This window comes from Camelus bactrianus, chromosome 3, assembly GCF_048773025.1.
Source record: "Camelus bactrianus isolate YW-2024 breed Bactrian camel chromosome 3, ASM4877302v1, whole genome shotgun sequence".
In the NCBI taxonomy this organism is placed as follows: domain Eukaryota; kingdom Metazoa; phylum Chordata; class Mammalia; order Artiodactyla; family Camelidae; genus Camelus; species Camelus bactrianus.
In genome coordinates, this window is record NC_133541.1 from 106,994,597 (window position 1) to 107,456,251 (window position 461,655).

The 461,655-nt window shown below is 45.5% G+C and overlaps 7 protein-coding genes, 2 long non-coding RNA genes and 1 other non-coding gene across 34 annotated transcripts; 6 read left to right on the forward strand and 4 right to left on the reverse strand.

Annotated features, from left to right (window-relative positions):
* The first annotated feature begins 3,410 nt into the window (after positions 1–3,410).
* Positions 3,411–13,729, forward strand: GRPEL2 (GrpE like 2, mitochondrial). Its single transcript, XM_010956088.3, has 4 exons — positions 3,411–3,568; positions 5,922–6,075; positions 7,045–7,126; positions 10,486–13,729. Exons 1-4 carry the CDS (start codon positions 3,492–3,494, stop codon positions 10,848–10,850), a joined length of 678 nt encoding a protein of 225 aa, XP_010954390.1. The 5' UTR covers positions 3,411–3,491; the 3' UTR covers positions 10,851–13,729.
* Positions 13,730–16,029: 2,300 nt separating this feature from the next.
* On the forward strand, positions 16,030–27,563 carry PCYOX1L (prenylcysteine oxidase 1 like). The gene is made up of 6 exons (XM_074360909.1): positions 16,030–16,176; positions 20,041–20,247; positions 21,701–21,875; positions 23,643–23,854; positions 25,957–26,097; positions 26,583–27,563. Exons 1-6 carry the CDS (start codon positions 16,092–16,094, stop codon positions 27,239–27,241), a joined length of 1,479 nt encoding a protein of 492 aa, XP_074217010.1. The 5' UTR covers positions 16,030–16,091; the 3' UTR covers positions 27,242–27,563.
* Positions 27,564–32,005: 4,442 nt separating this feature from the next.
* IL17B (interleukin 17B) lies at positions 32,006–59,904 on the reverse strand. Of its 2 annotated transcripts, XM_074360910.1 has the most exons (5): positions 59,870–59,904; positions 45,580–45,645; positions 39,436–39,537; positions 34,017–34,312; positions 32,006–32,307 (listed from the first exon to the last, which is right to left on the reverse strand). In XM_074360910.1, exons 1-5 carry the CDS (start codon positions 59,870–59,872, stop codon positions 32,076–32,078), a joined length of 699 nt encoding a protein of 232 aa, XP_074217011.1. In that variant the 5' UTR covers positions 59,873–59,904; the 3' UTR covers positions 32,006–32,075. The 2 variants fall into 2 exon arrangements, with proteins under 2 accessions (XP_074217011.1, XP_010954391.1); XM_010956089.3 differs by lacking the exons at positions 39,436–39,537; positions 45,580–45,645; positions 59,870–59,904 and adding an exon at positions 36,561–39,415.
* Positions 51,598–72,756, forward strand: LOC105069871 (uncharacterized). The gene is made up of 3 exons (XR_835373.3): positions 51,598–51,818; positions 63,364–63,485; positions 65,816–72,756. It is a non-coding gene; the product is annotated as an uncharacterized LOC105069871 (long non-coding RNA).
* Positions 72,757–111,084: 38,328 nt separating this feature from the next.
* Positions 111,085–155,384, reverse strand: CSNK1A1 (casein kinase 1 alpha 1). Of its 9 annotated transcripts, XR_006725293.2 has the most exons (12): positions 154,691–155,384; positions 153,957–154,063; positions 137,063–137,189; positions 133,447–133,545; positions 130,965–131,048; positions 126,708–126,847; positions 125,435–125,513; positions 124,311–124,385; positions 121,647–121,753; positions 120,590–120,702; positions 116,978–117,370; positions 114,087–116,251 (listed from the first exon to the last, which is right to left on the reverse strand). XR_006725293.2 is itself a non-coding variant. In XM_010956093.3 (11 exons), the coding sequence occupies exons 1-11, from the start codon at positions 154,811–154,813 to the stop codon at positions 113,591–113,593; spliced, it is 1,062 nt and encodes a 353-aa protein (XP_010954395.1). In that variant the 5' UTR covers positions 154,814–155,380; the 3' UTR covers positions 111,085–113,590. The 9 variants fall into 9 exon arrangements, 7 of the variants coding, with proteins under 7 accessions (XP_010954395.1, XP_010954392.1, XP_010954396.1 ...); XM_010956093.3 differs by lacking the exons at positions 114,087–116,251; positions 116,978–117,370 and adding an exon at positions 111,085–113,598 and having other exon boundaries at positions 154,691–155,380; XM_010956090.3 differs by lacking the exons at positions 114,087–116,251; positions 116,978–117,370 and adding an exon at positions 111,085–113,598 and having other exon boundaries at positions 120,554–120,702; positions 154,691–155,379.
* Positions 155,385–171,255: 15,871 nt separating this feature from the next.
* Positions 171,256–284,853, forward strand: ARHGEF37 (Rho guanine nucleotide exchange factor 37). 13 transcript variants are annotated; one of them, XM_074360916.1, is made up of 19 exons: positions 171,257–171,689; positions 173,071–173,235; positions 174,291–174,402; positions 186,018–186,214; positions 187,422–187,545; positions 195,236–195,383; positions 201,401–201,600; positions 202,843–202,973; positions 203,659–203,763; positions 205,495–205,605; positions 206,249–206,578; positions 209,044–209,172; positions 211,629–211,824; positions 213,331–213,488; positions 214,289–222,682; positions 232,786–232,964; positions 260,151–261,511; positions 281,475–281,566; positions 284,129–284,853. In XM_074360916.1, exons 4-15 carry the CDS (start codon positions 186,029–186,031, stop codon positions 214,496–214,498), a joined length of 2,028 nt encoding a protein of 675 aa, XP_074217017.1. In that variant the 5' UTR covers positions 171,257–171,689; positions 173,071–173,235; positions 174,291–174,402; positions 186,018–186,028; the 3' UTR covers positions 214,499–222,682; positions 232,786–232,964; positions 260,151–261,511; positions 281,475–281,566; positions 284,129–284,853. The 13 variants fall into 13 exon arrangements, with proteins under 13 accessions (XP_045373445.1, XP_010954401.1, XP_074217017.1 ...); XM_074360913.1 differs by having other exon boundaries at positions 261,429–261,511; XM_074360917.1 differs by having other exon boundaries at positions 261,429–261,511; positions 284,140–284,853.
* Positions 193,928–194,033, reverse strand: LOC123617173 (U6 spliceosomal RNA). The gene has a single exon (XR_006725296.1). It is a non-coding gene; the product is annotated as a U6 spliceosomal RNA (small nuclear RNA).
* A 7,156-nt stretch (positions 284,854–292,009) lies between the features above and the next one.
* PPARGC1B (PPARG coactivator 1 beta) lies at positions 292,010–398,523 on the forward strand. Its single transcript, XM_074360911.1, has 12 exons — positions 292,010–292,414; positions 365,703–365,876; positions 372,135–372,350; positions 375,626–375,742; positions 377,452–378,580; positions 379,432–379,468; positions 379,939–380,012; positions 381,164–381,965; positions 384,965–385,040; positions 387,120–387,241; positions 389,850–390,004; positions 390,935–398,523. Exons 1-12 carry the CDS (start codon positions 292,013–292,015, stop codon positions 391,033–391,035), a joined length of 3,405 nt encoding a protein of 1,134 aa, XP_074217012.1. The 5' UTR covers positions 292,010–292,012; the 3' UTR covers positions 391,036–398,523.
* Positions 398,524–400,106: 1,583 nt separating this feature from the next.
* Positions 400,107–457,143, reverse strand: PDE6A (phosphodiesterase 6A). 4 transcript variants are annotated; one of them, XM_010956104.3, is made up of 22 exons: positions 456,670–457,143; positions 448,336–448,488; positions 447,548–447,637; positions 446,811–446,951; positions 441,932–442,006; positions 436,663–436,727; positions 431,739–431,805; positions 428,823–428,870; positions 426,066–426,215; positions 425,385–425,528; positions 423,643–423,708; positions 423,277–423,423; positions 422,198–422,305; positions 420,392–420,501; positions 418,731–418,818; positions 418,437–418,537; positions 417,933–418,040; positions 405,037–405,100; positions 404,687–404,761; positions 403,082–403,165; positions 401,561–401,708; positions 400,107–401,142 (listed from the first exon to the last, which is right to left on the reverse strand). In XM_010956104.3, the coding sequence occupies exons 1-22, from the start codon at positions 457,141–457,143 to the stop codon at positions 401,081–401,083; spliced, it is 2,568 nt and encodes an 855-aa protein (XP_010954406.1). In that variant the 3' UTR covers positions 400,107–401,080. The 4 variants fall into 4 exon arrangements, with proteins under 4 accessions (XP_010954406.1, XP_010954407.1, XP_010954408.1 ...); XM_010956105.3 differs by having other exon boundaries at positions 400,107–401,151; XM_010956106.3 differs by having other exon boundaries at positions 400,107–401,148; positions 401,558–401,708.
* LOC141577107 (uncharacterized) lies at positions 400,461–413,054 on the forward strand. Its single transcript, XR_012505705.1, has 4 exons — positions 400,461–400,537; positions 401,002–401,182; positions 401,601–406,328; positions 411,036–413,054. It is a non-coding gene; the product is annotated as an uncharacterized LOC141577107 (long non-coding RNA).
* Positions 457,144–461,655: the final 4,512 nt, after the last annotated feature.

The window sequence follows — 461,655 nt, forward strand, 5'->3', positions numbered from 1 at the left end:
CAGGTGACACCCTTTATTTAGGTCTAAACCTTATCTTACACTTGAAGGCCCACCAGTCTGCCTTTCCATACCTGCTATCAAGAAAAACTATGACAGAGGATGGTGTCTCATTTCTGCCACAAGGGTGCTAAGCCTTTTACAAACACTTGGTATTTTTACAGGGGAACAAGGACCTCAAGTCCCAGGTAGTCTCCTTACTACTCACTGCTTTCTCAACACTGTAGGCACTTTATAGGTCTTTATCACCTTTCCCCCCAATAAAGATAAAACCACTTAACTCTTGAGTTCAGAGGTTAGCTCAGGAAGAGAGAATGGAAATCCCAGCATAACCTCTGGACACTCTGCTAGAGGCTTCACATACTTTATTTACCTATGGCTTTACATACTTGAGCCTCACTCAAACTTTATCGCCCTCTGAGGTAGCTGGAGATCAGAGCAAGTAGCATAACCTGACCAAAAGCACCCAGCTGCCAGTGGCAGAGCATAAGGTTTAGGGCTGATAAGCCCGGATCCACGCATGGCTGTTTGAGCCCTGCCTCTTCTACTTAACCAGCTGTGACTTTGGGAAAGTCGTTTGACTTCTCTGATTCTTGTTTTCCTTACTTGTGAAAACTAGGTTAACAATTGTACTTTTCTCCCATGACTACAGGGGGAATTCAATGAGACAATACATTGGAAGCATCTTGCACAATGTCTGAGAAATAGGAAATGTTCAGCCAATAGAGTTTCTTCTTATTAGCTAGATAAGAAATGATTGACTCAAAATTCTGTTCCTTCCACTGAAGAAATGACTTTTACATAGTTATTACAACCACCAAAAGCTAAAAGGCAACCAATCCGTAACTGACAGCTTTCATCCAGATTCCACCTGAGTGTTTTCAGTGACAAAGGAGCTTACATAATCTGGATTGTCAGTGTTTTCTTAAAATGTGGATCCTGTAATGGTAACCAGCAATCTGATTGCATCCTCAGTGTGTGTCACATTCTTTCTCATGCAACTATTTTGAGGTGAAATGTCCTTTCCCATCAATAGATTTTGGATTCTTTGAGAGCGGGGACTCTTAGAAATTAAAAATTAACATTTACTAAGCACTCAACATGCATCAGGCACTGTGTTAGCCAGGGCCGGCTTCACAGGCATGCCACGTGTGCAGTCATGCAGGGTTCCGCACTTAGCAGGGCCCTATGCTTAGTTTAATGCTCTGCTGTTACCCTCCGAGTAATCTTGAACAAGGGGCTCCACATTTTCCTTTTGCCCTCTAAATTATATAGGTGATCCAGGGGCTAACTCACCACTTTTGCAGGTATTATCCCTTTAGTCTTCCCAAAACCCTGTGAGTTAGGTTCTCTTACCCCAGTTTTCACAGTTCAGGAAATGGAAGCCCAAAGAGGTTAAGTAGCTTGCCAAAGCCCAGTTAGGAAATGGTGGGGCTGGCACTTGAACACATGAAATCTGACCCTATAGCCCCCCTCCTTAGTTCCAAGGTTCTATTTTATTCATGTCTCCCCTCTCCCCTTGCTCTGCAGCATTCAGAAGCACACATGCACTTAATAGATGAATGAATGGATGCATATATGCAGCACATCTGCTGTTAAGTTAGCTAAGAGAAGTGTAAGCAAAATGGCAAAAGCACGGATGCCAGTTCTGGTTTGATTGTTTTTTCAAAGTTTTCAGGCTCATGGGTCTCAGCTGGGCTTGAAACTCCATCCTCTCCAGCACTGCCAAGTGTTCAGACTATCAGTTTTCTAGTATCATCGGATCCTCAGTGGGGATCCTTGAGCAGGTTCACCAACCTCTCTGACCCTTAGTTTTCTCATATGTAAAAAAGAATCATAATTCCTCCTTAAACCATGTTACTCTTCTCCTAAAGCCAAAAAGAAACATAAGGTGTTGGTTACAACACATGTGAGCTGGGCCCTGGACAGAATATAAAGATGCAAAAGCCTCCAGCTCTGCCCTCATGGAACTCACAGACAAGCAGAGAGAACATCTGACCCAAATAGCTATACTACAAGTAAGCCACGTTATGGTGAAGATTCAGAATGATGAAAGCACACCTCCCATCCCTTAAAAAACTTTTTTTGATATTAGGGACTATTTAGTAAGTAGTCTGGCAACTCCATGTGCCCTCAACCCCAATTACCAGTCCATCCTCACATCCTGTCTACTTTCCCTACTTACGCCTCTCTAAAATCCAGCCACTTCTTCCTATCTCCACTGACACCATCCAACTTCATTAATTCACTCCACAAACATTTTAGCACCTACTATGTACACCTTTTGTTCGAGATGTCAGAAATCACAGCTGTGAACAAGACACCCTAATCCAAGTTCATACACTAGTTGGGAGAACAAACAAAAAGGAAGCAAAAAATAAAATACTAAGAGGGAAAGGAAAATGTGCTGAACAAACCTAAAATAGTATATTCTTTAAAAAGGGTGGTTACAAAGGTTTCTCTGTCGAGGTGACCCCAGGACAGAATACAGCCCTTCCTTGCAATGGACTAGTCCAATAGCTTGTCTCCCTACCCCTTTTCTTCGACCCAACAATCTCCTCCATACAGCAAATTCCTTAAACATGTAAAGGTTTTGTAACACGTTTCCATTGCAATCAGAATACGACTCCAAGTTCATTTAACAAAAAAAAAAAATTTAGCAACCACATTAGGGCACTGTTCATTTAGTGCGAAGAGACCAAAAAAAAAAAAAAAAAATCTCTGCCCTAATGGAGTTTACATGTGAGGGAAAATAAGAAAATACACAGCATTTTAAAACATAGTCAGAAAAAAAGAGGGAATTGGAGGGGAAAAGCCAGGAAGAGTGATGGGAGAGAAGAGGGTTGGGCTTCGATGTTTTTAACTCCTCACGTGAACTGACCCTGCCTAACCACCTTCTAGTGTTGCCTCTCCCCTGCCTCCAGTATTTCAGCTCCTTAACCGCAATACTTTCCGTCCCGACTTTGCAAATACTGTTTCCCTCTACCTGAACCACTTGCGTCCTCTTTACACCTACTTTACTCAGCTTTCAGTTCAAATATTATTTCCTTTGGGAAAACTACCCACACTCGGCCGCACCGTATTCTAGGCTTCCGCAGTACTATGCCCCTCACCTTTAAACACCGGTCATATTTTGACTTTATACCGCGTTTGCATTTGTTTGTTGTGCATAACTTCACGTAAGCTCCATGAGGGCACAGCTGCTATCCGTTTTGCGGCGGATTCCGCGTCTAGCACGGAGCGTACGTCCTTACAACAGGAACCCACCTTACGCGCCAAACACGCAGAGGACCGGAAGAGCTGAGTTACATCGGGAAGACCGGATGGGGAACCGCGCAGAGAGCAAGGGCAACCGGAAGTGTGGTATTCCCTTCCGGGGCGGTGAGAGAGAAACGCCCGCGAAGGCTACCGGGAAACGTGGTTTTTGAAGGGCGCGTAGCTCGTCACTTGAAGCGAGTGCGCGTGCGCTGTCTCCGTGGGCCGAGGTGGGGAACATGGCCGCGCGGCTCCTGTGGGCGGTCCGGCGGCGGATGCAACCCCTCCTGGCCTCGAGTGCTGCATCTGACGGCAGGTGAGCAAGGCCATGGGGTTGGGGATGTGAGGACGATACGGGACCAGCGAGCCAGAGGGGCGATTGTAGACTGGAGGGCGAGAGGACCCACCAAGCCTCTTAGCCACGACAACCGGGCACTCACGGCCCCATCTTACGGAGCGGGAAACTGAGGTCCACAGCCGCGCCTCCTTGCCAGGCCGAGGAAGGTGGGAAGATCCGAGGTCACGCCCTCGGAGGTGGGACCTTTTCTTCAGCCCGAGCGTCGATTGAGTTGGGAGTGTACCTTCCCCGCCCCCTTCTCTCCAGCTTTGGTGCCTGGTGAATTGGGATTTTTTCCCCCAATACCCTGCATGATCTTTGGCCCGTCCTTTCCCCACTATCTGGGCTTGATTTTATCTATCGGTAAAAAGAGGGCATTGGACTTGGCCTCTCTCCAAACGGCCCTTCCACCTGCCTTTGGGAGTCTGTGAAGTTCCGGTTGCTGCTTTTATTCGATTGCGGCAGCTTTTATTGATCACTTATCATGCTGATTGTAGACTATGGGTAGTTCTTTTTATTTCCCCGTTTAATTGAGGCAGCTGAGGTTTACAAAAGTTGAGTAACTTCTCCAAACTTAAATACTTGGGAAGTGGTGGAACCCAGACTGGAAACCAGTCAGGGTTCTAGAATTGGTCCTTTTAATTAGTGACCAATATTAATTATTCTCAGGGACGATTCCCCGTTGACAGTTTCTTTATCTGAAAGAATAAAAATTGCTGAGTGGGGGATGGGTAAGGTTGGATTTATGAAAAGTAAATTAAACTGTGGTGAAATCCGGGCACTTTGCGTAACTGTCACCTTTGTATCTTAACACACCTAACTCAGTTCCCCACCCCCATCATCTGGTTGAGAGGGTGAAGTCAGGATTTCAAGCTTTTTTTCTTTTTCTTTTTTTTTTCCTTAAGGTCTTTTTGGCAGTTTGTGGTGTAGGGAAGAGATAAAAGAAAAATGTTTCCTTCTAACAAAATTTCCCCTCCCTCCAATTCTGAAGCACTAGGAGTTGAGAGGATCTGCCACAACTCCCTTCTTTTTCACGACTTTGGCTCTGGCCATTTTCCCTTTCAGCTGAGGCTGAGGATATTGTGACCTACTTTCAGTTGGATAAATGTAATTTGTTAAGGAATTTAGGAGGAAGGATCTATTTCACCCTGTGTGATGTGCCCCCGATCTATGGTGACCATATTTTCTGAACTAAAAATTTGTAATCATATGTAATCTGACACCAGATCATAATAGCTGAATTCAAGATTGGCCTAGAAGATAAAAGTCCTCTTCCCCACACACTTATAGTGACTGTTCCTCTTCATTTTCTTGAAATAAACTCCTTTATCCACTATAAGCCTTTGCTTAGATTTCACCTCAGTGACCACTCTTCAGTATATGCCAGTTTACATAAATAAACTATTTGTTTTAAAGACCTTTCGCATTCACAGATTTTCTTGATGGTTTTACTTCAAAAATAAGGATCATGGGGATGTAACAGAAACTTCCTTGATTGACTGCTACAATCCAAGATCTACACCTAGCCCCTACTCTAAATTTTTTATATAAACTGAACTGTGTGTCAAACATTTTAGCTGTACAAAACTCTAGATTACAAACTAATTGAATGCAAAGATCTATTTTATTCACCTGTTTATAGTTCACAGTCCACAACATACAGTGTTTTATAAGTATTTAATTGACTTAATTTTACATATAGGTGAGTTCCCAACTCATTTTCTCTTAGCACAGATTCTTTTCCATAAAAGCCTTACTTTTACTTAGAATTTGTGGGTCAGAAAAGCTTCAGAATTCTAGGCCTAACTTCAGTTTGATATGATAAGGTACGTTTACTGGAATCAATTTCCTCATCTATAAAATGAAGGAGTGAACCTGAACTGTTTGGCTTTGTGTTTGATTTCCTGCTTCTGATGTTGCCCTGCTGGTTCTAAGTATTAGAATTTGGTTTTCTCTTGTTGACTTTTGTGTCCCCACTTTTGGCTATTTCTACTGCCTAATTTTCAGTATCCTGGTTCAACAGAATACGAGCTCTGTGATCTTAGGCAAATCAGAAGCCTCTCTGAGCTTCGGTTTTCTCATCTATAATATAGGGATGATAATAGTATTTACCTCACACTTTGTGAGATGAAAGGATGATTTAAGTAAAACCCTGACAACTATGTCTTGCATCCAGCAAGCACATTGTAAGTGTTTGTATTGTTTCTGTGACTGAAAGCACTTTGACTAGAGAGAGTCAGTCTGGGAAACACTGCAGACTTTGAACTTTGTTGTAACTTTAGCTGTCTGTGATGGCATTTCTTCATAATGTACCACCTCTCTCCCACTTTAGGGGGTGGCTGCATCCTTTCAGCACTGCTACCCAGAGAACTGCTGGTGAGGACTGCAATTCTGAGGACCCTCCTGATGAGCTTGGGCCCTCTCTTGCAGAACGAGCCTTAAAGCTAAAAGCTGTTAAACTGGAGAAGGAAGTCCAGGATTTAACAGTGAGTGAATTTTACATTATCTGTTCATATATTCTATAATATATATTATGTTTTCTATTATCTGCTTAGATTATCTATATTATCTTCACATCTTCCCTCCAGTTTAAATATCTACATAAAGTTTTTATGTCGGATTTTAAAATTGAGTTTCCTCTAATTGGCTCTTTACTTACCCTTCACCCCACTTCCACTCTTGCTAGGTATACTAGGCAAAATAATCTGTAGTAGTTCAAAAACATCACTGACTACAGATGATCATTTCTCTGCAGTTCCCTCCCGTGTTCCAGTACTTAGGTATCTGATGTTTTGGTAGCTTCAAAGAAAGTACATGTAGTAGACATGTACTAGACACTTAATAAATATTTGCTGAATGAGTGATCTCACTTATCATTGTATTCTGCCAATCAGGCTACAGCTGGGATACTATGCCGTACTGGGCTGACAGATAAACTTTGAGGAAGATAAGTAATTAGAGTAATTCCAAAGCAAGACCACCCAAAAAGAGAAAGGAGGTTGGAAAGCATGTCTTATGAGAGTAATTAAAGGAACCAGAGATTGTAAGAATGAAAGAGAAAAAGACTAAAGAGGCTAAGATAACTGCCTTCAAATAGACGGCACATTTTTAAAACTTACTCTTGGTTGTCCTAGAGTTCAGTTCAACTAAAGAAAGTTGGCGGATGGAGTATTGGCTGATGGTGAAAAAGAAAGCTTTTTCTCAGGATAATGAGCTTGAAAACAGTTGTTTAGTGTTCAAACTAGCGGGCTAAATGACAGCCTATGAAGGCTGTCATAAAAAGAGTTTTGCTCTGACTAAGAATTTAGAGTAGCTGATCTAAGATTCCTATAACTCCTAATTTTTTTTTAATAAAAACCTATCACAAGGGTAAAATGTGTGAAGTAAGCAAAAAGTTCCTTTCCACCAATAAGCATTTTTATTCTTATCACTTTGACTTTGCTTTTGATACTCAGGTGAGATACCAGAGAGCTATAGCTGATGGTGAAAATATAAGAAGGCGGACCCAGAGATGTGTAGAAGATGCCAAGATATTTGGTGAGAGATTTATTAATAATAAAAACACCTTTTAGTTTAAGGGCACTTTACTAGCAGTTCTGCACACTGAACTTAGCCAAAAACACATCTGGGTCCTTAACTAATCCATACCCTGCCCTTCCTCTATCCCCAGAGGCTTTCTGTGCTGCTTATTGAGAATGTTGTCAAGTGAACCATTTGCTAAAATAATGCTTGCCTTTATTTTCAAGCCTGTACAGTTAATATTCTAGTGCTTATACAAGCAATTCTGTTTAACTCATTAATGAACAAGTAAATCATTGAAATGTTCACAGGAGATTTCAAAGAGCAAACATGTAGGCAGTCAGAAATGCTGAAATTTTGCTTCAGGCAAAATTGGTCTGTATCCATAGTGCAATAATCACCTGTGTCTCCAACAGACAATTTTCACAACTATGGATGAGAATACTCTCAGTGTTCTACAACTTGCTAAGTTACAACTCAGAGGCTCACACCACACGGAATCAGATAACCCTGAAGGCTGTGCTAGATCAAATCTGTTTTTCACTGATGACACTGAGTAATCTTTTTAGTCCATTTCAAAGTCTTTCAGAAACTTTTTCCTAAGTGCACCACATCTCTTTCCAAATTTGCTCATGAAAATCTTAGTTAAGTAACAGGGATTCAAGGGTAAAGGGCAAATCTGTGATTACTTGCTGTACTCATAATTTAATATGGAGCAGTATACTTTTACTACACATAAGATGGAGTGCTTGAGGGGCCTCTGGATTTTATCTAGTCCAATCTCCTCTTATAGGTGAGCTAGAAAAAGTTATTTGGTGACAGGTGTGTAGACATGAGTCCATTGACCCCTAATCTGTTATTCTTTTCCTTTTATCACACTACTCCCTCTTTATGTTTTATCTGGTATTTGTACACAGGATTCCCTTCGTTCCTGCCCTGTCCAACTCCAGTGCTTTGGCATAGCCTTCTGCTTTTCATTCAGTGCTATAGACTCATCTTTCAAGACTTTGAGTAAATACTAACCACCAAGTTGAATTCCTAAATAGCTAAATACTGGCCCCCAAACTGTGTTCTTGTTATTTCATCCATGTTTTAGTCTCCTATTTCCAACTATCAGGGCTAGCAAACTATAGCCTGCAGGCCAATCCTACCAGCTGTTAAATATAGTAAATACAGTCCTGAATTTCATCATTAAAAATTTGTGGAAATTGATTTTCTCTTTTGCTAAATAATCACCTACGTAAGATGCTTAATTCTGCCTCTTATCCCACAAAACCTAAAATATTTACTATCTGGACTTTTACAGAAAGTTTGGTGACCTCTAAGCTACAGGGAGTTTTTGTAGCAAATAGACCAATTGTGATAATGGGAAGACTTCCTGCCTGCTTGAGGGGAGCAGAGTGAGCTGACTTACCAGAAGTCAAGTTTTGATGCGTTAGAAACTGGATTATGTCAGTTTCCTCAAGAATTAATGAGGTGCTTAGAAACAAGCACATATTAACTAAATTCAAAAGAATTTGGTAATCTAATTCATTAATTTAGAGAGAAAAATGTCTAGCAAAACATGCCACATAAGTTATTTGCTTGGGTCATTTCCTCCTAGTGGCGAGGAATACTTAGAAACTTAAAGATTGTTCTGTGAGCATGGAATTAGAAAAAAAGTAGGAAGCTTTTATTTTTATTTAATTAATGCAGAGTATAGCATGATGACTATCCTCCTTCTAGGGATAGTCTTGTCTCAGTTACCCACCTTCTCTTAAACAGGTCACAGAGATCTTTATCCCCTCTAAGGAATGGTGTGAACACCAACCATCTATTAAAGTAACACAATAATACAAACAGAATCACTCTATAGGCAAGAGAATCCAGGCTTCTGTTTACCCAGATTATTACCAGTTTACTGACTAAAAGCCAGGACTCTTGTACCATGGCAGTGTAGAAATCAACCCAGCAGTTTACAGCTTTCAAAATTCTATTAGAGTATTTGTCTTCCTCTGAATAGCCAGGGAAAGCCTTTGATGTCCCTGATTGATCTTTATCAGACATTCTTTTCTCTAAATTTTGTCAGTGTACTTTTCAAGCCTTTATTTAATCTCTTCCACTTTTTCTGCTGATGTTACTAACAGCCATTAATATATACAGCTGCCATCCCTAATGGTGATGGGGGAGGTGTTTTGTGGAATTCTGAATACACCAAGTCTGGTTCCCAGGAAATGCCTGCTGCTTTCACTCTTTCCTCTCCATTGCCTCCTCTCTAGCTTCCAACCATATCATACCAAGATTACTTCAGTTGGCTCTGCTCTATTTCTTCTGACATCTTTTCACCCCACCCATCTGTCCTGCCCCAAGCACCCAGTCATTATGTGTTATTGTTAGATAACTTAAATTCTGTTCCACCTGTTTTGCTCAAGAAACTGGAGTGGATTTCTGTTACCCAGAAGTTAAAGGTAGAATCTCTACCTCTGTGTCAGTCATTACTTCCCATCCAGGCAGTATGTACCTAGAAAATGTCTCCTCTGTCATCATCTCTTTTAAGCTACCTGTTTTGGCACAGGACCTTGAACCTGTCCTTGGATTAAAGCTAATTCAACAAAGTCCTTTACCCCCCATCAGCTCCATCCAGGACTTTTTGTATTACCATGGATATCTGTAATGATGATATTCCTTCTCATATCTGTGAGAAAAATCAAGGATGCAGCATTGGGAGTAGTAAGATTTTTCCACAAATGAGTTTACTTTTATAAAGTTTATGTGATTCTAAAAAGATTAGACAAGTCAGGTGGCCTGTCTCCATCAGGTATAGAAAACTTCATAGCAGGCATTTAGAGACTTACCTTGTCTATGGAGTGTCTTACTTTCCTGTTCCTATTTAGCTAATCCTCAAGAATAAACCACTCTTTGTCTCCTCTTAGTCTTGTCAACTATTCTTTTATTATTCCCCCATCAATGAAATACTAATATCTTGTTTCTATTGAAAATGCATGCCTTAGCACAACTGAGATAGGAATTTTCAAAATGTGTGTAACATACTACTAAAGGTGAATAATAACAAAAGTACAAGAAGCATATAACAGTAGTCAAGTTTTAAAGAACAGTTTTCTGAACCTTTGTATATAGTCTTACCTGGCCCCTGGGTTCTAACCATCTTCCCCATTTCCTGGTAGGCTTCCTAGTCACATTTCTTCCAAGAGAAATGCTGGCTTGTCAGTGGGTTGCAGTAATAATCATTGATGATGATCCCAGAATCCTGTGTGGCAATCTTCCCATTTCCTGGGGTACCCAATATACCAGCCATCTCTCTGGGCCTTCCCCAAACTCTACCCTCAAGAGCAGAGTGATGTCCTCACAAACATTAAGAGTGTCTGGTCTCTCTGTAGGCATTCAGAGCTTCTGTAAGGACTTGGTAGAGGTGGCAGACATTTTGGAGAAGACTACAGAGTGCATTTCTGAAGAAACAGAGCCTGGGGAACAGAAGCTCATTCTGGAGAAGATCTTCCGAGGGTTGTCACTTTTAGAAGCAAAGCTGAAAAGTGTGTTTGCCAAACATGGCCTGGAGAAGATGACACCCATTGGTGACAAATATGACCCTCATGAGCATGAACTCATCTGTCATGTGCCAGCTGGTGTAGGGGTGCAGCCTGGCACCGTGGCATTAGTAAGGCAAGACGGCTACAAGCTTCATGGCCGCACCATTAGACTTGCCCAGGTGGAAGTGGCAGTAGAGTCTCAGAGGAGACTATGAATGGGCCATGAGGAACTGAGTGTTCTCCCAGCATGCAGTCACCTGTGATTCTTTTATTTATTAAACTAGGTTTGTATTGTACATGAGGTACTTCATGTAATCTGTTTTGGATTTAGTCATATTGGCTTTATTTCTAAGATACTCTATTGATTTAATGTGACCTGTTTGGTCTCATCAGAAGTCTTGCCATTGGGCATTTGAACAATGTGACAAGTGTTCCTGTGGCCTTATCAAAATATGTTTAAGAAAATTATTTTTAAATTGGTACTCTGATGACTTTCAACCCAAAATCCTTTCTAAAGGTGGAAATGAGTATATGTTTGTGTATTTTCAACTAAATGTTCCTTCCTAATGGTCCCTATAAACAAATTGTATAGGATCTTGTGTTTTGTGGGAAAAGCAGATGGTAGGGATTGGTTCAACATTTGGGTACTTAGATGATAAAGCTTTATAGTTGTACGCATTTAGACCATGTGGGTTGATTTTTATGCACAGAGATTTTTCAGGACTTCACTTTTTTATTTTCCTTTTAGCCATCTTTTGTCCTTGTAGTTCTGCCAGGTAGGCTTCATATTCACACTCATTGTCCCTTTTCAAATCCCACGTACAAGGCTAAAGGCTCAGGCAAGACTTGGAAGGCAGGGAGCATCAAGAAGTTGAGATACCAGGTCCCTTTCAGGCAAGTATGGCCAAGAAACCTTGTGCTTTCTTTGCTAAATTATCTTCAGATTATTTTCAGCCTCCGTAGGTTTATTATCATTTCAGGGAAATTGCAGCAGCAGCGATAGCTAATAACCTACATCAGTCTGTGCAGGTAATTTACTCACAACTTCTCTTTCTACTAGCTCTTAAATTCTCTGCCACTTTGTCAGATTTACCTTATGACCCTTTATAAGATTATGTGGGGAGGTGTCAGGACAAAATATATTACGTTCCCATGATTTCTTATTTCATTTAGTTTTGCTGGGTTGGGGGGTTCTTTTGTGTGTGTTTTTGGGGGGTCTTTTGGCACTCCCAATTCACTACCTCTCTTACATTGATGAGTTTTATTTTCTAGTTTTTGTTGTATCTGTCTCATGTCACATGTGTAAACATCTAGCTCCCCTTTTATGTATTGACCTCCTAGAGTTAATGAGCCTATGTCTTTATTTTTTATTTCAGTCTTGCTTATAGATGGTATTCTGTAAAAGATTTATTCAATAAATGAGTTAGTAAATGAATGATATATCAGACTGTAGAAAGCAGGTCATTATGGATTTTTTAATGTTAGAAGCGGCCTTAATGATGATCTAATCTTGCCCTTTCAGCTTCTTCTGAAGTGTGAAAACATGGTCTTTTTAGGACTGGACTCAAAGGAAAAAAAAACTCTAAAAATAACAAACTAAGTTTCAGTGAGAACTTGAGTAAGAAACAACTAGATATCAACTTTAATCATTTAAGATTCAACAGTTCTGTAATAAATATGCAAATAATTCCTCCAGCAGACAATTAATGTTGTTAGGTGTCCAGATTGCCCAGGTTTAGGTACAAGTTAGTTACCCATAAAATAAATCCATCTCTGCTAGAACTCTGTGACCCCATCCCATGGGGTGGTGAAAGCTATCCTCTTAGACATCATAGATAGTTCTAGCATACCACACAGACATGTATCAACAAAGCCATCCCCCAGTGGGTCCTACCATTTTCACCAGATTTAGACACTTAAAAAAACAAATACATGCTTCTAAGATGCAAACAAAGACTAGTGGTGAGAGTTTAAAACCAGAGCCTCTTTTGGCATTCCACTAAGACAGACTAAATTTAATGAGCATTCAGTTTTCACAGTAGGAATTTGTGAATTTTTTTGCCTTCATTCCTTTGAGATTGACACATGGTAACAAGAAAATGAGCCAATTATAACTACCCATGTGTTCTTGGATTACTAGCTATCATTACCAATAAATTAGAATAACCGTAAGTTTAGGTGTGGAATGGTCTGATTACTTGAAGAGTTTTTTAATATTCCTTGCAACTTCCTGTCTTAGCAAGTAGATTGAATGAGAATAATTTTAGGTTCTTCTATTATTCAGTAGTTTTGCAGACTTGAAAGTATAAATTTAGAAGATGGAGCTATAACAGTGTGAATCTCAAAAAGTTGAAGGGCTTTCAGGAGCCAGCACAGCATTGCCGAGACATACAGGCATCAACTTGAACATAATTCCCAGCTCAATCACTTCAATCTTCTGAGCCTACTTCCTTGTTTGTAAAATGGTTACAATTCTCAAAGTATTTCGAGGATTAAATGAAATGTGCAAATTGCCTATTACAGTAGGCCCTCATATATTTATTTTTATTGCTTTTATTATACACATTGTTTTTCCTATGTTGTTATAGTTGCCTAAAGTCTAGGGAAAGGGGAAGACTGGTTAAGTGGTGCTTGACTGTTTAAAAAAAAAAAATTATATAAGCTAATCAATCACAGTGGACTTATTTTCCTTTCAGCTTGTTTTTGTGTTTGTTTGTTTTAACCATAATGAAGGAAATCTACGTTTTGTGACTGGAGGAACAAGAAAATTGTTTCAGCGCTCTTAATTATATTCATATTGATGGTAAAGTGAAAAGACATTATTGGCTTGCAGATAATATGTGTAAGGAAGCTTTGGCTCATTTGAAGAGGGATCTTGGTGTTTTAGTACTTGGATTATACAAATCTTTTGTGGATTTTCCTCACTGCCATAATGGAATCCTTCAGTTTGATACTGATAAAAGTTATATGGTGTTCTTTCATGGCAAAGGATTTGATAAGTAAGGTTTTAGACACTAAAGCAAAATCAAATATGGAAATTAAGGATGAAATGTAATTTTCAGAAACAACTTTAATAAAACCTTAATTGAAATAACTGTGGTTCACGCACTTAATGTCTCTGTCTGCCAGATTCATATTGTATATTGACATGTTATGGTCATTCCATTGATTACTGGCTCACCTTGTTGATGATCAGTGGACGTACCTTGAGATCTCACAGCAGCTCAGCCTAGTGGACACGATGTAGGCATTCTACACCCTGCCTCGGTGTTGAAGTCTTGTCTGTTCTTCTACCTCCTTGGCTTGCTTCCATCTGACATCTGTGTATTTCTTATATCTGAATTCTTCCTCCTTCTGCCTTCCTCTCTGGCATTGCCTTACTTTCCTGTGTTTGCTTCTTGGTTCTAATTGTCTTACCTGCTTTAATCATTTCACTTGAACTGCAGGATTTCTGACCATCCTTTCAACCAGATTACTGGCATGTGGCCTTGTTCTGACCTTCCACTTCCACATGTCCTTTCCCAACCTTTACCTGGCCTTGTCTTTACCTCTGCTTCTCTGCCAGCTTCCACATAACCAGCCTCCTGGCTCAGTGGCCCTCTTTGGAGCCAGCCTTTCCTGTAGTTTGGCCTTGCATTTTCATCATCCGTCCAATCTTGTCTGCATGCCCTGGCTCCATTACTTCTCATACTCTCAGTGCTAGTCAGTAAGTATATTCTTATTCCTATCCACTCAAACTTTGTCCGTGTTCTCAAGTTCACTGGAGGTTTTAAAACATGGGGTCAAATCTCCAAATCTGGACCAATAGAATATAGTGGAAGTAACTGCCAGTTTCTGGACCCAAACCTTCCTGTCTCTGGATACTCATTCTTGGTACCCAGGCATCAAGCCAAAGAGCAAGCTCAAGCCTGTGGAGTGGAACTGAAGGTCATGGCTGAGCTTCCAGCTGACGACCAGCACCATCCTGCCAGCCATCTCAGCCATTTTGAAATTGACCCTCGAGCTTCCAGTGGAACAGCTCCACCTGACATCACATGGAATGGAGATGAGATGGTCTCACTGAGCCCTGCCCAGGGTGCAGATTTGTCAGCAAAATAGATGACTGTTACCTTTCATCACTAAGTTTTGGGGTGGTTTGTTACGCAGCAATAAATAACTGACAGACTCACCCAAGCTCACTCCCAGTTCTGCACCTCAGCAGCCACCAGAATTATGCTTCCTTCCTTTTCCTTACAGCTCTTTTGAATTTGTCCTATAAATTTCACACACATTGTCAATGTGCTGTATGATTTGAAGAATTTTTTAATAGAAGAAAATGAAGCTCTAGAATCTAGTTACCAAGGATCCTAAAATTAAAAGCAAAATAGCATCAAGAAGTTTCAAAGGTAACGTGATTTTACCCTATTTTAAAAAAAAAAAAACTTGCAAAAATCATGTTAGCACATAAGAGAAAGTGGAACAAAGTGATCAATGAATGCTTGTTTTAAAAATAATTTAAGGGAACCCAGTTTGGCCCTGTTAAGACTTACATTGCTGGTTGGAATCTCAGCTGTATGCCCTTTCACTCCTCTGAGTCCCTTCACTTTCTTCTCTTAGCCATAATCTGACTGGATAAACATGAATTTTTCTTACAGTATCCTGAAACTCATCCTCAATTTTATTTTCTGCTAGAGGAAATCTGTCATTGTGGGGTAAACTAGTCATAGTGAGCGGCTCTTGTTTTTTCAGAGGGTGAAAATGGGAGCTTATCCTTTCCTTTCTACCTTTTCTCCCCTCTGAGAGAAAAGCAGATGAAACCCTTCCCTTTTGTTTTTAAGTAGAAGGTAGAGATAGAAACTGTACGTCGAGACTGCAAATACACGAGTAACAGCAGTCTGAAAAGCATCTGGCCTTGTTTCAGCATATGCACAGGGTAGCGTCTAGCCATCCTGGCTGCACAATTGGTCAGCAATTTCCAGCACTTGCAGATCCAGCCAAGCGACTTCACATCCCTTATGTCACGTGATTATCACACCACTTAGAAAGGTAGAACAGGGAAATTGAATGAGACACAGAGAAAGCATGTTACAGACCTAGGAACTCTCAGAGGTTGGATTTGAACGGAGGTCGTCAAGGCTTCAGTTCTTTCTCTGCCATCAATCTCCCAGGAGCTGGTCCCTGGTCCTGATGCTGAGCACCCAAAGCACACACACCTGCGCTGGAGCAGAAGGAGCTATCCAATGAGGAACCCGCATCCAGGAGGCGGGACGGAGAAGCTGCCAATGACAGAGCCTGCCCCCTGAGAAATGCGGCTAATGGCCTCGTGCTGGAGAGGGACGGCTGCTCGTCCAATGAGAGGCTGTGACCAACGGGGCTGGAAGGCGGAACAGCCAGTGGGGCGCTGGGGCGGGGCGGGGAGCGCAGCGCCAACCCGCGAGCGCCCGAAGCCAGGCGTGCTGCCCCGATCGCCGCCCGCCATGGCCCGCGCTGCCCGGCTCCTCGCCGCGCTGGCCGCGCTCCTCGCCGCCGCCGCTACAGGCGATGCCCGGCCCAGCAAAATCGGTGCGGGAAGGACCGGGGTGGGGTGCTGAGCTGTGGCGGGCTTCGAGGAAAAGGTGTTGTCAGCTCGGAGCAGCTGGGTGGGGGGAGGGGAAGGCAGCTGGGCGAGGGAGGGGTCCTCAGGAGAGGAGTTGGGTGGATACGAGCTGAGGCTCTGCGACTGGGCGAGGAAGGGACCGCAGTAGGCAGGGTGCTGATGGGGAAGACGTCCAGGGCTACTTGTGGCGGAAAAGAGGTTTGGGGCAGGACTGGCCACTGATCTTACCAGAACGTCCAGGGACACTGAGCATCTGCCATGGACCTGGCCCTTTGCCAGATGCCTTCAGGACAGAGACCCTGGCCTGTCTGGATGGTGTCATTCACGCAGGTTTATTGAAGGTTGTCTGTGTAGCAGGCACAGTGCTCCATAGTTCCTGTCTGGAGGAGGAGAGAGTGCACAATACGAGGAAGTTAGTGCTAAGGCTGAGAAAACACTGTTGAATACAGAGGAGAGGCTCTTCGCCCCAGTCTTTGCCGGCTTTGGGAGGGCTTCCTAGAAGTAACATCTAAGCCAAAACCTCATGGAGGGTAGGATACAGTCCTAGGCGGGGGAAACCCATGGCAAGCCCTCTGGGGACAGATATGCTGAATGACAAAGTGGGGAATTTTTAACAGCAGTCATTTTATTTGTTTTTTATTTCAACATTTTATTTTGAAAATTTGCAAATATACAGCAAAGTTGAATTATATAGTGATCATCTTTATACCATCACATAGATTCTGCTGTTAAGAAACTGCCACTGTTTGTTTTATCACATACCTATCACACATTCATTAGTCCATCTTACATTTTAATGCATTTCAGAATAAACTGCAGACATCAGGACGTTTTGCTGAATACTTCATCGTGTATATCATTAACTAACATTGCGTATTTGCTTACAGTTTTTTCTCCTTAACATCTGTCATTTTTACTCGACATGACTCAAAGATTTTCAAGTCCCTTGTACATGAAATTCCCATAGGTAGAGATGCTGGGTTTCTGGGTGGGGGAATAGGAGTCCCTACTCCACTAGGCTGCCCTCTGTGCACCCCAGTTGGCAGGGAGAGATGACCCATGGAAGCACCACAGACTTAATGGGGCTAGTGCAGTGCTAAGGCTTCTTGGATTACCAAACCACAGCTCAGGTCATAAAGGGTTAAGACAGGCTGAAGCATGCCAAAAGTCAGCTTGGGACTGAACATTTAGGGTTTTCAGAGGAAAGAGAATCCAGAGAGCTAGACTGGCCGAAGAAGGCCTGTTGGAGAAGGTGGATTTGGAGCTAGGCTTTGAAGGATGGGGAAGAATTAGGCAGGCAATGTCTGAGGGTGCAGGGCCTTCCCCATCTCTTGAGAAAGGGTGGCAGAGGACACTTCCCACTGATAACTGCAAAAGGGGCAGGGCCTCCTCACAGCTTTACCATTCTTGGCAGTGCAGAGCTTGCTGCCTGCCTCATTCCAGCCAGCCCTGCCCTCCTTGCCCCAAGGGTCATCAAGGCAGAATACTTGACAATGCCAAGCTGCCTTGGAGCTTTCCCGATTTTCCTCAGCCCTCTGACAAGAGCCTCTGTCTGTCCTTGGTGGTTTGGACTCTACCCACAATAGGAATGAGGAGCTTCCTGTTAAGATGGCTTAACCCTCAGACTGCTGCATAATCAAATCTGAACACCCTGGTGTGGCACTGGACCCTTTAAACTCCCCTGTAGTTCCAGACATACCCTGCTTGTGCTGTTCTCTCTGCAGAGAATGTGTTTCTGCTCATTGGCCAAGCCCACTGTCCTCCAGGGTCCTGATCAAAGTTGCTTCCCCTGTGAAGCCTGGGGTCCACACCCTCGGGCAGAATTCATTGCTCCCTCCCCAGGATTCCCTAGAACCCCGTTGTTGCACTTGGTCACTTATTGTCACAGCTAATTGTGCGTGAATCTGTCCATCCATTCCTGCCTGTGCTCGGGGGGACAGAAGCCTTCCCTGTTTGATTCATCCACATCTGGGCACATCTTACCATAGACCAGAGCGCAGGTGTCAGTTCATAGGCATTGAGCTGGTTCTCAATGAAGTGAGGTCTGCTTCCCTATAGCCCTTGCGCAGCGTCCAGGCCTTGTGATAGCAGTTTCTCTGGAAAAACTGGGAAATTTGAGGCTTTGTTGAAAATGGAGGAGAGGGAAGCACATTGGCTTAAAAGATTAAAGGCACTCTCGGAAGTAGCTTTTCAGTAAACAATGAGAAGAAAGTAGTTCTTTCAAGATGCAACAAATACTTAATGAGTTCTATTGCCTACCAGGATCTGGGGACATAATGACCTGCCTTCAATCCTTAAACAGACCATTTGTGTATAATGTGCTGTGGACCAGGCCTGGCCAAGGAGAGTGTGCTGTGGAAATATGCAGGAGGAACATTTATCTTAGGTGGGTCAAGGCAAGCCAGCTAAAATGACCACAAAGGTCAGACAGGCAAAGGGTGACAGAGCATTCCTGACAAAGGGAGCAGCACAGGCAAAGACACAGGCCTGACACAGCAAAGTCACATGCTCCACAGCAAAAGAAGTGAAGACAGGCGGGAGGTGGAGTATTGAGAGGGCGAGGCAGGGAACGGAATAAGTAAATGGAGACCAGCTAGAGGGAAGCTGTGTCTTAGATATATGGTGGGCAAAAACTGGGTAGCGTGGCTGTCCAGTTCACTAGCTTCACAGCTGCTTTACTGTCCTCTCAGTGCTATTTAATGATTAGTATCTGTCTGGACAGTAGTTCCTAGCAGCACTCCAAAGCCGTGTCCAATGAAACGCTTTTCTCAGTGACTTGGATGGAAATATTGATGGTATATGAACCAAGTCTGCAAATAACAGGAAGTCAGGAGGCATAGTAAAGACAGTGGATGATACGACCCACAAAGACCTCAGCAAGCTGAAACGTTGTAACGAGTCCAAACCGGAAGGGAGTGCCCTATACCGTGGAGCAGCCCTTCACAGGGTGCATGCCAGGCTTGGCAAACACAGATGTGGAAATGAGTTAAGTGTCAGCTGGTAGGTTGGACTAGACCAAGGGTTGGCCGACTTCTTCAGGGAAGGGCCAGAGAGTAAATATTTTAGGCTGTACTTGCAGTCTCTGTTGCAACTATACTCAACTCTGCCTGGCATGAAAGCAGCCATAAACAGCAAGCTAAAGAAAGGATGTGGCTGCATTCCGATAAAACTTTGCTAGCAGAAACAGGCATCTGCCTAGATTTGGCCCTCAGGCTGTAGCTTGCCAACCCCTGGATTAAAGAGTGGATTCCAAATGCTAATCTAACCTAATGTTACCCATCAGTGACCAGGTTTTCACCAATTCATAGTGAAATAAAAATAGGGGCAATGTAATGTAATGCTATGAAACTAAATTTATTCTTTTTAAATAAGCATCCTGAATTTTGAGATTCTTTCCTGTTCCTTTGCTGCTAACATGTCTTTTTGTTTATAAAATAAGGGTTATATAGTAGGTAACTGTTTTCAGGTTGTCCTTTGCTTTTTATTCATACCTTTACTAAGAACTAGTCTGCAGATTTCCTTTTTGAGATGTTAGAAGCCTATGAAATGTTGGGGAGGATATAGCTCAGTGGTAGAGTGCATGCTTAGCATGCATGAGGTCCTGGGTTCAATCCCCAGTACCTCCACTAAAAAAAAAAAAAAGAAAAAGATTTAACACAACATTGTAAACTGACTATACTTCAATTTAAAAAAAAAAAAAAGAAGAAGAAAGAAGCCTATGAAATGTAAATGCCCTGGAACCTCAGGCCCAGGAGGCTGAGAAGGTGTGTCCCGTGTCTCACACCCATGCTCTGTCTCTCCCCATGCCTGCCTCCTGGGCCTGCTGGCAGCTGTGGTTGGAGCCGGAATTGGGGGTTCTGCCGTGGCCCATTTCCTGCAACAGCACTTCGGCCCCAGGGTGCAGATCGACGTGTTCGAGAAGGCGACTGTGGGCGGCCGCCTGGCAACCATCTCGGTCAACAAGCAGCACTACGAGAGTGGGGCCGCCTCCTTCCACTCCCTGAGCCTCCACATGCAGCAATTCGTCAAGCAGCTGGGTGAGTGCGCCATCTCGGGGCTCCAGCATCCAGCACCTAGGGCTGGAGGCAGCCATCGGACCCTTCCCAGATTACTCCGACAGTCAATCTCCTCATTTTACAGATGGAGCAGCTGAGACCAGAGAGGGGAAGGAACTTGCCTGAGGTTACACAGTGAGTTAGTTGCATAACTGGGATTAGAACTCAGATTTGACACCCCCCACCAGGCCAGTTTCTTTCCCTTTCAATTTGCGGCTTCTTAATAATCATAATCATAATGGCTTCCACACACTGTGTGCTTGCCAGGTACCTGGCATTCTTCTAGATGGTACGTAGGCATTACCTCTAATCCTCCCTACCTGCCTGCACATGGTTGTTGTATCTCCTCCTGGGGAAACTATGGCTCGGGAACTATATACGCATCTTCTAAGGCCCTGTAGTTAATAAGTGAGAGAGCTGAGACTCAACCCAGCAGCATCTGTTAAAACCACAAATACATATGCTATTGAATACAGAAATTCTACTTCACAGAAGTGATCCCGCAGGTGCACTTACAGATTTGCAGAGTGGCAGACACACAAGGTTATTCATGACAGTACTATTTGTAAAGCAAAAGGTTGAAAATATCCTACCTGCCCACTGCAATCTGAGATTAAATAAAATATTGTTTAAGTACACAGCAGAGTGTTCAGCAGCCAGAGTGAGGAAGTCCTGTATGCCCAGGTTGAGCAACAATCTCCAAGACACAGGTCAGTAAGGAACAGAGCAGTGTATATAGAATGTCGGGGTGGGGGCAGGAATAACTCATAGATGTGGACACACCACAAGGGTTTGCACAAAACATCTCTGGAAGGATGCAGAAGGAATGTACTTACTGGTTGCCTCAGGGTAGGGGAACCTTGTGCCTCAGGGCCAGGAATAGAAGGGAGAGAAATAGAAACCCATGACTTGGAGCAGGTCTTATAAACCTCGCTTTCCACATCTTTAACTGGGGGTGATAACACCTGTTCTGCCTTCCTCAGGCTGTGAGAGAATGATGAGAGACATGTAAGTCCCAGTGTTCCATAAGTCGTCGAGTGTGGATGGTTGCAAGGAGCTGTGATTCCTTCCATGTGGTCTTGGTGCCCAGGGCTCCCATCCCAGAGCAAGCCCTGTGGCTGTTAGCCCCTGGACATTCCAGGAGGACATCCAAATTTCCCTCACATGTAACCAAGTGGATCCCTGTTGAAAAAAAATGTAACATGGTACCTTATTTTCAATTCTTTGTTGACTAACCAGGCCAGACATCTTCCCAGTGCATGGTTTACTGTTTTTAAATAAGCATCAGAGAGGCACAAACCATAGCATTCATATTCCTTCTAATGGAGCCAGTCCCTGTGCATCCTTCAGGAAGTCCCTGAGTTTAAGCTTCAGGCATTGCTGGGTCCCCCAGGGGGCCCTCTGAAGGGGACCTGAGACCTCCTTATCTCCTCAGGGCTGCGGCACCGGCGCGAGGTGGGAGGCAGGAGTGCCATCTTCAACGGGGAGAATTTCGTGCTGGAGGAAACTGACTGGTACCTGCTGAACCTCTTCCGTCTCTGGTGGCACTATGGCATCAGCTTCCTGAGACTGCAGATGTGGGTGGAGGAGGTCATGGAGAAGTTCATGAGGTAGGGCTGGGCAGAGCCATGGGGAGGGCATTCCAGAGGAAGAGAGGAAAAGAGGTGCCAAAGGAACCAACTTGACTATACACCAGTGAAAACGAAAAGGTCCTTGTCAGGTGTGAGCACCCAGCACAGTTCAGCCCGGGTTCTGGGCATGCCCTCAGTGTCAAGAAGGTACTTACTTGGTGCAGCAGTGGTTGGTCTCTGGTAGTGTCACATCCTCTTTCCCTCAGCTAAACTGGTAAATAAAAGCACGGGTTACAAACTCAGTTACCTACAAAGGCCCACCTGGGTTATAAATAGGTGAAGCAGTTGGGTGGAAGGGTAGGATAGGGGTTGGGGGGCCCTGGAGAGCAAGGCCCCATGTGAAGGGGCAGCCAGCTCTCTGCTCGAGCCAATTGTGGCCACGTGGAAATGCCAGCCTCACGTGGCTAGATTTTCCAGTGTGTCAGAAGAAGGTGGAAATCCAGAGTTATCTGTGAAATCTCCCAGTTTTTCAGTGTGGGCAATCAATTCCTCTTATGAAGCAAACAGAACATATCTGTAGGCCACAAATAGCCTTTGGGCCACCATTTACAAACTCTTCTGTCCCCCAGTACCATCTAGAACAAACACCTTTATCACCTGTCTCCTCCTTGGGTCCCAGCCCCTCCCCATCACCTCCAGATAACGAGGACAAGTGGTCTGTTGTCACCCTGTCCACCTCTCACAGTCCACTCACTCGCCAGGCTGGCATCCAGCACCCCCCTCCCAGAGTCCCTCCTGAAGGTTCTTCCTGTTTCCTGGCCCTGATGCAGAGGCTTCAGCATCAGACGCTCAAGCACAGCCTCCAGGCCTGCTTCCTGGTTTCTGGCACTTCTCTGCTCTATCCACTCCCCTAACTGTGCTTTTCATGGCACTTCTTCCTTATATTCTCCCGGTGTCCCCCAAAGTTATGTCTTTACCCCTCTTTCTTCTTTCTTACATTTTCCTCCCTTGTCAATTTTATCCAAACCTGGAGTGTCGAGTTCTCCCTTTCGTGAGAGACAACTTCTACCTATCAGCCCCAGTTTCCCCTTAAGTTTCAAGCCTACTAACTAAGCAGTTTCTAACTGATCTCATGACACCTCTATCTGGGTGTCCTGTCAATAACCTAACTCAACACATTTACAAAGCAGTTCAAACAGGAGCAACATTTCAAAGGCCAGCCGTCCGAAAGTCCGTCAGCAGATGGTTCCAGGCAATGCCAGTCCCTGAGATTGGAGGAGTTGTGGGGGAATGAGACATCAGCTCATTAGGGGGTGAGTGGGAACCCTGTCAGACTGAGCCAGGACAGGCTGGGCTAGCAGAAAGGGTGACAGCTTTGGCATAAGGCAGCTGCCATCAGTACAATGTGGTCCTAGAAACCAGGGCAGAGCCGAAGCTGCAGAGAGGGAATGTGTCAGTGAGGGTGCCAGGCCCACTGCTTGGCAGTTCCAGCTGAGTGAGGACTGTGACCTCAGGCAGGGAGTGGCTCAGAGAGGGGACATGATTATCGTTCAGCAGAGCCACAATGTGAAGCCAGGTCTAATGGGATTCCAGAGTATTTGCCCTTCCTTCTGTGCTGTTCCTTTAGGGTGGCCAGTCCCACCACAGCCAGTGAGCAGGCCAAGGGTACCATAACCAGCCTCCCCACCCCCTGACATGGAGAGGAGGGGCTGGTCCCTGCTGCGCCCCAGGTACAGTGACCCAGTAGTGGGTGGTCAGCCGAAAAGGCCTTTCTGCACAAGGGCTGTGGCTCCATGTGTCTGCCAGGATCTATAAGTACCAGGCCCACGGTTATGCCTTCTCGGGTGTGGAGGAACTGCTCTACTCGCTGGGGGAGTCCGCCTTCATCAACATGACCCAGCGCTCCGTGGCCGAGTCTCTGCTCCAGGTGGGCGTCACACAGCGCTTTATCGACGACGTCGTCTCCGCCGTCCTGCGGGCCAGCTATGGCCAGTCAGCCGCCATGCCCGCCTTTGCTGGTGAGCCTCCAGCCCTCAGCCTGCCTGTCTGCCCTCTCTCAACCCTCCCCATAATGATTTCTCGTTTACTCAGCTCAGTACAGTCAACTAAACAACGCTGCCCCGCTGAGCTGGCAGGAGATGGTATTCACCCTGTGGTGAAAGGGAGGCTCAGATCTCAGGTCCAGTGCTGTTTGGATCAGATTCAGGAGCTGCCCCATTGAGGTCTCTGGGCCCCTGGGGATTCATCTAATAGAGGACCTCATCTTCCCAGCTCATCACTGGGGCAGATGGGCACACACATCACCCACCATCCTCCAGCACAGGGCACACATCTGCCTGAAAGAGTCATCAGGGCTTGTCTTGCCCAAAGCATGGCAACTGTTCTGGGCCTTGAAAGCTGCAGTAGGATTTTGCTGGAGCAGTGGAGGGGCAGGGAGGGGCATTCAAGGTCGAGGAACTGCATGAGCACTCCCTGGCCTGCTTGGCTGAGTCCGTCTCTTCTCCCGCCTCATAAGATGAAAGGCTCAGCCTCAGTCCTTTGTCCTCTTCTCCCCTCAACTACTCACCCTCCCTGGGTGAGCTCAGCCAGTCTCAAGGCTTTCAATTCCTCTTACCTGATTCCCAAATACGACCTCCAGCCTAGACCTCCCTCCAGAACTGCAGGCTCCTGTGTCAGCTGCCACCCCTATGTCTGCACTGGAAGGGCTAATGGGCATCTCAGACTCAGCAGGTCTAAACCTAAGCGTCTGATCTTTCCCCCTGAGCCTGCCCCTCCCAGCATCTCCCCAGCTTGGCTCCTTTCACTTGCTCCAGCCAAAACCTTGAATCATTTCTTTCTCTCATATCCTTTATAAGATACGTCAGGAAATCCCATCTGCTTGACTTTCCACATCTATCCAGAACCTGACTGCTTCCTACCACTGCCTCTTGTCTGGTCTCAGCCACCAGCATCCCTCACCTGGACTATTCCAAGTCTCCTACCAGGTCTCCCACCCGACCCCCTCAGCTCATGTCAGTCCTGTGTGTAAAACTGTAATGGCTCCTACTTTCCTTCAAGTAAAACCTAAAGTCCTTCCAGTGGCCTGCAAGGCCCTCCATGGTTGATGCCTCACCACTCACCTTCCTCAGCCGAGCCACTCTGGCCTCACTGCCGTGTCTCCAGCCTTGCAGGTGCACTCCCACCTTGGGGCTTTTGTGGTGTCATCCCTCTGCCTGGAACATCCTTCCCTGAAACATAATCATGGTAAACTCCTGCTCTCCCCTGTCTTGGTGAAGATGTTGCCTTTTCATTGAAGCTGCCCTACCCCTCCAACCCCCAGCAGTCCCAGTCACCCTGCCCTGCTGGTATCATCTTCTAGAAAACTATTTAATCGACTTATTTTATCTCCTCCCACTAGAATGCTGCCTTCCCAGAGGGAGTCTCTGTCCCCTTTGTTTACTGATGTATCCCAGACACAACAGTGCCAACCATTATAGGCACTCAGCCCGTTTTTGTTGAATGAATGAAAAAGGCTTGTAATTATCAATCACTTCCCATGTGCCCAGGATACTATTCCTCTGGCTCTTGGCACTGCTAGCTCCTTCCCACCCTTCAGGTCCTGCCTGGCATCCCCTTAGCAAGACTACCCTGCTCATTCTTCCAGTATCTTGTGTGTATCCTTCAAAATATAATTCACATACCACACAGTTCTCACATTTAAAGTGCAGGATTCAGTGGCTTTCAGTATATTCACAGAGTTGTGCTTCCATCGCCACAATCAATTTTGGAACCTTTTCACTGCCCCCAAAAGGAATCCCATACCTATAGCCCCATCCCTTTCTCAACATCCCCCAGCCTTCCAGCCCTAGGCCCATGAATCTACTCTGTGTTTCTGTGGATTTGCCCATTCTGGGCAGTCTGTGTAAATAAAGTCATACAATCTGTGTTCTTTTATAGTAGTAGCTCTTGCACTGAGCATAATGTTTTTACTTCATAACACTATGAATTTTGTTGTATTTATTTGTGTGTATGTTGTCTCCCCATGCCCGGGATTGGGAGGAGCCTTGGCCTGGGAGAAAGGCCCAGGTAGGATGGTGCTGGGCTCTGCAGAACCAACTGCCCATCCTCCCCTTTTGCTCAGGAGCCATGTCGCTAGCTGGGGCCCAAGGCAGCCTGTGGTCTGTGGAGGGAGGCAACAAGCTGGTTTGTTCCGGTCTGCTGAAGGTCACCAAGGCCAACGTGATCTACGCCACGGTGACCTCTGTTTCCCTGCAGCATACAGGTGAGGAGGCAGAGCTGGGGCTGCGGCTACTCCATTCCTGGACAGTTAACACTTCCACCTCCTCTGTCCTTAAACTCTGGTCTGAGACCTGCCAAGGAGTGGTTCCAAAAAAACCAGTGGGAAGCCCAGCACTGCCGAGTGACACCAGAGGGCACTGTTGTCCTGATTCCAATGTCAGAGCCAGAAAGCTGAGACTTGGATTAATCTAGCTCCTTTCATTTGAACACCCAGGACTTCAACCCACAGCTTTGCCCAAGTTCCCCCAGCTAGTCAGCAGCAGAGCTAGAGCAAGAGCCCTGGTCTCCTGATTCCAGCCCAAGGCTTGACCTGCAGCTACACCAGCATGGCAAGACTGGGACCCACTATCTGGTCAGCCCAGCTGCATGCAGTGTCTCATCCCCTCACTGCTGGGCCCCAAATGGGAGACCAGTGGGTAGAAGCCAAGAAATCAGCTGACTGTTGTGTTTTCTTCACTCTCCTTCCAGAAGGGAAACCCTTGTACCACGTAGAGTATGAGAATGAGGCGGGCACGGGCTCCGACTACTACGACATAGTGGTCATCGCCACCCCTCTGCACCTGGACAACAGCAGCACCATCACCTTCGAAGGCTTCGACCCACCCATTGATGTTGTCCAGGGCTCTTTCCAGCCCACTGTCGTCTCCTTGGTCCACGGCTACCTCAACTCTTCCTACTTTGGCTTCCCCGACCCTAAGCTTTTCCCCTTCGCCAGCATTCTTACCACAGATTTCCCCAGCTTCTTCAGTGCTCTGGACAACATCTGCCCTGTCAATGTCTCGGCCAGCTTCCGCCGGAAGCAGCCTCAAGAGGCAGCCGTTTGGCGCGTCCAATCCCCCCAGCCCCTCTTCCAGTCCCAGCTGAAGACCCTCTTCCGCTCCTATTACTCGGTGCAGACAGCCGAGTGGCAGGCCCACCCCCTCCATGGCTCCCACACCACCCTCCCACGGTTTGCACTGCACGACCAGCTCTTCCACCTCAACGCCCTGGAGTGGGCGGCCAGCTCCGTGGAGGTGACAGCTGTCGCTGCCAAGAATGTGGCCCTGCTGGCTTACAACCGCTGGTACCAGGACCTAGATAAGATTGACCAAAAGGATTTGATGCACAAGGTGAAGACTGAACTGTGAGGGCTCCGGGAAGAGCAAGAAATGTCCAGCCCCTACTGAAAAAGGGTGCCCCCAACCAACAGCGGCCGCGGTTGTACAAGCCGCACTCACCCACCGAGCCCTTCTCTGACCCCTCGTGTATGGAGCATCCTTCTGACCTCTCATGTGTGGAGCATCTTTTCCCTTCAGTGTGGATCCTGGTGACCCAGTCTCTGCCTCTCCATAAGGATTCTCACAGTGGTTGCTTCTTTCGAAGGGGGAGAGTGAGAGAAGGCAAGGACATTCAAGCATATTCATTTTATTTATTTTTTTTAAGAAGAAATAAAAATCTGTCTTAAGCTGCTTCTGACTTGGTTTTCTAGCTAGGAGATAGGGATAACTATGGGAGGGAATATAAGGCAGAGAACTTGGTATCTATTGTTTTCCCCTGCCTGCTCCCAAAATGTACCTGAGACAATACCTACAGTGAAACATGTAACCAGATGGTTGCAAATAGAGGGAAGATCAAAAGACATAAGACAGGATAATAGCTCCTGTTTACTGTAAGCTTGTTAGATGCCAGGTACCTACTTAAGCCTCTAAACAACCCTGTGGTAGGAAGTGTTGGTTCCAAGGAAGAAATGGTTACCTCAGGGGAGCTGGAAACACAGCTTCAAACTTCCTGGCAACCAGTGGGAAAAGGGAAACATACCAGGCCATAGGAAGAGGAAAGCTTTTCCTTGGTACCTGGAAGAATTGATCATTCTGTCCATTATGCAAGAATTGAGGAATAATACAGTGGACCTGTATAACTGAATCACTGTGCTGTACACCAGAAATTAACACAACATTGTAAACTGACTATACTTCAATTTAAAAAAAGTTATGTAAAATAAAAAGTATATAGAATAGGGCATGTGTATGTACATTTCATTCACATATATGTATATCAAAACATATAAATTTCATTTAAAAGTTTTAAAATTTAAAAAACACAATGGATCTGTCTTATAAGAAGACAAGTTCCCAGCTGGTGGAAGGCAGCTGTACCTCACACCCCCAAACATTCACCCCATAAGAGGAAAGGGAGAAAAGAAGTTGGGGATGGAGTTTTTTGGAGGTTAACCTCTATGACAAGTCCCAACCAGACTTGCTAAACCTGGCTGGGGTGAGGGCCCAGATACCCAGGCAGATACAACACTGCCAAATGACATTGATATTGTGAATTCCTAACGGAAACAGCCCCAGAGATCATCCAACTGACTTCCCTCTCTTTGTAGAGATAGAGATAAAAGCCCAAAGTGAGAAGAGAATTTGCCCAAGGTCTCCTGGCAAGTCCATAGAACACAGCTTAAATCTGGAGCTTCTCCTTAAAATCAATTGAATTCAGCATGGGCAAAATACCCTTCAAGTAGGTGGAGTCCCAAATTGTCTTTGAAGTTGTTACTATGCGTAGGTGATGGTAGTGGTAATGAAAGAGAGGCTGCCTTTAAAGTGTGAGTAGCAAGCCCTTGGTCACTACAGGAAATTTGAAGCTGACACGTTAGGAATGCTTTTGTTTGCAGTAGTAGAAAATAAAACTCAAACTAGCTTAAGCAATAAAAGGGTCTTTTGGTTATCACAAAAGTCCACGCACACGGCAGGCACCGAACACTGCAATGCCAGTGTCATTACTTCTTATGATCAGAGATGGCTGCCAACAGCTCCCAGGGCCAGAGGGCCTTCTCCCACAACCCCTGAACCAAAGTCTGGGCTCGGGGCCAACTGGGCCCTCTATTTAACCAATCCCTATGACCAAGAGAATGCCACATGCTGACTTGCTTAAGACTCAGCTACCGGACCAGTAATGAATGCAGGCGCTAAGAGCAAACTGACTGTCTTAGAATAGTCAGGCCCCACCCTGGGGGCAAAAGGGGTCTCACCTAAACTACAAGATTAGAGGGGCAGAAAGGTATTAGAGACAGGCACAATGTCAACCAGATGCCAGGTGGGGCTGTGCCCTCCCTCTTCTTTCAGGTCCAGGGAAATCAATGTGTGATGGCCTCTTTTCATGGCCTGTGTTTGAAATGAAGATGCCACGGGCTGTCATGATGTAACTGATGATCACTGGTATTGGGCCAGAGGACCAAGGCCAATGCCAGACTTGTCCCTAATAACCATACCTCCCTTGCAACCCTAAGGATGGTTGCACAGAAGGAGCAAACCAGGGCAGATATACTTGATCCTCAGCTGGGCTGCAATGGAGCTGGCTGGTCCTTCAGAAGCTTCCTTTATGCCAGTACGCAGGCCTGAACAGCTCAGAACAAAAGCAAGCCAAAATGCCCACGCTGCCTGCTTCTGCAGGCCTGAACCTGAGAGCTGGATCCTACCACTTCTCTGCCTGCAAGGAAAGGCCAGCGATTCCTGAAGGCAGCAGAAGGGAGCATGGGAACCAGCAGGCCCCAGGTCCCAACCTAGCCTTCTCAGCCCAGGAAAGAAGCCCCCAAGGGCCCAGAGCTCTCTGGGAGAGGAGAGAGAATTTGCCAAGACAGAGAGAGCCCTACAATCTGCCAAACAAAATGGGAGAGAGACCACACCACCTCTGCAGTCCTGGGTGCAGTGTCATAGACATTTAAAACTCCACCCCTAGACTCCCCCTCTAGAGCAGGTGACCCAAGAAAAATTTCAGCACTTTGTTGGGAGCGGGGCTGTGGAGGATAGAGTTGGGAGTGGGTGAGGAATAGTGGGAGAGAGAGGAATGCCTTGCTCCTGACCCACTTTTGAAGGAGCAACAGGAGCTAGGGGCAGATTATGGGCTCCCCCTAGAGGCTTCTGTGTGTGCATGCCTGCATGCATTCATTCATTCACCAAGCCCCGCACCCCTATTCTGCACTGGGCACTGTGCTAGGTGTCGGAGATGCAGGGCTGAAGGAGGTAGATGAGGCCTCTCTTCTCATGGAGTGGGGGTTTCTCACCAGACAGTGGAAAACATGAAACCCATTTAGACTCACCAAAGAAGGTTCCCAGGTGCGGTGCAGACCTGGCTCTCCAAAGGTCCTGAACTCCCTGGTGCTGCCTTTGAACCAGGGGACCGGGAGGGGCCAGCTGCCAGCCCAAGCTCCTGAGGCCAAGTTCCTAAGTCACAGAATGGTAAAACCTAAATCCCATCTGCTCCTTTCACAGATGAGAAAACTGAAGCCGAGAAAGAGGAACGTCCATATAAAACTAACAGGCATTTGTTGAGCATCTCTGTGTTTCTGATGCTCTGGAAGGAAGAGAACAGGTGGTCCAACCCAGATGAGGAGTTTTCCCACCCAATCTCTATGCCCCAGACACCTGGGGGGCCCTCACCCCACAAAAAAGCCTTGGAGGCCATGGGTCCCTTGTGTGCAGCTGAAGTCTTACGGCCTGGAGAGCAGGGCCTCAGAGAAGAGCAATCCACCCCCGCACAGGGAGGAGAAGCAGCCACTGAAGGCATCAGTATGGGCTGGCACATGAAGTCTATTTTCCATGTCTGGAACCAGGCCGGAGCTTCCTAGGGTAATTTTAACCAGTATCCACTCTAGAACAATACCAAAAAAGGTAAGTTACTTGCCAGCCCAGACAGGCACATACCTAACCCTTTCATGAATTAAACCCTGAAAACATTCAGAACTAAAGCTGCTTTAGGCACTGAAGTTACAGCAGCCAAGCAAAGTATTCCTATCCTGGCTGCTGGCCCTGTTACTGAAGTTAACTCTAAAGTGTCAGCTATTCTTACCTTTAGAGAACAGCCTGACCCCCTCAGCTGTCTTGGGGAGGGAAGGTATTTTTAGCCCCTAGAACAGCTGATTTAGGATTTGCTGCAGAGGCTAGAAGGGCAGGGGAGGATTGAATTGCAAGGGGCTAATGGTGGGGGGGGGGGAGTTAGCATCCAGGGGTCAGGGGCCAGCAGGAGCTTTAGGACAAGTCTGTCCACACTGCCATTTTGATCAGCAAAGGGTCTTGATATAAGCCAGCAATTCTTAAAGTGTGGTTCCCAGACCAAAGTGTCATTCCCAGATCAGCATCACCTGGGAACCACTGCATCACAAAGGCGAAGTATTAGCCCCTATCTACTGACTCAGAACCTCTGTGTGTGGGGCCCAACAATCTGTGTTCTAACAAGCCCAGGAGATTCTGGTGCTAGTAAAGTTTGAGAGCCACTGATATCAGCAAATCATGTAACCAGATCCCCTTGTGGATAATAAGTCTGGGTGAAAGAATGATTTGCGTTGATGTTCTCAATACTTGAGAGTTCAAAGCCAGGGATCTCCAGCCCAGAAAGATTTACTCACATGAAAATTTAGGGGCTCACTGGCCCAGGTTAAAAAACCCTGCTTTTTGACAACACAGAGGCACTTCTCTGGATATAAATCTGACCTGTAGAGAATCTCAGAGTTGAAAGAGACCATGTAGATCATCTATTCCACCCAGAGAAAGAATCTGCTCAATATTCTTGAGAGGCTCAGCCTTAACTGGACCCTTCCAGAGACAGGGAGCTCACCACTTCTAAAGGGCTTGTTTGCAATGGCCCTTGACTTAACTGGAGGAGAATCAGCTCTTGTTCACTCCTAGATAGGTTTATACCAACCAAGCTCCAATAACATGGCTGAAATATAGCCTTATAAACCCAAATTAAAGGAAGTCTCTGACTGTCCTAAATGGTAGGAATGAATGCAGTATTTTTGTAATAACCTGCTGCAGTGTTGTAAAACTCTGAGTGATGGAAAAATCCTCCTTTACACTGATCAAAATCTACCTCCCACCCAGGTTTTGGCTTCAGAGCCACAAGGAGCAAACCCAAAGTCTTGCTTTACAAAAGACAGCCTTTACTTTCCATTGCCTTGCTTGGCATGGGGGTGCAGGAAGGGCTGTCTCAGAAGATGCAGGTGCAGCCCACGGCGATGGTCTCCATGACGGCGCGCTGGCGGCAGGGCCCAGTGCGTGGTGGCAATGGGCAGAGGCGGCGGCGCACTGGCACCTGGCTGAACACGGGCACGCTCACCATGCTGCGGTCCTCCTGCATGGTGAAAGGGTTCACGCAGCCCAGACAGAGACACCGTGCCTCCGGCAGGTCCGCAGGGATGCGGCTGGGGTCATGGTTAATACTGCAGGAAGGCAGGAGAGAGTGCGTGGCAGAAGGTGGTGGGAAAAACAAACCAGCACCCATTCCCCATGTCCCTCCCTTTCCTAACCCAGGTTTTGATTCCACAGCAAGACTGTGCCATGCTGGAGGAACAGCAGTCATCAACTCTGTGCCGTAGGTGACGAAACTAAAGATCTTGGAAGGCAAGTCACCACCCCAAGGTTATCCAGATTCAAGGTCACCAGCTACCCAGTTTCTTCCTTTCATCCAGCAAGATGACCAGCCCATTACTAGATTGTACCGTGGGATCTCAAGAAACCTAACCCTCTGTCTTCCCCGTCCCTCTCACTTGTTTATATTTTTGGGAAACTTAATCCACTGGAAATAATATGTGAGCATATCGATGCCTAACCCCACAGGAAGAGGAGTCAGGGGATGTGGGTTTATTCTGACTTAGTTTCTCTTTATTCAGCAAATATTTTCCACACACCACCATGTGAGTGAGTCTGTTGTCCTGGACACTATATAGTCACTGAGGGACAACACAGATGAGCTCCCTCCCAGAGCTGAGAGTACAGGGACTCACTCTGTGACTTTTCTTTCTCTGTGCCTCAGTGTCCCCATCTGCTAAATGTTGGGGGTGAACTTGACTTGTGGACCTGCAACATCAGCATCCCCTGGGAGCTTGTTAGAAATGCAGAATCTCTCCCTGCCCTAGACCTCCTGAATCAGAACCTGCATACTTATAAGATCCTCAAGAAAGTCAAGGACATAGTAAAGTAGAAGCCCAGATTCAGAGGATCCTTATCACAAGTGCCACATTCCAGGTGTGGGAGCCACTAGCCATATGTAGCTGTTTGAGTTTAAATTAATCAAAATTGGCTCCTCAGTTACACTAGCCACATTCAGTAGCCACATGAGGCCAGCAGCTACCATACTGGACTTTTTACACGGTCACAGAAAGTTCTACTGAACATTGCTGTTCTACAGTCTCAGGACATAAGTATGTGGCTAAAAATCTTTGGCTTGGGTTCATGAGTTCAGAGTCAGTCCTCTGCATTATTTATTCAACACATGTACATGTGGCCCCTGCTGTGTGCCAGGTGCTGTGCTGGGAAGTGGAGCTTCAGCCAAGGTAAGACACCACTCCTGTCCCCTAAGGGCAGCAGGTCTTGATTCTCAGGCCTAGCTGTGTGTCCTAATCATGTGGAGATTCACTGAAGTGCCACTCTCTGGGCCTCACCCCTGGAGATTTTGATTGAATGGGGCATGAGAATCCCTTAGATGTTTCTGATGCAGGCATTGGCATGGTCCCAGTCTAGCATGGGAGACAGATGTGCACACAGCTAGCTCAATACTGCCTGGAAGTGCTGTAACTAGAGGTGTGTACAAGGCACTCCAAGCTGGAGGACGTAACATTTGGGGAAGGCCTTGCAGGCATTTCATCAGAGACTTGGAGAACATAATGGCAGGGCTCTGCGTGGATATCTCATTTACTGACAAGCCTATGAAGTAGATGCAACTATCACCTCCACTTACAGTTGAGGCGTCTGAGGCCCAGAGAGGCTAAGCAACTTGACCAAAGTCACACAGCCAGTAAGAAGCAGAGCCAGGATGCAAACCCAGGGCTCTGAATCCTGGTCTTAACTCTTATGATGACAGGGAGAGGGGGCAAGACATTCCCCCAGCCTCCAACACACAGCTTACCCACTGCTGCCCAGCATGGCCTACCTGTAGCCCCAGGGTGACAGGCTCCTCTTGTTGGACAGCCACAGCTGCAGGTTGACTTCACACTTCTTCCTGGCCGGCTCGGAGCTGTTCCTAAGCTGAGCCACCATCTCCCCAAGGTTCCTCTCATATTCCTCCATGCGGGCATATGGCTTTGCCTGGGACACCAGGTCCAGTGGTACCTGGTGAGGCCCAGGGGCCAGGGTTCCAGGCCACCCTGGCCCCTTCCTCTTGCCTTTGGGGTTCCTGGGCTGGCCCAGCCCCAGCCCCAGGAAGATGGAGATGGTGAGAAGGAACAGCTGGGGAAGAAAGCCACAGGTCAAAGTTAGGAAACCCAGGTCTCCTTCTGGGCTAAGATTCAGGGCCCAAGGAGTGGGGAGGGAAGAAGACAGGCCTCTAGGAGGGGCATGCTCACCTGCTATGCCCTGGCCTGGTCCCACCAGCCCACCTCTCATATGTATTGACATGTACACACCACATGCATCGTTAACTCCTGTTGCACTCTGAAAAATCTCCCCACCCATCCACTTCTCTATCTGCACCACCAGCCTCACTTTCCTGGACAGCTTAACAGTCTCCTACCTGGTACCCCACCTCCCCCCTGGCTCCTCCCAATCAATTCTCCACATCTTGGCCAAGGACGGCTATTTGAAATGCAAATCTGATAGCATCACCTTCCCAGGCCTGACTTCCCTCTGCAAATCCCTCCTGGCTTCCTCCCACACCCATGTATTAGCCTGGGTCCTTCCCTCACACCCTCCTTTCCTCACACTCCTTCCTGCACAGGGACTTTGTACAGGCTGCTCTTTGCGGCGTCCTGCCTCTCACCCCTCAAGTCCTTGGCTCCAGTGTGACTTCTTTAGTGATGCCTCCACGGACCTTCTTGGGCTCTCAACACCACATGCCTCTTGTATGACTGCTGTCTTAACAATTTGGACGTGTGATTCTTTTATATGTCAGTCCTGCACTAAGCACAGCCTCCATGAGGGTCAGCATGGTGTCCATTTCCACACACTGTCTTGCTCCCCCGTGTCTGCACAGAACTGAGCACATAGGTGTTCAGTAACCATGTGCTGAGTGAATGAACGCCTGTCAGCATCCCTGCCTTCCTGTAACTTACAGTCTGGCAAGGAAAACAGACAGTGAACAAGAAACCAAGCACCTAAGCCTCACTAGCAGCAAGTGTGAGGATAGGACCGTGCAGTGTGTGGTTAGAGAAGAGCAGGGTCACCTGCTCAGCCTGGTGGCAGTGAGGTGGTCTTGCAAAGCCTTCCTGAGGAGGGGGCATGTCTGGAGAGCTTTGACGGAGCTAAGACGGAGACAGATGTGGGCAGAGGGAGCCTAACAACTGTACGGGGGTGGGGGAAGGAACAGCATGAAAGGAAGTTTTTGTTGGTTAAGAGCTTTGCCAAAAGGAATAAGTGAGGCTGAAATAGAGTAGATGGGAAGAGGGGATGCAGGATGAAGTCGGGGAGACGGGCAGGTCACGGCCAAGGATCCTTGTTGGACTCCATGACGCCTGTGCCCTCTTCCTCCACACCCTGACCCTCTGGCTGCCTGATCCCTTGTCCACTCTCACCTGCTGCCATCCACCTCTCCCCCTAGAACTGGGAGCATCAGGAAAGCCTCTCACTCACACAGGAGAGGACCTGGGGGCCCAGCAGTACGCAGACTCCTCAGGAAGCCAGGAGTGAAGGGCCAGGACTTGGGTGGAGGCCAGGGCTGATCAGAAAGGAGGACCCTCTAGGGGGAATTCTGTCTCCTCACTGAATCTAGCCAGGCTCCCACTTGCCCTGGATCCCTAACCCTAACCCCCGCACAGCCCACACTGATCTCTTCAGCCTTCCCTTGCTGAATCTAGCCAGGCTCCCACTTGCCCTGGATCCCGAACCCTAAACCCCGCACGGCCCATGCTGATCTCTCCAGCCTATCTAGCCAGTCTTGACCCTTGGATACAAGTTTCAGCAGAGCCCCTCTTGGCAGAACTATTTCTTGGTGCAAAATCCATGACAGATTCAAATCGCTGAACTCTTCCTTTTTGGTCCTAGGTTCTGGTGCAGACAAAATTCTCCCTAACAATAGGCTTTCTCATCTGAGCTTCTTACATGGCATTCTTAAACTCAGAGAAACCCAGAATAGAATCAGTCTCCCTGCTTCCCTTTATAGATGGGAACAGAGAAACAGAAGGACTTGCCCAAGGTTACACAGCCTGGATCTCAGGACCCAGAAATTCTTTGGAAAAACCCCGATAACCAAGTTTGCCAGGATCTCCCCAGATGCCTTTGGCCTAAAAGAGCTTCAGTGTAGCAGGGCTGAGCTTCAGTGTAGCAGGGCTGAGCTCCATTCAGGAGCTGGAGCTACTGGCCATGGCTGCAGGCTCTGAGACCAGTCTCTGTTTCTTTCTCGTCCTGAGGGAGAAGACAGAGGGAGAACTCACCTCTGCAGATTCCAAGCCAAACAGAGGCTGCCATTAATCAATAGGAAAGAAGTAACAAAACACTCAGGCCCTAAAAAGGAGTGGGGGTGGGGTGGGGAATCGCCACGTACCAGGTTGTGCAGCCAGTCCATCCTGCGAGCCAGGCGACCAGCCTGCAGCTGCCGCCCGCCTGGAACCCCAGATGCCTCCGCCAAGAGAATGGCAGCAACAGGACGGAGTGAAGCAATTATAGCTCATCAGGGGGCTGCTGGGGGAGTGGGTGGGTGGGCTCATCATTGCCCGGGCGCCTTGGGCCCCAGCTGGCTGGGCCTGGCGCAGTGGCAGACGGTGAGGGCCGTGGGGGCAGGCCAGGAGCCGGGCCGAGGTGCCCAGGGGCTGTTGACTGAGGGACAATGCCCTGTGTGTCTGGTGGGGCTCTGGCGGGTGGCACCTCCGCCTGTGGCCTGCGGCCGGCCGCCCAGCCAGCACCCACAGGGCCGGCTAAGACAATCAGCTTCGTCAGTTTGGGGGATGGCAAGGGGGCAAGGGCGGAGGAGGGACAGGCTGTCCGTTGGTCAGGAGAGCAAATGTTCTCAGAGTGTGCTGGCCAGGAGCGGGACACAGGCCCCATCTCCCAGGGAAACAGCCTCAGGCACTCCAGCCTCAGCCAGCCTCAGGTGAGCTAAGCGGCCCTCGGTGACCAGAGTCCCACCCTTAGTTCACAGGCAGGGAAACTGAGGCCAGAACGAAGAAGGGACTTGTCTAGGATTATACGGCAAATTAGAGGTGACAGAGCCGGGATTCATACTGAGTCCCATGCAGGGCTTTATCCACCACCCCACACTGTTTTTCTTGGCGTATTTTCTGCACAGTTCTGGCCTGCTGTGAACATGTTTCTGAATCTGCGTGCTCTCATGCAGGCCAAGTCACAGGTCCATGAGGACTTGATGGCTGGTTGTCCTGATCTTTCAGATGCAGCCTTCCCCTTCCTGTATAGAAGTTCTCTGCCCCAAGGGCCTGCCCCTGTGACTTCCATTCTCTCTCAGACTCAGGTTCCTTCTCTGTAAAATAGGTGTCATGGCCAAGAAGTGACAGTAGCCTAAACCGTTTCTCCCTGAAATCCTTCTGAACCTCGGCTCCCCCATCTCTAGAACGGGGATGCCATAGGATCCATCTCTTGGGGCTGTTACAAGGAGTAAGGGGAAAAACCTATGTTAAACAGCTGGCACTGTGCCTGGCACGTAGTAGGTGCTCAATTAACACAGCTGTTTATTATGAAAATTATCATTGTAAAATAATTGTATCATTGTTATCTGTAAATGTTAGCTGTTCCAATTAGCATTAGAGCTAGCTCAGTTCTCATTGCTCAGCCAACTCTCCTTTCTACCTCCTTGGGCCCACCCTCCTGGCTGAGAGAGCTCTGGGCTTCACAGGGTCTGGCCACAATTTCGTGAGCTCAGGTGACCCCAGGGTCTATGTGTCCTGGAATCATACGCTGACCAGACCAGGCCTGCTGGTCTCGGTCTCCTACCTCAAGTGAACAGCCCAGCTGAATCTGAGTGAGCGAGTCCACCTGGAGAGATGGAGGACTGCGTGGAAGGGATGTGAAGAGGATAGGGGAGGGATACCATGAACAGACCCCTAGGACTGTACCGTCTTGCTCAGGGCCACTCTTGGCCATTTACAGGAATCAGCCAAGGGGAAGAACGCAGGGTGTGAGGCACTCCTGAATGTCACAAGATTAATCTGTCCAGGGCAGGTTTCCACAGCATAACTGAGAAGCTGGCTGAGGCTTGAGCTCATGAAAGATACCACCATATTTGGTCAAATACTAGACAGGGCTCTATTCTATCGTTGGAAACTCCAGAGGGAGGGGGACTCTGAAAATACCTCCTCAAGCAACAAGGGCCTCCTCTCCCACCCCAGGCTGTCCCAGCCCCTCCACCACTGTCCTCTGAGCGTGTCAAACAAGCATGAGGGGGCGAAGGATGGGGCAGCCTGGTTGTCATCTGTGCAGCCTCCTTGCTGCCCCTCTGTTGCCGCTGGCAGTAGGGTCTGACAGACATGCAGCTGGGGGGGCCCCTCCCTATACCCACAGAGAAGTGGGGAAATTAAAAGATAGGGCCTGAGCTGCAAGGGGTTCCTCTGCTTCTCAGGACCCCTGACACCACCACTATCTCCTTATCTGCTGGCACTCACCCCTGGCTCCCATTTCCCAAAGACGAGACTTGGCCTCCTCGGCTCCCAACTTCAGTACTTGTTTATATAGATTCCAGGGTTCCGGCCCCGGAGTTCTGACAGAGCAGGCCCAGGAGTCTGTACCTTAACAAGGACCCAGTCTAGGAGCTACAGGGGTCCTCACCCACCACCTAGCTCATTCCCTGCCCAGCCCCCACTCTACCATAAGGAGCCCAAGACCTGGGGAGGGACAGGCCTGACTCAAGCTCACACAGCATGTTGGTGCAGAGCTGGGTTTGAGCACAATTCAGTCTCCTAATTCTTACTACTCTTCCCCAAAACTTTATACATACATCTCTGGGCCTCTTTGCTGGTCAAGAGGGGACCCAGGGGCCAGGCCAATGTGAAGGGGGTGTCTGTGGGTACCCAGGCATGTGCTGTGCAGAGTCAAGGAGGGGCCCAGTGACCATCACTGGGTTTCCCATTCCTGGGCCATCTCAGGCCAGGAAAGAGGCCTCTCCTTCCAGCCTTGGTTTCTAGAAACCACTGAGGGGTCATCTGCCCCACAGGATATCCTGAGTGTGAACCCTGGCCAACCACCAAGGGACCCTACCTACCCCCAGGTCAGAGCCAGGCCTGAGGTAGGTGTGGGAACTTGGGCTTCAGGGGTTTCTGCCCCACAGCAGAGTTGAGGAACGGAGAAGGTGGTCAGTACAGGTTAATGAGGGAAGGGGCAAACGGATGGGAGAGCGAGGGGCAGGGATTGGTCGTGCTCAGAGCCACCAGATCCTGCGGCTGCCACCCAGCTCTGAGCCATTGTGTACTCACCACCAGGTGGCACCACCAGAAAGCCAGACATCCCTGAGGAACAGGCAAACCGTGGCAGAGCTTCCAAGCCAGCCACTCCTTTTCCCTGGAATGGGCCCCGAGCTGAAAATGAGGGAACCAGGTAAGTACGTAAAGGTCCTGTGTCTGCCCCTGGCTGCCTGAGCAACTCTGTTATTGATGAGGACCAGCGCCTGGGACGCCTTCCACATCAGAGCAGGAACAGCATAGCCAGCTAGGAGTGAGGGAGCAAGGGTGGGGTGAGGGCTTCTGTCTGCTATGTGATTGAATCCCTTCACCTGAAGCACCTACTACGAGCTAGGCGCTAGCCATCTAGTACCCAGATACCGTAATTTCCAGAAAATTACAATGGGTAATCACAATAGTCGTTACTTAATATCTACTACTGACTGCCAGGCACTGCACTAAGTCCTTCATTTTCATTGCTTCATTAAATCTTCCCAGACACCCTGTGGTGAGGTCCTAAATTTATCCCAAATCCACAGGTGGAGGAACTGAGGCTCAGAAAGCCCAAAGTCACAGAGGATTCAAAGTGAGTTTGTCTGATTCCCTGCAGTGGAGGAAGGAGAGGAGAATTACAGCCATGGGGGGAAGCCAGAATGTCCAACTGGTCAGCTGGTCATTGAGGAGGGTCTATGCTTGCCTCAGCCTCACCCTGACATCCTCAAACAAAGCAGACTCTGTATGCTGGGGAAGTCACTGAGCCCAAGCCCAAACTACAGTCCTCAAGAGGAGCTGAGAGCTCCCAGGGTGTGGGCATGACACCCAGCAATGTTCCTGGCACATAGGGGGCATTCACTAAATACCTGATGCACTGAATCAAACTGCTTATATGGATGTAATACAGGGTGATAACACTTGCATGGAGGATGGGAGGCCAGAGTAGTGGGGATCTGGAGGAGAAGGTGCAGACTAGGAGGTAAGAGTTCAGACTCCAGAGACTGACAGACCTGAGCTTTAGTCCAGCCTCTACCAGTTCACAACTGTGTGACCTTGGGAAAGTTACTTGACTTCTCTGAGCCTTAGTTTCTACTGCACAGTAGAGATAATAGTAAATTGGGCTTCAGTGGATGGTTGTGGGGACCAAACGAGATAATGCATGTTAAAGCACTTAGCAGAGCACATGACAAATGTAAGCACTCAGTTAGTGGCATCTGCAATTGTCACTGTAATTGTTGCAAGTTTTGAGTTGGACCTTCAAAAGGGTACTTCTGGAGTATTCCTACGTAGGAAGAGCACTGTGAGGTGGTAACTAGGATCGAACCAGTAAAGAATGCAGAGGTCCCTGTTCCCAGTGGACTCACTCTGGAGCCTTGGCTGGGCCAGAAGACCTGTGGGATTTGGTGTAAAAATTTGCCCAAGTGGACTCAATAAGTTTAGGAGAGGCAGAAGGAGACTAGCAGGCGCCTTTGCTGCAAGATGGAGTGGGGCTGTGGCCAGGAGGGCGCATCCTCCACTGGAGGTCTTGGCTCTCCTGCCGCGCTGCCCACCCCAGCCCCCACCCTCTCAGGGTAGGAGTCCTTCTCCCAGGCCCATATTTGCACAAATGCCTCCCTCACTGCGTGCTCCAGAGCCCCAGCCAAGAGGCACTATTTTAAGCTCCCTGGACGGGAACACTGTCGGTGGGAACAGACTCAGCCAGTAAGCTCCCAGTTCTCAAAAAGGGCAAGGCCTGGGTGAATGGGTGGCCACTGGGATGTACAGAGGGGATGCCACATCTACATGACCCTCTGCCCAGGCCAGGCGCCAATGCCTCTGTCCCCAGGGGGGGAGTCAAGGAAATGCGAGTTTGGGTAGGATTCCAAGAGGTGGGCTTGTGCTCTGGGACTGGGTGGCCGAGGCTTCCCTTCTGCCCAGAGTCCAGCCTTGAAAACACTAATTTGTGTTTCTGGGTTGCAGATGGACCCTGGGAGAGATCATGTGTAGCTTCTCTCAGTATAGGAATCCCTTCTAAAGCATCTTTGCTAGACACTTCCAACGTAAGGAATCAATTTCTCTGAGGACACACATTCCACTTTTTAAAGCTCTCGTTGTTGAAAATAATCATTATAACAATAAAAGTTTTCTCTTTCATTATGCTGAAGTTCCTTCCTGGCATGCAGGAGATTGCAGACCTCAGAAATGGTGGTTGGACATTTGCTCTGCCTCTTCTCATGTGGCCACATCCATTTTTCCTAACCTCAGTGAGCCTCAGTGTCTTCACAGGGTTGTTAAAATGCCTTTATCATAAAAATTGTGATTTTTCTGGCACACGATGTGTACTTAATATTTAGCCAGTTTGGGTTGTTTTTATTGTAATTTAGTTGGTTTGTGTGTACCTGTGTTTGTTTTATGGTATTTCTGTGGTGTATGTGCTATTTTTGCTTTTTGATTGTGAAGAACCGGTAGAGACTAATATTTAAAGCACAGACTTTGAACTGAAGTGACTGGACCCTAGCCTCTCCACAAAACAGCTGGGTCACCTTGGGCAAGTGGCCTAAATTCTCTGAGCCTATGTGTCCTCCTCAAGAGGAGGAGGAATTAACGAGATAACACAGGTAAAGCACCTGGCACAGTGTGGGCTCCGGGAATGGCGCTGCTATTATCTTGTTGTACACATTATTCTTAGCTCTGCTCAATCAGGCCGCACTGAACAATTCTAGAACTGCTCTTTTTCTAGAACTTTCCAGCTCCCAGAGTCCCAGTAATGGAATGGCTGCTCTGGGAAAGAGTGAGTTCCCAAGTAGTGGAGGGGTTTTAGCAGAGGCCAGAAGGCCAGTTGTGATGGAGACTGAAGAAAAGGAGCGAGTTGGGCTTACTGAGCTTTAAAAAGTTTCCTTCTACCCTAAGAGGTGGAATCTTATATCCAAGGCCTCAGGCCCCCATGTGGGGCTGTCCTGCCTGCCTCTACTTGCCCAGACCTAGACAGGAAGGAGCCCAAGGGGGCCCACGAGGCATGTGGAATAAACAGCCTGTCCCCAGGGCAGATGGAGGCGCTGGGCCCCTTGCCCACCAGCATATCCTCCCTTAGTCCCGGGGGATGTTTATACTCTGGTCAGAGTTTACAGGACGTCTGGACTTACAAGATCCAGAGTTCTGATTTTTCCCCACAAAGCTGTCAGCCCCTCCTCTTGCTGGGTCTGCATCTATTTTGGGTGGGAAGCCCCATTCTCCAGCAGAAGCAGGAAAAGGGTACAACATGAGAAATGTTGTCTTCAGACCCCTGGAGCCCAGACCCCAGGGGAGGAAGAAGCTTGTGCTGTGGGGGAAAGGGGGTGGAGTCTCTTGGCAGTTTATGGAAGAGCAGTCCTGGGAGGGAGAGGCTGGGGGAGGGAGGACACTTCCTTTGCAGCGTGGGTTCAAAGGCCTGCTCCCCAACACAGCTGAAAAAGGATGATACTTACCTAAGTTTGACTTCCATGTTGGTTTCTGCTATTGGCTCAGATAGTACTGCTTTTATTGCTCTAGTTTTGGTGTGTATCTGCGTGACTGCAGATTTGCAGATGGGGTCTTGTATGTGTGTGTTTTGTTTTGTTATCGTTTTGAAGGGTCACTAGGTGGAAGCTTCTCATAGGCAGTGAGCATGCCTTATTCACACACATGCTTCTTGGTGCCTGGCTTGAGTGCCTGGGCCCTGTTATGACCAGGGCACGAGCTGCCGAGAGAACAGAGAAACGCTGAGCACTACTCACCATCCACCACTTGGTGGACACACAGTGACTCTAAGATTTATCACATCACTCTTCAGCAAGGAACCCTGATGGCCACAGCCAAAGTCCCCGTCCTCATCTTGCCTCCCTCCAAGAAAACAGCCTCCAAAACTTACAGGCTCTTAGGGCTGCACTGAACCCCAATCGAGGCCTCCCTGAAGAAGCTTGTCTCTGTGGCCTGAACCTGTTAGCAGACAATATTGAGAAGTTGCCCTAGATGGTGATTTAAATAACTTGCCTGAGAGGCTCTGTAATTTTCTAGGAGCTGTGATCTTCAAGTTATGGGCAATGAAGAGCCTTGAGAGTTCTTGAGACGAGTTCATTCCCTTCATTTAACAAACATATACTGAGCACCTACTATGCACCAGGCACTGTTCTAGGCACTGGGCATACAGCAGTGAATAGTGAAAACAGTTCCTGAGCTCATGTTCTCATAGAGAGTGATAGAGGTAACAGTATCGACATTTTAGGACCATTTTAGGGCTCTTTCTGGGCCCCTCTGCTCTCAGTCTCCTGTATCTCCTGCATCCCTGGAAACTGCTGCATCTCCTGGGAAGCCCTTGACCTCAGCCCTTGGGGCATGTGGAGGAAGGTACAATGCTTCCAGAATGTGAAATCTTGCCAGATTTAAATTGGAAGTTCTGTTCTCATAAATACTGTATTTGTGGGGAAGGAGGAAGAAGTACCTTGTATGGAATCTGACCATTTCCAAAGTCTGGTTCCCAGGAAAGAAGCCTTGATCATTGTTCTACTGTTAGAAGACAGCTTCAAAGTTTCTGGCCCTCGGAGAGAGAGGCGGCCCAGCCCTAGGACCCAGGCAGATGCTGTGAGTAGTTGCCTAGTGGTACCAGTGATATCCCTCATACATTGATAGAACACTACAGTTTACAAAGCACATTTATATCCTTGAATTTATTTACTCCCTGCATCAATCCCATGTGAATACAAAGATTTTTACAAAACTGGACAAACTGAGGTTCGGGGAAGGGAATTAACCTGCCCATGTCTATATAGACAGGGGAAAAGGGACAGAGGTTGAGATGAAAGGCGAGGCCTCTGAGGCCACTTTTGACCACCGCCCCACCCTAACCTTTCCCCAGTTAGGGAATGCGCACTGGAACTAGGCAGTGGTGGGAGGTGGGCATCCTGTCATTAGGCAGTGTGCACAGAGCGCCTAAAGCCATCCAAATCATTTCTGATATGGCCTGGCCGTGCTCTCTGGACAAACCTTTGTTAGAGGGAAATGTGTCTGGCAAGAGGGCTCAGTGCCCAAGGGATATGTTTTTTCTGTCAGCTCTGGAGAGAGTTCAAGGGTCTGGCTGAACCCAATCTCCCTTCCCCCAGCAGTGCACTCTCGGAAAAAACTGGGATCCTTTGGCACTTCAGTCAAGCCACCACATAGCTATGTCCATCATTTTTTGTCTTCCATACTGGGATTCCTTTGCATTCTAGCTCATTATCTCAACCATATAACCGGCTCTGACCCTATCATTCCAGAATCACTTTTAAATCTTGTTTTTTAAACCATTTCTTAGAATCACAGACTCAATGGGACCTTACAGTTCATTTTGCTGGCTTCTCAGTGATACTGCTATCAGGTGCTACTACATATTTTTTTAGTCTCTACTTTTTCAAAACATCTACCTCCCCACTCCTTCCATCTGCAGATGAAAAATTTCCCCTTGAGAATATAAAGAGCAAAGCTGCTCCCCCTGCCCGGAGCCAAGCAGTATCAGTCAGGATGGGCCAAGTTGCGCTGCAGTAATAAACAGTCCTCAGATCTTGGAGGATTAGCCCAGCAAAGGTGACTTTCTCACCTACGTTACAAGTCATGTGTAGGCTACCTGAGTGTGCTTTGCACATCAGAATCACTCAGGGACATAGAGTGATGGAAGCTTCATTATGATACTTACTTCCACAAGCACCAGAAGTTGGTAAGCAGTGGATTGACAGATGTCAATAATGGGTACTGGGGTCTTGGCTCCAACCACTTACTTCCTTCAGGCAAATTCTTTCATCTTTTTAAATGTCAGTTTCTTATCTATAAAGTGAGGATAATGAGAAGGTACCTACCTCATGAATTTGCTGTGAGGTTAACTAAGAGGATGGGTATAAATCCTTAGCCCACAGTCTGGTTCATAAAAAGAACTCAATAAATGTCAGTTATTATATATAATGTCAACATAATATTATGTATACTCAGTAGTGGCTACCACCTCCAGACAGAGGATTGGTTCTTTTCACTATTTCTCATGTTGACCAGTTTGAATTCCTTTGAAGAGTTGAGTTTTTTTTTTTCTGTAAGTCATTTTTACATTATTTTTTATGCATTTTATCACATGAGAGAGGCCTTATGGGTTCAAAGCTGAAGCACAAAAGATGTAAACATGTGTCTTGTCAACCTCAACCTAGATTTATCTAATTCAAGGTACATTACCAAGTCCTTTTGAGCCCAGACAAGGGAGGTCAAATCTGGAGAAGAATCCTTGCCTGAGACAAAACCCTGTGGTAGAGAGATACAGAAATTAAACTGTAAGTCAGAGTTGGAAGAGGCTTTTAGAATAAGCAAGTCTCATCATGTCTTCTCTTTTACAGATGGCGAAACACAAGTCCAGAGAGGGAAAGATACTGATACAATATCACACAGCAATTCAGTGTCAGACCCCACTTGCTTTATTTCTAATCTTGGGGCTTACCGCACACCACATAAGGGGACAACATTCTCTACCATTGGGACAGGGCGAAGAGGAGGGCAGATCTCTCGGAATTATGGCTTGTCCTCATTTCACAGAGTTGTACTCCAATGGAGTTGTAAAGTTAAGAACTTTATAAACATTACCTTATTAAGTCTTCTTGGAAACCCAAAGTCACAGCTCCTCTGGGTCATGGGACATGCGTTGAGCATCCAGTGAACAAACAAAGGGTAACGTTACATTTTTCACTTCGTTTAGGAAACCTGGCTTCTAATTATAGGATTTGTTTAATAGTCCCTGGTGGTTTACAAAGGCTTGGAGTCAGCCTGCAGTCCTGAGGGCTGCTGAGGAGTGTCAGGTGGGGAAACATGGGCAGGGTGGGAGATAGGGAGCCGAGAGGAGTTCTCAGCAGCAAAGGGGAGAGATGGACAAGCAAAGTCAACTTAAGCCAAGGCCTGGAGGGGAATATTAAAGCAGATTTCCCTAATCCCATCAACCAGGTTACTCCTAATTGGAAATTACCTCCAATAACTCTCTTCTATTACCATAACCCTTTCATACATGGGCAATGAATATGAGTTTGCTCTATGGCAAGCAGGTGGAGCAATAGTCGCATTACTCTTGGGTTCTATGAAAAACTGAGCCCCCTGCAACAGCAGTCATGATCAGTGTCCCCTTCCCTGGGGAAAAATGGACTAGAAGTTGGCTCAATCTCCAGTTATTTAAATAAATCAATTTTAAGTAAGTTTTTTTTTAAATAAATCTTTATAAATTCTGTACAGTACTACTCTCCTCATATATTATATTCCCTTAACACAAATAAAAAATAGAAATTAGAAAAGATAGAAGTAAAAATAGAAGTCCCTAATATATAGTAACTATATACATAGCTATAATGTATAACTAAGCCCCTTCAGTTCATTACCTCAGTGTAAATCAGGAAAAAAATCAAATACAGAAACTACAATGACATAAGTCAAAATCACCCAAATTCCCACATTCCTTCAAACATCCAACAGTGAATTTTCACACACAAGTGCACCACATGCACACTTATGTGTGTTAATCTTTGCACAGTTCAGGGTGTGATTACTACTACCCAGTTGGTCCTCAGACCAATGTTCAAGACCCACATGTTGGTAATGGCAGGAGGTCAGATCTGCAGTGCAGCCACTCTCCCCCAGGCTCTTACCACCTTCCTCTTATACAACCAGGGGTCCCCTAGTCCTTACAGGTGTTTTGGGGTGGGGACAGCATCCAGGCCCATCTGGTGCTGTATCAATACACTGACCATGATAAAAGGATATGAACGTCTGAGCTGAAGGTGGTTTTGTTGAGTCATATCCCACGTTGTGGGGCAAGTTCACAAACTCCCAAAGCAGCTGCAGAGGTGGAAGCTAATATTCTTCCTAGACCGGGGAAAGGATCCAAACCAACTGCCCAGAGCCCTTCAACAAGGGCAAACCTGCATCATTTCCTATCAGCATTCACATGCCAGGGAGGTGGGTCACAGAAATTTTGGAGGACTGGGCTCCATCACTGTTCCCTCCCCCACAACCGCTCTCCCCCAAGGATCAGCACAAAAGATTTGTTACATTCTTCTCCCTGCCTTTCCCAGAAATACTCCCTTCAGGCACTTCATGGTGACCTTCTGTCAAGGGACAGACAAAATACAAACTCAGCCTCCAGCAGGGAACCAGGCTACATCCACACTTACCTCTACATGCAGACACATCAATTATTTTCTTACGGTAAAAATACACATAACATAAAACTGAACATTTTAACTTTTTCGGTGGCATTAGTTGCACAATGTTGTGCAACCATCACTACCACCCATTTCAAGAGCTTTTTCATCATCCCAAACAGGGACTCTATACCTATTAAATAATAACTCTCCATTCCCCTCCCCCCAAGGACCTGGCAACCACTATTCTTTCTATGTCTATGAATATGTCTATTCAAGATACTTCATATAAGTGGAATCATACAGCATTTGTCCTTTTGTATCTGACTTATTTCATGATGTTAGCATGTGAGTCTTGAACATTTAAAGCATGACGTTTTCAAGGTTCATCCATGTTGTTGCATGTACCAGAATTTCATTCCTTTTTATGGCTGAATAATATTCTATTGTACACATGTACCAAATTTTGCTTATCTGTTCATCCATTGATGGACATTTGGGTTGTGTTCACATTTTGGCAATTGTGAATAATACTGCTACAGGCATCAGTGTACAAGTATCTAAGTATCTAGGGTTTTGTTGGTGGTGGTATTATTATTACTATTATTATCATAGCCATCCTAAAAGGTATGGATGGCTACAGTTTGGCAAATACATCATTTTACTTAAATAGTATTATACCATATATTCTTCTGTACCATGATCTTTAACCTCAGTAATATGTTGTGGACAGCTATCTATAAAATTCTTGAAAAATTGGTTTGATGACAATTATAAGCATTTCTTCACTAATTGTCTATTACTTACCTCTCAGAATCAAACTCAGTCAATGAAATAAAAATCTGATGCTCATCAAAGAAAATATATGGAGCTTGATTTTTTTAACTCAGGGGTATAGCACTTTCCAATACATAACTGTCTCCCAAATGGTCACCCCTGAGTTGTGCCTTTTGGGTCGAATTAGTATGAAATCAGGGCTGGGGGTTAGGAACAGTTTGGGGGTGAGAACACAAAGTGTGAGATAAATTTCATAGGATCTCAGGGCTGGCAGGGACTTACCAAGTTGTCATCCAGCCTGTTTGCATTCCTCTAACAATAGAGAACTCGTCATTTTGTAAGACAGCCCACTAGTCCACCTCATCCTTGAGTAAAGCCACTGACTTAAAAAGCCCTTGTTATGTAGGCCTGCATTCCATCTTCCTGAAGGTTCTAACTGTACCAACTCAGTCTCTTCCTTGATCGCCTATAAAGGTGGAGCAGCTCCACCAGGCCCCATGAGATTTCTGGTCTCCAGGCCCTTCACCCTCTAGGTTGGGATTCCCTTGCCCCTGACGGCACACCCCCTCTGAGGACACAGATCTCACCAAACACATTCTCACACCCAACCTCCAGCAAGAAGCTCCCCTCACTTCCCAAAACTTACTCACACATACTAAGCCAGAGTCTCACTGACCTGTTTCCTCTGGGAGTGGAGGGAGTTTAAGGCTTCGTCGCCACAGACTGGGAAAAAAAGCCACTTCACACAATGGTTAATAGACATAAAGCACTCATAACTCCCAAGAGAGGCACGGAGGAAACAGACAGGGCTTCAAAAACAAACGTCTGAGACAGATTTATGGAGACTGAGTCACAAATGGCAGCCATTTAGTTAGCTTTTGGAGATATTTTGGTGCTGGAACACCTCCTCTCCTAGGATGTGTCTCCAGGTCGCTTCAATTCCTTGTTCTGTCCTCTAATAATAGACTTTCTGATAACAGAGCCTGTTGGCTGGGAGAGGTGGCCGACTCAACCTTGGCCAGGCACAGAGTGCTTGGATATTCAAATGGTGGGGTCTCTCCACAACCTACACTGGTCATTTTTCTGTTTTCTGTCTTGATGAAAAAATCTTTGAGGCTACAGTAGAAGAACTAACAAAAGTATAACAGTTTCACAGCCTCTCAAGTGGATTTTTCATATTTTTGATGGTTCCCTTGAGCTAGAATTACCTTTACCCTGGGATCTGCTGGTGGTGCTCTGGAGTGTCAGACTGGAACACTGAGCAGGGGTGGGGAGTGCGGGGTACCAGGCTTCCACGCCCACCATCTTACACCCCAGGAGTGGGCTTGTGAATGGCATCCACCTTCCTGGTTCAGAAAGGAGAGGGATGACATGAATGGCGAGTCTGCTGTATGTCAGGTGTGGCATTGTGACCCTCACAGTATCTGGCATTTACTGAGCACTTGCTCTGCAGCTGTAGCTCTGGGCTAACCCCCTCATAAGCATGGCCTCACTTCATCTTCACAGCAATCCTGGGAGGCAGGAGCTGTTTCTGGCTCCATTTTACAGAGGAGGAAAGCGAAGTTCATGGATGTTAAACATCGTCCCCACCTCCATCCCCCGTGGGAAGCAGTGGAGGCAGTGCTGAGTGAAGTCCGGCTCCAGATTTGACCCATTTCCCGGGACTGCAGGGGCTGTCCCACTTGACCTTCACGGCAACACTGAAAGGCAGGCCCTATTTTCCGCATTTCACAGAGGAGGAAAGTGAGGCTCAGAGGAGCAACTGAATAACTGTGCCCAGACCTCACAGGGAGAAAGTGGCAGAGGCAAGAACAAAGGCGCAGGCCTCCTGACATCAAGAGAATTTTTTCCTCAGAAGGAACGAAGTGGGGGTGAAGTTTCTCCTATTAGTCTGGGAGCCTCTTAAGGTCAGGACAGGGTTGGGTTCAGCATCCAACACCCCCAGAGGCCACACAGCCGCCCCATACAGGATGGCCCAAGGCTGAGGCCATGTGCTGGAGGGAATCCTGCTGGAGGGAGGCAGCAGCGTCTTGTGCAGGCCCAGGGTTCTGGAGGACTGTGCACGAAGGTAGTTGGGGTCCAGCCTGCCTGGCCACAGAGGGGAAGCTCTGAGCAACAAGGCTACTTGGAGGAGCCCTCCCCGGGCTTCAGAGCGGCCAAGCCTATGCTGGTGCTGCCCCTCCACACACATCTTTCTGGCCATTCCTCACAGGCACTGCAGGAGGCCTGGGGACACAGACCCTCCCCAGGGGAGTCATGCTTTCCTGGAAGAGTTAAGACAATAAGCAACTAAATCAGTAGATATGTACAACCCAGGCACAGTCATAGAGGGCAACAAGCAGGGAAGGTGGTAGAGAATAAAGTGGTGGCCAGGCAAGGCCTCTCCCAGAGGTTACTTTTGAGCTGAGACCAGAAGCAGTCAAGGAACCAGCTAGCAGAAGCCCTGGGGATAGGGCACTTGTCTGAGAGGGCTGCAATTGCTAAGGCCCTGAGGCATGAAAATATGCTAAGGGCTCCAAGGAGGCCAGTGTGACCAGAGCATAATAAGAAAGGGTGAGAGATGGGCCCTTCTCATGACTAGGACTCCTGGGGAAAGGGAGCCCCAGAGGCAAGTCCCTGGATTCTCTCTCCTGCCCGTCACTGCCTCCTGTCTCACTGAGGCAGGCCCTACCCCTCTGGGGCCCAGGCCTTCTTTGCACAATGATGGAGTTAGCCTCCCAGGGTCCCGGCTCTCTGGAGAGAGGATTTACTTCCTCATGGCCCCCATCCCCTGCCATTCCCACCACCCTCTGGACCCCAGGAGCCAGGAATGGTGTCTTCCCCACTGACAGTTCCCAGAAAATCTCAGAACTCCCACTCCAGTCCTGGGACCAGGGACTCGGGAAGAGGAAGGAAATTCTCACACACAGCTTGCTCCCAGGGAGTTTGTTCATGTTCCCAGGCTGACAACTGGCAACCCTCAGAACTCTGGCCCCTACCCCCTTCCTCCTCCTCCTCTTCCCCCTGCCTCCCTCTCTCCCCCGGCCCCCCTTCCTCAGCTTAATGACTTCCACATGGGCCTCTGGCAGCTGGAGCCAAGCCTCCCAGCATTGTCTGAAATCTCCAAATTTAGAAGAAATATGAAAATTGTCAACCACTCCTTCCTTAGGGGGTAAAAGCAACATTCGGCACCGGGGGCAGGTCAAGGCGAGGTGGTCACGTGGCAGGCGCCTGGGCCAATGGGGCGCCCGAGAAGACTCAGTACCCGCCTTGTCCCAACACTGGGCTCGCCTCTTCAGCTCATATAAGGTAAAAGGCAGAGGGGCCTTTGTGGCCAGGGAGCAGTGGGCAAGGGGCTAAGGGGAGGGGGGCCCAGTGCCAGCTGTTTAAAAGTGCCCCCGTGGCAGTGGCAGTGAGGAGGGGTGCCAGAGGTCCAGTCAAGTTAGTTGAGGAGCAGTGACACCTCCAATCATCCCCCAAACGGGCTGGTCCCCGTTTCCAGGTCACAAGGAGCCACACCTGGACCAGAACGCAGGAGAGGTAAGAACCAGCGGCAAATGTGGGGTCTGTGAGGAGGGGAGCCTCTGTGGCATCCTCCCCAGGGGGATGCTGCATCTGGGGTCTAGTCCTTGCTCTCTTGCTAACCGACTCTGGGCCTCGGTTTCCCCATCCACACAGGGGCTGGACTGGATGATCTCTAAGCGCCCATCCTGCCCTGACCGGATGTGCAGGATCCATGGTCCTGTTGGCTTTGAGGACTCCTTGTGGCTGTGGTTAAATGAGGGGGTGGGAGCAGAGGGAGGGCAGAGCGTCAGTGTCCCACCGCCTGAGCATCACCGCCATCCCCGAGTCTGCACCCTTCTTGCTGGCTTTGCTGTAGACAATGCTTCTTCCTTGTCTATGGAGTTTGATTTCTCAGCAACAAGAGCCTGGGGCTCCTGGCAAGGAAAACTGTTTTCAAATAATGGTTTCAAGAAGCAAAGCTGGAGGAGAAGCGATGTCAGCTCAGGCTCCGGCAGACAGGCAGAGAGGCGGAAAGGCTGGGGTGTTGGCTCGGCCGCAGCGGTGGGAAGAGCTCCCTGGCTGGGGGATGAGGACGCAGGCTGCAGCCTCAGCTCTGCCTCTCACTGCCTGGCCCTGGGGCCTTGGGGGGACGCCCTACCCTCTCTGGGCTGCAGTTTCCCATCTGTAGTATGAGGCCGATGGACAACATGGTCTCCATGCAGGACATGGCTTCTGAACCCCATTTGAGCCTAGAAGGCAGGTGGGGTTGGAAAGTTCCCCCAGGAGGCCCTGAGCTAGTCTACTGTGTGACCACAGGCTTAGGGTCTAAGTAGACATCTGAAGCCCAGGGAGCTTTTGGAGTCTGAGCCTCAGGCAATGGAAAGAAGCTGAAGGGTCTCTGACTTCAGGCTTGGCCAGGGGAAGGGCCAGCCCAATCTGGAGACCTCAGGACGAGCCTGGCCCAAAGGCAGCTTCTGTTGAGGAAGGGGCCTGATCTCTAAATTCGGTGTACTTGGGGTTCAGGACGTTGGAGTGGGATGGGGACAGAAAAGATAGGAGAGTTTCAAGAGGTAAAGTGGTGGGGCCAGGAGACTCAGAGGAAGGCGGGGGACTCATGATGGGCAACGTGGGAGGGAGGGCTGGGTAGAGGCAGAGGTCTGGAGTCAGGGCTGGAAGACGGGCAGGCAACATTGCTCTTCAGATTAAGCTCTGGCACATCTGGGGCCTAGAATGGACAAAGTCCTCCAGCTCCAGCCTGCCCAGCACCCTTGTTTCCCCACTTCTGGTCACACAAGACCTAAGGCCGTAAAAGTCCAAAAGGAGACTCTGGAATTCAACTGCCTGGATCCAATTCTGGCTTGTTTACTTACCAAACAAGTGGCCTTGGGCAAGTCACTTGCCATCTCTGAGTCTTAGCTCCCTCCCCTATAGAATGGGTATGGCCTTGGATCAGACCTCACTTGGCTGTCATGAGGAGTGAGGGACATATGCTCATAAGAGCAGGATAACTTGGCTAATGTTTATTACAATTAGCCTTATTCCTTTTGTGGGGTAAGATGACCTTAGCTATGCTTAGAGCGATGTGCGAGTGAGACCCAGGCAGGCAGCACACAGAGCTGCTGAAGAGAGAGCAGGAGGGGTGAGGTCAGAGGTTAAGGGGCACAGAAGAGGGATCAGCTCAAAATGTTCAAGAGCTAGGTGAGGTCTCCTTTCCAGCACTTGTAGGGTATTGTGTGGACAGTGTATCCCAAAGTGTGGTGTCTGAACCACTGTATACTCATCACCTAACAGAGAATCCTGGGTGGGGCCCAGGAAGCTGTGATACAAGCTCCCTGGGGAGTTCCCACACACATGGAGTTTTGAGAATGCTGTGCTGTCAAGCAGCCTGAGACCCACCTTAGCAAACAGAGCTAAGGTAACTTAATCCACAAAAAAGGGAGCACCACTCTAGGTCACAGAGGGCTGATAGAGCTGAAACAGAATTAGCCTGTATGGTGGTGCAGATAGGAAAATTATACCACAATTGAGGAGGCTCAGGCACTACCCAAGGCTTTTACACAAATTAATTCACTTAACCCTCAAGACAATCCTGTGAGGTAGGTCCAACTATTATCCCCATTTTATAGATAAGGAAACAGAGAGATGTTAAGTAGCTTGCCTAAGGTAACACAGCTCATGAACTGTTAAACCTGGACACAGTATGTGGGCTGGCTGCCCTAGCTTTGTCCCCAGGGGTCTCCTACCTCCTGCCCTGCCCCATAGCCACCACACCCAAGAATCTAGGGAATCCTCTAGTATACTTCATGAATGTATATGGAGGATTTCCTGGGAGCCAAGGTCCTGGGCTGAAGCTCTTGCATTATCATTTAATCCTCCCAGGATTACCATGAGGCAGGAATCAGCATTATTCCTTCATCTCCATTGGTAGGGAAAGAAAATCACTGGAATTTACCCAAGGTCACACAGCTAGAAAGTGGCAGAGGGGATCTGAATCTAGTCTGCAAAAAGCACGCTCGTAGCCTGTCCACCACGGCACCTCTGAGCGCAGTGATGTGGAATCTCCCACTTCACAAAGGAGACCGGGGCTAGGTGGGTGGCCACACCAGAGTTTAACCTGAGTCTCCTAGTTCCAAGGCCACTGCCCCTCCTTCAGCCCCACCATGCCCCGCTGGACGGAAAGGAGTTTCCTTGTCACTGGTCCTTAGCAGCCACATGGCAGCTCTTTGGGCAAAGTCAGCCCTTTCCCAGGCTGGCCCATTCTAAGGAAGAGCTGACACACATAGCTCTGAGGAATAGAAAGTTCCAGGCCCGGTGTCGCCACTGACCCTCAGGGCTATGTCTGATTTCCCACATGAGCCTTGAGGGTTGAACAGATGGTCTCTGAGGTCCTCACCTTTGGGTTATGCCTGGGCCATGTCTCAATAGCAATTTCCCAACTAAACAGCCCCTGGGGCTCAGGGACACGCGGGCATGCAAAGAAGCTGTGATAAAGACTGTTTCTGATTGTTATTATGACTATTTTCATCCATGTCTCCTGGGGCACATGAGCCAGAGTTTCTCCGGGGTTCATACCTAGACAGGGAAGGCTGGGTCTGGGGTGTGCTCCTGTCAACTTTACAGGGAAGCACCAGATTATTTTCTAAAGTGGTCAAACCACGTCATAACTCCCACCAGCAGTGTATGAGCATTTCCCCTTCTTGACAACCTGGAAATTATCCGAATTCTTGAAGCATACATATTACACATTTTATTTTATATTTATCAAGTTTGTATAATAAAGAATTTAAGAAAGAAATAGAAATGCCATTGCATTCCTGTCCACACAGGTATTTAGAAATTTTCCCTACATGCATCCAAGTTAACAGGGCACTGGCAGGCCCTGGGGTGGGAGCACAGCCCAGATGGCCCTCCCTAGCCCAGCAGTCTGCAGTGACCATGGTCCAATCAGAGCTCGCCTGCAATGGTCTAAAAGAATTCAGGGGAAAGAGCCCACAGTGGCTGCCACCTCCTAACAGCCTGTCTAGACAGCCACATGGGGATTCACCACACATGGTAAGAGCCCACAGAGGCCAGCCCCCTCCCCTCTTGCAAAAGAGGCTCATTGGTGGCAATGCTTCACCACCAGAAACCTTTTCTCCAATTCAAAACATGCCTTAACACACAGCATGAGTCACCCACTGTCATGATCCTAGGAGACCAACTCATCAGCCCCTTTTTGTTTGGATGAGAAAATAGAGGCTGATTCTGGAGCCAGGGGCCTTTCCAGTGTGGGCTGAGTGAATCCCCATCCCCAGGTGATGAGGGGACCAGGCTGGGGTCAGAGTGCTGCTAGTGGGGCTAAGATGCAGCAGGCTGGCCACTAAAGGTGCCAGAGGGGCATAAGGCTGCCTGGGTTTGAATCCCAGACCTGCCTTATAGCAGCTGTATGACCTTGGGCATGATAAGTGTACCTGCTTCATTAGGCTGTTGAGTTGTCTGGATTAAATGATTTAAAATTCATGAAGCTCTCAACAGTGACTGGCATATAATAAGTACTCAATTAAAAATAACTGCGAAAACGTGATGAGAAAAGGCAGTTTCTTCAGGAGAAGGAGATGCCATACTGGGCCCTAACTCTGCTTTCCCTCTAGGGGGATAAGTGGCCCTTGTTCTTTCAAAAATTGCCATGTATCATATCTTCCCAAGCAGCCAACCCTTCACCCAGCACTCTCTGAGGTAAGTACCATTATCCCTCTGGGAACCTGAGGCTCAGAGAGATTTAGTCATTTGCCCAAAGTCACACAGCTTATAGGAGGCTCTGCTAGGACTCAAACCCAGGTCTAGCTGACTCTAGAACCCATACACATATGCTCTAGCACTGCCCCCAATGAGTCTGTGAAAAAGAGCTGCTTCTGGTTCTATCTGCCTAGTAGGACCAACTCTTGGCACTTGGGAAGGAGGCCACTTGAAGGTTGATGCCTCCTTCTAGATTAGGCATTGTTATAGTAAGATATAAACAGAGCCTCCACCACTGCCAAATGCCAGTGGCAAAAATGCAGACAATCCTCATCCATGAGCACACATTAGCATGGATTTAGTACCCTTGGGGGCCTGCTCAGTCCTGGGCTGCCCTTGACTGACACAGCTCATCAGTTATTTGAGGAAGGGGCAGTCAGCTAAGCCAAGGCTGGAGGAGGCAGCCTCATCCTTACACATCCCCAAGAGCCCATCCCAGCCACAAATCTAGGTCTTCTCCTCTAACACCCTCTTCTGACCCAAGCCAAGCTCCAAAGGAGATAGAAAAACCCCAAACTGGAAAACACACTGGACCTTACAAACTTCACAGGGACACTGCTCCGCTGCTACTAGCGTCTGCCCCGTACCCTCCTCCTCCTTCAGGGAAACAGGTGGGTGTGAAGTGTCCAGACAGAGGCTGCTACCTCAGGAGGCCATCCATAGTGGCCATGACACCACCCTGGCTGGGCTCTGGGCTGAGAGGCCACTGGTCAGTCTGCCTGGAGCCTGCCAGACCTCAGGCATGTGACCCAATAACCCCACTAAGTCCAAGGGCATCTGCTGAGATAAGCTGAACAAGATGGAGAGAAAGGGAAAGAAACAGGCTAGTTCTCTGGCCCAAGCTCTACAGCCAACACATGAGTAAGTTCTTCCATTCCTCTGGGCCCTTCAGACTGAGATGATCCAGGATTTGGGATGGGAAGAGGACAGCTCTGGTCATCCCATGTATGACAGTGGATGGAAAGGGAGGGAGGAAAAACCTGGGGTGGGGGTGGTCAGAATAGCAGGGGGCACACTTTGGATAAACAGAGAAGAGAGGAGAAGGCATTCCAGGTGGAGAGTTATTTGTATAAAGGCAAGGCGACAGGACTTTCAGGAGAACAGCAAACAAGCCCATTTGGCTGGAACTGCGGGTAGGTCTAGAAGCTTGGTGAAGTCTGAGGCTGGCAAAGCAGGGAAGGCCTGGTCATGGAGTGGTTTGACTGCCAGAAATCAAAGCCCCAGAAGACAGAAGTCCTCCTTGGTGTCTGTCTCTGGGCAGGAGATTGGTACTCTTCCCCAAAACATCATCCAGCCAAGAGCCCCAGTGCAGGAGAGACCTGGGAATTTGGGCATTGGTGACTCTGAGATATCAAGTAATGAGACAGGAGACCTCAAGGTGGGATTAGGAGCAGAAGAAAGCCCAAGGGCTGCAGTCACCATCTTTAAAATTTGAAGAGCTTTCTGGTGATCAGAAACTGGTTCTTCATAGCCCCGAAGATCAGAGCATGCAGCCCCAGAGAAGCAGGCAGGTGTCAGTGGGTTATTAGGAAGGTGTCTTCAACAGTCTGTCCAAAGAGAGATGAGGCGATTGGGAAGCAGTGAGCTTCCTATCACCAGAGGTATGCAAGCTTAGCACGGACACTGTAGAGAGAAGTCAAACAGTAGAGGAGGTTGGGCCTCATGGCCTTTCCCGCCACCAGGCTGGGACTTCACATCACAGCCCTAGCTGCCCTGGGACAATCTTATGATCCTGAGCCCCTCTGCTGCCTGGATGTCAGATTCCCAGCTAGGCATGACATCAGTTCTGTCTTGATTTCACACAGGGGCCTCTAGGGACCTCCTCTCCCTCCCACTTCCTTCCAATCCACTGCTGCCTTCTGCACTTCCCATGGAGCACCAGGCCTGACCAGAGAGACCTGGAGCCTGGTTGAGACTTGGTCCCTGGGGAACCTTCCACCCAGCAGGAAGACAGAGAGGGTCAGGGTTCCTGGGAGACCTGTTCACACGCCCCAAAGAGTCTACATGGAAATTCCAGGAGGGTCACAGGGAAGCTTCCAATTTAGAACAAAATGCTTTATTTTTATCCCCCTTTCTTTCCTGTCCCTGTTTTCCCCCAGTGGTGGGCAGGGGTGCCATTGGAGGCTGGGAGAGGAAAGCAAGGGTTCTCGTTGGGCAGAATCAAAGGAAGACCAGTGTGGAGAGATGGGGGGGTGGGGCAGACAGGGAGGAGATGGGCTGGGCCTTGGGGAGCTGTATACCACATGGGAAGAGTGAGGCAGAGAGCAAAGTCGAGGGAATAGCGAGGCCTGGGCAGGGTCGTGGGCAGTGGGCATGATCACTGACCAGACCAGCAGGCATTCCTGGACATGCAAGACCAGAGCTACCTGAGCTCTGGGTTCAAGCTGGAGTCAGAGAGTTAGCCAAGATTCCCAGAACAGAGGGCTTTGGGATTTGGGCTTCCAGGCACTGGGTCCCTGTCTCAATGGAATGAAAAGCTACAGAGATCTGTAGATAAGACTAGATCCGTCTCATTCACACTGGTAATCCTGGTAAATGCTTAATAATCACTCTTAGTGCTGAATCTTAAACTCATAGTGTCACAGTCCTATTAGACCCGAAAGCGACCTAGAGCATCAAGGCCATCTACTCATGTTATAGGTGCAGAACCTGAAGCCAGTGATGGGGAGAGACTTGCCCAAGATCACACTGCCAGGGTGGCCACCCAGTCCTGTGCATCCTTCTTTGCCTCTTCCCTGCCTTCTAAGCCAAGATAGAGACTATGGTATGGTCCTCGCAGCCAAAGGAGGGGAACAGAAAAGAGGCGGGTACCCCGACAGGACATAATTGTTTCCAAGAACTGTCTCCAAGAGGTGGGCAGAGGATGACAGCGTATATTGAGTTCTGGCAGCTCTCCCCAGAAAGGCGCTTTTACTGGCCAAACATGATCCCCTAATTTGTGGACTGCTGCAGGTGGGAGGCCTCTTGCAGAGGAAAGAGCCCACGGCTAGGAGGGGAAGCCCTTGGCTCTTTTCCTGGCTCTTTCCTAATGCGCTGCATGACTTGAGATGAGGTCCTCTCAGGCATCAGTGTGCCCAGTGAGGGGCTGGACCCAGCCAGCTTGGACAGTCAGAGATTCCATCCATGATCTGCCCCAGTCTCCTGCGGCACCTCCTCTCTCTTTCTCAGTCCATCTTAGCTTTTTTCTCAGTACAGGAAGTAGAACAGAAGCCTGCAGGCTCCCCTCTGCCAGGGAATAGCATTCTTTCTGCCCAAGCTTTGCTTTCCAGCCTTGGAATTCCCAGAGAGGCAAAAAGCTACAAAGGCCCTTATGAGGGAATCTGAGACCAGAGAGGTTCGGCAGATTGCACAAGGTCACACAGCAAATAACATGTCAACTGAGAGGAGGCCTTGGGGCTCCTGACACTCAGACTAGTGCTCTGTCCACAGACCACTCTGCCCTCCAGAGTAAAGGGCATGTAAGCCAACCTCGTGTGGACCTAAGCACTGATTTACCTTGACACTTCAAACCCCCTCACATGGGGAGCCCACAATCTCTTCCCCTCTCTGCGGCTCAGTTTCTTCTTCTATGAAACAGGGAGATAAGGGTGGTAAGATGTCTCTAGGAGCCCGTGCACCCTAGGACCCCAGGCCTTTCCAGTGTGGCCTCCTCAGCCCTGTGTTCACAGAGGGTGGGGCTACCCTGCCCAGGAAATCCCACCAAGCCACAACCTCTGTCCATCCCTGTCCCACCCCAGACCCCAGGGCTGGGCCTTATCCACAACTACAGGCTCCAGCCCAGCTGCCCCTCAGAGGATCTGGATTTTTCTTACCATAAAAGGACAAGCGTGCCTCTCTTGGTCCCTGCTGCCAGCCCCACTGGGGGAAAGGCTGAGCTATTTTTAGAAAACTCAAGGGTTTGCTCCCGAACTCAAGATGGAGCTTCTCTGGGCCTGCACCCGGGAGACCTTCCCCATCTCCCTCATCTACCTTCCCTCTGTATGCCTCCCTCTAGGCCCACTGCTGTCTCTTCCCTCCCTTCTCCTCTCCTCTCTCTGCCTCTCTGCCTTGCTCTCACTCTCACTCCATCAATCTCTTTTTTTCTCTCCCTCTCCTCCCCTCTTCCTTCCCCCTCACTCCTCCCTTCTCCTCAAATCTCCTTCTCGTCAGCTCCCCTCCTCCACTTTCCTCCCTCAGATCTTGTTTTTGGTGGTTGGAGAAAGTAACACATCTGCACCCCCACTCCCTTCTTAAACACTATTTACAACATAAATTCCAAACATCCGCCATCTGGTTCTAGGAAGGGCCAAAAGATACTCAGAAAAGGAAGTCATGATTATTCCATCTTCAAAGCCAAGGGAATTTAAAGGCCTTCCTCTCTCCCGCCTTCCTCCCAGGGCCCTTTTCTTGAGATCTGACCGATTAGGATCCCTCAGTGAGTGGAAGGAGTCAGTCCTAGCCAGGCCTCTGAATGACTGCATCATGAGCTTGTTGCTTCTCCTCTCCAGGCTTCAGTTCCCTCATCTGACACGTGGGCACACAACTCGGGTGCCTCCAGCACTCATGCTCTGAGACTTCACATTCTGCTTCAGAAAATCCACCCGGTCCAGGTCCTGGGGGCCTGCCTGAGGCTTAGCAGTGAGGGTGAGATGGGGGCAAGGGGAGCGAGAGGCAGCTGTGGGGAGCTCCAGCCTTGATGCCCGTCTCTTTCACTCCATGGAGCTCTGTGCAGACCACTCACCTTCCTTCACACTGACACTCACCAGGAGAATGGCATGGAGTCAAACCATCCCCCTTTATCTGACCCTGGGAGATCCCTGGACACCACTGAATCTAGTCCTCTCCCCACCACATCATGGTGAGGCCCAGAGAGGGGAAGACACTTGTCTGCAATCACACAGCATGCCTACAGGAGACCTTGTGCCTAACCTGCTGCTTTCCCATCCAACACATGCCAGAAGAAACCAACATTTGTATTACCCAGAAAGTATCACTCAGCCCAGCAAACTGGAACCCTGGAGGTCCCCAGTTCCCTGCAAAGTAGACAAGACAGAAGGGAGAACCAACTCCTTTATCATGGTGGGTTGTTGTTTCTTTCAAACAGACAGCATACAAGAGAGAAATACCATGGAAAAGAGGCAAAACAAACCAAAATGAGAAGTCTCCTTGCTTATGGAGACACATGCCCTTGCCAGGGCCCACACAGCCTCTACTTACACTGAAAATGCTCTCTCTGCTCACAGCCACCTTTCCATAAACAGGAACACAAGCTTGACAGAATGTCATGAGAGAGACTCCGGCTATCGCTCTGTAAAAAGGGAGCCATGAGCCATCTGCTCTCACAGGGGAGCCTGAAAATGCATGTTGGGCTGCCTGGAGCCAATCCTGATTCTGACATTTACCAAGTGTGTGAGCTTGAGGAGCACTGTAACTTCTGGGAGCCTCAGTTTCCTCATCTGCAAAATGGGGATAAGAAAGGCAGCTAACTCATAATCAATTGTGACGATCAGATGAAAAATCCTGGGTAAAACAAAGCACTTAGCAGGTGTGGAGCACTTCGAAGGCACCAGCGTGTCAGCTATAACGTATGTTAGCCAGTTAGGATTATGGCAAGTCCCAATGTAAGCCGGGTAGGTGGGCAGAAGTTGTTATCACTGTCACTGTTTTCCCAGGCTTTGTTCTCACTGGAAGGTCTTGTGGATTCTTGGGGATCCTGGTCTCTACCCTCCACCCTCCCAGAACCTGAGCTACTCAAGACTGGGCTTGTAAGCCAGGCAGTTCTGGGCCCCGTTTCTTTCCCTCTCTTCCCTTTCTCCTGCATCATCTTGCTTCAGCCTCAGACTGCGTTCCCAGGGCTTGCTCCAAAGTCCCCAGCAGTGACCCTCCCTGGGGAGGAAGCAGGGAGCGTGTGAGGCTGGTGAACTCAGCTGGGCTGTCAAGGGGGTGGGAGGGTGCTCTGGGAACAACAGAGCCACACAACGGAGGGGACCTAGTAAGAGCCCCCACATGGAGGCCCTCACCCCAGCTACCACATCTTCTCTGGATGGCTCCTCGAACCTTTGCCCTCATCCTTCCTGCTTCTCGTCCTCCCATGCCTGTGCCTCACCATAGGCCCAGCTTTGTGCTCATAATGGAAATTGCAGTCATTTATTGTGGGCTTATGAGGTGCCCGCAACTACACTTGCACTTGCCATCTACCTCATTTGCCCTTCAGTTGACCTTCAAAAACAAGCCATGATTCAGAGAGGTGAAGCCACAAGCTTGAGATCACACAGCTAGAAAGTGCTAGGGGTGAGATTCAAATGCAGGTCTGCTGGGCTCCAGGGCCGATGTCTTCTCAATTCTTCCCCCACATATGGTGGAAACTCCAGGGCCTTGGAGCCCAAGGAGAGCACAGGCTATGGTACACGCACATGTGTGAGGGAGCAGAGGAAGGGGAGCTGTGAGCAAGAAGGCTCCTCCAGAAAAAAATCAGCACGGGCCCAGCGTCAGCCCTCTCCCACAGCAGTGCCATCTGGCTTGCAGATGTGGCCCACTCCCAGCCCTTTGCGTTTCTTGGAAATGAAGGCCAGGAGAGGGCAGAGGGGCTTTTGCAATGACCATGACGATGTGAGCTCTGTTTTGTGGTCATCCAGTCGGCTGCTGCCCAAGCTCAGGAGACAGCTGGATTAAGCATGAGCAACCCGGGGTTTGAGCCAGCCTCTGATACTTGCCAGGGGTTGACCCGGGTACACTGCAGAGCCTCTTTGAACCTCAGTAAGCAGGGAAGTCATTCCTACCTCTGGCTGTAGTTATGAGTGTTCCTTGAGTTACAGGAGGCAGCATTTGCAGGCTGAAAGCCTTGTGCAGCTGGAATTGGTCACTGGCAGACCTAGGGCTGTCCCTTCATCCTTGGCCACTGTGTTAATCTCAGATTTCCATCTATCCCTAAATAGTTCCTTTTCCATGTGTGAAGCTAGAGTTGGAGGTCAGAGGGGCCTCCAGGAAATTTCCTTCCAAACCTGTTCTTTCGCTGATGGAGCCTGGGTGTGCTGGGAAGGGAAGGTGGCCCCTTCTGCTCTTGGAACTTAGAGCTACTCAGAAGACCCCCTATGAAAGACAGGCAAGCACAGCAGAGATAATGGTGGCCGAGGGCCCGAGAAGCAGCCTCCCTGAGGTCTGGAAAATATCAGCAGGCTCAGCCCAAGGCTTCTGAGGACCCAGCAGCAGCCCAGAATCATCTCAATTCCTCAGGGCCCGGCAGCTCAGTCAGGCCCCATGAAGACCAAGGCTCTGGTCACAGGGCCCCCCAGAATCCTCTGATAGGGGTTATCTTTGTTCCTTTCAGGCAAGAGCACTGACTGGTGGAAGCCACCCCTGCAACCCTGATGCTAAAGGAACAAGCACCCCAGAGAGGGGCCTCCTGTGGACCCAAGGAGGGCTGGCAGCAGGGGCCCTGGACACAGAACTGTGAGTGCTCCCCACCTCTGCTCATCGGTACACACACTCCTGCAATAACCCTATGCCTCAGGATAATCTCCCCATCCCAACACTCAGAATGACCAAGAAACCAGGCCTCAGAAAGGAAGAGTTGAAGGAAGGCCCTGCTGATTGATGGGGTGCAAGCAAGTCGGGACCATAGGGCCTGGGTTGTAGGTGAAAAAAAAATGGAACCAAAGAAAGGAAAACCCACCAGAAGCCAAGAATCCACCCTATGCTCCCTACAAACTAACAACGCAGAGACTGCGCTCTATGGAGAACAAAGGATTTGAAGGAGCCGTTGAGGGGGATGGTAATTTTCCCTGGAAAGGAGTAAATGGGGTCATACTCTAGAAGCAGCTAGACGTGGGGTGGTGTGTGCCCAGGTGCACAGTGCTTGGAACATGGTAAAGCTATAGAAACAGTAGCAGTTGTTCTTACTGTCCGTTACCTTCTTCCCCACCTACCAGTTGTTAGTGGAACAGACAGGATAAGGGACCAACTCCAAAAGACACGTGGAAAAACTGAGGCCCAGGGAGTTGAAGGAACTCCATGCAGAGTCAAGCAGACAGTCAATTGCAGAGAGGGGTTCTGGCACCAGATCTCATGAGGATGGAAAAAGAGGAGGAAGATTTGGAAGTGAGCAGGGGAGGCAAGCCTCCGACAAAGAGCAGACACGCCAGAGACATGAGGCGAGGCCCAGGCCTGGTTTATATAACAAATCACACCTGTTCACCTCTGCATGCACCACACGTGTGTGCAAACGTGCGCCCCAGCACAGCACACGCACCCGGCCCTCATTCACTAGCAAATGAGCCTTGAAGATTGGGTCCAAACAAATTGGATTAGGAGGGCTGCAGGCGCCTCCTCCCCCGCGCTGTCGGGCTCCGACACTGAGCAGGCCTACAGAGCAGCCAGCTGCGGTCTCTCACCACGCTGACAGTCGGTCCTCAGCCCCCTTGCCCCGCCCCCTGGGCCCCAGGAAGGGGCCGGGGTCTGAGAGGATGCCATGATGATGGATGGGCTGAGGGAGGTTCCAGGATTAGCTCAAGAGCACACAGGATGTTCATGCTTGTGCAAGGCTCATTTCTGAGCTGTTCCCAGCAACCCACCCCCAGCTCCCCTCCCACCCTCCCCTCCTGCAGCCCTTCCCACAGTCACTGCTGCCAGAGCCCAGAGCCCAGAGCGCGACAGATCTACCCCCCATCACTCAGTCTCACAGCTGGGCTGAGAAGGGACTGGTCAGCTCAGGAGACAGTGGCCTGGGGCTGAAAAGTACGTGGGTACTTTAGAGGGAAAAAGGAATTTGTGAACAGAAAGACAACACCATCGTAAAGGTGGCATCTCAGCGCTTTCTCATCCAGTTTTGTTTAATCCTCAGAATGTGCTTGGGAGTTAGGAGATTGTGCCCATAGTACAGATGTGACTACTGAGGTTCATTCATTGTGAAACCACAACCTCCCTTTCCTAAGCCCCAAGTCTCTGCCGGGCCCTATGTGGGGCCCTGGGGAACCAATGTGAATGACTTACAGCTTCTGCCCCCACTGATTGACATAACAGTCGCCTTTGAGCTGGGTCATTGGGACTGGAGCCCCCTGGTCCTCTGGGGGAGCAGCCCCAGCAGAATCCCTTTTCCGTGAGGCATACATGAGTGGTTGCAGATTATCACCAAGAGGCACCTTAGCAATCAGTCCATTTAGAACACAGAACTTGAAGTCAGATAGCCCCAAGTTCAAATCCAGCCTTGCTCCCTTTTTAGTTAGATAGCTGTGGTCCAGTTCCTTAGTCTCTTGAAGCCTGTTTTCCCTTCTGTAAAATGGGGTTGCAACAGCTCCCACCTCATGGGACTGAATGGGTGGATCAATTCGTGTTTCCCATACCCATTTTGACACAGGGGGAAACAGGGGCATGAAAAGGGAAAGGGCTTGACCAGGGTCACACTATGAGTTAGGGGTTAAGACAAAACCAGATGGATCCCTTCCCCCCCACCCCACCCCCTTACCCCAGTATAAATCCTCCCCACCTGCTCCACCCTACACAGCCCAGAGGCCACGACAGTTGTCCAGGTTGTACCGGCGACTACTGGGACATATCCTAGGTCCTGCCCTCCACCTATAGCCCTGCTCTGGCCTGTGCAGTACCAGAGTCCCAGGTGACCAACGGTGGCCCCCAGCCCTCACTCAAGCTGGAGGGTGGGGGCACACAGCAGCAGGCTCCCAGCCCGAGCAGCCTGGCCATATAAGGAAAGGAGCCAGGAAGGTCTCCTCTCTCAGGCCTGGCGAGAAAATCCAGACAGCCACTGTTTATTTTCTCCTTCCCAGCCTCCCCAGAGCTTCCCGGCAGAAGACAGAGGTCCCCCCAGCTAAGCGACATTTCCTGAAGACAGTGGGGAACAGAGAGGGAAAACAGCCCCTCCTCGGGCAGCAGCCCCCACAACTGCAGACAGCCAGAAGCAGGTAATATTCTGCCAGGTCAGACACTGAGGCCACCTGTTCAACTGCCTCCTTCGACAGAAAGAGAAATGGAGCAACAGAGAGGAGAAGGGCTCGTGAGAAGTCTTCCGAGTGACCCCCCTGCTAACTGGAGACCCAGAGTGAGAAGAAGCCTCTCACGGGGTAAGTGGAACAGGAGAGCCATCCACCGCCTTCTTAGTGAGGTCTCATTGGAAGGAGACTGGGGATCAGGGCTAATGTAGCCTGCTTGCCCAGCTGGCACACAAGACTCAAGGGAAGGGTGCCTGGGGCCAGGGAACCAGGAGGACACCCTTCCTGCAGTTCTGGCCTCCTCCCAATCCAGCTGCACCACCTCCTCCTCCAGGATGCCCTCCCAGGCCCCCTAGGGGCGAGAACCTCTTTGTCCTCTAAGCCCTTGGCAGTCCTTTCTCAGGCAGGCTGTTGTGCCACTGGTGCCACGCACCTTGCCAGGGGCATTTTCCTTCTACCTCAGTACTGCTCTCCTCCAGGGTAAGGATCACATCAGATTCAGACCTGTCTCCCCTTGGCACATAGAAGCAGCACTCGGTTTGCTGAAAGGACAGGTGAAATGCTTAGACCCTATCCCCAATCCCAGAGAACTGGTAAGTCAGTCAGTGGATGAGACATGCAGCATGGAGTTTAAAAATAAGGGTCCTGGGTCGGCTGTTCTGCTAGGAATCCCAGCTGGGCTCCTAGCTCCATGCCTTTGGAAAATCCCCTGCCTATGGAACCTTGGGGATGCATGAGGATTAGCACAATTAAAACATTCAATAAATGACAATTCTTATTACCATCAGCATCACTATGATTTTTCTAGATACTAAAGAACAGAACTAAGCAGCCTATAGCCACAGAGAATATGGAGGCAAATACTTTCCCCAGTCAAAGGTCTCAACCCCGACCCCGTGAAAGAGTTTCCCACAGGAGCGTGAGACTGCCTCCCATCCACTTCCTGTTTCTACACCCAGGAGAGCTGCTATCTTTGCGGCAATATTCTGAGTCCAGTGGGGTGTGCTGGAAATAGCCGTCCATTCCCCTGGTTCAAGCCAGGCTGTGACCTGGAACTGTCTCCTCCCCTTCCTGGCCTTCTATGTGGAGGTGATAAGGTTCCCCTGCCAAACGACCGACCGCCTGGCTGTTGTGCAGATGAAATGTGAGGGGCAGTTTTTCAAAAGGCAGGCGCTCAGGTGCCCCCTTTCTTATTTTTGCCATATCTGCAAGCAATTACAATATTTTAAAATTTAAGATGAGTCCTTTTTAATACCTAAGTATAAATGGCTACTGTAAAAGGGAAACTAGAACACTATCCATGATTAGGAAATAATACAGTTAAGACAAAAGACCATAGAAGTGCAACAGTGTTCTTACTCTTTCCCCTGGTACTGTGGCTTGCAAGACCCTGGGCCTGAGGGAGATAGACAGGAGCCAGAAAAGTGTCAGAGACAGGATAGCACCCAACTGAGGCTCTCTTCCCCAGGGAAACAGAAGGCCTGCAAGCAGTCTTCCAAAGTTAGCACTCAGGCCACATACTCCGCAAAATCGCTTGCTCCCCTTGCTGTGCTGCGTTTAGGATGCCAAGGGTGGTCAGGAGAAAGACCTTTGCAAAGAGTCCCACACCAAGGAATGCAGGGGGCTGGCCTTACCAGCTTGCCTCCCAGCAGCAAATGATCGCTTTTTCAGGACAACCCTCCCCAGCTTCTTACTGAAAGCTCCATGTTGGCCAAGACAAGTGTTTTTTCTGCAGGGCTAGTGGGAGACATCTGAGAGCGGACTAGACAGGCTGTGGCCTGCCCAGGACCCCCCAAGGTGGATCCTGATGTTGGAATCACTCCCCAGCCAAATGAAGTTTGGAAAGAGTTCCTATGCAAGAATTACCATATTAGAGGAAGGCAGTTCTTTAGGTGGGAATACCTCAGGAAGGGGCTGTCCCACTCAGCAGGCCACTGGGCCTGATCTGCCGCAAGTGGCAGACCAGAGGAAAACACTCTTCAGATAGGGGCCTGATTTCAAATTTCTGCCAGAGGCCTAAGAGACACTATTTTTTACGGAGGTATATGTGTTTTCCTGCTCTCTCCCAGCCGGAGAAAAGGCTGCCAAGATGGCAGTATATGTCATCCAGCATTAAGGCCACCACAGATGGCATCAGCAATGCAGGAGGGTGCTCCGGGGGTGCCCTGAGATCTTGGTAGGGCAGGAGAAGTGTAGGCAGGGCTCTGCCTGCCCACTCAGAGTTTCCCACCCAAGCCATGTCTTGAGAGGAAAATGAATTATTTATATGGCCAATCATCTACCAAGTGGCATTCTCTGGGGCCCACTATGACGTACAAAGGTCTCCACAAGGCCGAGGGACCCCACCATTAACAAGTGTGGGTACTGTCCTCAGGGAACTGGAGATCTACCCCAAGTCAGACCCAGATGTAAATAGCTTTGACAATGGAGAGAATGTGATCGAAGAATACGATTCAGCCACTCAGACAATGTATGTTACATATCTACCATCACAAGTGTGGTAAAGGACTAGAAAGAGGGCACAGAATGTGTACAGACATGGACCAAGGTCTCCTGGTGTCTGAGGGAGTCAGGGAGAGCTTCACAGAAGAAGAGGCCATTTGAGTAGAGACTCAGCCCACCAAGAGGAGACAGGCAGGAGAATCATGGGGAGCAGTTTGGTACCTGGGAGCCCTGAGGTGGGGGGCACAGGGCTCCCTGGAGGAGAAAGGGGGCAAGGGCCCAAGAGGAAGAGGCCAGATGGGGTGGACCTCGTAGCTTTTGGTGACGGTTTCAGAATTTAGCCAGAGAGCAGTGGGAGACCTTTCAGCATCTTAAGCCTGGGTGAGACATAGGCATATTTGCATTTTGAGAAATCACTGTGTGAGGATGGCTGGGAAATTACTGGGAGTAGAAGCAGGGAGACCAGGTAGGAGACCAAAGCAAACATTTACTGATTAAAATATAAAGTACCACGAATGTGCTGTTTGGCTGGGATGCATCAAGCATAAAGATAGGATGTGGGGTCAAAAAGGTAGGCTGTCCTGTTGGCTGGCTCTATTTACTGATATGTCTAGAAAAGTCAGCTCCACAGAGACAGCAGGTGATGGGAGGCTGGGAGGGGTTATTTGGTGAGAGGGTTCTTTTGGAGCAATGAAATGTTCTAACATGGACTGTGGTGATGGTGACACCACTTTGTGAAAGGATTAAAAACCATTTCATTGTACATTTTAACTGGGTGAATTATAGCTCAATAAAACTTAAAAAAAAAAAAAAAACGAAAGAAAGAAAGAAAAGGAAGGTTGAGGCTTGGTTCCAGAGGGCGCAAGTGCCAGGCTGAGGACAGGAAACACATCCTGGGTAGTTACAGCAGTTTCTGGAGCAAGAGCTGGAGGGTGGAGCTGAGGCCCCTCTAACGCCCGTTCTCCTGCCTAGGGCGGACTCCCTGCCATCAGCCCCCCACACAGAGCAGCGTGGCGCCCTGTCTCCCAGCCTGAGGTGCAGTGCTGCATCTCTGGTCAGTTGGGAGTCTGAGATGAAGCACTGTAGCTCAGGAAGGGAGAAGTTGTTCTGCGGCCGGCCGGCAGCCTGGAAGCGGTAAGTAGTAGAGGTGCTTGCAGGCACCAGGAAAGGACGGGAATGTTTCCAGTCTCCATCTTGTCAGCTGAGGAAGTTCCTGGACTCAAGTTCTACCTGTGCCACGATCTGCTTTGTGATTCTGGGCAAGTGCTGACTCCTCTGTGTACCCCAGTTTGCCCAGCTGTAAAACGAGGTGTTGCAGCACTCAGTGGAGGCTATTACTCAGCACCCTGACTCTGCTTTCTCTTTCTGAACCCAGGGTGGACACTGCTAATCAGTCAAGGCATCCTTTCTTGAAGCATTCAGTTGCTTCAGAATCCTTCTCAACACCAAGTTCTAGAGAGCTAGAACCCAGTTTCAAAGCTGAAACCCAGTCATCATCTGTGCATTGGACAATTCCTAAAAACACTTTCAGTGCTAAAGATAAAAGTCCTGGGCTTTGAGTTAGGTTCTTCACTCTTTGCGGTATTGCCTAAACTAATCCAGGCATCTCCCAAATACCTCACCTCTCTCAGGGGATTCAGAAAAGCAAGGAGCAGCACAGGAAAATTACTGGGCTAAGCACAATTTTATTTTATTTTTCAACAAGTTTGGGAGGTGGGCAGTGTTACTGACCCATTTTCCAGATAAGAAAACTGACGCTGTTAGGTAACTCACCCAAGATCACACATTGATTGTGTTGAGCCAGAGTTGTAGCCTAATCTGTCTGCCTTCAGATCTATGTTCTTTTTTTTTTTTAAGTGGGGGTACTGGGGATTGAACCCAGGACCTCATGAATGCTAAGCATGCACTGTACCACTGAGCTATACTCCCCCTTCAGATCCATATTCTTACTGACTTAGGAACCTGGGGATGGGGGAGCAGGAGGAGAACATAATAAATCCTGCTCCGGTCTTGTCCTTACATCTTGGGTCACTTTTAGCAAAGACAGACCCAAACACTTTCCATCAATCCTATGGACTTCCTTCCTCCTACTCCCCTTTCCCCATAACTATATTTATCTCACTTTATCCCGTAGGTCCTATACTGTCCCATTTTATAGTTGGGGAAAGCTGAGGTTAAGTGACTTGCTGGAGGTCACCAGCGAGGAAATTGCCAAACAGAGACTGGGAACCAGATCTGTCAGGTTAATTTAGAGTAAAACCCTCCCTCTGGCTGAAGACTCAGAATACACAGGACCCATGGCAATCATGGGGAGGTGGGGGTGCGGGGAGTTACCAGATGGTTTCTAGTTGACAACATGGCCTTTGACTACAGGGAAGGTACTTTCCAGGACACTTGAAGTTCCAGTCACTACTACTCCTGGAGCAATCTCATCCACATCCCAAGATACATGGCACCCACGCTGGCTTCTGCAGATGGGGCTGGATGCAGAAGAAAACTCCAGCTGGTCCTTGGGGACATGGCAGGGCCTTGGTGCTGACGGCCACTCTCTCACCTTGTCCTCACGGTCCAGTTTTCCCAGGAATCCCTTAGATGCTAAGATGGGGATTCCTGGAAATACTGTTCTTGAGGTCATGGTTCAACAGCTGGATTCGCCTCCTTCCCACCCCAGAGTTGTCCCTATGGGGCTTTGGCTCAAGCACAGCATGAGGTCAAGTGGAAGGCCATGTGCTGGAGGTAAGAGGGTTGTGGACTGTGTTCTTGACCTTTAAGTTGCTTTTCTTTCCATTTTCTCCATTTCGTAACATCCTGTGAGTCTGGAATTGGAAGTTCACCACTGTCCTGCTCTTGGGAAATGTGTCCAGGCACTCAGCTGAGCAGTGGTTGAACCAGGACACCATGAAGCATGTGTTCTGCCTCCACCCCACCCCTCACCCCACTTCCCAGCATGCCAAGCAGTAGGGGTCACAAGTATCAAATCAATTATTATCAATAAACGAATAAATGTACATGAATTTATTTTTTAAAGTTTACTAAATTAGTTAGGTAAACTAAAAAAACACAAGTTTTCATTTGATTTGGAATGCAGCCACAGAAAAATGAAAAATGTTTCCATCGAGGTAGAGAAGACAAAAAAGCTTAGAGTGCCCTCTTGTGGTGATGCCTGCCTCCACCCAGTCCAGGAACAGTAGGGCTCACTTCTAGACACACACACACACGCATGCAAGCGCTGAGATTCCTTTTGCCACCCCAGACCCTTCTGAGCCAGTGACTGCTTAAGTCCCATTCATCATCTCATTACCAATATTGCCTCCATAACTTACTTTAATTTGCATCACCTGGCTTCAACCTCAAAGCTCCTGAAGGTCAGTGGGATGGTGAGGTTCAGAGAGGTGAAGTGACTAGCCCGAGATCATCCAGATAGCATAAGGCTGAGCCAGAACTGATTCCAAGTTCACTGGCTTATGCCAATTCCTTAGCCAAAAGTAAAAACAGCAAAAATAAAAAAATAAAAGGAAGACCATCTAAATAGACATAGAAAATGTTAACTGATTAAATGCCAGAGACCTGAAGTGGCCCAGGTGCAACACTAGAACTTTAAACAAACCTCCTAGTGCTTTTCATGAAGTCGGTAGAGACAGTAAGAGCCATGGCTCCAGGATCCTCACTTTGGGGTCTGATCACCACGTTCCCACAGACCAGGTGGCTCCCACACATGTCTTCCTAAGAGGCCACATTGAAGATGTTTATGAAGTATGAGTTCCCCCTCCCCCTCATCCACAGAGACTGGAGCCAACCTGACCAAGAAGAAATCTGATTTGCTCCGAATAATACTATTTTGTGGGGGTAGAGTTCAAGTGGTAGAGTGCATGCTTAGCATGCACAAGGTCCTAGGTTCGATCCCCAGTACCTCCTCTAAAAAAATAATTTAAAAAACCTAATTACCCCCCCCAAAATACTATCTTCCACTCACTGAGTATTTACAACTTACAGAGCACTGTACTAAACACTTTCACAGGCACTGTCTCATTCAATCCTCACTACAACCCAGTGAGGTAGGTTCTGTCATTTACTCCTTTTCAGACAAGGCAGCCAAGGCCCAGAGAGGTGAGAGAACTGCCTAAGATCATACAGCTAATAAGTTGTGGAGCTGGGTCAAATCAAGTCTGTGTTTATGCTTGTTACCTGCCCTTGCCCCCTTTCTCCCATTTGGCCTCGCCTGGCAGATAGGGCTATCCCTGTGACTTCCCCAGGGGGAGAGGGTAAAACAAGCCTTCAGTGAGACCAGAGTGGTTCCTCCTGTGTTCTGTGACTATAATAAAGTGCTGGACCCTTGACTTGTGTCCTGTTTCTTCCTGAGAACATGGGGGGAGGGGAGGAGGTGAAGGCAGGGAAAGCACCTAACAGCCTGTATCAATCAGCTAAGGCTGCCATAACAAAGCACCACAGATGGTGGCTTAAACACTAGAATTTTATTTTAGCATAGTTCTAGAGGCTGGAAGTCTAACATCAACGTGTTAGCAGGGTTGGTTTCCTCTGAGGCCACTCTCTTGGCCTTGTAGATGGCTGTCTTCTCCCTGTGTCTTAATCTCTTCTTATAAGGACACCAGTCTTGTTGGATAAGGCCCCACCCACATGAACTCATTTAACTTTAATTCTCTCTTTAAAGACCCTATCTCCAAATGCGGTCATATTCTGAACTACTGGGAGTTAAGACTTCATGAATTTGAGGGGGTAACAGCCTCAGCTGGTGTAACCCTCGGTGCCTTTACGCTGCCAGACGTTCCCAGGGGCCGGCCTGATAGCAATCAGGACCCCACTCAGGCCAGTCAGAGCCCGGGAAGCTGTCACGGTGTGTGGGAACGCCGGCTGTGGGAGGTCAGGGGGACAGTGCCACGAGATGAGGTCCCTTAGGACCAGGACGCGGGCTGAGGAGACCTCGGGCCTCGCCACACGGCAGCTGCTCCCCTTCAGTCCCCAAGGTGTGACTGACCAGGACGAGCGGGCAGGACAGTCTGAAATCACACCTCACACAGGTGTCGGCATTCAGAGTGAACTAACACTCACTGCAGCACAGGCCTCATGCCCAACACCTGGGGACATTTTAAACACAATTACCCCACCTTTAGCTTGAGCCTCCAAACTCGGCTACATTGTGAGGAGAAAACCCCAACAAACTGACCAGCAGGCTCTTACATGACGATTCCCAGATGCCCAAGGCCTCCCCTCGTCTCCCCTTTGCTCCCCAGAACAAGGCCCGCGCGCCGGCCCTTCACTGCTGAGGGGCCCCCGGTCGCACACGGACCGCGGCCGCCCGGGAGCCGCAGGGCGGGCGGAAGAGGCGGGACGGCCCGCCAGCTCCTCTCGCCGCCGCCGCCGCCCCGCCGTCCCCGGCGACGCACCCCGGTCTTGCTCAGCTTCGCCACAGATCCCAGTCAGGCCCTGGGGCCTTCTCGAAACTCACAGGCCTTGTCCTGCTGAGTTCCTTCTAGAACTCTCTCCCCACACCCCCGGGGAACTCGCGCTAAGACGCGGCTTCCTGACCCCCACAGGCGGGTTCCACGCGGCGGGCCGAGAATCCCAGGCCCAACAGCCAATCCCCAGCACAGGGAGCGTCGCCTCTACTCACCTCAGCGCAGCTCCGCGCCAGCCGGCACTGGGGACCGCGTGCGCCTGGTGCTGGGGACGCGGCGGGGGACGGGACAGCCAGAGAACTCAGCCTGGAGACGACGACTCCCTCGCACACACGAAGCTGTGAGATCCTGCCCTCGTCTTCCAGGATGTCAGCGATGAGACCATTTGTGCACACAGCCCTGACGTAGTAACACTTTCAAATACATCTCATGTGCCGAGGGCCTCCTTTCTGTGGGGAGAAGAAACTGGCTCCCCTGACAAGTCTGGTGACAAGAGTCCTAGGACGAGGCTCAGGCTCTTTGGGCAGTGAGGGTCTGCACCTCCTTTTCCTGACAGGACGTCCTGCACGGGGTCCCTCCTGGAGGAACGTCCAGGGAGAGGCGCGATTCCCGCCGTGGGGGTGCTGCCCTCTTGTGGCCGTACCCGGAAGTACAGGCCATTAGACATGGTTCCAGGGTTCCATAAGTGCTAAGTGGCTACAGCAGGAAGCAAGCACCAGCCCCGCACCCGGGCCAACAATTTCCCTATATACAAGCTTGAATAGAGGAGTGTCCAACCTGGTCCTCCAGCTCCTGGAAGATTCCCAGCTGCCTGGGCTGAGAAGGCCTGGGAGACTTCATCCAGCAGTACTGATCCTGTTACACCTACCAACATGCTGGAGGTGCCTTCTGCCGCCTCCTGGTGGGCCCCGAGGGACTTGGCACCCCTGGCTCAGTGGAGAGGTTTAATTTCCTGCTTTATGAGGTTCCTTCAGGCTCCCTGAGAGCTGCGTATCTCAAAGCAGACAGCAAGAAGGGCACCCCAAGATTGCTCCAGGATGTGGTCCAACGATACAGACAAAGGAGGTGAAAAGGATTCCTCTGGTCCTGAAAGAAAAGCCACCCACCCTGAGGGAGCTGGAGGGAGCAAGAGGGAGGCCATCTGGCTGTAGGGGATTGCATGCCTCCAGCCCTCCCACGGGCCTGGCCAGCAGCCTGTGCAACCAAGCTTATTGCTGAGAAAAGGCAGTGGCCGAAGAGGGGACTCAGGCCTATCCCTGAAGTTCAGACCTAGACAGCCCCTCTCGGGGTCATGGGAGCAGGCAAAGTGGAAACCAACCTAGCAGGGAGGGGATAGGTCCAGACTTGCTAATTTTTCATGGAATGTGGGGATGGCATCCAAGCGGCCTCACTCGGGACAATCAAGGGCCTGTCAATTGCACTCCAACCTGTGGGAGGCTGGAAGGATACACGGCTACATTAAATTAAAGTCTGCCCCCTCTGACCCAAGCCATTTACCACTCTGACATTCCACAGTGTGTTTCCTTTATCTGCTCATCCCAGACCAATTTCTGACAGAGGGGCATGCACATCTGCTTGCATACCTCCAGTGACAAGGACCTCACCACTTCATCAGGCAGCTCTATGTCCTTGGTCAACTTGGATTGTTAGGAGGTCCTTCTCCTGTTGGAATGAAAGCCCTGTCATTTTCCTTGGTTCCTTTGCTGCCCACAGAGATTTACAAACAGTGGCCCTGGCTTCCTCGGGCTCCTCTCCTCCAGACTAAACATGCTCGGGGCCCCTAGTGGGCCTCAGAGACTGAATGTAAGCTTGTTTCCCTTGCTGTGCAATCAAGGCCTGATTTTAAAACCCTTTCACATCTTTGGGGTCAGTACCCTCTTTGAGAACCTAATAAAAGCAGTCAACCATCTCCATGGAAAATAACACACTCCCACACAAAATGTTACCTACTACTTTAGAGGGTCTGTGGACTCTAAGGACCCTTTCTTTAATGCATGTCAGTTTCTAGAAAGTGGTTGGCCTTTAGTACTAATTTATGTATTCAATAAATGTTTACAGAGGGCCTACCATGTGCCAAGCACTGTTTCCAGTGCCCAGGATGGAGGGGTGAATAAAACAAATCCCAGCTCCAAGAATTTACAGTCTGGAGCAGGAGACAGACACAAACAAATCAGCCACCACTTCATCAATTTTATATCATGATAAATTCAAGGAAGAAAATGAAACAGAATGGTACAATGAGAAGTGGCAGGATTAGGGGATCTGATGACAGGAAGAGAGTGGGGACAGAAGAGTTGGGGGGGTCAGGCAGAAGCAAGAATGGATGTCAAGAATCTAAGGCAGGAGGAGTGTAAGGAGGCCAGGGGGGCTGCAGCCCAAAGTGGAGGAGGGGGGTGAGACGGGGTCAAGGGGCACAGAGCCAGGCCAAGTGGGGCCCTGTGGGCCATGTGAAGAGTTTGGGTCTCACCTAAGTGCAGTGAGTGAAACACAACCAGTTATGTGTTTCAAAAGCTCACTCAAACAGGCAGGGGAATCAATATGTATTCCCCTTTCTTATTTTCTTATATCTGCAGAAAGAAATTCTGGAAGAATACAAAAGAACTTAGTAAGAGTGCTTACCTAGAAAAGCAAGATTTCTCAATATTTACATGTTATATTGTTTTGACATTTGAATGACATTGTGGCTGCCATAGCAAACAATAACAAACTAGGTGGCCTAAAACAAATCCAAAATAGTTCTAGAGGTCAGAAATCCAAAATCAAGGTGTTGGCAGGGCCATGTTACCTCTGAAGATGCTTGGGAAGTTTCTGTTCCTTGCATCTTCCATCTTATGGTGGCTTCAAGCACTCCTTGGCTCACAGCTCCTTCACTCTCTGCTCTGTGTTACCGCCTTCTCTTCTGTCTGTCAAATCTCCCCTGTGTGTCTCTTGTAAGGACATTTATCATTGAATCAGGGCCCACTTAGATAATCCAGGATGATGACTTTATCTCAAGATCCTTAATTTAACTACATCTACAGAGACCCTTTTTCCAAATAAGGTCATATACACAGATTCCGGGAATTAGCATGTGGACTGATCTTTGGAGTTGCCACTGTTCAACCCACCACAATACCTATCCCATAAGATCAAAGTGAACATTAAAACTTTGTTGTAGCTCTGGGGTGGCAAAGGGACTGAGGGTGACAGACAGAAGAGAGGAAGGAGGTGGAGGGAAGACCCAAAGGACTCCATTCCATGTAGGATGGAAGCAGAAAGCAGCTCCCACCCCACCCTCCGCCCTGGGTATGGCTTGAGCAAAGGGCAGACTTTGGTGCTCTCACTGAGGCTGGAAAGACTGGAGGACAAGGGGGCTCCAGGGAGGTGGGAAGTGAGACTGGGTGGGAAAAACTGTATACATTTAAAGGTAGAAGTTACCATGTAGGTAGCTGGATTTATATGTAGTGAGGCCTACAAAAGCTTTTAAGGGAATGGGAGCCTCAGGTGGACAAAAAGCCCAGGCTGCAGAAAACCCATCACCAACCTCCTGTTGAAAGCTCAACATCCACTGATGCAAGCCGGGGCCGCCACATCACAGAGGTGGCTGTGACTCAGCTTGGGAAATCTAGGTTTCTCCCATCCTACACTTATGCAATCAATTCTCTGACTCTAAATGCAAGACTTCTCGTTTCCAATGCAAATTTCAGGATCCCTATGACTCACCTTTCCACGTAATTCTGCCCCCAAACCAAACAGGACAGCATGCATCATATGATCCCAATTTCGTGGGGGAGAAATCTCTTTAGGTGTGTCTGTAACGATAGCTAATCTTCACTGAGACATTATGCTGAGCACTGTAGACTTTATTCCACTTAATTCTCTCCATGATACTTTGATGTAGGTGTTATCATTATTGCCTTCTTACAGAGAAAGATAATGAGGCTCAGAGAGGTAAAGTAACTTGCCTACGGTCACCCAGCTAGTAACTGTTAGGGCTGGGACTTGCACCCTGGTAGTCTTGGCTTTTGTGTCTATAATCATTACTGCCCCTCCTCATTCTTGCCCTCTTGTGGATATAAATGCACATAAACAGTTCATGGAAATACATACAAAGCTGTTAATAGCGTTTGGTTCTGAGATGGGTGTAAAAGGAGTACACATTACATTGTTCTGCCTTGCTTTGAATTGTCTTCAAAGAACAGGATTTTTCAATTTAAAAATATACATCTGTTTACTTTTCAAAAGAAAAGTTTGGAAGAACATACTTCAAAATGTCAACAGCAGTTACATCTGGGGAGCACAAACAGGAAACTGTCTACCTTCTACACTAACAGTTCGCTGTTGTTTGAACTTTATACAATGGGTGTTTGCTGCTTTTGTAAGCAGAAAAAGGTAATTAAGATTTAAAAAGAAAGAAAAAGAAGGATAAAGAGGAGGAGGGTGACTCAGCAGCTCTTCTGGGATCCCCAGCAGCTCCTGACAGAGGCCCCGCCCTTCACAGGCCCCTTTCCCACTTCTGCCCCACTCCACCTACTTTGCACATCCTAACCAGAAAAACCTTTTCCCCTGCCAGCCAGTAGTATCTGTCCTGCCCCTGCCCCTCCCAGCCTCTAAACCAGGCCTCTGGCAATCCCAGTCGCACAGGACAACAATATCCCCTCATCCTCCATCAGCAGCTCTGTAGTTTATGAAATGTCTTCCCATGCCAGCTCCCATTTTATGCTCCCGATGACTGTGTGAGGTGGATATTCTCATGCTGATTGTATAGATGTGGAAGCTGCAGCTCAGCAAAGCTCAGCTCCTTGCCCAAGGTCACATGGTGAGTCTGGGATTGTGCCTGGGCCCAGATTCCCAGGCCAGGTCTCTCCAATGCTGCATCAGTACAAGTTCACATCAGGGACCTGAGTTCTAGGACCTAAAGTCAACCTGCTGAATCTTGTTTAGACGCCTGACAGAGCAGCAGTACTCCTGTTCTTTACAGAACTATCCCTGCAGCCTTCCTGGCATGCTTGGCCACAGCCGGGCACCTGAGGCTCACCGGAGCCTTGCCCTGCACTGCGCAGGCCCTGGTGCTGAGCCTGAAGTGAGGGCAGAATGGAAGGGCCTTTGGGCCCAGATGGAGGAGGGTGGGGAAAAAGGGGCAGACAGCCAGCATGCTTATAAGGCAGGAGCAGGAAAACCCTGCAGTCTAGGGCAGCTGGTCATGGGCTGGGGTGGGATTCTGGATATGACTTTGATCAAATCACTTAGCATCTCTGGGCCTCGGTTTCCTCATCTGGAAAGTGGGCATTATAGTAGCCTCACCTTAGAAAGCAGTTGTGAGGACAAAATGAGGAATCCCTGTAATGCACGGAACACAATGCCTGGACAGAATACATGCTGACCAAATGCTTCGTATCATTTTTAACAAGAGTGAATTGGTTTGCCCCCAACCAGCTTAGTTCTTTTTGGTGAACACTTACTGAGAGTCCACTTACTTAGCCCACTGAGGTCCTGGGCTAAGCACTGAGGACAAAGAGATAAAAGTTGACACAGCTCCAGCTCACTTAGCTCATGCACTGTCAGAGGAAACTGGCCCAGAAGGAAGCAGATCGTTCCTGTTGGCCTGCAGCATGAAGGATAATGTCTGGAATGGCACTGGGCAGGATGGTGTGTGGCCTTGAATGCCAGAGTAATCTGAGAACTTCTCTTGTCTGCCAGGGAGCCACGGCAGGTCTTGGAGCAAGAGAGTGGCTGACCCAGTTACCTCACTTAGACATGGAATCTTAGCACCAACGACCCCACAGCGCTCCTGAGCTGTCACTGACCGAGGCAGGCACAACAGGGAAAGGGACAGCAGAAGAGAGAGGGGCATGGAGGCCGACCCTGGGGTGGGGACAATCTGGGCTGGAGTGAGGGTTGCAAGTGGACTGGGTGAGGCCACACAGAGAGGTCAGGGAGGGGTTCAGTCCTGGAGGAAGTAGCCAGGGAGGAATCCATTTGACTCCAGTAAAGTCAACTCCAGCAGAGTTAACGGGGCTGATCAATGGGACAGTCTCTCAGGTGGTTTTGCTTTCTCTCTGCCTTTCTATGTTTTCCCTTTTCCTACAATGAGCAACTAGAAGAGAAGGGAGCGGCATCATTGTCTGGAAGTCCTGGGATGGGGACCAGGTGGCGCTGTCTCACAGAGGGACAGCTGGAGTGAGACTCCTAGGGGAGCTCCAGGGTCTAGTGAAAGAGACTTGCAGGTGCAGAACGGCCTTAGGCAACTCTGGCCTCTCTGAACCTTGGTGTCTTCCTTTGGAGGGGTAATGACGCCATAGTGGAGGCAGTGGGTGGGGTGGAGATGACTGGGGCACCCCCATGCCCTCTGGCTCACGGGCGTGTCTATGTCAGCAGCATCATCTGCCCAGGTGTGGGCCAGCTCAGCACAATTGGGCAGGACCAGCCTGGGTGCCCAGCAGAGGCAGGCTCTTTTCCAGACCCTCATCGCCCACCTCCCCAATCTGAGCCACTTGCACCAATCTGGGGACAACCTACTTCTCCTAGGGCAGCCCCAGTCAACTGAGAAAGTCTGACTCAGGTTGAGCAGGAAAAGGCCAGGGCTCATTCCCGGATGAAGCTAAGGGAGAAAAAACCCTGGGCACTTGGCGAGCTTGGTATGCTTCCTGCATATGCAACCAGCTCACTGTGTTCCCTCCTCAGGGCCTCAGTTTCCTCCTTGACTACTTAGCCAATCCATGAATTCATTTTCTCTTGGTAGGACATCTACTGAGTGTCAGACCTGCAGTAAGCATCAAGGAGACAATGAACCCAGATCCCAGGCCTTGGGGAGCGTCCAGCCCGGCCCCCCTGTGCCCTCTTGGCAGCAAAGCTGGGGGGAAGCTGCTCTACGTGGGGTACGCAAGTGAATGTGGGGCTGGCGTCCTTTTGCTCCCGTCGGCGGCAGACGACCAGAAGAGGGCGGCAGAGAGCGGGATCCCTGAGCGAGGGAGCCGTGACCTTGGCAGTCCGAAAAGGCGGAGGCCTGGGGATTTTCAGCCTCACTGCTGTCCGGAAAAAGTTTCACAAGGGCCTCTGGCGCAGCAGCATTCTCTCGGCCCTGGGCCCCAGGCCAGCCAACACCCCATCACTCTCCTGTCCCAGAAGGAGCCGTTTTAGGGCATCCTTGGGTCTGCCGCGGGCAGTGCAAGGATGAGGCCAGAATGACCAGCCGTGACCTGCGAGGGGGAAAGAGGAGGGGAGAAGGGAAGACGGCAGAGAAGGGCCAGGGAGGGCCCTGCACTAGGATCTTTAGTCAGGGCGGGGTCACATGTCATAGGGCGGGGGGCGGTTCTCGGAGCCCTGTGCACCTAGCAAAGTCTTTGACTAGGTTTTCTAAAGATGGGCTGGTGCTGTGAGGGTGGTGGACTTACACACACACACACACACACACATTACCTAATCACACTCATACACACTTTCACACCCACACATGTGAATGCACATCCATTTCTACCCAGCTGGCACACTCACAAGCACTCTCACACTTGGATACACACACAACTCACACACATTCATACTCTTAATCACATGCTAGCACATGCCCGTTTTTCACACGACTCTCACAGGTACTCACATACATGTCTTACATACATTCAGTCACACACACTCACATTTCTATCTATTCATACACTCACACACCCTCATACATTTGCACACCTGAGGGCCTCCCCGGAGAAGAGTAGGTGGAGCCAGGGGACAGTCTGCCAGCTCTGATCCCTCCTGCTGTGTTCCAGGGATAATCCCAGCTCTCAGGCATCTGTGACCCGCTGCTTCCCACCCACTTCCATAAAGGATTTGAGGTGATTTGGAAGATTAAATCCCAAATAAAACAGGATAATGAAAAAGAAAAATAGGCAGGCTGAAGCAATAAAGCATAACCCTTGTTTCTCCAGACTCGGGGTCGTCTAACCTTGTAGGGACCCAGTGATCTGTGATTTCAAAGCTCTAGCAGTCCAGCCCTGCCTGTTTCTAACCATCCCTCTGCACTTGCTCTTGCAGGCCCCTCTCTGCCCCCAGCTTGTCCCTCAGAGACTGTGGAAGGGCTTACTCCCTGCCAACATGGCCAACTCTGCCTGCGGTGGTTGTGTGAGCCCCCCTTGCCACTCCCCAAAGGTGGCTGGGCCAAAAGCTATTCGAATGACTAGCTGTCGAATAGTGTTTCCCATCCACCTTCAGTCATCCTCCTGAACTGAAACCTCGGCTTTGGCCTTTTTCCCCCTCAAGGTGAGTTCCCAGCCCCCCAGGGCCCCCCAGCACTGAAGCAGAGTTCCTCTCCTCATTGTCCTAGAGTCTCAGTCCTCAGCCTCCACTCATCTGACCATTAGCCCCAACCCTTCCCTCCACCAGATCTCAGGAATGCCTTCATTCAAACAAGACACCTGGTGACACATCCTGAGATTCCAAAGTTGCTGGAATGGAGTGGACGTTTCAGTCAGCTATTACTGCATAACAAGCCAACTCAAAACTTAATGGCTTAAAACAGCAATTTATTTCTAATAATCCTGTGGTTTGGCTGGATTCATCTGGGTGGTTCTGCTCTACATGGTGTTGGCTAGGACCACTCAGGCTGCTGCATTCTGCTATATCCAGCTGGACTGCCTTCAGGCATGACTGGATCCAGAGGCTCAAGTAATGACATCAGGAATATACGACACTCCCAATTCTCTGCCCTGCTTGGCTGGGGCTAGAATGTCCAAGATGGCTTCTGTCCCATGTTTAGTGCCTCCACTGTGGTGACTAGGACACCAGGGGCTGGCTAGACCTCCTCTCTCACATGGTTTCTCCAGGAAGATAGCCAGACTTCTTTATACAACAGCTCAGAGCCTAAGAGACAAAAGCAAAAGCTGCCAGACCTCTTAAGACCTAAGACTGGGACTAGCACAGCATCAGTGCAACCAAGTTCTATCGGTCAAAGCAAATCATGAAACAAACCGAGATTCATGGTTCAAGGGGAGAAAAATGGATTTCGCCACCCAGCGGGAAGAGGGGCACAGGTGTGCGGGGATGAGAGAAATCTGTGGCAAGCACTCCTGCAGACTCTCCGCCACAGCGGGCATACTCACTCAGCTCCCAGCATGTCTGCTATGAGAGAAGCCTAGCAGCAGGTATGTCAGGCAACTGCGATAACTTAATGTTGTTAATCACAAAATTCTTATCTCCATTTCCAGGCAGAATTGCATTTTGGTTGGCACATTATTGGGGATTATTTCATTTGTAAGTGATGGGAACCTAGCTCAAACTGGCTTAAGAAAGAAAAAAAAGAGACAGAGGATATATTGACTCATATACTGGGAAATTTAGGGAAATACTGGGAAATTCAGGGATGGACTGGGTTCAGAGTCTCAGTTCATGTCATCAGGAATGTATTACACTTTCCATTCCCTGCTCTGTTGTCCTCTGCATTGGCCTCATTCCCACACTCTCAAGCACGCTCTTTCTGCAGGGTGCAAAAATGACCACCAATAACTTCAGATTTGCATCTTATCAACTTAACACTCACAAGAAGATATGCTTCTCCTAATTTCAGTGAACATCACAGGAGTGTCTATGATGGCCCAGAGGAGAACATGACCTAATCTGGGACCCAGTCACTGTGACCCCAATTAGCTAGGCCTGCATATTGTGCCCACCCCCTGGAAGAGAAGAAAAGGTGGAGTCAGCCCCACCAGAACTACATGGACTGAAAGCTGGTGTGGGGGTGGGGGGTCCCCAAAGAAAAGGAGGTGATATTACCAAAAGGAGGAAGAGGAGTCATAATGCATAAGGCCACTGCGTTATCTGATGTGTTAACAGAGAAAGAAAATCATGTGAACTCAGCTGGAGATAAGCATTTTCCTGATTCTGAATTCCAGAAAGGATCCCTTCGCACAAACAGGTAAATCCAGGGCATTTCCTGACATAGTGCACCGCAGCTTCACTCCATTTTGGGATAGATATGGAAACATCCTTCAAGTGCGCATTTAGTAGATTGCCCACCTGTGAAAGCTGAGGACAGAACATTTCATTGCCCCAAGGAAAGGCAATTCTGTAAGCTGCTGAGGTCATGGCTTCCCTGAGAGGCTTCCAAATATCAGGGATGGTGCTCAGTCAGCATGGAGAACAGAGAGGCAGTCTCCTCTCTAATATAGCATTTCTGTGAGCCTTCCCTGCCTTCCCTTAGCAGTCTCAGCCTGTTCCACTCAGATATCCACTCTGGTTCAAAAGCAAGGGTTCAGACCTTGACTAGAGGGTGATAGAGGGTTAAGAATCACAAACTCATGGACTTTTAGAGCTGAAGGAGATCGGAAGCACCATTCTGATTACTCCTTAACATTAATTCTCTCCTTCCACAGGTGGACTTATTAGGGAGAACCATGACTACCCAGTATAAAGACTACATTTCCCGTCCTCCTTTGCCACTAGACATGGCCAAGTGACTAAGTTCTGGCCAGTGAGATACGGCTTCTGATAGTCTTCCTCTGCCCTTTCCATCTTTGTCCCTTCACCTTTCTGATTCTGTTTCTTCTTCCATCTTGCTTCCTGGAACGTGGGAATGATGGCCACCATTTTGTACCATGTAGATGAGGGCCATACCATGGGAAGGTGGGTGTGAACCAGAGGGTTAAGTAGAGTAGAGCCACCACACCAGCCTTAGACCCATCTTAATACTTTCATGGGAGAGAGAAATAAGTGTCCATATTGTGTAAGCCACAGTTTTGAACTTGTGTTTCCTGTAGTCAGATCTGAACCTAATTGATGACATTATCTCTTCCAACTTTCCCATATCCTTCACCACCACCCCCCGCCATACCATCTTCCGTCAGAGGCTTGAATCCTCTCCAATCCATTGCTTAAAGGATATTTGTACAGCTCACACAATTACTACCTGTCAAGGTCATTTCATCTTTGGAACTGAATTGTTAGGAGTGTGTTAGAAACTTCTTCCCCATCTTCATTCATTCAGTCTGCATACAGTCAAGTTCTCTCCCTCAGGACGGTCAACCAGAGTTCTGCTGACAGAGCTCAGGGCACCCAGGGCTTCTCTTACTGGCTCTCTCCCTTCCTTGCAAGGCCTGCCTTCTTCCAGTGCATCCCTTGTGCCATTTCCCAGAGCCCCATGGGACAAGAGACTTAATGTCCACAGCTCCTTGGCACATGGGTGAGGCTTCAGGTTTGCAAGGATCTTTTGGATCTGTGGTGCAAGGTATTATATACCAATGCAGCTTGAGACACTTGAAATACGTGTTAAGAATGCTTCACATTTGCCTAGCAGCCTACATACTTTCTCTCACACTCTTATTTTATTACTATTATTTGTAATAATAATAATAATGTCCTCTTTACAGAAATTTAAAGGAATACAAAAAATGTAGCATGAAATTCCAAATTAAAAATAGGAGCAGAAGAAAAAAGAAAAAGAGGACTGGATTATAAAATATAATCAGACCAATAGTTATAAATTATATATGCACAGGGCATAACTAGATACTTTGCTGCCATTTATTAAGTGTGTATTCTTTGTAAGCCCCTGAAATTAGCAGGGGACACTATGTAATTAAATCCTTGCAAGTTAGATATTTCGGCTAATTTGCGGATGATAACAGTGAGCCTCGGGGAGGGAGATCAAGGGCACTTTCTAAGGTCCCAGGGCCTCTAATGGTAGAGTCAGTTCCTTGACTATATGTCCCCCACCAGTCTTTCCTCCTCACTCCTTGAGACAGTCTGGCTCTGCAGCCTGAGTGTTCTTCCATGGTGACACTGGCACCATCTTCTCCTCCACACCTCTACTTAAATGTCACCTCCTGGGCAAGGACTTCCCTGACCCTCCATCTCTTCCCTCTCTGATAGCTTGTTAGCAGGGGGTCTGCTTTTCACCACGATTATGTGTTTTTTCACCTGTCTCCCTCACTGAGGCCGGAGATTGCATCTGTCTTGTTTGCTGCTGGACTGTCATTACCTCGAACAAAGCCTGGCACATTCAGGCAATGAAACCTTACTGAATGAATGGTCACCCATGATTCCCATCAGATCACCCTGCCTTCCCAGGACATCTCATGGAGGCCCTGACCTGGCCCTGAAGGGTCTGTCAGAGCTTCTTACCTCATCACATCTCTGCATGATAGAAAGGGGAAACTGAGGCCAGAGAAGGCCAGGAACTTGTCAGGGGCATCACAGTGGTTAGACACGTAGCTGGGGGAGAGAGGGTCCTGGTTCCAAGCCGAGGGCGACACCAGTGGGTGGCCCCAGCTGGTACAGGTTTAACTATGGAACGATAAAGTGAGACAGGAGAGCCCTGAAATGTGGCTGGTAGGAGGGGCTTCCCAGAACAATGTGGCCAGCCTTGGGAGGAGACAGAGAGGCCTGCTGGCCTGCCTGGGAAGGAATCCAGTAGGGGCCTTGCTCAGTTTCCTCCCAGCACAGAGGGAAGTAAACACATTCCTCGGCTGTGCCGGCATACCCCCCTCCCTGGCTCCAGCTGCCCCACCAGCTGCCAGAGCCTCAGGTCCCTGGCCAGTGGTCTGTTGCCCTAGGGATTGGAGGGCCCAGAGAAGGTGCATGACTCACCCAGGGTCAGAGCAGTGTGTGGTGGCTGGTACCCTTTGCCAAGCTGCCTCCTGCCCCAGCGCATAAAGGTGAGAAGGATATAGTGTCCTTCTCCCCACCCCAATCCTGTGTTGGGCTGTGCAGAAACCCAGGGACAGCTGAGCTAGCTCCCAGCCAGGCTGAGCCTCTCTCTGCATCTGGTCCCCTCCACCAGCTGGGACAGTGAGGAGTGCACTGGGGACCCTTGACAGGGCAGGAATGGCCTATATGAGCACCGGGGTTCTGCTTCCCTACTGTACAGATGGGCAAGGACTTGCTCCAGGCACCACAGCCAGATCGTGACTAAGCCAAGATCAGAACCCAGGTCTTGTGGACAATGGCGTCATGTCATTGAAGCCATGAGGATGGCTGCCGCCTCCCAGCCCCTTCAGCCCCTACCCCACCCTCCCTTGTCCCTTCAGCTCTGTCTGGCCCTCTGCACGTGCGGATTCTTCTGCCCAGAATTCCCTCCTTGAACTCTCTTGACTGGGCACGCCCCTACCTGTACTTCAGAACCATTCTGTGCTTCCCTGCCAACCAGACCGCCGGCCTAGGGCGGGGTGGGCCCTGCAGCAGCAGCAGCTGTCATCGGATGCCAGCGCCAGGGCCGCAGTCTCAGCAGCTGTGAAGCCTGGTTCTCGGAGGCAGCCAGGGATGATTCATGGGGAGCGGGAAGACGGGAAGGCTTGGGTGTCACCCTATGTAATAAATCTGAGTGTCATGGAAAAGGGCCTGAGATCCAGATTGGGAGACCCGTCCCTGGCCTGCTTCTGTCTTCAAGCCCTAGGACCTGGAGGGGGTTCTTCAACCCCTCAGGGAGACGTCATAGAAGGTCTGAGCCTGGGTCTGGAGTTGGAGCCACAGGGCAATCTTTATCTCTTCTGCCAGCTCCAATCGATCAACAGTAGCTGTGGGGCACGGTGGTGGGGATGATTCAGAGGAAGGGAGTCTGGGAGTAGACCCGCCATTTATTTCATACTCCTGGGCTGGTATGTCTCTTAGGGCCCTCCCTCCCTAATGAACACACTCCTGTGGTCGGAATCAGCAGCTGTTCAGCTCTGACAGAGCCTCAGGACAGGCAGCAGGGCTGGGTCACAGCACTCTGCTGGGCCTCCAGTCAAAACACACACACACACACACACACACACACACACCACACACACACACCACACACACACACACACACACACACACACACACACACACACACACACACACGAGATAGGGGCCCTTCTTAGGCAAAGGGCTCTGGCTGTGGGCTCCAGCCCTCTCCCTTCTGTTGGCCCCAGATAAACATTCCTTCCAGCTTTGCCTCCTGAGCTGCTGCTGGCTTATTCCGGTCAGATCAGCACAGAACAGACCTCAGCAGAGCATCAGGCTAAGCTGCTTCCTGCCTGCTGCGGGGAAGGACTGAGGGTGGTGGGGCTGGAGGAAGAGGGGAGGAGGGCTGGGAGGCTGAGGTCCAGTCCCTGGGCTGATAAGCAGCCTTGGACATTGCCCTGAGAAGGAATTTCCTACTGTTGCTTCCTTCTTCCTCATACACGTGTCTCCAGTCCCTCCTCCAGCGCCCTAGCGTCTGGTCGCTGTTAAGGACTCAGAGGCCTTTTATAGGTCAGAGAGCTGGGTTTGAAGTCCTGCTTGCTATGTGTCCTTGGGCTGGTCTGTGCCTTAGTTTTCTCATCTGTAAAATGGGGGAAATTGCACCAAATTCATTCTGATAGGGGATGCCTAAGGAATTGTACTGGGTTGAATAGTGTCCCTTTACAATTTACAACCACTGGCAGCTGTGAATGTGACCTTATTTGGGAATAGGGTCTTGGCAGATGTAATCAAGGTTCTTCCCTTGAGGTCATACTGGATTAGGGTGGGCCCTAAACCTAATATGACTAGTGTCCTTATGGAAAATTTGGACACAGAGACAAAACACAGACACCCACAGAGCGAAGGCTGTGTGAAGACCGAGGCAGAGACGGAGGTGATGCTGCCGTGGGCCAACAAATGCCAGAAGCTGCCAGAGGCCGGAAGCAGCGAGGAAGGATTCTCCCCCTAGAGCCTTTGGAAGAGCATGGCCCAACTGATGCCTTCATTTTGGACTTTTGGCCTTGGGAGTTGTGAGGAAATACATTTCTGTTGTTTTAAGCCACTGGTTGGTGGTAATTTGTTACAGCAGCCCTAGGAAATGGACACAGGGATTTCCATAAGCGTGTACCCGCCACACCATGGCCACTCAGCAGAAGGAAGCCCCACAGCTGCTCCGGTGGTGGTAGTGTTTCTTCCTCCCACCCCCAGCCCTGAATGCCTCCCTCCCCTGGGGCACAGGCTTGGCCGCTGCCAGGCCTGGCCAGGACATGCCAGCCAGCTGGGCGGGAGGGTTGAAGCAGGACTGGACCTGCACGGGCAGATGTCAGTCTCACCAAGGCTGGCGAGATCAGTCCCAGAAGAGACCAGTTTCCCCACAGCATGGAGGCCCAGGGTGGACAGGAGCCCTCAGCAGCCACTTAATTCTAGATTTCAGGCTTGGCGAGGGCTGGGGCCAAATCCCTTTGTACCCTCAGCGCCTGGCACAGGGCCTGACATTCAGTAGCCCTTACTTTGTGCCAGGCCTTATTCTCAGTGTTTACCTTGATCCCAGTGGTGTCATCCCTGCCCCCATTCCACAGCTGAGGAAGCTGAGGCACAGGGAGTTTACATGATTTGCCCAAAGTCATGCTGACAGTAGGTGGCAAATCCAGGTGATTGGCTAGAGAGCCCAGGCTCTTATCTGCTCATTATCAAGGTTTATTGAAGTCATGAAAGACTAAAACCAGGTTGCAGCCAATGATGAATTCACACAGGTTGTCTTAAGGCCCAATTCCATCCCTTCCTGAAATGGAGAGCTTTACTAGGCCCTGCAAGTGAGGGCGGGTGTCACAGGGTAGGTGCTGTGCCCGTCGTGGCCCAGGAATCCGTCTGGTGTGAGTTCTACTTGGAGTTGGCTGTCACTGTGACCAACCCCACCCATGACCTTGCTGACCTGCCCTCCGGAGCCCACCCAGACAGCCCAGCCCTAAGGGAAGGAAAAGCCCCTTTGGCCAGAATCAGAATCTGTAGGTTATAGGGAACTGATTGTGGATAAACCGGCAAGCATGGCTTTTGCCCCTACACACCCTGCCCTAGGGTGACTCCCAGCACTGACGTGTCAGCTGCAGGAACTGGGGGTGTCACTCCCAGGTGCATCACTGACCCTCCCGCGGCTTCTCTCCTCCCTGCAATTCTGTTTGTGGATCTGCTTCGGTTTTTGTGGCGGAAACTGTTCTGCTCTTTGCCTTCGATTTACATTCCCCAGGAGATCTACTCGGTCCAGTTCATTTTCCCACCGGGCTACTCAAAGGCTGGTGAATCACCCTACAGACTGGGCCCCCCCAGCCCCCAAGTGCAGTCTAATCGGCTGTAACCAGGAAAGTGCAGTCACATGGCACCAACATGACTGCTCCTAAGAAGGCGGCTTGGGGAGTGGCAGGCACGCTGAGGCTGGCTTGGAGAAGGTCCTCCCAGATGGCTGTGCCCTCAGCTGTCTCCTTCACGCCTCAGCTCCCTTTATAGCCTGTAGAGCCCAGCTCCCTCTTATAGTCTCCCTGCAACCCCAGGAAGGGCCTCTGAAATGATCCACAGACAAGAGCCAGGATGTTAATCTGGAGCAAACCCACCACTCTTTCCTTTCCAACCATGGCCGGTGTTACCAATGGATCATAGCATTACCTGTTCGCTGAGCTGAGTGCTGAATCAGACTCACTCAGAATCGACAGTGCCCTCCAGGAAGCCATCGCCAAGCTGACATGAAAGAACTAGACCAGATGGGGTGATCTCAAGAGTTGCTTTGGGTGCTGGCGTGGCCTGAGTCAGCGCTCCTACCTAACACAGCACGCAGCCTGGGAGGGGCCTGAAATCAGTGGTCAGTGGTCCTGAGGGAGAGATCTTAATTACTGATAGCCCTTAGGATACTGGCATTATCCAGGCTTGTGAGGGGACGCCCAGGCCAAGGTCAAGGCTGGGGGTAAGACACTGACTCAGTGGCTCTGGGTTTGAAGTTTGTCACCTGATCTCCTTTTGTCTCTGTCTCTGTGAGTCAAACAGGCAGCATCCCCCACATCACACAGGTGCGCCTCAGGCAGTTCATTGAGACCTGCCCAGTGCTCTGAGAAGATGCCAAAGCATCAACCCTGGCTTGGGATGGGGGCAGGGAAGGGGAGGGTCAGGCTGCCCCAAAGACACAGGGACTGTCTGAGGAGGCACCCACTTTTTGTCTGGGGGAGACACCCATTATGTCAAATGGGGACCACTATGAAATTGCAGGACTTCTCAGAGCCTTAAATGTTCATGTGGTCTGTGCATGAACAAGAGCAGGTCAGAGTGTGCATGGCTTCCTCAAATTATTGGACTTATTTTGACAGTTGGACTACATAGAAGTTAAAAATTCGCCCACAGTGGGAGGGCATAGCTCAAGTGGTAGAGTGTGTGCTTAGCATGCACAAGGTCCTGGGTTCAATCCCCAGTACCTCCGTTAAAATAAGTAAATAAATAAATAATTACTTCCTCCCTCCCAAAAAAAGATGGAAAAAAAAATTCTCCCACCTGTGGAAGGCGGCAGACAGCAGAAAAGAGTGAAGTGGGCTAGGCATAAGGAGAATGGGCCACAGTTAGAAAGATCCTAAGTGAAGAGCTCAGGGCTAAGTCAGGGTGAGGATCCTCAGCTGCTTCGAATTTTTCCACACAAGAGCCCAGTGCTGCCAGATTCTCCAGTTTTTCAAAAGAAAACAAAAATCCACATTTTTAATGTGAATTTTACTTTTAAATTGTGGTAACTAATTCAGAACACTCATTTTCACTTGTGGCATTTGATTTGTGTGTGTTTCACATCCCTGGAGAAAGAATCTCAGGTTTTTTCCTCCAATATTTTCCACAAGCTTCCTTCATGAGCAGGGCTGAATATGTCAGCTCCCCAAAACCAAACTGCGGGTTCTCTCGCCCTTTGGCCCAAGCTCGATGTTGTGCCGGGCTTCTGGGCTGCTGTGTCACTGTGCTCAGATGCCCGTGAGGACTAGAGAGGCTTTCCCAGAGCCACGCTCTGCCAGGTGCTCACACACACCAGTGCCACTCGCTTTGTCACCATAGAAACCAGGCAGTTTCTGACCAGCCCAGAGCATGGATTCTTTTCTCGGTCTTCTCAGAATCCTGAGTGATGAGCCAGGATGCACACACATACCCTTGTGGCAGTGGCTCCAGGAAGTGACATGGTAGGAGGGTAACATGGGGCCAGCACAAGGAGTGCTGGACAATTCAAATATTTCATAGCATTTTCAATAAATCAAATGTGAGCAGGCTGACAAGTGTGGCTCTGGGCCAGGCACCGTGGAACTAGCTTGGACCAGCTGTGGAACTCAGTGCAGGAAACCTTTAGAGAGACTGCCCAATGCAGGGCTGGGTGGGCTGCACTGGGGTCCAGACACCAGACACAAGCATACCTGAAGGCATCAGAGGGTGTCAGGAGAGCCTGGTGCTGCGTAAACACACATCAGGCAGCAGTCAGTTGGGAGCCTGCAACCCAGGGGGCCTCGTTCCTTGGGAGGCCTGGTCCTGGGAAACTGGAGCACTGGGTTGACCCTGGGCAGGAGAGGGCCCGCATTACAGCCAGCGCTGCATCCCTTCCCAGGCCGGTCAGTGCTGTGGCCAGTGCTCAGAGCAGGGCTGGGTAGGGTGAGGGCAGGAGGGGAGTGGGGCCTGCGCCTGGTCAGGCAGCACGCATATTAAAACCACACCATCCCTTGACTGCCTTCTTCCCATGATGAGTCATGGCTCTGGCACAACTTCCTTCCACTGTGTTCTTAACACCATCTTTAAAAATTAGTCAAAGAGGAGGCATTTCTGGTGAATGTGCTCAGGGAAAAGGCCCAGTTACACAGTGTGTGAACATGGGAGAGCAGAGAGAGCTGGGGTGGGAAGCAAGTTCCTAGACAAAATTACAAAAGCATAAATCCCATCTCTGTTGGTTACCAGCTGTGTGACCTCGGGGAAGGTATCTGCCTCTCTGATCCCCAACGTCCTCATCTGCAGAGTGGGAGAGTAATAGTAGCTGCCTCCTAGAGCTGTGAGGTTTAAGCTGATAAAGTGTGTGAAAAGCTGTGCCCCTGGTACACAGTAATCACTCAGTAAGTACCTACTGTCATTTGAGGTAAGAAAGAAAATCCAGAATTTTATCACTGGAAATGAACAATCAGTTAGTTTACATGTGGGAGATAAGAGGCCCCAAAGAGGCAAAGCACTCTAATGCGAGTCCAGGATGAGCCAAGACCAAGTCTGCCAAGCTCAGCCCCTCCACCACACCCTATCTGGGGAAAAAGCCAAACCCAGAAACATTGGCTCCCAGAAAACCCCACTCTTTCTGGCACCCAGAGGAAGGCCTCTGCACCCCATCCTGCTGGCAGCTATTCAGAGCCCTGGATGCTGGCAAAGCCCTGGCCTTGCACATTGGAGAATTGACAGGAGCCCCCTTTTCTTCCAGCCTCCTACTACAGAGGCTGCAAAAGCCAAAAGCCGGCTCCCCAAGCCTCCCATGGACTCAGTCAAGTTCACCCAGGGATTTGTGGCAGAGCCAGGGGACACCCAGCCCTGCTAGCTGGCTGCCCCGGCTCTGCCTCTCTGTACAGGACAGAGACATCGTTCTCACCACACCATGTTTATTCTCAGGATTTGCTCAGGGTCATTCCTATAACAGTTATTAAAACAGCCACTAACACTGTGCCCTTGGTCTGTGCCAGGGGCTGTGCCAGGTGAGGATTTTTTTTTAATTGCCACTACTTTATAAGGTAAGGCTGTAATATCATTATTTCCCCAGTCAGTGAGCGAAGAAAACAGAATTTGGACACTGGTGTACCCAGTCCCTCTTCACCACATCTCCACACCCTCTAGACAAAAAGACCCTTTCCTTTCCTGGCTGGGCCCGTGCTGTTCTGTGCTGTGGCCTTGGCAGAGTCCTTACCTCCACCAGAGGTCTGTTCAGGACTTTGAAGAGTAAAGAGAGGACATGTGGACACAGGCTGTTCTGGTGGCTCCTTCATCTTCAAGCCAGATGCCCCCACGCATGTCAGGCCTCTGCCCCTCCACCCTGCAGCCTTGGGTCTGTATTGGCAGCTCCTTTCCCCTGCCACTGACTTCCTTCTTCAGGCCTTAAGGCAACAGAGAGCTGAGCTTGGGTGTGAAACTTCCTGCTGCTATAGGAGTGGACACCCATGGTGGGGGGACGGCAGTAGGGGGCTTCTGCTCAACTGTCAGGGAACAAACAGCTCCTCGGGAACTCTGCTGATCCCACCTCAGTTCCCTAGCTCTCTCTAAAGCCCCGGCAGACTCAAGTTTCAGTTTCCCGTCTGCAACATGTGGATAAAAACAGTCCCCACCTTGATAGTTTGTTAGGGCTATTGTAACAAACCAACTGGGTGGCTTAAACAACAAAAGTGTGTCTTTCTGGAGGCTGAGTCTGAAATCCAGGTGTCAGCAGGGTAGGTTCCTTCTGAGGGCTGTGGGGAGAATCGGATCCAGGCCCATCTCTTAGCTTCTGGGGTTTGCTGGCGGTCTTTGACCTTCCTTGGTTTTTAGACTCATCACCCTGATCTCTGCCTTCATTTTCACATGCCCTTCTCCCTGTGTGCTGTCTCTGTGTCCAAATTCCTCCCCTTTCATGAGAACACCAGTTGTACTGGATGAGGGCCCAATCTAATGACCTCATCTTAACGTCATCATCTGTAGTGACTCTTTCCAAACAAGGTCACATTCACAGATACTGGGAGTTAGGACTTCAGTATCTTTGGAGGAAAGACACAATTCAACCCACACCACCATCTCACAGATCCGTTGAGTGGATTAAATGAGCTAAGGCATGAAGCGCCTGCCACAGAGTCATCATGCAACGGAAGTTCGTTATTATCATATTATTTGCTGCACAGTGGCTGCCAGTGTGCTGCAGCGTGTCCTGCAGGGTGACTGCCGCAGGGACAGTGAGAGAGCCCTGGTACATGGCTCTGAATTTCACCGCAAGGAGGACGCTGAGGAAGGAGGGGCTCAGCACTCGCTGACAGTGCTGAGATCTCTCACCAGCAAGGACAGCCACAGTTCCTAAGCCACTCCGTGTCCCACTTAATCTGTGACTGAGAGACTGTCACTTGTCACCCATATCAAATACTATTGCTCTTGTTATCAGTCCTTTGTGATGGTTCCTAGGTCATCATGGGTGGCGGGTGGAGTGACTAAATGCTCCCAATGCACCCTTGACACAGCCATGGCGTGTGCCACGTTGCTGTGTCGTGGCCAGGCTGGTAGTCCCAGAAGCTGAGTCATGGCGTGACGTTAGGAACCCCACAAGATGCCCAGGCCCCTCTGTGGGGCTGGGTCTTACATGTGGCTGCGGTGGTGCAGACGGCAGCTCTCTAGCTGGGAGGCAACAGCTCCTTGTGGGTAGGTGTGAGTGGCCCAGGCGTCTCCGTTCAGGAAAGCAGATTGAATCTCAATTTGGGGCCAGCCTCCTGCACTTAAGCTACCTCTTCACTCAGCACTTTGTGAAGCTCAAGTTCAAAGTCCTACGGGAAAGGTCTGATAATGGATCTTATCCAGAGAGGATACAAAGCTTTCATCATGATGCTTGTAAATGTATATGTGTGTTTCCTCGTGTTTCTTCTGGATTCTGGTTGCTCCCCTGTGCCCATTTATAAAAGTGCTTTGAAAGTTGGGGAAATTGAGGCCTCAGCAGGCAGCCCAGTAGAGGTGAGGCGAGATGGCCAGGAAATAGCTATGGATTGGCCTATTGGGCAAAGATGCCAATAAAGACCATTGTGGAGGAGTGTCTGGTGGTATAAAGCCATAATAAACAGGACCAGCATTTATCAAGCATCTACAATGCCCTGAGCACCAGACTCATGGTCATTTTCTTTAATATTCACAGAAATGCCACAGTCAGTAGTATAATTATATCTGCATTATACAGATGAAGAAAAGAAATGAAGGCCTGGGGATTTGCCCAAGTTCACATTGCCAAGAAGTGATGGATGAGCATTTTGAACCCAGGCCTGATTCCAAGGCCCAAGCCCTTGCCCGTGAAGCTGGTCTGCCTTCCATGGCCTGTGATGAAGTCTCCAAGTCTGGAGCCGAGCAACCAAGTCTCTCTCCAACCTGTGTATTCATGAAAAGCCACAGACCAGAGGGATAAGCGAGTGTGGGGCTCCCCGTGTCCCTTGTGAGGCTGAAGAAAGAACTGGTCCAGATCATGTAATCCACGCTCAAGAAGATGTGACGAGGAATACATACAGCAATAAAAAAAAAACAAAAAAAAAACAAAGCAAACTCCTGACAGGACAATGCAGGGAAACCTCACAATGTTGGGCAAAAGAAGACAGTCACAGAAGCGCACATGCTGTATGATTTTATTTAAATGAAGTTCTAAAACGGACGAAGCCGATCCTACGGTGACAAGGTCAGGAGGGTGAGGACCTTTGGGGAAGCCTCCCATGGTGACAGAAATGGCTCAGATCTTGAATTGTGTGGCAGTTACCCAGGTGGGCATATATATAAAAATTCATCAAGCTGCATGCTAAAGATTTGAGCCTTTTATAGTACTTCCAATAAATATGAAAGATGCAAAGAAAGTGGAGAAAATTTAGCCAAGAATGACAATTGGGGCCAAAGGGGTGGATTAAGCTCTCTCTAAAATATAAAAGAAGCATGTTTAGAGGAGGTGGCTGGGAGGAGGTGACTGCACCTGGTGGTTTTAACAGCCAAGATCCTGGCCCACAGCTTGGTCCCTTCTCTCTTACAAAAGGCCGCATTTGGCACTTCCCAGGATTTCCAAAGCTGGGAGGGGACTTCCCATAGCTGGGAGGGGACTTCCTCTGCCCAGGAGGGCAAAATAGCATATGTCACTGTTTTAATTCATTTATGCATCCCCTCATTTATCCTTTCAGTGTTCAGAGGTGTTTGTGGAGGGCCTGCTGTGTGCAGAGCATGGTACTACAACCCAGGGATACAGCAGTGAAGACAGACAAAAGCATCTGCTCTCGTGTTGCCATCATCCTATCTGGGACTGAGATGATTGTTACTTTAAAATGATAAGTAAAATATCCAGTAGGTTAGCTGGAGAAAAATAAAACAGAGAGAGAGCGGTCTGAGGAGTGAAGAGCAGGTAGAATCTGCAAAGAGCGCGGTCGGGGAAGGCCGCCTCCCTGAGAAGCTGACATTCCAGCAAAGATGAGAAGGAGGACTCTGGGGGACATACAAATGCCCCAGACTGGTGGGCATGTCCTGGTGAGAGGGAAGCAGTGAGGTGTCCGGGTGACTGGAGGGGAGGTTGAGGGAGAGCCACATAGATGAGATCAGGGAAGTGACAGACAGCGTGAGTGTAGGCCTTGTGTAGACCTGGGCCTTACCCAGACTGAGGTGGGGTTTTGAACAGAGGGCTGACATGACCTGGCTGGGTATTTGTGAAGGGGGACTGGGCTGCTGCTGCTGCGCTGGGAGACTGCCGGGGGGCCACGGAGAGGCAAGTCCTGAGGCTCACTCACTGCCCTGCGCCTCTGCCCTCCTACCTGTGCTTCTCCGGGTGGCCACTGACCTCCTTCCAGGGCAGTGGAGAGAAGGGGAAAGGCCTTGTGCCCCGCACTGTGTGTGGAGGCCACCAGAACAGGGGAAGTGGGTGAGGAGCAGCGCCAAGCCTCTCTGGACAGGGAGTGCGAAGGGCTTCCGAGAATGCAGAATACAGGCAAGGACGGTTTCCTTGTGAGTGTGCTGGAGGGTTTCCAAGGAGGCAAAGGTTGCCTGGCAAGGTTCATCAGAAGCTCCTGACTGTAGTGAGAAGGAGAGACGAGGGAGAGACTGTGAAACCATGTCAGGCAGGGCGGCACCCTGCTCTCAGAAAACTGCTGACCTCACCTCTCTTCCCCGGGTGGGGGTGAGAGCCCACTGGCTGTGGGGGCGGGGCTCCTCGGCCTGGGGGAGGGGCGGAGAGCGAGGGCGGGGAGGGGGAGGCTGGAGTGGAGGGAGCAGCCCCCGCACTTGTAGGCTCAGCTCTCCCACAGCCTGCTGTGGGCTCCTGCACCTCCGGCTCCCAGTCTGGGCTGTTCTTCCTCCTCCACAGCTACAGGGCTGGGCCAGAGGCTCCTGGCTCTCTTTCATTCTACACTGTATCCAGAGAGCCCGCGGAGCGCCCGGTCTCTACACTGGGCTTGGGCCTTGGGAGCTCAGACCACGAGTCTCCAAGACCTGAGACTCGAGTCACCCGCTGGCTTCTTACCTCCTCCTCCAGGGGTGCAGCGTGAGGCTGACGACTGCTTGTGGGTGTGTCCGGGTAGGCTGCTGCTTTGCCTTGTCCTCATTGCCCATGTCACCTCCCCAAGGAAATGTGCCAAAACTTGCACCTGAAAACACAGTATAGCGCTGCATTCCAGTGCTTTGAAGGCACCCCTACCTCTGAAAACACATTTACGGGCTCCCTGTGTCCTAAAGTGTAAAAAGCTGTCTCTGGAATCGGGTCTTCTTGACCCCCTACACTTGAAGAAACCTTCCTCCACGCCTCCTTCCCCTCCCCCACCTCACTCGGTGCGGTGAATTTCTCGGTTGCCTGCCTCCTCAGCTCTCAGGAGGACATCACTTTCCAGCCTCAGCCCCTTGGTTCAGCTTTGCCTGGAATGCCTCCAACTCCATTGGCTAGACATTTGCAGAGATCTTTATCCTGAATTGTGTTTTTACAAAACATTATTGAATTCTCATGAAAACCTCAGGGGACAGGTATCATCTCCCCCTTTAGAGCTGCGAGGCTGAGTGATTTGCCTAAAGTCACACAGCCAATAGGTGGTGGGGCTGGAAGCTACACCCAGATGTCCTGAGACTCCAGCACTGAGCTCTTAACCACTCACACTGCTTCTCCCAGCTCCTGGGTGCATGGTCTCTGCTCTGGATGGACCACAGCTGTCTGAGAAAGGGCCTGGGCCTCAGCCACTTCAGTTTGGGCCATTGTTGTCCAGCACATCTTCTTTTCCTTGCTCCACCCGGAGCATTCCCTATTATCCACCTCAGGGCTGGGAGTGGAGGCTCTTCCCAGCAGTCACCCTGGGGCAGAACTGGCTCTCCCAGGTGTCCCCAGCCTTCCCTCCACTAGGCAGGTTGGGCTGCCCAGACATGCAGCTACCATGACTCACCCCATGAAGAGCTGTGGAAACCAGCGGGCTGAGTCCGAGCTGGCAAAGCAGCCTGTCCCCCCACTTTCCCTAGCAGCCCAGGCCTCAGCAGTGTGGCTCTTGGCTTTTCCCATTTGGATGATGGGCTTAAGGAGATAATGCTTTAACTCTCTAGGTCTGCTCACCAGTTGGAGCTCCATCTTCCTCTATCAAAATCCACATAATCTATGTTCCGTGAGATCATGAGAAAGATTTCCTTGGGAACTAGGCTGCAAATTTTGGGACTACCTTCCCCTTGGATATCAATATCGGTTGCTAACATTTGTCAACAGCTGTCAACAGCTGATTGTATGCTTGGTACTGTTCTAAAGATAGCAAAACTTTTGCTTTTCCCTTGACCCTAGGTAGGCGGATAAGACAGGGCAAAAAATTGTATCCAATTGTTTACATGCAGGAATTGAGTGTCAGAGTGGAGGAAGGAGGTAACATGGGTCACTGTCAAAGATAAAGTGAAGTCTAGTAACTGTGGTCTGTGGTCTTCTGTCTCCACCAGCTTCCTAGCTATTTCCAAGGCATCAAGCTGCCTCCTAGCAGCAAAGAGGATTTTGTTTCTGTTTCAGAGCAAAGGTTAATGCAAGAGAAAGTTACCAACATACACAGCATTGATGTTGTGACTTCATCTTTATTGGAAATGGGAGCAAGACAAGGAGAGGGTCTTGGGGAAAACTGAGATAATTAATGTGGTCAGAAAGAGGCATGGATCCAAGTAGGGCCAGACACAAAAGCGAAGTTAATGCCCTGAGCTAAAATGCTAACGGAGGCAAGTTGGGGCCAGCACCGCACAATTTTCTAGAGTGGTTTATGGAATTAGGTAGAGCCTGCTAGTTCCCTACATTGTTTAAGAGCTGACTGTACATGGCTCAAAAAGCTGACACTGAAAGCTTCCAACCAACTTGTCTTTTAAAAAGCGCATCACTTTGAACCCAGGAGGTGAATGTGGTGGGCTGGCTTTCAGAGAGGCCTTCTCTCTGTTGACGTTTTTAAGAGCAGCACCATCATTTTAGATCATGGAGTTGATTTGCTAATTATACTAGGTGAGTCTTTGTCCTGCAGAGATAGTCAACTCAGGGAGAGGGGTTGTTAGAGTGGGAGGCCGAAAACAATCCTGATACTCAGCTCAAGGAAGTTTCAAGAACCAGATCCAGAGATTCAAGCCTGGAGAGGGAAAGGAGTAAGGCGAGAGCCAGAAGAAAACTACTGGTGGCCCCTTGTGGGCTTAGGAGCCTAAGGCCTTGACGGCAGCCCTACCCCAAGAAGCTTCTACTCTCATGGGCCTTCAAACGGTGGGCGTACAGTGCTCTTCCTTCAGGGAATCAGCTTTATAGAAAAGAGGTTGCCATGGTACAACATTGAAGGAAGGTCTAATGGAATTGTTCACTGATTTTCAGTAAAAGATCTCTAAGTGATTTGGACATATATCTTGGAAAGAAGGCAAAGAATTAAGTGACAATGTAATAACAAAACTTCTTCCGGTTTCATATATTTATGTGAACAAGACTTCTAAACTAATACATGAATTAAAATGAAAAACAGGGATAGCATTGATTCCTGTCTCAATCTAAGAATAAATAACATTTATCAATGTATATATGAACATGCATTTTAAAAAACCCATCTCAGTAACTAAAATTTAACTCTTAATATTCAAATGGTTATCAGAACTTGTAATACATTTATGTGGCTTTGATCAATTAGGTCTAAAAACTGTAACAGCAACTCTAGACAGAAGATACAGCACTTCCAAGTTTCATGGTCACAAGAAATTAAAAATTGAAGTTAAGTGCATATCTTTGTTTCAAAGAAATATAATATGGCAATCATCAAAAGACAGTAAGGCATGAAAATGAATTGCATGTATAATCAATTAAACCCTGTGGGGAAAACAGAATGGAAATAGGAGTTCAAGGAGAAAAGGGAATGGTGTAGAATTTCTGACTGGTATTTGTCCATGTGTTTTTTTTCAAAGGACAATGGTGAGCAGAGCTGCTCCGGAAGGGTGTGGGCCCTAGTTCGTCATTAAATGCCATCAGCTTCCTAGAGTTGTGTGAATTGAACAAGTGGCCAGATAGGAGGAGAAAGTGGAAGGTATTTCTAACACAAGAAGTACATGAAGACATGATGGCACAGTGAGTCCTGGGAACTGAGTGTATCTGGAATGTAGGGTGTTGGGATGGAGACTGGAGCTGAGGATAGAAGCCAAGAGATGAGGTTGAATAGCTTGGTAAGCAGGAGACAAACCATGGAGTTTCATCATTATCCTGAAATAAGGGTGGCACATTCAGGAAGAATGAAGGGGAGAATGTATCGGAGAAATTAGATTGAAGGCAAGAAGACTATATTAGAGGCTACTGCAAGAGTTCAGAGAGGCTTTAAAGGCCAAATTTAGGGAGAACCAGTGAGGAGCAGATGAGTGAAGGATGGCTCCCCTGGTGTCCTGCTTGGGAGCTTCCATTCTTCAAGACAGAGAGAGAATTATAGGAGGAAAAGAAGGTTTAAGGAGGCAACATAGTAGCTTCATTTGTAGACATGGTGAGCCAATCAAGATACTTAGCTAACCATTGCAATGCATGAGGATCTTGGAGCTCAGGTTGCAAAAAAGCCAGAGGTGAGAGTTTATCACACACTGTATGTGGCAAATCACTAGGCACACAATGTTAACAAAGCAACAAACCACCTTAAGTATGGGTTCTGAAGCTTGCTATTAAACAGACCCAAATTAAGTTTTCAAGTCATTTTTGAGGGCCTTTTGGAAAGCAGAATGGATAGCAGGTTCTTGAGCAAAAGGCAAGCATAAAAAGGCACTTCAGTTTTCCAAGATTACAGAGAAATATATATAAGATCTTGTGGTAGCTCACAGCGAAAAAAGAAATGCGACAATGAATATATGTATGTTCATGTATAACTGAAAAATTGTGCTCTACACTGGAATTTGACACAACATTGTAAAATGACTATAACTCAATTTTAAACATGTTAAGAAAAAAAAAAGCACTTCAGTTTTTAAGTCCACTTGAAGGGTCAGCACTGTTTGGAGTAAGAAAAAGAATTAAAATTTTCCAATTTAGGTAGGCCTGCAACCCTGACCTTTTGAAAACATACTTAAACACAACACACACATACCCAAGCCTAGGATCAAGTATCAAGTAACTATAAAATTCCTTTCACAGTTAGGGAGGAGATTACAATTTTCAAAGAAGCTGAATCTGGGAAGCTTTTGCTAGTCTCTTTTGGGGGTAGTAACGATTAATGGTGGAGCCATTTAAAAGCGTTGAATCTAAAATCACCAGCAGGTTCACAGCAGCACTATTTACAGTAGCCAAGACATGGAAGTAACCTAAATGTCCATCAACAGATGATTGAATAAAGATGTGGTATATGTATATAATGGACTACTACTCAGCCATAAAAAAGAACAAAATAATGCCATTTGCAACAAAATGGATGGACCTGGAAATTGTCATACTAAGTGAAGTAAGCCAGAAAGAGAAATACCATATGATATGACTTATGTGTGGACTCGAAAAAAAGACACAACTTATTTACAAAACAGCAACAGACTCACAGACATAGAAAACAAACTTACGATTACTAGGGGAGGGGGAAAGGTGGGGAGGGATAAATTGGGAGTTTAGGATTTCTAGATGCTAACTACTATATATAAAATAGGGTAACAACAAGGTCCTACTGTATAGCACAGGGAATTATTTTCAATATCTTGTAATAGCCTATAATGAAAAGGAATATGAAAAGGAATATACATATATGTATAAATCACTATACTGTACACCAGAAATTAACACAACATTGTAAACCGATTATACATCAATTTAAAAAAAGAAAAAAAGAAAACCACCAGCTGCTAGACAAAAAATAATTTTTTGTTTGCATAGGTCCAAGATAGATGTGGCCTAGCAACAGAACTTGAAAAAGAGATACGTAGATTTTAACTGACCATAAAATCCATACTACTGCTGAAAGCTAATATTATCCTGGTCTGTATTAATATTCAACAGCGGTTTTACTGGTCACTTTCTTGTACTAGATTCCATGAACAAGGGAAAAAAGTTATGGCTTCTGCCCTAAAAGAAACTTTTCTAGCAGGGTAGATATATACTCTTTTCTTACTTATTCCTATGTCAACATGGAGAGAGAGTGCCCCAGGGGTCAAACAGCTGCTGGTCATTTATGGGAAAATTGCAACACTAAACCCTCAGCAGATAGGCAGATTTCTTGCTGTGTTTACACATTTCCTAGCAACAGTGACTTCATGGCTTATTTTCCTATGTGACAAGCCCTGAAAGAGGTGAGGAGCCTGTGCCAGAGAGCCACCAGTTTATTGGCTCCAGGCTCTGCGGTCCTGGAAGATCTAGCCTGAAAACCTGAGGGCACAAAGAGCCAGAGGACATTCTGACACACCCAACTTTCTCTACAACAGCACCTGCAAACAATTTGTGCTCCAAAGTTTATAAGCCTCCTTTGCAGACAGATTGGGCCTTACTAGTTTTAGCCAATGGTCTGTGAAAAGAAAAAGTAATACATGTCAATCCCATGAGGCCATTCAATGTCGGTGCGCCTCCAGCATCTTTCCCCTGCTGCTTCAACCTGGGAGGCTGAGATGGAAGACTCCTCCACTCATATTAAGGAGAAATTTATTTTGCCTTGCTGTTTTCTTACTTATTTTGCGTAAAGAAATTATTCTACAGTTTGTTTGTTGCAGGAATCAACATAAAGTACCTTGACTGGTAATATAGCTTCCTTCTTGACATCTCCACATGACACATGGCTTTCTGGATGCCCTCCTCTGTGACTGCTCTCCATTTTTCTTCAGTAATTCATCATTCTTTATCTTTGTATTGCCCCAGAGTTCTGTGTTCAAACCTCTTCACATTCAGGTCAAAACTGAGTCTGGAAAAACTCACTGAGTCCTGGAGTTTCAACTATCACCTGTGTAGTGGCAACTCCCAAAGCAACATATCTGGCTTGGGGCACTTCTGGCCCCATACCTTTGTTACTGAAAATGTGTGTTGAGGGCAGGGAGGTGTGACACAGGATTCACCAATAACTAGTTTAGACAGAAAGTGAAGTCCTGTTAAGATACAGAAATCAGATCTCTCTTTTTTTTTTTTTTTTTGCCTTTTTGGGGTGAGGGGGAGTTAATTAGCTTTATTTACTTAATTTTAATGGAGGTACTGAGGATGGACCCCAGGACCTGTTGCATGCTAAGCACACACTCTAGCACTGAGCTATACCTGCCCCTAATTTTTAAAAAAAGCTTCCAACTTAAAAGGGTTCTACATCAATCATTTAAAAAGTAATTTTAACTCAAGTTGAGAGTCACAAACTAGGATAAAGAAATTTGATGAGCTTTGTAATCTGGAACCAGGAGTATGCTCATAAACCAATTGGGGGTGGTGGCTAAGCCCTGGTATATAGGATTTTCCAATTTCCCACCACAGCTTATTTTGAGTTACCAACACGTCACCAAATGTGGAGTTGGGAGGAGATGCACAGCTTTCATGAGCTAAGAGAATGCTTCAGCTTTCCATCATCTGCGACCAGTCATTCACCTATATATGGTGTTTGACTTCATTCCACACTCACGACCACCAGCAGGTAACAATCTAGGGTTTATTTATAATCATAAATTTTTATAGATGAGAAAACAAAATGGAATCATAGGTCTCTTCTGGGTGGTTCACTCTAGCACCCATCTGGTGTCACTCTTTTGCCAGTGTTAAACTTCAGTGAGTATGAGAATACTCAAGGGGTCTTCTTAAAACACAGATAGCTGGACTCCATCCCCAAAGTTCCATTAAGCAGGTTGGTAGCAGAGCATGAAAATTCGCATTTCTAGCAAGTTCCCAGATGCTGCTGCTGGTTCTGGAACTCTACTTAGGAGAGTCACTGCCCTGTGCCTGGAGTCGCAGTTTAGCGACAAGAGGATCCAGCTAGGTTCCTTTTCTAGCTCTGGCACTAATCAGTTCTGTAACCTTAGACAGGCATTATTCCAAAGGAAGATCAGAGCTTCAAGATTCAATGACCATATTGTACACTTTCCATGCCTTGCTGTTTTCTTACCCACCTTAGCCTGTTACCAGTCCATATACACTACCTGGAGACAAAAAAGCACAAGGGTGGGTATCTCCAGATTTTGCAAGCGGCAAAATCCCCCCTACAAGAGTTAATATTCTCCTGGGTGACAATGCACAGAATAAAATGAATGTATGGTATTTTTCTTCCTGATGTCCAGTTATAACACATTTTCCTCTAAAGATAGAAACTGTAGACAAGTGGCATTTTAGGACACATTACAATGTATCTCATAGAGGCAGGTTATCAGCCTTAAAATCCAACAAACACGTGCTTTAATATGTAATAGAACTCAAGGAGTCCTAACCACCACCAGGAAGATACTCTATTGTTGGGACTGCAGTCTGCTCTGAAAACTGTCCTGTCCTCTGCTCCCTGCCCAACACTCCTTAAAGTTTTTATGCTTGCTGTTTGCATTTTCTCACAACTTATCCTCCTCCTCTGCCCCTACCACTTAAGGTCATTTATCTTACCATTCTCAGATTTCCTCCTTGATGGCAGTGCAAGGGCTTGTAGACCTATACAATTGTCTGGATAGGGACATGGCTGCATGGGACTTTTCCTCCTACACTCCATACTTCCATATTATTCAAATTTTGTAAAAAATTGGTCATGATTTAGGTATTACTCAGGTATTCTCATCCTTTAAGATGCAATTCAGAGATCATCTTCTCTCATTTCCATCTGCTCCACTAGCAATGAATCCATTTTGATAACATCCCATATTGCACATAGCCTCATGTGAACTGTCACCCCTGAATCCCTGGGGACCACCACAGTGCCTGGCATTTAAAAGACTCCTTAATTGCTAATCTATCTGCAAGTAAAATTAATCTCTATTACTGTTTGTATAGAATTTGCACTTTTGTACACAGGCTAAAAAAAAAAATCATGCACGCCATCACAAAATTCAAGGTAACACATTTCACTGTTTTGCAGGAGTCAGGATAATCAAGCATATTAAAACTGTCCAAAGTATTTACCTTCGTGTTTTTTGGTGGCCACACACACACACACACACACACAAAATCTAGATGCTAATTTATTAGTTTTACTGTGTCTAAATCTAGACTAAAACATTAGACTAAGCATGTTAGCACAGTACAAACCAGTTCTGCAATTAATAAAAACATATTTACTTAGCAACTGTTGAGAGCAGTTTCTAAAAATACCCACCTACCTCCTTCCAACCCTAAAAATCTAATGCAGCACTTCATCACCAAGATTTGTGCCACTGTTCATTGGCAGAGAACCAGCAGATGACTGCCTGACATCCCACAGAAATTGTTTCCAATGGTTACTTCAGTTATTTCTTCTCTGAATCAGTAACACTGCAGACTTAAAATGGTAATGTTGAGAAAAATGCCACATTTTCCTAAGACATTCTACTCCATATATGATGCTATAAAAGTACTATTGTACTGGAGAGACAGAAATCTCCCAGTGAATATACTAGTATATATCCTACCTATATAAACCTGGTTACATGCAACTGCTCCAAAAGTGTAAATGAAGTAGTCACAACCACAAGCAAAAATAACTTGATCAAATTTGATTTTTATCCAGCAAAACGCAATTTTACTTATGTATCCTATGGTTGTATTAGATATGGATAACAGGTCTTAAGTCCATCCAATACCAACAATTTCAACCAACAGGTTTAAACTGACTGAAACTAATGTTAATTTTTAATAAGACTGCTCAGTAGCAAAACTAGCAGATACTTTCTTTTCCTGTCAACACACAGATGAGGTACTTAGTGATAACTAGGTAGAGACTGGCTGGTAAGTGCAGTATTTAAAAAATCACTCTGGCTTAATGGCAAGTGCCACTAGGAAGAACAGTTTTTTTAAATGTCAACAGTATTGTTTGGTCTGGGTTTTGGACCAAAAAACCTAGTCTTGGTTTTGGGAACTTGAGTACATATGTACTGTACATCTTTTTGGCCTCATGTCCATCAACTGATCTCTGAGACCAAAGAAAAGTAAGCTTTAGTATTTGGTCCTAAATGTAGATTCTATTAACACCAGATAGTTAAGTGGATGACTTGTTTATGAAAATCTTCCTATCACATCATTTTGAATTTTAATTCCTCCAAGGCTACCATCCTATTCAGTACTTTGTTGTTTAAGACACATAGGCAATATAAACAGTTTTAAAAGGGGAATAGTTAGTTCTCACTTAGGAAACCAAGAGAACAGGGAGAAGTACCTCCTCCAACCCTGTGCTTTGTTATCTTCAAAAGTGAAATGGAGATGACACTTACCTTATGGGAAGCTGTGACAGTTTAGGTAGAAACAGGTGAAGTGCTTATAAAAGTGCCTGGCAAAAATCACTCAGTAACTAACATCAATCTCTGGGTTTGAAGTGGTGAAAAACAGGGAGGGACACCACGGTTTAACAGTATGAAAAACTAAAGGAAATCAGGTTTAGGTTCTGGCTCTGCAAAACTTTACTGTCTTGACTGAGGTAGTCCCACACTTTCCCCAGTTATCCCATTCCACACTTTCCTCCAGTTACCCAATGGGAGTAACAGTAACTTCTGTATGATTATTAAGAGGATTGAGATGATGTACATAATCTTGAAAACTATAAAATTCGACATGAATTCACATTCTGCAAGACTTCTACGAAAACACTGAGAATAAGGATCAAAAATGTTAAAAATATTTTCAAGTGTTCAGGCACTCAGTAAAGTAGGGAGACACTTTTAAGACAATGTAAATGTTCTGCAAGTCAAAGTCTGACTTTTTAAATGAATCATTACTTTTACCTTTATTAGCTGACTTTCTACTTTAGCTTTCCTGTCTCCCCATTTTTGTATCAATATGGAAATCGTGTTCTTATTTAGTGAGTTATGTTGCTATCGATATTCTGATAATGTAACTGATAGATTTGGCCAGTAAAAACCTTCAAGTGGCTCCTGTGTCCTTCTGACATGTAACCATCACTTTTCAAGATTTCCTTCCTTTCTGGCACATCAGAATGTTCCAGGTTCATCTTGTACCTTCTCTGCCTCAGCCCTGAAGTCAGACATTTCTCCAAGGAGCCATAGTTCCCTTTAGTATTTAGAAATCAAGATCTAGGTGGTAGGTGTGCTCACTGCTACTGTAGTATCATGGACTCTAGGCCCTCAGTGGACAGAGTTGGGAAGTAAATAAAACGTTACACAGACACAGACACGTATTATGAAAGACAAAGGGTGAAGAGCTGTTTCAAATTACAGGACACTAGACAGAAACAAAGAACAATAAATGACCCTTGTTTTGGATCTGTGACAGAGCTTGAAAAAAAATGTTATGAAAGACACTAGGCTAACTGATGAAACTGAACTAGAACTAGAAAGTCAGGTCAATATTAAAATTTCTGATTTTGATAACTGCATAATGGTTGATATTAAGAGCATATCTTAACTCTTAGGAAACCTACACTAAAATACTTAGGTGTAAAAGGTTATGATTCTCAGGGAGGAGCATATAGCTTACTGGTAGAGTGCATGCTTAGCACGCAGGTCCTGGGTTCAATCCCCAGTACCTCCATTAAAACAAATAAGTAAACCTAATTACCTCCACCCAAGACAAAAAATACATATATATATATTTTTAAAAAGGCCATGATTCTCAAATGGCTTTAAAGAGCAAATGTACATACAGTAAAGGGGGCAAACTGTTGAATCAACTGTTTAATCTGTGTAAAGAGAATAAGGGGATCACTAAACTCTTCTTGTATTTTTGTTTTAAATGATGAGTTACAAAAAGAAAAAGCTTAAAAGCACACTGTCACCTAAAGGACTATACAAACCACAGGTCATTTCTAATAGGGGCCTTGCACTAAGATGATCTAGTATTAAGTTCCTGTTTGTCTTGTTAGTTTGAACAATGATAAATGAGCAATTTACTGTTTCATCAATGAAATGTTTTTATCCTGAGTACGAAGAGTTTTAAAATGATGTGTTAACATTTTGGATAGTATCAAAGAAATGTAGATATAGAACACCTAGATTTTACTATAAGCAAGTCGTTTTTGAAGGTTAGTAAAGTAGGTTCACAGAGCTGCTTAATTTCACCTTAAAATGGGGTAATCTCTTTCCACTTCCTCCAAATGATATGGTCACCATGTTGAACTGAAATTCAGATATGAACCATATAAATTTCCCTAAAATGCAACCCGAGTCTTACCAACTTCAGGAAATAAAATGCTTCTGGTATTTTTCATTCAAAATAAAGTATATTCAGCAGATTTCACCCTCTGTCCTCTTTTCAGTACCAATGGGTGATCTAACCCTCTCTCACAACTTTTAATTCTATATTCCAATGGATTCTAAAGATCTCTTTGCTTGGACTCTCTGGATAGGTTAGTCTCTTATTCAGTCACAAGTTTTCCACAATGCTTTTCCTTTTGTGGAATGATCCTGGTCTCCGACAACAGCTTAAATGGGTTCCCTACCTCTAACATATCCCTCAATCAATACTTTGTGATCCTCCCAAAGAGCACCTCCAATATTGTCCGTTCTTTCCGATGGTTCTGTAGCTATTATATTCTCTGCCACACTTAGACCCGTCTGTATTTCAGAGCTTTCCTTTGCTGCTCTCATCTTAAGATATTTGCTCCCACATTTGTTTAGACTTCTAGCCTACTCTTTCAAAAACCTTAAACAACTCCAAGAGGGTGTCCCTGATAAGTCTTCCCATAGCATCCGAACGCCTATTCTTTACCAATGGTTACTTTGGGACACAAAATTGTGATCTCCTCTACTACACTGTGAGTTAACATGGAATTATATTAGTCACCTTTTAATTCCCTGTGGCTGGTGCAGCTCCTGACAATCAAGTCAAGCTGGAATGCAGTGTGATGCTAAAATAGTTAAAATCCTTTCTTCAAACTTGTCCATACACAAATATTTACCTATGAAAAGTGTACATGACTGGAGTGATAAATAGGCCAGATTAAATAGAAAAACTGACTTTAAAATAACTGATTTATATGCCCTTGTTGGCCTCCTCACGATGAAGGACATGGACCTACTGGTCTCGTACAGACTTTCTCCACCTCCATTCTATTCATCTACTCATGCAGAAGTCATCTGAGTCAGGTGCTTTCACTCAGGTTTTGGGTGGTATTGACACCAAGTAACTCAACATTGCTCCCATACTAAAAATAATCACTAATATTACAAACATTTCTTAATTTCAATCCAGATAGATGCACATGAAAGGCAGTAGGTAGGAGTTCCTCAAAAAAAAATTTAAGGGATCTGATTTGGTAACAGGTGTAACAAACCAACTCACCCCATCAAGATGAAAAGGAACAAAGACCAAACAACTGAACTGTGTGAATTTCCAGGTCTTTCCAACTTGCCACACCTTCATTGTAGAATTCTAGCCACCTTGGGTTCAATAGCCTCGACCAACAGACACAATGTACTTGACCAACAACTTGAAACCTCTCTTGGGGCAGCTATCTTCTCTAGCAGCTCTGAAATTGCTCAACATTTTCACTACATAATCGTGTACATCCTGAAAACTGACCTAACAGGTCGTTTGAGAAAATAAATCATTTCACTTCAACAATATACTGTCTGACGATTAAATACAGAATGCACAACCTCATTAGACTGTTACACTTGACTCATTGACATCTCTGGCCGTTTCAATGGTTAGCAACGCACTAAGTTTGTCAATAAATAAAGAACTTCTACTCCCGAAGGAGCAGTAGAGGGAGTGTACTTTTTTTTGAGGGAGGAGATCCTCAAAATATTGTGAGCAATGGTAACATGGTTATAGTCTCACAAAATTTCCTTTTAAAGGAGACAGCACATCTGAGATACATAAATTCTTATAGTTGCTTGTAACATATTACTATACCTCACATAGACCCATTCACCCATTAGTCACATGGTTATCAATATTTAAAAACTGACAAGAAAAACAAAAATACCACGAAGTATCAGTCTGGCTCAGTATCAACTATCTCAGACTACTGCTGAATTTTTACGAAATAAGCTGAAAATACCTAGGCCACCCCCTCTTAAAATTCCCATGGTTCACTGTAGTCAAGTTACAAGAACTTATTCTCGGTATTTCAGCAAATGTTAGGGAAAACTAGCTCAGTCACTGGCTTGGGTTCTAAAATCCTTTTGCTAGGTATTATTACAACGGAATTAAGTTTGTAATTATTAAAGTATAACCTGCTCAAAACATTTAATAGTATTGGAAGGATTAGAAGTAGGAAAATCTTGTAATACTTGTTGATGGAAAATAACAGTAAAAGCAACCCTCCAAAATTCCACTTGTAGGTCATAGGAGCATGAGCACAACCGTATGGGAGGAGATAACCAGTCTCTCCCTTCATATATATTCTTTTTTATTTTCTTGTTATACCTTCCCAAAACAGAGACATTCAACAGTAGTTAGAATGGCCATCTCCCAACATTTAAAAAAACTGCACCCCCCAATGGGTGAACAAAGTAAAGAGTAGTAACCTAGAGTTCAGCTGAGTAAGCCACTGCGGAGCCTTAAGTGGTGAGGTCTTCCAAATTTCAGAGTGATGTGTCTTCAACTTGTATCATCATTTTACTGGAAAAACATAATTTAATTTTGGTGAAATGAGATTCATCTCCCGACAGGATTAGTAACAGCATTCACCGAATTTCACATTCTTCTTTTGTGAACTGTGAAGAAAATGAATGGTAGCTAGAAGATCATTGGGATTCCAGCTCCAGCTGCAGATGGAATGACAATATACCAGGACGAAAACACCTATTATTTTGATTTACAAAGCTAACAGCAGTTTTAAATCTGCAACTTAATTACAGACCAACTACACCACAACCTTTTCAAATGGCAAAAATACAAAAAAGTTAAGTGTTACAAAAATATTTCAGAAAAAGTGCATAGTCTAAGTGCATAGTAAATAAAAGCACTGAAAAATATCTTGCTAGAGGGAGTTCAGCTTGGAAAAGTTATTACCAGAGCTAAACATTTTTATTTTACACAAACTATACTCAAAAATAGCTTTATGAGACTGATTTCTGGCTAAAAGTATCAAAGGGTTTATTAGTCAAGAAACAAATACCTTAACTGACATGGGTGGATAGAAAGGAAACAAAGAAGCTGCCTACCCCAAAGTTCATACTCACTAGGATTTCTGCAGTATGATGGTGCTAATATATCCGTTAATGGCAGAATGTGGTAACCATTTAATTAATTATTGCTAATGTAGTTTTCAAAAAAAGTCAACAAAAAAACAAATTAAAACTGACAATCTGACCAAACGTGTCAATTTACAGTTTCAAGGTTATTTTATAAAATATCTACATTTACACGATAGGCTCCTGGCAGCATTTTCAGACAAAAGTTCTTTTAATTTATCGTGACATGCTATAAATGAATAAATTACACTAAAGAATTAAGTTTTTCTTTCTCTTGGGTCAGAAAGAGAAAAGAGCTGCATATAAAATTGAGAGAGGAAGTGCAGATAACTTCTAGAAATGGGTAGGGGCCAGGGAGGGTCAGCAATCACGTGAACCTCACATGGTGTAATGCTCTCCAAGGTTAGGAGTCTATCTGCTCAAAGCCAATTAACAAGAAATTTAAAGAAAAGCTTCACTTTATAGTTAAACCCTTTAACGCTTTCATTCTTATTCAAAATCAGTCCAGCTGTTTGTTAGTCTGAGGCTGCAAGAGTTACAATACCAAGTACTGGCTATCGACCAAGTCCTGGCAGTTGCAGCCGCAGCAGTGAGTACTGTGTCTGTAAGTCATTAAAAAAAGAAAAATGACGAATGCCTTTCCCCTACAGGAAAAAAAAATTTTTTTTAAATAAAAAAATCTGAGGAAAACTTGTAACACTAAATCTAAAATGATTTGCGAAGAAATACTATGTAACAAATGGCTTGAAGTAGTCTATTAAAAAATTAGGGAGATTTTGATTTCATAGTGAGTCAGCAAGGCATTTTTTTTGTTGTTTTTAAAAAAAATCTCATTTCCTTACAGAAACAGTTTTTAGTTTTTAATGAACTTGTAAACAAAAAAGCTCCCATTTCAAAATAAAAACAAAATCCCAGATCATATAGATGTTTACAGTGATTACATTTATCTAAGCAACATACATACATGTTCAGTTGTAAGATGTTAACTAAATTCCTGTGACAAATATGCTTTTTTTTTTAATACCAAGAACATTATAGTTAATGCAGAGTCCTAAGGATAATCTAGTAGTCACTAAATTTTTCTTAAGTCTTCACTTTAGATGCTGTTATTTCTAGCACAGGTAAGCAGGCAGAGTCTTTCATATGCTCAAACACTGGAATCTTTGGTTGCTACCATATCAGCTGGCTTGCAAACAAGAAGCCAACCATTTTAAGAATGTTTTAAGTGAACAACTTGCAAACCCCAGGATGGATAAACCCTAAGAACACACAATTGTGAGCATTTACAACCATCACAACTGTGGCTGAAGACTGTTCATGCCGTTCTTCTGAAAGGAGATCTCAAAGCAGTATAGTTCAAAACAAAAGATTTTAACAAAAAATTGGCATATGCACAATTTCTCCACCAATTTGTGTGTCAACCATTTAGTTTACTTTTCCACTTGAAAAAATGCAATAGAAAACTGGACACCATGTTTCACTATCTCAGTTAATATTCACAATTACAGCGGCTACAACTCGGGACACAGCATCACCAATGCTGCCCAGAGCCAGTTTATACTGAAATTAAGTTCTTTACACCAAGTAAATGGTTGTCCACAACCACTGGCTAGTGTACATATGAACTAAAATTTCTAGATTTGGGGAGAAACAAATGCTGCTCCGATCATCTGCTCTGCTTCTTCTGTTCCTCGATTCATGCTTAGAAACCTATTTAAAAAAATTAAAACAGAAAAGAGAATGTTAAAACTCCAACTTAAAAAATTTCCTCAACCACACCTAAAGTAGGAAAATTACTTTAAGAATGACAACTCATGTTATTTTTATCTGCTTGAAAATCACTAAGAAACTTTTCTGTTCTAGATGCTTCTAGACAGGAGTAGTGTACAGTGAACTAAAGCCTTCCAGTCTCAAGGCAGAGAACTATAGGTAATTCCAATGAGCCTGTTTGGTTTACTTCTGTACTTCTAGAACCTAGAACACATTATGTGTTCAAATATTTCTCAAATAAGAAATAAAATTACTTTATCAACTAGAAAGCACAGTTTTAAATATACCATGAACAGGAAATTTTCTGTACATTATTTCTAATACAAATGAGGAATAATAGACTTTAGTAATAAATGTATTCAAGGCATAATTATCGAGTTATTCCACTGAACACACATCTGATAAGATTTCTACACAGAAACCTTAGATCTTTAAAAATTCTTTACTTCTATCAGTTATATTAAAAAGACTAGGTTTTATCACTGATTCAAAAATGTAAACAAGTGAGGTTTTTTTGAGTTTTCTTCAGGCTTTCCCCCTATAGACACACCTTTACCACAAATTAGACCTTAGGGTTTCCACATAAGGGCAGGTTTGAGTACAAGGCTGCTTCAGATAAATAATGGCTGTGTGTTCTATCCACAGCTAAAGGCAATCAGAGAAAATATGACTCTCTATTAACTACAAGCTTTATCTGTGGCTAAAGGTAGAGAAAATATGCCTGTCTCTCAATATCCTGAAAATCTCATCAACATCTCTCACCTACAGTCCTTCTTTAAGGTTTCAATGCCCCTAGGTCCAACCCCTTCTCTTAGAGCCAAACTAATTTACAGCTCATTTTAGCCCACTCTGATTGCTCACTTCCTTTTGCACAAACCATGTTTTTGTCAATCAGAAGATGCTTCTTTTCTTGTACTTCAACATTTGCCAGACTATCTCCAACGTGCTTTGTGGGAAAAATACTTCTGTAATTTACTTCTCAAGCATGTATGCCTTGGTTTTTTCAAAGATAATACCAAACAATTACAGATCATTTCTTGGTAAATATTCTCCCACTTGTTAACGAGGAGGTTTTTCATTTAAGGGCAGAAAGTCATCTTTGTTTATTTAGAAAATATAGTGTGACAAGCCTCAAGAACAAAGATGTGAGTATCGAACTTCTCTATCTCTCCATAGTGCCTAACATGGTAGATGCAAAATAGATCTTTGTTGCCTGACCAAGTAATAAATTTATAAAGCAAATGCCAAAAATGAAAGATAATGAAACTTTCTGAAAATGTACTTTACCACAGGAATATTACCCATTTGATGCATATTATTAAATAGGATTAACAACACAAGCACAAAGAAATTGTCAAATCAAACCTGAATTAAAGTTTAAAAATCTAACCATATCCTGTAACTTAGTTCCAATGTTAAGATACAAGAGTATTTTAAAACAAATTAAAACTATGGATTAGCTAAATAACAATGACTTTATCCCAATGAGCAACTGGTTCCATGTACTGCACATATACATACACATAATAATAATTTATACATATATGTACTATATATACACACACACACGTAAGAAAAATGTTTTCACAACTCTTAAACTCTTGGACTTTCTTTTCCCATAGCTTTCTTATACATTATACTGAATTATTTAATTACAGGTATCTCCTACTTGTCAAAATTTCACCTTATGCCACTTCACTTTTTACAAAAGACCTACATTATTACCTGTTTCACTAACTGGAAATCCAAAGGATACTTGATTTTACGAAAGAAAGTAAAAAACGAATATAGTGTTCAGTGTTTTATAGCAAGTCATTACAGAGGTAGCATGTGCCCTGAGTAGTGAGTGGCACTGCCAAGTTCCTTCCCTGGGAACTACCCTCAGCCTCAAGGGGCCCACAGCTTTGAACAGTGTCTGTGAGCATCTGTGCGTTACCTTGATTTATTGGCAAGAGGTATCCTAAGGTAATTATTTCTTCACTTTACAGCATTTTAGCTTACAAAAAATTTCACTGGAATGCTTATTTTCAGATAGCAGGGGAAACTTGTACTACATTGAATATCCAAACAGCTTTAAAATGGAAACCACTGTCACTAACAAACTAAAAGAAAACATGTTACATTTTCAGTTAAAATATTAGAAAACTCTTGTCTTTAATATGGATAAAAGTTTTATCTAGGTAAGAATTGTATCTGTTCATCTTTTAATCTGATACTTGAAGAACTATTGGGTCAATTAATGATTACAGTTGTTTAGGGGCTCGTTAAAGGCTAGCCTAACAATATTCCTCGTAGAGAAGAGCGTCAAATCCAGATTTAACTCTTCAGATTGGCCAATGGTAGGATACTCCACCCAGAGATCAGTGTATCTCCAATGAATCAGTCCTAAAATGTTACTGATGTTTAAGAAAAATCTCAATAGAAGCATTCAGCAGGTATTCAGTATTCAATCTTCAAGTACTAAGCATTCTTTTCTCCAGTGTGCATCAGTCCTTGGCTTGTCTTGTAGTTTAGGTGGTGTCTCCTGGCTTCTAAAAGTCCAAAAACCCATCTTCACCGCAACAGTTAAAATAAGGAATGACTCCTTTTGTTCCTAAAAAAGAGAGGGGGAAAAAGTTAAAATAGGGTTGGAGGATTAATGTGACAAATTTAGGAGTTAATAGCTACATTTAAGTTTCTTTTCAAATATGCAAAAAGAAAAGAAACTTTTATTTTCATACAACTAACCTGGAGATTCTATCCCTCAATCTGAAATCTGTAAAGTATGCATCTGCTCCTATTTGTGAATTAACTTCAGACGAATCTGATTTTTTTCAATAGAACCACAAACTCGTTCACAGAGATATTTACACAAAGTAAGGCTGGAAAGTCTGTGATGGACTTTCAAAATTCAGGCTCTTTTGCACAATATAAGGAATTAACTTTTAGAAATTAATTTTGACTAATATTCACATTCACTATGCAATGCCGTTTATATTAAGTAAGTTTTCCTATAATATGCTAGTGGTTTTTTTTTTGGTTTCATAGAATCAAGCTTAGAGAATTCTGAATCAGATGGGCAGTATAAAGGTTAATGAAAAACAAAAAAACTAGACTAACTCTCCCTTTTCCACAGTAACTAAAAATGTATCAAGTTGGGAAAAAGATAAAGGAAAGAGATTTTATTTTTACAAATAAGATAAATGACAATTTAAGTACAGCGGGTACACATCATCTCTAAACTGCATTAAAAAAAGACTGATGATCTGGTTTCTTTTGTCTTCCCTTTTACAGAATACATCCTGCTACAGATTTCTGAGGTTGTTGAATTTTAAAATACCTGTTACGAATGATTCCTTCCCCAACTGGTAGATGGTCTGCATTATACACCACTGAGTCACAGCAACACTGTACTCTTCTAGGTCTTCTGATGGTTGTTGTTAATCTGACAAGTCGAAAAGTCTGATAGGTCCAGCAAGCCTTGGATATGTGGGCTTCAGATGACCACAAATCAACTCTTGAGCCCATCTTCATTTCCTGTTGGGTTATTTGGTTCTTTTCTCTCCAGCTTTATTGTCCACAGTAAAAACAAGCTGACAAAAATTTCAGCAAGCAGATGCAGCTCCCTGGCACTTCTTTGGATTGAGAGTATTCAGAGCAGATCAGTCTCTCCAGATATTTCAAGGTCTTCCCCTGTGATTTGGGTTACATTGCTGAATGACCAGCCACGATCCTAGCAGCAATTGGTGAAGCCAGAAAAAGTTAAGCTAGACATAAATGGTAGGTGAAGCCCAGTAAATACTGGAAGGTAATTCAAGGAAGACCATGGACATGGTAGGATAATGTGATGGAAAAATACTTCTAATCTATTAAATGCCAATAACTTGACATCCATGTATATTATGATACACCTATGCTTAGTATTGATGGCTGAAATAGTGAACAGATGGGTTGAGATGCTGAGAATAGAATTATGTGAAGATCCAACTTTGGCTCTACTACCTTCTGAAATTCTCCCCATCTCTGCCACACTCAACTAAAGAAATGGTGAACTTAAATGGATTCTAAGTGTCCTAAAAATATTTCCTTTACTACTTCTTAAATTTCTTGAAAAGTACCTTCCAGATAATCACATAGAGTTGAACAAAAGAAAGTGAAAATGCATTTGGAAGTATCAGATGTAAAACTTTTATATTTCTCTTTAATGTGTATAAAAACAGTAATTAGTCTTGTGGTACCTGAACACTTAAATATAGTACTGATGATGGTGGGCATTAGGAGTGATGTCTTGTTTGTTAGTCTTTTGATGGGCTTCAGAATGGAATATTTCAAAAGATCTTTTCTTGAGAAAAGTAAACAGAAGTCTATTACATGTAAGAAGCCCATCTAAGCTGGATAAGTTGGACTTTAAAGTCTTTGCACATTCTTGCAAACTGTTAAGACAATTTATAGCTTTTCATGGAAGAAACATCAGGTATATAGATTTCCCCCCCAAAATCTTATAAAACATATTAGTAAATGTCACTATTGAGGGAAATGATTTCCCCTCAGGAACTGATGTTCCTGCAAATTACAGAGATCTACCTGCTGAAGATTCTTTTAAGAAACTGAATTCTCTGATGTGGAAGCCCCTGAAAGTATAACTTGCAAATAACAAATCATATGATGTATTTTAAAAGCACTTCTAAAATCTTACCTAGAAAAATGTACTATGTTTTTTTCTGCCACCCTCAAACCTGCTATGCTTTCATGGCTTTATATATGGTGGATTCTGTGTAAGTTTTGTTTAGGGCACTAAGTTCTATATCCAAAATAAAACAAGTCAGATTAAAATTTTGTTGTTTGTATTCTGTGGAGTGGCAAGTTTTAATAGCAAGCAATATTTTGTTTGGAGTCAAAACACAGCACTTAGAAATGCATTTCTGAAAGTAATCAATAATATGTAGTATGTTTATGAAAAATCTAATTCTTCAAAATGTTACACGTCTGTGTTTATGTGATAATTTGTATAACTCTTGTATCTAATAATGCTATAAATTTTTTGTAAGATTTTAAGTTGCTTTTATGAAAAATAACTACAATACAAAAGAAGGATTAAACTTAAGTTTAATTACAGTTTCTTCCAAGGAAACATACTAACTCAGTGGATCCAACTTCTCATCTTTAAGACCTGGATAAAGCAGGACAAAAATTCTGCTTGTTTATTGAGTAAAACACACACAGTAAACTAACAATGGAACTAGCTCAAAACAAGGTAATTTTTTCTGAAGGCTGCTGAATGCCTGAAGTAAAATATTCTAGGTCAGATTAGATTTCAATCTAATTTTCAGTTCCAGAAACTGTAACTTGTGATGATCCTATTATCCCAGTCAGCTTTAGGAAAAAATTGGTTTCATTTTGAGAGAAAAAGCAAATACACTGTAGGTGTCAAGTGTAGGAAGTTCTCAGTTTTGAGACTCTGTGTGGTCTTACCTAAACGGTAGGACCATTCCTCAGCAATACTAGCTACCTACCTCATTAAGAACTTGTTGATACTAGGATTAGTTACACAATGATTAAAACACTCAGAAGAGACAATTACGTCCCAGCTATGATGCAGAGGCAGAACACTGTGCAAACATTAGTGTTTGCTATCCTGAGCTCAAATTTCATCATGTAAGAACCCCACTACATTAAACCTTCAACAGTGAATCCTTCCCAAATACAGAAACATGGCATCTCAACTTCATTCCTAATGGATGAGCTGCTGGGATGAGGATGACATCAGTTAATTACATTTCTTGAAAAGTATCCTGAGATTAGAGTTTATTTTTAAATAACAGAATTTTAAAAATTCAACACTAAAAACATGGACCAAAGAAGAACAAGTTCAGACTAGAGCAGTCATTCAGAAATTAAGTAACTAGAAACAAAAAACAAACCGTACCTGCCCACCACTTCCAGGAGGCAGGCAGGTATCAATCAGGAGGTAAGCCCCAGAAGGGGGAAAAGAAAAACGAAGGAATAACAGGAGTCAAACTGTACGGCAGCAGTGGAAAGAAATGGCACCGTGCACTAACAATTCTACTCCTTAGTAGCACTAAGAGTGCCACAGACAGAAAGAAAGGAAACAGGTAGCAGCTCAATGGTCTCTGCCCCGTTTGCCCCCAACCCCACAATTTGCAAGGACTAACTGCAGGATTCAGTTCCACAGTGGATCCCTGAATATTTGCATAATATAAAAAATAAAGTCAAAAGAAAAGAATCATTTTGAAATTAACATCTGTAGCTGAATAGCAACTAAAAGAGGTTTATTTTTGTGACTAGACAAGATGTGTCAAGCTTTTCAGTTACTTGAGCATGTAAGAGAATAAATGAGGTGCTCTGCAACTGAGAAGATAAGACACTGTGGGGGCAATGCCAGACTCACCTCCTGAAATTAGATCATATTCACAATTTTCCATTTTAAATGCTAATGCATTAACATGCAGAAAAATTCTTAAAACTGTTAGTCTGAAAGTCAAAATACCATGGCTAACCAGATTCATTATCAAAAATCAACAAGTGTTAGGTCTAGGATTTTGGATTGATTGATTATACCATATTCCCAACACCAAATGTTTATTTTGGAAAGAGTTAATGAATGAGTAAAAAAGATGCAGTTGTTAAAAATGACCCAAAATCCCAAGAGAAATGATATAATATACACACATATATGTATATACAATACATATACATATATATATGAACAAGGACATTTGGGTTTAAAGTTAGTAGTCAAATTTTCCAAGGACGTCTTTTTTTAAAAACAAAGAGCCAAATTCTTATGTATTTTAAAACCACCTCCTCGATCTAACACTGTTAGAAATGAATAATTACCCAATTTTGTGTTCAATTTTTTTTCCCCTGTAACGTCACTTGGTTCTTGGCTACTAACCTTTCATGTTACTCTTGGTTTTGTCAGTTTGCTTGCCTGTGGGGGTTTGGGCCTGCTGACCCTGCCCACTTGAAGAGGCTGCCTGCTGTGCTGCTTTCTGCTTTAACATTGTCCAATCAAATGTGTAGTCATATTGGTGATTCAGGGTCCTGGAAAATACAAAATTATATACATCAATCCATTAGTAACAGGGTCCAGTTTAATACTGTACTGAACTTTCAAAACAATGAGAGCATTTTTCAGGGAAATGAATCTTTTAGGTGTGGTAGCTTTTAAGAGATTTCTTTCCCTATAGATGACTGTTCAGTTAAGTCTACTTTTTACATGTCATGATTGGAGAGAAATGATGTCACCACTTTGGTCTGCTGTATTCAAGAAGAATAAATCCTTCCCCTTTTCAAAAAGAAGCTGCCTTTAAACTTTCCTGAAAGGAGCAGGGGAGTGGGAATGAAAGCATGAGCAACTAAAACCAAGTCAAGCTACCAATTATCCAGGGGGATAATGAGAATAGGAGGTACCTTCTAAAAATAATACGGAGTAGACATAGGACTGCAAGTCTGTGAAAGAGACATCTATGCTGGTGGTTTGGAAAGACTTTGCTGGAATTAGAGATTACCTCCAATTCTTCTCTTCCAACTAAGATTCTGAGCTACATATACTCTATTTTCTACATATATAGTTTGTTCCAAGACCATTTGTGGGCTGCACCTAGGGATCCCAAAGTTTGGGCCTGCCCCTACGCTGTCATAAACTCCGTAACTGTCTGATACTTCAACTGCTCTTCAGCTAGAATTGAATAGAGTTCTCTATCAAGTTGGGGAGTCCCAAGTGCCACCAACAGCCACTTGTATCTAATGTGAATTGTGTAACTATTGTGGAAAACATACTCTACTTTGAGTCTGATTCAACAGTTTCTCCATCCCAAACTAAAATATTTCAACGACATTTGGAAATGGAAAAATGTCAAAACTTACAGGTTAACATTTTATTCATAAGGATTAGACATAATTTTACTTACTACTTGTCAGAATAGATAATGTTGGGTGGATTTAACTAATTTCCCTCGCTGGAGTTTATAGTTTTAAAAACCTACCTGAAAAGAATGCGGAATAGCTGCCTCAGGTACATGTAATCCGGGGCTTCTTCAAAGCGCAGCCCACGACAATAGTTTAAGTACATGGCAAATTCTGCAGGAAACCCCTACAAGTTTAAGAGTTAAAACACAAAGTAAAAAAACAAATTTATTTAAGACAGAAAAAAAGAGGTATTTAAATACAAGCGAAAACTGTATTTGAGGATGTTTTACTACTTTGTTGGAAGATCTGAGAACTTAAAAAAACTATACTATGACTTGGTATTCACATAAATTTAACAAAATTTTATTGTTCTGAGCACCTTATTATGTACAATATCTTTTAATACTGGTAGAAGAAAATAAGTATCCTTTTCCTATATCATGTTTTTAAATAATCCAGATATCCCACTTGTTAATCTATTATTTTATGAGTATCTAATAATCGGATAGTAACAATGAACAAATGACAAAACGGAAGCCAGCAATGTTCTTTGCTAGAACAAGGTAAGTAATGGGTACTCCATTCTGAAATTACTTTTCTTTTTTAATAGTAGTAGAGAAATATATATACACAGAAAAATCAAATCACCAAGAGTGCAATCATACAAAGCAACTGCTATTATGATATAGATCAATCCAATGTCCTACAAATTGACCAGGCTTGTCTTTTCTTTTTCCCATAACTGTTACTAAATTCCATTCATAAAAGCCTGCTTTTTCCCATTAACAGATTGCAAGCATTCTTCTAGGTTATTTCCAACCTCTTCACAAACTTCAAATACACTGCATATTATTTGATCTAGCAAATATATCATAATTAACCTGTTCCCTATAATTGGACATTTAGGGGATTCCAATTTTTCTCTATTATAAACAACACTAATAAGTACATCCATAGGCATGAACTTTTTCATTGTCTGGTTTCTTAGGAAAGATTCTTGAGGATTTATATAAACATTTTTAAGGCTGTAGATATTGGTCACCAAAGGACTTCACCCTCAGGAATGCAGAAATAAATTATTAAAACAAAAATCCATACAACTCCCCCCCTTGAGTGTATGTGAATTGTTAAGGGAGGTGAGTTAAAAGATGCAGTCTCTTCCCACAATCTTATGCTTTTGAGAAATTTTTCACACCCAGAAGGTAGAATGTATACACCTGCAACACTTATTTTTATTGATTGCATTGATGCAAATAGATTTAATTTTTACAAAATACCTTCATACTGTTTCATTTTTCAGGGGACAGCTAAAACTAAAATATTGTACATTTTTATTGTTTAAAAAACACTTATTAAGACTTTTAAATTCTGAATATATATTCATGGTCTGCATTGATGATAAGCAGCATTTAGCAAATGAACTTGCTTTTACACGTATTACAAACAGAGTTAACGACAACTGAAGAACTGAAGGTCAAATAGTGAATTTTATGCAGTCACCTTATGAAAACAGGCAAAACCTTGACAAAATCACCAACACCACTTACATTACACATGTGAAATAAGAAGTGCCTCGGGACCGTGAGATTAAAAACAATCCCACTACTTAAAGTAATACCTGATACTGCCGTGTTCACTGTGCCCTGAATCAATTTTATGTTTCTAATCCAGAAATACATAGTATACAAATTTTTAAGATCAAAATTAAGATGTAGCCCACAAGTAGAGAATGTACCAAATCCTCCCTTTCTTTTCCTGTAAAAATGGCTGAATTTCCCGATAAGGCAATGAATCTTTGGAAGTAAGTAGTGTAAGAAAATATAATGTTTTGCTTCCTAAAGTGTAAGATTTTTAAGTTATTTGGGTGGGGAGGACAATTAACATGAATATTTTATTCATTAACCTAAAACATATTTCATAATTTAAAACAAATCCCAAAGAGCCCCAAAAGATCATATTCTCCCAAACCATCCCCTCTTTTCCTGTAGGTGTGTAGGAAAAGAGAAAGCAAATTTGTGGATGCATAAAAACATCACCATTTCCCCCCTTCCACAAAGTACTATTTCAATTCATGCTGGTTTCTCCCTTCTATCGCCCAACTATGTAATTATAGTTTTGTAATCATTTCAGGTATGCAACTGTCACAAAGATGACCAGCGGTCTTCTTTCTATGAAAGGGACCATGATCATCCATCATGACAACAAATATCTTTCCATTCTCAACTCACATGCCTCTCTATAAAGTCTGAGATTTCAGAGAAATGAACCTCATTCATCTATGATGCCATCTATATTGTTGAACACTTGCTATATTTCGACTGTTCTGATCTGCCTGCCTTTGTTTCCCTAACTCCTTGATATTCCAATTGTGGATATCCTTTCTTCTCCAGAAGCAGTTTAGGGATAAGGGGAGTATTTCTTACTTTAATTTTCTCATGGATTGATATGGTTCTATTAGAAAAATTTGCCTGCCTTCTTATTTTTCCTCCAGTTTCAAACAGATTAGATTATAGGGCCCAAACAAACCAGAAACATAAAACAATATTTAAAATGACTCATATGTTCAAGCTATTCTTAGAGATATCTAGATCATCAAAAATTAAATTTAAAATAATAAAATAGCTACCTAATAGGGTGCTTAGCTTCTGGAGCACAGAAGTAAAATGTTCCCTTTTTGGGGATCACTCATATTTAAAAACAAAAACAAAAACAAAAACAAAAAACTCATCATGTACACTGACCTTACATAAAACTTCAACAGGTGTGGACATCTTCTTTTCGCTAATTTTTTCATATTTTTGCTTCTTTGTTGCAGCCTGTGGAAAATGAATTAAACCACACAGACATACTCAACACTACTGAGAAGAACCTTATTAGTTTAACACACTAGACATAAAAGTAAAATTTGATATTCAAGAGAAATCATAGCCTAGGATAAAAAAGAATTCCAAGTATAATGCATCTGAATTTTTCTTTTCCTAAACTGTTAACTTTTCACATGACTTCCTACTTTAAGAATGTTTTTAGTTATTAGGAAAGGATGAGTCTAACAGGAACATCAAGATGCATGATTTAAGTAAAAATGGGTAGAGTTAAACTTGAAATGAGATTTTGGGGGGGAAAAGAGGGGGAGAAATAAGATTTCTTAACCCACATTCAACAACAGGGCAAATATATAAGCAGATCAATACCACCCCTCCAAAAAAAGTGCCCATGATTTAGTGACATTTATAATTGATGTTAAGTCAAAATGTTTCTGCAACAAAGAAGTATTCATACTGGATAATGTTACCTAAACAACACTGAACTCAGATGCTCAATAAATAAAGGGACCATTTTCCTTTAAAGGACCAATAAAATATCAAATAGCCATTAAATTCTAGAACATAGTACTTCATCATTAACACACAAATATTCACAAAAGTAATGGTAAAACTAATTAACAGGAAGAAGTAAAATGTTAAGATAACTAAATAATATAGCTAGAATTACTGGATAAACCAGTTCCACTATACATAAAAGTATATGTGGATTGTCAACATAATGGTAATACATCAAAATGAGACATTCTCCACTCTTCTTAGCCCATGTCAAGCTCTATCCCAATAAAGTTACTGGTTACCAATGGGGTACCTGCTTATTGTTGCAAAGGAAACTGTTCTTCAGGTGTGACAGTGGTAGTCTATTATTTCCTACTGAATTTCCTATTGAAGTGATCAGGTTTAATTTTCCCAATAAAAGGTAAAGATAAAGTTATTCACTCTCAGAAAACCTCATACTTGGAAGGGACCTTAAAGGTCATCTCCAATATATATCTGTATTATTAAAACAAAACCAAAACACTGGTAACGTGAGTTTGGCTTACCTTTAGTCCTTGCCATGGCAGGCTGGTTCTATTAAAGTACATCAAAACATATCCTAATGACTCCATGTCATCTCGGCGACTAGAGAAAGAAAACGTAAGTTTATAAGCTGGAATTATTGTAAAGAACATGTGAAAGTAAGTCAGGTACACAAGAACAAATATTCCCAAGCAAGGACAGAGACTAATTTGGTGTCTAGTGAAAAACTTACTTAGTTTATGTAATTTTTTAAAAGAAGTTCATAATGGGTTACTTCTAAACAAAATTTTCTTATAAGATCCAAAACTATAAAACACATCATCCAGATATTTAATTTTTAAGAAAAACGAAAAGAATTTAGCCAAATAATTTTCTAAATGAGATTACTAATAAAGATGGAAGAACCACGTATTAGGACATACAAGTTTTGCAGAAGCTCACAAAGATAATTTAGGGATACTGAAATAAATTAATATTTTAAAGCTATTTAAACAACTTTATGAATATATAAATGAACACACACTTATATTTACACACACACACACATATTCAGATAGAAACATGTATTTAAGGATTGGTAATACACTGACTTACAGAAGATGTGAAATTATAGTTTAATTCAAGGTATTCAGATACTCATGGTTATTTCCTAAGCTTAAAACTCTTCTCATGAAGTCCCCTAATCTGAAAGCATATAATATGTCATTTCTATGCTTGTTTTAAGAAAACAAAAACAAAAATAAGACTGATGAAAGATGAAGGTAGATGAAAAACTAGAACCCAGGTCAAAAAATAGAAAGCATAGAAATTATGACAATGTTTAAATCAAATCCTATTAATTTATGTAGGACTAGAAGAGTAGAACAGGAGCTGGTCCACCAACACCCTTTTGGTTCACTAGGGTAACATTTTCCTTGTAAAAAAAAAAAAACCAATACATTGTTCCCCAAAACTCAACTTGCATCACTAAAATATAAAAAGCCCAAGATCAGTATTAAGAAAATAAGTACTGTCTTCAGCTGCAAAAATAAACATAAAGTTGCATTTATCCTTTAACTTTCCATCGTGCAATATTTTCTCCCCAAGAGACAACCTTCCAAAAAAAAAAAAAAGAGGCCTCATTTAACTGGCTTCTCTTTACTGTCTAAACCAGCAGATAAAAAGGATTAATGAGCATTCTTCAAATCTTCAGCCAAGAGACATCTTTAAAAATTTTAAGAATCTAATTAAAATATTTCTAAAACCTGTTAATGGTTTTTGCTATGGATTTGATAAAAATTCAATTTTCAAACTCACCTCTGTTCAATACCAAGATGTGCATTGATGCTAGCATATCGAGCAGTGCCAGTGAGATTTTTATCTTCTCTGTAAGGTATGTGTTGCCTAGTCCTGTTGTCTCTGTACTTTTTGGCCAAACCAAAATCAATAAGGAATAACTTTAAAAGAAAATAAAGAGACATTAGGTTTCCAACCTTGTTCAATTAAACTGCTTCTTATTCATTAAATGGCATCTCTATTCTACTTTGTTCAATTGTATCAAAATAAAGCATCATAAGTAGAACAGATAATGAACAAACTCAACACTCCAATCATCTTTTACTAGTCCGTATCAAAAAAGTAAGTTAAAAAAAGTTAAATGGTTGATCCTTGTCAGCTGAACAATTTCATAGGCTCAGTTCATTACACACTCAGGAGCCTGTCTTCAGAATTTCTAAAGTAGTGGAGAAATGTATACGTGGCTTGAATAGCAGAGTTGTTGACAGGTGTGCTGTGTGCCATAATGAAGCTGACATCCTGTTACTACTAGTAAACAAGCATGGGATTTTAAAAACTAAATGTAAAAAACTATCTGAAACTCTTCCATTTAACAAGGGCCACTCCCTAGTATGCAAACAGAATGTTGGTTATCTAAAGTAAGACAACTCTGAAAGTTTGATACTGACAACAAAACCAAGATTTTTATTTACTAAAAATAAGCATTTATAAAATAAGCATGCATTTCATTTCCAACTGACATTTATTTATGCACATGGTAAGTTTAAGCTTCTAGAAAACATAACAAGTTGATCTAAAATCTTAAAAAAAGTACTTAAGTATTTATTTAAATCAAGGTGGCTTACAACTAACAATTTAAATGAGCCAACTAAAAACCAAACTAGATAAACAAACAAACAAAAACACCAAACTAGCATTTTAGAACAAAATAATACTTAGTGCTATCTCATTTATGTGGTACACAGGGAATAAGATACTCATTTGTAATATAGCTAATTGTTAAAAGCAATTCAGGTTTACTCTTCATGATTAAAACCTTTACAAGAGGAAGAAAAAAACCAAACAAAAGTATTCTTAAACAAAACAACAAAAAAACCCACAAAATAACAAGCCAAAACAAAACAAAACAACAACAACAAAAAAATACCCCAAACCCAAAATATATTCATATTTACCTACTTTCTAAAGCAAAATAAGCTTAACTTAAAATTTTAGACTTTTTCATTAATCACTTACTATGGGTTATATCTATAAAGTTTATCAAGCAAAGCAGGTCTCTGTGCCCTTATACTACGTAGCCCTATACTATTTTTTTCTAGTTACACCTAAATTTTGTAGTTCTTCTCACTAGGGCGACATAAGGTCCCTTATGCCGAAGGTACAGTCTGAGATGCGCTGGGAAACCTGATCATCTAGACTGTTAGGGTTTATATCAAAAAATAAATTAAGCAAGTTACTGATTAAGGTGAAAAAGATATGACCAAGTGCTTCTTTTAGGAGGATGAAAAATAACTAAGATACTGTCTTAGTTATCTGTTGAATGGCAAAGACTGAGGTTTGAGCTTCTATAAACCATGGTAACAATGAAATACTTATTTCTTTTGGTCTACTACAAAAGAATGAAGACTAACGTTTTAGTAAAATGTAACTGGATGAGAGCTCTCTAGTATGATTAAACTCACTTTTAAAAAACCCACTTCTTAAGTAACTGAGTTATTATAAAATAGAAATATGAAAGTAAATGTTATAAAACACTAAAAGAAATAAAGCTCATACTCTTGTTTCTTTTGGAATGAAAATTAGCTCAGTATACAAATATTAAAATGAGCAAAATACACTGTTAGGTGAAACAAAAAAAAGTATGACTAAGTTCAACAGATTCACACTGAAAAGCGAACAAAGGAAAACAAATATAAAAGGACATCCAGCTTTATGGTACTTTAAAATGACCCTTAAGAAATTATGTGGGTTATAAATGAAAAGTGATTCAGACATAGACTCTTCTCTAAGGGTTATTTTCTGGGATTGCTTCCTTTACTACCCCTAAAATGGAGGAGAAAAATAATAGGAACAATTTTGACATGATTATGTCTGACGGTAACATTCATGTCTAAAGCTACTTTCAGTAGCTCCATTTGCAACTCAGTAATCATTTTATCACAATTAAAAGACTACTTTATAAAAATTAGGTGTTCACTAGAGAGTTCTTTTCTTACACAACTCTAAAGGAAGAAATCTAACTTATTAAGAAAATAAAAAATGTAGACACTATTTTCCTTATGTATCTCAATTTTTAATATCAAAGCAAAAAACAACAAAGCAAACAAATTTTAAATTTCCTTACAAAAACTGAAAATAAGCCAGGAAAAGTAATGCTACTGCTAAACAAAGGTATCCATTTTAAGAGCAAACAACCAAAAGGAAAACTACTTAAAATAAAAAAATTTTAAATCTCATGATAGTACATTATCTTCTAGCACCTATCAGGCTTCCTTAGTAGCTCTTTACGTTTTGAATTTAAAATAAATAAAAACATATAATGAAAGTGCAATGAAACCAGGTAATACCAAGGATATAAGCAAACAGCTGCAAATATGCAAAGGTAAAACCAAACAAGGAAAAGTCAGTATTCAATAAGTAATAAAACAATATATTTTTATAGGTTTGCAGATGCAAAGAGAAGTCTAATCTCTTTGGTATGTCAAATTGCTTTTCTATGAATTTTAACTACATGTTCTAAGCAAAATTTGTGCCTGTTTTAAAGAATGCAGCATATTCTTCAAAGGCATGTAGAAATGAGTTAACGTTGGCTATACTGAGATAACTCTACTTAGCAGAGGTGCACTTCAGAAACATTGCTGCCAATTTTAGTTTTTGGCATTTGAAGCAGTTTTTCTCTTAACCAGGGGTCACATTTCCCTGTCCTTCCAAAAAATTCACAAGGTCACTTTTTCTCATAACCAAGATAAACTATATGTAAAGAGTATGACCAATTCAACACAATTTTATGGAAATTATTAAATGATTATGTTATACTTATATTTTAAGTAAAAATGTGCAAATGTATGGATAAGTAGAAACAGGGCAGTACAGATGCTTTACAATGTACCTAATTACCCACCATGCTACACCTCTCTGCCCAACCAAGATCTAGGCACCACAGTTGGTATTTGTGAATAAAAATAAAATTGAATTTCTGAAACCTTTCTAGCAGCAGGAGAATGTAGTCCTTGAAATAATGCTGGGCAGTATAGAAATGGATGAAATGATTACCCAGATGATGTATGTGATTTAATTAAGGAACTATAAAGTATGCTCACACATCAAATGCATCTTTGATTACTCATGTCAATACTTCTTTCTCAGTATATACTGCATTGAATGATAAAAATTCTTTTGTTTAGGAGCTTCAAAATTTACAAACCTAAATGTGTTTTTTTTAAAGCTATTTTCCCTTATCTGAAAATTAATACAGTAATAAAGCTATGTAACTCCTATAAAACTAAAATAAAATGTGAAGAGTTCTGCTTACATTAAAAAAAATTAGAAAATTATTGAAATGTTTATCTAGCCTCCTAAACACTGAATCAGGTTATGCATCTGTTTAATGTATCTTATGTGCTACTAATGGGAATTGATAAGTGCTTCAATTATATTACCATTATTAGATAGATATATATTAGAATACAATGTATTCCAGTTCCAGAACATATAATGCTCTTTAAGCATCTTATGCCACTTGGTTGAAGGTGAGAGAATTCACATTGAGGTAAATCAATTCTGGAAACACTAGATCTGAAATCTGATCTACACTTACCTGAAGATCATTAGGGAAGGGGAAGATAGCTGAGGCAGAATACATTCATCACACAGCACTGATGCAACTGAATTTAGATGTATATAATTTCATGCATTAAGTTCTGAAACTCCAAATACATTTTAAAAAACTAAACAGTCTACTTCAAGTTTACCATTAGGTACAGAATTTCAATACTACACCAACATATTTCTTCATGTGGATGTTAGAGATCTAAACATAACCCTGTTTTCATTTAGGTTTTCTCTAAACTTTAGAAGCTTTAAGCAAAAGCCACAAAGAAACATCTTAGTAATGTTATATGTTTGCCAAGTATGTCTGAATAATGCCAACGTAAGAGGTGCTTGAGTAAGATCTACATTCTCCAGAATTAAAACAAAACAAAAATAATCAAAATAAAACAATAAAAAGAAAAGCACATGAATTTGGGATTGAGGTTGGAATAGGAGACAGTTTCAGACCTGGTTTAATCCTGAGAAAGATGGGTCCTGAGAAGTACTAACAGTCATGCTTCTTTTCCTCTTCCCCACTGGAGATTCTAAACACTAAACAGACAATAGAGGGTGGCAGTGCATCAAACAGTATTGCTTACATTGCAACAATGGCCGGCGCAGACAGGCAACACCGAGGCATTAGAGAAAGAACAGGGTAGCCAAATGCCATCCTTCTTCCACCAAGCACTGTAGCTTCTCAGTTTTCCAAATAAGAATCACATGCTTAAGAACATTTGAATTCTTTACTCAGGTTTTTAATGCCACTATATTGTGTCACTGCCTGAAACAGGGATAGCAATGGTGACATTTGGCTCTTTAATTTTTTAATCAAAAATGGGGAATTTGGATCTGTAATCTTTGGTACCACAATCTGCCCTTCCCCCAAAAAATATTGTACAAGGGAAAAAATCTTCAGTAAGGAAGAGGTAGAAGGCATTTAGTCACCTTAAAATTTATTTTCATAAGCATGCAGGGCTGATTACTGGAAGAGATGAGTAAATTCACTAAGACTGGAGTGACTACTCCTAAATATCAAATTCAGAACAATTTTCCAAGTAAGAAATTTGACTTTAAAAATCAACCTCAAAAGCATCCCCTCCACTCTTTCCCACAAACAGAAAACTACTGGAACGAGCTACCAAGAATCCAGTCTCATACAATTGGCATTTTTTAAACTACAATACAGAAAACACTAAAAACCAACTACGTAAACAAACACTAATCCAAAATGTTCAAGAACAACATTTAGAATCTGAACCTTAGGTAAACACTGCATTTTTACCATTGGGTCTCTCTGAATCTGTATGGCAGCAAAGCAGCTTCACAATATTCTTTACTATCTCTAAAAGAGGACACAAGATTCTATAAAGGTTTACATATCACTGAGCAATTTGGACTTCTAACACAACTATGTGATTAATAAGCTATTTTTAAAGGAGGGGGGAGCAAAGAGGAATTATCTAGGCCATCATTAAATTTAAAACAAAAACCATGTACTGCAATGTCAACATGCAGAACACGGATCACATGAGGATAATGGATCTTAAGCAGGAAGAAAATGGGAAGGAAAAGGGCTTGGGAAATGGTCAAAATATTAGGGTCAGACTAACAAAAGTGCCCCCCAAAATTAAGACCAGTAATTTTTTTTTCAATTAAATTACCAGGTTATACAATGAAAATTAAGAACCTGGATGCTTCAAAAAGAGAAGCCACATAGTATTAAAAACAAAAAGATGCAATTTGGGAATGGCAAGAAAGGTTATATGTAGATTTAAACACCTTTTATTATTTAAAGCTAAGCTTTCAACAACAAAAAAAACCCTTAGATTTCCTAAAACTTGGTCAGAACAACATTAATGTCTCACACATTAACAAATAACACCAGTTCTAATGGTAATGGCTCCAAGTTGGCATTCATACAGGCAAACAAAGGTAAACATTTATAGCTAGACCTAAAAACACCAAACATTCCCTAATGGTTTAATAAAACACATGGGAATAGTCCTTCCAAAAACAAAACAAAAAAACCACAAAAACCCCCAAAAAGCCCCCAAGTTGTCCTGAAGTTGACAAATTTCTATCAGATCATCAGATCACAACATGCTTAGTGCATTGCCAATGCTGCCTGTCTGCCCGAGCTCAACATTGAAATCGGTAAAGCAATTCACTCAGTAAAACTAATCATTGCAGAAAAAATTTCAACATAATTAGTTTCTAACTGCAATCATACGTTACTAGCTAAAACCCAATGACCCAATAAATTCAATCATTCTGGGACCTCCCCTCAATAATGTATGAATATTCATTTCACTTGTCTCTATTTTCCTTAAAAAGGGGAGAAGAGGGGTGGAGAACTCACCCAACTTGGCATCCAAGTAAAAACTGTAAACTACTTTTGAAGCACGCCCCAAATTATCCTTTTGAATACACAAATCCAAGGACTGAAGAATTCTCATTATCAACCATGCTCAGTCAGCAAATGTTAACGCCATGGTGACAGATATGTCAGTGGTTTCCACACTGGCACAAGCACATGTATTACAAAAACCCACACTTCAGAGACAAAGGTTAAAATCTAATTTTTAGCATTCAGGAAGAAAAGTTTATGGGGTTTTTTTTTTTGCCATTTGAATGAATGAAAAAGATACAACTTTTGAATAGTTAAATGATATACATGATTTACATTTCATTATAAAGCCCTTGGAATTTTATATTTCCACATAGATAACTAATCTTGGTTAAGTTGGAGAGAATTTATTTCAAGTTACTAAGTTAATAGAGTATTTCAAGTTACTAAGTTAATAGATTATCCTTTTAGCACAATCTTTTAAAGCAACTACCAATAGCAAATTCAACTTACTATGACTTTATAAAGACTGAAAAGTTCACCAAAGCAATTCTTCAAGTTTTTTTACTCTTTGTGCTGTCATGCAAAGAACATTTGACTAACCTTATTACAGTGACGCCCAATACCCATTAGGAAGTTATCTGGTTTAATGTCTCTGTGTATAAAATTCTTTGTATGCACATATTCAATTCTACTGATCATCTGGAAAAAAGAGGGGAGAGAGAATCAAGGTAAGTGATTTGACTTAAGAGACGAAAGAAAGCAACATTACTTCTCAACTATTTCAACATGTCAATTATTTTTCAAGATCACAGGTTATTTTATTAATTTTATTTAGAGTTCACAAAGATAGTGCTAGACAAAATTAAACAGAAGGGGCAACCAGGCTCTCCATTTCTCTCTAGATTGATGGTGATCTAAGAATAAACCTGCCATGTTCTTTGGGCTTATTCTTTCCATATTAATGATTATAAACAAGATAGTACCTAACCTGATAGGAAGAACTGATGTTTGTAATTTTTTATTCACAAAAGCAGTAAAATTTAAAATTGTTTCAGTTGTAATATATTATATAAAGTAAAAACCAATCTTACGCCCCCTGAGGTACCTGTGTTAAAAAAGCCTAGTATTAGCCATATCTATTTCCAAGCTCTTATATATGTACGTACAAATTCACATATATTTGAGAGTAGTTGTTATATAAGCTGTAAGTTGTTGTTATTGCTTTAAACTGATATAAAAGTATTCTACTCACTTTATTCTTGTTCCCTTGTTTTTACATATCTCAAACACTCCTGAAAGTTGGTAGCGTACAATGTAAGTACGTAACTTTTATATCAACAGGACATATACAAGCTGAGTTTCCTTCCTGCATGTTTTTTGGACTCTCCCATGATTTTCCTTCATACTACAATCGTATTAAAAAAATGAAAAGGAAACATGCCATTCTAACAAGCTTTTCTTAATTTCTTGGAATCTGCCAAGTCAAATGGTATGGTTTTAGCATTGCTTTTAATGGCTACACATATTCTGTGGTATAGATGGAAGTATTCTTCAATTATCCCCTAACTCACAGTACTCCCAATGTTTGCCTTATTTTCCCATTGTAAACAATAACGTTATTAATATATTCCAACATATCCTTATCTACTAGTGCTTTTATTTCTATGGGCTATGAATCCTGTAAGATTACATGGGGAGTCACTGGGTTGAAGGGTACGTGTTTTTTTCATTTTGATGGGTGCTACAGGACTGCCCTTCAGAATAGGCTATAGCAACTCACTTTCCCAGCGGCAGTATTTTTTTCCTACTAGCAAAGTTATTTTAGTTCTTTCTAAATCTTGCCAATTTGACAGGTATTGATCTCACTTGAATTTTCCTAACAATTTGGTAATTACTCATTTTTACTGACCATTTGGATTTAGTACTATTCTATGAACTGTCAATCTACAGCCTTTGTCCATTATTATTTTGGCTTGTCCTTGTCAATTTTAAAGAATTCTTTGCATATAATTGACAGTCTTTAATCAGTCATTTATTATGTAAATAGATTTAAATTGTGAAAAGTGTCTTCACTATGGCATCTTCTGTAATAGTTTTAATTTTCAAATTATCAAATATGTCTCCCTTTTCTGTAAAATAGTTACAAGCTGAATTTGAAGATGTTTCTCATATCCAAAGGCTGCCAACGTTATCTTTCTACCCATATGTTCTTGCTCATCTCAGTAGTATATGTCAGGATTCCATTTTACTTATTTATTAATTTAAAAAAATTGAAGTACAGTCAACTACAATGTATCAATTTCTGGTGTACAGCACAATGTCCCAGTCATGCATATACATACATATATGTTTTCATATTTTTTTATTAAAGGTTAGTACAAGGTATTTAACATAGTTCCCTGTGCTATACAGAACTTTTTTTTAAATCTATTTTTATATATAGTGGCTAACATTTGTAAATCTCAAACTCCAGAGCTTTTATCACCATGGATATATAGATTCTAAATCTTACTCCTCTACACCTTGGCAAATGCCTTTTGAAGCCAAATCATGATCTGTGGCTTGAACTATACAATGTCCAAATACCACTCTTTTAGGTACAACAGCAACTTGTATATTAAAGAAGTAAAACACATTTGGCTCACTTTATGTATATATTTGTCCTAGCTAAGTAAACTCTATCATTACACTATGACTATTCACTTACTGGTTTAAGGTCAGGCAAAAGATAATTAATGGCACAAACTACAGACTACTTCAAGTGTTGTTTGTCATCTACAGAGCAAGACTTAGCTGTGACTTCCTTAAAACAAATGCTTTCTTGCAACTCCCTTCCCTGAATTACATTCTTTTTCTGATGATACCAGTATATCCAATATAAACTTCTATGACAGAACCTTTCCATTTCTCTCCACTAGACTCTACGCTCCTAGAGGGAAGATACTAGTTCTTACTCTTCTTTGTACCCAAGTAGAGTGGCAGGCCCCAAACAAATGCTCACTGCATGAATGCATGTTACTGAACCTACAGAATATAAACTTTCGTTAAGATTCACTCATGTTAGTTAAAACATATTGAAAGGTTTTTTTAACTGTTTAATGTTTGAATTTTTAACGTGCCACAAATAGAACACTGTAATTTGCCAATATTTGCTTGAGCCACTCAAGAGTTTTTCCGTTGAGCTTAGGCAATAACAGTTGCTGATTAAGAAAATAAGCACTACTTTCTAATCCCTTGACTTTATTATTATTTTTTAATACTTTGAATTCATACTTTGTAAAACTCTATCTCAAATGCCAATTCTGTTTATCACCTCACTTAAATTTATTATGACATCCAATCTAAATTTTAATAATGTCATTCTCTTCCACAGCATTTTTATAAATACATTTAGTTTAACTTGAAGCACTTCCAACATTTTCTTGACCTTCAAGGTATCGTGACCAAAATTTTAAAATTATAAATTCCTTGACATTTACCTATTATCTTTAACTGTATTAGGTTTCCTCAAGGCTTGTTACTGACCCCATTCCCCTATTTTAAAATTCTTTAAAACTAATTTTCTTTATCTCCTTTAGATTAAAAAAAAATCTGAGCTCTGGCTTTAAATAATTTAATCAAACCTCCAGCATGAATCTAATTCATGACATTAAAATTTCCCCAGTGCTGCTTAAATATTACCAATGGCTAAGAATCCTTTATTGCAAGAAACATCTACTTGGTCAAAAATTCTTCCTTAAGTTATTTCAGTACCTTATTTTCCTCAAAAAATACACCTTTCATAAGGGTTCCACATATAATACATAGCATTCAATTTGTTTAATTTAACCAAAATTTCAACATACATATTTATGGATACATATATACACTCCAAATCCTTTCTTCAAAATTTTACAAGGAAAACTGCTACATTCAACACTAAAACAAATACACTCTGTCTGATGGAAGCACCTTAAAAACTACCAGTCTACAGGTGAGTAATAAACCAGTATAATCCATTTTTTTCCCATACCCATAGGAAAACATCTACAAGTAATATTAGAGTAATACACTTGAATAAGTACATCTTATTATCTATATCTTTTTTTGCTGATATAATGCTTAAATAGTGACACACAAGATTATAATAGTCTAGCTTACATACATTTAAATTATAGTCAAATAGTGGTGAACAATAGTATTTCTCAATTTTTATTCTCATAAAAATTTCACATACCTGGTCAGCTAACATAAGTACAGTTTTCATTGTGAACCTTCTTGAACAGAAATTGAAGAGGTCTTCGAGGCTGGGTCCAAGAAGATCCATGACTAGCACATTGTAGTCTTTTTCCTGACCATACCACCTAACAAAATGAAAGGGGGAAACGAAAAGGAAGGGCATTATAAAAAGTCAGTATCACCAAATATTGAAAATTTTTAAGTAAGAATAAGATTGTTTTTCCTCTCTGGTTAGGCTTTACTTAAAGTTAAGTTTTCCTCTGTTTAGTCAATGAACCCACTAACCCACTAACTGACCACATTGCCCAACACAAAATAAGGGTAAAGAGTGACCTCATTGTCCTATTAAGTTAGGACTTGTGTGGCAGACTTAACACTCCTCTTACCAGGGCAGGTTAATTCTATACCCAACTGCCACTGATGCCTGTGACTTTGGGCAAGTTCCTTAATTTCATCTGGTCTACTTTCTAACTGGAGAAATGAAGGAGATTACATAGCCATTCCAAAACATTTCAAAAAGCAGAGATATCTTTTATTATAACTATTTCATTTCCTACCAAGTTATATTAATAAAGTTTTTTGCTTAATTTCATATTACAGAATCTGAACAGTATTACCACAAAGATGACATCTGCTTTTTATGGAGGAATCATGCTTTTAATTATCCCATGTTACATTACTGCAGATAAACATACCACTTGTCTCCAATAACTTTAGGCATATCAACTGCTAATTTCAGAGACTTCAATCCAAGGACTGGGAATCACTGCAATAAATGATTTCAAGTTTCTATATGCCCCTTAGTCTGGTAGGGGTAATTTTCTAAAAATGAGCACTACTATTTTTATTTCAAACTAATCTAGATTATGAATTCTGCTTGAAAAGAAAACTGGCCATTATTTAAAATATTAAAAAAAAGCAGAAACAAACAAACAAAAACAAAAAAAAGGTGTGGGGGAGTATTTTACAGTTAGACTGGAATGATTTTTTTTGTTAACTCCAGTTAAGACTGATACCAGGATTTACCATTTGAAAAGTTTATTTAAAAAATTTTCAAAACAGGGGAAAAGGGCTTAAAAAAAAATATATGTGTCAAAAGCATTAATAAGTATTGGTCTAGTGGGAACCTGTCTACCGCTTTTTACTCCTTTTTAAAAATTTTGCTGTAATGTAGGTTTTTAGTTGATATGAAAGAAAACCAAGACTGAAACTAGCTAATAGGGGTTTAATATCTTAATAATTATATTTTTCTAGAAAATGCAAGCATGGCCCCATATTCAGATACAACGAATATACTCCCTGGAATCTTATGTAAAGATCATAAAGGGACTAGGCTTAAAAAGTTCACATTCCTTACTACATTTTTGCTTCAACTGTTCCAGAGGACTATTTCCCAACATGACACATGAGTAACTATCATCAAACACATAAAAAGGTATTCATTCTCACACTGACTTTGTTAAAAAAAAAAATTTAAAAAAAAAGGTAGCCTGACAGGTAAAGAGTTTCTGTTTAACTTATAGAGACTGTCCCCACTAGCCTAAGAAAAGCAACAGATTTGTCAATGGTAGAGCTGGGCTGTCCTTATTGCACCTAAAACTGTGTTCAAGCTGCTTTAATTTTCCCTTTTCTATCCTTATTTTCCATATAGGAATTCAATACCCTTCACATTCATTCAAACATTTACTTCAAAGAAAAGCTCACGGTGGTGGGTTTTTTGTGGGGCGGGTGTGTAGGTGGGTGAAGATGGATAAAACATAACAAATAATAATTTTAAAAGGTAAGTGATTAACAAAGTGAAAAGGTTACGTTCTCCTTTCCTTTTTCCTCTGTTTATACTGTTTTCCTTCCTTTTTTTTCGTATTCCTTTACTTAACTGCAGAGGCAAATCTGTGCTAGGAAGCTGGCAGGAACCAGCCTTTGCCATTTTAAATGTCCAATCGTAAGCGTTAGAGAGGATTTTTTATGTAAATCTAATTTATCTAGGTTTTAAAGGAAAAAAGATTCTATACAAGAACACCAACTCCAGAAAGAGCTAAGGCAATGACAGGAAGTCACAAAAAGTCAAAGGCAAAAGGGAAAGCATAAATCAACTCTCTTAAGATTACAAGCCATGTCTACACAAGCAGATGTGCATCAATGGCTGCGTAACAAAACTACAATAAACAAGTAAAATTTACAACCACCCGTGTCCAAATACAAACCGGAAATACAAAAGGCACAAATTTACACTTCTCCATGTAATTATACAATTTCATAGTGCACTTTATGAGAAGTCATCTGCAAATTAAACCTTTAACAGAATACTCTAAGTCAAGCTAATGGGCACTTCTATCCTTATTTGTTTACTTAAGAGTTTTAGACATACCCACTATTTGCAACGTCAAAAAGATAAACAGTCCATTAAAAAAAAAACTGCTAAAACATAAATGTTTCAAAGGCATTTCCTCTATGGAACAACTATCCATTTCTAAAATAATTAGGATTTTTGCTTAGAGATTGGTACTATAGCTCCTTAAACCTAAGTGACAGGTGTTTCTATCTTTCATACTTCCTTTTGATCTCAAGGAATAGATAGCTTTATTTCTCTAAAGCTAACACCTCATTCCCTCCCCATCTGTGCTTTCCATCCAGATATTATTACACACAGATTAGGAGCCAGGAACAGTCTGCTGCTTATCCAAATCCTACTTTTAGTCAGTTCTACCTTCACTTCCATGTTTTCCACTTCTACTCTGAGAGCTTCTAACTCCCCATTTCAATTTTGAATGCCAAAGAAATCTTCCTTAAGTAGCCTATCCTACAGTGTTCTCCCATTTCACGGAATTCCCATAGCCACTGACTACTGCTTGGACCCAAGATCTAACCCCTTGACAATACAATATTCAAGTAGTTACTTTGGTATTTCTCACTCTATACCTGGTAAGATAGAGCTTAATGTTCAGTCCTCACAGAACCTGGGTAATGAGCAAGTACTAATCTGATTCTGAGAGCATTTAAGTTTGCAGATTAATTTGAAACATAGCAACACGAAAATTTCACTTCTGTTCTTCACTTTGAGGTGCCTTCAGCCTAGAAACTTAGGTTTTATCTTTAGACATTTTTTTAATGTGAGCAACAATGTGTTGGTACTAAGTACCCTGTGGTAAAGTAATGTATGCACTGTAGGTAGCTCAGATTCCTGAAAGATTGGGGAAAAACAAAAAACTGGTTTGACTTGGAGCTTTCTTGATTTGGAGTGATCATGATTTGGAGCTATTCCTCCTAACAGTTTCAAAACATACAGAAGAATCAAGGAATTTAATGGACAGAAGAAAAAGAAATGCAGGAGACTCAATTTCCCTTTGTTTCAAATCAATGCCTTTAGACTTAGTGTTGCCTGGCCAATCAAGGAAGTAGGCTGAAGAATGAGCCTGCAATTTAGAAAACCATCATTACTTAGAGCATAAAAAAAGGGTACCTTAAGGTCTGAAGAAGATGCTAGAAAAGGCAAAGCAAATCTCTCTGCTCTCATTTCCTTTCCTCTAAACCCATATCCAAACAAATTCTAGTTAAAACATGAAGGCACACACAAAAAGCATACATCTAAGATGATACTGGTACAAGTTATTGGTGCTGACAAAGAAAGATGCTAACAGAATTCAGAAAAATGAGGTAAGTGGGAATTGACTACAGGTTAATTGTATGCATCATTCTAACTGGGCTATGGGATGCTGGAATAGCTGGTAAAACATTATTTTGGGGTGTCTGTGAAGGAGTCTCCAGAGGTGATTAGCATTTCAGTAACAGACTAAGTAAAGATCACCCCACACCCAAAGTGGGGCCAGGGCTGGGGTCCTGAATAGAACAAAAAGACAGAGGAAGAGAAAATGTACTCTGCTAGAGCTGAGACAGCCATCTTCTCCTCCCTTGGACAGCCATGCTCCTGTTCAGACATCAGGACTCAAACCAGGACCTAAATCATTAGCTTCCCTGGTTCTCAGGCTTTCAGGCTTGGATTAGAACTACTGCTGGTTTTCCTGGGCCCCTAGCTTGCAAGACCACAGATCATGGGACTTTTTAGCCTGTATAATCACCTGAGCCAATCCCTCATAATAAATGTCTTCCTGTATATCTATAAGCAGATCTTGATTTATTGTTCTTTACAGATATCACGTTTTACATATTCAAGTTTTGCGGCAACGCTGTGTCCAACAGTGTATTGGCACCATTTTCCAATAGTATTTGCTCACTTTGTGTCTGTCACATTTTGGTAATTCTCACAATATTTCAAACCTTTTCATTATTATTATATTTGTTACGGTCGTCTGTGATCAGTGATTTTTATGTTTGATGTCACTACTGCAAAAAGATCACAACTTGCTGAAAGCTCAAATTATGGTTAGGACTTACTACACTATAGCGTAAACATAACTTTATGCACTGGGAAACCAAAAAGTTTGTGTAACTTTGCTTTACTGTGGTGATCTGGAACTGAACCTGTAATACATCCAAGGTCTGCCTGTATATATAATCCATCAGTTCTGTGTCTCTGGAGAATCCTAACACAATATAGCCATTTTTTGGTCTTATTCACAATGCCATATTCCTAGCACCCAGCATAATGCCTTACATGCAGGAAATGCTCAGTAACATTTGCTGAATTAAAAAATAAAAAGCTGTATCAGAGGTTTTAACAGGCTAGGGAATGCTTGATGTGGCAAGGAAAACAAAGCAAGGAATACAAAAAACTTCACGCACTGAAAGTATAAGGTCATCAGGAAGCATCTACTCACCTTCGATTCAAATAAACCAAATAATTATAAAATTTTAAAAGCGATAGTTTTAAGAGGTAAATATCTTTTCCTATGACATTTACCTTTTCATCTTTAGGTTAGTAATGTCAAGAGTCCCTACTAAATGACTAAAATGTAAACACTGAATCAGTGCTATAACATATCCGTTTTCATAGCATCTAAAGTCTCAAAAACACTGTATCTTAATCTCTTGCCAACTCACCATCATCAAACCTTTATGTTCCTTTTAATGAGGGTAGAAATTAAGGACCTGGTCTAGTACAATCTTGCTAAACCTAAGAACTAGCTCAAATTCCCCCTTTAGGTTGTCATTGCTAACAGTTCCAGCTACCCTACTCTTTTTTGTCTAAATTCCTTTTAATGTTCCTATACATTAATATTTATGTGTATCATCCTTAACAGTATAATTTTGCCCTTCACAATATTCTTAAAATTATAGATAGCTCTCTTTCCATCCTTCAAAAGCATCCAAATTTCTATGGGCCAAAAAAAATTACCAACCAACAGGCAATTCTTGTTTATCTTTTCCTAAACCCTCTTCCTTTCCTGCTTCTTATTGTAATCATGCCATGTTGACTTCTTTTCCTTTTTTTGTTTTTGGTGTATGTGTTGGGGTTAACAATTCATTTACAACAGTTAAGAAAGGCACTTCTTACTCCCCCTGTCCTCCTAAATCACCAGATTCCAAAAGTAGGCTACCTTCAACCACAACACAATCCCTTGAGTCTCAATTTAAATTCCTGAGTCTCAAAAGTCACCAGTCCTCCTGGTACTGCATTCACTTGTTGATTACTTCTGGAAGCTGCAGGCCACCTGTGAATTTGAGTCTTAAGACACTATAACCCCTTCAACCTAAAATTGTTAATACTTATTAAGCTCCATCTTATTAACTGCATTCATCATGAAAACAGGACTGTAATGTACAGGTTTGACTATGTTCTGATTCATGGTAACTCTTCAGCTCTTCTGAAGAACTAGACACCAGACTAAATGTGGGTCACCTGATTTTTGATTTATTTTTGGTATATGAGATGGCTGTGTAACTCTTTTTCTCCTCAAGCTTCCCTGCCCATATTTGCTGACATTTGTAGCCTTCATTGTACTCTGAATAGAGACACCTAGAATTTCATGATCTTAACATCCTTTCTCTTGCCATCAAAAACTTAAGAGCATCAATCTATTTCCTTCTCTTATTTCACATTTAAAATACATTCAGATTTTATAAGGTCAGTAACACAAAATTTTTATTCATAATCCTTTTGGTTTACAACTTGCAGAAATACCTTTGAAATGGTTTGGGATCGGATCATTTTTGCTAGGTAATCCTGCTATTTGGCTACTTCAGAGAACTGGAAAATTAGGTTTAGTAGACAGTATATGTTTTCTATAGAATACAAGCAATTAAAACCAGAAACACAAATACCAAATGGACCCATTTCTCCATACTGATTTAGACATGAAGTAACTAAGAAAAGAACCATAGTTTTAGCTATGGGTATGGTGATCAGAGTAATAATTCTGATAATGTGATGATTTCAAGAAATTTTAGATACTAATTCAATCTTTTACTTCATTGACTTTCCCAGAACTGTTCAAATCTTTTAAAACTGGCTGCTTTTCCCACCCTTACAATTTTACCCTCCTGGGGAGGGAATTAACAAGCACGTAAGTAATTTAAAATTGAATAAGACTGGGTGGAGGGTATATCTCAGTGGTAGAGCACATGCCCAGCACACTCCACAGCCCATTATCCCAACTCTCCTCCTGCCTTGATTAACTTTGAACTTCCACCAAGGGTTTCAGTTCTCACTTCTCAATTTACTTTCTCCAATATCACTTCTATGCTGATTCTTACTCATATCTATCCCCAATCCTAATTCCCTGGCCTAGGTTTAACTATACAAGAACTAAACTTGGGATACACTGTCACCTTAAACTCAACATGTCCAAAGCTACAACTATTTACTCTACTTAGTATCAAACCCATCCCTTTTCTCACTTCCTAATTTAAACTTCAAATTCTCAAGGCTAAAGCAACTTACCTCTATTCCGTAAGAAGAGAAAATGTGGGAAAACATACATTAAAATGTTAGACCAAGAAAATAATGGAAATCGAACTATCCCTTAGTACACTATTCAGAGACCAAACCGTTTCCTCCAGGGTAATTTCTACACTACAGTGATCACTTATATTACAGATATAACGGAACAAATAATTTTGGTTGGATGGAACATTTCCTCCCGCCCCACTCTACATTAACTAATTTGCTTAGCAAAACATTTAAAATAGATCGATTCTAGGTTTTTAAAAATTAACTCAAATTTCTCTACTTTAGCAAATGAACACAACGAGAAAACAGAATGATTCCAAAGTCTGATATAACCTTTTAAAAATAGAAGTGGGGGGGTAGCCTATAGCTCAATGGTAGAATGTGTGCTTAGTATGCAAGAAGTCCTGGGTTCAATCTCCAGTACCTCCACTAAATACATACATACATATATACATAAGCAAGTAAACAAGCCTAGTTACCTCCCCCTACCCAAAACATACAAACAAGCAAGCAAACAAAAAACCACACACACCCTCAAAACAAAGCAGAGGTAATAGAAGAAAGAACACAAGGTCTGGGCTTAAAATGTTCCGTAAGACATAGGAAAGGGAATGTAGAAGAGGCAATATAAGCTTCTAGAAAGGAAAGGTCTGATTTTAAAGAAAAAAAAGCAACGAATATACACACGAATATCTATCCATAAGTTTAAATTCTAGGCAAACCTGAACTAATAACACAGAATCATGCTATATATACTTAAAAATTTAAGCCCTTCAGTGACTGGACACTTAAGAAGTGGCCCACTAAACCAGTAGTTGGGCTTAAGAATGGGAAGCTGGCTAAACTCACAGTATATCTAATACAGTGCAAAGAATACTGAGCCAGCAGCCAAAAACACAGGTTCTAGCTCTGGCTTTGCCATTTTCTTGTTCTCTGGCTCTGTAAAAGCTATTTTTGCTCACTGGTCAAACATTCTTAACGAAACTTATCTACATATCAAGAGGTACTGTAATAATCATGGGATTGTAAGAGTACTTCTGTGAACTGAAAAGCATTACACAAATACAAGGATTACTTTCACCACAAAAAGCAGTTGCCCAACAATTATGAAATGACAACAATAAAGACAATAGCCATTTCCTACAATAGTCAAAGCCTTCTCAGCAAAATAATTGCTAACTACCCCTACCGCTCAATACAATGGAGTGTCAAAACCTCAGCACAGTACTTCTCAAAGCGTTGTTCTCTGGTCTTTCTTTAGCAGAAATCATCTGAGGTATGTGTTAAAAATACAGACTCTTGGGCCCCGTTCCAGAACCTGTCAAACAAATCTGGGGATGAGGTGGTAAACCTACATTTTTAACAAGCTCTTTAGGTAATTATTATGCATGGTTGATGTTTGAGAAATGCTAACTAAGGAAGATTCAAAGGGAGACCTAATTGGGTCCCTGCTGACCTGTCCAATCAAGGCAATCTCTGGATGGCTCAGAATGCTGTTTGGGGCTCAAACTCAGTATACTATCCCAACGATATTAAGGAAATGTTCACATCCTCACACAGTTTGAGATTTAGGCATCTTTGCTCCTAACTGTCAGCAAGAGACAAATTCGCAACTATATGTCAGATATACGGTATAAGCTCAAAAAAGAATGTTAAGTCTCACAAAATTTTTGTCTATTCACTGAAAGGTGTGCAGTATCTAAAACCGCATGGTATATAGTAGGCAGGCACTCAAATACATATATTTGACTGAATGAAATGTTTGCTTATGCTCTAGAAAGTACTACACAGGTACTGTAAAGTATGTTAAATTCACCAAGACATTCTCCAAAAACAGAGCTTTAATTTTTAAAGAAGCTAACATCACACTCCCTTTTTAAAGAAGGATACAAAGTATTAGCATTACAGAGGTTCGAAAACTGGAACTCTGGGATTTCAGTAAGTGGAGCTCACTGTAAAAATGCCAATCAAATGAGAAGAGTCAAAAGCAAAACAACCTAACCTGAATATGTAGTGAACAGCACAGTAAAGGAATGAAAAAGGGAAGAATGGTATTTACATAAAGGTATAAAATTCAGCCTGGTTAAGAAGGGTTTCATTTTACTGTTACCAAAGACAGTATATTAGACACATGTAGTATGTCTTAAAGATTTGGAAAATTTGGAACTGAGAATAAAATTTACAAAAACTTCATGATACTGAAGAAGGTAATGTTTCTTAAGCTGCAAAGAAAAATTAAAAAATGAAAGATACTGTTAAAAAAAAGCTTCATTGACACAATATTGTAAAATGATTATAAATCAATAAAAAAATGTTAAAAAAAACGAACAAAAAAAAACTTCATGCTACTTCCCAATAAACAAAGTAGCTTTAAATCAGGTCTCACACTCCCCTTTCCATAGAAGCCACCTTAAGGACAGAATAGTCTGGCAGTGCAGGGAAATATAACTACTCAGAGGAGCTTCCATATGAGCTGAAATACAGAACAGCCTCAATTAAAAAAATTAATTTGCAAACCTCTCCACTGTACACTTAATGAAGGCACAAATGAAACATATGATATATGCTATGTATGCTTAGTCAGTGTCACCATCTTGTCTCCCTTAAAAAAAAATTCTGCAGTACAAAAACTGCAACTTTGAACCAAAAGAAATTTCAAAAGGCCAATTCACTACTGAGATGCTAATAAATACTTAAGCTAACAAATGTCCACATTAGCAAGGCTTTACCGTGAAATTAATGGACGTTAGTATTTTATGATACGGTAGTATCTTTACATCAGAGTTCAAAGCTAAATGAATTGATTCAGCCATATTTCCATTTGTAAATTGGCTCCCAGCTATTCAGTTCAGCTGAGTTCACTTCAGAAACACTTAAGTACTACAGAGATAAGTATATCCATTAGAACTAAGGAACTATGCATGCACCATGCACTCCTAAAATTCTATAAATGTGCAGGTGCCTTAACTTTCCACAGGGTTCCTTTGAAAAAGTAAATACACAGAGAAAATATGAGCAGAATTTCCTTATTATGAATACTTAGCACCTTTTTACCCAGCACTTTGCTAAGAAACATGAAATACATTTCTATCAGCATGAGGAGGTTCTTTCCCTCAAAGAGTTTCTAGAAGGCTTTCTCGCAGGACTGCAGATAAGACATGAACAGGAAAATGATTTCACGTACTGGTTTTAGATACTTTTCAGAAATCAAAGCATTTGATTGTATGGGATTACAGTATCCCAATCAATACCAAGTTTCCTGGTATAGGATTTCCTGAATGCAACTCCTAATTCATATGAGGTGGTAAGTAAGTTAAGAATCCAGCCGTATCAAGTTGTAGTGCTAGGAAAAGATGGAGATCGGTGGATATGGACAGGGAACAACTATAATTAATCTCTGAAATATGGTGCAATACAATGGTCCTTCAACTTGGCTACACATCAGAATCACCTAGGGACATTTTATAACTCAGGGTATCTAAGTCACACCTCCAAAACCAATTAAATCAAAATTTTGAGATTAGGAGCCAGGTGTCAATTTTTTTTAAAAGTTCTCTGCATGAATCCAATGTGCAGCAAAGTTTGAGAACCACTGATACAGTTGAAAGAGACATTAAGACCTATGCCAATAACACATTAGCTGTATGACTTTAGGCAAATTAACATTGTGACTTTACACTTTATATGAAACCCCAACTCACTGGGTTGTTGCAATGATTAAATGAGACCATGTGCAATGCCTGGATAGTGGTTGACTTTTTTTTCGTACACGTAGATGGGAAAAAAAATGTTTAGCTACACTAAATTCAAGCTACTACCCACTTATTTCAAAGCACATATCAAAGTTATGAATAAAAGGCAACAATGAAGTTAAAACAAATTGTCATTGCATCAGAGAATGTTAAGAGGTATCTTTTATTCTACCGATCCCATCAATTTATATAATGCATTAAAAAAAACCTTTTAAGACCTAATTGGTATTACAAAATCCCTTTTAGAAATGAAAGCTGAGAAATGCAGATCAAAACTACAATGAGGTATCACCTCACACCAGCCAGAATGGCCACCATTAAAGTCTACAAACAATAAATGCTGGAGAGGGTGTGGAGAAAAGGGAATCCTCCTACACTTGTTGATGGGAGTGTAGGTTGGTGCAACCACTATGGAGGACAGTATGGAGGTTCCTTAAAAAACTAAAAATACTTATCATGTGATCCAGCAATCCCATCCCAGGGCACATACCCGGAGAAAACTATAATTCAGAAGGATACACACACCCCAATGTTCACACAGCAAATGACTGGATAAAGAAGATGTGTATGTGTATATAAAAATGGAATGGAATACTACACACAATGGAATACACACAATGGAATACTACTCAGCCATTAAAAAATAAAACAATGCCATTTGCAGCAACATGGATGGATCTGGACATCGTCATTCTAAGTGGAGTGGGCCGGAAAGAGAAAGAAAAATGCCACATGGAATCATAAAAAAAAAAAAGACACAAACGAACTACTTATGATTTATAACTTACATGATTGATTTCCTGAATATGTGTAAGCACATTTGACTGTCCTCTGACTGTCCTTTATGATTAGATTACTGTATTCTGTTGATTCTTCTTCTGTGGTTGGCTTTATTACTTTGATAATCATGTAAGTTTAAAAAGCTAAAGCTATAAACTGTTCTTAGAAATGATGATCAGTACATATATGTAAACTAAAAAAGTATGTGCAATACATTGTATATATGTATTAATATGCAATATATTTTATATGTGCAGTCAAACTGTAGTAATTCTACCTAACAAAACTGAAAAATTAAAGAAGAAATCAAAGCTGACATTCCTGATAGAATTCAGCCTAAGTTCAAATCTAGATGACATCACTGACAAAACTTGTAATTGACTCTCAATATAATGTTCTTTCATTTCCCTTTATATTCAAGATCAGAATGTAGGGTCCAGCTAAACCTTTTCCTACAGCATTTCCAAAGTCCCCATTAAACAACATACCCCAGCGATGAGTTTCAGACAAGGAAAAGGCAGTATTCTAAAAAAAGAAAATAAGGTAAAGATAACAATCACCACTGAGTATTCACCACTCTCACCTGATCATTTTATTAGGTAAGTTCTAGTATAGTTCATGGTGATAACAGTACTAACTTATAGTCTTACATACAGCCAAATCAACATCAAAGAAAAATAATATATAACTATGATTCAAAAGATCAACTTTTATACACACATATATAAAACCTATACTGTCACACAATGTATCTTATCAAGGATTAGCAGCACTAAAAAAAAAAAAAATCAAACATTCTTTTATGTCAATAGGGAGTGTGAGTTACGCCAGTGTACCCATTTGTCAAAACTGATTCAATGGCACATTGATCTATATACTCTACTGTATGAAAATTACATCTCATAAAAAAAAATCCCATTAAGACAGGCATCAGTCTCTGTTAATGTACTAGTCATTCAGAATGTTGTTTCTAGTCATTCACAATTCCAAGAGCCACCTGAAAGAAATTGTACTGGAAACAAAAACAGTGACAAAAAGCATCATTTAAACTAAGTATTCATTTATATTATGAAAGCTATTAAGGTACTCATTTAACTCAAGAAAATTTGTTAAAACTCAAGGGCTGATGTTAAGAATATAACAGAGTAAGCTTAATTAAATTTATAACATTTGCTTCAAATTCTAGTTTTCTCTTGTATAGACCTCTTGACATTAAATTTCTTTACTAAGTATGACCTATCATAAGAAAGCCTTACTAAAAGAGACTTTAGGTATAGCTTAAGTATTCTCTGAAACAAAAAGACCTAGCTATAAAAATGACCAATGCCAAGATAGTAAAATCCATGTACTATATATAGAATGGTTTACAAGTATTTACTCAATTTTAAACACAAATAATGTCCAACAAAAGTTCTCACCCAGCAACCCATGGATTCAAAAGGGAGAGTAAGAATTATAAGCATCTAATTAAATATAATACAAACAATAGGTTACTTACAAGGATCAGTTTCTTTGTATGACACCAAATGCCATAAAAGTAAAGGAGGCAAAATATGGCTCTGCAGTATCAGATAAAAAGCTGTAGGGTATGTGAGTAGACATAATTTGACCTTGACATAAAGGTGAAAATGGCTCACAGGAAAATTGGGAGTTAGGAGACTTCTAGAAACTCCTCTGACACTTAATAGTCTAATTTGTATCATGAGGTGTTGGGCTGTCATCTCTCAGGTTTCACAAAGCTCAAAATGCTATCTAAGCACCATCACATTATTCCATTACTAGAAATCCTGCACAAGGCAAAATAAGTACCTTTAGTATGCTCTATGAATTAAAATCGTGTTTCTCATGTATCCAATGATCTGTAATATTCTCTCTCAAATAACGACATACCCAATGTAGATGTCATCTTTCTTCTCTGATAACAGCATGAGAACTTATTTACAGGCTATACGCTCAGTGCCAAAAGGTAAGATTAAAATTTAAGCTGCTTTTAACACTGAAGAGTAAGGATTAACTAGTACTTTATATCTCCTAGAATATTTGACCTTCAGACAGGGCAAAAAAGAAAAAGTGGTTAAATAAACAAGGCAACAAAAATTCTCCTATGCCATCTCATCTTCTTTATTCATGTTTTCCTCTAAAAATATATTCCATTAATTTACTTCCTCCTAACTGGTAGCCCATTTATCCATTGGAGACAGCATTTTTAAGGTCCTGAGTGGTATCTCACTACTAAAATAACATTCAAAAGTAAGATCTAGACAAAACATCAAACTATGATGAAATACTTTCTAGCTACCATCATCTGAAAGCAAATCTTAAGATTCAGAGCTGGAAGTTCTAAGATCAACGAGGCCAGTGACTTATATAAGTAGGGAAACTTGATCAAACAAAATCCTACCCGAAAGCTCAGCATGCGAAACTTTTTCCAGCAGAAGAAAAGGAAATCCTAAACTTTTCTGTCCAGCATTCTCCTTTCCTACTCCAATAAAATTAGAAAATTACCAGCTTGGTAAAATCCTCTTTTTATTTCAAAGATAAGGAAACTGATATACCCAAAGAGGTTAAGGGGCTGACTGACCCCAGATCACATAGTCAAAACCACATGGCAGATTTAGAGCTTGGTTATAACAGAAATACTTCTTTAGAGAACAATTTAATTCACTTCCAAGTGGCACAAAGAAAGGGAGGGTTGTAACAGAAATTTTAAAAGAGCTCCCAGATGTTAATTCACAAGGCCTAAGGTCTTTTAGTTTCTTAAAAATATCAAGAGACTGAATGCCATCCTCTCATTCTTGCTCTTTACACTGGATGCTATGCTTCTGTGTAACAATAGATCCCTCAGTAAGGTCCTCATTTACTAAGGATCTGATATGGGAGGTATGCTACACATGCCAGGTAATTTTCAGCCATTGTTTTCAGACATCTCATAGTATCTTTAAGAAAATGGTGGTAGGGAGGGTTGACTGGGGGAGGAGGTGGATATGAGGCGTAAATACAGCAAAATCTAAAACTTTAAATTTACTGTCAACATTTCCAACGCTCTGGGTAATACACTGCCTTATTTAATCTAACTAAAGAGTCAATTTTATGCAATGCTTACCAAGTAAATGTTTATTGAGTGTATACTGTATATAGTTGATGTGGAAATAGTGAGGAACAAACTGAGCTGAGAGGAAGATGTCACTACCCCAAATAAAGAGAGCTTTCACAAGTCTTTTTTATTTTCTCTACTTCAGTGGAAAAACAATTCTCACACTTTATTTTAATACCAATGAACCACCTTTGTTTTGTCCTGGGACTATACCACTCCTAAGACAAATTTACTTTTCCCCCACCTTTATCCAATTACTACATTCTGTCTTGGAGACTACTCCCAGAAGCCACACTCTACTCCTGGATGCCTTCCCCAACCAGTTCACCAAGCTATCTTCCTTAGAGCCAGATCCTGAAATCCCATCTCCTCTCCCTAGAAGCCTTAACTAGACAGTCAGGTTAATCTCTTCTTAGCTCCACCCACAGTTTAAAACCACAACTCTCTGCATTTAATATTTTACAATTTTGCTCACAAGTTAATTTCATTAATATATGTGCTTATACAGTATATTAACTATTGCTACCCTCTGTTGGTGTATATCAGAGTTGCCCTTAAATAAAATCTACCAGATAAAAGTGTGTGTATTTAATTTGGGTTTAGCAGTGAAAATGCCAGATGGTTAATGCTTTTTGAAAATGATTTCAGATACATTAAATTCAACCTGATCTGTGAAATTTAGAAAACCTCTGAACATGGATGAATCTCAAAAGCATTATGCTAAGTTAGAGAAGCCAGACACAAAAGACCTCATACTTTATGATTGCATTTACATGTAATTCTAGGAAAACCTAGTGATGGAAAGCAAATCAGTGGTGGCCAGGGTGAAGAAATGAAATTAAACGCAAAGGAATTTTAATTTTAGACTAATGCAACTGACATTTTTTTATCTTGTGAAGAGAAAAGCAAGATATTTTAACCAAGATTTTCATTCTTCCACAATCACAAATTAATTTCTCACACAGCCGTTTTTTCTCTTAAGGAATGAAAAATCATTAAAAATCAAATTGGATCATCTCAGAATTCACATTAGTTTTTACCTCATGGGATAAACCTGGAATTTCCTTTCAAATAATTTATCACTTCTAACCAATAAAAGATGGTATTATTTAACTTCTCCATTAAAAACGTCTATGAGGATTGGAAATTTTTTAAGAATAGTGTTACTTTCGTTTTTTTCACATCAGAATTAACATAATATAATCCAGTCCATAATTCAAGATTTGAGGAACAGAGGCAGGAATAAGCTACAGTAAATACCATTCCAGTTAATTCTCAACTGTCTCTGCATATTTTTGCAAAATTTATTTTTGATTAATTGTTGGAAAATGGCTGGGTTTCCAACTATATTTTAGTCTATTTTAGGAAGAGACTCTTCAATCTCAAAAGGCAAACTATTCTAAAAATCCTTTAATCATTTAAAAGAACCCAATGTCTTCATCTGGTCATTTTTTATTCTCATTACTGTTACTATTTGCCTTCACCAATGTCCCATCTCCAAAAGAGGCCTCAATATTCTAAATGTGAGCAGTTACTGAGGAAGTTAACTCAACAGGTTAAAGTTACAGATCAAACTGGTTACATGATTAAGTTTTCTTTTAATACAACTGATTGTCAATTTCAATATAGTGCTGCTTCAACTGCCTTTGCCATTACCCATAAAAATTTAGTACAGACTGAAAAGTAGCCAATATTATCATTCTCAAAAGAGTAACACTTTTGAAAGGACTATTAAGTATTTTGCATAGTATAACTTAATTTCACATCGCATCTGCTGCAGAGATCACAGGCTGTCATTATGCCATCTCCATCCTGGCACCCCACCGCTGCCTGCAGCTTTATTCTTGGCTTTTCAAAGGTTTAGTCACTCAAGGCTAAAGAGGGAATCAAAGAAGCATAACTTATGAACCTAAGCAGAGAAAAGGGTAGGAATATGTGGTTGAGTCACGTCGTTCCGCCATTTTCTAAGCGGAGGAGGAAGACATATTGGAACAAAAACACAACAAAAGAGCAGCCATTTCCCAAGCCAGCTCCAATAGCAACCCGAACTGGCCGAGCCCGGTCACTTCGGCACCTTCAAATCCACTTCACTGGACAAACCCAAGAACATCAGAGGTGTCCACGTAAAACAAGCAGCGGGCAACGCTTCCGCGTTGGGATCAAAGATGACCTGCACACTAAACTGCAAATGAAAACCTCAGGACGAATGATGGACGCTAAATGGAGCAGAAAGTAACAAACTGAAATTCTAAACTAAGTTGGCAAACCAAAATTTACTCTGATTGTGATGACTTATGGTTCTTAGGAAACCCAGGTTAACTCAAATGTCAAGAGCCGATTGAGCTGGTCGTATTACCGGCCTCTTACACATCTCCCCCACTTCCCTCAGAGGATCGTCAATTTGCTTATGGATTCTTACCGTATGTGGGGGATGCCGACCCCACCTTGAAGAATCTTATAGAGTTTGCTCTCGTACAGCAACTGGGGATGCCTGGCCTTCTGAGATTCTAGCTTCACTGCCACTTCCTGCAGGGGAAAGAGGGGATGATGGCATCAACATCCCTATGGATTCAATGTCACTTGGGAAAGGAGAGGGAGACATTAGTAAAGCTCCTACTCGCGACTAGAAGGTGGAAGCGAGACGCTGGGAAGAGAAAGCTCTCTTTGTAATTATAAAACGAAGCAACCAGCCTCAAAGTCCTCTTCAGGGGGTAGTGACGAAAGCGGCACGTCCTCTAAAATGCAGGAAAAGGATTCATCCAGAAAACGTAATGAGAGGTTAATGAAGGAGCCAGGCGATCGGAAGCTGACCTAACTGAAACAAAAACCCCAGTAGAATTAAAGAATATATAAAGAAAAACACTGGGATCAGAGAAATAGGATTTTGCCGTCCCCACCTTAAACGACGGTTTAAAAAGTTCGATTAAGGTATATTTTTAACAAGCTGGGAGAGTTCACAGTATACCCAACCTTTCTCTCGGATTCTTTCCCTAAAAGGGAAAGAGAAGGGAGGAGGTTCCTAAGCCAGGAAAACTGGCTCCCTCTGGACTTCTGGGTGCATGCGTGCGGTGGGAAAAGGCCCGGACAGTTTGGGGGTGGGGGGGCGGTGAGGACAGGCGCAGCGTTGTTGTGAACCCCACCCCAGGTGGTTACCTCGCCGTTGGTGATGTTGATCGCCAGGTAAATGTCCCCGAAGGAGCCAGACCCGATCTTCCGTACCAGTTTATATTTCCCTCCGACAATGAATTCGGCCTTGGAGCCGCTGCTGCTCGCCATCCTGAGAGACGAAGATGGAGGCTGGGGCTAAGCCCCGACACCTCTAAGAGGAGAACGAAGGCCGCTAGAGCTCGTCCACCGAGCAAGGCTGCTGAGGGCGGCCGGAAATGGAAAACGTTGGCTTTCTCGGCGTTACAGGGACCAGGATCGGCCAAACGGAACCTGATCACCGCCGCTGTCAGGTTTCTTTTTGACAGGCCGCAGATTGTTGAGGGGGTTCTGGCGGTTACCAGTATAGGCCACTTCTTTCTCGGCGGACGCCGCTGCCTCGTTTTCGCGGCGACGTCGCGGGCTGGAAAAGAGGCGCGGTGAGTTAGGGCGGCGATACCGCTGCCACCACTGCCGCCGGCTCCCGCTCGGAGGGACCCCTGTCACTCCGCCGACGCCGCCATCTTGTTACTCCGGCTCCGGCCAACACAAAATGCCCCCAGTCCCTGGGAGCCGCTTCTTCACGGCGCAGAGCACTCTGGGAAAGGGATCGCGGGCGCTAACCCCGGAGGGTCGACAGCAACAGGGAGGGCGGAACCGGATCCGTGAGAGTCGCGGCCCACGCTCCGAGCGTCACCCCGTCACCGCCCAAATGCGCATGCGTACTGTAACCCTGCGGCCTGCACAGGCGTGCGGTGGCCTCTCCTCACCCCCGCCCCGGGCTCATTTCCACTTCCGGTCGTCGGTTGTACCACGGTTAACTACCTGTTAGTCACTTCAGACCAGTCCGGTTTCTGAGAGGCCGCGCGGCCTCAGGCCTCGAGAGCATGTTAGGGAGGAGTCACCTTCATTTTTCGTGGAGGATGGAAGCGTCAGGCCTCCTTGGGAGTCGGGTATTGACCTTTGCTCTTTGTTTGAGGCGGTTTTTAACATTTTGATCTTTACTGGGCGACTCCCCCAACCGGCCTATTACAGCCCATTTCTGTTTTGAAAGAGGCTGTCGCCTCTGGTGGAGAGAAAACGAAAAGCAGCCCTATGTGGGCTGCGTTTGTTTAGGGCCCCCTGTTTTTAGCGGAGTCTAGTTACTTACTCTTAATTTTAGAGTTCTGCGCTTTATGGAGTGCTAGGGTCCCTCTTTCTACAGGAGGGGAAAAGAGGGAAAGCAGGAATTAACCCTGTTGCTCTGTCTTTGTGTTGTGTCCCTACTGATGATACTCGATCCCCAAAGAAAAAAAAATACCCAAGTTACAATGTTAGTGGCGAATATATAATCAATAGGAAATAAGGCCTACAGTCGTGAAAAAACTGCACATAATGAAAGTTGTTATCCTCCCCCCCAAAATCCTTGAAAAATCCTATCTTAGTAGTGTTGAAAACTGCAGTTTTGACCCTAAAAACATAAGAGTAGAAACAACTATTACGAAATAAAAATGACAACGTTTAAAACTTTACACAGTAAATTTTTTTTTACTAAAAATTGATTAAAGAGTCAAATCTTGAACACATTTTGGTTTACAAATTTTCACCTGGAAAAATTGGGCTTAGTAATGATGATCACAAAAGGAAGCACCGTATTCATCGTCACCTGCAATATGAATCAAACCCTGATGAATAAGTCACAGCCTCAGTAGTGAAAATTTAAATAAAAAATCCACCCTAAATAAAATAATTTCACTGAAACAGAAAAAAACATACAAGCTTAACTGCCACTGAAAGCTGATCAGATAGTAATGGGGTTCATCCTGGAAGATAACTAGAATTCCTTTATGTTACTACTCTATTTTTAACTTAAATATTTGTATTCATAAAGCTCTAACCTAAAAGTCTTGAATTTGAAAACAGGGAAAGAGAATTGCTTTAAGATTTAGCTTGAAGTTTTGAAATTTTGAGGCACTATCAAAACCCAGGCTGCCTGACTTCCAAATCAGCACTGTTAGACATTCTCCTTTGGTGACTCGAAAGCATGTCTGGCCTACTTAAAATTCTCTGCTGTTAAATTTTGTTCTTTAAAAAAAAAAAAGTCAAGTGTAATCCTCTTGAAGTTTGTAAGTTCCCAGCGATAGCTACCATTCTGCTGATTTTCTACCACAGCCATCCAAATTTTAATGGATTCCTCAGCCTAAGAAGTTCTCTGTGGGGTATACATTTAAAGGGATTTTTTTTTTTTTTTGGATGTAGTGAGGCTATACATGCTCAACTGGGGGCTGGGGGGTAACAGTGGGCTACGTGCATGTTGTGGACTAGATTAGGGCTTCCCAGAGGTCCGTGTGTGGACAGTGGACAAGTCTAACAAAGTTTTCCCATGAAATACTACAAAACTGCAGTATAATGCTTTTTTTTCTTTCATTTATCTAATTTCAAATTATACTTTATTCTGAGATTACATCTTCCTACATGTGTGTTGTTAAAGTGTCCTTTTATAAAATGGTCCTAATGGTGGATGGTGGTTTTATTGATGTCCTTGTTTGGCAAAATTAGAAGTTGATGCTTTATGTCTGCCTTTTTTTCTCCCCATATTTTGTAAGCTTTTGAAATGCCATACTCTGGGACTTACTAGTCTAAATAACTTTTAGAAGCCCTTTCAACTCTGAGAGTCTTTGATTTTATGTGTATATTTGGCGTGTTTCATTTGTTTCCTGCTTGCTGTAGTCAGTATTCCAGCATTGACAATATCCAGCAAAATGTACTAAAATGCTGTATGAGTTGTTGTAATCTTTTAAAATGTGATTTCAGTTGATTCCATCATAATATTTAAATTTATCAGATTTAAGAAGGGCAAAAGTTGGGGGTTTTTTTGTTGTAGGAAATGAAGTTTTTAGGCATTGGCTATGAATTCAGCTTTCTCCTTAAAATCATGTATTATTTGTAGTAACTTTCAGCCTCAGTAATTGAAGGATTACCTGTTTTGGGTGCTATTTTAGTTATGAATCATTCTTGTACTTTTGAGTCAGCAGCAGCTTTAGTGTAACAGAAGGCATCTTCTAAAATGTGCCAAAATGCCATTCCCGACTCCTGGATCAGATGAATTAACCAAAAATATAATTTAAAGTATACAATAAATATTTTAGATCTTGAATGTAATTTAGAAATCATCTAGTTCAATAATCATATTTTTAAATGCTTTGCAATCTGTATCGTGCTTTCACACACAGCAGTTGTGCCTGGCTAGGACAAAGTGTCTTGCCCAAGATCTTACAGATCTTAGTGGCAAAGAAAAGACTAGAACACCAATCTCTAACTAAAAGAAAGAGAAAAAGAAAAGTGTATAAGACAAATTGGGACAATCATGCCCCAGTGATTACTTCTGTTTTCAAAGAGAGGTCAAGATGAATTGAAAACTTTTTTTTCAAATCACAGTATTTACCCAAGGAAAGGTTACTGGTAGCCAGAGTGTGTTTTGAGTAAAATTATAAGGACAAGCACAAGAAGTATAGCTGGATGAAGTAAGGAGGAAAATAAAAACACAAGGGTGGCCTGCCCATCTCTGGAGTTCTTTGGTACAAATAAGTGGAAGAATGGAATACCTTAGAACATGACAAACTCTCAGGTGTTGTTTGACTGTTGCAGAGCTTTGTGCATAATCAGTGTCAGATATGTGAATTAGTGGAGTGATTGAAAACAGAAGAACATTAGAAATGTCCTATTCATCAGAGTGATAATCCATTTAGTCTTTTTTCCAGTCTAAAACAGTGACACCAGTTTCTATGTCCCTTTCATGTCTCAGTTCCTGTTCTCTCCCTCTGTGTTGTTTATAGGGTTTTTTGAAAGTATATTGCTGCATCTATGATAGCAACTTCAAACACTTTTGAGACATTCTTAAGTAAGCAAACATTTCTTAGTTTTTTTAATGTATTTCAATTAATTTAACTCTGAACATATCTGTGCATTTTTTTTTACCCGTATGGCTTCAAGATCTAAAGATTAAGTTTCATATATATTTATCACCTAATGATCTTTTAATAATCATGTACACATATAAAATGCCAATTGTTTTGTCCTTATAAAACTGACAAAATTTTAGAAAATTTAGATAAATCAGAAAAAAAGAAAAAAATCTCTTAGAGGTAATTACCAAATGTTAACAATTTGCTGTATATAAATGTTCAGTCTTTTTTTTTTCTATGCATATTATGTGCGTGTTTGTATGTGTTGGGTATATCTATCAGTATGTGTATGTGTGTGCACATGTATTTATTTTATTTCTTGAAATTTGCCACAAATAGTCTTAGTGGGCATTCAGAATTGAGATCTGTTTTTTCACTTAATGATTTGTTTAAGACATGTTTCCATATGATTAAGTAATCTTCCAAAGTATCATTTTTAGTGTCTACATATAAAATATGTATCATATTGACAGAACAACATTTAATCAATCCCAATGGAGTATTTTAGTTATTTCCAAAGTTTTGCTAGTATAAATGAATATACTTGCCTTAATGAATAATCCTGTAGCTAAACCTTTGCCCATATTCAAAATTAATTGGTTAGGATATGTTTCTAGAAGTGCTGCTGGACTTAAAATCCCTGTATCATAAACAACAACTTCTGTTTTGGTACAGTCTGTGATGATTAAACCCTATTCATGGACTACCCTTCTCATTACGTATCTATACAGATTTATCTTTACAAATTTAAATCCTTGTCCTTTCATTCTGTTCTAGAAAGGGGTTTTTGGATTTTCTTTTTTGACCAGCCAGTTTTGTAAAGACCCAATCATTTTAATTAGAAGAGATCTTTTTTTTGCAAGTCCCCTGTTCCCTTCCCCACCCATTTCAAAATCTCAAGAATTTTGCAACTGTGTGGTTTATAAGGAAGTGCTCATGAGACTGAAAGTGTCCCTTTTATGAACATTGCTAACAAGACACATTTGTTGGCCATTGGTAAAGCAATTGTATTCTATAGATACTCAGATTTAGTTGAAGGAGGAGGGAAAATTAGTTTCCTGTGAGAGAGAATGGGGATCAAAGGATCCTCAAAATTAAGAATATAGTTAATCAAGTATGAAAAACAGAATAATCTCATATATGTTCACATCTCCCATATTTTGCGTGAGTTCAAGTATTCCCGCAGAAATAAAAGTGTATTCCCACAAAAATAAATGTACAGGGTCTTAGAGATGGGGAAGACTCCAAATTGTCATTGTTCCCAAGCTGAGGTCAATCCAGATTTACTACAGAAGTCTTTTAAATGCTTGAGTTAAGCATTTCAGTGTACTTTGTTAAATGAGAAAGTATCATTTGTCACCTGTATGAATGCAATATTACTGTCTACATTTAGAGTAGCAGAGGACTAAGGAGTTTTCCTAACTTTAAGCAAGAGCCCATGGAAGCAATACTAGAGTAGTGGACATTTATTTTACTCTTAAAAAGTAGTTTGAAGTGGGATAAGAGAAACCAAATTATCCTTTCATTTGAGTGTTTAAAGGCTGGGTTAAGAAAATGTATCCTAACCTAAGTATTCAGAAAAACTGAAGTTTAATTGTGACTGTACTGGGGGATTGGGAGGGTAGAGGTTCAAGTAGTAGAGTGCATGCTTAGCATGCACGAGGTCCTGGGTTCAATCCCCAGTACCTCTAAAAATAAATAAATAAATAAACCTAATTATATCCCTCTCCACCTAAAAGCAAATAAATAAAAATTTGTTTTTTGAAAATTGTGACACTACCTGAAAAACTTTTTCTAAGCTTCAATGTTGTAATCTTTTAAAAGAGAAGTCAGATTCTAAAGTTCTTTCAGGCTTTAAAAACATTGCACAATTTACTGAAGATGAGTCTTGTATTTTGAAGTAGAAGGAAGAAATTAACATGCTCTTTTCCTTTTATAGCTTCCTAAAATTCAGATAATACATAAAATTCTGATGGGCAGGTCCTCACTCATTCTCCTTAATGCTTAATTGTCAGGAAAATCAGATTTTATAACCGTGAAACATAGCAATAGATAGGTAGTTAGAAATCAGAATAGACTCCCAAATTAGAAACAACTGGGAATTATCTTTTTAAAATATTTAAGAAAGGCAGTAATTATAGCTTAGTTTTAGGTATAGCTTTCCCTGGATCTGGGGGAGGGGCCTCACTTAAATGACCTCTATCAGTCAGTCCCTTTTAGTTTAAAAACTCCTTGCTTAGATTCTGATACAGGGAAAGCATGAAATGGTGCTTACTCTTCATTGCAGTCTTATTCTTGGCAAGGAAAGAGATTCAACAGTGAAAATCAAGCAAAGCTTGTTCCGTATCCTCTTCTAATACTGCTTCTGCTAACCCCATCCCTCCCTCCCAGAGTTCCTTTGAAATAGTGCCTGAGGCTTTAACTCATTTGTCTGCAGTGAACATTCTGCAGTGTAATAATTAAGTGACAGAGATGTGTCCTGACAGGGAGGAAATTCAAATCATTGATGTTCCATGTACTCATTGAATACCTTACCAAAGCCAGGACTTGAAAGGCAACATAAAAGTTGAAATGCCTGGGTTTCCCCTGTGTTCCCCACTTAACCCCCCTTGTCTTGCTGTGGTCAGTCTGTCTGACCTGGCAGTATTTTGATAATCAAATTATATGTTAAATTTTCTATTTTAATCACATGAACTATTAAAATTCCTGGAAATGCAGTGTCATGCATTGGCATTTGGGGATATTTCTGTATACTATTTTTATTTGGAAGAATTTATTAGTGTTTTGGTGTTTCTGCAATTTCTATGTCCCTTTCTTTTCTCAACCTCTGTTCTCTTCCCCTGCATTGTTCATTAGCAAGGGCATGAAACTCTGTGCCCAGTGACTCATTATTACTCAGTATAGTAATCTACTCTTTGTGAGACTAAATTTGGAAGATGCTTGAGTTGCCACTCCTGAGGAGAGCAGGTCCTAAGAACACATCCGGTTAACTCTCAACTGTCCATGCTAATGCCAGGAAGCACTGATACTGATCACAGAAATTGGAATAGCTGCACCATTTGATCCTGGGCAAACCCACACCACTGCAAAAAGACTTTCTACTGTGAACAAAGTTCTGGGCCTGACTGGGGGAAAACAAAAGAACTCTGGATTGTAGGCCCCTAATCCACAGAGCAAAAAAGTCAAATTTATATTTACATAGCCTTTATAGTTCATAAAACAATTTGTAATGCCCTAACTCTTTTCAGGACCAGTTTTAGAGATAGGTAAAGCATCTTGTTATATTTATCTTATGTGTGAGGAAGCTGAAGCTCTGGAGAAGTGTGATGACTTACCAGACAACACTAGCTTCTGAGAACACCCCAAGATCCATACCACTGTTCTGTGTGTGCCTGTTCACTCTCACAGTTAGTGTGTCCTGTCCAGACCCTCGGTGCCTGCTCCAGATCTGGTTAGGGAGCATACTAGCAGCCATTACCTCAGTAGACCTACTTTTGACTAAAATCATCCCTTAACAACTGGTTGATCCAGCCCGTTTGCAGCTCAATTGATCTCTCAGTGTCAAAAGTTCTGTAACTTGGTGCTCAAGCAGGATCTGAGTTCTGACTTCCAGATGTGTCTGAACTCCTACATTTTTTGAGGGCTGACACCCATCTCCTCCAAATCCATATCTCAAACTCAGTAGTCCCTGGCTCTATAGGTGGTTCCTTAGTCCTGGCTACCTAGTTATTTACCTCCATTCTCCTTCCCTACCAGCCATCCCTCCTAGACAATGCCTCCCCAGGGTTAATTACTTCTGCCTCTCTCCCTTTCAGATTCTAAAGCCCAACTGACCTCTTGAAATGTTAGCTATCTATCAGATTTTACAGACCCTCCTTACTTCCTACCAGCTCCCTGAAACTGATCTGAACTCCTAAGATTGCTTCTTATCTGTGTACTTCAAGGCTAGGCAAATGATAGACATAAGACCCTTTCTACTTACGTTCCAGTACCTTCTAACCTATATGAAACTCGTATTTTTTATATTTTCTTTTGTTGCTTAGAATTTCAAATTCTGTTGACCTTCTTAGCTGATATTTTCTTCCACACGATGTCATTGATTACCATAGCTTCTGCCTCATTGAAATAGGATATGTGAAAGTACTTTGTTTAAGCCATAAACCTCATACAAATGTACCCTGCTGCTGTTATTAGTCCCATTCAAGCCAGGGGTGACTTTTTCTAACTTTTCTGGTGGAGGAAGACAGGCTGTCAGCTGAGATAGAAACTGTACAATTGTTGTCCAAAACCAAAAATAAGACAAGAGTATCAACTCTGACACTACCACAACTGATTTTTTTATGTAGGTGATTCCTTTTGACAAGGTCACCGCCATAGGCTTTTAAGATGTGTCATCGGAGACAGAAATAAAATATTATAGGCTATTCTAAAGGCCTCAGAACTTTTCTTCTAGTCAACCTGAAGAAGTTTTCAGATGGCATCTACTTTGATTGATTTTCCTGCGCCAAAGTAATAACTACTTTTCAGTGTTTATACAACATTGTATACAGTGTTGTTCTTACCTATATTATGTTATGTTAAAAAAAGGAAAAGATTTCATGGAGAAAGTAACTTCATTGTTTTAAATTTTTAGATAGGGCAACTGAGGCCCTGAGATCTTAGTTGGCTTGCTCAACTGCACTAAGTTAGAGGTGCATTCTGTACTTGAAGTCAGATTTTTATTTTGACTCCAAAGAACATGCTTTTTCATTTCTCCAGTCCATGCATCTCACAACTGTAAAACACTGCTCATTTATTTCAAGATTAAGTGAAGATATAAAAACAGACGTCCACTTGATAGATTACAGAATATGCCACAAAAGGGTATGTTAAAGAACCCATGCCAGATCATGGTTTTCAATAATTACACAATGCTGCCATCTTGTGGATGTCCTTATTTGCTGTTGCATTAGCTGGCTTCTGTAGCCTAGCATCATGCTGGGCCGGAATACGTGTTAAATGTCTAGAAAAGGGCTGGAGTTGGGGAACTTAGAATAACATTTGAGGGGTTAAGCAAGTGTCAGGAGTTTGAGCAAACATACTGTGCCTTCTGAACAAAATCAAGCATTGGATTATTTCTTGTTAACAATACTTGAATGCTATGATATAAAGTCAATGCATCTTATGTTACATGATAAGAGAAGAATGAAAACAAGGATACATATCCATATGGCTATGTATGTATATAGCCATATGTTAACCAATTACTCCAGCATCACTGGTTGGCAAAACTTTCCTTTCTCCCTGTCTTAGTCAGCTTGAGATGCTACAACAAAATAGCACAGATAGACTTGGTATCCTAAAGAACAGAAATTTGTTTTCTCACAGTTCTGGAGGCTGGAAGTCTGAGATGAGTGTTCCAGAAAGGTCAAGTTCTGGTGAGGGCCTTCTTCCAGGTTGCAGACTTTTTGTATTCTTACATGGCAGAGAGCAGTTACAGGTTATCAAAAAGAGTATAAACATCATCCAAAGACTTTGTATCCTCTCTGAGGAGAGAGTGTTTTCTGTTGTATACAAGATAGTTGTGTCATGTTAGGTGGAAGTAATTGTGGTTTAAGGAGTTGCATATTGGTGCCAAGTTGCTAAAGGATGGACTTGTGATAATAAATTTTATGTGTCATCTTGGCTGGGCTGTAGTGCCCAGATATTTGGTCAAACATTATTCTGAATGTTTCTGTGAAGGTATTTTTGGATGAGATTAACTTTTAAATCAGTAGACTTTGAGTAAAGCAGTATACTTTCCATAATGTGGGTGGGCCTCATCCAATCATTTGAAAGTCTGAATAGGACAAAGACTGACCTCTCAAAAGCAAGAAGGAATTCTTCTAGCAGAGAGCCTTTGGAACTCTTTGGAACTCTTCCCTGAGTCTCATCCTGCCAGTCTACCTTGCAGATTTTGAACTTATCAAGCTTCCACAATCACATGAGCTAATTCCTTAAAATAAACCTCTCTCTCCCTCCCTCCCTCCCTCCCTGTCTCCCTCTCTCTATGTACACACACACACACACACACACACACACACACACACACACACACACACACACATCCTGTTGGTTCTTTTTCTCTGGAGAACTCTAATACACTTTCTCACTTTATTCAGGTCACTGCTAAAATATTTTCTCCTTAGAAACACTTTTCGTGACCAAATTATTTAAAATAGCCCCTTACACCCCCCCCCCATACCCAGTTACTCTTAAGCTCTTTACCCTATTTATTTTCCTTCACAATACTTACTAGTATCTAAAATTATATATATATTTTACTCTTGTATTGACTTAGCCTCCTTCACTAGAACACTTGCTCAATGAGACAGGAACTTTTTCTGTCTTGTTCACTAATGTATCCCCAGAACAGTGCCTTCCTCAATAATAGCTTTTGAGTGACTGAATACACACACACACACACACACATACACATATATACATATACATACCCACATATACCCACATACATATATATATATATGATGTAGATTTACATATGTACATGTTCAGCATTTGGCTGTGAAACCTGCTTTTTTATTTATTTAACTATCTCCTGCTGATAGTTTTTGGTCTGTTTATAGCTCTTCACTTTGATTTTTTTAAAAAGTCACAAACCACAACCTTATGCATGCATCTTTGTGCATCTGTGTGTGGATTTCTGTGGCATAAATTAATAGAAGTGAAATTTCTAAGTCAAAAATGTTTTGTCAACTCCCACTCTTACAAATTGGTTATACCCTTGCCCACCCAATTGCTTATCCTTAAATGTGAATAGCAAGCCTTTGAGGCTGTACTCCAGGGTGGTAAATGCACACTTCAGGACAGGGAGTTAGTTTGCTTTTCTCACTAGACTTCTTTCTCATGCAGCTTCCAAGAAAGCATTGCATTGACTCAGCAGAGGAGATTTCCAACTAGAGAGTGATGAATAAAAATCAAATATTACAATAATTCAGGCAATACTTTAAAAAGCCCTGGCCAAATATTTTGATTGTAGTTTTACTTGGTGGTGTGGGACCAGATTGAAACACAGCAGTTAAAGGGAATTGTTCATAAGGAAGTTTAATCAAAGGCTGGCTCTACTCCCAGCTCTTTCTGACTTCTCCTCAGTCTTTTTTGCTGTCTCCCTTTTCTCTGCCTGCCCCTTGGTTGTGTTTACCAGGCCTTTGTCCTTAACCCTCTTCTTTTACGTCCTTCCTGTTTCCCAGGTGATCTCATTCACTCTTACAGCTTCATGTACAATAGATGTGCTGGTGACCTTCAAATCTATATTGCCAAACCAAGCTTCTCTCTCCCAGAACCTTATATCCATTTTCCCACCAGGCACTTTCACTAGGATAAGCCGCAGGGATCAACTAGTCACAAACTGGTTGTATTACCTTCCCCCAAACCTTTGCTCCAAACCTGTTCCTTCTCTAGGATACTTTTTCTTTAATGAGGGCTACCACTATCCATCTAGTTGCTCAAAACACGAATCTCAGAGTCAGCATAGGCCGTCCATCCTCTCACATCCTATAGGTCATCAAATCAAATTCTATAGTATTTCTTCAACATTTTACTCTTATCCTCCCCTCCTCTACTTGACTATTACTTCAACCTTAACCTGAAGCCTATTATCTCTCCCCTGACGGAAAACTACAACTTTCTAACTGATCTCCCAGCCTTTAGCCTTATATCCTTCTAGGATCTATTTTCCATTCTTTGGACAGAGATTTTTCCTAAAATTCAAATAATATCATGCTATCCCCATTCCTCAGTGACTCCCCCATTGCCTACAGATAAAGTAGAAATTCCTTAGCATGGCATACATGCCTTGCATGATCTGGTGCCTGCCTACCTCTCTAGTCTTATCTATCACTGCAAAGTCCAAAGTATATCATTCAATCCAGTTACAATGAAGTGATTGCAATTTCTAAAAAACACAAGGTAGTTGCATATTGTTATGCCTTTGCATGTAGTCCTTTCTACCTGGCATAACTTTCTATGCCTGTCTGCTTGGTAAGGATTCTCTTTAAAGACTGAGCAGGTAGGGGCAACTTATCTTTGGCTCTCCAACCTCCCTGTAGAATTGCTTTCTCTCTCCTGCAGCGGATACTGTTGGCTGCCTACCCAAGAGCATTCCACCTTATTTTTCTTCTTTCCCTACAAGACTCTAATTTTGTTAAGGCTATATGGCCATATGCTTCAGAAGAGGGCTGGCCTAATGTTGACTCCTCATCCATCTAAGCCAGTCAGTGATTGAGCTTAGGTATGGTTAGGTAAGGACATGCTATTCTAGTCAATGAAATGGAAGAAGTCTGCTGGAGAGCCTTTTGGAGGGTTTTCTCTCTTGATGAGACACACAGGCAGAGATGGTCTTTTCTTCTAATGGACATTATAGTTTCTGGATGAGTTGGATTTCTGGGCCTAGAACCAGAGGAGTACTGACTAATACAAAGTGTATGGTAAAAGCAAAGCAAGTTCTCCCAGACTGGGCTAACAAATCATGATGGTAACAGGTTTAAACCAGTTGCTAGAACTAACTCATCAGTGATGAGTTCCAACAAAGTAGATTTAGAGGGACTCTCCTAAGCTTCAAAGCTAAGGCTCCACATATTTCTACAGATTAAGAACAGAACTATTCCAGAGCACAGGGCTGAACCTGTGTGGGGAGGTTGTGGCCTTGCCCTTGGGAAGAGAGTACCAGAAAACCTGGAAGGGAAGAGAGAACAGCTCTGTCCTTAGAAGGGTTATATCTGGAAAGAGCCGAGAACCCACAGAAAAACCACTGGAAGCCAGGAAAAGAAAGAAACGGGAGAGGTACAAAGTTACGTTTCTCAATACAAATTATCACACTGGCCCAGAGGGGCATGACACACTGGAAGAAATGCGGACTTTGGAGTCAGACTGCTGAGGCTGCAGTCCCAGTTCTGCCACTTCTAGCAGCGAGGCCCCTGGCAAGCTGCTGAATCTCTCTAAATCTCAGATTTCTCATTTGTAAAAAGAAAATGATAATACTTTTCTTTTAGGGCTGATAAGCAGAGTTTCTGGCTTATAATATGGGCTCAATAAAGCAGACACTCTTGTTATAAATATTTTTATATGTTAGTGATAAGTTTACCACACTAGCCTATTATCTGTTACAAGTTTAAGTCTGCTAAAGACACGGCAACCAGTAATTTCTTGACTTGTCTTTCTGAAAATTTAATATCTCAGAAGATGGAAGAAATGATTTAAGAAACATACATTTGGGCTTAGAATTTTTGTTAAATGGTGATGGGAATCTTTGGAGAGAGCAACTACATGAGAGACAGTATGGTGCAGCAGTAGACTTGGCTACGCACTCGTCATCTATGAGCTGTGTACTCTTAGACAACTTACTTAATCTCTCTGAGCTTCAGCTTCCTCGTCTGTAACACAAATAATATCTATTATATAGGATGTTTTTCAGGATTAGGAATAATCCATCAAAGATTTCTGGTATATTTTAGGCACTCAGTAAGTAGTACCTATTTTTATTATTATGATAAATATTAGAATGGTAAAATTTCACAGAGTTAAATGAGAAAAATAGATATGATCTCAAGACCTATCCCAAGAGGTAGGCAATGTTTTTTAAAATTTATCAGAAAAATAAATTGAATTTATTATGCTCATGGCACTGCCCCTATTATGCTAAGTATACTTTTGGCACAATTTACCTCTTCCTTCTGAACCTTTCTTTGCTCGACTCTGCAGTTGTGATTCCAATAAGAAATAAAAGGAGAGGCTTAGGAAGAAATTATTGGTACTGTAGAGAAGTTCTTTGACTAGCTAAAATTTTAATTGAGTAATAAATATGAAAGCCATCTCTTCTGGGTTTGAGAGTTCAGCTTGGGTGCTGTGTTAAGTATTTTATACAGATTATACTCTTTAATTCTTTCCCTTTTTTGCCTACAAATTATTAGAAGATGACTGTTTAATAGACATTTATCTTATTCCTGGCTGCCCAGCCTCCAAATTGCCTTTATAAGTTTGGGGAACAGGCCACTGTGTGAGGCAGGGCCCAACATCTCACTCGTGGAAGCCAAATGGCTCTGGTATCAGCTTTTCCTGATTGGGACCCAGGCATGACTGATTAGCCCACCCCTCAAGGAATGTGATTCTGGAGATAGAAGTCAAAAGAAGAAGGCAATGGGTAAAATTTATTCTGGTGGTGATGGCATTCAGCATCTGGTGATAGTGATGGCAGCTTGGTCAGCTGTGGCACCCAGTCCCCAGAGCACTGCCAGCGTCCAGCAAGGGCATCCTTCCTGTGGCATGGTTTCTTCTGTGGGTCTAGCCACCCAGCCTCCATTGGTGCCTGCCTCACCTGGTTTTCTAGCCTTTCCATTGATTCTATGAGTTCCCCAGTACTCTCTCAATAAATTCCTTTTCTGCTTCAGTTAACCAAAATCAGTTTTTGTTGTGTACAACCAAAAGACTCTGGTTAGTATGTAGTCTTTAGGTAATACTCAACCCAGAAAGCGTCTGATGCTGCTGCTTTTAGTACAGATCTATGGATAAAGTCATGGTCAAATTTGCAACTGGTCTGGGAGGTCTGTCTGGGCTCCCTTTAAGCCCATGCACCTCATGGAAAATATCTGCTTCTCCAATCTAAACCACCTATTTCTCTGTCTCCCACAACTTCATAATTTACACTCACTCATCCACCTAGTGAATAATCACTTATGCAGCACAAGGCAATATGCCAGGCACTGAGAGGAATCCAAAGGTCAATAAGCTATAACCCTGACAGTATACTTTGAAATTTTGAACCAGGTAAATATATTTTTAAAAAATTGAAAAATTGATCACTCTGTTGAGGGTAGAAATGAAGGGAACTCTTTTTATCTTTGAGTTAGTGTTCACTGGGGACAAGGTGATGTCCATTTCTTTGTAAATGTTCTAGAAATCAATCCCAAAAGGCAATTGGTTTCCCTTGTTAGAAGTTTAAGTCAAAAACACCAAGTAGCTCTCTAGAGCTCTGAGAAAAGATTGCCTCTTCTGAAGTTGACAACTAGGTTGCTGCTTATCAAAATATTTGTGACTAGGATGAGAGATGGGGAATTAGTGCCAGTGCATTCAAAATTTAACTCAAGATAATCCAGAGTCCTAAAATAGAATCAAAGAAACATCAGTTTCAAATGAAAACAGCATCCAGCTTGTCTCCTTTTCCTTAAAATAGCAAATAAACACTACTCCAGGGGAAGAGGGACCCCCGTCGCCTCCTGGACTGCTAGTAATTTGCCCAAGGAGGTTGTCACTATGTCTGAAAACAACAGAATACTCAACACAAGCAAGGAAGAAGGGCACATATTAGTAATGTAAAGTTAAATAGGTAAAGCAGATGATTCCAGACACCTGGGACAAGGCTAGTGAGACAGACAGACAGACAGAAACACACACACACACACACATATTAAAGGACCATAAACTGAGGTGCTGAACACTCACAAGACCTTTACCCACGAACAAAGTCTAATCTAGAAGTCAGACTTGGTTTTGGGGTAAGGTCTTCATTCCCTGGGTGATTTTGGACAAGTCACTTAACCACTGTAGGACTCACATTCTCTTCAGAATCCCTTCAGAATTGTAAGGAAACTTAGAGACCACCTAAGCCAGTCTTTAACTATTGCATTACTCTTCTTTGAAGCATCCCCAATAAGCACCTCTGCTTAAATGCTGACTTAAAAAAAATTTTTTTTGCCTTAAAAAAATATGTATTTATTTATTTATTTTACTGAAGTACAATCAATTACAATGTGTCAGGTTCTGGCGCACAGCACAGCACAATGCCCAGTCATGCATATACATACATGTATTCGTTTTCACTAAATGCTGACAGAATGCTCACTCTCCTCAGGCAACTGGTGTCATTTTTGAAATGCTTTGATTGTTAGAGAAGTTATTCCTTACATATTTGCAGTTTGTCTCCGTATGTCTTTCCCCATGTTAGTGACCTCTAAGGTCATATGTGTGAAGTCTTATCCATGGACAGCTCTTTAAGAAAGCTCTCAACTTCCTTTGCTTTTCTCATTTTCAGACTAAAACCACCCTCTCCTGTCCTATTGTTCTCATCCATCACGTTCAAGATACAGCATCATTCTGCTCTTCAGATTTTTATGTGTGTAGAGTAGTGGTTAAACAGCCCGAGGCCTCAGACGGTCTAAATTTGAGTACTGGTCCTGTCACTTAGTAGCTATGTGACAGTGGGCAAGTTATTTCTCTAGCCTCAGTTTTTCTCTTTAAAATCAGGATGGTAATAATAAGTATACCTATCTCTTAGAGAAGCTGTGAACGAGATAAATGAGAAAATACAAGTAAAATGTTCAGTATAATACCTGGCACTGAGTAAGCAATATTACTACTGCTATCACTAATAATAATAAATAATAAATTCACAGAATGAGAATAAGAATAAATGTTAGAATCGGGGAATTGAGAAAAGTTAGTCTATGCATAACTCCATAAACAACAATTGTTTTCCCTGATAATGAAACTTTCCATACTTTTCACAGTAATGATCAGTTTCAAGTGTGTGTTCATTGTCTGACCTGCCCCGAAAGGACAGGAAAATTGTCTGTCTTGTTGACTGCTCAATATTTAGTGCCTAGAACAGTGTCCTGTTTACTACTATGAGTCATAGAAAAGGAAACTAGGGTGCAGGGAGACTGGCAGCTTTATCTAAGATTGCGCAGAGGGCTCCCAGGAGAGCTAGGACAGGAACCCAGAGGTCCTGCGGGCCACTGCATTGCTGCTGCTGCGGCCCCCAGGCTGGGCCGAACTCCCAGAGAAGCGAGTGGAAAACAACCTGCCTCCAGATGGACAATTAACAAAGGCGGGAGTCGGGGCCGCCCTCTCGCGGCGCACGCACATACGCAGCGTGGGCAGATTGGTGTCTGCCTGCGCCCTTCGTGGGAACAGCGCGCACAAGCTCCCGCGCGGCGGCCGTGTCCGGGACCCACGCGCCCCTCCAGCCCTGGCTGCGCAGTTACCGGGGCGGCCGAGCTCCCCGCGGGAGCCGGCACCTTGCGCGCAGCGCGGTGAGTCCACCGGGGTAATTGGGGCCGGGGAAGGGTGCTGGAAAACAGTTGCTGATCAGATCCGGAAAGGGAGGTGGGGGAGAGCGGGAGCAACAACGCCTGGGTTGCTCAGTAGCTAGCTTTTTGTCTTGAGCCTTAAGGGAATATGAGCAATCTGATTCGTCTGACCCAACCTGGTCAGTTTACAGGTGGGAAACAGGCCCAGAGAGGTAAGCTGGTCTTGTAAAAACTAATTATTTTTCCTTGTGTTTCTTTGTTTATCCTTACCTATTTCACTGTAGGATTGGGGGCGACTTTTAATAAGAATCCATACATTAAAACAATGAAATAATACAAACAATGGCTAAAAAAACAAAAATAATAACAAAAAAACAACCTTACCCACGTAAGTATAATTACAAATAAACAGCTAGAACCAGGGGAAAAGAGAACTGAAATCTGTGGTCCATAGGTGAGCTGCGTTGGCCAACGTCCCTCAGATAAGTAGTGCCAAGGCTGCAACTGGAAGCCAGAACTTCCGGCTCCGGCTCCAGTGCTCCCTGAACAGCGAGCGCCAGAAACTTGGGAATGGCGAAGCTGACAGCATGCCAAGGCGCTGGCTCTTAACCTTGAAATCACTGACTCCTTAAAAATCTGGGTTCCCTCCCGTGGGTTCACGCATAATCTTGCATACAGTTTCAGATTTGACAGCGGGGTGAAGCGTCCCTGCTGTGAGGAATGACTGAAGACTGGCATTTAGACTGTGCTCTTTCAGAGCAATTTATTTGCTCTTTTGAAGGGAAGCAGCTGGTAAAAGAGTAAGTTCCTTCTGTGAGTCCGGACAGCGTCCTGATGCCCCTAGCTGCCTGATCTTGGACACATAGTTTCATCTCGCCAAGGCCCAGTTTTCTTTGTAAACCAAAGAAAAGATTGTCTGCCTCCTCTTTCAGGTTATTGTCAGACTGCAAATGAACATTGAGCCCAGTGCCTGGCACTAGTAGATGCTACATAAGACTGGTACATACAACCCAGTGAGTCAAAGCTGTGCCAGTTAAGAAAGGGTGATAACCTGGGGGAAATTAGGCTTATCCGAAATAAAAGAAAACAAAATTAAAAAACTAAAAACATGCAAGTATTAAGTCAGTCCTATTATGACTTACAAAGGACAGCACATACCTTAGTGATAGGAACCTAAACAAGAGTGCACTTGGAATAATGCACTATGCTGAGTATTTGACCCAAGGTCAAATGCTGAAAGTAGAAACTACCAGACATTCTAACAAGGACCATTTATTGGGCCTCACTTGCCGCTTTTGAATGGAGCCAGCACCTGTATAGTTGTTATTTATTTATTTATTTATTTATTTATTTATTTATTTATTTATTTATTATTTATTTGTAGTTGTTTTTAAATGAGAAGAAAGAGAAGGACATACATGGGAACCTGGACACCACCAGCAATGGTGTGCACTTGCCTAGTGATGGAGGTTCAGCTGAGTTTCTGCCAGGGTACAGGAGTTAACTTGGCAGTTGGCTCACATCCCTCTTGGATCAGAGTCTTGCTGTGGTAAACAGTGCCTTGGTTGATTCTGCCCTAGAACAAATAAATGGCTTTTTATTTAACTGATGGTGGGGGTGGGGGTGGGGTTGTTTGGGTGCTGTAACTAAAGCAAAATGGTATTTGTTGAGCTTGATTGTCTAAAGCCTGTTGTTTGTTTATTGACAGGCTTAAGCTCTTTAAAATCTGTGGATCCAAAATTGTGAGGACAGGGCCCGGGGCAGACCTACTTATCTATAAAAAGAACTGCTCTTACCAAATACTGTGTTGTCTTCTTTCTCAACCATTTTAGGCCTTGCAAATAGAGCCAGGGAAATATGGTTTAGGGCAACTAGCTGCTATTTAATTTGGGCTAGGAGACACACTACCTGATTGGTGGTTACATTCCTCTCTGTGTATTTATAAAGGGGAGTTTTTCCTCAGAAAGAGAGAGTGTATGTATGTGTATGTTTGGCATGTCTCTTCCCCTCTCTTCTTCACCCTCAATCAGTAATTTCTCTACTCAGAGGAGTCCTTTTTCTCCAAGCTTGGTGACTTTGGCAGGTTCCTTAAATTGCTGGTTCTATTGCCTGATTTTGTTTCACAGTAGCTCTGTTAGAAAGGTTTTTTTGTTTTTTTAAATTTGATTTTTAGATTCCAAACTCTTGGTGCTCCATGGGAGAACATAGAGCAAACACCCACTCTCTCAGGCAAAGGCTCTTCCTTATTTGAAGACGACCCATGTACCCCTTCCACATATCTTCTCCTTCAGACTCGTTGTCTTCATTCCTTCAGCTATTCCTTTATAGGATAAGAGTACGAGCAGAATTTCTCCATAAATTTTCTACAGATCACTTGCATCAGAATCACCTAAGGGCTTGTCAAAATGCCCTGTCTGTGACGTACTGAATCACAATCTTCATGAGTGGGGGCAAGAATTTGCATACCTAATAAGCGTTCCTGGTGATTCTTACGCACCTCTAGTTATGTGTTTAAGGGAGTGGGAAACTATTAATTATTTATAAGTTTCTGTGTTGTTTATCTAGTTGTGTAATGAGCAAGAGCCTCTTTTGTAATTTAAACAGACAAATAAGAAACCCATGATGTCCAAAGAAGATATATTGATGGCAAATAAGCTCTTGAGAAGATACTCAAGATCATTATCACTGGGGAAATGCACATAAAAACCACAAGCAGGTAACATTTCAAAGACGGCTACACCAAGTGTTGTCGAGGTTGTGGAACTCTTACACACTGTTGATAGGAATGTAAAATGGTACAGCTACATTTTAAAAGTTTGACATTTTCTTTAAAAGTTAAATATATACTTGTCTTGTGATCCAGACATTCCATTCCTAGGTCCAGCTTTATTGTGATAGAGAAGCTGGAAGCAACCAACTGTTCATCCAGTGCATGGATAAACAAACTGGTCTATTTATATAATAGAATACTACTCAACAATAAAAAGTAATGAACGATTGATACATGCTACAACATGGGTGGATCTCAAAATAATTTTGCTTAAAGAAGAAAGCCAGACAAAAAAGTGTACATACCTTATAATACGTTATATAAAATTCAAGGGAAGTTTCTGTCTCTTATCTTACCTCAAACTTTGTGGTGGCTTCCAGGAGTTGTGTATGATCATATTAGTCTAACTCCATTTGTAAGAGTGTCATTGGCAATTTGATTGCTGTTCTGCCAGGGTTTATCCACGCCATTCAGTCATTAATTCAATTAATTGAGCACCTACCATGTGCAAGATCTAGAGTAGACCCAAGGTAATTGATGAATAAAAGAAACATGATCCCTGCCCTTATGGAGCTTCTGCTCTATTCAATGAACCAGTAAAACAAATAGAATAAGAAACATGATTATTGGGAGAGAGGAGTGATTCTTTGGAGGGGGAATGGGAGTCAGGGAAGACTTGTCTGGGTTTCAGGCTAAGAAATAAAGCAGTCAGTTTTATGTTTTTCACCACTCTACTCTAGTGCTATGCATCCAGCTCAGGAGAAGGGTGGTGGAGGTTTAGACTTGGGTAGTCTTAGAGGTGGGAAGCACCAAAAGAACTAATGGCTATCCTTAATACTACAGGACAGATCCCAGAGGTTGACGTTTACACTGATCAACATTCTTTGAATTTGGCAGTTTTATCAGTTTTTAGTTTTTGTTACTTTCTTATTGCCTCCCCTCCTCCCCCAGCCTCCATCACCACATCTTATTCCATTACTGCATCTCATTCCTTATTTGTAAGAATGTCATGAGAGACCATCAAGACCTTGCTGATCCAGTTACACTAGGCTATGGCATTCCTTTGATCTACTGATCTAGTCTACTTTGGTTAAGGGAATGAGGATAGTCTGGCATGACCTGTTCTGTTTTTTTGTTAACCTATGCTGGCTCCCTGTTTCCCTTTCTAAGGGCTGATAGACCATCTGTTTTAATCAGGTAGCAGAAACCCAACTCTGAGTGGCTTAGGCCAGTGCAGGATGGGGAATGAAAATGTATTATCTCATACCAAAAAAATCCAAAGGGAATCAGCTTCCATCATGGCTGGATTGAGTAATGCCATCAGGGCTCAGACTCATGGTCTTTCTGTATCTCAGTTTTATTTCTTTGGTATTAGATGCATTGTCAGTCAGGCTCTGCTTTGTAGTTCTCATTACTTATTATTATCATCATGATTAGCTGTTCTCACCACCTACTTGAATATGATCAGCGAAGTGTCTCATCCAGGGTCATGCCACTCTTTCCATTTTAACAGTAATAGTAACAAAAACAACAGCTACTGTTATTGAGAACTTACCACTTTGCTGGACAATTTACATGGAGTATTTTATGAAATCTTATATAATAGCCCTGTAAGGAAGGTTATACAGTTATCCCAGGAACCTGGCTGATTGATTGCAGAATCAAAATTTGAAATAAGGTTTTCTGACTCCAGGGTCTAGGCTCCTAATCTTCACAGTGCCCCCTGCAGTCACTCTTGAGGGGTAAGAAAAGGAAAGCTAAGCCATCAAATAGTGTGCCTGTTTCTTAACTTTTTCTGAACATAAATCTTAAAATTTAGTTGGCAGTGATAGGGGCAGAGCTTTGGAGGTTATTCTTACATTTTTGTCAATCCCATATCATTCTTCTTTTCTTTGTTTTAATTGAAGTATAGTCAGTTTGCAGTGTTGGGTCAATTTCCGGCTTATAGCATAATGTTTACATACATATACATAATATATTCCTTTTCATATTCTTTTTCATCATAGGTTACTACAAGATATTGAATACAGTTCCCTGTACTATATGTATAACTCGTTGTTTATCTGTTTTATATATAAGTATCTGCAAATCTTAAACTCCTAGTTTATCCCTTCCCACCCCTTTCCCCCTCAATCCCAGATCCTTCTTCATTTTAGAGTTCTGGAATCTCTTTGTATAGGGACCTCCCCTCTGACTTTTGTGAATATCTTTATAAACTAGGCTCATTAGCCAGGATCCCTTTGTGGCCACTTTTGTTTCTATAGGTATTTCCTCCCTTTATTCTTCAACAGGGTCTTTTGCTGTCACAATGCTTGAACTTCATCTTTGACAGTCTTCCCTGAACCCTAATCCCTAGAATCTCAGACAGAGGTTTTACTTCCTTTTAAAATTCTTTCTTAAATGTTTAAATTGACTTCCCTCTAGAACCTGGGGTGGAAGATTGATGGATGTCCATCTTTTCTTGCCATGACATTTTACATTTTCTTATGAAAGAACTTTAAGATGATGGTTTCACTTTTCCCTGGGATCTACTTACTTCCATTTCTTCATTCTGTTCTTCTGATTGGTCAGAATTAGCTTCAGAGTATCATTGCTGTTGTTACTTCTAACTTCTATTTTGAAAGGCATGAAATTATCAGGATGTCTACAACATTTATTTAGTCTCTCTGCTTTTAGTGAAATGAAACTTGGAGCAAGTAACCAGGTGTTTTAAATGCCCCATCCTTATTGTAGAGCCCTTTTTTCCCTTTTAAATTTGTATACTCAGAATCCAGAAAAATGCTTGGCATGAAATAACTGCTCCAAATATTTGTTGAATGAACATGTGAATGTCCAAATTTTCCTGTACCAGTATGAAGAGAAAAGAGAAGAGAATGAACTGTTTTATCCTATCCTAGAGTCAGAAGTAGTCACTGCTTAACATTCAGCAGACTTTTTTTTTTTTTCATTACCAACTATATGCTAGACCGATTTTAGTTCTTAATTGCCTATCACAGGTCATCAAAGAGGTCTCAGAGCTGAGCATGGGACTATATTGAATGGCATTATTTTCCCAAATGTATTCTCCAAGACAAGCCTCCTTATCAGACCAGAAGAGGAAATGGAACAAAGGCACCCTGCCTGCTCTCCCAGGCTTTTAAGCCGCATTTGTCCTGAGAGTGTCACAAAGACAGTGGATGACTTAAGCTATCTAATACTTTGTTTTTGACTTTTTATTCTGAAATAATTATAGGTCAACAGGAAGTTGCAAGAAGAGTACAGAGAGGTTCTTTTCTTTACCAGGTTCCTCCAGTGGTTACATCTTATTTAAACACAGCACAATGTTAAAACCAGGAAATTGGCATTGGCATAATATATGTGTATGATTGTTCTGTGCAGTTTTATTACATGTATAGATTTCTGTAACCACTGCCTCAATTATGGTACAGATCTATCCTGTCACCACAAATTTCTCCCTGGTGCTATTCCTTTGTAGTCACACCCACCTGCCCCCAACACTCATCCCTAATCAGGTGATTATTCTGATCTCTGTCTCTATAATTTTGGATGTTATATAAATGGAATAATACAATATGTAACCTTTCCAGGTTGGGTTTTTTTTTTTTGCAGGCAGCATGATAGCCTCAAGAACCATTCAGTAGTTGCAGTTTATCAGTAGTTCATTCCTTTTTATTTCTGAGTATTCTATGATATTTGATATACCACTTTTTTTTTAGCTATCCACCTTTAAATTCACCTATTAAGCAACACTTTGGTTGTTTTCGGTTTTTAGGTATTACCAATAAAGCTTCTATGAACATTTGGAATATTTGTGAACAGGTTTTTATATAGACATAAGTTTTCTTCCTCTGGAATAGATGCCCTGTGGTGTCATTGCTGGAAAGTATATGTTTAGTTTTTAAAGAAACTGACAAACTATTTTCCAGAGTAGCTGTACCATTTTTACATTCCCATCAGCAACATATGAGAAGTCCAGTTTCTCCATACCCTTGCCAGGACTTCATATTATAAAATATTTTTTGAGTAACAGTTTTATTGAGATATAATTCACCCATTTAAAGTGTACATATCAATGGTTTTTAGTATATTCACTGAGTTGTGCAACTATCATCACAGTAAATTTAGAACATTTCACCATTCCCAAAAGAAACCCAGCCACCACATTCCAAACCTCTGTCCCTTCAGCCCTGGAAATTACTAATCTACTTTCTGTTTCTATAGATTTACCTATTCTGGACATTTCATATAAATAGAATCATAAAATATGTGGTCCTTTGTGACTAACTTCTTTCATTTAGCAAAATGTTTTCAAGATTCTTTCATGTTATAGCACAAATCAGTATTTTATTCCTTTTCATTGCCAAATAATATATAATATTTTTAATGAAATAAAAATGTATTTCTTTCCATTATATGGGCTATAAACTAAGAGAATAACAAAATGCTACAGAGATGTTCTGCTAGGCCTGCTTGGAGGTCTAGATTGCAATTAACCTAAGTGCAAATTAACCTAAGTGCTATTTTAAATATTTAGCAGTGCTCTGTGAAGTATTGCTTATGCTTTTTGTTTATTTAGCAACAATTCTGAATAGTGAAACCTGAGTAGCTCTCCTGAAATCCAATCGGGATTTTTCTAGAGAAGCAATGTACTGGGAGATAAATGTCAGCAATTCAGGCCAGGGACAGTTCAGCAAGCCAGTGGCAGTGTTCAGGATCTGGACTAGAGCTGTGCATCAGACAAATGGGTTCTAGGACCTTTCTGAACCCCCTGCCTTCTGAGCAACCTTGCTGTCCCCAAACACCTGTACATACTATCTGATCTGTGGGTCAGTGTTCCCAGGATGGAAACTTCTGCTACTAATACATTGGAAAGGGCCATTTATGTATGCAAATATGTATTTGTATATGCATAAACATTGTGAGACAGAGGAGGACCCAAAGAATGGGTGTTCTTCTAGTCTCCAAGGGCTTAGTGTCTAGCCAGGAAGATGAGGCATAGCTCTAAATAGCCCAAGGCCAAATGGGATGCATGCCACTTTAAATATTAGGAAATATTTTAACCATCCAGAAAAGAACAGAGAACAAAACAACAAATGCTTGTGTTCTTACTACCTGGCTTTGTTTAATTTTAACATTTTTGCCATATTTGCTTCAGTTTTTTTTTTTTTTTAACAAAACATCTCAGGTACTCAGCAATAAAAAAGAAGGAACTAGGAACTATTGATAACACACAATAGCTTAGATGAATCTCCAGAGAATTATGCTGATTAAATAAAGTCAGCCCCAAAAGGTTGTATACCGTTTGATTCAAATATGCATACTATATGATTTACATACAACTTTGAACTGACAAGATTGTAGAAGTGGAGATAGATTCCTGGTTGCCGGGGGTTAAGGGTAGGATAGGGCTGGAACTAAGTGGGTAAAAAGGCAACACGAAGGATCCTTGAGATGGAACTGTTCTGCATCTTGACTGTGTCAGTGTCAACATCTTGGCTGTGTTACTGTATTAAATAGTTTTGCATGATATTACCATTGGGGAAATTGGGTAAAGGGTATATAGAACCTCTGTATTACTCCTTCCAACTGCATTTAGTATTTATTTTTAACATGGACATTCTTTACTTCTGATCAGTGCCCCCTTTTCTTTAATAATTAAAGCAGATGTGACAATGTATGTTCCATAGGCCACAAACAGGCTGTTTTAGTTAGCATAAAATTTGAGTTAAATCATATATAAGTCAGAATGACTTCCCCATACCTCACTGTATGAAAATTTTTTTCATCACTTGGATTTATTGCTAATCACTTCCATGAAAAATTTAGTATCTGTGCTACATGTGTATGTATCTCTAAACAATATCTAGCATTGTTTTGTATATTTTAAACTTTAAAAAATGGTATCATACTCTGTATCCTTCTAGGACTTGTTTATATATGTATTTTCCTCTTTACAGTGTTTGTGAGGATATCCATATTGATACACGAATCTATAGTTTATTCATTTTTGCTGTTGTTCAGCATTCCATTAAATGGCTATACCGCAAGTTATTTGTCCATTTTCCTTGGGACATTTATGTTTTTTTTTTCTAATTTTCTGTTATTTCAACAGTACTGCAGTGAACTTTCTTGTCTACATTTCTTGTGTGTATGTGGAGAAGTCTCTTGAAGGCAGGATATATCTAGGAGAAGAACTCCTTGGCCTGAGAATATGCACATTTTCAACTTCTCTAAATATTGCCAAATTGCTCTTCAGGGTGGTTGCAACAATTTCCATTATCATATCAATATATGAGACTTCCCATGTATCTATAATCTTCCCAACATTTTATTTTTATATCTTGCCAATCTGTTGGACATGAAATGGTATTTCATTGTGGTTTTAATTATTCACATTTGCCTAGGTACTAGTGAATTGGAAATCTTTCCATTTATATATTAGCCATTTAAATTTTTTCTTTTGTGTATTACCCGTTCGTGCCTGTATCAGCCAGGTTTTAGTTGGAGATAACACAAATCATTCTGTTTTAATCATTAAAAGAGGGTCTAAGGTGCTTACCAAATTGGTGGAGGGGCTGGAGAAGCAGGCCACAGAAGGGGCCTCAGGAATGAGTCCCAGAGCAATAATATAGGAAAGGCCCTCCAAAGAAACTGCTACCCCATAATAATCAGGAAATGAGAATTGGGGAGCTGCTGTCCCTGCTGCTGGCTTCAAGATTCCATGACTTTAGCCACAGTCTGTTGCCAGAACTATTGACTTCGGCACAATGCAGTACCTGCTTCATCAAATGGATATCTCAAGCACTGCTTCTCTTCCTGCTTAGCTCATTTCCAAATCTGGGCTCACTTGAGACCATCAAATTGGTGGGATCTTAGAATCTTAGTTGCAAGGGAGTCTGGAAAGCTGGGTTTTAGCTCTCCAGTATCAGCATTGCAGCAAGACATAATAGGAGGAGATTAAAATTGACACTGAATGAACCCAAACACTGTATTTGCAATCATATTCTTTGTCTGGTTTTCTTTTAATTGCATTGTTTTAATGATTCATAGAAGTTCTTTATATAGTCTAGATATTAAACTTTTTTAGATTATATTAACTACAGATATCTTCTGATCCAAGGCCTCTCTTTTCATTTTGATTTTACAATTGCTTATGAACAAAACTTTTCAATATTACTGTCATCAGATGTATCAACTTTTCTTTTGGGGTTTGCACATTTTGTATTTTGTTGAAAAAAATCCTTCCCTTCTAGAGAGTATAAAAATATTTTCCTGTTTCTTCTAAGAATTTAGAGTTTCACATTTAACATTTAGGGCTTTAATCTATCTGGAGTGTATTTGGGGTGTTTTGGGGTTTTTTTTATAGAGGAGACCAATTGTCCCATGGACTGTCTTTTCCCAGTGACTTATAGTGACACTTATGTCATATATCAAGTTTCCATATTTACTGTGGTCTGTTTCTGGGCTCTCCAACCTGTTCCACTGATCTGTTTTCCCCTATGTCAATACGATACTTTTTAATTATTATGACTTTCAAATAGATCTAGCTGTCTGGTAGGACAAATACCCCTACCTTGTTCTTCAGAGTTCTCTTAGCCTTTTACTTGTCCATATATATTTTAGAATAATTTTATTATGTTCTACTAAAAACAACAACAAAAAACCCCCAAACCCTATTGGGAGTTTTACTAAAATTGTATTGAAGCCATTTGGGCAATTTTTTTTTTTTGTCTTTATGATATTGATTCATCCTATCCATGAATATAGTGTATCTCTACTTGTAATTAGTTCTTTGATGTATTTCAATAAAATTTTATGATTTTTTTGTAAAAGTCTTATACATCTTTTGTTAAATCGATATTTAAGAAGGAGTAAGTATTAATATATTATTAAGTCTTTTTATTATTGTACTGCTATTTTTCCTTAAATTGCACTTTTATATATTGTTGGTATATATAGGAATACGATAATTTTTTTTCAATATTGATCTCTAGCAAAATTAAGAGGTTCTCACTTTTTCTTGCAGTTAGTTTTTAGTTCACTTCAAAGCTATAAAAGTGTGTAATTTAAAGAGATGGATAGTTCTGCATTTGTCATGAGAAACAGACAGATGATTCTATAATGTTTGTTATGAAAAGCAGCTCGTCCTCTTCTCTTTCCTGCTCCAGCCACTGCCAGGCAGTTCCTTATATTATTTTTAGCTGATTACTTTATAGCACATATGTACTGCTGGTTCTTGAGCTTTCAATTTAGGCATTGTTCTTTGATTTCCTCTATGGAATATGAGGCTTTAGCTTTTTTTCACTCCCTCTCCATCACCCTATCCTCTCAGCACTTAATATGAATTAGATCACTTGCATTATTATATCTGTGGATTCTACTTATAATCCGAACCAGGTAGTGACATATAATTACTTGTATCTTTTCTGCACAGTTACAACAACTCTTGTTTTTGTTCATTGGTTTGTTTTTCAGTTTTGTATGAATTGTCTGTGTAATTATGCCTAAATAAGCACCATATTCTCTACTGATTCAAAAAATCTGTTCTCGAGACATTCTAGTACTCTAGCCCAGTTTGTTTGCTGTCTCCCTGTAGCCAACAGTCAAACCTAGGATTTCCTTCCCTCTATCCTGGGGATTTCCTCAGTCCCTCTCACATATTAGATCACCAATTCCTTGTATCTTGTGTCTTTCTCTTTCTTGACATCTTTTTTTTTTAGCATTTTTTTATTGATTTATAATAATTTCACAATGTTGTGTCAAATTCCAGTGTAGAGCACAATTTTTCAGTTAGACATGAACATATATATATTCATTGTCACATTTTTTTCTCTGTGAGCTACCATAAGATCTTGTATATATTTCCCTGTGCTATACAGTATAATCTCGTTTATCTATTCTACATTTTGAAATCCCAGTCTATCCCTTCCCAGCCCTGGCCCCCTTGGCAACCACAAGTTTGTATTCTATGTCTGTGAGTCTATTTCTGTTTTGTATTTATGTTTTGTTTGTTTGTTTTTAGATTCCACATATGAGCAATCTCATATGGTATTTTTCTTTCTCTTTCTGGCTTACTTCGCTTAGAATGACATTCTCCAGGAGCATCCATGTTGCTGCAAATGGCGTTATGTTGTTGGTTTTTGTGGCTGAATAGTATTCCATTGTAGAAATATACCACATCTTCTTTATCCAATCATCTGTTGATGGACATTTGGGCTGTTTCCATATCTTGGCTATTGTAAATAGTGCTGCTATGAACATTGGGGTGCATGTGTCATTTTGGAGTAGGGTTCCTTCTGGATATAAGCCCAGGAGCGGGATTCCTGGGTCATAGGGTAAGTCTATTCCTAGTCTTTTGAGGAATCTCCATACTGTTTTCCACAGTGGCTGCACCAAACTACATTCCCACCAGCAGTGTAGGAGGGTTCCCTTTACTCCACAGCCTCTCCATTGACTTATTTCTTTATTTTGGTGGAACATATTCTCCTACAGTTTCCTGAGGACAGGAATATATAAGACAAATTCTCCAGGCCTTCAAGGTTCTGCAGTTTCTCCTCAATGTGTTTAGATGTAATTTTTTTTTTTTAACATGCTGCTTGGGACTTACACTTTCTGGATTTAAGAATTCATAGCTTTTATAAATTCTGGACAGTTCTTAGTCTCATGTCTTCAGATGTTACCTCTCCTCATTCTCTTTGTTCTTGGCTTCTGGAACACAGAGTTGATGCATGACCTCTTTGTTTCAATATCCAGATCCCTTAATTCTCTTTCCTATTTTTCCTGATTTTTTTTCTTTCTTTTTAGCAGTCTGGATAATTTCTTAACATCTGTCTGCTCCTTTATTATTTCTCTTTATCATAATTGTTTAACTTGTCCATTCAGTTTTTAATTTCAAAGACTAATTTTTAGTTTCTGTAAGTTCTACTTGGTGCTTTAAAAAATCATATGGGTATGTATGTATGTATGTATGTATGTATGTATTTATTTATTTATTTATTTATTTATTTATTTATTTATTTATTTTTATTTTCTGGTCCTGTCTGTTTTATAGTTTCTATCTAATAGTTTGATTATCTGATGTTCTTGTGGTCTGATCCTGCTCTTTGTTGTCTCTGATGATGCTCACTTGCAATGAAGTTCTTATAATTTTGGAATTTATCTCATCTTTAGGACAGGGTTATCTGTTGGAGTACCATGTGGCATAGGTGAAGGATATGTCCTCCTGGAGACATTTTATTTTTCCTATGAGTACTCGTAGTAGCATTAGTCCAGGACTTCTTTTTTTTGTTTGTTTATTTCTCAGCATTGGGCTACTTGGACCACACGTAGAGTGTACATTTGAACCTACAACCCAGTGAAAGCAGGCTTGTTGTTACGAATTTTCAGAGGAGATCTTTTTCTTCACCCAGGATCCAAGCCAAGATGTAGAAGCATCTTTGTCATCTTCTGTGTGGGTGGAGGGACATTTTTTTCTGATTCACCATTTCACTGGTGTGTTTTGAGGGTCCCAGTTCTGTGAAGGAGCTTGTCTCCTGTTCCTGCATGGGCGCTAATGCCCAAGTCTCTGGTTCACTGAGCTCAACAGTGTCCTCTTCCCAGCCCACTCCATCCACTTTGGCTAGAGCTGCATCAGCTCAGTTGCTTCTGCTCTGATTTTCAGTTCCCCCTGTTTTGGGGGCCCTGCTGATTTCCTTTACTCTCTTGCAAGCCCTGTCATGCAGTGAAAAGGAAGTTTGTTATAGCTGATCTGGCATTTCTAGGTGTTTTGCAGTAGGGAGATTCTTCTTGTCTACAGTATTGCCTTTGTACTTTTTGAAGTTAGAAATAAAGGAGAAAAGTACATCTCACTGGATCAGGAAAGGCCTTAAAGATGAATGTCAGAGGATAGAGACGTGGGAGGGGGCACAGCAGGTGCAAAAGCATGAAGGCAGGAAGTGACCATGCAGGAATGGAGAAAAGCACATAACTTTCTTTCACTGGAATGTGTCAGGGAAAAGGAAAATGAGATTAGAGCCAGACCATGGAGCAGCAGAGAGCTACTGAAGTCTCACAGCAGGGAATAGAAGGATCACAAGCTCTGTTTCAGGAAGTTTATAAACTGGAAGCATGTCCAGGATGAATGGGTGTGGCTGGAAGCAGGTGGGAGAGGGGTTTGGATTTGGAAAGATGTTTCTGGAGGCTGTGGAAATAGCCCAGGTACTAGGTAGTACAGTCTGAGTCGGGGAGTCGGGAAGGAGAGGAGGGAACTACTGGGAGGGAGACTCCGCTAACCAGATGAAGAAATCTGGGTCAAGAGCTGGGGGAAAATAGAAAAAAAGCCAGGCAAGCACATTGTCTGAATCCTGGGAAATGAATTTAAAATGTCAACAATTATCTGAGCTGCGTTCTACCTTTTAAGATTGTTCAGATACTGCCCACAAACACTAATACACAGTTGGTCTCGACTCTGTATGCAGCTAAAGATGTTTTTAGGTCACTTGATGAAAGGTTGTCTTTGGATTAGAGACAGCATGTCCCAGTAGAGCTTCCAGAAGTGAGTCGGGATGTGTTTGTCTTCTCAGAACCTGCTGACATGACTGATCATGGGGATGATGAGCCATCCTCCAGTACAGGGAGTCCGAACAGGGAAGGTCGGGTCTCTGAGGACAAATCCTTGCTTCATCAAAAGCTGGCAGTCAGGGAACTCATCGACACCGAGGTCTCCTACTTGCACATGCTCCAGCTCTGTGCCTCAGACATCAGGAGCCACCTGCAGCAGGTACGAGGGTGGGGCCACACTTAGCCTGTCTTTATAGGGGCAAACGTAGGTCCCAGCTTCTGAGACCTCACATCTGTTCCTGGAGCAGGCTTGGAGGGGAAAGTGTGGTGGATGTGAAGTCACCTGGATGTAAGCCCCAGTACTTCCACTTACTGGCCCAGCAACCTTCAGCAAGGCCTTAAACACCCTAGCACCTTTGTATATTCACCTGTTGAATGTAGGGAGGAATAATCACCTCAGAGAATTAAGTGAGCTAATGGGTAAAATAGCCATTTATTAGGTTTAGAACAGATTACTTTAAGCGACCTACATTCTAATTGTCTCATTTGGAGGATGGTAAAAATGGAGAAGTTATCACTATGATGGGTTTCTATTTTAATGTTCTTTTTTTTTTTTTTTTTTTGCATCTTTTTCTTTCCTGATTTCAGAAATAACACAGGCTTTCTCTCTAAATGTTCAAGGATCCCCTAGAATGTAAGCTCCATAAGGGGAGAAACTGTTTAGTTCAATATATCCCAGTTCTTCATACATAAGTAATAGACTTCAATTAGTCTTTGTTGAGTAAATGAAATAATCAGGTAGGTAATGTGGAAGATGAAAGTCTTCTTGTATTTCACCCTCCAGAAATTAGGATTTTTCTCTGCAGGCATTAAACAAACATAGTTTGTTACTTACTTTAATAAAAATAAGAGCTTACTCTGGATGTTTTTCTAAGTTAGATTTTCCCACTTGATTGTGCCTCCAGGACATCTGTCTATCCATGAACATATATAGATGTCCTGCATCCTTTTAAACAGTGGTATGGCTTAATTCATAGGGGCTGGAGTTCAGAGTGTTTCTCAAGGTAATGATGGTAGATGCCAAGTATGTTAAAGCTGGAAAGAAGTCCAGCTTCCCACCCTTATATGACAGATGGTGAAAATGAGAGAATGAAAATTACAGTTGGCAGCAGATCTAGGATAAAACCCCAGTTCAGCTTTCCTTTTATGCTGAGCGCTCCATCTCGTCCTCTCTTCTTGTAGAGTAATGAAAATAACTAATTTATAACATTACAAACTCCTTGCAGACATTCCACTGGGACATTCTTGCCAAGAATGATGAGACCCTGATGATGCGAATGTTCTAGACTACCATCAAAGCCTGCAAAAAAAAAAGTCACTCTTCCCACCTCCCAAGTGACTTCCTGTGGCTGTTTTGTTCCTTCCAGCTGCCACAGGGAGATCTGGATGTCCTGTTCTCAAACATTGATGATATCATCAAGGTGAACAGCAGATTGCTTCATGATCTGCAGGAAACAGCCTCCAGGGAAGAGGAACAAGTGCAGCTGATTGGTAAGCAAAAGATCAGGAAGCTGTTAGCCTGAGGTTCCTGTGGAATTGTTTTCAGCATGTGGTCACTGCTGTACTGTCTCCAGAGTTCCAGGGAAATGCAGCTTAATTAATCTGTCTTGGGAATCCCTGAAACATTGCATGTTAGAGCTGGCAAGACCCTCAAATAATATCCAGTCCAACCCCATCGCTTTACAGATGGACTGAGGCCCAGAGACAAGAAGGGACATCCTCATGGACACATAATTGGTTAGTGGCATGGCTGAGTCTATAGTATGGACTCTTTCACATGCATGCATTGAACAATTATCTACTGAGCACCTGCAGTGTGCCAGTCACTGCTGTGTGCCTGGTCACAGCATCAACAAGAGAATTTGATCTTCTGTTCTTATGGATTAACAAATTAGTGAGAAAGACAGATGATACACAGATAAACAGAAGAATTTTCAGTAGTAATTTATAATTTGAAGACTAACAGTTGTACTAACTTTTGAGATAAGAGAAGGCCTCCTGAGGAGGTGACATTTGAACTGAGACCTAAATGTTAGGAATGAGCCATCAGTGAGAAGATCTGGAAAGAGAGTAGAGAGAATAGCTGTGCAAAGGTCCTGAGGCAGGGATGAGCCTGGGATATTCGAAGGACGGGCAGAAAGAACGCTGATGTGTCTCCAGGGGGATTAGTGAGGGGAGAGTGTTTGGAGATGAGATAGAAGAGGCAGAGAAGGAACAGATTGTGCAGGGCCTTCTAGGCCATGGTAAAGAATGTGGATTTTATTCTAAATGTGATGACAAGTTGTTGGACAACTTTGAGCAGGGAAGTGATATGGTCAAATTTGTTTTTCAAAGATCTCTTTGGCTGGGGTGGATGATGGATTGTGAGGGGGTGGCAAGGGCAGAAGTAGGGAGACTAGCTGGGGGATTTAATATCACATAGGTGAGAAATGAAGGTAGATTCCTGATGCTGAAATGGTTAGGATGACCAGAGTATAAAAAAGGAGGGATGAGTGGGTGTAAACCTCTTCCCTATCTTCTGCAATCTCTTCCCATCTGCTGTTCTGGGGCTACTTAACAAAATGTGCAGGGTCAGGGGTTTTCAAATGGAGTCAGGGGACAAGGAGAATGGTGTCAGGCAGAGAAGAGGACAAGGTGAGGGCACTCAGTCCCGTGGCCACCCAAGTCCCTCTGGCCTTCACACCCCCAATCTTCTACCCTTTCTTAGACATGAATGGTGTTGATGGGGATAAAGAGTAACAAATATGCAAACAAATTTTTTGAAAAAGCCCTCTTTCTGAGTGTTCACTGAATGACCAGCACTGTTCTGATATATATGTATTAACTCATTTAATCCTCACAACAGTCTGGAAAGGTAGATGCTGTCATCTCATTTTATAGTTGAGGAAACTGAGGCACAAAGAGAGGAAGTAACCTGCTCAAGGTCATCCAGCTAGTGGCAGAGCCAGGATATGCATTGGGGCAGGAGGCCTCTGGAGCCCATGCCTTCCAACTGCTGCACTGAACAGCTCCCTTGCAGTAGAGTGGGATTAAAGCCTGTGTATAGTGTGCTTATTATTCCCTTGAAAATATGATTCTTTTTTAAAACAGCAATGTGAATGAGGTGCTGTTTCCTATAAATGATAGATGAACACAGACACAAAAAAGAACAAGAGTTTTTTAAAGTATTTGGGTAGATAAGCTTCAGGCTGCAGACACTCTAAGGGTCTGGGGACTCTGAAGTCAGGCTCTTCTGTTGCTGTAGGTTTGAGATTTGACCTGATTCCTGTTAGGGTTCCTCGCTTGTCCATTTCTGCCTTCCTGCTTGACCTGCTAGGAGTCAAGATGCCACTCTGTCCCCCAAGCATACCTGGTGGCATCTCCATTCCCTGCCTTCACTGCTTCACTGCTTCTCTGGTACAGTTTCCAGGTAAAATGTAGGATGGCCAATTAAATTTGAATTTCAGAAAAACAGTAATGTGTTAGTAATTCCCATGTAACATTTGAGACATATTTATACTGAAACATACTTTATTATTTATCTGAAGCTCAAATTTAACTGAGCATCTTGTATTTTCCCTCACTAATTTGGCAAACCTATTCCCTGGCATTTACAGAGTCTATAGAAAGTAGCCTCCTCATCCTTTACTCCTCATTGTTAGCCAAGAAGAGGCGCAAAGAATCCACTTGGCTTTTCTTCTCCTAGGTGCAACTATGTGCTGGATCAAGGCTTTAGGATCCAGGCTGCTTCCTACCAGCTCTCTCTGTTCCCTGCCCAGCCCCCAGGCCCTGCTGTAAAGGTCCTTTTCCCAGTCCCACAGCCACAGCACTTTAAAAGATTTTTGGACCTTAGGCATAACTGTTTTTAACAGTTTTCCCCTCCCAAGTGAGGCAGGTTCCCTGTCCTTATGAATGACTCCCAGTGCAACTCAGATATTCGCAGGAGTTCCCACATAGGGTCCTGTTACTGGAAGTCATCATGCTCTAGTGCAGTGGTTGTCCAAGAGAAATACAATGTGAAGGAGGAACATTATAGCTCAAGTGGTAGAGTGCATGCTTAGCATGCTTGAGGTCCTGGCTTCAGTCCTCAGTACCTCCAATAAAAATAAATAAATAAATAGACCTAATTACCTCCCCACCCCCCAAAAAAACCCCACAAATAACCCAACCAACCAACCAACCAAAAAAAACAAAAACAGATAAAGAAAAACAAATATAATGACAGTCACAAATTTAATTTAAAAATTTTGAGTAGCTACATTAAAAAAATTAAAGCAGGTGAAATTAATTTTAATGATGTATCTTACCTAACCCAATATATCCAAAATAATATTTCAACATTTAATCAATGTAAAACTCATTCATGGTACATTTTACTTATTATTATTATTTTTTTGTGTGAAACCTTTGCAATCCCAGTGTCTTTTAAGCTGACAGCACATCTCAGTTGGGATTCTTCATATTTCAAGCGCCCAATAGCCACATGTGGCTGTGGCTTGCAGGTCTAGTGTTTTAGAGCAGGGACTGTGGAGTCTGACTGTGAAGGTTCTGCCACCCATAGCTCCTTCATGTCTCTGAGCCTCAGTTTCATGCCTTCTGTGTGAAAATAGTACCCATCTCTGTGCCAGCCATGACTGTGGGTACTTAACATGTAGTAGCCCTTTTCATTCTTCTGACACTGCTATTTGTTGATTATTATTATTATTATTATTATAACTATTGTAGTCCCCATTTTACTAAAGAAAAATCTGAGACTCAGGGAGTTTAAGTAACTTTCCTAAGGTCACACAACTTAACCAGGTAGTAAGGATTTGAACCCAGCTCTTTCAGACTCTAGAGCCTTAGCTCTTGACCATCCTGCCTCCATTTCTTATTTCTCCCGGGCTAGAGATAGAGTGTCCTTTTGATACTGGGAGTAACTTCTTTGCTGCTGTGACTTCTTTACAGTCTGTGACTAGAAAGACAAGAGGAGAGGAAATAAGTCCTTGGTGCCTGTAGCATTCCTACCTCTCTGACAGCTCTGCTCTAGTTTGCCTTCCTCCACCCTTCAGTTACTAAAACGCCCTTGCCTCTGGCCATACTGGTATGATAGGTTTCTTTGACATTAGACACATTCCTGCAGAATCACCCTCAAGGAGAATGTGGTTTGAGGGCTACGCCCAAACTCTCTCTTAGTGAGATCATCTCTGCAGCTGACTGATCTCCCTGTCACACACCTTCTCCTTTGCTGTGGGTTTAAGGTGATCTTTCCTGGCCACAGTCTCCCTCAGTTTCAGGGCTCTCCTGAGGGAATTCTTTCTGAGAATTGGCTGGACCAGCACTGGGGAAGGGGTTTGATCCTGGGGTGATAGTCTTGCTGTGGGAGTCTTTGCTGAGAGCTGGACCATGCTGGTCTAGGTGCCATCTGATGTGTCCCATGGAGGGCCTGGTGCATTTCAGAGGTACAACCCACAGCAGTTGGGTCACCTGGGCTTCCTATGGTCTGTGGCTCACTTGCCCTTTTGTGATTAATAAGTTCTCTTCACCATCACCACTTCCCCCTAGAGGGATAACCAAATGCTCTTGCCTGAATATTTGTAGTAGCCTTCTAACAGCTATTCCTGTTAACACTTTGGACCCCTGGTTTAATCTCAACATAGTATAGACCTAATAGACTGACTTTATTTATTTATTTATTTATTTATTTATTTAAATATTTTTTATTGATTTATAATCATTTTACAATGTTGCGTCAAATTCCAGTGTAGAGCACAATTTTTCAGTTAGACATGAACATATATATATTCATTGTCACATTTTTTTCTCTGTGAGCTACCATAAGATCTTGTGTATATTTCCCTGTGCTTTACAGTATAATCTTGTTTATCTATTCTACAATTTTAAAATCCAGTCTATCCCTTCCCACCCTCCACCCCCTTGGCAACCGCAAGTTTGTATTCTATGTCTATGAGTCTATTTCTGTTTTGTGTTTATCCTTTTTTTTTGTTTTTGTTTTTTAGATTCCACATATGAGCGATCTCATATGGTATTTTTCTTTCTCTTTCTGGCTTACTTCACTTAAAATGACATTCTCCAGGAGCATCCATGTTGCTGCAAATGGCGTTATGTTGTCCGTTTTTATGGCTGAATAGTATTCCATTGTAGAAATATACCACATCTTCTTTATCCAGTCATATGCTGATGGACATTTAGGGTGTTTCCATATCTTGGCTATTGTAAATAGTGCTTCTATGAACATTGGGGTGCATGTGTCATTTTGGAGTAGGGTTCCTTCTGGATATAAGCCCAGGAGCGGGATTCCTGGGTCATAGGGTAAGTCTATTCCTAGTCTTTTGAGGAATCTCCATACTGTTTTCCACAGTGGCTGCACCAAACTACATTCCCACCAGCAGTGTAGGAGGATTCCCCTTTCTCCACAGCCTCTCCAGCATTTGTCATTTGTGGATTTTTAAATAGACTTTATTTTTTAGAGCACTTTTAGATTTGCAGAACAGCTAAGCAGAAAGTACAGAGCGCTCCTAGTACTCTCTCCCCCACCCACAGAGTTTCCCCTGTTACTAACACCTTGCATTAGTGTGGTACATTTATTATGATTGATGAATGAATATTAATGTATTATTATTGACTAAAGCCCATAGCATACAGTGGGGTTAACTCTGTGTGTTGCTCAGTTCTGTGGGTTTAGACTGATGTATAATGTCATGTATCTCTTGGTACAGTATCATACATATAGTTTCTCTTCTCCAGAAATCCTCTGTGCTCTGCATTATATTCTGACTTCTGTATGTACTACAGCATGCTCACAACCGAAAGTTTAGTTTCCATTTGTCACCGTGCAGTTGACCCCCTTTACCCATTTTGTGCTCCCCTCAACCCCCTTTACCTTCTACACTTATTAATTGGAATTCTTCTATAAGCAAGAACTGTCCCTTCTCCCCCTTTCATTTCTTTATTCAAATGTTTATTTATCTAAGTATAAATTCTTGGATATTTTCTTTATTCTATGAGTCAGAATCCAGTACTATAATTTTCTTGCTCAAATTTTACCAACTCTGTCCATCAGGAACTCCTTCAATTTGGCTCCTGTGTCCTTTCAATATGTCTCTAACAATTTGTGAGCACTTTCTTACTTTCTGATACCACAGGATGTTCCAGGCTTATCGTATATTCTCCCTTTCCCAGCCTTGGAAGTGGCCATTTCTCCTAGTAGCCCTTGTTCCTATCTTTGGAGAGCAATATTTAGACACCAAGTTCTAGGATCTAGATATGCTCATTGCTCCGGGAGTGTCTTTGCTTCTAGGCCCTCTCTGCTGATAGAGGTAGGAAATATATGCACATATACCAACACACACATATACACATCTACATCTTTTTCTATCCATCTGTATTTAGCTATTTAAAGTATTTAAAACCATGAGTTCATACTCTATACCAATTCCAGCCCAGCATCTCAGGGTTCATTCTAATCTTCCCCCTTTTCTTATTTGTTAACATATTTCTGTGACAGGGAGAAACATTATCTGTAGTATATTTACTTATTTGTTCAAAGTTAGTCCTCACATAAAGTGGTTTCAGAATTACTAACCTGCATCCCTGTGAAAAACAGTTACTTATGTGGATTTCTTCCTACACAGTTAATTCATTTGTATAGAGTGAAGTTCATTCCGTATTGTTGGTATATTCCATTTGGGGTTCCCCCTCCACATCCTGCTTGGTCTTAATTATATATTTATTTTAGAAGTATGTGAAACATTACCATGGTTCCAAGGGTCAGAGCTATACAGAAAGGTATATTGAGCAAAGCATTGCTCCCCTCTCATCTCTGCTGCCTCATCCCATTCCCTACTCTTTCCACCTCCTCCAACAAATAACCGGTTTCATAAGGTTCTGATTTTAAAATTAGGACCACTTCTTAAATTTGCATGTCATTCATGTGCAGGGGCCATGCTAACCTTCTCCATATTGTTCTAACTTTAGTGTAAGTGCTTTTGAAATTGTACATAGGAGCGATCCTTTTAAAACAGAAACCAGATCATGTCACCCTGCTTAAAGCCCTCCAGTTGCTTCCTGCCACCGTTAGAATAAAATCTGAACACCTTATACCTATGTATACCTCTGCCTTATTTACTTACTTCAAGGCCCTACAAGATCTGGCTTTAGTTTCCAGAAGTTTATTTTCTCTGCTTTGTGCTCTTGCTCATTCTGCTCCAGCCACACCTGCCTCGTGCCACCTACATGTCAAGTGCCCACCTGCCTTCAGGCCCTTGCATTTGTTCTTCCCTAGGCCTCGTGCTGCTTTTCCACTAAACATTCCCAGGGCTAGGTCTTCTTGGTCTCTGATAAACATTCACATCTTTATGGAAGCCTTCCCTAGATAAATCTACCACTCTCTAGCTCTTTATATGGCTTTGTTTAGATTTATGGTACTCATCCCTACCTGGCATATGTATTTATTTATTGTCTGTCTCCCCACTAGAATATAAACCCCATGAGGCAGGTTCATTACTTTGTTTACAGAACTTAGAAGAGTTCCTGGCACATAGTCAATAAATAAATTGTTGGTAAATTTTTGGTGAATAAAGTTTGTCAGATGCTTTGTCTGCATTATTTGATTAATCCTCATAAAAACACTTGGAGGTGAGTACTGCTTTATTCTAATCTATAGATGAGAAAATGGAAGGTTGGAGGGATCACATACTTGCCCTAGGTTATACCAGTGGGAAAGGGTTGGCTGGAGATCTGGCCCTACTTCTCTCTGACCCCAAAGCCCACACTTGTGAGTACCCGAGCTGTGCTATAGGGTCTTTGTAAACAGGGGGTTTGGAGTTACACTTGCCGTCCGCGGTAATTGTAAAAATATAACATGAGTGTGTTTTGTAAGCTGTGAAGCACCGTACAAATATGAGAATTATCAAATATTATTGCTGAAATTATAGCTACCATTTATTAAGTACACACAGTACACCAGTCTAAGCTCTACACCATTCTGTCACTTAATCCTTACAGCAGATTTTGAAAGTGAGATGAAGAAATGGAAACTCAGGAATATGAAGGGACTCACCCAAGGTGACAGTGCTGCTAAGCCTGGCATTCTCACTCCAGAACTGGTGCGCTTAGCTGTGTCACTTACAGCTGTGTCTCTGTCTCAAGCAAGGGGACATACAGACATGCCTTTGAAAACTTGTTTCTTTTTCACTGTCAGGTAACTTATTCCTGGAATTCCAAGAGGACCTGGAGCAAGTCTATAAGGTCTACTGTGCCAACTATGAACAGGCCTTGCTGCTGGTGGAGACCTACCGGAAGGAGCCGGAGCTGCAGCAGGAGATCCAGAGTGTCATTGAGGCGGTGCTGTGAGTAGAATGACCCCCATGCACCGCAAAGTCAGGGGCCTTAAAGGTCTCACCCCTGCTTGGTGCTGGTCACACTGGTTCAGGAGTGTCCCAGTCAGGCTAGGTTAGGCTATGCTGTAGAGACAAACAACTCCCATCTCTCAGTGGCTTCGAACAACAAGGTCTGTACTTTTATGCTCCGTTGTGGGTTATCTTGGGGCTCTTCTGTACGTTATCCTCACTCTGAGACCCAAGCTAACAGCAATTACTGTCTGGAATATTGCCAGTAATTGTGACAAAGGAGAAGAGGGGGTCTAACACTGGTAATTACATGCTCTAGACCAGAAATGATAGCCATTGTATCTCATAATTCATGGGCCAGAACTAATCACATGGCTTCATCCAGCTAAGGCAAGGGCTTGCTATCCTGCCATATCTCTCAAGGTGGAAAAGCAGAAACATTTGGTGAACAGCGCTCATAACTACCATAGGAAGTGCAGGGAGATGGTGGGAACTGTGTGCTGTAAGCAGCAGTGCCAGGAAGCAGGTTTGTATCACCTGAGGAGGCCTCTCTATAGATGGCTGAAGTCTCATTCCAAGGAAAAGGGTCAGAACTGCCCTGGGGGGGGCCTCTCAGTTCAGAGCTGGGACCAGTGGCGGAAGCTCCAAGTAGATACACGTAGAGAAAAAAATTTTTTTAATTAAAAGTTTGAACAGCTACATGGTTCAAAAGCTTTAAAACATACTGAATTTATACAGTTACAAAAAAATCTTCTCAACTCTGTCTTTTCTTATACCCAATTATGCCTATGTAAGCAAATACAAATTCATACCTTATTTTCCTACCTTTTTAATGGAAGTTTGTTTTAGTTTTTACTTACAATATATCTTGGAGGTCTTTCTATTTCAATACATACATGTATGATTCTTTAAACAGCTGCATGGTTTTCTACCATGTGGCTATTCCACAGTTCATTTAACTGGTCTCTATTAATGGACTTTGGTTTGTTTCTATTCTTTTGATAGTATAGATAGTGCTACAGTGATTATTCATGAACATATGTTATTTCACTCAGGTGCAAGTATTTCTGTAAGGTAGATTTCCAGAGGTAGAGTTGCTTACTCAATGGAAGTATGTACTGATAAGTTTTGTAATACTGCAAAATTTCCCTCGGTCGAGGCTATACCAATTGACACTCCCATGAGCAATGTACGAGGGTGTCTGTTTCTCCATAGCCGCACCAGCAGAGTGTGTTATTAAATTATAGGATATTTCTCACCAAGATAGGTGGAAAATTGCATGTTAGTATGGTTTCATTTCGCATTTATCTTATGTTGATAAGTTGATCATCTTTTTGTATATCTAAGAGTCATTTATATTTCCTTGCCTGTATATTATTCTGCTTCTTTTCTGTTTTAGAAAAGCTTATATCTTCCTAGGACAAGCTCACCAAAAGGAAATAAATGAAGGCTATTTTCTAGAAATCAGAATAATGTGGGAGGAACAAAAGATTTTATTATTATTTTATCTTACTTAGACTTTTCCTTTATACCCAAGAGAAAGACAGTGAGATTTAGGTCTTTGAAGTTGACATTATCTCATATATTCTTTTTTTTTTAATATGTACTTTTATTGAAGTACAGTCAATTTACAATGTGTGTCAATTTCTGGTGTACAGCATAATGCTTCAGTCATACATGGACATACATATATTCATTTTCATATTCTTTTCAACCATAAGTTACTACAAGATATTGAATATAGTTCTTTGTGCTATACAGTATGAACTTGTTGTTTTGTCTGTTTTATATATATTAGTATCTGCAAATCTTGAACTCCCAATTTATCCCTTCCCTCCCCTGCACCATCTCGTATATTCTTGTAATCTCATAGCTTCCTGCTCCTTGTCCTTCTTCTCTCCCTTATCTTATCCTTAGCCCCCTGAAGCCTCCTTTTCAAGTATCTAGCCCTTCCCTGCCTCCAAAAAAACCTACACTCATATTCTCCTTTGATTCTTTTGATCCCATCATGGATCTTACAAATTTAGGCTTTTGCAAGTGTCACTAAATACATTTCTTCAGCTGTGAGGCAGATAACAGAAATGAGGGAAGCAAGATGCCAGATGTAGTACAAAAGGGAGTAGTGGAGACTGTGGTAAACCAGAGCCAGCAGACCCTGTATAGAGTGCAGTTGCAGCCCAGCCTCAGCTGAGTGTTGCTGTGTTGCATAGCTTTTGCTGTAACGAACATAGTGGTTTAACATATAAAACACCCCCAAAATATGTTTAAAGCAAACATTTCTTTAGGTCACACTTTTGCATGTTAGCAGTTTAGCTAGGCTCAGTAAATGATTCTTCTGTTCCTGTCTGAAAACCCTCACGTGTCTGTGATCAGCGAGGGGTCAGCTTTGCTGATGTTGGCTGGGTGCTTTTACGTATCTGGACGCACGGGCTGACTCAGCTTTGTCTTTTGAGGTCTTGGCTAGGAATATGCATGCTGTGCCAGACTCAAGTGATGGAGAAGGAGACCCCACTTCTTGATGTGAGAAGCTCCAAAGTCATATTCAAAGGATATAGATACAGATAGTAAAATAACCATTTTTTGTAAACCATCTGTCTCAGTTGCCATGCAGAAATGTGATTCCACTGTGGCCAGATCCTCTGATCTTTCAAGAGAAACCAGAAACTTTGATGTAAGTCTCCCAAGTGTTAAATGTTGGTATGTAGTTCAGACATGTAGAAACACTGTGCGGGGGCCCTGGTTGGCACAGAGGCTGCTATTTGTTACATCTTCTGCACTCTGGTCTTCCCAGCCAGGTGAATCCAAGCTTTTCTCATGGACTTTGGTGCCAGGCTGCCTGGCAGTGGATTAGGCTCTGCCTCTATTCACCTGGGAAGAGTCATTTTGTGTCTCAGAGCCTAGTTTCCCTACATGTAGAGTGGGAGTAATAATAGCAGCTCATGGAGACATAAACTCACTGCATGCAAGTGATACTCAATAAAGCCCAGCCACTATAGTTATCTTGGCTAGGCAAGGATTATGCTTCTCTGATACCACACTGTGATTTTCAGCGCTGTTGGTCCCATTTTTACTACAAACATTAGACACATTTATTATCCTGAGATATATTCTGGAAAGAAGATACATATCTTCTACCTGTATATGTGACTGAAGCAAACCAGTATAATAGCTTAACCAAAATGTAAAGGAGAAATAAAAGGAAAATAATTTCTAATAAAGAAATATATATTTCAGTGTACAAATGCTTGGGCACCTCTACACTGGAAGATACAATGAAACAATCAGATGCTTGCATCTACTTATAATAAATAATTTTGGATTTAAGCAAAGAAAAGTCAAAAGCCATTCTGTACAGGAAGTACAGAAAAAGTAAAGAACAGAGAATATGTGTACCTTGGAATAAGAACGAGCAGTGATATGAAACTTGACTTCCTTGTGTATGATAAGAGAAAGAAAGAACATAATTAAAGTAGGGATAACATTACATACTTGGGAGGCAGAGGAAATAAGGAAGTATGATGCTCTTGCAAATGATCTGGGTCTTATTTGCAAAAGGTGGTGTCATAGTAATTCCAAGGGTAATGATATGAGACTGGATGGAGTCCAAGTGTCACAAAAATTCTTAAGTTGCAGCCCATTTCAAGGCATTCATTCAGTCCCTGAATGTTGAGAGGGACATATGAGACAAAGAACAATTCCGCATAGTGTAGGACTGTCCTTGCAGGATATCCTGCAGCCCTGGTCCCTGCCCACTAAATGCCTACAGCACCCTGGAGCCTACAAGTTTTCAGTATGTCCTCAATGATCCTTTGATCTAATATTGTAGCAGGAATGACATTCTTTCTGTCATCTAAATTTTATTCTGTGTATTTATGGACAGACAGGAAATAGACTTCCCATGGGAAAGTGTAGTTGTTGGATAGATGGATGGATGGATAGATAGATAGATAGATAGAATGGATGAATGGATGGATGGATGCATTTTTAAGGGGCTCCTACTATACATGCTGTTCTAGAACTTGCTTTTTCACTTAACCATGGCCATAAATATCTTTTCATGACAGTATGAATTGTTCTACTGTGTTCTTTTTAATGGCTGCATAGAGTTCCTTTCCAGGGCAGCTCATAGTCTGTGGTTTACTTGACCATTCCCCTATTAATGGATATTTGGGTTGTTTCCAAAACTGTATCATAAATAGAGTTGCTGAATAACTTCTACCTTTATCTTTGCTCACCTGAGTTGATATTTCTGTGGGTAGATTTTTATAGTATGATTGATAGAATAAAGAGTTTGTACATTTCACAAATTGTCAAACTTCTCTTCAAAAAGATCCCACCAACTGATACTCCCACCAGGAGAATGTAAGAGGGCTGGTTTCCCCATACTCACCCAGCTCTGGCTATTATCCTTCAATTTTTGTTGTCTACCTGAAAGGCTACATAAAGAGTTTTTTCCAAATTACCTTGGAAAGGCTGTAAATGTAAGAGACTGCCGTAATTAGGCAATGACTCCTTGGTATTTTTGGAGAAGAGATGTAATCATCTCCTTGAAGACCCCACTCCTCTCTGATTTGTGAGGTGACAGCTGTCCCCGTGAGTAAGCCCAGAGGACAGAGTTCTGCAAATTCTGGTGACTGTTTCCACCTAACCTGCCCACACTAGGAAACTCTGGATGAGAGCAGATGGTCAGCGCAGGTGTGTCCTGACAGGTAATCCCACCATGCACCCCCATCCCCTGCAGCTAATGAGGGGGCTCCCACCTGCTGTTTCTAGCCTCATGGCTGATCTTCCCTGGACATTTGGTCTGGAGATTTTTCCGTAGGAAGAAAAACAAGAGGCAAGAGTACCGTGGAGAGGAGGCCAGATAATGATTGTAAACAGCATTTCTGAGTCTTCACGGAGGAGGCATGCTTAGACATGGAGGTTTGAAACCCTCGTGGGTTTCTCAGAAAGTGGGTCTGAGGGCTACTGGTCATAATCAAGGAAAAACTGTTGAAATCTCTTCCCAGATGCCATTGACTTGGGCATTCTTTCTGCAAATTCCAGACATTGTTAAAAAGGGGACTGGAAATAGTTATCCTTGTATCAAATGGTACATCTGGAAGGGACCGTGACACTATTAGTTCCTTTGTTTTGTTTTACATTTTCCTTTTTTAAATAAAAATGTTCAAGCCTATAGAAAAATAGAATAATGTAATGAATACTCACATACCCACCACCTGAAGTTAATAAGTATTAGTGTTTGCTGTTTGCCTCATCTAATCTTATGTTAAACAATTTAAAGGAAATTCCAGATATTACAGCTTTTTACCCTTAAATACTGTAAGTGCATCTTTAAACATTAAGTTCCTGTGATCTTAAAAGCTTTTCTTTTATAAAGCAACAGAACCATTTTATTAAATGAAATATCATGTGGATGTCCAACATACACAGTTGTGCTTGGAACATACATATCCAAGTGGAGATCTCACATAGACAGTTGACTGTGTGAGTCTGGAGCTCTGGAGAGAAGCTGAAAGTAGAGATCTGGGTTTGGGATGTGTTTAAAGCCATAGGACTAAATGAGATCAGTAAGAGAGTGAGTGGAGAGAGAGGGAGACGGGGAGGCCCTGGGGCACTCTGGCATTGGAGAGAAGTGAGCAGAGGAGGCCAAGAGAGTGTCCTGTGGAGTGAGACAAAGAGCATCGCTGGGACCAAAAAAGAACGTGTTTGAGAAAGAGGGAGCAGTCAGCTTTGAATGCTGTTGAGAGACCAAGTAATCTGATGGAAGGGAACTGACCATTGGATTTAGTACAGATGGGGAACCAAGGCCCAGAAAGGGGTAAAGTGAGAACTAGCAGCACCACCTAACATCTAGACCTCACACATTACAAATAAGGAAACCGAGGACCACAGAAGGAGGGTGTCTTGCCTCAGATCACACAGTGAGTTAAATGGCAGAGCTGGGACTAGAGGCTGGGCCCCCCGGAGCCCCCAAGGGTGAACTTTGCCTACCTAACACTAGCCTTCTCCCTCAGGCCGCAAGCTGGATCCTCAGGCCTCAGTTTTTTGCTGGTAATCCCTTTTCAGAGGATTACCAAATACCCATTGCTGCTGCAGAAAATTCTGGAGAACACACTTCCTGATGCCAGTGCCTATGCTGTCCTTCAGAGGGCTACCTCTGCCCTCCAGGACGTGATCACCAACATCAATGAGTACAAGAGGCGCAAAGAAGTGGGTAAGGACTTGGGTCACTTAGGGGATGGGTACGTGAGTAAAAATGCTTCTAGTTACAAAAAACTCATCTACAACTGGCTTCACCAGTAAAGGAAATATAGCAGCTCATGTAACCCACAAATCTACAGGTAAGATGGGCTTTAGGTAGGGTTTGATCAGGGTGCTGGTTTCATTTCCTTGTAATTCTCTTGTCGCTGCATTTACTCTGTGTCACCTTCCTCTTCAGGTTAGCTTCCCTCATAGTAGTAAATGGCTATTGCTATTCTAAGACTCACATCTGCACACCACACCTTCCAGGATAAAATGGGACCATTTTCCTCCTAGCTGTAATACTTAAATTGGAGCTTTACTTTGATAGGACTCATGTGGGTCATGTGCTCACCCTGAACCAATTGCCATGGCTAGAGGAATGCCTTGGGTTATGTGCCCTTCTTTGAACCAATCTCTGTGTCCAGGGGATGGGATTATATGAATTGGCTTATGCTGTCAGCACCCACCCCTTGAACTAAAGTGGTATCAGTCTTATCCAAACCACATGGCTGTGCAGGTTGTTAAAACAGAAAGGTCTGGAAATTGCGGTAGTGTCCTAAGTAGAAGAAAAGCTCAACTGCACAATGAGACAGTATAGTAATGATAATTTAGTTAATGTTTACTGAGGGTAACTATGGCACATTTTTTCGTTCATTATCTTGTTTGATCCTAACAATAGCTCTGAGGTTGGCACTATTAGCCCCATTTCACAGTTGGGTAAAATGAGAGTTTAAGTCATTTGCTCTGGGTCACAGAGCCGGTAAAAGGCCAGAGCCAGGTTTCAAACTCAGGTGTGGGGTCAGATGACAGATCCGTTGAAGGCCCTGAGCCATAAGTGGGAAAGCATGGTTCCATCCTGACCTGGAACTGAGGGACTTTAGGCAAATCACCTCTCACTTGACTTCTTCTTTAGAAAGCACATTCACATCTTTATTTTATGTGATCCTCCCAGCGATCCTGTGAGGTGGCAAGCCTCACTGACAAATGAGGAAACTGAGGCTCAAGAAGTCAGGAAGCTCTTCAGCCAGGGCTCTCACCTCAGAGTGAGGGCTCTGAGCCCAGTGCTTTTCTTCTGTGACTCGCCATTCTAATAGGTGCGACCCTGACATTTGGGAAGAAGGCCCAAGCAGGTGCCTAGCTGGGTATGTCAGGGGCCCTTGCTTTCCTGGGTTGGCTCTGGTCCATGTGCCTTCCTTCTCCTCTGTTGATACAGCCTCCAAGTACACCAAGGTGGAGCAGCTGAGCCTCCGGGAGCGACTGGCGCGCATCAACACACACACCCTCTCCAAGAAGACCACCCGGCTGAGCCAGCTGCTGAAGCAGGAGGCAGGGCTTGTATCCAAGGTGAGCACAGGTGGGAGGAAGGGTACCGTCCCAGCCATCCCAAGGGACAAGACTGTGCAGTGGTGGGGCAGGGGTCTTAGACTCCCTTCAGAGATGAGGAAACGGAGGCTGAGGGAGTGAACTTCCCAGCATTGCGTAGCCAGGAAGAGGCAGGGTTGGCACCCCTACTTAATTCTGAAGAGACAGGGTAGGGCTTTCTCCACTGCATCTTGTGTTGCTCTTTCTCTGGGGCCTCTTTATATAGATCAGGGAGCTGATATCTGAGTCTGGGCAAGAAACCAGCCTTGAACAGCTTCTAGTAGCGGCTCAGGTTGACTGTGTACTTACTCTGAACCAGGCATTAATTGATCCACATAGTGAAGTAGGTATTCATATTATCCTCATGTTGCAGAGGAGGAAACATGCTCAGAAAAGGTAAAACCCTTGCCTAAGTTCACACAGCCAGGAAGTAAGTGAACCAGGACTCATAGTCTCATGTGTCTGATTCCATAGTCTGAATGCAGCATCACTAAGCTGCACTCACTGCTTCTAATCATCCCACTCGGTTTTGGGTCTAGAGGAACTGCCTCTGAAGGATGGGTCTGTGGAAAGGTGGTCCCCATTGAGGATTTGCGACAGGGGTATGGGGTGTACACTGCCCCCATGTGGATGTTCTCAGCCTTCACAAGCATAACTTCATTCTCAGACAGAAGACAAGGAATTTGATGACTTAGAAGAGAGGTTCCACTGGGTGTCGCTCTGTGTGACTGAGCTGAAGAACAACGTGGCTGCTTACCTAGATAACCTGGAGGTGAGGATCTTATGGTTAATAATGGGTGGGGCAGGGCTGAGCTTCCCGGGCAGGAGGCATGCAGGGCCCATTGAACAAACTAGTAAAGGCACCAGCTGCAGAAACCTAAAGGAAGACCATCCAGTTGCTTGCCTCAGGCCAGAAGAGGGGCCACAGGCAAGCACCCCTCAGCTTACAGGTCATCTGACTGGGGCAGCTTCTGAGCCCGTTGAGTTCTCAGAGGGTGAGGTTCCCACTGGGCAGGGTCAAAATTCACTGGAATCAGAGCCCTCTGGAGGGATGCTCTTAGACCAGGGTGACAAACTTGGGTGCTCAAAGGGACCAGGCAGGTAATATTATTGAGTAAAGTGTGCAAGTATACAAAACTTAACGTCTGTTTATGAGACTTTTTTGGTAGAGTTCAATATATGGTAATATTTGGAGTTTGAATGACCAAATGAACGAATGAATGAGTAAAATCTAAGGAGGCAGCTCTTCCTTGGCTCAGGGGAGTTGTTGCTGTGTGGGAATGTGAACCCACTGCAGCCAGTCCTTCTGATTTTAAGGAAAAAAGAAAACTAACAATTTTAGGTGAAATCTCATGATGTGACCACGTGAGCAATTAATTAAATAAAAATTTAAATGTTATGCAGGCCTAAGAAAATATATTTCTGCAAGCCAAATTCAGCCCACAGAGACACTAGTTTGCATTTCCATCCAGCACATCTCTTGCCTTACGCCAAAATTCCCCCTTCATTCTTGTCAGCATTGCTGACTCATTCCAACCACTTAATCCCTCTTACGTGGTTTTGTTCTCAGTCACATCCATTTGCGCAAAGCAGCTCAGTCAGGCGATAGAAGGCTCTTTGGGTAATAGGATTTGGGGTGGTGTTATTGGAAGTATGTGAAAGGAGGGAGATCATAGTTACGTGGCCTCTGTGTGAGGCACATCCCTTGCTTGTTCCGGCTCATCCTGGACCCCCCGAGTGGAAAGATCTGAACAGCACAGTGAGCCAGAAGGGGAAGACCCTCAGAGAAAGAATGGAGGGGCCTTGAGAGAGAGAGAGAAACCAGAGGCCCATGAGAGAAACATCTGGCTTTGCAGAGGAAAACAGATATTTGGAAGCATTAAGGCTGCGCTTCCTTAAATGCAGGATTTACACGACAGGTACAGTGTTGACATGGAATCCCATAGTGAGCAAATGACTCTCTGTTTTAATCCTTAGAGTCCAGGAAAAGCCTCTTTGGCTGGCATGTCTATAACAATCAGGTTGAGCAAGTCTTGGGCTGGGAGCCTGTAGCAGGCTATGATGCCCAGTCAGAGCTTAATAACATTGTTTTTATAGCAATTATTCTTACATGCTTATTTATGACAATTATTACTGGTTTTCCCTTTATGGGAGTATCATAAGATTTTTTTTAAAATGCATTGATTTAAATAGGAATGCTTAGTTGATTTAAGAAAAAGTATTAATAGAACACATGGAATATGGATGTGGCAAAAAATCACCAAGGGGGTATGCAGATGTATGAAGTTGGGAGAGCATTGGAATAGAGAGAAAGATGTTGGCTCAGTCTAAGGGAGAACTTTCTGATCAGCCAAGTTGTGCAAGGTTAGAATCGATTGTGCAGATGCATAGTGGAGGTATGCAGGCAGCCTGGGCAACCTCTCCTGGGCTGTGGTGGAGGGGGATTCAGGTGTGAGATGGCCACAACGGGCTGTGATTGGCTGTCTCGTTTGACTCCATCCAGGCTTTCCTCCGCTTCCGGCCTCAGGAATATGATTTGGACATTCCTGGGGCCCCCGTGGTGCAGTACCGTTACCTGGCAAGAGACCTGCAGCTCCAGGCCTTCCCCGAGTTTGTGAGTGGAACTTCTCCTTCCTTTGTTAGGCAGGTGGCCAAGCCCGTATGAATAATATTTAGAAGTCAGGCTCTTTCCATGATTGTCACATCCTTAACGGCTCTGGGCAGTCAGCAGGGCAGAGATTATTATTAGTGTGTTTTACTGATAAAAATAGCCCCAACTAACATTTATTGAGCCTTGCTATTGGCCAGGCACTGTGTTAAACTCTTTACATTCTTTACCTCATTTAATCCTCACAATCCAGCTTACAGGGGATGTACTGTTAGTAGCCCCATTCTGCAGATGAGAGCTTGAGACTCAGAGGGGGCGACCTTCCTAGATTTTCAGATGGTCAGTAGGAAGCTGGGATCTGAGCCACAAGGACTGTGCTTTTGACCACCACTCCGTAAAAATCTTTCTCAAGGTTTGTGCCCAGTAACCATATTAAGAAGTGACACTTCTGTAAGCTTGTTACATACATTGGCCCCATTTTTCAGATGGGCATGTCGAGGCCCAGAAAGGTTAGGTAATATGCTAGAGGTCACAGCTGGTCTGTAGGAGTGGGACTGGAACCCAGTCCTGCCTACCTCCAAAGCCCCTTCTCCCTGTGCTGCCCTCTGCCACCTCCTTCCCCTACTCCCAAGGTCACCTCTCCCCACAGAAGCAGCGTCTGGAAGGTCTGGTGTGGCAGCCACTATGCAGCCTGACCAAAACCCTGGCTGGCCCTCAGAACCTGATCAAGAAGCGCCTGGACAAACTACTGGACTTTGAGAGGGTGGAAGAGAAGCTGCTGGAGGTGGGCAGCATGACCTACGAGGAGGAGATGGCCCGGCACACGTACCAGGCCCTCAACTCCCTGCTGGTGGCCGAGCTCCCACAGTTTAACCAGCTGGCCATGCAGTGGCTGGGCCAGATCCTGTGCACATTCGTGACCCTCCAGAGGGACCTTGCAGAGCAAGTGCTACAGAGGGCAGAGGGCACCTTGGCCCAGGTGAGGACTCTGGGACTGGGGCAACTCCGGGGAATAGCCAGGGGAGGCCTCACAGCACCTTCAGCCAGCTGTTTGCGCGGGCTGGAATGGGGTGAGGTTTGGGCCTTTCAAACAGGTGCTTTGCAGGAGGCTATGGGGACCTTCTGGAACTTTCTCCTCCCTGTTCTCCCTCCATTAATGGATAAGACCATGAAAGCAAGGATAGAACTGTGACTCCAGACCTTCCCAGGCTCTGGAACTCAGAAGCAGAGGAGGCTCTGCTTGGAAAATAACACAGCTTGCGGCCAGTCCGCAGAATGTATGAGAGGTTGGTGACAGAGACAGGGTCTCTTCTACACATCAGGAGTAATTGTTTCAAGCTTGTGTTCCTGCCACTGTTACTAATTCTAGTAGCTGCCTCCTTGTGAACATTTACTGTGCTCCGGTAAGTGTATTTACTGAGTACCTTCCATGTATTATCTCACTTAATCCTCACAGTAATCCTACAGAGGAGGTGTTATTGTTATCCTCATTTCAAAAGGAAGCTGAGGCACAGAGAGGTTAAGCAGCTTGTTCAAGGCCACACAGCTAGTAGTGCAATTTGAATCACGGCAGTTCAACTCCAGAGCCTGGGTTCTGAACCGTAATTCCTGTAAGAGGAGCCGTCTGCTGAAAGCATAAATAGGTCACAATGAGGTTTAGACAAACCTCCAAATGCAAACTTGATTTTAGAATTTTGAAGACTGGGGTTAGTATAGGAAAGAGTACTTAGTTAACTGCTTTTAAAACTGTCTCTGATGTTGATACCAGAGCTAAATGGCCTGTGAGTCTCAGCCCTAGAGCAATTTCAGTATTCCTCATACTGCATATTGTCTCCTGTGCTTCCCATTTCCCAGCTCAACTTTCCCCATCCAGTTTGTTTCATGAAAATTCCTCCAAAATTTGCCCCACTGTCACTACCTTTCCAGCCCATATTCCCACTCTATGACTGTAGCCTCAACTTCCAGCCCAGTGCTTCTGAATGTGACCACAGTCCCTTTGCACAGACTCCTTCCTCGGCCTAGAATGCCCCTCCCTGTCACCCCCATGCCTTTCACACTTCCTGGCATAAGGTAGGACCTCCACAAATATGCGACAGATGAACGAGTCTCTCCATGAAGCTCTCAGAATCCCTCCTCCCCTGATGGGGAGAACCCATCTCACCATCCTCTGTTCCAGCAACATTTATCAGAGCCTTCCTCCTGCTGGGATGTTGGATGAAGCTGTTTCCCTTCTTAGAGGAGAGCCAGAACTATGGGCTTTTCTTCCTTTTGGCCCTCACAGCATTTAGTACAGAGTTCTGTCTCAGACACTCTTTTTGAATGAAGCCTGAACCACCTGCACTTCTCTTTCCTGAAGGCAGAGGGTAAATCTGATTAGATGATCTTTTCATTCTCCTCCTACCTTCTAGTGCTCTCTGCAGGGTGGCCAGACCTCCTTGTATATTGACTGAGATGTGCAGGGCCGGGGAGTGTTCTAGGATGCAGTAACAGGGAGGTAACTTTATAAGAACAGAAAGAGGGCATTTTTTGGTTGGTCCTATATACAGAATGTTAGGGCCTGTCAATGACTGATGCCAGCTTCCTTGTCAGTGTTCCCTCGCCCATTCAGCTGGACCAGTCCTGTGGAGCCTGAGAAAGGCCAACATAGTAGAAGTCAATCTGTCTGCATCCTGTGGATGGGGGAAAGGCGCTAAGTCAGAACCAAGAGCTGTGATTTTGCTGACAATCAGAGAGGACATGTCTCTGTTGGCTCTAGGGCCTTCCTTACTCCAAGGCTGTCTGATGGGAACACAGGAGACGCCTAACAGAGCCAAGGTCTCAGGATGGAGCATCACTCAGAACTCCTCAGGTTCCAGACCAGCTTAGACATAAAGAGGAACATATTGACTTGCATAACTGGAAGGCCTAGGAGGGTGTCAAGTCAGGCCTGGTTGAATTCAGTACAAACAGTGTTTTCGGGGCACTGACTTTCACTCCATCTCCCAGCTGTTTCCCTCTCCAGGTTAGCTTTATTGTCAAGGAGGCCTTTTCTGCATGGTGGGAGAAGGCGGCTCCCAACAGCTCCAAGTGTGTACCATTACATCTCAGAATCTAAAGGAAGAGTCACCCTCTTGTTCTCAGCTTTCATGCACTAAATCTCATAGGAGGATTCCAACTGGCCTTGCTTGGGTCCATTGTCCAGTCCCTGACCAATCACAGTGGATAGGAGAGGGGATGCCCTGACGGCCAGTCCTGTGGCCAGAGCACCAGGAGGGGCAATACCACTGGACCCCCATAGAGGGACACTTTCTTAAAGGAAAGTGGGGCAGTAGCCAGTCTGAAACAACAGATGATCAAATAACATCCTAACACATCTGGGGCTAGAGTGTGGCTGTCAGCATCTCCCTGTCCCCTCTCTCCTCTCACCCAAGGAAAGCTCTGATGACATTGTCTGTCCCCACACAGCTGCCCCACCACCACATGGCTGAGCCAGCCTTCAGGAAGCTGGTGGAGGATGCACTGGGCCAGGCTGGTCACCAGCTTCGTTCCTTTCAAGAGAACTTCGAGAAGGTGCTGCCACCTCCTACCACACAAGTGAGTGTCCCTCACCTGCCAGTGGGGGTAAGGTTAACACCCTATTTCCTTTCCCTTTTCTTTTCCCAGTGTTCCCTGTTACTCCAGGAACATGTTGCCTTTCCCTCTGTCCTTTCTCTGTGAGCTGGGGGTGGGGTTCAGGTGGCAATCACACACACACACACACACACACGCACGCACGCACGCACACGCACGCATGCGCTCTTCAAGGCCAGTAAGCATAAGAGCAGAACAGAAGGTTTAGGTCAAGAATAAGAAATTTTAATATTAAGTAAAAGCAGACATGATAATGGATGAGTGCCATTAACATCCTGAAACCTGGAACTTCTTCAAATTTTTCTTCAAAATGTACCTTGTTTTCTCATCACCTTCTCATAGAACCTGCACTCAGAATGAATAAAAAGTCATATAAGTGTTCTTTTTGCTATGGAATTTTTAATTGCAAAAGACAGTATTTTAGCTGTGTTACGGTTTACAAAACTTTGGCTGTCCAAAGGCTTTTTTTTCAGCAAAGTATTTTTCTCTAAAATTGCGGTCCACTTGAAGAATATATAGATTATCATGTATATTTTTTAAAGTAACTGAAGTAGATGAAGGGAGAAGGAGTTCCCAGAGTATGATGAAAACTCAGTTTGAGAAAACTGAACCTGTGTTTTCAGTCACATGTGAGATGTGAAGTGAAGGGTCCGGAGAAAGCTCCAAGAGTCCCCAGAAGGGAGAAGGGGGCCCCAGAGACAGAGACGAACAGAAAAGGAGCCCGGCAGAGCTGGGCAGATACGGGTGGGCTTCGCACCTGAGCTGAGTGCAGAGGACGTCAGAGACCATCAGAGATGTTGTGAGCTCCAAGCGGAGGTGGCGTCCCCCTGGGGCCACCGCTGTCCCCACTTGCTTGCCCATGCTGAGACGCCTCAGCAGAGGACTGACCTGGGCTGCCACGCAGGCCCTGCAGCTTGGGGAGAGGAAGGGTTCAGAAAAGGAAGAACAGAGTGGCCGCTCAGATGAGTCATAGAAACGCTTATCTTTTTCTGCTTAAGACAAAATAGCATTTCTCTTACTGGAAAAGCACTCCATGCCCAAGTGTGGAAAAAGAGAGAAGATGCAGAAAAATAAGAACAAGAAACAAATGGGAACATCACAGTCCCAGTGTGCGTTGCAGATTGATAGGAAAAGAGACCCGCCTCGTTCCCCCCTCCCCTCCCACCCACCGCGGTAACACACACACCTATAAATTCCTGAGTTATTTGGCCAAGGGTGCAGAACCCACAGAGGTGAGGTGACCACCCAGGACAGGAGCAGTCCCAGTGAGATCTTTACAGGCCTCCTCTGGTCCCCCCCAGGGAGTGCTGCTGTTCTCTGCACAGGTAGGGGCAGAGATTTGAGAAAGAAGGCAAGCATTTGCTACTCATGTTAACATCACCATTCTGAAAAAAAACAAAAAACCAAAAAACTACCCTGTCTCTACACTTCCACTGAAGGGCCTGTTTGGGAACCTTGGGTTCTTCTGGTCTTTGATCCTGACTCTGGAACCCATTGGAGGAGGGGTAATGGCAGAGACTGGGCCCAAATGCCCCTGAAAAGCATCTCTGCCTACCTCCCTACACTCACCACCTCCCCACCTGGAAATAACCATATAGAACATGGTGAATATATATACGTCCATAGGTATCTATACAGTGATAGAAAATATGTAATAAATCTATATTCAACATTTTTAGTTTCTTCTTTGTTTTTCAAAAAGGGGACAATCGTCTGAGTCCCTTCTTGTTGATACTTTTGCTGGAAGCAGTGAATGAAAAAACAAAGGCAATGCCAGGAGATTTTTGGATGTGCTGAATGTGCACTGAATCATTCTCCCCAGCTAGGTGGCAATTTCCATCAGGGAAAGACTCTCTCCTCTGTTTCTGCTGTGCCATTCACAAAGCTTACTGTGCCTCGTGCACAGTAGGGTCTCAATAATACCTATGAACTCAAAACCCATGGAATAAAAGACTGCATTCCCTTTGTTCACATGTGTGTGCTGGCTGTTTAAGATGCCAGGTGAGTAAGGCCTGGTGCCCAGATGAAACTCATAGTCTTGCTCATTGGGGTTGAAAGACATGTACAAGGCATTTTTCTGTGGGGCTGCTTAGTTTGATGCCCTGGGCAGAGTTTAGGGCTCAGTCCTGGAGTTCTGTAACTGAGAAATTCAGAAACTGAATTAGAATTTTAGATAACCCCAGAAGTTTAGACCAGAGAGGTATTTTAGAAGTTAAATTAGACATTTCTTTTGAGATGCGTTTGGGTATTAAGAGCATTGTTTTCCATCCAGTCCGGCCATCTGTTAGTGAGGAGACTGTTGCCCCACCGGGGATGGGCTGATCGGCAGCAGAGGTGGGGTTCCTGGCTGTGAGCACGTGGGCCAACGTTGGCACCAGCTTTGACATGCCAGCTCAAACACTCGTGTCTGTCTCTCCCAGCCACTCCTTCCCGGGGCTGAACGCCAAGTGCAGGCTCTCCTGAGCAAGTATGGTCTGGGAAAGCTGTACCAGGTGACAAGCAACATCAGTGGGGCTGGGGCTCTGGACCTGACACTGCCTCGGGGTCACATAGTGGCCCTCCTTCAAAACAAGGACACCAAAGGCAACAGTGGCCGTTGGCTGGTGGACACCGGAGGTAAGTAGGACTTTGTGAGCCCTTCCCCCCCTCAGGGAAAACCTCCCAATGGGAGCCAGTGGGGAGACACAGCACTCTTGTAGGCCAAAGTCTAGCTGAGCAAAGACAGGATGAGAATGAACACAGGTGAACGTGGAGGGCTTGGGGTACAGCTGGCTTAGTGTGGTGCATGAAATGCCAAAAAGAAATTTAGTCTTACGTTGCAACATCTGTCATCGAGCACCTGCTATGTGCTAGGCGCTGTGGAAGGAAGACAAAGACCATACCTTGGGGACCTCATAGATCGTTGGTGTAGACAGAGATATGGGGAAAGAACTTCAGCATCACCTTGAAAGATGGAGATACGCAGAAAAAGGATGTTTGGATCTCTGCTGTGTGGACAGACATCTGATTTCCAGAATGAGGGAGGTGTCATCCTGCCCCCTCTGCACTGGTCACACCCCTGGGTATGCTGCTCAGGGTCCCAGGAGGGAGCAGGTCTGGAGGCAAGGGGTACCATGAACCCAAGAGGAGGTGGCCCAGCAGAGTGTCTTCCACAGAGGGGCATGTGACCCACAAGATGAAGGCTACACAGGATTATTGGGAGGGGGTCTACAGATAGTTTTTCAACCTTCAGACAGTTTATTATAATTCAGTACTTTAATGTGTATTAGAAAAAATATAACTAGTACAGAAACACCTGATTTTATTCACAATTATATTGTACAACACTAGGTTTTAAAAAGTAAGCTTATTAAAAAATTAAGAAGATGATACAAATCTGACAAAAATCATGAAAAACAGTCTCCTGACTCAAGTTGAAAAACAGCTGAATGGGGATGAAAACAAAGCCCCTGGGGTCATGAGGACCTGGTTTGGCTCCCAACTCCAGCATTTTACTGACTACATGATCCTGGAGGAGTTATGGAGCCTCTCTGAGCTCGGTTGGCTTGGCCATAAAATGGAGATAACAATTCTAATCTCGAGAGTTGATGTGAAGACTGGTTAATCAGATGCCTGTTTTGGTACTGAGCAAGCCCTGGAGAAGTGATGGCCATTCACGTTGACAGCAGTTAGAACACTAGTGGAATAGCTCCTACAGGAGACAGAGCTGGGAGCATTTGGAGAAGAGAAGGGCAGTTTCTGCCTCCTGGGAAAGGCTGTCCTGGGGTGAGGAAGCAGCATTGGTCGGAAAGGGGACCCGTGGTGCCAGCACCAGGAAAATAGTTTTCCCACCAGTCTGAGGAAGAACTTTTTATCTCTGCCAGAGCTGTTCAAAATGGAGTGGGCTGCCTCTACAGAGGATGAGCTCCCTGTACTGGGGATGAGCAAGCAAAAGCTGGAAACAGTGAGTGTGGGGTGGAGTGGGTAGGTTTGTGAAGTTCCTAGATAACCTCTTGAGGTCCACTTTAGTGCAAGAAGCTATATTGGAAGTAGTCATGTCCATGAATGATGGTGACTTCCTCTACCACTAAAAGGGATGGGGAAGGTGATCTGCAGCCAGATAATGTTCTGCATGTCCTACAGGACATCGAGGGTACGTGCCAGCTGGGAAACTGGAGCTGTACCGTGTGGTCCCCAGTGAGGAAGACCTCAGAGGGCAAACAAGTCCTCACGAGAACTCCCGACATCTGACACCAGAGCCCACCCCAGCCCCAGTCCCCTCTGTCCCAACCATGACCCAGGTGAGTCTGGGAGAGGGGTGGGGGTCATGGCCACCTGGACTAGGGCTTTGATGTTCCTCCTGTCTGGGGGAGCTACCACCCTGTGAGCCCAGGGTCTGATCATCCCTGCCATGTCAACAGCAGAGAGCTGACCCCTCGCTCCCTATCAGCAGAGCAAGTAGGATTCATTCATTCCTGCATTCATTCCTGCATTCAATATTCACAGGCACTGTGCTAGATGAGTGATAAAAATGATGAAAAGACAACCTTGGCCCTTGCCTTCCTCAAATTTATAATCTGGGGATGGGGAAAACAGCAATTAATAATCATATGAATAAAGGTGTCACTCAACCTCCTGTTTCTCCTCCAAGCTGGGAAACTGACCTGGGCAGATGACACCCTCTGATCTGGGGAGGGAGTGCCGATTCCTCTGCTCAGTGAGATGGCAGCAGTGGACTGAGAGCCCCCCCTTCTGAGGTCAGACAGGCCTGGCTGCCCTGCTGTGTGATTTCATTTGAATAAGTTCCTTGACTTCTCTGAGTCTCAATTTCCTTTTCTGAAAAATGGGGCAAATGGAATTACAGAATTGTGGAAATCAAAACCAGGCAGAGAGCATGCCACATAGTAGGTATTAGTGGAAGCCGTGGAAGTAGCCATTGTCTTTGGACAGAGGATGTATGTGGGAGGCGATGACTGCCCAGCAATCAGAACTGAAGCGGGGGGTGGGGGTGGGGGAAGGGAAGAGGATAAATAGCTTCTCTGGTTCAGTTTGTTTGTCCTCCCACCCTGACCACTTCTGTGTCACTCTCCATGTGTTTCAGGTGGTGGCAGTGTATCCCTTTGTGGCCAGAAGCAGCCATGAAGTGAGTCTACAGGCAGGCCAGCGGGTGACTGTCCTGGAGGCCCAGGACAAGAAGGGGAACCCAGAATGGAGCCTTGTGGAAGTGAACGGACAGAGGGGCTATGTGCCTTCCAGCTTCCTTGCCAGGGCCCCAAGCCCAGCTCCGTGGGGCTGGAGTCTGCCCTCTTAGGGTTCCCTCCTTGGAGCCCATGTTCCAAGAGGCTTAGAGGCTTTGACCCCAAAAGGGTAAAGCAAAGAGAAGGCAGAGGTTTAAGGAGAGATCAAGCCATGGTGGGGTGAAGGGCACCCAGAAAGCAGCCAGAAGAGGTGGGTGGGCCTTACAGAGTGCCTGGCGTGGGCATGAAGTGCTCCCATCAGGACAGCTCATTATGTCTGTATGAAGAGGGTGTTCCAACCTGGAGTCACAGCACCCTGGATGGCAGGTCACAGCCAATCAGCTAGGACTTGCTATAGCCTATGGCCAGTCTTACCTGTGCCCATATCTGGGCCTGCCCACAGGAGTGGGTCATCCAGGTGAACGTAACCTGTATGCTGTATGGTTACAGGGAGGGGCCCTGGAGAGTCCAGAACTGCCTGGCCTGACAGTATACTTCCTACCTGTGGTACCAGGAGATACCTGAGCTTTTATTTTTCCATGCTGGGACCTGAGCTATCATGGGCAGTAAACCCCTGACAACCCTCTCTAGTTGGGATCGAGGGCTTGTTGGGCAGTTGAGGGGCTCTCAGGAGGCTCTTGGCTGGGCCAGGGAGTGGGTGTGAGCAAGTCACAGCTCTGGAACGTGTGTAGGCAAATGCAGAGGCTGCTCCAAGGAAGAGGGAGTTTTCCAGGTGTGTCAGATGGGATGCACACTGCTGCTGGGTTCTCTGGACTAGGGGACAAGAGGGCATGCAAATCACAGAGGAAACTCTGTGAAGCAGGTAATTAAAGGCCTGGTGGGTGGGTAATGACTTGGTTTCCTGTTTCTGGAAGAAGGAGAGGCCAGGGGAACCCCCGGTGGTTTCAGGAGGCTGCTGAGGGCCTTGAGGCAACAGTGGAGGTGATGTTAGTTGGCTGCAGGACCTCAGACATAGGGCGCAACCTCAGTTTTCCCATCCATAAAATTTGTACTCACAGGCTTGTGGTGAGAATGCCATCATGCAAAGGATGTGGAAGCTCCTTGCAAATCGTGAAGTGTGATATAAATGTAAATTGCCAGGGGTAGCAGGATGTGCCAGAAGTGGTCAGGATGTCCCCAGCCATCAGCTGACCACTCCCCATGCCCATGGCCAAGGCCAACATTGTTAATCAATGTGGTATCCTTTCCCATAAACCAAGGATCTCTCTCAGTGCTGCATGCTAGGTCACCAGACTCTTGAACTTCGTGAGGTCAAACTTACTGTCATCCTTTTCTAGAACCTAGAAAGCAAAGCCCCTCAAAACAGTTCTTTTTCAAGGAAGACTGACCCAGTGGGGAATATTTGAGTGCAGCCACTGTTGGATCATTATCTCTAGGTTGTCGCTTTGGGCTCAGATAAATTGCAGGATTCATAGGAGAGGGAAAAGTTGTCCAGTGTGACTTTAAAAACCAATTACAAATGTCGGAACCAATCCAAGTTAGAGTACATGTGAAAACAGGTGGCAATTTAGATTTAATTCCAAGAACATCTCTGTATTATTATAACTGCAGTGCCTAAAACTGTTAGCTCTGGTTTTTGGAGAGCCTTTAAGAAGTGTATACATGTCTGTGTCAGACAGTCTGTAACTTACCTCTTCTGGGCTTGTGAAAGCGTGAAGGCTGCATACATAATGCAGGAGAAACTCAGTCCCCACAATCCCTCTCCCAGGACCAAATTCACTCTCTAAAATGCTCGTGACTCATTTTCCTTTGTCTTTCCTGCTCAGATTTCTGATAACAAATAGGAAACACAGGGGAGCAGATAATAAAATAGGAAGTCCAGCCATGGTTCCACAATACTTACGAGAGCCTCCTGTGTGCTAGTACCCTAGCTTGGGGTCTTCTCAACGTGGCTGCCCACAGCAGTCACCAGGACAGCTTTCAACTAGGACTGAGGCCAGGATCCCACCCAGAGATGCTGTTATAATTGGTCTGAGGTGTGGCCCAGGCCTCAGGAGTTCAGAAAGCTCCCCGAGTATTTCTAGTATGTGGCCAGGGTTGGCGACCTCTGCCCTAGACACACAGTGGTGGGCAAGACAGACCTGGGGTCAGAAATGGCCACAAGCTGTGAGCTAGGGTGTGCCCCAGCTGGTCTTTGTACTTGCTCACATGTTTCAAACAGGCAGCTTGAGAGGTGGTTTGAAAAAGGACAGCCTGTCCTGTCAGGTCCCAGAATGTATACTTATTAAGTGCCATTAAAAGGGGCCTGAACAAAATTGGATGTTCTTGTAGGTATAAGGGAGAAAACTGAAATAACTTGGAACCAAATCTATCTCATGAAGGGAAAATAAAAATGTATTCAGTAGCACATGGGTTATGGTTTCTCATACATCAGGGGATGAGATTAAAAATTACTGAAGGGTGAGAAAATGCATATTGAGAAGATGGAGAATGGCCTGAATTTTCTCCAGGGGACTCTGTGTAATGTGCCTTTCTTTCCCCCCAAATGCCTAGAACCAGTCCACTGTGTCTTATTTATTTCAGTGCTGGGCTGTCACATATTAGACTTGCTAAGGTGTTTGCCTGTGAATTGAACAAGACTTTCAGGAACTGAAGACAGATTCACAAGGGTGCCCCTTGCTCCCTGCAATGGAGTGAGACTTCTTTAATCTTTTGGGCCCCAGCCTAGTTTTAGACATGAGGACAAGATTACAATATCAAAGGAAAGATGAGTGAATTCTTGGTTAATATGTTAGACTCTAGCTTGGGGAGTAACTGATATGAACTACTGGGAATAAAGGGCTTCAAAGATGAAAATGTTTCTGGAATGTGTATGACTCTAACCATTGTATAGTCAGATGCCACAGTGTGATGTTTGTTCATTGGACACTTGCTATACATAAAAATGGCACCTCATTCATTCATGTGTTCATTTAATGAGTATCTACTGTACATCTTTGGTGCCTCCAGGAGTTGGCCTTAGCTGCCAAGGCTGCAGTGAAACATCAGACAGACCAGGGCTGTGCTGTTTCAAAGCCCACAGTCTGATGAGGGAGGCAGACAAGGCAACAGTCAGTGACACGCAGTGTAAGTGTTAGGGTAGCAACAGGCACCATCATAGTCCAGGAGAGGGACCAGCTCCTGACTCAGACCTGGTGGCTAAGGAGGGCTTCCTGGAAGAAGTGATAGCCAAACTGAGGCCTGATGGGCAGGTTAGATGAAGGTGGGAGGGAGGACACATGAAAAGGCCCAGAGGTTAGAGCAAGTAAGGCTTGTCAGGGAACTGAAACTGTAGAGTTGGAACACGGTGTGTGTAGGGGTGGTGGGTGCAGTGGGAAATGGCTTAACAAAGTCTGCCTGGTAAGGAGCTTTGGATTTTATTCTGAGGGCAGTGGAAGTGGGGCACTAAAGGGTTTGAAGCAGAGGAGTGACATACCCAGGGTTGTATTTTAGGATGCAAGTTCTGGTTCATCCCAGAATCTTCCGAGGTATGTGCCTCAAGAAATAAATGTTCAATACATATTGCTCAGATAAATAGCACAGAGGACATGGGACACCAAAGTCTGCCACCAAGGAATCTCCTGTCCAGCTGTAAAAGACATATGAGTATCAGGCAGTTACCTGGCACTGGAGGGCAGGATGCTGTCAGCCCCAGAAGAATGCAATGGACCAGGCTTATAGGTGCTCAGACAAGGAGGAGCTTTGGAGTCACTGAGGTAGTCAGGGACGCTTCCTGGAGGAAGCGGGGCAGGTGCTGGCCTTGTGGGATAGGTAGGATTGGGGAAAGCAAAAAGGAAGTGAGGTCTTCTCAGGCCTGGGGAGGCAGTGTAGTGGTGTGAGAAGTGCCCAGTGCTCGACCTTAGAACCCCTGAGCTCAAGGCCTACTTGACCATAGGCATGTTGCAAACTCATTTATCATAGTTTCTGCATGTGAGGAAGTTTGGTGAACCCCAAAGCCTTCCCTGTCTTCCCCAGTCGGCCCCAAAGTACTCACTGTGGAGTTCTAGCTTATCTTAAGGAGTCCTTGGCTTCCTCCACCAGGACCTACCTTCCATTTTGGAAGAGTCATTTTAGGGCTTGTTGTGGCAGGACAGAGACTCAGATACCTGGACTAGGGGTGAGGAAAGAGCTGGATGCCACTCCTGACAACATCCCAAGGAGCTTGCATCCTGAACAATCCGTTCACTTAACCTTGCTCTTCTCTATTACTGGCAATTTCTGAACTTCCCTTTTCTGTTTTCTTATCTGTAAAATGGGTCCAATTCCTCTTCTCACAGGGTGAGTAAGAAGATTAAATAAAACACTTGATGTGAACAGTTGTGGGTGACAACCGGAGCGTCCATGCTGTGTAGTGAGGGAACATGTGAGCTGTGACCACTAGGTGGCAGCAGGGCTTTGCCCATCTGCTGAGAGAGGGCTGGGAGGTGCCACCCGGTCAAACTGAAATGCCTGCGGTGCTAGGCTGGTGGTGCAGATGAGAGGAAGGGCTAGGTGAAAGACGTTAGGGAGTGGTGGGGACTGTGTTGGACCAGAGCATACATACTTAATCAAAAGGACCTTGCAACTTCTTGGCTTCAACCAATATTGCCACATCAGAATGAGGGCCCAGAAGTGCCAGACTGATTTTTCAAGAGAAGCCAGAAACCAGGGTTTTGTTTGTTTGTTTTTATTTTTAGTGTGAAATCTGTATGGAGATTGGGCCACAGCAGGCCCCTTCTTTGCATCTTCTGCCAGAGTGTATGTTGACTGTCCTGATGAGGAATCCCCTGTGAAGAATTAGCTTCGTATCTTTATATACCCTGTGAAATGCCTTCATGTGTCTTCACTTCACTTACTACTTCATCAGACATTAACTGCCCTTTCTTGGGTCTCTGGGAAACACTGTTTCCTTTTAAGCTACTGTTTCTATTGTTGTCCTCAAACTTTTACTAGATCGTGGGCCTTATTTTATGACCCACTCACGAGGGTCTCCACAGTACTTATCTCACAAGGTTCTTTTGAGGATTAAATGAGATACTGATATAATTATCACTTAGCCCAGCACCTGGCTTATTAGTATTCATTATTGTGGGGACTTTAGGAGAAATGGAATGACATTTGGAGGAAGGTTTGCAGGGCCTGTCTTTCTCTATATATATAGGTTGGTGACAAGGCCTGGCCACTCCCTTATGTACATGGAGCCCCCTGGTCCCTGCTCCTAAGAGCCTGGTGGAGGTTGGATATAGCCTTTTCCTCAGAGGCTGCTGCTGCACCTCAAAGACATTCCTGGGACTCTCCCTTCTCTGTCATCTGTGGTGCTGCAGCTGGGTCAGGGTGGGCAGGTTTACCATCTAGGGCAATCCCAATCATGGGCGTGAACGACCCAGATTCTCCTTCCTGTTTCCAGCGATAGGGTTTTCTGCGGTCCACTGCACCGGGCTAGTCAGGCAGGTACTCAGGCAATAACCAGGCACACGGATGCACTGGAGCAGCAATCCTGCTCATAGGCTCAGGGCCCTTTGCAGCCAGGAGCATCTTCTCAGGGTGTTCCAAGAGGACCTGGCAGATTTGGGAAGAAAGAAAAGGGGGGACCAGATTTGTCCTGTTGGGCTCTGCCTTATGGCTGGGCTCAGAAGCACCAGCTGATGCTGTTCAGTTAGGTCTCAGGCAGACCCCATGCTTCCAGGACACCTCAGGGTGGTTCTGGGTTCCCTGTCTTAGGCCCATTTGCCTGTCGTCAGGTGTCTGGGCATCCTTGAGGCCTGTGAATGGAAAGAGAGCTCTGAACAGTGGCTGCAGGTTAGAGACAGCCCTGAGCCCCAGGAAGATTGGACCAGAGTGGGTGAAGAAGTTGCAACCACCCCTTGTGAGCAGTTCATATCTCAGAGTTTGGTTATTTGCTTGCTTGCTCTCACTTACTCCCTTCCCTGCTCAGCTTTGTGCTGCAGGGAACTACATTTCCCAGGCTCCTTTGTCCTCTGGTTTTCTGGTGGGTTTGGCCAGTGGGAGGCACTGACGGGAGGGAGGAGGGGAGAACTCAAGGTATTTCTCCCTCTCTCTGCTTCAGGCAGCATCTCTGCCTTGGCTGGTCTCCTCCATGGTTCCAGCTTCCACTGGATGGCCCTTCCCTCTTGGACTTAGGTCCCGTAGGACAGGCCTGGCTGTGCTTCCAGTTTTTGTCAGGGAGTTTCAGATACTGCGCACTAATAACACTGCCTCTTCCCTCTGTCCCTCCAGCCTGAGGACTGGAGTGTCTTTGCTGTTGTTAATCCCTGGGGTGCTTCTCGGGTCTTCTTTCACCAGTGTAACCTCTTCCCTATATTAAAGTCCCTCTGTTCACAAGGCTTAGAATGGTTCTCTCTGACTGGGCAGTGACTGTTGTGTGGCTCAGCAGCGAGGCATGCAGGGAGGGACTGGGTAGTGGAGCTAGAGCGGGCTCCTGGATACCCCTGCCCCTCAGGCTGCCTAGCCTTCAGAGAAGATGGGGACCATCACAGGTGTGCTGCACCTTCCCTGGGTCAGGGAACAGTCTGGTCCTCCCCACCTGAACTCTTGGAAGTGTCTTCAGCTGCACACAGCAGCTGAATGGGACACATTCCAGGGTCAGTGGCCGTGAGAATCTGCTGAGCTGCCCTTGTTTTGGTCGGCTCTATCTATTGCTGCAGGGCCCAGAGAAGACAGCAGAGGAGACCCAAGGGATGCCATGTGAGAGCAGAGCCAGACTGTGGGCAAGAGGAGTTATCTTCTTCCAGGCATAGTGCCTTGAAACTGGCCCTGGCTTGGGAGGGCCAGACAGGAAGTGGAGGGGTGGCTTCCAGCCAGAGAAGAGCCTGCTTGTCTTGATTCTGGGGTCTCCGTGATTCCAGGCACATCAGCAGAGTCTCTGGCCTGGGGAAAGGCCGGTGCACTAATAACAATCACCACAGTTTCTACTTCTCACAGGGCTGTTTGAGGGTTATGTGAGGGAATCTACTTTACATGATTAATCCAGTGCTGGCACATAGGAAGCTCTCAAGAGCTGGAAGCTTAAAAAAAAATTTTTTTTAAAACCCCATAAGTCTTAACAGCAACCAGCCACTGTGGACCTTATTTTGTTGCACGTCAAGGGCCAAGCTGGTGTTGTAGTTAGCATTGACCCCAGGCCTCCCCTAGAGCAGGACTAGGGCTCCCAGCACAGATCCAGTGCCAGGGCTAGGAAGAGGGTTGAGGCAGGCGAAGGAGTTGCAAGGTTGGGAGGGCATGGTGATCTCAGGGCTCAATCCCCAGGGATGTGGGGGCAGGCAGTGGGTGTCCAGCAGGCAGTTGGAACCCTAAAAGGCACTTGAGGACAGGTATCTCCTAGGTCCAGGCAGGACAGAAGTTAAGGCCAGGTCAGAAAGTGGGCAGTAGGGCTTAGTTTCTGGGTTGAGGTTCACGTACCAGGCCCTGGGGACTTGGGGAAGAGGTCCACTAAAGATACAGAGATCCTGGCAGGAGGCAGGATTGAGAGCTGGGCACAAGGTTGGTGTTCAGCTTTCAGCACCAGGGACTTCATTTTGAGCTCTAGGGGCTGGTCTAGAACTGCTTGAAACCCTCCCATCCGAGAACAAGATTGAACCTAGAGAGCAAGGTGGGCTGGACCTGAGAGAGGGTCTGGAACGAAGAGGCTGTGCTGGTCAGGAGCCCAGGCTTCACACTGCAAAACGCCTGAATTCAAATCCTGACTCCACATTTAACCAGCTGTGTCACCTCGTTGAACAAGTTACTTCATCTCTCTAAAACCTCACTTTCCTCTTTGTGGGTAAACCAGGAAATAGTCCCACCTCAAAGGGCTGTTGGGATGTTGAAATGGGATCAGGCACGGAAGTCTTCGGCCCCGTATCTGGAAAGTATGAGCGCTGCTTAGATGATTGATCCTCAAGGAGCCAATCAGTTTGGCTGTCCCGCCCCCTCCGAGGGAGTCCTCCCAAGCCTTGCCGGCGGTGACCCCCAGCCCGAATCTTCTCTGGCGAAGGCTCCTCGGACCTTCAGCCTTTGCTCTAGTGTCTGTGTTCCTGACCCTTCACCACCTCAGGCTCTGAAAAAATACCCGCTCACTGCGTGAGCTCGTTCCAAACTGAAAGCAAGTGGATGTCTTAAGAGGCCAAAGGCTGCTCCCCCGGGACCGTCGCAGCGACCACGTCCTCAGATCCTCTCTGGCGATTAGAGCCGCCATCTTGAGTTACTCCATTCGCTCGGGAGGCGTCCTCACGGCCCGGGCAGAGCGGTGGCGGGTCGCCTTGCAGATACGGCCTGCGTTTGTGAGTATACCTTCCCCCTGCGTTCCTCCCCCCCGCCCCCGCCACATTTCTAAGTGTTTTTCCTTTCAAAATTCTTTTTCACCCTTTCCCCATTCCTCACCAGAAGCTGAGGCAGAACGGCAAACAAACATCCAATAAAAGTACAAACACGGCGACACACAGGCACAACTGGAAAAAGCCCAACAACTGCCTGGCCTTCACACCACCCCCCTGGCCTCCTCCCAGAGATTCCGAGCTATGACCTCCTCTTAGGAGTCACGGTCCCCACCCCCACCTGGAGGAGCACAGCTACCAGCCGAAAGCATTCGGTCCAGACGGTCCAGATTCACTTTTGTCCTTTGTATTGTAATTATAGGGTGCCTTTTGTTTTTCTTAACATATTACAATATCTACATAATGCATTATTTTTAGTAAAAGTGAATAAAGAATTTGAATTCTATCCCTTCCTCCCTCAAGATTCTGTCCTGGTTCTCTAGCCTCCTGTAAGGGGCAGCGCCACCAATCTCTAATTTGCAACCGCGACCCCAAAGGCACTCTGCCCGCCATCTTCTCTCAGTAAACGGCGCCCTCACACACTGCATTGTTCATGCCAAAGACCTGGGATTCGGTCCACTTCCTCTCAGCCCTCCATAGTCGGTCCTTCAGTCACCTTTACTGCCGAAACCTTCCCTGTCCGCCTCTCCGCTCTCCACCACAGTCACTCCGGGTGAAGAGCCTCTTCTCTCGCCTGGGCTTCTGCAGGAGCCTCCTGACAGTCTCTGGGTTCCCGCCCTGTCCTTCACCCTCACCCAGTCTCCATAGAACAAAATGATTCTTCGAAAAAGTAAATTAGAGACTGTCACACCTCTGCTTAAAACTGAACAATCCCCAGATTCCTTACCGGGCCCTGCCTCCCTCCCACCACATCATGTACCACCCTCCTGCTTGATCAGGGTGCTACAGCCAACTCCGGTTTCCTCTTTCTAGTTCTCAATGATTCTGAGCTCATTCCTAACTCAAGGACTCGGCCTTGGCCTTTTCCTTCCCTGGGACTCTCTTCCCCCAGATCTGCCCATAGCTGGCTTCTTGCCACACAGGCCCGCTCCTCAGTGAGGCCCTCGCTGACCGCTCCATCTGGGTAGCCTCCAGCCCTCCCCGCCGTGACCCCAGTCACTCACTAGCCATCACTCTGTCTTACTGTCATTATAGACTTTGCTACTTCCTCTTATTTTATTATTTGTTTGTTGTCTGATTCCCTCATTAGAATCCTCAAAGGTAGGGGTTTTATCTATCTTAATCCTAAATCCAGATAATCTTTAGTGTGTCCCAAATGGCAAGTGCTTACACTAAAAAATTATTCATGGTTTATCTGAAATTCAAATTTAACTAGATGCCCTGTATTTTACCTGGCAACTCTACTTGAGGCCCGTGACCCCACATCTTGGGAACATGGTCCCAAGTTTGGGATCAAGCCGGCATGTGAAGAGAAGAGAGAAAATGAGATCGGGGGTGGGGAGAGAGAGAGGACAAGACAGCAATAGAGAATGAACGAGACACGGAATGACATAGAGAGTCACAGGTAGACCAGTAGACACCCTCTGATAGTGTTCAGTGACCCAAAGTCAGCTCCACCGCTGTCCTTTCTGTAATTTGTTTACAGGCACCAACAAATTCCCCTTTCTCTTCAAAATAATGGCCAACATTCTTGAGCACTTATGTGTGCCAGGCACTGGGCCAAGCTCTGGATGCACTGTCTCATTTAGGCTGTCACCTCCCACGATTCTATGCGGGTGTGACTGTCATTCCCTCCACAGAGGAAGAACCAAGGAATAGAAGAGTTAAATAACGTGCTCAAGTTCACACAGACTCTAAGCAGCAGAGCTGGGTTTCAAACTCAGGTAGTCAGATTCCAGAGTGCACAACCACTGTGTAGAGTAGCTGTCACTTTAACGAAGGGGGTCTTGAGTGGTTCAGGTAGAGCAGACATTGGACTACTGACCCCAGATCCTCAGGAGGCAGGATAGCATCATACATGAGCTCAGGAGCCAGACTAGGCAGGATCAAATCCACCTTCCCTCACCCCTGGCGTGACTTTCGGAAAGTTCTCCACCTGCTCTGAGCCTCAGCTTCCTCTTCTGTAGAATGAAGTTGACAGTAGTAGTAGCTACAGCACAGGATTGATATGGGGATTTAATTAATTAGTGTCTTTACACACACTCATAAAAAGCCATTAGATCAGATAAGCATTTAATAAATATTTACAGATTTTTAAAAAACTATTTTCCGCTCATCTCTGATGCCTAGCACAGGATCTGACACCAAGGAAGTGCTCATGGTACCTGGATGGGTGATGGTAAGAGTAGAGAATATTAAGGAGAATCCTAATGATTGTTTATTCAGCACCTACCACGTACCAAGCATTATGCTAAGCACCTTACACACATCTTCTCAGTCAGTCCCCACAACAGCCCTGCCAAGTTGGTGTTGTCATCCTCATTTTGCAGACAAGGTAACAGAGGCTTCAAGAAGTCAAGTGACCAGAAAGGCCACAGAGAGGGGTCCAGAGCAAGGATATTAACCCTGGTTTTAAAGGAAAGAACATTGGATCTGTGAGTACTTTAATGAAGGCAGGAAACAGATTGTATTGAGAGTTTTCCTGTGGACTGACCTTTGGGTTCTTGCCATTCTCATCATAAGCTCCTTCATGTTTCTTGCAAATAGCCCATGAGCATGTTATCTCATTAAGTGGGTATAGAGTCCCATTTTACGAAGGAATCACAAAGAGGTACAGGTACTTGCTGAAGGTCACGCGGGTGTTAAGAGCAGAGCAGGTCGGAACCCAACTTCATCTGACTCCCAGTCCAGTCTTTGTCCCCTGTACTCAACCTCTGACCTACAGAGAACCCGCACAGAGCATGCCATCCCTCAGATCTCCCAGAGACACCCCCTTTTCATCACCTCCACTGCCAGGGAGCACCCGGGCTGGGGCTCCATGAGCCCTCACCTGCCATCTTCAGCCTCCAACTGCGTCTCCTGCCTCCAGTCCTGCCTGCCTTCTGGTCTTCACAAGGCCACCACCAGGGCCAGCTTTCAGAAATGAGATCTGAATCCAGGGCTCTTGGAGGTCCTTCCAGGGTTCTTGACCGTGGCTTCATGGTCTGGGCCCTGTTTATCTCTTCCCCTCCTTGAACTCTGTGCTCTGGCTGAGCTGAATCTATTTTTGCTCTCTCTGGCCTCCTTTGTACACACTCTTTCACCAGGGTGGTACGCCCTTTCCCACTTCCTTCTCACTTTTTTTTTTTTTTGACTAGCCAGGAATCTTTTATTTATTTACTTATGAAAGTATAGTCAGTTACAATGTGTCAATTTCTGGTGTACAGCATAATGTTTCAGTCATACATATACATACACATACATATATTTGTTTTCATATTCTTTTTTATTATAGGTTACTCCAAGATATTGAATACAGTTCCTCGTGCTGTACAGAAGAAACTTGTTATCTGTTTTATATATACTAGTTAATATTTGCAAATCTCAAACTCCCAATTTATGCGGTCCCACCCCTTCTCACTCTTGCTAAGTCATCCTTCAAGTCTCAGTGGCATGTCGCTTCTTCCAGGAAGCCGTCCTTGCTAGGTTCAGGTGCTTTTCCTGTGTGTGCCTCTACTCGGGTCCTTCTCCCTCTCTTTTGAAATCGCCCTTTAATTTGAAGTTTTCTCCTGGTGAATTAGCTCCAAGAGGGTAGGAGCTCTGTCTGCCTGTTCATACTGCATCCCCAGAGCCTAGTACGGTATTGGGTACTTAGTAGGTGCTCAGTGAAAAGCTGGTGAATGAATGAGGGTTCCCTGAGGACATTATTTTATTACACTGAGCTCTAGGCTCAGTTTGCTGGTGTATAGTAGGCTCCCAATACATATCTGTTGAATAGATGATGGATGAATAAATGAATAAACATGGTTCAACCCTCTCCTTCAACACGCACACATTGTATTTGCTCACCCCTCAGCTTTGGTCTCTTGCAGAATAAAAGGGATCCCAGCTCCTTGTTTGAATGCTGTGGGGTTTGAGTAGAAAAAAATACTGCTCCTTCAATAAGAAGAGCTTCAGGCGATAGAGGCCTTTCTTGCTGGTGAAGGGAGGAGGGAGAGTTGGGGCCTCAGCCCAGTTTCAGGATGGCCTCAATTGGCCCCAGACTGACTAATAAAGTGTGAAATTGACTTCATCCTCCGCACGTCTCCCCAGCCAGTGTGTCCCTGTAGCATCTCCCTCTGCTACAACGGATGCAGTGCTGCTGCCATCCCCTCTGTCACTGGCAGACAGGCGGGTCATCAACGCCCACGCAGCCCCAGGGCCCAGCGCTCTGCAGAACCCGTGAAGCCATTTGGCTTCAGGCCAGGATGGGCTTTCAAAGCCAGAAGCATCCGATGTGGCATGTCTGACGCACCTTCTAAGTCAGCCACTGGCCCCTCCTGCCCCTGTGTACTCCTCTGATGCTGGCCGCTGAGGCACGGGCAGAGGTTGGAAGCGGGGACAGCATTAGGGGAGCTCTTTGAGACTTCCCTCCCACTCCACCCTTTCTGTTGCACCAAATGCAGGACTGGCAGAGCAAAATGGACCTCGGAGAGCAAGGAAATCAGGGAGCTCACAGGAGCCTCTGGGGGGCCTTCGGGGCTGCTGGGGGGGAAGATAGGAGGCCCCGAAACCCCTCCTTCCACCGGGATAGGGCCAGTTTTAGATCTGTTTTAAGATTTCCTAGGAAGAAAGGGATTCCATGGCTCTAGTAAGTCCCCAAACAAGTGATCTGTCCAGCAGTCATTCCCAAACCTGTCAGAATCAACTGAGTGACTTGATAAAAAATAGGGATTCTGAGACCTGTAGTGTGTTAATCAGCTCAGCACCCATTTCCTCTTCTTCTGAGGAGAGCCCCTGTATTACCTCAGAGAGCTGTCCTTACCCCCAAGAACTCCATGTGGTTCGCACGGTGTCTAGGGGCAAGCACATTACCCGGGCCGAGCCAATCACAGACAAAGAGTGATCAGCCCAGGGCTCAAAAAATGGCAGTCCCTGGATTTTGGCAGGGCTATAGGGGAAGAGATGCTCTCTTTTTCAGAGACTCTAGGCTGGTAGCTGTCAGCTTGGAACTGCTGGCTAAGAATGAAGCCAACGCAGAGGCAAACCATGACAAGAGATGAGAGAAGAGAGACAGACAGACAGAAACCTCATGACGTCATGAGCACCTGGATCCAGCCATGTCTTAAGTGTATTCAGACTAGGCTATTCAAATACAGGAAGCAATAAGTTTCTTTCTTTTCTTTCTTTCTTTCTTTCTTTCTTTCTTTCTTTCTTTCTTTCTTTCTTTCTTTCTTTCTTTCTTTCTTTCTTTCTTTCTTTCTTCCTTCCTTCCTTCCTTCCTTCCTTCCTTCCTTCCTTCCTTCCTTCCTTCCTTTCTTCCTTTCTCTCTCTCCCTCTCTCTCTCTCTTTCTTTATTTGTCTCTTTCTTTTTCTTTTGCCTCAGCCAGTTTGAGCTGAGTTTTTGCATCTTGCAACTGAAAGAGTGGTGACTAATACACAGACCCCATCTTAGATCTATTGAATTGTGATCCCCATGGATAGAGTCCAGGAATCTGGATCTTTCAAGAAACTTTTTGAAGAATTTCTGATAAAGTGTCACCACCCTATCAGTCATTAGTTGGACATCACTGAGTTCCTGGTCCAGTGATATGCAGATAAAAGTGATCCTTCCATATGTGGCCATTATTGTCTGTCAGAACTCTGCATGGTCTCGAGCCTCACAATAACTCGATGAAGTACAGGTTATCCTTCCAATTTTACAGATGAAAACACTGAGTCCTAGAGAGGTGAATGAATGTGGTCAAGGGCACACAGCTGTTAAGTGACCAATCTAGGAGTGTGAATCTCTGAAGCGCATCCTCTTTCCACCATTCTGCACTTCTCAGGAGGCTGTGCAGCTTGTCTAGAGCCTCAACACCTTGTGTTGGAAGTGTCCTCTCTCTTTGGAAACTCTCTCAATAAGCAAGGCCTATTTGAGTCACTTAGGTGCTGTGGCTACAGTAAGAGGGCTCCAGTGTGACTGGCCTATAAAGGGACGTTGTAATGCCATATTCTAAGAAGTCCCAAAGTAAGATGTTTCCAGGAATGGGTAATTCAGTGGCTCAGTGTCCTGAGCAAAGGCTCAAGTTCTTTCCATTTTTCTGCTCTGTCTTCTTCTGACATCAGCTGGCCTTCAGGCTGGCTCTCTTCTTCATTATAGGATAACTGCCACACTTGTAGACATAAGACTGTCCAGCATAGGGGGATGGTCTTATTTTTTCCTGTTTCTTTTTGTCAGTGAAGAAAGTGGTTCTGAAAAGCCCCCCAGATATCATTGATCAGAATTACATCACAAGTTCACACCTGGTCTAGTTGTTGGCAAGAAGGGTGGGGGCATCATGATGAGCTTGGACCAGTCATGATTCACTCTGAGGCTGGGTTGAGTAGACACCTGAACAGCACAGGGCTCTTAAAGGATGGAGGGGGAGGGTATAGCTCAGTGGTAGAGAGCATGCCTAGTGTGCACAAGGTCCTGGATTCAATCCCCAGTACCTCCATTAAATAAACAAATACATAAACGTAATTATCTACCCCCCCCCCCCGAAAAAAAACCCCAGTAAATGCATATGTGCTTACTCTGAAAAAACCAATAAAACACCTTAAAAAAAAAAAGGATAGGCGGGGAAGAAGCATATTAGGTAGCATCTGCTGCTTGACTCCTCCCCAGTCCCTGGGTTTCCCTCCCTGATTCTGCGCCCAGGCTCCAGGAGCATCTCTCTTTCCATTAGTCATGATCTTTGCAGGAAGGTTAACTTTCAAAGTTTAAAATCCTCCCCATGGTTCCACATCCTCCCTTCTAGTCCCCTTTCAGAGCCAGCAAGAAGAAATGCAGGGTTTCCCCTGCTCTTCTTGGCTTTGCTTCCCTCACTCTCTGTTGGACTGATACCAATTTACTAGGTTGCCAGGAGGAGTGATACAGCATGCGTGGGGGTGGGCGTGTACTGTTGCCTGCCTATCACCCATTTCCCCTGCTTCTAATCATGGAATGCACAGCGTCCTTTAGGGACCACCCTTTGCCATTCTCAAGTCCTGAGTGTAAGCCACACTGACTCTCGTGATACCCCCAACTCTTAATGGGATCTCTTCCCCTGCATCCTGGGGCATGTCACTTGGACCTTTTCAATCACTGTGTTCAATGCCTCTTGCCACAGGACTTGATTTGGGATGGGCAATAACCCCAGTCTGTTCGATGAAAGTCAGTTCCTAAGCCTTGGGCTCAAACTCTTGGGGGAGCAAAATTCTATTTCTGTTAGAGCTGTTGAGCTGCAACATTTGAGTCTGGAGCTTTCAGCAACCATTTTTCAACTTCCTAGGGGAAAGTTCCTATGAGAATGAAGCTAACACTGAGCCAAGAGACCAAGATCGAGGGACCCTAAGATGTTGGCTCCAACTGGGCCTGATGCCAGGAAACCCTGTACATCTCAGTCACATGAGCCAGTAAACTTTCCTTTCTTGGTCAACCCAGTTTGAGTTGGCATTCTGCCCCTTACAATCAGAAACAACTAATATAGCATGTTCTTTTGAAAAAGTTGAACTGTGTTCTCCTTTGGCTGAGTTGTACATGTGTAAAAGGGAGTAATGGGAGATAAGATTGGGAAATCAGGCTGCAGACACGTGGCAGGGGGCCTTGAAGACTTTGAGTTGGGCCACTCAGTCTAAGACCACTAGGGGACAAAGCATTTCAGGCCAGCAGATCCCAGGAGTTGCCAAACAAGCTAAACTTTGCCCCTAGGGATCAGGTTAATGCTTTTGTAGCTGCTGATAAAGTAAAATTCTTGACCTGCAACAGGACTCATCCTCCAGGCCCACTTTCTCCAGGGGAGAGTGGGTGAGTTCTGCATAATTGAGAATGTTTGGAGCTACTGGCGTTTATCAACTGCTCCCATGGGTCAGAGATGATGAGGGTGAGGAAAAACCCAGTGCAACTAATGAGGACTTCTGGGGATACTACTGAATGTGTCCACATCCCTCTTAAATTGCCCGGAATAGTACATGGCTAGAGTAGAAGAAAGGACATCATCTCCCTCTTTCTACGAGACCTGCTTCTATTAATGCAACCTGAGATTTCACTCACTTTAGTGGCAGCACATCATGCTTTGTATTCAAATGTATGTCATACATGCTCCTACTCTGTCATGTCTCCTCCATCACCTCAAGTCTTCCAAACCCTCTCCCACCTTGGGAGAACTGCCTCCACTTTCAGTTCTTTTCAATACTCCATGCATCAAAACTCTTTTCCTCTTGGGGAGATGGGGTTGTCAAGGAGGAGACAAGAAACCATCTCTCATTCTTTTTGTTCTTCAATAGCAGCAAAATGAAAAACGAAAAACAAAAAAAAAGGCAAAACACACATTAATGTCTCTGTAGAGTAACCAGCCACACATAGGCTTAGCCTTCCAAATTTTCATCTGTCTAGTTAGTGCATTTGTTCCTAACAGGGCCTCTGGGAATCCATTTTCTGTCCTTCCTCAGTCATTCCTGTCCATTTGCACACCCTTGGTGCATTCCACTGTCTTACCTCAGATGTCTTCATTTGAGTGTCTGACTGAAAAGCTATTGCCCAGGACAGTATCAGGGATAAAGCCACCATTCTTTATGATTTTGCTTCCAACCAAATCCAGAATACAAGATCATTGCTTAATTCCTCGTATACATGATCTCAATTATTTATTTTCAACATGGTAATGCATGCAGACATTGGTCCTAGTGCTTTACAAGTATTAACTCATTTAGTCCTTAAAATAGCCCCTGATCACAACTGTTACTCCCATTTTACAGAAGAGGAAATTGTGGCCTTCTCAGAGACACGTAATTAGTAAGTGACAGAACAGAATCCAGGTGGTTTGTACCTGTGCCAAGGGTAGGCATACTTTTTCTGTAAAAGATGAGATAGTATTTTAGGTATTGAGTGCTATATACATTCTTGGTCCCCACTACTCAGCTCTGTCACTAGAGTGTAAAAGCAGCCCTAGACAATACATAAATGAATGGGCTTGGCTGTGTGCCAATAAAACTTTATTTAGAGGCACTGAAATTTGAATTTCATATCATGCTCAATGTTATGAAATACTATTCTTCTTTTGATTCCCACCCACCCCCAACCTTTGAGAAATATAAAATCCATTCTTAGCTTGCAGGTCATACAAAACCAGGGAGTGAGCCAAGTTTGGTCTATAGCCCATAATTTGCTGGCTCTCACTCTGTGCTATGCAATTGTTCAACCTGATCCTTACAGCTTACCTCTTATCATCTCCATTTTCCAAAGAAATCCGTTGAAAGAGGTTAATGACTTGCTCTAGGTTACGTAGCAGGTGAGAGAGTCAGGATCCACACCCTGGTTTGTGTTGAACCTCGGAGGCTGCAGAGGCAGAAAGCTGGCAGAGGCCAGAGGTGGGCAGGAAGCAGGGCTGAGCGGGTGGTATCAGTGCTGCCTGCCTTGGCCTGAAACCACCAGTCACCAAGTGCTGGCAGATCCCCACCCCCGCCACCTTTCCCGGCCCTTCTCCTTCCCCAGGAGCCTAATACAGCAGCCTGGGGCTTCTGTTCCCTCATCTGCCACTGAAGTTCTGTTTAACTGGGACTTGCAAGAGACTGAAATGCTCTGCCTTTCAAGCCTGGAGCCAGAAAAACCCAGAGGCTGTCTCAACATGGCCTGATCTTCTAACCACAGCCATTATGGGAAGGCAGACCTGCTTTAAAAGGGTCCTGAGCTGTCACTTGTGAAAACACTTCAGCTCTGGCCTGGCTAAGACTGGGAAAAGGTAGGAGAGGATTGGAGGAAGAGGAGAGAGAGAGAGACAGAGGGACACACAGAGAGAAACACAGAGTCAGAGCGAGTTGCAGACACATGTACACACATGCAGAAAGACTCCTTAACAGCTGTTTTTCTGAACCAGAGCCCTATTTCCAAGTTCCTCAACTCTGCAGACACGAGAAAGCCAATACTGCAGCAGAAAATCTCCCCACATCACTTGTTGTTAATAATGATTTATTTATTTTGTCTTTTCTAGGTTTCTGCAGTGTTGACTTCCTTCAAACCAGTGAGCAGCCCTGAGATGGGCACCATGGAGATTATTTGCCTGAGGAGGGGTGTGGGGCTCAAAGAACTCCAGCAACTTGCTCAAGGCCACTCAGCAAGTTAATGGCCAATCTGGAGCCAAGGATCAAGACTCTGGACTCCCGGTGCAATGTGAGTCTCCTACAAACCACCCCCAGAATCAAAGGGGACACTGAAGGTCGGGGATCTAGTTCCTTTGTTTCCCTTCAATAAATGAGCCCCTAAAGTCTGTCTTTGATAAGTAAATGATAGTGACACAGTATGTCTGAACTTGAGCAAGGCAGTGGACAAGCAAATGTATGATATCCTCGTGGTTACATGTGTTGGAAAACTGTGAGACAGATTCAAGGACAGCTGGATGGATTATAGCCAGTAGGAGATCAGTATCCAAAAGATCCTGGTGAATCAGTCTTTATGTAGAAGAATGCTATGGTTTTTTTGTTTTTAATTGGAGGTCCTGGGGATTGAACCCAGGACCTCATGCATGCTAAGTATGTACTCTGTCACTGAGCTATTACCCTCCCTGCCAGTAGGATGCTATGTTACACGGTTTTTATTACTGAAATTGAATGGCTTGAGTTCCCATCCCACCTCTTCTGAGAATGACTCTCTTCCCAACTTAGGGTCCTCCCTTCCAGGATAACTCTCAGAGCAGTTACTTGGTCCAAAGGGGCAGTTCTAGTTGCCATCTCCTGAAGGAGAAAAACCTAGAAACCTGACCATTGTGTATCCTGCAGTTGCCGAGACTGCCACATGAGGGCACTGTTGAAAGGGGCAGCTTGGTTGCCTAGAGGCAGCGCTTCTCCACCATCACATCTCCAGGAGCCTAGAAACACTGTCAACACTAACTAGCCCCAGGTACAGCCCCTGTCCTCTAAAGAAACCACTTTATTGATCAAGGCACATTTCATTAGGCTGGTCCTGCAGTTGCTTCTCCAGGGGATTCTCCATGACACACAGACCTGGACACTCAGCGTTACAGCTCTTTATGTCCACACACTCAAACATGGTTTCTTTATTTCCCAAGTGTACCAACAGTGTGCTAGGGTAGTGGGTTGGGACCAGCTTGCAGGCTCAGTGATACACTAGCCCTAGAAGCAGTAGACCAGAGCTCTTGTCCTCTCTAGGCTCACTAATAGGTAGCTCTTGGCTTGGGGCTGTACACTAGCCCTTCCCCCCACTAAAAACACCCTGGTTTCATTAAGAGAATTGCCTCTCCCCGACTGTCTTGGAGCTAGGGTACTTCTTGGCTCCTTCCTGCCATTGCTGGTCTCCTCCAGTTGAACTTAAAGAGGTCAGATCCCTCCTCTACTCACCTGTGGAACAATGGGGAACACGTGATCTGAAATGCTCTTTTCTCAGGACTTTAACTCTGGCAAGGACAAGGGAATAGCAGTTGTGGGTCATTGATAGCGTCCTGACCTATGTCTCTGTTAAGGGGAATGACTGCTTTTCTTGCTTTCTGCTTCTTAACCTTCAGAGTTTCCTTAATTCCTGCTGACCAAGCCTGCTCTTCTAGTCTTTCATCAGTTGTGTAAGCTTCCATTGGCCTTCCAAAAAAATCCCCTGTTCTCTAATTTCTGGTGTTCACACCAAGAACCCTGTCTGGTAGAAGCCTCCTCCCTTTTTCACTCCCAAGACTCATCCCAGTTCGTTCCTGAGGAGGATAGTTTGGGTCCCCCAGAGCAAGTCTCCACCTTACCCGATATAAATTTTCATAGATTAAGCAAACGCAAAGGAATATGCTCCCCAGTTGTTGTCAGTTTTAGTGCAAGTGGCTTCATTTTCCTTTTTGCTCATATTTGTCCCCTGAAAAAATTTTTCCCCATTTCCATACACTCCATTTATGATAAAAACAGCATTTATCTGTGTGTTTGTTCAATTGCAGTTAGAGAAACTGAGGTACAGTAACTCTCTTTTTCATGTTGAAGGAGGGAGCCCCTGTCCCTGTGTGCGTGTCCTTGAGGAGACCTGTCAGTGTTTTGGCACTGCACTGCCGCCTGTTATCACCCACTCGTATGGGTGTATTTATTGATAGAGCCAAGGGCTGATATCCTGTTGGCTTTGTTGTATGCATGACTCAGGACATGCTCTCACCCTTCCTTGACCCCCAGGTCTCCCCGCATAAATAAGGAGAGGTTGGCACTAAGTGATCTCTGAGAGTTCTGTTGCTCAACTCTGGGAACTCTTTGAAGATCATTGTCTGGTAGAAGTGGGATCCAAAAGGAACCTGGAATCCCAGTCTCTGGGTGGGAAGGCACCTTAGATGTCCCATGTAGTCAGCACTTTTTGAATTGCACATAACAAAACCCACTCCAAAGTGGCTTAAGCAAAAAAAAAGGGAGTTGATCGATTGATGGATTGAAGTATAGTTAATTTACAATATTATATTATTTTCAGGTGTGCAATATAGTGATTCAATATTTTTAGAGATTATACTTCATTTAAAGTCATTATAAAATATTGGCTATAGTCCCTGTGCTGGACAAAAAGGGAATTTATTGACTCATATAACTGAAATATTTAGCTCTAAATTCAATCTTGGCTGGACCCAGGGGATAGGTGTCATTGGTACTTGGTCTGTCTCAGTCTCTTCTTTTGCTCGCCTTTGCCTGCTTTATCCTCAGGTAGGTTCTTCCTATGCAGAGGTCACCAGCATCCCCAGGCTTATGTCTTACCAATTTAGCACTTCCCAATTGGAAATTGCTAGAAATTCTCAAGGATTTCCAGCAGAAGGATTCCCAGGGCTGACTCTCCCTTGACTCTGTTAAGTGACATGCTTATTGCTGAACCAATCACTCCCTGGAGCCAGGGTATAAGTTCTGTTGGTTAGCCAGACTTGATCATGTTTTTGCTCCTAAAGTTGGGAGGCAGGGGGAGTGTCACTGACACCTATGGCCTAAGATGTGAGGAGGCGTAGTTCACTAAAGGCAAGTCAGGAGCTGTTACCAGAGGGGAAAAGGATGCTGGGAAGGAAAAAACTCAGAGGTCCACTCGGGTTCATCCAGATCAGCAGTTATCGATGAGTGTTCCCCAGATTGGCAGTCCCTCCGCTGTGAACAGTGGTTTAATAAAGGAGTGACTTGGGAGGTGGCAACTCTAGCCAAATCCAAATGAAATATCAAAGTGGGGGACACATGATCCACCCAACTACGTGGAGTCTAAACTGGGAATTCCCTACGCTATGAGAAATTAATCTTTACACCCTCACAGCTGATTCACCCAAGAGGTGGAGCATTAAAGGAGGGGAAAAAAGGCACAGTTTAATGAGTGCTTCTGTATTTGGCTCATTGAAATCTGATATAACCCTGTGAGGCAGGTAATAACTAACTACAACTATAATCTTGTCAGGTAGGTAATATTAATCGTCAAAGAAGAAGACACTGAGGGTCAAAGAGTAAAGTAACTAGACCTTGGTGGCAGAGCTGGGATTTGAATCCAAAGCCGTTTGTTTCAAAAACCAGAGCCCTTCATTCCCACTCTGTGCTGCCTTCTGAGAAAGGTGATGCTCTCCAGTAGGAGCAGAGGAGCTTGGGGAGGGGTGTAGAGGCAAATCCTCTGATTCCACACATTTTGAGGAAAGAGCACTGACCTGAAATCAGAACCTGGGCTGCACTCACAGCTCTGCTCTTGACTAGCTGTGTGACCTGGAGCAAGTCACTTCCCAGCTGGGGTCTCAGTCTCCTAGTTTGTACAGTTGGACAGCTTTAAATGACCCCTAAGGCTTTTTCCCCATTCTGTTTGCATGATGGTATCAGGAAGTTTCCAGCAGAAGAGGTTTCCTGCTTCCCAGGATCCTGGGCCCTGTTTTGAAAGACTCTCATGTTCCAGCTTGACTAGGTATTTAAGTCATTCTGCTGTTTGCTAATAAATTGCTCCCTAGACCAGGAATCAAGGATTCCTGAATTCTTTCAGGCTTAGAAGGCAACACACCTCAGATAGAAGCTCTAACATCTGCAATTAAATCTTGGAGAACTAAGACACTGTAGAATTTTGTAGGGTCTCAGAACGTATTTTTCCACATAGGACTGCAAAAATCACAGTGCCTGATTCCAAAATTTATCAGTAGCTGCTGCACTCAGACCTGTGCTGGGCAGCATGGAATACACAGAGATGGAGGGGCATCAGCCTGGTGCCAAAGAGGAGGAAGGAGAGCCACAGGTTGGAATACAGCCCTGTAGTCAACCTCTTGAGGATGAGGCTAATGCAAATGAAAACAAGTTGCTTTATGGCCCCAGTAAAAGGGTTAATAGCCAGGGCTGGTATGGATGTACTGAAATGAGCACTCATACCCTACTGGTGCAGTGCAAATTGGTAGAGCTTTTTCAGAGAGTAGTTTGTAATATTTTCCAGAAATTTAAATGTGCTTGCCCCTTTATCCAGCAATTCCACTTCTGAGACTATCCTCAAGAAATGCTTGCTCTGTGCACAAGGAGGTAAAACAAGAATGTGCATTGCTGTGCTGTTTGTACTGATAAAAAGTTGGAAACAGCCTAGATAGCCATCAAGAGGGAGTGGTTAAACTGGGCTTCAGTTATGCTTTGGCATTCTATGTAGCATTTAAAAAATCACAAAGATCTGCATGTATATATGTAGGTATATATGGGGAAAAGGCCAAGATATAGAACTAATTTTTATCTCAGAACAATATGCTTGGTTAAATATACACAGGCACTACAATGAAATACTGCTTCACACCCACTGGGATGGCTGTAATAAAAAAGACAGATAATGACAAAGTTTGGCAAGGCTGTGGAGAAGTTGGGATCCTCATACATTGCTGCTGGGAATGTATAATGTTGCAGCTACTTTGGAAAGCATTCTGACAGTTCTTCAAATGGTTAAACATAAAGTTGCCATCTGACCCAGCAATTCCACTCCTAGATAGATAACCAGGAGAAATGGAAACATATGTTTACACAGAAACATGTACGTAAATGTTCATAGCAACATTATTCATAATAACCCCAAAGTGGAAACAATTGAAATGTTCGTAAGCTGATGAATGGATAAATAAACTGTGGTATAGCCATACAATAAAATATTATTCTGCAATGAAAAGAACTGAAATACTAATAACATGCTAAAATATGGATTGACCTCGAAAACCTTATGCTAAGTCACAGAAGATGACGTTTTATGATTCCATATAAATATCCAAAATAGGCAAATCAAGAGAAACAGAAAGTAGATCAGTGGTTGCCTAGAACTTGGAGGGATGACAACTAAGGAGTAAGGGGCTTACTGGGGGGTAATGACAGTGTTCTAAAATTGATTGTGCTACTGTGTGCACAGCTCTGTAAATATACTAAAAGCCATTTAATTGTACACTTAAAATGGATAAGTTGTATGTTATGTGAATTATATCTCAGTAAAGCTCAAAACACACCCACACAGGGAATGAAAATTGGTGCAGCCACTATGGAGGACAGTATGGAGTTTCCTTAAAAAACTAAAAATAGAGCTACCGTTTGGTCCAGCAATCCCACTCCAGGGAATATATCCAGAAAAAACTGTAATTGAAAAGACACATGCACCCCAGTGTTCATAGCAGCACTATTTACAATAGCCAAGACATGGAAACAGCCTAAATGTACATCCACAGATGACTGGATAAAGAAGGTGTGGTGTGTATACACACACACACACACACGCACACACACAATGGAATATGCCTTAGCCATAAAAAGAATGAAATAATGCCATTTGCAGCAACATGGATGGACCTAGCGATTATCATATGAAGTGAAGTAAGTTAGACAGAGAAAGACAAATATTACATGATGTCACTTATATGTGGAATCAAAGAAATGATACAAATTTTATTTGCAGACCAAAAATAGACTCTGACATAGAAAACAAACTATGGTTACCAAGGGGGAAAGGGTGGGAGGGATAAATTAGGAGTTTGGGATTAACAGATACGTATTACTATATATGAAATAGATGAACAACAAGAATCTACTGTATAGCACAGGGAACTATATTCAATTTTTTGTACTAACGTATAAGGGGAAAGGATCTAAAAAAAAATGTATGTATGTGGATAACTGAATTGCTTTGCCGTACACCTAAAACTAACATAGCAAATCAACTACACTTCAATAAAAAATAAAATAAAATAAAGAAAAAGAAAAAAACACACCCATACAAATATGTACAGGATTTTTCAATGAAACTTTTTTTTTCACCTTTTAAAACCTTAAAGGATAAAACATCTGTTTTTTAAAATTTTTTAATTTTTAATTTAAAAAATTTTTGATTTTTTTCTCCTTTTTCAGTTTTATTAGGTAGAATTATTACAGTTTAACTGCACATACACATTATATTGCATGTAAATACATATATACAGTATACTGCACTTTGTTTTAGTTTACATAGTATGTACTAATTACTGTTTCTAAGAACAGATTATATCTTTAGCTTTTTAAATTTACATAGTTATCAAAGGAATTTTATAATAGTAAAAGAAAACCTAAATACCGATCAGTAAGTGATGGGCTAAGGAAATTATGGTAAATGTGCTATCATGAAATAAAATGCAATTATTATGCCAAAGGCAAAAATGAAGTTCTGTGTGAACTCATGTGGCATGATCTTTAAGACATTATCACAAAGTGTGAAAATCAAGATACAGAACAATGTGTCTGGCTCGCTCCCCTTATGTGAAAAAGAGAGGAAAGAATGTTGTATGCTTGTTTTTTTGTGGGTGCATAGACTAGGGCCAACAAACTACAGTCCACACAGGCCAAATCCAGCCTACTGCCTGCTTTGGTACAGCGAACAAGCCAAGAATGGTGTTTAGATTTTTTTTTAATAGTTGAAAAACAATCAAAAGAATAGTATATGTTTCATTACACATAAAAATGATATGAAATTCAAATTTCAATGTCCATAAATGAAGTTTTATTGGCATATAGCTATGCTTATTAATTAGTATGTTGTCGATGGCTGCTTTCTGAAAACAATGGCAGAGAGTTGAGTAGTTGTGACGAGACCGTAAGTCCTCTTTGAGGCTTATGAGTCTGAAATATTTATGATCGGGCCCTTTCCAGTCAAGGTTTGCTGACTCCTGGTCTAACTTATCTGGGAGGAAGCACTGGGAACTGATGACCCTGTCTGACTGTTCTGACGGGGGATGGAGCAGCTGGGGGATGGGGTAGGAGGGAGAATGCTCATGGTGTACCCTTTTGGACCTTTTTTTAAAAATATCATCAAAACAAAAGCTGTATGCTTTTGCAAGTGAATATACCAGGATGTACACGTGTAGAAAAATGTTTCAACAGATATACATCAAATGTATAACTGAGGTTACTCTGAGGGAGTGGCTGGCTAGAGTGGATTCAGGTGGCCTCTGTAGTAAAGATATTTTTGAAATATTTTACGAGGAGAATCACTGCATGTGTAACTTGTGCAATTAAGAATAAAGAACGCACACTTTCTAGAGCTGTGTGTTTTGTAAGGTTGTGGGCTGTGCGCGGTGACTCACTGTAGCTCCTGGCACAGGGCGTGGCCCAGTCTAGGTACTAATCTGGTTAGTGAGTGAACACAAGTGTTGGGAGTGAAGGCACTCAGAGGACTGCATGGTTCAGAAGGTGCTCTGGTGGGGGTGGAGAATTGCCTGGGAAGAAGGGAGGGAGAAGGGCAAGAGTGTCAGGAACACCATCCCTAATGCCCTCTCAGCCCAAGGCTGCCAGCTCCCCCTCATCTTTAGGCGCTGTGGTTGAGGAGTCCTAGCCTCTGGAGGGCTAGAGGCATTTTAGTGTCTCCCACTCTCCTTCCCTGGTAAGGGCCCCAAGTTTTTGTCCTTTACAGCCTCTCCTGAAGCACACTAGGGGGATCTAGCTAGGGGCTTGTACAAACCAGCTGAGCCTGATTCTTCCCAGAACTGCCTTTTCAGCAAACACCATCTGTGGTGTCACCACTCTCTGTGGGGAAGGACTCCTCCCAGCTGCCATCCACTGCTGCTAGAACCCTCTGCCCGGGACCAAGCCTGTGGTGGCTGCAGCAGAACTATATGGATGCTCAGGTGCCCAAGTACTTGCCTCTGGAGATATCTGGCGGCAGGGGTGTCTCATGTGGACATGGACAAACTGAGGACACCTCTTGTACTTGTCCTCATTCCTTTGTGAAAGATGGCATGAGTGGAGCCATTTAAAATAGAGCTGGCGTTCCTGGAAAACTGCCTTTCTCATCCTGTTTCCTGTACCTCTGAAGTGGACCAAACCACCAACATTCCAAGTCAGCAGAGAAACCAGAATGTCCTGTTGAGAGGACCGATCCGTGAACTTTTACCTGGTCAAGACTTCACCTGACCAGTGAAGTCCAAATCTAGCTTTACCTCATCTTTTATCAATGAATGCTTCACCTGATCAATTACCTCATTTTGCTCCAGTGAACTCCTCTTGAAAAACAGCTTACCTCATCTACCTCTGCTCTTCCCCATAAAACCCCTGAGGGCCATTTCCTGTAATCGGCACACCATTTGGGTTTCTACTGAAATCTGTGCACCCCAAATTGCAATTTTCTGATCCCAAATAAATGCTGCTTCTCTCAAACTGGATTCCTGTGGGTGTTTTTTTTTTTTTTTCTCCCAGGTTGACACTTTCTTCCAGAATCAAGGCCCCTATTTTATTCAGGGAATCCTTTATGATCAGTCAGTCGCTATTTTGGAGTCCAGATTGAGACCATGATACAGGCCTGGCTAATCAGAATGCTCCATTTTGCTGGTCACAGTGAATGGTTCAGAGGTGGGCATGTGACCCAGGCCCAGCTAATGAATGTCAGCCTCAGGACTTTTGCTGGGGCTGTGGCTGTGTGTGCTGGTGCTGTCTCTGACCTGGGGTTGCTACATGCAGAGCTGCATTGGAGCTGCTGATTGACTTTTCGCCATGGCAGAGAACAAGCCTGCCCGGGAACAAAGCTAAGACAGAAGGAACTGGAGCCGAGAACTGGAGACTGGTTGATGCCATTGTTTAAATTGGATTCAGCTACTCCCTGCCTTTTTAGTTAAATGAACTCCCCCCCGACCCCCAAATTTTGTTGTTGTTTTTTTGCTTAGACTGGTTTGTAGTGGCAAGAATCGTGACTGCTACCCAGAGTTGTCACAGCCAAGCTTCCTATCAGATTCTCTGAACATTTCCTGGAGATTTCATTTCCACCCCCTCTGCTGTGCACTTGGGGCCCTGTATCAGCCCTTTCTCAGCTGCCCCGAGGTGGTCTGCTTTTCCAGCCTGTTGGCTCTCACCCTTCTCTCAGAGTAATGTGTCTGAAGCACCTAGACCTCCTCTCCTCCCCTCAGCGTCAGCCTACTCCTCTAGGTGTGTTTAATCCTAGATTCCAGCCCCCCGATTATCCAGGCCTGCTGTCTTAAGCCCTGTGCCCATTTATGACTAAAATGAAGTCCAAGATATGACCATTTTTTGTTCTTTTTTTAAACTGAAGTGTAGTCAGTTTACAACGTTGTGTCAATTTCTGGTGTACGGCATAATGTTTCAGTCATACATACACATACATATATTCCTTTTCATATTCTTTTTCATTAAATGCTACTACAAGATACTGAATATAGTTCCCTGTCGTTTTTTGTTCTTTAATCTTTATCAAGCACTTCCTGTATGCTAGACTCTGTGCCAAGTGTATTACATGCATTACATTCCTCTCAATAATCCTGTTGGGTAGGTTTTATGATTATTATTCTCATTTTCAAGAGGAGGAAGCAGTGGCTTAGGGAGATGATGTAACTGACCTAAGGTCAAACAGAGCTGGGACTGAACCGTGGAGGCAACCGACCCCAGAGCCGGTGCTTGTGACCACTGCTCCTGTGCTTCCAAGCTGAGTGAGCAGCAGGCTCACTTAGGGCGCTGGCGCCCATTCCATGGCCGGCCTGCTCTGAGTGAGGACTGCGCACACCTGGGATGGGATCCGGGCGGCTGCCTCTTTAACAAACGCCGAGAGGATGCAGATGCGCAGGTTCCCAGGACCTCAGAGTAGCCATTGTCCCCCCATCAAGGACTTTGGCCTTAGAAAGGACTTTAACATTCCTAGACCTATTTGTGCAGGAACTGAATTTCTGCCCTGGCTGAGAAATGATTACGATGCAAGACAAACTTCTTTGCTGACAGAAGGAAAAGAGAGATCAGGGGTATGTGGGATGAGCAATTCATGCCTGGGAAGAAAACAAACAAAAAAGAATAACATCATGCCACTCTTCAGGGGTGAGGATAGGGGTGAAGGTATGGACTCTAAGAGGAAGCGGTGTAAGCCGGGGCCTGAGGCAAATTCAGATTTTATAGGCTTTCTTTACCTTTCCTTGTAAAGACATGGCTCTCACTGCCCTCCAAGGATGAAGTTCAAAGCCCAGCATGAGCTGGTTGTGTACTCTTGACACCTGACTTACAGTTATGCTGTTCCACCTACCTAGAAGGCTCTTCCCTTTCCCTTCTTTGCTTAATGAACTTCTACTCATTCTTCAGGTCCCAGCACTGATAGTGCTTCCTATGGGAAGTCTTCCCTGACCACCAAATCTGGCTTAAGTGTCCCTTCCTCAGTGCTCTGTTAGTGCCCTATAATACATCTTGACCTTACCCTCATATTGTATTTTATGTGTCTGATCCCTGAATAGACTATGAGTTCCTGAAGGAAAGCCCATGTCTATATTCTCTACTGTAATCTCAGCATCAGGCCCATAGTAACAATCCATTGGATAAATAAATGAATAAAGGTGTCATGAAATCAAAACAGATAGCCTGAGGCAGTTCCTTGCAGTGATCATTTTGACCACTAGCTTTCAGGCCACCATGACCACGCAGTTGGGATGGGCTGGGAGTGGAGGTAAAATTGAACCATGAGCAGATTGATGGTGTGAGGCAAGACTTCGTAGGGGCCTCCAGTTTTCTCTAGACTAATTGCTGGAAACCCTTCTGAGCCCTAAGTTTGTATGTATGGAATACTTCGCTAGGGTAATTGCCTTCCTCCAGAACCCCATCTCCATAAAGGGTTGCATCTTCACACTGCACATCAAATGCTTTCAAATTCTCTAAAGGTCTTTTGCGTACCAAAGAGGTTTTTTGTTTTTGTTTTTGTTTTTTGGTTATTGTTATTGTTTTTGCCATTGATTGCTTAAAACGGTTTTATAAATTACTTTTTTTAAAATTACTGTTTGGAAAAAAAGGTGAACTTACCATTTTTAGAATCTGAGCTCCTACTAGGTCCAATCTTTTACTCTGTAGTTTATCCAAAGCTTCTGTTTTCTGGCTTAAGAAATAACAGGAATTTATACTTCTTTTACTCCTCCCTTCCATCACAAAGCCAAGTTGGCTTCTTTTTCAAGAATCCATATTTCATAGAAAGTCAATGTTTTTTTACATTCCCTCCTGAGAATTCCAGGGTATATGACATGAGACAACTACACTGTTGAAATGTGGCCGCTGGGCAGCAGGCTGGGCTTACTTACTGGCTGTTAATAGTTCAGTACACTAGCCTCCCAGTGCTATGATTTAAATTTGGGCACAACAAAATGACACATCAGTACATGCCATGAGCGTTCTAGCTCACTCACAAATAATTAAAATCAAAAATTTAAATTGAGCTATGTCAAGAATTCAGAGTACCAAGCTGATGGCTAGCTAGTGTGCCCATAGCCCCCAGCAGTCCCACATTGTTACTATAATGTTTAGAATTAGAATGTTTTTCTCTGGAAAGTAACGTGAGCCTCAGTTTGGCAGAAATTTAGTCACTTGGAGTCACTTGGAATCAGGAATTCGTGTTGGTCTAATGAGGTTAATTCTTGACTACCCTGTTGATGTTCACATGACTGTGTTAACCTCTCTGAGTCTTTGCTTTCTTATCTCTGCAGTGGAGGCGGCAAGACGGCCAGGCCGGGTCTGCAAGGTGGGGGGGGGAGCCTCCTCTTTGTGCATATATTTGAGTTGGAGCTGGTTCCAGACCAGTGCAGCCTCTGAAGCAGTTACAAAGGCCTCTGGCAATCTTGCTTTGCTGGGCTCCTCAGCCCATGCCAGTCTCTGGCCATTACAACCTTCGTATTTGAACAGTTTGGGAATTATTTAGAAATAGCCTTATTTAAACTTCTCACAATCCAGCCAGTATGGCAGCCATAAAGATTGCTTTGTGGTTCCTTGAGCTGTTGATTGGAGGGTGTGGGAAACAAAAGCTGAGTTAGTCAAGGGCTTTGCCCTAGGATTGCCTAAAGTGGCACATAGGTAGTGGGGGCTGGGCTAGGGCCCAGGGCCCTGGGAGCCCGGCAGTGCCTTTGCCTCCCCTGAGCTATTTCCAAGTGCTTTGTGTGTGTGTGTGTGTGTGTTTGGAGGGGGTCAAAATGTAAAATGTTTTGTTTTCTGTTTTGGGGAAGGTAATTTGGTATTTATTTTGATGGGGGTACTGGGGGTTGAACCCAGGACCCTGGGCACGCTACCACTCAACCACAGCTGTCCCCTGGAGGGGTCAGTGTGAATCATTCAGCCACAGTCCTCTCTCAGTGAGAATGTCGTAGGAGCCAGCAAAATGGATTCAGTGCTGGGCTCGCTGTTACTGGCCAGGGGAGTGGAAACTAGAGGAAAAGAGACCCCGTCCCTGATCTCAGAGACCCTGTGGTCTAGTCAGGAATGCAGAATGTCAGAAACCGAAAAAGATAATAACATAAAGCAAGACTCTTTGTAACTCCAGTGTTAGCTGAGGTCGTGTGTCCTTTGAGATTAACACTGTTGGCTGGAGCCCTATTCCTCCTCGGTAGGAAGCCTGGTGCCCTCCTAAGGTTTCCACAAGTCCCCAGGGAAAGTCCCGCTGTCCTCCCTGTGTCCCCAGGCTCTGGGTTCCTGTTCTCTCTGAGGCTTTTTGATTCCAGGGTGACTGGAGCCATCTTTCCTCATTTGCCCCTCAAACCATCCCTCCAGGGATTTGAGTGCAGCCAACTTTGTCAATGTTGCTGACAAGGTGTGCAAGGGCAACTTAACAGCTGGCCAGCCCTGCACCCGGAGACCTCTTCCCTGGCCACCCCCCTGCACAGACCCTAGGACAGCATTTGGATGCCTGGCCCATTGCCCTTAGAGTCCACTTTTCCTCCCATGGGAATTCCCCAGGAATGCAGTTTCCCTCCCTGTATCACCAGGAGCAATGGATTCTCCACCTCCATGGATACCTATGTGCTTCCACATTCAAATTCATTAATGTGGCGCACTAAGGAAAGGCCAGCTCCCTTTTGAATTACGTACCATGTGCAAACTATTATTTATTTCCCAAAAAACCAAGTAACTTTTTGAAAGGGGCCTTCTTCTTAGGATCTCACCTTTACTGCAAAGAGAAACCAAAAAAGTCTTTGATTTTAACCTGTGTCTCTCTTTCTCCCACCAGCCTCTCCAAGGAAGTAGTTGAGAGATTTATTTTTCCACTGATAGGAATTATGCCTTCTCTCTTAAAAAATAGAAGTCATTACCATGAGTTTGAATTTTAGAAGACATTGTTTTCTCACTCTGCTCCATTTATAATGCGTCCCGTTTCTTCACTCAACAAACAGATGCTCTAGGGGTTCTACGGAAGGTGGATTCTGTCTGGACTAGAGCGATCAGGGCGGGCTTCATGGGAGAGGTGGGACTTGACCTGGAATGTCAGGGCTGGGAGAGGGAGAACTTAATTAGGTGAAGACCAAGGGCGGGGCAGGTAGAGAGTGGGAGTGGGGATTGACAGGTGCAGGGAATGAATAAACACCCTCATCCAGTCAGCAAGTACTTCTGTGGCTCCACACAGTACCAGCCCTATGCTAGGTCTGGGCTAGAGCCACAAACAGCTACAGGTGATCCCAATAGAGAGTGAGCCATGGGAGAAACACGGGGTCATCAAAGGGGAGGGGTCTGCCCCAAGGGAGACCAGGCTGGCTGCCAGGAGGGAGTGACGGTGATGCTGAGACAGGAGGATGGGTAACAGTGAGAAGCAGCGCTTCAAGCAGAGGGAACGTTGTTTAAGAAATTCCTAAGTCAAGAAGACGTCCGACCTGGTGAGATCTAGAGCTGGGGGAGGGAAGGTGAGTGAGGCTGGGGAGGTGTGTGGGCAGGACAGGGCAGGTGGGCTGTGGAAGAGGAAGGACGTCATCCTGAGGACAGTGGGAGACACGGAGGTGTTTTTAGCAGAGAAGCAGCATGATCAGTCTGGACTTTATGATGCACCTGGGCTGGGCTGGTGGGCAGATTGAAGCGGGAGGAACAGGAAGCAGAAGGAGTGCTTGGAAAGGGATTGCAGCAACACAGAGGAGCTCTGCCGCCTGGCTAGGGCAGGGGGTGTGGTGCTAGGACACCAGTGGGCAGGGATGGTGCCTGGGACCGACCTCACAGTGGGGACGCAGAGGAAGAGGGATCTTGCAAAGCATGGCCTCCAAGACAGGTCGGGTGGCTGTAGGGGTGATGCCAAGGCAAGGGAGCTGCCCCTCTTCTCCAAGAAGGGGTGCTGCACCACAGGTTTCCCCAGGAGCAAGACAGGAGCTTGATGTCCAAGATGGGCACAGCAGAGCGTTGATTTGCTCACAGAGCGAGAAAGTTCATCACTTTCTCATTCCTCCCTCAGCCTCCCAGGAGAGATCCTCAGCTGGGAGCTAGCCTGTCTCCAACACCTCTGACACTTGCTATCCTCCCTATTCTACAAAGAGCCGGCCTCAGGCTCAATGCCTGCAGCAGGCCACAGTGTCTAGCGGGACTTGCTAACCTCTCCTTGCATTTATTTTTATGACTGCCTTCCATTTACGGTAAGTGAAATCAGATTTCTGGTTAGAGCAGTGATAATCAAGTTTTGTTTTTAAACAAAGGCATTTAGACTAAGGGGAAGAAACAGGCCACCTTGAAAAATGTATTAATCATGGTATAGATGTTAGAGGGATTTCACACAAGTCAGAGGGAGGACTTTGACAGAATGGGGAACACTGCGATGGTAAAAACAGCACTGGGTTTAGAGTCACGCAATCATGCGTAAGTAGCATCCAGCAAATGACCTGCCCCGCTTCTGAAAGTGGGGATGAGAGCCTCTGTCCTCCTCTGGTAGGTCTCCTGTGGACTGGTTGATGTCATGGAGAGGAAAAGGGCCCCAGGACTCTGCAGTGCCTGCCAGTGAGGGGTGGCTCCTGGGACCGTCCTTGTGTCAGGCTCAGGACAGATGATCTCCACCCTGGTCTTCCCAGTAGGTCTCGGCTGTGAAGGTAGGAGTTAAAGGTGTAAGATGAGATTAGTGTGGTTTTCTTCCCAGGACCTTTTTGGCTCCTCAAAGATATTAAACCTGAAAAACAAATCTCCCCAAAATAAAGCATTTAAGATAAGTTGTCCAAAGTCTAGGTAGACTTGGCTTTCCCAAAGTGATGTCTAAAAGTCAAGCCATAGGGAAGTTTTGAATGTAAAGCTGTGCCCAGTGTGGGCTCAGTACAGTTTCTGGGCACAGAGGGCAGGGTGACCAGACCGTGGGGTCAAGGGGAAACGGCCCCTCCGGGACCCAGGAATTGCCTCTGTTGCAAGACTGAGAACTCCACGCCCCCTCGCTTGGGGCTTCCTCTTAAAACTTTCAGTCTTGGTAGTAGGCGTGCTTCTGCCCACTCCCCAGGCCTGGGTGGTGGCCGGGAGCTTGACCAGGCAGTGGCAGTGCCAGACCGAAAGACGGGGGATTTCCTTCAGAGCACAGATACAGTCCTGCAATTCAGTCCATCTCCTTTTCCCTTGTTGACTGTCAGTCATCGCCTACTAGAAGGTACCCCAAATGAGGGCAGAGCTGTGTTCCCTCCTGAGCTCCCAATGCCTGTGACAGGGTCTTGCACTGCATTAGGGCGTGTTAAAGGAGCAAGGGGACAGGAAGGGCCAGAAATGTGATCCTCCTTCTCTGCTTCCTCACAAGGTTCCAGGCAGGTTAGTTGGAGCATGACTGAGAAATGTGGAGTTGGGAGGGAATTAGAAATCAGCTTTTTCTTGCCTCTGTGACCTCATCCTCTATAAAAGGGATTAAAGGAAGAATCCTTTCAAAATGAAGTTTAGAGAATTAAAACTTGCTCTGAGATAAAAACTCTAAAGCAATATTTAAGGAGCATTGGTGTGTTTCCAACAGCTACCTAAGTCACAAAATTGTTCCTGTTGCGGTAGGGTCTGGAAAGAAGAGGGTTGCATGCGTTTCCATGGGATAATGCGGCTGGAAGGGGATAGTCTGCCCCAGTTCACTCTGAGGAGGTAACTTGGTTAAATGAAGAGGGCTGCCTGAGCCTAATTTTCATGCCAAACCATCCACCACTTTGCTCTCCACCTGGATTTAAACCCCAGTTCAGCTACTTGGTAGCCATGGGACTTTACACAAGCCACTTTGCTTCCTTGAACTTTGTTTTCTCATCTGTAGAATGGACGTAATAATAGTACCTCTGTCATGGGACTGTGATAAGGATTAAATGAATGAACGTATGTAGAGTCCTCAGGACAGTGGCTCCCACATAGTAGATGCTCAATAAACATCAGCTTTATTTCAGATTCCAAGACTCTAAAAGCATTATAAACCATTCTGAAGGAAAACATGTGATTTACAGTCACTAGAAAATAAAATGTACACACAATGATGAGATAATTTTCAAGAGAAGTGTTTTGTCATCAATGAGTTGAGATTTTTCTTCCTACACAGTCTTTTGTTTTTTTTTTTTTTTTTGAACTTTAAAGATCAGATTTATTTGGAGAAAGCAAAAAAACCCCCCACAACCCAGAGGATGGGATTTAACATCTCAAGACATCTCCCAGGTATTAAGTCTGCAGATTACAAATCATTTTCATAGAAGATATTTTTGTACAAATTTTACATGTGTTGAGGAGCCTCCTACATAGTCTTGGTAACTTTCTTAAAGATGTGTGGTCTCTCTTTATAAACCATAAGCTCCGACATGGTAGAGGCTTTCTTTTCTTTTCTTTTCTTTTCTTTTCTTTTCTTTTCTTTTCTTTTTTTATATAAAGATTTTTTATTGAGTTATAGTCATTTACAATGTTGTGTCAAATTCCAGTGTAGAGCACAATTTTTCAGTTATACATGAACATACATATATTCATTGTCACATTCTCTTTCGTTGTGAGCCACCACAAGATCCTGTATGTATTTCCCTGTGCTACACAGTACAATCTTGTTTATCTGTGACGGAGGCTTTTTTGAAGTTAAGTGTGGGTGACTTCTGCTTCTCCTCAATGGGCAAACTGAGGAGACTCCCTAAAACTTAACAATTATAGCTCCATTTTTAAAAAAATCAGTAATTTAAAAGTAAACCACAGATTTATAATTATTGCCTGACAACAAAGATTATACTTTGAAATGTAATAAACTGCTTGTGAACATTTGCAGCAAAAATCAACTTATATATAATACATTTTTATGTCCCCAAATTAATACAATGATTTCTGACCTAAAAAGGGATCACACATGATTAAATTTTCTCTTATATTTTCATCCACCTCACCCCATCTCTTCCAAATGCAGCAGGATCTTTCCCCCATGGTGTCAATTTAGGAGGAAATTTTGATTTCTACTCCAGATCCCCCCACCCCGACCTTCCTCTGGAGTTTGCTTCCCATGACCACATGCGCATAGGCTCATCTCTTTCCTAAAATTCAACTTCCAGCTGGAGAAAGCAGGAGAAACCAAAGTCCTAGGATATGAGGACACTAGGGATCTGGTCTGAGACACTCCCACAAATGAGCTATGACTATCTTCCTGTTAGAGGCACTTCCCAGTTATCCTCCTGAAACCTAAAGTGAGTCTCTCCTCTGGGAGAAGGGGAAACGGCTTGCTGCACGTACTTTACTCCCCTTCTGTCTGTTAAAAAGAGCAAGCCTTGCTATGGAGCTCAGCCCTAGAATTTGAATTTCCTGTGTATATCCTATAGCCTTAATCCCCGTTTTACAGGCGAAGAAAGGGTAAGCAGCACATGGGGTTACATCCTATAGGTCATTCCTTCAAAAGGGTTTGCTCTGTTTTGTTCTGAGCGCCTAGTCTGTGCCAGACCATGCGTCCGGCGCTGACGACACAATGGTGAGCGAGACTCGTCCATGTTTTTCTGGAACATGAGTGTCTTTATCTGTGTAATGGGAACAATAATCATGGAATAATGACTTGGCCCTTTTCAAGGGGTTGTGTGGGGATCAGATGAGCTAATGGATGTAAAAGCGCCTTATCAAATATTAAAGCACTCTATAAATATGAGGAATGATCAGGTGTATCGTGAAAGAAGAAAATGTTAAAAAAAAAAAGAAGGCTCGGTTTCCTGCACCATTTATTTAATGATAACACAACAACAGCAACCATTTATTGAGCACTACCTACATGTCATCTCTTTTACACACACACTCTTGCTTGTAAGAGCAATCCCACAGGAGTAGGTTTCCATCTCTTGCAGGGGGCAGGGCATATTGCCCTGGGTCACCTGAGTATGTATCAGGATTGAGGCCAGCTCTCCAGACAGTTTCTCTTTTGTCAGGGAAGGCTGAAGGTAGGCTTGAAGAGGAAGAGGGGGTGGATGCATTTCCCTCTCAATTACAGAGGCAAAGATGAGGCCCAGAGGCTCCAGGGAACTTCTCAGAAAAGAGACAGGAACTAGCAACCAGAGACAATGACTTAAGGGCTTTGTAAGTTTCTAAACCCCTATGACTTCCCCTTACTGGTTCTTCCATTATTCAGGCCTTGGCCTACATGGAGGAGCAGTGAAATCCGCCCTTCAGCTCACCGTATGTATTAAGCACCTACTCTGGTACCAGGCAGACCCAAGGAGATGGAATCTGGGACATCTCTTCAGAGGAAGGAGGAGGGAGTCCTGTTCCACACCCACGGTGGTCGAGTATGAGAACCCCAAATGACCGAGGGCATGAAGGTAGCTCTAAAGAGGAACAGAAGGCCCACTGTCTGTAGAGCCTTCAGGGAAGAGGAAAAGGGGAACACGGGGACAGGAGTCCAACCTGATCCTGAGCTGGGGGAGCCGAGGAGGGAGAGGACTGCAGATCACAAGGCTGAGTGAGGGCTTGGACTGGACTGTGTCCTCACTGGCTCTCCAGGCCCTGAAGTTCCTCTTCCTCCTCCCCGCCTCCCTCCCCCTGCTCCACAGGGGCCCACCCGCATTCTCATTCTCGGGGGAATCATAGGCTAAAAATAAACAGTTGCCACCAGACTCGGCCCAGGGGAATCAGTTCAACAGAAGCCCTCTGGGTAGTGGATTGAGGCTGGGCCAGGGGATGGAAGGGATGACAGCTAAAGGTCCTAGGACCCCCTAACCAGTGATGCAAATAACCCCCCCACCCCCGACCTGGCTCTTTGAGAGCCAGGCCTTCTAGCCTTCAGCTCCATGACCTTCTACGGCTCAGAATATTTGGATCCCAGCAATGTCACTGTGCCTGCTGGAGAGATAGAGCATGTGGCAAAAAATAGCTTTACCCCCTTGCAATATTCCTACCCATAACTGGACACGGCGAGTCTTTATCAGTCCAAAGGCATGCTATCCCACTGGTGCAAAGGTGCTTTTCTGGGAAGGCAGAACCCATGACTCCTCAGCTCAGAGAGGACTTCTTGAGGCTCTCGTTACTGACAGAATGGTTGGAATCCTTTGGATGGAAGTCCAGCCTTCAGAGCAGGAGGAGGGGGTGAGGATGGGCTGATGTCAACTGACAGCACACATTTGTCATCTAAGGAACCTTCCTGGGACTTAGCTGTCCTCTACTCTTCAGCCTGTGTCACTGACAAATGCGAGTCCACTTCCAAAACATACTTGATGGACTCAAGGAATGTCATTCCAAAGGAGTCAGTGCTTGGACTTTGTCTATAGGAATCCAGAGGCTGGGAGCCCTGCCTCGCTCCATGTTAAATCCGTCTTTGACTATATAGAGACAGCACCTCCAGCGACAGGCAGCACGGTGCCTCTAATAACATGAGTAACAATGGTAGCACCACAAACCAAGCAGTGCTGAAGTACCAAGCACTGTGATCATGACTTTACGTGACTTTATGTGGGTTATCTCATTAAAACCTCCCATGTTATAGTTTTATACCCATTTTACAGGCAGGAAAAATGAGGTACACAGAAAGTTGTTGCCGCTTTGTACATACATAGGGAGGAATGGAGCCTAGGTCTTACTCCAGATCCTATACCCTGAACCCTACAGGAAACAGTCTGTTTCAGATGCAGGACTTTGAGGGAAAAGGCAAGGGAGGCCACAAAGCCAGTGCAAAAGTCCCAAAACACTTCCCGGGCGAGCTGTCATTGTACCCTGTCCACTGCTGTGACCTCAGCACCTGCTGGTCCCCACAGTGCACGTGAGCCACCCTGACCTCCTGCAGTTTTGCACGTATAATTCCTTCAGCCTTGAATGCCCTTCCCTCTGCTCTGAACCTTGCTAACTCCTGCCCATCCTGCAGGTCACAGCTTCACGGTCCTTCTGCAGGGAAGCCTGGCCTGGCCAGGTTTGTTCTCCCCACACCGTGTACTTGCATTTTCCAGGCTTTGGCAAAGTTCTCATTGAAATACATGTTAGAATCATTCTGTGGTTAGTCAGTGTCTCTCTGACTAGGATGGAAGCTCCAAGAGGGCAGGAACTGTGTGGATCTTGTTCACCAGGGTATTCCTATGACTCAGCATGGTGCATAGCAGGTATTAGGTGCTCAGTAAGTATATTTGGATGAAAGAAGGAAGGAACAGGTGAATGAATGATTTGTTGAATGTTGACTGAATAATCTGAACAGTGATTGCAAAAGGAGCTGGCTAAGAGGGAAGTGGAGGCCGGGGTGCAGAGGGGGAGGTAGGGGTGTGGGGGAGAGGCTGCCATGAGGTACGAGTCTTGTTAGGGGTGGTGGTGGAGAGGGACAGGAAGGGACTGGATGACCTTTAATGAACTAGATCACCCTGAGACTCTGTCCAGCTGTGAAATGCTTTGACTTGACAAGAGGATGGGCTGGCTTCCTGGCTGTTAATCTTTCAAGGTCATTCTCCCCAGGGTCCTCTGTGTTTCCCTGAACAATCGATCAGAATAAATCCCACCATATGGGTTCTGAACCTTGTGAGGAAACAACTGTATAAAATTGCTTTGAAATGGTTCTGGTGGAAGCTTCTCGCAGCCATTAATTCTGGTGGGTGGGATTCCTGAGGGCTTTTGCTTTCAATGACATGCACTTCTGTAATGATTGAATTCTTCCTCCCTCTCTCCCTTCCTTCCTTCTTTTCTTTCCAACAAAAATGTATATAACCTTTGTAGGCAGAGTAACAAAGCCAAGTTATAAGATGTTTTCAAATATTTAGGGGATGGAAGTGCCTCTGTAAGAAGTTTCTGGTTGCAGAGATTGAAGAGAAGGAGGGAGGAGGGATTGGAACTGAGTGGCTGAGTTCGAATGACAATATCATTAGTCACTTTTAATTCTTCTTATTTTTAAAAACTAGCAGGCAATAAAATTGGCTTTTTTTTGTGTACATTTCTATGAATTTTGATGCATGTGTAGATTTGTGTAACTACCAGCACAGACAGGATACAAATCAGTTCTATCAGCCCCCAAACGACCTAGAGTTGCCCCGCCACAGTGACACTCTTCCCCAGACCTACCCCTGCAACCGCTGATCTGTTCTCTCCACTGCTCTAGCTTTGTCTTTTCAAGAATGTCATATAAAAGTGATCATGTAGTACGTAACTCTTTAGGACTGGCTCCTTTCCTGTTCATTCAGCTGTTGCGTGTATCAAGAGTTTCCACCTTTTTTTTTTTTGCTGAGTAGCTTTCTAGTAGTATGGATTTGCCACAGTGTGTATATCTATTTTTCCCTTAAAGGACATTTGGATCATTTCTAGTTTTTGATGATTATGAATAGAGCCGCTATAGATACTTGTGTGTAGGTCTTTATGGGAACATAAGTTTTCATGTCTCTAGGGTAATCACCTAGGAACAGGATTGCTGATCATATGTTAAATGTAGACTTAACTTTATAAGAAACTGCCAGACTGTTCTCCGGAGTGGCTGTATGCCTCTGCACTCTCACTGGCAGTGCGTGAGCGTTGCAGTTTTTCTATGTCTTGATGGCACTTAGTGTTGTCAGATATTTTTTAAGCCATTCTAATAGATGTGCAGTGGTACCTCATCATGGCTTTGTTTTGCACTTCCATAATGACATAAGGGTGTGCTATTGAATATCTTTTTGTGTGCTTATTTGCTGTAATGTATCCTTTTGGTAAAGTATCTGGTCAACCTTTGGTTCATTTCTTAATTGGGTTGTTTGTTTTTTTACTGAGTTTTGAGAGTTCTTAATATATTCTAGATATAAGCCTTTTGTCAGATATGTGGTTCTCCCAGATTGTAACTTGCTGTTCATCTTCTTAACAGTGTCTTTCACAGAGCAAGCATTTCTAGTTTTGATGAAAATTTTTATCACCTTTTTCTCTTATAGATCATACTTTTGATTTTCCATCTAAGAACTCTTTGCCTGGCTTTGTAATTTTTTAGACATCATTTTGTGCTTACTTTCTTTGTGCCAGCCCGGGCAGCCCACACTGCTTAATCCACTTGATTCTCACTGTGATCCTTTTAAGTTGGTACTATTTTTATATAACCTCATCTTACAGGGAAGGAAACTGAGGCATGGAGAGCTTAAATAATTTGCCCAAGACTCACCTGGCTTTCAGTGGCAGAGATGGGTTCAAATGCATGCTTCCAGGACCTTTGAGCCCACCTTCTTCACCACTTGGATCAGGTTGAAACTTTGCCCGCGGAATCTCTCATTGGAAAGTCATCAGAGCAAGGAAACCAGTAACGTTTGCTCCTTCTTGTCATTCAGTTCTTAGCTTAAATGTCACCTCCTGAGGGAGACCTTCCCTGGCCTCTCCATCTAAAATAGCCCTCCCCTCCCTCTCCTTTTCACCTCCCCTCCTTCCTTTCTTCTCTTAACCGAGAATGAGTCTCTCCAAAGCACATTCCATTGTCTGAAATGTGTTAGTGTTCTTCTATTATTTGTTTTCTTCTACATAATCTTTAGCTTCCCCAGAAGGCCCAGAGTGAGTGCTCACCAAATACTTGTTAGCAGATGTTCATGGATGGATGGATAGATGGATGTATGGATGGACGGACAAACAGACTGATGGATGGATGAATGGACAGATGAACTGCCTCAGTTGTAGAAATTTGTCTTATCAAGCAAGAAAGGACTACAGCCTTGGAACTAGTTGGGTTCTGGCGAGAAGAAATCCAAATACGTCCTCCATATAAATGTGTTTGTGTGTATGGACATTATGTACAGCATTTGTGTTCTATTAAATAGATTATATACATGCATATGCTAATATGTGGCACAAATATCTCTGAAAGGACACGTGAGAAACTGGCTTAGAACTGGATGACTGGGGCACTAGGGAGAGAAAGAGACTCTCTTCTCACTATATCCTCGTTTATTCATTTTGAATTTTCTACTCCGTGCATGTACTGCATGTTCAGAACATATATTTCTTTTCAGAATAATAATATCAGGCTTCTTCCCCCTGAAAGGCTGGGCAGCAGAGCAAGCCAAGAGGTTAATCAGAGGAAGTTGTTCATAAGACAATTAACACCTTCTTTCCAACCAGCAGCTAATCTGTAGGAACTGAAGCAAAGTAAGTGTTAAAGCAAGAAAGGTTTTACAAGAGTAGAGAGGCAGGCAACACTTTCTAAGTCATTATTAGTGACTTATTAAATAGAGCATATTAAATAAAATATATGCTCATTGCAGCAATTCAAACTTAAAGATGTATCTGAAGCAAGACACCCTCTAGTCCAACTCCTTTGACGCACTGTAATTAGAAATTTGATTTTCCTACTTTTTTTTTCTGCTTAAACAAGCATTCAAGGTGATTTGGCTATGTTTGTGTTGTTTTCTGTGAAAATAAAATCAAGCTGTAGGCATTATTCCTTAACTTTTTTTCAGAAGTTATTTTATGTTGGCACATACAGATGTACCTCATGTAGTAGCTACGTAATATGCAACTGTGTTGATGCAGTCAAGGTGTTTCTCGGTTCTTGTTATTATAAAAATGTGTCAGTGACTTCTTGTATCTATATGTTTATCTATCTATTTATATCACCATGTATTATGCTTTTATTTCTGAACTTTTTTGTGCATTGTTTTTGTCATAATATTTTAGAATATGTTTCCTAAAAGGCTGTAACATTTTTTTTTACAGTCTGACGATGGGTATCCCAGTGTTGGTTTCCTTATTCCTTCATCAGCCATGGGTGTTACCAATATTTTTCATTTTTGCTAATATTAGGAGACAGGTAGGAGCTCATTATTAAATTTTCATTTCCCTACTTACACACTGTGTGTTGCCTGTTGTCATTTCCTCCTCTGTACACTGTTCACAGTCTTTGCCCATTTTTCCATGGGGTCATTTGTATTTTTCCAGTTTATTTGCAGGAGAGTGTTCATGTCAGGGAGAGTAAGCCTTTGTTATTATGAAGTTAAAATATTTTCTCCCACATTCTCATTTATCTTTTGACCTCATTTGTGATGTCTTTTGTTAGATAGAAGTTTGAAATTTTTCTGTAATCAGATCTTTCTCTTTTCTCCTTCATAGCTATTAATAACCACGGATGTTTGTGTAACCCGGTGGTTTTCCTGCTGCGCTCCTAACCTTTGAGTTTCATGGAGATGAATGGTTGTCAGAGGGGTGGGAGTGAACCGGGCTGTTGCTGTTTGGAGCTCACCACTGCCCCTTCCTCTGTTTTTATCATCTTTCACGCGCCACCACCATCACTGTTGTAAAGCAGGCCCTAGGATCTGGAGCCAGAATTATTGGACAGAGTATTTAAACTCCCTGGGACATAGTTCCTTGACTTATTCATCTGTAAGATGAGGATTTAAAACAGTTCCTGCCCCTGGGATTGTGGTGAGGCTTCAAAGAGCTGCTACACAGGAAACCACTACTTCGTTAGCACTTTCCACGTGGCTGACCCTGTGCTGGGCGCTGTATGCACATCCATTCTCAGGCCAGAGGATTATCCTTGTTTTACAGAGCAGGAAACTGAGGCCCAGAGAACTTAGGTAACTTGCCTAAAGGCATAAGAGTAATGGAGCCAAGATTTGCATCCTGGTCCCTGTGTGACTTTGAGGCCTTGGTTCTTCTCTTATCTACTCTCTGTACCATATTGCTTTTTTTTTCCTTTTGCTGTGTGACATGATACCAGTATTGCTGTTTATTGAGCTCCTACTATGTTCCTGCCCGGGGCTAGGAGTTGGGGATCCAGCAGTGAACATGACAGCCCCAGTCCCTGTTGCTTACATCTACTGGATGAGGCAGTCATTAACAATGAGACAATTTCAAATTGTAGTTTGGTGCAGTTGGGAGCTGGGCAATGAGTGACAATCATGGCGACTGCTCTTTTACATTAGGGGATCGGGAGAGGCCTCTCTGAGAAAGTTCTGTTTGACTTACAACACAAAGAATGAGTAAGAACTGGCCAGTTGGAAACTGCAGCACATCAAATGGGTGGGATCCTTGGCAGAGAAAAAGCTTGGCCAGCTCCAAGAATGGACTGGAAGGTCAGTATGGTGGGAAAGTAGCCTATGTAGGAGAGGGTTTGAGGCGGGGAGGGAGAAGTCAGAGGATGCCAGAACATGCAAGGACTATGTGAGTTGAGATAAAAAGTCGGAACTTTATTCTGAAGGCAATGGGAGGCCATGGAGGGTTTAAGCAAGGAAATGCAGTCTAGTTGTGCCCTAAAAATCTATCTGTCAGAACATACACATACCACTAAGAGGAGGCAATTCTACTTCTAGGTAGATACCCAATAAGATGCATACTTATGGGTACCAAAGACAAAAATAGTGACAACTGCACTTTGTAAAATCCCCAAACTAAAAATGTCTCAAATGTTTCTCAGTGCTTGACTGAACAAATAATGATATAGTTAGACAATGGAATACTATACAGCAATGAACATGAACAAACAACTATATATAACAATGTGGATGGATCTCTCAAACATGATGATGGATGAATTAAGGCAGATATAAAATAATACACATTGTATTAATTCATGTATAAAAAGTTCAAAAACAGGCAAAATGAATCTATGCTGTTAGAAGTAAGGACAGTGATTATCCTGGGGAGTAACGGGAGTGACTAGGGGGTGCATACAGGGACTTCTGGGATGCTGGTGATGTTCTGCTTCTTGAGCTGGGCATTGGTTACACAAGTATCTGCAGTTTATGCAAACTCATCAAGCTTAAAGCTTATGATTGTCCAGGACTCTGTATGAATGTTCCAGTCTGTCCAGTATGTGAGCTTTGAACTGGAAAACAGGCAGGTGCAGTGAAGGGGAAATGAGGTAGGGCTGTTACAGAATCCCAGCGAGTGATGGTTGGCCCAGAGGGGTGTTGGTGGCGATGGATTGCTGAGAATGGGTTGGAGACACACGTTGGAGAGGAGCCCATGGGAAGGTAATGGTGGGGGCAGTGGTGGCTTGAGAGTGTGGGCAGGGGAATGGGAGGGCATCAGGACCATCTCTCCAGCTTCTAGTATGAGCACTTGGGTGGGAGGAGGTATCAGAACTAAGACAAGAAGTTGGGGGAGGAGCAGATTTGAAGAGGATGCTAAAATCCAAGGCCTCAGTTTTGGACGTGTAAAACTTGAGATGTTTCCAAAAGGCCACATTGTGGGAACAGATGGATATATGGATGTACAGTAAGATTTTATTTGAAAAAGACTTCTGCTTCTTAAGAAAAAAAAAAAGCACAACAACAACAAAACCCTGAAAGCTCCCGTTCTAGCCCTTTTTCCTTTTACAAAGCACTTTCAGTCCCATTATCTCATTCCATTTAATTTCATGACAAAGAATCTTGTCTGTATGGGAGGCAAGGTGGGGGTGGGGGAGGGGGAATATTGCTTCCTTATGTAGAAAGTAGAGATGTATTCATGTGTATGTGGCTCCATGAGCATGCAATGTTTATCCACTAAGAGAGGAGGCCCTGGGCTAGGAGCCTGGACTGACCTGCAAGGGCATCAGTCATGCCGAGCAGGCTGCCTGAGGCCCTGGACTCGGCTCTCACGGCAGGGGCCTGAGCTCAGAGGTCTGAGGGCCAAGTGTAATGGACAGAGAAGGTTTCCAACAGCCTTGGGCTCCTGGGACAGGCCACAAGTGCCAGAAACACATCCTGTTACCACTTGACTCAATCTGTCCCGGCTTCTCCCAGAGGAAAATGGGGCACACCTTTCCCCTGCTGTCCCCTGCAAAACTCCCCACGTCCTCAGGAAAGAGTTCTCAGCACAGGCCACTAGGCCTGGCCACGAAGAGGCTTTGTTTCTCATCTTTCACTCTTTTCGCCAGATCCTCTATGTTCCAGCCACGCAAGACCTTCTGTCTCCTGAATGCTCTACGTGCTTTCCTGTCTCCAGGCCTTTTCACCATCTGCTTCCTCTGCCGGGGATACTTGCTCGCTCTTCACTGGGGTCACCACTGCACATCCTTCACGTCTCAGCTTAACTCATTTTTGTCAGGGAGGCTTCCACTTTGTCTGAGCAGGAGCCCCTGACCTGCCCACCCGAGGCACCCAGCACTGCCCGGTGAGCTCCTCAGTCTTCCCAGTAAGACCCATTCAGTCTTTGCCACCAGGCTGTGAGCTCCAGGGCGGTGGGAGTTGTGTCTCCTTGTCCCCTGTAATCCAGCTCTGAGCCCAGTACTCAGCACGGGGACTGTGGACTGATTTTTCCCAGGACCTCCCAGCCTGAGGACTGTGCCCGTTCCCTGGTGTTGGGTGCCAGACATGTCCTCATAGCCGTGTACTCCCCTTGCTTTCTGGAATAAACACTCAGAACCCAGCCAGTGACCTTGAAGCTGGATGTTCCTTTGTTTACACCCTTGGTGTCCACTGTACTCTCGGGGACTTATCTTTATAAAATCCTCTGAAAATGCTCAAGAATATGACTGACCCCACACCTACTTTTTCGACAGAATACTTGGACATAGTTTATAGGCAGATTAGAGCCAAAACTTGGGCACCCCCCACCCCCACCCCAAAGGAGCAATGAAGGTCAAACAACTCATTGGGGCCAACTCAGCCGGAAATAGTATAATCCCATGAAGGCATCCAACAACAGTGTGGGCAGTGACAGTGGAAGAGGCAATAGTCACAAAGCATCAGGGGGTCCAAAACTGTCATGAATACCTTTTGCTATAGCAATTCCACCTTGAGGAAATCATTTTGATAAAATAATGCATGGAAACAAAGAGGAATTTATGAGGCTGTTTACTGTAGCATTGCTCATCAGAGTGGAAAAAATGGAAATCATCCAGATATCCAACAACAGGAGACTAGTTAAAAGTGGAAATTCAGACAATACCCTGCCACATTACAAATGCTGTTGGGGCAGGGAGGGTGTAGCTCAGTGGTAGAGTACATGCTTAGCATGCACAAGGTCCTGGGCTCAATCCCCAGTACCTCCATTAAACAAATAAATAAATAAACCTAAGTACCTACCCTCTCCTCCTAAAAGAAAGAAAGAAATTTAAAAATTAAAAAAAAAAAAAAAACAACAAAAAAGAACAAATGATGTTGGGCAAACTGACATGAAAGTGTATCCATGACACATTGTGTGTGTGTGTTAGGACCTGTTGAGTGACAAGTGACAGAAATCCATCTCAAAATGGAAGAAGTACAGGTTGGATTTGTTGGCCCATGGAATCCAAAGGTGAGTTGAACATTCAAATTTGGGAAGGGCAGCAGTGTGGCCAGATCCTAAGAACCAGAATCCAGACTCAGTTCCAGGACTCCCTCTCCATCTGCCATGTTTGCCTCTCCCTGTGTGCCAGACTCACTTTCTCACTGCAGACCAGATAGTGAGGAACAAGGTAACACAGGAAGTAGTCTACCTGAAGCTGTCCCCTAGCCTTAAATCCAGAAATCTCAAGAAAGGAATATATTGACCACCTTAGGTCAAGTGCCCAAATCAGAACCAGTCAGCTGTGGGCAGGGCAGCCAGGCACTGTGACTGGCCCTGCTGGGTCAAGACCTGCCTTTGGACCCATCCCCTAAGACCTGGGGAGGGGTCTCTTTGACTTAACATGAATGTTCCTGAATTAAACAGAGAGGAACATCATTTCCCAGGAAATGGAACTGGGCCTATAATCTTAATTATCCTCTACCTATCGATGAGGAAGATGGGTAACAAAATATTAAGCACAGTGAGGTCCCATTTCTGCAAAAACATAGCAGTGTAAGGGTGAAGCCATAGGGGGAAAAATGTCTGAAAAATTATTCTAAAATGTTAAAAGTGGTTTTCTCGCAGTTATGCTGTGTTTTCTACAATGGACACCAATTACTTGTGAGATTAAAACAAATTTTTGTTAATAGAGTTAATGGGGACTGAATCCAGGATCTTGTGCATGCTAGACATGCACTCTACCACTGAGCTATACCCTCCCCCTGAGATTACAAAATTTTAAGAGAGAAAAGCTATGTTGATACTATGAGTATTCAGGACCTCAACTCAAGACACTATCACTCATGGCTCTCTCCTTCAGCAAGTCCATGGTGTATTTGAAACACAAAAAATTCTGTGAGCTGCAGACCTCATTCATATCTCTAGTTATCCATCCATCCAACAAATGGATATTTACAGGGGCCCATAAGTGCCAGGTAGCAATATGTGCTTGAGATGTAGTAATGACTAAGGGCCAGCCCTGCCCGCAAGGAGCTCACAGTCTGGCAGAAGAAACAGCTGAGTACATAGCCAGTTATATTATAAGAAGCTCAAAACAGAAGTGTCAGCATTGTGCTAGGAAAATAGAGACCAAAGAACAACCTGTTCTGTTTAGGGGGCTCCTGAAAGGTAGTCTGGAGGCATTGGGCTTTGAACTGGGCCCTGCAGGTAGAGCCCACAGCAAAGGGCTTATGGGGTGAAGGAAACAGCATCTGCAAATGTGCAGAGTCCAGCTGCAGGACCTGGAGGCGGCCAGCAGTGGGGGTGCGGCGGGAAGTCTCAGGGAGCAGACAGTGAACTCCATTCACTAGGCGTTTAGTGAGCATCTATTATAGGTCAAGTTTTTGGCTAAGGACTTGCTGATGAGATAGGAAAGCTATTTGGGATGAGATTCCAGACAACCTTGAATATCATTCTCTCTCTTTTCCAATAAAAAAAATTGAAGTTAAAATGTGGGCTTATCACTTTTCCCCCAGGAGAGACAAAGATCTTCCCCCAGGGGGCCTTTCAAGTATCTTCAGCTCCTGCATCTCCACATTAGGGGAGGAACTGGGTGTGTGTTGGGGTAGAGGAGGGTCCCAACACCCTGGATCCTGAGTTTGTAATTCCACACAAGTGCCAAGGATGTTGGGAAACAAGATGTTTGGGGAACTTTCCCAGGGATTGCGATCAGAGTCAAGCTATGCTCAGAAGGTCCTAGCTGGGCTTTGCAGTGAAAACCCAGAACCACCGGCATTGCCCTCCCAGCTCCCAGTCTCTGGAGGGGTTCTGGGGAGGGGGGATCACTATCTCTGAAGTGTCTTTCATGCACTAAGCCGAATGACCTTGGCCTGAATCACTGAGGGTTATGTAAGATTAGGTAGCCACTTAGTCAAAAATAGCTCTCATGCTGACTCCAGCTCATAGAATAGCATCCAAGTGAAGGGGGCACAGATGGGCCAGGGCCCGGCACGCATGGGGAAATTCCCTCCCTGGTCCTCACTACTGGAAAATCTTTTGGGAGTGTGAGATGGGACTTCAGAACTGCTGACAGGTGATGGCACACACTTGTCTGTTTGGCAGCAGAAATGTGGCTGTTTTGCTGAAGCACAGACACCAAGGAACCATAAAGACAGAAATCCAGTGCAAACATTAAATTAAAAGTGAGTAAGAGCGGGCGGGGCGCAGAGAGAGCGCTGGGCCAGGAGTCCTCAGGTCTGCTACCACCATCAGCACTCTAGAGCGGCTCTTTCGTTAACTCGTTTGGCAAATACTTACCTGCCACCATGTGCCAGAGGCTATGCTCGCCTTGAAGGCGCGAAAGGCGGTGATGGATGCTGTTCTTACGGAATTTCAGCTTGTGGAAGCTGTCTTGTACCCCATCCTAATAATAACTAACCTTTTCTGGTATCTTCCCTGTGCCAGGCACTTTACAAGACATTGGCATTCACAGTGAACAAGCCAGACACAGTCCCATGCCGCATCCTCTAGGCTTACAGGCTAGAGGAAGAAACAGACAAATAACAGATGAAAACCAGAAATCGACCAAGTTATCTGTATAACAAAGATTCCAATAAAGATTTGCTAAGGACCCTTAGGGTCCAAGAGGAAGACCTGTCTGTTGAATGAGACTGTTCCTATCTTGTTCAGGACTTCTGCCTTGTGAAGGAGCATGTTAAGGCCCCCATACTGTCCCTCTGGAAGTGACATTGGGTAAAAGTCATTGGTACCCTGTGTGAGGAACAGGCCCTTTTCCACTGCTACTTAGAGTGAGTGTTGGTCTGATATTTTGGGAGGACAGTTTGACAACTTTCACCAGAGCTTTAAAAAGATGGCCAATATTAAGGGGTTATTAAAACAAATTGTTGTATATCCATAAAGTGCCATAAATGATTAAGTAGCCCTCTATACCACTGACATACACAGAGTTCCAAAGGTTAAGTTAAAATTTTTGATTCAAAAAGTTGTGTGTAGAGAAATTAGAACATTTGTGTACTGTTGATGGAAACGTAAAATGGTAACAGCCACTATGGAAAACAGTATGGCAGTTCCTTAAACAATTAAAAACAAAACTACATGTGATCCAGCAATCTCACTTCTGGGTGTATACCCAAAAGAATGAAAAACAAGTTCTCCAAGAGATGTTTTTACACCCAGGTTCATAGCAGCATTATTCACAGTAGATAAAACACGAAAGTAACCCAAATGTCATTGACAGATAAATGGATAAGCAAAATGTGGTACATACACACAATAAGATATTATTCAGACTTAAAAAGGAAAAAAATTCTGACATATGCTACACATGGATGAACCTTGACATTATACTAAATGAAATAAGCCAGTTGTGAAATACTGTGTTTTTCCATTTATATGGGTCACTTAGAGTAGTCAAAACCATAAAGATGGAAAGCAGAACGGTGACTGCCAGGGGCTACAGGGGAGGGGAGAGTGAGGTGTTATTGTTTAATGGGTATAGAGTTTAATTTTTATAAGATGAAAAAGGTCTAGAATGGATGGTGGTGATGGTGATGGTAGCATGACATGAATATATTTCATGCCACTGAACTGTACACTTAAAAATGTACAAGGTGAGAAATTTTATGTTATGTGTATTTTGCCACAATAAAAAATTGGAAAGAATTATGTGCAGTAGCACCAAAAAAGAATAAAATACTTAGGAATAAGTTTAACAACGAAGATGTAAGACTTGATACAGAAACTACAAAACATTGCTGAAAGAAATTAAAGAAGATTTAAATAAATGGGCATCTGTGTTTGTGTCTTGAAGACACAGTATTGTTAAGATGACATTACTGCCCAAAGCAATCTACAGATTCAATGCAATCCCTAAAAAAAAAAAAAAAAAATTCCCCAAATCCCACTCCATTCCATTTTTCAGAAGTGGAAAAGCTGATTCTGAACTTCAGATGGAATTGCAGGGAACCACAATAGCCAAAACAATCTTAAAAAAGAAAAACAAAATGTGAAGACACACTTCTTGATTTTCAAACTTACTACAAAGCTACAATAACCAAAATAATGTGGTATTGGCATAAAGAATGTCTTACCAATAGATCCATGGAATAGAATTGATAGTCCAGAAATAAACCTGTACATCTTTGGTCAAATGGTTTTCAACAAGGGTGCTAAGGCCATTCAATAGGGGAAAGAATAATCTTTTCCATAAATGATGCTGGGACAACTGCATATCCACAGCAAAGAGTGAAGCTGGGCTCTTACCTCACACCATATACAAAAATCAACATGGAAAAAAGATCAAATGTAAGAGCTAAAACTATGAAAACTCTTAGAAAAAAACATGGGGCTAAGTCTTCATGACCTTGAGTGCAAGCAACAAAAGAAACAATAAATAGGACTTCATCAAAATTTAAAAACTATTTATTGAAATATAACTGACGTATATTAGTTTCAGCTGTACAACATAATGATTTGATATTTGTAAATATTGTGAAGTAATCACCACAATAAGTCTAGTTAACATTCGATACCATACATAGTTACAGTTTCTTTTTTCATGGTGACAACTTTTAAGATCTACCCTCTTAGCAACTTCCAAATATGCAATACAGTATTAGCAACTATAGTCACCATGCTGTGCATTACATCCCCATGACTTATTTTTTTAAACTGGAAGTTTGTACCTTTCTATACTTTTCACCCATAAAATTAAAAACTTTTATGTATCAAAAGATACTACCAAAAAATGAAAACAAATCTACAGAATGAAAGAAAATACTTACAATTTATATATCTGATAAGGGTCTTGTATCCAAAATATGTAAAGAAATTGTACAACTAAGCAACAAAAAGACCACCCAATTCTTTAAATGGGCAAAGGCCTTGAATAAGAGTCTCATGCTCTACCAACTGAGCTAGTCGGGCACATGCAAAGGCCTTGAATAGCTATTTCTTCAAAGAATATATATGAATGGTCCAAGCACAGGAAAAGATGCTCAAGATCATTAGTCATTAGGGAAATGTAAACCAAAACCACAATGAGAGACCACTTCATATCCACTTGGATAACTGTAATTTTAAAAGAAGTGGACAATAGCAAGTGTTGACAAGGATGTGGAGAAACTGGAACTCTCATACATCACTGAAAGGAATGTAAAATGGTGCTGCCAGTGTAGAAAACAGTTTCTTGTTTCCTCAATAACTTAAACATATAATGACCATTTAATCCAGCACTTTCACTTCCAAATACATATCCCAAAGAACTGAATATAGATATTCAATCAAAAACTTATACACACATGTTCAAGGCAACACTATTCGCAATAGCCGAAAGGTGGAAATAACCCAAAGTCCCTCAAATGATGTATGGATAAGCAAAATACGGCATACCCACACAATGGAATATTAGCTGGCTATGAAAACTAATGAAGTAATGATAAATGGATGAACCTTGAAAACATTATGCTAAGTGAAAGAAGCCAAACACAGCAGGCCACCTAGTACATGATTCGGTTTGTGTAAAACACTCAGAATGAGCACGTCCACAGAGACAGAAGGCAGGTTAGTGGTTACCGGGGCTGAGAGAGGGGAATAGGTTCTTTAATGGTTACAAGGTTTCCTCTTGGGATGATGAAAAATTTCTGGAACTAGAGAGTGGTGATGGTTGTACAATATTGTAAAATGTACTAAACACCCCTGAACGGTACACTTTAAAATGGCTAAAATGGTGAAAAAAATTGTACGTATTCCAGAAAAATAACTGGAAGGACAGATGCTAAAATGTTAACAGAGATTATTTCTGGGTAATGGTGGGAGTGATTTTTTACTTTCTCGTTGTTTTTCTTTTTGGGCTTTCTGATCATTTTACAATTAAGCATGGTTTGCATTAATAATCAGAGTGAATCAAGCTACAATGAGCTGTTTTCATTTTAGAAAGCAAGAAGGAAAGGGGAGAGGGTATAGCTCAGGGTATAGTGTGTGCTTAGCAGGCAGGAGGTCCTGGGTTCAATCCCCAGTACCTCCATTAAATAAATAAGCTTAATTACCTGCCCCTCACGCCAAGTGTTAGAAAGCAAGAAGGAAAGGAAGAAATGAAGGGGGCAGGGAGAGAGAGGAGAGAAGGAAGGAAGAGAGCCCTTGAACCACCCCCTCCTTGTCTCTCCCATCTACTTGGGGGTGCAGACCTTGTTAGAGTGGCTAAGAGTTTTGAGGGTTTCTGGTTAGCCATTAAGAAGGACAATTTGTTTTCATATTTACTTCAATAAAAAAAAAGAAAAAAAAGGACAATTTAGGTTGTTAATAGGCGTGTGTCACAGCTGACAGAATTCTTTGCATGTCTTATGGAAAGATCCCCAAGATACATTATGTAAAAAGCAAGGTTCAGAACATAGAGCCTTGATTAAACACACGCACACACACACATACACACATAATTACTAAAGCAAAAATACACATACATTTGCAAATGCAAAGATACTCTTGGCCAAAATGAATTTTTAAAAATAGCAAAAATGGTTTCCCCCAGGGAGGGGAATTGGGCGGCAGGGGAACAGGAGAGGGAGGAAGGAGGCTGACTTTTCACCGTATACAACCATCTCTGTGCCTTTTGAATGTGGTAGCCTGTACTTTCAAAGTTATATACTTTTTTCCTGAGTACTTGCTTTATGTCATAAAAACAAAGTTTCTGAAACATAAGATAAAAAAAATTTAGGTTAAAAAAAACCTTTTTGTTTGTTTCTGCTCTATTTTGTATTTACTAAAGAAGCAGCAGACATTACTTAACATAAATAAGGCCGGTATTTTTAAAAACATTCAAACAGCACAGAAATATTTAAAGTATACACTGAACACTCCTGGCTTACTTTCAAAGGGAAAATATGTTTATAATAAAATGTACTTTAAAATAAAGACATCAGAGAAATGGTCATTGTTTTTTTTAACTTGTTTCTTTTTTCTTAATTTTCTATAATGACATCTGTTATTTTATGTTAGAATAGGTCTGTAATTAACTAAGTTTTCCAACATAAAGCCAGTGGTTTTAGGCCACTGATGAAGCCTTGCTGGCCTGACCTTGACCTCCAAGCAGCCCTGGACCCTTCCCTCTGGCCCTGCTCTCTGCAGCCTCCTTGGCGCAGACCCTGGCTCTGCCTCTCCTGCTGCCCTCAGATGGCCTGCCCTGCCTGCCAAACCATTCACCCAGTCCCCATCTTAAGTCTCCTTAACCCTCAGGACTCTCTGGTGGAATCAGGGCACAGCAGAGGGCAAGGTGCTTCCAGATCCCTCTCTAGGACAGGCATGGGGGCTGTTTTGAAGGGATGTTTGTCCAACAAGCACAGGGTTTTTACTTTGATAGTGTGTTACAATCAAATAAAAATAGTTTTCCAAGGAATTTTTGATACATGCTTTGTGTCAGGTTAAGCAAGAACTGTCTATTTTAAAGAAGTGGTGTGCAGGTGTTGGGGGAGGTGATAGAGATGGAGGAGGAGGCCAGCCCCGGGACCACTCCTGCTGCCGCCCCTCATCCCCTCTCTCGCCATGTGGCTGCAGTGGGGGGAACTTGATGTCTGGCTGCCGTCCCCACCCTGCAGAGGGGAGAGGAAAACAAAGAGACCTCCAACCTCCCTGTTGCCAGACATGCCCTTAGAAAACCTCCCTGGACTGTCCCCATGATCTGGGAACAAGGGTTTAGAAGTTTTCTCTTGAGACTTGTTTTCTGAGCCTTTCACCATCTTGGCTTCTGATCTGCTGCTCCCTGCACACCTCTGAGGTGATGCCAGGTCAGAACGAAGTGGTCTGGTCAGAAACTTCCAGCTGCTTCTGGCAGCTGCTCCAGCAAGGTTCTTACGACCCCTGGATAACTCTCCCATTGCCTAAAATCCCTCAATTGGAGAACCACCCTCTTGCAGTATCAATTCTAAATTCCTATTTAAAAACAAAGAAGTTCATTTTCTCCCTTGTATTAGAAAAATATGCAATTGTATAAAGTAGGGGAAAAAAGTAGACCCTCTCACCTCTGTGCCCACCAAAGTCATAAAACATCCACACACCCAGCACCTAACGAGAACCACTCTAATAGTCTAGTGTATTTCTCTGATGTCTTCAAAAATAAATTTCTGAGTCATCATTATTATTGTTTTGTATAGTTATAATCATTCCATATATCAGTTTTGATTCTTTTTAATAAAAATCATTTCAACAGAAGTATTTTTTCATGTTCCTGTAAATCCTGGCTCTGCTTGCTGTTAGCTATGTAACCTTGGGTGTGTTACTTAACTTCTCTGTGCCCAGTTTCCTTATCTGAAAAATGGGGATAGATACCAGTATTTACCTTACAGGGCTCCTGCCAGAATTCAATGAGATAATGCAGGTAAAATGATTTGCCAACAGCCCAGTGCCATAAAAGTTAGCAGTGTGTCTATTGCTAGCATAGACATGGTTGATTTCGTTTTTCAGTTATCATGAATAATGCTACGATGAACACCTTTGTGTCTGGAGGCTTGTCCATAGAGAGGATTATTTCCTCAGGAGAGATTCCCAAAATGGACTTGCTGAACCAGAGGGTCTAAAGCATTTTAAAGTTCTTGATACAGATTACTATTGACACACCTGCCAGGAGAGGTAGAATCCTGGTTTGATTTAGTATTTATTTATCCATTCATTTCCACTTCTACTGAAATATGATTGACATATAACATTGTGTAAGTTTAAGGTGTACAGTGTGATGATTTGATACATGTAACTACTGGGACATGTTGCCACAATAGGTAGTTAACATATCCTTCACCTCAGATAATTACTATTTTGTTGTTGTTTTGGAGATCCTGGTTTTAAGTGTAAATCTTTCTTCTGCTGGTCAGGACATTGAGCCCCCTGACCCAACCCGTGCACACACAACTTTAGTGGGTGTGAGTGTAGAGGCTCTCTCTTTGGACAGGCCTGCCTGGGGGTCTGATAAGACATCTTGGCATCAAAGAGGGACGAGTTAGAGTAACCCTAAGACCCCCAAGATCTCAGTTCACTGTCTCTAAAACAGGGACAAGGATCTTGTCCAAGGTGTAGTAAGGAGAAATTAATAACTAATGATTGGAGCTGACTTTTGTCCTCTTGGTCATAAAAGACCTTTGAATTGCTTGGCCACTTTTGAGTTTCTCAGGAAAAGTGATAACACTAGGCAAAAGATCGTGCCGGTTGGCCAGGCTGCCTCCCTCAAGCACCCATGAAGCTAGGGGGAGAAAGGAGTGATCACAGCCCTGTGACTGTCTGGCTGGGTTCACTGTGGTTGGTGTCACCAGGGTCGGAGACACTTCCGCATTGATCCTCCCACATATCACACCACAGGAAGTATCCCCACGCTTTGTTTATCTACCACTCCCATCCCTGACACAATTGAAGGATGTAGGTATTGACACACAGTAGAAAGAGGACGCAGAAAGAGGTGAGGCTCAGTCCTGATTTGAGTGACTGATCAAAACCATACTTGTGCCTCCCCCACCACCATCCAGCCACCCACCAACTCTTCCCAGAAAGACTGAGTCAGAATCCTCTGTACCTGGGTCTGGGGATCTGCATTTTATCGAGCTCTCCAGAGGATTTTTGTCATCTAGCAAGTGTATGAAGGAAGCACAGAGATCTACAAATCCAAATGGTATCTGCTCAAAAACCTTCAAAGACTTCCCACACTTCAGACTAAAGCCTCAGCTCTTGAGTGAGCTAGACCGGCCAGACTTCAGTTCTCCTGCCCGGCCCTGTCTCCCACCTCTCTCCTCACTCAGCTCCCACGATAGTCATTCTAGGAAGTCCTGGCACCTGAATATGCTGTGGGCCTTTGGACTAGGCAACATTGCCTTTGCTGTTCTGTTAACTTGGTGAAATCCTTCCCACCATTTAAGGCCCAGCTCCAGCCCCAGCTCCAGGAGCCTCCCTTCATGCAGCCCCAGCTAGAAATGACTCTCCTTTCTCTAAGCTCCCATAGACTCTCCCCATCTGCACCCTCATATGGCTTCGGTCACTTTCAATCTCATTTTCTAGGTGTTGGCCTCATCTCCCCAGATGATCTAGAAGCTCTGTAAAGGCAGCCCGCACATGTGGCCCATCTCTGTGTCCCCAGAACTCTGTGCAGGACTCCATGTGCCTTAAGGCATGTCCCTGGGACAGCTGGGGGCCCTCCTGGCCTGAGGGACAGTCCCAGCTGCCTGCATAGCCTCCAGGCTAGTGGGAACCCACCCTCAAAAAGTCATGCTGAGGTAGTAGCTGCAAACTGGTGACGGTGTCCATTTGGACTTTTTGCCTGATCAGTCCTGGGCTTCTCTTGCAACCAAGGCTGTGTCCCAGCAATGGGGAGACCCAAAGGGACTTGGGGAAACAGATGGTCTAGGTCTGCGCAGCAGCTCCAGGCCAGGCTTTGGTCACCCCAGGGTGTTTCTCCTCTCTCAGAAACAGTCTCAGAGGCCCTAGTACAGACATTTCAGAGTATCAGGGAAAGAGACAAGTTCCCAAAGCCAAGCACAGAAGTTTAACCAAAATTGATCCTGTTTGCCTAACTCAAATAGATGTTTATTAGGTCTAGTTGGTATATAGGAAAGATATTTATCAGGTCTGCTTGCTTTATATCAAGACTTCTGTTTCTTGGCTGATCTTCTGGGCCTCATATAATTTTGTCTCTTAAATAGATGAGAAAACAAACACTTTAAAGATGGATTTCATTGTCCTTTAGAGGTTTAGCTTTGGAGTTCTGAGTATCCAGTTTGACTGTCTATATGAACTTAATCCTTTGTCATAAGGACAAACTCTATACTTCTCTGAGCCCTTGGTTAATCCACCATATTGGTTAATGGCTGGAATGCAAACTCAGTGGAGAAGGGTTCCCATACCTGCTTCTCCTAAGGGTATGTGATTTCCAAAGTGAGGCTCTAGATAAATCAAGCCTGAATCTCCTATTCAACCAAATCATTGTTCCCTTCTCTCTCTCTCTCCTTCCCTCCTTCCATTCTTCCTTCTCCACCTTCTGTTTCCTCCTTCTTTCTCCTCTTTCCTTTCTTCCTCCTTCCCGTATTGCACTATCCTTTTCTGCCCAATCATGTATCTATATCTCTTTCTTTCCTTCATTCCACCCATCCATCCATCCATCCATCCATCCATCCATCCATCATTCCTTCTTTACTTCGGTCTACTCACCTTTCCTTACCTTCTCCCTTCTGTTACCACCTCCCTTCATTTCTTCCCACTCTCCCTTCCTTCCTTCCGTCAATCCACTCATCCACTCATTTTTAGCATCTTTAGCACCAGACAGGCCTCAAACTACCTAAAGTGGCTGAGCTCAAAGCAAGTGTAGTAGGGAAAAATCTCACAATGAGGAGTTGCAGTAAAGAACTCTTTTCCTTAATCCTCTTTTCCTCCCTGGAATCTCGTGTGAGCAGTGGTGCTCACACATTTTTATGAAGTGAGCCAGGCATAGTGCCAGACTTTGGGAGCGAAGAAGACCTGGTCACTACTCTCAGGGACAGAAAATAACAACACAGCCTAAAAGGACAACAATATGGTGGCCTATAAGGCTGAGGAGGAGGAACTTCTCAGTTGGAGGCAGTTGGAGAGAGTTTCCTGGGGAAGTAGATGGCCTGGTTGGGCCTTGAAAGATGAGCATTTGTTGTGAGAATCAAAGAAGATGGCAGCATGTAAGACGGTTTGTAAAATGTTAAACTGTCACCTAAAGAGAGTGATGTTTATTATTAAGCCGTCAGAATATTTAACAACTGGCCTGCCTTAGAAAAGGTATTTTCTAAAGATACTGGCAAATTCCTATGCATTTTCTAAGACCCCAAGAGAAGTTTGCTAGGATTGGAATTGGACGCTCACAGAGTAGTGAGGCAAGGTAGAGGAGTACTTCAGGGCTTGGGCTTTGGAATCAGACCTACTTGGGTCTGAGCCCTGGCTGTCACTTGCTGTCCATGGCCCATCTGTGGAATGGGGATGAGAACATAAGAAGATTAAATGTCACATATGTGACGGGGCTGTGGCTCACAGTGAGCGTTCTGTAAATCTCAGCTATTGCTCTTCAAGGGGAATAGACTCAAAGTCATTGGCTCAGGCTGTTGTGAATATTTTCATGTTCATGTTTTTCTCCTGAAGATGCTTTTTTTTTTTTTTAATCTGCCACCAAATAATCAAATACATAACCCTGGGGAAATTACTTGGTTTCCCTCGGCCCTTACCTTCCTTTTCAGTAAAGTGTCTTTAGATTATTGTGACAAAAGCAAGATCTTTCAAGGGAAAGATCTTTGAAAATTGCAAAATGCAAGCCTTAGCCACAAAGATGTTTACCTTGGCACTGTTTACCATGGGGAAGTGGAGAATTAGAAATAATCTAGAGGTCCAAAAAGAGTTGACAGTCGAAATAAATTATGAGACTTCCTTCAATAGGAGTGTAAACAGTGAAGAATATAGATTCCATGACAACCAAGATGTTTTTCCTCTTGTTGAATGAAGAATCTCTCAGCACCCAAAACAATGTCCATCATATAAAGGTGTTTGGTGTTTGTCACAGGAATGAATGAACGAATGCTATAAAATTAATTTCCAAGGGGCATCCTTGAGGAGTGCCATCAGACTGTTGCTTTGCTGCATGATGTATACAAGTGGACTGGAAGGGCTAGTGGTGGCTTTTGAGAGTCTGTTTTGGGGGAGCAGGCAAGTTGGACTACAGAGAATGAAGCTGTCAGGTGGAGTGTTTAGGGGAGTTTGCTGGATGGTGAGCAGTACAACTCTCTCCTCCCTGGCCCCACAGAGTCTTCAGTAAAATGTACAGTACAGGCCGGTTCTTTTGGGATCAGATGTGTTTTTGAAGAGTGAAATGAAACTCAGGGACTGGTGTCTATCAGAGAAATACCCATGAATATCCAGTCACATCTGAAGTTCTTAACATAGAAGAAAATGTGATGATGTGTAAAGATGTTCACTGTCTATTGTTAAAGAAAATAATTGTGTGGAGGAGGGAATGTGCAATTGCAATCCCATTTTGATTAAAATAGAAAAAACATCTGTTCATGTCAGAATGGTGAGATTAAGGAATATATTTTTCCTTTTTGATTATTCATGCTTTATATTTTCTTTAATGATCATGTACCACTTGTGAAATTGGAAATACTGTGAAATGTGTGATGAGCTTAAGCTGTCCTTACTGTGTTTGTTTGGGAAAGCAATAGAGCTAGAAGTGAAGTGACATTGTCAAGGTCAAGCCAAGACTGAGTGACTGAGTGCCCCACTGACTCACAGCCAGTTCGGTGACCTTTCCATTTGGCTGGAAGGAAGTGCCTCCCCGGTAGTGTTCTGAGGGCTTTGGACACACAGCATCTCAAAGATCTGAAAGTCTAGTCCATTCCCTCTCCTGCTCATTCCCTTTTGCTGGATTCCAGGGAACGGTCATGGTCCAGGAGAGTGTCAGCGGCTGTAAGTGCATTCTTTCTTCTCCCATTTCAGAGGACACTCACCAGGCTTTCTTTTGCATGTCAGGTCAGTAACATGACCCTCGAGCTCCTCTGGGCAGGGAATCATGTCAGCAGGATGGGCTGTGAAGCCTCCTGCAGATTGAGCGAGTTATAATCTGTGACTCATATCCACAGATAACAGTTTTCTGTAAAGGTGTCTGTGGAATGAGAGGGACACAGAGAGACAGAGAGGGGCGGCCAGGAAACATACCTAGAAGTGTAAACCAACAGCCCTGGAACGGAAGGGGTCCTTTGAAATCATCTGTATCATTGCTGGATGATCTGGAAACTGAGGCTCAGGTTTTCCCACAGCCAGTGCCTGAATCTAGGTAGTTTTTGCTTCCCAAACATCTCTCCATTCTATCCTTTCTGCTCCTCCTCCCCACTCCAATCCGTAGGGTACCACACCTCCCTAGCTGATCATCCTTCAACCCAGAGCTATGTCACAAAGGGCCCTGGGGACCATGTTGAGGAATTTGGACTTGAATCTGGAGCAATAAGACACCATGGAAGAATTTTTAGAGTCAGATCTGGATTTCAGGTGGTGGCTGAAACCCTCTCAATGTGGTGTACAGAATGGACCCAAGGAAGTTAGAGTGGGCTCAGGGAGACACAGGAGGAGGCTGTTGTAACTGTCCAGGGTGAGAGACAATGACAGCCTGGATCAAGGCTGTCGCGGTAGAGATGGAGAAAGGTGGGTGGTCTCTCCGACTCCTTCAAGCCCTCACTGATCTCCTCCTTTGGCGCTTGTAGTTGAGCATCACCCCGTGTAATACCAGGTAACAGGCTTCTATTTGTTAGGATACTTTTAGGTGTGACTGCGTAGAAACCCCAGAAACCCGACTCACACTAGTTCAAGTGCAACTCTGTTGAGCAGTGTCAGGCACATGTTAGATGTTCAGTAAGAGATGAATGAATGAATGAATGGCTCTTGACTTCTAGACCATTGTTCTTTCTACTACACATTAGGCAATACTGACTTAAGCCTAAATTCCATCACCCTAACTACTCTAAAGGCATCTCTTCTGGGCTTGCACCCAACTCAGGAATCCCTCCTCCAACATGCCTGACAGATATCCATTTGGCTGGTCTTTGGAATTCTCTGGGGACAGGATACTCACTACTTCGAAAAGCAATCCATATTTAAAAACAAACACACAAATTGATATGTATTTTAAAAATCAGCTTTATTGAAGTATAATTTACATACAATAAAATGCACCCATTTAAGTGTAACAATCAGTTTGACAAATATATACTGTTATATAACCACCACCACACTACAGTTTAGAACATTTCCATCAGGCGCAAAAGTTTGCTTGTCCTCTTTTGTAGTAAGTTGGCTCTTCCCACCTCTGATCTTTACTTCCTGTCACTATAATTTTGCCTTTTCTAGAATCCCATTTAAATAGAATTATACACTATTCAGTCTTGAGTCTGGCATATTTCACTTAGCTTCATGTATTTGAGAGTCATCTATGTTGTTGTGTATGTCAGGGATTTGTTCCTTTTTATTGCTGAACAGTATTCCATTCAATGTCTACCACCACAATTTATTTGTTCATTCAGTTTGTTTATTCAGCCAGTCATTTGGATTTCTTTGAGTTTTTTTTGTTATTGTTAACAACACTATTACGAAAATTCACATATACATCCTTGTGTGAACATTTTTTAAAAGAATATCTTTTGTATAAATACGTAGAATGAGGTATCTGGGTCATATGGAAGGTATATGTTTAACTTTTTTAAAAACTGGCAAACTATTTTCCAAAGATGTATCATTTTGTATTTGTATCGTTTTACATTCCTGTCAGTATTGTATGAGCGTTCCAGTTGCTCCACATTGTCCCAAATACTTCGTATGGTCAGTTTTTAAAATTAATTAATTAATTCTTATTGAAATACTGAGTTTTTAACATTTTATTCACCCTAGGGAAGGAATGTGGTATTGCACTGTGATTGTCATTTATGTTTCCCTAACGACTAGTAATGATATTGGGCATCTTTCCACATGCTTCCTTGCTATTCATATAAAACAGACATACTTTTAAAGTAATACTTTCTGCTGTTGGAAATCTCCAAGGTCTATAGGTTCAATTCAGTTTAATAAATACTTATTTGCTTACTCTGCCATTTACGGTAAGGGCTGATGTTCCTGAGATTAAGACTCAGTCCCTGGCCTTGATTTGCTCAGTCTCATGGAGGGAAATGGATACTTAAAAGAGAAAATGTTCTCACTCAAGGTGTTAGTGCACTAACAGAGGCGGAAGCTCCCCCCAGCCCAGCATACAGGGAAGACTACTCTCCCCACGAGGCGTGATGGCGGGGTGGAGGTATTGAGGAGGGGTAGGGCAGGGGGCTGGGGGAAACTTCCACCCTGACGCTGAATTCTGTCATCATAGAGATGCAGGCATGTTGTCATTCATATATCACATTAAAAATACATTTTGAATATTATGTATCATGTACATCACATATATATTATATACACATTTAGGATATATATCTACTCATCAAAGAATTGCTAAGTGATTAGAAAATATCAAAACCGATTTATGCTAATTGTATATGTTATACAACTTGATGTTAATATCTCATAAAGGTGTCTTTCATTTAAGAGATGTATGTTTATTGAGTATTTGGTTCTTCCACGTGGGTTACCTCACTGGGTCCACATAATCAACAAGAGAGGTTAAGATTGCTATTGACTTTGAAACTGAGAGTCAGAGAGCTAGAAAACTGGACCAAAGTCACTCAAAAATAGAGCCAGTCTTTGAATCTGAATCTTGGGACTTTAACTCCAAATACTGCTTAGAATCGTATCTGAGTACCATTGGCATATTTTTAGCACAATTTTAGGATTAACGTATGAAGTATAATCAGTTAAAATTAAGGTCCAAGGGATTATGGTTTGGGTTATTTTTCAAAATTTTCCGAATATCTATCCAAATCCCTCATTTAGCCTGTGAGGCCACCAAGGTCCAGAAGGAACGACCACATAGTGAGTCAGCACCCAAGTGCAAGTCTCCTAACTCCATGCTGTTGTTTTGTGAGAGAGCTGTCTCTCAGTGTTCACAGACTTGCTTGATCAGGCTCTGATTATCTGTTTAGTCCACAAACATTTGAAGCAGTCTGCACTGCTGTGGGCAAAGCAGTGAGCGATAATGGGAAAGCAGGCCCGAGACCTGAATTCAAATCTCAGTTTGGCCACTTTCAAGCTGAATGACTCTGGCAAATAACAGAACCTCTCTGAGCCTCAGTTTCCTCATCTGTGAGATGGGGATAATAACACCACTGACATCACAGTTACTGGGAGGCATCAAGGAACAAGTGCATGGAAAGCCCTCCCTTTGAGCTCTGGATTTTGCTATTTATTGAGTAAATGAAGGGACACAAGCACTTAGCTCCTTGCTAGGCTACAACAGCACTAGATAAATTACACGAAGACTAGTTTTTCTATTTAATAATTGTCCTAAAATTGTTTTTATGAAGATTGAATTAAAGGAAATTTGAGTAGAGAACATTTTCACTAAAATCAAAACTCAAACAGGGAACTATATTCAATATCTTATAGTAACCTGTAATTAAAAAGAATATAAAAAGGAATATATGTATGTATATGAATGACTGAAACATTATGCTGTACACCAGAAATTGACACAGCATTGTGAACTGACTATACTTCAATAATATTTAGAAATTTTTTAAAAACCCTCAAATACACAGTTTTCATTTCTTCATGTTTTCTTCAAAACTTAATCCCCATTTGGAAATTGCATTAAAATGATTTATTATTAAGAAGCTGATAACAACACTAAACAAATCCTAAAGATACATTAAAATATAAAATCCACCATCCAAATACACTACCAGTTTCATTTCTCCACATTGCCTTCCAACTTTTAGTCAGAAATTTTTACTTCATTGGAATCAGAATGATTGTCTTTGTGTCACTCTTTTTCTTTTCTTTTTTTTTTTTTAACATTTTATTTAATTTTTATTTCAAATTATTTGATAAAATTGTTCAGGAACTTTATGCTTATGATTTTTTTTCTTTTTCTTTTTTTTAAATGGAGGTATTGGGACTTGAACCCAGGACCTCATACATGCATGCCCTCTATCACTGAGCTATACCCACTCCCCGATGCTTGTGGTTTCTAGTGGTTCCATACTGTTCTACCCAGCAGAATCCTTTCAATAACTTACAGAAACTCAACCGCTGTAGGAAATAATACTATACCATCATATAATATCTTATTATATTCTAAAAAAATCACTAAATGTTTACTATGTAATATTTGAGCATTACCACAATCCTGTAAGTATTCAAATTATCCCATTTTATAGATGAGGAAATAGAGGCTCAGATTTATTTTAATCATTTGCCAAAACTCATACAGCTTGTGTTTCAGTTATCTATGGCTGTATAACAAATTGCCCCCAAATGTAGTGGCTTAAGACAACAAGAACCATTTATTTTTTCATGGTTCTGCAATGAGATCAGGGCTTGGTGGAGCTAGGTCATTTCTGCTCTACCTGGTACTGACTGAGGCAGCTTCACTGGGCTGAAGGATCCAAGATAGATTTATTCAGATGCCTGGAGCCTCAGCAGGGGAGGCTGAAATGGCTGGGAGCCAGCTGGTTTCTCTCTTTGTGATCTCTCAACTTCCAGTGCCTCTTCCTGGCTACGTGGTCTGTCTAGCACATTAGCTGTACTTCCTTACACAGTGGCCGGCTTCTTGGAGAGCGAAAGCAGAAGCTCCCGTGCATCCCAAGGCCTAAGCCTGGAACTGGCATAGCATCCACTCTGCTGCATTCCCATCGACAAAGCAAATCACAAGGCCAGTCCAGAATCAAGGGGAGGAAATAGACCCCATCCTTGATACTGGGGGAGCAGCATGCATGGGGGTGGGTGGGACTATTGGTCACCATCTTGGTAGTTGACAGAACAGGGCCTCAAACACAGACCTGCCTGACCCCCAGGCTCCAAACCCAGCCTCCCTATCTTCATTCCACCTCAATGAATATTTTTTTCCTGGCTAGTCTTTTCTCTTCCTTTCACCAACTTTTAGGGTGAATTCCCAGGAATAGGGAGTCCTGATCAAAGAGCAGGCACATTGCTTGGTTCTATGCTGAGACAAATTGGTGTCTGCAGAGCAAAGGGATCTCATGAGCTCCTCTTTAAGTATATTACTTAAGTCTCCTTCTCTTCACAAAGGAGATCCAGGTTTAATTTTGTTCATTCTATTGTTGCACCTACTTCAACAGAAGAAATCTTGCCTCCCGCTGTGAGGAGCCTCCTCAGGACTTCTGCGTGACAATAAAGTCAGCAGAGTCGTGTAATCAGCTGCTCCTGAGCTATGCTGGTTAGTGTTCCCCATGGGGCAGAGGCATATGGGGAAAGTAATTTGCTTGACTTTTCACAGAACCTGGGACTGAGCAGAAAGACCATGGCTTACACTTGCCAGAGTTTAGCTCCCTCTTCTAAAGTATGACCCGGCATCTTAGTTTTGCTGTCTCGGTTTACTCCTGTTGTCCCACGTCCTGTCCAGTTTAGTGTGTGCCAGGATAAAAACCTCCCAAGCTGAACGATAACTTATATGCTTACCCTGCCTGCCACAGAATCTTGAGTAAGTCATTTCTCCTCCCTGTGCCTCAACTTCCTCATCTGTACAATAGGCCTGGCTGCCAGTTTCACAGAGTTGTGGGTCACTCTTCATTTAATAGCATCCTTCCATGTGGTAGGAACTGTGCCAGATTCTGGGGGACACTGTGGGTAACACAGCACTTCATGCTCACCTGCCTTGCTTGTCTAACAAGTCAATGAGCAAGATGATTTCAGAGATTTAGTTTAGATCAGGTAGTCAGGAAGGCCTCCCTGAGAAGGTGAGATTTGGGCTAAGCCATGACGAATGAGAGCAAACCACAAGGGGAGGTGAGGGAAGTGCATTCCTGGTCAAGGGAACAGTGAGTGCAAAGGCTCTGAGGCAGGAGTTATCACAGTACAAGGAATGGAACAGAGCTCGTGAATAGGGCCATGCTCTATAAACCGTGAAGAGTCCCAATATTAAGTGTTCTACTACAGGGTTTTAAAATGCTGTCACATCCTCTGTCTTAAATGGTCCTCAAAATAATTCTAAAAGGGTTGGAGAGTGACATATAGAAATATTATTAATCCTGGTTTATGGAATAAAATATTCTTAAGAATTGTTGCCCTAAAAAAAATGGTCCCACTATAGTTTTATGCTTAATTTCTTGTATCACCATTATCTTTCATTATTTTTGATGATGGGAATCTTTTGGGAACCAGAGACGTGTTTACATATCTCTTTCCATTACGATATTTAATTCTGTGGTTAAGTTCTCATGTGTCCTGCTTTTGTATCTACATTCATAAGAGATAATAGTCTGTAATTTTCTTTTCTTGTCATGTCCTTGTTTGGTTTTGGTATCAGAGTAACAATACCCTATTAGAATGACCTGAGATGTATTCTTTCTTCTTTTATTTTTAGGAAGAGTTTGTGAAGAAGTGGTGTGTATTCTTCTTTAAATATTTGGCAGAATTCACCAGTGAAACCATCTGAGCCTGGGCTTTTCTTTATGGGTGATTCTTTTTTTTTTTTTTTTTTTTTTTTTTTTTTTTTACTAATCCAATCTCTTTACTTGTTTCAGGTCTATTCAGATGTTCTATTTCGTATTGAATTAATTTTAATCATTTGTATCTTTCCAGGAATTTGACCTGAATTTCACCTAAATTATCTTATTTATCAGCATAGAGTTGGTAGTATATATAGTTAGTATGTATATAGTATTCTCTTATAATCTTTTTTATCTCTGTAGGCTTGGCAGTAAGATCCCCTCTTTTGTTTCTGATTTGGGTAATTTAAATCTTCTCCTGTTTTCTCTTGGTCAACCTAACTAAAGCTGTGTCAATTATGTTGATCTTTTCAAAGAACCAGTTGCTGGTTTTGTTAATTTTCTCTATTGTTTTTTTCCATGTTATTAATTTTGGCCCTGACCTTTATTCTTTTCTTCTGCTTGCTTTAGACTTAGTTCACTTTTTTTCTGGTACCTTAAGGTGGAGAGTTAGATTACGATTTGAGAGCTCTCTTTTTAATATAGGCATTCAGCACTGCAAAATGTCCCTGTCAAGAGTACTTAACTTCAGGAGTTCGGGGTTCCATTGCACCCTCCCCACTCACCCTGAAGAGACTGAAGTCAAATAAGCAGGTCTAGAGTTGAGGAGCCTTCACTGGGTCCTGATACCACCACTTGCTAGGTGCCCTTGTTTAAGTCCTTACCCCTTTGGGGCCTTAGTTGTTTCTTCTGTGTAGAATGAAGGGGCTAGACCAGAGCAGCTCCAGGGGCCTTCTAATCTAACTGACGTGGAGGCAGGCTCACATCCGACTCATCTCTGCATCCCAGCTGACATCTGTTGTTTCTGCCTGCTCAGCACCTTTTCCTCTCCCTCCAGCAAAAGCACCTGATTTCCCTTTGGGGAGATACCCCTCCCCTATGTTATATCGAGACCTTTTCTGTGCATATGCTGTGGACCCCTTGGCAGCCTGTAGAAGCCTATGGACCTCTCCTCAGACTGATGTTTTTAAATGTTTAATATCAACCCCAAATGATTTAAAAGAAGCCAATTATATTGAAATAGTTATCAAATGGTTAGAAAAATAAAATTGTGGTATAGTAATACTTATATTTCTTTATTAACACATGAAATAACAAGATCTAGGTGGTCCAATAGCTGCCATAATTTCAAGATAGTGACGAGCATAAATGACATTTTGAGATCTGTGACAACTGTGATGTGATGTGAAGTATCTGTGATTCTATTGGTGACAAGATTATAGGTACTTTTTAATACTTCTGTGATTTGTTGGCTACATTCATGATAGAAGGGAATGCTAAATTTCAGTTAGAAGTTAGTAAAAAGAGATATAATTCTTTCCCATTCAAATTAATGGTCTCTTGTTAAGAAACCTTGGTTTGGGGAAGTTTATATGAAACAGTCTGACTCCTGGATTCAGAGGTAGGCATGCAACCCAGTACTGACCAATCAGGGCAGGGATTGGCTTAATGATAGGCATTTGAGCCAAACTGATATAATCAGAGTGAATCCTAGTCTTTTGCTGGACAACTGGGACAGTTCCTTTGCTGGACTTGCTAAGAGGACTGGGTTTAGGCCTGGAGCATACCACCTTGTCCTCAGTGCAGTGGGAGAGAACCTGTCTCAGAATGAAGCCCATACAGAGGAAAACAGAGCTGAGAAACGAACTTCCACATCTTCATGGCGACATTCCTCCTTTAAATGTTTTAATTACGGAAGCCAATACATTATCCGTTAAAACCAGTTTAAGTAGGCATTTTTGTTAATTGCAACCAAAGCAGTCATAACTAATACTGTGCAGTCCCACAAAGCTCACCAGCATGCCTGGCACAGAGTAGATTGTTCATGAAGAAATGAGGAATGAATTTCAAACAACGTAGCAACGTGATTGATATTATTTCCAAAACACATATATGCAGATCTGGCTTGATTGTGTATTCAGAGATAAAGGGTATCTTCAAAGTAAACATTCCTTGGGCTTTTGTTGGTTGAATGAATAAAGGAATGTGTCCATTGTCCATAGTCTTTAGTGATATAATCAGGACCATATAACCACCTAGTGAACATAGGTCTAGAAACATGATGGCCCGACAGTTACAAATCAAGTCCGTGGCACACTCCCCCTGGGGAACGCCGTGCAGCAATTTGAAGGAATAGGCACACCTATTTGTACTGATATGGGAAGAACTTCAAGACACATTAAGAAGGAAATTACAAAACAGTAATTATAGTAAGATCCCATTTTTGTTTAAAAGTCTCAAACAAAGCGTTGAGGGTTTCTGGGTTTTTATAATGAGTATATAAATCAAAGGAAAAAGTCCGGAAGACCATTCATGAGACACTAACAGTAGACACCTGTGAGGAGGGATTGGTGTTGGGTGGGGATGGTCACAGGGTCTTGTCCTTTCTCTGTATTTGTATTTTTTATACAAGAATAAAACAATTGTGTGTCACTTGTGTAATTTAAAATAATTTATAATAAAAAATAAAATAACTCTGGCAGAAGGCAAGGCAGAATACTCCCTTTCAACCTGTTTTTCTTCTTCTGAGGTGTCTGTCAGTATTCTTGGGGAAGTTGAAGACAGCAGGCCTGCAGCCACGATGCTGCGCCCATGATGCTGTGCTGTGCCCTCCGCACCTGCCATGCCTGTGAGGCCACGACCTGTCCCTGAGACTCTGCATCTCTGGCTGCTCCAGGAGCCAAGGAGATTCCACCCCATATAAAAGGCTCCTGGGGTGGCCTACTGACCTGGATTCTCCTCTCAGTATCCTGACTCCAACCGCCTCTGCTGCCAAACTACACACAGTCCAGATGATTTCTTCTGCAAATGGGAGAGAGAATCAGAGCATCTCACAGTCAGGACCAAGGCTCTGCAGTGGGGAGACACCCATCCCAGGCATGTTTGGGATGGCTGCTCCAGTCCAAGCCCATTGTTGTGTAGGCTGGGAATCTGAGTCTCAGAGTGGAGAAGAGATGTGTCCAAATGTGAATTCAGTGCCAGAGTGGGACACCAACCTGACTTTCAGCTCAGAGCTCATTTTCGGGAGGGTTCCCAGAAGTTCCATCATAGCTACTCCTTTCTGTTGAGATCTTGTGTCTTTAAAATGGACCTGTTACAGTGCGTATTTGTTACTTAAATAACACAGTTACTACCCAGCAACATAGTTTATCAGAGGAGCTAGTGTTTAGTATAGAAAGCAGACAGCAAGTTACATTTTATTTATTGTAACAATACAAATGAAAATATTAAAAGAAATTATTTCTGCCATCCTAATCAGGTTTCATTTATTCACATTCCTTACGTCACTATAACATACATACTTTACATGTACCTTTATGCATATAACTACAATCATTTTATAAATATTTTTATAATCCTGTTTCACTTAATGTTATACACGTTTCCTGTGTGTTTTCCATCTAGCTTTCTACCTTCTGCAGAGTATTTCGTCAAGTAAAGTCATTATTTATATATCTACACCTTCATTGTTTTTATAATATAAAATATTTCAAACATACAGAAAAGCACAAGGAACTATATGCTACATAGATTTAACAAATATTGATACTTTTAAAGTATTTTTGAGATTAAAAACAATTCATAGATACCGGTGGAGTTCTCTTCTGTACAGTGTGCTCTAATCCTGCCAGGACAAGCTACATAACTTGCAAGGTATGGTGCAAAATGAAATGCAGGGACCCTTATTCAAAAATCATTATGACAATGAGGTATCACCTCACAGCAGTCAGAATGGCCATCATCCAAAAGTCCACAAATGATAAATACTAGAGAGGGTGTGAAGAAAATAGAGCCCTCCTACCTCGTTGGTGGAAATGTAGCTTGGTGTAGTCATTGTGGAAATGTAGCTTGGTGTAGTCATTATGGAAAACAGTATGGAGATTCTTCAAAAGACTAAAAACAGACTTACCATATGATCTAGCAGTCCTGCTCCTGGGCATATATCCAGAGGGAACCTTAATTTAAAAAGATACATGTACCCCAGTGTTCATAGCACTATTTATAATAGCCAAGACATGAAAACACCCTAAATGTCCATCAACAGATGACTGAATAAAGAAGCTGTGATATATTTATACAATGGAATACTACTCAGCCATAAAAAAGAATAAAATAATGCCATTTACAGCAACATGGATAGACCTGGAGATTATCATTCTAAGTGAAGTAAGCCAGAAAGAGAAAGAAAAATACCATATGATATCAGTTATATGTGGAACCTAAAAAAAAAAAAGACAGATTTATTTACAAAACAGAAACAGACTCACAGACTCACAGACATAGAAAACAAACTTACGGTTACCAGGGGAGGGAAGGGGATGGGAGGGGATAAATTGGGAGTTCGAGATTTTCAGATACTAACTACTATATATAAAATAGATAAACAACAAGTTTCTACAGTATAGCACAGGGAACTATATTCAATATCTTGTAGTAATTTATGGTGAAAAAGAATATGAAAACGAATATATGTATGTTCATGTACGACTGAAGCATTATGCTGTAGACCAGAAATTGACACAACATTGTAAACTGACTATACCTCAATAATAATAATAATAATAATAATAAATAAATATATAAATACACACACACACACACACACACACACACACACACACACAAAATCATTATGAATTTCAAGATGGCAACAGCACAGCATTCAATCACACCCAGGGCCATTGTGACTTTCTGGGTGAAGTGGCACACCTATGAAGCCAGCTCCAGATCCTCCCCTCCCTTTCCTAAAATAATCTGTGTCTTTGCCATCCCATGTTTATGCTTTTACTTCCTATCCACTATTGACCAATGTTATGGAGTGTCATTTTGCCTGTTTTAAAATATTACAGAAGTGGTATAACACTGTATGCGTCTTTAGGCTGCTTGTTTGTCTGACTTACTGATTTTGTGATTTATCTGGGTGGATTCCTGCAAGTGTTACTGATTTTCACCGTTGTCTAATATTCCATTCTGTGATCTCACCACACAGTTCATTTTTCTAGTAACCTCTGTTTTTACCATAACTAACAGTACTGCAGTGAACATCCCTGAACAGAGTTCTCTGTGCACATATATGAGCTTTTGTCTGCTGCCTGTAACTAGGTGTGGAACGGAACTGTTTTGTCTTACTAGATATTGATTTTTTGCTTGGCATCAATGCGCTCCCCTGTTTGTCTCCCCTTGGACATCCCACAGTCATCTGAAAATCCTTCCTTCTGAGTTGTCTCTCCTTTGAGACCCGTAATCCACTGAAGCCAGAACCTGGGTGTCCTGACCCTTCCCTGTAATTCCCCCATTGCTTACCTATGACCAAAGCCTCCTGATTCCCACTCCAAAATAGGGCTTTAGCCCACCCACTCTTCCAGCTCGCTCCTGCTACTTTCACTGTCTTGGCTCAGGATCCTACCTTTCCCCTGGGCTCATCTCCCAGTCCCATGCAGTCTTCAGCCCCCTAACTTCCTCCATTAAAGAATTTATTACACCTTAGCAAATTGCATGTTAACTAGTCTCTCCCCTGCATGTTGTGGAGATCAGAGCTGTGAGTTTACACAAGGGAAAAGGTTATATTATGGTTACCATTTTGTGGGCCTGTAAGTACAGTGCCTGGCACCCAGTAGGTTCAAAAATATTGAATTAAATATATATGTATATATTTATACACAAACACACATACATACATAAACATCATGCTGTAGAGATCCCGTCTTTTGAATCAGATCCTTAGGATAAATTTCCAGAGGGAGCATTACTGATGACTTAGGATAATGCATGTAAAGTTCAAAGTCCTTTGTAAGTAAACTTGACCCGCGCAAAACACTAGATCAGGTAGGACAGTTAGGATGATCCTTGATAAGGTCCCAAAGCCAGTAAGTTACAGAATGTAAAGAACAGCAGGTACTCATACAATCTTGCCATCCGCTTGCTTCATTTGATAGGGATATTAAATTTAGCTGTTGCCCTTTTATTCAGGTGTCTGTCTCTTTAAGTGTTGCTGTTCTGATATATATTTAATTATGTTATATATTATGTTTTATATACAGAGAATAACCTGATAGAATTTACATCTCTGTGAAAAAAAAATGAACAAGAATTCACATCTCTGGGCTTTTGTTTCTCCATCTCTCAAATGGGCATATGGAAGGCCCATTTATCTGTGGCACCTGTTTAGGATCATTTGCTCTGTGGGCAGATGAGGAAAAAGCGCATGTTTCTATTCCTACCCCGCTTCATTATTCCCACGCTTTTTGTGCAGTCATTTACAAGGCTGAGGAGGGTGAATGAAAATCCACCCTTGCAAAACTGAGAAACAGTAATAGCTGACTTCACAGCTGCTTAATGCCCCTCGCCTGCTGATCTGGGAGCCCTTTCATCATTTGCAGCGTATGAAGGAGACAGTGATCTGCTAAGTGCACCCTGTAAGTGTACTGGCAAGTTCATAAGTTGGCCCTACAGGAAGAAGAGGGCATTGGTTAACACTAAGACATGCCGTGCTTGTGATGGATTTTCAAGCACCAAAAGCCCCTGTCCCCAGTTCTGAGACCCTCAGCTGACATGACCAGATGATATTTTCCACAGGCTCAGCCCTGGGAAGTTTGTCCTGTGGGAGATACCTGAGCACTATCCGCCCAATCTGGGGCCCTGGCTTCTAGTCCTGGCTCTGCCACTGAAGGGCTGTGCGACGTCAGCCATATGCTTCTATCTGTACAACGAAGCTGGCGGATAACACTCCCTCCACTACCCCTCCACAGCTCTGGACGTCTATGCTTTAATGGAAGACGGAGCTGACTTCTTAAATTTACAGTACAAGGCAGGTGACTTTTTAGTTCCTTTTGCCTTAAGTCCTTGCCTCCTGAGACTGTAGAAATAGGTGGGAAATAGGTGTGTGTCTGACTCCCTGGCCCAAGTCAGAGAATCACAAAATTATGGGTGGCTGGCAGGGAACCTCAGTGATTATCAAGACCCATGTCCTTCTCCCTCACTCAGTCAACAAAAACTTACGAAGCAGTTGTGTTGAATAGAATGTGGGCAGGGGTGGCAGCTGCTGGGTTCACAGATTTATCCTTGATTCCAAACACACTGGCTGTCATATAGTAGGTGCTCATTAAACATCTTTTGAATGATGGATCATTTCCTGCAGCAGAGTCATCTAGGGGAGCCTATTAAATGCAGGCTCCTTGGCCCACTGTAGACTTACTGAATTGTAATCTCTGGTAACAGGGCCCAGGTGACTGTCATGCCCTTCAGAGTTTGAGAACCATGGCTGTAGCATCTGAATAAAACATCCTCCTACTATCAGAGGGGAGAAAATGCTAGTGTTTGCTTCTGAGCATTTGTTGGTAGTGACTGAAATATTCAAGTCAGATGGTTCACTTTGCTGTAGCCACTTCCATGGAGACTGAAGCAGTCTGGGCTTAGCCCAGGGTATGTGCAAGGCAAACTTTCACTAATCTCGGGAGAGGCAAGGCCAATAAAAAGGCAGAGGAGATAGGAGTCAAGCCACATGAAGTTCAAGTTTGGCATGATTATTGCCCTTCACTTGAAAGTCATAAAATAGGAACTGTGCCACCATTCCAGCTTCCTGGTAGGGGTTGCTGGTGTGAGGTTTTTCTCAGTCCCTTTCAAGGGTCTGTGGCTTTGACCGTGCACAGATCTGCCTTCAGATCTCAACTGTGTCTCTAACTGTATGGTTTTGGGCTTGTCACTTTAACCCCGTTTAAGCTTTAGTTTCCTCGGTCATAAAATGGACATCACATTGCCTACTCCTCAGGGTCTTTTAAGAAAATCTGAGATGATATAAACTCAGGTATCTGGCACATGCGCAGTAGAGAAAAGCTGTTAAGTTTTGGCCGATACCTACAAACTGCCATAATATCTGGGCTGGGGGGTTCAGTAGAGGCTCTCTTGTTTTTACAGGTAGGGTAACAGCCTCAGAAAGGGGAAGCTAATTGTACAAGGTCATCGAGCCCATTAGGCTTCTTGAAGGCTTTTATGGACCAGAGAAGGTGATGAGGCTGTGACTCTGTGGGTGGTCTGTGATAAAGGAATTCCTGGGATAAGATGCTTTTGTAAAAGCGGCTAGATATCTCAGGTGAGGTGCCTTCTCACTTGAGTTTCTCGCTAGCCAGAAGCCCATTCTGAGGACATGGGGATTAGTGAGAACCCCCCCCCCCCAAAGCTGGGCAACTTGTGGCTTTTCTATCAACACCAGAGTTTTAAAGACAAAAACCTTTGACTGAGTGCTGTTGAGGCCTTCCCTGGAGGCCCCGTCTGGCACTGCAGCTCTGCCAGGCCAAGGCTGGAGATGGCTGGCCTAGGGGACCTTCCAAGAATGGCCTCTGGGCTATAAGGGGCACAATACCAATCAGAAGCCAGGCTGGATCTGGTAGGGACACTTCTGGAAACAGAGTCCCATGGGGGTCTGACCCTGGTGTCTGTGGGCAGAGCAGAAAAGCAGGGCCTTAGATGAGCTCACGTCCTCTGTGCTAACGGTGATGACATTGGTGATTGTGGTGATGGTAATGAAAGAGTGAGAATAAGCTCTTCCTCTCTGCCGGGTGCTGGGCCAAGCAATTTACTTCACATGCACTGTTTCATTCAGTCTTCACAAGATCCCAACATGGAGGAAACTGCAGCTCAGAGAGGTTAAGTAAATAACCAAAGGCCCAAAGCTAGTGAGCACCAGGATTCCGATCCAGATCAATTGGATTTCAAGGTAGCCAGCAGCCTGTAAGTGCTGGAAGAAAGGAAAGTAACATTGTTCAGGGCCTTCAAGGGACGTATATTTTATCTCCATTTTTACAGATGAGGAAACAGAAAAGCAGAGAGGTTAGCATATTCCCCATGAAGGCAGGTACGGTGCCAAGCCCTTTACATATATTGTCTCCTCAATCATCAAAACATCCCTGTGAAATAAGAAATTCTAAGATCCTCATTTGTGTAGATGAGGAAACCAAGGGCTGAGACTAAATGACTTGCAGGTATTCAAAACCAGGCAGTCTGACTAGAGGGCCCATGCTCTTAACTTCCTGAGTTGCCCAACATAGGAATGAGATGTGGCAGGCTGGACCAAAACCCAGGACTCCTGACTCCCAGGCTAATGGTCCAAGGCCACGTGTAGGCTCTCTCTTGGGATTCATTGTTCCTTAAAATTGCACTGGTCTAAAGCCCAAAGAGTGAAATCACACCCTGCAGTTCCAGGAACCTCAAGCTGGAGAAGGAAAGTCTTGCTCTTGTGTTCAAGTCTGAGCAGGTGTACTGGGGACTCTCCCTGTTTCCTCCTCTGGCTGGGAGGGAGCCCAGGCAGGGCCAGCAGGGTGGAGCAGCCCTTGTGAGTGCAAGGTGGGAGGAGAGCAGAAGGCAGGAGGATCCCAATAAATTAGGTCTAATTCTTCCCACCTTCCTGCCTTTATCCAGGTGGTGCCCTTACCTCCTGCTTGGCAAACAGTAGGGCATGATGATGAGAGTTCAAGATTGGCACCAGGAGGCCTGAGTTCTGGTTCTGGCTCTGGCAGTCACTCCATGTGCACCCCTGACTCTGGATACTTTCCTTATCTATACAATGTGTGGTGGTGGCAACGGGAGATCAAAATCCTCTGGGGTTTTCAGTTAACACATTTATTAAGCACCTACGATACACCTGGCACTGGAGACATAGCATGTGCAAAAACAGATTCAGGTCCCGCATTCATGGGTCTTAGAATCTAGTAAGAAGAGACCTGAAGATCAAATCTTCACTGAAACTAATGTAAAATGACAACTATTACCAGTGTTTTAAAGGAAAGGCTGCAGAGCTAAAGGAGCCCAGGATGGTGGGAGTGAGGGGAGAGGGAATGGGTTGACAATCTGAAGGGCAGTGGGGAAGGACGCCGGGAAGATGTGGTTTACTAGGTGAATGTCCGCTGGTTTGGACAGCACTCCATGTGTAGAGCCTGCTGTGAGATGGTTCATCCAAAAAACAGAGAAGGCCAGTGGGCCTGGGGAAGCAGGCAGGAGGCTGGTCACTTCAAGGCATTGTGGGCCATGGTAAAAGAAATAATTAAAGTTTAGGGTTTTTTTGGGGGGGGGAGGGGGATTAGGGAGTGAGGGGGAGACTTGAGAGAGAGAATAAACTTAGAATGAGTCAGTGCACCTAACAAAGAAAAGATTTTTAAAAATGCCACCCCCTCCTAGGAGCCTTCCCTGATTTCTCCAGCTTTGACCTGTGGTATCCCTCCCTCTCTGGCCTGCAGCCTGGCTAGACAAACTCAAGTCTCCAGGTCAGATCTGGGCTTTGTCGTCCTGTATTGCACTGTGGCTTCAAATGAGGGCCTCCGCCTTCTCGGGCCTCAGTTTCCCCAGCTGTGCAGAAGCAGGTTGTCTCTAAGGACCCGCCCAGAGCTAACACAACGTGATTCGCTCTGGCAGGAGCGGGGGGATGCCCGCATTGCTGCGTAGGCAACGGGCTGCTGGCTGGGGCACCATCACCTGGCTGCGGGCGCTTTCCTCCCGAGCTGGGGGCCGCGAGCGAAAATCGCGGCGCCAGAGGTTGCGCAGGGAAGGGGGCGCGCGACCCCCGGCTCGCGCGGCCGCTGCGCGGCCCCGCCCCCGCAGCCAGCGGCCCTGCGGCAGCCGGGGCCTGAGCTCCGCCCTCCTCCCGCCGGCCTCTCTCCCTCCTCCCGCCTCCCTCGCTCGCTCGCTCTCTCCCCCCCGCGGCCGGCTCGGCGCTGACTCCGCCGCACGCTGCAGCCGCGGCTGGAAGATGGCGGGGAACGACTGCGGCGCGCTGCTGGACGAAGAGCTCTCCTCCTTCTTCCTCAACTATCTCGCCGACACGCAGGTACGGCCAGCAGGGGCCGCGGGCCTGGGCCATGGGTGCTGAGCTGTGGGGGCTGCCGCCGCAGTCGCGGAGGCCGGGATGCAGAGGTGGGACCATTCAGGGGACCGGGGGTTCCAGGTTGCGGAGCCCCTCTTCCATGCACCCTGCGATGTTCATCGTTACAGCGACAGGGAGCTGGAGGTCCCCCCGCGCAAGCCGGAGCATTGGGAGAGCTACGGCCGCTGGGGAGGGTCTAGCCATGGTTGCTTAAAGTCCGCCCCCCACCCCCCCACCCCCCCGCCGGCAGAGCTGAGGGGTTCCGCGCTTGTCGGGGAGGTGGAGCCGCGCCAAGGTGTGAGGGAACCTCAGGCTGGTTCTGGGTTCGGGAGGCGCGCCCTCAGGCTCCCGGCACTTGCTGCCGTACTTTCACGTGGACTTGTGGCCCGGGCACAGGCGCCTGCGCCCGTCCGCGGAATCCCCTGGTCCTCCAGTCTCGGATCCCCCGCGCGCTGCTGTTGGCCCCCCGAGGCTCCCGAAAGGCTCCCGCAGCGCGGAGTTTCCTGCCAGTTGCCCGCTGAGAGTATAGGGGTCTCCGGGGCACGTGGACAGGCGGGCGGGGATAGAATCTTCCTGGTTTCGCTACCCGGCGTAGCACCGGGGGAAAAGCACGGCAGGATGGGGGCGGAAGGACTGTTTGGGGGCGCCTAGGTCCCCCTTCGGCACGCGGCCCTGGTGCGCGCTATGCTGGGGGAAGGGAAGGCGAGGCGGCGTCCCGGGATTTGGCTGCGTCTGGGAGCCCCACCGGCGACACGCGCGTGACAGGAGAGGGTGCTCTGGTGTGCTGGGAGTGGGGGCGAGGAAGCTGGTGACTTGGAGGCGGGGTGGGGGGTGCTGCTGGGATAAACAGCACGGAAAAAAGCCTGCACAAGGCGTGTGCGACCCCCGCCTCTTCCCCGGTTTTCCCCACCCCATGCCTGTTGCAAGCATAAAGTTTGGCCCCATAGTTAGGGCTTTTTCTACTGGAGCCCCGCTGCGGGTAGCCGGGCGGCTGAGGATGCGGCGGAGCGGAGAATGAGACCCCGGATGCGGGCGCATGCCTGAGCGCCGAGAGGGGCCGCCGGGCGCAACCGGGCGCGGCTCGCGGGGGCTGGTTTGGTACCTGGAGTCGGAGCGCCGGTGCCGGCTTGTTTTGCATAACACTGGAAGGGAGGGGGAAGCCGGGGGGGGGCGGGATGTGGGAGGGGAGAGAGGGAAACTTTGCTTCTTGTAATAATCTGCCTGTCTTTGGGCGGCAGCAGCTGTCATGGGACCGGGTGGGCGGGGAGAGGCTTGCAAGCTGACTCCTTGCCGTGAGACGCGACTTGGAGGGGACGCAGCAGCGGAGACATTCAGCACCAGGCTGACTCCGGGTGGCGAGTCCGGGCTGGCGGCTGGGACGGCATGGCGTGGCTGGGTATCGCGGAGAGGAAGCCCGCCACGCGCGGGAGGCCATCCCTCGCCCACTGCAGACGTCCATGCGTCAGGGAGCCGCGGGGCCTCGTGGTCGGTGGTGGGAGCTCTCGAGTGGGTTCCGGGCAGGGGCCGAATGGCCTGGTGGCGTGTAATCGCGCTTCTCCAGGCCGCGGGGAGTGTGTGATGAGCGGTCTGCGCGCGCGGGTATGTGTGTTTGTGTGCACACGCCGCGCGCGCCGGGCGCGTACCTTTACCTCTGACGAAACTGCAGTGAAGCTCCCGCGGCGGTCACCGGGCGCCGTCACTCGCCCCGCGCCCATGTCTGCTCCGATCCGCCCCGCGCCCATGTCTGCTCCGATCCCAGCCTCGGCACCACCAGTGCCCCCCAGCCGACAGCCTGGGACTAGAGAACTGGGTGCGGACGGGCAGAGTTGCCCCTGGGAAAGTTCTGTCCCTCGGCACTCGCACTTGTCTGCGGTTATCTCCAAATCTCTCGACTAAGACGCTGCTGAAGGAGGTCTGAAATAGCCAAAGACTCGTTCAGAGACCCATAGCGAGAACTTGTCCGTTTTGGACCCTACGCCAGATTTTAACTCCATCTTCTGTGTTCTTTGGCTCACCGATAATTAATTTTTTGCCCTTTAGCCGCCCAGCGGGCCTACCCTGCAGGGCTATTTTACCCAAGGAAACTAGAAAATTGGGTAATCAGGTATCAGTAGAAGCAATGCAGTGGAAGTTAATCTGGGACGTTTGCTTTTTTTATTTAACCACGTGACAGGCAGAGGATCTTCTGATGATCTTTGCCGGCCCAACTTGGGAAATGTAATTGATATGGGGAGCTTTGCAACCGCCCCTAGAAGGCTCATAGAGCCAGCCAAAAGAGGACCTGGGCGGGCCATCGCCTGCCTCCTCATTTTACAGTTGGGGACAGAGGCTGTGAGGGCTGAGCGGCTGGTACAGGACCACGCAGCCAGTGGGTGACAGAGCCACCCAGGGCTCCTGACTCCAGGTCCTGTGTGTTACCTCGAAATAGCACTGGACTTGGAGTCAGAAGGCCTGAGTGGAGTCGCCTTCCCCACTCTCTGGCTGGGTGACCCCGGAGCAAGCCATTTTAACTCTCGGAGCCTCCTTTCCTCCATCTGTCAAATGGGGCTGGTGGTGCTAGCAAGAGAAGCCAATGGCCTGGTGGTGGGGGTGAGCACTGTTTGCATGTGAGATGTCTGGTTGTTCCTGCAACTTCCTCTCTTCCCCCCCAGACCCTGCCTGACCCTCCTGTCCTCCATCTCCCCCTTTGGAAGGGGTGGGGAGAGTGAGTAAAAAGTATTTGTTGTCTTTATCTCAAAGACTTGTCTTTGATGGCTAATCCAGGGTTAGATAGAGGGAAGACTTGCATTTAGGAGCCTTAACTTTTACCCATTCAGGCCAAAGTTCAGAAATTCAGCAGACCAAGATTGTGAAAGCTTCTTGGAAAGGTTTGGGGCTTGTATCCGGAAGGACTTTGGGTTGGCTTCACTTTGCTCAGGCTGTGCCCCTGGCCTGCAGAGTCCTCACCCACCATTCCTGCATGGCGCTCTCCTCTAGCAGGCCTCCCCAGCCCAGCTCGTCCTGCTTTCTCTCTCCTCTGGTTTTCTTCGTCTGTGTTACACAACCAAGCACTTTGTGTATTAGTCCTGTGACCCAGTAAGATTCTCGAACTAGAATTGTACCTTTCATCTCTTTGTGCCCCCCGTGGCACCTGTCACCCTGCTGAGTTCCTTTGCTCAGCTCTTGGCTAGGCACAGGAATGACAGACAAGGGGGAGCTCTCAGGCTGGCTGGGGAGACAGCTGGGCAGCGAGTATGGGGAGAGAGGAATGCAGAGGGCTGCAGCTGTGGGCAATGACTTAGGCTCCAAAGGCCACACAGTAAGCCCACACTAAATATGGGTTGTTTGAAGTTGCTTGGGGCGTCAGTCATAGATGCCCAAAATGTCAGAGTTGGCAGGAACTTCACAAATCATCGGGTCCAACTGCTTATCATTTAAAAATATTTAATGATAGAATTGTTAGAAAATACTGGCAAACATTAAAAAAATTGAAAATATGTCGTCTTACCCTAACATAACCACAATTAATTTGCATAGGGGATATATTTCCAGACTTTTTCTTTCCTATTGATTTCTATCGATTATATTTTTTGTACCAAAATAGAGTCATTCTTTATAAACTGATTGTAACGTGGAATCACACTGTTGTAATTTGCTTTTTTCCCTCCTCCAAACAATACGCTGTGCCTGTCTTTCCACATCAATAAATATTCTACTTAATATCTTAATGGTTATATAGTATTGAGGGGTTGAACCAAAATGCATGTTATCAATCCTGTATTGTTACTCATTTAAGTAGCTTATAATTTTTTTTGCTATTGTAAGCCATGCTGAAATGAATATCTTTGCATATGTCTTCTTTTCTTCATTTAAATTCCTAGAAATGAAATTACTCTGTCAAAGGAACTATGCAGGCGTTTGGTAAACATATTTCTGGATTGCCTTCTAGAAAGATTGTACTAATTTATACACCAGCACTGTGTGGGAATGCCTGGTTCTCTATACCCAGATAACTCTTGGTATTTTAATTGTTTTCATATTTACCAGTTTGTTCATCAATAAACTTTGTCCATCCCTGTTGTTTTAATGTGCATTTCTTTGAGGACTTGTGATCCTGAACCTTTTCCCCGTATGATTGGGGGCCATTTGCAGTTCTATTCTGTGAAATGTCATATTGGTGAACTTGGCCCATTTGGCATTTGGTATCCTATCTCCTCATTGTTCTAAACCTGGATCTGAGTGCCCAGGAGGGGCCCTTGCTACATGGAGAACTGGGGAAAGTGGCTTGAAGTCTAAGTGTTAACTTGCTAGGTTTGAAACGTTGCTGCCTGCACAGCCACTGAGGCTGGGACTAACTTCTTTTCCAAGTTACAGTTCTGGCCATCTGTAGGGGCAGGCTACAGTGCAACCTCTGCTGAGTGCCTTTGCCCACTCTTCACCTGTGTGAGGCCCAGGGGAATAACTTCTTCACCCCAGCCTGGGAGGGGACACGTTTGCTGGCTTTGTTTACCGGTGGCCCAGGGTCCACTTTCACTGGAGCTCCCTGGTTGGTGCTAATGATCAGGATGCTTGTAAAACCCAGGAAAGGCTATGGCCCAGCTACTGGGCCCTGGGGGCTCATATTTCCCCTTCACCCTGGGGCCCTCCTCTCCCCAGCTGGTGCAGGCCAGCCAGAAGCTCCACCATTGCCAGGATGTGAGTCACCCTTTCCCTTCTCTCTGAAACAATAGAAGGAATACTGGTTTGAGTCAGAAGCAGCCTTGCAAATGGGGGCTTGGGCTTGGGCTTGGGCTTGGAAGTGAGTCCCTAACACGAGAGCATTGCATTGTTAACAGCTGTCTCCTTCTGCATCACTGTCATCATCAATGCCATTTATGGAGCATCCTCTAGGTGCTCTGCACTCTGCTGAGCCTTCTATTTGCATTATTATATTTCATTCTCACAAAGATCCCACAAAGTGTAGGTGCTATTATTCCCATTTTGCAGATGAGGAGTTTACAGTGTCAGAGAAACTCACTGACTTGCTGAAGACAACCTACATCTACTACCTTCGAGTGAGTCGAAGAACCAGGATCGTGGGTGAGGTCCCCAGGCCTCTTGACTCCAAGCTCCATGAAGACAGGGACTACTCTATTTCTGTTCATCATTATATTTCCAGTACCTTGAGCAAATGAGGGCAAATTGTGTAGAGAGAAGGCATAACTCCTAAGTCCTTCTACTCTAGGCCTCTGTTTCCCAATCTATGAAATGGGGCTATTAGGCCCTAACTCTCAGGATTGGGAATTAAATAATTTAATGTATATAAAATGAGCATCAGTCTGCTGTTCACAAAATGTAGAATTTTTCTGTCTTTGAAGCACGGTAGGAGGGCAAGGTCAAGGATAGAGCTAACTCCCATCTGTGCCATCTTTTTTATGTAAGAAAAGGAAGCATAATTCTTATTACATGAGGGTGACGGGAACCCAAATAAAGTCATTTGGAAGAGAATGAGCTGGGTTGTTTACTATCTCTCCTTCTCCAACATAGTTGAATGCCTCACATCTATCCTGTGGACACTCAGCTGATGCAGAATCGATTGGCTTGGATTGACTTTTCTGTTTCTCTCCCCCTCCTCTGGTCTAGGTTCTTATCCATGCAGAATTGGATTCCTGCATCTACTACCAAACAGATCCTTGCCACACCAGACTTTGCCCTCTCCTGCTTGTCCTCAGCCCTGGTGGCGGATCAGTCCTCCTAGAATGCATGTCTGATGTCCCTCCCTTGCTCACAGGTCACCCAGGGCTCCCCGGGACTTTTAAAGTCTCAAGTTTAACCTCATGTTCAAGGGCCTTCGGATACTTGAAGTTGGAGAGTTAGACCCCCAATTTTATCCCGAGTTGTCTGCTTTCCCTTTGGGGTCCTGGCGCACCTCAGGCTACATCATGAACCCTCTCCCTGGAAGCATAGGCTCTTGCTGTTGTCTTCTGTCTCTTCTTTCTCTGTTTCCACTGTTTCCATTATGCATCCCACAAGACTCAGCTCTCAGGCCATCATTTTGGTGACACCTCCTCACCTCCAGGTACAACCGCTGCTTCCAATATGTGACAGTGTGCACTCACTTTGAAGTCAGCCTGCTTGGGTTTGAGTCCTGGTTCTGTGGTTTACTGCCTTTGGTGGGTCACATGACCTCTCCCGAGCTTCTGTTTCCTCATGTGTAAAGATACTGATAAGTAGTACTTCCCTGATAAAACTTTCCAGGAGTCAGTGAAAAATCAAAAGACAAAACGGATTTAAGGGGCCTGTCACAATGCATGGCCTATAAGCACCAAATAAATAGATATGTCTCTTCTAACGTAGGTCTCATTAAGTGTTGAGGAAATCGCTCCAGATTGTTAAGCTCCATGAGGGCAAGGATTTTTCTTTGCTTCCTTGACCATTTTTTCCCCCACAATGAATAGACAAGTGCCTGGGACACAGTAGCCATTCAAAATCCTCACTGAGTGCACAAACATACTAGACTGTGAGCCTCTTCAGAGCAGACACAGCCTCTCGGTTTGTATCTTCAGTCCATGTGTTCCTAAGAAGAGCCAAACTGACAAATCCTTGTGGAATGACCTGGAATATCCTTCCCACACCCCACCTTCAGCATTTTAATACACTCATAGCTTACCTGCATTTCAAGCCCCTTTCCACACCTGACCGCTCTGGAAAGCCTTTTAAGTGCCCTGTTGTTCCTCTGCCCCTAACGTGGAGGGTGCCATAGCTATCCGCTGGTGCCTGCGTGCTTTTATCCCTACAACTAGGTTGACGGCTCAGGGAGGGCAAGAAAAAATATTTTTATCCTGGTCTAGCATTGTGGTTACCCATTAAGTAGATGAGTTTTTGAGCAGAAGAATGTTTTATATGATTAGGTGTTAGGCTCTCTGCAAGGAACTTTGTATGTAGTTTAAACATTTCATCATGGAAAATGTCAAATACATACAGAAGGAGCCAGCGGCGGGATGGGCATAGGGGATCTCCATGCCCCCGTCACCTAGCTTCAGTCGTTTTGGACCAATGGCCACGCTTGTTCACCCACCCACGTTCCCCATCATGTCATCTGTGACTGTTTCATTGTGTACCTGTGAAGAGACTTGTGAGTACTGTTGCATGGGTTTCTAACAGTAATTGTGAAGTTGGTTCTGTTTTTCCTATTTTGTAAGTGACGAAATTGAGGCACAGAGGGGTTAGGTAAGTTATTCAAGGTCTTGGAGCTAGCAAGTGTCTAACCTGGGATTTGAACCTTGGCCGCTGAACAGCTCCCTGTTTTAAGCTTGGGAGGGCCCTTGGAGCACATCAGGTCTACTCCTAGAAGACAGGACACTGAGGCACAGAAGGAGAAGCCACATAGCTGGAGGAGACCCAGGTCCCTGACTCCTTGACTAGTTATTTTCCAGTATCAGGACTTGGGGGGAGGATGGGTCTTGGCTCTGGGGGAGGGACAAGGTGGATACACCTTGGAGAGACATTGTTGCTCAGGGTGGCTGGGCTTTGTGGTGGCTGTGAGACCCTGGAGGGCAGCCCACCACCACCCAGCACAGGCAGTACTTTTCCTGCTCTCACTGATCCATAGGACTCCAACCACTACCCTTGCAATTGACCTTGCGTTTTCTCATTTGGCGCTCAGGACCACCCCTTAAGGGCGACAGGGCGACAGGGCGACAGGTTCAGCAGCAGGTGTTGACAGAGCTGAGAGGAGAGGCCTAGCCTGAGGTCACATAGCTGGGCTGGGCACTGGTTCCTGGTGGCAAGACTCCAGGGCTCCCTGCCCTGCTCTTTCCTTAGGGCAGAGTTGAGTTGCAGGCACCCCCCCACCTCCCCAGTATCCTGGGTACCACACTTATCTGAGAGGAGCCTGAGACCAGAATAGAGGTCTAGAGTGGGAGACCAGAGAGATTTTTACAAGTCATTGGCAAAGTCATTGATTAATTATCCCTGAAGGCCTGTAATTATTGCTTAGTCTTTTAGGGAAGAAAAAAACATTTGTTCTAATTATTTGTTTTGGTGCTTGAGAGGCCTTTGAATCCTAGGATTGGATTCTGCTTGGCACAGGCCTTATAGCCTTTGACACAAGATTTCTTTGTACCTCAGCATTTTTATCTAGGAAATGGGACTGATAGTAGTACATACCTTAAGTGGTTTTAGTAAAGGCAACTTGAGATGATGCCTGTGAACGTGGAGAAATGTTCAATCAGTAGGAGCCAAGGTTAATATTAAAAACAGACAAATATAATGCAGTCCTTGCTACTTATCTTCCCACTGAATTCTAGGTCCTTGATCCTGTCTAGGCCTTGAAGTTTCTAGTATTATGATCTCCTTTCCCTTATACTTCTGGGGAAACTGGAAAGGAAGCCCATCCAGGTTTAGCCAAGTGCTGCAGCAGTGACTTTTAGGAAAGCAAATTCAGTTAGATGCCGCTCGAAGAGAGGAGAAGAAACATCAGATAGGGATTAAGATCTCTGGGCTTTTGAGTTTAACTGCCAAGGGTTTAAATCAGCATTCTGCTCTTTACTAGCTGTGTGACTTTGAGCACGTGTCTTAACCTCTCTGACTCCAATTGCCTCATGTAAAATTTGGGATAATTGTAGACTATTAGAATAAATGCAGAAGATAAATATGCCTGCAATATTGTCTAACACATAGTAAGTGCTCAATAAATGGTAGCCACTATGTAGATGACAGTGGTAATGTAAATCCTCCTAGGGAAACTTGAGCTTTCATGGAGTTGGGCGTACCTTAGAGACCATCTTGCTCAATGCCCTTACCTTGAAGTGAAGAAACAGACAGGGAGCAGACAGAGAATGCCTTCAGATCACCCAGCAGAGACAGGACAGGACCCCTGGCTGCTGTCTGCTTGGCCAGGCCTGGCTCTGCGTAGTAGGGACTCAACTGTCTGGGACCCACTGTCTGGGAACTCAGCCGGGCGAGCCTTGCTTGGCTGAGATGGATGCTCTCCGGCAGCTCTGCAGCCGTGTTTTTGCCTTGTGCTTGCCTGGCAGAACGGAGTCATTTAGCAGAGGGAGAGTGAGGAGACGTTAGAAACCAGGCCCTGAGCAGTTGTGGCAGCCGGCCCACGAGTGGCTCCCTGATGTTGCTATGGCAAACAGCCTTGGCAACGTGGCTGCTTCAGCCTCTATTTCTGGTCTCAGGCTCCTCTCAGAGAAGTGTGATACCCAGGACACTGGGGAGGGCCCTGCCCTGGCTCCTCAGCACCGAGGACGGTGCAGTCTCCATCCTGCTAGTGATCCCAGGCCACAGCAGCCCCTGCCCAAAACATCTGCAGGCCCACCGTCATGACCTGCCAGAAGCAAGCCCCTGGGTATGACATTCAAGGTCTCAAATGCCTCTCCATCCATCTGTCCGTCAGCTCATCCAGTACTGTTGACCATGCAACCCACTGCTGCAAGAGCAGAACAACATAATTTTCTTAACATGGACTCTGGTGTTAGGTGTTCCTAGGCTGCCCTCATTTTCAACCATATCCTTCAGCAAGAATGGTGATGAGAAAACCTTTTCAAGCAATTACTCTGACAGGTCCTGCGCTAAATTATTCACATGAACAGTCATATTTAATCTCAGAAGAATGCCGTGAAGTAGTCCCCACTGCTATCCCCATGTTACAGTCGGGCACACTGAGGCCGGCTGCCCAGTCTGTAGTGCTGGTACCGTTCTGCAGTTCCTTCCCTGTACCGCGCACCCTGGCCCTGCCATGAGGTATCTGTGCCCCCTCCCCATCTCTAAATGGATCCTTCAAGGTCAGCCCAAGTGCTGCCTCTCCTAAATCCCCCTCTCAGAAGCGGCCCCATTTTGCTCTGTGATCCCACAGTCAGTTACAGACACTCGCGTGCTCTGCCTTCACTCTGTATCCTATCACCCTGCCCTTCAGCCACCCAAAAGAAAACACAGAGAAACTGCTAAAAGGAAGAGTTCTGAATGTCCAGGTGAGGAGTCAGCAAAGGTTTTCATTAGTATTGTTACTAATCATAGTAAGTACAGAAAATAGCTAACATTTAATGACCACTTAATATGTGCCAGTCAGGTAGTAAGCTAAGACCTTCAGGTACATTATCTTGTTTAAACCTCAGTGACCTGGTGAGATAAACCAGACAACTAAGGAACCATGACAAACCAGAAAACTAAGGCTGCAAGAAGTTCAGTGACTTGCCCAAATCATCCAGACAGATAGTGGGAAGTCTGGGATTTGAACCTAGGTCTGCTCGGCTTCAGGGCACATGGTCTTTACCGCTGCAATGTGACTCATCTGGCTGAGCATGTAGAAAGAACTGGAATGTGGGTGATGGACAGCAGGAAGGAGGCATCGAAACTTGGCCTTAGCCAGGGGGGCTCTGTGGAAGTGAGTGGGCCGTGGGAGAGAAGGCACAGAGAGCAAGGGGCTCAGCATGGCGTCCCTGTAGCTGAGATGGGGTCGCAGAAGAGGATTTGCTTTAGGGGAAGATTTGCTTGAGGAACATACATCTGTTCATCCTGGGCCCACTGTGTGCCGGGTTCGTCTCCATCCCTGGCCTTCCCTGGAGCCTTGTTAAATGCAAAACTCTGGTCCCAGCCTGTGCTAACCTTTGTTTATGTGTTTATTCTTTACTGTTCCCTCTTCTCTGCCCAGTCAGGACCCAGCTCCCTAAGGAAAGGGATCTCATCAAGCTGGTTCACCAGCAGATCTCCTAGTGCCTTGACAGTGGCCGGTACACTGTAGGCTTCCAATAAATACCTGTTGAATGACTGAATGAACAAGTGCTGTTTGATCTTTCATAAAAGTCACCAACCATTTGCCTGGCCCCAGAAGTCCCTTCTTTGTGCTTGGCACTGGCTAGGAGGTCTGGGTGAGGGAAATGTGGGAGGATTGTACTAGTCCCCACAAGGAGCCCACTGCACTTGTCTCCGAGATAACCCTGCACACAAAGGAGTCAAAGCCATTTTTTGGAGCCTCCAGAACCCCTATCAGAACACGCCTCCAGTGGGCAGGTCTTTATGGAATGTTAAACCACTGTCAGGAATCTAGTCTGTTTCAAGGCATTGCTTTAGCCCAACTGGGGAGTGGCTCAGAGCTCCAGGAGTCTTAGTATCTACAGGGAGGTATTTGGGCAAACATCCCTCCACCTTCCAGGGAGATTAAAACCAACGCCTTAACACTTGGCCTCATGTCCATAGCCCAGCCAGCTTATTCTAGAGGGACTGGGCAGGCCGACCTCCGCTCCAGGGGAAGAAGGAGGGGAGGGATCATTCAGGGACCAGTGACTGCCCTGTCCAGCCCAGGAGGATTCACTGCAAGCCGTATCCATCCTTTGTTTGGAATCCCCTCAAGACTCAGTCTGTTCCACATAAGATCACCCCTCACCCTTCCTACCTAGGGCCAATTCACTCAGTTTATACACAGTTCTTACAAGCTTGGCAGTCCTGTCCAAGCCTCATGACACTGGAAGCAGCAAGCCAGTTTTATTAGTGTGTGTCTATGCAAGCATGGGGTAGGGGTGCAGTTCCACCAGCACTGAAAGCAGCCTGGGGCCTTTTAGTGAAGGGGTGAGGAGTCCCCTTGTCGTGAATACATTACTGTACAAGTTACGAAGTTAATCTGTCATAAAGACAGTGTGTCATCCCTGAAGAAAGGTATATTCTGATCAGCGTTCTCTGTTCGAGGAAGCAGGAAGGAGTGAAATGTATTTTGAGGTATGTATTTTATTGTCTAAAATAGGAAGTCTGTCAAAAGCAGGATAAGTTTTAAAGTTATCTATAAACTTGCTCACTGTGAGCACACAATATTCCTCGACCATGCCAGATGAAGGAGTTAGTGTAGCCATAAAACTTTCTTTGAAAGTTAACGTGGTCTCCTAAAGTGAGATGTTGTCCTTTGTATTTCCAAGGCTGCACGAAGTCGTGGAAGGAGCATGTAGTAAATGCTGATTGGCCTCAAGAAACCATGTGGCCTCGTGATTAATGAGAGCAGACTGTCTGGTTTAAATCTTAGCTTTATGACTATTAGCTGTGTGACCCGAGGAGTTCACTGCTCTGTGCTCTAGTCAGCCGGCCCCAAATGGGAATAAGAATAGCTCCTCCTGTCCCAAGTTTGTAGAACTAATCAGTAGTTCTCAGCCATGAGTGCATATCAGAGTGTACAACTGTGTGGTTAAAAAAAAATAATAATTATGCGTCTGGGGCCATCCCAGCCTAAGTGAATGAGGATCTTTGAGAGCAGGCCCTTAAGCTTCTATGTTTTTCAAAAGCTCTCTCTCGAGACACCCCTGCTTTGGTCCTAAACAATCAGGTACTATTTGTGGAGTGTCTGGCATTATCTCTGTCATCCCCTCCCTTCTCTGTCCTTTCTGCCTGAGTCCAGAGCACAGGTTCCAAATGACTGAGAAGCAGATAGAAGGCCCCTTTATGATGCCTGTGTAAAGCAGGACGGTTGGCTTCCTTATCTGTCATTTCTAGTTGATCTTCACATCTTGTCCTAAGCCAGAGAGGAGTATTCCCATTTTCCTGATGGGAAGTGGAGCCCCAGAGAGTGATCTGATAGGATTCTGCAGCAAATCAGTTTTCACACGTTTATCTCTATCCTGATACCTGTCTTCCTTGATCCTCAGCCACATACCCACTTCTGGGTAACTCCAGAGGTGGGGATCATGATTACTTCAAGAGGTGGGTGGGTTAGAAGAGGAAGAAATGCAGGGAGCCTGAGGGAATGCAAGCCATCTCTAGATCCCTAAAGGTCAGCGGGTGCTAGGCATGGTCCCAGGCCACGTGGTGGTTTAGGACTAGAACTCACTTCTCCTAATGCCCAGGCAGCTGTCCTCCCAGCTGTATGTGCTGCTTCTATGCAGAGGACAGGGTGTGGTTCCAGTGATAACAGAAGTAATCTTCCAGCTAGTGTAGTGAGGCCTTTGCACATGCTGCTCTGAATGCTCTTCCCAGGCATCACCATGGCTTGCTGCCCCCTCACCTCCAGATCTGCTGAGACCATCTCCTTAGAGAAGCCTTCCCTGAGGCTCCTGCTCTGGCCACCTCCTATGGCAGTACCATGTTCTCTTTTCTTTAAGGCACCTAAGTATGCCAGATACTTTCTTGTTTATTAATTTGTACCTCATTGATTGCCTGTTGCCCCTATGGGAAAGGAAGCGCTTACCAGGACTGGACATTGCCTATCTGGTTCTCACTGTATGCCCAGAACATAGCCTAGGGCCTGACACATGGTTGGCATTCAGTGAATATGTCTTGAGTGAATCGATTCAGTTTTTGTTGAGCCCTTAATCTGTACAGGTACTGTGTTGACTTCACTTAACTCTCCCAGTTACCCCAGGAGATAAAGCCCCAATCTTCAGATGCGGACCTGAGGCTCAGAGGGTGAGTGGTGGGGCTGGGGGTATAGCTTCTCTGCTGACCAAGCTACATGCAAGCCCCCAGGAGTCCAGCAGTGTCCTGCCCCCAAGGAGTCACGCCCCAGTTCCCTGGTGACCTCACACCACCTTCTCCTTGAGGTTGGGCAGCAGCTCCTCCCTGTCCCGTGGGTGTAGCCACAGGTACCTGCTCAGCAGCACCCAGGGCCTCCAGCACTTAATCTTTGTCCTGGTGGCCGAGGGAGTGGCTGCCTGGCTTACACTTTGTGAACCAGCCCCCAGCAGAAATGTGGCAATCTCCCACCTCGGGGGTGGAGGTGGGGTGGTCCCAGGCCAGGACAGCCTTAGAGGTGAGCCTAGAGGACAATGATTGTATCTTGCCGGAAGCTTCTCTCCCTGGAGCCAAAGTGGGCCCAGATTAGTGGATCAAGTCGTGGGGAGAGCAGAGTGGGCGCGGGCATGACGGTGAGGACAAAAGCATGAGAGGAAGGAGGGGAATTTAGAACCTACCCCGGAATGAGAAGAGAGACCTCCTTTGCCCAGATTACCTCACAGTAAAATTTCCAGTAAAATTTCCACAGTAAATGTCCAGCTGTGGGACAACCAGTGAAGTGTTATCAGCTGGTTTCAGTGATGGACTCAGCCTGGGGTCTGAATTCTGAGGGTCAGCAGAACTAGAACAGCAATTAAGACTAGAGCTCTGAATCTGGATCTGAGTCCAGGGTTTGTCATTTAGCAGCTGAGTGGCTCAGGGCATGTTACTTAATCTGCCTAGGCCTCAGTTTCCTCACCTGTGAAATGGGATAATAGTAAGTATCTCAATGGGTGGTTGAAACGATATCATGTCTGAAGGACTAGGTGCAGTTCCCCGGGGTGGTTATTCTCAGTAACAGTGACAATTGGTGACTGGTTGATTTGATGACAGTTTGGTGGAGAAAACTGGTAGATCCCAGGAGTTAGAGAACCATGGATTATCATTTGCTGCCTCTTCCTTTTCCTGTCCCTGCAGCGTTCACTCCCTCTGTGCAGGAAGCTAGGATTGCAGATTTGAACAAGCCCTGCTCCTGTCCTGGGAAAAACAGATGGCCAGGGAGGATGGCCGGTGCAGAGGGAGTGTCCAGACAGCTCGTGCAGCAGAGAGTCTGGAGGGATGGGCTGGCCGACTCAGTGAGGAAGGGCATCCTAGGAAGAGGCCAGCCTGTCATAAGGATCAGCACATCCTGTGGCTGGTGAATGAGCAGTGAATGACTTGGGGGTGGGGTGGGGGGAACATGAGCTCCTTCCCCATCAGTGGAGGATTTGAGCTGGCTGGAGGACTCCCGGGATGGGGAAGAACATACAGGATGAACTAAGTGTCTGGAAGAATCACAAGTAGAGCACTAAGATCTGCAGCCCTAGAAACTAGCAGGAGGTTGCTGACGGAGTAGGGAGGTCTTGGGGAGGGTGACTAGGTTTTCCCCCAAGCCTCATAGGCAGGATGGAATGAGTGGTACCACTCTGTGGTTTGAGAACCTCTTGCCCAAGCCCTAGGCGTGGAGTAGAGGCACAAGCCTAGGGCACAGCTTCTCACCTGAAGCCCTGACTGAGGTCCTTTGCCCAGGGAAACAGCAGTTCCCTTAATAGTGGGGCCAGGCCCCACACAACCACTGGTACTTGATGGACAGGGAGAAGGCCAGTAGCTTAACAGAGGAAGCCTTCAATACATTTAATGATGAGAATAAATATTACTGTCTTAATAATAATAATTATTACCCCTCTTACCACCACTATTATCCCTTTTAGCATATTACTGTGAAATTCTCATAGCATTTCGCATCCATATTTTACAACCTCATTACGATTTTCATTTCCATTTTACAGATGAAGAACCCAAGGCTCAGAGATGTTGAAGTGTCTTTCCCAATAAGATCACTATTGCAGGAACTTGACAGAAATGTGGGATTTGTCCCCCCACCTCACCCCCACATCAACCTGGTCAAGATGGGATGGTTTTGGAAAGGGCCCCTCAACTATTCATGTCTGTGCCTTGTCTAGACTGAGTTCCCAGGATTATCTTGAATTCTCCTTGGAGCAGTGATCCCCAGTCTTTTTGGAGTTGCAACAGCCTTCCATTGTGTGATTTTGCAATAGTTGCAACTCCCCCAGAAAAGTGTAATTTCTATTGATTCCTAGAATTAGGAAAGAGAAAGTCTTGTTTAGAGAATTGTGTAGCTGCCCTGGAGATTAGAACACCAGGGTGAAAGCATTGTGCCTGGTGGTCTGGAAGAAGGCCTAGGTTCAGGTCCTGCCTGCCCCTTTTTGCTGTGTATCCCTGAACAAGTCTGGCCCCTCTCTGGGCTTGAGTTTCCCTGTCTCTGCCATTCTGTGACGCATTGTTTTTCTATCATGGCTGTTTTGCTTTTGTAAATTCTCTTTGTGGCAGAACTGCCAGGTACTGGACTGAGAGGGAGAAGGTTGGTTACTGGAGACAGATGGAGCTAGGGAGCCATCACATCTCAGATGGGCAACATGACTTCTTTCCATCCACATCTCCCCACGTTGTGTCCCCTTTCCTGGTGACAGGTGCTAACTTCTCTTTGAACTGCAAGTTGGAAGCAATTTGTCATGAGATCATGTGCCTTAAACGTGTGGGTTTGGAAGGAGGAGAAGGCGGAGGAGGAACTCCAGCAAGAGAATCCCCAATTTCCAACCTCCCAAGTGAATCATGGAACATTTGGATAAGTCACTCATGGAGATGGAAAGACTGGGTGAAAATCAGGAACTTCAGGCCAGATTTTTTAAAAGGAGCAAATTATTCAAAATCCTCTACTGATAGATTATATCTAAAATTTTCTTTCTTTTCCCCACAGTTCTGTTTTATCCATCTTGAATCATTTTTTTCTCTGTAAAACTGCTTTTTAGCCTTACTCTCTATTTCAGGTAAAAAACATTTTAAGAGGGGAGGGAAGGTGTCAGGGAATTCTGAGATGCCAGGCTGCAGACTTGGCTGCGGGTGCTCTTTGAGGCTCAGGATGGCCATTCTTGGGCTCTGGTCCCTGGTGCCTCTCACGCGCAGCTCCTGCTGGCTCAACCACGAAGTCTGCAGTATTTTAAAGAAAGCTCACAGCAAGTGAAAAAAGAGCGACCACACTTAGGGTACCATGTGACTAATAGGCAATTTAACACGAAAGCTACCCAATTCCCTGCGGCCCTCACCAGCTGCTGGATTTTGCAGCGGGATGGATTAGGTGACGCTAGGATTGACGGGCAGGTCCATGTGCGTGCGGTGGGCGCGCGGTGGGTGCGCGCGCAGGCAGCTTGGCCCCCGCTTCGGCCTGGAAGCTGGGATCTGCCTGCATCCAGGGGAAGCTCTGCTCTGAGCCTTACGGAATAAGTTAATTTAAAAGCCATTTTGTCGGGTAATAAAGGAAGCTAAAAATGATGGAATTTAAAACAAAAAATTTTTATCGCTGTAACTCAGGCGCTTGCTTAATTGCCCCATAATTCACCGTTAACCCCAAAGTGTTTTGCAGAAATAACTTATGCCTTAAACTTTTTTCATTTTTTATTTTTGTTGTTTTTTTTCCACAAATGTAATATCTGTTTTTAAATTAATATTTAAAAGTTTTTAAATACAATTTAATATTAAAACATTTGCAGTGTTAGGAGCTAACTTGTTGGAGGAAGTGAGGTCACCCCCATCCTCTAATCTCTTACCCTCAAAAAAAAAACCACTTTTAGCAATTTTGTGTATTTAAATGCCTTTCAACTGAATATGCCATTCTCTGTTTTCTTTTATTTTTATATACATTGTGTTTTCTTGTTATAAAAGTAACAAGTGTTAATTTATTGAAATTTGAGAGAATATTGATAGATAAAAGGGGGAAAAAAAAGGACCCCACACCCTGCAGTAACCAGTCAAAGGCAGTGCTTGCTGCTTCTCCTTTTTTTTTTTTTAAATTTAATTTTTTAAAGTGGTGTTACCACTGCCACCTCCAGCCAAGCTTCCCTCCTTGGGCACACTTCTGCCTCCCAGCGTCCTTTATGGACTGATTTCTGCCCGTGACCTTGAGAAAGAGAACTTACACTGTAATCTTGGTTTAACTGTTGCCCAGCACATGACCTCTATCAGCCTCTCTCCCCCTTCATAAAATGGGATCTGTCCTTGCATTGCTGTGAGAATGCATGTATCATGGATTCCAAAGCTAATTGCAAGTTGTAGAGACATAAACAGTTGTGAGGCGTCGTAATTACTTCACCAGCCTGCGCCACCACAGTGACTGCTATTGTTTTAACTCAGACAGTATCAAGTTTGGGCATTATCTGATCATCTCCAAGTATTTCACATGACTGATCACCATTATACCACAGAATTTAATCACCCCAGAGGTTTGGTTTGGCTTTTATTCCACACACTGTGTATCTCATCTTTCTATATATACATTCGTTAATATGTACAGATCAAGATTAACACCTTTGCTGGTAGAGAAGGTATTCCAACCCAGACTTCCTGATTTACAATCTTTAACTCAGTCAGGCCATTTAAAGTGTTAACTGATTGACCTTGTGATGGAGGCTGCAACTGGAGCTGACCCATGGGGAAGAGATTTGGTGGGGGTTGTGTGGAACAGGCCCCAAGAAGATCCAGCTACCTAGCAAGTTTATTTTCATACTGGTTTCAACATACAGCATTATTTAATGGGAAAAAAGACACGAGACTTGCTTTTGTATTTATTTTGAAAATGTAATATGTGATCCTCCTTGAGAAAATTGTAAGTTATAAATGGAAGTGTTCTCCCATTCTTGTGCTTCTATCCCCAGAGCCACCTTGCTACCGATTTCTAACATGTTCTTCCAGAGATAAACCGTGCAGCTACCAGCATATATATGGTCTAACTTCTGCCTCCGTTTTTTGCACAAATGGTAACAAGCTAAGAACATTGCTCTGCAACTTTCTTTTTTCCACTTAATATTATACCTTAGAGATCATTTCATATCAGCTTATAAAGAAAGATCAACTTCATTTGTGGGCTTGACCGTAGTTGGCTTAACCAGCTTTCTATTGGGTATTTAGGTTATTCCTAATTTAGTGCTGCTGCTAGTCTGTGGTGAATATTTTTATATGAGAGTCATTTTGCACATGTGTGAGTGGATATGTAGGATAAATATGGCTGAGTGGAATTGCTCAGTTAAAGGGTATCTACATTTAAAATTTTTATGACTATTACCACATTACATTCCCCTTCATGAAACTGTATCAGTTTTACATTCCCACAGAAATGAATAAGAAATGCCTGTTCACCAGCACAGCATGGCATTCAACTTTTTTGATCTGTGTTAAGCTGGTGTCTCTTTGAAGTTTTAATTTGCAGTCTTTCTCTCATGGTTAAGAGTCGCTTGTGTTTCCTTGCCAATCAACTGCCTATTGTGTTGTTGATGATGTTCCTATCAGTTTGTGTGGGTGTGCTTGCTTTCCCTCCACTTTCCCTCACAATACCCCGGGACCTTCTTGGGCTCCACCCTCCTCTTGGGCACCCCAGTTGAAGGAGAAAGGCCACTGGGCTAGGGCTGGGATCCAGATCCTGGTTCTGCCACTTCCTGCTACCTTTGTCTTGACTGAGTCACTTAGGGTTTCTGAGTCCGTGGTTCCCACTCTAAGGTGAGGATGTTAGTTCAACAGCAGGGTTGTTGGATAGTGGAGATAATCATGATAAAAAGTGTAAAAAGGGTTTTATAAACTGTAGAAAGCTGTAAAAACAGAATATGGCGTTCATATTTACTTAGTTTCAAATGAGTTGAAAAGATTTGAGATTCTTAAAACTTGAGAGCCGTGCCATCTGGCTGAATAGGTGGGGAAGTGAGGCCCAGAGAGAGTGGACCTGCCAGAGTCCTGAGTGAGAGGTTGGTCAGCCCAAGAATGGGGTCCTGAGGTGTCTTGCTGTAGAAGGAGCTGTGGATTCTGTGCACTTTCTTCGAGAGCATTCTGACTTTTATAGTAAATGATTCAACTTCCACGACAGCCTTTCCCTTTCAGGGGAATGTTGTGTGGCTGAATCTCCAAGAGCCTGTATGTAGTTCAGAGCTGAGAAGTATCCAGGTTGGAATCCCAGTTCTGCCAGATGGCAGCTGCAGACCCCACGCTAGGTGACTTCACCCTCTGGGGCCATGATTGCCTTCTCAGTGGAGCGCAGAGGGCTGTTGAAAGGATTACTGAGACCACAGTGGGAGAGCCCTGCCTGTCTGGCTTGGTAGATGGTGTCATTATTTCTGTTTGGCTTTGCGGGAGGCGTGGCAGCCCGGTGGTCAGGGAGCTGGGCTCTGGCGGCTGACACCCTGGGCTCAAGGCCTTGCTCTGCCCTCCTGGGTTGCCTGAGCATCTGACTTCACCTCTCTGAGGTGATAACAGGTCTCCTGGCTATTCAGGGTGGATTTGAAGAATCAGTAGACTTTGTATATTAACTGCTTACTACATAGGAGGCACCCAATTAAAAAAAAGTTATTTAAAAAATATTTGCTAAAGTGCTTGTTATGTACCGGCACTAGTCCAGACGATGGGGATTTAGCAGAAAAGAAGCAGGGCCCCTGGCCTTGGGAAGCTCACGTCCTAGTTAATTGTTGTTCTCCGTCAGTGAGGGCCCCATGGTCTCGCCCTGTCAGGTCCTGATGGAGATTCTGCTTGGCGGCTGCCTGGCATCTCCAGGACACACACTCTGAGGGGAGTCTGGGACTTTTTCCTACTCCTTTAGACTCTGCAGATCACTTCCTGTGAGATGTTCTTTTTTTAATACCTTAGGGAATTTCACTCAGCCTGCCTCCCTCCTCCCTGCCTCCACTCCCCCGCCCCCACCAGTGAGAGGTAGGGGCCCCACCTGGTGACCTGTGAGCAGGGGAGATCAGAGCTTCCTTGCCTGGGGGCTGCCGCCCGCAGGTCCAGTGCCTTGTCTGACGCCCACTGACACCGAATCTGGGAGCCTGGGTCTCCCTGGCACATTCATTGTTCTGCTGACCTCGGGAAGTGTCTCTCTCACCCTACCGATATTTAATGCCCATTTCCTGTGCTTGGACAGGGGGACGCAGCAGTGAGCTGGGCCCAGTCCTGACTGTGGGGAGCTGACATGGGGAAGCAGAAAATAAACATGATTTCATCTAGTGATAAACCCTGAGAAGAGAATAAATAAGACACGGACTTGTGATGGATGTCGTGAGCTGCATCAGAGAGGACAGTCCGGAAGGTCTCCCTCTGAGGTGGTACTCGTGCGGAGGCCTGAGAAATCAAAACGGCATCACCTTTTGGGGGAAAGGTGTTCTGGGCAGTGGAAGCAGCAAGGGCAAAGGCCTTGAGCAGCTTAGCTGGTCCTTCTTCCCCATATACACCCACTACTTGTGCAGACAGGATCCAAGGGAGGCTGCGTAGAGACCTGGTGTGTTTGAGCATCTTTTCAGAGCAGGTGATGTGCTAGTTATAAATCAGAGCAGGCCTTGCTTGAGGGGATCCGCGCGGGAGAGCTGAGCGAATGAATGAATGTATTTTAGACCATCACTTGAGCTACAGTGTTTCTTTGAAATGAGTAAATGAGTAAAATGCATGAGGCCTTTCCAAGCTGCAGAATCGAAGCCTTCTCCGACTCAGAGCTACTGCTCTGGCAGGCTGTTCTCATCGGTGGGGGCTTCCTCGCTGGCTCTCCATCTAATGGTGTCAGCGTCCTCAGGCACCCTCGATTCAAAGTCAATTTCTGCTCTTGGATCTGCGATTTAACGCCCGGCTGCTCAGAGGGCTGCAGAGAGTCGAGGTCAGTGGGGCTAATTGGGTTGCTTAATAAGAGGGGGTTTCTTAGGATTGGAATAGCTGGGCCTGGGGCAGGGTCACAATGCAGGGAAAGCAGCAGGGCGAGACAAGGGGCTAGGCCCTAGGAGGAGGGGAGGCTCGGCCAGAGGGGTCCGCTGGTCATAGAGCTGGAGTGACAGGTTAATGTGGAGGCCTTGGACTCCCATGGACACTGCTGCCCTGGGAGGGAGTCTTGCTGCCCTAGCAGTTTGTGCTCTAGAAAAAGACCAGGTGGACACCTTGGGGCATTTTTTTGGCCTGGATTAATTACTCCTAGCTGCGGTCTGGGTGGTGGGGACCTTTTCTCCTTCCCTCCCCCTTATACCATGACCCTCGCCCCCCCATCCTATACATAGTAATGTGTGGTCAGGGCCAGCTGGCCTTGCGGACAAGTCTACCACATGACGGCCTTGGGAGGGTACAGCTCACGGTGGTAAGGCTATACACTCAGCCAACTCATGTCCCACTGTGGGGTGATCTCTGGCTGGGTAGCCCTGTCCTTGGGACAAATCCAGCCTCTTCCTCGTTCTAGATCAGAATTCAGTTATTCATCCATTCACTCATTCACGTCATCAAACGTACATCCTTCCGTTTCTGTGTTTATTCAACAAATGCCGAGCCATAGTCTGTGCCGGACTCTGTGTTGGGTGCTAGGGGCACAGTCTCAAAAGGATAGACGGTCCCCGCTGTCTGAGAGCTCAGAGTCCTTGGGGAGAGGAAGAAGTGGACTTGTGCATTGCACGCACCATCATTGTGATTATGCTTGTCATTGAGCGGTCAGTTACTGTTGTGAGGCAGACCTGGCTGGGGGATCCAGATCCAGGTGGGATCTCCCAGGTGATCATGTGCTGGTGCAGGTGCCGCCTTCTGTGAGCAGAGTTCCTACCTGGGAGCTCATTGCTGTGGGGACTCAAAGATGTCCGCGGTCCAGTTTGGTCCATGTGCTTCAGCCTTCCTTCAAGGCTTCAAGGTGTCTTGTGTCTCTACTTTCAGGTCATATCCTGCTTTTTAATTTTAATTTGACAAATATTTAAATAATGATAAATATTTATAATTTATAATAATAATTTATTTTTCACATTTTACTTCCAGTTTTAAAGCAGACATAATTAAAGAATTGGCCATTAATATTATACGTTCACAGTTCCTCTGATGCACATAAGAGTAACTTCTCCTGCTTTGTTTTTGAAATATAAAACAAAAATTTATTAACTTTTTTAAATTACAAGAGAATTAGATCTTTATTTGAAGAAAATCTGAGAGACAGGTACACCCTCCAAAAGGAAACCACCCATAATTTTACCATCTAGAAGTGACCACCGTGAACGTTTCTTTTGTCTTTCTTCCTGTAAACATTTTTCCTTGAAAAAAAAATCAGATCATAATTGTGTTTGTAACTTTTTCACTTAGCATTATATTGGATAATATATCTTTATTAAGGTCTTATTAATCTTTATTAAGGTTTATAGACGGCCTTTTCCCTGGCCTTAACTTTTTAAACTCACCATTTTGATGCCAGCAGGGTGACACTCCTCATGCATGTAGCTAGAGATTCTATTTTGTGGTTTGTTCTACAGAGTCAGTTATGTTTCCCTCATGACCTCAGGCAAATAATTGACTCCTGTTTGCCTCTTTATTTATTTGTAAAAGGGAGAAATTACTGTACCTCCTCTTGGAGTGTGTGTACAGGGTATACGAGCAGAGAGTCCTCGTGCCCGGAGAGTTCCATACCGGCAGCTGCTGCCATGGAGCAGGAGACGGAGGGGCTGGGTACCACCGTCCCCGATGCAGTGGCCAGGAGCTGGGGACCCTGAGACTTCAGTCACCTGCGTTCAGCAGCTGCTGACCAGAACTGAACTTAAGCAGCATAGAAACGAAAGCCGGGCTGCACCCTGGGCAGACGTGGGCCGGTTCAGTGTAAAGACAGAGTCCTTGCTCCTCCCCTTGTCCTCCCAAACCAGAGGAAGTGCATTTGGTTAAGAATGACCCACATCCGTCACCAGGCATGCTTCCAGCAGCAGCGAGGGCCAGCTGCAGGGCTGCTCCTGGGAGCTGGTGAAGGGTCTGACTGCCAAGAGCCCCTCCAGCTGGGGGCCACCCACACCTGCCCTTGATATTGAGGCTCAGGGAGACCGAGCTAGTGGCCCTCATCAGACAGTGTGTTAGTGGCAGAGCTGGGATTTGAACCAGAGATTTCCCACCACATTTTCTGGGTTAGATTCCTTCACCCGTTGGGATGGTGTGTCTATTATGTGCAAGGAGCTGCAGGGTGAGGTGGGGGTGGGGGGTCAGACAAAGAAGGGGTGTGGTGCTTGCTGAAACGGTGCACACATGTAATGCAGGAGGTGCTGCAAGGGCCAAGGATGCTTCCAGGAGGCCCACTGGTTCTTTCCCTCAGCATGCACCGTGCTCTGTGAGCACGCAGACCACATCCACCAGCAAACAGCACACTGACAGAAGGTCGAGGCTGATGAGCCAGCCCAGTGAGGGAAGGAGAGCTGTGCTGATGCCACAGGGCTCTGGGTGGCAGTTCCCGGGAAGAATTGCTGGAGGTGGGACTGGAAGTTGGGCTGCCCCAGGGGCAGGGCCTTGGCACTGAATAGTAGTTAAGGCAGGGCTTTTGACTCAGGCCAACGTGAGTGTTGTGTCTGAGCATTCTGCTGTTTAACAAGCTGTGTGACCTTGGGCAACTTGCTTGACTTTTCTGAGCCTCCTATCCCATTTAAAAGTACAAGACTAAAATGAGAATAAACTGACACACGCCAGCAGTCATGTGGTTATCACCACCAACTTCTCCATTGTCATCATCCCTCGTGGCAGTGGCAGCAGGTGTATAGAAGTCTGGTACACGCTTGGGATTGGCATTGCTTGGATGTCGCAGAGTGAAATGTAAGTGGAGCCCAAATGCGATGCACATATGACAGACACTGCCCTACTAACGATCTCACGCACCTGCCACACAGATAAGAAAGCCACCAAGGCCTGCTGTGCCTGGCTGCCCCTTGAGAGTTGGAGGAGCGGAGTCATTTCTGGAATTTGCCCCGAGGGGTAGCAGAATCCCATTTGACCTGGTCTCACGGTACATACCACGGTCCCAGCGAGCATTGTGCGAGAGCCTGCCCATCCCTGAAGTGAAGATAAAAGGCTCATGCCCTGAACTGGGGGCAGGGTAGCGGGGAGCAGGAAGCCTTCTGGAATTGGGCATATTTCCTGCTGCTCTAGTTATTAAAACAGCACGAGGCGTCTGGGGGTTTTGTTCAGTGACTGATGCTGGCTCAATGTCGGCCCCTTCTCACACTCCACAATGCTGTTTTGATTTTGTGGGCCCTGGAGGGCCTGCGTGGGGTCTAATCCAGCCTCTGTGGCTTATTAACTTGACAGGCTGCAGGTCCCCGCTGTCCTGAGTCCTGGTCCAGAATGAGGGCGCTCACCGCGTTATACCGCGAGCCCATGGATTCCAGCAGCACCCGCTCGTCGTGGTGCTGTGAGGGAAAAACAGGATAACGTGTTTAAAGAGCTTAGCACAGTGCCTGTGACCGTGAGCACTCGTGTCCGCTGTCACAGCCAGGATTTCTGCCTCTGCCGGGCTGTTCCCCCCTTAGCTCTGTCTACTCCCCATCCTGTTCTCTGGCCAGACCCTCGTCCTCCCTGGGTTCCTGTGGGGACTTGTGTGAGGTGATGGGTATAAGGTGCAAGTGACAAGCAGAGAGGCAGATGGGGTGACTTAGGTCACGAGGCCCCCGTGGTGGCCTCCGCATGCCTCTCTGCTGACCCCAGCCTGACTCACCCTCTGAGGCCTCTCTAGTTGTCTCTCCCGCTTCTTCCCCAAGCCCCAGCCCCCTCTTTTGTCCTGAGGAAGAATTCCAAGGCTCTCAGGAAGGGAAGAGATTCTTGAGGCCATGCCATCCAACATCCTCCCGGGCAGGGCTGGGTTTCCTAGCTGCCACTTGTGCACACAGGACAGGGTGCGCTCTGTCTCTGGAGGGCCCTGTTCTTTTAGGGGGGACAGTGTTGGGGACGAGTGGGTGGTGAGCTGAATCTGTAGCTTCTGTCCTCTGGTTCTCCCTGTGGGCTCTCCCTCCAGCCCCGTCGGGTCCCTTCAGAGAGGTGGCCCCTGCTTCGCCCCACCCCTCTTCCTGGCCCTGCAGCCTCCCTCCCTCTGGCCCTGGCCCTGCAGTTCCTAATCTGAATTCCTGGGGGAGACACAGTGGAGCTCACTGTGGCCCCAGGTCCTGGGGTGACTCTTGAACTTTTTTTTTCTGTTAAAGTTGTCACTTATTTTGGCTCCTAAGCTGAATATAAGGCATCAAACACATGGTGTGTTTCTGTTTTTTTTTCTTGCTGTCAGGGGCCACTGGTCTTGAAGCACGATTTCAGGGAGAAGGAGGGATGTTTTAGGTTTTTTATTAAGGGCCATTGTGCGCCGGGCCCCAAGTATGGTGAGGGGAGTGAATCCTGAGGATTCAGAGTGTGAGAGCGAGAGCCTGAAGACCTCCAGAGACCATCTGCTCCTGGGGCTCTGACCAAAAAATGGTCAGAGCCCTCACCATGGTCTCTGAAGATAGTATGGACTTGTTTTACCCAAGAATGCCAAAACAGAAAAGTGTGCACGTGATTTCATAGACTCTGAAAGCCAGGCTCAGGTCCCAGATAAGAACTTCTCTTTGAGTCTTTCCTCCTTCATTGTACAGACAGAGCAACTGAGGTCCAGAGTAGCACCCTCACACCCCACAATTATCGGTAGGAGGGCAGAGGAGGCCGGACCAAACATGGAGACTGGAGATGGGTGGTGGGAGGTGGTTAAAGATATGGAACCTGTGAACTCATGGTGTTATCGCAACAGGCCCCGGTACAAGGATCACGTACGTGGTCCTTGGCCAGTGAAGGTGCCAGACCAAGGGAGACCAGGTGTTGGGTTGAAAAGACCTCAGATGCCACCGTGTCAGAATGTTCCGGGGGAGGAGCCGAGGCCAGCAGGGGCAGCTGGCATGAGATCAGTACATGTGAGTGAGTGAACTGAGTTCGGAGCAGGGCGAGGGTGGTCTGTTTGGCAATTTGGGGCAGCAAGTGAATCCGGTTATTTCATTTGAATAGCTAAGTTCTTATTTAAATGCAGATTTGAGAAAATATAGCTGTTACGTATAACTCATTGAAAAGGTTAAATCTAAGGAGGAAAAAATGAGTGGATTTAAAGACACATATTAGGTTAAAAAAAAATAGACGGGTACAGAGATGTGGTAAAACTCAGGCAGCTGGCGGGGGGGACCTAGCATTGTGTGACCAGGGGCTGACAGATGTGACCAGGCTGAGTCCTAAGCCCTGAGGATGGGCTCCCCTCAGGGCAGAGCGGAAGGCCCAAACATGCATGCCCTCTACTTCCCTCCTGGGGTGGGCTTCCTCCCAAGAATGGTGCAGAGAAGGAGGGACCCAGCAGGGGGGCTGGAGCTACTTACTAATGACTTTTTTCCAGGACCTGAGCTTTGGCCTCTTCCGGCCTGATTAGAGCAGAACGGGCTTGTAGCTGGAGCCCAAACATATGGGCCTGGGGTCTAGTTTACATTTCTTCTAGCTCTGTGGCTGAGAAAACAGGCAGGCAGTGCCTCATGCCCTGCTGATCTGTGAGATAGAGGGGCTGGGAGAGCTGCCTGGGGCCTGTCCAGTGATGGGCTCAGTCAGGGTGTGGGTGCAGTCAGGATGGAGACCAGGGCTGCCAGTGTAGAAATGGTGGGAAAAGGTGGAGCTGCCCCACCCAGGAGGTTCAGCTGGTTAGAGCTAGGTCTGAAGGAGGTCCTCCGGGCCGTCCCTGTGCACCCCTGAATCAGCCACGTCCCCTGGCTTATTTCCTTCTCTGCACCCACCACCATGGGGATGATGTCTGATGCACTTATGCAGGTACTGCTTGCTGTCCCTCCCCTCACCTGAATGTCTGTCAACTTCGTGGGGTGCTGGGGGAGGGAGAAATGCAAAAATGCAGGCGGAAAGTGCTTAGTAATGGAATTATAGTTATTGATAGTCAAAATGCAAGAAAAGGAGTTTCCCCCTAGGATTTGCTAGAGGGAAACCAACTGAAGTCTCTGTTCTAGAGGTAGGGAAGTGTTAAGGAGGTACCCCGAGATAGCTTGGAACTTTCTTTTTAAGGCAGACTAATCTTATGGACGGAAAGGAGGGGAGAGCCTTCTCCTTCAGCTCTGTTTATTAAATGAAAGAACTACCTCCTTTAGATTAGGGAAGAACAGACACTAGAGGCCTCATATCAGCTCGGCTGGTGTTGCTTCCCTTCTGGGAGGATAATAATGCCAGGTTCTATGGGATGGTTTTTAGGAATAAATGAGGTTAAGCACTTGACAGTACCTAGCAAATATTGCTCAATTTATTTAAGGCAGCTATTTTAAAATAAATTATTAAAAAATGAATACATGTAGAAATTTATTGATTACTAATCTGTGACATGATCAGAGGTATTATGTGACTCAGGCAAAACTTGGACCTTACAAGAGACTTGCCGTTGAGAAGTCTGCCACCTTGTGGCAGCTTACCCAAATTGCAGGTTCAGGGCTTTAAAAAAAATCTTTTAAATTTATTCTTGTATTTTAATTTTGGCTTGAATGAGGTGGTCTGAAAGGAGATAAATCAGAAAATCTCAAGTTTTGTGGTTACACGGTCACCAGGAAGGACAAGCTAAAGTATCTTTACCAGGTTAACTAGAATACCAGCGCTAACAGGGCCTTAATGATTCATTAATCTATATATTTAAAAGTATCACTTATTAAGCTGTTTCTTAATAGGCCAGGCAATTTGATTAGCACTTGTGTACCTCCTTTGTAGTCCTTGCTCATAGTAAGATCAAATGGTGCCATATTTCAAAAGAGGAAACTGAAGATCAAAAGTAACTGATTCACCTGATGACACACACCCCACCTCATACAGCAAAACTGAAATTTAACAGGCAGTCTGATTACAAAGCTTGTGTGCAATCTTAACCTCTTTTTAAAAAATTATTTTTAAAATTTCAAATATGCAGTATAGTATTATTAACTGTAGTTATCACACTTTACATGATATCCCCAGGACTTATTTTCTAACTGGAAGTTTTACCTTTGACCATTTTCACTGATTCCCTTGTCCTGCCCCCACCCCCAGGCTCTGGCAACCATCAGTCTGCTCTCTGTATCTATGAGATTGGTTTTTTAGATTCCACACGTAAGTGAGATCATACTGTATTTATCTTTCTCTGTCTGACTTATTTCACTTAGCATACTACCCTCAAGTTCCATTTGTGTTGTTGCAAACAGCAGGATTTCCTTTTTTTTTTTTTAATGGCCAAATAAGACTCCATGATACATCTTTATCCAATCATCTGTCGATGGACACTTAGGTGTTTCCATGTCTTGGCTGTTGTGAATGATACTGCAGTGACCATGGGAGTGCAGATATCTTTTCAAGTTAGCGCCTTTGCTTCCTTCAGATAAATACCCAGAAGTATTAATAATTTGCCTCACACCCAAGGCCAAGCTAAATATCTGTCCTGTTCCTGGATCCCAGAGGCTTTGTGGGCTGAACTCTTGGTTTCTGTCTGCAGCTGGCCTGAAGAAGCAGCGCATCACCCTAGGGCCTGGGTTTATGCCCTCAGGTCCTGCCTGTGTCCTTTACAGGGCATGATAGCACCTGTCATGGTTTTGTTGGATCCCACTGAAGGCAGGTGTGAGATGTGGGAATTACTTGTTCTCCCACTTCCTGTCCCCCCTCCTCCCACAAATTCAGGTGGCTGGCCTCTTTGGGGAAGATGGATGTTCTTAGAGTGACTCTGAGAGAAACAGGCTACCTACTTGCACTTTGAGATTCTGAGTGTGGAACCAGCTTGGTGTGTTGCGGGGAGTGGGGTGGCAGGGGTGTGTGGAGGAAACAAAACCAGCATGTTCCTTTCCAAGTCAGTTTGACTGGTGGTGCTGGCCTGGTGTGGCTCGCGTGGCTGGCGTGGAGAGGAGGACCTGGTCCCTGCATTGAGTAAGTGGAAAGCTGTCCTAGCAACTCCCTGGTCCCCGGCAAGGATGTCCACTCACGCCAGGGGAGGAAGTCTGCCTGCGCTAGGAAACAACAGTCCTCTTTCTGTTAAGTTAGACGTCTCGGCCCATTTCCCATGAGGGCCTGGCTCGGAGGGGAGGCTGTGTGTTGGGGTGTCAGGTTCACAGAAGTGCGCTCTGGGACCTGACAAGGTGCTTGAACAAGAGCCCACAAATGCACTCCTGTGTCTCCAGCCTTTCCCCTGCTTCAGGAGATGTGGTCTGAGGGAGGCTGGCTGGAAAGATTCCTTGGTAATAAAATAATTGTTTAGAAATTTCAGGCTCCCAGAGGAAGAGTCTTCTTCCTGCTTTTTCCCCTGAGTCCACTGAGACACCAGGAAGCTTTGAGGAGAGATGTGTGGAGAGATGGCGTCAAGACGTCTTACAAGCATGGGGAGGGGGGGGCCTCAGACTTTATTAAAGGGTGGAGTCAGATCTTAGACCTGCAGGGGACTCTAGAGACTCATTCCCAGTGTAGAGGAAGTCTAGAAATCTAGAACCCTCTCAAATCAGGAATTCATGGATATCCTTTGGTCTAACTTTTCAAAGTAAGAAAGCTCCCCTTAGCATCCCTGGAAAATGCTGTACCCACTCAGCTGTCACCTCCAGGACAGAACATTCATTCCCACTGTGGGTATCCTGTTCTCTTTGGACATCTGACAGTTCCTTTCATTGAGATAAACTCTGCTTCCCTGGAACTTTCTTGCATTTGTCTATATTCTTCTCCATAACATTTTTTTTTTAAACTCTTCAAAAAAATTTTTATTTATTTTTTTGGGCGGGAGGTAATTAGGTTTATTTATTTACTTATGTTTAGATGAGGTACTGGGAATTGAGCCCAAGACCTTGTGCATGCTTAGCCATACCCTCCCCATTCTCCAAAACATCTTATGATTCTTCCTGATATGTGATAATCAAGATGGCTAAATGATAAACTGCAGGGGAGGTGGTTCTCACTGGGACCAGAAGCCCATTGAGGGTGGGGGAATGAGCGCTGCCTGTCCTTGGGTCTGTCCCCACAGTTGAGGGACTGCTGGCCACTCCCTTCTTCTGGGCTTCAGTTTCTTCACTTATACATTGAGCTAAGTAAGGTTGTATGAGCTTCCTGTTGCTGCTGTAACAAATGAACACAAACTCTGTGGCTTACAACAGCGCACAGATTTACTATCTGACAGTTCCGGAGGTCAGAAGTCCAAAATGGGTCTCACTGTGATTACATCAATGGTGGGGCTGCATTCCTTCCCAGAGGATCTAGGTCAGAATCTGTTTTCTTGCCTTTTCCAATTTCTAGAGGCTTCTCACATTCCTTGGCTGGCAGTCACATTGCTCTGACCTCTGCTTCTATCATCACATCTTTTTTGATCTGACTCTCCTGCCTCTCTCTTATAAAAACCCTTGCAATTACATGGAACCTACCCAGATCATCCAGGATAATCTCCCCATCTTGAGATCCTTAAGTTTTAATCACCTCTGCAAAATCCCTGTAAGATAACATAGTCACAGGTTTGGGGGATTTGGACTTGGACGTCTTAGGGGGACATTACTCTATCTCCAGAGCCCCTTCAGCTCTGTGACAGCTCAGCCGTCCCCTTCTGCTGCACTGCAGGGTTGCAGGAACCCCCTGCCTTCTTCTTGTTGGGTCTGATTCCTAATAGGGAGAAATGCTGCAGTCCTTCTCCAGCTGTCAAATTCTGTTCATTTCTTATGAGTCAAGTTAAAAAAAAAAAGAGAGACCTAACTTTTACCTTTCCAGAAACCAGATTTCTATTGTCTGGTAGCCCTTCAAGGTCCAAAGCAATATGAGACATTATCTCTGCCCTCAGAGAAGTTGATCATCCAGTTAGAGGAAGACATAGGCACCCAGGTAAAGTCAAGATGTTTTACCTCAAGGCAGTTTTTAGCTGTGTGACATTGGGCAAGTTACTTAATACCTTGAAGGCTCGGATTCTTCATCTTTAAGTGAAAACAGTAGTACCTTCCTTTCCCCCCAAGGGTGTGTTAGGATTTAAAAATCAGAGACTGTTACGGAAATGCAAAGATTTGCTGGAACAGCGTGAGATACTTTGAGGGGCACTGAAGCAGTCATAAGGACTTATGTAATTATGTGTGTTACCAAATTGTTATCAGGGCAGGGCTGGCTATGCTTTATAGTTTGTGGAAGAGATGAGGACCCTGGCTTTGACGGACCATCATCATCAAGCAAGAAATTTTATATTCTAGAACCTTAAAGGAATTGGATGACTAGTTTGCTGAGGCAAAGTACAAACGGAGGTCTCAGCCTGCATCCTGGGGGCTGTGCACACGCGTGGATGCCCTGGCACCAGGTCTAAACTCCACCCACCGTCTCCCTTGCAGACAATCATGCTGAGTCACCCTTTGGGCCTCGGAGTGTCTACATGGCGTGTGGTCATCCTCTGGATGAAGGATCCAGTGGAGAGGTCTCCCTGGGCCCTGGACGTGGGCTCAGGGCCATTTAGGCAGCTCATAAGTCGGTGGGGGGGGGCTGCTGGAGGAGGGCCGGCACCATGCCCTCTAAGAAGCACAGCACAGAGCAGGAGCCCTGCCTGTAGATCTGAAGGGCTACTGGGAACACTCAGGGACACTCTAGGCAGGCATGTCGGCAAAGGCACGGAGGTGGGAGCTGGCAGTGTGTGGTCTTGGATCTATGAGGCAGATTTGGGGGGTGGAGACGAATCCAGTCAAAAGCATAGAGTACCAGGGCCACCTATTACGTGGCGCTGTGTGCCACGTAGATCGTAGCAGGAGAGGTGGTTTCTTTCCCTCTGCTAGTTTTGTGTAGAAAGATGCAGCAAGTGGCATTCCTTTTTCCTTCTTCTGTTTGCCTGCCTGGCAGCTCTGAGTAGAAACTGCTGTACTTCCTCTTCCTTACATTCAGTGGTGTCCTGGTAAGTGTGTAACTCAGGCTCTGGGATGGGGGGGATCCCTAATTTTTTAGGTTTGCCCATTTCCATGATGTAAATTTCCCACCCACGGCCGATTTCACGTTACCAATGTCATGCCCGTGAACGATCTCTCCAAGTGACTCCAGCTTTCATTTGCTTTATGTTCTCATTTTAATCCTTAAATAACACCATGAATTAAGTGCTATCATCCCAGATTTACAAAGGGGAAACAGGCTCAGAGAAGTTAAGTTTTGTAACCCAGGCCTGGCAGGCTTCCAAATCTATGGGCACTGTACCAAGCCTTTCCCCCTGTTACGGACTGAATTGCATCCGTCCCCAAATTTGTATGCTGAAGCCCCAAACCCCAGTGTGACTGTATTTGGAGGTGGGGGCCTGTAAGGAGGTAATTAAGGTTAAATGAAGTCATAAAGCTAGGCCCTCATCGGATGGGACTGGAGTCCTGATAAGAAGATGAAGAGGCACCAGAGGTCTCTCTCCACACTTAGAGAAAAGACCGCCTGTGAGCCAAGAAGAGAGGTCTCACCAGAAGCCAGCCCTGCTGGCACCTTGATCTTGGACTTGCAGCCTCCAGAACTGTGAGAAAATAAATTCTGTTGTTTGAGCCACCCATTCGATGACATTTTATAATGGTAGCCCTAGCTGACTAATGCATTCTATTAATATAGCCCTAAGGCCCCCAGGGCCATGGCCAGTGTCCTGACAGCTTTTTTGCAGGAGGCTTGGCCCTGCCCAGCAGGGACCACCGGGGGTTGGCAAGACAGGGTGGCTGTCCCCATTCTGCAGATGGGGAGACTGAGGTTCCCCCCAAGGTCTCCCTCTCAGGGATTGGTGCTGCCTCAGGGAGCGGACCTCAGGCCTCCTCTTCCACAGCCATACCAAGGTCAGTGAGGGCTGAATATCGCCCCAAAGCCATGGAGGGTTGAAGCATTTCTCTCCCTGAATCCCTGGTGTCGGGCTCTACTGCAGGGATTCTCAGGGGTTAGATTCAGTGTCAGAGCCCCTGGGAGCTTTTAAAAACTACAACCCTTCTGGTCTCTTAGAACCTGCTCTGTGAGCATTCAGGGTGACTGATGGGAGCGTGTGTATAGAAAGTGTGACTGAGAACATTGGGGTGGGTGGGGTGGGGTAGAGAAGGCAGGTCCCAAAGGGGATGGGAAACCACTGTGTGCAGCTCCTGGTCTGCTGTGGCTGGGGTCTGTGCTCGGGGTGGACATCATATGGTGTGGGGTAGGCACTGGTGGAGTCGAGAACCAGATCGGGTGGACCATGTCCCCACTCACAGCCCTCCGAGGGTCTGCTCCCATCTGCTCTGGATCGAGGTTGCCCTGGACCCTTGGATAAGCAGGCACAAGGGCAATGCTGGATGTCAGGTCCAAGTGTGTTTTAGTAGCTCTGGCAGTGAAGGCTTTTACTGTGAGCTTACTGTGCTGGCGATGGTGATGTGTTGCTGCAAGTGTGTCTCACGGGGACAGTGTTGTGACCTGTCGCTGATGGGTTAGGGTGTGATGGTGTTTGTGTCCTGCTGGCTCTCATGGGATATTGGGTTCATGCTAATGATGTGTCGTTATGACGTTTGGTGTAATGGATTCGGCTGTGGGGCTTCGTGGTACTGCTGTGGCATGCCTTGTGTTTTCTGTTACTCTTGAGTGACGAAAGTGGTGGTGTTGCGGTCGAGTTGGGTGCACCAGTGCTTGTGACCGGGGGTGGTGATTTAGTATGGTGACGTCGCCTGACGGACCAGTATTTAAGGTTTTAGCCTGACTATGGTGGTGTTTTCTCCCGGGTGTGGTGCTTGATGTTTTTGGCTGCAGAGCCGGCTGAGCTGACGCTTTCCCTCTGTACCTGCTTGGTGTTTGTGGGTACTACGCATGCTGTGATGGTGGCTGAGGGACAGGGAGTGCTATGGTGGTAGCTTGTGCAGACCTCCACGCCTTTTATTAATTAAAGCAGCCTCCAGATGCAACACAGCAGTGCCCCGCCACCCCAAGCCCACTGAGGAGCCCTGCATGCCCTCGAATCCTGTGGGCAGAGATGCTGAGTGTTTTGTGGGGGCTGGTGCATGAATGAACTTGGCAGGTGACCTTTCTCAGCCATTGCTGCCCACAGGAGGGAAGACACCTCTGGCTCCTTCTCTGTCTGGTGGGCAGGGTAGGGTGAGGCAGCCTCTACTCTCAGAGGTTGGGTCTCAGCCTGGCCCTGCCTGGCTGCTCTCCTCCAGTCTGACCCACTCCTGGACCCCTCCCATGAAGGGCAGCCCCACCTCTGCCCTGTGAGGGTCCACTCTCTTGAAATGACAGCCTAACTCTTACTCACCCTTCAAAGCTTAACTTCTCTTCCAGGAAGCCTTCCCTGACTGACTGCCTCTCCACCACCTGCCCCAACCTTGGCTGATTTCTGCCCCTTTGGGGTTCTGTCAGCCCTTGCTGTTGGGATCACTCACTCTCAGCTTTGCATCTTGCCTCCCCACTGGATTTACTTTTTTCTTGTATTTGAGTGCCCGCCATTTGCTATCACTGGGCAAGCTAACAAAACAGTGTCCCTGCCTTCATGGAAAGGGTGGGGGTTGAGGGAAGACAGACAATAATCAAGTATCCACATAAATGTATAATTACATGTTGTGAGAGTGTTATGAAGCTAACTGATATGGTGGCGGGAGGCCCAACAGCCGAGGTGGGGCTGGCAGGGTGGCCGTAAGCTGGAGACTGGAGTGAGGTGGAAGCAGGTCGGGTGAGGAGACAGGCCTTTTTAGGGGAGGGAGCTGAGCTTGAACTTAAACGTTGCCCAGCTTGATGGTGACTCTAGGCCTGGGTGACTGGATGGGTCCCAACGTGCCAGGCACCCTGCTGGGTGTTTCTCCAGGCTGTTGCTGTTCTGTCTCCAGGGTTCCATCCAGCCCTCCATGGGTCCTGCTGGCAGCCTGCACACCCTGTCAGTCAGAAAGGAGGCATCTGCAGGTGTGCCTCCGGCCATTTTAGCATCAGTTAGGAGAGCAGACGGGGAACTTGCCCTGGGTCCCCCTCTCAACGTGGTATCGGCATCTCAGCCCCAATGGGAAGTCTGCATCCGTGAAGCACGGAGCTTGCGGGAGCCTCCTGCACCCCTCTGGTGACAGGGCCCCAGTGCTGCTGCTGACTATGTACTCTGAGTTCCCCTTTCCTCACTTACAAAATAGGACTCACTGTATCACATAGCCCTGGGGGTTGTGAAGTTTACATGGACTGATATATGGGTAACGCACTGAGCTGTGGGCCTGGCACTGAGTAAACACTCCATAGATTTGTTGCTGCTGTCATCCTTTGGGGGCTGGTCGTACCATGACCTGCCTGACCCAGTGTCACATTTGAGCGTTGAGAGGGGGTTGGGTTGTTCCCTAAGACTCCGAGCTTTGACATTTGTTCGTTCATTCAGCATACAGGCCACACCCTTTATATGCCAGGCTTTTTTTGGGGTGCCAGGTGTCTAGGGATGTGCATGGCTGGGTCCACTGTGATCTGGCTGCTGGGCAGGGTCTGAGCCTCTCCCCTTCCACCTCTGCCCTGCACTGGTCTTGCATACTCCCCTCTGTAGCTATGCCTGTTGGCCTGGTCAGGAAATGACTGAGACTGTTTAGGACCTGCTCAAGGGAGTCATGGAAACGAGGCTGCTGGCTTGGCAGCTGAGGGCCCTTTGCCCAGGGGTTGGGTTCTGTCTCAAGATCTCAGAGTCCTGTGGGAAACTGGTTCATAGTGTAGGTTCCAGGCCCCATGTCCAGGCATTTGCTTGCATCTGGGGTTGGGATTTGGCCCCTTGCTTGGGTGGCTCTGATGCCTTTAGTCCACAGACTGGCATTTGGAGGCCATGAATCCTCATCAAACAGAGAAGAAACTGAGGCCCAGTGTGGGGTGGGGACTTGGCCAAGGCCCCGGAGTGGGTGAGTGGCAGAGCTGAAGCCTCAATCTGAGAGTCTGGACTCCAGGTGCAGTGCTCCTCTCACTATCCATGCCTTTGGGGGTGGTTGTGCCACCTCAGCATTTTTCGGGGTCTAGGTGGGCTCACCTGAGACTTGGGACCATGACGCAGCTGAGCGACACGTCCCTGCAGTCAGAGCCGGGAGCTGCAGCTGGCGCCCACAGCGGCAGGGTAGGCACAGACGGATGGAACTGGTTATGCTGCTTCGCCTGGACTGGCCTCCCTCTTCCTCCTTTGGTGGGGTGTGTTCCTGGGCAGCGGAGGGGTGTGTGCGGGGTGTGTCGAGGTTGGGTAAGGCAGCCTCACATGGCTGAACTCTCACCCCTTTTCCTGGTTGCACAACAGAAGCCGTAACTACAGTCCCACGGGGGCAGAGGCAGCAGAGAATGCACCTCTGTGGGTCCCCAGAAGGCAGGGGCCACAGCAGTAATTGGAGGGGAGATGAACCCTGCCCGGTTTCTCCTCTGCATGACCATCACAGACTTACTGCATCACTCAGTTTCCCTGGTCCTTTGGGCCTTTCCTTCCCTTCATAGAGGCTGGTCATTTTTGCCCTGCCCACTGCCCAGTTTGCTAAGAGGATGCAGTAAAATGGGGCTTCCTGGAAGGAAGAAAGGTCCCGACTGAGACAGCACAGGAGCTGAAACTCCCCTTTCAGCATCCATGGTGGACAGAACCAATCAATCACCACACTTTTCCCCGTGAACTTGGAAAGGCCTCAGAAACCTTTGCTGAACAGTGCTTCAGGCAGTCCTTCCAATCAATTGGAGCTGGCACTTATGAGATAAACATTCTCTAAGAGATCCTGAAAGGGGCGCTGAGTCTGCAGCTGGGCACGTCTTGCCTTGAAGGCTTCACTAGTGGTACCCACTCCTCTTCGTCTGTCCTTGGATGGGAGCTGGGGAGTCCTCCGGGCTCTGGATCTCTGGCTTTTCTGATCTGTGCCTGTCTTTGGACCTCCTTTTTCCATTTCCCCGTTCCCCCTGTACCTCTCTCCACAGGGAGCACTGAAAGGAGCTGTGGCATTAGTGCACTGGACGATCTATAAAGGGAGTAAAGCAAGTGAGATGGAAATCAGCTAATAGAGCCCTCCCTAACTTCCCCTCCCTGGCCTCCTCCTTGACATGCTTCACGCACAACCAAGCTGTCTGAGGCCAACATTGCCCCCTAGTGGCTCGCATCCCAAGAGCATTGACTTCCCTGGCCTCTTCCCACCACCTCCATTCTTCCCTGCCAAGCCAGGACCCCACCGCTTTTCCTCCATCACTGTTACTCGCTTCCTCACTCAAGGATATGTCCTTTGGGCCCCTTCTGCACTCTGTTGTAACTCTAATGGATGATCCTAGAAGAGACAGCAGAGTGTAGACGATGAAGGTGATGAAAGACCTGGGAGCAGAAAGAGCTGGACTACAGCCTCATTTCCACCGCCAGCTTACGGTGTGGCTGTGCTGGTCCTTGCCCTCTGTGGGCCATGTTTCCCCATCTGTGCTGTGAAAAGTTTGCCTATGTTCGGTGTTTCCCAGGAGGGGTACCAAAACCTTTTTAGGCTGGTCAGCTTTCATTGTGCAGGACACAGAGCTTCCCAGGCCCCTGCGTCAAATCTCTGTGCCAGCCTGAAAGCCCCAAATGTCCCTGGCAGTGGCGCCACGCGTGGTTGGTGACCTTAGGCCAAGGCGTCTTGCGATCATGTGTGAAGTGGCCGGGGGAGACTCGGGCAGGCTGTTGGTAGCAGCTGCAGTGAGTGCATCCAGTGCCCTGGGAACGACACCCCCCACCGCCCGCCCCGAGAGGCCAGCAGTGTGGAGAAACAGAGGGGCCGTGGCCTCAGCAATTAGACCTGAGTTCATATCCCTGCTTGGCCCCTTGCTAGCTCTGGGGCTTCAGACAGGTTTGAACAGGACTGTGTGTGGTTCTCAGTGGAGGATGGAAATAGCCCAGTAACCTTTTCCCTCTGGCAGAGGACAGGGCGAGGCTCTCTAGGCTGCTTGTACTCCGCACGCACCCCATGCTCATGCTCTCACGCTCCCGCCTAGTTCCTGCTCCTGAGTCTTAACCCCCGCTCCGCCCAGCTCCTCCACGGCAGGGACAACCATTTCCCGGTGGATTGCACTTTTTAGTTTGCTAGCGGGAAGCTGTTATTTCCATTTTGTAGATGCAGGACCTAAGTCTCAGGAAAGGTGACAAAACACATCTTAATTAAGCAGCAAAGCCAGGCTGGAAGTCAGTCTGAATGCATTCTCATTGTTGTCATTATTGCCGGGGCAGTTTTGTGGTTTGTTTCATCTACTATTAATTGAGCAAGTATGTGCCAGGGCCTTAGAGTAATTTTCTCAGTTGTCTCTTCATACACACACACCGTCTGCCCACTTTACAGATGTAGCAACTTCTAAGGGAAGTGCATGCCCAGACTCCCAGGTTGGCACTGCCAGGATCCGAGGCCGTTCTTTTTCTCCAGAGCCTGTTTCCTTTGCCCCCAAACCCTTCTGTCTCCTTCCAAAAGGCCCCCACTCCTGGGCCGCTGCCAGCCCCTGCTCGGTAGTGAGACCTGGCTGGAGCTGCACTGATGGCCAGGAGTGGGAGGGGGCTCGCTGGGCTTGGAGCCCAGGAATGTGTTGGGAAATTCCACTCCCCTCCCACGCTGCCCTCCCACGCCGGGAGGGAAGAGTTAAGTGTCTGCCTCGTCCCTCATGGATCACAGAGGCCTGTTCACTCCTTTTACAGCCTGGATCTCCTCGGGAAACTGCCTGTGGCCTGCCCCCTCCCCCTGCATCCTAACTTCTTGCCTTCTTTGGTCCTCTCTCCCCACAAGGGAGGGCTGCACTGCCCCATCCTCCACCCAGAGCTCTAGCTCCCCAAGAGGGGAGCACTTGGAAGTAGGGGCTTAAAACTCTCTTCTTAAAACACGTGCGCGCGCACACACACTCACACATACACACAGGGTCTTGCTGCTCACATGCATGGATGGCATCACCCTCGTCTCCACAGATGCCTGTGCTGGTAGGATGTGGCACGAGGGAGGCAGCCACAGAGCCAAGAGTGGGGAGGAGGCCACGTTCCGGCAAGAAGACTTTAGTCTGTCTCTTAGCTCCAGCCTTGCTTTGGCAGGAAGGGAAGAGGTCTGTGAGGCTTCCTGACTCCGCCTAGGTCTCCAGTGGCCAGAGAGACCCCGGAGGCAGCGAGAAGAGGCTCGGAGCAGAGCTCTCAGGCTGTCCAGGGCAAGAGGATTGCAAGGCTGTCTCATCGAGACCGCCCACCATCTAGTGCTCGCGTCCCTGGCCATCCCACCAGGTGGCCCCTGTTTGCACAGGCCCGGTCACAGAGCCCTCACCGTCTCACAAGCCTGCCTGTGACCATCTTTGGGCAGCACTGACTGTCATAAGCGCTTCCTTAGGATGAATGAGCTGCAGGCTCAGCTCCCACCCTTGGCCCTGGCTTGGCTTTGTGGGACCTCACAGAGGGAAGCTCACTCCTCCTGCAAGTCCCCTTCATGGTGCTTCCCACCCCCTTCCTCCCAGGTTCCCGCCACAACACCCCAGGCCAGACATCCAGGAGCTGTAACTGCCTGGCTGTGGCCAGGTGACCTCATGCAAGAGCTAGCAGTCATGGCCTCAGTTTCCTTGTTAGTGAAAAGGGAAGAGTGACGGACCGTGTGATCTCAGAGCCATCCCTAGGTTTCCAGAATTCCATGGAAAGAGATTATCCAGAGGTTCTAGAAACATCTCACAGGGAAGATGAGCCGTGCCCACTGTCTGCATTTGACAAGGGTTATACTCACAGACCAGTCTTTTAGGGAGCAGGTGTCTTAGAAATCACTCCCAATAAGACCCAGTTTTTGAACGTCTTGGATCGAAGGGCCCACACCAGCCCTTTGTCAGAAGGGCCTTCCCCAGATGTCTGTTAGCTGCTAGATGAGGTCCAGGCGAGGGGCCGTCACTGTCTGATCCCTGCCAGGCTCCAAATCTGAGCATGGCCCACGGAAGAGTCCTGAATTTTGTGTTTCTTTCTTCCTTCCTTCCTTCCTTCCTTCCTTTCTTCCTTTCTTTCTTTCTTTTTTTTGGATTTAGATTAGAATTTGTTTGTTTTTGATGGAGGTACTGGGGATTGGACCCAGGACCTTGTGCATGCTAAGCATGTGCTCTACCAGTGAGCTATTCCCCACCTCCCCTAAAGAGTTCTGACTTTTGAATCCCATCTCTGCTGTACCTTGGGTGCGTGTCACAGACAGACCACTAAGCCTCTCTAAGCTTGAGTCTCCCCATCTTTTAGAATTCTGTGGGTTGCATGAAAGTACCTGGCGTATCACAGGTGCTCAGTAACTGAAAAACAACAGGCACTCCTGGGCCTGGGGGAGGGCCTGCCTCTTCTGCCCTTAAAGTCAAGTTTTGGTACCTCCTCCCCCAAAGTGTTGCTGGACCACCTCAGGCACCACGCAGCATTTATGCCTTTAGGTTTTTATTGAGCATCTACTGTATACCGCACACTGAGGATACAATGATGTAAATACTGATAGCCCACTACATCAGGGGAGCTCTCTAGAAACACAGAAACAAGGAAACAAATCAGGAGATATAATGGCCACAAGCTGTGGGAAGGTGATGGGTGCAGAAGGAGGAAATAATGATGTGATGGATGGGCATCAGGGAAGGCTTATTCCAGGACTGACTTTTGAGACCTCCGGGCAAGAAAGAGCATTTGAAAGCCTGGAGGGATCCTGAGAGGAGGGTGGGGTGATGGGATCACGGGCATGCAGAGGAGGCAGACATGAGATGGGTACCAGAGGTAGTGAGCCAGGGCACACACTGAGCCCCATGGCGCCATGTCCTGGTATCTTGGCCCCAGGGCTGGCCAGGGCTCTGTGGTGTTTGATAAAGGAGGAGATGGAGGCTGCTCCCAGCCCCTGCACTCGGGAGCTCTCCTGTTTCATGTGGCGTTTCCTGACACCCTCTGGCTGGCAGCGAGTGAGTGACCGTTTCCCTGTCCTCAAAGCTGAAAGGAAATCTAGGTATAAAGGGCCTTCATCCCGGGTGGGGTGGAGGGAGGGGAGCCTACGAGGAATTTCCGGGCCTGCAGGTGGAAAGCCTGGTCTGCTGTAGAGTTTGAGGATGGACAGGAGTGGGGACACAGTGCCAGATGGGGTTGGGGCGCGGTCAGCCCACACTCCTGGGGAGGCGAAGCCCTGGCACGGGTTCTAACACAGGGGTGGGCCCTGCGGGGAGAGCAGTGGGAGCCAAGTGTGGCCCCAGGTCTATCAAATTCAGACTCCCATCCTGACCTCTCAGCAGTCCTCAGCAAGACCTGGGGTGGCTCACCTGGCCTTGAATTGGGTGCAGGATTTCAAGTCAAACATTACCTAATGTTGGGTAGGCCGATTCCAAAAGCGGGAGGAGGAGGATATATGGGTCTGGTCCGGCACTTCCCTGTCTCACTGTTGAACCTTCCCCCGTCTGTACAGTGAGATGTTTGACTTATGGGTCTCTGAGGCCCTTTTGGCTCTAACAGGCTGTGGTTCTAGTTTTTTCTGGTTTTGCAGATCCTTGGCAGAAGAGGGGTGCTCAAGGAGAGCTGTGTATAGTGTGAAGCATGATGGATCTCAAAAAATTATTTTTTTTTTAATGGAGGTCCTGGGGATTGAACCCAGGACCCTGTGCACACTATGCATGCATTCTACCACTGAGCTCTACCCTCCCCCTGAATCTCAGAAAATTACTGATAGTCCGGAACATTTAGCTATATTAGTAGAAGTCTGGCATCTAGAACTAAGGGGGAGATGGTTCTGTCAACAAAGTCAGCAAACGGATGTGCTCGCAGAGAAAGGAACAAAAACCAAGATGACTCTAAACCAGGTGTTCTTCCAAATGTCAGGCGCTATAAAGTGTGCAATCCAGAGGACACAAGATTCCAGGGAGGGCATGAGAGCTACCTGCAAATATTTGACATGGGAGAGAGGTGGCACTGGAGAATGGAGGTCATAAGGAGAGGCTCCAGCTCAGGATAAGAAGGAGCTTTCCAAACATCTAGAACTGTCCCAGACGGAATGAGCTGGCCTGCCTTGGGTGGTAGGGCGTTTCCTATCATGGGAGGTATGAGAGGTTAGGTGGGCTGATAACCTGGCAGGTTGGCTGTGCTTTGTCCTTTGAGGCATTGGACTGGATGATTCTTGCTGGTTCTGGATGGCTGCCATTCTGTGACCTGGGTTCAGGTCCAACGCCTGTAGCATAGTCCTGAGACAGTCGCCCTCCACATGCCTCATTTTCCTTATGTGAAAAGCAGAGAGAGTACCTGTCTGCCTCTCAGGCTTATTGTCCAGGTTGGCTGAGGTGATGGAGTCCTTTGTGTGGTGCAGCCACAGATGTGAGCAAGGGATAATTGCCATGTTTCATTTGCCACCATGCCAACATTTGGTGGCAGGCAGGGAGTGGGGAGTCCCTATTCTCACAGCTCAAGCTGACTGATCTATGTAGCCAAGCTGAACTTAGTCTTTGGGGGCAGCAGAGTGAAGAGTAAATACTAAAGCAGAAATGGCAAAACCTAGTGTGAGTGCTGACATCGTCTCTTGCCGAGGCAGACATCACTAATCAATCACCATGCTCTTTCCTGCAGATCTTGGCTATGGCCTCATAACCCTTACCCATATGATGACAGCTACTACTAATGTATATTTGGCTTATGAGAGAGATTCTATTAGCTACCCCGACATAAAGGAAAATAATTACTGATGCCATTCTTGGTCAGCACCAAACAAGTGACTCACTAAATGCATTAATGGAAGTGCATGTGTTGGTGTGGAGTGGGGGTCAGGACAGCTGTGAGCTAAATTAAATGACTGGGAAAGCCTCTTGATGGAAGTGGTAAAGGGCTGAGTCCAAGAAGGAGGAGAGAGATTAAGAGGAGAAGAGAGAAGCAAGAAGGGCACCCCAGGCCATTGGTACGGCATAGCAAAAACCCAAGTGGTGTTGGGCTAGGATTAAGGCTCATGATTACCTATGGGCTGTGGGAAGCACTGGCCTGTGAGTTGGTCTCTGCTCCGCTACCCGTTTCCCATGTGACCTTGGGTAAGGCCCGTTCCTTTCGTGTAAGATAAGGGGTGAGGGTTGGCCTAATATCCTAAAAGCTATGAAGAAGCTCTGAAAAAATAAACATTTCTGTAAAGACCAGTGCACACCTACACCCTCCTCCCCAAGCAGTGAGTTCTTAATGAATGCCTTGTTGGTAGCAGTATATTAAAGTGTGACCGAAATGACTCAGAAATCTGGGGGCTGGAAACAGTGACTATACCAGGATAGTTATTGGGGAAAGAAGCAAGATGTGGGCTGAGTGGGCCCTCGGCTTGACAGATCCCTGCATTTCCAGAGGATGGAGTATTTTCCCTGAGATCAGCAGGAGGTTTGGGTCCAGAGCAGCTGAGCTGGATATTTGGGCCTCTTCATCATTTCAAGGCGTCCTTTCATTCTTGGCCAAGAGGGAGGGGAGACAGAGTATGGGCAGGGGGGCTGACAGGTTCTCACCTATTTATAGCTGGGATTTGGGATCACGCGGTCCTGGGTTCTGGGATGGCCCCATGCCTGGCCTTGCCAACCAATCACAGGGTGGCATGCTTCAGGGTCCTGCACATTAGGCAGGTGCCCTAATGTGAACCCACAGGGCCGGCCTGGGCTCTGGCCAGATGCTCAACATTCCCTCCTGACTCCCAGCAGGCACTCTGAGGGCTGCCAAGTGCCGGCTGGGACAGAGGTGGTGAGGGGGGCAGAAGGAGGAAGAGAAGAAAGGTGCTGTGTGGAGGCAGCTGGTGGGGCTGTCCTGGCCAGTGGTTCTGAGCTTGTCGGGTAGACTGAAGGTCAGGGTGCTTAGGGTAGATGTTCTAGAATGGGCACTGAACTCCTGGGTCACAGTATCAATGTCACACTGAAATTAGAGACAGAGAGAGAGGGACTGTTGGCCCACTCAAGCCCTCCTCTCCCTTGGGGCACATGTTTCCCTCCTACCACACGCAACACCCCCGAAGCCCATTAGTTAATTTCCCCTGAGATGCATGGCCACCAGTGGGGTTAGGGAATTTGTCTTCGCTGATCAGCACACCTGCTCCATTTTGCCCCCTCTGCAAACAATAGATCCAGTCTGTCCACTTCTCTTCACCGTACTTCCTTCCACTCAGAGGCCACTGTGTCATGCTGGCCAATGAGACAGCCACCCATTAGGGCCTTGTGCTGCCATTGTTGTCCCCGTCTCCACATGGCAGCCAGAGCTGTCTTGTCACTGACCTGCAGAAACCCCCTCAGTGGAGCCCCATGATCTTGGGGTGAAGGCCAGTCTCCCCACCGTGTCCTCAGAATCCTTCTGGAGGCTCCCCTCTCCTCTCATCCCTTCTGGAGCCTCTGACTCTCGCTGCAGCCAACTGAACTTTTCTCAGTTCCTTCTCTTTATGGTCTAATCGCCTGGGCACTGATCTGGGTCTCCCTCATCTGATTGGATGGTGGGGACCCATCTTTCTGTTACTGTTGTATCCCTGGATGCATAGCGCAGGTTAGCACTGAAAGGACTGTTTGGGAAAGAGGAAAGTGTCTATGTACTCTTGGCAACAGAGGTTCTCCATAGTGCTGTTCAGGGTTCAGGAGGTCTAGAGAGACTCCCCAGCCAGGGCAACAGGAACCCTGGGTCCCAAGCAGGCCTCTTCCTTTGGGGCCTCAGTCTCCTGTTTGTACAACAGGGATTGGACCAGACATCCTTGTCTGAGTGTTATTCCAGTGCTAAAGGTAAGATAGAGAAAAGACGAAGTGGCTAACAGCATGGACTTTGCAGCCAGGCAGACCCAGATTGGAATCTTGGCCTTCGTCACTGGGCAGGTGATCTTGGGCCTCTCTGAACCTTGGTTTCTTCGTCTGTGAAGTGGGTGGGGATACTCATTTCCGCTGCCACAAATGAGACAGCACAATGCCTGACAACACGTAGTAAGAACACAATCAATGGGCCCTTCCTTTTTCGTTTATAATTTGACGATAGAACGTGGCTGTTCAAATAACTCATAAATCATTATCATTAAGAAAAACTCCCCCCTCGTTTATCTTTTAGTGCCAAGTATTTATAGAAAGACTGCTGTGTATTTGGTCTTGCCCTCTAATCTGCCTCTCCTGAGATCCCAGTCCCACTTCCTCACACACAGGGTCCTCTAGTGGTGCCATTAGAGTGGTCCAAGTGTGTTGGTGGAGCCCTCTGTGGGTTTGCATTGTGACTATCAAGGGCTTGTGGCACCCCCAGTGCAGGTTGCCACTAAATGATACCAGAGTATAGAATCTTTTGCTGACCCTCCCCCTTAATCTGTGAGGTTAGCTGCCCAAGGGGCTGGGCTGAGCTGGGCTCAGAGCGCAGGTAAGCCAAGAACCGAGCCTGACACCCATTCTTGCGAGGAAGATGCCCCAGGGGCAGCAGCCAAGATCCAGAGGCAGGTATCTACACAGGCGCCTTCCCGTGCACCCTGTCACAGACGTGGCCTTTTGTCTAACCCCAGCCTCATGCATGCTGCTGACTGTCTGCAGAAACTGGAATTTGAGACAGTTGGAGGGGGGATGTCTTAGGTAATAGAAAAGATGGAGAAGAACTCAGAGGGTTGGAGTGGAGACCATCAAACAGCAGTAAATGTCAGCGAAACGAATAAGGGAATGAATGAAAAATGAATGAATAAAGATCTTCGTCTGCCAATAGAAGCAAAATTCCTTCCCAGGCCTCAGAAGCAGAGCAGTAACCCCCTGGGCTGAAGACTTACCAATTTTATTAGGTGGCTAGAGTAGAAAAGAGACATCACTAGAAAACCACAAGGTTAAGCTCAGTGATTTCTCAAACTTTTTAAAATTTTACCCCAACATGCATATTAAGAGAACATAGGTTGGCTTCCCTATGCATGCTCAGTTTATCAGCTGTGGCATGGGTAAGAGAGGCTTCAGGGGCCATGGGCCTGCTGGAGATCTTTTCCACCCACATCAGAATGTGAGTATTTAACTGTCAGGATTGTTTGGGTTATAAATGAAAGGAAGCTGACTTGAAGTCACCTTCCAAAAAGGAACTTATTGGGTCCTGTAACTGAAAATGTGGGGTTCAGGTTCAGTTGGGTCCAGGAGCTCCATCTCTCAACTCTGCTTTGCTTTGTGCGGGCTCCTTTTTTACAAAAGTTCTTCTCAGTCAATGGAAAAAATAGCCACAAGGCCACTGATGGATCAGCTTAGCAACTGTAATAGGAGGAGAGAATTTCTTTTCCAGTAGCACCAGCTAACATCCCGGGCTGACTCTTGTCTGGACTGGGGGCACATGTTCAGCCCTGAGCCAGTCATGATGTCTGGGAATGTGACTCTCTGCCCAGGACTGGGTCATGGGCCCACCTCTAGAGCCAGAGTGTGTATGTGGGTTCAGCATCACTGACCCATGAGATCCAGGATGGGACATTATTATTCTCCAGGGAGACGGTGGAGGAATAAAAACCCCTGTGCCCACTGAACTGCTCCGCTTTACATCACAAACTAAATTGTTCTCCAGGTTGGAATTTTAAAATGTGATTAGTAACAAATTACCTACCGTAGCTTTCACCAGTATCCATAACCACACAGAGGAAACCTGCTGATGTCCAGTGCTTCCCCCAATAGCTGATATGCTTGCCACTCACAATGGCGAGACTGGGGCCAGCTCTAAGCAAGACATCTGTATTGAGCAGTTTCTTCTGTGTAGGGAAAGATGGATGCTGCTGTGATAACATCCTACCCACAGAGATACTATAATCAATGAGAGGGATCTAAAGGGAGGTTGACATATAGTAATGTAACTGGGCTGTGGGCATCCTTGTCTCCCAGTCATAACTAAATTTGGAAATAATCTCAGTTTGGATAGAAGGTTCTCTCTGTACAATGGAAGGTTTGATCATCTACCATCTGTGATCAATTGGTAATGCCTGTTAAGAGTACTGTGCTGGAGAGTCCAAAGCTATGCTCTGGCTCAGTAGGAAAGAGGCCTAGGATTGATTAGCAGTGTCTGCCAGGGGCAAAGGCATTGACGATGGTGCTGTGTTTGTCATGTAGTAGCCATTCCTGTACTTTTTTTTTTTTTAAGCTCTCTCACTTTAGACATAAATCAAGAGAACAAGTGGAGGAAACCTCAGGGCTCAAAAGAGAAACAAATGCAAAATGGGGCCTTGCCTGGGAAGTACTTTTTGAGAATTCAGAGACTTGTGCTGCTGGCTTTGTGTCCTTGTGGGAGTCATTTTCCTTGTTGAAGTTCACTTTTCTCACCTGCAAATTGGGGCAAGTGATCCAGTCCTGTGGACCAAGCAAGGGTGTTATGAGGATCAAATGAAGTAATAAATGTGAGATCATTGTATCATACTTAGACAAAAATCTCAGGCAGTTAAATAACACTCTTTATGGGCCAGGCACTGTACTGAGTGCTTGACTTATATCCTCATTAAATCTTCAAAATATATGAAGTAGTTCCTATTGTCATCCTCATTTTATAGAAAGTGGCATTTAGGCACAGATTGTCACATGCCCAAGATCACATAACTGTGGGACCAGGGTTCACACCCAGGCAGCCTGCTTCTGGTGTCACTGCTTTGAATCCCTTCATTAGGGTGCCTCTCACTATAAACTGTAAAATGCAGTGCACCTAAAAGGGTTTACCTACTGAGCCTCTATTGCCTCATCTGTACATAGGGACGATTATCATACTGCTGTGTAAGATTATTGTAGGGAGTAAATGGGATAATGTAAGGGAAGTGCTTGGTAACGTATTAAACACTCAGTATGGGTGATGGGGGAGCATGTGGGCAAAAGTTAAAGGGACTTGAAGTGGTGGACATGGGCTGGCCTCCTCAGGACTGGGTAAGGGACCAGGACCTTTCTTTCTGCAGCTTCTTTTATTATGATCCCCCATCAGCTCTGAGCAAATTCTTCCCTCCCTGGTGAAAGCTACCCTGTCTCACCCTCAGCCCCTAGATTTTGGACTCAGTAACCCTTCTGGGTGTGCTCTCACCTCACGTGCCTCTGCCAGCTCTTTCCCACTGCAGACAGCCCGCCGGCAGCTGTGCTCCCTGTCCGTGGTGCGCAGCCCCAAACCGGCCAGATCCAGGGTGAGCTGGTCTGCAGCTTGCATTTTCTGGGGGCCTTTGAGGCTTGAAAATTATAATGGAGCACAACCAGAAGAGATTCTGATTCTAGGAGGAGGCACCTGAAAGTGCATGAGTGCCCTTGTTTTTGGACCTGATGAAATCAACAAAGAAATAAGCGACAAAGCTTATTGAAGATTTGCCTTCTGTCAATCACTCTGGGCACATTCCCTTCTGTTGGGAGTAGGTCTCAGTGACCCCACCTGTGCACTGGGACCTGGCAGTCTATGGGCAATGTGTGACCTAGCTCCCCTCAGAGCCACCCCACTTTCAACCCTTGGGGCAGCTGAGAGACCCTCCAAGATCCCCCAGAACTCTTGTGCAAGAGTTTCTAGAGATGACCCCCATCTCTGGAGGTCTGCATGGGCTCCAGAGCCTGCCTGCTTGGTTTGGGGCCGTGAGCTGATGCAGTACAGGGTCTCCTGGTGCTGTGATTCTGTGGTTACATTGCCTGGAGAGGCTAGTCTTTTATAGCAAAAGTCAGTTTCTGCAGAATGGGTGGTAATTAGTGAATAATAGAGCTGGAAGGGAGTTTTATTTTTTCACTGTAGGACTGCTTTTTTCCCCTCTGCTGATGCTCTGAACCAAAGACCCAAAGCATAGAGGAGACAAGGAGAGTTCCTGTCATTGGCCTGCTGTCCGGCAGCCCCTTTCCCCCAGTTTTGTAGCCTTTATGGATTAAGATAATGAAGGACCATATCCCAGTGCCTTGTGGTTTTCTGTTTAAATATAAAAGGATACATCTATAAAAGTTTCATTCATTCAACAAACATGGGGTGCACAAGCACCTGCTGGCACCAGAGGATCCCAGGACACACATTATAATCCCCTGGCCTTGGGCTTGAAACCACAGAGGGGCGTAAGCGGAGCAGATGGTTTCTAAGGCATGACTTGGAAGGGCAGGGTTTTGAAGAGAACAAAGTCACCTTACTAGGGAAAGTGGGAGTGGGTGGAGTGGTGAAAGGTAGAACATCATGTACAAAGGTGCTGGGGTGGGACCATTCAGGGTGTTTGGAGTAAAGGGTAGGGAGGGGCAGGGCAGGAGCCTGTAAAATGGGAATTAGCAAATAGGCCTGGCGTGGAGAGTCCTTCCAGGTCTCCCGAGGGAGATTTCTGACCCATCAGGGATGGGATAGGGGCAGGAGGAGGCAGAATTCCTCCTTGCGTCCTCTCAGATGTGGGGTCCCCACTCCTTCACAACTCACATCAGCTCCCCAGAGGGGAGGGTCAAAGAAAGGCCAAGATCACCTTCCAGAATGAATTAATTCCACTTTGGGGATGGAGTGGGGATGGGGCTAGGAGCCTGAGTACCCTTTAAGGAGCGTGATGTCATGGAGACACCGGCCCTGGCTGGCTGGGGTCCACCCCTGGCGGCTGCTCTCCTTTTGCCTCTTACTTGCCACCTTTGTGACTGAGTTTTCCCATCTGCAAAGTGGGATACTAATTTCTACCTTGAAGATTGATGTGAGGATTAAAGAATATGCTAAGAAAGATTAAGAACCAGAATGGAACACAGACTTGGTACACAGTCACATTGATTAGTTAAAGCGGTCTGCATTCTTGGGTGCCTCGTTTGCCTTTGCAGTTTGCACTGCCAGCCTCTGTGTAAATCCCAGCAAAGAGGAAATCACTGCCTTCACTGGAACATTCTTCCTTGTATGGAAAAAAATGTGACTTTTGCCCATTGGTATCTTGGCTCTGCCCTTGGTATCCCCCAAAAAGAAGTTCATGTGTCTTCTCCTTGACCTTCAGAGATGCGCAGATAAAATGACAGTGACCACAGCCTTGGAACCAGATATCCAATCAGACACAAGACAGAGCCCAGATCACTGGGTTTGGTGGTGGGTGTGCCTCCATCCCTCCAGTCCTTCCTGCCCTTGGGGTTGCTGATCCGGTGGACACAGCCCCCGCCCCCCACCCCACCCTGCAAACAGCCTGTGGGGGCAGCTGCTGTTGCCTGCTCTTTCCTCTTTGTCTTCCTAAGAACTGGGTGGAGAAGGTGGGGAAGCTCTTCCTGGGCAGGGGAGTGGTTTCTGCTTGCCAGGAGGAGCCCCTGACTCATAGGAGACATTTTCCTGTCAGAAGGGAGAGGTGGTTCTATCAGCAAGTCCCAGGGGAAAGACGGAAGGAAGCTGGTTCATCAGAACATCCTCTAGACAGATCCCACCACACTGTTAGTAATAGCATAGTAGCTCCTTGTTTGAAAGAATGCCCCTGCACTGCCTCACTTGGCATCCATGCAACAAATGTCTGTGGGGAGGGCAAATCACAGCCTGGTTTCCTTATGCTTCAGACTCACCTCATCCCGCAGCCTCCACCTCCTGGAATCTGGCCTGTGGTCACCAAAATCATTATCAGAGACCAAGACAAGGTTGCTCCCTGGATGCGCCTCCTTCAGAGCCCACTGATTCTTATTTAAGATCGAGCCCTTAGCTTTGAAATCTGGTTGACCAATCCACTGCAGATTAGAAATGGTACCTAAGCAGAGAGGAGCAGAACTTCTTGAAGACAGCGGACTCCCAGCAGGAAGACGAGGACCCAGCTCCCAAGAGGACGTCTTGACTTTGTAGGGCAGAGACTGGCAGCTCCGACAAGCCCAGAGCCGCGAGGGGAGGGGCAGCCTGTGTCAGAGCGAAGGACCACCTGGAGAGGGTTGTGGTGAAGATGACAGTCCCAGGATGGTCACCAAACTAAGGCTCTGAGGGCCACGTCCAAGCAGTGCCTGTTTTTGCAAAAGAAGTTCTCTTGGAACCCAGCTGTGCCTGTTCATTCATGCGTTTGCGGCTGCTTTCACACTACAAGCCCAGGGCTGAGGAGTTCGTTTTATGGCTCAAAAACCTGGAATAGTTACTGTCTGGCCCTTTACAGAAAAAGTTTGCCAACTGCTGATGATTCGAGCGATCAAGGAAGGGCTAGCATTCAGCCTGTGTTAGAGCGAGACCCGGAGGTGTGAGGTCTCTCGGGGAAGGGCTTCCAGACGGACTGGCTGATGGTGCTGTCACTCACGTGTTGGTGCTGTACTGAATGAAAAAGGTTTCAGATTGTCTGCATTTCAGAGAATTACAAACTGTTAAGGCCAAGAAGGACGTTAGACAGTGTCAAGTCTGACTCTTGCCTCTCCATATGGGGAAACTGAGGCCTGGGGTGGCAAGGGGACTTCCTTGGGAGCATATGGTGGCAGCTCTCGTATCAAACTCAGGCCAGAGTGCTTTATTCTGGTTTGCTGCGCGCACACACACACACGCACCCCACAAGGAAAATTCTCTAAGCAGTAAAATGGCAAAGAGATATGTTTGCCTCTTGAGAGCAATTGCTTATTTTGTCTTTCCTGTGTCTGTTGCCTTTGCATTAGGAGAAGAGGGGGCAAGGATTTTTGCTTTTCCCTATATAAGGAGGCAGTTGTCCCAGCCAGGTTCATCCCATGGCAACAGGGCTAAAATGGAAACAGGGAGCTCTGTTTAAGGCGAGCTCCCCACATGGCAGCTGCCTCCCGCCTGCTGCTGATAGAGCATTGTCTGCTGAGCACCTGCCCCTCCTGCTGTAACCAGATTGGAATGCAGCCTCCAGGGGCACGCGCTCCTGGAGCGGGTCCTTCGTGGGGGCCCTGATCCCCAGTGTGTGCTGCCTGCGCACCCTGCCTTGTGTCCAGGGCCACGGGGAGTTCACCACAGGCAGCTTGATGCGGTCAGAGGGGCAGTCAGAGACTTTCCCGCTCTAAGCCTCAGTTTCCTCCCCTGGAGAACAGGAGACTTAGAGTCAATTCTGCCTGAGAGCCCCTTTCATTCTGTTGTTCTGTAATTCAGGCACCTGTGCCTCCCTTGGCAAGGCTCTGAAACAAAAAGGGTTTTGTTCTTATTCTAGCATGGAGGTTAAATGTCACGGCATAGGGAGTCACATTTCCTGGGTTCCCATTCCAGCTCTACAACTTATTTAGCTGGGTTTCTCCCATAGGAAGTTAGCAAACCTCTCTGGGCTTCAAGTTTCCTCATCTGTGAAATGGTGCTAAAAGGGAACCACCCCTACAAGGTACCTGCAGCTGTTGTTTGGTTCAAGTGTAAGGAGGAGAGTTACTCTAGACGGCTGTCAAGGTCTTTTCCTACCTGGGGTCCTGTGGTTCTAAATTCCAGAGCTCCAGCCTCTCAGGAAGGTATCCCCTCTGCCTTGGTGTTGACTGGGGAATTTCCAAAGCTCAGGACACTCCCCAGCTCTGGAAACCTGATCTAGAGATTAGAGGCCTGGAGAAGGCATTTGAGGAGAGAGGAGCTACGGGGAGTTTCCAGGGCACTGCAGGCAAATGTGAGTCCAGGTGTGGGTGCCACATCCCTGCCAGCCAGCTTCCCCAGGCAGAGCAGTCCAGGAGCAGAAGAGCCTCTGAACAGGATGAGGTCACAGCATCATGAGGCCTGGGATGCCATCACTTCAGTCCTACACCTCTGCTTTCTATAGAAGCATCCTTCCCTTGTCTCCTGTTTGGGGATGACTTTTGGAAGGGATGGGAGAGAGGGAAGGGGTAATTTATTTTAAGCAGTATGATGCAGTGATGAAGAATCTGGCTTTGGAGTCAGACAGCCCTCAACTGGCTGGGGAACCTCACTGGGCCTCCTCAGTTTCCTCCTCTGTAAAAGGGAAATAATAGCAGCTCTCAGGATTGAATGACATAATGCATGTCAAGAGCTCAGCCCATTTTCCCACACAACATAAACTCACTCAGTAAAATCTGAAGAGTGCCTACTATGTGCCCATGTGGTTAGAAGCAAGACAGACTAGTCCCCAGCAATCAGGAGCTTCCATTCGAGGTGGGATGGGCAGATAACAAAATGCATGAACAGAATGGATAAGTTTATTACAGACAGTGATGTGGGTCATGAATAAATAAGATGCAGCAATGTGATGGAGAATATGCCAGAGTGGGGAGGGGTGGCCACTTTATAGTGAGTAGTCAGGGAAGGCCTCTCAAAAGAGATGACATTTGGTGTAAGTTTCAGGAAGGAGCCAGCTGTGCAAAATGGCTTGTGCAAAGGCCCTGGGGCAGTGACTAGTTTTTGATCACTGATGTAAAGAATACCAGGATGGCAGGGTAGGCGTGATGAGCATGCAAGAAAGAGAGGATGCTGGCCAGGAAGGCAAGGGCCTTTTAAACCATGGATGTTTGGATTTCAACCTAAGCGCAATAGGAGAATCTTTGGAGAGTTTTGAGTAGGGAGTAGGTGACATGGTCTGATTTACATTTTTTTAAAGATTATTTTGGCTACTGTGGGGACAACCAGCTTAGGGTGGGATGGGCAAGAAAGGAAGCGGGAGACCTGTCAGGCAGCATTGTGAAAGTCTAGGTAAGAAATGGTGACAGCTAGTATGGTGACTGCAGAGATGAAGAGAGGAGTGTGTATTTTGGACAAGAAGTGGACAGGACTGGCTGATGGATTGAATGTGAGGGTGAAGGAAAGGAACCCCAAGTTCTGCTTCTGAGCAGCTGGGTGAAGGATTTGCCATTAATTGACACTGGGAAGTCTAAAGAGAAACTGGCTGGGGAACAAATAGAATTCCATTTGCACACAAGTTGCACACAAGGTTGAGATGCCAATAAACCACCGAAGTGGAGATGTCAAGGAGGCAGGATTTGAAAGGGCCCCTTTGCAGAGCAGTCGATGACACAGCTCATGCATGGAAGGACACAGCTTGCTTTGAGCTGAGGCAGCCTGAGTGCATATCTAGCCGGGGCTTAACCCTCTGCCAGCCCTAAGCTTCTGGATTAGCTTTAACAGCTTCTCTCACTCACCTAACAGCTTTGCATGACCCACATCCCTCCCTGAGTCCCCTGATGGGCTCAAAGCTGCCCAAACCCCTCCTCTAGAGGACTCCTAATAGCACACAGGCCGAACCTTGGGCTGTGTTGTGTCATAGCTCAAACCAGCTACCCTAAAGAACATTTACAGAGCATGCCAGGCACTGTGTAAAATGCTTTACAGCTGATCTGCTTAGTCCCAGGAGATAGAATTCAGAGGTCTGTGAACTTGGATGGAAAAAACAAAGTTGCATCTTTATTTTTACTAACCTTCAACTGAAATTTAGCATTTCCTCCCCCTTATGAATGTAGGTGACAAACTGTAAAAGTATTAGTGGTACCTGTGATTCTGTCACCAATGGAAATCACAGATATTTTCATATCACATTACAGTTATTTCAGATACCTAAAAATATTTATGTTCATCACTATTTTGAAATTACTGATGATGATTACACTTGCTACTAGATCTTATTTCATATAATAATGAGGAAGCATGTTGTACTACTTAATATAAATTTACTCTTTAATATTTTATAATGTATTTTTATATTATTGGTTTCCTTTCTAATCCTATGTTTCATTTTCTGCTTTTAAAAACATTTCATTTGTTTTATGGTATGCATTCATGAACATTCTGAGAATTTGCAGGCTCCACCAGATTGCCAGTAAAACCCATGCATGACTCAATAAAGGTCAAAGACTCCTGCTTCACAAGCATGATCTTATCGTTCCCATTTTACAAATAAAGAAGCTAAGGCTCAGAGAGGTTGAGTATCTTGGCCAGGGTCACACAGCTGGTTGAGTGACTGAGCCCAAATTAATGCAGATCTTTCTAATCTCAAAGTCCCATCGCTTAACAGTCCCATTGCCGCCTCCCAAGTAGTAAACCCACAATCAATTTAAACAGAATCCACAGCACAGAAGCCATTCTTACTTTATCCAAAAAATATTAGTAGAGCTTTTACCTTCTAGTCCCTAGCCATGCCCTCATTTTTTTTTTTTTTTTTTTTAACAACAGAGGAAGTCTCCCTTACCATTGAAGTGATTTAACTTTCTGTTATGCCAGATCTTGGAGGGGAAACGTAGCTCTGAGAAGAGGCACCACGCCTGGCCTGTGCCTTTGCGTATTTCCCAGCCATCCCTGCACCCCTAGACAGAGAAGCACACCTCAGCTCGGCTGATTCTCATGCTGCCTTGTAGGCAGGCAGCCCCCGAGCAAATGAGAAAACTGAGGCCTCTGGCTGCCAGGTGGCTCTGGTCCCAGAGCTCCAGCCGATGCACTTGTAGTTCTGGCTCTTCCCCCGATGCAACCTTGGCCCTGTTCCAGCATCACTTAACTTGGTATTGTGATCTCAGGCACATTATTTACCATCCTCGGGACTCAGTATCCACACCTTTAAAATGGACTGGAGAGTGTCTGCCTGTCTATTTTGTTGGACAGTATCAATGAAATGACTGTCAAGAGAGGCTCAGCCAGGTTGTGATTATCATGGATCAAGGTTACCAAGTTCTCCAAGGTCCTCAGGCAGGGATGGGTGTGAGAGGGTGGGGACACCCTTGCTGCCTGGGAGGTGAGGCGGGACCATCACCAAGGCCAAGAGCCAAATCTGACCTCGGCGTCCAGCGTCAGCCACAGCGCAGAGCTTCCTAGGTGATCAGTCATGGGTAGGGAATGGGGGGCAGATTCCCTGCCTCTGTCCCTTCCTCAGAGCCCCTGCACCAGACTGGTGGGTTTATTTCATGCACCTCTATATTTAATAAGCAGGACTCATGATGAGGTTTGGTGACCTCAAGGCCCAAATGGACTGTCTGCTGGCATAAGCGGTGCTTGAGTCACTTCCCAGGGATGAGTGCTGGGCAGGTTTCCAGGAGCTGAATTTACCCTCTGATTCTCTGCTTTCCTCTTCTCCTCCCCACCCCCAAGCTCCATTTTAGAGTTTCCAACTTCCCTGGCTTCAGGAGGCCATGGACCAAGATAGGAAGCAAAACAGTCACTCATTTACCAGGCCTCTCCATGCCCCTACCTCAGCAGAGGCTCAGGCTCAGTGTTCGGGGAGACCCCAGAGGACCAAGACACTGACCGAGGCCCTGGGGTTCCTGTCTGGCTAGGGGCACCCATGTGTATGTGCACACTGAGGATGCAGGATGCAGGCTCAGTGGCCTAAGTGCCCAGAGAGATGCAGGCAGAATGTGGTAGGGATGGAGAGAGGAGGGACGAATGGGGGCAATCAGGTCAGGCTCCATGGAGGAGGCAGCATATGAATTGGCCCTTGAAGGAGGAGTTGAAGCATGTATATGATTATATAAAAATAAAAACCTTCAAAGAGTAAAAAGGACATAAAATAGAAAGTAAATATTCTGATATCTCTTATCCCCAATCACCTCCTTATTCTTGTTCCCCTCAAATTCCCCCAAACTCTTGATACTTTCTTTTGTGTCTTTCTAGCAATAATTTATGAATGTATGAACCATCTGTCTATCTTTCCATCCATCCATCCATCATTTAAAAAAAATACAAACAGGATCATGTAACATTAACTTTCCCTTTTTCTTATAGCCCAGCTTGGTGACCTTCCCACAGTAGGGCCCATGGGGGCGGGTGGCTCTGACTCACAGCGTGAAAACACTGATGGTCCTTGCAGGTGTCTGGAAGGGCGTGGGCAAGATGAGAAACCCCACAGTATGTATGAAGAGCTCTGGCAGGGGCATGAGGGAAGCAGTGTTGCTGCGGGGTCAAGAGCCCTGCCTGACTTTTGAATTCAGAAGCTCTGAAGTCAAATCCCAGTTCCAACACTTTGTAGCTGTGTGACCCTGGGCCAGTTTCTCCATTTGTCTGAGTTTCAATTTCCCCACCTTCCCAGTGGCACTAATAACACCTCCCTTTGCGACTGTCTGGGGACTTGCTGGGAAAGCACTAACTACTCACAGAGGTACCCAAGAAACAAGAGCAGCTGCCTGTTTTTGCTGCCATCACTGTTGTGTGTCAGCCAGGACAGGGGGCAGCTGAGCCTTGACAGGTAGGGCCAGGTGCACATGGGATGTTTCTGGAGTGATATTTGGAGAGAGGAGGACCAGCCTCTGAAGCTCTGAATCTTAATCGATCTGAAGCCTTAAAATAGCCTGGAAGTGCAAGAACGACAATAAATAAATGGGTTCCGGATGCTTTTAAATCTTGGCATTTCCTGATCTCAGCTCAGCTGGTCCAGACAGCTTCATCAGCGTTTACTGCCGAGGCCGGCGGCGAGCACCTCCCCTGGCTGTTGCCCAAAGCTGCTTTCAAGAAAATCTGATCTAGAAACGTTTGGATCTCTGGCGCCGGGCCTGCAGGTCATCGATGGAGGTTGAGGGTCAGGCAGCCCTGGGGTTTGTCGTGTGTGTGTGTGTGTGTGTGTGTGTAATAGTTAAAGCCTGCGGGATAAGGTGAGAGGGAAAGGGAGACTTCCTTGGATGAGGAGGTGAGATGGTTGCCAGGGATGGGGTTTATTCATTTACTGTCCAAGTGTTACTTTTATTAAGCACTTACTATGTGCTGAGTTCTAGGGACACAGTGGTGAGCACTAATAAAATGTCCATGCAAGTAAATGTTTAATTACCAACTGTGATAAGCTTTGAAGGCTCAGAACCTGTAGAAGGCTGTGAGGGGGTACAACAGGGCTCCTCGTGTGGTCTGCATGGCTCAAGGAAAGCTTCCTCGAGGAGGTGAAGAGTAAAGGATATATACAAGATAACCAGGTGGAGCATCTATGTTCAGGATGATGTTCCAGGCAGAGGGAACAGCATGTGCAAAGGTCCTGTGTGGGGAGAGATCCTGGCAAGAGCCAAGGGTGGAGAGACCAGTGAGGTCAAAAGTTGGGTAGGAGGTAGGTTAATACTGTGAAACGATACTGGACAGGTAGGCAGAAGCCAGATCACACAGAACCTTACAGGCCTCGGGAAGGGTTCTGCTCTTTGCCCCACAGGAATTGAGGGCAAGCAGGGTCTTAAACAGGGTCCACTAGGGTCAGATCTGCATCTCAAGAACTTCGCTGCGGCTGCTGGGTATCCAGCATCCTGGAGAGGGTGGAGTGGAAGCAGGACGCCATGGCTGCCAGAAAGATGTGAGTTGCTGGTGGTGTGGACTGGGTCATTCAGAACTTGAAGTGTTAACGCAGTGATTGGGCATAGAGGAGGATCTGGAAGCCCAGAGGCCTTCATCTCTTCCAGCAAGTGCTTCAGGTCTCCTGTGTAATAATCTCAGGAACAGCCATTATCTTTTGAGCACTTACTTTGCACCAGACACAATGCAAGCCCTTCTCATTAAATCCTCGTAAGAACCCTAAGCCTATGATTATCCCCCATGTTACTGAGGCTCAGAGAGGTTAAATCACTCAGCCACAGGCACACAGCTCAGCCCCCAACTGTTCAACTGCTCTAGGTTGACAGTCCCCTAGAAGGGTGTCTTCCAGTCAAATTTGACCCTTCTCGAGGCTCAGCCTGAGCCCCTGCCTTCTGTGCTGGTTGCTCCAGTGACCCTCAGCACACGTCCACCCTGACCATAAGAACTAGTTCAGAGCTGGGCTGGAAAAGCATTGTCTCATGTGACACGAGGGGACACAGCCCAGTGGTCCTTGCTCCCCCATTCCTCCCAGCCCTCTGGCTTCTGACGTGAGCTGAAACGGCTGGGTCTCTGGGTTTCACATGTCGCCTGCCTCTTGGGGATTCAGATGATCTCTGCCACTTGTTTTTATTTTGCCTCTTTATTTCCTCCCTTCTCTTCCTTTCCCTTTGCTCCCACCCTGTCCCCATCTGTTGCTGCCCCATGGGGGTCTTTCCCTCACCTCCCACATGTGCAGGCAGGACTTGAAATGGACGCAGAGGCCTTCTTCCTTTGGGCCTTTCAGGAAGGAAAGAAACTAGCAATTTGGGCAGCCGTTACCTGCCAGGCACTCGGCTAGGCCGTTGGCTTGTGTGGTCTTACGTAACGCTCGCAGCAGTCCCGTGAGGTGTACACATCGTTACCTCTGCTCTGCAGATGGGGGCTCGAAGGATTTAGGTGCTGGACCCAAGGTTACATGTTACAAGTGGTCTTCTGGTTTAAAATTTTTTTGCTTCCAAACTTTAATGTGCATATGAATCACCTAGGGATCTTATTAAAATACAGATTCTGATTCAGAAGGTCTTGGGATTCAGTGTGAGACTCTGCAGAATTTAACAAGCTCTAAGCCCAGGCTCATGCTGCTGGTCTGTGGACCACACCTTGAGTAGCAGAGTGAGGGACTAGCACATCTCCCACGGGCCCTACCATGACGCCATCAAAGACACGCATCACGTGACATTTCCCTCAGCGCTCGCCACCTCCATCTCCATCTTTCCCCCTTGTTAGGAATTACCTGTAGGGCACTTGAGGCTTTCCTACTATGCCCAGGATGTCACAGCCTGACCCTGCGTGTCCCAAAGCTGCATTTGATTGACCATGGACCCGAGACTGGCCAGTTTTGGAATTTAGGGGAACTGAGGCTCAGAGAAGTAGAGGGACTTATCCAAGATCTCATGCCAGTGGTGCCAAGAGTTCAAGGTTGTGGCTCCTCATCAGTGCTCCTTATCTTCCTTCAACTAATTAGTGCTCCCTGTTTTCCTTCAACTAAGTCAGAGGTCTTGGGGTTCTAGTCCTGTTCCTCTCTCTAACTTGCTCTGTGACTTTAGGCAAGTTACTTCCCCTCTCTGAACCTCAGCTTCCCCATCGGAAAAATGGCTTAACCTCTGCCCTCTTATGCAGATCAAATGGGAGAATATCTGTTTTACAGAATAAAGGATTTTTATGAGCCCCAAGACCCCCAATCCTAGCAGGGTGGGAGAAACACAGGAGGTTAGAGATGTGGGTTCAGGTGGCACCGACTCACCACTGGGATGGCGGGAACTTCACTCTGCAAAAGATCTCACTGTTCTCTCTTGGAGAGCTCTTCACTTCCTGCCTGTTTCCTGTCAGGCTTGGGTGATAATCAAACATTGTCAGATGGCTTCCCTTTTGTAGTTCAGGTGCCAATTATTCCACTGTTAGGGCGCTAGCCCAGGTTGGGCAGCCCTTGGCAATACCACCCCGTGGGGCACCTCCTTGTTACTTGAGAAGAAGAGGGTGGAAATGTATGCTTTGTCTGACACAAATTCACTTTAAGTGCCTGGTGAGGCAGGCAGCTTCACCTATGGCTGGAAGGAGCCAGTGCCTGGGGCATGGGGGACATGAGTGAATGGACCCTTGCTGACCACATGACCAGGGAGGGCCTGCTGGGGCTGGAGAGAATCTATTTCCCACCAGCTTTATCTGGGAGCCCATGGGTCTGGATTTCTCATCATCTGACCACTGTGAAATTTATTTCCTTAAGGGAATAGACGGATGTGGAAGGACGACCCCCTCACCCCCCCCAGGAAAGGCGGGTTCATGAGAGGGAGACCTTGCAGGCCTCACAACAGTGTGAAGCAGAGATGCCTAAACTGACCTTGGGAAACAAGAGCTCGACTTGCCGCCCCACCTCCACCCATCCCACAAAGTTAGTGAGCGCCTGCTCTGTGCCAGACGCTGTTCCAGGTGCTGGGATTCAGAAGAGGACAATCTGGGATCACTGCCTTCGTGCAGCTTGTATTCCAGTGGGGCAGGCGGGGAGACAGACAGCGCCTGGGTTCCTGGTGTGGATAACACAGGGGGATGTGATCCTTAGTGAGCCGGGGGATGAGTGTTGGGGAACGCCTCCCTCACTGAGCGCCGGTGCTGGATAAATGGCCTCGGATATGGAGCGGGGTATCCCAGGTGCAGAGCCCAGGCCAAGAGGGTTTTGTTCTAGGAGAAGCAGGCCACTGTGTCTGTGGCACGGGGAGGTAGGAGAGCCCAGGAAATGCTGGGAGAGGAGGCAGGCCCAGTGAGGACTTGGGGTTTTTGTCGAGGGCTGTGAGACGTCAAGGAAGGCTTTAAGCAGGAGGGTCACGACCACCCCGAGTCTCGGCTGTGCTCCAGCTCCCTGGGGACGCTGGGCCAGCCCCAGCTTTGGCTCTCGTCTCTGTGGTCTACGCAGCAACCTGTTACCTGGGCTCCCTGGGCCCATAAAGACTCTCAAATGTTCACATTCTGCTCAGCAAAGCATGTTACCTCCCTGAGTTCCAGCTTCTTCAGCTGTAAAGTGGGGAAATGGGGGACTACCTACTGCTGGAGCTGAGTGGTGGGCACCCCCTACTTGGGAAGTGGCCTCTTAGTCTGAGGAGTCAAATGAACCCCGTAAAGCCTTTAAATTGCTGATGCAGTAGCGGGTATGAATAATAGGGACAGGGCTGTGGGTGTGGGAATATATAGAAGTCGTGTACAAAATATGTCACTGTATTTCTTTTTTAAAATTTAATTTAATTTTATTAAAAAAAATTTTTTTGTCACTGTATTCTAATATTGTAAGAAAGAGACAGAAACTTGGCTTTTTCTGTATTTGGTTTTTGCCAAGCTCATAATGTTGAAGTCATTTAGGTTAAATAGGAGTATGATGGGTTGCCACTGTATGGTTTTTAGTTAATAAAAATAGAAAAGCTAATTAATTAACTGCCCCGTAATACCTCCCACTTCAAAGCCCAGGGTGCTGGCGGGCTGTGGGGGTGGAGAACGCGCAGGGGGTTCCCCAGGGAGCCCAGCGTGGGAACCACAGGACCAGATGGGCTGTGGGGCCCCTCCCGGCTCCCCTCCCACGCTGTGCAGCAGCCCCAGCAGGGGCAGTGGTGGGTTGAGCGGTGCTGAGTCATCTCTCCCTCGGTGGGTTGTGCGTATTGGCTGACAAGCCGAGGCTGGTATATTGGTGCCTGAGCCCTGGCTTGGCTTCTTGGGGAGCTGACTTCAGCCCTGTCCACTGAGCTGGGGGATCCTCAGCTCCCCTCTGCTCCTCCATCCACCCCGCAGTCCCCTCTCTGCTCACAACCCCCAGGACCCAGCCACCTCAGGGCTGCCCTTCTGGAGTGAGAGTGATGCCCCGCGGGCTCCCTGGCATGACGGCACGACTGCAGTCAGGCCCGGGCAGCTTTGTGCTGAAGATGTGAGCTGGCACCTTGCTGGCCCGATGAGCGTGACATTTCCTCAGATGCCATGAAGGGGCTGCCTGACCTTCACTCTCCTGCCAGGACCCCCTTTCTGCCTCTTTCTGGGTTATATATAACAGTGTTAACAGGCAAAAGGGCTTATCAGCCGAGCCCTGGCCCAGCTCCCTCGATGTCTCCTGCCAGCCACGACAAGAGACACATAAATAGAACCAAAGACCGTGGACACCGTAGGACCCCAGAGAACATCTCCAGACAGAGTGTGCCAGGCATTTTATTTTAGGTCTTTGGGACTTTTTAAACTTTATTTTTATTTTATTGTGGTAAAATATTCATAACCTAAAATTGGCCTTTTTTCAGTGTGCATTTCTGTGGCATTAAATACATTCACAACATTGTACAAACATCACCATTATCCATTTGGAGGTACTCCTTCATCTTATACCTGAGGATGACTGTCACAAGTCGGTCCCTCCTCCCCTGCCCTCAGGCGTGTTTGGATTTTGAGGGAACCCCACAAATTGTGCCTGCTAGGTTATGATCCCACAACGTGATTAGGCAGCCAGCGGTCAGGCCTTCCAGCTGTGTGGAATGGGCACTTCCTAAGGCTAGCTGTAGCCCTCTGCCTGCCTTCCCACTCAGGGTAGGCGTCGGAATAGGAGGGGATGTCCTTCTTGCGGGGAGAACCGTGAATCTGCTCTAATTGCTCTTCTTAAGCAAAATCTATTCATTTAACAAGCTTCACTTCTTTGATTATAAATCAGGCAAGAGTGTTGCAGCGTACCTCAAAACTGAATGCCACTCACCCCTCTGTTGGACTACTCAGTGCCTTTGTAATGACAGTTCTTCACGTACAGACAGCGCTTTCGAGTTTCCCAAACACTTTCCCAACCCAAATACTCACTGGACAGGGCTGGGACAGTTCCAAAGCAACAGGAGGGTTGTGGGCTCCATTGTAGAGATGTGGAAACTGAGGCCCCAGATTGAAGGGATCTGGGGATGAGATACGGTAACTCACCATCTCATTCCACTCAGGCAGGAATTAGGGTAAGACAAAGGAGACATTTGGCTTAAGAATAAAATTTAAGGAGAGGCCAAGAAACCCAGTAATCAAGATAACTCGTATCTTAATGCAACATTTAAAACTGTAATAATCAATGCCAAAATATACATTTTGAACATAATACCAAATCTTTAAATAAAGGCAGGAAGAATGTTGTGCAGAGCCAAGTAGGCACCTGAAGCAAAGGGAAAAATCAGGACCATTGACCCTCTTTTTATGTAGAATTTGGACGTTTTGCTCATCATGGATTTTTTTGGCATTCATTTTGGTCATTTTCATACTGTTGCATTAAGTATGATCTGTCTTGATTGTTGAGGTTTTTGGTGCCCAAGGCGAGTGCCTCATCCTGGCCTTGATTCCACCTTCCAGTGTCTGTGCATGACTGACAGAGGACCCCCATCCCGTGTCCCCAGGCTTCAAGTTGTCGTATGCCAAGGCCTTTCAACCACTGCAGAGGGTGGCATTTGATCCCTGCAGTCTATTTTTGTGCCTGCCCTTCAGCACCTGATAAAATACGGCTCTGGGTAGAGCTGATGTGTTGAAATGGTGAGTGTCAATGTCAGGTGGTTTGTGTGATCGTATATCTTCATTCTTGACCTCTCGAAGGGGCCTGGAACCAGGGAAGAAAAGGCGCTCTCGGCGCTTTTGCCCGCACAGAGTTGGACAAAAGTTGAAATTGTTATCTGCTAACTGAGGCTTCCAAGCAATTCGGCCTTGTCTTGGGACTGTACAGAAAAAATGTCCATGTTGCATTCTCTCGCTCTTGTGCACTGCCCTTTACAGTTTACAGGGTGCTTCCACCTTGATCTCATTTTGTTTATTGAGCACCTTCTATGTGCTGGGCATTGTGCTAGGGAAACAGCAGGGAACAAGACAGACACTGCCTCTCCTTACTCCTAGTTGGGAGGGGGCGGGGACAATATACAAGTAGATGAATGAAAAATGGGGAAGAGTTCTGGAGAAGGATGCTGGTGAGGGTTGCACAAAAATGTGAATATTCTTTTTTTTTTTTAACATTTTTTATTGATTTATAATCATTTTACAATGTTGTGTCAAATTCCAGTGCAGAGCACAATTTTTCAGTTATACACGAACACATATATATTTATTGTCACATTTACAATGTGAATATTCTTAATGCCACAGAAATGCACAGTTAAAAGTGGTTAAAATGGGAAATTTCTTATTATGTGTATTTTACTATAATTTAAAATAATACAGAAAATGGGGGAGGGAATGTCAGAGAATGAAAAGTGCTCATTGAGGGACTTAACAGCAAGTGATGGGTAAGAGGGAGAGGGGCAGCCACTTTCGGTTACAGGGGTCAGGAAGGCCCTGTGTGAGAGGGACATTTAATCTGGGATGGGCTGATAAGAAAGGACCAGCCATGCGCAGATGAAAGAGAGAGGAGGCTTTGCAGGCCGAGGGAGCTGCCAGCACAGAGGCCTCAGGGTGGAAACTCAAGCCGAACAACGTCTCCCTGAGGGAGGCTGGTCTTTGGAGATGCAAAGAGGCTAGGGGACTCCCTGCAACTCACAAGTGTCAGCTCACAAGGGCCAGCTCTGCCTCAACCAGTCTTAACAACAAGTTCCCGCTTCCTGCGCGCGCTTCGCAGTTTACAAAGCATTTTTCCTACCACACTCCTTTGAATTCCAGAGGCCCTTGAATTCAAGTGCTTAAAATTGACTGCAATTACAAGCAAACACAATGTGTGTGTGACGCTGCCCCTGAAATTCCGTCACTCACTTTCTCACTGGCGTCACAGAATATACTTCAACTTTTTACTGTTTTAAAATCAAAAACGAAACACGCATCACCTCCCCAGGCCTGGGGCAGCCTGTGCCGGCTGAAAGGTGGCCCCCCGATAGGTGCCAGGATCTCTGCAGCCGCAGTGGGGACAGGGTAGGCGTCGCTGGTGGCGCCTTCTGAGACCTTGGGGCCAGGAAAGGGGAGTCTGGGCTCTGCACAGCCACCTGCCAGGACACCCAGGAGCCGTTCCACCCCAGGTAACCTCTCCTGGGCACAATCCCTAAGCTCTTCAGAGATCTCTGCTGGATAAGGAGCTGCTTGCAGGTAACAGAGAAGAAGAAAGGTGATGACTGAGTAAGATGACACCTGCTGCAGGAGAGACTTTCTCCCTCAGTTTCCTTATCTGCAGAGTAAGAGCGTCATCTTGAGAAGTATTTTAACAGGCTCTTACAGCGTCTAACCCCCTGGTTCTGTGTTCTGGTAGTCCATTGTAAAGATTTATTTCCTGTGCTACGCAGGCTGCAATCCATGTACGGTAGTCACCTTATCTCATGTAGGGTGGGAACTACAGCTGGGGGTGGAGGGGGTGTGGAGGGCTGGGGAGAGGAATTCCTAGGGAAAAGTTAGTGAAAGCACAGAATCATAAAGCATAACACCTTGCACTGTGTTTTAATGAAGCCACGTGGCATGTACGTTCCTGTTGCCAGTCTTTTGCTGTAAGGTGGCTGGTGCTGCCGGCACTAAAACCCCAAGCTCTCTCTCCTGCATAGTCCACACCCCCAGTGCCAGGGCTCCTATTTCCAGATGGGGGATTCATTCCATTGGATTAAGAATTTAGACTCTCATCACGCAGTCTAAGTGCAGAATCCCTCAGGTTCTTGCCGACATCTTCCTCATCTTTTACCATTAGCTCACCCACATGTAATTTGACAGCAGGGTTTTGGTTTTGTGTTTTTTTTAAGCAACTTGACTTTTTTTAATCCTTCCACAGCCTTCTACTTAGTATCCATTGCAGTCTTTTCTTTTGTACTCATGCTTTTTGTTTATAAACCATTTCATTCAAGTTTGTGATTATAGTAACAGCCGCGGAGGCAGCTGTGTGGGTGACCTGGAGGGTCATCTCTGAGGTTCTAGGTGCCTTGGGCCTTAGTGATGGGCATTGTTACAGGAGGAGATGGAGAGTTTTGGTTGACCCTGTTGGCTGGTTAGAGGAACGTCTATTGTACCGAAGACCTGAAAGGTCCTGGTTAGGATGAGGTTTGCTGGCAAGTAACAGAAAGCCACCTAAAATGACAAAAAATTCAACATGCTCCAAGTCGAGTCTTCCCTCACATCCTGAGGCAGGTGTCCCTGGGCCGACGGGCACATCACAGTATCAGGGACCAAACTTCCTCCATCCTCTTGTCCCACCTACCGCACAGAGCTGCTGTCCCATGGTCACTGGCAACTGGTCGTCCTCCCTGGTTGGCTGGGTGTGGCCTGGCCTTGTAGCCCAGTTCTGAGCGCTGGACCCATTTTGCTCTCTGGGCTGGAGGACCCACTCTCGCCAGACCTGGTGACCTTCTGTCGGACGGATCACCTTACAGTAAGCCCTGAGCAGGCAGCTGCCTTACTGGGGCTCGGGGCTCCACTGCAAAGGGCCGAGCATCACTGAGTTTGTGCTCAGCGGGCCTGGGGCCAACGCTTCTGTGTGGAAGGCACCTCAGATAACCTTTTGAGGTGCTTAGCCTTGAGTGTTTTGGGGGAGAGATCCTTTCAATGGTCTGATTTATCTCTAAGCTCAGGGTGTTTTGTTCTTTCAGGCTGATCTCAGAGTCCCTGCATTTTCTACTTATTTTTGCTAGAGCTTAACTTTGTGTCTGTGGCTCCTGATCTTATTTCAGAGAATGCTGTAGTATTTCTGTGGGGACTAAAATCAATTGCTTTTCCTACTATTCTCCTGGAAGCCTCTTTAGGAGTTTTGTACTAATTTGGAAGACAGTGGGAAGGTTAGACTTCTTTTTTTTTTTTAATGTATGGAGATGAATCAATCATAACTTTTTCATTGGTAGGTGACAAACTCCAAATGGTATGTAATCTGGAAAGGGGACTTATTCACTCACATTACTGTGGAGTACCGGGAATAGACTGGCTTCAGGCACAGCTGGATCCAAGCGTTTAACTTATTTTTGGGGGACTGCATCTCTCTGCTTCTTGGCCCTACATTCCCCATGCCTCTTCATTGTCAGGCAGACTTCCCAGGGAGAGGCAGAGATGGCTGTCAGCCTCTCCACAATTAATCAACCAGCCGAGCACCCTTGTCCAAATGCACCAGCAAATTCCTGGTGTTCACTCTGATCCACTCCTGAACCAGCTGCTGTGGTCACTAGGATGAGGCCCTTTAATTAGCCAGACTGTGCTTACCTGCACTGTCTGGTTGGAGGGGAGAGATGGCTTCCCCAAGAAAAATCAGGGGGCTGCCACCATTAAGAAGGGAAGTGGGTGGGAGGAGAGAAAAGAAAACACTTGTATAATGAAATGGCTTTGCGGGGACTTCCTGAGTACTTACTTTACTTCCTTCCTAGAAGGCAAGTGGAGGCACAGGGTCACAAGTCTAGACCAGGCTGGGTCTCTTGGGTTAGCAGTGGCTGCTGAGGCTCCATGCTGAGAAGGCTCAGGGCTCAGCAGGAAGCAGAGCCATGACCAGTTAGTGGTATCAGCCATGGTTACGGAGGCGGGAAATGTGACCCCAGTGCCAGGTACCTGCCACCCTGGCAGATCTCCTGGCCAGTCTAGGCATTCCTGAGAGTAATTTGGGGATAACTTGCCCCAAACCATCAAATACAACTTCTTGTCAGTGGAAGAGGCTCCACACTGGCAGTAGAGAAGGTGTCCAAGGTAGACAAGATGGTGGTACAGAAGTTTGGAGGCCTGGGTGGGGGCCCTGTTCCCTGCCCTCCTGGGCCAGCCCGGAGAGAGCCAGCATGGTCTGGCTGTTAGGGCAAGATCATTCCTCCCAGAGAAACTACGAGCAGTGTTAACGCTGGACCGGGAGCTGGTGGAGGTTAAAGAACACAGGACTGAGGGAGCAAGTAGGTTTAGGACTGAGGGGATGGGTCAGAAGATGAGTTCATGAAGCAGTGACCCTCTGAGGGGCCCCAGTTTCCCATCAGTCAGGTGAGGACATTGACCACTGCCCAATTCCTGCATCTTAGGAGGGTACCAATGAGACCGTAGCTGTGAATGCCACCTATACATACTGTATTTGTGACCGCCATTCATGGGGTGTCTGACTCGTGCCAGGCTCCTGTCCTCTGTCATTTTATCTTTGTAAGAACACTGTGAGGTAGGTTTCTTTTTAATCCCCATTTTGTCAATAGAAACTGAGGCAGAAAAAGTTAGGTCCTGATCCCAAAGGATTGGTATTAGCCAAGCCAGGCCCAGCCCTTTGTCTTCTTGTCCAGGCCTCTTTCCATGCCAAGAAAGACCTTCTCTCTGCACCTTTGTCTCCTCCTCTGTCAATCCATTCATTTATTCTACCTAAATGTTCTGCCAAAGTTTATGTGGATCTCAGAAACTAAGTACGTACAGAATTAATTGTATCAATACTTGAGCAAGAATGTTCCTTTGGGTCTGTCTGTTTGATGTTCTCTTTTCTGGAGGGGTCAGTGAGCACCAGAGAGGGGAGGTGACCCCCTGAAGGATGCAGAGTGGGTACGTACGGGCTGGCCCAGCACAGGTTCTATTAGTGCCGCCACCCCTCCCCGCGCCTGCTTCCTTCTACTCAGTAACTCTGAGAATGTGCTCTGGGCCAGACACTGAGCTAGGCGATTTGCTGATTGTAGTCAGGAAAGTGGAACTGCCGATTTTTCCTGAAGTTGCATTCTTTCTTAACAAGGAATCGATTTCCGACAAGATACACAGTGAAGCCACTTATGCGAATCTGGACGAAGCACCATTAATCCACTGCCAGGAGCCTTTATCTGCCTGGCCTGGGGCAGCCACAGCCCCTTCAGATCAGGGGTGTGGTGTTGCTGGAGGAATGGGTACAGAAGGCTCAGCAGCCAGAGTAGGGGACCCCACGACAGGGATGTAGGCAGACTTGTGGTGGGGGCCACATGGAGCTGGTGCACACACAGCACATGTGGCCCCAGTCCTGTCCCTGCTCAGCCACAAACTAGCCCTGTGACTTGGGTCTTTCGCAGACCTTTTCCAAAGCTCTGTCTCCTCATCTGTAAATGGGAATAAATGGGAACGTTCCTTCTCACTTTCAGAAGCAGGATGTCAGACGATTGCACAGGCTTTGTAGGAGCGAAGAGACTTGGAGTTTGAATCTCAACTTCACCTTTCTGGGATCCTGGGTATTAGGGGTTGAATTATGTCCAAAAAAAAAAAAAAAGATATTTTGTAGTCCTAAACCCCAGTACCTCAGAATGCAACCTTATTGGAGATAGGGTCTTTAGAGAGGTCATCAAGTTAAAATGAGGTCACTAGGGTGGCCCCTCATCTAAGGGGAAATTTGGACACAGACAAGCTCGCATAGAGGGGAGATGCTGGCAACAGGCGCAGGGAGAAGACAGCCATCCACAAACCAGCCAGAGAGGCCTCAGAAGGAGCCACCCCTGCCAGCATCTTGGTCTCAGACTGTTGTTGTTCTGTGCGCTGTGTCACGGCGGCACCGGGAAACTGATGCAAGCTACTGGATCTCTGAGTTGCCTGATTAGTAACATGGGGACAGTGACACGTGCCCTGCAGCATTGTTATAAAAATGTGATGAGAGGATGCATATCAGGCACTTAGCGTGGCTCCTGGCATATAGAAAGTGCCTAGTAATAGCAGTGGCTTAGCCTGGGCTGTGACCTCGCTGCTCCACTGGTGGGGCCTGTGGGAGGTGGCCGGGACAGAGCTAGAAGGCTTCAAGTCAGACCTTTCTAAGAGAACTGGGTCACCCGAGGCACCCCTTCAAAAGTCTCTGTAGATAAGGAGAAGGCCAGCGAAATCACTATTAATGCAGTGCTTAATGGGTTTTAGCTCGAGAGTGGCCTCAACCATAATCGACAAGGCTGCAGGCTGAGGTTTCTTTATTTTTATGTCCTTTATTTTATGTCAAAGTGGGTACAAAGTGAGAGTATGGAGCTGCTCTGGGTAATCAATAGTGCAGTAGTCATGGCCACTTTGTTTTATGAGTGTTTTGTGAAGGAGGTGGCCTGGCTTTGACGGGAAGAACAGTCCGTGGATGACCCTGAGCAAATCCATTATCTTCCTCGGGCCTCAGTTTCCTTATGCGCAAAGTGAAGGAGGTGGACCAAGCAGGTCGGGAGTTCTTAGCTGTGTCTGTGAAGGCCTAGAGGTTAAGCCTGAATTCCTTGCACACACATGCATTGTGCACGCACATCCATAACTTTTATCTGGTTCTTGACGGGGCCTCTGTCTACCAAATCGTCCATAACCACTTGCCTGGACAGCCTCTCAGCGCTGCTGAGTTCTTGGCCAGTCTTGGGTTCTGGAACTCCAATTTAAAATTTGTTTCTAAGACTCAAGAAGCAGGTCCTACAGAGGTGGCTGCTCTAAGATACAAGAATGAGCAGGATCCGGAACAAATAGAAAGAGCTCCCCAGATTGCTTGGAGCTGGGGGCTTTGCTGGTCGGGGGGCCCCAGCTTCCCGGCATCCTTGTGTCTCTGCTTCTGGCTCTCCCTCCTGCTCCACATGCCTCCAGTGGTGTCCTCCCAGCCCCGCTGTCTGCCCCTCTCCTGGATGCTACACTGACTTAACCCATCTGCCTGCTCTAACACTGGCCCTACCCCCATCACACTTGGTGTAAAACCAAAAATCCCTTCCATCCCTACCTGATCTGGCCTCTACCTGCCTCTCTCTTCTCCCTTCCACCCCTCGCTCACTGGGCTGCAGCCTCACTGGCCTTTGGTCAGTGCGCCCTGCTCTAGGCTTGGTCCGCACTTGGATCTTTGCCTTTGCTGGGTCCTGTCTGCCTGGAACCTTCTCCACATCTTCCACTGCCTGGCTCCTCCTTCAGGTCTCAGATCAGACGTCAGCTCCTCCAGGAAGCCTTTCATGACCCCCATCTAAGTAGATTCCCCTCCCTCTCTTGTCCTCCATCAGTGCACCTTTTGTTTGGTTCCCTCATGGTACTAACAGAGTGTGTCATGAAATATTTATGTGTTTTCTTCTCCCACTTAGATGTTAACTCATGAAGGAAAGAGCTGAGTCTTACATGTCACAGTGCCTGGCTCATAGTAACATTTAATAAATGCCTGCAGGCATCATGGATGGCTCAGATTTAAGTGGCTGACAGTATCAAGTGCTGGTGCAGGCATAGAGCAGTTGCAACTCCCATACAGCCACTTGGGAGAGCAATTTGGTGGTTTTTATAAAGTCATGCATACGCTTAGCATGTGATCAGCAATTCTACTCCAAGATATTTACCAAGGAAAAATAAAAACATGTCCACACAAAGACTTGTACGCACATATTACAGGCTTATTCATCACAGTCAGAAACTAGAAACAAACCGTCATCTCTCCAGAACGGGCAAAACCACTGCACTGCACCGTTCCCCTGGGCAGGGGAGGAGGGAAGCCCCAGGAGGCGGCTGCGAATCCTCACCCGAGTGACACAGTGCTTAATATTCATGGATGTTGAACACATGTGGGTTGGAGAAAGCGGGCAGCTGGGGGGCAGGCAGGCAGGGTCGGGGGTGTCCCTGGAGACAGGTTCGCTGGGTACCATGCTGCTGGCCTGAGAGCAGGAACCGGCCGCTTGGGAGGACCCAGCCCTGGCGCTGCCCGTGTGTGCAGGATTTTTGCAAAACGCCAATTAAGACATTTGACCCAAATTCGGATAAAAACCTTTTTCCTGTGTCAAGTTGAGCTAATAATATACATTTATTCATAATTTATGAGGCCTAGTAAGTGGGAACAATTAAGGAAAAGGCCTGGGCAAAACCTATTTCTCTTAAGTGTCACACAGACCTGTTTCTGTTCTCTAAGGAGGTTCCACCCATCTCTGCCTGCCATGAAACTCTGTTGTTTTTATTATTATTATCATTTTTGCTTGGAGGTACTGGGGATTGAACCCAGGACCTTATGCCTGTGAAGCATGCGCTCTCCACAGAGCTGTTTCCCCTGCTCCCCCGTTACTACTTTTTATTTGTCATTACTACTCTCTACCATTTATTGAGCCCTTATCAAGCCAGGCTAGAGCATTGCCTCGTTTAATATGAACTGTATGAGGCAGGTGGTGGTGTCCCATTTTACAGATGAGACAGTTGAGCTTCAGAGAGGTGAAGGGACTTGCCCGGTTTCACAGCTGGTGAGTGGGGACCATGACTCAGGTCTGCCATCCCGCAGTGTCTGTGGTATTCTGTTTCTATGTCAGCCTCCCAGCCGGGGCTATTTCTGACTCTGCAAGGTAGTCTTTCTATTGGTAACTGTTGAACTCGGGAGACCAGGGTGAGGAGGGGGTCGCCTTCTGAGTCAGTAAGTCTGGGGTGAGGCCTGAGAATCTGCATGATGTCTAACAGGTTCCCAGGTGCTGCTGACACTGCCCGTCCTGGGACCACACTTGGAGTAGCTCCGATTCAGTTGGTGCTGTTAGCAGAGTCCTCCATGACTCCCTCCTGTGCCCCCACCACTGGTTTAGGGCCTCCTAGACCTCTTCCTGTGTGTTTGCACAATATTCTCATCCATACTATCAGGAGGAATGTGCAGCTTGAGCCTCATTCTCTTTCACATGTGGGATAATATTTTACCTGCTGATACTCTGCAGTGTAGTGTCGTGGAGAACTTACACAGCTGCCTCATTCTTTTCAGCAGCGTGTAGTATTCCATGGTACAGGTGATTAGAGTTTTACTTACCTGTTATCTACTGATAGGTGGGCTTCCACACTGTAGACATTACAGATATTCCTGGGAACATTGGTGAGTTTTTCCAGAACATAGCAATCACTCAGTGATGTCAGCCCTTGTTATTACTGCTTTTTGCTGTTTCATTTTTAATATAGAGGGATTGTTGCCTTCCAGAAGTCCCATCTCATGTGGGAGCAGTAATATAAAGGAGTAGATATCTATTTACAGGTTGTAATAAAGTTTTCAACAAAACATTTCTGGTAAAAGAAAAGAGGTGCTACATGGGCAGGGCTTTGAGGGATGTATAGGAGTGCAGGGGAGGAGGGGAGAGAGCAGCAGGCAGGAGGATTTGTACTGCTAGGACCTGACTTACCACCTGGTAGATTCAACATTTGCAAGCGGGTGAGGCCGATCTTTACATTTCACTTGGCAAAATCGGGCCTTGGACAAAGGCAGCCAGGGGTCCAGACTGGCAGCATCATGGGTAAGAGAGTCCCTGCTTGGGTCTAGCCAAGCTCAGCTCTGACCCACCTCCTTCCTTCCTGTCTCCTCAGGGTGGGGGGTCCGGGGAGGAGCAACTATGCGCTGACTTTCCGGAGCTCGACCTCTCCCAGCTGGACGCCAGCGACTTTGACTCCGCTACCTGCTTTGAGGAGCTGCAGTGGTACCCAGAGAACTCCGAGACTGAACCCAGCCAGTACAGCCCCGACGACTCGGAGCTCTTCCAGGTAGGTTGTCCTGGTCCTCACCGCCTCCTGCCTCGCCTTGCCTCTCTCTGCCCCTGAAAGCCCGACCCTGCCCCGAGCCACCTTTTTCTGTACTTGCTCATGCAAAGAAGTCTCTTCTGCCAGCAAAGCTCCTGGGACCCTGTCTCTCGCCCTGAGTCTGAACTTGACGTTGGGCAACTCTCGCCCCCTCACCAGGCTGTGGGTCCAAGGTTTCCCTTCCCTGTATTATCACTGAATTCTCATCCCCTACCTGTGAAGCAGGTGCGATTATTTCCCCCATTTTATAGATGAGGAAACTGAGGCTTGGAGAAGTTAGGTCATGTGCCTAGGGTGATTTACCATGTCGGTAGCTGAGCTAGATTCAAGCCCAGTTTGCCAGCCTCCTGAGCGAGAGCTTCATAGCCATGCCGACACCATGTTGGGAGTGACTCACATTTGCTGAGCACCCTCTCTGTGGCAGGACTGTCCCTGTTCATAACTCACTTAATTTTCTTAACAACTCACAGACATAAGTATAGTTACCTCCATTTTTTAGTAGGAGCTTGGAGGTTCTTTAAAAAGAGGCAGTGCACATCTATGCCTCTCGCCCGGTGTGCCCCCATTCCCAGCCTCGGAGACACGTGATGGTTGACATTTCCTTGAAGAAGGCCTCTAATATGGGGTAATATGATGTCTGCAATTTGCTGCACAGTATAGGAATCTCTGCATGCACTTGCATGTGTGGCTGTGCGGCGTGGAGAGCCGTAGATGAAATAAGATTGGCCGCGTTGAAGCTGGGTAATGGGTACATTTGGACTTATTATTCTTTCCTTAAAATATGTTTCCCTGTAAAGATTAGGGGAAGAAGCCACAGTTCCCTGTGCCTGTCTGGCAATATAATCATAATAATAGCAACAACAAAATGCCATGTGCCAAATGCTGTGTCAGTGTGCCATGAGCAGCACAAATAGTCCTCCTGGTGGACTGTGTTGTTCCTTCTAGAAATGTTTATGGAGTGCCCTCTCTGGGTCAGACACCGTGATCATCAGTGGACTCTGTGGTCCAGAGGGGAGACTGACCCTGGATCAGTTAACACAGAAACAGTGGTAACCTGTGACATGGGCACAGTAAGAACAAACCTGAAGTGAGAAGAGGATCTAAAGACTGGGTGGGCAGGAGAGGCCTTTCTGAAGAGGAGATGCTTCAGGGGAGGATGAGAAGGAGGAGCCACGTGCAGATCGCTTAGCCACGAAGCAGCAACGTGGGCTGTGTTGGGGAACCGCAGGGCTGGAGGGTAGTGGCTAAGGGGAAAATGGCAGGAAATGCTTGGGGGTGGGGGTGGGGCAGCTAGGCAGGGGCCTGACCATGCAGGGTCTTTGGGCCATGAGTTAGATTTTTGGGTTAAGGAGTTGGATTTTTCCCAAGATTATTCTAACCTATAAATAAAAGGCTATTAATAACCCATTTTACAGGTGACAAAAATGATGCTCAGAGAGGTTAAGTAATTTGCCTAAGGCCACACAGTTAGGAAAGGTCAGAGTGAAGACTCTAACCAAGGAACCCAAGCCCCTCGCTGTCACATAGCCTCTCCATCAACCCTATGAGGATCAGCAGGGCTGGGCTCGAGTTCTGGCTCCTTTTGGGACCTCCATTCTTGATCTCAGTAATGGAGTTAATTAACTACACTAAGCTACTGTGTCCCCTCAGAGGGGGCCAACTTCCAGAAAATGTTTTCAGGTTATGGAGAGCTGATGACCAAGAGGGGTTTAGATGCTGCGTGGAGACCATCCCCACCTAAACTGTACCGGCCCCCTTCACGCAGAGACAGGCCAGGCACTCGCAAGCTTCTGCCAAAATCCTACTATATGCATGAAGTGGACTCAGACACACATCAGCCTGGTGTGGCCCTTGGGCTCTTAGCACAAGGAAGGCAGAAGAATCTTCACAGGTGGTTAGGACAGCGGCACAACCCTGCTTACCCAGCCCCTCTCCCCTTCATGGCCTGCACGTCACACCTGCTCTTCCAAGACAAGGCCAGCTCCACCCACTACACACCTCTGTGTGTGTGATTATGTGATTAGTGCCTGATTCCTCCTCCCCCACCCTCAGCCCCCTGGGCGTGGGGGCCACTACAGTGTTGTACATTGTTTTATTCCCAGGGCTCTGCAGGAGCCTGGCACTTTCTTGGGGTTTGACAAATGTTCATCAGATGAATACATCTTTTGACACTCAGCTCTTGTTAGCTCCTCTAAGGCAGGTGGTCAGTCACTTCCTCTCCTGGGCTCCCAGCCCATGTGCGCGCGTGCATGTGACCTTCAGACTTCAAGTTCCTTGGGGACAGACAGCATTTTGTTCTCTTGTGGGACCTTTGTACATTGTAGAGACTCAATCATATGTGTGAAATGGAGAAACTGATTATAATTTTTCTTTCCAGCCGAGGATCAGGCATGACCCATTCCAAAGTCCTTGAGCCGGGATTCAGGAATCAGAGGTTCTAATCCCACCCCCACCCCCCGCCACTAGCTGGGACAGAGCTGTCATCTGACCAGTGGCAAGTCATAGAGCCATGCTGCCTTGTGTCTGAGCCGTGTTGCAACAGTCAGGTGGCACCATTGCCATGGAAACAGGGAGAGTGGAGAACAGCTACCATTACAAGGTTTGACAACTGCTCGGGGGCAGGGACAGTGCCTTCCGTTCCTCTGTGTGCCCAGGGTCCCAGGGCCAGGGCCACAATAGGCTAAACTTAGTATCTTTGGAGGAAGCAGACGTTTGGTTATTCTGTCACCATGTGCTGTGTGGCCTTGGGCAAGTAGCTCCCTGTGGCTGGGCCTCAGTTTCCCCACGTGAGCAATGAGCATGGATTAGATCAGTGGTTCTTAATCTGTTGTGGGGAGAGAGTCACTGGGCCCTTGCAGACTCTGATGGCATCTTTGACATTCCCCCTCCCCCGCCCAAAAAAGGGAAGGGAGCCTGATTTCCTGGGTTTCCTGCACCCCAGTTAAACCCCCAAATGACGGAGGATTTCTGAGTGTTCTTCTGGCCCTGCTAGTGTGACTTCTGTGTCTTTCAGAATTCGCTCAGAATGAAGGCTCTCAGAATGAAGCATTCTCCCTCTGATTTCTTGAAGGCTCCTTTGCCTCCAGCCTGAGAAGGAAGGTTGGGGGTGGGGCCGAGTCTATTAATATCTCTTCCTCAGCTGATTAACTCTCCATTAATTTGCACTCCCGTTTCCAAGCAGAGCTGGGAGAACCGGGCTAATGGGCCTGGGAAGAGGAGAGGGGTGGTGGGGCCCCTGTGCTGGGTTATCCTAGGGTGCCGATGGGATGATGCTGAGGACAGGAAGGGCCTTTTTCCCAGCTAGGGTCAGGGCCTCCAACCCCGCCTGGCTATTCCAGAGCCAGAGCAGCCCAGAGAGGGCTGAGGGGAAGAGCCGGGAGGCCTTCTGCTAGTCATTTTGTTTTTACTTAACCTGTTGGGGGCTCCTTGGGGTTCTCTGCCAACTTGTATTCATTTCAGCACCGTGCCTGGCACCTGGTAAGGTCTTGACCACCCTCCCCACCCACTCCCGACCTGCTGTGTGACTTTGACAAGTCTCTTTCCTAGACCTTCATTCCCCTACCCACAAAAGAATGGCAGATAGGCTTCCTCCTGAGCTCCAGCCGAGGGGGATCTGTGGTGCTGCCTGGAGGGCTGTGTCACGAAAGATGCTGGTGTGGAAGGAAGGAGAGGCCCAACTGGTTATCGACACGGGGGAGCAGCAGCACGCAGGCAGCGAATTTAACATCCCTGGTCACTATGTGATCCCCGAGGGCCCGTCCAGCTCTGATATTTGCGATAATTCAGAGTATTTCTGGGCCACACTCTTCTCCCTGTGAAGGAAGGGAACCCTCCCTCATTCCAACCAGTGCTGATGACTTCATTTCTGAATAACTGCCCTCTGGAACCTGTTCTTTGAGACACTCATCTCCGCCTTTCCCCGTGATCAGAGTTCATTTTTTGGTTCATTCATTCTTCCATTCAACACATCTGCCTTGGGCCTCCCATGCCCCAGGCACTGAGCTAGGCACAGGAACATTTCACAGAGCCCTTGTGACACTGCCTCCAGACCGGCTGTCCTAGTAACCCTTGGAGGGAAACCAGCCAGGGATCACACGCCTTCCTGTTCACTGTAAAGCAGCAAGGCTTGGAGGGAAGACAGAAACTGCTTGCCCAGGATCCCCCTTTCAGTGGCTAAGCCCGACATGGTCAGCCCCAAGAGTGGTCCTTGGGTCCCAGGTCCCAAGATCTTAACTCCCCATCAGGCTGGACAAATTGCGTTGGGATCACAGGGTTGGGTGTCTGGCCTGAGGGTGGGGGTGGGGAGCCGTCAGGTGAGCCCCATTGCTTTCCCGAGCCACAGTCCCTGAGCCTGGATCTGCCCTTGGATCCCCAGCCCCAGGGCATGGGTCAGGCCCAACCAAAACCTTCTTTTGACCTTTCTTTTATTCTTAACTCTTCCAAAAATTGCAAATGCCTTTGTTCTCTTCTCCCCGTTTGCCCCCCCCCCCCCCCCCCCCCCCCGCCTTTGAATTACTCAGCTGCTACTCCGGCTGCAAGGCCTGGAACAGATTTAGTGCGGCCTTTGGGCCGTCACGAGATGCGTGTTTCAGATGAGCTTCCTGAAGAAAGTATAAACAGCCTGACTTTCGATGGGAAAGAGTGCTAGGGAAGGCATCACGTGACAGCTAACTCCTGCCAGAACAAGCCCAGCAGCCAGGATTTACTAAATGAGGCGCTCGGCGCCTCACCTAGAAGCAGTGTGATCTCCGTGGCCCAGGGCTGGTGGGCTGGTGTCTGTGGGTGGGCTGGGAGGGTGCACACTGACCCTTGTGTTCTAGATCTGGGACATTAGGGAAGGAAGTGCCTCTGTTCATCCCTGTGCTGTGCTCCGTGTAAGTCTCACCTCTGCCCCTGATTTGCTGTGTGAATCTGGACATGTTAGTCAACCTCCCTGAGCCTCAGTTTCCTCAAATGCAAAATGGAGATTAGACTAGTACCCCTCCCCATAGAGGTATTGTGGGGCTTACCTGAGGCAGTATTTACAAAGCCTTTCTGTTCCTCTCGTTGGCCAGATTCTTTGTCCCTGGCCTTGGTTTTCCCTCTGCCTGGAATCTTCTTTCCTCAGCGCTTTGCCTGGCTGGTACCATCTCATCTTTCAAGCCTATATTTCAGTATTAGCTGCTCAGAGCAGCCTTCTCAGGCCACTGTAAGTAGCCTATGAATCTTCACCATGTTCTTATGCTCCATCACAGCTTCCTTTTCTTTTTCTCTCAGGCTTTCTCACTCTCTGAAACCGTCTGGTTTGTCTCCTTGTTTAACGCTTCTCCACTGGAGAGGAAGCTCCGTGAGGGCTGGGGCTACCAGTCTCAGCACGCTGTGTCACAGTGCTGAGACAGCACCCGGCACAGAGTGGCCATTCAGTACGTGTGTGTGAGGGAACAAGAGGGAGAAATTGCCCACCACCACCATCATCTTCATCGTATCATCATCAGCATAACAGGAATTGGAGAAGAAGGAGCAATAACTGCTTATTATGTGCTGGGCACTGTTTTCTAAGCAACTTTCATTTGTTAACTCATTCAATCCTCAGCAGTAACCTTATGAAGTGGGTCATCTTGTAACAGCTGATAAGTGTGAGATCTGGGATTCAGCCCCAGCTCCAGGGCCCGAGCTCCTAGGCTATCACACTAACCACCTCCCCGTGAGTGAGTGAGGCAGCCCTGAGAACCCGCAGGGGAAGGGTAGCTGTTTTCCTATTGCTCTGGTTGTCACTGTCACGGTTGCACCTTGAAGCTTCCAGCCTTTCCACCACCTGCCCGGGCCCAGGGTCAGAGAGGCAGGGGTCTGCAATGGCCTGGGGCTACCAGTGGCATCGTCCAGCCTCAGGGCTGTGTCCAGGGATTGGATGCAGGAGGCTGTGGTGTGAGGCAACTGTCCTTGGAGGAGGGGACAGACATCCTTCACGTGCACAGCCCTAGGAGCAGAGCCCAGGCTGGGACCCCCCAGGGCCAGGCCCTTTCTGATACCGCCTGCTGCCTGCATGGAAACTTCTGTGATTCTTGGAGTCCGTAACACATTTCTTGTGCATCTGCTCTCCCAGCAAACTGAGAGGATCTGAGGGGGTTTGGTGGGAGGGTGATGGTGGTGCAGCTGCGGATACAGAGAAGATTTCTACACAAAGACACTGAGCCCAAGGCATTGACTAGCCGTGTCCCCTCTCTGCCTTTCTGCTCACTTCAGATAATCGACGGTGAGAATGAGGCCCTCCTGGCAGCGCTCACGAAGACCCTGGATGACATCCCCGAAGATGACGTGGGTCTGGCCGCCTTCCCAGCCCTGGATGATGGAGACGCACCTTCCTGCACTTCTGCTTCTCCTACCCCTTCACCTGCGCCCCCCAGCCCCTCCCTGGAGAGGCCCCTCGCCCCAGCCCCTGAGGTGGACGAGCTCTCGCTGGTAAGAACCTGTTTCCAGCTGAAGTGATGGTGGCAGCCTAGGACGCGGTGTCTGGTGGTAGGGATGGTGGGTGCAGGGAATCTAGCTCCAGCCCCTGCAGGGGCCTCCGGGCATCACCGGCAAGGGTTCACGGCAGACAGCCTGGACTGGCTGCAGGAGGCCTCCCTGGGCTTTACCTGCACTCTGTAGGCCCTTTGGGATTTCTTGGATTGACCCTAAGCGTGTTTTAAACCCTTGGAATCGCATGTAGACATTTTCCTAAAGGTTATACATACAACACACAGTACAAATTAAAGCAGGAAATACGGAGAGTTAAAGGCAAACCTCTTTACCCACCTCACACTTGCTTTTTCCGTCCCTGGAAGTAACCATGGTTACTGATCTGTTACGAGATTTTCCTCTTCCACCTTTATTCTTTTTGACTACAAAAGGGAGTCTCCATTATACACTGTTCTGCACCTTGCTTTTCTCAGTGAACTATGTGTCTCGGAAGCTTCCAGATGAGCAGAGGTGGCTCTGTTTTATCTTCTTTGTTGGCTGCATAATGTTCCTTCACAAGGATGTGCCGTTACTTCTTTAACCAGTCCCCTGGTCGGTGGATGTTTACGTGTTTCAACTCCTTTATTGTTCCGTGCTGTAGTCTCTGTCTGGTCCAGGCCTTTGCCACGTGCAAATGGATAAAGTCCTAGAAAAGGGGTTCCCGGGTCTCAGGATATGTGGTTTTTCAGTTTAGACAAATACTTCTAGCTTGTCCTCTAAAGAGGTTGGACCAGTTCATACTTCCACCAGCAAAAGTTAAATGCTGAGTGTATGTGGAATGTGGAAACGTGTACACGGAATTGCAGATTTCTGGGGAGAAGGTCTCAGCTTTTCTCAGATACCCAAAGGGATCTGGACCTCAGAAGTTGCTGAAAGCTGTTGCCCTTGACTCAGGCTAAGGGTGCCAGGAGCCCAGATATCCTGACTTGTGAAATCCAGCTTTGGTCACCTGTCTGGGGCTCCTCACCTCGGTGCTGCAGCTCCTGGGGGCTGGCAAGACTCAGCCAGAAAATCAGCCTGTTGGAGCTGGACTGACCCTTGGTGACCATCAAGTGCACTCTGGGGAAATTGAAGCCCAGAGTGGGGAGGGCCTCTCCCAAGGTCACACAGCAAGTCAGTGGTACCAGTGAAGACTAGAACCCAGGTATTCTAACTCCTGGTCCAGGACCCCTTTCCCTCTTTCCCACTGCCTTTAGGTTCCCCAAAGCAGGGTAAAACATTTAGTAAGGACCTGTGTGTGCTGGACACCAGGGTATGTTCAGTCCCACATCGTGGCTCCTGCTGATGAGGGTCGTGCTTCCTTTCAGACTAGAATCCGACCGCCTGAGTTTGAATGCCAGCCCCACCAATGAATGCTTGTGTGGCCCTGAGGCACCTAGCCTCTCTCTGACTCAGCTTCCTGGTCTACAAGGTGGGGTTAATAGTAGTGCTTATCTCAAAGGCGGTTGGGAGGAGTACAGCAGATAATACATGAAAAGCACTTAGAACTGTGCTTGGCACAAAGAAGTGGCTCAATAAATGCTATCTAATTAACAGTCCGTAGTAGTAGTAGTTTGTAACCAGAGGAATTCTGTGTGAGGCTTTGGAAAGCCACACCGTGAAGAGGCAGAGAGCGACCCCTGCTGGTCACTGATTGTTCCCTCATGCCTTAGACTGCACTTCTGTTTCAGGCACTGTGCTAGGCACACAGGAAACAGACTCACCATCTAGACTCCCAGCATACCAACAGAGTCCTGGAAAGGCCCTGAGAATTTATACAGACACCTGATTCTTAACCTGGAATCATGGGTCCCAGAGAGTCCACCTCTGGACTGACAGGGACCCATGGACCTCTCCATATATATCTGTGTTTTTTCTGAGGTCAGCAGTTTCTGTTGTATTCCTAGAAGGACCCCTGAGTACCCCCCCCAAAAAAAAGTTGATCCACTCATTTAGTTGGCCTGCCCCTGTTTTGTATACACACACACACATACATATATACCACCTTGGAGAAACCAAGGCCGGGAGAGGGTAAGGACTCACCCACAGTCTCACAGTGAGTTGGGGCAGAGCTGGATCAGAACCAGGTCCCTTTCCTGTAGTCCAGGTTTTTCTTTTCCAGTCCACATCAAAGAATCACAGGCATGCATGTGTTGGTCTAGGGTCTAGGTAGGGTTGTGTGGGTCCTCCAGCTCCTAGGGGAGTAGGGAGTGGCCTTCCCTCTGGTTCCTGGGTCTTTGACAATCCTCGCTGGGTGACCTGGGGGGAGTGTCCCCCGAGGAAACACTCAGTGCTATAGCAAAAGTCCATCATGCTTCCTGACTTGTTCTCAGCCTTGGCTGTGGTAGGGTCCCTGGTGAAACTCCCAGGCGCACTCAGCTCCCTGCTCTCTCAGCTGGGATACGCTGAGCACCTGCCCTCCAGGTGCAGAAGTGTAAGAGACTCAGCAACTTTTATAGAAAAAATAGAAAATCTAGACCTGCTTAAGTGTAGTGTGCTTGCACTTGTGTAAAAACAGCTGTCTGAGTTGGAGGTGATGTGTACGTATATATTCTTCCATGATCGAATTCCACATCATGATAGGGCCACGAGAAAGCAGTTAACAGGTGTTGCCTCTGGGACCTTGGACAGGAGGGAGACTTGCTTCTAATTGTTCACCCATTAGTATTTGAGAGGTATATATATATTACCATTTGTAAGTATTACTTATTTAATGTAAGAAATTAATTCTCAAAACAATGTGAATAAGCAAAAAGAAATCAGCTGAAATCCTACACTAAAGAATCATTGTGGGGCATAACTGTCCAGATGGTGTGTGCGTGCGTGGTGTATGTGCGTGTGTGTGTGCGCGCGCGCGCGTGTGTGTATTACAAGTATATACAAAGTGTCCCAATCAAGTGTACGCATCATATTTCAACAGTAGAATGGGCAGACATCACCCAAGATCTCTTTGGGTTTCTCAAAATCACAGATATTCATTCCTCTTGGGTTATTATCTCTGAAAAGGATTTATATTTTATTAGGATCCCTGTGTGTGATTGGATTTGTTAGACAACCTGCTTTCTGTACTTAATATGTTGGGAACACGTTCTAGGTTACTAACTGTTCCCCCCTAGTATTCTTCCACAGTGATGATGGGAATCAGGGCATGGTCAGTCCTGAGGGGCTAGCTCTGGGCTGGGCTTCTCCCTGAGATTTGCTTCCTCGGGTCTCTGGCTGCGTCTCAGCCCCAGCTCCTCTCTCTGCTCCTCCCACAGCTGCAGAAACTCCTCCTCGCCACATCGTACCCAACCTCAGCCTCCGACACCCAGAAGGAAGGGACCATCTGGCGCCAGGCAAGCCTCAGGTCCAAAAGTCAGCGGCCTTGTGTCAAGGTATTTCTGCCTATGCGCCCAAGCCCACCCGGCCTCCGGGGGGCGCTGGGCGTGCACCCTTCCGTTCTCGTTCGAGGGTATCAAGGTCATTCACTTCCACTTTCCCTTCTTGTTCCTCACACAACCCTTGAAGCTGATGTGCTGGGCGCTGCTTGAGACCCAGGCCAGTCTGGGGTTCTAGAAAGAGTCCTGAACTTCTTCCTGCACAGCTGACCCTTGAACACCATGGCTTGAACTGCACAGGTCCACTTATATGTGGGTTTTGTTTCAGTAGTAAATGCTAGTTGATGGGTTGAATCCACAGATACAGAGGAACCTCGGATGCTGAGGGCTGGCTAAGTTATGCGCGAATTTTCCACTGTGTGGCCAGTCTGTCTCCACTAACCCCCATGTTGTTCAAGAATGAACCGTGCCTCCGTGTTCCAGGCACTGTGTCAGACGTTGGGTTAGAGCAGGGACAAGGATGATGTGGCCTGCCCTCAGGAGGCTTATTCTAATTTATTGACAGACCAAAACATAAAATCCTCGCTGGTACTGTGGAGTCCACAGTAAGGAGTTTGGATTTCTCTTGTGAGAAGCCGTCAGAGAGCTGAAAACTCTGTTGTGAATACTCAGTAGGAAAGCAGGTCCCCTTTCCTCCTTGGGCTCTATCTTCAGACACTTCCAAGGAGAGGCTTCGGAGATGTTATCCTGGTGTTCCTATCACCCAGAGCCTGCACTCACCCCTCCCTCTTGTCCCCGGACCCTCCCGCGGGGACTGCGGCGGACAATCCCACATCCTCGGGGCAGAATCAAGATGGCATCTTTCTCAGACAGTGGCTCAGTGTGGGAGCCTGTCCTCTGCCTGGGCTCCCCTGGGTGGGGACTCTCTCCCTGTGCCCCCTTCCTACCTGTCCTCACTGGCTTCCCAAAGCAGAGGTCCACCCCTCCTGTTCTGTTTTGTCAAGGGGACAGCAGCTAAGCTCCTTTGTGAGCCATCCTGCCCTCTGGAAGGCTAGGACACACACCAGGGGAACGAGACACACCTGACAGCCAGTCTGGCTCCAGCAAAGAGACATTTGCACTGGGAGCAAAGCCTCTGTGTGGACAAGTGGAGACAGATAAGGCTGCAGAGAGCGTTGGCTGGGGCCAGATTGCACTGCACCCCAAATACCTGGCCAAGAGGCCTCCCCTTCATCCTGTGGGCACTGGGAAGCTACTGAGTTTTCCTTTTTTCTTTTTCCTTTCTAACAGCTTTATGGAGGTGCCACTTACATATCATAAAAGGCACCTACTTTAGAAATGATTCAGTAATTTTTAGTAAATTTACAGAGTCGTGCAGCCATGACCACAATCCAGTTTTAGAGCATTTCCATCATCCCAGGAAGATCCCCAGTGTCCCTGTTTACAGCTAATCCTTGTTCCCACGCCCAGCTCCAGGCAACCACTAATGTACTTCCTGGCGCTCTCACTGAAGGCTATGTGCAGAGGAGCCGAATAGTCAGCGCAGGGCTTTGGCAGTAAGTCTGGAAAGGGTGAAATCCACTGGGAGGCCTAGTAGGAGGCTGGCTATTCCTTCGTTCCTGGAATAACTGGAAGCTGGGGATAAAGTGGATGAAACCTGGTGATCCAGGTGAGACACTCTGGGCCTGGCTGGTGGCTTCAGGGGTGGGGTGTGGGGAGAAGCTGTGTGGGCCTCCCTCCTCACTCTGGCCTCTTACCCTCTCCAGATGGACAGCACCCAAGACAAGAAGACCCCCACACCACAGTCTCAGAGCCGGAGTTGCTCAGAACTGCATAAGCACCTCACCTCGGTGCCATCCTGTCTCCGGGCTAAAGCCCGCTCCCCAGATCGAGGTCTGCGGCCATCACTACCCCTGAGTCCCCGGCTTCCTGCCAAAGAGGATGAGGAGGTGGGCGAAGACTGCTTGAGCCCCCAGCTGGCTCCAGCCTCTCCCAGGGACTCCCCAGCACCAGGCAGGGCTGGCCTCGGCACCCAGGTTTCCCAGGAGGACATGCAGGCCATGGTGCAGCTCATTCGCTACATGCACACCTACTGCCTCCCCCAGAGGAAGCTGCCCGCACAGGCCCCAGAGCCAGCCCCCCAGCCCTGCAGCAGCCCCTCCAAGCAGGTCAGACCCCGGCCTCGGCCCCAGCACCCTTCCAAAGCCACCTGGGCTGAGTTCTCTATCCTGAGGGAACTACTGGCTCAAGATGTCCTCTGTGATGTCAGCAAACCCTACCGCCTGGCCACACCTGTCTACGCCTCCCTCACGCCCCGGCCACGGCCCAGGCCCAAAGACAGCCAGGCCTCCCCAGGCCACCCATCCCCTGTGGAGAAGGTGAGGGTCTCGGCTTCTCCCAAGAGCTCGGGGCCCAGACCCAGCTTGCGCCCGCTGCGGCTGGAAGTGAAAGGGCACATCGGCCGGTCGACCAGGCTGCAGCCAGAGGAGGAAGAGGAGGAGGAAGAGGAGGAGGAGGAAGAAGAAAAAGAGGAGGAGGAGGAGGAGTGGGGCCAGAAAAGGCTAGGCCGAGGCCTGCCGTGGACCAAGCTGGGGAAGAAGCAGGAGAGCTCTGTGTGCCCTGTGCGGCGTTCAAGGAGACTGAACCCTGAGCTGGGCCCCTGGCTCACGTTCACCGATGAGCCGCTGGTCCCTGAGGAGCCCCGAGGGGCTCTGCCCTCACTGTGTCTGGCTCCCAAGGACATGGACAGGGAGCTGGGCAGCCCCACGGATGAGGACAGTGGCCAAGACCAGCAGCTTCTACGGGGACCCCAGATCCCAGCTCTGGAGAGCCCCTGTGAGAGCGGGTGTGGGGACACGGATGAGGACCCCAGCTGCCCGCGGATCCCTTCCAGAGGTAGTCCGAGTCGGTGGTCCGAGAGGTGGGGGGCAGGGCCGGGGTGTGGCACACCCCACTGCACGGGAACCAGGAGCCCTGTGTTGGGCAAGTCCCTTCCCTCTCTGGCTCTCAATTTCCCTTCCTGTGCAATGGGCTGGTTGGGCAGACCTTCAGGAATCCCCCCACATCTCTGAGTTTCTCATCACGTACGGGCCAGGTGCCACTTAATGTACAAGGAGCAGGATGCCTGTCTTCGTGGGGCTTGTGTTTCAGTGAGGGAGACGGGCAATCAAAAAGTAAGCAAAAAAGGAAGATGATTACAAATTGTGATAAGTGCTCTAGGGGAGACTTCCTGGGTGACGATGTGGTAACCATAGTGGTTAATGCAATAGTTACCTATTTTATACTTATTATCAGTCTGACTTAAGACAGATTATCCCCGTTGATCCTCATAGGAAGCCTGTGTGGTCGGTACAGTTGTAATTCCTGTATGAAGACACAGAAACGAGGCACAGAGATGTAGTGGTCAGTTCAGCCAGTACGTCCCGCCTCTACATGGGGCAGAGCCCACAGCCCTGGGAAGTAGAACGCTTCACCATTGTGCTACCCTGACTGGCCAGAAGGGGTCGCCCTGGTACCCACCGACTCTGCACCATCCAGCGGACCCGCCCGCGGTTGATGTTACTGAGTGTGGGAATGAAGGTGGATTTGAGCTGTTCCTGCCCTTCTCTAAGGTGTTTGGGTCACATGCCCGAAGGAAGCTGTGCTTGGTACCGATGAAATTCAGGGTCTCTTACAGAGGAAAGCATCTGCTAGCAATGCTATGTTCGGGAATCTTATCTTTTTTTTCTTTTTTGTCTTCTTTTCAGACTCTCCCCGGTGCCTCATGCTGGCCTTGTCACAAAGGTAGCTTTTTAGAAATTGTCAGTTTACTATTCTGTGAGATCTTGTCTTGTTGATTGTTGGGTGGTTCTGTAGGAGCTGGGCTTCTTAGAAGGGAGTTTGTTTTTAGAAGTTGGTCTCCACAGGCCCAGGGGAAATATGGGGAGTTTCATGGGGAAAAGCTGATAATGCTGTGCGGCTTTGGGCAAGTCTCTTCTCCTCTCTGGGCCTCAGGGCTTCTGTCTGTAAAATAAGGAGGCTGATGATGCTTGTCCTGTCTCCATCTCCAGCAAATCTCTCCCATATTTCCTAAAAGACCTATGTAGCTTTGAGTTTCTTTAACAGCCAGGATCGAGGGAGGTCCCTGCAAATTGTTCCCAGACCCCGCTTTCTTGGGCAGCAGAACCAGGGTCTGTCACAATGTCCCCTTGCCCTCCTGCTTGGGAAGGTGGAGCCTGCTGCTGACTGGGCTCTTCCCTTCCTGTCCTCCCTAGCCCCACCGGTGACCCCCCTTTTGGCAAGAAGAGTTTCGAGCAGACCTTGACGGTGGAGCTCTGTGGCACGGCAGGTGAGCCGGGGGCTCAGCTAGTGGGGTGCCCTTGGGAGAGCAGCCCTTTGGGCAGTAAGGGGGTGCCCCACAAGCCCTCCTTGCCACCGCTGCACAGGCTACACCTGGTCTTGAGATGCACATTGAGGGCATAATAAGGAGAGTGGGGCTGAGGCTCAGCTGTTCAGCTGCAAACAATTGGCACATGACCTGACGTGGATAGAAAGAGACATGTCTTCCTCTGAAGGAGCCCGCAGTCTTATGTGGGAGACAGACTCACACCAGGACAAATACTGTTTGATCTGTGCTAGTTCCAAAGACTGTGCAAGAGCTCTGGGAGCACAGAGGAAGGGGCAGGATGGGGAGGGGCAGGATGTGGCCTGGGAAGATTCACAGGATATCCAGAGCAGCAGGCATCTGAGCTGGGCTTGCAAGATGAGTAAAAGTTGGAGAGACAAAAAAAGGCAAGGGTATCCCTGGCAGCAGAATCGACATGAGCAAAGGCGTGAAGAAGCAAAAGTACAGGTGCTTCTGAGAAGACTGGCCACCTGTGCTGTGCTGTGGCAGAACTGGGGGGTCAGGCAAGAGCATCCACCAAAGGCTGAGTGGAACGCCTGGCTGAAGGGTTTCATCTAGATCCTGTTGGCTTCAGGAGCCCCAGAGAGGAGGAGGCCCCTGGCATTCTGGCAAGTTCCCTCTGGTGCCTGGGGGAGGATGGAAGCCAAGGTCAGGTGCAGGAGCACTATGATCACTGTGGTGGTCAAATCCAGGTGGCAGGTTTTACCCATGGTACCTGCTCCCTCTACACCCTGGGGGATATCAGAGGCATTTGGGAGGACCAGTTGGAAGGGTTTGTGGAATGAATGATTGTGGAGCAGGAAGAGGGATCTCAGGTGACCTGGAGGCTTTGGCTACCATTGCCAGGCTACAGAAGGGATGGATTTCAGCACGTGCCAGCTCTGAGAAATTGTTGACAGACTGTGTGAGAAGGAGTCCCAGGCTATGTCCGGGCTCAGCCAGAAATGCAGTGATCGATTAGTGACGCCTCCCATCCAGTAGGTGTGGGGAGTGGTGACACATATACCACTTCTTAGCCATCCCAAGCTAGGATCTCAGTGTCCCTTGGAGAAGTGATCTGTCTCTCCCTCACGTTTTTCTTCCTTCTTGGGTAGGACTCACGCCACCCACCACACCTCCGTACAAGCCCACAGAGGAGGACCCCTTCAAGCCGGACATCAAGCGCAGCCCAGGCAAAGACATAGCTCCCAGCCGCCTCGCCCCAGAGGGCCTCCAGCTTGGGGCCGTCACAGGGGCCGCCCACAAGCTGCCAAAGAAGCATCCAGAGCGGAGCGAGCTCCTGTCCCACCTGCAGCATGCCACAGCCCAGCCAGCCTCCCAGGCTGGTCAGAAGCGCCCCTTCTCCTGTTCCTTTGGAGACCACGACTACTGCCAGGTGCTCAAGCCGGAAGGCGCCCTGCAGAGGAAGGTGCTGAGGTCCTGGGAGCCGTCTGGGGTCCACCTTGAGGACTGGCCCCAGCGAGGTGCCCCACGGGCTGAGGCACAGGCCTCTGACAGGGTGGAAGACAGAAGCTGTGACGTCGGTGCCCCCAGCAGGGACAGTACGCTGCTGAGAGACCACGAGATCCGCGCCAGCCTCACCAAGCACTTTGGGCTCCTGGAGACAGCCTTGGAGGACGAAGACTTGGCCTCCTGCAAGAGCCCTGAATATGACACTGTCTTTGAGGACAGCAGTAGCAGCAGTGGCGAGAGCAGCTTCCTCCTGGAGGAAGAGGACGACGAGGAGGAGGATGACGATGAAGAAGAGGACTCAGGGGTCAGTCCCCCTCGCTCTGAGCACTGCCCCTACCAGAGCCCACCAAGCAAGGCCAGTCAGCAGCTCTGTTCCCGCAGCCGCTCCAGCTCCGGCTCCTCATCCTGCCGCTCCCGGTCACCAGCCACACGAAGGACCTTCAGGTATAGATGGGTGGGTGGCCTCAGGAGGGACAGTGGGGCAGCTGAGTATCCCGGTTCCAGGGTGTCAGGGGAGAGAGGAGCCCTGAAACTGGGGCTGCATCTCCCTGTGTGTTCTGGGTCCTGGTCAGAGGCTTTGGAGGTGGACTTCTTGGGGGAGTTGTGGGCAAGTCCTAGAGGCTAACAGAGCCTGCTGTGTGACAGTCAGGAGTGGCCCAAGTCCCCTGGCCTCAGGAGAGGAAGAAAACCCACTTTCTGACTATTTGTGGCCTTGTATCTGCAGAACTTGCCCCTTATTCGTCTGTTTCTGCTTTTACATTTATGAAGGGGATAGGTTTGGGGATAAATAAGTATATACAGTTGACCTTGAACGAGGTGAGGGTTCCCTTTGCACAGTGGAATATTGACAGTCAGCCCTCCTTGTCCGAGGTTCCTCTGCATCCGCAGATTCAACCACTAACGACCAGCCACCTAGTGCTATTATGTTTGCTATTGAAAAAAATCCCAGTGTAAGTGGACCCACAGAGTCCAAACCCATGTTGTTCAAGGGTCAACACACCCACGCAGTGTGATACCTATGTGATATTTATGTGTAAAAGAAAGATTCGCATAATTGTAGCCTGTGTTCTAAAAAATACCTGGATTTAAAGCGGCGATAAGGTTGTTTCCATTTCTTGGTGCTGCTGACTTGCGCAGTCAGCCACCCCCGTGGGAGCTCTTCGCGCAAGGATGATGTGTCATGAGCTTGTTTGCTCACTGAACCGGACTGTAGAAGGGAACAGTCCAGAAGTCAGTGGGGAGCTGGGCAGAAAGAATCGAGGTTTGGCCTATTTTGGTGGAGACAGGTTGCTTCCCTCCCTGATCACAGCAGGACCTGGCTCTTCCTGGGGGAGACCGATGGAGGGTGGGTACCGGTCCCTCCAAACCCAAACCCTCTGCCGAGATGCGCCTGAGTGACCACTAGGTGGTGCTCTTGAGTCCAGAGCAGTGCTGCAGAGTCACCCAGAGGGCTTGTTAGCTTGCAGTCGGCTGGGCCCCGCCTCTGGAGTGTCTGGTTTTGTAGGTCTGGAGGGCAGGGGGGTGGATAATTTGCATTTCTAATAAGTTCCCGGGTAATGATGACATCGCCAGAATGCCATACTCTGAGAAGCAGAATTCAGGTAATAGAAAGGTACTTTTTCTTAGAAAAATTCAGCTTTGTATTTACTTATCTTTACCAGTGGCTCTTAGCTGAAAATCTGATTAAAGCAAACCTCTTTTCCTCATTAAGATGTGCATAGATGTCTAAATGGGCATTCAGTTTTGGGGGATTCATGGACTCACCAGACACTAATGTTACGAAGGCCTGAACTCAAGAACTCCTCATTTTGAGCAATTTCTCTAAAGGCCCTGCTGTATAATAAGCCAGGACAGTCAGAGCTGTCTTCTGTCAGACCTCTTTGAGCCCTCTTTCCAGCTCTGTTCTCTTTTCCCCGGGGGTCGCTGTGAGCTAGCCCACCTCGTGTTCACATTAGGCAGTTTCCTCTGCAGTGTGCCTGCTCAGAAGCTACTGAGGTTCCCCTCCTGGTGAGGTGCATCCCCAAGGCCGGAACTGGAGCTTCTCAGCCTCCTTTCCCTCCTGACCTGCTCAGAGCCTGTCCCCATGAGCTTGCCTGCAAAGAGTTGGGAGCCTGTCTCGAAACCCCCACGGATTCTCCTTTTTTTCTCCTTGCTTTTGGGCCACGCTCAGGGCTGGCTTTTTCTACCACTAGAGAAGGTGGATTGATTAACTCAGCTCCTGCTCAGCTGCCTGGCAGAGCTTGGTGGCTGGTAAGCCTGAGAAACTAGTCATCAGCCTTCACCAGACCAACATGTGCTTCTGCTACCACACAGTGGTCAATGGGGAGCATTTGGAGCTGGTTTAACAATGCAAACCCCAAGCCCCACAGTGCCTTGCAGTCACTCTCAGCTCTTTAGGTGGGGAAACTGCCAGTTCCATTGCAGATGGATGATGATACTGTTATTGTAGAGCACCTTAGAGTTTGCAAGTCACACCTCCTTCTCTTATCGTACATGAACTTCACAAATGTACTTGGAGGGTGAGTCTGCTTCTTATCCCCATTTTATAGATGAGGAAGCTGAGGCTCAAAGAGGTTCAATAGAAAAATATTGCCAGCAATTATTGAGCCCTTCCTGGGCTAAGCATTCATATGCATGTTCTGATTTGATCCTCCCAAGTGGCCGAGGAGGTGGATACAATTGATTCTCCCTGTTTTACAGATAAACTGGAGCTGAGGGCTTAAGTAGCCAGCCCAACGTCACCCAGCAGGGAGGTGGTACAGTCAGGATTCAGCACAGGCTGCCCGACTGCAGAACCCCTGCTGTCATCCTCTGCTGTATTTCCCAGGACATGGGCAGCGTGTGGCCGTGCTCCCTCCACTCCAGCCACCTGGCCCTCAGGAGGAGAGGGCAGTGTGCAGACAGGAGCCGCCTCAGGCTGTGCATCCAGACTGATCAGCCTGCTAGCTGGCCCGGATGTTGGGGCTGTGACAGCAGGGGTTGCTTCCTGGCTGGGCACCACCCGCGGGAGGGTGCCTCTCTCCGGCTCTGGCTCCCCCACTTTCTAGCTTTGGGCAAATTTCATGTTGAACCTGAGCCTCAGGATTTTCATCTGAAAAATGGGGAAACATAAGACCTCATAGGATCATTTTCACCAGGTGAAATGCCGTAATGAAGTGAAAGGGGCTTTCTACCCCCAGTGGCATAGAAGGGTTCCCAAGTGTGGTTCTCAGGGATCTCATCCCAGAAGCTGGCAGAAGGCTTGTGTTGGGCACAGTGTTCAGACCCCCACACAGCCCTGGGCGGTCACCGCTGCCGGGGGAAGTTGGGCTTCTGCAGGAGGGCCTGCTCATAGTCCTGCCCTCATGAACGAGTCCTAAAGGAGCTGAAGAAGCGTCCCTTGCCTCCGCCCGCCGTGGTCCCTGCTGAGAGTGAGTGCCTCTGCTTTGCTTGTTCACTGACAGATGTGGGAGCAGAGGGTCGTGTTCAGACGGAACGCCAAGCGTCCGGCACGCCAGGAAGCGGCGGGAAAAGGCCATTGTAAGTGATTTGGGGCCCCAGAGCCCCGCGTGAACGGGGACCGGCAGGGGCATCCAGAAGTGCTGGGGCTTTGCAGGCCGGAAGCCCTTTGGGGTCGGTTGTGGCCTGTAGAAGATAATTCTGTCATTTTTAAAAGCAAGGATCCCCAAGGGCATCAAAGGTGGCACCGTGCAAAATGCAGCCAAGAAACTGGCTGGGAGGCATGTAGTTGGTGGTGGTTCAGGGCTGAGAGTCAGAGGCTCGATGAGGCCCCCCGGAGGGGCAGGCTGTGATGGGGGAGCAGAGCCAGCCCGACCAGGCCTCCAACCAGCCCTGCCTCCACTTCTGTGTGACCTTGGGCAGCTCCCCCCGCTTCCCTGAGCCTCAGTTTACTAATCAGCACACAAAGGTGTTGGGCCTTGTGCTCCTGAGGGTCCCCCGGCTTTAGCTTAGAGACCGAGAGAGCCTGTCTCTTTCTCCCGACCCGCCTCCCTAATCCTCCCTCAGAGTTAGTCCAGAGGCCCAGGCTATGCCCAGTGGACCCACTACAAAGTACCCTACAGAGAGGTTTCATCAGGAAGCTGTAGCAGGGACCTGGAGCAGCCCCTCCAAGTCACTAGAAAGGAAGGAAGGAAAAGTAAGACAGAAGCATGAAAAGACGCATAGACTCTCACTAGATTCTTTTCACCTGGACGTGGTGCTTTAGGACGGGGCGGGGTGGTAGGGACACACAAGGTTTTCATACCCCAGAGGTACACGGCTATCTGTAAGCAGGTACTTAAAACCACATGGAGTGTCTTCTTGGAATCCATGTGTGACCATTTGGCTGTTGCAACATGCCGGGCACTGCTCTAGACCTTGAATGACAGCAGTGAATAAGACAAACAAGTTCCCCACTCCCATGCTTGGGCCAGAAGGGAGAGAAAGAACAGGCCCGTGAACAAAGCAGTAAACACTGTGATTACACATTGGGAGGTGCACTGTGAAATTAATTACGTCACTACTAAACGTCTGAAAACAGCAGTCATGTTTTGACTAGTGGGGAGGATGTATTTACGTGGTGGTCTGGGAGGGGCATCTGCATGGAGCTGGGCCCTGGGGGTTGAAAGGAGCCAACCAAGCAAAGATCAGGAGGACAGTGGGGCAGAGGCAAGGGCCTTGTGAATTCAAGAGCTGGAGGAGGCTGGGGGAGGGCACTTGTACACTGAGCTGGACCCAGGCTGTCTTGGGGTGGGACGTGTGTTTCCTGGGACTGTGCAGCAGGGCACGTGCTTTCCTCTCTGCCCTCTGGGGTGCACAAGGGAATGGCTGGAGAGTCACTGGCCTTAACCTGTTCCCGGAGAAAGCCTGTCTAAACCAGAAGCTGGTGGTTTTACCCACCAGAGCACAGGTGTCCAGGAACATGGCTGGAGTTCCTCCCGCAAGTCAAAGGGACTCTTCCAATAGCCGTGGCTTTAACTGGATCCAGTCGCAGATGGTAGAGGAGAGGAGGGGAGGTTCCAGCTGGGCTTACCCTCCCCCCCTCTACTGGGCAGTTCTAGGGACACAGCACCAAGCTCACCTGAAGGTGACCTCTTGGTCTGTGTCTACACAGTACTCTGCCAAAAGCAAAAATAATGATGGCTCCAAGCCTGATGCCCTTGTCCCCTTGCTTTCCTCCCAGCCTACTCAGCCATAGCGACCTGGTCCCAGGGCTCATCCATTACCCTTCTCGGCAGCTTGCCCTTCCACCCTAGTGCCTCCCCGACTGCCAGAAAAAGTCAAACTCAAAACAAATACAGAAGCTACTGAGCGTGCAGTTACGTTAATGGTGATGACTCCTCCTTTTCCCGCCCTGTCTGCTCACTTCCTGCAAGTAAGCAGTTGCTTCCTTTGGGGCCACGACCTGATCCGCCGCTCCGCAGCCCCCTCCGCCCACAGGGCAGGGCATCTGGGATAGCTACCGTCATTGTCCCCTCTCTGCCCCCAGCCCCAGCTGGTATCGCTGACTCAGCCAGGCCACCTGGACTGGGGATGAAGACCCCAAGGGAGCCCCCCCCCCAGGGGGCTCTGGGAAGCCAGGCAATGATGACCAGTTTCTCTGTGTCCCCCCTCGGGCAGGGCGAAGGCCGCGTGGTGTATGTTCGAAATCTCTCCAGCGACATGAGCTCCCACGAGCTGAAGAGACGCTTCGAAGTGTTTGGCGAGATTGTGGAGTGCCAGGTGCTGACGAGAAGCAAGAGGTGAGTCAGGCTCTCGCTGGGGAGGGGAGTGGGGGCGCAGAGGTCCCAATTCAGGCCACACAGAAGATGCTCGAGAAGATTTGGTGAAGAAATCTACCACCAGGCACGGGAGAAGGAAGGACCAGTAACAATCGTGCAGCCCAGTAATAGCAACAAACACATACTGATAATTTGCTGAAGTGCGAGGCAATTTCCATGCAGTCTGTTACGTAAACTTTCCAACACGCCTGTGACATGTGTGCTCTTACTCCTTCTATTGCTCTCCTTTCTGGGGAGCTCAGACGAGTTAACTGAGCAGCTAGTTAGTGGCAGAGGCAGATCTGCAGCCCATGCGTCAACTTCAGGTTTTCCACCCTCAGCCTGGTCGGGGCCCACAAACCGCCCCTGGTGACTGAAGGCACACTTGCATTGGGATCTCAGTTCACTATAAGCCCCATGTTGCTTGTCCCTCCCTTCTCTGCAGCTACCAGTGTCTGGCCTTCCCTTCTGCTGGTCAGCCCTGATTTTTCCTCACTCACCTGGGGAAGCAGTGTTTCATCTGTCAGGGGATCTGCAAGAGTAGGTGGTGTATAAATGCACAACTTAAATGTCAAAACTGTTGGCTTTGAGATAATTCTGAAGGATCTCCCATCATACTTGCAAACTAAGTTACTGAGGTTTTAAAACTCTAATTTAATACTAATGTTTCAAAACTTTAACAAGAAAGTCATTTCTGTGTAAGAATCACAACACATCTCGCATCCCTTAGGGTGGTTACAGAAAGTGACAAGTGTTGGTGAGGATGTGGAGAAATGGGAACCCTTGTGTACTACTGGTGGGAATGTAAATGGTGCAGTCACTGGAAAAGTGTGGAGTTTCCTCAAAAAATTAAACATAGAATTACCATTTGATCCAGCAATTCTTCTTCTGGGTATATAATCAAAAGAATTGAAAGCAAGATCTTGAAGAGATATTTGCACATCCGTGTTATTCACAACAGCCAGGCGGCGAAAACAACCCGACTGTCCGTTGATAGGTGAATGGATAAACAGAATGTATACGTGTGCAGTGGAATACTATTAGTCAATCTTAAAAAGGAAGGGAATCAGTCCTGTCACATGCTACAACATGGATGAACTTTGAGCACACTATGCTAAGTGAAAATAAGCCAGTCACAAAAAGACAAATACTGCGTGATTCCACTTACATGGGGTATCTGAAATAATCAAATTCATAGAAACAGAAAGTAGAATGGTGGTATCCAGGGGCTGGGAAGAGCGGGTATAGGAACTTGTTGTTTGATGGATGCAGAGTTTCAGTTTTGCAAAGTTCTGGAGATCCATCACATGACAATATAAACATACTTAACACTTTGGAACTGTATGCTTAAAAGTAATAAAGATGGTAAATTTTATGTTATGTGTTTTGAATCACAATTTTTAAAAAGAATCTCTACACAAATAGAACTGTTTTAAGTTCTGTGCCATCTTCAGGATATCGAATGAAGTTAGCATGTAAAAACAAATCAAGCAAATTAATCTCTAAGGAGAATAGTCAATCTGTTAAAATTTTTAAAGTATGCATGAGCCTCAGACATATAAAGAGGCAGAAAGGTTCCAATTTTAGTCAGAAAGGTGTCAGCAAAGGTGATTCATTTGAATGTTTCTTAGTCCCCCACTGTTGGTAAGCTGGTCCTGAGTGCTGAGAAGTCCACGTTGTCTGTGTCCTGAAGGAGTCTCCGTAGCAAACAGAACTGTTTGTGGAACTGATGAGTCAAGGGTAGAACTGACTTTAGGTCCTCCCTGCCTTGGCATCCTTCTCAGGCAGGCTTCCCTCATGAGAGCAAAGTGGCTGCCTCCAGCTCTAAGCTTGCCTTCTACCCGGAGAAGCAGGAGTCTCCCTCACGATTCCAGCAAAGACCTGGGATGAAGTCTTTGGGGTTCTGCTTTGGGTCACGGGTTCATTCTTGATCAAATCACTGTGGCCAAGAGGGCTCCTGTCGTGTGCCTTACCCTGGTGCCTGGAGCCTGGCTGAGCATGGGGCGCTGTCGTCAGGGGAGGGGGAGTGGATGCTGAGCAGGCAGACACGACGTGCATCCCCCTTGAAGGATGACTGCACAGCAACACGGGGGAAGGTGAAGGCCAAGGTAGCCGCCAAGGAAGTGGTGGCTGAGGCTGGCTTTGAAGGGTGTGGGCGGGGTAATGGGGGCGTAGGCATGGCGAATCCCAGACCATGGGCGTTGTAAGGGAGAGACTGATTGGAGTTTGAAGAGCATCAGTTTCGAGGCAGGAGGCCCGAGTTTGAATCCCTGCTCTGCCACTCGCCCTTGGGCAAATTCTGAACTCACAGAGCCTGCTACCTCACCCCCAAGAGGGAAGTGACAGCCCCCACTGACAGAGCGGTCTGAAGAGTGTCACGGGTGGTGGCCAGCACCTGGCAAACATTCTGTAAATCGCGGGCTCTTAATATTATTCCACGTCCGAGGTCAGCCGTCTCTACGGGGGCCCCGTGACACAGTGACGGAACCATCGGAATCATCGTGGCTTTCCGCTCCTCCCCTGTTAACCGGTGGTCTGACGGTGTCCACCAGGCCGGCCCAGTAACGTGCCGCGTGTCCTCTCCCCGCAGAGGCGACAAGTGCGGCTTCATCACCTACCGGTGTTCCGAGCACGCCGCCCTCTCCCTGCGGGACGGCGCCGCCCTGCGGACGCGCGGCGAGCCGTCCTTCCAGCTGAGCTGCGGGGCGCTCCCGCGCTTCTGCTGGCCCCGCCACGCCGACTACGGTGAGTACGCGGGCCCCGCCACCGCCCGGTGAGACCCAGAGCCTGGGGGCGGTGACCCCCTCTGGACACAGCTGCCACGTGCTGACGGGTGTAACGCGGCAGCCGCTTGGCCTGGAGGCTGCCACCTTGTCTTTCCTCTGGCCTTTGGTCCGCCTTGTCCTGTGCCAGGACTGGTACCAAAGACAGGAGGCCTCTCGTGGCCTCTTGGACGGCCCCATCTTGGGTTCACAGCCAGGTGGCAGAACCATGTCTCCTGTCTCTTTGACCTCACAGGGCCTGTAGCTGCCCTGCCACCTTGAGGTGCACTCCTTGGTGGCCCGGACAAGCAACAGCCTTGTCCATTAATGGGCCACAGTGAAACAATATTGTCACCATGCCCTCGCCATTTGGGGACAAGTTGGTGAAGAAGAACAAAGGACAATTTAGGAGAGAATTCTTTGTAGGGAAGAGTCTGATGCAGCCTCCACTGCACAGGGCTGATTGTCAGGCGACCCAGGAGGCTTCCAGGCCAGGCTCCACCTGACTGCATGTCTACCGTGGGGACCCGGCTCCACAGCTGTACGTTGAGGGCGTTGTAGTTCTGTTGGCTGCCTTATGTGAACTCCACAGTGGTTTCCTGATAGGTAGGAAGCTGTGGGGCAGTAGAATTAGAGGGTATCGGAGCTGGAAAGGAGCTCTGGGGCTGGGGTGAGAGTCTAGCTCAGGCCTCCCCACCCTACAAGCAGAGCAGCCGAGGCCCTGAGACACTGATTACATGGCAGGGCTGTCCCCACAGGATGGCCCAGCCAACGCTCACTGTCCAGTGCTCCCTGAGGCCTTGGGCCACATCCACTCTGTGGGGCTGACCCTGGTGGCAGATTTTCTGGTCAGCTGGGCTTTCTCAGGTGCTCACTGCCTTCCCCTCTCACTGACTCCTCCACCCCCGCCCAGATTCTAATTCAGAAGAGGCCCTGCCTGCGTCAGTGAAAACCAAGTATGAAGCCATGGATTTTGACAGCTTACTGAAGGAGGCCCAGCAGAGCCTGCACTGATAACAGCCTTAACCTTCGAGGAATACCTCAATACCTCAGACAAGGCCCTTCCAATATGTTTACGTTTTCAAAGAAATTAAGTATATGAGAAGGAGAGAGAGCGCGCGTGAGAGAGAGAAAGAGAGAGACTCGGAACTGCTGTCCTTTTTTAAAAAAAAAAAAATCAATGTTTACATTGAACAAAGCTGCTTCTGTCTGTGAGTTTCCATGGTGTTGACGTTCCACTGCCACGTTAGTGTCCTCGTTTCCTACGGGTTGTCCTGGCTGGGCTCCAGACGCGGGGTCCGTCACCCACCTCCCCTTCCTCCCCGACCGACGTCCCCTTGTAGACGTGCAGCTGTGTTCACCATAACATTTCTTGTCTGTAGTGTGTGATGATGAAATTGTTACTCGTGAATAGAATCAGGATTATAAACTCATTTCTAATTGAAGAAAAAAAAAGTATATCTTTAAAATAACGTATTTATGGCTCAGATGTACTGTACCTGGGATTATTGTATCGCTTCCTTGGTTTTTTAACTATGCACTGTTGTGAGGTGTTTGCCACTGAGCTGCACTGCTCCCTTTGCCAGAGTGCCCCAGAGGTGCTGGGTAGCCAGAAGGCTGGTGGCCGGGGAGGCGCGGCGTGCAGCCACGACCAGGAGCAGTGCAGAGAGGTTTCCTGCCTCTTCTGCCAAGCCCTGCCTTGTCTGTCACAGAGCAAGTTTGGGTCCATTTCTAATCAGAGCCCTTATCTGGTGCCCAGCTCAAACTTTAGAGTTTATGCCTGGCCGTTCATGTTTGGATGCTCTCGGACCTTGGAAGGAAGGTGTATTATTCCTGTTTTCCAGGCGAGGCAGAGAGTACCCCAAGAGGCAGTGACTTGCCCAAGGTCCCACGGCCAGTGAGACTACAGAGCAGCAGTCCAGCCCAGGCTTCCTGACTCCTGGTCCCATTCTCCTGCAGTACCTGGGGTCACGAGGCGAAGTTGTAGGGACCAGTAGCAGTGGGTTCAGCTAAAATGGACAACAGGCTAGACGCGTATGGGCTCATTTGGGGGGTAAGTCAACAGCTGACTTACCAGCATTGGGTGAGTTCAGGCTCTGGCACCAGTCTTGACCCAAGGGATCATGTGATTTGCCTACACCTGTGGACACACCATCAGAGCTTCAGTGACACACCTGGAGTGACATGGAGAGGTGATCTGGGAGCATCATCCTTTTTGGGCCAGCCATCAACCCATCCCTGCTCCTTCATCTTGACTTCCCTTTTCCTCACCTATAAAGCTGTTTTGGTGGCATGCGGCAGGGGGGCAGGAAGTGGGTGTGAGAGATGGGGATGGATAAGACAATCTCTAAGCTCCTTTCTGACTTAGAAAACATTCTCATTGGGCTTTACTTTAACATTGTGATCTTGACTGATGTCAAAGCCACGTCCAGCTTGGATGTTCTGCGGGTGCCTTGAGGGCCATTCATGAGGGAGAGCATGGCCAGGCAGGGTAAGAGCACACTGCTTCTGCTTCAGACAGAGCAGCTCCAACTTGATTTCTTTCACACATCAGGGTTCCTTGGGAAATTTTTGTATTTAAGAGAAAAGAAAGGGAAAGGAAAGAAAAAAGGTTCTGCTGCTTTAAAGAAAAAGTTTGAACTTGACTCATTAAACAGGCTGATTTAATATATTAATGCCAGGCCTACTTCTTTGAGAATTGGTAGTTATGGTTTTTTTGAGGGGTTTCTTTTTATTTTTTATTTTTTTAATTTTTTTATCTTTTAAAGATTATCAAATACCTCAGCAGGTTAACTGGGGTGATGAACCTCTCCTGAGAGGTAAGCATACTCCAAGCCCATGGAGAAGGCTGGAGGAGACAGGCATTACAGGCATTAGAAGGAACAGGGAATTTGAGCTCCTATGTTTCAAGTTATTTGCCCTCTCTGGGCCCCAATTTTCTTTTCTATGAAATGGACTGTGGGGGAGAATTAGGCGAGCTAATCTCTAAGGTCCCTGCCAGCTCTGATAGTCTTAGCTTCTGCTGAGGTGGTATCTAGCTCAAGATGGCAAATACATGGCACATGTGCCACTACTCCCACATCCTTGGCCAGTGGCGGGCATAACCAATCGATCACAGCACTCATGTTCTTTGAGCTTGCTCATGCTATTACAATCCTCAACACAGTGCTCTGAGCAGCCATTAGTAATTGATTAGAGTTTGACACCCTGGTCTAATCTTTGAAAGGTTTCTGTCATACAGAACCAGATGGTGTCTGGGTTTCATTCTGGCCCATCCCTGTCTGTCATGTCCTGATCTATGAGAAAAAAGTTGCCCTAAAGCCATTCCTTGGCACAAGACTCCCAGTACTGCTGTGACACACAATCCCACTTGGGGGTGGGGGCCAAGTGGAAGAGTGGACATGAACATGCCTGGCGAAGGCAGGGCTTATAAGGATGGACCAAAAAGGGGACTTTCCACAGCACAGACCTGAACATTCTAAATTCCTTTTATAGCTATTCACTGCCTAGCACACTGTAGGCACACAATAAGTGGTTATGGAATTGAATGGCATGGAATAGAATTTAAATCCATCTGATGCCTCCCCTAAGTCCTGATTTGCACCAAGTAAACTGAGAGTTCATCCTGTGGAAACCAATAGGAAAGAACTCTACATTCAGAATCTGGAGAGCTGTGTTGAGTCCTGGCTCCGCCAAGAACTAACTCTGTGACTTTGGTAAGTCACAGAGTCCCTCCCTCTCCCGGAGCCTCGGTGTGCTAGAAGGAGTTGGACTAGATGGTCTCTAACCCCTCCTATTTGCTTCTTCCTTGATTGCACTAGGGCAGAGATTCAACCAGGGGCAGATGGTACTTTACAGTAAAGAAATGCAGGCTTTTAGTGAAGATGGGTCTCTCTCTCTTGGGTCAGCTGAAGCTCCCCTTTCAGTTCACATAAGTACAGGGCACATAAAAGTAGTTAGACACTGGCCCTTGAGCAGAGCAGAGATCTGAGCATAGCACTGGGACATGATGCCTAAGATCAGGGTTGGGGCACACTAATGGAAGAGGATGCCTGCCAAGGGCGTCAAGCAGTTTCTGCTCACCGTCCCGTATATGAAAGGCTACAAGTTCTGAAATTGACCAACCCTGCAGACAACCTCTATCTGGAAGACTCATTCGGTGCTGTGTATTATTTATGAAGGAGACTCCAAGGTCTCTCCAGGAAAACTAGTCAACCTTGGTCTCTTTCTCATCAAATTGAGGAGTAACCCAGAGGGAGCAGCTGCCATTGGCAACCATCTCATTGTAGCTCTGTCCTAGTATTTGATCTCGGTCATGTTTACATGTGATTGCCATAAAAGCTTACTGTAGACTGTGTTGGTAGCCACCCACACAAGGCAGGTTGTACTGTCCATCTCTGTGCTGTGCTGGTGTTTTCCAAATATGTCCGATCCAATGGCTAAGTGGAATTCTTCCATCTCCTTCCTCAGTCGGTATAAGGCTGAATCAGAACCCTCACTCTTGGGGGCTCTGGTTACCGAAGGAAAATGCATCAAAGACGTAAAGAATATGAGTGGATGGAGTGCAGCTAAGGCCCCCACCTCCTTACCCACACCACACCTTGCCCCCCTAACCGGAACACCGCTTTGAGACACTATGCACCAATCAAATGTCTGCATCTGCTGTGAGCTCTCACAGCCTTGCATGGTGAATGTGCCCAGGAGAGAGGGCTCTGGGGGCTCTTGGGGCAGGAGGAGGAGGGGAGGAATGCTCTGAGCTGCAAAGACTCGGTACCGGGTCCTGATGTGGGAAGAGATGCAATAAGAAGTCTTTCTTGCGTAAAACTTGTGATCGTGGCTGTTTGCAGAGCGGTTTCTTCTAGGTGTATGCAGTGTGCATGCTGAGGGGTAGGGAAGGCATGGCAGTGCGGCCCTTCCACGTGGGCTGGTTGGAACCCCATCCCAGGCCTCAGATTGAGTTGAAATCACTGCAGCTTGAGAGATGAGGCATCCCAACTGTGAAGCAGAATCAACCCTAAGGGACTTGTTGGTATGACTCACTGATGTCAAAACTTCAGTATTTTCTTAGCATTTGAGACTTAGCAGTTGTCCTCAGATATGACCAACCAAGGAAATTGGATGTGCAGTAGCAAATAAAGTGAACCTAATGGTTTCAATGGCCAAAGAAGAGGGATCCTTCCCATTGGGGCAGAAAGAAACCGGTTAGTGCTTACATGCAGTGTGTTCAAGTTGGTCCTCAAGTCCCCGAGACATTTGCACACATAGAGTGGCTCCAGGGCTGTTCGCTGAGCTCACAGTTACAGGTAAATGGAGGGAGAGCTCAGGAGCTGAGAGACCCTTGTGCATAGAGATGCACTTGGCCCAAAACAGATGTGGGGTGGGGCACCCCGGGAGCCGGCTGCTGAACGTCCAGGCAGTAGGCAGCGGCAGACTTTGCACTGAACCAATAAAAGCACTTTGAGAAAACCACAACACTTCAGCCTGGCTCCGTGTTTCTATGCTGGCAAATATGGGTCTCCTTGGGCTGTGTGACATGCTGTCCTGGGAATCAGGATGGGAGTTGGGAAAGGGGCTGGTGGGAGGGAGGAGAGAGCAGCAGGAGAGCCCATCCTAGGGCCAGCCCCTTGCTGGCCTGTTCATTGGAGGCCCTAGAACCAGAACGGTGCTTTTAGATCTTGGTACCTATTTAAAAAAAAAAAAAAAAGAAAAGAAAACAGCACAGCCAGTTGAAATGGGTTTGCAGAGCAAATCATTCATCTATAAGCCATTTCAAAGTGAGAAACTCAGAGTTTCTTACTTGCGATGTGATCTTGGGCCTCTGTTTCCTCATCTAGCAGATGGGAATATTGGATGGGATGCAACTAAAGTCCCTTTCACCTCTGATAGGTTCAGATTCTCATCCTGGAGTATCGGGAGTCCATCACTAACCTGTGAGTCCAGTTCCGTTCTCTGGCTGCGCCCAGTTCATAGGCAGAGAGTGCTCTGCAGCACAGCCAACTGGCAGGAGATTCACACCCACGTGGTCCTGGCCGCGTCACCTTATACGAGGTTAGCTCCCCAGGACAAATCTAAGCCATAGTTTGCGGCGGGGATGGTGAGCTGTTCAGCCCCCGCTTGGCTGGGGGGCGATGTCAGATCTCACTTTAGCCTTGCGATGGTCCCCACCGAACAGCTTTCAATTCCAATGTTGTGACCACTTGGCTGTTTCTCTCTTGCTCTCAGACAATACTAGCAATACACTTGTTTTTTCAAAATAGCTTAACTTAAGCACTTTTCACACGTTTCTTTCAAATGATTGTAAAACATATGGGGCAACAGGAGGCGTGGATCACACTGCATATGTTTAGGGCAGCTTTTGTTTTTGTTTTAATGGTACAGCAGTGGTGATTGAGGCTTGGAGATTCGGGGGACGGGGAGGGGGTAGATTTTCAGATACTCTGTTTAATCAGAATGCCTCGCACGTGCGGAAGCAGCTTCAACTGCCCAAACTGGGGACTCGGAAAATAGGGTTTTGTAGCTGCTCAGTCCCTGGGCTGTGCAAGCCCTCAGAGGTGTTTATGTAGCCAGAACTGTATGTTTTGTCCAAGGATCCTCCAAGGAAGCCAATAAAGCCTCCCTTTTCACTTTGCCAGCCTTGCTCGTGGGTGACACTTTGAAGGGATTGGTCAGCTTCCACCTCAGCATTTTGCCTTATCAATGTCTCGTCGCCATCTAGTGGCCAAAGACTGTATCCACCAGCTACCCAGATGGAAGGCAAATAAATCCTTTCCACCACTTTGCTGTCTAACACCAACTTTGGGAATGAAATGCAAGGGCATGAGCAAACTGTCTATGTGTTTAGAGCCCCATGGAACACCAGTCAGAGGCCCCAGAAGCAGCTGCTTAGTAGGCCCTTGTGCAGACTGAGAAGTACACTGGCTCCCCGTGGGCAGCGGAGACAGGAGTGGACCTGTGCCCGGGTGCCCGGGAGGGGTTTACTGTAACTGCAATACTGGCAGCCCAGCTGCCGACCTTGTTAAGTGAACCTCTGCTAGGAGGCCCCCCACTGGACCCTCGGGACAAGCAAAGGGGTTGGGTATGAGGGTTCTGTGGTCGGGGGACCTGGCCATGGCCTTTGATATGGTCCACCAAATAGCCAAACAGGTTTTTTCTTCGTTTGTTTTTGTATTTTGTATTTAAAAATCTTGTCAAGTGTTTTTATGTTAGGAATAAAAAGTCATAAACTACTCCCAACTTTGTTTCTTGAGGGATGTTCTGATTCCCATGGAAACAGGTTGGAAATCTCAAGGGGTGTGCGGTCAGGGTGGTCAGTGGACCAGGGAAGTGGACCACTTGAATTTCCAGATGGTTTCTGGGGAAGATGACCGTCCGGAAGTCCGGCTCGGTGCAGTCTGCTCCGGAAATTCACACCCACCCCCTTCACCTCCTGTGCCGCGGTATTAGCATTGGCTTGGAGCACCTGCTTCTTCCTGAGGCAGCTGCTAATGTTGAAACCAACGCAAGATTCCTCTCCCCGACCCCAGGTTTCTAAAGAAACAGTGTCTGTAGCTAGCCTTAATTGACTGGGCAAGGTGGTCCCTATGGTCCCTTCCAGCATTTCCAAATCTTGGACTCAAATCCTTTTCTCTTGGTGTGACCATGCAGCCTAGAGAATCCTGAGCAATAGGAAGCCAGGGCTTTCCCCGGCTCTGTGACAGGGTCAAACCAGGGAATGGCTAACCTTGTGAGGTTTGGGCATCCCCAGGGGTACTACCGTAGGGGGCATTATTAGGAAGCTCAACAAGGTAACTACAGCCTGGGGTGCGTGAGTGCAAGGCTGTGTGTGTGTGTATGTGTGTGTGTGTGTGTCTCTGCACGTGTGCACGCCTGTGTTTGTGTGTATGTGTGGATTTACATTGATGCATTTCTTGAGAAAGGTGCAAGAATTTCACCTACACAGAGGGACACATCTGCTTTGTTATTTATAATAGAAAGCTAAATTTTAATTTTTTAAAGGACACTGCTAATGATGAGAATCGAGTTTTTAGTTTTGCTATTTTTTTTAATTGGTAGAGGATTTTTATATATTTTTTCCATTTTGTTGGGTTGTGTCCTTATTTATATAAATACTTTATCTGTGAGAGGCAAGGAAGAAAACTTCTTTGCTTTTAATTATTGTGGTTGTCATTGTCCCTATTTTATTTCTGGTGTGATTTATCTGTCTTACCTTCTAAATGAGAAGATGTTTTCCTGTATTTGTACATTGTCAGATTCTATAGTTTCATAGATAATTTAACCAAATTGCTCTATGTATTATTATTCCATGAGTATAAAGTTCTATTTTAACGTCTGTAAATACTTCAGAACTGGCTTCTTTTCTCAGACTCCCACTGTGGAGTTATTGTTTACATCACAAAAACTGTAGAATCTCTATGCTCATGTACTGTAAATAGTGAAGTGATCTGCTTATAAATAAACTTAACAAATACACTATGGAGATTAAAAAGGAAGTAACCACACACAGCCCTGCCCAGGTGTGTCTTTCTTTATTGGTCCTACATGTTCGTTGAGGGACACACCGGCCACTAACTGGAAAAAGGATTCTAGTTTCAGTGTCATCTGTCAGAGAAGACCCTGGCCAAGGTGTGCCCCTCACGCCTCCAAAACTCTCCGAACTCACCTGTGCCTTCTTCACAGCACTTTTCGTGGGTCTAATGAACCATTCAGACTTGCCTCCCCTAACACTGTTCCATGACCTGCTTCTTGCCTCGACTTTTATAGTTATTACCACCTTGTGAATGAGGACTCCCTTGTTTTGACGTATCAACTTGTTCACATAAGCACACTAAATATATGTGCTTATATGGAAATATAAGAGGGATTTTGACATCGACACAAATTGACAACTGATCAGAGGGTGGGGAGAACAGACGAATCGTGCTCCATGTTTGGGTGAACTGGAAACATTTTCCTCTGCTCACTTGCTCCCCGTGAGAGCAGTGAAGAAACGACGTCTTCCAAGACTTTCAGTCGTGTGTGTGTGTGCTGTTGCCTCAGTTTCAAAGCACTATTGGGGTCGGCCTTTATTTAGACCTAAAACTGCTTTAATGTTTTAATGCAGTTTGAGTGCATGAATCTCACGTGCTCCCAAAGGATTGAAACACTGGTGAGGAAAATTATACACAAACAAGAGCAAGTGTAATAAGTCACTCCATTTCATGTCTTGCGTCAGCTATTTTCAAATTGTTTATTACCTCCACAGATGTGCTCTCATGGTTCAGGTGATTTATTTTCTCATTCTGGAAATTGGAATTCTTCAGCAAAAAGGGAAGACATCATGATTTTTCTCTCTAAAATGGGGGTGTTTGCTCTCAGCAGCAGGGATCTGTGGCATGAATTAGAGTCTTTCGAGAGGTTATCCGTGCGATTGATGGCTCAGTACCTGTCACCCCCTTACTAGAAGGTTAACTCCAAGAGAGGGGGATTGCTTCTCCATTTGTTACAGGGTGCCCATCCCCATTAATTAGGAATTCCGAATGCTCCCATCCATTGCCGAATGACTTTGCACAGCTGCGGCGGGAGGGAGCCGAGCCACAACATCTCGCAGATAAAGATCAGGGTTCCAGATCCCTCTTGACAGCAAGACCTCCATATATGGGCAGGGCTAATGTGTCAGGAGCCCAGACTGATCTGCTGTTGGTGGTCATGGGGCGCGTGCCCTGTACGTTGTGTTCTCTGTGACCTTGAGCATCTGCTTCTGGAGGGAAGGCAGGGAACTGTGCCAAGAATTTCCTCGTCCCCTCGCTGGCCTTCAGTTTCCTCGCTTATATAAAGAGGGAGGTTGGAGTGGATCAGTGGTTTACAAACAGTTTGGAGAAATGATGCGTTCCCTCTCCTCAAAGCAGCTGCATTAATGTATAAGCTTCTGCATAACATTCTATTAGGGAGGAAGAGAAGTTCTAGAGTTTGCACCCACTTAGAGGAGAACCAGGGACAGAGGAATATGTTACACAGCATCACATGGAAGCAAATGGATAAATCCAGAATACGGGACAACTAGAAGTCGACTTGTTTGGATCAGATTCAAACAAATCATTGAAGACATTGTTGCAACATCGGGGGAGAGTCAGGACTGGAGCCACAAGTTAGGTTCCCCAGAGAGCAGCTTCTGCAAAGAGTCTGCCAGATGTTTATTAGGGAGTGCCCTCGGGACCAATGCCTGGGGAAGGGAAGGGAGGAGTAGTGGGGAGAGGGAGAAACTGAGCTGTGTTGCGAGCCTGGAGACAGACTTAGTGGGCCCCATAAGAAGCCCCGGAGCTAGAAGGGCCCTGCAGAGTTGTCCTGTGTTGGGCCAAGGTGGCCAAGCATGGATGCATCACTGGGTGCAGGCCACCCTTGGGCAAACTGTCTCTCTGAGGATGAGGTCATCCTCACGCCGAGGACTGTCTGCCAACAGCACTCACCGCTGCTGGACCACAGTCTTCCGCAGAGGATCTGTACAGCTCATCACAGCATCTGCCACAACTGGATATTAGAGGTTTGTTTGTTGCATGTGATAATGATGTAGTTGTGTTAGGCAATGCTCATATGTCTTTAAAGATGCGTAACAGGAGTGAAATGATATGTCTGGAATTTGTTTTTATTTATTTCAGCTAAGGAAAAAAATGGAAGAGAAATATAAAAGGACAGACAAAGCAAGTGTGGCAAAACCTTGATATTAGAACCTGGGTGCTGGGTAGGTGGGGATCGTTGTAGAATTCTCTATTCTTGAGAATGATTGAAAATTTGCGTAGTATAAAATGAAAGTATAAGAAAAATGACCCTAGGTAAGCAGGTGGATCTGGCACTAATTCAATGTTTAATTGGGGTCTATGAAAGCTAGAATGTTGGTTCAGCTCAGTAAGACGTTCTCAGGGCTGAAAAGAGGTTTGAAAGCCACTAAGGAAGATGTAAACTAAATCCTTCAGTTTTCAAACCCTGTGACTCTGACTTCTCAAGCAGGTGTGTGGTTCTCCACTGGCTTGGGTTCTCTTCTCCCGTGGAGGGTGGGGCCGTCCTGGCCGGCAGATCCCCGCTGGGGCTACTGGATGCAGCAGGACTTGGATGCGGTGCCCGAACCGGGTTTCCCCCCGGGCTGATTTCCTGCCGTTGTTGGAATCAGACAGGAAGGAGAACACACCAGGTGAGAGGAGGCTGCAGTGGGTTTGTTTCCCTCTGACCTGCTTTGGACCAAGAATTGCAAACCTAAAGGCTTTCAGAGGCCCTGTGTCCTCCACTTTATTATTGGAGTCTGTCCTACCCTGGTTGGGGGCAGCCGGGGAATCACTGCCGGGAGCCTCAGTCTTGGGAACCAGGCTCGGCCACTACTAACTGTGTGACTTGGCCATGACACTTCACCTCTGGGAGCCCCAGTGGCTTCATTTGTAGAATAGGGACAATACTAGGTCACGGGCAGGCCTGAACGGGCCCACGTGTGGGAGGCTGTGCGGCCCCGCCAGGCACGCAGTGAGCGCTCAGTATGTGTGGGGTCGGGGCTCCCCTTCTCCGCCCTTCCACAAACCTTGGTTGGGTGCCTGGTCTTTCTCCTTCTCCCCCTGCAGCTCCTTGATCTTGGCCTCGTACTCATCAGCAAGTGCTTTCCATTCCTTGCGGTTGTTGGTGATCCCATCCAGCATGGGAGTGATCTCCTCGTGGAAGCGGGAGAATTCCTGAAAGAGAGAGAGCCGCTGGTGCCCAGCTGAGCCCTGGAGCGCAGCTGGATGTGTCCGGCACTGGAATGAGCTTCCCCCAGGGGCCGGCAGCAGTTTCTGTCACCCAGCGGGGTGTGTGCTGACACTGCAGGGCCTCTGGTCACCTGATCCCGGCCCTCTCCTGCTTAAAACCTTCCTAGGTGCCCCCTGGTTTTCAGGATGAAGCTTGACAAGGCTTTCAAGCCCTTCAGACCCGGTGCCTTTCCCCCTTCACCGTCTTGAACCTTCTGGGCATTCCAAATCTATGAGTCCCTGGGTGTCCCCTCCTTTCCGTGGGCTTCACACCAGCTCTTCTGTTTGCTGGAACACTAACTTCCCCTCTTGTCCACTTAGACATCACTTCGTATGGGAAGCCTCTTCTGACCTCCTCTATTAGAAAGTCGAGTCCTCTATGAGCAGCTCCCGAAGCCTTCTCTTTGCCCATCTCACTTCGCTGTAATCATTCCCTTTGCCAGTGTGACCCCGGTGCTGTGAACTGCACAGGTCAGGGACGTCTCTGCTCATTCATGGGGTGAACTTGGCCTAGCCCAGGGTCTGGGGCACAAAGACACTCAGTCAGTATTTGCCGAGTGAAATCGGGATATCTTAGAGGATTCTTAAGGTCTCCTAGCTCTAAGAATAAAAATAATGCTTAGAGTACAGCACATGACAGTGTATGAAATGCTTTATCTCCTTGGATCCTCAGAAACTCCTGTGAGGTGGGAAAACAAGAGTCATCACTTCTAGATTTTCAGGTGAAGAAATTGAGATGCAGACTGTTGGAGATTTGCACAAGGTAAGAATGGCAAACCCAGGGCCCACTGCGGAGTTCAGCTGGAGCCGGCTGTGCCCAGAGCTGCCTGGGTTCAGGTCTAGACTCTGCCACTGGCTGTGTGACCTTGGGCAGGGCACCATGAAATCGGGATGGTACCTCACAGGGTGGTTGTGATAACACCCGGATAGCACCCAGCCCAGTCTCCATGGTGTCATATGTCACTGATGATCGTGGAGAGATCAGCTACCCTGCCCTGCTGCCTGGAGGACCCCGTTAGTCTGCGTTATATCAGAGGTGCATTTGTGCCTCCTCCCTGCCTGGAAACATGATCTGTCATTTGTCCCACAACTATTTCCTGAGCAACTAGGATGTACAATGCTCCAGGCTCTGGCCTGGGTGTGCAGCCACACAAGCCCCCACAGGGCTGTCCTGGGGACCAGATGCTATTAGAGATGAGAAGCACTTTGTAAAGAATCACTCACTGGTCACTTGCCAGGGTTCATTATTCCTGATGTGGTTTGGGAATCCCAGGCTTAGCAAAGACATCTTGTTGGGCCTGAGGAAGCAAAGGACTTACCTTGTAGACAAAGGTGCAGACAAAATCAATGAAGCCGACCTGCAGCTTGGGGAGTTCGTCCGCCTTGTTTCTGTCCATCATGGGCTGTCAGTGGGGAGAAAGAGTTAAGTGTGCCAGGCTCCTCCTGGCCTGATGCAGCAAGGGGACCCACCCTACCTAGGAAGCATTCTTGCAACAAAAGAAAAGAATCTTTTTAGTTGAACCTGAAACTTACCAAGTTTGCAGATCTGACTAGCAATTTGCAGGAAATGGGGGGATAGAGGAACAGATTAACAAAAGAGTGCGGGGAAAAAAAAAAAAAAGGCAGAAACTGCTAGGGATTAAAAGAGATTTAAGAGCCACAACAACCGGAGAGAGTGTGGTCCTTGACTGGATCCTGATTTGAACATTCCAACTTAATTTTCTCAATCTGGGAAAACAGAGTTTGGGGATTAGATGATACTGAAGAATTATTACTCAGTTTTTGAGTGTGAAAATGGTGTATGGGTGTGTGTGTATTTGAAGGTCTTATCTCTTAAAGACACATGCTGAAGTATATATGGAAGAAATGACAACATCTGGGATTTACATTAAGAAACGTCAGCCAAAAGATAAAACATGCACGTAAAACAAGAATGGCGGACTGTTGCTAATGATTGAATCTGGTTGAAAGATATATGCAGTTCATTAACTATTCTCACTACATTTTCAGTTGTTAAGAAGGAAGAAGAAAGACACAAGTCCCTGGATGTCTGTCTGCTCCTCACAGCCCTCCACCCTCCCTGAGACCCCCGCCGGAGCCTCATGTGGTTGCCACCCCCCACCCCCCACCCCCGCATCCTTAGTGCTCTCACAAGTTTAGCATACAACGGTTCTGTCCCCGGAATGTCTTGCCGTTTTACCCGACCTTTAATTCCTAGCCCTGCCCTAGCTCTGGAGGGCCTCTGTCAGCCCCCTCTAACTGGTCTCCCTGTCTCTGGTGGGGAGCTGGCTGACCATCCCAGCCTATTTACTTTCTTTTTTTGCAGAGGAGGCAGTTAAATTTCATTATTTATTTATTTTTAATGGAGGCACTGGGGACTGAACCCAGGACCTCATGCATGCTAAGCACACGCTCTACCACTGAGCTATACCCTACACCCCAGCCTGTGTACTTTCAGTATCGACAGGTTCTCAGCTTGACGAGGTCTTCCCCTTGCATGTTCTGTGCTGGCAGGAAAGGGTCAAGGGAGGGGGACTCCCGGACTGTTGGAGCTGAAAGGGAAATCCAAGTTTTGGTGTCCACTCATCAGTCTCTACTTAGTGAGCTCAGGACGCATACCTGCGAGCAGGGTTCCCAAACCTTATGGGGGAGCACATTGCTGGGCCCATCCCCAGAGTTTTAGGTCCAGGGTGGGTCTATGGATCTGCATCTCTATTATGTTCCCAAGTCATGAGGTTGATGGTGGTGCCCAGGGACCACACTTTGAGAACCACTGTATTAGGGAAAGGTCATCTCTGTGGTAAGGTCACACGTCTCTTCCTCAGGGGTGAGGGGGCACATCTCTCCATCATGGCAAGGTCACTGCTCTCCACCAGGATGAGATCACACACCCAGTATCAGGCTGGCGTCCCTCCTCTACTCACAATGGGGTTCTGCTGCAGCACGGAGCGCTCCAGGTCACCTTGTTCCCAGAATTCGGCAGCAACCAGCAGAGCCACCTGCAACAGGCAGACACGCTCCATGGAGTCAGGCTCCAGCCCCAGTCCTCCTACCTGTGCGTCCATCCCACTTGGTTTCCGGCTGAGCAATGACATAAACCCCACTCCTGCCCTGCCACCCCACTTTATGTCATCATGGGAAAGGTGCTAAGGTGATCTCCATGTCTTGGCAGAGGAGGATGGAGCAAAGATGGGCTGCCTCAGGAGCCGGAGAATCCAAGCCACATTAGCTGTTGTCACCATTCTCTTCCTCTTGGGTCAGGAGGAGTCCGTACCTTGCTCTGCACCTCCCAAGGCTTAGTGATGGCTGAGAGATCACAGGCAGTCATCATCATGGCCCTGCACACAAGGACACCATCCATCAGTCCAGATCCATTCAAGGCTGTACATCTGGTTAATTCCATTCTCTCTCCTTCCTCTGCCCCGATTAGTAGGTGACCTCACCATTGTGAGGAGAAGGGGTCACTTTCCCATTGCATCTGGAGGTCAGTCTGCGAAGTCAGAGGTTTAAATCCTGTCTGTCAATCACCAGGAGTTTGACATCGAGCAATTAAACCAGCCTCCCTAGGCCTCAGTTTCCTTGTCTGTAATAATAATAGTACTTTCCTCGTGGAATGGGTGCAGGGTCGAATGAGACAGTGTGTAAAAATCTTAGCATACTGCCTGGACATAGTGAGTGCACAGTAAACATTGGAGATTATCACAAATACTGTATTTTTATTACGTGCCACACACTGTTCTAGGACTAGATAAACATCAATTTCATTTAAATCTCATCATATCCTCAGAGTTCCTTCTCTCCTGTCTAGTATAGAACAATGTTTCTCAACCTTTTTCTCATCATCCCTCCTCCTCCACTGTCGAAGAGCCTTTTTAGACATTTTTTTCCATAATTGCTCCACCATGAAATTTTAGTAACGCAGAAAAACTGTGTATCTGTTTGGAGGGCCACAGACCATCGTAATATCTGAGATTTTTTGCTCTTCTCCCAAGTACCACTGTTTGCCCCACTGGGCAATGCCTGATGCAGGGGAGAAGGATAACCCCAGTCATTCTGAGGAAACTTGCATTACGAAGTAGAGGAAGGGACTGCGGAAAGAAAGTATTAAAAGAGGAACTCTTATTAAAGGGTTTCACAATAATAGGAAGGTAAGACAGGTATATTATTACACAGGTAAGGACAGTATTAGGCAGAAAGCGAGCGCATGTGGACAAAGAATGGAGCAAGAGGGGAGAATCTGAGAAGGTGTCTCAGAGACGAGGCATGAACGTTTGCGATGGGAATCCCAGGCCACGTGGTGTGGGCGTTAATTCCACGCTGGCGAGTGCAGCTGTATCCAATGAACAGTGAAGAGCTACTCGCGGTTTACGGCCGTCGTGACCTCATCAGAGCCGCGCTGCTTGGCACCACGTGGAAGATGGAGCGGAAAGGAGAGGCAAGGAAGGAAGCAAGCAGGGGAGACGCCGCAGCCATCCATGCCGGACGGCAGGCCGGCCTGACCTGCGGCAGCGCCTGCGGGCTGGGAGAGCAGGGGGCAACCCCACGAGGGACAGTCAACCCCCCTTGGTGAGATGATGGGCTGGGGCTGGGGCTGGGGAGGGAAGGGCTGGAGAAGGTTGGGGCTCTGAACCTAACTCGCCACTTGGAGGATTTTACAACTGACCAGCTGTATCTGGCGTAGGTTACAGAAGCTGGTCTGGGAGGCCTTAAGAGTTATGAAATACTAACAGGTTTAATTATCTTAGATAAAGTAAACTCTCAAAAACTCATAGAATTCTTTAAGTAAATAAGCTTTCAGGAATGCGTACATCTCTTAGAAACACCTTTATACTGTGTGATAACTTCAGAACACATGCCTGATGCTTAATGTTAAGTGTTGCAGACGTGATACGATTACAGTCAAACAGATGAAGCCAATGAATGCTTGGCCGAGCACACGGGAGTCACTGGTTCCCTGTTACTTGGAGTGTCTGCACTTAAAGCCTGCAGGTGTGGCTTCAGGAGAGCACTGGATGTTTACTCTCCTCGGCTGGAGAGTTCTCGTGAAAATCACTCCCAGCAGTGAGGGAAACACCTAAGTGTTTTATAGACAGAGATTTTGTGTGTGTGTGTGTGCGTGGGCCGTGGGCCGTGGGTCGTGGGTCAGGGGAGGATGCCTGGGAACCAGAGAAGCCAATTCAAAGCCTCATGCCCTAAAGACAAGGCATTGTATTCACTTCAGCACCACCTCCTTCAGTGCCCTGAGGCCAAGATGCCGTGCTGGGTGTTAGGTATCCAGAAGGGCCCACAGGGAGCTCATAGTCACTTAAGAAGCAAAAAACACCTGTCATTGCAGTCTGCTTAGTGGGATGGCAGAAAGAAGTACAAACTGCAATGAAAAAAGAAATCCAAATGTGAGAGGAACTAACTCAGTTCAGGGGGCTTCCAAGAGGTGACAGTGGGGTAGGGCCCTGGGGTAGGGGGGGCAGGGAGCTCTCCAGGAGGAGAGAGAAGAAAGGGTATCGTGGGCAGAGATGCAGTGGAGAGTCCATGGGATTGCCACAGGGCAGAGGGTGGCCGTCCTGCAGGTGACCACAGGGACCGTTCATCTACTCATCCTTGTATACGAATGTGTGCCAGACGCCAGACAGGGACTGGTTCACAGCGTCCCTGCTCTCAGGGACCTTGCAGATGTGTTGGAGAGTCACACATCTATCACACAAATAAGTGTAAGTGTGTCAAGAAACAACTGCTCTGAAGGAAAGCAGTTCTATTTTAGGTGATAAGGTAACAGGAGAAACTGACCTAGGCCTGGGGGATCAGGGAAGTGGCCCTGGAGCTGACATCTGTGGGAAGTACAGCAGAGCACTGGTGACAAAGGGCGTGGGGAGGCACATTCCAGGCAGAGAGAACATGTAATGCAAAGGCCCCGCTGGAAGGAAGCCAGCACAGTCAAAGAGCTGCGAGGTAGGAGGAGGTCAGGGAGCAGGTGAGAAAGGGGGTGAGAGGGGACCTAAGAGATGAGCAGCGCGGGCCCACGGAGCCCAGGCCGTGATGAGGGGCATCTTTACGCTAAGAGCGAAAGGAAAAGCCACTGAAGAGTATGAGCAGGGAGAAGGGGTCACGTTTGCATTTTACAAAGATCACTATGGCTTCAGTATGGAGGGGACAGGGACGCCAGCCAGGAGCCCAGTGAGGAAGCCACTGCAGGATCCATACAAGAGATGGAGGTGGCAGTAAAAAGAAGTGTCCAGATACACAAGGCACTTTTTAATGAAGTGAACTTTACTTTTAAGAAGCGAATGCAGCAAGGCTTGGGGATAGGTGAGACGTGCAAAGTGAGGAAGAGGGAGGTGTCAGGATGAAGGAGAGAAAAAGACAACGTGGTTATTACGTAGAAGAGAGCAAAAGTAAGTCATGACAATCTTGTACGCTGAGAAATTTGAACCTCCTCCTCCAGATCGGTGAGAGTCATCAAGAGGAGGGGGCGGAGTTGAATGGGAGAACAGTGTACATTTCTCTACAAGGATTTGGAATCAGACAGCAATTAGAGCCTCACTCTTCTTACTTGATGCGTCCAGGACAAGTGACTTCATGTCTTTAAGACTCTCCCTGTTCATTTGTTAAATGAGATAATCATATTAGGTTGGATCATATGTAATTCTGATTTTGTGTGTCAAAAACAGTCAAAAGTCAGCAGTTTCATACGATTCAGTGTAATATACCTGTCCTAGGTGATTCTGTGGGTGTCCCCATTTTCCTCCTCCTCCTCATCACCTGTATCACATTAACCACCAGGATGAGCTCCTGTTCACCTTGCCCAAAGCAAATGTCTCTTCAGCCCAGCTGGAATGCTCAGTGGGGCTTCTCCCTGAACCTTGGCTGACCCCTGGCTGACCCCTGAAAGCATCCCATCCACCCTCAGCAGACATTCAGACTCTCCCTGGAATTACCCTGGCCTGGAGGATGTAGCCTGCAGGGAAAGTTGACAGGAACCTGAGCAGGTTACGGGTGTGAGGGAGAGGGGTGGGATGACTTGGGTTCCAGTCCTTGATGCCCCACAAATGCCCGTATGAATACGTAAGTCACTCTGTCTCTCTGGGCCTCATTTTCCTCATTTGTAAAACACTAGACCAGGAGCTGGCAAACTTTTTCTGCAAAGGGCCAAATAGTAAGTAGTTAGGTTTTGCAGAGCACACGCAATTACTCAACGCCATCAACGTGCTGTGAAGCAGCTGTAGATGAGAAAAGGCAGAGTCACTTGGCTCCCTGAGCTGGCCAGCAGAAAGGCAGGTGAGCTCTGAGCTCGTGGCCTGGGGCTTGAGTGTGGGCTGGACTCTGTTTGCTCTCCAAGCACATACTTGTTGAGTGCTTTCTGAATGCCAGGATTTAGAAGTTGGACCGCTGCCCTGGAAGCATTTACCAACCACATTGTTGGGGGTTTGTGAGTTTTGGTTTGCATGTCGGTTTTCATACTTCCCTCCAGCCCTTCCCAAAGCTCCATTCTCTTGAACTTAGTGAGGGCTTAACATCAGGTGGCACCTGAGGTTGGAGCCAACATGAGTTCTTTGGGTTTAAAGTGGCAGTTGAGTGCAGCTGCAAGAGGAGAGTGAATTAGAATTTTCAGAGTCTTGGCCACTAACTCATTATGTGCAGACGTGTATTAGAAGAATGTATTTAGCACAGTAGTTGCTTTCTGGATTCAGTGGCAAACAATGTTTCCAAATTCTTAACAGTCATTCCTGGATGAATGAATGGTTGGAAGGATAGACAGGAGAGGAGAGGATAAGCTGCTTGATTTAAACAAACAAAAAAAAAGACAAGGTCACTTATCTCTTAGGCAGTGCCCAGGGTTTGAGCTACTTTAGGGGCCCATGAAAATATTTAAATTTAAATTTCTTCTTTAAAAGAACAATAATAATGCCTATATGAATAATGAACCAGTTCAGCCTGGATTCTATTTGTCTTTATGCCAACACAGTCATAAAATATGATTTCTATTTATTAATTTATTTAAATGGAGGAAGAAGCCCCGAAGGCAAAAGTGCCCATGGCCCACAAAGGTCACAATGTGGCCCTCTGTCAAAGAATATAATTTTGTTTGTGGGTTCTAAACTTTGAATTTTTTATAATTTTTTTTTTGACAGGAAATATTGTTCTTTTGATTTTTTCCCCCAACCATTGAAAATTGTAATTGCTGTACAAAAGCAGGTAGCAGGCCTCACACTGCAGCACTCGAGGATCTCCATGCCCTTCCAGTGCCTGGTTTGGTCAGGCTACATCAGGGGTGAATTAAGGGCAGATACGAAGGGTTTAATGAGGAATGGAAGTCACACCCTGACTCTAGAGGCACTTGACCATCTTGCAGTGAACACACAAAAGTGGGCTCAAGAGACAGCAATGTAGGATACGAGCAAACGTCAACTGGCTTAAGATGCGCCAAGGGTTGAGGTGTGGATCTCAAATAAGGGGGAACTCGCTCACGTCAGCCCTCCAAGTTAATCAGAGCACAGAGGGCGAGTGTTGGGTTTTTCCCTCACAACAACCAATTCTGACACCAACTGGGTGTTCTCTGGTTCAATTCAATTCAGTTCAACTCAGTTCAGTTCAGTTCTGACACTAGCATCAGACTTCACAGATCTGAGGGCTCCGTCTCACAGGGCTGCCCTCGCCTAGAAGTCGTTGCAAGTACTGGGTCCCCAGCTTACTCATACTTCTGTCTGACTTGGCTACAAAGTCAGGGGATTCCCATGGTCTCCAGGTTCAAAAATTTGCTAGGACCATCTCATAAAACTGAGGAAAACTCTTCTTATGTTTACCAATTTATTATACAGGATGCAACTCAGGAATTGCCAATCGCAAAGGATGCATAGGGGAAGGTATGGGGTGGGGGTGCCTATGGAGTTTCCGTGGCCTTTTCAACATGTCACCTCTCAGCACCTCCATGTGTTCATTAACCCAGTAGCTCTCTGAACTCTGTTGTTTAGAGGTTTGTATGGAGGTTTTACCACATAAGGATAACTTATTAAATCACTGACCGCTGGTGACTAATTCAATCTGCAGCCCTCTCCTCTCCCCAGAGGCTGGGGTTGGGACTGAAAGTTCTAAGCCTCTAATCAAGGCTTCATATTTCTGGTGACCAGCCCTTATCCTGAAGCCATCTAAGGTCTCACCAAGAGTTGCCTCATTAGAACAAAAGACACTTTCTATCAAGCCTGTGACTATCACTATCAAGGGTTGTAGAATCTGGAACTGGGGACAAAAGCTAAACACGTGTGTCTTCTGATACCACAGGAAGAATCTAACACCACACCTGCTGTGAACAACGCTGCACCCCGCTCCACGTGTCCCAGCTCAGCCCCTGTGACAATCCGTGAGGTAAGTACTACCATTACCCTCTTAGAGCAAATGAGGAAACTGAGGCCCAGAGAGGTGAGGTAACCTGCTCAGGGTCACACCACCAATAAGTGAGAGAACTGAGACTTGAACCCAGACTGTCTGGGGCCAAAGCCCCAAGTATGTAACAGCTACATTCTACCTAGGTATGAGGCAGTTCTAATTATGTCTAATCACCTAATCAATGGACCAATTCCAAGATTGCTTTATAGTAGTGGTTTCCAGTTTCCAGAGGATATTTGGCAATGTCTGGAGATACTTTTGATTGTCGCAGCTGGGGAGGAGAAGCTGCTACTGGCACCTGGGGAGTGGAGACCAGGGATGCTGTCAAACATCCTACAATGCACAGAACAGCCCCCGCAACAGAGTTATTGTTTCTAAATGTCAATAGTGTTAAGGTTGAGAAAGTCTGCTTTATGGGTCTTCCATCACTTTTCATTGGGTGCCTACCTAAAGAATTTTGAAAAATGCTTACCTTCTTGTACATTTTTAAGTTGACATCTTGACTATTGAAATGGTTACATCATTCTTTAAATATAAAGGAATCTAAATAGCATAACATTTTCATATCAGCCATCAGTCCATCACCCATTTAAAAACACATGAACAAGCTTTTCTTTAAGAGACTGAAATTTTAAAGATGTAAACAAAAGACTGGAAACCATAAAACTCCTAGAGGAAAACAGGCAGGACACCCTTTGACATAAATTGAAGCAATATATTTTTGATTGGTCTCCTAAAACAAAGGAACTAAAAGCAAACATGAACAAATGGGACCTAATTAAACTTAAAAGTTTTTTAACAGCAAAGGAAACCAGTCAACAAAGCAAAAAGATAACCTACTGAATGAGAGAAAATATTTGCAAATGATATAGCCAATAAGGGGTTAATATCCAACATATATAAACAGCTCAATCAACTCAACATCAAAAAGAGAAACACACCAATTACAAAATGGGCAGAAGAACTGAATAGACATTTTTCCAAAGAGGAAATGCAGATGGCCAACAGGCACATGAATAGATGCTCAACATTGCTAATCATCAGGGAAATGCAAATCAAAACCACAGTGAGATATCAGCTCACATCTATCAAAAAGAACACAAATAACCAACGTTGGTGATGATTTGGAGAAAAGGGCACTCTCCTGCCCAGTTGGTGGGAATGTAAATTGGTGCAGTCACTGTGGAAAACAGGATGGAGGTTTCTCAAAAATCTAAAACAAACAAACAAACAAAAAAGACTACCATATGACCCAACAATTCCATTCCTGGGTATATATCCAAAAAAACCAAAAACACTGATTTGAAAAGATACATGCACCCCTTTGTTCATAGCAGCCTTATTTGTAATTGCCAGGATACAGAAACAACCTAAGTGTCCATCAACAGATGACTGGATAAAAAAGGTGTGGTTATACATATACAATGGAATACTATTCAGCCGTAAGAAGAATGAAATATTTCCATTTGCAACAATGTGGACAGATGTGGAGGGTACTGTGCTAAGTGAAATAAGCCAGACAGAGAAAGACAGATACTGCATGATATCATTTATATGTGGAATCTGAAAAAAAAACAAAACAAAACTGGTGAATATTAAAAAAGAAGCAAGCTCACAGATATGGAGAATAAACTAGAGAGAGAGTGATTACCAGTGGGGGGAGGGAAGAGGAAAGGGACAATATAGGGGTAAGGGATTAAGAGGTACAAAATATTAGGTATAAAATAAGCTACAAAGACATAATCTACAACATAGAGAGTATACCCAGCATTTTATAACAATAAATGGAGTATAACCTTTAAAAATTGTGAATCACCATATTGTACACCTGTAACTTATATAAAATTGTACATAACTATACTTCAATAAAAAATTAAGTAATAAATGAAAAAAAATGTTTAAAAGAGTCTGGAATTTTGCATCCTTCCTTTTCTCTGTAAAATTGTATTTCCGCTTGACTTCCACAACAGATTTTATCCTGTTTTTATATGTGTGTGTATGTGTGTGTGTGTGTGTGTGTATGTGTGTATGCATATGTCTATCTATATATATCAATGAAAGACATTCAAATATATATATATGAAATGTCTTTCATTGATCACCCTTTCATACTTATTTGTAACCAAATATGCCCATTAATTAAAATTATATAACTAAAGATTGTTGCCTTTGACCACAGGTCTTCAAGTAGTAAAAACTTTTCTTTTGGATTGAGTTATTATTATTACATGATTAACCAATACAACAAAATATAGTATCTATTTTTATAAGTAATTATCAAACACTCAAATATTTTTGGAAATTTCATCTATTAATGAGATAGAATGGGGCTGTAAAATTAGTTAATGAACTAATATTTTTATCGCAAGACTGAGTTAAATTTAACATCTGTTTTAGGCCAACTTTTTATTTTTATAGATGCAAGTAATTAGAAACCTTGGGAATAGAAGGAGTTCTGTCAGAATGTCACTCCCATCTTTCAAGTCTTCCAAATTAACTGTTAAAAATTATACTGTGATCATTATTCTGAATAATCTATCAGCTGACAATTAGATTCTCCTTCAATTTTGTTTAAAGCAAACATTAGACTCATTCACTTCCTCAGTTTCTGGGAAGACTGCCATAAAAGATTTGACCAAGAGTTCTCATGTGACTATTAATTGCACCCCTGACACTTTCTCTCTGGCACTTTGGTTAACCCAAGATACTCAGAATCGCTTAGGTCAATTAAAACAATATTCATTTTAATATATCTTCCAGTGTTATATTTTTTATAAAGTGCTTTTATCATATAACAAGTTTTAACCATGTTTTCATCAAAACTTTGAAGCCACAGATTTGACTCATTTAATTTATGGAAATGTTTGCCATGTAACATAATTGGAAATGCCAATCTTTTATTCTCAGCTAAAGCAGGCAAATCAGACTTGTTTCTGTCAGAAAGAATCCAATTTTATTTTTCAATTCATATAAGCAGGTTAGAATGCATCTTGATGACACCGATCCTTTTTTTTAATTCTTAATTCTAAGAAAGGTAGAGATAGATGGATAAGGGTGTATGTAGACTAGACAGACAGATAAATGGATGAAATCAGGAATTCAAACCTAACTGATGCACCTTGGCCCTGGTATCAGGGAACAATCCCTGGACAGTGGTGCATTCTCCAAAGGAAGGAGGGTGTTCAATGAAAAATGCCTTAGCTCCTGCTACCCCACTGTACAATCCAGGACAAAATTCTCCACTTCTGATGCCTTGTTTTGCTTTCAACTATTTCTCTATCTCTGTCTCTATATCTACATCTCTATAGTTCAGGGAAGGCCCAAAGCCCTCCTTTGGGCTTATGATGCCATGATTAAAAGAAGCTTTGAGGACACCAGTATTTCAGATTGTCCCTGTTTGATGCCCCAGAGGTCTCTGTACCATAGGCTTCAAGAAAGGGTGCAGTGTTTGCTCTTATTTTATAACATGAAAGAGAAGTGAGGAACTGACCGTGGCTCACGGACTGTGCTTTCCCAGGAAGATAATGTGAAAAGAGAGAACACCAGTTCCCTTGAGGCCCTCCAAGCCCATATTTGTTTTGGAAAGTTTAGGGCTGGGGTGTGGCGGTGGGAGGGGCATATGTGTTCAATCTGAAGACTTCCACGCTAAGACTACCTTGGCTTTTACAATGATGAAAGAAATCCTGCTTCCGGCTTTTTTAGGGGGTTGGGGGTGGAGCGGAATCCTTCATATGATTTCTTCGTAAAGTCTGTATGATATTGCACTGTATGAAAGGACCATCATGTATTTAACCCAGTCCCCCATGATGGTTATTTTACAGTTTTTTTTTCCCCAATCTTATTCGTGATTACAAATAATGCTGCAATCAGTCACTCTGTACATACTCTTTGGAGCACATGTGGGACGAAGTCCAGAGGGTAAATCCTAGATGTGGGATTGCTAGGTCAAAGAGTACCGGCGTTTACGCTTTTGATGGGCAGAGGGCAATGCTATATCAAAAGCATGAACACCCGTGCTCTCTGACCCAGCACTCCCACATCTAGGCTTTACTAGCTAATGCTGCACCTGCTTACACTCCCACCGCAGGGACTAGGGCTGCCTGTTGTCCCTCCCTCTGCCCAGCACCTCGTGTTAGACACGTTTGATCTTTGCCAATAGGAAGGGTGAACAGTTGTATCTCCAGGGAGCTTTGTTTTGCACTCCTCTCACTGTGGTAAAGTCCGTCATCTTTTCGTATGTTTACACCTCAGTGTAATTCCTTTTCTGGGAAATGTCTGTTGGTGCCTTTTGCTCGTTTTTCTATGGGATTATAGTCTTTTTCTTGAATTGGATTAACGCTACTAAGGAAATTAGCTCTTTTTCTGTCTGAAGTGTTGCACAAATTTTCTCAGTTCATCGCTTGCATTCTGACTTCAGCTATGCCTTCTTGTGTGTGTTGTGTAGAAATCTCTAATTTTTATGTAGTCAGATTTACCAATCTATTTATGGCTTTTGAATTTTATGTCACACTTAGAAAAACTCACTCTGAAATTATTCTTTTTGATTCTCCCATGCTTTCTCTCTCTCTCTTTTTTTGTCTGTTTTCTCAATATTTTAAAATCCTTGATTCATCTGGAATTTATTTTTTCTGTAGGAGGCAGACAGGAATCTGCTGTGACCACCTGTGGCAGAATATGATATCCATTTGGTCTTTATCCCTGGTCCTCGCATAGAGCTCCTAAAACCCTCGGAGATTCCCGAGTGATGGGGGCGTCTTATCCTTCCCATGATGCCCCCTTGGGGTTTATGCTAATGAGGTGGCTTAGGGTAGGGTCCCTAGATGGGTTCAGGTAGGGCTGGTCACCAGAAAGATCAAGTGAAGAGAGGGATGGAACTTCCAGCTCCGTTGGCTGGCCTCTGAGAAAGGGGTCGGGGGAGCTGCAGATTAAGCTCTATCAAAACTCTTGAGCAATGAGATTTAACAAGTTTCAGGGTTGGTGAATACACCCCAGTTCCATGGGGATGGAAACTCCTGCACTCAGGACCCTTCTCTCCTCACCCTATGTACCTCTTCGTCTGGCTGTTCTTCTGTGTTCTTTATAACGTCCCTTGTAATAAGCTGGTAAATTCAAGTAAACGTTTCTCTAGTTCTGTGAGTCACTCTAACAAATTAATCAGACCCAAGGAGGGCGTCATGAGAACCTCCAATGTACAGCTGGTCAGTCAGAAGCACAGGCAAACTGGACTTGCCACTGGCGTCTAAAATAAAGTCAGTCTTGTGGGACTGAGCTCTCAGTCTAGTCCAGCCCTGACGCCATCTCCAGATAGATAGCGTTACTAGAGAGTTAAATTTCTAGGACGCCCAGTCAGTGTCTGCTGAGAATTGGAGAACTGCTTGGTGGTGTTGGAAAAAACCCATCAGACCACCTCATGACATGACCCTGATACCATTTATGAAGTTAGCCCTTCCTCCACTGGCATAAAATCCATTTCAGCACAGGCGCAGTCTTTTGAGTCTGTCCACTGACCTGTCCTCCTCATGCCTAGGACTCCACTGCCTTTAGTTCTGCTGGTCCCTATGATTTCTCTTCTCTTTCAAATTTGCTGGCTATTTCTGCACACTTATTTCTCATAAGAATTTTGCTATTGGCTCCCTAATTCTCCCCGAAATAAAATAGATATTTTCCCTGGAATAGCTCTAAATGAATAACTAAACAGGGAGAACAGACACTTTTTTAATACTAAGTCCCCTGTCTGAGAACAGGCTGTTCTCTCTACTCCTTCGGTTCTGCTGCTGCACAATTTTGAAGTGCCCAGCAGGGAGCTGCTGGTCCGCCTGGGAGCAGCTGCAGCCGGAGTGTGCCTCCTTGTTCAGCGGGAGCAAGCCACACTGCTGCCCAGGGTGGAGGGACCTCTGGGGAGGCCTGGTTGGACGACTTCAAAGCTGAAGGAAGGACAACCGGCCACTTGGCCCGTCTTCCCTGAGCCTGTCCGGGCAGCTGCCCCTTCTCTGTTGCAGGGACTTGCAGCATTTGTGACTTCATTAAACCTCATCTCCACAGAAACATCTGGGGTTAAACAACACTTCTTCGGAAACTGAGTCAGGCCTTGTCTCCTTTGACATCAACACCCAGGACCCATCCATCATAGGGGAGCCAGCGGACAAATTGGCTCAGACCACATATTCAAGGAAGGCCTCAAAGGTACACTCTTCACCCATCATCGATTCAGGTGACTCATGGAAACACACTGAGACAACTAAAAGAAGATATTCACTAGAAAACTTAAAGTTGAGTCCCATTACCAGACCTCATGCCAGCAAGGCCTTATAAATGTCAAATGTCACACAAATCATGTAACCAACTTATGAATAGCATGGCTGTACTGCAGGCCATTGCCATGTATAAAGGAACATGAAAAAAAAATTAAGCCTATATATTTTGAGTGACACTTAGCTATCACTCAAACTGTAATTGGTATAATGCTCAAGTTTTATCTAAAACTTTAAAGTTATATCACTTTACCACCTAAATTCTTAATTTTAGGAGAGAGATACCTCAAACAGTGTAGTTTTTGCCTACAAAGAAATAAAACAATAGTCAACTGTCTTGCATTTTGTGCTAAAATAAAGATTAAACATATAATTTCTGCAATTCTTTTTTGGCATAACTTCATTATTTCCTATGTCGGAAACCTCCCAAGTGGAAAGCATCCCAGCGACCTCTGGAAGGCAGCGAGGCCTGTCAGCGCAGCATCTTGCTTTATGCCCACAGGATTAAGAGGATCAGGGTTTAAGCCCTGTGTCAACTCACATAACGATTTCCTTCCGTGTCTGCTCCAGCATCATGTACTGTGTCCACTCCTGCTGAGTCTCATATGTCTTAGACTGATCCACGATCTTTTGGAACATTGTCCTCTTCCTAAAAAACACACCAGTTTGTTAAAGGAGCGCATCTTTGAATAAGGCGACACCTGGCCTTCTAATGCTGGCTGTTTTAAACAAAGGCTTATTAAAACAACGTAATTAACAAAACAAGGTTAAAAATAAAACTAAGACCTGGGAGTGAAGACCTAGCTTCTAACCCAGACTCTACCACGGATTTGTTATGTGATTGTAGCAAATCTTCCCCCTGGATCTCAGATTCCCCACGTGTGCAAGAGGCAGGCATCTCCACCTCACAGAGTTGTAGTGAGACTTGATGTATCTGTAGGACAAGTGTGGTGCCTGGCACACAGTGCATACTAAATCAACTAGGACTACAGTGTTTGTTATCATTAGAATCATCGTTATTCTTAAAACGAGAAGAAACACCAACTTGAAATACAAGGCGAGGTCTGTAGCAATGATCGCGATGTCCATCATGTGGATTGCATGCTCGTGCTGCCTGCGATTGAGGTTTTGAAAGATATTCAGGTTCTAAAAAAAAAAAAAACCAAAACCCACAGGAGGGATGTGAGAAGTAATGCTGGCAGTAAAGTCACCCAACTACCGAAGGCCACCCCACGCGATGGGAAGGGCGGCCCAGGCCAAGGCCTGGCCGCGCGCGGGCTTCTTGCGAGAGGAGGGCCCTGCGCAGGCCCCACACCAGTGCAGAGGACCCTCACCCTACCTCATCTCTCAGCAGTGTTTTGCCAAACTCCAAGTGGTGTCTTTCCAAGATGGAGGACCCATGGAGCTTGGCCAGTGGGTTCTGAGATCTGAACGCAAGAGAAAGAGAGAGACACAGAGAGAGAGGGAATCACCTTGGAACGGCTGAGATGACGGTTAAAGACATCATACAGTCCTTTCACCTCCTAATTCTGCAAGCAGAGAGGCTGAAGTCCAGGAATAAGAAAGAACTTGTCACACAGTGAGACAGTGGGAAATAGGACTAGTTGTCAGGGGCTTTGACCCTGAGGCTTTAGCTTTCTCTAGGACTGATTCTGGGCCTCTTTGCAGTCATGGGCTCCCTAGAAAGCCTGTTGAATAGAATGGACCCTTATCCCCAGAAAAAGACACAAACACACACATGGCGCCACATGCAGTTTTAGAGATTTACGCATCCATCCCTGTAGCCATCCATGGATGGGCCAAACTTTGAAGCTCACCAAGCCCCGGGTCCTCTATACCTGAGTCTTAGGGGAGGCCAGTGAATCCCCACAAGCAGTACATTTATTCATGTCTTTATTCGGTAAATATTTGTTGAGCATTTATTATGTGCCAAGCACAGAGATCAGAACTTAGTTTCCCATGGGGTAAAATGTAAGCTCAGTCTACCTTGGAGCAGCAGGCAAGAAAGGAGAAGACTCAGAGAGGATGTTCTAGGGCTTGTTAATGACTTATAGTCAGTTGGCCCCGGGCAGAGCCTCAGTTCCTCACTTATAATACAGGGATAACACTTGTCCCTGCTCTGCCAAGGCCCCAAGGTGGTCATGAGGGTCCACTGAGACCATGGTTCAAGGACTCTGCTTCCGAGGCTGTCTGGAATATCAGTTCTGTGAAGCCAGCGACCGAGTCTGGGTTGCTCACCAGGGTACCTCTTTTGCCCAGCCTAGGGCCTACCACACAGATATTAGGAGCATTATATACACAAGGTGAATAAATGAACCATTATCAGTTACAAGTATCTTGGCTTAAATTAATTCAACAGGCAGGAAGGGAAGGGGCAGAGTGAGAGAATATAATATATTAGTTTCCTGTTGCTGCCATAACAAATTACCACAGGCTTTATGGCTTAAAACAATAAAGATTTATTATCTTACAGCTCTGGAGTCCAGACATCTAAAATGTGTCTGCAGAGCTGCCTTCCTTCTGGAGGTTCTAGGGGAGAATCTGTGTCCTTGCCTTTTCTAACTTCCAGAGGCCCCCTATATTCCTTGGCTTGTGGCCGATCCTACACCACCTTCAAAGCCAACAGTTTAACATCTTGTATCTTCTCAGATCTCCCACCTCCTTCTTATAAGGACCCTTCTGACTGTGGGGCCCACCCAGACAACCCAAGATAATCCCAGTCCAAGATTTCTCAAGATCCTCAACTTAATCGCATCTACAAGGTTTCTCCTGAAAGTCAGGCAGCATATTCCCAGGCTCCAGGCATTGGGATGTGGACATATTTGAACACCATTATTCTAGCACAGGTTTACACCCAGATCCAAAGGGCAGGAGGAAGCAGGAAGCTGTGGGCAGCAGGACTTCCCCTTGGCCAGTGAGTCTGTCTGAGGGTCATTCAGCTCTGGGTAGTAAATCCCGGAAGCAGGAGGTAGAGAGGAGGGCCAGTAAGGGGTGACTCACTTCATCTGGTAGAGGTTGTTGGTACCTCTGTGGTCAATGTCATGGCAGAAGGCAGCAGTGACCATGGCCAAGGCCTCCAGGTCCGTGAAGTATCGCTTCAGCTTTCCAGTCTAGAAAGGCAATCAGAGATGCCACTCAGTCCTTTCTTGGGAGGGTTGGAAGCGGGGCTGACAGGGCAGGTGTGAGGGAGATAGCCTGGAGCTTGGAAATATAGGTCTGATCTTGGCTGTACACCTGGAGCCACAGGGTGACCAGATGTTTGCTGGGACTGAGGGCTTTTTCTGGGATGAAACTTTCTGTGCTGGAAAGGGACAGTCCCAAGCCAACAAGGATGGTTGGTCACCTTACTGTCGAGTGACCTTAGCTGTTCCCATCTCCTGCCGGGCTTCAGTATCTCAATCTGCACACTGAAGGTAGAGGGCATTGGACTAGATGACTGTTGAGAAACTTGTAGCGCTTGGGTTTTAGGATTTAGAGGATTTGTGAACATGGCCAGACTGGTAAAGCAAACTTTCCAAACCTGGTCTGCTGGTTTAAGTACAGACCAGAAGAAGGTTTCCGTGAGCCTCCTTCAGATACTTAACTCCTTGTTTACACTGGGTATTGAAGTAAAGGGCGGAAAAAGCCCTGGGGAGGTGATGCAGACTCTGTGACTCTATGAAATAAATCAAGTCTAAGCGGTGTGTTTTTCACTTTCAGTGGCAGCTTGGCTGGAATTCCTGCCTCTAGGCTGTAGTGGTCTGACCCGACCAATCCAGCCAAGGAATGAGCATGAGGAGGCTAGGTCAGGGCAGAGGTTTGCGTCAAACGTGGTTGGGAAAACACTTTTAAGTAAAGTGTAAGAACTCCAAACCCTCTGAGTCAAAAAGCCTGACACATATACACAAAGGCTATGTCCATTCAAGGAGACCGTGGCCCTGTTCATAAGTGAAAGATCAAAAACAACCCCCCTGGTCCAACAATAGGGGGCTGAGTAAAGAAATGATGGTATATGTTTAAACAATACAGAATAGAATGAGGCCATACAGTGAGATCATGGGTAAGCCTTGAAAACATTATGCTAAGTGAAAAAAAGTCACAGAAGGGCAAATACTCTATGAGTCTACTTATGTGAGGTATCTAAGTAATCAGATTCACAGAGACTGAAAAAAGAATGGTGATCACCGGGGCTGCGGTCGGGGGAAATGGAGAGTTGCATAATGTTGCTGTTTAATGGGGACAGGGTGTCTGTTGGGGAGGATGAAAAAGTTCTAGAGGTGGTGAGTAGTGATGGTTGCACAACACTGCAAACATACTTAGCGCCACTACACTGTACACCTACAAATGGTTAAAATGGTCAGTTTTAGGTTATGGATATTAAACCCAAATAAAATGTGTATGTAAAGAATGCGATTAATAGTTATATGTTTTCAAATTTTAAAAAAAGCATATTACATACTATTATTTAATTGGTTATAAACAAAATAAATGGTGTGTGTGTGTGTGTTTGAATAATTACATTTCGATGTTTCTAGAAGGAAATTTGGAAGTAGTTGTACCGCCGCCGTGGTTTTCTCCAAACATTGGACTGAGGGTGGGAGTAGAATGCAACTTTCTTTCACTTTTTATTTTATATACTTCTCCCTTCTTGGAATTCATGTATGCAAAGCGTGGGCTCCTTTTGCATATTTTTAAAAAAGCATTAGACAAAAAAAAAAAAAAAAAAAAAAAAGCGAACGCCTCTGCTGCCTGGGGAGCTGCACGAGGTGGTCTGGTGTGCGGGAGCCCCCAGCCTCCCGCGGCCCCGCCCCGGCCCCGCCCCCGTACCACCAGCAAGGAGAACATGGTCTGCCCCACGTTGAAGCCGTGCCGCCAGTTGTGGTAGGTGATTCTGCGGTAGCCCTTACTCAGGGAGTACATGAACCGCACCAGGGTCTGTAAACACACGCACATTCGTGAGGCAGCACGCGCGGCACCAGGGTCTCAGGGCCCTGCCTGCCGAGTCCCAGGCGCTCCAACCCGACCCTGGACCAGAAGTGGGAGCTAGGGATAGATGCGGTAAGGCTGTGAGAGCACTTTGCAAACTGCTAGACACGGTGACAATGGACGTAATTATGAAACAAGGATAAATGGGAGTTGCTCCATTTACTCCACAAATGAGTTTCATCAGTGATTCCCAAACTGTGCCCCAGAGAGCTACCGCCGTGGGAGAAGCTAACAGGAGATGTATATAGGGAAACTGAAGCAGCATTTAAATCAGTGGTTCTCAAACTTGAATGCGAGTCAGAATCATCCTGGGAGGGGCACAGCGGGGTTGGGGGGGGGGCGTGTTAAAGCAGTTCCTGACGCATTACAGCTGAGGGTGTGTGTGTGTGTGTGTGTGTATGCACAGCAGCAAGAGACATCTGCATTTCTGATCCATTCTCTGGTGATGCTGATGTGGTTGGGGCAACACGTTGAGAACTGCAGCTTTAATCAAAGAACTCTGGGAAATTCTGTGCATAATACACCCCCCCTCCACCTCCACCTTCTCTATCCCCACCCTCCTAGATTCACAGCACATGGTAAGAAATCTTGCAGGGGAAAAAGTTCTGCTTAAATTGATTTAACCCACATTTCCCACTGTGTTTGACTGTTAGGACCGTTTTGTGCATCCCATTTATCTACAGCCTTCAGAACTTGGTGCCTCAGAACCCATCTTGAAAAACACCACAGTTCAGAGGAACCATGTGTCTCTTTTCTGATAAACGACTCATCTGTGCAACATGACTAATGCTTTAAATCCTAAAAGCTGAGGGTACATTCTTTTTAAGGCAGTTTACAGATTGAGTTTTATATATATATATAAAAAAAAAAAGCAAGCAAGAAAGAAAAAGGGAAATCAAAGAGGTTTGTTTCGACCTCACCTCCTGAGGAATATGAAATTTATCCACGACTTTGAGTTCATAATACATCTGTATTCCACATTTCACCAGCTCCAGTTCAGTCAGGGGCAAGTCGCTGAAGTGGAATTTATTAATTTCATATCTCTCTGCATCTGGCAGCTCTCCTTGCTGTGTAAGACATGGAGCTGAGTGAGTAGGGCACATGAAAAGTTCCTGGGTCTCCCCCATCTCACCAGCTCTGTCCCCGTCCCGGGTCTGCTGGAGGGACCAGGGCAGAGTGGCAAGGGTCATGATTTCCAGAGATACTCCCCACCCCTACTGCTGCCGTGCATGCTTGGGGCGCGCCCTGCACTCATTACAGGCCAAGACCAGTGCCACCCAGCTCACCAGGATCTCAGCCAGTTCCTCTTCCTCGCATTCCCAAGGCTCCTTCCCATACACCTCTCTGGTTTTCTGCCAGGGCCCAAAATACCAGAGAAAAAAAAATTAGTTTACTACATCTAAAGGCTAAATATGTCTCCACTTCTCCACTTCTTTTTTTCTTCTTCCTCCAATTCTTGCAACAGAGCCACCAACTCAGAGAGGCTGCCATTCAATAATTATCGATGAGCAAATTCAAGGTCATGGGCTTTGGAGCCATGGAGACATACATGCAAATTCGAGCTTTGCCACTTACTGGCAGTGTTATTTCATTCCTCAGATCCTCCATTTCCTCATCTGTAAAATGAGGGTAATAAAAGTACTGAACTGGTGTATTACATTGGATTCTGCAAAGTCATTTAAAAACATATGCAACTAAATTAAATAATGCATGTAAATCACTTAGAGCAGTGCATGGCCCATAGTAAGCCCTAGAACTAAAAAACGTTGTTGATATTCTTGTTGTTGTTGTTACTGACTGGGGGTCAGGAGACCTTGCTCATTTTCCTAGCTCTTCCTCTCACTTACTGTGTGACTTGAAGCAAGCGCATTCCCTCTCTGGGCCTATTTCCCCATGTACCAGAGGAGGGGGGAAATCTGAAAGCAATAACATGTGTCAGATTTCTTGACCTAGAGCCCAGGCTATTAATTTTTAACTGGTTCACTGAGGCTATGCCTCCACAGAGTCTACATATCCATTATTTGGCTAAAATCATGGACTGAGACAAGGAAACTGTGAGTCACATCATCCAAACTGGATATTTTCTCCTTTGAATTTTTCAGTTATTAGGATCAAAATGATCAGATCTGTTGTGATATCCTCCCAGCTTAAGACATGCCCTCTGAGACCACTGCCTTGTGTTGTTACAACTTGTATGGTCTATTAGCTGAAGTCATGGGAGCTTAGCTGGGCATCATAGCCAAATCCATTTGGCTAATTTAATTTACTTCTAAAACCTTGATCTCTTTGAGACCAAAATCCCAGGAATGATGAGTCACTGAGTCTCACAAATCTTTGAAAGCATGTCATCCAATTTCCTACCCCAGGTAGGACTCTTCTCTGTAGCATTCCTTGTATATGATCATCCAGCATGTGCTTGGATACCTCTCATGATGGGGTGCTCATTCCTTCCTGAGGCAGCCCTCTCGTAAGAGTGACAGAAAATTTGCTTATTATCCTGATAAAGTTGAAGTGAAACCTCTTTAACAAGCTTGGTGATATGGGAACAAGTTACCTATCCCTTCTGGGCCTCAGTTTCTTCATCTCTACAATGGGGATAAATACCCGTATTCCGCCCACCTTATCGGGCTATTGCAGGCATCCTAAATGTGAAATTACCTTATACACTGTGAAGTGATGAAACTTTTGAGGGCTTCCTACCAACATCTAACCCCCTCTGAACTATTTCTTTGCTCAGAAAGACTGAGCCTTCTAAATGAGCTGACCTCGTGGAGGGAGGCTCTGAGAAACTGACCATTGCCCATTGGTCTGTCACATAGAGCTTCCTCTCAGAGTTGGCACTGGGATTGGTGACTCTCTAGTACCAAGTTAACCCTGAGCACAGAGAGACATGGAGTTTCTACAGCTGTTCAGCCAAGGTCTGGTCCTAAGGGTGAGGTGATCCTGCAAGGGACAGCTGTGTCCAGGTCACACAGAGCAACCATTTCTAGAGTAGAAACAAGAAAAAATAAATAAAAACACTACCCACCAGGATTTGCTGGATTTCTTCATTGTCACACTTCACGTGATATTTGACCATGTCTTGAAAAATATCCTTCCTGTTTTCAAGTCTGTTCATTGACTCATAAGTGTCAGGATTTAAGACAGACCAGCCCAGGAATTGAGCCAAAGACTGAAAGGAAAGGAAGAATCAGAGGCAGAATCTCCAGGTCTGATACTGCCTCTGTAACTGAGGGCAAGACTCTGTAAGCCTCCATCTTCTCAGCTATAAAATGGGTTTGATTAGCCATGTGCCCTCCTCAAAGAGATGCTGTGAGGACAAGATAAAATAACAGACAGGAATGCACTTGGAATAAAGCTCTAACACACACAGAGCATAGTTCTTATGCACAGTAACTTCACAGAAAGGGAATGGGATGGGTGTATGTAGGAACAGGGTATAAGCAAACCCTGTAATTTCTGCTGTGAACCTGAACCTTCTTTAAAAGGTAAAGTTTATTAATTTTTTTAAAGTGGAATATAGATTTCTCTGACAACACGTGGAAGTGAGCACAAAGAGAATAAATGTTGAGTCATGAAGGCATCTACAAGGTGAGCTCCCACCCTTCCACAGGTTAGGGCAGCAACGCACCAGGGCCCTACCACACGGCCCTGGAAGCCAAGTCTGGCTCTGAATCCTCACGGCCAGAGGCCTCATCACAAACCTCACCTCCATAAGGGTCTCATCCATTTCATCAAAGGGTTTCCCATCTTTGCGATTGTAAAACGTGGCCACCCCAACAATTTCCTCCTTCTTGTTCACGATTGGCATAGAAAGGACATTTTTTATCATCCATCCAGACTCATCCAGAGGCTCTTTCTGCAAGAGGAGAGCCAGAATAAGTTTGTTCGGGTACCAGGCTGCAGGGGCAGCTGCGATGGATTCTACATTGTGCATCACGACCCTGATTGGCTGAGGGGGGTGGCAGGAGGTTAGACTTCATTGGATTTTGCATGGTTTCAGTCACCAAAAGCCACGAGCAGGTTGCTCATCAGATGGCAATGCTGTTTACATCCCCAAGCTGTCAGGGCCATATGTGCCAGGCAGTAAGCTGTGGGCTGAGGATTTAATGATGGACACAAACAGTCCAGGGAGGCAGTGTTTCCATTTCAGACATAGGAGCCAACTGCAGAGGACTGACTTAAAAGAGGCCATGATGGTGACGCTTATAACTCTGAACTAATCAACAACATATAACCTGCACCTTTTGCCTTTTGACCTGCCTTTCTGTGTCCCTTTTGTGGCTTTTTTTTTTTTAAGTAACTGCTAACTTTTTTTAAAAAGTTGAAGTATAGTTGATTTGAATGTTGTGTTATTTTCAGATGTACAGCAAAATGATTTGTTTATATGTATATATATATGTATATATGCATATATGTATTTGATAATATGTGTGTGTGTGTGTGTGTGTATATATATATATTCTTTTTCAGATTCTTTTCCATTATAGGTTATTGCAAGCTATTGATACAGTTCCCTGTGCTGTACAGTAGGTCCTTGTCGGCACTTTTCCTTTTGGCATGTCATTTTATCTCCGTGGGCCTCAATTTGCTCATCTATAGATGGGGACAGTAGTAAGAATATGTGCTTCATGGAACAAATGAGGATATAGAGGTGAAATTTCTTGATCGATCATAAGGTACTTTTTGTGTGTGATTTTCCATCTGTCTGCACCTTACTTTCACCGTTTATAAAATGGCATAACTAGACTAGGTAATTTCTGGACTCTTTTCCCACTGATTCATTAAAGATTTATCAAATATTTTACTATGTACCAGAACCTGAGCTAGAAGCTGGAGAACCCAAGGCAAATGAGGCACGGGTGTTGTCCTCAGGCTGCTCCCCATCTGGAAGGTAGACAGGCAGTTACAGTGCAGGTGGGAAGTTCTCTAAGGTACTGTGAGAGCCTGAGGACGGAGGGAAGTCAAGGAAGGCTTCCTGGAGTTGGAGAGCCTTCCAGCTCACGAGTTCCAAGAAGGTGGTGAGATGATAATTATTATTTGGGTAACACTGAACTCAGCACCTGGTAGGAGAGTGGCTCCAGAAGGATGTAGAATATGGTCCAAAGAACACAGGGCTGTCACCGGGAGACTTGAGTCTCAAGGCCTGCCTCCCCTACCACTCTGTACCTAATCTTTGGGGAGCTGGGGAATCCCTTCCCTCTGAAACTGCAATTCATCATATGGCTTGGGTAAAGACTAAGTTCTCTGGTGATTCTAATCACATTAGCAACGCCCAGCAACAGTTTGGGCTTGGCCCATTCATGTGGTCACAGTCACAACACAAGATGCACAGTTTTACCCTTGGAAGTTCGTTTGCTCTAAGGTCTTTCATAATGTTCTTTAAGGAGTAAAGGAAAAAAAATCCTTAATTTGGCTGAGTCATTCTTATTTCCCTCTCAATTACCTCCAGATTGCTCATGATTTGCTTTTTGTACACCTCACATGCTAACTTCAGCAAATATTGACAGGGCACCTTAGTGGAAGATGTCAAGAAAGATAAGACCCAACCCTTGACCAAAGAAAGCTGATATTTTGCCAAGAGGAATTGATCTAAAAGACAAGGAAGGATCATAAAAGATGAGGTAAGGGAAATATAGTAAGAAAGGCAAACTCCTTGCCATGGCTTTCCAGGCAGTGTGTGATCTGGCCTCTGTCTACCTCTCTACGATTTCCTCCGGCCACTGTCCTGCCCAGTCTCACTGGTGCGCTCTAGTTCCTTCCAACAAGCCGCCCTCTCTTTCCTGCAGTCCTCTCTCCTTTCTTTACTGCCCAAAGTCTCAGGGACACGTTCCTTGAGTCCTCCCAGATTAATCTCTCCCCTGAGAGATTCCTTCTTCTGTCCCTCTTGCTCTTTTCCTGACCAGCACTCCATGTGCCTCTCTCCCCATATGATCATGAACTCCCTGAAGACAAAGACCACGCCTATCTGGTCCTCCACTGGAGCCAGTGTTGGCACTGTGCCAATGCCTGACCCAGAGCGTGCCCTCCACAAACAACTTTTAAAAAGCCAAACAAACAATATCAAATGGAATACTAAACAATATTCCATGGTAATCCTAAGGAGATAGAAATGATATTCAGCCAGGGGAAACAGAATAAAACTTCATAGAAGCTTCATAGCTTTTGAGGTTGTCATCGAAGGGCAGAGGGATTTCAGCAAGAGATGGTGGTTAGGGAGAGAACAGTATAAGCAAAGGTCCAGTATAACAGAAAGCAAAGAGTGTAAACCTTAAAATCAAATGGGACCTTGGAATTTACCAAAGTAACTCCTTTGCCACTTCCATGGGCACATGGCTTTTTTCCCACTTACATTTTCATTTTGTTGAGACTGCTTCCCAGTAAAGTAGGTGGATTCTAATGTATTCTAATCCTCTTTGGGGGAAAAATATCATGTGACTGAGAAACCATATAAAAAGTAACTTACCTGAAATGCAAAAAAGTCCTCTGCAGGTGCATTCATGATGTTGCAAATCTGAAAGCCGTGAAGAGGAATAATGGAATTATGATTAGACTTGATAAATCGAGTACCCATTGAGGGCACTGGGTGTGCTGTTTTCATAAATATCACGTCCTTCCTTGCCCAAAGCATTCACATTCTTTTCATCAGGTAGACATGCTCAAAATGGTTTTGAATTATTAACTGAGGCTACTGAACAGGAAAGCTACCTTATAAACATGACCTTTTACCATTTGCCTCACTTCTGAGTCATTTCCATGCATTGAAAAACTTAAGGCTACAATTTGTCATTATTAATAGCTATATAGTATCCTGTTTTCTTGGCCCCCTTTTATTGAGTATCTGGGTATGTCCAGTTTTTCCAAATTAATATAAATAATGCTACTCTGAGCATCTTCAAATCAATTACATTAGTTTGTTTTGTTAGGAAGGAGTTTTTCCTTGTGGTATAAACTTCAAAGTAGAAATAAAAGGTGCTGTAGCTTTGGTTATATATTGCATGATTCCTCTCCTGAAGACTGGACCAGTTTACCCTACCCTGCAGATGGCACTCATCTGATCCCTCCAGAGCCTTGCCCCTGGGGCTGCTGCATACAGTTGTGTAGTACGTGGACTGCACAAAGGCATCTGGCTGAGGGGATGAGTGGGAGTTGAAACCCAGCCTGTTCTTGACTTGTAGAACAGTGGCCCTAGCCTTTTCTTTCATCCATCAAGAAGGGGCGCTTTCTTCTAGCTCTCAAAAAGGTGCCATATGAGCTTGCAGTGACCCTGCCTATCCCAGTAGACCTGACTATCCTGTGGCCTCAGAGGGTGAGCGGTCCCTACTCCTGTTCAAGACTGCCCACCCACTGTACCATCCCTCTGGCCTTTCCTCGGCCAATTCCACCAATTGCTACTGTTCTCTCCTGATCTCTGACCTCCCTGAGGGCTTGTCCCCCTCAGCCCAAGGGCATGCTTGATTCTCTCCCAGCCTCAAAAATGAAATCCTCCCTTGACTTAACATGGTCTTCATAGTAACCATCCAGGCTTTCTCCTTCATTACCTACCTTCTTATTACCCATCCACACCTCAGCAGACCACACGCCAGTTTCTGCCTCCACTTCACCGTGAAACCTGCCCTCATCAGGGCCGCTGATGACCTAACTGCCAAACCCAGTGGGGGTTTTCAGCTTTTATCTCATCGGGTCACTTTTGCTGCATTTGATATTCTCTCTCCTTGTTGAAACTTTCTACTTCCTTGGCATCCATGACACTACCCTCTCCTGGGTCCCCAGACACCTCCGAACCCTTCTTCTGTTTCTCCTTCACATATTCTTCTTTATCTACCCAATCTTTAAATGCTGGCAATATTCCAATATTCTACCCTGAGTCCCTCTCACTCTTCCTGGAGACTTCATCCACACTCACGGCTTCAAGTGCCACTGCCACTAGGTGCAAAGTGGTCAAGGACCAGATAGGACAGTGTCTGTGTGGCAGTCAGTACAAATCTCCATCTCCATCCCTCCTCTCCCTCCACAGCATCAGAGTCATCTCTTCAGCTACTTGCTGGACATTTGCTCCTGAGAAACTCTCTGTCTCACCTTGTCCAAAACTGACCTCAGCATCTTACACCCAAACCTGGTGGCAGCACTATCCATCCAGTCTGGGAGCCTGAAACTGGCTTGGGCTGCTCTCCCTCGCCCTCTCTGCTCGCAGTCAATCACAAAGCCCTCTCGGGATTAGATCTGAGCCCTGGCCTCCCTCTCTCCAGCTCATCTCCGTCAGAGTCCTGTGAGTGTTAAATGAGCAAATGTATTTGCTGCCTGGCTCACCATGAGCACTCTGCGCCTGTTAGCAATGAAGACAGTATTCTTTGCTGCCTCTGCCTTTGTTGAGATGCTCTTTTGTTTGTAACGACACGCTTTTCACTCTGCTTCTAGTCTTAGTCCCTTCAGACCTATTTTCCAGAGAGCTTTCAGAGTTATCTTTCTAAAACGAAGATTCACTGTGCCAATTTCCTGCTTAAAAACTCAACACCTATAGATTTTAAAGTCCCTCCCCCTTGACCTAGAACCCAAAGCTACTGTGATCTGGCCCCTCCCTCCCTCTCAAGCCTCATCTCTTGCCACCTTCCTGGCTCAAACCTAATATTCTAGCAACACTGAACTGCACACACCATGTTGCTTCAAACCTCCAAGCCTGTGCTGTTTGCCTGTGTGGTTCTCTCCACCTGGAATCCTGCTCCTACCTGCCTAACCCCTGTTTATCTTGAAACTCAACTCACACTAATGCACTCTGGAAAGTCAAGGCCAGTTTAGATGTCGCATTACTTTGTGTTCCTAGAATATACCAGGTATATCTCTAGTACGGCATTATCACATTGTAGCATTACTATCTGTTTGTAAAGACGACTCCCCATTTAATTGTAAGCGTCAGAACAGAAACTGTCTGATTCATCTATCTTTGCATCCCCAAAGCCAACCACAGGTCCTGGCACATAAAAAATGCTCAGTAAATAAACTTCTTGCTATGTGAGCATCATTACATAGTGTGTGCCGGCCACAGAGGTGCGCAGGTTCACATATGGGGGTGATGTGCAGCTGACAGACATGACCCTTCTCTCTGGGGCAGGGGATGCTGTCACTCTACCCTTGACCCTGAGTGGGCAGGGCATGGTGGGAGATAGAGCACTTGAGTTCTGCTGTGTGGCTGGAAATGTGGTGGGGATGGGCGGCCGGAAGTGGCAACTGCGTCTCTGGGATGAGAGGCTGGGACTTTGTCCCTGAGATTTTTGTAAGTATCTTTCTATCTGAGGATTCTTTCTCTTTGTATTTCATATTTCCTCAAACGTCAGTTCTCTGTGCATCCCCTTGGACCAACCATCGAGGGCACTGTATTACTTACCAGGCCATTTTGGGCAACGTAAGTGGGGAGACCGCTCACCAAAGCCCAGTGGTCAGGAGGTGGATTCCTGCAAAGGCCAAAGTTCAGTGGTAACTTTTGATATATGGACAGCTGGACTAAAAACTTGAAACTGGGTCTTACCCTATCTCTCCTCTCTGGTGGCTCTGATCATCCACTTACTATACCTGACCAAACCCAAAATCTTGACTAAGGCATCTTAATGTCCAAATTTAGACACTGAGAAAAAAATGATAAATCAATTTTATTGATTTCACACCAAGTCTGGCTGTCTTAAAAAAGAGACAGAATTCATCCAACAGATTGTTACTGGCTGCTGAATAAAAATAGATACCATCATTTTCCTCCATTGAACTTACATAGAGAGAGTTAGCTTAATACCATGTGTAATGGGGGAAAACCCACCTACGGTGCGCTCCTACCACACGCCAAGCACTAAGTTAAGTGCTTTACATACTTACTGATCCCTCACATCAGTATCACAATTTTGGGCATTATTATTTTTCACATGTTTATTGTGAAAAAAGTGTACACACGGCAAAATGCGTTAAAAACGTCATCAATCATTTGAAAGTGAACACCTATGAAACCACCTCACGTGGAGAACAACCTTGTTGGCACCTTGAGGTCTCTGACCTGCCCCTCCCGCTCACGACCTTCCCCGGTACCCCAAAAGTAACCACTGTTCTGACATTATGACAATGACATTCTTGCTTTTCTGTGGAGTTTTATCCCCTGGTTTCCTATACCCTGTTTCTGCTGTTTTTCAACTGCATTTAGGGTGGAATCATTCATTGTACACATATTATTATCATTTGACTTCTATTTCATGTTGCTGTAATTCATTCAGTTTATTAACTTACAGGTTTCCTGTGTAAGACTGCACGTAAATTGTTCATTCAGCTGTGGATGGACATCCCCCTCAGTCCGGGGCTAATATAAGCATTGCTGCTTCTAACAGTCTGGCGTACGCGTGCTCTCAGTTCAGTACGGTATTTCTCGGAGTAGAAATACTGGGTCATAAGATATGCCTATCTTCAACTAGATAAGGCCAAACTGTTTTCTCAGGTGGTCGTGCCAATTTACACTCCATCAGTCGTATATTAGGGTTTCCTCTGCTCCACATCTCTGTCAATAGTTAGTATTTTCAGACATTAAAAGAATTATTTTTAGAAGATTAAGGAAGTTCTCTATGGAGATAATTCTGTTACGTTTCTGTTAATATGGTAGATTGTATTGATTGACTTTTCTAATGTTAACCCTGCATTCCTGGAATAAACCCAATTGGGTCTTGATGTATAATCTTTTTTAGTCATTATTTGCTAAAATTTTGTTTAGAATATTTGCATCTATGTTGAAGCTTGGTCTGAATTTTCCTTTTTTCATACACAGCCCTTATTGGGGTTTGTTATCAAGTTTATACTAGACACTTTTTCTATTCTCTTGGATAATTTGTTTGAGAATCGCATTATTTCTTCCTTAAATATTTAGTAGAACTCACCCCTGAAGGCATCCGGGTCTGGAGTGTCTTTTGGGAAAGGTTTAGATTTATGTTATTATTATTATAAGACTATTGTGGTTTTCTGTTTCTTTTTGATTTATATTTGGTAAGTTTTATTTTTGTAGGAATTTGCCTGTTTCACCCAGATTTAAAATATTTTGGCATAATATCCTCTTACTCTCTTGTTAATGTCTGTGTCATTGTAGTTATGCCCCTTTTCATTCCTGAAATAGCTGATTTGATTTTCTATTTTTCTTGTTCAGTCTTGCCAGAAATTCATCAATTTGATAGTCTGTTCAAGGAACCAACTTTCGGCATTTTTTCTTTTTTTCTTTTTTTTTTTTTTTAGTATTTCATTAATTTCTGGGCTTATCTTTATTATTTTTAAGGTTTATTTATCTGCTTGTTTGTTGTTAGTTTTTGGAGACAACATAGTGGATAGCTTCTGTCTGCTCCTCCAGATCCTCTCTCCAACCTGCTCCTCCCTGTCCTACGGAGCCATTCTATGTGGACTCCATCAACAGGGTGCCTGGCCTTCTGGTTGAGTTTAGCCTGATGTGGAGACTTGGCCAAAGCCAGAGGAAGATAGAACAGTGACGTCAGGTTATTTATCTCCCTGGCTTCCCCCTGGCATGGTTGCTCTGGGCTCGCTGTGTCTCTTGACCTAAGGGCAGTGCTTGTCTCAAGGTGCCCTGCTCTACATGACTCTTCCTCCTTCCAAGTTCTACAAATTCCCTTTGGGCCCAGGAGTGCTTGCAGCAATATCACTACTAGCATATTCTCTTGTAGATTGCTTCAGTCACACCTCTGTAATTCATCGCTTTGTAAATAAACCCGCCTTGAATTATCCTAATTTGAGTGTGACACCTATTATCGGTTAAGACCCTTGACTGATACAGGTGGGTACATAGTTTTGTTACTTTTTTACCTTTTATTCTTTTCTAATATGAATATTTAAGACTGTAAATTTCACCTTAAGCATGACTTCACTGCATCACATTCGTTTGGCTCTGATACGTAGTATTTTCAGTTCAGAATATATCATAATTTCCACTGATTTCTTCTTTTACCCATAGGCTACTTGGAAATGTATTCCTTTTTTTTCAGAAGAATAGTTTACAGTTTCCAAGCTTATGAAGATTTTTATAACTAGCTTCTGGTTATTAGCTTCTAGCATATTTTCAGTGTGACCAGAGAACATTTCTGTGTGATTTCAACTGTGTGAAACGTGTTGTGGTTTGCTTTATGGCCCATTATATTACCAATTATTGTAAACGCACATGTGCGCTTAGGAAGTCTGAGTGTTCTAGAGTTTGGGGAATAAGGCACTGTATATTTGTTAGATAGTTTGTTAATTGTCTTCTTCAATATTTCTCTATTCACAGTTTGTTATAGTCAGCTCTGTCGATTAACAAACATGAAGTTGTCTATATATTTTTATATTTGTCAGGTTTTGCTTTTTTTTTTTTTTTTTGAGGTCACATTGTTACGCATAGGCACATTTAGAATTGTAATTTCTTCCTGGGATATCAAGTTGAATTGACCCCTTTATCATTAAGAAGTGACTGTATTTATCTTACTAATGCACTTTGACAGGTATTTTTGAATGATAGTGGTTATATTAGTTTTCCCTTGGTTAGCATTTGCGTGGTATATCTTCGTTTTAAATTTTACTTTCAGTCTCTCTGTATTCTTATCGTTTTGATAGGTCTCTTGTAAACAGGATATAGGGTACTTCATCGTACATAGCTGGGAACTTATCAGTTCTTGGAAGAACTATTTCTTATATGCAACGGAGTAAGATAATATGCTCCCAATTAATCTGTAAGTCAGTGCCCTTTGAACTTACAATTATTACTTTATTAATAGCAACAGAGCTCTTTTAGTATTTAGATAAAGGGTTTTTAAAATCATATTTCATACCTTTTTCTTGTCTTTTTGTGCCAGAGTAACTTTTACTGCTTCATAGTATAATCTCTTTAAGTTACTTACATGAATTTATATTAGATTCAATGTGGCTACAACCACCTTTTAGAAGGCAGCAAGGTGCTTGTTATCAGAGGCTGGAAGGATGTGATGCTTGGTAAGAAGTGGTGAAACTTGGGGGAAAACTGTGACCTGTGATGACTTAGAACACAGATAATGAGTTTGATAAACTGGTGCCTCTAGAGAAGTGGTTAGAAAACAGAATGGGTGCAGAGTATGCATTTCACAAGGTTAAAAAAAAGAGAGAGAGCGAGCGAGATGAGCGTAGGAAAGACTCAGTCTTTGTGCAAACAGGAATGAACAGAGAGCGCCCAGAAACTCAGGAGCTTGAAGCACCTTCCCATCCCCAACCAGTACAAGATAAACCAGCTTGTGAACTGGGTTATGTAAGTGACAGGATTGTCACAATTGTCTGGCAATCGTTGTGGCCTCTCACACCCGCTGTTTAAGGATTAAGATGACATGCAGTAAAAGCCCTTCATTTGGACCAGATAGCTCCAGGAAAAGACACTAAAGGTGTGGCTCTCTCACAGAGACTGAGGCCTCAAGGAGTCTGCTGTTCCCTTGGGAAAGAGAGCCAAGCCTCCGACAGAACTGGGGGGTGGCTCTTGGCACCCAGAGAGCATTCACATTGATAACCAGCCGACTAAGTTTTGGGGAGTGCGCTACTGACCAAAACCATACGAGCCTATACTAAAAACCTTCTTGACTATTAGAATCTTAAAATGGACTTTGAGCCCCCACCACCTGCAGGTGGGTTGGAGGCCTTGCCTTCTGAGAGTTCTTGCCTTTCCATTATCCTCTTGGGCACAGAAGGAGACCTTAGAGAGCTGATCTCACTTTCCTAGAGGACCCCATGCTCTGAGGCCGCCGCCGTCACCTCTCAAGCTAGCCCACGTTCTGCGTATGGAGTGTGTGTCTCCTAGGCCTGTCGCTCGCTCTGGCCTTCTGAGAGGACTTACACTCTGTCTGTGGAGTGCTCATCTCTCTGAATAAATCTACTTTCACTCAAAAAAAAAAAAAAAAGACATTAGAGAATAAGCTTTCTTTGGGTCTGAATCAAGTTTTTGGCCAACTTTCTGCTTTTGCTTCACCCTGTGCCTTGGGCTCTGTATGTGCCTGCATAGAAAACCATTGAAAAGACCTGATCAGATCCCGTGCTCTGACTCCACAGAGAGGCTCAGACAGGCCGCTTATTAACACTAGACCTGGGACTTAAATTCACAGTGACTGACTCAGAATCCAGCCTCATTTCCCAACCTGCGTGGTCTTTCCACCCTTCCACACCGCCTTCTTTCTGCTCTCCCTGCCTCTGCACATGTGGCTTTGTTGGGTTTGGTTAGCATTGACCTTGGAATGAATATCTTATGGACATTGATCACCTGCCTGCAAGTCTACATGTTTTGAGAAGGAACTTACGGGATGACTTTAATGTCTTCTTTGCCATGGAGGATGTAGTCGATGACCTTGTAAAAGTTGATTTCCTAGGCAAAAGAGAAGAAACATGTACCTTCAGAGCAGAAGTGTATCCATGAGACAGGCTTTGTTGTTTTCCACGTACCCGTGGTTTTCCAGAAGCGCCAGCCTGACACTCTAAGGGCATGTCTGGCTGCCTCAGGAGCTCACTGTCCTCAGCTCACTCTCAGGATTCAGTGTGCTCCACCTTGGAACTGCTCACAGTGGCCAGGCAGGGGCTGGGATCTGGGGCTGGAAAGAGGGATAGGCAGTGTTCTGAGGGGACCTGAGGATTGAGTACAAGGAGGAAGAGAGAGACACTGCTGCTGGAGTCTAGGGAGAGAGGGAGGTGGAAGGAGGCTCTGGTCCCATTTAGAATCATCATCAACCCAACCATCCTCCATGTGGGTGAGTTCCATGGTCACGGTCCCCTTTCTCCTTCACACAGCTGCTCTCTCTGCTGTGTCAGCTTTTCCAGACCTGCCTTCCCAATCATGCCTCATGCTTCCCAATTCACTTCCCACCTCCTCCATCCCTCCCACCTCCTTGCACCATTAAAACCCCCATTCTCTTAAAATAGATCTGTTCCCCTACACGACTTCCTAACATGGGCTTGGATACTGGCAGGTGGCTCCTATTCCCTAGCTGTCCAGAGAAAAATCCATGACCTTATTGAAACGTCTGAACACCTAAGTGTGATGGGCAGGTTAGCAATCATTTTACAAAAAGGAAAACTGAGACCCAGAGAGAGGAAAGGACTCACTTATAGTAAGACAATGAGCCAGGACCAGAGTGTAGGCCCTTGACTCCTGTGCCCGGAGCTCTTTCTGTTGTGGCACTTAAGGTTAATAAAATAGCCTAAATTAGTGTTTCACTTTGCATCACTCTCACCTAGAACAGGGCTACTCAAAGTGTGGTCCCTGGTCTGCTACCCATCTGCAATTTGTTACTATTCCATGACAAGACAAAAATAGACATTGACAGTCAGCATTAAGAAACCTTTGTAACAATTTGAGTTAGGTTAGGTCTGTTGAAACTAATGATAATTTTTAAAAGGACTTAAATTTTGTGTTTCTAAAAATTTTTTTTCAGTAATAGACTTTTATCACATTTTGAAAACTAACAGTCTAAAATGAATTAGAAGTTTAAAAACAAATGGTTCCTTTACTGCAGATGTTTTGAAAGAACTGCCCTAGAGATTTAAATGTAGATTACCTGCGCCACACCCAGGTCTCCTGACTCAGAACTTCCACAAAGAGGAATTCCTGATCTAGTCAAAGCTATCTGCAAGTCCATCTGGTTGACCAGCCATCGTGACCTTCAGGCTCATGAGGGAGAGAGAGGCTCTGCTCCCCACAGCCCAGTGTTGGCAGCAGCTACAGACGCCAGAGCAGCTCCCGTGGCATCGGCTGCTGCGGGGTGGGTAGGAGCTCCCCGGAGCAGGAGGCATCCAAGGGGAGACTAGGTGAGCCCCACCACAGGTTGAATGGAGCTAGGAATAGATCTAGAGTAAAGCTCATGCGGTAACAAAGCCTAAGGATATATTCCCAAATGTGGGTAAAAACATTGTTTTCCCTGTCTAGGAGTCTCAGCCAGACTGCTTTAAAAAGCCTGGAGACAGCTGAGGTCCATCACTAGGAGATGGTTGAGCATCCTGAGTGCCTGCACATAGTGGACACTTAGTATGCTTTCAGAGTGACTAGCTGTATCTGTGCTGATAGGGAAAGATGCCAAAACATAGTCATATCGAAAAAGTAAGGCACAAAACAGAATTATCGCATTTGTCAAGGGTGGTGGAGGAATATGACTATATATCCAAGAATATCTGGATATCCATAGACATTCTCAGAAAGATACACTGCTCACAGTGGCTGCCTCAGGGCAGGCTGGATTTCTGTGCTGGACCTTTTTGTATGGTGTGAGCTTTCCTCTGTGCTCATGTATTACTTTTTCAATAAACATAAACACATTGTGCTAAAAATATTTTTAAACAATGAAGTTGTACCCTATCGGTGGTTCTGGAAAGCAAAGGTGGCTCCGATATCTGCTGGGACTTGGATAGATCTGAGTTTCCACCCGGGAGCAGGAGATGGCCTTCTTGCATCTGTCCTCAGAGCCTGGGCTGTTCACTGATCCCCCAGGCAGGCTGTGGGCCCCCTGGGCCTGGCAGACTGCCCTACCCAGGGGTCTCCACAAGACTCCTCTAGAAAGGTGAGAAATGAACTTTTTTTTTTTTTTGAAACCCACAGGAGAATCAGTTTGCTTTCACATAAAGGAACAAAAGGATCAGTGTGCTTTCGGTAAACAGAACTTTTTCCATGCACTGTAGCTCAACCAAGTTGCATTCAAGGCCATATTCATGTAGGAATTCACCAGCCTTTGCAAAGTCAACACCAAGCCATCAATGAGCACCTCTGTCACCTTGCACCTGAGCAGCTGACACTGTAACACAGGGTCTTTGAAAGAGCTAAGTAGAGCCAGAGCCAAATCATCCTGCATGGAAATATACCAGTTTTAAAAGAAGTGCTATTTTTTGTTTTTTTCCATGAAGCCTACTTAGCCTCATAACTTTTTCATAATTAAAACACACACAATGTTTTATTTTTAAAAGAAGATGAAGTGAGGTAGAGCTGTTGTTGGGGAGCTTCAGACCCAAGATTTGGGGAGTTTAATTGGTCAAAATCCAGACAAAAACTGTATTTCTAATGTGAATGTTGCAGATAAAGTGTGAGAGTGATGTTAGAAGGCCAAAGAGAATATTAAGAAGCGTGATTGTAATGGCAATTACCAGAGAGAAAAGCATCCTGGGTTTGAATTTGTGCAAATGATTTGTCCCCTTCGAACCTCAATCTCCTCTACTGTCAAATGGGGGTCATGAGGGTACCTCTGTCATAAACTGATGAGAAGAGTAAATGACATAATCCAGGTGCAGTGCCCGGCAGATAGTGACACCTGGTCCAGGTCACCTTGGTTGTTGGAGAGCCTTCTGTATGTCCGTGTGATTCACTTTGGTTACATCCTGACTAGGCCAGCTTGATTGCCCAGGCATTACAGACGAGGAAGGTGAGGCTCAGGGAGGTGCCCCAGGCCACACAGCGCGCTGGTGGAGCAGGGGTCTGAACTCAAGCTTTCTCCCTTCAAGCCCACACTCTTTCCAGAAGGTCCATTTTTGTCCAGTCCTGTCCTGCTGTATCTGAGACCCAGCTCAGGCCTATGTGTCTTCCTCACCAGCTGTGCCCTAAACTTGGAGCTGCCCCTGGAGATGAGTTCAGTGACAGTGCCCCATGGCTGGGGAAATGGAGGCACCAAGGGGTTATTTGACCAAGCTCACCCTGCAGATTAGCAACCCGCTAGGACCAAAGTTTTTTGTCTTCTGGCCTTTTGCATCACAACCTAATGTCTCCTGCTCTTGCAAGGGCTGAGCCCTTACTACCTAAGATGGAGGAGAGTTTGGGGAAAGAAAAGTCTTAACTGTGGATGTGCTAGTCACTGCAGTGAAACCAAAGCTTCTTGAATTGACCAGACGATGGGCAGCTCTTCGTGGGCTGGTGCTCAATGAGAAAATATCCTCTTCAGACCAATCTTGAAGATTGGGGTGCTCGGGGTGAAGTGCCAGATAAGTTAGAGGCTGATATTTGTCTGGCTGTCCTGGAGGTGGAGATGTCCTCTGACCTCAGGGCTCAGCTCAGAGAGCTGAACATTAAAGCAGCCCAGGGAAGTGAAGCTAATTGAAGTTGGTGGTCTCTGAAAGCTATGATGATCTCTATTCTAGTTCCTCAACTTCTAAATTCCCAGGAGAAACAAGTCTGGCTCATATGTGAATTGGAGAAAAAGCTCAGTAGAAACATGTTGACCAAGCCCACACGAAAAGCTGTACTTAAAAAGGAAAGGTGTCCCCACAGAGTTTTCTGCCAGCAGCACATGATGTAATCCTTGAAGACTCAGTCTTTCCAAATGACATCATGGAATTATGTGTGTGGGCTTGAAACCGGACAGCAGCAAGTTGTAAAGGTCATTTTGGATAAAACATAGCAGAGAATGTAGATTCCAAGGCTGAAATCTTTTCTGGTGCACATGTGAAGCTCACAGGCCAGGGTGTTAATTCTGATTTTCCAGAGCCTGAATTAAGATTAAATAAAGTCTATCACACACTCACACACACACAAACACACACACACAAGCACACACACATGCCACCCTTTATTTTGGGTAGGATTAGTGTTGGCTGGGGGAATCAGGCCTCCTAGAAGAAATTCATATACCATTTCAGATAGGCTAAAAGGTTTTGTTTTAGACTAAAACTCAATCCAGGGCATGACTCTGCAGCTTATTTATTCTGTGTGGCCTTGGCTAAAGTCATTTGGTCATTCTGCAGGTTCTATAGGCCATGTGAGTGCCAGGTCTGTTTACCCTGCTTCATCTTTACACCCCCACATGTTTCATTTCAGCTCCTGTTTATGCCTCATTTTTAAAATGCAACAATGATTTGAGACCAGAAGTCACAAACTCAAATGCCAAGAGAGACCTGATAGAAATATAAATGAGAGGAGGAGGCCAGGGGTATGCAAGAGGGAGTGGTGGGGACTGTGGCAAACTAGAGGGCTCAGGCCACATTCCAAGGAGGCAGCTGCTACTGAGCTTAATTAAATTTACCCTGAGGGACTGTGCGCCCAATTTTGATTAATCTTTCACCTTTTCAAAAGAAACTGCGAATCTAGATATTTATGGGAAATATCTTGATTTTTAAGTATGAAGCTACCAATTCAAAAATTTCAGTAAGTAAACACAAAAAAGAAGAAAAAATTTAAAACCTATGCAGCCAACAGACTTATCTATTGGCTGGAATTGACTTTCTGGCTCCCAATTTGTACATTCTAGATTAGGTATTAAGATTATTTACATCTATTTGTTTGCAGTTCTCCTGCTGGGTGAATCCTTCAGCAGGCTGCTTGATCTTTGTAGAACTCTTTCCTCATCTGTGGAATGAGAATATTTATTCCTTCTTTGTCAACCACATCAGGTTATTGTGAAACTCCAGTGAGATTTTAAAACACCTTGCAAATTACAATGCTTGGGCAACTGTAAAGAATTATCATAATTTCAAGGCAGACAACCCAACCCAGAGAAGATAAATACCTAAGTGAAAAAAGAAACTTCAACAGGGTCTACCGTACCTTACATCTGCACTTTATTAAACACTTGATTATATTGGACAGGCCAGAGAAAGACCTACCCTTCCATCCGGAGTCCTGGGACCAGAGTAGGGTGGAGCCTCCCCCATCAGGACTGGCCACACATCAAAAAACTCCTACGGATGAGAAAAACAATAATTATGTGTCTTGAAAGTAGATCAAAAAAAGGAGATTAAGAGAAGGTGAGAAGACCCGACTGTATGAGTCATCTACCACTGAAATTTGGAAGATGGGACGAGCTCAGTGACACCTAAGCTTGGAAGGGCTGCAAGATTCACTAGAGTTAGGGGATATCAATCATGTCGTGCTTTGAGATACATCAATAGCATCAGAACTGGGTCTGTCTAATCATTAACCAAGAAATGGGAGCTAGGTTGGAACACCTTCATGCCCCCCATGCGGTGAGATATGAGAGAGAAAATCAGGTCTCTATGGCTAAGAAATTTACCTTAAGTACATGCAAAGCATGTGATCAAAAGTTTAACTAAAACAATGTTTCTTCCAGCATCATTTATAGTAGTGAAGAATTGGAAAAAACCTAAGTGTCCAATAAGAGGGGATTTATTAAATCACTTATGATACATCTAGTAACGATGATATTACAGATGTGTATGTGTTGATTAAAATGATGTCTGTGGTACACTGATGATTGGCAAGTGTGAGGTAACAAAAATATATATATCACGTGACCCCCGTGTTTAACTATACATAGAAAATGCACTCAAAGAATTCACAACAAAGCATTAACAACTGGTTTTCTCTGTGGGATTGGAATGAGATTATACTTTATTTAGCAATAAAATTTACTGCTTTTGTCATCAGGAGAAAAAAAATTTTTTTTCCAAATAAGAAAGAAAGAAAAATCCATGGTGCCAAATATGGACAGCTAGACCCCTATCTGGGATCCATGAAGAAAAGATGACACCTGTAAGACAATTGGCAAACACAGGGGCAGGGAGAAGAGAGAAAAGGGCCAGGAAAGGCTCTGCGTGGTCACATGGCCCCAGGAGAAGAAACAGACAGGACGCCACACAGGCCCTTCCTCGCTACTTCACTGGTTTTCCTACTGCACACACAGCTGCACAGCTTATGTTGGACCAAACCTGGGCCTGCAGAGGAGGCCGCTGCCCTCTGGTGCCCTCTCTGTTCATTCATCTGCTGATACTTAGGGACAGTGATCCATGAGCTCTAGATTATTGTGGGGAGGATGCCAAGCCTCCTACTCCTCGACCTCTCGTTTGTTTGGACATGTTTGTCGCGGTGGCTTGCCTGCTCTGATATCATCCAGAGAGCAAGCAAAAGGGAGTCCGTGTGAAATTCGGATTTCACGTCCTCACCCTTCTGCCCAGCTAGGCTCCTCTTCTTGACTAACAACAACAGGAGGCAATTCAATTCTGAGTGGAAATGGGACCTGGGGACCTACCTAAGCTCCACAACATGATTTCTGCTAGACAGGGAGAAATGGGCAAGGCATAGTTTGTGCCCTGGAGGAATTTACTGTCTCATGGAGGAGGCAATTAGACCTTCGAGTAGCTATAGTAAGGTAGATGGAGTGAGAACCAGAACAGTAATAAAACGGGAGCACAGATGTTAGAGGAGACCAGAGAAGGACACCATCAGGGTCAAACACTGAGTGGCTCTGAAGATCGTCCCAAGGAGAATCAGATGTTGTTCACAAAGTGTTGGGTGGACTGTGGAGCGTGTTCATACCTGCCTTCCTCTGTCTTAATCTCTCTCTCTCTTTTTAAAAAGGTTTTTTGAGATATAATTCACATACCACATTATTCACCCAGTTTAAGCATACAGTTCAGTGGCTTTTTAGTGACCTTTTTCATAATGTCAATAGTTCAGGGAAGAGCTTAGCTCCCTGGGGCAAAGAGCAGTGGGGCAGAGGGAGGAGGGTAGGTTCTTAGGGTGATTGTAGGCAGCCCAGCCCACTTCTAATTGCTAGACTGTTCCACCTACTGGGGATGACTAAGTCAGAATAGTCTTACTTAAGTGTGACTTTCCCTTTTGAGGGAGAATTCTAAAAAAAAAAGAGAGCAGAACGCTGCAGCACAGAGCTGTGCTCGGATCCTTTAAGGTGCAAACTGGGCACCTTAAAATGGAGTCTTTTGAATTCAACCACTTAGAAAAAACACTCTGATTAAAAAAATAAAAACAATCATTCGTATGAATTCATTTGCTGCTTTCTGAAGGCGTATAGCAGTATTTGGCAGAATGTTTTATTCAAGACTGTGCAAAGATCAAATGGATGGCTGCACTAGAACCAGAGGTTCCTTAAAATCAGTATATGGCTCACCTGCACCAGAATCACTTAGAGAGATATTTTAAAGGCAAAAATCAGAATAATAAACCCATGAGTATATGGAAATCTGGTATACAACAAAATGGCATATCAAAATTATGGCATTTCAAAACAGTGGAGAAAGGGTAGACTATTCTTTAAATGGGGAATTATGAGGGGGCATAAAATGTACCCCTCCCTGACACCATATGTATTAATAATTTCAAGATGAGTAAAAGATGAAAATATATTCATCAAAACACGTCAGATTATTTCAGATTATAATACTGAGGTTGAGGAAGACTTTCTTAAAATTCAAAACACAGAAACCATAAAAGAAAATTTAAATCTTCTGTATGATGCAAGATGCCATAAACAAAGTTAAAATATAATTCATAGAAAGGGAAAATATGGTTGCAACCTATGTGACAGATATATAATCTTTATCATATATAAGGCACTCCTATACTTTAATAAGAAATAAAGAATTCAGTTTTAAAGGTAGAAAAATATAGCTGGCAATACATGGAAGAAGAAAAATTAAATCACAAACAAACATATAAAATAGATTTACGCTCATCTGTAATCAGTGAAAAAAGATTTAGTAAAAAGAACAATAACATTTTTGTCCATTTAAGTAGGAAAAATTACAAGATTTATGATACCCAGAATTGGCAGGAGTTTGAGCCAATGGAACTCTCATGCAATAAGTAAGAGTGTAAAATGGTATAGCCTTTAGAAGGAAAATTTTGGGAAAGCAAAATAAAATTTTGTTGTAGAAATTACACTTCCACAGCTTTCCCAAAATTCAAAACTTACACTTATCAAAACATAAGAGAATGAGAGCTCAGAATGGGAGCAGATATTTGCAGTGTGTGTATTCAACAGAGGACCCATATGCAGAATTTGAAAGAACTCCTACAAGTCAGTAATATTTTTTAAAAAAGCAGTATAATTTTTTAAATGGGGAAAGGACTTGAACTAACACTTTACAAAAGAAGATATACAAATGGTCAATAAACATAAAGCCTCATTGGTCATTAGGGGAATGCGCATTAATACCCAAAGAGAGAATGCTACCCGCCCACCAGGATGGCTCAATTAGTAAGTCTGACAATACCAAGTATTAGTGAGAAAGCCCTCATACATTGCTGGTGGGAGGGCAAAATGGCACAATCACCTCGAATTTCAAATGGGAAATACCTATTAAAACTATTACCCAGAAATTCTACTCCTAGGTAAGTACCTAATAGACATGGTACAACTGTGTTCTAAAAAATATATACAAGAGTGTTCATAATAGCAATTATTTGTAATAGCCCAAACCTGAAAACTCAAATGTCCATCAATAGTAGAATAAATAAATACTTCTCGGATTACTCAGGTAATGGAACATTTCACAAAAATGAAAATGAATGATCTCTTGCTATGTGGAGCAATAAGGATGAATCTTATGACCCAAATGTTGATCCGAAGAAGTCAGACATAAAAAAGTATGTATGATTCCATGTATGTGAATTTTGAAAACAGGCAAAACTAATATGGCTTTAAAGATCAGACAGTGGTTACCTTTAGGGAGGAAGGGCTGGGAGTTACTGGAAAGGGGCTTTTGAGGGGCTAGTCATGTTCTATTTCTTAATCTTGGTGATGGCTACGTGGGGAAGTTCACTCCATGGTAATTCATCGAACTATTCCCCTGTAATCAGTGCTCTTTTCTGTATGTATGCTCTGTTATCTTATTAAAAAGAATCCATGTGTACTGACATGGAAAGATGCTCACAGAACATTGAGTAGAAAAAACAGACTATCATGTAGCCCAGCAATTTTTAAACAGTTCCTCAGAAGATTCTGATTCGCTATCACATTTGGGAGCCCCTGGACTAGACCTGAGGTCTTTTCCAATCCCCTGATTCTGCAATTCATTTCTTCATTCGACCAAGTATTTGGAGGCTCCCCATCAGGCAGTGCACCACACTCGGCATGACAAAGCATACACAGAATGAAACTGGTTGGGAGAGGGATCGCAAAGCTAGGTAACTCTGAAACTCTGTTCCAAGGCAGACAGTGATTAGCTCCAGGAGGCAAAGGCATGGAGAGGAAGAGCAATGGGAGAGTCTGTTTGGGAAATGCTAGCTGAAGGCACATTGGTGGGTGCCGTCTGGGTCTCTGCCTCCTTAGCCAGCGTGGCCGCGGAGCATTCTGAGGGACCAGATCTAAGCAGCTGCCTGGATGAGCCCTGGGCTCGACAAACCATGCGAAAGGTTTACACCCACCTTTGAGTGCATTTTCTGAGAATTCCAGAAGTTGGCAACTTTCTTCTTTCTGGACTTTCACCCTACATAGAAAATTCTTTCTCACTCACCTCATCAGACCTTCTCTCATTAGCTTTTTTTTCACCAACTGACTAAGGAAGATACAGGTTGTTTTTACTCAGCTGTGCCCTAGATTAACTTTTCCCCATTAAAGGTTGGTACTCCTCTCCTCAGTGTAAAAGACCTGTGAAAAAGTCTTCACAACCATCCACACCCTCCCAGCCTCTTCCCTGTGCAACTGGATTTGTGACACAAGTCTGGGCTCCACCTGGTATATAGTTAACCTGTTCTTGGAAATGTCTGCTCCTGAAGTCTTCTCACCTTCTGCTTGGTCATGTCTAAGAGCCCCACGGAGTACCTGTCACAGTTGAGGAAGGCTCGGACTGTGTACAGGGCTTTGTGGAACTGCCTCTCGATGTCTGTAAGCTCCTCAAAGACTTTGCTCCCAGACCACAGTAGTATCTGCAGAAACACAAAACATAGTCAACGTTTTTGAGGCACAGAGCTGCAGCTCACAATAACCAGGAGATAAAATAATTGTCCCCATTTAATAGATGGAGATATTGAGGTTCAGAGAGGTGAATAACTGGCCAGCTTATATTAGGTCCAACTCTTCATTTCTTTTGTCTCATAGCTGGTTAATAAGAAAGATAATAAACACTGATTGAGCACAAGTGCTCTATATACATTATCTCATTTACTATAGAAAGTGATCTCTTTTTTTTGACAATAATCTTTTGAGAGTAGAACCATAATTGTCCCCATTTTTCAAATGGGGAGACTGAACATTGGAGAGGTTAAGTGATTTGCTCAGGGTCTTAGACCTAGTAAATGGCTTAGCAGGGAATCAAATCCAAGCTGCCTGACATGAAACCTTGTGCATATAATCTGGGATACAGCTTTACAAACATCCAGTACCTCATTAACACTAGGGATGCTGGGCAGAGACTGTGTGATGGTTCCCAGGCACTTTCGTTAATACTGCCTTTCCAGTTGACCACATCAGTACCTCAGTAAAAGGACACATCCAGCCCATTCCCTTGAGCCAAGCCCCTTACCTGGCCACGCCGAGTCTCACAGTTGTGCAGGTAACTCAGGTGAAACACCTTCATGATTAGATTTGCAAAATTGAGATACTTAAGAAGAATCTGAAAATCAAACAGCAAGAAGAGAAACAGATGAGAAGGAGAAATTCCTCCTCTGGCCACTTCTGCCATCTGCAAATATCTGAATTATTTTCATGCAGTTTGAGCAGGTGGATAATGGGATGCTGACTCACACAATGTTGCGTTATAAGAGTGTAAAACTCACAGAATGTAGAATGTCAAGTTGACAGACATATGTACATGACTATTGCTACTTTTTGTTGAGTTTTCAGTCCCCATGATAATTATTTATGTGTGTTATCTGATCACCACAAGTACCTCAAGAGATAATATAGATAGCTCAGTAGTAGAGTGCATGTTTATGATGCACGAGGTCCTGGGTTCGATCCCTAGTCCCTCCACTAAAAAATGGAAAAAGAGATACATAGATACTCTACATAAAGATACTATAAAATCATCCCCATTTTACAAATAAGAAAACTGAGGTTCAGAGAAATTATATAACATTCCCAAGTCAAAGAGCTAGGTATTAGGAGAGCCAGAACAATCATCCCTACATTTCAAAGCCCAACATCTTAACAATTATCCTGTTCTGCCTCCCTCAGAGAGCATCAGAGTAACCCCTTTGTCTTAAAGTTGGGGATGCCGAGGCCAGGCCAAGTAGCAAGGGTCAAAGGACTTTGTGAGCTGGGAGAATGTTGCTAGCATGGCCACCCTAGCAGTTTCTAAAGCATTCTTACCTCTTCATCTCTCTCGGTGAAGCAGGGCCCATCCACTTTATTCACCGCCATGATTATGGCCACCACATCCTTCCCATTCATTATGGGGGAAGCCAAGATGTTCTTGGTCTGGTACTCTGTGAGGGTGTCCACGAAGTCACAGAAATGCTCATCCTGGAAGAGGCAGAGACAAGCGTGGGTGGGCAGATGAAGAGCAAAGACACGAGAACAACCCAGAGCCCGAGGTGCCCATGGTAGGGGTGGGGCGAGGGGCTTGCTATTCTCTTGTTGACAAGAGAATGAAGACATTTCCATCTCCCCCCCTTTAGCAGGGGGCAAGGCGATTAGAGATGATTTCTCCCCTGGGCCCTCAAAATCCAGTGGAAGGAAGTCTGAGATACAGCCTGCTGAGGGCCGTGGAGGAGATTTGAACAATGCGCAGTAGGGGCCCAAGATGGGGTGGGGTTGACTTTGCATGCGAGGGAGTTTTCGAGAAAGCTCTCTTGAGGTAATGACATTTAAGCCCCAAATAGAAACTTGAGTGAGGAAAAGACTGTAGGGAGTATAATCATCACAGTTGCTGGCGGGCACTGTGCGTGAAGCTTCGCCTGCATCAGCTCACTTCAGTCCTCCCAGGCACCTGTGAGGGGGGACCGTGAGCAGTCCACCTTACAGAGGGGGAAGCTGAAACTCAGAAAGGTTAACGTTACTTGTTACGTGTGTGTGTATGTGATTCCAGAACCTGCCCTCAGCTCTGCTGCCTTTCAGGGAAGCCTGGAAAAGGGTAGACCTGGGTCCAGGTCATTGAGCAAAAGAATTTGTTACTTTCAGCTTTTCTCACAATCCAGTTCCAGCACTATGCAGCCAGTCCAATGGATAGTCCCATTCCACAAGTCTTAACTATCTGTCAGACCTTAAGCTAAGCGCTGTGGACACAGGGGAGACTAAGATTCAGGCCAGCACACAGACGAATCAGTACTAGTAACAGAGGACACAGGGGTTGGCTCAAAGCAGTGGGAGTACAGAGGAGCCCACACCCCCACATCCCACCCCTAAGGCAAACTTGGAGGCCAGTGTAGGGCGGTGCAGTCTGGGTGGTCAAAAAAAGGAGACAGAGCCTGAACTGTTGTCTTAAATCCAAAAGAATCCACCTTCTTGTTTCCTGGTAGCACTGTGAGGTTTCCCAACTGTCAGCATTGCTTGGGACACAAGCCAACCCAGACATGTACAGATCGTGCCGCTCTGAGAAGGAAAGTGTATTTCATAGAGCCAATTGACAGAGCTTTGCTAGAACCGGCTGTGTGGAATCTTTCCCATAATTCAGAAATTCAGAGCATGGTGCTTTGCATCTGCGGATTTCTTCCAGCTGGAGTGGGATTAAACAAACAGGCCACAGCGCTGTTGTCCGTGAAGCTGTCTCAGACCAGGTGAAGGGTAAAGAGATTAAGAGACGCCTGTAGCCCTGTACTTGAATTAGCATTGGAGGATTAAGCAGAATCTCTAAAGAGGCATTAGCCACAAGGGTTTTCCATGTCACTCTCTAAAGACAGGAATCCCTAAACACAGGTCTGGGTGGGGCACACTCAGATTCGTTTCATGAAGTCAGTTCAGTCTTGTAATATTCACTCCTGTCAGGGAAAGCAAGACTTGGGCCTTGCCTGCATCTGAGGCCAAGATTACTAAGTCCACCAGAACCCTCTCTCCCACTTGTGTTCTCAGCCCTGGAACTTTCTCACAAATAGTACGGCTGCCAATTGACTGGCATTTACATAATCATTGTCATCCTTATATTTTCAGCGTATAAAGTGTTCTAAACAACCATGTCACAGAAGCTCGGATTATCGGGGCAGAGGGGCCTCAGAAGCCATTTAGCTCAAAATGTTTGTTTAAAAGCCCAGGACTCAGGTGTCCCCCGGGAAAGCCCAAAGTCATGCACTCATTCAGTTAGCATTAACAGAATGCCGTCTCAGGTATGCTAGGCACTGTTCTAGACCCTTAGGTTATGGCAGTGAACAAGAGGGGTGAGCGTCTTTCCCTGGTGAAGCCTCCATTCAGATGGGATAGGTAGACAAAAAGCAAGTGCCCAGCTGCTCTGCAGGAGAGAAACTGAATGATGCTGTAGAAAGTGGTGGAGGAGGTGGCGGGTTGAAGCTGCTCTGGGCAGTCACGGTGGGTGACACAGAGAGCTGGAGGGTCAGAGGAGCCAGGCAGGTGAAGGGTATGCACAGAGCACAGGGGGCACAGAGAATGCAAAGGCCAGGAGGGGGCAATGAGCCGGTCGATCGGAAAAACAGAAAGAAGACCAGGGTCGTGGGACAGCAGAGGGCAAGGAAGTCCCAGAATTGGGCAGAGGGCCCTATCGAGCAGGACCTTGGAGGCCACTGGAAAGAGTAGTGATTTCATTCCAACATAATGGAAGACTGCTTCTCAGTCCTGGAAACCCCAATTTCTCTTTTCAAACACTTGCAGTGCCAAGCTCCATTGTGTCCCATGATGAGATCTATTTATTGAATAATCATGATAGACTAGGCCCAGAGCCAGACCACTCATTAACTCTCACATCTGCCTTGTCACATAGAACTCTCATCCTTTATGTTTTATGGACAATTCTCTTGCTGGCAAATGGCACAGCCACTCCATTCATTCATTAATTTATTCACTGATACACTGGTTCATTCACTCACTTATATTTACTGAGCACTGGCTCTGGGAGAGACACTGGATATGCCAAGACCAGTAAGAAAGGTGAGGCTGTCCTCACTGGGTTATCACTGTATAGTGGGAACATCATGTAAAACACGAGCTCACAATTCAAACCATAATGTGAAGGAAGCCCCCACAGGATGGGTGATACCCTGGGGCCCAGGGAGGGAGGGACTTACTCTATGAGTGGCTTCAGGAGCCAATCAGTACATTGTCAGTAGCTGAAACCTCACTGAGCCTGTTTACCCTTTGGTGAAATCAGAGTGTTGGAGCAGGTCATCCTGGAGGTCTCCTTCCGGTCTAGCCTGCTGGGGTCCAAGTCTCACAGGGAAGGAAGCAGAGCAGGACAACAGAAGGACGAGTCTCTGGAAATGGTGTTTCTCTCAGATTCAGTCTTCCAAAGTGGGATTTGTCAGTGTCTAGAAAGACTCACTGTTTCCCTTTACTCTCACATCTAGCACCACATGCACAACACTTCTGAAACTGGATACAAAGGTGTTTTTTCTCACACCAACCAGTTCTCTGACACCAGCTGGGTATCCACCAATTCAGTTCAGCTCTGACACTGTGTTCCTGCAGAATCAGAACCTATAGGTGAAGGGCTCAGTCCCACAAGACTGCCCCCACTTCAGGTGCCAATCACAGGTCCCAGGCTGCCATCTATATTCTGACCGACTATCAGCTGAAGTTCCAATGGCCTCCTCCTTGGGTTCGATAATTTCTTAGAACAACTCATGAAACTCAGGGAAAGATTTACATTTCAGACTTATTACATAATGAAGGATATGACAAAGGATAATATACAGATGAACTGTCAGATCAAGAGACACATCAGGTGAGATCCAGAAGAATCCTAAGTGCAGGAGTTTCTGTCCCACTGGAGTTGAGGTGCACCACCCTCCCAGCACATGCGTGTGTTCAACACAGAAGCTCTCTGAAGCCTGTACTTTTAGGGATTTTTATGGAGATTTCATCACAAAGGCAAGATCTATTGTTAACTCCATTTCCAGCCCCTCTCTGCTCTTAAGAGGATGGGAGATGAGGCTGAAAGTTCCAAGTGTCCAATCATGACTTGATCTTTTTGGTCCCCTATCCAGGAGCCGACCGAGAGTCCCCTCATTAGAACAAAAGACCACCTACCCCCCAGGAAATTCCAAGGGATTTAGAAGCGCTGTGCCAGGGTCAGTTCTGTGTCAGGAACCAGGACGAAGACCAATAAATATTTCCCTTTATAAATCACAATATCACAGCCCACTGCGGGAGGGCCATCATTTATTCATTCGCTCAGTAATCTGCAATGAGTGCCCACTCTGTCCCCGGCACCGGACTAGGTCTGGGGACCAGTGGTGAATAAGACAAACAGGAAAAGACAGGCCTCCTGGGCGTTCCTAAGGAGAAAGGGTAAAGGATAAATACACGAACAAATACTGAATGGCAAGTAGGGTTGCCAGATGTAACAGATAAACACAGGATGACTAGTTAAATTTGAATTTCAGGTAAATAATTTTTTAGTAGGAATATGTCCTAAATATTGTATGAGGCATACTGTAGTGTGAACCTGACAGCTTTTTGTAGTTTTTTGTTTGTTTTTTGTTTTTCATTTTTGTAATGTAAGTGTATGACTTAAACTTAGATTGCGGAGCATCCTCTTCAAAGAGCTGTCTGGCGATTTCAAATAAACACACTGTCAGCCGCGGGGTGACTGGATAAAGAGCCCTGCCACCTCCTCCCACTGAGGCTTCTTTGTTTTCAGGATCTTGGCTGATTTTGATAACTGATCATTTGGGCTCAGGGTTTAGTTTTTGGTTTAGTTTTTCTGGTTTTTGGTTTTCTCTTCCCATGATTTAAATTCCTGCTCTTATGTTTTAACTTTACCGATAAAGACCGAGCCTGTGAAACCTTAGCCCCCCCACCTTCGACCCCAATAAAAGCCCTATGCCTGAGCCTGCTCTCTCTCTCTCTACCGGAGACCTTGCTGTGTGACCCCAGTGTGCTGAGGAATTCCCAAGTCTTATAAGTAATAAACTTTTATTTTTTCAAAGTTTCCTGATGATTACTGCTGAAGGATATCTTGCATTCATAATAAGAACCACAAGGGCTGGTTCAACCACAACATTGATTATTGACAGGCTGAAATGGGCACAAAACACGTACTAAGATATTACTCTTGGTTTATCTAAAATTCAAATTTAACTGGCATCTTGTATTTTATCAGCCCTAATGACAAATCTCCTTGAGGAGATCCCAAGGATAAATAGGAATTTCTACAGTGTGGGGAGCCACATTATAACCGTGGGAAACTCCATTCATGGTTCCACTTTTTTTTTTTTTCTTTTTGATTGAAGTATAGTCTATTTACAATGTTGTATTAATTTCTGGTGTACAACATAGTTGGTTTCACATTTTTAAAATGTATTGATCGTAGCCATTTCCCAGGTTTTTTGAGGGCACTAAAGGCTAAGAGAGTCACTTCTTGGTGGTTCAGGGACAATCCAGACCCCAGTCTATACCATGTTTCTGCACCTTCTCCATCCACCCTCTGAGTCACTCACTGTCCAAAGCCTGGAACAGAGCATGATTTCTCAAGGAGGAATGACAGGAGAAGCAAACACATGCGAATGTGGAGGACACAGGATTGCTAGTCTGGACTGACTTTACTCCAGGCCTGAGGCACCCTCCAGGGAGATTGCCCGGCCCAGAAGCTTCCAGGAAAGCACAGCCAACATTTCCAGAGTGAACTTGGGTTGAGCAGGAAACAGCAGACTATCTCTTAGCACAGGGGCTCAGCAAACTCTTGGGGAGGTTTTAGAATCAGAGAACCTTTCTAAATCCTCAACCCCTCAACAGCAGGGACCACGGAAGTTTTCGGCACCTCTGTTTTCTGTTTTTCCCATAGACTCTAAACTGAAAGCTCCAGGGGGGTGAGACTGGCTGCGGATCTGGTAGAGTGTCCATTGCTTGGAATAAATAGATCCTTAGCAGCGGCAACAGAACAGCAATAATAGTAACAAGAAGCAGGAGCTGCCAGTGTGAACTATTACACTGTGCCAAGAGCTTTGCTAGATAAGAAATAAATCTCTCATTTAACCCTACAACACCACCTAGAGAAACTTAGTTATTCTCATTCTATTTTATAGATAAGGAAGTGAGCCCAAACAGATGAAACAATTTGCCAAGGTCGTGTTCTTAGAAAATGACTGAGTCATGATTCACACCCAGGTCTAACTTCAAAGCGTAACATCTTAACTTTCTGCCACGTAATTTGAAACGACCTTTTGTAAACCGCACTGAGAGTAATGCCCTCATTTTATAGATAAAGAGGAGGTGTACAATAGCAGAGCAGTGAAGGCCATGGGCACCAGGCTATAGGGCCCGAGTTCAAATCCTTGCTCTGCCACTTTCTATCTGTGTGATTCTGAGCAAGTTCCCTAACCTTTCTGGGTTTCAGTTTCATCATCTTTATAATGGGGATAATCAGACATATGTCATAGGACTCTGACAATCCATGTCGGCTACAGTTAAAGTCTACAGAGAGATGAAGGAAGAACAGATTTCAATGTGTAACAGGGAAGAACAAATCTGACTCCATGTTGGATCTGTTTCTTTTATTTTAACCTTTGCATTCTATTGCTTTTGCTACAAGTTAATCACTAAAAGGATGTTGCCTATAAGCTTAAATCATACATAATGGCCAAATCTCTGGGAACCCTGCCTCCCACGGAATGAGTGTTAAGCTAAAATACCTTTTTAGCTCACGAGAAACATCCTGACCAGGCCCACCTTGAATGACTGCAGGCAGGAAGAAATTAACACACATCTCCTCCAGAGGCTGACCAGAACCAGGAAATGTTTGACTTGACTCCCTCCTCTTTTAGTATAAAAGAAGAATAAATTCTAACTCAGGCAGGATGTTTCTTTGCAACACTAGTCCATCCGCTTCTCAGTCTGCTGGCTTTCCGAATAGTCACTATACCTTACCCCAACAGCTTGTCCCTCAACTTATTGGCCTGTCTTGTGGCAAGCAATACAAGCTTGGACTTGGTAACAGATGTAGTTGGACGAGTCCTCAGCGAAGCACCCCACCCCCAGGTGCAGAATCATTACCCTTACCCCTGGATGTCCAAGGAGAGATGAATCCCACAGGAGACCCAGCCCAGCATGTTGCAAAGGAAACCGTTTCCCACCAAGGCCCAAGTCTGTGCTGCTTATCTTTCCAAGGAACCCAGGATGAATTCCCACATCTGTGGACATGAAGTCCTGGCTCTGCTCTAACTCCTTGGTGGCTTTGGGCAAGCTCCGTTTCAAGATCTTCTGACTCAAGGCTTCTTGTCCGAGTCAGCTGGATGAGGTGGTCTCTCAAGCCCCCTCCCTCTCCTCCTTTTAACCCTAAGACCCTTAATCTGAAATAATGTCAGAGGTAAGGTGAACACAAAGTCACAACATGTCCAGCTTGGATCTTGGAAATGACAACACAGGCTCCTGGTTTGGTCAGTGCAGCAATGAATGAGACCAACGTGGGCCTTGCTTGGGGCAAACATTCAGGTGAACAGGTGTTAAAGGGATTATCGGATAATTAGTTGATTGTGAGTCTTTTTGCCAAGTGTTTGCTGAGCATCTGCTTTGTGCCAGACCTTTGCTGGGTCCTGTGTCCTGAGATAAAGCAGAGAATAAGGCAAGCATGGTCCCTGGCCTCCAGGGTTTATTGTGATAAATGTTTTCAGGAAGAAGACTAACAGGGATCTGGGAGGGTCTCTCTGAGGAAGTGACCTCTAAGCTGAGATCTGAAGGATGAGCAGGAGTTGACTCTGGCAATGGGCCATGGGGAGAACTGCATGAAGTGATTTGCTTCAGGTAATCAAAGAAGTCTGGGTCAGAGCTGCCAGGAGAATCCCACAGAATCCCAGACTGCTAGAAGACAGAGCCAAAGGCTTGCTTAGCCAAGTGGCCAATTTAACATTTCTTGATTAGACAGACTGCCATCATGTCTCCCCAGATGTAATGACTGAAGAAAAACACAACATAACCTCTGCAATATTCCTGTCGGAAATGCATAGCCTGAATCTAATAAAGATGTATCAGACAGGCCCAAATGGAGGGGCGTTTCTGCAGAATGGTTGGCCTTCACCCTTCAAAAACATCAGTGTAACAGAAAACGAAGATAGATGGAGAAACTGTTGCAGAATTGAGGAGACTAAAGACGTAATTGAGAAAATTGGCAAGAATTGAATATGGACTCTTTGTTAGATAATAGTATTGTATCCATGTTACATTTCCTGAATTTGATCATTGTGCTTTGGATATGTAAGAAATGTCCTTGTTCTGGAAATACAAAGTGCCTGGGGTTAAAAGGGCATGTTGTCAGCATTTGACTCTCAAATGGGTCAGAAAAAATGCTGACAAAGAGCAAATGTGGCAAGATGTGAACAAGTGGGGAGTTTGGAGGGAAGATACAGTTCATACCATTTTTAAACTCTTCTAAATTTGATTTTTTTTCCAAAATAAAAAATTATCAGTAAACAAGTAAAGAAAGAAAGAAAGCGCCAAGTCGTCCCCAGCCCAGTCGTGGTGGCCAGCAGCTCCCCATCCCGTTGCACCCCCGGAACCCCGTGGAATAATGCCTCCCTGCCCTCCCTCTCACGGGGAAGAGGATACCTCTTCTGTGTTGGGGACGTTGACGACCTTTTTAGAGACTGCGACGTGGCCCACCACGCCCATGTCCAGGGGGAACACGATCTCCGAGTCGGGCGCCACCAGGCAGTCCTCAAGGACGGCATCCTTGTGGACGTTGAAGAGCCGGGTGGCCAGCTCCGCGATGCCGTTTCGAGCCCGGTACATGAACAGGCTCATGCGGTCTGCGTGCAGGAGGAAACACAGCTTCTTCATGACGTTGAAGATGCATTTCTCGGCCTGCAGATTCTCCTGAAAGTCCCGCAGGAGGTCGAAGATGATTTCGCTCTCCTCCACGCTGTTCAGAGCATGGTAGTGGCTGAAGTCCACGGCTGTCTCCCTGGCCCCCAGGAGGTCTGAGACGACCTTGGCCCGGTAGCGGAGGTTGTAGTATTCTCTGGCAAAGCCCACATTTGAGTCCAGGAACTTCTCCACCTCCTCGGCCGTCACCTCTCCCATGGTTGGGAATTCCACAGGCTACTTCTGTGGACGGGGCCGAGGCTGGCTATCCCGGGGAAGTTTTGAGGCAAAACTGAGTCAGGATGTGCTCTGCTCCAACCTAGACTTCTCTGGATCTTGTCTGTGAATCTCCCTGGTATGGCCACAGAGGAGGAGTGAGCTCGGGAGATTAAATCATTAATATTTCCCCAGAACAAGGATTATGAGGATCAGAGTGTTCCAGATGCTTCTGGGCCCCAGATGGGAGAAGGTGAATGTCTCTTTTCACCTTCATCTGCTAAAAGGAGGAGAGATTTCTGCCCTGAGCAGGAGGTGGGCTCTACTTTTAGTAGAAGTGACCTCTAAGCTGAGATCTTAAATATAAAAATAAAAAAACGAACAAAAATCCCCCACTGAAACAGAGGCTGCAAATCAGCAGCATGGGACATGCTCCTATTACAGACGTGTTTTTCCTGCCCTGTATATTATTCTACGTCAACATTTGATGTGGAGGATTCATTTGACTTCTCTTGGAGAATCAGAAGATCTAACAACTCCATGTCCACATTCCTCCATGGCAGGAATGGCTGGAGCTGGGAGGGACCGTCCACCCACCTCCCATCCACTGACCACTCACCCAACTCTTCACCCCTTTCCCAGGGCCTCCCCAATACAGGGCTTCACTGTTCACACTCACCACTCAGCCTGCTTCCTGTGTGTACATTACGAGTCTGGCACTTGTGAGCCCCGATTTCACAGTCTCCACATCACAGTCTCTCCCAGTTTTGGATTTCAACAATTCTCTTATTTCAGAATTCGAAGGACCCTCATAAATACAACAACTTCCAAAAAAGGAAAAAAAGATTAAAAAAGACATTTCATTGTTTTTATTTTATTACAAAATACGTGTTCACTGTAGAAAATACACAGAGACCATTAAAGTCACCCATAATCCTGCCACTCACAGGTAAACTTTAGTTAACATTTTCATTTCTATCCTTTCTGTAGAGTTTTAACTTTCAAATCTATTTTCCTTCAACCTTCTGTTCTTTCTTTTGGCACCCTAAGGTACTTTCTCTGGCTATTGTCTGCACCTTCTTGGGTTGTCAGTCAGAAATGCACACAATAGTCTAGATGTTACCAGTCTCAAAAGTGCCAGAATCCTCATTGGAGTGTCTCTCCAACACACTAGGACAGGAGGAGGAGAACACTTCCTTCCTGGATGAAATGTGCTTGTGCTTCTGTGGACATATCTGCAAGAGCCCGGCATCTCTATGTCGTAAACACGATGGAATGCAGGATCATAGACTGTGGCTGGCACTTTGAACTGTGTAAGTGAACTTTAATGGATAGTAGATTACTTTATTGTAGCGTGTAATACGTTTCTGTGTACCGTGCCCAGCAGCACTGTATACACAGGTGACTCCTTGGTCTGGTGGACCATGCAGAAACTTTTCCAAACATAACTAACATGAGCCCCCCGCCAGGAATATGCTTCCCCAGCTCACAAACTCTTCAGTCTCCAGGTATCAGCTCATGCTAGTCATCCCTGTTGTCCATCTCCAGGAGCCCCAACCACCCCTCCCCAGTTCCTGCCTGTCATTATCATCTTATTTGTTTCTTTTATTTCCTTTATTTCTATTAAAATGTATCTTGTTTGGTTTTTGTTTGTTTGTTTGTTTCCTTGTCTATTATTTGTCTTCCCCTCTGTACTGTGAGCTCCAGTGGGGGCAGGCACCTGTCAGGGCTAATTTCCGAGGCTTTGCAAGGCTGCCTGGCATATCCATGATGCTCAGTAAGTTTTAAAAAATTCTGTCTGTGATTGTTCATTTTATGTGCCAACTTGACTGGGCTAAGGGATGCCCAGACAGCTGGTAAAACACTATTTCTGGGCTTGTCAAATAAGAGTGTTTCCAGAGATTAGCATTTGAATGAGTAGACTAAGTTATGAAGATCATCTTCACCAATACAGGTGGGCGTCCTGTGATGGGACTGAATAGAACCAAAAGTGGGGGAAGGGCATCATGGCCCTCTGCTTGAGCTGGGACATCCATCTTCCCCTGCCTTTGGAACATTGGCACTCCTGGTTCTCCGATGCAGGCCAGGACTTACACCTTTGCCCCTCAGACTCAGACTGAGTTACACCACCAGGTTTCCGGGTTCTCCACCTTGCAGACAGCCAGTTGTGGGACTTCTCAACCTCCATAACCACGTGAGCCAATTATCCGGGGATCCCTGACTAATACAAAGCCCTACACATTTCTGATTAAGATTTAGAAAACACCAGAAGACACAAAGAAAAAAAATTGAAATCAAACATAATCCCAGACATTACCATTGCCAGTATTTTTTGTATATTTTAAAGTCTTTTCCTGGTAAATACATGTTGTAAATATATATTCTCAACCTTGACACTATTGACATTTAGTGCCCAATAACTCTTTGTTGTGGGTGCTGCCCTGTACGTTGTAGGCTATTGGGCACATCCCTGGCTGCTACCCACTAGATGCCAGTGGCACCTCCCCTCAAGCTGTGACAATCAAAAATGTCTCAAGACATTTCCAAATGTCCCCTGGGGTCTCCCTACTGAGAACCACTGGTCCACAGTTACATACTGATGTTGTTTCTAATTTTCTAGTATTATAAACATTCCTGTCATGAACATCCTTATATTTCTTAGTAAAAACACCTAGAAGTGAAATTCCAGCCCCAAAGAGCTTGCAGCCATCTGAGGGTTTGGATAAATGATGCTGATTTTGCTCTCCAAGGCTACATCACAGTGTATGAGGCTGTCCTAACTCCTACCCCACCCCTCAAAAATTAAGTAATCTTTTCAAATCCTGACATTCACAGCACTCCAAATTTGGCCCTAATACCCCTTCCTTCTGGGTTTTGCACAATTTCTCTACACATACTCTAAGCTCCACCCTAGTGTTTTCTATTCCCTCTGGCTTTTGCCTCTTTGTTCTTGTTGTGTCCTCTGCCTGTCCCTTACCACCCAGTCCAAAGGCCACTCCTTCCACGGATTCTTGCCCCTGCGAGACTCTTTTCCTACTTGGAACCACCGAACTATTGATTTGCTTCCATTTCAATGGGAGTTTCTAGATTCTAGGCTGTGTTATTTCTACACATTTGCACGGTCATCAAATCTATGCTCTTTGAGGCTAGGAGTGAAAATTTACCCCTTTAAAAAACTCCAGAAGATCCCAGCTCAGGCTTAGTTCTGGTTGGGAACATAAGCAACTGTTTTGCAGGAAACCTACTTTCTCCTCATTTACAATAAGCCAGAATGAGGAAGTAAAGCCTGTTTAAAAAACTTCAGTCCTCATTGTTAAGTAGGTACAGATAAGCTGGTATTTGCAGCAGATCACGTGGCTCTTTAATGTGCCTGATGGCAGATGTCAGTGGAAGGAAATTTGAAGCTTCTTTCATTGGGAGCAGGGGTTACCAGAATGCACTGCTTTTTGTAGTCCAGCCGGAAAAAGGACATGTTTTACTAGAAACACGAAAACAGGATTGTAGGCTCAACACTGCTACTGACTCATTCTATGATATTGAAAAAGCCCTGTCCTCTCTCAAGGCTCTGTTGATTTTCCTAACAACAAAGTCGAACAAAATATGTCTAACACTCCTGGATCCATGACCCTAGATGGGCTCAGAGTGATGCGGGACTGACCAGGAATGGCTGAACTCTCCATTCCTGACCACGAGTCTTGCCAAAGAACCTCTAGAAGAATCGGTTAGACCTATATATTTAGAGTAATGTCTACTCCAAGATCCACATTTCATAGATGAGAAAACGGAAAAGCTTTGAAAAGTTAGGTGACTCAACTCATAGGTGATTTAATAATAGTTTTTATTGAGATATAATTCACATAACATAAAAGTCACAATTTTAAAGCATGCAATTCAGTAGTTTTTAGTATATTTGTTACGTTGTCCTACCACTAACCTGTTTTCTCATCCCCTGGTAACCACTAATTTACTTTCTCTCTCTATGGATTTACCTATTCTGGACATTTCATAGCAATGGAATTATACAACACGAGGCCTTTTGTATCTGACTACTTTCACTCAGCATAATGTTTTCAAGGTTCATCCATATTGCAGCATCTATCAGAACTTCATCCCCCTTTTTGGGGGCTGAATAATGTTCCATTGTATAGCTATACCTCATTCTGTTTACCTGTTTATTAGTTGATGGACTCTAGGTTATTTTCACCTTTGAGCTGTTATAAACGTTAGTGTACAAGTCTTTGTATGGATAGATGTTTCATTTCTCTTGTGGGTATGCCCAGGAGTGGAATTGCTGGGTCCACAGGTGATTTTAAGGCTCTGAGTTTGGAGATAAAGAGCAGGGTTAGGGGGCGGGAGAGGAAAGAAATAAGATGCAGCAGGGAACCAGCTGGGTGAAGGAGAGGTATTTGTGGGAAGGTGTTTTGTGAGGGACTTTTTTGGAAAGAAGAGGACCCTGAAATTCAGGAGCTGCTTGAATGAGAATGGACTGATTAGCATCTCAGTGGCCATCACAAA

What these genes read in the sequence shown, in the direction of transcription:
- GRPEL2 (XM_010956088.3), top strand. Translation starts at nt 3,492, where the DNA reads ATGGCCGCGCGGCTCCTGTGGGCGGTCCGGCGGCGGATGCAACCCCTC. An exon ending in AGTGCTGCATCTGACGGCAG is followed by an intron (nt 3,569 to 5,921) that starts GTGAGCAAGGCC and finishes CTCCCACTTTAG; the next exon opens with GGGGTGGCTGCATCCTTTCA. An exon ending in AGGAAGTCCAGGATTTAACA is followed by an intron (nt 6,076 to 7,044) that starts GTGAGTGAATTT and finishes TTTGATACTCAG; the next exon opens with GTGAGATACCAGAGAGCTAT.
- PCYOX1L (XM_074360909.1), top strand. Translation starts at nt 16,092, where the DNA reads ATGGCCCGCGCTGCCCGGCTCCTCGCCGCGCTGGCCGCGCTCCTCGCC. An exon ending in GTCATGGAGAAGTTCATGAG is followed by an intron (nt 21,876 to 23,642) that starts GTAGGGCTGGGC and finishes TGTGTCTGCCAG; the next exon opens with GATCTATAAGTACCAGGCCC. An exon ending in CGCCATGCCCGCCTTTGCTG is followed by an intron (nt 23,855 to 25,956) that starts GTGAGCCTCCAG and finishes CCTTTTGCTCAG; the next exon opens with GAGCCATGTCGCTAGCTGGG.
- IL17B (XM_074360910.1), bottom strand. An exon ending in TCTGGGCTCAAAAGGACTTG is followed by an intron (nt 39,538 to 45,579) that starts GTAATGTACCTT and finishes CCTCATTTTCAG; the next exon opens with CTCGGGGCCCATTCCAGGGA. An exon ending in TCTGGTGGTGCCACCTGGTG is followed by an intron (nt 34,313 to 39,435) that starts GTGAGTACACAA and finishes TTTCTTCCCCAG; the next exon opens with CTGTTCCTTCTCACCATCTC.
- CSNK1A1 (XM_045517494.2), bottom strand. Translation starts at nt 154,813, where the DNA reads ATGGCGAGCAGCAGCGGCTCCAAGGCCGAATTCATTGTCGGAGGGAAA. An exon ending in TTGGGCGTCACTGTAATAAG is followed by an intron (nt 131,049 to 133,446) that starts GTTAGTCAAATG and finishes TTGTCTGTTTAG; the next exon opens with TGTTTAGAATCTCCAGTGGG. An exon ending in CTGTTGAAGTTTTATGTAAG is followed by an intron (nt 121,754 to 124,310) that starts GTCAGTGTACAT and finishes TTAAACTTGTAG; the next exon opens with GGGTTTCCTGCAGAATTTGC.
- ARHGEF37 (XM_045517489.2), top strand. Translation starts at nt 186,029, where the DNA reads ATGACTGATCATGGGGATGATGAGCCATCCTCCAGTACAGGGAGTCCG. An exon ending in CAGAGGGCACCTTGGCCCAG is followed by an intron (nt 206,579 to 209,043) that starts GTGAGGACTCTG and finishes GTCCCCACACAG; the next exon opens with CTGCCCCACCACCACATGGC. An exon ending in CTGTCCCAACCATGACCCAG is followed by an intron (nt 213,489 to 214,288) that starts GTGAGTCTGGGA and finishes CATGTGTTTCAG; the next exon opens with GTGGTGGCAGTGTATCCCTT.
- PPARGC1B (XM_074360911.1), top strand. Translation starts at nt 292,013, where the DNA reads ATGCCCGCATTGCTGCGTAGGCAACGGGCTGCTGGCTGGGGCACCATC. An exon ending in AGGTGGACGAGCTCTCGCTG is followed by an intron (nt 372,351 to 375,625) that starts GTAAGAACCTGT and finishes CTCCTCCCACAG; the next exon opens with CTGCAGAAACTCCTCCTCGC. An exon ending in ATGCTGGCCTTGTCACAAAG is followed by an intron (nt 379,469 to 379,938) that starts GTAGCTTTTTAG and finishes TGTCCTCCCTAG; the next exon opens with CCCCACCGGTGACCCCCCTT.
- PDE6A (XM_010956105.3), bottom strand. Translation starts at nt 457,143, where the DNA reads ATGGGAGAGGTGACGGCCGAGGAGGTGGAGAAGTTCCTGGACTCAAAT. An exon ending in TAGACATGACCAAGCAGAAG is followed by an intron (nt 442,007 to 446,810) that starts GTGAGAAGACTT and finishes TCTCATCCGTAG; the next exon opens with GAGTTTTTTGATGTGTGGCC. An exon ending in AAACACTGCTGAGAGATGAG is followed by an intron (nt 418,538 to 418,730) that starts GTAGGGTGAGGG and finishes TTTTTTTTTTAG; the next exon opens with AACCTGAATATCTTTCAAAA.